Genomic DNA, 561859 nt, shown 5'->3' with positions numbered 1-561859 from the left:
TGTCTTCTCTCTCCTGGTAAACAAGATTTTTGTATTGTCTTTAAGCAGAGTGGACGCGAGGTCATCTGAATTGTCAGACTCCATCTTAAATTTTTAAAAATCGCACTTTATTAAAACCTAATTACAAAGTCCAGTGTTCATAACAGTACTTTTTACTCTTTGCAGTACCATGCACAGTTATGATTCCTCACAATGATGTCCTCTCTCTTCAGGTAACTATTGTCGCTGAAGATAACTGCAAGTTTTTGTGCTGGTCCAGAGAGAGGCTGACTTTCTTCCTGGAAACTGAATCCTTTCTTCATGAAGTGTTTAAGTATCTAATTGGCAAAGATATCACAAACAAGCTGTATTCTTTGAATGACCCAACACTAAGTGACAAAGTAGGTATCAGATTTGCATGCTTGAAGTTTAATATTATATAAATTTCCTAACAGAAGTGGGAATTTGATACGTTAAAGTTGCTCTGTTGTAAAATATTTGTATGAAATATGTGCTGTAAAAAAAAAATTAAGAGCAGCCATTTAAAAAATATCTTCTAATATATGCACTTATTAATTGATCTCCCATGGTGTTGTACATAATCCATTATTAAGTCGCTAAGTGCATAAAATTAACTGTACAGTATATAGAACATATAATGAACAAGCTGTGGTGTGATAAAAATAAAATTATATGGGCTTTGTTTGTTTTTATCCTTTTCATTAACCCAGGATTTTGTTTTTGGATTCCAATCTCTTTTCAAGTAGTAAATCTTGTTTGCATGTGGTCAAATGGGTGCCAGATCCTGTCTGATACCTCACCTATTCTTCACTTGTCAGTCTAAATATTAAGTGATAGCGTATTCTACCGCACTAGAGCCAGCTCCTGTTTCTCACCCAATGTCCACACATTCCACCATGGATCAACAGATAGAAATTGGGAAGAGGAATCCTGGCTGATTTCTTTTTTTTCCCCCTCCCTAACTTCTTATGACATTCCAGCTGTTTTCCTGGTTGAGACCTCAGCATAAACCAAGGACCAAATGTGGGACTGCATGGGTTGATGCTACAAAGGGTCTTTCATTAAACAACTGAGATGCTTTTTAAACCTAATCCAGGCTTATTAATGGCTCACTTGAAGTGTATTTTCACTTGATATCTCCTAACAAAAAACAATTTGTGTGAATGTACACAAAATGCATTAGAAAGATAATTCACCAAGTGGATGCTTTGAAGTCCAGCAGCATTAAATACAAGCGCAACGCCACAGCACTTGGAACACAGTGGGGATGATAAGTTTCTATGCAGCTCTGGTTGGTCAGGAAAGCATTTGCATTTAAAGTTTAATATTTGATTAACCCTTTGTACACTGCAACCTGAGAGGACAGAGTTAAGCAAATCAAACAGTCTAGAATACATTTCTGAGCGATAGTAAATTGATGGAACACGACTTTCAAAAATGTATTCAGGGCATTCATTAGTAAGGTCGATTGACTATTCTATCAGGCAATTAAACCTTCAAAGAAAATGATTTACTTTTTGAAATATTTCTGGTTAATTTGTTCTGCATAAATATTATATGATGTTTAATTAGCTGCAGTGTACAGTTGCTGTTGAATCGTTATTTTTGAAATTGCTAATCATGATCTTCAGTTGCTTTGCTCATGTAAACCTAATGAGCACTGTTAGGTATAAAGACAAGAAATGCTCAGCAGGTCTGGCAGCATCTGTGGAGAGAGAAGCAGAGTTAACGTTTCAGGTCAGTGACTCTTCAGAACTAGCAGATATTAGAAAAGTAAAAGGTTTTAAGCAAGTAAAGTGGGGGTGGGGCAAGAGATAACAAAGGTGAAGGTGTTGATAGGACAAGGTCAGAACCGACCAGAAGGTCATGGAGCAAAGGCAAACGGTATGTTAATGGTGTGTTGCAAGACAAAGCATTTGTACAGATAGGGTGTTAACGGACTGAAAACTGAACAGCCACAAGTACAGACATGAAAAAAAACAGTGGGTAGGCAAACTGAACAAACTAAGAATAAAATAAACAAAAACATTTCAAAAAAAGATAAAAGAAAAAATAACTGAAAATAAAAGTAAATGGGGGGGGGGGGGTGGGGGGCGGGCCTCCGTCATGTTGCCTTTGCTCCATGACCTTCTGGTCGGTTATTCTCAGTGACCTTGTCCTATCTACACCTCCTTTGTTATCTCTTGCCCCACCCCCGCTTTACTTGCTTATATCTTTTTACATTTCTAATATTTGCCAGTTCTGAAGAAGGATCATTGACCTGAAACGTTAACTCTGCTTCTCTCTCCACAGATGCTGCCAGACCTGCTACTTCTAGCATTTCTTGTTTTTATTTGATTTCCAGCATCCGCAGTATTTTTCTTTTATTGGAGCACTATTGTTGTGTATTTGATATAATGTCACCCATGCATTTCATTTGTGCAGAATATTTAGGAGTGGAATAGGCTGCAATTAATTTGAAGGATTGAGGTAACCTATAACACTTAAAAAAAAATTAAAGACGTTAAGTGAACATTGAGAGTAAGTTTTAAGCCTTGTATACCTGTGTGCTATTTCAGTTACAAGTAGCGCTGAATTAACACAGAAGGCATTGTATCATGAACACTGAATTCTGTCACAATTGGTGGGCAGGATGTTGTTGAATTATGCTAATGCAGAGATGCAATTTGTAAAGCAAGTAAAACTCAGCTACATGTTAGGATGACTGTGTCTATATCTCAGTAATGAAAGAAAATTAAGTTATGCTGATAAGGCTTTGTTTTTTGTTGAAATGGAATTGTCCAAATGTAATGAGAATCATCAGAGCATTTCAGGCTGATCTTCATTGTCCATTTCTACCCGAATGTTTTATCATTTATGAATTGAAGGGAAGGAAAAGTGTTTTTTAAAAATTCCCTTTGTTTACCCACCCTCACCGGAAATCACCATATTGCTGTTAGAGCAATGACACTGTTACTAAGTCATACAGACTGCATGGTCCCAGGTTTGATCCTGGTCAGTGTTAAATTATCTAGTCTCACCCAAGGGCAGTAGAGTGCTGTAACTGGTCTTAGCCCCTGGTCTTAAGTGTAGAAAAATTGGTCAAAATTACCACTTATTATCACTGTTTGATGGCTACTGCTGGAATGTCGTATTGCTCCCTCCCTCCCCGGTGGGGTACAGTTTCACCTGTGACATCGGCTTTCCAGTGACTATTCTCCATGCGTGAGCCTGCATACCATAAGGTAATCAAAACCAAGTCTGTTCCTGTTATTGCCTAATGTACACACATGCACAATATGACACTCCAGCAGTAGCTAGGTCCAAGTCAGTAGATTATTGAATGAAGTGACTGTTTAAAGACCATGAAAATGTAAAAGCTGAGAATGATAGCATGCGCTCTTACACATTCTAATGCTTCGATCTGATTTTTTTTTAAAAAAAAGAACTTAAGGGAATTTCCTTTGCCTATCATGTTACAAATCAATAGTGAGTTTATTTCAGAAATTGTGACCCAGAATTTCCTCAGACAAGCTCCTGCTCCGCCACGTAACTCTGTTGGAAGTGCAGTGGAAACCCCATTTAATGTTACCGTCACACTTTAGGCGAAGTTGCAGAGAGGGAGGAAATTCTGGGCTGATATTTCCAATAAAATTCTACAGCCTTGTTGTGTAACACACAGTAACTGGTTTAACATGTTTTATTCACTGGATATTATGTATTTTGAACCCCTCACCTTTCCCCACCCTCTTCTCCCCAAATGTTATTTTAAAGGAATGCTTCAATCCATACTTTGAGATTTAAATTGGACTTTCTAGTAACAGACGAGTCTACCAAGCCCCAGGAAGGTTAGTTCCTTTATTGTAAAGCACAACATACCTAGGATCACAGTATATGTTGCTACTGCTTTTAATATTTGAATTTTAAGCTTGCATTTTGTATCCCTGAAAATAATTGTAGGATATTCCAGCACCTGGTTCTTGTTTCTCTATTATGTTATCCAATAACAATTTAGTCGGCGATGGGTCCAAGTGAGACAGACTTGGTGCCAGTATCGAGTGCAGACTGAATGTATGTTGCAAGTAATTTTTTCCAAACAAAGGGAGCTAAACATAGGAAGGATTTTGTAGACCATCTGTCTATTACCAGTAAGTCCCAGACAAGACTCATCAACAGGCCTGGGCACATAATGTGTACAGAGTTCAACAAAGGAAAAAGGCAAATAATTTTCTCGAAGTGGCAAGTCCACCACTTAACAGTGAAATCCAACATCTACATTTGAACTGGAATTGATAATGGCGCTTTCCGTACTTGGAATTGTTTCTTTGAAAGGAGGGGAACTGAGTTAGCTGTGTCCCACCTATCACAGGTTCAGAATATGGGGATGAGCTGAGCAGCCCAAAAGGTTTCTGTTGAAGGGGAGTCTTTTGGTTAACTGTTGCATTGTAGCCCAGCACCTTTAGTAGAGCGCTATCTCAGATATTTGCCCTCAAAAGAAGGCTCACCTGAATCGCCCTCCTGTACCATATATCTGCAATTGGACCTGTGTATGATTTCTGGTTTCCAAGAATGGTTCTGAAAATAATGGGATCATAAAGGGAGAACTAACCTAACATTGTCCCAGGGACCTAGTATTAAGCTTGAATTACCCAAAGTTGTGGGGGTGGGATGGGGGTGGTCGCACGCGGCGTAGGCTGTCTTAACTGGAGGTTATTTTGGAAGAATTATTATTTCAGCATTGTCCCACAATCCAAAAATATAAAAACAGGGCACCTTTCCAGTTCAAAGTAGAAAATATTGTATTTAGTGGTCCTTATGTGGCAGTTGAAAATTTGCCTCCCTTCTATTTTAGAGCCATAGGCCAAATACAATAATAGCGACTGTCGCAGAAAACATTAATAGTAAAGTTCTACGAATAGGTTACTGTCTAGGCATTCAATAGTAAGTAATCCATTTTGAGAAACAATGGTCTGTTTATCGTATTTCTGAAAATCCAGTTTCCTTTCTGATGCAGACTGCCAAAAAGTTTGAGCGACAGCCAAGTCTATGTTCCCAACTTTCAATGATGAAAATGAGAAACAGCATGGCCAGTACAAGTGATACAGAAGATGGGATATCTCATTTTCTGCATGGAGGTTCTACTGCTTCATCAATCCGTGAGCATCAAATAAATGGCACTTTTCTTCACCTTTGTTGCACATAAAAAACTGTGATGATTTTCAGAATACAGTTGCGCACAGTCAAATTAACTTAGCTTAACTAGGAGGTTTGTTTCATTCAAACCCAACTAACCCATTATCATCAAACAAGGCTTTCAGAACCTTTCCTCGACTACCTCTGCTGCTAGTATGATCTAAAATCCTTAAAATAATACCTTAACATGATCTGTAAAAGGAACTTTAACATAAACTACAGTTCTTAAAGCTGATACCTAATATAAGCCACTAATGGTATGTGTTCCACACAGTCCCACTCATATTCCATTCTCCGTCTGGCATCAGTCATCAAACTGACTCCATGCTTCCCAAATAATTATATCCTATATCCAATTATGTTTCTTGAAGGCGATAGCCCCACACATTTCAAACTGACTATGATGCCTGACCAACAAACATTTTGACTGCATGCATTTTTAAGAATATAAGAAAGCATAGAGTATTAAAATGCCTCTCAGTCCATTAAACCCATCCCTTCACAGATCACATGGAATTATCTGTATCACAAACTCTACAACACTCACTAAATCTTCTGAGCAAAGGTTCTTTAAAGTTTCTCCTTGTCACTTAAATGGAGCAAAACTAAAGAATATTTTTCTATATTTCCTGCTTGATTTGGTCTTACAGCAAATAAACTTTCACTATTTGTATCCAAAAAAGGTAAAATCTGGTGTAAAATGTTCAAGGCAAATTAATCTTTTTTGATGTAACCAAACTGACTAATCCTCAGCTGGTTCTATCTTCTGACCTACTTCCATGCCCATCCGTATGAATTCAGTTGGTTGTGGTAGCTGTGTGCTCCCATGTTTGTGTTTGTGGATTTATTTGTGCCTGAAGTTAACAGTTTATGTTTTCATTTTGTGAAAAGGAACTAACCTGCAGGACTGCTCTAATTTGTCTGAAAGGAGTCAACTGCTGCATTTTGTTAATGCCCGGTTTGAATGCAACTAACTACATAGTCCCAGGTACTGGAAAAAAAAATGTCAGAATTTAAATTGTTCTAATTACAGAGAAACCCTGCTTAAATCACCTTGGTCTTAGAGGGAAAAATCATTTATCAAAGTTGTGATGAATCACAGTAGCTAAAATGTCCATGAGACATTGTACCAGAAGATTGAGAGTTTAAGCACTGCTCCAGGATTTGGGCACATAATCTAGACTAGCATTTTAATGCAGTATTAATGGAGTGCTGCATTGTCAGAAATTGGTGTACCTACACCACAAGGACTGCAGCAGTTCAAGAAGGCAGCTCACTAGCACCTTTTCAAGGGCAATAAACACTGGCCTAACCAGTGGTGCCACATCCCATGAACTAATTAAAAAAAAAAAAAATTTTTTTTTTTTTTTGAAGTAGATGATCACGATCCCATGTCAGTACTTGAAGAAGAATAGGGTAATATTGTTTATGCACTGTCTCATTACTGAAGACCACAATTTTGAGCCTGTAATGACATTGGAAGGACTTGCATGAGTTAGATTTGTAACAAATCTGATCTTAAAGGTAACGCTGCAAGGTTTAAAGTCTTTTGCCAAATTCATAACTCTCAATCGTAAAGTTATTTGAATCATTAGTTGCTTTTCTGTGCTTTCCCCACAACACAGGGCAATGTCTTGTAATCTTCTCAAGTGTTAAGGTAGCCTTCTGTTTCAACGGTGGAGTCCTAATGAGATTTCAGTGGTTGCCTGTCACTCACATCTGCCTATATTATAAGTCTACTTTTCCTTCAATTCTTGACTAAACTTTACCTTTTGAAGAAGTGGGAAAATTTGGTATTTATATTCTTATGACCGGGTGAGGGAGGGGTCTCAGGCTCCTCTCTGGCCCCTTTCCTGGGGGTTTGGCTATAACAGGGTTTAACTTTTAAAAACACGATGTTTTTAGCTTCACCTCAGTGAGCCCTTGCTCACTGCTCTCTAATTGCAATTGTAAATGAACCAACCAGACATGTTTTCTGAGGTTTAAACCAGAAGGATGTAAGATTATTAGCCTTAACACTCTAACTCGGTTAAAATGACTAAAATACGCAATGCAACCACGCTAGCATGCATACGAGATAAACGCACACCAAAATAGATACAGAGGAGGAGAAAGAATTAAAGGGGGAGGGATTGGAGTAGTAAATGAAATTCAGTTACTGTCTTTAGTTTTGCTGTAAAGTCCTTGATTGAAGTTAAAGTCTTGCAGTTCTCCCTGGGGCCCAGTGCATGCTTTCAAACTTGTTTCTCTGGTACCAGAAGCCTGAAGAGGTCCTTTGGCTTGAGGCTTAAGCTGCTTCTGTAGGTTCCTGGGACTTTGCTTGAGAGAGAGAGAGATGGACAGACAGAGAGAGAGAGAGAGCGGTACCTTCCTTCTCTTTGGTCTTTAAATTGCAGTCTGCCCCAAACCTTTCTGTGAGGCACAATTCAACAGTTCTCAGTCTGGCCAGCAGGTTAATCATGTGACCAACTCTCTGTTTGAAACAGCATCGTCTGCAAGTGTCGTTGATTCTTCAAAGCTTACTAGACACACTCTGGGGTTGTGGGGGTGTGGATGGTGGTGGAGTGCTGGCTCTTAGACAGACAATGGCTCTCAATGTCCTTTGATCATCACTATTGACAAAACCCAATCTCGCTAATTGAATCAGGTAACACTCCCATTGTCTCTCTATGGAGCTGTCTCTTGGGATGCAAATGTGCAGCCATGTTTTAGCTGTTCAGCTCTGTGGTCCTTTGAAACAAGTTATATTCGACGTCCAGTAAAAAGTTCAAGTAGTGTTCCATATGACAAAATTAATATGTTTCCATTTAGCAGGTGTAGTTTCTGTCACAATATCTGCATGATGGGGGAATGGCCTCTTGTTCTTTGATTTAATGGTCTTGTACCAATGTCTAAATTAAAAAATGTACTGTAGCAATACAGGCGGAATAGCCAAGACTGTAGCTCTAGTGGCTCAGTGGATAAATGTTCCATTTGACATTGCGCCATACAGGCCAGAAACATCCCACATTGATTCTTGGTCTGAGCGATTTCAGTGCAGATGTTGCATTTTCCCCCTTGGCCTTCGGGAGAGGAGGGGTAAAGGAAGAAAATCCCAGAGTGTTACAGTAGCAGTGACAGATATATGTAGGTTAACAGAAAAGCATTTTAGGCATGAGCTTGGAAAAACCTTGTGTGACCTTTTAAGAGTTGTCAGCATGCTGTAATTATTGATCAGGGATGTTTGTTGTGTGATTAGTGATGAGCATCCTATTGTTTTGGGAAAATTTGCATTTGATATCTAATTTGGATGATCTGAAACAGGTTTTTATTTCTAGAACTGAAAGAAGCATGCATCTTTCTGTTTTTTCCAACAACAAACACAGGATGCCCCTAATGAGCATAAACACTGACTGTTTATTATATGCATACAACTGCTATGGTAGTATTGCATATGGGCAGAATGGGAAAAAGCTGGAAAAATGGAACCCTCCATGTACGATGAGATGTTTCTTAAGGTGGTAATGAACTGCATTGAATTTGGTATCACTAAACCTTCCTTTCTAGTTGCCCTTTCAACTTAAGATTTGTTACAAAAGTCAAGAAATCTACATTTTTATCTTCATTTTGTATTTTCAAAAAAAAGTTTGCTCATCTCTAGAATTTGAGGGTTGTGCATGTAACTACATTTTGTGTATCCCTTCAATCTGCACAAATGCTGTTATGCCAATGTTAAAAATTTCACAATATTTGACTGGTGTTAACACATATATTTGAATAAAATGAGGCTTACTAATGCAAGACTTCTTTGTTCCCTAAGATTTCAGGTAGACCGTGTGTGATTCTTAGTAACTTTGAACAGTAATTAACTTTCAAGTTTTCAATCAGATAAATCCAGCTCCATTTATGCAACTCATTGTAAGTAGATTTTCAATGATTGACATTGATGGATGGATAGAAAATCTATAATCTACAAAGGTGTCATAAGGTTTTAAGTAGGCCTATTGAGCTGGCAAGTAATAGTTTCTAAGGCAGGAATAGACCAACTTTATCATCACTTTTCATAATTAGATTTTTAATACTGTTTAGTTTTATGTCAACTTTTTATTTCAATATAACATCTTCAGATTTATTTGTCTAAGGAAGTTTGAATATTCAGATTAATTTCTTAGGATGTGCTTGATAAAGTAACTTGCATGTTTGTGATTGTAATCAAGTATTCTGAGAGAGTATTTGAATGACTTTTATTTTACAAAAACAAGGAAAATATGCCATTGAGATTGAAAGCAGAATCTAAATAGCATGTAAGTCAGGCTGATGTGAACAACTAGGTAAATTAGCATTTTCTCATTATTGCTCGACTTTTGAAATTCAAATAAGAATACATCAGGCAATAATTTTCTGTGGCAGACATCTAATGGCATCTGCTATTAGTTAAATTTGCCTCTGCATGTTTAGGTTTTTCAGTTTTCTGTCTGGCAAGTTGCTGAAAATACAAGCTGATGAAGTTGCAATGAGGACAGCAGGGTATCTGAGACCTGAGTGAACATGGCAAACAACTGTGTATCTCCTTAACCAACAAAATTGAAGGATTGTGCAATCAACAGTGCAAGGACAGAGAAGGAAGTGAAAATTAGAGTGGGTTAATTCAATGCCTAATCAGGTCCAGAAAAAGAGGGGGGGGGAAATGGATTAAGAGAGAAAAAGAAAAATTTTGAATTTGACATTTTATAAACTCCAGGAACAATTGAAACCTGAAAGAGTCAGACTCCACGCTTGTAATAGTTCATTCTCAGTGCCAGAGAGGTTTCCTGGCAGTAATTAACACATCATACTGTTAAAAGACTACTTGAACTGAAATGAACAAGATTTTACTTTCTGTGGCATGTTTAGTTTGTATTTACTTTGCAAATACAGCAACTTCACGCCATTCAATGCCAGACAGTAAGATGTGGTTTTTGTGAAGCTAATGGCAAAGTGACACATTTCGGAGAATCTTACACCATAGAAGAAAATTGGCCCAACATAGCTGTGCAGCCTCTGAAAGAGCTATCTAACTTAGCCCAGACTGTAAATTTTGCATTTCTGTGTTTAATTGGACATGTGCCCTCCCGTGAAGTTGCTGTAGCATTTGCACATAAGTAACGTTCGTCTTGGCGTTACTTCGACAGCAAACTGAGACATTAGTTTCCATTTTGTTAGAGCCTCCATCTCAAAAAGAAGCTAATCAAGTTTGTAAAGAAAAATCCTGTATGCATTATTGCCAGTTAACTTGGATGCGAGCATTTGATTGCAGAGATTTTTATTTTTGTTTCTGTTTTCTTTTAAATACGACAGAGAGGTCCCCATTTACTAAAACGTCAGGAAAAATGAGGCCCATTGAGGAGACTATTGAGGATGATGTCTTTGATCCACCTTCACCAGTTGCCCAATAGGCTCCCAACTGGTCCTGAGCAAAACAAAATGGAATGTTCCTAGCAGAGAAGAGCTCTTGTCTGCTGAATAGTACAAGCATCATACAAATGAGTCCTGTTGCTTTTAGCCACTGAACCATCATTACACAGCCAGCTGCAGCAACCATATAAAGTACACAAAAGTCTATTCAGTTGTTTTATCACACTGTCACTTTTCAGTTCTTTTCCTAACTTTGTTATTGACTGTGAAGTGTCAAACAATGCACACTCAGACATATGACTTGAGCCTTTATGGGCAACTAAACACTTATTAACAGGTCAACCGTTTGATTGAAGCACTATTTGACATTTTTTCCACCATTCACACCTGCTCAAAATGTATGAAAGGTAAAAGCAGATTAGTTCTGTCCTCCTTACATTGCAGTAAAAATGGAATACATGCAGTTTATTGGTGCAATATAGTTTCATAAAAGGGAAGATGAAAGAGACCTTGAGTAGCTGATTTGTCACTGCCGTGAGGTGGAAATAAAGCAAATGGGATGTTAGTTGTGTTTAAATCCCCAGAGGCCATGCTGAGGCTCCTCTACAGTGAATTGGTCAGAATCAGAAGACCCTACATAATCTACTGCAACATGAGGGGGCCATCCTGGTCCTTGAGTCATGTCTTAGGCTTGCACCACCCAGTATCTATTTGAGTCTATAAACAATCATTTGTCTTTTTCACTGCTCTGAGTTTGTGTCTCCCTGACTATATGTCTTCCCCTTCTCAGCTTTACACTTTCTAATGCGCTCAGATTTGTAAGTACAGTATAACAGGGTCTGGTAGTTCATCATGATGTTAGATGTACCTTTTTGCAATTGAGTTCTCTACCAGGGAGCACAGATTTAAGGTGATTGGGGACATGAGGAAAAACCTTTTCACCCGGAGGGCCGTGGGTGTCTGGAATTCACTTCCCAGATTGGTGGTGGAGGCAGAAACCCTCAACTCATTTAAAAGGTACCTGGACCTGCACCTGCAGTGCTCTAACCTACAAGGCTATGACCAGGTGCTGGAAGGTGGGATTAGATTGGGCAGCTAGTTTTTTTTGTTAGCTGGCGCAGACACAATGGGCTGAATGGCCTCTTTCTGTGCTGTAACTGTTCTGTGACTTTATGGTGATGTGAAGGACATTTATCACATTACATATGCACCAAGTGTTTTAGATGCTGTCATCTGGTGGCTCGACTGTTTTTATTTCGACTCTTAACATATAACAATCCCACTTTTTGTAGGAGGTAGTTACCACAGCATTCAAGCAAAACTGTTGGCACTGTACCTTGTACTTTTATCATAAGCCTCTCTTCCCTACGAACCTCAAATCGTCCTCGCATTGTGCCTTCAGCTGCTTTCTTCTATCTCTGACAGTTATATTTCATTAAACCTTCCCAGACCTTTTGCAGACTCCAAATATTGTAGGGATGCATTTGCTCTCACCATGATAACATTCTGGGGATTACCATTGTCCAGAAACTGAACTGGACCAGCCGCACACATGCTATGGCTACAAGAGCAGGTCAGAGGCTGGGTGTTCTGGGGCGAGTAACTCACCACCTGTCTCCACAAAGCCTGTCCACAAGGCACAAGTCAGGAGTGTGATGGAATATTCTCCACTTGCCTGGATGGGTACAGCTTTAACAACAGTCAAAAAGCTTGACACTGTCCAGGACAAAGCGGGCCGCTTGATTGGCACCTCGTCCACCACCTTGAATATTCACTTCCTTCACTGATGCACAGTGGCAGCAGTGTGTACCATCTACAAGATGCACTGCAGCAACTCAAAGCTCCTTCGAGAGCACCTTCCAAACTTGCGACCTCTACCACCCAGAAGGACAAGGCAGCAAATACATGGGAACACCACCACCTGCAAGTTCGCCTCCAAGTCACACCATCCTGACTTGGAACTATATTGCTGTTCCTGGGTCAAAATCCTGGAACTCCCTAACCACACTGTGGGTCTACCTACACCCCAAGAACTTCATTTCACCACTTTCTCAAAGGCAATTAGGGACGGGCAATAAATGCTGTCCTAGCCAGTGATGCCCACATCCCATGAATGAATAATAAAAAATGAATTAGGCAAGCTTCATGACCCTTTCTGTCAATAACAAATAGCTGCTTTCCTTAGCTTGAAAATCACCAGTATCCACTTCATGAACCCTTCCACCGTTCCAACATTTCCCTCTGCTTCAGTAAGTGTCAAATCTTTTATAGCATTCTCAACATTGCCAGTTCCATTGATGCTGTTGCAATACCTGCATCTATATGTATTTGCCGTCTCATCACTGTTTGCTGCTACAGCTGACAGTGGTGATATGGTACCTCACTTTAAGCTTGTTCGGAGACAAGGGACATCTCAAAATGTTAAGATGACTAGTTCAGCGTGTCCTAGTACTGAGAAGGATCTCTCAGTAATCTCATTCCCATTGTGTAGGATTGTGCTGTGAATATTAGCTATATCCAACCGTATATCTACATCCTTCCTGTCTTTACTCATCTATTGGCTTCTTAGATGCCTTAATGTATTGATGTAGCCAATATTCAATGGAAAGTCTATTAGCATTCCAAAAGAAGACCTTTTCCCATCCATATTCAGCAACTTGAGTGGTCAAAAGCCAATTGTCCAAGAATAAAAAGGGAAAGGTATAAAAGCTGGGACTATTTAGCAGCTCAGTTACTATCTGTGCAGGTTATAATGTCACATATGTATATCTTTCATGATGTGTGATGAAGGGTATGCACCTGAAATGTCATAACCTCGTATCTGTGCAGATATGGACTGTTTCCATCAGTTTCTGAAAAATCATTCTCCTCTTTGATGTCAAATGACTCTTCGCCACCTCTCAGCAATTTCTGAATTGCCACAAAAGCTTTAGAGCCTTTGACTAGCCTCTTTAAGTCATTTTTATTTTGATATATTGATTTTGGAAGAATTTAGACAGGTAATGAAAGAACTCCATAACCTTGCTTTTGTATTTGATGCTGTTACCCAGAATTCTGTTTGGCTTTCTTTCACTTTTTACACCTGCAATCACTTGTTTTAAAAAAAACTCTGTGCAGCCCAGACCTGTTACTCGTATAATTTCATTCCCTGTTCATTTTCTCAAAATATACAACATTATAACAAGTTTATAGTGCCATGCTCATATTTCTGGACCAGTAATTCAGAATGTAAGCTGCCAGTTTGAGAATTTGAATTCAATTTAAAATTCTGGAAACAAAAGTGTCCATGAATCTGATGGTCATAAAAGCCCAACTGGCTTATTAATGTCCTTTTAGGGAAGGAAACCTGCTGTCCTTACCCGGTTTGGTCTATATGTGACTCTGGACCCACACCAACATAGTCGACTTGGATGCCCTCTAATATAGTCTAACAAGCCTCTTGGTTGTATCAAACCATTACATCACACACTGTAGCAGTTAAAAAAGAAGGCGGCCTACCATCACCTTTTCAGGGTAACTAGGAACAGGCAATAAATACCAGAGACAACCCATGCCAGAAGAATGAATAAAGAGAAAAAATATTTAAGAAAATGGAACTGCATTTCTCATGGAGTGTTCCCTTGCTAAGCTGCCTATATTCTCCTGCAGTATTCAGCATTCTTCCTCAGTTTGTCATGCATCCTAATTTAGCATTGTCCTCAAACTGGGTGCAGTTATATTCAAATCCTATATGTGGAGAGTAATGAGGGATTCCAAAGCGAATTCCTGGATTCACCACAAGCTACATTTTGTTCATCCAAGAAACATCCACTTACTCCTGCTCATTTCTCCTTCAGTTTTCTTGCTTTGATTTTATTTCTACAATTGAGGTCCTTAAACTTTGCAAGCCCTTATTTGTGGTACTTATATTTTTTCAATGTTTTCATTTATATTTGGAGGTGACTATTGAAGTAGATATTGACAAATTGATATTCCCTCAATTTTGGATATCATTTAAATTGGCACACAAGAAATTTAGGCAAAGATCACTTAAAGGGACACAGTGTTCAAATGGATTGTAACATAATCCTGAAGGTTATAACTGGAGATGTCTACTGTTATTACTATCTTTGTCTTTCTTTCTTCACGTATTTCAGAGTAAATATTATGATGATCCAAGAATTAAAATACTGTTCAGACAAAGTTTAGGAACAGACATTACTCACATCTCATTATCGCATGACTGACCAATTCCTGTCCTCATTTGTGATATCTCTCGAGAAGGAATTGAAACACTTCTTACTAAAAGAGTTAACAATCTGTGGACTTGCTGTTCCTCTAACTGGATTGACAAACATGTAGGGTTTAATAAGCACAAGGCAGAAATCAAAATGTATTTATAGAAAATCTAAAGGAATTCTTTTTTTAAAAAAAAAAAATAAGCGTCTAGGTATATACAAAACACACAAAAGAATTTGAAGTGGCCATTCAGGATGGCATGGTAGATCAGGCTATTTGTGCACAATGCTTTCAGAGGGTAAATTTTTCAACACAGTGGGGATTCACATACTCACTTGCACTTGGGAGAGGGACTGAGTGAATCCAGACATTTTCTTTAAGGGACAATTGCCCTGGGTTGGTATTGCGTGTCTCTCAGTAGATAGCTGAAGAGTGGCATGGACTGGGGAATATTCTGGGGAGAAACCTGAGAAAGAGGAGGAAAAGCCAACCAGGCCTTAAAACTGTTAGAACAACTGAACAGTGTATCCAACAAAAATACAGGAGGGTAAAGAAACCTGATATGTGTGTGAACTGAAATGGACATGGTTCATTTTTAACAAGGCTGTACAGATAAATTAGTAAAATTAATAAAGCAGTTACAGGTATATATTTTATTAACTGAATTTATTGTGAAGAGTCCACTGAGGTTGCGTTTGATCATATTGGTAGTTCAGTAAAGCCTTTAATTTTGTCCTATATCGGTGCCATTGGAATTAAGCTTTGTGCGTATAAGTATACAGATATTCATGGGGATTTACAATTCTTTTGCCATTTTAATTGTTATTAACCTGTTTATTTTAATAGATTTAAATGTCTGTAGGTTAATATTTGCATATATTTCTCATATAAAATCAGAAGGAAAAGGACTGATAAATTAATGGATTTGGAATTTTGCAAGTTTGTACTGTTCACATTTTTCACAATAAACACACTGTATTACATTGTTTTCTTTCAGATTTTCTTTTTTTATATGTGTTCCAAAATATGGAGTCTACATCTGAGGTAAATAATCGTGCCTTTGAAAATAAAAAACAAAAGTCAAATGCCAGTGTCTGTAATCCTCCAAACCTCTGTTAACCATAGTCCAAACCACAGATGTATGAAAATAAATGATGGCTTAACCTTAATTTTTCACAACTTTTACATAATACCATTTCAATATGGCATTAAATGATTTAACCATGAATGGTACAGCTTGAAAAGCATTGGAAAAAGAGAATTGCCTTCTGCAATGCCTTTTATTCACTGAATATATCCCCCATCCCTCCTGTTCAAACAAGACTTTGCATAATTTACTATTTTTATTTTCTGTGCCAGAACACGTGAGGATCTGTTCTTAGGTCTCCAATAATAGCATTGTGTAACTTGCTTCTCTGCGTGAGTGTTTTTCTTCATTCCATCTTGTTAAAATTGTACATTTATGATCGTTCTTTGGAGAATCGCAGCATAAATCCATATTTGAATGCGGTCACTGCACAGGAGAATCTATTAAAACTCATAGGAGGTTAAATTGTGTTGTGTAATGTTTGGCACTTGACTGGTCCCTAAGGTTTCAAATGGTTTCCAAGATGAATGAGTGCCCATTTCCAACGGGAAGTGTGCCAGATGCCATCTTGGTAAAGGGGTTTGCACATGCTTAATGACCACACAAAGCAGGCAGATCATGACATGAATCAGTGTGCAGTGCTGACTTGAAGCTACCACCTGCAGTTTGGAATTCCATTCTCCAGCCAATGCCCTGTCTTAAATTCACACAGCTGAACATGACATTAAACAGTATCAGGGCTATTTAAAAGGATCATGAAGCAGTTACAAGATAGTTGCTGGATTATTTCTTCTGGTGCAACTCTACATATTTTTGTATGTTTCCGGTGCTTCTTTAAATTTTCAGTGCGTCATAGGGAGTGGTTTGGCTTGTCTTGCAGTACTTTGTGTGTCATTTCAAGTCTTATGCTGAATGAAGTTGCTTCCAGCCGTACGTGGCCTGGTAGGGCTTCCTCTGGGAATGGAATATGATTGGGAGAATGAAGATGGAGTAATGATATCTCCTCATTTTTTATTTTATTTAGAGATACAGCACTGAAACAGGCCCTTTGGCCCACCAAGTCTGTGCCGACCATCAACCACCCATTTATACTAATCCCATATTCCTGCCACCTACCTATACTAGGGGCAATTTATAATGGTCAATTTACCTATCAGCCTGCAAGTCTTTGGCTGTGGGAGGAAACCGGAGCACCCGGAGGAAACCCATGCAGACACAGGGAGAACTTGCAAACTCCGCACAGGCAGTACCCAGAATTAAACTCGGGTCCTTGCAGCTGTGAGGCTGCGGTGCTAACCACTGCGCCACTGTGCCACTCATCATCACTGCCTCCTCCTTCCTCCACTGACTAGGAAGGTCCCAGTTCTTTGGTATCTGAAATGAAAAAGGGACAAAGGTAAGGTTATGATGAGGGGATAGTGCAGGGGTCTGCAATCTGCGGCTCCGGAGCCACAGGCAGCTTGTTAAGGACTCGTGCAGCTCCCAACCTTGATGGATGGAAACCACTTTTGATGGTAATTAAATGGCATGTTTCATTTTTAAAAACTTTTATTAACATTGCATTTTTGAGAACTAACAACCTTTTTGTAAAAACCTTTAAAATGCTGTTGGAATGTGACTCTTGTTTTTCATTATTGGCATTTGAGAAACAGCATTGTGGCTCTTAGGATATTGTGTTTTTGACTACATTTTTAAAAATGGCTCATGTTGTTAAGGTACCTGACCCCTGGGATAGGGGAAAGTAAGAAGTGCATGCTTACACCATCTGCAGCTTGTAAGTCAGAAGAGATTGTAGGATGAGGGAGAAGTGGGGAGGGAGAACTGAGAAGAGAGAATGAGGATTTGGACTGCAGGGAGCCTCATCATTGATCCCTCCAATGCCCTCAGTGGCCACCGCCTCAGTGATGTCCTTTCCCATGATGACCAGCACTGTCTCCTTCATGGAGGTTAAAACATGCAAGCGCGCTTGTCCTTCAGATTTTTACTGCTGATGCCTGTTCTGCGCCATCTTCTGCAAGAAAGAGGGAAGTATGTCAGTGATTGTTATTCAATATGTTTGGGTGATGTGGTTGTCATGGTTGAATAGCTGCCAGCATAGGTGAGCTGAGAGATATGGGTGCAAGGCTTGCAACAGCACTAAGAACATAAGAAATAGGAGCACGAATAGGCCATTCAGCCCTTCAAACCCGCTCCACCATTCATTGGAATTATGGCTGATCTTCTACTTCAACACTATTTTCCTGCATTATCCCCACAACCCTTTATGCTTTTAATAGGTAGAAATCTATCGATCTCAGTCTTGAACATAATGACTGAGCCTCCACAGCCTTTTGAGACAGAGAATGCCAAAGATTCACCACCCATCTGAGTGAAGAAATTCCTCCTCATCTCAGTCCTAAATGCTCTGCTCCCTATTCTGAGACTCTGTCCCCTGGTTCTAGACTCCCCAGCCAGGCGAAACTTCCTTCCTGCATCTACCCTGTCGAGCCCTGTAAGAATTTTGCATTTTTGAATGAGATCACACCTCATTCTTCTAAACTCCAGTCGCTGGTTTGGAAGGTGCTGTCTAAGGAGCCTTGGTACGTTGCTGCAGTCCATCTTGTAGATAGTACACACTGCTGCCACTATGCATCGGTGGTGGAGGGAGTGAATGTTTGTCGATGGGGTGCCAATCAAGCAGGCTGCTTTGTCCTGGGTGGTGTCGAGCTTCTTGAGTGTTGTTGGAGCTGCACCCATCCAGGCAAGTGGAGATTATTCCATCACTCCTGACTTGTGCCTTGTAGATAGTGGACAGGCTTTGAGGAGTCAGGAGGTGAGTTACTCGCCGCAGGATTCCTAGCCTCTGGCCTGCTCTTATAGCCATGGCATTTATATGGCTACTCTAGGATGTTGATAGTGGGAGATTCAGCGATCATAATGCCATTGAATGTAAAGGGGAGATGTTTAGATTCTCTCTTGTTGGTGATGGTCATTGCCTGGCATTAGTGTGACGTGAATGTTACTTACCACGTACCAGCCCTAGCTTTAATATTGTCCAGGTCTTGCTGCATTTCTACATGGACTGCTTCAGTGTCTGAGCAGTCCATACATTCAGTAGTTTCCTTTGCTTGGATTTAAACCCTAGTTTCTGACAGAACTACATCACTTTCAGACTTAATGCAAAATTCTATCATTAGGGTCACTCTTTCCTAAAGACTTCTTCACACCAAGATTATTAATTAGCCCTTTTTCATTGCACAATACTAGGTCTAAAATAGCCCATCCCCTAGTTGTTTCCTCAACATACTGCTATAGAAAACCATCTCACATACATTCCAGCAATTTGTCCTCCACAACATTAGTACTAATAAAGTTTACCCAGTCTATCTGTAGTTTGAAGTCCCCCATGATTACTCTAGTACCCTTGTTACATGCACCTCTAATTTCCTGATTTGTACTGTGATTTACATTACCACTGCTGTTTGGCCTATAAACTACTCTGACCAATGTTTTCTGCCCCTCGCTGTTCCTTAGTTCCACCCTTGATTCTACATCTTGATCTTTAGAACTAAGGTCATCTCTCACTACAGTACTAATGCACTCTTTAATGAACAGACCTACACCACCATCTTTCCCCAACTTCCTGTCCTTCCTGAATGTCACATACCCTTGGATATTAAGGTCCCAGTTTTAGTTTCCTTGTAGCCACGTCTCTGTAATGGCTATCAGGTCATACATATGAATTTCTATTTGAGCTGACAATTCATCTGTTTTATTGTGATGAATTGTGGGCATTCAGATAGAGACGCCTTAATTCAGTTTTATTTTTACTGTTTTTGTAAACTCTGGCCCTATCTGCTGGCACACTCTTAAGTTTGCAGTCACTGACCCTTCCTGCCATACTCTGATCATCATTACCTTTATTGCTACTTTAATCTGTTGCCTTTTCATTTCTCTTTAATTTACTCAATCTTCCCCTACATGATCCCTTCCCCCCTCTATTTAGTTTAAAGTCCTCTCTACTTCCCTAGTTATATGATTTGCTAGAATGCTGGTCCCAGCACAGTTCAGGTGGAGTCTGTCCCAATGATACAGCCTCCACTTTCCCCAGTACCGATGTCAGTGCCCCATGAACTGAATCCACTTCTCCCACACCAGTGGATCCTCCTCCTCCCACTGCAAGTTCATCTCCAGCCCTGAGAAGATATCCTGAACCCTGGCAGTGGGCAGGCAACACAGCTTTCTGGACTCTCACTTACGGCTGCAGAGAACAGTGTCTGTCCCCCTGACTATACTGTCCCCTCCTACAACTACATTCCTTTTAACTACCCCCACTTGAATGGCTTCCTGTAACATTGATCATCCACACTACAGCCCTGGCTCTTGTCCATACAAGCTGCAAGAACCTCGAACCTGTTGCTCAATTCCAAGGGCTGAAGCTGCTCACTCCCACCTTCATGATCCCCTTACCTGCCTAGGTAACTTTCTCCCTCCCTGATGGATCGCAATGTCTGCAGCTCAGCCTCCAGTTCATCGACTCTGAGCTGAATCTCCTCAAACCGCAGACACTATAGATGTGGCATCCAGGAGCCCCCATGTAGTGCGGCCACAACACATCACTTGTCCTGCCATCCTTATTGTGTTAATTTAAATTAAATTTATTTTTTAAATTTATAGTTCCCCTCGTCATCAAAACTCCCCTCTTCAGACTCTGTACAGACCAGCAGCACTCAGAGACCCCTGAATTTATACTCTGAAAACAATGAATCAGCTTTGTAGTGCTCAGAAACCAGTTTAAGCTAGCTCCAGCTACTCTGACCACTTGTATATCCCTGTTTAAAACTGGAAGACACTTAACTTGACTCAAACAGTAATTTTACTTAATTGCTTTATGTAATCAAAAGCTAGACTTTGATAGATTAACCCTTAAAATCCTGTCACTCACCAAAATCCCTTCTTCACACCCTGTGCACTCAAGCAGCACTCAGAGACCCCTGAATTTATACTCTGAAAAACAATGATCGTGTGTGAGGTAAACATATGAATTGAAGGGTCAAGTACTGATTAATAGAGATTTTTGGTAGGCGAGTGCTGGAGGTGTGGTGAATAGAGCTGTGCATTAGCCTAGTTGTGCAATTATTAGGATGTGACATTTGAAGACTGAATTCACTCACATGAACAATAGTTCCTGCACAGCATCAATGTTCTTGAAGCAATACTCTTGGCATTGTCCTCTGCAGCTACTTCCTTCGGCTGCCTCCTGAGCATCTGCCTGGAGGGCCTCCTGTCCCCTTGTGGTTACATGATGTCTCTTCACTCCACATCTTGCATCAAGGCCTCTAGTCCATTGTCAGAAAACCTTGGTGCATGCTCTCTCGCATGTTCAGTCATTCCTCAACCTATCAGATTCTATTTTCAAATGAATTCCACCACTTCTTCTAGCCACAATGCACCCCCCCCCCCCCCCCCCACTTTGAGAGGTGCAAGGCTGCTTTTAAGTTGTGCTTGCCACTCGTGATATCATGCCCCCTGCTGATGTGTGCTGCCAATAAATAGTGTGGGTAGTGCTGGCTGCATGCCAGATCATGTAAAACAGCAGGCAGTACTAATTTAACATGCTACCTGCATCGCAATGAATGACACTGGTTAATCGCGTACCATGATTCTCACACATGTTTTCAGCAGTTACCCAATTTTAACCCCCTTAGTGTGCTGCACCAGGAACCTTTTGGAACTGAGGATCCAAGTATGAGAATGAATGAGTGGGCCCTATTTTCTTACACAGAATTGTGAGCCTCCTATACACGGAAGGAGTTACCCATATAAATAATAGTTCAAGCCCCCAAGAGCAACAAATATGAGATGCCCTCACACCCAGAAGTCCAAGCCCCCCATACAGGAAATATGTGAGATTGCTGCAATGTCAAAACCCAAATTCCTATGAACAAAAATTCCACTGTTCTGTCCCAAAGCTTGCAAACTTTGAAATTTCAACTCCGACTCTTGTATTGTCTGGGTCTGGAATCTTGATTGCTCTCCAACCCAGTAAGTTTGAAGCTGAGCAGGAATTTAAGTTGGTTTATGGGCTCCATCTTGGGTCCATCCAGTGCTGCACCAGCAATGTCACCCTTCAGCTCAGTTTAATTGTGCTCAGCAGTTACTAACTGCCATTCGAGTCATTACTGTTTCTAATTTAAATCAATGACTTGGGCCCGGGCTTTTGCTGCTTGACCTTATGCCAACATGATCTCTGACCTCTGTGGAGTATGGCAATCCTTTGGAGCAGTGGATATTGGCTGATTATCCCGCGCCTGAAATTGTGATGTTGATGCCAGTATCAGTGAGGAGTGGCCGCTCAAAAATGTCAAAGTTCTCTCCGATTAATACGGTCCAGGTCTCTAGAAAATGGATGATGGGAAGCCAAGCCAAACAATTAACAAAGTAGCCAGTGTAGTTTTTGAGTTCCTTTTTTTTTTAATGTTTTGAATGCTCCAGTTTTGTTCTGGTTAAAGGAAAAACCCCAGTCCCAGATGTCTCTTTGGTGGCTGAAACAATTGATGTGATTTGACCTCGATTCGCAGTAGCATCAGACCAAACTTAGTCAAGATTGTGTCGGTCAGGTTTCCAGGCTGCTTTTTGTGCTTAGAGTTGATTGAATCTTCCTAAAGTTAATGTTTATCAATAGAGCAAGGCAGTGGAAAGAAATGAGAAAGCTTCAGGAGGCCCGCTCTTAGTGCCAGGTGCAAAGTTAAATTATTATTGTTGCTGGGACTGACTAACAACCGTGAATTGAAAAGAATGTAGTCCTTATGTTTAAGAATTTGTGGATAATGGAAAAAAAATGAGGGTCAAAAATAAAGATCTGGATGGGGAATAGTAGGGACAATTACAAATGTAGATGGCAGAAGTACCATCGACAAGATGCACTGTGGCAATTTGCCAAGGCTCCTTAGGCAGCACCTTCCAAACCAGCGACCTCTACCACCTAGAATAACAAGGACAACAGATGCATGGGAACACCATCACCTGCAAGTTCCACTGCAAGAATACAATCCATCCTGACTTGGAACTATGTCACCATTCCTTCACTGTAACTGGGTCAAAATCCCAGAAATCCCTTGCTACAGCACTGTGTGTACCTGCACCACATGGACTGCAGCAGTTCAAGAAGGTAGCTCACCACCACCTTCTCAAGAGCAATTAGCGATGGGTAATAAAGGCTGGCCTTGCCAGCAATGCATGCATCCCATGAAGGAATAAAAAAATTAAATTTTAAGATGCTGTGCTGGGGCATCAGGCAAGTGGGTTAAATTAACTTCCAGAAACTGCACGTACTACTGGCCCCCTCTGCTGGTTTAATGTAATAAGTGCAAGTCTTGAGTGCCTGGGAAACCCTCTGCAATAGTCTTTGCTTTGATCCGCAGTCAAATTTATTCTCCACCTAAATTCTACTTAAGTTCTCCTTATGGTTCAATTGATAAATACACTGCACAGTAGAAAACTGAGCTATACAGGTCAGGACAAGCCCAAGTCTGACCCTGTCCTGTGTTATCAGTTCTTCTGTACATTATAACTGACCTCAGCACCCCTGGACTTTGGAGGAGGAAAAATAAGCCGTTTCCTGCTCTTGACTGACATCTGGTGACTGCAGCTGAAAACACACATGTTGGACATCAATAAGGACAGATCAGCCAACCATGATCAAGTAGCCTACCAATGCAAATTTTTTAGACGAGATACCAGAGTGTGGCAGGAACCAGTGGAACTGTCCCCAGCATTAGTCAATGCCTTCAGGAGGGGAGGAACGTTGCAAATAAAGACTCTTCAATACTTGTGTGTGAATACGTGTATACAAAAATTGCAGGGGAAAAATAATACTGAAATATTTTGATTATAGTCCATTCAGTGAACTTATTCAAACACAAAAATGATGAAAAAGTTACTTTTCGCACTTCTTTACTGAATCATCTTTGTAAATCTGAATCTTTTTAATCCTTTGAGTTAATCAAAAAGCTTCCTAGAGAACCAGCTGTTGGGTACTTATATCTGAAGCCCATTTTTGTTTGCTGAATTATGTTTAATTTGTTTTCTTTTTAAAAGTCCAGTATTGCTTCAAAACTACACTGGTTTCTTATGTTCTTCATTCCTACCCACAAAAAACCCCCCAATGTTCTGTGGTCTGGGAGACATTGCCCATAATCCTTAATGAGTTGTGGCGTGGCTTCTCATCAATAGGAGATGATGGCTGTTGTCGCACGATCCTGAATCCTGTATCATCATAACCATCAACAAAGGGAATACACTAACTTGGTCTCCTTGGTTGCATGTTGTGTTGCTCGGCAACCATCAGTCTGACTTCAGAATATCTATTTTGACTACTTGCCCAAGCTGGTGGAGGAAAGAAGGTGATTAGGGTCTGTGCTTGGTGCTGGCACTTGATGGAAGAAGTATTCTGTTCCTTACCAGGTCTATTATTTCTAACCATGAACAATCCAAAATTTACCCCACCCCCGCTCCCCTGCAAAAAAAAAAAGATCTAAATTGTAATGAAATTTGGACACTTTATTGCCTTAGACGACTGAGAGTTTGACAAAAGTTGTTGCTGTTCTCAGTTTCATTGATGTGAAGCATAGCGTTCCCCTGCAAACTTTGTCAGATTATATCAGCCAAAACAAAAATTCAATCATCGATGTATTGGGAAACTCAGATAAAAAATCTGTCTATATTGGAGAAGTTTTAATAAACACAGTATGTGTTACTAAGAGAGAAATATAGGTAATCTTGAAATATTGAAGCTTTTTTTCTAGACATTTAATGATAGCATGTATGCACTCTGACAATCAGCAAGTCTCAGATGCTTAATGTTTAAGTGATCTCCAATTGATGTTAAGTTGCCTGGCCAGAGTAGCAGGGCACAATGTTTTATTTAATTATGACAGAGCGTGCGGTTACGGGTGTTACATTAGCTACGACCCTTTTGAACAAGAACAAAGAGACACATATTAGCATTTAGAATTTGACATCAGAATCTTGTCACAGCTACCAAAAGCCAGATTTACAGAAGGGCCTTTTTAATTTTCTGTTTCCTGGGAATTTTACTTTTAAAAGTAAAAATGTTCTTCTCCCTTGGCACTGCTGGGATAATGGAATGCAGTCAGTATGAAATATTGCTGCATCAAATATTTGAAAGCTTTTAAGAGGAACTGAAAGTTTTTGCTGAATTTTTTCACCCAATACCTTTATCCTGAGGGGACTAATAAGATACACAGTCCCAAGTGTGCCAGCTGGAGGGGTGGTGAGTGGGGATTCATGACAAAGCTCATCTATTGTCCAGACAAACACTTTCCAGCAGGGGAAATCCTTTACAAAGGCATTACAGGGCTATCTCTTTGCATACGTAAGTACCAACAAATAAAACATGTCCCTTTGGTTGCTTTACAGATGGAAGTAGAGGAGATGAAACAATGCTTTGCACAAATAAGTGCAGAAGCCTCTAGCAATAGATTGCAATTCAAAAGGAGTTGTGGCACGGGAGAGGTTGGAATTTGGGCTAGAGCCAAATTAGCTGGGTTCCCGCCCAATTTAATTAACCTGTATTTCTGGTCGGGGCATCTTTTGGCTGCTTTCCTGCACCCTGGCAGCAGCTGGAAGGTTGGGTGGATGCTAGTGAGGGTTGGCCCAGGCTGCCCTGGGAATTCTTGTTCATCTGTTCCTCTTACATCTAGTTGTTCTGTTCTGTGTGCTGACATGACAGGATGCAAATGCCGATGGATCCCAGAAGGCTCAATTGCCGTTGAAAGAGTGCTCTGTTAGAAATAAAATTATTTTCACACACTTTTACTTTGGCCTGATTACGTTCTGAACATCGAAATGGTTGCTTGATGATGCTAGTTTCTAGCAGCACAGTACCACCGATGCTTTTGTTGCATCCCTTCAAGTATGGTCACCTGCCTTCGTTATTCAAGTGACCCCCCGTCCCTATAATTTGGGGCAGGGTCATGACAAGGCCATTTTGCATGACATTTCCAGGCTCAGATACTTTGTTAGCCTTGTGATGAGCAATTCGGGTACTGTAGTTATAAAAACTCTGGCACGACGTTGTGAATCCTGAGCGCAATGTCATTGGCTGCAACAGAGATAGTGACAGTTACCCTGAACCTGTGTGGGGTCATGAATGACAGGATCTGATTAGACTGTCACAGAACGAGAATCAAATGGAGCTGAGAAAGACATAGTATGCTGAGAATAATGGAGGCCAAAGGCAGATACAACGTCGAGAAGACACCTACACGCATAAAAGAAAATACGGAGAGACTTCAGTGTATTTTTTTTTAATTGAGGTTAAAAAAAGTCTCGGAAACAGGTGCATTGGTATACAAGAGGTGTTCCAGGAACTTTGTAAGAATGCTTTTTTGATTCCAGCTCTACCATGGTGGAGTGGGGGTGGGGGGGGGGGAGGGGGGGTGTCACTGTGTTCCTTAAGGTACACAATTGTTCGTTTTCATCTTATGAAAAGTTGGAGCAGTAAGCCAATAGGGATGTATGCAGCTGTGTAAGAGTCTGTGGTATTAGCCACGGCTCCATGATAGCATTCTCACCTCTGAGTCGGCAGGTTGTGAGTTTAGCGTTCCACTCCAGAGATGTGAGCACAATATCTGGACTGATGCTGGAGATGCCACCCTTCGAAGAGCAGAGGAATGAATTTAATTAGGTAGCACTTTTAAACAGGCAGGACAGGCATGGGCTGAATAGCCTCCTTCCGTACTGTCATGTTCTATGGTTCAGGCTGGTTTTCCTGGCCCTCTATGCCTTGGTGCCTGACCGCTGCCATGTATCCAACGATTTCTATGCCAGTCCAAGCCGAACTGCAGCTGACCCTGGTGTCCCCGAACATTAGAGTGGTTCGGTTACACCACGGGGACAAGTCTGGCCCCAGCAGAAATTTATGCTGGGATTTTACGCAGGAATTTTTTCAGAGCAGGTGGATGTAAAAGATCTCATGGCACTATTTCGAGGGAGAACAGGGGACTCCTCTCCAGTATCCTGGCTAATATTGATCCCTCAACCAAGATTTAAACCAGACTGTCTGGTTATTATCACATTGCTGTTTGTGGGACTTTGCTGTGCACAAATTGGCTGCACATTGCTCTACATTACAATAGTGACTACACTTTGCAAGTACTTCATTGGCTGTAAAGCATTTGGGACATCCTGAAGTCATGAAAGGCGTTATGTAAATGAAAGTCTTTCTTCCATGCTCGTCCAGCTGTGACATGACAACCCTAGTGATGAAGCAGTATTTGCTTTGCTCCCATGACCTCTCTATTTTGGACATCTTTGGATGTTGTATTATTCTTGGTGATTAATTGCCAACAAGTACACCTTTATGAAGGACTAACAGAAACGAGCTCAGATTTGAGTGTTTCTTTGTTGTTATTTCAATCGTGAAAACCTTGCAATTAGTCCCTGTTCTCCATTTAATACCTGGAAATTCATTGTTTCCTGTGTTCACACTTTAATGTTTGGTCCTAGCAAATGGCTGTGTTTGTGATGAACTGGAACGCAATCCTTAATGCTGCATCTTCACGGAAATAGTCTCACTGGGTTGACTGGGTTCATACATGTGATGCTGAAATAAATTCAATATTGCAGTAATATTACAGTATAAAGCTAGTCAAACACTAGGTGTAACCTTATTAGTATAACAATGGACTGGATTTTACCAAAGGCTTCAGGACTCCAACATCGTGACCAAGTGGGGGTCCTCAGCCTGCATTTTTGGGCTGCGAGACTAGCGGCGTAATCTTCCCGGAGGCAGATTCCTAATTGGCCACGTTCACGCACGTGGTTTTTGGCAGGCTCCTGATGCTGGCCCAATCAGAGAGCTGGCAGCTCTGGAATCTTAGCTGGTGGGCACTGCTGAGGCAGGCCAGAGATTGTGAGGCATGGATCTAAAATATAAATTACAAGGGGTGAAGCCATTAGGCCCCTTGGAGCAGAGGGGAAACCCCTCTGGGTGAATCGTTTGGGCCGCAGGTGCAGCCTGTCCTGCGTGTGGCCCCATCATTGGAGCCTGGAGACTCCGGCTCTGATGGACCCCCTGGCCTGCCACAGAGAGGCCACCTCTATTGAGTTGGTAACTCTATATACGGCATGGGGGGAGGGGGGGGGAGGGGTAGGGGCAGCTCCACCGGTGGCAAAATGCCAGCGAAGCTGCAAAATCATTTCTAATTGGGACCTCAAATATCTTAACTGGCTGCCTGCCTCTGTGGAATGAGCAGCAGCTTTTACCCCCAGCCCAACTCTGGGAAAGCTCCCCAGTTGTGGGAATGCAGGGCAACAATAGAATGGTGGTAACGTTACTGGACTAGTAATGCAGAGGCCTGGACTAATGCTGCTGAGATACGAGTTCAAATCCCACCATGTCAGCTGGGGGAATTTAAATTAAACAAATTAATAAATCTGGAATAAAATGCTCGTCTCATTAATAATGATCATGAAATGACCGGATTGTCATAAAAACCCATCTGGTTTACTAATATTCGTTAGCAAAGGAAATCTGCTGTCCTTACCTGGTCTGGCCCAGATGTGACGCCAGACCCACTGCAATCTGGTTGACTCTTAATGGCCATTTGAAATGGGCAAGCCCTCTGAAATAGCATTCCACTCAGTTGTATCAAAACCGCTACAGAAAAGTCAAATAAGAATAAAACCTGACAAGGCATCAATCTAGGCTCCAGATGCAACAGTGGCACAATTTGCCTAGTTGACCCTGCAAAGTCCTTCTCACTAACATCTGGGGCCTTGTGCTAAAATTGGGAGAGCTGTCCCACAGACTAGTCAAGCAATAGCCTGACATAGTCATACTCACCTAATTATACCTTCCAGCCAATGTCCCAGACTCTTCCATCACCATTCCTATGTATGTCCTGTCCCACCGTCATACAGACCCACCAGAGTTGACGGCACAGTGGTAGACATCGACTTTGGAGCCATGAGGTCTCATGACCTCAGGTCAAACACAAGCAAGGAAACATCCGACTGATCACTACCTACCACCCTCAGCTGATGAATCAGTGTTGAACAAACATGTTTAACACCACTTGGAAGAAGCACAAAGGGTAGAAAGGTCACAGAATGTACTCAGCCCCAGGATATTGCTGTAAGAGTTCCTCAGGATAGTGTCCTAGACCCAACTATCTTCAGCACCTTCATCAATGACCTTCCCTCCAACATTAGGTCAGAGGTGGAAATGTTTGCTGACGATTGCACAGTGTTCTGTACCATTTGCAACTCCTTAGATACTGAAGCCATCCATTCCCGCATGCAGCAAGATCTGGACAACATTTAAGCTTGGGCTGATAAGTGGCACATTCGCACCACACAAGTGCCAGGCAATGACCATCTCCAACAAGAGAGAATCTCGCCATCTCGCCAATGACATTAGCATCGCTGAATCCCCCACTATCAACATCCTAGGAGTTACCATTGACTAACAGACTTAACTGGACCAGCCACATAAAAATTGTGGCTACAAGAGCATGTCAGAGGCTAGGAATTCTGCCAGCGAGTAACTCACCTCCTGACTCCCCAAAGCCTATCCACCATCTACAAGGCACAAGTCTGGACTGTGATGGAATACTCTCCACTTGCCTGGATGGGTGCAGCTCCAACAACACTCAAGAAGCTCGACATCATCCAAGACAAAGCAGCCTGCTTGATTGGCACCCCATCCATCACCTTCAACATTCAGTCCCTCCACCACCAGCAAACACTGGCAGTAGTGTGTACCATAAGATACAATGCAGCAACTTGCCAAGGCTCCTTAGACAGCACCTTCCAAACCGTGACCTCTACCACCTAGAAGGACAAGGCCAGCAAGCAGATGGTAACTCTACCACCTGCAAGTTCCCCTCTGAGTCACACACCATCCTGCAGCACTGTCGCTGCATCAAAATCCTGGAATTCCTTCCCTAACAGCACTGTGGGAGTACATGAACTGCAATGGTTCAAGAAGGCAACTCATCACCACCTTGTCAAGGGAAATTAGGGATGGACAATAAATGCTGGCCTAGCCAGTGCCGCTGACATCCCAAGAACGAATAAAACAATGCCCTCCACCACAGAACTGGGAAAATTCAGCCAATAACTCTAAATTAGAAAATTAAACATCTAACATATAATCTTATGAAATACATGGTTTATACTAGACTTCTGCCAACCGAGTCATCCTTTCTTTCTCATATCTCATCTTCTTCCCTTATCAATTCTTGTCCTAGTTTTAAGTTTAACTTCAATCTGACTGTTTTCTATTTCCTTATTAAATATTCCCACCTATTGCGATCTCTTTCATGCTGCTTTTTAACTTACCTTTTTCCTCTCTCCCTGTTTGTTCCATCCCTTTTAAAATATATATTACCATGAGATTAAGTTACAGACTGGCAGCCAAAGGGTAGATTTGGAAGATGGAGATAGTTACAGCAACAGGCCAACATTTGATTCAGAAATGGTCTGCGAACACCATTTCTGGACTAAAGTTCTGGACAGCTGCAGCATGACTTGCCACTTCATTGCCATCAGGAATACTTGTTGACTCCGATAGGATGACAACAACCAAAGAAGTGGCTTGTCTTCAGCTTATGGAGGGTTAATACACACCAGGCATGGACATTTAACGTAGTCTGCCCACCTTAGTAACTCTAGTAGGAGAATGCTGGATTCCTGACCTAAATCCTAACTTGGTTTCAATTAAACTCTCCTGAACTTGTTGGGCAAATACCATTAATTTTTATGTCATTTTGGGATTCAAATTCATCCTTCTGTGTATTCTCCTTTGTGGAGTGTGCCCTCTGTAATATGATTTCCTTGGCAATGGGGAAGGAGCAGTGGCCTCCTTCCAGTTCTCTGTCAATGCTCCCTTAGGTAGGAAGCTATAGAAGCTGGACAACGGTGACCCATGGTGACTGGTCTCCAGTGTCCTCTCCAGCTCTGTGGGGATGGGGTTGAACTGTATTCAGTTGCTGTTCTACCTCCCCACCCTGGTTGGAAAGAGTGCCCCTCTCTTTGTTCCAAAAACTCATAAGGCATGCATGAATTGAATTATAAAGCTGGGAACATAATGTCTACTCCATGCATGGCATGGATGATTATTCAATATTGTTTCAATTTCTGCAATATTGCAACTGAGGGACAATGGTTCTCAATGCTTACACATGAGGGATAAGTGCCAGAGATATAGAGGAAATAGGATCACAGGATTGTGCGACAATGATAGAGTTATAGAACAAAAGAACAAAGAACAAAGAACAGTACAGCACAGGAACAGGCCATTCGGCCCTCCAAGCCTGCGCTGATCTTGATGCCTGTCTAAATTAAAACCTTCTGCACTTCCGGGGACCGTATCCCTCTATTCCCATCCTATTCATGTATTTGTCAAGATGCCTCTTAAACGTCGCTTCCACCACCTCCCCCGGCAGCAAGTTCCAGGCACTCACCACCCTCTGTGTAAAGAACTTGCCTCGCACATCCCCTCTAAACTTTGCCCCTCACACCTTAAACCTATGTCCCCTAGTAACTGAATCTTCCACCCTGGGAAAAAGCTTCTGACTATCCACTCTGTCCATGCCGCTCATAACTTTGTAAACCTCTATCACGTCGCCCTTCCACCTCTGTCGTTCCTGTGAAAACAATCCAAGTTTATCCAACCTCTCCTCATAGCTAATACCCTCCAGACCAGACAACATCCTAGTAAACCTCTTCTGTACCCTCTCCAAAGCCTTCACGTCCTTCTGGTAGTGTAGCGACCAGAATTGCACGCAATATTCTAAGTGAGGCCTAACTAAAGTTCTGGACAGCTGCAGCATGACTTGCCAATTTTTATACTCTATGCTCCGACCGATGAATGCAAGCATGCCGTATGCCTTCTTGACTACCTTATCCACCTGCGTTGCCACTTTCAGTGACCTGTGGACCTGTACGCCCAGATCTCTCTGCCTGTTAATACTCCTAAGGGTTCTGCCATTTACTGTATACTTCCCACCTGCATTAGACCTTCCAAAATGCATTACCTCACATTTATCCGGATTAAACTCCATCTGCCATTTCTCCGTCCAAGTCTCCAACCGATCTATATCCTGCTGTATCCTCTGACAATCCTCATCACTATCCGCAACTCCACCAACCTTTGTGTCATCTGCAAACTTACTAATCAGACCAGCTACATTTTCCTCCAAATCATTTATATATACTACAAACAGCAAAGGTCCCAGCACTGATCCCTGCGGAACACCACTAGTCACAGCCCTCCATTCAGAAAAGCACCCTTCCACTGCTACCCTCTGTCTTCTATGACCGAGCCAGTTCTGTATCCATCTTATCAGCTCACCTCTGATCCCGTGTGACTTCACCTTTTGTACCAGTCTGCCATGAGGGAACTTGTCAAAGGCTTTACTGAAGTCCATATAGACAACATCCACTGCCCTTCCTTCATCAATCATCTTCGTCACTTCCTCAAAAAACTCAATCAAATTAGTGAGACACGACCTCCCCTTCACAAAACCATGCTGCCTCTCGCTACTAAGTTTGTTTGTTTCCAAATGGGAGTAAATCCTGTCCCAAAGAATCCTCTCTAATAATTTCCCTACCACTGATGTAAGGCTCACCAGACTATAATTTTCTGGATTATCCTTGCTACCCTTCTTAAACAAAGGAACAACATTGGCTATTCTCCAGTCCTCTGGGACCTCACCTGTAGCCAATGAGGATACAAAGATTTCTGTCAAGACCCCAGCAATTTCTTCCCTTGCCTCCCTCAGTATTCTGGGGTAGATCCCATCAGGCCCTGGGTTCTTATCTACCTTAATGCTTTGCAAGACGCCCAACACCTCCTCCTTTTTGATAACGACATGACCGAGACTATCTACATTCCCTTCCCTAGACTCATCATCCAACAAGTCCTTCTCTTTGGCGAATACTGATGCAAAGTATTTATTTAGTACCTCGCCCATTTCTTCTGGCTCCACACATAGATTCCCTCCTCTGTCCTTGAGTGGGCCAACCCTTTCCCTGGTTACCCTCTTGCTCTTTATATACGTATAAAAAGCCTTGGGATTTTCCTTAATCCAGTTTGCCAATGAATTTTCATGACCCCTTTTAGCCCTCCTGACTCCTTGCTTAAGTTCCTTCCTACTGTCTTTATATTCCTCAAGGGCTTCGTCTGTTCCCAGCCTTTGAGCCCTTACGAATGCTTCCTTTTTCTTTTTGACTAGGCTCACAATATCCCGCGTTATCCAAGGTTCCCGAAACTTGCCAAACTTATCCTTCTTCCTCACAGGAACATGCTGGTCCTGGATTCTAATCAACTGACATTTGAAAGACTCCAACATGTCAGATGTTGATTTACCCTCAAACAGCCGCCCCCAATCTAAATTCTTCAGTTCCTGCCTAATATTGTTATAATTAGCCTTCCCCCAATTTAGCACCTTCACCCGAGGACGACTCTTATCCTTATCCACAAGTACCTTAAAACTTATGGAATTATGGTCACTGCTCCCGAAATGCTCCCCCACTGAAACTTCGACCACCTGGCCGGGCTCATTCCCCAATATCAGGTCCAGTACGGCCCCATCCCTAGTTGGACTATCTACGTATTGTTTCAAGAAGCCCTCCTGGATGCTCCTTATAAATTCTGCCCCATCCAAGCTCCTAGAACTAAGTGAGTCCCAGTCAATATAGGGGAAGTTAAAATCACCCACCACTACAACCCTGTTACCTTTACATCTTTCCAAAATCTGTCTACATATCTGCTCCTCTACCTCCCGCTGGCTGTTGGGAGGCCTGTAGTAAACCCCCAACATCGTGACTGCCACCCTTCCTATTCCTGAGCTCCACCCATATAGCCTCGCTGCATGATCCCTCCGAGGTGTCCTCCCGCAGTGCAGCTGTGATATTCTCCTTAACCAGTAATGCAACTCCCCCACCCCTTTTACATCCCCCTCTATCCCGCCTGAAGCTTCTAAATCCCGGAACATTTAGCTGCCAATCCTGTCCTTCCCTCAACCAAGTCTCTGTAATAGCAACAACATCATAGTTCCAAGTACTAATCCATGCTCTAAGTTCATCTGCCTTACCTGTTATACTTCTCGCATTGAAACAAATGCATTTCAGACCACCAGTCCTGCTGTGCTCTGCAACATCTCCCTACCTGCTCTTCCTCTTAGTCTTACTGGCCTTATTTACTAGTTCCCCCTCATTTATTTCACTTGCTGTCCTACTGATCTGGTTCCCACCCCCCTGCCACACTAGTTTAAACCCTCCCGAGTGACGCTAGCAAACCTCGCAGCCAGGATATTTGTGCCCCTCCAGTTTAGATGCAACCCGTCCTTCTTGTACAGGTCCCATCTGTCCCTGAAGAGATCCCAATGATCCAGATATCTGAAACCCTCCCTACTACACCAGCTGTTCAGCCACGTGTTTAGCTGCACTATCTTCCTATTTCTAGCCTCACTGGCACGTGGCACAGGGAGTAATCCTGAGATTACGACCCTAGAGGTCCTGTCTTTTAACTTTCTACCTAACTCCCTAAACGCCCCTTGCAGGACCACATCACTCTTCCTGCCTATGTCGTTGGTACCAATGTGTACCACAACCTCTGGCTGTTCACCCTCCCCCTTCAGAATGCCCTCTGTCCGTTCAGAGACATCCTTGACCCTGGCACCAGGGAGGCAACATACCATCCTGGAGTCTCTTTCACGTCCACAGAAGCGCCTATCTGTGCCCCTGACTATAGAGTCCCCTATAACTATTGCCCTTCTGCGCTTTGTCCCTCCCTGCTGAACAACAGTGCCAGCTGTGGTGCCACTGCTCTGGCTGCTGCTGTTTTCCCCTGATAGGCCAACCCCCCCAACAGTATCCAAAACGGTATACTTGTTAGAGAGGGGGATAGCCACAGGGGATTCCTGCACTGACTGCCTGCCCCTTCTAGCGGTCACCCATCTACCTGCCTGCACCTTGGGTGTAACCACTTCTCTAAAACTCCTGTCTATGATGCTCTCTGCCACCTGCATGCTCCTAAGTGCATCCAGTTGCTGCTCCAACCGATCCATGCGGTCTGTGAGGAGCTGCAACTGGGTACACTTCCTGCAGATGTAGTCGTCCGGAACGCTGGAAGCGTCACGGACCTCCCACATCTCACAGGTGAAGCATTTCACCCCTCTAACCGACATTTCTAGCACTAATTAATTAATTAATATAAAATAAATAAATACTTATTAAATCCTTACTAAATTATGTTACAATTAACTATATGGTCCCTAGTGCTAGATTTCTACTATAAATATTAAATGCTAACTCAATACAGTAATCTCCTCCCTCTGGCTTAGTTACTCTACTTATTAATTAGTTAATTAGGGTTTTAATCAATTTTTATCAATGTTTTATTTTCAAATTCAGTACAAATTCCCTACCAGCCAATCAAGTCACAGCCTTCCGGTGACGTCACTTTTTCAGTTTTTTTTACCAGAGGTAAGTTTTTTATACTTACAGGTCTGGAACTCCGCCCTCTGAGTCTTCTCCCTGGATGAGCTTTGGAAAAGCCAAAGGAGTTTACCGAATACCACGAACCTGCTCTGCATTAGATATTTGAATTAAGGAAAGTTCCTTCAACAGCAAAATCTCATTAAGTTGATCACCTAAAGGACTGGATAAAAATGGTGGTATTGAGAGGGTATGTGATCAGGTTAGGAAGACATAAAGCTTGGTGATCAGCATTTGCTGTAGCAGTAACATACTCTTCTGGCCCTGCCAGTATGTTACAGCTGCAACTACAATCGATTTGGTTTGTAAGTGGATGTTAAGTAGCCCTGTTCGAATCTGCTTTTGTTCCTGTTAGTATAAAAGGTCAACAGTAAATTACCCAATCACTCCCAAGTTGCAGCAAGCAGTTTATTCATGGATTAAAAACTCCTTTGTTGGTTTGGGTCAACCTTCTGATTAGTGGTTCGTCGAGATCGTAAGATATAATTTGATCTTAACGTAATGGAATTCAGAACAAGACTTAGCAGAGTAGACAATGTGATGTTCAACAGCACTCTGCTTCAACAATGTGTCTCAGGCCCAAACGCAGAAAAGCAGCTTTAGCTGCAGCAGTTTGACTTTTCGATTTCCCACTCAACCATTTTTGCAGCCTGTCATTAGAAATGCTCAACTATGGGCCATTTTATACTGTGGTCTCATCCCAATGGCAACATATCAGAAACCAGTGCTTCGAGCTAACAGAGTTTTTAAAATTGAAGAATTTCATTCTATACCTGTTATGCTGGACCCCACCTGCCAAGAATGGGGCATATTAATTTTGCCATATGGACATTAAATTTCAAATTGTTGCTGGGAAGAAAAGAAGACCTGTTACAAGGGCTGCCAGACTTGGCTGGAGGACATTTGCATACCAATGGAGACATGAGAGGCTACTTCTCTTATCTAAATAACCTAAAATGGAAGCAAAATACTGCAGATGCTGGAAATCTGAAATAAAAACAAGAAATGCTGGAAATACTCAGCAGGTCTGGCAGCATCTGTGGAGAGAGAAGCAGAGTTAACGTCTCAGGTCAGTGACCATCAGAACTGGCAAATGTTAGAAATATAATAGGTTTTAAGCAAATAAAGTGGGGGTGGGGCAAGAGATAAGAAAAGTAAAGGTGTTGATAGGACAGGGTCACAGAGAATAACTGACCAGAAGGTCATGGAGCAAAGGCAAACGGTATGTTAATGGTGTGCTGAAAGACAAAGCGTTAGTGCAGAGAGGGTGTTAATTGACGGAAAATGAACAGCCGTGGCCCAAAGCACAAACATGAAAAAAAAACAGTGGGTAGGCACATGGTAAAAAAAATAAATGATGAAACAAACTAAAATAAAATAAACAAATAAAAAAGAACAAAGAAAAAATAACTAAAAATAAAAAGAGGGGCCCGTCATGCTCTGAAATTATTGAACTCAATGTTCAGTCCAGCAGGCTGCAGTGTGCCTAATCGGTAAATGAGATGCTGTTCTTCGAGCTTGTGTTGATGTTCACTGGAAAACTGCAGCAAGCCCAGCACAGAGATGTGGCATGAGAGCAGGGGGGATGTGCTGAAATGGCAAGCAACCGGAAGCTCGGAGTCATGCTTACGGACTGAGTGGAGGTGTTCCGCAAAGTGGTCACCAAATCTGCGTTTGTTCTCCCCAGTGTAGAGGAGACCCCACAGTGAGCAGCGAATACAGTATACTACATTGAAAGAAGTACAAGTAAATCGCTGCTTCACCTGAAAGGAGTGTTTGGGGCCTTGGACAGTGAGGAGAGAGGAGGTAAATGGGCAGGTATTACACCTCTTGCAATTGCATGGGAAGGTGCTGTGGGAAGGGGACAAGGTGTTGGGGGTAATGGAGGAGTGGACCAGGAGGGAACGATCCCTTCGGAATGCTGACAAGGGAGGGGAAGATGCGTTTGGTGGCATCACGCTGGACATGACAGAAATGGCGGAGGATGATCCTTTGGTAGTGGAGTCTGATGGGGTGGAAAGTGAGGACAAGGGGAACCCTGTCATGGTTCTGGGAGGGAGTGGAAGGGGTGAGAGTAGAAGTGCGGGAAATGGGCCAGACACGGTCGAGGGTTCTGTCAACCACAGTGGGGGGGAATCCTCCGTTGAGGAAAAAGGAAGACATATCAGAAGCGCTGTCATGGAAGGTAGCATCATCAGAGCAGATGCGTCAGAGACAGAGAAACTGGGAGAATGGAATGGAGTCCTTACAGGAAGCAGGGTGTGAACAAGTGTAGTCGAGGTAGCTGTGGGAGTCGGTGGGCTTATAATGAATATTAGTAGACAGCCTAACCCTAGAGATGGAGACAGAGAAGTCGAGGAAGGGAAGGGAAGTGTCAGAGATGGACCATGTAAAGGTGAGAGAAGGGTGGAAATTGGAAGCAAAGTTGATAAAGGTTGATAAAGTTTTCCAGTTTGGGGCGGGAGCAGGAAACGGCACCGATACAGTCATCAATGTACCGGATAAAGAGTTGGGGGAGGGGGCCTGAGTAGGACTGGAACAAGAAATGTTTGACATATCCCACAAAAAGACAGGCATAACTAGGACCCATGCGGGTACCCATAGCAACACCTTTTATTTGAAGGAAGTGAGTGGAATTGAAGGAGGAGTTGTTCAATGTGAGAACAAGTTCAGCCAGGCGGAGGAGGGTGGTGGTGGATGGGGACTGGTTGGGCCTCTGTCCAAGGAAGAAGCGGAGAGCCCTCAAACCGTCCTGATGGGGGATGGAGGTGTAGAGAGATTGGACGTCCATAGTGAAGAGGATGCGGTTGGGGCCAGGAAACTGGAAATTGTCAAAATGAAGTAGGGCGTCAGAAGAGTCACGGATGTAGGTGGGAAGAGACTGTACCGGGGAGAAAAGATAGAGTCAAGATAGGAAGAAATAGGTTCAGTGGGGCAGGAACAGGCTGAAACAATGGGTCTACCAGGACAGTCCTGTTTGTGGATTTTGGGAAGGAGGTAGAAGCGGGCTGTCCAGGGTTGCGGAATGATGAGGTTGGAAGTTGTAGAGGGAAGACCTCCAGAGGAGATGAGGTCAGTGACAGTCCTGTGGACAGTAGCTTGATGTTCGGTGGTGGGGTCATGGTCCAGAGGGAGGTAGGAAGAAGTGTCTGAGAGTTGGCGCTGAGCTTCTGCAAGGGAGATGTCGGTACGCCAGACAACAACAGCACCGCCCTTGTCTGCAGGTTTGTTGACAATGTGGGGGTTAGACCTGAGAGAACGGAGTGCAGCAAGTTCAGAGGGGGACAGGTTAGAGTGAATGAGGGGGGGCAGAGAAATTGATACGGCCGATGTCTCGCCGATAGTTTTCAATGAAAAGGTCAAGAGCAAGTAAGGGGGCAGAAGGAGGGGTCCAGGTAGAGGGAGAATGCTGGAGGCGGGTGAATGGGTCTGTTGGTTGGGGGGAAGACTCCTGGTCAAAGAAGTGAGCCCGGAGGCGAAGGCGATGGAAGAAGAGCTCAACGTCATGCCGAGCATGAAACTCATTGAGGAGGGGACGAAAGGGGATAAAACTGAGTCCTTTGCTGAATACAGAATTTTCAGCGTCAGAGAGGGGAAGGTCAGAGGGTATAGTGAATACACGGCAAGGGGTCAGATCAGAAGGGGTGGGGTCAGAGGGATGTGAAGGGGAAGAAGGATCTGGAGGGGCATTCGTCCCCATCAGCTGCTGGAGCTTGCATTCCTTAACACCTGAAAGGAAGAAAAAAGTTTTTTGTTAATGCGTTGGATAAGACGAAGGATGAAATGAAACTGTGGAGTAGAACAGCTTTGAGATAAGGTGAGGCAGTGCTTCTGAAGAGAGAGGTTCAGTGTGTGCTGTGGCGGCGCCTGGTACTGAGTGTGGATCTCAGGATGCGGCGAGAACAGCAGTCCGAGGAACATTGTATTTCTCGAAGATACCTATAATCCTGGGTGGATTCAAAACATGAAGGATGAGACCGCAGTTGGAATCCACGTGGAATAAGTCGGAGCCGGAAACAGTCACCGAGGAAGGCGATGTGGCTGTGAAAATTAGTTTTGGTAGACCAAAAATGGACTTTGATCACCAGGTATTGTGTGTAAGAAGAGACATCCAGAGTCTGCTAGGACAAGAGAATCCACAAACACAGAAGTGGTGACACCAGTTGGTTACATGACTAATCTGCTGGCCAATTTGGGAGCTCTTGAATTGTGCACAGACAATTTTTGAACTGAGAGAGACTGTTTGCTCCTGGACTGAGAAGACCTCTCCTGTCTCCTCCCAACTCTCTCACAAGCCTCTGGACCTACTGAAGAAACATGAACCTCGAGAGAGAACAATCTCCGACACGGAACATATTTTAAGAAGAATACTGGGCCCCAACGAAAAGCAAGACCTATCTACAATCAAGGACTCTACAGCAAGCTCAAAGAACAGTAACCAAAACCATCTTCAGATATTGCCTCAAACTTTTCCACTTTATTTCTTCTGCTCTTTTCTGTCTCTATCTGCATGTGTGTATCGCATATGCATGCTAGCGTGGGCGCGTCGTGTATCTGTAGGCATTAACTGAATTAGAGTTTAAGTTTAATAAAGTTCAACCTTTCTTCTTTAAACCTAAGAAAACCTGTTTGGCTGGTTTCTTTGCCTTACAATTGGAAAGCAGCGAACAAGGGTTCATCAAAGGGTAACTAAAAACACGGTGTGTTTAAAATTGAACCCTGTTATGGTAAGACCAGGTGAAGGTTGAGAGGGAACCCTAGACCCCTTTCTCACCTGGTTGTAACAATCTACAATATAGTAAATGTCCTGGATATGATCACACACTTCCTGTGTCAAAATTACTTCCTGTAACATTTCCCCATCATAATTTGTTGATAATGCTTTTACTTTTCTAAAACAACTTATCCTGTAATTTAACATGAGTGACACCATGGGGGCTACATATTTGTTGCATGTATAAAATATATTATGTGTGTAAAAAAAATTACACATTAGATCATATATAAATAAAATCAAAGAAAAGCTTTGAGCTGAAATCTTTTTCACAAGATGCAGCAAACCTGTAGTAGTTGAGACAGATAAAAATATATATGAATGAAATACTTTGTCTGGATGTGATCTGAATTGGAAATAATAGATTTATTAACACATTAAAACTGAATTAACAGCAATGGCAGACAGTGTCTGCCTTCCCCACTTACCAGTGCTGTGAGATTCTATTGGTTGCTTGGGTATCACTTTTATGATCCTACAAGTTTTTAATCCATTTCAGATTTAAAAAAAAATCATTGCAAATAAATAAAAAGTAATTTAAAAGACATTGGTAAAAGGGAAATGTGAGATGCAATACCACAGACACCCAGCGGATGGCACCGATGAGATATGTGACTCCTTGTAGTTGATCAGAACCAGTAACAGGAGCTCCATGGTACTGAGTAGATGAAAAGAAAAAATAACAGCAAATGTTAAGAAGTTGGCATGAAACCAATAATGTTGGAAATACACAGCAGGTCTGTCAGCATCTGAAAACAGATAGATTAACATTTCAGACAGTTCTGACAAAGAGTCTCCACCCAGTACATTGAACTATCCTTTCTCTATTCAGATGCTGATAGACCTGCTGTGTACTTCCAACTGTTTCTGTGTTTATGGTACTGAAGCTGGTTGCAGGATGTGCCCCTATTTAACGCTGTAGCACTTGATGCTCCCAAATGGGTTTCAATTCACGAGATATGAAAAGTAACGTCTGTAAAAATCAAGATGTTTTATATTTTCTCTCTTACAGCCACTCAGTGGAAAATTGAGAATACTTCTTCAATCTGTTGGCTTTCAGCTATTCTTTAATACATTGCTGACTTTACCAATAACGGACACATTCTCACTGAGTATGGGGAAGACACAAAATTCTTATTCTTATTTCTTGTAATACATTCTAAATAAGGGAAATATATGTGGATTGCAATTCAAGCTGTAAAAAATAATCAGAGCATTCAGATGTAACAATCCTTGCCTGTCAATGTCCCTACATTTTACTCAGGATATCCATCCAAAGATGCTTGTCTTATTAAGAAAAGAACCATGAACTCTTCCCTCACTATCAAAGGACATTAGTCTCTCCACATATGATAGTGGCAATGAAGAGCATGAACTAAAACAATTGGATTGATTTTTCCTGAAAGCACAAATGATACTATTCTCTTCACTTGAACACTATTGGTCCTGTCAGATGGGCCTAATATCAGCAGGCACTATCAGAAAGTGGGGTAGATTGCAAATTTTAAAATACATATATTCTCAGGAATGTGGGCATTACTTGCAAAGTCAGCATTTATTGTCCATCTCTAGTTGGCCTGAGAAAATAGTGGTGGACCTACTTGAACTGCTGCATTTGGAGTGGTTTGATATAACTGAGTAGTTTGCTAGGCCGCATCAGAGTAAACCACTTTGGTGTGGGACTGGGGTCACATATAGGCCTGACCACATAAGGATGACAGACTTCCTTCCCTGAAGGAAATTAGTGAACTGGTTGGCATTTTTATGGCAATCCCATAGCATCATGGTCACATTTACTGATAGTTTATTAATTTCCAGATTTTCTTTTAAACTGAATTCAAATTGTGGGTTTTGAACTCATGGGGACTGTTCCCCAACTTAGTGCCTGGCCAAACACCAGGAACCTGAATGGTGAAGGAGTGGGCTTTGCCGAGGCTCTTTAACTGAGCCACATTATTAGTATCCCGCTTCTAGGTCCCCGGCCAATCAGGGAGGGCGAGAGGGGTGACACACTAGCTCTGCCAATGGAAGGCTTTCTGTTGAAATGGACCCCAGCATGGATTAGAATGAGTCAAAAGGATACAGATTTTTGAGGCTGCAGCAACCACAAGAATGGGGAGGAGACCTGGGAAGGCTGCTCCCGGGTCTCTCCCTCTTACCTGGAAGTCCTGTTGTGGAATCTGAGGGACTGCAGTGAACTGGTCTTTCCCAAGGACAGGAGGAAGAGAACAACCTCTCCAACCAAGCAGGCATGGATGGAATTGACCAAGGAAGTCAGCAGCAGAAGTCTGGTCCCTCCAACCTGGAGGCAGCACATCAAGAGGATCCATGACCTCAGGAGGGCAGAAAAGGTGAGTGGTATCACACTTTCAGGTTCCAAGCCCCACATTCTGACTTTCCCAGCATTCTCCTGCACAGCAGGCCTCAGAACAACACACCTTGCAGCTCCACTCATTCCTCTCTCTCCAGGTGGTGGCGTAGTGGTATTGGCACTGGACTAATAACCCAGAGACCATAGAAACATAGAAAGATTATGGCACAGAAGGAGGCCATTCAGTCCTTCGTGTCTATGCCGGCCGAAAAAACTAGTCGCCCAATCTAATCCCACCTTCCAGCACCTGGTCCGTAGTCTTGCTAGTTACAGCACTTCAGGTGCATGTCCAGGTACCTTTTAAAAGAGTTGAGGGTTTCTGCCTCCACCACCATTCCTGGCAGTGAATTCCAGACACCCACCACCCTCTGGATGAAAAAGTTTTTCCTCATGTCCCCTCTCATCCTTCTATCAATCACCTTAAATCTGCGCCCCCTGGTAGTTGACCTCTCCGCTGGGGGAAACAGGTCCTTCCTGTCTACTCTATCTAGGCCCCTCATAATTTTGTACACCTCAATTAAGTCACCCCTGAGTCTCTGTTCTAAGGAAAACAACCAAAGCCGATCCAATTTTTCCTCATAGCTGCAACTTTCAAGCCCTGCCAACATTCTTGTAAATCTTCTCTGCACTCTCTCCAGAGCAATTATATCCTTCTAGTAATGTGGTGACCAGAACTGTACGCAATACTCCAGCTGTGGCCTAACCAGCATTTTATACAGTTCCAGCATTACATCCCTGCTTTTGAATTCTACACCACGGCCAATAAAGAAAAGCATTTCGTTGGCCTTCTTCACCATTCTATCTACCTGTCCTGCCACATTCAGGGACCTGTGGACATGCACTCCAAGGTCTCTCACTTCTTCCACCCCTCTCAATATCCTCCCATTTATTGTGTATTCCCTCACTTTGTTTGCCCTCCCCAAATGCATTACCTCACACTTCTCTAGATTGAATTCCATTTGGCACTTTTCCACCCACTCAACCAAACCATTGATATCATTCTGAAGTCTACAGCTATCCTCTTCACTATCAACTACACGCCCAATTTTTGTGTCATCTGTAAATTTCCCAATCATGCCTCCCACATTTAAGTCCAAATCATTAATATATACCACAAACAGCAAGGGACCCGACACTGAGCCCTGTGGAATGCCACTGGAAACCGCTTTCCATTCGCAAAAACATCCATCGGCTACTGCCCTCTGTTTCCTGTCACTGAGCCAATTTTGGATCCAACCTGCCACATTCCCCTGTATCCCATGGGCTTTAATTTTACTGACCAGTCTGTAATGCGGGACCTTGTCAATGTCTTACTAAAATCCATGTAGACAACATCCACTGCAATAGCCTCATCAATCCTTCCTCAAAAAACTCAATCAAGTTATGACCTTTTAACAAATCCAGGGTATTGCTCTGGGGACATGGGTTTGAATCCCACCACGGCAGAAGATGGAACTTGAATTCAATGAAAAAATCTGGAATTAAAAGCTAGTCTAATGATGGCCATAAAACCATTATTGATTGTCGTAAAAATCCATCTGGTTCACTAATGTCCTCTAGGAAGGAAATCTGCTGTCCTTACCTGGTCTGGCCTACATGTGACTCCAGACCCACAGCAATATGGTTGACTCTTAAATGGCCTGGCAAGCCAGTTGTATCAAGCCGCAACAATGTCAATAAGGTATGAAACCGGACGGACCACCCGGCATCGAACTAGGCACCGGAAATGACAACGGCAAACCCAGGCTGTCGACCCTGCAAGGTCCTCCTCAGTAACATCTGGGGGCTTGTGCCAAACTTGGGAGAGCTGTCCCACAGACTAGTCAAGCAGCAGCCTGACATAGTCATAATCATGGAATCATACCTTACAGACAATATCCCAGACACCACCATCACCATCCCTGGGTATGTTCTATCCCAACAGCAGGACAGACGCAGCAGTGGTGGTGGCGCAATGGTATACAGTCAGGAGGGAGTTGCCCTGGGAGTCCTCAACATAAACTCTGGACCCCATGAAGTCTCATGGCATCTGACCAAACATGGGCAAGAAAGCCTCCTGCTGATTATCACCTACCGCCCTCCCTCAGCTGATGAATCAGTACTCCACTGTGTTGAACAGCACTTGGAGGAAGCACTGAGGGTGACAAGGGCGCAGAATGTACTCTGGGTGGGGGACTTCAACGTTTATCACCAAAAGTGGCTTGGTAGCACCACAACTAAGTGAGCTGGCCGGCTCCTAAAGGACATAGCTGCTAGACTGTGTCTGCAGCAGGTGGTAAGGGAACCAACAAGAGAGAAAAATATACCTGTCCTCGTCCTTACTAATCTGCCTGCCGCATATGCATCTGTCCATGACAGTATTGGTAGGAGTGAGCACCGCACAGACCTTATGGAGATGAAGTCCCATCTTTACGTTGAGGATACCCTCCATCGTCTTGTGTGGTACTACCACCCTGCTAAATGGGATAGATTTCGAACAGATCTAGCAATGCAAAACTGGGCATCCATGAGATGCTGTGGGCCATCGGCAGCAACGGAATTGTACTCAACCACAATCTGTAACCTCATGGCCCGACATATCCCCCACTCTATTACCATCAAGCTGGGGGATCAACCCTGGTCAATAAAGAGTGCAGGAGGGCATTCCAGGAGCAGCGCCAGGCATACCTTAAAATGAGGTGTCAACCTGGTAAAGCTACAACACAGGACTACTTTCATGTCAAACAGCATAAGTAGCATGCAATAGACAGAGTTAAGCGATCCCTAGGCCCAACTAGCTTCAGCTGCTTCATCAATGACCTTCCTTCAATCATAAGGTCAGAAGTGGGGATGTTCACTGATGATTGCACAATGTTCACTCGGACACTACCCTGAGGAACTCCTGCAGTGATGTCCTGGAGTTTTGATGATTGACCTCCAACAACCATAACCAGCTTCCTTTACATTAGGTATGACTCCAACCAGCAAAGAGTTTTCCCCCTAATTCTCATTGATTCCAGTTTTGCTCCAGCTCCTTGATGCCATTCACAACTCCTCAGATACTGAAGCAGTCCATGTAGAAATGCAGCAAGACCTGGACAATATCCAGGCTTGGGCTGTTATGTGGCAAGTAACATTCATGCCACACAAGTGCCAGGCAATGACCATCTTCAAACAAGAGAGAATCTATCAATCTCCCCTTGATGTTCAATGGCATTACCATCGCTGAATCCCCCATCCTCAACATCCTGGGGGTCACCATTGACCAGAAACTGAACTGGACCAGCCACATAAATGCTGTGGCTACAAGAGCAGGTCAGAAATTGGGAATCCTGCAGCAAGTAACTCACCTCCTGACTCCCCAGAGTCTGTCCGCCATCTACAAGGCACAAGTCAGGAGTGTGATGGAATACTCTCCACTTGCCTGGATGGATGCAGCTCCAACAACAAACAAGAAGCTCAACACCATCCAGGACAAAGCAGCCCACTTGATTGGCACCCCATCTACAAACATTCACTCCCTCCACCACCAACGCACAGTGGCAGCAGTGTGTACCATCGACAAGATGCACTGCAGCAATGCACCAAGGCTCCTTAGGCAGCATTTTCCAAATCCGTGACCTTTACCACCTAGAAAGACACGGGCAGCAGGTGCATGGGAACACCACCACCTGCAAATTCCCCTCCAAGCTACACACCATCCTGACTTGGAACTATATCACGTTCCTTCACTGTCACTGGGTCAAAATCTCTCTTTCTAACAGCACTGTAGGTGCGCCTATCCCACGTGGACTGCAGCGGTTCAAGAAGGCAGCTCACCACTACCTTCGCAAGGGCAATTAGGGATGGGCAATAAATGCTGTCCTGGCCAGCGCTGCCCACATCCCATGAACGAATAAGTCTGAATAACTTCCCACTCTGAACAGTCAATACTCACACTCATCCTCAGCCCTTTGCCCTCTCACACCCAAACCTCATAGTCACCCTCCACAAACATTGCCTTTCTCTGCTATCCACACAAGCCATTACTAACACTCACACATTTCTGCTTTCTTTCCCTGCAGGAGAAGAGAGCACACAACCTGCCAAGAGGCAGAGACCCAGGGTCAGGGGTGGTGACCCTCTAGTGGCAGGCACCGTATTGGCAATTGGCAATGCATGCCCACCTGGTCTGCTGGGTCCATCTTATTCCCAGATGCAGCAGATGTCATAACTGGTGCAGAGAGCTGATCCTCAACCTGTAGACCCCATGCTGCGGGTCTTGCCTCCTTTTAGCTGAATCTCGGTGTCATCCCCTCTGCCCGGTGGATGGGCAAGTGGTGGAGGAGAAGGAAGCTGGTGCTCCTGCTGGTGTTGCTCCTGCTGCTGCTGGCACTGTTGGTGATGTTGCTTCTCCTCTTGTCCCTCAGCAGAGGTGGAAAGTGCAGCTGCACAACCTGTTCCCATGCCATGTTGAAGGCTGGCATCAGCAAAGTGCAGCAGAAGATGGGTGAAATGCAAGACTGGTGAAATGCCTTCCAAGAAGTTGGCAATCTCCTGTCCATCAGTGACAGCACTCTCTGAGAGAAGAAGTGCTTTGAGCAGCAGCCTTTCACCTGGCCATGGCTGCAGCACTTCAGTTTTACTGATCAAAGCCTTCCCAGCCTGTCAGTTTCACTGAAGAAGCACTCGCCTCTGTTACCCTGGCAGGGTGGGGAACAGGTGCCTTGGCTGTTAAAGAAATAGAGAGTCATGGAGAAAAGGCCCAAAATAATTATGATGCGGAAGACAACACAAGAAATGCAATGGTGATAAAGGAGATGAGGTTAATGGCATACATTCAATCAGGATCATTGACAACCAGAGTTTAACCAGATTGCCCCTTATAGTGAGTTACTTTGGCTGAAAGTCTGCAGAAATCTGATAAAAAGGAAATTACAGGGGGCAAGTGGGACAACTACCGTGGTAAATCACCCTTTACACCTCGTTGAAAAGAAAGAACAATGAGGGATTGTTCGCTCTTGCATACATTATAGATAATACCACCAGTTTTCAGTTTTTACTGAAAAATTGAATCATCGGCTGGGGTTTCCGCTGTACATATGAGAAAGTAATGGAGCTTAGCAACTGTGTGCAATTACCCAGCCAAAGAATGGGATCTCCAACACACTGGTAAATGTCTTCAAATCCCAGATAATGAAACAAAATCAATCGGCATGACATAGAAACATAGAAAATAGGAGGAGGAGTAGGCCATTTGGCCCTTCGGGCCTGCTCCGCCATTCAAAAAAGATCATGGCTGATCATCTCATTTCAGTACCCTGTTCCCGCTTTCTCCCCATATCCCTTGATCCCTTTGGCATTAAGAAATATATCTATCTCCTTCTTGAATATATTTAATGACTTGACCTCCACTGCCTTCTGTGGTAGAGAATTCCACAGGTTCACCACCCTCTGAGTGAAGAAATTTCTCCTCATCACGGTTCTAAATGGCATACCCCATATCCTGAGACTGTGACCCCTGGTTCTGGACTCCCCAGCCATCGGCAACATCCTCCCTGCATCTAGCCTGTCTAGTCCTGTTAGAATTTTATAGGTAATTTTATAGGTAATGACCCAATGGCCCTGATTATAGCATGAACCAGTATTGTGCTGGAAGAACATCAGGACAGCCATGTCAAGGGGAAACCTTACCACCCAGTAATACACACATTGAAGACTTTATAAAACTTTCCCTGATAAGTTGACATCCCTCTTACATTTTCTTGGTGTGGCAAAGTAATTCACTGCAACTCTCCATGTATAATGTACTCCAGATGTTAACATGATTAGCTTTTTTCAACGGTGACATGAAGGCACTTCCATTATTAATTTTTTTTGTGTTTAAAAGATCGTGGAAAATTCCTGAGAAGATGCCTGGACTTGCTTTCTTTTAAAGGGTCACTGGAAGGACACTTGGGACTTTGTCTAAAAAGAACACTTAGTGGAAGTCACATGTCTTAAGCTAAGTAAACAACCTGAGCTTTATGGACTATGGAACTTAGAGAAGTCACGTGTCTGGATTTATGGCTGTCAGGAGTTTTGGTTTCACTTTTGGACATTGTTTGCAGGTCAGTTGGGGTTGCAGCCTGCAGAGAGAGAGAAGGAACCAACCCATCCTGTTCCACCTTTTTGAGAAACCCTGAGAATCCAGTGAGAGCTGGAGAAACTGCTGCAGCATTTTTACTGAGAAGATTCTGGGCAACTTCCTCTCGACATCTCTTGAAGAAACTGCATCTGAAAAGATTCCAGTGACAACCGCATGTGTCCAGTGACACCTGTCTATGTGTACGCTGGGTCAAAATCATGGAACTCCCTTCCTAACAGCACTATAGGTGCACCTACACCTCAAGGACGACAGCGGTTCAAGAAGGCAGCTCACCAGCACCTGCTCAAGGGCAATTAGGGATGGGCAATAAATGCTGGCCCAGCCAGCGATGCCCACATCCCAGGAACAAATAAAAAAAAACAGGACGCCAGACTAAAAGTCATCTGGAACATTCCATATCCTTTCCTTTTTCTTCAAGAATTGACAATAACTTGGCCAAAGTATATATTTTTTTGAAGTTTATCGCTGCAGAGCCAGTTTTTCTATTTTTCTTTAACCGGTACACGTGTGTGTTAGGATATTTTAGAAGTGTAGATAAGAGCATAAGAAATAGAAGCTGGAGTAGGCCATTCAGCCCCTCAAGTCTACCTCACCATTCAATGAGATCATGGCTGATCTGTCCCAGTCCTCAACTTCTCTTTCGGGTCTGCTCCGCCTAACCCTCAACTCCCCAAGATTTCAAAAATCTATCTACCTCCTCCTTAAATATATTTAGTGACCTAGCCTCCACAACTCTCTGGGGTAGACAATTCCAGAGATTCACCACCCTCTGAGAGAAGAAATTCCTTCGCATCTCAGTTTTAAATGTGTGCCCCCTTATTCTGTAATTATGGCCCCTAGTTCAAGATTCCCCCACTCGTGGAAACATCTTCTCAACATCTACCCTGTCGAGCCCCCTTAAAATCTTACAGGTTTCTAGAAGATCACCTCTCATTCTTCTAAACTCCAATGAACAAAGGCCTAACCTGTTTAGCCGCTCTTGATAAGACAACCCCTTCATCCCAGGAATCAGCTTCGTGAACCTTTTCTGAACTGCCTCCAATGCTCGTATATCCTTCTTTAAATACGGGGACCAAAACTGTACGCAGTACTCCATGTGTGACCTCACCAACACCCTGTACAGTTGTAACAAGACTTCCCTAGTTTTAAACTCTAACCCTCTCGCAATAAAGGCCAAAATTCCATTTGCCTTACTAATTACTTGGTGCATCTGCATGCTAACCTTTTGTGTTTCATGTACAAAATCACCCAGATCCCTCTGTACTGCAGTATTTTGTAGTCTTCCTCCATCTAAATAATAATCTGCCTTTTTATTCTTCCTACCAAAGTGGATTACTTCACACTTTCCCACATTGAACACTATCTGCCAAAATTTTGCCCACTCACTTAATCTATCTATATCCCTTTGCAGATTCTTTGTGTCCTCATCACAACATGCCTTCCCACCTATTTTTGTATCATCAGCAAATTTGGATACACTACACTCTGTCCCTTCCTCTAAGTCATTAATGTAGATAGTAAATAGCTGAGGCCCTAGGACCAATCCTTGTGGCACCCCGCTAGTTACGGTTTCCAATCTGAAACAGACCCATTGATCCGGACTCTCTGCCTTCTGTGTGTTAGCCAATCCTCAATCCATGCCAACACATTACCCACAATACCCTGAGCTCCTATTTTGTGCAATAACCTTTTATGTGGCACCTTATCCAACGCCTTCTGAAAATCCAAATACACAACATCTACTGGTTCCCCTTTATCCACTCTGCTTGTTATATCCTCAAAGAACTCTAATAAATTTGTCAAACATGATTTCCCTTTCATAAGACCATGTTGACTCTGTTTGATTGCATTATGTTTTTCTAAATGTCCTGCTATTTCTTCCTTAATAATGGACACAAGCATTTTCCCAATGACTGATGTTAAGCTAACTGGTCTATAGTTTCCTGCTTTCTGTCTCCCTCCTTTCTTGAATAGAGGTGTCACATTAGCGGTTTTCCAATCCACTGGTACCCTACCGGAGTCCAGTGTGTTTTGGTATATTATGACCAATGCCTCCACTATCTCTGCAGCCACTTCTTTTAAAACCCTTGGAGGCAGGCCATGAGGTCCTGGCGACTTGTCTGCCTTTAGTCCCATCAGTTTGTCCAGCACCTTTTCCCTCATGATAGAGATTGTTACAAGTCCCTCCCTCCCATTTACACCTTGTTCATCTATTATTGTTGGGATGTTTATAGTGTCCTCCACTGTGAAGACTGATGCAAAATATTGGTTTAAATTATCTGCCATTTCCCTGTTCCCCGTTATTAATTCCCCAGTCTCATCCTCTAAGGGCCGTACACTTACTTTAGCTACTCTCTTCCTTTTTATATACCCGTTGAAGCTCTCACTGTTCGTTTTTATATTTCTTGCCATTCTACTCTCATAATCAATTTTCTCCCTCTTTATTAGTATTTTAGTCATCCGCTGTCGGTTTCTAAAAACTTCCCAATCCTCTGGCCTACCACTCGTTTTCGCCGCATTGTACACCTTTGTTTTTGATTTGATACTCTCCCTAACTTCCTTTGTTATCCACAGGTGGTTCATCGTTTTCTTCGAGTCCTTCCTTCTGACTGGAATAAATGTTTGTTGAGTGTTATGAAATATCTGCTTAAAAGTCTGCCAGTGCTCATCTACTGACTTCCCCTGTAGTCTATCTTCCCAGTCCACTTTTGACAACTCTTTCTCCATACCTCTGTAATTGCCGTTGTTTAAGTTGAAGACACTGGTTTGAGACCCGAGTTGCTCACCCTCAAACTGAATTTGAAATTCTACCATGTTATGATCGCTTCCCCCTAGAGGATCCTTAACTAGAGATCTCTTATTAATCCTACCTCATTACACATTACCAAATCTAAAATAGCCTGTTCCCTGGTAGGTTCTGCAACGTATTGTTCTAAGTAACAATCCCTGAGGCACTCTACAAATTCGTCTTCCATGCTACCCTTGCCAATTTGATTTGTCCAGTCTATATGCAGATTAAAATCACCCATGATAATTGCAGTGCCCTTTTTACACACCTCCATTATTTCCTGATTATATCTTGTCCTACAGAGAGGCAACTCTTTGGGGGCCTATAGACCACTCCCACCCGTGATTTCTTTCCCTTGCTATTCCTTATTTCCACCCAAACTGATTCTACATCACGATCTTTTTCACCTATATCATTACTCACAACTGCACTGATCCCTTCCTTTAATAACAAAGCTACCCCCCCTCCTTTTCCTTTCTGTCTATTCTTCCGGAATGTTGAATATCCTTGAATGTTTAGATTCCAGTCCTGGTCATCCTGCAACCATATCTCAGTGATAGCTATCAAATCATATTCATTTTTTTCTATCTGTGTCGTCAGCTCATCTATCTTGTTACAAATGCTACGTGCATTCAGATAAAGAGCCTTAAGCTTTGACTTTTTACCATTTTTACCTACTCTGGTCCTCATTTCTGCTGTACTCTTGTGCTTGTATTCTCTGTCCCTTCCTGTCACTCTCTGATTAATGTATGTTCCTTTACTACCCTGCACCTCTGCTCTCTCGTTACTTTTCGACTTTTTAAACTTCCTTTCAACTGAACCCACGCCCCCACTATTCAGTTTAAAGCCTTATCTACAACCCTAGTTATACGATTCACCAGGACACTGGTCCCAGCATAGTTCAAGTGAAGCCCATCCCAACAGAACAGCTCTCTCTTTCTCCAGTACTGATGCCAGTGTCCCATGAATTGGAACCCATTTCTCCCACACCAATCTTTGAGCCACACATTTACCTCTCTAATCTTATTTACCCTTTGCCAATTAGCACAGGGCTCAGGTAGTAATCCAGAGATTATTATCTTTGTGGTCCTGCTTTTAAATTTGGCCCCGAGCTGCTCATAGTCCCTCAGCAGAATCTCTTTCCTAGTCCTACCTATGTCGTTGGTACCTACATGGACCACGACAACTGGATCTTTTCCCTCCCACTCCAAGTTCCTCTCCAGCCCAGAAGAGATGTCCTTAACCTTGGAACGAGGTAGGCATCACAGCCTTCGGGACTCCCTATCTTTGTTGCAGAGAACAGTATCTATTCCCCTAACTATGCTATCCCCTACTAACACTACATTTCTCTTTTCTCCCCCCACTTGAATGGCACTCTGACCCACGGTGCTGTGGTTAGTTCGTTCATCCTCCCTGCAGTCTGTGCCCTCGTCCACACCGGGAGCAAGAACCTCGTACCTATTGGATAAGGGTACTGGCTGAGGCTCCTCCAAAGCTAAATTCTGGATCCCCATACCTGCCTCACTCGCAGTCACACCCTCCTTGTCCCTGACCACGATCCAGATTGGATGTAATTAATCTAAGGGGTGTGACTGCCTCATGAAACACAGTGTCCAGGTAACTCTCCTCCTCCCTGATGTGTCGCAGTGTCCGCAGTTCGGACTCAGTTCATCAACTCTGAGCCAAAGTTCCTCGAGCAGCCAACACTTGCTGCAGATGTGGTCACTGTGGATCTCACCAGCGTGCACCAGCTCCCACATACTACAGCTGCAACACATCGCCTGCCCAGCCATCTCTATTCTGTTTAATTAATTAATTTGGATCACAGTATTTAAGAAAAGTACTTGGATAGTAATACTTTCATTTTTCAAACTGTGTCTTAATGAGCTTTGCATCTTTATTTAATAAGTCTTGTTTTATAATAAATCAACAATTTTGTTGTTTACTAAAGAAACCTGGTTGGCGGATTTTTACTCTGAAAGCAATATAAAGTATATAATTGGCCATATTGTTAACTGGGTAAAACATTTAAACATAATTTGTGACCAGTGGAGTAATAACTAGAGAAAGTTACATTCCTCCAACCTCGTTCGTAACAATGGTCAAATAAGATATAGTAAACTGCCCTGCTCCCTCTTCTTCTTATCCCTTCCTATTCAGATTGTGTCATGTGACAACCAACAACAAGAAAACAGGCAGGCAACCAATTGGCCCATCTCAAATTTTATATCCTACACAGAATAGATAAAGGGGAACCAGTGGATGTGGTGTATTTGGATTTTCAGAAGGCTTTCACAATAAGGTCTCACACAAGAAGTTAGTAAGCAAAATTAGAGTAAATGGTATTGGCAATAATATACTGGCATGGATAGAGAATTTGGCTCACGGACAGAAAAGAGAGTAGGAATAAATGGGTCATTCTCAGGTTGGCAGGCTGTGACTAGTGGAGTACTTTTAGGGATCAGTGCTTGGGCCCCAGCTATTCACAATCTATATCAACGATTTGGATGTGGGGACCAAATGTAATATTTCCAAGTTTGCAATGACACAAAACTAGGTGGGAATGTGAGTTGTGAGAAGGATGCAAAGATGCTTCAAGGGGATTTAGACAGGCTACATGAGTGGGCAAGAACATGGCAGATGGAATATAATGTGGAAAAATGTGAAGTTATCCACTTTGGTAGGAAAAGCAGAAAGGCAGAGTATTTCTTAATTGGTGAGAGATTGGGAAGTGTTGATGTCCAAAGGGACCTGGGTGTCCTTGTTCATAAGTCACTGAAAGCTAACATGCAGGTGCAGTAAGTAATTAGGAAGGCAAATGGTATGTTGGTCTTTATTGCAAGAGGATTTGAGTACAGGAGTAAAGAAGTCTTGCTGCAATTGTATAGAGCCTTGGTGAGACAGCACCTGTAGTATTGTGTACAGTTTTGGTCTCCTTACCTAAGACTTGCCACAGAGGGAGTGCAACAAAGGTTCCCTGGGATGGCGGGATTGTCCTAAAAGGAGAGATTGAGGAGACTGGGCCTACAGTCTCTATTGTTTAAAAGAATGAGATGTGATCTCATTGAAGCATACAAAATTCTTACAGGGCTCGACAGGGTGGATGCAGGAACGATGTTTCCCCTAGCTGGGGGGTGGGGGACGAGGGGTGGGGGGGTTGATTTGGAGTGGTGGGACTAGAATCAGGGGTCACAGTCTCAGAAAAAGAGATATGCCATTTAGAGGAATTTAGAAAGGAGGAATTTCTTCACAGAGAGGGTGGTGAATCTTTGGAATTCTCTAACCCAGAGGGCTGTGGAGGCTCTGTCATTGAGTATATTCAAGACAAAGACCGATAGATTTCTAGATATTAAAGGGATGAAGGGACATGGAGATAATACAGCAAAATGGCGTTGAGGTAGAAGATCAGCCATGATCTAGTTGAATGGCAGAGCAGGCTCAAGGGGCCGAATAGCCTACTCCTGCTCCTATTTTCTATTTTACGACCCTAGGTTGGAGGCCATTAGGTCCTGTGGACTTGTCAGCCTTTAGCTCTAATATTTTTCCCAGTATCTTTTCCCTGGTGATTGTGATTGTTTTAAGCTCTTCCCTCCCTTTTACCTCTTATTTTTCAAGTATATTTGAGATGTTCTTTGTGTCTTTTACAGTGAAGATTGACACAAAATACCTGTTCAATACTTCAACCATTTCCTTGTTATCCATTATTAATTCCCCAGACTCACTCTCGAGACGACCAATGCTAACTTGAGTTACTCTTTTCCTTTTTAAATACTTGTAGAAACTCTTACTATCTGTTTTTATACTTCTAGCCTGCTTTCTCTCATACTCTAATTTCTCCCTTTTTGTCGCCATACTTTGCTTGTTCTTAAACTCTGTCCAATCTTCTGATCTAGCACTAATCTTCACAGAATTGTACACTTACTCTTTTAATTTGATACTGTTCCTTAGTTAGCCATGGATGGCTCATCCTTCTCCTAAAGTCTTTCTTTCTCACTGGAATATATCATTGCTGAGAGATATGAAATATCTCCTTAAGTATATGCCACTGCTTCTCTACTGTCCCATCATTTAACCTAATTTCCCAGTTCACTTTGGCCAACTTTGTCTTCGTATCTTTTTTTTTGCCTTTAATTGCCTTTATTTAAGTTTAAAACACTAGTCTTAGATCCACACTTCTCACTCTCAAAAAGAATGTGAAATTCTATCCTGTTATGATCACTGTTACCCAGAGGCTCCTTTACTATGAGGTCATTAATTAATCCTGTATCATTGGGCCCTGGTTGGCACTGGAACGTACTGCTGTAAGAAATGGTCCCGAATACACTCTACGAACTCATCTTCCAGGCTACCTTTGCCAATCTGATTCGTCCAATCTAAATGTAGATTAAAATCACGCATGATTATTGCAGCACCTTTCTTACGAGCCCCCAATAAAACAGATGAATTGTCAGCTCAAATAGAAATTCATATGTATGACCTGATAGCCATTACAGAGATGTGGCCACAAGGAAACAAATGCTGGGACCTGAATATCCAAGGGTACGTGACATTCAGGAAGGACAGGAAGCTGGGAAAAGGTGGTGGGTAGCTCTGTTAATTAAAGAAGGCATTAGTACTGTAGTGAGCGATGACCTTATTTCTAAAGATAAAGATGTAGAATCAATTTGGGTGAAACTAAGAAACAGCAAGGGGCAGAAAACATTGGCAGGCGTGGTTTATAGGCCAAACAGCAGTGGTAATGTAAATCATAGTAAAATCAGGAAATTAGAGGTAAAAACAAGAAATGCTGGAACCACTCAGCAGGTCTGGCAGCATCTGTGAAAAGAGCAGAGTTAACGTTTCGGGTCAGTGACCCTTCTTCGGAACTGACAAATATTAGAAAAGTCACAGGTTATAAGCAAGTGAGGAAATTAGAGGTGTGTGTAACAAGGGTAATACAGTAATCATGCGGGTTTCAATCTATACATAGACTGGTTAAACTTTATTAGTACTAATGTTGTGAAGGACGAATTCTTGGAATATATGAAAGGTGGTTTTCTAGAGTAGTATGTTGAGGAACCAACTAGGGAACGGGCTATTTTATATCTAGTATTGTGCAATAAAAAAAGGCCAATTCATAATCTTGTTGTACAGGAACCTTCAGGAAAAAGCAACCATAGTATGATAGAATTTTACGTTAAGTTTGAAAGTGATGTGGTTCAATCAGAAACTAGGGTCTTAAATCTAACCAAAGAAAACTATGAAGGTATGAGGGGCAAATTGGCTATGGTGGATTGGGAAGCTATGTTAAAAGGTATGATGTTAGACAGGCAATGGCTAACATTTAAAGAAATAATACAGTTTTCAACAAAAATATATTCCTTTAATGCACAAAAACCCAGCAAGGAAAGTGTTCCAACCATGGCTAATGAAAGAAATCAAGGATTGTATTACATCAAAGGAAGAGACGTATGAAGTTGCCAAAAAAAAGGTAAGCCTGAGGATTGGGAACATTTTAGAATTCAGCAAAGGAGGACCAAGAAAAAGATTAAGAAAGGGAAAATAGACTATGAGAGTAATCTAATGAGAAACATGAAAACGGACTGTAAAAGCATCAATAGGTATGTAAAAAGGAAAAGATTAGCAAAAACAAACGTGGGTCCATTACAAGCGGAATCAGGAGAATTTATAGTGGGAATAGCGAAATGGCAGAGAAACTAAACAAATACTTTGTGGGCTGAATTTTACCAGCCCCTTGACACTGAGGGGGGGGGGGGGATCGTGACGGGGGGGCCTGTAAAGCTCTGCTGGGAGAGGGCTGCCACAACTCCCGAAGTCGAGAAGGCCCTGTCACATTTCTCCGGTGGTGGCGAGGCCTCGGTGCGACCACCCTGTCGCTATGCGGCAGGGCCTTCATTAAAATATCAAAATTAGCCACATTAACATGCTAATGAACTTACCTGACACTGTCGGCTGTCCCAGGCCAATTTTATAGCCAACCAGCCGCCATGCGCATGCCTTCGGAACTCCATGGAGTTCCGAGGCGAGACACTGGTGGGAATGGGGGAGGAATAAAATTATCAGGGCAGTGTTAGGGGGAGTGGGGAAACTGGTTGCAGTGATGGTGGGTGTGGGTTGAGGGTCAGAAAGAATAAATTTTGGGGGGGGGGGGAGTTCGGGATATAAATAAAAAGGTTTTTCTGGGAGGAGAGGGCAATTCATATATAAATTATCGGGACCTTTAAAAATGTAAATGTCACTGAAGAGCTTGAAGCCCTTTAAAAATGGCGCTGGCACCTGCGTGGTGGCACTGGACATTGTTGCTGGGGCGGCGGCGAACACCCCTTCTACCTCATCGGGGGTGGACGCTCCGCCCCCTCCATTTAAATCAGCCCCCGCGTGTAATATCACAGGGGCTGTGCGGTGGCACATCCGTGTTGGAAGGCCGCCGACTTCACAGCGGAGTGCGGTGCGCTGATAAAGTTCAGCCATGTGTCTGTCTTCACAGAGGAAAATACTAAAATCCTCCCAGAAGCAACGGAGAATCAATGGACTCGTGTAAATGAGGAACTGCAAGATATTAATATTAGTAAAAACTAGTACTAGAGAAATTAATGGGGCTTAAAGTAGATAAATCCCCTGGACCCAGAGTATTGAAAGAGTTGGCTGCAGAAATAGTAGATGCATTGTTGGTCATGTTTCAAAATTCTATAGAGTTTGGAATGGTTCCTGCAGATTGGAAGGTAGCAAATGTAACCCCACTATTTAAGAAAGGAGGGAGAGAGAAAATGGGGAACTACAGACCTGTTAGCCTAACATCAGTCGGCAGGAAAATGCTGGAATATATAATAAAGGATGTGACAACAGGACACTTAAAAATAATGGTAGGATTGGGCAGAGTCAACATGGATTTATGAAAGGGAAATTATGTTTAACAAATTGTTGGAGTCTTTGAGGATGTAACTGGCAGAATAGATAAGGGGGAACTGGTGGATGTGGTATATTAAGATTTTCAGAAAGCTTTTGAAAAGGTCCCACACAAGAGGTTAGTAAACAAAAAATTACAGCACATGGGATTGGGGGAGGAATATACTGGCATGGATTGAGAACTGGACAGAAAACAGACAGTAGGAATAAATGAGCCATTTTCAGGTCGTCAGGCTGTGACTAGTGGGGTGCTACAAGGATCAGTGCTTGGGCCCCAGTTATTCATAATCTATATCAATGATTTGGATGTGGGGATTAAATGTAATATTTCCAAGTTTGCAGATGACACAAAATTGGGCAGAAATGTGAGTTGTGAGGAGGAGGAAAAGATGCTTCAAGAGGATTTGGAGAGGCTAAGCAAGTGGGCAAATATTTGGCAGATGGAATATAATGTGGAGAAATATGAGGTTATCCACTTTGGGAGGAAAAACAGAAATACAGAGTATTTCTTATATGGTGAGAGGCCGAGAAGTGTTGAACCTCAAAGGAACTTGGGTGCCCTTGTTTATGAGTCACTGAAAGCTAACAAGCAGGTACAATAAACAATTAAGAAGGCAAACAGTAGTGGGAAAGCTTTTAGAAACGCTAATCCGGGACAAAATTGATAGCATGGATTGGTTAAGGGCAAATCATGTTTAACTAACTCGAGTTTTTTGATGAAGTAACAGAGAGGATTGATGAGGGTAAGGCAGTTGATGAGGTGTTATCCTTTATTACAAGGGGATTTGAGTATAGGAGTAAAGATGTCTAACTGCAATTATATAGAGCCTTGTTGACACCACACCTGGAGTACTGTGTACAGTTTTGATCTCCTTACCTAGGGAAAGATATACTTGCCAAAGAGGGAGTGCAACCAAGGTTCACCAAACTAATTCCTGGGATGGAGGGATTGACCCATGAGGAAAGATTAAATAGACTGGGCTTTTATTCCCTGGAGTTTAAAAGAATGAGAGATGATCTCATTCAAACATACAAATTTCTTACAGGGCTCGACAGGGTTGATGCAGGAAGGATGTTTCCCCTGGTTGGGGAGTCTCGAACCCGGGTACACAGTTTCAGAATAAGGGGCAGACCATTTAGGACTAGATGAGGAGGAATTTCTTCACTCAGATGGTAGTGAATCTTTGGAATTCTCTGCCCCAGAGGGCTGTGGAGACTCAATCGTTGACTATGTTCAAGACTGAGCGATAGATTTCTATATATTAAAAACATCAAGGGATACAGAGATACTGCAGGAAAATAGTGTTGAAGTAGAAGATCTGCCAGGATCTCATTGATGGCGGAGCAGGCTCGAAGGGCTGAATGGCCAACTCCTGCTCCTATTTCTTATGTTATTATATTCATCCTGCATACTCTGTTCTACAGTGTAGCTACTATTAGGGGACGTATAAACTACTCCCACAAGTGATTTCTTTGCTATTTCTTGTCTGTACCCAACCTGATCCTATATCTTGATCTTTTGAACCAAGGCCATTTCTCACTAATGCACGGTCACCCTTAATTAACAGAGCTAACCCATCACCTTTTCCTAGCTACCTGTCTTCCGAAATGTCAAATAACCTTGAATATTGAGGCCCCAGCCATGGTCACCTTGCAATCATATCTCTGTAGTGGCTTTCTATTTGTGCTAAAAATTCATCCATTTTGTTATGAATGCTGCACATATTCAGATACACAGCCTTCAGTTCTGTCTCATCATTTTTGCAAACTCTGACTTTATCTCCTGGTGCGCATTTTAGGTTGTATGCTCTGTCCCTTTCTGCCACACTCTGGTTATTATTACCTATGTTGCTACCCTGAACTATTGCCTTGTCCTTTTCCTTTAATTTACCACATCACCCCTCATTTGATTCCCCCCACCCCCACTATTTAGTTTAGTTGGGATCTATCTAGGGCAGACAGGTTGCACCTGAACAGAGCTGGGATCAATGTCCTTGTGGGGTGGTTTGCTCATGCTATTGGAGAGAGTTTAAACTAACTTGGCAGGGGGGATGGGAACCAGGAAGGAACATGTGAGAGGAAAATCAAGGTGAACAAAGAATTGAGAGACAGATAGCACGAGAGTAAGAAATAGTAAGGTATTAAATGGGGTCAGAGTAAGAGGGAATGCAATAAAGGTTTAAATTAGGTTTACTGTGCATGTTTGTGAACACTTGGGGTGTGGAAAATGAGGTTGGTGAATTGCAGATACGGATAGCCATGTGGGAATATGATGTCATGGCAATAACGGAGACCTGACTGAAAAAAGAACAGGATAGTGCGCCCAAAATTCCTAGATATAAAGTGTTCAGGAAAGAAAGAAAGGTTTTGATTAAGGGGTACATTACAGTGCTGGAGAGAGAGGATGTCCTTGAGGGGCCAAGGACAGAATCTATTTGGTTAGAGCAAGAAACAATGGAGGTATCATTACATTGCTGGGTATATTCTACAGGCAAGAAACTAGTGAGGAAGATATAGAGGAGCAAATTTGCAAGACAGTTATACAGAGGTGAAGTTATAATGGGGGACTTTAATTATCCTAACATGGTGGTGGGGGGAGGGGGGATGGCGTAAAATGGAGTGGGAGGCTCCGGGAGGCTTTCCCAACCCGCTCCCGCCTCCGCCATCCTTTACGTAGGGTGGGGGAGGGGGGGTTGCTGCGAAAAATGGCCACTTAAGGGCCTTCACCCGCCTCCACGCGAATTTTACGCCTGACAAGCGGGCGGCCTGGAGCCGGAAAACGCCGCCTGGGAAAACCCCTGCTCGTTGCTACCCCAACCACCCAACACACCCTTGCCTTCCTGGGGCCCAACCAATTACCCCTGGCGAGGCAACCAAAATTTACCTTTCCTCCCAGCTCCATGTCTTATTCTATCTTTGGCTGGGCTGCAGTCCCAGCAGTGGCCACCACTCCCAGTGGTACTGCTGGGACTAAGAGCTGCTGTCTCAAGCATGTGGAAGTCCTGCTAAAGGCCTGCTCGGGCCTGCAAATAAAACCTGACCCGAGCCCGACAGAACCACATCCGACCCGAGCCCGATCTGGCCCGTGTCCTTTCATTTTTCCCGCAGCCAACCCGACCCGACCACCGGATTGTTCAGTTAACCTAGCTTCCGTTTTTCACTTTTTAAGCTTGTGCAGATAAGCAAAAAAACTGTAACTGGACTTGAAAGTTTGCTTAAAAAGTACATTAAGATTGGAGCCACGTACCGGAGGTGGTGATAGAGTGTGTCCGACCCAGCTGGAGCCTGAATACCGGACCCGGAAGAGCGACCCGACCCAACTCGAACCCGACACATGTCGTCTGGTCCCGTAGGGTTCGGGTTGGGTAGCCATGCACTAAGTCCCACTTCGGAACAATTAAAGCCTGGGCACCCATAAAATATGGAATGGATCCCCAGGCGAGGCGGAAGTGGGCTTGCCACCGACTTTTATGTCGGAGACAGGCTCTCGTCCAACCACCGTAAAATTCCGGACATAGACTAGGATTGTAATAGTGTAAAGGGCAGAGAGGAGGCAAAGTTTCTAAAGTATGTTTGGGATTATATTTTAGATCAATATTTCTCTGGACCAATGAGGAAGGAGGCATTGCTGAATCTGGTTCTGGGGAATGAGGTGGGTCAAGTGGATCAATTGTCTGCAGGGGAACAGCTAGGGGACAGTGAACATAGTATCATAAGGTTTAGGTTAGCTATGGAAAGGGACAAAGAGCACTGCAAAGTAAAAACAATTAATTGGGAAGGGCCAATTTCAATGGGGTAAGAGCAGATCTGTCCCCGGTAAACTGGAATCAAAGATTGGCTGGCGAAACTATAATGGAACAATGGGCTGCCTTTAAAGAGAAGATAGGTCAGGTACAATAGAAGTACATTCCCGCAAGGGGGAAAGGTAAGACAAGCAAAGCCAGAGCTCCCTGGATGACAAAAAGAGATAGAGAGTAAGATGAAGAAAAAGGGTGCATATGACAGATGTCAGGCTGATAATACAAATGAGAACCACAGGAGAAGAAATAAAGAAATAAGTAGCAAAGAGAAAGAATGAGAAGAGACTAGCAACTAACATAGAAGGGAATGCAAAAGTCTTCTCGAGGCATATGAATAGTAAAAGGGTGGCAAAAGGAGGAGTTGGGGTGATTCAGGACCAAAAAGGGGATTTATGCATAGAGGCAGAAGGCATGGCTGAGGTACTAAATGAATACTTTGCCTCTGTTTTTACAAAGGAGGAAGATGCTGCCAAAGATTTAGTGAAAGAGGAGGCAGTTTAGATCCCGGATGGACTAAAAATTGATAAAGAGGAGGTATTCAAAAGGCTGGCTATACTTACAGCTAATAAGTTACCAGGACCGGATCAGATGCACCCAAGGATACTGAGGGAAGTAAGGGTGGAAATTGCAGAGACACTGGCTAGAATCTTCCAATCCTTCTTAGATATAGGAATGGTGCCACAGGACTGGAGAATTGCAAATGTTATATCCTTGTTCAAAAAAGAGTGTGAGGGTAAGCCCAGCAACAGGCCAGTCAGTTTATCATTGGTGGTGGGAAAACTTTTAGAAACGATAATCCGGGACAAAATTAATAGCATGTATTTGTTAAGGGCAAATTGTGATTAACTATTTGAGTTTTTTGATGAGCTAATAGAGAGGGTTGATGAGGGTAAGGCAGTTGATGAGGTGTATCTGGACTTCCAAAAAGTTTTTGATAAACTGCCACATAACAGGCTTGTCAGCAAAGTTGAAGCGCATGGAATAAAAGGGACAGTAGTAGCATGGATACAAAATTAGCTGAGTGACAGGAAACAGAGAGTAGTGGTGAACAGTTGTTTTTTGGACTAGAGGAAGGTAGATTGCCCAGGGGTCAGTATTAGGACCCTTGCTCTTCTTGATGTATATTAATGACCTAGACTAGGGTACAATTTCAAAATTTGCAGATGATACAAAACTTGGAACTATTGTTAACAGTGAAGAAGTTAGTAATAGACTTCAAGAGGACATACACAGGATGGTGGAGTGGGCAGACACATGGCAGGTGAAATTTAATGCAGAGAAGTGTGAAGTGGTTCATTTTGGTAAGAACAACAAGGAGAGACAATACAAAATAGAGGATACAATTCTAAAGGAGGTGAAGGAGCAGAGGGACCTGGGTGTATATGTGCAAAAATCATTGAAGGTGGCAGGTTAGGTTGTAAAAGCAGTTAATAAGGCATATGGGAGCTTGGTCTTTGTAAATAGAGGCATATAGTCCATAAAGCAAAGGAGTTAGTTAATTTTTATAAAGTGCTGGTTCGGCCTCAACTGGAGTAGTGTGTCCAATTCTGGGCACCACACTTTAAGAAGGATGTAAAGGCGTTAGAGAGGGTGCAGTAAGGATTTTCAAGAATGGTTCCAGGGATAAGGGACTTCCATTATGTGGATAGATTGGAGAAGCTGGGGCTGTTCTCCTTGAAGAGGTTAAGAGGAGATTTGATAGAGGTGTTTAAAATCATGAGAAGACAGGGAGAAACTGTTCCCATTGGCAGAAATGGTCAAGAACCAGAGGACACTGTTTTAAGGTGAATGGCAAAAGAACTGAAGGCAACAAGAGGAAAACCTTTTTTATGCAGCGAGCGGTTAGGATCTGGAATGCACTGAGATTGTGGTGGAGGCAGATTCAATCATGGCTTTTAAAAGAGAATTGGATAATTACCTGAAGAGAAAAAAACTGCAGGTCTATGGGGAAAAGGCAGCGGAGTGGATTAGCTGAGTTGCTCTTGCAGGGAGCCGACATGGACACGATGGGCTGAATGGCCTTCTTCTGTGTTGTAACCATTCTATGATTCTATTATCCTATTGAATTTCTTTACTACCTCCTCCTTTACATTGACATTGGCAGCATCCTCTTCTTTAGTGATGACAAATGCATAGTACTCATTTAGTACCTCAGCTATGCCCTCTGCCTCCACAAGAAGATATCCTTTTTGGTCCCTAATCAGCCCTACTCTTCCTTTGGCTATTTATATGTTTATAAAAAACTTCTGGATTCCCTGTTATGTTAGTCACTAATCTATTCTCACACACTTTCTTTTCCCCTCTTATTTCTGTTCTCTTTGCATTCAGGTTGGTTCTGTACTGAATTCTGAACATGACATTTATCTAAGCCTGCTTTTTCTGTTTCATTTTAATTTTTATATCTTTAGTCATCCAGAGAGCTCTAGCATTAGATGCCCTTTCTTTCCCCGTTTTGGGAATGTGCCAGTCTGCACCTGAACTATCTCCTCTTTGAAAGCCTCCCATTGCTTACTTACTGTTTTACTTGCCAGTCTTTGATTCCAATGCACCTGGGCCAGATCACCTTTCAAATCACTAAATTAGCTCTCCTCCATTTGAGTGTTTTCACAGTTGATATTTCCTTGTCCTTTTCATATAACCATTCTAAACCTAACGAGGTTGAGGTAAGATAAAAAAAGATTGTACACAGCACATTTGGAGGCAATACCCCCCCAATGGCCTTTTTGCAGTTCCAAACTACATTCACTTCACACTGATCTTCTGCTCCCTAATGAGAGGCTGTAGAGCATCACAGGGGGGAACCTTGTGATGAAGCTTTCTGTCCACCCTTGGCCCTGGACGGTGCATTAAGAATAGAAAATACTTCACAACAACATTAATATTTCAAATCATTTTGCATTATGCAGTTTAAAGTGTAACAGAAAGGGAAGTAAACTGGCTACAAAAAAGAAATTTACAAAAATTATTTCAAAAAGACGGATAGCAAGATGTATTTAGAACTGCAAATTAAAGGATTGTATAAATTGCACAATAGAATTGGAGTGGGAGATTTGACATCCTCAGAATTTAAGTATTGGGATTGTAGGAAAACTTTGTTTTTTTGTAGTTCATGCAGTTTAACCAAAAATAAAAAAGTATTCTTCTAAAAATAGTGGGATATTGCAATGAAAATTTTTTGGCATTGCTTGTTCTCAATATTTGTACTTCATGATTTTGTGCAAAGTAATGTATTGCTCTTGGTTACCATCTTCTAGAGTCCCCGCATGGTGGGCTGCCCAGTCAGGCTGGGGCTATCAACAGGAGGTCAGAGATGTGCAGACCCAGTGAAGGATCAGCAGCTGTTACCCCACAAATTGCTTGTCTGCACTGTCAGCCTGGCAAATAAGAATGCGTGAATAAGGGACAGATTTTTAAAAAATTCAAGCGCCAGAACATTTGTCTCAGAACACGGACATCATGGTATCTCTCAGAAATGAAGTTGCGAATTAAAATTTTTAATTATCTTGAACACTATGGAGGTAGTTTTCCAACTTCTTGCTCCCAATGAGGAGCCTTACCCTCTGAAAGCACATATAAGCAGCTTTGGTGCTTGTGGCACACCGTTTTCCGACCATTAAATTTCATGGTCAGATGGCCACATGCATTGTCAGCGTCAACTTTCCACTACTTACGGAAGAGTACTTACGAGAGTATTGTAGCCAAATTTGCAGGCGATACAAAGATAGGTAGGAAAGCAAGTTGTGAGGCGGATACAAAGAGTCTGAGAAGGGTTTGTAGATAGGTTAAGTGAGTGGGCAAAAATTTGGCAGATGAAATGTAATGTAATGTGGGAAAATGTGAAGTTGTCCACTTTGGCAGGAGAATAGAAAAGCAGAGTATTATTTAAATGGAGAGAGATTGCAAAGTGCTGTGGTACAGAGGGACCTCCATGTCCTTGTACATTAATCACAATAAGTTAGCATGTGGGTGCAGCAAGTAATTAGGAAGGCAAATGGAATGTTGGCCTTTATTGCAAGTGGGATGGAGTTTAAAAGTAGGGAAGTCTTGTTGCAACTGTACAGGGTATTGGTGAGACCGCACCTAGAGTACTGTGTAGTTTTGGTCTCCTTATGATGAAAGGTCACAGACCTGAAAAGTTAACTCTGTTTCTTTCTCCTCAATCCTGCCAGACCTGCAGCATTTTGCTTTTATTATCCTGGGATGAGGGGTTTGTCTTATGAGGAAAGGTTGAGTAGGTTGGACCAATACGTATCGGAGTTTAGAAGAAACATATCAGATTCTGAGGGGGCTTGACAGGGTAGATGCTGAGAGGATGTTTCCCCTCATGCAGGAATATGGAACTAGGGGGCACTGTTTCAAAATAAGGGGTCTCCCTTTTAAGATGGAGGTAGGGAGGAATTTCTTCTCTCAGAGGGTTGTTAGTGTTTGGAATTCTCTTCCCCAGTGAACAGTGGAGGTTGGGTCATTGAATATATTAGAGGCTGAGTTGCACAGATTTTTGATTGACAAGGGAGTCAAGGATTATGGGGGCAGGCAGGAAAGTTAAGGCCACAATCAGATCAGCCATGATCTTATTGAATGGCGGAGAAGGCTGGAGGAGCCGAATGGCCTACCCCTGCTCCTATTTCTTACGTAGATATCAGCAGTGGTGGGAGGAGACCCTTTAGTGGCAATTAATTGGCCTGGGACAGGCTGGTTGTTTGCCACCTTCCCCGAAGCTGGTAAAATAGCAGCGGGGGCAGGTAGGAGATGGGAACGGCGCCCCACCTCCCACTCGATTTTACACCCTCCCTGTCTCCCATCTTGCTCCCAGGGGCTTGTAAAATTCCAGCCAAGAGCAACTTTTAAAAAGGAATTTGAAAAATACTTTAAGGGGAAAATATTGCAGTGCTTTGGGAAAGCGCAGGGGAGATCGACTAATTGGAAAGCTCTTTCAAATTCCAACACAGGCCTGATGGGCCAAATGGCCTCCTTCTATTGTTCTCAAGTGTAATTTGAATGTACAACCTTCCAAATCTGAAGTAGAGTTCTACTAACTAAGCCAAACTGATGGTGGCTTTTAAATTTTCAGTCAAACAGAAAAAATACTGAGTAACAAATGTCAACAACGTGGGTGGACTTTGAGCCCCCGCAAGGGCTGGGAATGGAATGGGGCAGGTGCTAAATATGGTACCACTGGCTGGCGTGCCAGTTCCCTCTCACCCCTGGGCCATTTTCCCAGAAGCGGAATGGGGGAGGGCGGCAGGTAACCCACCTGCATGTGGTGGGTAGCCAATTAAACTAATTAAGAGCAATTTAAGGCCAATTAAAGGAAGCCGACTGGGATTTTCCAATCAGCCTGCAGGTTGCCAGAGGTGGCAAGGGCCACCTGTCTGGAGGTGGCCTCCTGGCAGAAAACCTAGGGACCAGCGCTCCAAGTAGGCCTAGAGGCCCTCCCTGCTTGCCTGGGTGCAGCAGTAGACACAGGTCATCCTGTACAGAGGTTCCATCTCCATAGTGGTGGCCTGGTCACAAAAGCCATTTTTCATTTAAATTTTGAAAACCTTGGGGAGAGGGTGCCTCCACTTTGAAGTGCCCTCTCCCTCACTCACCTGCTATAGCATCCTCCTGCTGCTTTCAAGCTGGAAAGCCTATAATTGACCCTCTAGCACTGACTCATCCATATTTTAACAAGCCTGTTTCTTACAGCAAGGACCTGTCACCAACATAATCTTCCACAGTTTTGGGGCCTGAAATCCAGATAAGTTTATAGTGTTTTATTGAAATCTTATATATGCACCTTTATTCATCAACTTTGGCACTGCACTCGGCACAGCTCGAGGCCCCCTGAGCAGATTTTTTGAAATGAGCGATTCAGCGAAGGCTTGAACCCAGTTGACATTTAAAGGAATTAAAACATGAGTGTGCTGTAATTGATTATGTGAAATGTTAAGGTAGACAAGATACATACGAGCATTGGACAGTTTTGAAGTCAAACTGACTTCTTAACTATGAAATCCCTGAACTTTTCAAAGGATGTTGGGACTTCCTGCACTGACAACTTCCTGATTTATTTAGCACAAGGAAATTGATCTCACTGTGCCTTTGGATCCAATTACAAAATAACTAGCAATCCAATTTTATATATAAAAGAAGTGACGCTCACTAACTATCCCAAGACTCCAGTATATATTCAACCTGATGCTAATAGGAATTGCTCAGGTTTCCAAGGCTGTAAAAATTCCAGCAGATTGGTTGATATATGATTCTGGAGAATGGAAAACAAGTAGGAGAGGGGGAAGAAAAGCTGCTCATTCCTCAAGGTAACTGCGATGGTATTGTCAGGGATATCAGCCAGCATGTCACTGAACATTCTTCCTTCACACCTCATCCCAATAAACATTCTTCCATTGATGTTAAGGTTGTAATTATCCACAGGGTTACAATATACTTATTTTCACTTCTAAGAGGAGGACTGAAGCCTCCCATGGTAAACAGTAATAAAACAATGAAAGGTATAGATAAGGCTGAAGTAAATATGCAATCAACACAAGAAGAAAATTCAAGCAAGATTAAAAGATTAGGAGGAAAAAAAAACTCATCTATTTTCTCCTACCTCTACCAGAGGTAGATAGTAGCCGATTTAGAATTAAATGATACCCTAAAGAGGGTGGGATCAATACCTTTTCAGAGAGGAGATTGAGGATTATAGAGACATTAACTGTAAGGCTTCTATTTTTGCGGAATGCACAGGAAAGAAATTGAATGGTGGCATTCGAGGGATGGATGGGGATGGGAGGGAGGATAGAGTGGGAAGATTTCATGAAGTCAACTGGTAACCTGTCTTTTCTCTTTACAGATGCTGACTAACCTATAGTGTATATTTAGCATTTTTTTGTTTATGTTTCAGATTGCCAGCATTTGAATTTCACTGCAGTAGTTTTTCTTAGGAGTGCGGGAATCCACTGGCACAAACTCATACCCCTATACCGTACATGCGTCAGTGTTTCACCGTGTTCTTCTAGGAAAATATGTTTGATTAAGTTAGAACAGAAATTAGGAACTTATCTCAGTACAATAGCTTAAGCATTAAACTATCAGCATTGAAACAGATTTGCAGTGCGAAAATAATTCAAAAGCTAAAATAAAGTGTCAAAAGAATGTGAGACGTCCTAACTTTTAATGAAAAATGACACCGACACTTGAGAACTGAAGGAATGCAATTATTTATTAAATGTCACTTATACATTAAAAAAAAAGTCAAGTAAAATAATTTCCTGGCTGCATGACACCTGTGTTTCACAGAACTAAAAAAAGACATCAGGTATGAATTAAGTATTGAAAAAGAACTAGGTTATGCAAAACAAGGCAATCAGTGCTATAATCCAATATTTAGACAGCAACAGTTGACCTCAAATGGTATGAACCACACAAATAGTGGTATAAATACCCAATGCTCTTAAATACCAACAATCAAATAACACGTTAGAATATTGTAAACAATGCATAATGTGAATCAAAAATGGTAGCCAAGGTATGTTAAAAGTATGAAAAGATAATTTAAAGATATTATATAAAGACAGAATTTAAAAATACAAAAAAAAGTAACAGTGTTTACTTTGGTCTTCAGTACACAGTAAAAAAAAAAGTTATAATACACTAACAGCCATTATTAAAAATACGGACTAGTTTAGCAGCTGTGCAGTTCACCATAATGTTGGCAAATTAACACTGCTAGATGAAACAAAACAATGTGTTAAGAGGTAGACCTAGTTTACTACACAACTGGTAGTTTATAATTCTCGAGTGCCCTCAGAGGCAACATACATTTCAAAGAACCACAGGCTGTCATAACTCAAGGAGGAATCAGTAGTTGTTTTTTTTTGCTTTCTGGACTAGCAAAGAGACATGTGTATACATTCAGTTCATATTCTATATTCAAGAACAAGTTTACTTGAAAGTTTTTTTTATTTTTCAGGTGTCATAGACACATTTTCATAACAGACAGTACAGAGTGTGCAGTCCCAATGAAGAGCAGTTTGGCAGTGTCATTAAGTCAGAAGGAACTCAATGTCTGAACCACAAGAATGGAGATTCAAGGAACTCAGAATGAAGTGTCCTTCATACAAGAACTTCGGATAGATCTTGGGTGATAACCATCACTTTTTGGTAAAATGGTGGGCTGCATTTTCTTTTTTTATTAGTTTGCATTGAAATAAAAAACAAAAGTGAGCTTCTGAGCCTAGTCAGATCTTTCCACAGCAGCAGGTTTGGATCACCCCATTTTTAATACAAATTACTGCACACCCTTAAATCCATACTACCAACCAATAGCAAATCACATGACATAAGCAAGTACAAAGAAAGCTCCACTTTCAAGAAAGCACATCTGTGATATTCGCGGTTAACTACTCGTAAATAAATATTATTGTGGATGATGAAGCCAATCTTGTTGCAGTCTTGAAAGGGCTGTCAAATAAATGTGTATGCAAAAAAGTGTTGATGTCTTCACCTTTTCTAAATAAAGATAATAAATGGAAATATTTGTAGGCCCCACATCAGTCATAAATTCTTTAAGTCAGTGGATCACAAATTGCATACATTTCTATGTTATACACCAGATTGATACTGTTCATTCAACCTTCTGAATGAATACACCATCATACAGAAGTGAATAAAGTTAAAATATCTCTCAGTCATGGCATTTCCTTTCTCTCAAGGGCTCTTGCAAATATTAGTGGAAAAATCTTCTTAGTCCTTAAAAGATACTTTACTTTAAAAAAGTAAATTAATATCCCTATAAATATATGCCTGCAACTGGAATCTGATAGTACCTTTTTGTCTGCTACCCAGCCACAAGAAAATTATAATACTTTATAAATTGGAATATGTGATTGACAGCTGATTTCAAGACTAAAACAACAAAAAGGTAGAACTATACAGAAAAGGGATGAGGTAGCCTTTTGCTGTAAACAGAAAAATAAAAACTGGTCTGTTTTATCATATTAAACATACCAAACAACATTGCATGTGCCAACTTCACAACAAAAAAAATGGATTATGATGGGTACATAAGCCGTGGGTACAATAAAACGCTACCATTATTTTTTTATACAAAAATAACAAATACAAAAAAGACGTCATAAATCTGATTATTAGAAATGTAGGACTATGTAAAGTTCAGAGGTAGTTACTAATAACAGTATGTAAATATAGATATAGATACCAAGCTCTAAAACTATTTGATTTATTCAGAGTACTTTTGAGTATGTCTTCAGTACTTAATCTGCAAATAAAAATAAACCTATTTGGTATATTCCCTGAGTAAAGTTCCTTGTCCTGAGATGTGCTTTGGAGTAATAATGATCATAACATTACAATATACAAAAATACAAAACCAATCTTTTGTCTCTCTGATATGTTTGGTCTGTGCTCTTAGGAGTTCAGTGTGGTGTACTAACAGAATCCTGTACTGAAAAGCTTCACATACTTGCCAATGCTCTTTAAAATGCACCCACAAAATGTTTGGGTGTCAGGGTTCCGTTACTGAAAATCTGATCTCAGCTCTGAACTTTTCCATTGTAAACAGGGAATGTCCAACTAAGGAAATATTCATGCTTTCTTCATTCAATAAGGTCAAGAAACTTTGGTTTAGCATGTCAAAGTGATTTGCAGCTTGCATTTTCTTCGTTGTTTCTTGCCTAATCTCTTTTTTTAAAAAAGACCTATATATGTAGATTAAGCAATGCCACTCTGATTTGTCTATACACTTTTTAAATAAAGAAACAATCCTTACATTATGTAAGCACACATTTCTTGATAGGTACAACACATTCAATATCGTCACATTTCAGATTACGGGAAGGTTCGCTGTGTACGACATCAAGACAGCATCAATACAACCTGCATCGCTCCAGTTACAAACACTTTTCTTTGTGGGATTCAAGTGTTTCAAACAGACTATCTCATCACATTCAGGCAGTTTATGCTTGTCTGTAATATACACACTGAGCAGCAGTATTGTTCCTAACACTTGGGATACGGAAACCAACAATCCCTTCACCATGATAAAGAACAAAAATGTTAGCCACACCTAATTTATCATACTTGTATCGTCCAGTTAATGCCTACCAGATTCCAGCCTGACCAATATACATACACTTTGAAGTTTCCTGCAGTATCAGCTTTCACATGAACTGATGCCTCCAGGGGAATTTTTGAAGGGTTCAGCTCAATGGTCTCTCTTCCCTCAAAATTTGTACAAAAAGTCTGCCGATGGGAAACATACAGTCACATAACATACATGACCTAACTGCTGGGTAGCTGCCATTCAAAAATCCCTTTTGTTTTAAAAGTCTAGTTATGGGTTCTCCTTCTGTCCCTCTCTAACCTAATGCATATCACAAGCTCAGTGATGTAATGTCATCCTCCCTTCCCCGTTTAATGTTTAAAATGGAGATAGTAATTTAAGCTTTGTTTTAAGTGATATAGCTTTGCACTTGGTCATATTTATTGCTGTGCAATTTGCAAAGACATTTGAGTGTTCTTAGCAGCATTACTTGGGACAAATGGAAATGCCATCCAAACAGCAGTTCAAAGGAGCAACAACCATCCCATTCCCATTAACTATAACAAGATGCCAAGGGCATATTAGTTCCTGACCTCAGGTTGTTGCACATTCTTGCCCTTTTTCCAAAGAAGTACATCTAATGAGATTAGTAGCATGATTAATAGTGGGAAGTAAAACATGACTTTTTAAACTAACCCCTCAGTACATTCAGCATCAATAAGCAAAGACTGTTATGGACAATGCACACTCATTTGCCTTCAACTAAAAAGAGTAAACCTGACCAGGAATTGATGAGATCAATACATCGAACAATATATTAGCCTTTGAATTTCTACCCTCTTCAGCTACTGTGAATCAGGAACAGTGATTCAGAATGAGCATTCCTACTTTATTTTTCTATTTATGCAATTAGTGATACAATTTTTGTGTTAGTGAATATGTTAATCTGTAAAAAGCCAAAACATATAAGATCTGTCCTACGTCAAACTTGAATGGGCATTCCTTTTTCTGAGAAACCGTGGACCAGCAGATGCCTGCTGGAAGACATAACTTCAAGGAGTTGACAAAATGCAAGTCATACAGTTTTGCAAAGCAGAGGGACAAGAGAAACTAAACCACACATTAAGTCCTCTGTTGGTTGGAAGCAGCAGGAACAGAAAAAAAAATGACTGGATCAAATGACTGGAGACCCAGCATTACACAGAACAAGAGTTAGGGAAGGGAAATGCATACTGGAATAGGTTATCAATCAAGATCATTGTTCATGTTACTGAGAACTTAAATACCAGGGGTGAAACCTTTAGTCAAATAATACCCAATCAGTATAAAAATAGCCTCAGCCAATACGCTCTGGACCTCCTTCCCTAAATTTAGAATCATAGAAAGTTTACAGCACAGAAAGAGACCACTTGGCTCATCGTGTCTGTGCCAGCCGGAAAATGTTCCACCCTTTCTTTGATGACTCTTTCAAAGCCTTCAAAAGCCTCCTTAAATCTGCTTTTGCCTAACATTTCTAACTATGTTACAATCAATTGGGTACCTGCTATATTCAACATGAAGTTCCTTGGGATGTTTTATTTTGTTCGGGGCGCAATATAAATACAAACTGCTCATCTTTGGGAAGGATGAACATTCTATTTGCAGGGGAGTGGGACTAATTGGATAGCTCTTTCAAAGAGATGGCACAGTCTTGATGGGCTGAATGGCCTCCTTCTGTGCTGTAAGATTCTATAATTGGAGAATGTTCTTTAATGTTATTAGTTTGATTAATCATAAATGACACTTTTAACAAAACAGCATCAATTCACATTTTATCAGACACCTCGATTCTTCAAATCAAGTTGAACAACTTTATGTATAACAAGCTCGTTCAGTTTAAATGTGGTTAGAACAGAAAGAGTACAAACCAATTAAGATAATCCTATAAAGGAACTTACTATAAGGATAATATGCTCATTCTGAATTCACGTTAAATTCAATGTTGTGACTCTGCAAGATCATCTATGGCAAGCAATTATATCACATCATACCAGCTTCACAGAGTGCTTACAGGGAACATATTTTTGAACACAGACCATTTTTCAGGTCATGGGCTGCATGTCCTAGAATATTTCAAAAGGATCTAAACAAACTACTCCCTAAAACTCCACAAGGCCCATGGGATAGAATTTCTGCCAATTTGTAGTCAATGGGCTTTACACCTATATCATGTATTGTGAAATATCCCATACTAAAACCTCTGGGTTGTTAGCAGCAGAACCATTTCTGTGTTTCTTGTAAAATTAAACATGTAAGCTTGCCTATCTGCTCCCTTGATAATTTATCTGCAGATCACCATGTTGGCTAATTTATAAAATTGTAAATTGTTCACATCAGCAATTTTTCCCCTTTCAAAGAATGCTTTGGTAAAATGTATCTGCCACACTATTACTCATTTGTAAAATTTGTTTTAAATTCTCAAGGGTTGTGGCAATTCCAAAATCAGCATTGACAGGATTAAAATTAATGAACTGTAAGAAAAACGTACAATTTTCCTTCACTGCAGAGAGAGGTATGCTATGGCATAACAAACAAGAACATGTCTAAACCTCACCCCATTTTTTCAATATGAACTTCAGCACCTGGGTACATGGTATTACAAAATGAAATAGTACGTTACACTCAGATTAATTTTTTTTTTTAACTGAAATGCACACCTTTTCTTCAGTGGCCAAATTCCGGATCAAGAGTCAACTTTGTGGAGGCTGGCATCCAATAGACATTTGAAATTATTGAATTAACTGCAGAGTTACTGATGCTGGAATCATCTGACATTATGTGAATTAATACTGCAACTATTGTACCTGGGAGCGGAAACAATGCCAACTGCTGCTTAGGTGTTTACTGCAGAACATTAGCAGAAATGGCATTCAAATATTCTGCACTTTTTAATTTTTTGTATGTATATCTATATATATATATATATATATATATATAACATACTACAGTGTTCACAGATTTGAGTTTAAAACACAATTAACAAAATAAAACCAAAAAGCACTTGCAACATAAACACACAAACACATTCACATTATCTGTAGCTTCGACTCCCCTAACGTTAAGATTCATGGCAGTGGCTAGCATCTCAATGATGAATATTGCCTACAGAAGTAAGACACTGCCGTGTATTATTAATTATATATATATATATATATATATATATATATATATATATATATATATATATATAAAGTTGATATCCAACTAGATATCTGTTGATTTCCTTGGTACCTCAGCTCTGGCAGCATCCACATCTTGATTTCCTTTGGTTTTTAACATGTTTTAACGTTTCAGCTACCCACTGAATGGAATGGAGCCTCTGAAGAAAGTTCCAGGGTTGATCGTAGTGTTGTGTATTGCTTTGCAATTCCGGGAGGATACCAAAGGGACTGTGAACAGTACTTGTTATAAAAGATTAGAAAAGTCGAGGGAATTAAACATGGAAAATTGACACTGAAACACATATGCAGCTGGGTGCTTTATAGAAGTTTCTGCATATAAAGGTAAAAGGTAGGGCACAGTGGACGTGCATGAAAGTAGTCCAATAATAACTCTTTGCATGGAGTGAATTGACCAGTTTAAAAGTTTCAGTTGATTCACTAGGTCTTTTTTTTCCCCAAAAAAGGAGCTGCAGTATGTGAATTTACTTCCCCTGTACTTTTGCAAGTATGAGGTAGTTTAGGATCCTATTAAAAAAAATGTCAAAAGTGGTCATGTAGCTTGCTTTATGTTTTTTTCCGTTTCTGAATGGAAGGCCCCTTTCTGCTTGGTTCTTCAGGGGATGCAGACAACTTGCTTGAAGAAGCTTCATGGGATGTCTTACCAGAGTGTTCAGTCTCTGGTTTTCCCTCCTGAAGATGCGACAGAGCTGGGTAGCCTTGGGCCCCTCCTATTTCTCTAGGGAAAGCAGCATATGCAGAGGTGGAAGGTTGAGGATCTGCTTCATATCTTCCCTGAGGAATAAGGGACTGCGGTGGAACAGTTTTGAGGGGGCAGTTAGCTACCATGTGCATGATGCTCTGGCAGTAATGGCACTTCTTTGGCTGAGGAGGTAGGTTACATTCCTTAGCGTGATGATCAAGGCCGCCACAGTTATAACATCTGTATTGAAATAAAAGGAGATATATGATAATAGTTTGCAATCAAATTTATAAGTAGATGTATCCACAGTGGGGACATCATTCCTCTGTTTATGTACTGCAAAATGTTTTGCCTGCACTGTTGCAAAACACAATATTCATGATGAATCCACAAGAGATTATAATGGCAGATTTTACATAATGAAGACAAAATTGGAAAAAGAAATCAGAATATTATGGTGACTATAAATACTGTAATGATGTAGTTGGTAGTTTATATCATGATAAAACTCACATCGTCACAACCTACAATGATCATTTTAGAAAAGAATATTCATTTCACAATTATATGATATATGTCTGTGGAGACAAGATAAAAATCTTTGAGGTAATTTTTGACTAGATGCCTGAGTAATGAATCATTACTAATGATCCAGGGGGTATATTTAAGAAACAAGATTCAATTTTCAAAGCTTTTCCTAATGACCTTAAAAGAGACAAAAGGACTAAAATGTAAACTCTGTTTCTCTCCATAGATGTTGCCTGACCTGCTGAGTATTCCCAACATTTTCTGTTTTTATTTCTAACCTTAAAAAAAATGATAATTTGAAATTTTCTTAAGCTCTATGCTTCATACATTTCATTAGGGTTACTCCTGCTGATGTAAATGGGTAGTGGGGGAGGTTTCCTATACTTCCAGTGGCATTATGGTAGTTAGGTGGAAGCAGCTCCCAGGAAATTCTTGGCGGATTGTCGCTTTCAGAGCTTCCTATACATTCAACTTGAAAATCAAATCAGCACTAAAAGCCAACACTCCTTGCCAAGGTGAGAACTACAAAAAATGCTCATTCTCTTCAGCTTTTTTGGTTTCTGTCCTGTTGCTGCTGTCAACATATTTGCTTTCAACATTAATACCTCAATTCAACAGATCCAGAGTAACCTTTTGTCAGTGGAGCTCGTGAGCTTGAAATTTTTATTCCTGAAGCAATTGCAACATCTTCTAAAGACAAATGTGAAAGAGGTGACAATGACCTTACTTCACAGTCGAAAAATTTATATTTTTACAAAGTATTTTACAAATAAAGAGCTATTCAAGTCTAAGAGAGTAATTCTAGTGGGATGTAGATACAAGCACAGTTTTGCTAAAGATCACAACTTACTAAATTAACCACAAGCATTTATTTGCAAATAAAACAATGACCTTAACATTTGCACTAAAAAGTGAATCAATTAACGTTTTTCTGAGGTTAACAGTATGTGAGCATAAGTATGGATAGGCTGACTCAATAGCTTAGATTTATATTAAGTCTTTCACTTTATGAAATGTCTTAAGATATACTGTAAGGTTTACGATGGACACTGAATGAGATGCAAGAGTGGATCTTATTCAGAGAGGTTCAGTTGTGAAGAAGATTTTGAGGCAGGTGAGACATAGCAGGTTAAAGAGCTTTAGGTAAAAACCCTGAGTGAAGGGGATGGTATCTCTATGCTTTGCATAGGCGAGGGATAAGGAGGCACGAGTGGAGGGAGGGATGTACAACAGACTGGGTGTTGGATCATAGGACTGTAAAAAGAATTGCAGCATTGATGTTCCAGGAGAAAGAAGAGAAGCAAGCAGTGAAAGGGAGCAAAGACAGGGCTTAGTGAGGGATAAAATACATGTTGAAGTGTTGGGAGTACAGGCTTGATCAGAAAATTGGTCTGTTTCTGTTCTGTACCATTGCATGAATCTAGCTCAGCCAGAGCCATCCAAGTACCATGCATGTTCTTCAACAGTATAGTAAAACTGTAAATTCAATGTATCTCATTATATGACAATCTTTGAAACTGTAGTCAGAAAGTATATAGGTCTAACAAAATGCTGGAAAAGTCCTCCAATTATTTGCTACATGTAAACAGATTGCAAGGGGAGGGGGAGGGAGGAAGAGAAAAGAGAGCACAAGAGAAAATGAGAATGTGCGAGAGGAAAAAGAGAGCAAGTAAGTTTCAAATCCCCCCACCCCAACACATATATACCACTGCTGAGGAGTGAAAAATATCAGAATGTGAAACATAGCTTTCAAATGCATTGCTGCAATCAGGAAACAGAAGAAAGACAATACATTATTGGAAGACATTTTATGCCATTATTGTTTATTTCAAATGTACCAAAAATATTCAAGTTACCACTAGAGGGCAGTAAAGCCTGTGTGAAATATTACCATGGGCCCTTTTACTGATTATCATTAGGGTAATGTTTCATGACTGCGTATAAAACATAAGATCCAATCTGGATTGGAGCAAAATTTAAGCATTCAATGCTATAGATTAAGCACAGCTTGGCCCATATTATTTAAAGGCCTTAAATCGAGCTTAATTGAATGTTAGAGGATCAAAACGCATAAATCCCGATACTTTGTTCATAAATTCTTGCAGATCAAAATGCAGCATAAGTCAAAATTTTAGTTGTACTCCTTAAAATAACTGGCATATACTTGTGCCTTTCTCAATTTTACAAGCATAGTTCACAACGTATTTACATAAAGTGCTCAGCAAGCCAATATTCTTGAATTGCCTATCTGCCACCACTGTGGCAGCAACATTATGAAGCCATGAAGGGAATTAAACACGAGGATGCAACTTTTAAATTAGATAGTTTGCAAAGGCAGAAACTGTCTCAACCTTGAATCTTGAAAGTGAATTCTGCAGCTTCACAACTCTTTTGCGTCCGGAGTTTCCCTGAGTCAGCAGTTTTGATGTGAGTTGTTGAGGTTGTAAACATATGAACATACATATGAATTAGGAGCAGAAGTAAGCCACTCGGCCCCTCAAGTCTGCTCTACCATTCAACAAGATCATGGCTGATATGACTGTAACCTCAACTCCACATTCCCGCCTACTCCTGATAACCCTTTCACCCCCTTGCTTATGCACAGACTTGGCTTCTTGTTGGGTGTGTACAAGACTGGCACAAAGATGACACATAAAAAAAAGAGCTAATTGTCTTTGCATGCGGGTAATTTGGGATGTTCCTGATCCCTTCTTAGTTTTACAATAAGCGGTTTGCTTAATCTACAGTGTACATATTGCCTTTAGACAGCAATTACCCTCCAAAAGATCCTTTCTAAAGGCACTTTTTTTATTGCCTTTTTCCATTGTACCAGACAAACTGTCTTGCTTTTACTGTTACAGTGGTGCTGGGCTCTGCTGCAGAATGCCAATCCATAGAAACGTGAGGGCTCAATCCCCCTCATTCATTTTTGTGAAGCTAGTTCCCAACAGCACATTTGCAGACTCTTATGTTTACGGGTCTATGATACTCCTGCTTTCCTAAGTTCAGGTTGAGGGTGTGGGGGCACAGTTATATAATGGAGTGTGGGTGAAAAGTGATTCCAGTGAGTTATCCCTTGACTGTGCGTCACAATATGAAAACATTACAGAGCAATACTGTGCATACAGAGCCATTGTAACACTATAATTTTAACCAAACTTACTTATAGATCTTACTTATAGATACTTATAGAGGATTGAAAGCGTGCAAACTATATGGGGAGAATCTGAATTTGTTATACTCTCCTTCAAAAACCAGATTATACCAGAGATGGAAAACATTCTACACAACCATAGAGATGGAGATTGAGGTTTGTATGCAATTAATTATTGTGACTCAGTTTAGGGGCTGCAAAATTAATAAAAGCATTTGACAACCATCAATAAATTTCCATTATCCCCTCCCTGAGTTGCATTAAAATGAGGTGCTGTTTTTACAACTCAAAGACTATTCGGGTCAAAACCATTACAAACTAACACAGGAATCTAAAAAGAGACTGAAGTTTTGTCATATTTCCTCTCCCTTCTAGATTTATAGCCAAAAAATTTTAATAGTTATTTCTAGATTGTATTTCTCTAAATTAAAGTTGAAAAAAGTTCTCACCGTCAGTATCTTTGGAATAGAAGAGGAAGAAATTGCAGTGCATTTGAGGGAAGGGAATTACACCAACACAACCCCTTATTTTCTCTGTTACGACACTACGCATTGCACAATATTACAGACTGAGTTTCAACTTTTATTGCATGACAGAAGTGGACATAACTCACAAGTAAACTTATGCATATCGTCTTAATGAGTGCCATAAAAATCACTCAGTGAGACATGCAGTATGTTATTAACACAATTAAAATAGCAATGATATTGCTACTTTTCAAAAGGGTATGAATACTTTCCCTCACACACCTTATTAACAGTGTAACACATTAACCTAACATGTCAATAAGACATGTTAATAAAGGATGTAGGTTGTAATGGTTTTAACCCCAATAGTCTTTGAGTTGTAAAAATGGTTCCTCACTTTGACGGATTCAGGAAGGGCATGGTGGAAATCTATTGATGGTTGTCAAATGCCATTATTTATTTTGCAGTGCCTAAACAGAATCAAAATTATTAATAGATTATTCTCTGAGGGTGTGAAAGGTATTATATAAATGCAATGTTTTTTCATTTACTAATGAATCACAAGTGTATTGATGCACAGTGATGAGAAGGAAGAGGACAGTTGTCTTTGGACAGCTTTTTTTGCATCTCTTAGAGGTAGGTTCAGAACAGTAGTAACAGTCCTGGAAGATGTTTGCCTGCCTACCTTCATACAACTGTGTCATGAGAGCAATGTGGCACTCAAGAGAAGGGGAATTTTGTACACTTGTAATTCATTCATACTGCAGCATAGATTCTTCAGACAAACTGCAGCCAGTGGCAAGCGAAAATGGATACTACTAGCGATCATTATCAGATGGGCTACTACTGACAGGACAATGATCTAGTATGGCAAGTTACCAGAGGCAGCTTCTGTTATAAATGTGGGCATAAAGATTTTTAATGGAAATATAAAAATAAGGCCAGACTAAAATGGGCCTTGGTGCAATTATTCCCTGTCGCCTGACCCGACTTCACTTGAAGACCACATTTTCATAGTATTTACAGCACAGAAACAGGTCAATCAGCCCAACAGGTCCATACCAGTGTTTATACTCCACATAAGCCTCCTTCCACTCCTCTTTATCTAACTCAGAAATATATCCTTCTAGTCCTTTCTCCCTCATGTTTATCTAGTTTCCCCTTAAATACATCGATTCTATTCGTCTCGACTACTCCTCGTACTGGCAAGCTCCACATTCTAGCCACTCTCTGGGTAAAGAGGTTTTTCCTGAATTCCCCATTGGATTTATTATTGACAATCTTATATGAATGGCCCCTAGTTCTGGTCTCCCCCAAAAGCGGAAACATCTTTTCAATGTCTACGTTATCAATCACTTTGATAACCTTGACACCCCGTGCAATGCCACAGGAGATCAACTAGTTTATTGTTAAACGTCTGTGCAGGCACATACTTTCTGTCCAACCTTGAAGTCACGCTTTTATGTCAACATTTAACACCGAAAGGGCCAATGTAAAGATTTGTATGCAGTCGTATGATGTACAAAAAAAAAATCAAGGCAGATATGCCTTTGTGGTACTGAGGGAGTGCTGCACTGTCTGAGGTGCTGTCTTTCAGATGAGATGTTGAACTGAGGCCCCACTTGTCCTCTCAGGTGAATGTAAAAGATCCCATGACACTAGTTTGAAGATATTATCCCTCAATCAACATCACAAAAACTGATTAACTGGTCATTATCACATTGCTGTTTGTGGGAGCTTGCTGTGCACAAATTGGCTACCATGTTTCTTACATTACAACCATGACTAAACTTCAAACACAATTTATTGGCTGCAAAGTGCTTTGAAATGTCCGGTGGCCATGAAAGGCGCTATATAAATGAAAGCCTTTCTTTCTATGAGCATTGCCCAGCACTGAACGGTCACATTGGCTGGAATTTTACGCCGCTCCAGCGGGTCAGATAGTGGCGTGGGGGCGGCGTAAAATTGAGCGCAGGCTCCGGGAGGCCTACCTGCCCCACTTCCGCCTCCAGACAAATTTGCGGCGTCGGGCGGGGGAGGGAAACGGCCCGCCCGCGGTCAATCAAGACCCTTAAGTGGCCACTTAACGGCCACTCAAGGGCCCTCGCCCACCTCCAAGGGTATTTTACCCGTGGCAAGCAGGTGTGCTAGGGACGTGAAAGGCCGTCCAGCGGCAGCTTCCGGCCTTCCCGCGCCACGGGAGGGGTGGGGGAGTGCATGGCAGTCGGGCACAGGGTGCCAGATTGAGGGCCGCCCTCGCATCCCAACCCACCCCCAGGACCCAAGACAACCCCCCCCACCCCAAAACGACCACTCCAGCCTCACCAGGGAAGGGCCAATCCCACTGGTGAGGCATGCCCCTACTTACCTGTCCTCCTTGATCCATGGTGTCAGCTGGACTGCAGTCTCAGCAGTGGCCACCGCTCCCGGTGGCGCTGCTGGGACTAAGAGCTGCCGGCCCGCTGATTGTCCAGCAGCTCACTGAGGCGGGACCTCCTCCCTCAAGTGGGTGGAAGTCGCGCCTCGGGACAATTAAAACCCGGGGACCCGTAAAATTAGGGACGGATCCCCGGGTTAGGCAGAAGCGGGTTTACCACCGACCTTCACGTCGGAGTCCAGCTCCCATCCATCCACCGTAAAATTCCGGCCATTATCGCTTTAACTTCAGAAATAAAGAGTGACTGAGTCTACTTGGTCTATGTTATAACATTTGTCTCCCAATTATCAGTTGCTCGAATACAGAGATACAATGAGTAGTAGTCCCTTCTCGTGGACGTGTCCATTATTGGTCTGCTGTACAATTCTATACTGGACAGTTCATGTCACAGACGCACGAGGAAGTATCGTGATCATTAATCCTTCAGTGTGAATTTATCAGGCAATAGTGCCATGGAACAATGCCCAATGCCAAAAAGTAAATCATACAATGAAAAAAGCAAGTCTTAAGACATCGTAACTTCATGCACCTGTGACATGAACTGTCCAGTATACATGGAGTGACTGTAAACAATTACTTAAGCTTACAGTTCACAGAATTACAGAATTGTTACAGCACAAAAAAGGCCATTCGGCCCGTCGTGTCTACGCCAGCTCTCTGAAAGAGCAATTTGCCTAGTGAAACTCATCGGCCTTCTTTCCGTAGCCTTGTACATTCTTCCTTTTCAGATAATAGTCTAATTCCCACATGAATGCTTCGATTGAACCTGCACCCACCACACTCTCAGGCAGTGCATTCCAGATCCTAACAACTTGCTGCATGAAAAGGTTTTCCTCATGTCACAATTGCTTCTTTTGCCAATTACCTTAAATCTGTGCCCTCTTGTTCTTGATCCTTCCACCAATGGGAACAGTTTTTCCCCTGTCTACACCCCTCACGATTTTGAATACCTCTATCTAATCTCTTCTCAACCTTCTCTTCTCCAAAGAAAAGAGTCCTAATTTCTCCAATCTATTCACATAACTGAAGTTCCTCATCCCTGGAATCGTTCTCGTGAATCTTTTCTGCACTTTCTCCAATGTCTTCACATCTTTCCTAAAGTGTAGCACCCAGAACTGGACACAATACTCCAGTTAGGGCTGAACCACTGTTCTTTACAAGTTTAACATAACTTCCTTGCTTTTGTACTTTATGCCCCTATCAATGAAGCCTAGGATCATGTATGCTCTATTGACCGCTCTCTCAACGTGTCTTGCCACCTTCAATGATTTAGGTACACCCAGGTCTCTCTGCTCCTGCACCTCCTTTAGAATTGCACCTTATCTCTCCACGTTCTTCCTACTAAAATGAATCACTTCACATTTCTCTGCATTAAATTTCATCTGCCACTTGTCTGCCAATTTCACCAACTTGCCTATGTCCTTTTGAAGTTCTACACTATCCTCTTCACAGTTTATAGTGTTTCCAAGTTTTGTACCAACCACAAATTTTGAAATTATGCCCTATGCACCAAGGTCTAGGTCATTAATATATATCAAGAACAGCAAGGGTCCTAACACTGATCCTTGGGGAACTCCACTACAAACTTTCCTCCAGTCTGAAAAACATCCATTAACCAATACTCTCTGTTTCCTGTCACTCAGCCAATTTCCAATCCATGTTGTCCCTTTTGCTCCATCAGCTATAATTTTGCTCACAAGTCTGTTGTGTGAAACTTTCTCAAATACGTTTTGGAAGTCCATGTATACCACATCAACAGCAATGCCCTGTGTTGGCCAGGGGCTGCAAGAAGTACAGAATCTGTTACAAACTGCTGGATAGTTCATGAACTAAAGTAACCTGAGCTCAGACACTGGCCTGTGCTGGTAAAAACCAGTTTGAACTAATTAATTTATGTGACAAGACAAGGGAGAGATCACAAGAATAGAGCCTTATTTGGACACGGTGTGATACCGGGGTCTTTGGGCCTGGGCCAATAAGGGGAAGATATGAACGAGGTGAGCAGGCCTAAACCAACTGGAAATATAAGAAAGAGAATAAGTATGGAGAATCTCAGGCATCGAGCCAGCGAGAAACTACGGAGACCAACCATCGCGGAAGTGGAAGACCCTGCGTGAGCAACGCGGCGACGACGTAAAAGAGAGAGAGAACGGAATGCCTGGCCAACATCAGCTCTCCCCTTTTACGGGTATTATCCTTTGTTTTCTGTGACTAGGTCAGGGAAAAGTCAGAGAAACCTAGTGGGTGTGCTTATCGATTTCTAGCTAGCTTTGTTATTAACTGTATAACCCAGTTTGAGTTGCATGCTTTTGTCTAACCAAGTTTATAAGCCTTAGTCTTACATTGTACAACAACGTGAATAAAGTAAATTGATAGTTAAAGAAAGGACTGAGTTTCCTCCACTTTGTACTAAGCCATTAACTATAGCCGGTGGATTAGGTGGCTCTTCTGTAACCCCGTTATCCCAAACATCCAGCCTGAGCCTGAATTAAGAGGACTTAGTCCTACGTGACGGCCAGGATCAAGTGGGTGAAGGGAATAAAGGGGCCAAGGGGGAGTTGACTCCACGCCACGGTTTACACCTGATTAACCTTTTCTGTTACCTCCTCAAAAATGTCCAACAAGTTAGTTAAACATGGTTTGCCCTTCACAAATCCACGCTGGCTTTCCTTAATTACCCCAGGTGTATTGTAAGCAGAGCAAGTGAATTGGTGCAGTGCAGCTGATGGCACGTGGTGCAATGGTTAGCACCGCAGCCTCACAGCTCCAGCGACCCGCGTTCAATTCTGGGTACTGCCTGTGTGGAGTTTGCAAGTTCTCCCTGTGTCTGCGTGGGTTTTCTCCGGGTGCTCCGGTTTCCTCCCACAGCCAAAAGACTTGCAGGTTGGTAGGTAAATTGGCCATTATAAATTGCCCCTAGTATAGGTAGGTGGTAGGGAAATATAGGGACAGGTAATGTCGGGACAAGTGGGGATGTGGTAGGAATATGGGATTAGTGTAAGATTAGTATAAATGGGTGGTTGATGGTCGGCACAGATTCGGTGGGCTGAAGGGCCTGTTTCAGTGCTGTATCTCTAAATAAATAAATAAATAAATTCACTGCCCAGAGCCACAATTTTCACATAGAAAATATCCGCAGAAGCGATGAAATTGCTAGTTTCTGAGCGTGTCAGGGCAATGAACAAATCATTACCTCTTCTCATAGCCACAGCAAAAGTATATATAAATCACACATAAACTGCATTACCTGTAAGCTGGAAAGATTACATTGCAGAGGGTAATAATGGAAACGTCGATGGAAAGATTACTCAGCATCAAAAAGGGACGGAAACCCATGTAACTAAGCATTAGAAAAAAAACAAACATGTGAACATGGGAGAAAAATATTAAAACCTGGATCAATTAAGGCCGGTGAGTCATCTTTGTTATTTATTTTAATAACTGACTAACAGGTGTGTAAAGCTATATACAATAGACCTTCAAATTGGATTCTGACCCCAAATATAGGAAATTGGTCTCCAGACTTATTCTGATCTTTGCTTTCTATCACTGGAAGAAATTTCCTTTTACCCAACTTAGCACAGGCAGAAGGCAGATGCAAAAGGGACAAATATCACAATCTTAGAAAAATGTGACTTTTTTTTATATAGTGTTCAGTATTAAGCAAGATTAATAGGTATCCCATAACATTGTTCACAGTGAGTTGGGTAAGCTGTAATAAAAACTGGTGAAAGACAATGAAGTATGCAAGAAGCGTTAGTGTTTTTGAGTCAATAAGAAAAAGAATGATAGATTTTTGTGCTGCTAACACATTTGAAGTGCTATATATGTTAGACATTACCTTTTAATGATAATAATATAAAAATAGATTGGCTTGTTACGCTGAATGGCCTTTTCCTGTTACTAATATTTCTAATGTTCCCCTTGATAGCAGTGGAGAACTAGTGTTGTAAAATGTCGATCCAAAGTTTGCTGATATGATTTGTGTGTGTATTAAAGTGTTTGAAACCAAATGCTGAGTTCATTCTTACAAACTTCAAAGCTACTTTTGTAATCTAACAAATGCCAATCTACCACTCGTAACATCCAGATTAATTAGCATTTGTATATCATATTTGGACTTAAATTTATACCAATTTTTAATGTACTCTATAGAAAATAAAATGAATTAATTTTCAGCAGCATTTATTAACTTTAGAATTATTAATGTAAATTATAATAGAAATGTTTATTTAATTAAACATGTAAACAGGTCAATCCTTCATCTTTGTGGATGACATGCCAAAATATTACCGAGTTATATCGCTCCACAATGTGTATTTTGTTAGCAATTGATCAACAACTATCTGGAAGCTAAAATGCATGTAAAGGCATAAAGTGGGCACAGAATTTCTATACGAGAGTGAAATAAGATACCTGGAGCTAACCGAGATGCTGATAACATTGGGCTTCATTTCCATGGGGTTTTTAACTGTTCGTTTGGAGTAACTTTGGTGAAAGAGCCATGGAAAGCTCAGAAAAAACAGCTTTTATTCCAGAGTTTTTGTAGTTCTTCCATCACCGAAGTTCTGACTGATGACTGGGAGATTCCCAGGTGGAAAATCACCTCAAGCTGTTGAAAATGAAGTACTAAGGAGTAAAACATTTCTGTAGGGGTTCTCCCTTTGGCATAAGATTGGTGGCACACCTGGAGATGTATTATAAAGAGCTGTTGCACCAATTCTTCAGAGGTTCTGGCAAAGAGAGGGCAGGAGATCAGAAACCAGCTCTGGACACTCAGTGGTGACCTCTTCTAAACATGACTTGCGTTGCTGAAGATCAACTTGAACGAAAGACTTCACAGTGACAGGTGATATTGCGACTTTAGAGAAATAGACCTTGAGTTCTGCTGGGGCTATCTTTTTCATCACTCACCTACATTTATATAATGCTTTATTACCTCTAAGAAATGTCTTATAGTGCTTCACACACAATGGCTATTTCTAAAGTACGGTAACTGCTATGTAGGCAAAAGAATCATTCAAAGGAAGCTTCAAAAGGCACAGTTTCAAGTCTTCAAGGTTCCCAAGCTGCTAGCTGCAACTTCAAAATCTGTGTTTATCTGCTAATTACATATGTGACATTACAGCATATTGAAACATCAGCGAGTCATCTGGTAGAGCAATGCATCAAAGCACCAATAGCTCATCTGATATGGAAGTGCATCAAGGCACCAATGGGGTTTCTGGTAAAGAACATATTGTGAGATGCCAGTGAGCTAATGTGAAACCTAGAATAACAATCTTCAGCAAAATCTGGTTTTGTTTTGTAGTTCAAGGAGTACTCGTCTTGCCCTACAATTTTTTCCCTATCTTTTCCCTAAAGGCACCTACGCAAGCAGGGAAATGGTTTCAAGGGCGTGGACCACCCATCGAGTACATTGCCCAGGTAGCCATTCTTCATCTTTGTGCTTAAACAATAAATGGCAGCGGGGCATTCAAGCCAGATCCTGATCTAGTACTCTTGCAGCTGAGATTTCTGGGATGTAGGTGACACCATTATTTATTGTCTAATCCGAGTTACCTGAGGACATTAAGAGTCATGTGCAAACCAAACTGGGTAGATGAAAGCAGGTTTCCTTCCCTGAACGACATTAGTGAACCAGTTGGGTTTTTCAATCTGGTGTTTCTTTTGGTCATTGTTCTAGTGCTTGCCTACAAACGGACATTGGTAGATTTGAACGTAAACCCTCTGGGGCACAAGTTTAGTGTTGCGTTCTCTTGCTTAACTCAAACTCACCAATCACACAGACAAGATTGGTGAATCTAAAATGTGGGTTCTTTTATTGAAGATGCTAATTTATATACAGCACCATTAGGAAGGTAGGGTAACACATCTCATCTCTGGAGCTGCTTCCAAAAACGGCCTAGCAATCACATGGGTCCATAAATCACATCCTGTCTGGTGATGGACAGATGTTTTAGATATGCCCCTTAAAGTAGCTCCACAACATCTAGTACCATACCAATTAGGCTACTGTACCTATACAGCTAACTCAACACATAACCGCAACGGAGCCCAGTCACTGTAGAAGCACAAACTAGACTTTTTGGCAGCCTAGAGATTGATATGAGGGAATTCACTTGTTGAACAGCTGCTCATAATTTTCCCACTATGCTCCTTTTACTGGTATAGTCATTGCTAGAGAAACAAATAATCTCTAGGAATAATTATATCACTGGGAACAACAGCCAAGAAATTTGACTTGTGTCAAAGTTGCTAGAGTGATGACTTTGCATGCCGGTGGTGCCAGACTGAGGCCAGCGCCAAATTTGGCTTTAGGCCTCACACAAATGCCACCATTGAACTGAGCTTGCCAGCAGGTCAGGTCTGTGTGGTGATGCGGGGAAGTAAGGGGTGGGTGTAGCTGGTAGTGGGGAAGAGTCTTGAAGGTGCTGAATGGGGCCAGGGTTTTTTTTGTGGGTTCAGGAGGGGCACTTCTGCTTCGCTCAGGCCCACAAAAATAACTGAAAATTTCCTGGGCTTATTTTTAAGCTGCTTTCAGGGGGAGTCCTTTTAAGTGCCATTGGTTAGACAGTCGATACCTGGTATAACGAGGTAGAGACACACACGGCATCAGTTCCACCCATTTGTACCTGAATTTTACATTTGTGGGCCTACAACCAGCATAGAACTTTGAATTGCACTTGTAAGGAGCTTAACATCTGTTTCAGGCAAACGCCCTGAACGTCTAAATGTCGCCCGAGTCAATACATCATCCAGTGCACCACTGGGGTGGTAGATCATAGATCAAAATAACAGCCGGCCTATTGTAACATCACCAAGAGAATAAATCAAGACCACTCCCAAAAACTATGAATGCTTAGGTTAAAAATGAATTTTTTTGTCTCCCTTTTACTACCTATCAGACTAAACCTGGTGTAAAAGCTTTGCAGGGCTGTGGTGCACGGAGCTCTATAATAGCAGGCAACATTTGAAACCTAGGATTTCATTCATTGGGGAAAATTAAAACAGACAATTGTTTTAGCTCAGCTACATTTCCTAGCTGACTCCCAATTCTCCCATTGCACCTGCCGTTAATCTTTATCCCCCCCTTCCCTGCAAACTGCCTCTGCTTACCATACTGCCACACATCTCTTTCTTTTTGCCTCTATTGGCCAACACATTACATTCCTTTAATTTACTCCACCGCCTATCTCACCCAGCCTGCTCAATTTATCTGTTTGCCTTTGTTTGCTTGCCCTCCGGCTGTTTGTCAGATGCAGTCCTGCTGCTTCTCTTTCTAGCAGCAGGAGAATGCAAGGTCACTATGAGGAGATAGGTTATCCCAGCCTCCACAGCACTGATAAAAAGGTCTCTGTTATACATTACGCTATTTTGGACAGCTGGGTGGGCAGAGGCAAACAGATGCACAAAGTGGTCAGGACAGGATGGTGACAACTACCTGCCTCATCAGGCAAGTGTTTCAAGCAATTCATGTGGTGACAAAGACTAACCAAGCGGTTGGTTCGTGCAGGCATAATGTCGATTTAAATGGAAGAACAATAATGTTAAAAGTGATGTAGGATATAAAGTAAAAGTCAAGTAACTATAATAACCACAAGCTTTGGTCCCCTATTTGATTACAGGACTGTATCTCATACAAGCAGTCCAGTGCCTACTTGCAATTTCCCCCAAACATAGACTACCTAAATCCAGGGGAGAAGGCTAAGAGAGGAACTGAGTGGAGGCAACTTACTTTCACATTAGAAAAAGAAAATACAAGCATAATCATCTCCCAGTTTGTGGACAAATGGCATGAAGTAAAGGTTAAGCAGCACATGGACTACAGCGGTTCAAGAAAGCAGCTCACCATCACCTTCTCAAGGGCAATTAGGGATGGGCAATAAATGCTGGCCTGGCCAGTGACGCCCACATCCCATGAATTAATTAAAAAAAGAACCGAAAAGTGAGAAAAATGTAAATATAGATTTCTACAAAATCTTTTATTTCTTTATCAAATTTCATCTCTGCTGGTAAAATATAGTTTCTTTGCATTACAAACTGGTAGTACTTTTTTCTCCTGGGCCATTTAGAGGCACAGATCTACAGCGCTCACTTGACTTTCTGCAATTTCTGTTCGCCGGATGGTTTATTTTTGACCCTTTTTTTTGATAAGATATCTGTATGTAACAAAAATAAAATTACTGGTCCCACTTCTGAATGCCCCGAACTAACATGTATTAGCTCTGAGTTTCAAATCAAATTTTAAATTCGAGTTAATCTGATTTAGATAAATTAGGTAAAAATCCAAACTTTGGCACAATTAGAATGCTGCACTCATTTAAGGAAAATCCTGCTAGTATTGTAGTTGGACATTTCCCACGCACCCGACAACATAAAATTTAGTCTGCATTTGTGAAATCATATTGCACAACATGCACCAAGACATTTTAGAAAGTGTGCAGCAGCTGTGATTTGTTTATAATTTTTGGTTTGCGTGTAGCTAACGTGTCCAAGGTCAGTGATGGTTTTACTGACTGTGCTTCCAAGATGCCATAACGCCGACAAAGCAGGTATTTGGGACATTGCTTTGCTGAGTGGACACATATGAATGAAGGTAATTTTGGGAGAAGGGAAAGGCGGCAGTGGAAATTTATTTGCACATGACAAACTTGAAGTCCATTTCACCTCATAGAGTAGAATTTTCGATCAGCAAAACTCATTTACAAAAGACTAATCAACTTGAACTACTTATTTGTGCACACTAGTTTTCCACAGATATTGACTAACTTGTTTTAAATGGGTTGACGCCTGCATAAGATCAGCACACACAAAGGCAGTACACACGCGCTGTGCTCATAAGTGACAACTGGAATTTCTACCCTCACCCATCCATCTTTTAGTTTCAGATTTTGATTTGGATCATTTGAGGAGCAAAAACATCACTTAAAAAACAACATGGCTTTGAATAAACAATTTAAACAAGGTGCCTCTCAATTAGTTGATGTTGACGCACTAATGTGTAAGCAGCTGGCCAGAAAATTAAACTGGAAGCAATATCAAGAGGTTGCTCGGTCCTTTTGAGAACCAAACAATATGCAAAGATCTACCAAATGCAAAAAATGGATGTTCTGCTAATTTCTAAAGAAACTGTTGTAAAGAGAATCACAGAAACTGAAAACTCAACCTTTAACAATCTTGCAATCAACAACATTTTTTAAAATAACAGTCATATTTTTGATTTTGGTTCATAAAATAATTGCTCTAATTAGGAATATATTCAGATAAGTATAAAACCTACTACAAAAATAAAACAGTGGCATAACTTCAATTCCGTTCTTGCTGGTCTCAATTTTCAATTTTGAAATAAATTGTTCACTCTCATATCACTAACACAGAGGAGAATTTTTCAAAGTGAGGCAAAAATAATAAAATATAGCCATTTAAATTTTAGAGTTTGACAACATAAGAGCAACACTTTTGTGCTACCATTCGAAATGGGGAATTAAAAAAAATAGATTTGTGTGCACCTTTTAAGATACAACGAAATAGCAAAAGAAACCTCATTGGAATGCACGTTGACATTTGACCCATCATCCATCTGCTGCTCAATTCACTTTGGCTGACAAGGCCTGATGAAGTGTTGTAGGAGCAACAACAAAATTGTGGCAGGCTAAGCATAATTGGACCATCAGTAACACTTTAAGCCAAAGAACTATGCCTTGTAAACATCATGAACTTTAGGTTATCTCTTGACTGAATTTCCAAAATGACAAAAAACAAAAAAAATCCAACTGTAACCTTTCCCAATAAGTTATTTTCCTTCCAATGAGAAAATAATTTTTGAAAGGCAGCTTGTGGTGCACCTAGTTGGTGGGCCAGCAGATTTGACCATAGAGTTATGGCAAAATCTTGATCTCAACCTGTCTGTCCGATGGGAGGTGGAGGCAAACCACTTCCCCACAGGAAAGAGGAATATACAGAGGTTACGTTAACCAAAAATGCAGCGACTGGGGCTGAACTCGAAACCCTGTTGGATGGAGAATAGTCTGAAAAGTATAGGAGGAAAAAAAAAACTATTTTAAATGAACGAAACGTAAAAAAACTAGAACATTATTTTTCTGGGTTGTGTGAATGTCTATCATGGCATGGGTACCCTAAGCTATGGGAAAGATTCAACATTTCTGGTCAAATCACACAATTTCAATTGTTTAAAAAAAAGTTGTCGGGCTAACATTTTGGATCCAGCACCAGCTTAATTTAGGATTTCAGTGTGTCTAAACAAATTGGCTTAATATTGTTAATTTGCAAGCACGTCCTCAGTATTCCTTAAGTATTTTACCACATTATGACATTAAAGAAAAGTAGACTCAAGTAATACGGCTTACAGGAAAATAACATTTTTAAACCCTGCAGAGCAAGTTACCTATATTGCCGATGCAGGTTTAAAAGCTCCATCAAAAGTTTGGCTCACTTCTTTCTACTTGGTCCTCAATCCCCTAAAGAGCTAGTTTTTTTTTTTGGAAGAGTTCAGAAGCAGGTTAAAGGGCCTCAAAACCAGAGTAGGCAATGGCCATGGACAAATCAATTTAATCAGTCACTATGGTATGCACTGTGTTATTCGATTCACTGAAGCATTTCACCTCACCAAATTGACCAACAACCTGCTGTCAGGTCCCCCACATCCATTCAGAGTCTCAACACAATTCACATACCATTGTATACATTTAGTTTGATTTATAAATTAGTTTATCTTCCATTCTTAGTTTTGTTGACTAGTAATGTTAAAATATATTTTGAAAAGGTGAAGAAAATCTTACTTTTCAAGAAAAGCTTTGCTCTCTCAATCTGATCTCTCTGCAGTTTTCACTTGCAAATACTTGCGGAGCACCTACTTTAGAGGGGGAGGGGGAGTATCTTATTGTTTTACTTACCATTTACTCATTCTGCGTCAATCACTCATGCCAGATGTCCATACCACACCCATTTTCTAAAGCTTTAATTTCTCCAAGGATGTATGTCAAAATGTAAGTAATTGAATAATCCTGCACAATGAGTAACTTGCAATAATGTCTATGTGCCCATATTTTTTTTTTTAAAGAGATACAGCACTGAAACAGGCCCTTCGGCCCACTGAGTCTGTGCCGACCATCAACCACCCATTTATACTAATCCTACCCTAATTCCATATTCCTACCACATCCTACCTGCCCCTATATTTCCATACCACCTACCTATACTAGGGGCAATTTTTATAATGGCCAATTAACCTATCACCCTGCAAGTCTTTGGCATGTGGGAGGAAACCGGAGCACCCGGAGGAAACCCACGCAGACACAGGGAGAACTTGCAAACTCCACACAGGCAGTACCCAGAATTGAACCCGGGTCACTGCAGCTGTGAGGTATTGAGGGGAAATCCTGAATTCAATATAATCAAAACACTTGCTAAATAAAATTTCAAGAAAGGACTATCGCCTTATCATGCTCCTTGTTAATGTTTATTAATAAATGACAACTTTTGAAAGAAAACACCAATGCATCTGCCTTTGCAGGAGTATTTCTTTTAAGTTTATGGTTAATTTTCATTAACATGTGAAAATGACTTGTTGATAGGCTTATAACTTTATGGCTCAAATCTTTTGACCTGCACTCGTTACTAAGAATTAATAATGATGGTTTAATTGCTACAGGCATCATCATAATTTAAAGCACTGAAACCGTCCATTCGTCCCAACATGTCTATGCTGGAGTTTCATGCTGTGCACAAGCCTCCTCTCACCCTAATTCGTCATCATTAATAATTTGCATCTATATAATGCCTTTAACATTGTAACATGTCCCAAGGTGCCTCACAGGAGTAGTTATCAAATAAAATTTGACACTGAGCCACATCAGAAGACGTCAGGTGATCAAAACTGGGCCAAAAAGGTAAGTTTTAAGCAGCATCTTAAAAAGGAGGAGCGAGAGGTAGAAAAGTTTAGGGAGAGAATTCCAAAGCTTAGAGCTGAGGCAGCTGAAGGCATGGCCACCAATGAGGTGATGAAAATCAGGGATGAGGTCAGAATTGGAGGAGCACAGAGACCTCAAAGCATTGTGGGATTGGAGGAGGTTACAGAGATAGGGAGGGGCGAGGCCATGGAGTGATTTGAAAACAAGCATAACAATTTTAAGTGATATATATTTTGTTATATATGTATCAAACAATTCTAGCGCAAGTGGCAACCAAGATACCTAGCTCCTTTAAACTAGTAAAACCAAAGAAAGTCTGATTTGCTCCTAATAGTCCTTGAATTTATGTAGCACTTTATATCAAAATGGCTCAAGGCGCTTCAAAGGATGTTTTATTTTTCAAGCAGTGACCATTACATAAGCAGAGGAGGACATATATTTGTCCTGTGCCCTGAAATTGTACCATTAATGGCAGTCTTTTCCTTTTTACATTGAGTTCTTTCAAACTTTCAGAGCTATTCTCAGCTTTTCTTTTACAAAATCAAATTATACAGTCTTTTTGGGCTCAGAAGTTTAAGCCTCGGTAGCAACATGTTGTTATCAAACTTAAAAATTGCTAGAAAAGTTAACACATCTGATAAGAAAAAACTTAAATAAACGTTACAACTTATATATGGCATGACAATTTAGACATCGTGCTTTCCACCACACCTTATGTACTGCAAAATCCTTGTTTCTTTTTAAAATTGAAATGGTAGATGATAATCAGCATTTAACGTGCGTCAAGGGACTGAATGTCTCTCCCCAGTAGCAATCCTTCATTTTTTTTTTGACTTTCATCAAATCAGGGGCAGTTCATTCTAGTGAAGCAAAGAGAATTTTTTTTTTGAAAAAGAACAAGTCAGTTCGGAGAAACAAATATTGGAAGGATGTTACACCTAAAAGGCTTGTGATTATAGCTTCAGATTTTATTTGATGTGCACGCTCTGGATTCCATTCATTAGAGGTGACCCTAAGAAGAATTCCAAAAATGTTGTGTCCCCCCATCTGGGTTAGCTTTAACATCAGGGCATCAGTGAAGAATTAGGTTCTCTTCATTTTTAATGGTAATTTGTCGACGGAGTTTTAACTTCAGTAAGGAACGTCAAATTTCAAACTCTCGACAGCATGGTGTGAAGTGAAGGAAAAATTTTGCATATCAAGAATTATAAAGTGGGGCTTATGCTGAATAAAGTCGTTGATAATAGGTCATATGCTTTATTTAAAACTGCCCTTCTGCAACCAAGGTGGCTCCATTTTTCAAACTGAAAAGCCAATTACTCAAATCACAGGGTGAGTGCAAATCCAGGCTCCTCAAAAACTGAATGGATTAGTGCAACTGAGACATAATTGTCCTTTGGTGAATTGTGGATCAAGATTCTGTTTGGCACAGAGTTTAAAGAGTAAACAGCAAACTTGCTCAGATTTGATGTTAATTTTCTCATCTCTTGCCATGCAACCTCAATAAATAACAAACTGTGTGCCTTATGTCTTATATTGGCATAAATTTCCAAATCCATTTTACCAGTACAATCCACTCTTCCTCACCCCCTCTCCAATATAGACACATGCATACTTTTCATGTTACTCAATTTTGTGTTATGGGTCAAGAATTACATCATTCTGAAGCTAAAGATTTGAAGTCAAGAAAAATTTTCATATCACCAAAGTCTTGTTAAAATCCAGAACATAAAAAAAATATACTCATTAATTACATACCTAAATCTCCAAATGTAGAGAGCCAAGACTAGAATAATCAATTGATTCTTCACTGTACTTTATACGGCTTTACCAGTTATTTCATTGCTCAACATGATCACTCATTCCTGTGAAACTAAAAGCTACAAACTCCTATGAAGAGGGTCCATAATGTGTTTTAAAGACTCAACAACATATTAAATAAATATGAGTTATATTTCTCTCCAGAATTTTATTGAAAAAGTAAATACAAGTAAAAGGACATATAACGTTGGTAGAAAACAAACTATTTGTTTGTGTTTGGAGCTGTTCTAAGGATTCTTACTGCTTCAAAAAAGCATCAACGAGATCGGTGCAAAGTAGATTTTTGCCTAAGGCTGTTAATGAGGAATCTGTGCAGCGTTCCCCAGCTACAGAGTTAAACCTTAAAGTGAATAGTTTACTACAGGCTTACACTGAGCATTTGAAAGGTAATGACGAGGAATTTGCAGTATCAGCACAAACACAAATAATGAAAATATCAAATAGAATAGGTATAGTGACTACTGTGTATTGCAGTGGAGCAAGAAGGGGAAGGCAATGCAGGAGTGCAAAGGAACAATGGAGCACACAACTCCTAGCAATTACAAACTCAGGCAAGCTAGTCCACAACAGTGAGTCAGCTAATTGAACTTGGCAGGGCAACAGTGCATCAACTGGGGTGGCTGTATAACTCCAAAGTACCACATGCTCCGGGATAGTCTGTGTATAACCAATGCCAGGGAAAGTGACTACTGGCATCAAGTTTATGTTCTCATTTCTTTTTCTGACCATCTACTGAACGCATGCACTCTTTGTTGGGATAATGCACCAATTATTTCTGCCAAGTGGCTATTATTCATATGTCTGCTTTGACCACAAGTAAGGGTCTACTTTGCACCTGGACCAATCTGATCCCATCATCACACACTGTCCACATATGAGCTATTTCCTCGGTGGTGGAGGGTTTCTGGATAATAATCGGAAATGGGGACCATGGCTGATTTTCTACACATTGGGGCACCAATTGCCCTACCCTTAGCATCACCCTGACTGTACTCAACACAGACTAGCATCAAACCTGAGGTCTTCCAGTACTTTAAGATTCAGCTACTCACTGGATAAGTTCCCTGAGCCATCCTCCAGACAGCAGTCATAAATTTAACACTGCAGAGTCCTTTAATACAACCATAGAGGATTTCTCAGGAGGCAAGCACTCTGATGTGTTTACCTTTTGGGCAACTGACTCAAAAGAATCACAGTCACTTCTATGATATCATGCAGCCTATCTATGCCTCGCAGAGGCATGTAACACACAAAACTAGGAAACACCAACTGGTCCATCAAGTGCACCCCATACCCCATGATAGCCACACCATTATGACGAGACACCTAGTTATCCCCTACACCACCCCCTCCCCCCACAAACACACAGCTATGTAATCGCCTTGGAGAGGCAAAACTACAGGGAAAAGCAGAGAAAAAAAATCCAGGCAATAAAGAGAGAAAATAAGCTGGAAAATTCCTCTTTGACTCCCTCATGCAATTGAAAATGGTCCAGTGGATCACAAGATAAATACTTCCTTCTGTTACTTTTGCCTCTTATATGTCACGAGTTTCTCTGTGCTGACTGTATATGCGTTCTCCTGGTCCAAGGAACAACACTGAGTGTCTGCATGGCCAAATGATATATTACAGCGAAATAGATAACTACAACCCACATGAATGATTAATCTGATATATCTGCATCTGACAGGGGTCTCTTTTGTTAGAGTTGCTGTGGGCCATAGCTTTCAGATGCAGCGTCACTTGTCAAGTCTGCATGATGTCACAGAACTGCCACTGACTTGTGCACCAACAATTGTGCATGAGAGATGCTCCTACTATACTTATGGCCTATGTAGACAAGGTTCCTTCCGTAGATGCTCCTGGTGTTCCTACATGTTCATTGGCAGTTCTGTGCACAGACCGTCTGTGGCATTAGTGTCAAGATTGGTTCAGTTGGTAGTACTCATACCTTTGTCACAGGTTTGTGAGTTCAAGACTCACTGCAGGACTTGAATGCATGATCTCGGCTGACACTTCAGTGCAGTATTGTGATATGCTGGAGGTCTTGGCTTTCAAGTGAGATGTTAAAATGAGGCTCCAACTGCCTGCTCATGGCACTATTCAAAGAAGAGTGGGGAGTTCTTATGTCCTGGTCAAAATCCTCCTTCAGCCAACACTATTTAAAAGAAAAGATTAACTGATGATCCATCTCTTGTGCTGTTTGTGGAATTTTACTGTGCGCAAATTAGCTATCACGTTGCCCTATAACTCGTAACCATACATCAAATGTGTGAAGCTCTTCAGAATGTCCTGGACATGTGATAGGATGCTACCTAATGTAAGCTCTTTTTTGTAGTAATGTGGAAGACAGTAGCACATATCTAGGTTTTGTGTTTTCCTCTCTCGCATCAATCAAATATAGGGTGCAGATGCAATTGATTCATCAATACCTGCCTCCACTTGAAAGTAAGCCTAGTAAAGTCTGCACCCCCATAAAATAAGAAAGGGACTCGAGCGTGCTGAGCTTCTGCTTTGTACTAGGTAGACCAGGGGTCGGCAACCTGTGGCTCTGGAGCCGCATGCGGCTCTTCAACATCTTCCTTGTGGCTCACGTTTAATGGTTTTTAAACAAATATTCTTTCATGGGATGCGGGCGTGGTTGGCAATGTCAGCTTTTTTTAATTCATTCATGGGATGGGGGCATCACTGGCTACGCCAGCATTTATTGCCTATCCCTAATTGCCCTTGAGAAGGTGGTGGTGAGCTGCCTTCTTGAACCGCTGCAGTCCATCTGAGGTAGGTACACCCACATTGCTGTTAGGAAGGGAGTTCCAGGATTTTGACCCAGCGACAGTGAAGGAACGGCGATATAGTTTCAAGTCACGATGGTGTGTGACTTGGACGGGAACTTGCAGGTGGTGATGTTCCCATGCATCTGCTGCTCTTGTCCTTTGAGGTGGTAGAGGTCGCGGGTTTGGAAGGTGCTGTCGAAGGAGCCTAGGTGCGTTGCTGCAGTGCATCTTGTAGATGGTACACACTGCTGCCACTGTGCGTCGGTGGTGGAGGGAGTGAATGTTTGTGGATGGTGTGCCAATCAAGCGGGCTGCTTTGTTCTGGATGGTGTTGAGCTTCTTGAGTGTTGTTGGAGCTGCACCCATCCAGGCTAGTGGAGAGTATTCCATCACACTCCTGACTTGTGCCTTGTAGATGGTGCACAGGCTTTGGGGAGTCAGGAGGTGAGTTACTCACCACAGCATTCCTAGCCTCTGACCTGCTCTTGTAGCCACGGTATTTATATGACTACTCCAGTTCAGTTTCTGGTCAATGGTAGCCCCTAAGATGTTGATAGGGGATTCAGCGATGGTAATGCCATTGAATGTCAAGGGGAGATGGTTAGATTCTCGCTTGTTGGAGATGGTCATTGCCAGGCACTTGTGTGGCGCAAATGTTACTTGCCACTTCTCAGCCCAAGCCTGGATATTGTCCAGGTCTTGCTGCATTTCTACACGGGCTGCTTCAGTATCTGAGGAGTTGCGAATGGTGCTGAACATTGTGCAATCATCAGCGAACATCCCCACTTCTGACCTTATGATTGAAGGAAGGTCATTGATGAAGCAGCTGAAGATGGTTGGGCCTAGGACACTACCCTGAGGAACTCCTGTAGTGATGTCCTGGAGCTCAGATGATTGACCTCCAACAACCACAACCATCTTCCTTTGCGCTAGGTATGACTCCAACCAGCAGAGAGTTTTCCCCCGATTCCCATTGACTCCAGTTTTGCTAGGGCTCCTTGATGCCATACTCGGTCAAATGCTGCCTTGATGTCAAGGGCAGTCACTCTCACCTCACCTCTTGGGTTCAGCTCTTTTGTCCATGTTTGAACCAAGGCTGTAATGAGGTCAGGAGCTGAGTGGCCCTGGCTGAACTAAACTGAGCATCACTGAGCAGGTTATTGCGAAGCAAGTGCTGCTTGATGGCACTGTTGATGATTCCATCACTTTACTGATGATTGAGAATAGATTGATGGGGCGGTAATGGGCCGGGTTGGACTTGTCCTTTTTGTGTACAGGACATACTTGGGCAATTTTCCACATTGCCGGGTAGATGCTAGTGTTGTAGCTATACTGGAACAGCTTGGCTAGGGGTGCGGCAAGTTCTGGAGCACAGGTCTTCAGTACTATTGCTGGAATATTGTCAGGACCCATAGCCTTTGCAGTATCCAGTGCCTTCAGTCGTTTCTTGATATCACGCGGAGTGAATCGAATTGGCTGGAGTCTGGTATTTGTGATGCTGGGGACTTCAGGAGGGGGCCAAGATGGATCATCAACTCCACACGTCTGGCTGAAGATTGTTGCAAATGCTTCTGCCTTATCTTTCGCACTGATGTGCTGGGCTCCCCCATCATTGAGGATGGGGATATTTGTGGAGCCACCTCCTCCAGTTAGTTGTTTAACTGTCCACCACCATTCATGACTGGATGTTGCAGGACTGCAGAGTGTAGATCTGACCCGTTGGTTATGGGATCGCTTAGCTCTGTCTATTGCATGCTATTTATGCAGTTTGGCATGCAAGTAGTCCTGCGTTGTAGCTTCACCAGGTTGACACCTCATTTTGAGATATGCCTGGTCCTGCTCCTGGCATGCCCTCCTGCACTGTTCATTGAACCAGGGTTGGTCTCCTGGCTTGATGGTAATGGTTGAGTGGGGAATATGCCGGGCCATGAGGTTACAGATTGTGGTTGAGTACAATTCTGCTGCTGCTGATGGCCCACAGCACCTCATGGATGCCCAGTTTTGCATTGCTAGATCTGCTCGAAATCATCAGACCCCTTTCCTATCCTGAGTGGCGTGAAACAGGGCTGTGTTCTCGCACCCACACTTTTTGGGATTTTCTTCTCCCTGCTGCTTTCACATGCGTTCAAGTCCTCTGAAGAAGGAATTTTCCTCCACACAAGATCAGGTGGCAGGTTGTTCAACCTTGCCCGTCTAAGAGTGAAGTCCAAAGTACGGAAAGTCCTCATCAGGGAACTCCTCTTTGCTGACTATGCTGCTTTAACATCTCACACTGAAGAGTGCCTGCAGAATCTCATCGACAGGTTTGCAGCTGCCTGCAATGAATTTGGCCTAACCATCAGCCTCAAGAAAACAAACATCATGGGGCAGGACATCAGAAATGCTTCATCCATCAATATTGGCGACCACGCTCTGGAAGTGGTTCAAGAGTTCACCTACCTAGGCTCAACTATCACCAGTAACCTGTCTCTAGATGCAGAAATCAACAAGTGCATGGGAAAGGCTTCCACTGCTATGTCCAGACTGGCCAAGAGAGTGTGGGAAAATGGCGCAATGACAAGGAACTCAGAAGTCCATGTGTATCAAGCCTGTGTCCTCAGTACCTTGCTCGATGGCAGCGAGGCCTGGACAACGTATGTCAGCCAAGAGCGACGTCTCAATTCATTCCATCTTCGCTGCCTCCGGAGAATCCTTGGCATCAGGTGGCAGGACCGTATCTCCAACACAGAAGTCCTCGAGGCGGCCAACATCCCCAGCTTATACACACTACTGAGTCAGCGGCGCTTGAGATGGCTTGGCCATGTGAGCCGCATGGAAGATGGCAGGATCCCCAAAGATACATTGTACAGCGAGCTCGCCACTGGTATCAGACCCACCGGCCGTCCATGTCTCCGCTTTAAAGACGTCTGCAAACGCGACATGAAGTCCTGTGACATTGATCACAAGTCGTGGGAGTCAGTTGCCAGCGTTCGCCAGAGCTGGCGGGCAGCCATAAAGGCGGGGCTAAAGTTTGGCGAGTCGAAGAGATTTCGCAGTTGGCAGGAAAAAAGACAGAGGCGCAAGGGGAGAGCCAACTGTGTAACAGCCCCGACAAACAAATTTTTCTGCAGCACCTGCGGAAGAGCCTGTCACTCTGGAATTGGCCTTTATAGCCACTCCAGGCGCTGCTTCACACACCACTGACCACCTCCAGGCGCTTACCAATTGTCTCTCGAGATAAGGAGGCCAAAGAAAAAAAAAGTGCCACACAACACTATAATAAAAGCAAAATACTGCGGATGCTGGAAATCTGAAATAAAAACAAGAAATGCTGGAACCACTCAGCAGGTCTGGCAGCAAATGTGGTAAGAGAAGCAGGGTTAACGTTTCGGGTCAGTGACCCTTCTTCGGAACTGACAAATATTAGAAATGTCACAGGTGATAAGCAAGTGAGGTGGGGGTGGGGCAAGAGATAACAAAGGAGAAGGTGCAGATTGGACAAGGCCACATAGTTGACCAGTAGGTCATGGAGCAAAGGGAAACAATATGTTAATGGTGTGTTGAAAGACAAAGCATTGGTGCAGATAGGGTGTTAACGGACTGAAGATTGAACAGCAGCAAGTACAAACATGAAAAAAAACAGTGGGTAAGCAAACTGAACAAACTAAGATGAAATGAAAACAAACATTAAAAAAAAAATTGTAAATAATTTAATAAAAAATAACTAAAAATAAAAGAAAAATGGGGGGCCCGTCATGCTCTGAAATTATTGAATAAAAGAAAAATGGGGGGCCTGTCATGCTCTGAAATTATTGAACTCAATGTTCAGTCCGGCAGGCTGTAGTGTGCCTAATCGGTTAATGAGATGCTGTTCCTCGAGCTTGCGTTGATGTTCACTGGAACACTGCAGCAATCCCAGGACAGAGATGTGAGCATGAGAGCGGGGGGGAAGTGTTGAAATGGCAAGCAACCGGAAGCTCAGGGTCCTGCTTGCGGACTGAGCGGAGGTGTTCCGCAAAACGGTCACCCAGTCTGCGCATGGTCTCCCCAGTGTAGAGGAGACCACATTGTGAGCAGCAAATACAGTATACTACATTGAAAGAAGTACAAGTAAATCGCTACTTCACCTGAAAGGAGTGTTTGGGGCCTGGGATAGTGAGGAGAGAGGAGGTAAATGGGCAGGTATCCTGCGATTGCAGGGGAAGGTGCCATGGGACGGGGACGAGGTGGTGGGGGTAATGGAGGAGTGGACCAGGGTGTCGCGGAGGGAACGATCCCTTCGGAATGCTGACAGGGGAAGGAAGGGGAAGATGCGTTTGTTAGTGAACACAATGGACAGTATCCTCAATGCGAAGGCGGGACTTCGTCTCCACAATGACTGTGCGGTGGTCACTCCTACCAATACAGTCATGGACAGAAGCATCTGCGGCAGGCAGATTGGTGAGGACAAGGTCAAGTATGTTTTTCCCTCGTGTTGGTTCCCCCCCCCCCCCCCACCTGCCGCAGACCCAGTCTAGCAGCTATGTCCTTTACTACTCGGCCAGCTCGGTCAGTAGTGGTGCTACCGAGTCACTCTTTGTGATGGACATTGAAGTCCCCCACCCAGAGTACATTTTGTGCCCTTGCCACCCCCAGTGTTTCCTCCAAATGGTGTTCAACATGGAGGAGTACTGACTCATCAGCTGAGGGAGGACAGTAGGTGGTAATCAGTTTGTTGCCCATACCGATTGCTTTTGACAACTGAATGGCTTGCTAGGCCATTTCAGAGGGCAGTAAAGAGTCAACTACACTGCTGTGAATTTGGAGTCACATGTCGGCCAGATCAGGTAAGGATGTCAAATTTCCTTCCTGAAAGACATTAGTGAACCAGATGGGTTATTACGACAATCGATGATAGTTTCATGGTATCATTACTGAGACTAGCTTTCAATTCCAGAATTTTATTAATTAACTGAATTTATTAATTAATTGAATTTAACTTCCACTAGCTGCCATGATGGGATTTGAAACAGTGTCCCCATGGCATTAGCCAGGGCCTCTGGATTATTAGTTCAGTGATAATTATTACTACATCACTGCCTCCCCTATTACCAATTTGTAAGTGCAGTAATATTTAACAATCGATGTTTCTGCTCCTATCGGACTATTTCACATATGTGTTTTGAAACAGAAAAATTAACAGTATTTCAGAGGATTGTTCTTGTTCTGTTCTTTGGCCTCCTTGTCTCGAGTGACAATGGGTAAGCGCCTGGAGGTGGTCAGTGGTTTGTGAAGCATCGCCTGGAATGTCTATAAAGGCCAATTCTAGAGTGACAGACTCTTCCACAGGTGCTGCAGATAAAATTGGTTGTCGGGGCTGTTACACAGTTGGCTCTCTCCTTGCACTTCTGTCTTTTTTCCTGCCAACAGCTAAGTCTCTTCGACTCGCCACTCTTCAGCCCCGCCTTTATGGTTGTTCACCAGCTCTGGTGATCACTGGCAACTGACTCCCACGACTTCAGAGGATTAATTCTTTCTTAGCCGTGTGTGCAATTCAATCCACCCCAGCAGCTAAAGGAAGACTTTCTACTGGCTCATGCTGTCATTGCATTAATTAATCCAAGACCCAAGACTTGACTTGAATGTAATCCAGGTATATACAGTGCCTTTCATGGACCTTATGGGCTGAATTTTACACCGCCCCAGCAGGTCAGATGGTGGCATGGGGGTGACGTAAAAGGGAGTGGGAGGCTCTGGGAGGCCTACCCGCCCCGGTCCTGCCTCCGATCAATTTTATGGCGGTCGGGTGGGGGCGGGGGGTGACGGGAAATGGCCTGCCCGCCCGAGGCCAATCAAGACCCTTAAGTGGCTACTTAATGGCCACTTCAGGGCCCTCGCCTGCCTCCACGGGCATTTTACCCATGACAAGCGAGCGTGCTGGGGACGTGAAAGACCGCTCAGCGATAGCTGCCAGCCTTTCTGCCCCCGGGGGGGGGGCAGCCATGGCAGTCAGGCACAGGGTGCGTGATTGAGGGCTGCCCCCGCCTCCCAACCCACCCCTGGGACCCAAGACGCCCCCGGCCCCCCAAACAACCACTCCCGCCTCAACAGGGAAAGACTGATCCCCATTGTGAGGCAAGCCCAACTTACCTCATCTTCAGGCTTCATGGTGTCGGCTGGGCTGCAGTGTCAGCAGTGGCCACCTATCAGAAAATATCGTATGTGCAGTGATAAAAACAGAAAATGCTGGAAACGCTCAGCAGGTCAGGCAGCATCTGTGGAGGCAGAAAGGCTGATGGCCTTTTGTCAGAACTGGAATAAAAGAGTTAGAAATACAGCAAGTTCTAAGCAAGGACAGTGGCAGAGAAAGAGGGTGGGGGATGGGGAAGGGAAAGAACAAATGGAAAGGTCAGCGAAAGGGTGGAAGGCAGGAGAGATTAAATGACAAAAGGGATGATGATGATGGGACATGTAAAGAAACAAAAGATGGGTCTCGATGGGTCTCATGACCAACAGCTGTCATCTGAAAAAATGGGTCAGCGGTTAGGATCTGAACTCATTGTTGAGTCTGCAATGTTGTAAAAGGTGCCTAATTGAAAGATGAAGTGCTGTTCCTCAAGCTCATGTTGAGCCTCATTGGAACAGTTTAGGAGGCCAAGGACAGAGAGGTCAGAGTGGAAGTGCAGCAGAGAATTAAAACGACAGGCGACCGGAAGCTCAGGGTCACACTTGTGGACTGAACTGTTCTGCAAAGTGGTCACCCAACCTACATGTAGTCTCCCCAATGGGCAAATAGCTTCCTTCTGCACTGTAAATTTTCTATCTATAGGAGACCGCATTCTGAGTAGCAAATACAAGTAAATCACTGCTTCACCAGGAAGATGAATTTGGGGCCTTGGATGGTGGGAAGGAAGAAGGTAAAAGGACAAGAGTTGCATCTCCTGCACTTGCGTGTGAAGTTTCTGAGGAAAAGGGAAAAGGGTGATTGAGGAATGGGATTGAGGAGTGGAGGAGGGAACGGTCCCTTCGGAATGCTGAAAGCAGAGCAAAGGGGAACATGTGTTTTGTGGTGGCATCATGTTGGAGGTGACGGAAATGGTGGAAGATGATCCATTGAATATGAAGATTGATGGTTTGGAAGGTGAGGACGAGGAGAATTGCAGTTCTCGGAGGGAGAGGATGGGGTGAGACCAGAAGTATGGGACATAGTTGTGGGCTCTGTCAACTACCGTGGAGAAGAATCCTCAGTTGAGGAAAAAGGAAGACATAACAGAAGCACTGGTATGGAAGGTTGCATTGTCAGAACAGATGCCATGGAGACAGAAAAACTGGGAGAATGAAATCGAGTCCTTATAGGAAGGAGGGTGTGAGGTGTACTGTAAAGGTAGCTGTGGGAGTCAGGGGGCTTATATTGGATATAAAAACAAGAAATGCTGCCAGACCTGCTGAGTATTTCCAGCATTATTTGTTTTTATTTCAGATTTCCAGCATCTGCAGTATTTTCCTTTTATTTTCGGGCTTATATTGGATATTGGTTGATAGCCTATCACTAGATATAGACACAGAGAAATTGAGGAAGGAAAAGGAGAAGTAGAAGATGAATCATTTGAAGGTGAGGGAAGGATGGAAATCTGAAGCAAATTTGCTGAAATTTCCAGTTCGGGTCATGAGCAGGAAACAGCATTGATACAGTCATCAATGTGCTGGAAAATGTGAGGGAGGGAACCTGAGTAGGACTAGAACAAAGACTGTTCCCTATATCCCACGAAAAGCTAGGCAAAGCCAGGACCCATATGTTTCCCCATAGTAACACCTTTTGTTTGGAGTCAAAGGAGAAGTTGTTCAATGTGAGAACAAGTTCAGCCAGGTGGAGGAGGGTCGTGGTGGATGGGAAGTGGTTGGGCCTCCATTCTACGAAGAAGCGGAGAGCCTTCACACCATCCTGGTGGGGGATGGAGGTGTAGAAGGATTGGACAACTCTTCAAACTTAGCTATGAAAAAAGGCACACTGGTGGTTTGCGTTTCCCCACATGGAGTGTGCACTTTCTCCTTGTAGGGATACGCGTCACTTCTGAATAGAGAGGGCTTAAACACAAGTTGGCATTTGCCGAGGCTTATGGGATTTTCCAAGTGTTCATAGGGGTACTACTGGAGTTTAACCAGCTAAAGCCATATGCATTATCTGCATAAAGTACTGGCAAGTATCTTTTTTTAAAATTCATTCATGGGATGTGGGCATCACTGGCATTTATTGTCCATCTCACTGCTTGTTCAGGAAGAATCATAATGAACTAGACATGCACTGGGTTTAACATGCATGAACATGACTGCAGATTATATACAAGCTAATAATTCAACCTTAATTAAGTTTGACTGGTATAGCACGTAATTACATAGTATTTGTATTTTTTTTCATTTGTTTGTGTTATATGCTTACCACACATAGAAACCTTGTGTCGATCTCTGCACGCTGATGCATAATCCTATTTATAGTCCATAATCCATTATAATGGGCACAAGACAGATGCACATGTAGATAAGCTAGTGTTATCAGCAGACACAACTTGTGTGGATGGAGAATTCACACTGGCTCACCTAAAAACTGCATTGTGCAAATACTGCAAAAAATTTCTTCAGCCAGTCTGGTGGAAACACAATTAAAAGCATCCAAATTAACTGGGTGTACACAATACCCGTCAGCATTTTTGTCAATAATGTACTGTGGATTGCCTTGCCCTGCATTATTTAGTCTGATATATATATAACAACTAGCCGGGTGCCTGTAAGCCAATATTGTCTACACACTTACAAGCTGCAAATAGTGGCCATTATTGTTTACAGGGCATGATCCAACCTCTGCGGGAATTAGCAATTCCTTAAATTTCATAATATGGCAGTAAAGGTGGGGAGTGAATAGAGATAGAAAAGCAGATGTGCTCTGGCAATGGTTCATAGCAAATATTTTATGTATGGATTATAGTGCATGGTTTAAAGTGTAAATCATCACATCTGCAGCATATATTTTAGGAACCTCACGCTCACCACATCACAGCATTAGAAATCTCATTTAGCCAGGGTTCTGACACTTAATACCAACTTGCCTCATAACTCAGCTTCTGACACTGCAAATGCAAATTTTCACAAAAAGATACACAGCATTTATTTCAATTAAATGGGAAATAACCTTTTTCAGGATTCTGCAGGTTAAAAATCCAGTACAGTTTACACATACGCACACAAAATATGATTATGTGAATATATCAGTGTCAGCCATGGCTCAGTGGTAGCAGTCCCGCCTCTAAGTCAGAACGTTACATGTTGAAATTACACTCCAGAGATTTGACAACATAATCTAGGCTGACACTTCAGTGCAGTACTGAGGGGGTGCTGCAGTGTTGGAGGTGCTGTCTTTCAGATGAGATGTTAGTCTGACACCCCATCTGCCCTCGAAGGCGTAAAAGATACCTTATTATTCAAAGAAGAGCAGGGGAGTTCTCCGTGGTGTCCTGGCCATATTTATCTCTCAACATCATCACTTAAAAAAGAATGGGGGTGAAATTGGTCTAAGCTAGCAGCACAAGACAGGCTTGCTGCCAATTGGCAGCCTGTTATACACTGTGCCAGTTTTTATTTTCCACTGACTTTCAAACCAAGTAAAAGTGACAGTGCGACTAGGAAATGAGTCTCCAAGAAGAAGCTGAGCTATTGTTCTGTGAACTTCATTGAAAAGATTGGGTGCAGTGAAAAGTATCAGCTGGCATTTCGCTACAAGCCCATTTTGTGCTGCTGGTGTGGACCAATTTTACCCTCAATATCTGGTCATTTATCTCATTGCTATAGATAGGATCTTCTTGTGTGCAAATTGGCTGTTGCATTTCCCTACATTACACCAGTAGCTACACTTCAAAATCATTTCATTGACTATGAAGCACTTTGGGATGTCCTGAGGTCGTGAAAGGTGCAATATAGACACAATTCTTCCTTTCTTTCTATATATAATACACACAAATTAAAGTGCCTTTTTATTTCAGTAATTTATGATAAGTAAACCCTGAATTTAACTCAGTGCTTACTTTACCTAAATAAGTAATTGGGAGTGATGGAGAGGTGGAATGGGATGGCGCCTGGGTAAGAGGTGGGATGTTGGGGCAGGCAGCAATCCCCCAATGAAGTCTTCAGTGTGAGGCCCAGGCTATTTTAATATGATTGACAGGCTGCTCTCCTGATTGCATAGCAAATCAGTCAGCTTGCCCATACTGCATGTGCAGTTTCTGGTGAGACCTCCGAGGCGTACTTAAAGCCAGGTTGCATCCCAAGTTGGATTTTTTTTATTGTAAAACTTTGGAAGACCTTTCACCAAAAGTCACAAGTGCAATGGCTGTAGCTTGCTTTTCTGATGTCTCCCTGGAGGACCTAGAGGAAGAAGTGAGGCAAGGAAAGAGCAACTACTCCCCACGTGTCGTGTCTTGAACATCACAATGAAACACACTTGCAAAAATGAGGTGGTAAACAGGGTCAGTGTCACCAGCATCATCCCAGGGCCTGGATTCAAATAGAAAGAAGATCAATGACTCCACAAGAGCAGCAAGGATGAGTACAGATCTTCGCGTCTCTACCTCTCTCAACGACACCTTGCCTCAATCCTTGTGCCTCCTCCTCACCACTCGCAACAATTCCCTCCCCTCCATCACTTCTTTTAACATAGAATCACAAAGGCACAGTGCCACACCTCTTTCTCATTTCAACCACTTGTCTCTTCCTTTCCTCTTTTCGCACCATACACTAACATTCCCTTCTCACATTTTATCCCTTGCACAACCACCTACTCCTCTCAGTACAACTTCCTCACTTCACATTACACACACTTGGCTTCTCATTTACCATTTCCCCATCCTCATTTCCTACAGTACTAAAAGGATTTGAAAGAGTTAATGTCTAGGACAGTGTGAGTAGTGATGTAAGAGATTATGAGAGAGAGACTTGAAGCAGCAGCAGCATGGCATCAGTGGAGTTAGACATACTTCTGTAAAGCTGCATATTGTTCTTTGATATGTAATAAACTAGTTATTATTAAAACTTACCGAAGACTCGGTAATCCCGCTTGGCTAGACTAACCAACCATACAACATCTGCCGCATCTCAATACATCCACTATTTGCACAAGCTGCAAACATCTCCACTTACCTACTCTCCCACCAACCCTCCACCATCTATCTGGAGGACAAAACCAATGCACGACCTGAAGGAGAGGAATAAGACGACGAAAGAGTCTCTAATATTATTGTTATTACCAAAACCGAGTAGGATTTCTGGGACATCAGTGACCCAGGCAGAGCCATGAGCATTGAGGAAGGCAAAGCTAGCATCTAATCCCAGCAAGGAGTCTGCATATTACACGTAATCCTTTATTCAGCTTAATAAATATGCAGCATGCTTCACAATTTCAAGTTGTATCCTCAAGACAAATATCCATCTTCTGTCGGCCATCCTAACTCGTCTTCTTACTCTTTCTGTTATGTACTTATTAGCAGCAAGAAGCTCCTGCACAGTAATACACCTCAGAGGATAGCAATCCTCTCATGGAAGCACCAGAAGGTTGGCAACTCTGGTTGGAATATTTCTGGAGGTTACATCATATGACTTATGAACATGTGATCATGTGATGCATTCACATATGACTGTATTACCTTAGAATGATTTGGGCTCCTATCATTTAGTATCTTGCCTTATCATTTCGTGTCACCATCTGCTGTGCGAGAAGTTCGAAGTACTGAGGAGCCACTCGCAAGCAGGCAAAGGAAGTGCACAGGCGCGAACCACAGGCACAGACTGCGAATGCAAAGTGCAAACTCTACTTTCCTCCCAGATTGCTAGCAGCAGTGCTGGGGAAATTCTCGTTCCATTCCAGGAGACTCCCGGATTATATGGGAGGGTTGGCTATCCCAACTGAAAATCACATCAGGGAGGAATCCTACACAAAAACATGAAACTCTGTGGCTTTATTTGATGAGTAGTTTTGAGATATTAGTGTGACTGAGGCACTAATGATGTATGTGGGCATCACCTCTCCCACTCCCACTTAGACAACTGCTGCCCAGACTCAAGCTCCGTTTGTAGGTGATCAGCTTACCAAGTGATAATGTCACAGTGGAAATTAAATCATGTTCACTTCCCCTTGCTTCTTATTGCATATTTCTCATGTTTACAACCCACTTACATGCTTCACCAGTGTCAACCTTGCTCTGGTAGTCAATATAGGCACAGAATGAGTTAAATCTGCCTTGGCATGGTGTCTACATCGATACCTGTGTCGGGTTACCTGGGACAGGCGAGGAGCCCCGGCCAGAAGCCACCAGCGCCTGGCATTGCAGAGATAGAGGAACACCATCAAACTCTCCAGCCGGGGAGAATGGTTCTTCCACAGGCCAGCAGGCCTCAGCCACCACCCACCAGAGAGGACACAGTGATGAGTCTGTATCCAGTAATGGATTCAGCTTTCGTGGTGCTGCAAAGATCGAGTGCAGTGACCCCCACCCCCAACCCACCTCAACACCAGAGATCGGTGGCTGCAGAATTTTATGTAAATATCAGGCTCAAACAAGATCTGCTGTGGCTGTGGCAAAGTTCTGTTTGGCTCCCGGGTTTTGAGGAGCACGGCCCATTCCTGGAAACTTCCGGAAGATGCAGGAGGATTGGTAAACCTAATCCTGTTCCACAGCAAAGGCATGAAAAAAGCCTCTCAATATTCTATCAATATAGTTTCAGCACCATTTTTCCATTTTTAATACCGTAGTTTTAGTTTGATTGAGCCCATTACACAAAATAATGACTGTGGAAAAAGTGAAAGGACCATTAGAATTTAAGCATCTTAGTTCAGCTGACATCAATTCATGCATGATTTCAGTCACCTTAACACTTCCTTTCAATAAAAGCACATCATTGACTGAAACAGCATGGAAACAGACTATTTGACTCATTACAATATTTTTCTCCATATTACCAACTAGTCTACTTGTAATATTTCTCTTTTTTCAAGCATATTAAAAAGACTTTATAAGCTCTGCTTCAACAGAAGCTTATGGAAAACAAATTCCATATTCTAAGAAGAAAACTAAATATACTGTAACTTTTAACTCTCAACTTTTGTGTTTTGATGCGCTGGATTCAGTTACTCTGCAAGCCGGTTCCATAATCAGGATCCAGTTCGTATAAATATGAAGTATGCATTCTTGAAGTGATTCCAATTACACTGGCTTGACTTATAGCCTGAAGGAGAGCATCTCAAGCTGTATCTGCAAACCAGAATGCTGATTTGGAATGCTGGAATCTGTGGGGAGGTGTTGTACTCCACAGGTCAGATTGTGGTCAATTTTAAATGTGATCTGACCTCTGACCAGCAGTACAGAGTTAAAACAGCTTACAAGAGCAGATTCTACTCTCCCCATTGACATTTAAATTGATGTACATAATCATGAAACCACAGGACTATTATTTATCAATCACAAAAAAAACGATGTCTGTATTAAAACTATGTATATATTTACATTCTATCATACTAACAAATAGAACAGATCTATATTTTTTGAGAGATGGTGGGAACCCTCGGCTGAACTGGACACATATTCCCAGGTCTTAGCTAAATAGCTTAAAAGTTCAACTTCAATAAAATCCAAAATACTCTTTTGCAAACCTCACTAATTAATAAATTATTTATTAAGTTATGTAGTACATCAGCTTTGGCCATAAACTATAGTCACAAAAGAAGCTTTTTTTCCTCTTAGTTTTACAATTATTTTGGCAGAGATGTGTACGTTTTCTAAAATGTTTATGTGCTATTACGAACTTTTGCATTTACTCCCTTCCCAGAGATGACACTATACCTGAATAATAGTTAATCATGAGCCAGTCCAACAAGACTTCTGCCCAGAGAAAATTCTTACATACTCAAGGCATTTTCATCAATATCTGATGAATAATAGCACAAAACTATGAAACTTACAGCACAGTGATAATTACACCAGAGGTTTCCAACCAGAAAAAGAGCCAAACCAAGCAGAATGATGAGGCTTAATTTAACTGCAGAAAGCCAGGGAGATACTCCCAGTTTAGAACTGGCCACTAATAACCCCAAAGCAGCACAGTTAGTGCCATGGATATCAAGCCTTGCTACTTGGCTAGTATAGACATAAAAGACTTGGTATTGGAATTATTTTGGTCAAGAAGAAAGGAAGGGTCCCAGAGTGAACCATGCTGCTGGGCTATTCTTCAGTCTAGCTTAGACAAACTGATGGTAGATTACATGGTAAAAGATTGCCCTTATCAATAATTTACTTGCAACTGAACATACTCTATACGCAGCTGGTGACCCACTGAAGGAAGTGGGAACGTAAGATTCAGGAGCGCTTGGTAGTGATCAAGTTGATGAAGCTTAATAGTGTAGTGCAATTGAATTTTGCGCCTCAGTCACTGGTGCACAATGAAGCAACAACGCCTCTCTGATCCAAGATAGTCTTACAGTACCTACTGAGGTTCATGATGACGTCTGATTACAGTGCTTGAGGAACTACAACACATTGAGCGAAGAGATGACTTTGCCTGAGTTTGTGAGGGCATCTGGTGTAAAACAAATTAAATAAACTTCCTGTGCACATTGGCTTAAGCACACAGAGTACGCTCGATGCGTGGTGAGATATCCAGGCTGTGAATCTGTAACACTTGGCCAGAAAACAGGTGAGCAGCAAGAGTCAAATTCTGATTATCCTTCCATTACTGATACTTGACACAAAACAAGGCTGAAAACCCTGGATCTACCTATAATGAAATGATTTCTATAGATTTCAATATCATTTCATCATGCCAATCATTAAACGTAATTTTTTCACCAGGCGGGACTGTTTTTTGCCACTGTGGTTGCTTTTCCTTGAGCTGTTCAGTCTTCTAATCTGATTTTCTTGAACATTCTTCTGTTCTTAAGTTTTGCAAATATGCTTAAAAAAATTAAAGATCAGAATAAGAATGTTCCCATAAATTCTAAGACAGACAATACTAAAATAATGGATATGTGGAAATGATTTGAAGACATCCATCTCATCCTGCCATTGAAATGATGGTTAGAAAATGGTCAAGCTTCATTGTTGTGGTTTAAGATGTCACCTGAGCTCCTCAATGAGATCACCATTTTCCTAATCATTCCCAGATTTCCATTACACTTTGTGGTATTTACTAGAAACCGAATTCCATGACAGTCAGCTGCCAATTATTTTTCAATAAACATGAGAAATGATTTCCCAGTGGTCAATCCTTTGACGCAAATGTTTGCACACACCATGCTGTTGACTCATGAATGTAGCTGCCATCTACAAGGAGAGCTGCTGCCAAACAATTCAATTACTAAGAAACATGCTATAGTGGTTGACAGGCAGTAAACAAAACTAAGGGTTCAGGTAACAGTTATGAACCACAAGGACATCATATGAACTCTTTGATAAGACAACTTCATTTTCAATCGTAGCACCAAAGGAGGCCATTTGATCAATTGTACCCGTGCCAGATCTTTGAAGGAGCTATCTAATTAGTTCCACTCTCCTGCGCTTCCCCATAGCAAATTCCCCCCTTCAAGTATTCATTCAATTCCCTTTTGAAAGTTATTATTGAACCTGCTTCCGCACTCTTTCAGGCAGTGCATTCCATATCACAACAGTTCGCTGGGTAAAACAAAAATCTCATCACTTTTGTGGTTCTTTTGCCAAGTACTTTAATTTGCTATGAAATTAGCACACAATAGCTTGGATTTCCCAGGTTAGTCATGGTAACTAGAACAAGTGGAGCTCTCACCTGGTATGTTGTGTGCAGGTTGCTTGCAATTTTCTGTGGTCAGCCCATTCTCAGATTGATGCACATCTCCAGGTGCAGTGTCAACTGCTTTTAGGTAAATAAGCAAATATGGGGGAGGTGGCATTTAATAGATGCAGTCACTTAAGTGTAAGTGGTCATTTAAACCCATTGGCAATCCATGCCAAGGCTGGAGAGGAAAGATGTGACTGGTAAAAGTGAAATGAAAGGAACCTCAATGTGGAGGCAGGAAATGGAGCTTGCAGGCATAATGAACCAGTACAGGGCACCGTTCTCATGAGTCAGCATTGCAGCATCCGATGAGGAGGTAGAGTCGAGGTCATAGCTGACCGTTATGTTATCACTGCTCATGCCCTTGTAGCCTTTGCAACAGCTCTGCACTTAATTCTCTGCTAACCTGGAGGCTACGATAAGAGTTTTCCAAGATTGTTGCCAGGTGGGTGCATCAGGACCTGCTTGTCGCCATTTTGCCAAGTATGGCCATTCAGTCTTTGCTGGTTGTCGATCATTGTGGAAGGGAGGAAGGGAAGACCACACAGAGGATGTTTCATTAGCAACCACCATCAGTTAAAAAGAAATGCTCCTATAGGAGTCGTGGGGAGCTGCAGGATTCCCTTGGTTCCGTGGTATCCTGATTGTTACCTCCTACCTCTCAGGACTTACCTTTGGGTCACTGCTGGCAATGTAAGCAGCCCCAAATGTATCGACTTAAGATGGGCGAGCTCCCTATAGGCACGGCAGCTCACTCAAATCATATTAATGAGGTCCAAAGCCCAATTTCAGGCTGGCCCGGGCCTCCTGGTTGGGGAGCACACTCTGTCTGCAACTCCCAGCTCTGATTCGAAAATGAGCCCAAAGCAGTTTTCACCCCCTATTTTTCCATTTTGCTTTCCCCTTCTTCTTTGTAAACAAAAGTGCTAAATGACAGAAAATTAATATATTAAGGAGGGATTGTTATCACACTTTGGCTTTTACATTTCCTTTCATGCCCGAGTTCCACACATTAAAAAAGTAGTTGTACAAGTATCTTGCTTTGAATCTGGAAGCGAATATATGAAGGATGTTGACAATTGGCAACATGGAAGATTAAATCTTTCAGCGCAGGCATTTGAAACCTCAATATGTCACTAGTGATTTCCTGTAGTCATCAGAAGTCTTTCGATTTTCTTATCCTCATCTTCAGACCCCGGACATATAACAAAAGCATTTTTCAGGCCAAATGTAACATGTACAATCATCCTGATGACACATACCTCATCATTAAGGTGTAATTTTTAAATAGCCTATGTTTTCTAAAATTTGTGCTCTTCATTGACGTTTTCCTGTATCTTATGAGAAAAGTCAAAGGAATTAACTATCTGAAGCATAGACACGTTGCGTCACTCTCCCCCACCCCCAGCGACCCTCAAACTATGCACAAATTGCTAAACTAAATATGAAATTTAAACTTATTTGAAAAAGCAACAATTAAAGAATGAAGGAAGGATGCTGCTCTGGAATGTTTGTCAGGAGCAAAGAAAACAAAATAGAAACAAGTTCTACCCAAATAATTAAGAAGTCTGCATGGGGTCATGCATGGTGGCATCTTAAATTAGCGCAAGCAAAGGGGGAAGGGCAGAAGGAATTTGGGTTAGATCTCCAGTCTGTGGAGCCAGCAGCATAATCTCTCCAACCCCCCCAGTCTCTCTCAACATTACTCATCAAGTTCCTTTTGTCTGATATGAAACCACGGCAAATTTTAAAACTTTACTCTCCAACCTAGTTAACCTCCACAAACTACATTTTACGAAAGAAAGGTACAACATCCTCAGCATTCTCCTGCACATCAGCTGACCAAATTCACTGTGGTTTACCGAAGAAATTTGCAGTACACACTTCATTAAAAGAAACTTTTTTGGATAAGGAAAGATTCATTAATAATGTAGTCTGCATACAATTCATTGGAACCACAAAGGATGCCTCATGAACTCAGAGGTATGCCAACCTTTCAAGCATACAGCAGTAGTTTCACACAATGTGGTTAATATAAAATATGGTGCTGATTATCTGGACTGTGTGGCCAGAAAATGCGAGTAGTATTAAGTTCTCCCTTGATCTTAAATGGATATCATGTAGTCTTGTAACATTTTCCAAAGATAAACCGAGCAACAATGTATTGGAACTTGCTGAAAACATGTGGAATTTTAAAAGGAGTCCTAGCTTGATGAACATTCCCTTCTTCCTCCTTTTATTTACAAACAAGTATGTAGACATTATTACATTGCAAAGCATTACTGTGGCATGAGTACATTGTATCATTGCCATTAATGTGAAACTTCACAGTTTCCTCCTTCCAAAAACAAAATGTTTGCAAAATATTTTTGCATGACACCATTATTGAAAGACAGCGTAAGACAGCGATGGTTGTATTCTCAAATCATACACAGAAACGGTACTAGAAGTTTAAATCATGCACATTATTTGAGATTCAATGCATATAATTACCTAAAGTCTTTCCTCACAAAGGAATGAGGAATACATTGACCAAAGCAAACTGGGCTGATCTGTTAATAGGTAAACCTACAGATAAACAGTTGGAAATATTCAAATAAATATTTGGAACAATACAGAACCATTACATATCTCTACACGGCAAAAGCCATGGTCAACACATTAGATAACAGAGTATCAAACTAAGAGGAAAGGTTTACACAAATGCAAGGAAAGATGTAAATCAAGATTGGGAGACCTATAAAAAGCAACAAAGGAACAACAATAACTTGCATTTATATAGTCCCTTTAACATTGCAAAAGGTCTCAAGGCACTTTGCAGCAGAGTTATCAAACAAAATTTGACTGAGCCACATAAAGAGGTATTAGGGAAGATGATCAAATGCTTGGTTAAAAAGATAGGTTTTAAAGGAAGTGAGGCTTAGGGAGAGTGAGGCAGAGGGGTTTAGGGAGAGAATTCCAGAGCTTAGGGCACAATTTTTTTTAATATATTAAGAAAAAAAGAGTGTGAGAGAGAACGTAAGCTCATTAAAGACAGGCAGTTAAGATTACAATGGACAATGAAGAAATAAGACTTTGGGCAGGTGCCCAAAATGGCAAGGGATGGCATTGGGCAGCATGGTTGATGTTGTCCTGGTCCCATGCCATTTTGTCTGGGATGGGGAAGCAGAGGATGACTCTCTATCCCAAGGCCAATTATTGCCCTTATGTGGCCAATTTGGCTACGAAAGGGCAGCTTCTGAACTCCACTTCAACTTTACTGAAGTCGGAGGGCCCCATTGCCACGGAGACACCCCAGATGAGACCTGGCTGCCTTCTCATGAGCTCAGGGGAGGACCTTCTCTGGGGGCACTCCATGGCTCCTGGAGGGCCCCCGCAGCGGCGATGGCCAACCCCGTGGCAAGTCCCCTCCCACTATTCCCCCCCCCCATGCACCCCTTGCCAGGACCTGCCTGACTTGCCCAGCGCTCCTGATCCCACTTACTTACGTCCCAGGGTTCCAACATCTTCTCCACTGCAGGCCTCCTGCAGTACTGGCAGTGGTCACCACTTCTGGTGGCGCTACTGGTACTGCAGAGCTGCCAGCTCTCGATTGGCTGGCAGCTCTGGAGATGGGCCCTTAAAGGGATGGCACCCCAATGATGGACAATTAATTGGCTGCCCACCGTGAAACTCCATCGGGGGTCCAAGAGAGGGCAAAGGCGGTGTCTCCCCCCACTCCTGCCTGCCGCTGGGACCCCTGTTGCCAGGATAAAATCCTGGACACTGTATTTGTCTTCACACTAGTGAAAGAGGACAAAATACCAGTGAAACAAGGGAAATATGAATAAGTCAAAGTATTTGATTTAACACGGTGTCAGCCATGGCTCAGTTGGTAGCCCTTTTACTGCTGAGTCAGAATGGTGTGGGTTCAAGTCCCACTCCAGGCATTTGAGCACAGAAATCAAGGCTAACACTCCACCTCAGAATTGAGGGAGTGCTTCATTGTTGGAGATGCCATATTTCAGATGAGATGTTAGGCCAAGGCACCATCTGCTCTTTCAAGTGGTTGTAAAAGGTCCCATAGCACTATTACGAAGAAGAGCAGGGTAAGTAGTCCTGGCCAATATTTATCTCTCAATCAACATCACAAAAAACAGATTATCTGGTCGTTATCACATTGCTGTTTGTGGGAGCTTGCTGTGCCAGCTTCACTGGCTGTAAAGCACTTTTGGACATTCTGAAGTTGTGAAAATGGTAATGGAAAGAACAGGAGAGCTTAAACTAGGCAAATCTCCAGGAACAGGGCTTGACGGGGTAGATGCCGAGATGTTGTTTAGCCTGGCTGGAGAGTCTATAACTAGGAATTATAGTCTGAAGATAAGTGGTCAGCCATTCAGAGGGTTGTGAACTTTTGGAATTCTCTACCCCAAAGGGCTATGGATGCTCAGTCCATGAGCATATTCAAGACTGAAATCAACAGATCTTTGGACACTAAGGCAATCAAGGGTTCTGGGGATAGGGTGGCAAAGTCAAGTTGATATAGAAGTTCAGTGATGATCTTATTGAGTTGTGGAGCTGGCTCGATGGGCCGTATGGCCTATTCTTGCTCCTATGTCTTACGTTCTTATGAACTGATGGTTTCCACCCCCAGGTATGAAAACAAATCAGTGTGGAGGTTGCAGATATGTTGACATAGTTTTCCAAAGCTCTGTAGATTTGGGAATTTATGTCTTTGGATTGGAAAATTGGTAATAACACTCCATTATTTAAGAAGGAAGGGAGGAACCATGGGTAGAAACTGGATTTCCAACATGAACTAAGCAAAGGGAAAATTCCTTGCACTGAAACAGGTAGGCCTGAAAACTGATTGAAATTTGGCCTCAAGCCTCATTTAAATTAGGCTGGGGACACTGCTGAGTATCTCCAGGAAGCTTGCCAGCAAAGTGGGAATCAATTTGGGGCAAAAACAAAATAATGCAGATGCTGGAAATATAAAATAAAAATTTTGGCCTTGGCCTTCAAGTATATTGTTATGACAAGATGAGAAAGGGGTCTAGGGTTTCCTCTCAGCCTTCACCTGGTCTTACCGGAACAGGGTTTAATTTAAAAAACGTTTTTTTAGCTCCCTCTTGTTCACCAACTTCCAATTATAAGGCAAAGAAACTAGCCAGACAGGTTTTCTTAGGTTTAAAGAAAAAAGGTTGAACTTTATTAAACTTAAACTTTAATTCGGTTAACGCCTACGGATATGCGACGCGCCCATTCTAGAATGCATACGGGATACACACATGCAGATAGAGACAGAAAAGAGCCGAAGAAATAAAGTGGAAATGTTTAAGGCAATATCTGAAGATGGTTTTGGTTACTGTTTTAGTTTTAGTTTAGAGATACAGCACTGAAACAGGCCCTTCGGCCCACCGAGTCTGTGCCGACCATCAACCACCCATTTATACCAATCCTACACTAATTCCATATTCCTACCACATACCCACCTGTCCCTATATTTCCCTACCACCTACCTATACTAGGGACAATTTATAATGGCCAATTTACCTGTCAACCAGCAAGTCTTTGGCATGTTCTTTGAACTCGCTGTAAAGTCCTTGATTGTAGGTAGTTCTTGCTTTTCGTTGGGGCCCAGTATTCTTCTTAAACCTTGTTTGATGTAGGAGACTTTTCTCTCTTGAAGTTCATGTGTCCTCAGTGGCTCCAGCGGCTTGCGAGAAAGAGATGGGAGCAGGTAGGAGAGGTCTTCTCACTCCAGGAGCAAACAGTCTTTCTGAGTTCAAACTTTTTGTACAGTTCAGAAAGCCAAGGTTGCCAAGCAGGTTAGTCATGTAACTAGCTGGTTTGGCCATGTTAGTTTGTGTATTCGGTCATCTTAGCAGTCAACTTGGAATATCTCTTCTTACATACAATACCTGATCAAAGTCCATTGTGGGTTAAATGGATCAGGGAATAGCCCTTTGTATCCACAAGCACTGTCTGTTAGTATGCAAATGTTTTTCCATCTAAGTCTGGTGATTTTTTTAACAAGTCCTTTCTTCACTCCAGCAACAGTTTAAAATCAATGTTCATATGACAAAATTAATATGCCTCATTCTTGGCAGGTGGGGGTCTAGCATGACAATGTCTTGATTTGGATGAAGGAAAAGAAAGTTTTATGTCCAAGACTAGATGAGACTAAGGTAGGAGGGCCGGTAGGCTGTGTAGATGGGAGCTGGAATTCACAAAGGGACGTAGACAGATTAAGTTAGTGCGCAAAACTATTGCAGATGGAGTTCAATGTGTGGAAGTGTGAGCCATCCACTTTGGTTCCAGAAAAGACAAATATTTTCTTCATGAGAAACTAGGAACTGTCGAGGAGCCAAGGGATTTAGGTGTTCATCTTCACAAATCACCAAATGTTAGTGAATAGTGTAAAAGTATAAAAAGACTAAAGGAGACTGGCGTACAAAGTGGGAAGTTATGCTTCAGTTGTACCGAAACTCAGGCCAGACCCAATGTGGAGTGCTGCATTTACATCTGGGCACCATGTAAGAATATAGATATGTTTTTACATTATTCGAATACAGAGCAAAAACAGTACAGCTAATGTAGAAAGAATTGGTTTAAATTATGCACTGGCAAATTTTATCTTTTCCCCTCAATGACACTGATAACATTGGAGAAGCATGAATTTCAGGGCCAGAAACATTGCACTGTAAGGATAGGCACATATAGGTTATTAAATAAATAAGCTAGTTAGCATTACTGATATAACATGGAGATAAAAAATTGTTAGGATACAACACAATGGCTTTTAAAAGATGGGCTTTTTATCAAACGCAAAATACTGCGACTGCTGGAAATCTGAAACAAAAACTGAAAATACTGGAAAAACATCTGTGGAGCATCTGTGGAGAGAAAAACAGAGTTAATGTTTCAAACTGATGACCTTTCATCAAAGCTGGATAAAGCAGAAAACTGCTGCAGTATCGCCTAGGTTCCTTTTACAATAACGATCAGAAGAGGCAACAGGAGTTTCTGGCAGGCCTTTCAGGAGGAATGCAGCATCAATTTCTCTTCTCTATTTCTTACACTCGCTTCAGAAAGCTTCTCAAACAGATGGAAAAGCTGGCAGGCTTTTCAAAGAGATGGAAAAAGACTGAGCTGGGGTTTTGTCCTTGGCAGGTTGATTTTTTTTAAAACTCCTTTCACAACACTTCACACCCCAACTGAATGTCCAAAGCGAAACCAAAAACAATATCTCAAGAGTCAAGCCTCCTAACCCCTATAAATCTTGACCTGTCACTTCTCTGTAAACATCTCCTCCAAGTCAAAAAAGCCCCTGTGGAGTATTTATCTGAAGACAGGTGACTTCCAGTAAGGGTTGTTTACAAACCAAGTCCAAAAGACTTTTCGATGACCACTTGTAATGACCAAAGTGAAAGAAAATCCATAGAATCCTTTTCAGTTTTCCCAAATAAAACAATGTCGATAATTCTAAAACACACGAGACCTCAAAAACAATACTTAAAAAATATAGGAGCACTATCATAACACAGGACATAAAGAACCTCATCATTGTCCAGCAATCTGTTCAATAATCTAAGGATCATCCAGTAAAGTTGAGCACAGCCTGAACTATAAGCAGACTGCTACCAAACTCAGGGCTGTGAAAAATGCATCATGGACCATAAAATCTCAGGTCCTCCGTGAAATCAGCCATTTTGCAAACTTTGTGCATTATATTCATTGACATAGGGCTGACCTCGCTGATTGCTGGGCATGTTGCGAACATCATGCTTTTTAGTGATTGACACAAGGCTCACCTCACTGATTGGCAGATGAGGGAGGGCTTCTGGTGCAGTTTTGAGAGAAGCAGTCTCAAGTATTAGCAAACAAGTGAGAATGCTAGAATTAGCAAATCATAAACAGCCATAACCATTACTGCAGCACATGGAGTGAAAGAGCTTGGAAGCCAATTCTGTATTTTGATGGTGGAATACTGTTTTGTACAAGCTGCAATGCTTTGTTCGATCAAACATGGTGGGCAATGGTTCTGCGCCACTTAAGAGTACGAAAGCCATCGCAGCAGAAAGATAGAATCTGACAACGCACTGCTGGAAAACAAACACACAAAAACAAACGAGCAATGATTGCATCTCTTTTTAAGAAATTGACAGAGAGCTCAGAAGATTGTCAATTGGTTACAATGAAACTTGTGGATGTTTTTGCAAGCGCCAACATAACATTGGAAAAACTTGATCACCCAAAGCTGTGGATATTCAGTCAACGTAATGTGCAAAATGATGGCTGCTGGCCAAGTGCAAATAAACTATGATAGGACTATCTAACAAAGATTTTTGCTACACATTGTGAGGAGATGAAGTCTCAGATTAGCACACGTGAGTCTTTTGCAATTATTTGTGATGAGTCCACCGGTGAGCAAGACAACAATGCGCAGCATATTTTATTTGATTTTATGCCTGGTAAGGCTCAAGATGTACCGTCAGGAAAGCTAACAATCGAGCTTGCAGAATGCAAGCTTGTTCCAGGTCCCGTTTACCGGGTGGTGGCACCCCTCCACCACCTTTGTTCGGCGGAGAGTTTCATCTGTTGACTTTTTTTTATTAAAATAAAAGCACCCAGTTTGTATATTTGTTTGTTAATTACACCACAGTTTCCCAATAATCAAAACCGTTTCAAAATCCAATGCAGATTTCAACAAAGTGTCTGCTTTCATCAGTGGCAATGTAATTTACATTTGAATCTGTGCTCCAAGATGTAATGCCTAATGCTGTCCATATTACAAGTAACGCACATATAGGGCTGAATTTTGTGGCACTGGCAAGGCTCCTGGCGCCTGGCATTCAGAGTCCCCTCACCATCCCCCCGGCGTGATCCAAAAGCACTCACGCACTTAAGTGCCCGGTGCAGGGATCCTCATGCCTCTAAAGATGGGGAGCCCGCCAAGAGCTGCCAACGGGCAGCTCAGTAATATCAGTAGCGTCACCGGGAGTGATGACTGCTGCCAGTATAGCAAGAGGCCTTGGACCCAGGCTGAGCTCTGGAGCCAAGATCTCAGGTAAGTGAGGCGGGCCTGCCGGGGCCACAGATTTCTCACGGAGGAGGCCCCCTGCCCTCACCCGCCTCACCCCAGCCTGCAAGGTGGTTGCCTGGTTTTACTGGGCGACCTCCTCTTATGGCAGAGGCCCCACCACCACCCCGCCTCTGGTTAAATCCCAGTAATAGGCCACTTAAGGGCCTCAGTTGGTCTCTAGGCAGGAAGACCGTCATTGGCCTATCCCATCCCCGAATAAATTACAATGCGTCGGGAAGGCGATGTGTCCTCCACCCCCTGCCTCCCGTCACAATTCCATGGGCCCAATAATTTCTCAGTGAGCTGTGGAAAAGTGAATTTGATAAAGTCGACAAACTGGTCAGCTACATTAAAAATCATATGATCATAGGAAACAGGAGCAGGAGTAGGCCATTTGGCCCGTCAGAACTGCTCCACCACTCAAACAGATCATGGCTGATCATGCACCTCTGCCATTTTTCCCCACTATCCCCACATCCCATGATGTCGTTAGTATTCAGAAATCTATTTCTGATTTAAACATGCTCAATAATTGAGTTTCCACAGCCCTCTAGGGTAGAGAATTCCACAGATTCACCACCCCGAATAAAGAAATGCCTCCGCATCTCAGTCTTAAATGGCACCTTATTCTGAAACTGTGCCCCCTGGTTCTAGACTCACCAGCCAGAGGAAACATCCTATCCACATCTACCCTGTCACAACCTGTAAGAATTTTGTAAGTTTCAATGAGATCACCTCTCATTCTTTGAAACTCTAGAGAATACAGGCCCAGTTTCTGCAATCGCTCCTCATAAGACAATCTTGCCATCCCAGGGATTATACTGGTGAAACTCCGTTGCACTCCCTCTATGGCAAATATATCCTTCCTTAGATAAGGAGAGCAAAACTGTACACAATAGTACTGGTGTGGTCTCACCAAGACTTTATACAACTGAAGCAATACATCTTTACTCCTGCACTCAAAACCCCTTGCAATGAAGGCCAACATACCATTTGCCTTCATAATTGCTTGCTGCGCCTGCATACTAGGTTTTAGTAACTCACGAACAAGGACACCCAGGTCTCTTTGGACATCAACACTTCCCAACTTCTTACCATTTAAGAAATACTCTGCCTTTTTGTTTTTTCTACCAAAGTGGTTCACTTCACACTTATTCACATTATATTCCATCTGCCATGTTCTTGCCCACTCACTTAGCCTGTCCAAATCCGCTTGAAGCCTCCTTGCATCCTCCTCCCAACCTACATTCCCTCCTAGTTTTGGGTCAATTTGCAAATTTGAAAATATTACAATTGGTCCCCATATCCAAATCATTTATATAGATTGTAAACAGCTGTGGCCCAAGCACTGATCCTTGTGGTACCCCACTATTAACAGCTTGCCATCCTGAGAATGACCGTTTATTCTTACTCTCTGCTTTCTGTCTGTTAACCAATTCTGAATCCATTGCAGTATATTACCCCCAATTCCATGTGCTCTAATTGTTTACTAATCTCCTGTATGGGACATTATCAAAAGTCTTCTATAAATCCAAATACACCACATCCACTGATTCTCCTTTATCTATGCTGTAAGTAACATCCTCAAAAAACTCCCAACAGATTTGCCAAACATGATTTCCCTTTGACAAATCCATGTTGACGCTGCCCAATCATATCATTATTTTCTAAGTGTCCAGTTATCTCATCCTTTATAATAGATTCCAACATTTTCCCAATACTGACATCAACCTAATAGTTCTCTATTTTCTCTCTCGCTCCCTTTTTATATTTGCTACTTTCCAGATTGCAGGGACCCTTCCAGAATCTTTGGAATTTTGAAAGATAACCATCAATGCATCCACTATCTCTACAGCCACCTCCTTCAATCCTCTAGGATATAGCTCATCTGGTTCAGGGGATTTATCAACTTTCAATCCAATTAATTTTTCGCGTACTACCTCTTTATTGATACTAATTACTCTCAGTTCCTCATTTTAACAAATCCCTCAGTTCCCTAGTATTTCAGGGAGATTTTCTGTGTTTTCCTCCGTGAAGACAGGCACAAAGTAATCTGCAAACACTGCCCTAGCTACAAGCTCCAATACTGGCAACAGATTGTAAATGTGGCTGAAATTGAGGAACAAAACATCACCCTTAATCCACAGCCAGTAAATAAACAGTGGAATTCTTGATTTCGGGCATGACAGTATCATGCAGCTCACCTGAAATGATACTCAGACTTGGTCTCAGAAGAGCTCACACTGGTAACGAAAACACAGGTTTTAACAGGCATTGTAACCCTTCTAAACGATGCTCAGTTTAATGAGGAGGTTCCGTTTTTTGTCAAGAATGCTACACGACTGATAGATTTAATCGCTTGGTTTGAATCTCGACACGTCACAATCCATCAAGCTTACAATAAAGTAATGGATGTACTGCTCTGGGCTGAAGTACAGTCAAATGAACAACACTCTCTGATGACGCTGAATTAAATGCCTGTGCTCAACAAATGTTTTCTTGCATGGCAAAGAAGCTCAAACAATCTTACTGCTACAGGGAAGAGTCAAGCAGTTCAATGGTTTCAACAACCTACTGCGGCATTCCTGAAAGCTGTGGGTATCTTTGACCCTGCACAAATGCACCTGTTGATGGCGGATTTAAAATTGTTTGATGCGATTCCTGGCTTTGACAAGAACTATAGGCTACAGCTTCCTGCTTATAAATTCATTGCAAAAGAAGCAGATTGTACTTCTCCTGTTCTGCAGTTTGGAACTCTGTGGAATGCATAATTCCCACCTTGCAAGGCAAGTACGGCGCTGTCTGACAATTCCAATAAACTCTGTGGACACGGAGAGAGCCATGTCTAAACATGGACAGGTGGTTACAGTGCAGAGACAGGGAATGAAGAAACACACAGTTGCAGGATGCTCCATACTCACAATTAACCACTGAATTCAGTAAGTAAAGAATGCGACCTATTTATAGTCAGATTTTTTACAATAGTTTTTGAGTATACAATAAATGCCATTTGAAGCCAGAAACCTCCCTTGTCTTTTTTTTGTTTTATGTAGATCATTTTCATGGTTTGTTGTGACACCAAGAAATTTCTGATTTAAATACATAAAATCATAAAATTCACGATTCTTAAAGTGTTGTGAACATGAAGTTTGTAAAATGTGACCATGGATTTGGAAGGGCCCTAAATATAAGACAAATACAATGCAAAATTCTTTACGTTTGCCTACACTCAAGGCAACGTAGCATGAACAGGCTAATAGGATAAGCAAAGCTCATGATTTCCACTCAGTCTTTTACATGCAGGTTTTAGGCATGCACTGCTCTGTATGAAGTCTTAAGATGAATGTTTTGAAGCAAAAATAAATGAAGTGAATTGTCTGACATATTACTTCCCTACCTTTTTGATTCTGTTCCTAAAAAGGATAAGGAAGGGACAATCCAACAAACTGCACCTGAAAAGGATATTGTTATGATCAGGTGAGAAAGATATTTAGTGGTCTTTTACTGTCTTCACCTGGTCTTACTGTAACAGGGTTTAAAATTTTAAACACACTGTGTTTTGAGCTCCCCCTTGGTGGATCCTTGTTCACCGCTTTCCAATTCTAAGGCAAAGAAATCAGCACAAACAGGTTTCCTTAGGTTTAAAGAAGAAAAGTGAAATTTATTAAACTTACTTAAACTCTAATTCGGTCAACACCTACGGATATACGACGCGCCCACGCTAGCATGCACACACGATACACACATGTAAATAGGGACAGAAAAGAGAAGAAATAAAATAGAGAGGTTTGAGGGAGTCTCCGTAGGGGGTTTCTTGTTACTGTTTGTGTTTCCAGCTCGCTGCAGAGACTTTGATTGTAGACAGCTCTTACTTTTCATTGGGGCCCAGTATTCTTCTTAAACCTTGTTCACATAGGAGACTTTTCTCTCTTTGAGTTCACGTGTCTTCAATGGGTCTTCAATTCCGTAAGAAAGAGATGGGAGCAGAGAGGAGAGAGGTGTTCTCAGTCCAGGAGAAAAGAGTTTTTCTGAATTCTTTCTCTCAGGAATTACAAATTCAAAACAGCCAGTTAGTCATGTGACTAAACCAGTTCTTCTGTGCATTGGGGAAGGAGGACTGGGTCCCTTGTTCCAACATTATCTGCTAGCCTTTCTAGTCAGGGGCTTGGCAATTCCTTGGCCAGCATTTATTGCTCATCCCTAGTTGCCCGAGAAGGTCGTGGTGAGCTGCCTTCTTGAACCGCGGTGGTCCACGGGGTGTAGGTACATCCACAGTGCTGTTAGGAAGGGAGCTCCAGGATTTTGACCCAGTGACAGTGAAGGAACTGCAAGTCAGGATGGTGTGTGGCTTGGAGGGGAACTTGCAGGTGGTAGTATTCCCATGCACCTGCTGCCCTTGTCTTTCTAGATGGTAGAGGTCGCAGGTTTGGAAGGTCCTGTCGAAGGAGCCATGGTGCATTGCTGCAGTGCATCTTGTAGATGGTACACACTGCTGCCACTGTACATCGGTGGTGGAGGGAGTGAATGTTGAAGGAGCTGGATGAGGTGCCAATCTGCGGGCTGCTTTGTCCTGGATGGCGTCAAGCTTCTTGCGTGTTGTTGGAGCTGCACCCATCCAGGCAAGTGGAGAGTATTCCATCCCACTCTTGCCTTCTGACCTGTAGATGATTGAAAGGCTATGGAGAGTCAGCAGTAGAGTTACTTGCTTCAGTATTCCAAGCCTCTGACCTGTTCTTATATCCACAGTATTTATGTGGCTGCTCCAGTTCAGTTTCTGGTCAATGGTGACCCCCAGGATGATGTGGGTTGGGGATTCAGTGATGGTAATGCTGTTGATTATCAAGGGGAGTTGGTTCGATTGTCTCTTGTCAGAGATAGTCATTGCCTGGCACTTGTGCGGCATGAATGTTACTGGCCACTTGTCAGCACAAGCCTGCATGTTGCCCAGATCTTGCTGTATGTGGACACAGACAGATGGAGTATAATGTGGGAAAATATGAGGTTATTCACTTTGATAGGAAGATTAGAAAAGCAGATTATTATTTACCTGGAGACAGACCTCAGAATGCTGCGGTACAGAGGGATCTGGGTGTCCTCGTACGCGAATCACAAGAAGTTAGCATGCAGGTACAGCAAGTAATTTGAAAGGCAAATGGAATGTTGACCTTTATTGTAAGGTGGGTGCAGTATAAAAGTCTTGCTATACACGTACAGGATGTTGGTGAGACCACACCTAGAGGACTGCATTTAGTTTTGGTCTCCTTATTTAAAGGAAGGATATACTTGCATTGGAGGCAGTTCAGAGAAGGTTCACTAGGTTAACTCCTGGTATGAAGAGGTCGTCTTATGAGGAATGATTGAGCAGATTGAGCCTATACTCATTGGAGTTCAGAAGATTCAAAAGTGTTCTTACTGAAACATATCAAGATTCTGAGGGGGCTTGACAGGGTAGATGCAGAGAGGATGTTTCCCCTTGTGGAGGAATCTGGAACTGTGGGGAGGTATTGTCTCAGAATAAGGGGTCTCCCATTTAAGACAGAGATGAGGAGTAATTTCTTCCCTCAGAGGGTCATGATTCTTTGGAATTCTCTCTCCCTGTGGAAGCTGGGTCATTAAATATTCAAGGCTAAGTTGGACAGATTTCTGAACTTTAAAGGGAGTCAAGGGTCATGGGTAACAGACAGGAAAGTGGAGTTGAGGGTAAGATCAGATCAGCTATGATCTTATTGAATGGCGGAGCAGGCTCGAGGGGCCATATGGCCTACTCCTGCTCCTATTTCTTGTGTTCTTATGAAAGCTGTTCTATATTCCACATTCAACCAGATTTGACCCCCTGGCTTTATTGTAACGGTAGAGAGAGGGATATGCCAGGCTATGAGGTTAATGATTGTGGTTGAATACAATTCTGCGGCTGCTGATTGCCCACAGCACCTCATGGATGGCCAGATCTGTTCTTAATGTATTCTATTTAACACGGTGGTCATGCCACACAACACTATGGCTACACAACACTCTGGAAGGTGCACTCAATATGAAGATGGGGGCCAGTCTGACAGCTTTGTCCTTCAGGATTTGTCAGCTCTGTCAGTAAAGCTGCTTCCAAGCCACTCTTTGTGATGGACATTGAAGTGTTATTCAACATAGAGGAGTACCAATTCATCAGCTGAGGGACAGAGGTAAGTGGTAATCAGCAGGCAGTTTCCTTGCCCAAGTTTCACTTGGTACCATGTGACTTCAAGGGGTCTGGAGTAAATGTTAAGGACTCTCAGGGCCAGTCCCTCCCAACTGTATACCACTGTGCCATCGCCACCTCTGGTGGGTCTGTCCTGCCCGTGGGACAGGACATACCCAGGGATGTTAATGGAGGAGTCTGGGACATTGGCTGTAAGCTATGATTCTATGAGACTGGCTATGCCAGGCTATTGCTTGACTAATCTGTGTGACAACTCTCCCAATTTTGGCACACTCCCCAGATGTTAGTGAGGAGGACTTTGCAGGGTTGACTGGACAGGATGTGCCTTTGTCACATGCAAATTCAGTGCTGAGATCAATGGAAGGTTGTCCATCCAATTTTATTTTTATCGCAGTTTTTCATTGTGGATTGATACAACTGCATGACTTGCTAGACAGAGGGCAGTTGACCAGGTAAGAACGGCAGATTTCCTTCCCTAAAAGAACATTCATGAACCAGATGGATGGGTTTTTACAGTAGTAGTTTCAAGGTTACCATTACTGATACGAGCTTTTTATTCCAGATTTTTTAATTAATTGAATTTAAATTCCACAACTGTCATGCGGTACTTTTTTCTACAAACAGTTCTTAAAAAGGCGCTCTTACTGGTAAGCTCCCTTACTGATGAAAGGTCACTGACCTGAAACGTTAACTCTGCTTCTCTCTCCACAGATGCTGCCAGACCTGTTGAGTATTTCCAGAATTTCTTGTTTGTGTTTCAAGCTCTTTTACTGGTTTGATTGCAATACATGCTGTTTCCTAACGCTCAACATTTCATTGCAATCTTCACACTTCATTCTGGAGTTAAAGATGATCACAGAAACATAGGAGCAGGAGTAGGCCATTCAGCCCATCGAGCCTGCTCCGCCATTCAATATGATCATGGCTGATCTTTCACTTCAATGCCTTTTCCCCCACACTATCCTCATATCCCCTTATGTCATTTCTGGAGTCACATGTAGCCTAGACCAGGACAAAGGTGGCAAGTTCCATTCCTTGAAGGACAGCAGTGATCCAGATGGGTTTTTAATGGCAATCCAACAGTTTCTCGGTCATTTTGTGTGCTGATTACTGCATTTGTTTTTACAATTTGCCATAGTGCGATTTGAACTCTCAATCTTTCCACCTTAGTTTTTTTCAGGTGTCAGGATCATTTTCGGTTTGTGAACCTGATCACCGATGTAGCAGGCCTCCCATTTTCTCTTTACCACAGCAAACAAATCCTCAATCAATTAGGGAGGGCAGGCAGGTTGATGTGGCCATTTAGTCAGAGGAAGGATTTCTAATTAAAAGGGATCACATTATGAGTCAGAAAAGCACACTGGCATGAACAAGGGAACTCATTTCAGACATTTATCTCACAGGATGCCTTGCTTCACCAGTCACAATCACTTTTCATGTTTTAGATCTTGTAATTCTCAAAACAGCTTCCCCACAGGCTTCAGAGAAGTTTGTTCTTGTTGTGTTGAGATGAGACCTAAAGAGTAGTTGTACCCTCTTCCCTTTTTAAGAAGGGGCACAGTGGAGTTTCTTATCACAGGTATTTCCTTTGATGAAAGTAACTGCCCATCCAAAACCAACATTTGAAACTTGTTCAAGAATTTCTTTTTAAATTTTTTTTTTAAACAAATGAGCAGAGGAACAACCTACTTATTTAACTGGTACATTATCAAGTATTGTACCTTTGTGTTTGAGTGAATGAAAGTAAAGTGAGTGCATAGATTGCGGTGGGTCATGTACAAAAGATTGTTTTAGGTATTCGAACTTCTGCTATGCGAGAGAGGCATACATGCCTGATCCAGCCATTAGGCAGGGACATGCTGAAATAAGTTGCCCATGGCATTAAGTTATTCAATATCCAATCTTTTATGTATACTCTCTGTTGTCACGGGACAGTTCACCTGATGTTGCAACAAATATTATTCAATTGGCGGTACAATGAAGCATATTTATAGTTTTATTGATCAAAAGTTACAATTAAGGATTGCAATAGGGCTTCCTGCCAACCACGGGATATTATTATAATAAAGAACATTCTATCCTTAGTAATATCACTTATTTTCAACAGTGAATCTGGGCTACTAGCAGATTCCACAGTGACCATTATAAGTGACCCTGCAGATTGTTCTAAATTTAACTTGTCTAATATGCCAGAGTTATTAGAAAAAAAGACTTGCATTTTATATAGCGCCCACACAATCACAGGATGTTTAAAAGTGCCTTACAGCCAATTAAGTATTTTTGAAGTGTGGTCACTGTTCTAGGATGGGAAATGTGCACAGCAAGCTCCCACAAACAGCAATGTAAGAATGACCAGATAATCTACTTTTGAGATGTTGACTGAGGAATAAGTATAGGTCAGCAAACTAGGGATAACTCCCCTGCTCTTCCTCAAAATTGTACCATGGAATCTACAATATCTTCCTGACAGGGGAGCCGGGGCCTCAGTTTAACATCTCATCTGAAAAACGACACGTTCGATGGTGCAGCACACCCTCAGAACCGCACTGGAGTTTCAGCTTTGATTTTTGTGTTCAAGTCCTGAAGTAGGGCTTGAACCCACAACCTTCTGGCTCAGAGGTGAGTGCGCTGACACATCAGAAGCTGTGCTAGAGTTTCAACCATTTCATAAGAGTATTCCTGCCCACCTTCTCTTCCTCCCACACAGATAAAATACATATATAAAGTCTTCATTGTTTAAATTACCTCATGCATCATCTTTATCTGATTTTGCTCCCTGATGAAAAAATGCTTATCCTCTGTCATGAGCTCCATTAGGGCACAGGGACCCATTTCCTGATTTTCAATCAAGTATGGGAGAGCAACTTGTGACAAGTCATTCAGTGGTTTTCCCCAATATCCTTGAGAAAGTTCCTCACTTCAACTCTTTTTAAAGATCTTATCTGAGATCAGAAATTCACCATGTTGGAAACACATCATGCATCTTTCTACTCTGGCATTACACATCATTGCATCACAGTGTTCTTAATGACTATACATGGTTTTTTCTCAACTACATTATGCACCTTGAGATGGCACATAGCTGATTAATTTTCTTGCCGAATGATGCGTTGGACACATCTCCATTTCATAGTTGTCCTAGTGTTGGGGTTCTGAATGGAAACTGGGAAACCTTAGTGGCAACTCCATGATCTGCCAATCTGTGGTGTAACACTGCAGCAGACTGTAGTAGCTTCCATAGCTGGACTTTGGTTCTCTTTGGGCACTTTTATTTTGCTACTGTCGAGTTAAGCGAACGGGGGGAAAAAAAAAGTGCAAAGCTGATCTGACATGCAACAATCGTTTTGACACTGAGATCAATGGTGGAGATCAGTTCAACAATCTAGTAGTTCATTGTATGAAGCATTACAAGCTGAATAAACTACAGGGACATGGTAACTGACGTGCTAATGGAAAATGTTTTTGTTCAAAACAGTCATGCTTACATTCATCTTTTGGGTTTGAACTGTTGCCATACTTTGCAACCATGTAATATTTTAGAGAAACTTCTTAATAAAATGTAATCAACTGCTAAACCAGTTTTAGTTCAGTATAGCAGCTGCTGCTTAAGTCACTTTTTTTTTTAATTCTTTCATGGGATGTGGGCATCACTGGCTAGGCCAGTATTTGTTGCCCATCCCTAATTGCCCTTGCGAAGGTGGTGGTGAGCTGCCTTCTTGAATCGCTGCAGTCCATCTGGTACGGGTACTTCCACAGTACTGTTAGGAAGGAAATACCAGGATTGTGATCCAGCGACAATGAAGGACAGCAATATATTCCCAAGTCAGGGTGGAGTGCGACTTGGAGGGGAACTTGGTGGTGTTCCCATATGTCTGCTGTCCTTGTTCCTCTAGGTGGTAGAGGTCGTGGATTTGGAAGGTGTTGTCGAAGGAGCCTTGGTGAGTTGCTGCAGTGCATTTTGTAAATGATGTACACTGTGTGTCGGTGGTGGAGGGAGTGAACGTTTAAGTTGGTGACTGGGGTGTCTTTGTTCTGGATGGTTAAGCTTCTTGAGTGTTGTTTAAGCCCCATCCAGGCAAGTGGAGAGCATTCCATTTGTCATGCAGACCCCCACCTGCCAAGAATGAGGCATATTAATTTTGTCATATGAACATTGATTTTAAACTGTTGCTGGAGTGAAGAAAGGACTTATTAAAAAAAAAATCACCAGACACTTGGCTGGAAAAACATTTGCATACTAACAGACAATGCTTGGAGAGACAAAGGACTATTCCCTGGTCCACTTAACCCAAAATGGACTGTGCTAACCAGACATTGAAGATGAGGAAGCTCACATTCCAGGATGACTGCTAAGATGGCAGAATCCACAAACAGAAGTGGTCAAACCAGCTAGTCACATGACTAACTTGCTGGGCAACCTGGGGTTTTTTGAATTCTGCCACAGAGAAAGAGGCAGATGGTTGTTAGTACTGGAACCTGGAACAAGGAGGCCTCACTCTTTCTCCCAAACCACCGAACCCACGGAAGACACACAAACCTCAAGACAGAAAAGATTCCGACATCGGAACAAGTTGAAGAGTGAACTGGGCCCCATCGAATTGCAAGATTAACCGGCAATCAAAGACTCCTCATTGAATTTAAAGGACTGTAACTACAAGATATTGCCTCAAACTTTCCCCCTTTATTCCTTCTACTTTTTCTGTCTCTATCTGCGTTGTCTCTTTATTGCGTATGCGTGCTAGCGTGGTCGCGTCGCATATTTGTAGTCGTTAACCGGATTAGAGTACAAGATTAATAAACTTCTACCTTTCTTGTTTAAATCTAAGGAAACCGGTTTGATTTATTCGCCTTACAATTGGAGTAGTGAACAAGAATTCACTAAGGGGGAACTAAAAACAGTGTTTCTAAAATTAAGCCCCGTTAAGGTTAAACCAGGCAAGGGCGGAGACGGAACCCCTAGACCTTCTCACCTGGTCATAACACTATCATACTCCTGACTTGTGCCTTGTAGATGGTGGACAGGCTTTGGAGAGTTAGGAGGTGAATTACTTGCCTCAGAATCCCTAGTCTCAACCTGCTTTTGTAGTCACAGTATTTACATGGCTGGTTCAGTTCAGTTTCTGGTCAATGGTAACCCCCTGGATGTTGACGGTGGGGGATTCAGCGATCGTAATGCCATTGAATGTCAAGGGGAGATGGTTATATTCTCTCATTTGAGATGGTCATTGCCTGGAACAAATGTTACTGGCCACTTATCAGCCCAAGCCTGAATCCTGTCCAGGTCTTGCTGCAAGTGGACACAAACTGCTTCAGTATCTGAGGAGTGGCGAATGGTACTGAACACAATGTAATCATCAGCGAACATCCCCACTTCTGACCTTATGCTGGAGGGAAGGTCAATGATGAAGCATTTGAAGGTAGTTGGGCCTGGGACACTACCCTGAGGAACTCCTGCAGCGATATCCTGGTGCTGAGATGATTGGCCTCCAACCATAACTATCTTCCTTTGTGCTAAGTATGACTCTAACCAGTGGTGGGTTTTCCCTGATTCTCATTGACTTCAATTTTGCTGGAGTTCCATGATGCCACACCCAGTCTAATGCTGCCTTGATGACGAGGGCAGTCACTCTCACCTCTTGAATTCAGCTCTATTGTTTGGACCAAGGCTGTAATAAGGTCTGGAGCCGAGTGGCCCTGGCAGAACCCAAACTGAGCATCAGTAAGCAGGTTATTGCTGTGTTAGTGCCGCTTGATAGCAGTGTCGACGACATCTTCCATCATGTCGCTGATGATTTAGAGTAGGGCAGTAATTGGCTGGATTGGATTTGTTTAGTTTAGTTGAGTTTAGAGATACAGCACTGAAACAGGCCCTTCGGCCCACCGAGTCTGTGCCGACCATCAACCACCCATTCATACTAATCCTACACTAATACCATATTCCTACCACATCCCCACCTGTCCCTATATTTCCCTACCACCTACCTATACTAGTGGCAATTTATAATGGCCAATTAACCTATCAACCTGCACATCTTTGGCATGTGGGAGGAAACCAGAGCACCCGGAGGAAACCCACGCAGACACAGGGAGAACTTGCAAACTCCACACAGGCAGTACCCGGAATTGAACCTGGGTCGCTGGAGCTGTGAGGCTGTGGTGCTAACCACTGCGCCACTGTGCTGCCCTGTGTTCTGATTTTTGTGACAGGATATACCTAGGCAATTTTCCATATTGTCGTGTAGATGCCTGTGCTGCAGCTGTACTGGAACAGCTTGGCTAGGGGCGTGACTAGTTCTGGAGCATAAGTCTTCAGTACTATTGCCGGGATGTTATCAGGCCCTATAGCCTTTGCAGTATCCAGTGCCTTCAGCTGTTTCTTGATATTCTGTGGAGTTAATTGAATTGGCTGAAGACTGGCATCTGTGATGCTGGGGAGCTCAGGAGGAGGCCAAGATGGATGCGAATGCTTCAGCCTTGTCTTTTGCACTAATGTGCTGGGCTCCACCATCATTGAGGATGGGGATGTTTGTGGAGCGTCCTTCTCCAGTTAATTGTTTAATTGTCCACCACCATTCACGACTGGATGTGGTAGGATTACAGAGCTTTGATCTGATCTGTTGATTGTGGGATTGCTTAGCTCTGTCTACTGCATGCTGCTTCTGCTGTTTGGTATGCAAGTAGTCCTATGTTGTAGCAACATTCTAAGCTCTCAATGTACTGAGACAAATTTAGAGTTCAAAATGATCTGTAGAATGGGTGTGTTTCAATGCATTACTGGCACCACTCTCTTCATCCAACCAAATAACAAACAATTTCCCCATCTCTAACCTGGGAGAAATATATATGAATTATAGACACTATGGGCTCAATTTGCCTGGCCCTCTGGTGGCAGTCTTGGAGGCAGCAAGCAGGTATAAAAGGACCGGAGCCGCATCGGGACAGCTCCCTGACATAATCCTGCTGCCAGGAAGCTATACCAGGGCCAGCTGAGAATCAAATCTGTTCCCCACTCCACGGAGACAGGCAGACAATCATGTTTGCTAAGGCCCCAATTGGGGGCGATTTTGCAGCCTCATTGGCATTATACTGGCAGTGGAGCGGCTGCCCACCTTGTACAGAGGCTGCCAACTCAATGGAGTGGCTTCTCTGTAGCAGGCTTGGGTGGGCCATTGGAGCTGGAGTCTCCATGCCCTATTGAGGGGGCCACGCGCATGAAAGGTTGCAATCGCAGCCAAACCCGATCCAGCCGAGGGGTTTCCCATCCATCCTAGATATTGCTCATTTCTGCGTTGATCTGCAACCTAGCAAGGGCTGCTACATGTTGAGACGCCCTTGCAGTCCCCAACCAGCCTCAGCAGTGCCCATCTTCTACATTGGGCTGCCGAGGTTCTAGAGCTGCCGGCCCTCTGATAAATAGGATGGCAAGCTCGGAGGTGGCCAATTAGGAGGACAACCCCTGGAAGATTGCTGAGCCAGTCTGGCTGCAAACAAGAGTGGACTCAGGACCCTGATTTGGTCCTGAAGCCTGTGGCAAAATCCAGCTCTATGAGTCTGTATGAAATATAAAAGATCCTGAGGGGTCTTGACAGGGTGGATGTGGAAAGGATGTTTCCCTTGTGGGAGAATCTAGAACTAGGGGTCACTGTTTAAAGATAAGGGGTCGCTCATTTAAGACAGAGATGAGGAGAAATCTTTTCTCTGCGGGCCTTGGAATTCTCTTCCTCAAAAGGCAGTGGGAGCACAGTCTTTTAATATTTTTAAGGCAGAGGTAGATAGATTCTTGATAAGTAAGGGGGTGGAAGGTTATTGGGGGTCGCTGGAAATGTGGAGTAATCAGTTCAGCCATGAACTTACTGAATGGCGGAGCAGGCTCGAGGGGTCAAGTGGCCTACTCCTAATTCGTATGTTCGTACGTCACTGTCAGTGATGACTCAGCTGCGTATTTTTGCATTATGTAAGTTGCAGTTTAGAACATGTGGAAGTTGCATGGGAATCGTGACTCTTTCCCTTCTCTGTCTCCTGTCTTCTTTGAAAAAAACTTCCAAGCTCCTCAAGGAGTGTATCACTGATTAAAAGTAAGTATTCTGCATATCTTCAAGATGTACTTCAATTTGCTCATCTTCTTTGGTAGGATAAACATGGAGAGACAATATAAAATAAAGGGTACAATTCTAAAGGGGCTGCAAGAGCAGAGGGGCCTGGGTGTATATGTGCATAAGTCATTGAAGGTGGCAGGACAGGTTGAGAGAGTGGTTAATAAAGCATACAACATCCTGGGCTTTATTAATAGGAGCACAGAGTACAAGAGCAATGAAGTTATGTTGAACCTGTATAAGACACCAGTTCGGCATCAGTCGGAGTATTACATCCAGTTCTGGGTGCTGCAAAAAGGAAAGGTGTGAGGGCATTGAGAAAGTATAGAAAAGATTCAAGGGAATGGTTCCAGGGATGAGGAATATCATTTATGAAGATAGATTGGAGAAGTTAGGACTGTTCTCCTTGGAGAATAGAAGGCTCAGAGGTGATTTGGTAGAGGTATTCAAAATCATGAAGGGTCTGGACAGAGTAGATAGAGAGAAACTGTTCCCACTCGTGAAAGGATAAAGAACAAGAGGGCACAGATTTAAAGTATTTGGTAAGAGAAGCTTGGTAAGTTTCACGTGGCGAATGGTTAAGATCTGGAATGCGCTGCCTGAGAACGTGGTGGAGGCAGGTTCAATTAAAGCATTCAATAGAAAATTAGACTGTTATCTGAAAAGGAAGAATGCGCAGGGTTATGGGGAGAAGGCGGTGGAATGGAACTGAGTGAATTGCTCTTTCAGAGACCCAGTGTGGACATGATGGGCCGATTGGCCTCCTTCTGCACTGTAACGATTCTATGATTCTCCACTTGAATCAATTGTTAGCAAAAACAAGTGCAAAGCAATATATCTCTGAAAAAAAATTTAGCTAGATTTATATTAAGATACTTCCAAAAATCTCATACACCATTATTTTCGACCATGAAGAAGGTGAAAACAAGCTGCTTAAAAGGAAGAAAATATGCATTTAACATAGTGAATCTCTTCAGTCATGAATGAAGCACGAGTCAGCTTGAACCTGAATCCCAATTCCAAGGAAACCAGAAATGATTTACCACATGTAACCTGACTCTGGGAAAGCATTTGACCAAAATGGGGGGGGCGGGTGGGGGGTGGTGGAAACAAAAAGAAGTGAGCATTTCAACAAAGAGTGATCAAAGATGTGTGCGTTTATATGCATATACATGGCCCGATCTCAAACTCTCAGCGGGAGTCGTGCGTGCAAGGACCAAGGTGTTGACAACAGATCTAGATTCGCATATTAAAAAGGACCCTGCTGCCTTCCAGTGGGTGCTCTGCCCACCTGCTCGCTGGACCATCTTGTGGGCTAAGCTAAAATTGGCTCTTCAGTGTGTGTGTGTTTTGCTGATTCAAATTTCCTTTTGCCACATGTACTAGAGGCGCGACCATGAAAAATTACAGACTTAAACTGAAGAGGTATAAAAACTGACTTTGCCTTTTAAAAAATGGACCTTTCTTTTAAAAAGTGAACAATGGTGCTAAAAATGGCCGCATGTGTATTCAAACATGACCACACTGTCTGCTTAGAACAAAGGATGCCTAACTAGGTTGAGTGGTGTCAATTGTGCCCATCTTATACCCATTGTGAAATATTCCCGAATTGAATGGGTTCTTCTGAGCAGAGACAGTGTGAATTGGAAATATCATAAATGCATTATTCTCATCCTGAGCCCATCAAGAGATACTTCTGAATTGAATGGGTTCTTCTGAAACAAAGAAGGCATGAAACATTCACATCCTGGGCCACTGTCTGTCACCACAGGGAAGAAAATCCCTGTCTCCCAGCAGAGGCAAGATTTAACAAATTTTCTACCTTAAAAGGCAGCCAGAGAGAGAGAGAGAGAGAGAGAGAGACCTGGAAAGAAGCATCCAAGAAGCTTTTCTAGCTAAGGGGCTGGGACAATTCCAGCAAGCCAGAAGGAACATGCCCTTCTATGAAATTCTCCATCTACACTTATATAGCAGTGAATTAGAAGTGATCCACTGTCTTCAATTGAACTTTGAACCAAAATAGAAATCTACAAACACCTCAGGCCTATAGCCAATGAGAACTTGGCTTCCGAGAGAATTCGACAGGTTTTCCATGACCCTCCGAAACCTACCCTCCCACTTACAGTCACATCTCTTTTCCTCTGTCTATCTGTCTCTTCTCGTGTGTGTGCGTATGCGAGTGAATGAGAGGATGCGGTTGCGACAATTTCGGGTTAAAGTGTATTGATCACTAAATAATTGATTTTCTGTTTTAAACCTACAAGAAAACCTGTCGCCACCTGTTTATTTGACAAATAAAACACAAAGGGGTTAAACCCTAATAACAAAAAACACGCTTGCTGTGGTCAGGTGGGAGTTGAACAGTGGGAACCACTCAAACCTCTCACCATGAGGTTATAACACTTTTTTTTTTAAGAGAAACTCAATCTGTTTGCTCAGAACTCAGTGGGGACTGCTTCCTTATAGCATACCTGTGTAAAACATTCTTTCTCCCATGGTCAGTTGCTCATATCTCCTTCCAAAACAAACTATAAAAAAAAGGAAGCAAAGAACAAAGAAAATTACAGCACAGGAACAGGCCCTTCGGCCCTCCAAGCCTGTGCCGATCCAGATCCTCTATCTAAACATGTCGCCTATTTTCTAAGGGTCTGTATCTCTTTTCTTCCTGCCCATTCATGTATCTGTCGAGATACATCTTAAAAGACGCCATCGTGCCCGCATCTACCACCTCCGCTGGCAACGCGTTCCAGGCACCCACCACCCTCTGCGTAAAGAACTTTCCACGCATATCCCCCCGAAACTTTTCCCCTTTCACTTTGAACTCGTGTCCTCTAGTAATTGAATCCCCCACTCTGGGAAAAAGCCTCTTGCTATCCAACTTGTCTATACCTCTCATGATTTTGTCCACCTCAATCAGGTCCTCCCTCAACCTCCGTCTTTCTAATGAAAATAATCCTAATCTACTCAACGTCTCTTCATAGCTAGCGCCCTCCATACCAGGCAACATCCTGGTGAACCTCCTTTGCACCCTCTCCAAAGCATCCACATCCTTTTAGCAATGTGGCGACCAGAACTGCACGCAGTATTCCAAATGTGGCCGAACCAAAGTCCTATACAACTGTAACATGACCTGCCAACTCTTGTACTCAATACCCCGATGAAGGAAAGCATGCCGTATGCCTTCTTGACCACTCTATTTACCTGCGTTGCCACCTTCAGGGAACAATGGACCTGAACACCCAAATCTCTCTGTACATCAATTTTCCCCAGGACTTTTCCATTTACTGTATAGTTCACTCTTGAATTGGATCTTCCAAAATGCATCACCTCGCATTTGCCCTGATTGAACTCCATCTGCCATTTCTCTGCCCAACTCTCCAATCTATCTATATTCTGCTGTATTCTCTGACAGTCCCCTTCACTATCTGCTACTCCACCAATCTTAGTGTCGTCTGCAAACTTGCTAATCAGTCCACCTATACTTTCCTCCAAATCATTAATGTATATCACAAACAGTGGTCCCAGCACGGATCCCTGTGGAACACCACTGGTCACACGTCTCCATTTTGAGAAACTCCCCTCTACTGCTACTCTCTGTCTCCTGTTGCCCAGCCAGTTCTTTATCCATCTAGCTAGTACACCTTGGACCCCATGCGCCTTCACTTTCTCCATTAGCCTGCCATGGGGAACCTTATCAAACGCCTTACTGAAGTCCATGTATATGACATCGACAGCCCTTCCCTCATCAATCAACTTTGTCACTTCCTCAAAGAATTCGATTAAGTTGGTAAGACTAAACAGACTAAAACCACTAAAAATGAGAGATAATTTCCATGGAAAGGAGCAAAGGACAGTCTGGATGGTGAGGTAGCTGGGACCAGATGACCAGTGGGGCACCTAAAGCTCCACTTCAAGGATGCTTGCAAGGGTGACATGAAGGTCCTAAACATTGGCTATCGCACCTGGGAGTCGCTAGCTGGTGAAAGAGGGAAGTGGCGACACATCCTGTGGACTGGTGTACACTACCATGATGAACAGTGGCGACAGCAACTTGGCAACAGGCGCCAATGTCAAAAACAACAACTATCAGCTTCACGTGCAGCACTTGTGGCAGATCCTGCCTCTCAAGGATTGACCTCCACAGCCATGAACAAAGATGTACCAAGAGAAGACACCCCACCAAAATGGATTGTTTGTTGCATGTCCATCATCTTTCATAGATGGAAGGATGCCAACAACCAACACACCCTCCTAACTTTTCTTATCCCTTCTTAACCTCATTCTTTCCTTTCTCATACTCAGTTATTTTTATCATTTTAATTATACCCACAGGTTCCATATACTATAACATTTTAGCTTGTTTCTAATCATTTTTATTCATATTATACTAAAGCTTGAAGCAGTCTCTTTTTTAAAAAAGAAATGCATATATTTTTTCTGTACCTCAGCAGTCTCCTCTTTATGAATACAGCACAATGTTGAGCCATAGTCCTGAGGATCTACATACCTCTGTGCCTCACCTCAGCTAACTCAGTCGTCTTTCTGCCCTATTCCAATGTGATGCTCTTGCTTTTGTAATGATTTTTTCCCTTCATATTTGGGCATTAAACTTTATCATATCATTAGTCACTCCTCCTCATCCATACATCATCTTCCTGATCAATTTTGATACTCATAACTAAATCCAGCAATGCCTCTCCCATTGTCAATATACAAACCAATTGCTTGAGTCAAGAACCCTGCACACATTCCACGAATTTCATTCATTTTTCTCCATTTATTCTGCCCCTGTTCCTGTCCCAAGCAATGAATGGACAATTAACATCTCCTAAAATAATTTTGTTATTCCCATTCATCTCTCTGATCTGCCTACAGACTTCCTCTTCCATTCCCTTCACGTAATGGGAGTGGCTGTAGTACAATCCCAAGAATGTAACAATCCATTTTTTCATCTTTGATCTCTAACCATATTGGCTCTGTCTGAATCCCTTTTGTGTATATTAATCCTCTCTATCACATGTATTCCCCTCCTTCACTAATTCTGCCATTCCTCTTCCTCTCTTACCAGTTATTGTGTTCCTCCTAAAAAATATTACAACCCAATGGTTATTTTCCACAGCTAACAACTTTGCAACAAAGCATCTGTTCGTGCTAATGAATCCATATCTTTCTATGATAGAACTAATTCTAATTCCTTCACTTTATTTCTTACTCGAGCTTTATATTATTTTTGTTCATATTTAATGTTACCTCAATTCCTTCGTTTTTTGCCAAAGATCACCTCTTCCTTTAGTTCAGTCTTTTCTCTGCTTCTAACTGTTCAACTTGATTTTCTTCCTCTCCTCCCTTTACTGCTTCTACGTCCTATTATTTTTGCTGTCCTTTTTTATTTACTGATATAATCCATAATGTACCTTTTCTATTTGCTATTTATTTGCATTTACTTTCCCTGACTACTAACTTCCCTATTTGTCTGTTCTGTCAGTTCATTAGCTCCCTTCTTGTTCAGAAGTAACCCATCCTTGTGGAATAGCTTCCATTTTCGCCAGAACTGGTGCCAATGCCCGATAAAATAGAATCGATCATTAAGGAGGTTATAACTGGGCACTTAGGAAAACTCAAGGTAATCAGGAATTTCAGCATGGTTTTGTGAAAGGAAAATCATGTTTAACCAATTTATTGGAGTTCTTTGAAGGAGTAACATGTGCTGTGGAGAAAAGGGAGCCCGATGACATACTGTACTTGGATTTCCAGAAGGCATTTGACAAGGTGCCGCATAAAAGGTTATTGCGCAAAGTAGGAGCTCATGGTATAGGGGGTGACACATTAGCATGGATAGAAGATTGGCTGGCTGGCTGGCAAAAAGCAGAGAGTATGCATATATAGGTCCTTTTCTGATTGGCAGGATGTGACAAGTGGAATCCCGCAGGGGTCTGTGCTAGGGCCTCAACTTTTTATAATTTATAATAATGATTCAGATGAGGGGAGTGATGGCATGGTAGCTAAATTTGCAGATGAAAGAAAGATAGTAGGAAAGTATGTTGTGAAGAGGACATAAGGACGTTGCAGACCAATGTCGATAGGTTGAGTGAATGGGCAAAAATCTGGCAGATGGAGTATAGTGTGGGAAAATGTGAAGTTGTTCACTTTGGCAGGAAGAATAAAAAGCAGAGTATTTCTTACATGGGAAAGGACTGCAGAATTCCGAGGTGCAGAGGGATCTAGGTGTTCTAGTACATGAGTCACAAGTACAGCAATAAAGACGGCTAATGAAATGCTATACTTTATCATGAGAGGAATTGAAAATAAAAGTAAGGATGTTTTGCTTCAGTTATACAGGGCATTGTTGAGACCATGTCTTGAATACTGTATGCAGTTTTGGTCTCCATATTTGAGAACGGGTATGAATGCGCTGGAGGCAGTTCAGAGGTGGTTTACTGGATTGATACCTGGAATGAGGGGTTTGTCTTATGAGGAAGGTTTTCACTGGAGTTTAGAACAGTAAGGGGAGACTTGATTGAAGTATATAAGATCCTGAACGGTTTGACAAGGTGAATGTGGAAAGGATGTTTCCTCTTGTGGGTGAGTCCAGAACTAGGGGGTATTGTTTGAAAATTAGGGGTCGCCCTTTTAGGACAGAGACGAGGAGAAATTATTTCTCTCAGAGGGTTGCGAGACTTTGGAATTCTCTGCCTCAGAAGGTGGTGGAAGCAGGGTCATTGAATATTTTTAATGCAGAGGTAGATAGATTCTTGTTGGGCAAGGGAATCAGAGATTATCGGGGGGTAGATAGGAGTGTGGAATTCGAGACAGAAACAGATCAGCCATGATCTTATTGAATGGCAGAGCAGGCTCGAAGGGCTTAATGGTCTACTTCTGCTCCCAATTCGTATGGTATGGTAAAACAGAAACCCTCTTCCTGACACCACTCCTTTAGCTCCCGACATTTCCCTGTTCTAGTACGTGGCTTGGGATGTTAACAGGAGATTACCACCCTTGAAGACTTGCTCATAAACCTGCTTCCTAAACAACTTTTGTAGGACTTGCAATCTTTCTTTTTCTATAACATTGGCTCCCACGTGGGCCACAGTGACTAGCTGCTCAACCTTTCCTTTTACAAGCTTTCCAATCTTCATGAAATGCCCCTTAATCTGGCATCTCGGAGACAACAAAGCAGCATCAGCTCTGGCTCAGTGGGTAGTACTCTTGGGTTCAAGACCCCCTCCAGGACAAGCACAAAAATGAAGGCTGAAACTCCAGTGCAGTACTGAGGGAGTGCTGCACTGTCAGAGGTACCATCTTTTACATGAGGTGTCAAACCAAGGCCCCACCTGTACTGTCAGGTGGATGTAAAAGATCCCATGGCACTCTTTTGAAGGAGAGCAAGAGAGTTATCCCCGGTGTCCTGGGCCACATTTATCACTCAATCAAAATTACAAAAACAGATTATCTGGTTATCATATTGCTGTATGTGGGAGCATGCTATGTGCAAATTGGCTGCCACGTTTCCTACATTGCAACAGTGACTGCACTTCAAAAAGAACTTCATTGGCTATAAAGCACATTGAGACATTATGAAAAATGCTATATAAATGCAAGCCTTTCTTTCAGCCTGGACTGTAGAGAATGGTGTCCAGTTCTCTCACTATTAAGTCTCCTATTGCAGGAATCCTGCCATTCCTGCTTAGTTCCTCCCACAAACCCTCTCCCCACCATGGCCCAAGCCATCTCATTTCTTTTGGTGCCAGTGCAATCCATTTGATGGCCCTGATCAGAGTTCTCATCCTCTCCAGAGGAAGCCAATGCTTCAAATCGTAACTTACTCTGTGCATTCCTGCTCTAGTCAGTCACTTCACATTTTCCCCTGACTTGTGGGTAGTCACACCTGCCTTCCCTTACCACTGCCACTTCTCGATCTCTCAGTGAGGTGATTATACTCTGAAATTCTTGCCCTCCCTTCCCAACGTGTCAGATTGTCTTCAATTCCATCGCAAGTTCCGAGCTCTTGTGCCCAATAGGCTCAGTTGGAGTCACATCCTGCACGTGTTTGCCCGAGTTACCATCTGCTGCCGTATGTTCGCATGAATCGCGGAGAGCAGTTCACGAAGGTTGATGACATCTATTTAAGCATCGATCTTCAAGGTGAAATTGCTTATGATGATCCACATGAAACTAGCACAAGATTTCCTCTTTCATGAATTGTACAATGACTGTAAAGTAGGTTTCACTACAAATTGTTGCCCACAAGTGTGAAGAAGAAAGAAAAGAGATAGTAGGCAGAAGATGTTTTATGTTGAAAATACTTTCCTCAACAAAGGATCCATTAAATTATAAATTTACCGTGGAAAGAAAGCAACACAGCACTTTATATTTTTTTTTAACCTACATCACATACATGATGTTTTGATGTTTGTACAGTTCTCATACAGATAGTAAAAAAGAGCTTTGCCTAATAAGACTTCTGCATCCCAAACATGCACGTGAAACTGAAAGATTTGCACGGTGCTGTGGAATGAGGCAGAAAATACCCAAGTGGACTCCCAGGTCTCAGCATAAAGAACATGGGTGACAGTTAGGAAATCTGGTTAAATCTCTACTTTATTTACACCAGTTTCCACTTGCAGGCGAGATCGGAACTAGGGGCTAGATAGTATAGATAGATAGATAGTATAGATATAAGATAGCCAACAAAATCGGAACTCAGTGATGCCATTGATTCTCTAGCCAGTGGAAAAGCCCCTGGAAAGGACGGCATTACCCCTGAAATAATCAAGAGTGCCAAGCCTGCTATACTCTCAGCACTCCATGAACTACTTTGCCTGTGCTGGGATGAGGGAGCAATACCACAGGTCATGCGCGATGCGAATATCTTCACCCTCTAGAAGAACAAGGGTGACTGCAACAACTACTGTGGAATCTCCCTGCTGGGCATAGTGGGGAAAGTCTTCGCTCGAGTCATTTTAAACAGACTCCAGAAGCTGGCTGAGCGTGTCTACCCTGAGGCACAGTGCGGCTTTCGAGCAGAGAAATCCACCATTGACATGCTGTTCTCCCTTCGCCAGCTACAGGAGAAATACCGCGAACAACAGATGCCCCTCTATGTTGCTTTCATAGATCTCACCAAAGCTTTTGACCTCGTCATTAGATGTGGTCTCTTCAGACTACTAGAAAAGATCGGATGTACAAAGCTACTAAGTATCATCACCTCATTCCATGACAATATGAAAGGCACAATTCAGCATAGTGGTGCCTCATCAGACCCCTTTTCTATCCTGAGTGGCATGAAACAGGGCTGTGTTCTCGCACCCAAACTGTTTGGGATCTTCTTCTCCCTGTTGCTCTCACATGCGTTCAAGTCTACAGAAGAAAGAATTTTCCTCCACACAAGATCCGATGGCAAGTTGTTCAACCTTGCCCGTCTAAGAGCGAAGACCAAAGTTCGGAAAGTCCTCATCAGGAACTCCTCTTTGCTGACGATGCCGCATTAACATCCCACACAGAAGAGTGTCTGCAGAGATTCATCGACAGGTTTATGGCTGCCTGCAACGAATTTGACCTATCAGCCTCAAGAAAACGATCATGGGACAGGACGTCAGAAATGCTCCATCCATCAATATTGACGACCACGCTCTGGAAGTGGTTCAAGAGTTCACCTCCCTAGGCTTAACTATCACCAGTAACCTGTCTCTCAATGCAGAAATCAACAAGCGCATGGGAAAGGCGTCTGCTGCTATGTCCAGACTGACCAAGAGAGTGTGGGAAAATGGCGCATTGACACAGAACACAAAAGTCTGAGTGTTTCAAGCCTGTGTCCTCAGTACCTTGCTCTACAGCACCGAGGCCTGGACAATGTATGTCAGCCAAGAGCGACGTCTCAACTCATTCCATCTTCGCTGCCTCCGGAGAATCCTTGGCATCAGGTGGCAGGACCGTATCTCCAACACAGAAGTCCTCGAGGCGGCCAACATCCCTAGCATATACACCCTACTGAGCCAGCAGCACTTGAGATGGCTTGGCTATGTGAGCCGCATGGAAGATGGCAGGATCCCCAAGAACGCATTGTACAGCGAGCTTGTCACTGGTATCAGACCCACCGGCCGTCAATGCCTCTGCTTTAAAGACGTCTGCAAACGCGACATGAAGTCCTGTGACATTGACCACAAGTCGTGGGAGTCAATTGCCAGTGATCGCCAGAGCTGGCGAACAGCCATAAAGGTGGGGCTAAAGCGTGGCGAGTCAAAGAGACTTAGCAGTTGGCAGGAAAAAAGACTGAAGCGCAAGGGGAGAGCCAACTGTGTAACAGCCCCAACAACCAATTTTATCTGCAGCGCCTGATGAAAGAGTCTGTCACTCTAGAATTGACCTTTATAGCCACTCCAGGCGCTGCTTCACAAACCGCTGACCACCTCTAGGCACTTACCCATTGTCTCTCGAGACAAGGAGGCCAAAGAAAAAAAAAAATCAAAACTTCTTTTTGCAGTGTGTGGTTAGAATGTGAAAATCACTACTACAAGAAATAGTTGAGGCAACTAGCAAACATGCATTTAGGGGGAAGCTCAATAAACACATGAGGGATAAAGGAATAGAAGGGTCTGTTGATGGAATTAGATAGAGAAAGGTGGGAGGAGACTTAGGGAGAATAAACTTCAGCATGACCCTGCTGAGCCAAATGGCCTGTTTCTGTGCTGTAAATACTTTCTAATACTTTGTTCTGTAACTTTTGTCAATCACAGTCTGCACTTATTTCATTTGCTGTTTGTTCACTTCTTCTTTTCTGCCATTCAGTATGGGTTTTTTCATCTTTCCTCATCATCGTGTGCTCATTATATTTTAACAAATGATTACTGTTTCATTGTTTGCATTTGAGCATTCGCTAGTGTGGGCTATTCTTCCTGTTCTCGCTGGAATTTCTTCTCAAACTTTCTGTGCAGTAATGACGTGTAATAATTCTCCTGAAAGTTACAACCTGCTACCATTCAAAAATTTAACTGAATCAGCCACATAAATACTAGAGCAGGCCAGGAGCCTGATATTCTGTGGCAAGCAGCTCACCTCCAAACTCCCCAAAGCCTCACAAGTCAGGACTGTGACGGAATACTCTCAACTTGCCTGGATGAGTGCAGCTCCAACAACACTCAAGAAACTCACTCACTATCCAGGATAAAATAGTCTGCTTGATCAGCAGCCCAACCACCACCTTAAACATTCACTCCCTCCGCCACCAACGCACTGTGGCTGCTGTGTGTGCTATCTACAGGATGCACTGCAACCATTCACCAAGGTTTCTTCATCAGTACCTCCATCATCTGAAGGACAAGGGCAGCAGGTGCATGGGAACACCATCACTTCCAATTTCCCCTCCAACTCACACACCAACCTGACTTGGTCATATATCACCATTCCTTCATTATCACTGGATCAAAATCCTGGAACTCCCTACCTAACAGCACTGTGGTGCACCTTGACCATATGGACTACAGCAATTTAAGAAGGGCAATAAGGGGTGGGCAATACATGTCGGTATTACTAGCAACATCCATATCTCAAGAATTAATCTTTAAGAACCTTTCAGAAAGTTTTCAATTTGAAAGCAATACTAAAAATATTAAAACAGCCAATTAATCACAGTTAACTTCTGTGATTAATGCACTAATTTTTTTTTGGTGGTTAATTTTATTACACACCCTCACACTGGCAGCTTCATGAAGTAGCTCAGAGCCACCTTGCAGCCTTCAGTACACATTACAATTCCTCACCATTAGCTTCCGTGCATACGCAAAACTTATCTTTCTCGCACGTGTGGCCATTATGTCCTGTGGATATACAAACAAAACCCTGTCTCTGCATGTACAGACGCCATCCTCTGTGCATGTGTGGCTATTATGTCCTTCTGTGAATGTATGGCCATTATGTCCTTCTGTGCATGTATATCGTTGCCAGGGTGACAATACAGTGTGAATGCAACTCTGTCAGTGGCATTCATTATAGAGCCTGCAGAACAGCTGCAGGCTGCCCCATCATCAGCCGTGGGTCCCAGAAAGCCTGCCACTCCATGGTTGCCAATTCATAGCCTGCAGGTTAGTGTTGTCACAACTAAAACCATGATTAACTGAGATTAAAAATTTTAACTGAGAGATTTAATCGCGATTACTTTTCTTAATCCCTTGGCAGTCCTGAGAAATTTATGAATTAATGCTGCACAGCAAAATTAATTATATGTGCATTTTGCTGTGAGAAACAAATTCATATTTTTATCAGATTAAATTTCATTTTAGTAGGACTGAGATTTTTAAAATTAATTAACCAAACATAAACTGAGTTTATTAATTTGTTAATCTAATACACTGATATTTTAATCGGGTTAGAAGGTGTAATTGCTCGGTTTCTTAATGAGGGGAGGTTATGATGAGAAACCTAGTTTTGTCTGATTAACAGTCAATTAAATTGTAGACATTGTGGAAACAATATCTCTTAGGAGGAAGATGAAACACACAGTATTTTAAAATTTCTTTTCACCTGTAAGTGAAAACTGAATACAAGGGAAAGAAAAGTGCAAATTATCCTAAAATTGCAAGATTAATTATTTGTAAGTTTTCCAATTTCTGCATAAATTTCACACCTTAGCTAAGAGCTGTTCAATTGCTTTATCTTGTTTTCACTGGCTTGTACAGGATCAGCCGCCACTCTTGAGAAAATGGATGTGAAGGCTGAGAGGACATGCAAGTCCTTTCATATGTTAGATCTGTTTACATAGTTAGATTAGAATTTTAGCTCATCTGGTAAAATATGGATGATCAGTTGCGTATTTAACAAATGAACGAAAAAAGCTTTTTTAAAATTATATGTTCTGACAATACATAAGTATTGCTTTGAGTTTTTAGATACATTCGATATTGCTAATCAGTTCTCTTGTTATTAGGGTTATTTTTAACTGCATTACAGCAGTATCCACCCTAAACTCTATATTTTCAGTTTTCAATTGCACTCTTTACTATGTTTGGTTCAGTATAAAGCCTCATCAATATTGTTCTTTCACAAACAGGAGAGATGGCTCTGTATTGACTTGGGGAAGGAAAGCAGGAAAAATTCTTGTCTACTCCAAAGATAAATTATCCATGATCTTATTTCACTCATCCAGAGAGATTCTAACATCACTTCATTGTAGTATTCAACTGTTTATTTAACTGATTCCAATATTTCTGCTTCCTCTACTCTATCTGGAAGTTTATTGCACATACTGATCACTCTGTCAAGAAAAATGCATTGATAACTGCTCTAAAAATATTTTTTGCTCGTTTGAACCTGTATCCCCCAAATTCTACTCATACAGTTTAAATTAAGATTTTTGGTTTACGTTTTATATAACTATAACAATCCTATATACCTCCATAAGGTCACCTTTCAAACAGCTCCTATCAAGACTGACTAGCTCAAATTTCTCCAGTGTTTATTTGTAACTCGAACCTCTGATACTGGAGATATTTTCTGCACTCCCTCCAGTGCTTGAATGTTTTTTAGTGACCAGAACTGGATGCAATATCCAAGGAGCTGTCTGACAGCGCAGTATGACTTATATTTTACTATTTTAACTAAGTAGTTCAACATCCTATTTGCTTTGTTTGGGCATTTTTAGTGACTATTCTACTAAGGCTCACAGCTCTCTTTCAGCTTCATCCCTGGTTATTTTAACATGATTCATGGAGTATGCACATACTACATGCTCGATTTTACCTTCCTATGTGTAGCACTTCACACTTGTCTGCATTAAATTTCACCTGTTATTGTTCTACCCACTAACATACCTTGTCCAACTCATTCATTTTGCAATTTCTGAGCTCGTCTTCTGAATTCAGTCTCTACTAGTTTGGTATCAGTATGTGATGCTTAGGACTTCTGTTTCATGTACAATTCTGTGTTTTTTTTTTCATTTATCAGATTAAGATGAAAATTGCCTCGTGGCATCCTTGATGCACTGGATCAAGGAACAGTCATGCATTACATTTACCAACGCTGACTCTAAACCACTTGGGATTTCCCACTTTGTATTAGTTTGACTGAAGCCTCTCATTAAAATAACCTCTGTTCTCATATATCCTTTCTAACTCTTAGGTTGTTCACCTATTACTGACGCGATGGTCTATAGTCTACACCTAATATTAGCTAGGATTTTTTTCTGCATTAGAGATATCTAGCCAGAGTACTTCATTTTGTAGCTTTCTACTTCCTGCAGGATCACATTCTTTTACCTTCCAGGTATTCTGATGCATAGGGACACAACCTACTCTTTTTCTACTTTTTCTGCCTTAAACATTTTATACGCCTGATTATATTGATTGACAACTGCTAAAGTTAGCCATATTTATGATAGTCCTGTCACGTTGTCACAGCAACATTCAGCTCTAGCATCTTATTTCTAATGCTTCTAGCATTCATGTGTGTGTTTATCTATATATATTTATAATTAGAGATTTGTTCCCTCTTAGGTCCCCCAGTGTCTGTTTATTCCTGGCCTCTTGATGTTTTGCATTTCCTTGACTGTGCCAACACCTATTCATTGACTGCCTTCTACTCTATGATGCGTCTGAGCTGGCATCCGGTTTCCCCCATACCTTTCCTACATATCTAGTTTAAGTGCACTCCAAGATCTTATTGTTTTAAGATTAGTACAAATCTGAAACTCCCAGCCTCTCGAGCATTATTTGAAGAGATATTGGAAAAGTTTTAATTGATGTGCCTTTTTAAAAAAAAGTTGTTTTTGCCAAGCTGCTCAATGTTTGTGTCTCTAAATATATGCATTAATTGTTGCCCTACTAATAAATAATGCAAGAGATACCTCTCTTCTCAATGGTCACCCATTAAATGAAAAATTGCAAAATGCATTCAAAAATCTTTTCTCCAATTTCTATTTACCTACAGTAGGATTTAGAGTCAAAAACCTACGGCCATACTATTTTCAGCTACATTTAGTGTTCTCCTTTGTTCTCCACTAAACAGGTTGTCTCAGAAAGGCTACAAAAATGACCGATGTGCATTGTAAGAATCAACACTGTTGCAGTAGGGCATGCTCTTCTAAGCTTGGGATTAAAGTATATTGTTGGGAAATAGCAAAAAGGGCTTTTCTCCACATCTGGCTCTTGTCGTACCTGACTTGATAGTGACCTTGGGATGCCATAAGTAGGAAAATGTTGCTGCATTCCTCAATGCTGACATCTCTAACTTTGGTGAGCACAAGTAAATAAATAAAATTTCACTTGGGGCAGTTGAAGATTCTTTTTAATGATGTATTTAAAGGCAATTCATCTTCTTCAAGAGAAAAAAGAAATCTTCTGGAAAGGTCATGATCAGTGTGTTGTAGGTCTGAAATTCCATTCTGTTCATGGAGGCAATCACACAAAGTTCTACTTTATCACAGTTTTAAGGTCATCCTTCATGGCATGTGGTTTAATAAACCAAGCCTTACTGAAACTAATAACTTTGGCAATTTATTTGGCAGAATTCCAAGAGTAGTGGCGTGTTTGTAAATACACCAACATTCTCAATACCAATTGCTTCAATAGCTTTGCTGTAGTTTAAAACCCAAAACAAATTACCTGATCAATAGGTTGCAACAATGAATTTCTAATATAATTTGCTTTTTCTTTGATGTTTGCAGAGTAAGACTGGATAATGAAATTAGACATTGGGAATTAGCTGTCTAAAAGGAGGGCATTTTCACATTTTTGCTCAATTGGTCAGCACCTCAACACTAGGCAAGCTTATCTGAATTTTCATATTGTTCTTTTGACACACAGTCCCATTCGCATACGCTACCAAGTCTACCACAGTATTTTAAGGTTACCTGCCTTCAGAGGTATTACTGTCTCTGAATTTGGCTGTGATGCCTCATGCAGTTAAATAGCTTGATGACAATCTCTTTCAAGACTCACTGATAGGTACTTGGAGGGCAGTTATCAGATGGTGTGCCAATGTATTTCATCAGTAGTGGGGCGTGGAAAAAACTGGTGAGAGACAACAACTAAGGCCAGATTAAACGGTGAGGCAGTGGCCTTGCCCACCGGCAGGAAAGCTGGGGGTGAGGCCGCCTCCACTGGGCCTGCAAGCCATGCTGCTATTTTGCGCGGCTCAGGCCCTTAATTGGCTTCAGTCAGGGCTTCCGCTCCTCTGAGGCATGAAGCACTACCTCCAAGAGCTGCAGGCCAATCAGAAGGTCAACAGCTCTTCAGTCCCAGCAGCACCTCTGGGAGTGCTGGCCACTGCTGGGGCCGTACCCAGCCAGGACCAGCAACAACAGAGGCGGCCCTGGAAAAGGTATGCAAGGTTCAGCCTTGCAGGACAAACGGCTAGGCCCGGCAAGGGGTGGGGGTGGGGGGGCCTCCGTGGGGCACAGTGCCCAATCAGAAGGGTCACCATTTCCCCATCCCCTCCCCCCCGCCCGCAAGGTGGCCCCCATGTATTACTAGGCAGGCTCTTCAGCTGCTGAAGTCTCCATCTGCCGCTGGTAAAATACTAGCAGCGGTGGGAGGAGGTGCTTCAGTGGCAATTAATTGTTTTTTCCTGAGATAAGGGAGACTCTGATACAATCTTAGGCAAAAAGGAAAGATATTCTATTCTGATGAGGTAGATTTGAGAGTGTGCCAGGATCCAGGTTGATAAAATAACTATGGAGTGAGAAATTTAAACATTTAAATATCTACAGGGTAAAATATAAAGCTGCAGAAAGCCAGATTCAAGTCCCACATTGTTTTGAAGACATCTTCCATAAACTGGCCCACCAGTGAGGTGTTCCTGCACTAACTAATTGCGTGCAATTCTGGTCGCCACACTACCAGAAGGACGTGGAGGCTTTGGTGAGGGTACAGAAGAAGTTTACCAGGATGTTGCCTGGTCTGGAGGGCATTAGCTATGAGGAGAGGTTGGATAAACTCGGATTGGTTTCACTGGAATGACGGAGGTGGAGGGGCGACATGATAGAGGTTTACAAAGTTATGAGTGGCATGGACAGAGTGGATAGTCAGAAGCTTTTTCCCAGGGTGGAAGAGTCAGTTACTAGGGGGCATAGGTTTAAGGTGAGAGGGGCAAAGTTTAGAGGGGATGTGCGAGGCAAGTTCTTTACACACAGGGTGGTGAGTGCCTGGAACTTGCTGCCGGGGCAGGTGGTGGAAGCAGGTATGATAGCGACGTTTAAGAGGCATCTTGACAAACACATGAATAGGATGGGAATAGATGGATACGGTCCCTGGAAGTGCAGAAGGTTTTAGTTTAGGCAGGCTTGGAGGGCCGAATGGCCTGTTCCTGTGCTGTACTGTTCTTTGTTGTTGTTCTAACATCTATGCCAGAGGAGGATCATGAGCAAAAGTAGCAACTGCATGGACTCTTAGCAACCATAAAAAGTACCAGTGATCCACAACATCTTACGATAGTCATACTAGGTCCCCACCTGCCAAGAATGAGGCACATTAATTTTGTCATGAACATTGATTTTAAACTGTCACTGGAGTGAAGAAAGGATTTGTTAAACAAATCTGCCGTGGTTGGAAAAGACATTTGCATATTAACAGACTGTGATTGGAAGGACAAAGGATCATTCCCTGACACATTCAACCCACAATGGACATTTGATCACCAGGTATTGTGTGTAAGAGGTGCATGCCAGAGACTGCTAAGGTGATACAATCCAAGATGTGGTCAGACCAGTTAGTCACATGACTAACCTGCTTGGCAACCTGGATTTTTCTGAATTATACAAACAGTTTGGGGGGTTTGGTTAGCTCAGTTGGCTGGACGGCTAGCGTGAAATGCAGAAAGATGCCAAAGTGCAAGTTCAATCCCCGCACTGGCTGTGGTAGTTCATGGAGGCCTGCCTTCTCACCTTGCCCCACACTTGAGGAGTGGTGACCCTCAAGCTATAAATCACCAACCGTCTCTCGCTAATGGGGAGAGATGCCTACGGTCCTTTTGGACTATGGACAGTACAAACAGTTTGAACTCAAAGTGTTTGTTTGCTCCTGGACTGAGATCTCTTCTGTCTGCTCCCATCTCTTTCTCACAAACCTCTGAATCCACTGAAGACACATGAACCCCAAATTTTAAGAATACTGGGCCCCAATGAAAAGCAAGATCTACCTACAATCAAGGACTCCACAGTGAGCTCGAAGAACCGTTAACAAAAACTCTTCAGATATTGCCTCAAACTTTTCCACTTTATTTTTTTCCTTCTGCTCTTTCCTGTCTCTATTTGCATGCGTGCATCGCATATGCATGCTAGCGTGGGCATGTCATGTATCCATAGGCGTCAACCGAATTACAGTTTAAGATCAAGTTTAATAAATTTCAATCTTTCTCCTTTAAATCTAAGAAAGCCTATTTGTGCTGGTTTCTTTGCCTTATAATTGAAAGGAGTGGACAAGGATTCACCAAGGGGGAGCTAAAAACAGCGTGTTTAAAATAAAACCCTGTTACGGTAAGACCAGGTGAAGGCTGAGAGGGACCCCGAGACACCTCGCTCACCTGGTCGTAACAATATATAAAATTACTTGCATATTACACCTAGTGGGATGAAATGATGACAGTTGACATTCACAATGACTAGTGTTTTTTTCACTGTGCCTAGCTGTTGCCTGTGAGACACGTTTTTCTACTGCTCCCCTGATAAAAAGCACTTTGATTGCATCGGGTGAAAGTAAAAATCAAAAAGTCCTCATCTCTTCAAAGACAAACCCCCTACTGACAATGAGAGCCCCAAATTGAGGGAATTGTCCTTTGCTTCACAAGAACACATTCATGCTTCAGTAACGGATATCAGTCTTCAGATTCCAAGAAATAAACAAGGCTTCATATGAATGGAAAAGGTAAGAGAATCCTTTAACCTGACCAGGAAGCAAGAAAGTTCTGCCATACTGTCCTATCAGTGCAACTCCAAATCTACAATGTAATGTTTTTTACTTCCATCAATTAGTAACTGCATCTAAAAAGCAAATGAACTGGAATACTACATAGTTCAAAAATAAAGTGAAATCACCATCGTCACAAATGTTAGGTTCAGCAAGTGCTGTACTTTCCACATGTCCCACTTTGTTATAGGCAAAGAGAAATTCATTTCACAATGGGTTATTCTGACCTGAAGCCAGAAATTTATAGATGGTTAGAACTGCCCTCTGATTGATCATAAGAGCTAATAACCAACTACCAATTTTCCTAAAAGAAATATTTGAACAGTAGCCTTAAAAGGAACAGGCCAAGTCCCAACCTCTACCTCCGAGGAAGCCGATGGACTGGATATAGTTCCTTGGGCACTGGCTGTCCTCCTGTACCCTACCCAAGTGCCCATTCTACATGTAGTCTCCTCTAAGATGTGCGTGCCATTGCTAAGCCTGACCCTGGCTGCAGCCATTATCCACAGCTGTGTGTTTTCCTAGACTGAACAGCGATTGGAAGCAAGAACCCTGGCTGTTCCCTTTTCTCGAACCAAGAGATCTTTGATAGTGATCAGGGCCTGGAACTCTGGCTGATTTCTCTTCTCTCTAACCCAGAGGTCACCGGGCAGTGAGCAGGAGGAGGGCCTGGAACTCTGACTGATTTCCCTTCTCAATAACCCAGGGCATGGAGGCCAACTGTAGGAGTCCCTACTGGTGCTTGAGCTGGAACAGCACAGATTGGGGACGGAACTAGGACCGTCCTAGTCTGTAGATTCAGTCCCACACCTGCAACTCCCCTGATGGTTTAATGGGAAAGTCAGCTCCACCCAACAGCTCAGCATGGTACTGAGTCAAGCAGGCCTTATGCTCAAGGTTAAATCACTGATCTGTGCCGAGCTACCTGAGGCAGCAGGTGACATGCTTGGTTGGCCTCGGCAAGCCTGGGCTAGAGGGAGCACATCACTAATGGCCTAGTTTACAATAAATTGAGGCAACTCCTTAATTACAAGAAGGTATGACGAAGATTTCAACCATGAGCCCTGCCTGCGGAAAGGGCACAGAGCTCACTGGGCAGTAGTTTCAGGTGGGAGCTGAAGACTATGTGGATCTTTGTATATAGAGACTATATCTGTCATTATATCACTGCCTGCCCTCACCCCCCACCTCCATAACATAGCTCTGCTGTATATAAAGTCTAAGTCAGTGGCTGTCCTGTGGAATTGCTCACACTAAGTCACGACACACTAACATTACGTGGTTGGTCAAGCCATGTATTATTCTGCTGCAAAGGTGGGTTTGTGTATTATGTAGTATCTCCTTTTCAGGCCACAGGATCTCATTTGTCTGTCTTCTGGAGGTTACAGTTCAGTCGAAAGCATCAGGAAAAGACTGGCTTCATGGCCTTGTCTCTCACTATCTCTCTAACCTAACAGGCCAACATGACCTCCAAACTCTATTGTTCTTCCGACTCTGGCCTCTTCACATATCTCCCTTCCCTTTGCCCCACCATTGACAGCTGTGCCTTCTGCTGTCTGGATCAATCGCTCTGGAATTCCCTCCCTAAAGCCCTGTACCTTTGCATTTCACTCAAGCCCCTCCTTAAAAGTCACCTGATTGGCCAAGCTTCCCACCCCCATATGCGTAATGTTGTTGGTTGAGGAATAAGTGTTCACAAGGACATCGAGAACACACCTGCTGTTCCTCCAATAGCATCACCGACCTGAGGGGGGCCTCAGTTTAACGTCTCATCCACAAGACAACACCTCTCGACAGTACAGCACTATGCTCATTTCTGGAGTCGAATTTAAACTGACCCACAGCTTAAACACAAGTTTCATGTGTTGAATTGTGAGGAATGTGTTCAAAATATTTAATATCTGTAGCAAATCCCCTGTAGTCTAAAACTATTTTTTTTAAAAATCTCAGTGGACATCACGGTCAATTACTGCTCAACCCCAATTGCTCTCGAGTAGCAATTTAATACAACTCTGCAGAGTACTGGGCTAATGGGAAGATTCTTGGTAGTGTAAATGAGCAGAGAGATCTTGGTGCCCAGGTACATAAATCCCTGAAAGTTGCCACCCAGGTTAATAGGGCTGTTAAGAAGGCATATGGTGTGTTAGCTTTTATTAGTAGGGGGATCGAGTTTCGGAGCCACGAGGTCATGCTGCAGCTGTACAAAACTCTGGTGCGGCCGCACCTGGAGTATTGCGTGCAGTTCTGGTCACCGCATTATAGGAAGGATGTGGAAGCTTTGGAAAGGGTGCAGAGGAGATTTACTAGGATGTTGCCTGGTATGGAGGGAAGGTCTTACGAGGAAAGGCTGAGGGACTTGAAGTTGTTTTCGTTGGAGAGAAGGAGGAGGAGAGGTGACTTAATAGAGACATATAAGATAATCAGAGGGTTAGATAGGGTGGATAGTGAGAGTCTTTTTCCTCGGATGGTGATGGCAAACACGAGGGGACATAGCTTTATGTTGAGGGGGGATAGATAGAGGACAGATGTCAGAGGTAGTTTCTTTACTCAGAGAGTAGTAGGGGCGTGGAACGCCCTGCCTGCAACAGTAATAGACTCGCCAACTTTAAGGGCATTTAAGTGGTCATTGGATAGACATATGGATGAAAATGGAATAGTGTAGGTCAGATGGTTTCACAGGTCGGCGCAACATCGAGGGCCGAAGGGCCTGTACTGCGCTGTAATGTTCTATGTCTATGTAAACATTACAACTGCGCTCCAGATTTCAGATTATTCATGATCAGTGCTGCCAGAGTTCCTCAAGTAAGCGTCAAAAAAACTCATGGAAAACTATTAGTATTGAGAATCACAAGACAGGCACTGATGAGGAGGGTCACCTGGCCCATGATAGCACAATGTCACAACATCCAACATCCATTCCGCAAGTTGGTCAATCTTTGTGAGACAAATTTGCTTTTAATCAATTTGATTCTAAGCTCCCATGTTCAACTGTCACTGTTTAATTTGAAATACTGTCTTATATTTACCTTGTATATAATCGATAAAGCCACCTCTTTTCAGAGCTGAAATGTTCAGGTTTTGTTGGTCTTTTTTCCTTCGAGTTCTCTAATGATGAGATCTAGCCTATGGTATCATTTTCATCTTGCTGAGCAGAACTGGACACAGTATTTAAGGTGACCAGAATACTGATTGGCTTGTACGCTGACTGGTTTGGGCTATATAATTCAGCATTTTATTTGCTTTTGTGATTGTTGTTCTTCTGCAATGTTTGGACATGGTGAGCTTTAAGTCTACTTATATCCCAGATCACTTTCAAATTCACCATTACTAATGCAGCACCATTCATGCAGCACTTATGGCATTCATTTGTTTCTTCCTATGTGCTATACTTTACATTAATCTACATTACATTTAATCTGCCACTGTTCCGTCCCCTCACAAATTGAATTTATTTCATTTTGTAGTTGTCAGTTTGCCTCCTCAGATTCAACTGCCTCTCAAATACAGCCTGTAAAATTTTCCTTGTAAAGGAATATTCACCACTAACTAGCAGCAAGTAGTTACTTGTCAGGAAGAGATAGAACCTTCTAGAGGTACATAAGGTACTTAATGGGATAGACAAGTAAACCCCAAACAGCACTCAGACAACAGGATGTAGGTTCAGTGTTGCTTAAAATAGACATCAGGAAGTATTTTGTTACTGGGGTTTTAGCGAAGGAAATCTGCTGTCCTTACCTGATCTCTATGTGACTGCAGACCCACAGCAATGTAGCTGACTTTTCAATGCCCTCTGAAATAAATAGTCAACCTGCCCAGCATCAGGGTTTTGATCAATAGCTGGAATGGGTTGATAGGAATAGTTAGACATTGTAAGGGGGAGATGATCCAGTTGGCATGACAAAAGGATGAGATAAAATGGTCAAAGGGCCTTCAATAGTGTCTATCTCATGAATTGCATTGTGAATAACCTTTGACGCAGGTAAGGCATTTCCATCTGAACCAGCAGTGAAAAATTAATTATTAATGATTTCCAAAAAGGAGTAAGTTTTTGTTGATTACTGTTTTCTGCTCTGGCTATGTTCAAACTTCCTAAATAACGCATTATTTTTAATAACCTCTTTAAACAGAGTTTTGCTAACATTTTATAAAACATGAACTCTGCATCAGCTTATCCATATACCAATTAATAGCATTCCATAAAAGAGGAAGATTAAGGGAATATATAAATTATTTTTGCTCTGAATGAGTGCAAAATCTGAACTTTGCCACAGTAAATTAACATGAAAGTATTCAGATGCCCTTGTATTCTCAGGATTAGTGGGAGTTCTTATGCTTTAATTAACACATTTTGCAGCTAACAAATGACAGCTAGGCAATTAGTAATTTCTAGACTTTTAAAATAATATTAATGTATTTCAACTAGGAATTGATCATTTTCTTCTGTGTTTAGAGAATTTGTAAATTCCACGAGAAAAAACCTTTCCTAGCCTGAAAGTAGCGGTAACCCAGTCCGTTGAAGAACCCGCCCCATTTTTGTAACATCAAGAGGGGGACATTCCACAGTAGTTCGAGCTCAATGGAGGAACCTGGACACCAGACTGTTCCTTAATGGCTGAGGTTCAAGCAGCTGCATGAAAGTCTAACACTCTTGCTTTCAGAAAAATACAGGGATTATTCCAGAGTGAGGAGAGGTGCCAGCCATCAATTGAAATAAATCAATCACATTTTGCCTATATATAAGTCACTGCACTCCAGAAGTATTTCATTGTGTGAAACTTAAGATATTTCAATGACTTGATGTATCACTACGTAAATCCAAGTATATTATACATTGATGTTCATGTAGCTAGAGTTGGATTGGCCAGACCAAATAGGTTAAAAATTAAACTTTGCAGATTGCAACTGCTCTGTAGTGAAACATGATCCAATTATTTCAGTGGAAATATATCACTGTCCTTTAAGAAACATTTCATTGTTCTTGTAAAACAGCCTGTGAACAAAACCTGTTTTGCAATGAAAAGTGCAAGGTATTTGTGCCTGAACAGCTCTATTTACTGTTACTTGCCACAGACAACTGTCTGTAAAGAAACTTGAAATTATATTATTTTATTCATTCACAGGATGTGGACGTCGCAGGCAATGCCAGCACTTATTACCCATCTCCAATTGCCCTGGAGAAGGTGCTGGTGAGCTGTCTTCTCGAATACAACCGAGTGGCTTGCTATGCCATTTCTTCTTCTTACCTCTTAGGCAGTTCCTCAGGATCGAGGATGACTTGCTTCCACTCTGGTTCGATGGATCTGAGATGGCTGATAAGTCCAATGCGTGATCTGCAGACTCTGCCACGAGGGGCAGGTTGTGCTTGAATGTCAGGTAGATGAGTAGTTTGGAGGTTTGGGCCCTCCCTCCGATGCCTCGACTTCACCTCCACATGTTCCCGATGAAGTCCCATGAGGTGAATGATGCCTTCCTGAATGAGCTTTCACCATCTAGGACTCCCACAAGTTGAAGGGGATGTTTTATCTCTTCAGGGGTGCTTTGAGGAATCTCTAAAGCATTTCTGCTGTCCTCCTGGCGTGTGGGGGGTGTGGTGCGAGTAGTCTCCTGCCACGACCAAGTTCTGAGTAGAACAGCTGCTTCAGGAGTCTGGTGTTAGGTATGCGAATGACATGTCCCACCCAGCAGAGCTAGTTTTGGTGATTAGCGCCCCAATGCTAGGCAGGTTGACTACTTCAGTGGGCAGTTGAGAGTTAACCACATTGCAGTGGGTCTGTAGTCACATATAGATCAGGTAAGGACAGCAGATTTCCTTCCTAAAAGGACATTAGAGAACCAGATGGGTTTTTACAACAATCCAGTTATTTCATGGTCACAGTTACTTCCTTATTCTAGATGTTATTTGATTAGCTGAATTTAAATTTCTCTTAGCTGCCATCGTGGGATTTGAACACCCAAGTGTCTGGATTACTACCCCATATTTGGATGTTCCAAAGCACTTCAAATACAATTAACTATTTTTGAAATGCAGTTACCATTAGCAGCTATGTTGGATGCAGCAAACAACAAATGAATGACTAGATAATGCTTATGTGCTGTTGGTTGTGGTATAAACGTTTTCCAGGATAACAGGAGGACATTTAGCTGTTTTGTCATGTGGATTCTTTACATTCACCTGAATAGGTTACTGGCCCTTGGTTTAATACCCAATTAACAAACCCAAACAGTCAATCATACAGAACTCCCCAAGTACTGCACTAAACTATCAACTTAGACTATGTGCCTAAATCTGTCATAGTGTTTGAGTCCATAACTTTATGACTACTAGGCAAGAATCCCAACTGACCAAGCCAAGTAAATATTCAGCTACAAGAGTTCAAACAGTTGTGCCATATGCCATGCTTACAATTGCACTGATTTAGTTTGGATTCCGTAAAACTGAATCCATAAGCTTTCTCCCTATAGTTACAGCATTACATCAGGCATCAGAATCCTGGACCTACCTATTCATTATCTCCTGGAATCTGAACCATATTAGCGTCTAATGAAGGAACTAACAAGTGAGGTACTTGACCCTATTGTTCTGCGAAAATTAGTGTTTTCTGATGGATTGTGATAGTTTTTCATCAGTGGCTTTCAACACAGTGCTATTAAATCAAATTGAACCGACAAAGAGTCAGCATTGTTCAGATATGTTTCAAAGAGACAGGAATTAGGTAAAATCAACCATATAATGTGATATTAAGCTATATGGATCAGAATTCTGTTGGTACAATCAGGTAACTTGTGGATATTATTCATGAAGATGTGACAAGAGTTAAGCTGCTAGAAAAGGTGGACTTAAAAAGTATAAAAACATCATATGGTTTTCAGGATAAAAGCAAAATACTGCGGATGCTGGAAATCTGAAACAAAAACAAGAAATGCTGGATTCACTCAGCAGGTCTGGCAGCATCTGTGGAAAGAGAAGCAGAGTTAACGTTTCGGGTCAGTGACCCTTCTTCGGAACTTGGTTTTCAGGATATTGGGTGACTCCAACTATCCCATTCCAGATTAAATGATATATTCTCATTTAAATACTACAGCTCAGTTTACATGCTTTCTGGAATAGCAACCATTGCAGTTCATTTCATGTACATTGTTTTCTCCTTCCAACGTTACAACCTCCAAATTGCTCCTGCTTCACCCTCCACTGGTAATCCCCACAATATAAACAAAATCCTGAAGTTACTTTTCGAACACGGATATTTTCATACCTCAAAGAAACCCAAAGGGAGAACACATTCAAATTCTCACCACTCTTATATTCAGGAGGGCGAGTTAATTAGGTAAATATGGTATTCAGGAGCACCCAAAAATATAGATCTTATTTCCTCCCAATAAGCTTCCTTCAAATGGAGTTGCCAGGTAAAGAATAAGCTGGAAAGTAAAATGGTGAGCATCAGAAATCAATGACGAAACAATATTAATCAAAGATGATTACTACATCTTTCATTTTGCTTGAAAGAATGGTCAAAATTCCTTAGACCAGATGGTTTGCTTTTGTCATGGTTTCTAGTCAGAATGCATTATCTTCTGTGCTTCAGTGTCGAAAGGTCATTTGAAAAGGTTACTATTTTGCATATTTATGAGTTACATATATTCTGTTCAAATTACCAGTAATTATATTAACTATTCTTTCAGGAGGCCCCCTGCTGAAATGCTAACCACCAGAATTAAACACACCATCTTCAAAGTCGTGTACTCAGTTATCTTCAATACAAAAAGGAAAAAAAAAGCATTCAGATTAATTGTGAATTCGAAACCAAATTCATTATGTGACCCAAAATAACTAATTTTAAAGGACAACAATCTGATCGTATGGGCTGAATACAAAGAAAGTAAATTTAGAAATTATATTGTGCTCAACAACTTGATGCTGCTGATTGTTCTCACTCATTTTTCTACTGTAGTTAAGTTTAACTAAAATGGTCTATTTATTGTTATTTAGAGATACAGCACTGAAACAGGTCCTTCAGCCCACCAAGTCTGTGCCGACCAACAACCACCCATTTATACTAATCCTACATTAACCCCATTATCTACCACATCCCTACCATCTACCTACACTAGGGGCAATTTACAATGGCCAATTTACCGATCAACCTGCAAGTCTTTGGCTGTGGGAGGAAACAGGAGCACCCGGCGGAAACCCACGCAGACACCGGGAGAACTTGCAAACTCCGCACAGGCAGTACCCAGAACTGAACCCAGGTCGCTGGAACTGTGAGGCTGCAGTGCTACCCACTGCGCCACTGTGCCGCAGTCAGTATTTCTCACAGTTTCTCAAACTAGAGGGCACCAGAGTGTGCAATATGTGTATATGGGAGTAAACAAACTGTAACATTATTCGGTTACTGAAAGTTACTAACCAGAGTACGAAGTGTTTATAATAGCTGGATTTTAACAATTAACTTATCAAAGACTAATACTTAGCTTTATTAGAACCCTTCTTTGTAGTATGGTTAAAGTGGAAAAACTTAGGAAATAGGGCACAGTATAGACAAGAAATCAAGGTAGAGGGATTCTGGGATATTATGTCAAGTTTTAAAAATGCTTACTTGCAGCAAAAAAGGGTGAGACCTTGAGAGCAGACAGTGAAAACAGCTTCTACGTGGATTTGTCTCATAGTGAGGTAAGGAACCTTGAAATGTAAAAGCACTGAGACAAAGTAGTCAACACAAAGGGGTACTACTTGTGCAAATCCGAAAGGTTAGCAACCATCACAAAATGATCCTTGGTTGGTTAATTGGAAAGCTGCCAGGAACTCTCAAAAGTTGAATGGGAGAGGCTGTTTACAGGTAAAGGGACATCTGGCAAGGGGGAGGCTTTTAAAAGTGAGATAGGAAGGGTTCAGGGCCAGCATGTTCCTGTTAGATGGAAGGGCAAGGCTGGCAAGTTTAGGGAACCTTGATTGACGAGGGATATTGAGGGTCTGGTCAGGAGAAAGAAGGAGGCATGTGTCAGGTATAGGCAGCTGGGATCAAGCGAGTCCCTCGAGGAGTATAGGGGATGTAAGACTACACTTATGAAAGAAATTAGGAGGGGGAAAGGGGCCATGAGATTTCCCTGGCGGATAAGATAAAGGAGAATCCGAAAAGATTCTATAAGTATATTAAGAGTAAAAGGGTAGCTAGGGAGAGAGTAGAAATAAAATCTAGAAATGCTGGAAATACTCACCAGGTCTGGCAGCATCTGTGGAGAGAGAAGCAGAGTTAACGTTTCAGGTCAGTGACCCTTCGTCAGAACTGGCAAATATTAGAAATGTAAAAGGTTATAAGCAAGTAAAGTGGGGGTGGGGCAAGAGATAACAAAGGAGGTGTAGATAGGACAAAGGTCACAGAAAAGCTGACAGAATCACAGAATAATACAGTGCAGAAGAGGCCCTTCGGCCCATCGAGTCTGCACCGATGCATTAAAGATACCTGACCTGTCTACCTAATCCCATTTGCCAGCACTTGGCCCATAGCCTTGAATGTTATGACGTGCCAAGTGCTCATCCAGGTACTTTTTAAAGGATGTGAGGCAACCTGCCTCTCCCACCCTCCCAGGCAGGGCATTCCAGACCGTCACCACCCTCTGGGTAAAAAAGTTCTTCCTCAAATCCCCCTTAAACCTCCCGCCCCTCACCTTAAACTTGTGTCCCCTCGTAACTGACCCTTCAACTAAGGGGAACAGCTGCTCCCTATCCACCCTGTCCATGCCCCTCATAATCTTGTACACCTCGATCATGTCGCCCCTCAGTCTTCTCTGCTCCAGCGAAAACAATCCAAGCCTATCCAACCTCTCTTCATAGCTTAAATGTTCGATCCCAGGCAACATCCTGGTGAATCGCCTCTGCACCCCCTCCAATGCAATCACATCCTTCCTATAATGTGGCGACCAGAATTGCACAGAGTACTCCAGCTGTGGCCTTACCAAAGTTCTGAACAACTCCAACATGACCTCCCTACTTTTGTAATCTATGCCTCGATTGCGAAAGGCAAGTGTCCCATATGCCTTTTTCACCACCCTATTAACCTGCCCTTCTGCCTTCAGAGATCTATAGACAAACACGCCAAGGTCCCTTTGTTGCTCGGAACTTCCCAGTGTCAGGCCATTCATTGAATACTTCCGTGTCACATTACTCCTTCCAAAGTGTATCACCTCACGCTTTTCAGGGTTAAATTCCATCTGCCACTTTTCTGCCCATTTGACCATCCCGTCTATATCTTCCTGTAACCTAAGACACTCCACCTCACTGTTAACCACTCGGCCAATCTTTGTGTCATCCGCGAACTTACTGATCCTACCCCCCACATAGTCATCGATGTCATTTGTATAAATGACAAACAATAGGGGACCCAGCACAGATCCCTGTGGTACACCGTGGACACTGACTTCCAGTCACTAAAACAGCCGTCTGTCATCACTCTCTGTCTCCTACAGCTGAGCCAATTTTGAATCCACCTTATCAAGTTACCCTGTATCCCATGTGCATTTGCTTTCTTGATAAGTCTCCCATGTGGGACCTAGTCAAAGGCTTTTCTGAAATCCATGTAAACTACATCAACTGCACTACCCTCATCTACACACCTGGTCACATGCTCAAAAAATTCAATCAAATTTGTTAGGCATGACCTCCCTCTGACAAAGCCATACTGACTATTCCTAATCAAATTTTGCCTCTCCAAGTGGAGATAGATTCTCTCCTTCTGAATTTTCTCCAATAGTTTCCCTACCGCTGACGTGAGACTCACTGGTCTGCAGTTCCCTGGCTTATCTCTACAACCTTTCTTAAAGAGTGGGACCACATTAGCTGTTCTCCAGTCCTCTGGCACCTCCCCCGTGGCCAGAGAGGAATTAAAAATTAGGGTCAGAGCCCCTGCAATCTCCAACCTCGCCTCCCACAGCATCCTGGGACACAAATCGTCTGGACCTGGAGATTTGTCCACTTTTAAGCCTTCCAAAACCTCCAATACCTTGTCACTCCCTATGACAATTTGCTCAAGAACCTCACAGTCTCTCTCTCTCTCGAAGTTCCATATCTATATCCTCATTCTCTTGGGTGAAGACAGATGTGAAGTATTCATTCAACACCCTACCAATGTCCTCTGGTTCCACCCACAAATTTCCCCCTTGGTCCCTAATGGGTCCTACTCTTTCCCTGGTTATCCTCTTCCCATTGATATACTTAGAGAATATCTTGGGATTTTCCCTACTTTTACCAGCCAGAGCTTTCTCATATCCCCTCTTTGCTCTCCTAATTGCTTTCTTAAGCTCCATCCTACACTTTCTGTACTCCACTAATGCTTCCATTGATTTGCTCTCCTTGTATTTGCTAAAAGCCTCTCTTACGTCAGTGGTAGGGAAATTATTAGAGAGGATTCTTCAGGACAGGATTTACTCCCATTTGGAAACAAACAAACTTATTAGCGAGAGGCAGCATGGTTTTGTGAAGGGGAGGTCGTGTCTCACTAATTTGATTGAGTTTTTTGAGGAAGTGACGCAGATGATTGATGAAGGAAGGGCAGTGGATGTTATCTATATGGACTTCAGTAAAGCCTTTGACAAGGTCCCTCATGGCAGACTGGTACAAAAGATGAAGTCACAGAGGATCAGAGGTGAGCTGGCAAGATGGATACAGAACTGGCTCGGTCTTAGAAAACAGAGGGTAGCAGTGGAAGGGTGCTTTTCTGAATCGAGGGCTGTGACTAGTGGTGTTCCGCAGGGATCAGTGCTGGGACCTTTGCTGTTTGTAGTATATATAAATGATTTGGAGGAAAATGTAGCTGGTCTGATTGGTAAGTTTGCGGACGACACAAAGGTTGGTGGAGTTGCGGATAGCGATGAGGATTGTCAGAGGATACAGCAGGATATAGATTGGTTGGAGACTTGGGCGGAGAAATGGCAGATGGAGTTTAATCCGGACAAATGTGAGGTAATGCATTTTGGAAGGTCTAATGCAGGTGGGAAGTATACAGTAAATGGCAGAACCCTTAGGAGTATTGACAGGCAGAGAGATCTGGGCGTACAGGTCCACAGGTCACTGAAAGTGGCAACGCAGGTGGATAAGGTAGGCAAGAAGGCATACAGCATGCTTGCCTTCATTGGTCGGGGCATAGAGTATAAAAATTGGCAAGTCATGCTGCAGCTGTACAGAAGGTTAGTTAGGTCACACAATATTGTGTGCAATTCTGGTCGCCACACTACCAGAAGGACGTGGAGGCTTTGGAGAGGGTACAGAAGAGGTTTACCAGGATGTTGCTAGGAGGAGAGGTTGGATAAACTCGGATTGTTTTCACTGGAACGACGGAGGTGGAGGGGCGACATGATAGAGGTTTACAAAGTTATGAGCGGCATGGACAGAGCGGATAGTCAGAAGCTCTTTCCTAGGGTGGAAAAGTCAGTTACTAGGGGACATAGGTTTAAGGTGAGAGGGGAAAAGTTTAGAGGGGATGTGCGAGGCAAGTTCTTTACACAGAGGGTGGTGAGTGCCTGGAACTTGCTGCCGGGGGAGGTGGTGGAAGCAGGTACGATAGCGACGTTTTAGAGGCATTTTGACAAATACATGAATAGGATGGGAATAGAGGGATTGGGTCTCCGGAAGTGCAGAAGGTTTTAGTTTAGGCAGGCATCAAGATCGGCGCAGGCTTGGAGGGCCGAATGGCCTGTTCCTGTGCTGTACTGTTTTTAGAATTAGAATTAGAACATTACAGCGCAGTACAGGCCCTTCAGCCCTCGATGTTGCGCCGACCTGTGAAACCATCTGACCTACACTATTCCATTTTCATCCATATGTCTATCCAATGACCACTTAAATGCCCTTAAAGTTGGCGAGTCTACTACTGTTGCAGGCAGGGCGTTCCACGCCCCTACTACTCTCTGAGTAAAGAAACTACCTCTGACATCTGTCCTATATCTATCACCCCTCAACTTAAAGCTATGTCCCCTCGTGTTTGCCATCACCATCCGAGGAAAAAGACTCTCACTATCCACCCTATCTAACCCTCTAGTTATCTTATACGTCTCTATTAAGTCACCTCTCCTCCTCCTTCTCTCCAACGAAAACAACCTCAAGTCCCTCAGCCTTTCCTCGTAAGACCTTCCCTCCATGCCAGGCAACATCCTAGTAAATCTCCTCTGCACCCTTTCCATGACTTCCACATCCTTCCTATAATGCGGTGACCAGAACTGCACGCAATAGTCCAGGTGCAGTCTCACCAGAGTTTTGTACAGCTGCAGCATGACCTCGTGGCTCCGAAACTCGATCCCCCTACTAATAAAAGCTAACACACCATATGCCTTCTTAACAGCCCTATTAACCTGGGTAGCAACCTTCAGGGATTTATGCACCTGGACACCAAGATCTCTCTGTTCATCTACACTACCAAGAATCTTCCCATTAGCCCAGTACTCTGCATTCCTGTTACTCCTTCCAAAGTGAATCACCTCGCACTTTTCCGCATTAAACTCCATTTGCCATCTCTCAGCCCAGCTCTGCAGCCTATGTCCCTCTGTACCCTACAACATCCTTCGGCACTATCCACAACTCCACCGACCTTAGTGTCATCCGCAAATTTACTAACCCACCCTTCTACACCCTCTTCCAGGTCATTTATAAAAATGACAAACAGCAGTGGCCCCAAAACAGATCCTTGCGGTACACCACTAGTAACTAAACTCCAGGATGAACATTTGCCATCAACCACCACCCTCTGTCTTTCAGCTAGCCAATTTCTGATCCAAAGCTCTAAATCACCTTCAACCCCATACTTCCGTATTTTCTGCAATAGCCTACCATGGGGAACCTTATCAAACGCCTTACTGAAATCCATATACACCACATCCACTGCTTTACCCTCATCCACCTGTTGGGTACCTTCTCGAAAAACTCAAAAAGGTTTGTGAGGCACGACCTACCCGTCACAAAACCGTGCTGACTATCGCTAATGAACTTATTCTTTTCAAGATGATTATAAATCCTGTCTCTTATAACCTTTTCCAACATTTTACCCACAACCGAAGTAAGGCTCACAGGTCTATAATTACCAGGGCTGTCTCTCCTCCCCTTCTTGAACAAGGGGACAACATTTGCTATCCTCCAGTCTTCCGGCACTATTCCTGTCGACAATGACGACATAAAGATCAAGGACAAAGGCTCTGCAATCTCCTCCCTAGCTTCCCAGAGAATCCTAGGATAAATCCCATCTGGCCCAGGAGACTTATCTATTTTCACACTTTCCAAAATTGATAACACCTCCTCCTTGTGAACCTCAATCCCATCTAGCCTAGTAGCCTGAATCTCAGTATTCTCCTCGACAACATTTTCTTTCTCTACTGTAAATACTGACGCAAAATATTCATTTAACACTTCCCCTACCTCCTCTGATTCCACACACAACTTCCCACTATTATCCTTGATTGGCCCTAATCTAACTCTAGTCATTCTTTTATTCCTGATATACCTATAGAAAGCCTTAGGGTTTTCCCTGATCCTATCCGCCAATGACTTCTCGTGTCCTCTCCTTGCTCTTCTTAGCTCTCCCTTTAGATCCTTCCTGGCTAGCTTGTAACTCTCAAGCGCCCTAACTGAGCCTTCACGTCTCATCCTAACATAAGCCTTCTTCTTCCTCTTGACAAGCGCTTCAACTTCTTTAGTAAACCACGGCTCCCTCGCTCGACAACTTCCTCCCTGCCTCACAGGTACATACTTATCAAGGACACGCAGTAGCTGCTCCTTGAATAAGCTCCACATTTCGATTGTTCCCATCCCCTGCAGTTTCCTTCCCCATCCTACGCATCCTAAATCTTGCCTAATCGCATCATAATTTCCTTTCCCCCAGCTATAATTTTTGCCCTGCGGTATATACCTGTCTCTGCCCATCGCTAAGGTAAACCTAACCGAATTGTGATCACGATCACCAAAGTGCTCACCTACATCTAAATCTAACACCTGGCCGGGTTCATTACCCAGTACCAAATCCAATGTGGCATCGCCCCTGGTTGGCCTGTCTACATACTGTGTCAGAAAACCCTCCTGCACACACTGGACAAAAACTGACTCATCTAAAGTACTCAAACTATAGTATTTCCAGTCGATATTTGGAAAGTTAAAGTCCCCCATAACAACTACCCTGTTACTCTCGCCCCTGTCGAGAATCATCTTCGCTATCCTTTCCTCTACATCTCTGGAACTATTTGGAGGTCTATAAAAGACTCCCAACAGGGTGACCTCACCTCTCCTGTTTCTAACCTCGGCCCATACTACCTCAGTAGACGAGTCCTCAAACGTCCTGTCACTGTAATACTCTCTTTGATTAACAATGCCACACCCCCCCCCTCTTTTACCATCTTCTCTGTTCTTACTGAAACATCTAAATCCCGGAACCTGCAACATCCATTCCTGCCCCTGCTCTACCCATGTCTCCGAAATGGCCACTACATCGAGATCCCAGGTACCAACCCATGCTGCAAGCTCACCCACCTTCTTCCGGATGCTCCTGGCGTTGAAGTAGACACACTTTAAACCAGGTTCTTGCTTGCCAGTGCCCTCTTGCGTCCTTGTAACCTTATCCCTGACCTCACTACTCTCAACATCCTGTACACTGGCACTACATTTTTGGTTCCCATTCCCCTGCTGAATTAGTTTAAACACCCCCGAAGAGCACTAGCAACTGTTATTTTTTCTTTACCTTCTCATCATACCCTGAATGTTTCTGGTTATCCATGGTTCTCTGGGCTTGTTGCTCCTACCTATTACCCTAGAGGGAACATGTTGGGCCTTTACCCTCCCCATTTCCTTTTTGAATGCCCCCCACTGGTCATCTGTAGATTTCCTGACAAATAAATCTTTCCAGTCTACCTTGGCCAGATCCTGCCTTATTTTACTAAAATTCGCTCTCCCCCAATCCAAAACCTTTTTTTGCAACTTGTCTATTTCTTTCTCCATAACAAGCTTAAATTGTACCATGTTATGGTCACCTTCACCAAAATTCTCCCCCACCATCACATCAACCACCTGTCCGGCTTCATTCCCCAGAATTAGGTCCAGCACTGCACCCTCCCTTGTTGACCCCAGGTGGTCATGGAGCAAAGATATGTTAATGGTGTGTTGAAAGACAAAGCATTGGTACAGAAAGGGTGTTAACAGACTGAAAATTGAACAACCGCAAGTACAAACATGAAAAAAAACAGTGGGTAAGCAAACCGAACAAACTAAGATGAAATAAAATAAAATAAACACAAAATATATATATATATATATATAAAAAATAAAGGAAAAATAAAAATAAAACTAAAAATAAAACTAGTTCCAAAGAAGGGTCACTGACCCGAAATGTTAACTCTGCTTCTCTTTCCACAGATGCAGCCAGACCTGCTGAGTGGTTCCAGCATTTCTTGTTTTTATTTTAAAAATAAAAGTAAAATGGGGGCCCGTCATGCTCTGAAATTATTGAACTCAATGTTCAGTCCGGCAGGCTGTAGTATGCCTAATCGGTAAATGAGATGCTGTTCCTCGAGCTTGCGTTGATGTTCACTGGGAAAGTGGGCAAGGGATTGGCAAATGGAATTTAATGCAGACAAGTGCGAAGTGATGCATTTGGGGAAGTTAAACCAGGGCAGGACATATATAGTGAATGGCAGGGCCCTGGGGAGTGTTGTTGAGCAGAGAGACCTTGGGGTGCAAGTACACAGTTCTCTGAAAGTGGCAGCACAGGTAGACAGGGCGGTGAAGAAGGCGTATGGCATGCCTGCCTTCATCGGCCGAGGCATTGAGTACAAGAGTTGGGACGTCATGTTCCAGTTGTACATAACGTTGTTTCGACCGCATTTGGAGTACTGTGTGCAGTTCTGGTCGCCGCACTACAGGAAAGATGTGATTAAGCTAGAGAGGGTGCAGAAAAGATTCACAAGGATGTTGCCTGGTTTGGAGGGCTTGCGTTATAAAAAGAGATTGGATCGGCTAGGTCTGTTCTGCCTGGAGCAAAGGAGGCTGAGAGGGGGCATGTTTAGAGGTATATAAAATTATGAGAGGCATAGATAAGGTAGATAGCCAGAGTCTGTTTCTCATGGTACGGGTGACTAAAACTAGAGGGCATGGATTTAAGGTGAGAGGGAGGAGGTTTAAAGGGGATCAAAGGGGTAAATTCTTCACACAAAGAATAGTGGGTATCTGGAATGAGTTGCCTGAGGTGGTGGAGGAGGCAGGAACAGTAGCAACATTTAAGAGGCATCTGGACAGGTACTTGAATGAGCAAGGCATAGAGGGATATGGAATTAATGCAGGCAGGTGGGATTTGTTTTTTTTTATTCATTCATGGTAAGTGGGCATCACTGGCTATGCCAGCACTTATTGCCCATCCCTAACTGCCCTTCAGAAGGTGGTGGTGAGCTGCCTTCTTGAACCGCTGCAGTCCATGTGGGGTAGGTACACCCACAGTGCTGTTAGGAAGGGAGTTCCAGTATTTTGACCCAGCGACAGTGAAGGAACGGCGATATAGTTCCAAGTCAGGATGGTGTGTGACTTGGACGGGAACTTGCAGGTGGTGGGCCGAAGGGCCTGTTTCTATGCTGTACGACTCTATGACTCTAAATCTTATCTTTGACACTGTACGGCAGAGAATTTTTGAATTTAACAGACAAGAGAGACCATAAGCTGCAAGAGAAAAGAGTCGTGCGCTCTGCCGTCCAGTCTCTAATACGTGTAATATCTGTGTTAGGCTGTTAATTACTGCCTGAGTTTGTGACAATGGTTTATCTGAAAACTTAAACTTGTCTTGACCTTTATCACAATAAAGTCGATTCGCAACAAGCTTTGTGCTGCCAAGTCTGTTCCCACCTTAGAAGGGGGTATAAACCATCCCTGTCTTATCTAAAGTTACAAAACAAAATATTGCAGATCCTGGGAAGTCTGAAAAAAATTCTGGAAACAGTCAACAGGTCAGATAGCACCTATGGAAGATGGGGAAACGTTAATGTTTTGGGTATACAACCCATGGGCAAAACTGGAAACTATTACAGATGAATAGATTATAAGAAAAAGTAAAGTCAGGAAAGAGGGTGGTGGGGGGGTGGGAGTCTATGACTCTACCACATAAATAGAATGAGTTGTAAAAGATTGGATGGAGAACAGGAGATGGTTAAAACACAAAAGTATAAGACTAAGGGAGACATGATGAGAGTATTATCAAATGATTGTATTATACAGCATTTGTTGATTACTGGAACATTATTTCTGTTACTGGATGCGAATAAAAATGTGTTCTCCAATGATAACATTGTTTTCCTTTGAGTAGGTGACATTGACTTTTAGTAGCTAGGGGTGGAATGGGTTGGGCAGGTTGGGTGGGTGGGCCTTGGAGTGTGTGAATATTTGCAAGTAACCCCCACACCCCAAAGAGTTTGAAAATCATTGACTCAGAACAACCATTTTCAGCCCAAAGTACTCGATTGGGCTTTTCAAAATAAAAACAAACAACTATTTGCATATCCTCTTATCCTGTTAGTAGAAGAGTTTTATTTAAGTTGCTCATTTTCCCTTACATAATGGTTCTTCACCTTTCCTATTCTCAGTTTGTATCTAGCACCATTCCTACAATTCACTGTGCAATGGCAGCCTGTGTGATCCCTTCAGTAACTTCAGTTGAGAAATGCATCAGAGGCATCCAGAGCACTCCAGTGATTGAGTACATACTAGGAGAGATAGTTGGGGTGGTGGTCACATTATAATCAGTTGATTTTTCCCAGTTTTCTAGATACAGAACTTGTCCATCTATCCTAATTTCCCCTTCTTCAGGACCAGGGCTGTCCAATCCTCCTGGAGTCTCCAAAAATTAAAGCTACATTTCTGGGAGATTGCTTCAAGAAATCCAGGAGAAAAAGTCATAGACATTTAAAAAATTGCATGCAATTTTTTTTTCATTTTCTTTGGAAAATTACTGGTTGTAAAAATATTGGGAGATGGGATAAAAAGGCTGATTGCATGGTGCTTGACGGTCAGTCAATCAGGTAATTAAGAGCCTGGTTGCTTTCCAACTGATGTGAGAAGGCAGTGAACTGCGAGGTTGGATGTGTCAGGTAACCAATGGCAGGAGCATGGGAGACGGGTAGTTGGAGGCAGGTGATCCAGTGATGAAATCTCCAGGAATATGTCCAATCAGAGTTGGCAGCCCAAAGTGCTGTCCATTTTAACTTTTGGGCACTGGTCAATTGCACATTCTGGTGGCGAAGGGGTCTGGCTTCATTTGAATTTGGCAGGTGAGCTGTAGGGGATCAAACAGGGACAATCCTGGCCTATATGGCTCAGTTCCACATCTTCGTGATGGATGGAATCCCAACAGCATACTTGCACCATAAGTAGAGTTTTCACCCTATGAGAGATTCTTCCATCAGTTTCTCTGCTCATTAACGCTTCTAATTTTGAAAAGCAGTACCTTTTAAAATGTTAGCATCTTGACTCCAAGTCCACCTGAACGAGCTGTTTTGCTGTGACAGGCACTCAAAAATTAGCACAAACTCTGCTTACCGACAATTTAATTCCTACTCTGCAATGCTACTGAGCTGTATTATGTTCACACCAGCATTTCAAAACATATTCATTCATTTTAAAGTGCGACGAAGGGCAGAAACGGACTGGGACTAGAAGAATAACTCGACACTGCACAAAATTTTAGTAATTTCCTCCATAACGGTCCTGCAATTTTTGCCCTGCTAATCGGTTGCCCTAAAGAATTTACCGAGCCATAGGCATATATTTCATCTATTAATTCATCTGTATTTCTTAAGAAGCAATTGACACTCTTGTTGAGTATCACAAGCTTCCAGTTGTCTTTAAACTCAGCTTATTTTCTATAAGCAAGTAGATTTTTACTTAATGGTCTACTAGGAAAAGCAGGTTTTTAAAATATCTATATCGATTTTTGTTTATGATAAGCAGAAAAAAGACGTACAGAACTACATGATTGTTGAAATGCAAACTGCTTTACAAATGGCTTGAAATTATAGTGTGAACCTCAGAATACAAATGCTTTGTATGCAATTATTTTGTCTGCTATTTAAATGTAGTGTTAACATGTTTACTGGTTTAATGTTAACACTCAGTGAACATATTAATTTTAATGGCTAAAAACCCCATTAATTAAGAGTCCAAAGAAATATTTGAATATTTAATATTCATATTCAAATATCCACACTGCACAATTTTGAAGCCAATGTTTCTTTCTTTAATTGTTTATGTTGTATGCTCTGTGTTTGAATGACGAGTGCAAAGATGAGGAAACAACTTTTCGTATAGCTCCAGCAGAGAAAACCAATGAACACATTAAATACTGTACACATTAAATACTGTACACATGCATTTCTCTAACATTAGAGTAGAGCAAAGGTTTAAGAAATACATGCGTACTGAGGAGTATCAAATAGTTTTCCCTCTTAGAAAGACTTACATTTCTACAGCATCGTTCATGCTTTCAGAGCTACAAATTAGATATTTCTGAAGCGTGGATATTGTTGTAATGTAGTCAATGCAGTCACTAATTTGTGCAAAGCAAACTGCTACAAACAGCAATGTGATAATGACCAAATAATCTGATTTTTTTTTAAACACTGTTGGTGGAGAGATAACCATTGACCAGGACACCAGGAATAACTTTAGTACACTTCTTCGAATTGTGTCATATGATCTTCTGAAAGACGGTACCTCTAATAGTGAGGGAGTGCTGCACTAATGTACTGAAGTACCGTTCTGATGAAGGGTCATTGACCCGAAATGTTAACTCTGTTTTGCTCTCCACTAATGCTGTCTGGCCTTAAGAGTTTGCCAGCATTTTCTGTTTTTATTTCAGATTTCCAACATTTTTCTTTATTTAGTTGCAAAACTGAACTCAATAAACCTGTTAATTTGTGACCCAAAAAAGGTGACCATGAAATCTACCGGCTTGTTGTAAAAGCCCAACTGGTTCATTAATATCCAGTGGGGAAAAGAACCTACCACTCTGATCTCCTCTGCCCTACATGACAATAAATGCTCTCTGAAGTGACCTGACCAAACCAAACCACTCAGTTATACAAACAAACTGACATCAATGCAGCTAGGATGGGCAAAAATATGCATCAATATCAGTGTTGCCGCACCCCAAGAATACATTTTCTAAAAAAAACAAAGCAATAATTACTGTACTGTAATGAAGAATAATCACCCTGCCCAATATTCCTCCTTGCGATTGAGACCGATTGCAATTTTGGCTAAAGTTGGCTAAGTTAATTCAGACAAGGAATCTGTACTATCATCTGCAATTCTTCCCAATAATTAATCTGTATTACTGCTCAGACTGAGCCAAAGAAATTGAAGAAAATTAAGAGGCAATTGAATCAATCTCAGTTCTGAACTGGAGGAATACAGAGGGTGGAATTTAGGAGTTGGCATCTCTCTGGGATAAGAGATCATGTTTTGGTTAAATTGGGTGAATCCCATGCACAACTTTATTATACTATACTATTATATATTAAATAATATAACCGTATTTAATAGTACTTCCCAGAAACTCGTTAAACTGTGTTCACCATCCAATTTTTAGGCCATCTATCCCACTGTTCTCAACTAGAGTGAGAATTTATTGCATCAAGAGGCACATCATCAGGAGATGCAGATGTTTACACCCATTTTTGCTGATCTAAAAAGGAGAATGGCAGCTATGTTTTGTTGAAAAATCTAATTACATTTTTAGGACATAAAAGTGTGTTTCAAGGAGTCTGGTGGTGCAGTAATGTGATCCTCCATTACTATGGTATTGGAAGTAGAGATTAAATATAGATATAAATGTCCAAGCAAAGAAAAAACATTATAACTGTAAAGCTACACTCCTGCATGTATGCATAAAGCTGTATAAATATACTTTGCGATTGTGGCAATCACATTCTAAATTCTAACATTTTGAAGCTTTGAATCACTTCAGCTCAATGTCAAAACATAAATCACTTATTGAAATCAATTGGTGCCAACGTTTAGAATTTCTATAGCGTTTGATTCTTTCTATCAGGATTTGAGACATAAGGGTAATTTTACACTCAATGAAGGTACATCTCACGTAGGCTGTTAATACATAATGAAACAGAATAAAAGGACAAATGTTGGTTATTGACGTATACTGATAAGACTGTATGGTGAATAAAATTCAAAGTTTAAAATTTAAGCTGTACATTTAGTGAAAAGAAACAACATAAGCAATACAAAATTATAAACTCCTGATTTTGGGTGTTATACTTCTAAACAGGTACAATGAAGTAAAGCAAGAATGTTTTGCTTCTACCATCTCTTGTCGATCACAGAAATCCATTGACCAAGTTATTTTCAAACATACTTTTCAACTGATAAGACCACATTAAGGTAACAGTACATAGTTAGCTTTTGCTTATGATGTGGCTGCATGACTTTCTAAAACTTTGTGGATTTGTTTTCACATCAAGATCACAGGATAGCCGATGCTGGAATTAGGAAATTGATCTTTATGGATTGCATCACTGGGGGGAAAAGAACGATTTTTAAACTTTAAAAAAAAAAAACCTCTGGCTTCATTTCAGTCTTTTGGCTGACGGAGGGACTAGAGGTTTAAGTTGATGAAGTGGGTGACTAATCTCCAATCTCACTTTTCAACGGATCAGGTAGTCTGGCATGCCTATGACTAGTTTTTTTTTTAACTATTTAAAAGTAACTACTGTTATTGTGTGCTAAGGATTCCTATTGTAGATAAATATTGTTGCTTTGGAAACAATATCAAATCATAAAATGTCAACCCTTAGCTCAGTGGTAGAATTCTCTCCTCGCCTCTAAGTCAGGTACTTGTGGGTTCAAGCACCTACTCCAGAGCAGATAATCTAGATTGACTTTCGAGTACAGTAGTGTTGAGAGATGAGAAGAGATGCTAAACTGGGACCCTGTCTGCCTCCCTTGGGTAGACATAGAAGATCCCATGGAACTATTTGAAAAAGACCAGTGGAGTTTTCCCCAGTGTCTTGGCCAACATTTATCCCAAAACTTACATTACCAAGACAACGTGCTGTTGGTGAAAGCTTGCAAATGGACTGCCACGTTTTCCTACCTTACAACAGTGACTTTGGCAGTAGCTGAACATGATGGCTTTGGTATTTTGAGTATTTAGCTGGAAGGGATTGCAGCTAAATCAAAATTAGATTTTAGATAAGAAATCCAACAGGTCAGAGACAGTATAGCGGGCTAAAGAGGTAATGGGGATGTAGAGCTGGGAGCTGTGGAATCTTCTCTGTGTGTGCTTTTCGTGTAGAGTTTTTGCTGAGCCATTTTTTTGTCATATTTCTGAAAATACTAATTTTGTGAAAAATATTCTAGTCATCAGATAAATTTGCTATTAAATTATCTTGGTTTTAGAGTAAAGAAGACAAATGACAAAGAACAACATTTATTTATTTATTTAGAGATACAGCACTGAAACAGGGCCTTCGGCCCACCGAGTCTGTGCTGACCATCAACCTCCCATTTATACTAATCCTACACTAATCCCATATTCCTACCACATCCCCACCTTCCCTATATTCTCCTACCACCTACCTATACTAGGGGCAATTTACAATGGCCAATTTACCTATCAACCTGCAAGTCTTTGGCTGTGGGAGGGAACCAGAGCACCCGGCGAAAACCCACGCAGACACAGGGAGAACTTGCAAACTCCGCACAGGCAGTACCCAGAATTGAACCCGGGTTACTGGAGCTGTGAGGCTGCGGTGCTAACCACTGCGCCGTCCAGACAATTTTGCAGTCCTTGCACATCTACTAGCCAGTTACAGCCAAATGGCACCATCTTGCTGCAGATCACAAGGATCAATTTTTTTGCCTGCAGCTGACCCTCTTTAGCATTGCAATATCAGGTATTGTGCTCAATGTATATGCATCAGGAAGGTCATTGATGTGTTGAGCTGGATGGCAACCCTACTGCTTATTTTCACAATATCACCATGATATGCATGTGTCTTGACACATTGGTGCTTTTTTAAAAGTTCAACAGATCAGTGATAGCTACCTTGTATCCAATTTGAAAGATGTGAATCTGGTATGATTCATATTGTATTTTTCACCTTGATTCTGTGCAAGGAAGTACTTTTTACGCAGCGGGTGATAATGACCTGGAACACCCTGCCAACAAGGGAGGTGGAAGCGGGGACAATCAATCAATGATTTCAAAAGGAAATTGGATGGCCACTTGACGGAAATAAACCTGCAGTCCTATGGGGAATGGGAATCGAGCAGGGGAGTGGGGCTGACTGGATTGCTCTGTAGATAGCCGGCACAGACTCGATGGGCTGAATGGCCTCCTTTTGTGCCGTAAATGACTATGACTAAAATTCTGAACTACCTGATTGGCTGTAAAGTGCTTTGAGACATCCTGAGCTTGTGAAAGGTGCTATATAAATGCAAGTTCTGTCTTTCTTAAATGAACTGGTAAGGTGCTTTTGGCAGTGTCTTTATGTCATGCATAAAGACTTAAGAAATTGCTCCTCAGAACAAGAGTGTCTTTTCCTCTCTGTCTTCATCTTCTACATATCTGGATGACAGGCTTGAGAGAGATCAAAAGTCATTCCTGGCAGCCTAACCCACTAGAAGAATAGGGCTGTTCATTCAATTCACACACAACCCCTCGAGATCTGTTTTCAATGAATCACTGGACTCTGAAGTAGTATCAGAATTTCGCACTCTTCCTGACAAAAGGTGCTTTGGGCCTGAACGAGCCCAATATTTGTCTCTTATTTGTCTCTACTACTGCCATCTCTTAAATAATTTCATTTTCCAAGAAGAAATAAAGCTCCAGCAGTCATCTCCCACACTACAATCCAAAAGGAAGAACTTCTTTTGCAAATGTACAACTGCATTCTTCACTTCTTAGAGTAGACATAGCTCGAAGGGTCCATTCCTGCCGCAACTTTAGTTTGACTGCAAACTAGTTTCCACTTCTAAAATTACAGCTTAAATGCAGAGTAGCGGTCAGACCTGACTCTGGAGAGAAGCAGTCCAGGACTCTCTGAAGGAGGCAGACTTATTTTGCTGAGTTTGACACATGGAATGTAGCTACTATATCATGTGAACACAAGTTTCAAACGTTATGGGGTGGGGTGGGGGGTGCTGGCCACTTGGATCTCATTTTCTCTTAATAAACTCTGTCTTGAGTTGATTTTAAATGCGCACATAATGGGATGTTAAATATTTTGCATCAGAGTTTCAATAGGTTAGTCCACCAGTTCCTGCCGTGACTTTGCAGAATAAATGGACATACATGTATGCCGCTTCGCAGGGCGACATCTGTGGAAATTCCACCTTTAAAGTTTAGTTGTTGAGAGGGGAGCTCTGTGCAGGCCCATAATCACATGGGCAAAGTCTTTTCCTGGACAGGTGAACTCAGTTGCAGCAAAGCAAAGTAGTATAACAAGTTACTACCAGAAACCTAGGGACCGAATCTCAGATTTAATTAAAAAATCCATCATAGAATCCATAAATTGGGTCAACTCTCCTGATTTTGTAGGGATACTTAACCATAAGAATCAGCAGTTGTACCAAAATATTGGAGATGATGGAACGTAATGACTATCTTTACTTTTCAAAAAAGGCAAAAGGACTATAATGGAAACTACAAACGAATCAGCCAGACACCATATGGAAGACAATGTTAGAGCTTATCCAGAGGGCAAAGGAACAGCTTTTGCCATTCACTTCACGTATAGTTGCCCAAGGACTTTCTGCAGGCACATCACTGGAGATTTCTACTAATTCTAAATCTGATCCAGCATGGCTCCCTCTACAGGGAATCTCTGGTGTCTGTGAGCAGGTAAAGCAGAAGGGAAGCTTTTTAACCAGATTAACGAATCCTCACCAAGACATGCAGACTGCAAACAAAAAAGTTTTAAAAAAGGAAGGATAAATTCCATTTAAATCAAATACAGGAAGCAAATTGGGACATGCAGATGGGATTAAGGGAAACAGATGAGAGAAAAACAGAAAAACTAAATAATGTTTTTAAAAATCTGCAGTATTCATTTTTTTTCAGAGGGACTGAGACTCCATACTTGGAACATGATTTTTTTCAGGACCAGGATGGTTTTTCAGCAGTAATTATAACGTATAACATTAACAACTCACTTACCTCTGAATGCGCCAGCCATAACATTACCAGCCGCTTTTAGTGTGAGACCAGTGAGGTCTGTGTTCTCAGCATCTTGCTGTATGGATGTGAAACATGGGCAACTTACAGCTACCAGGAAAAGAAGCTCAATAATTTCCATCTTCACTGTCTGCGGCAAATTATGAGTATTTCCTGGCAGGACAAAAATCACAAATGTGGAGTCCACACGAAGGCAGAACTCCCAAGTGTGTTGGCACTAATCAAACAAAAGGCGGCTTTGGGGGGCTGGACACATTCGCAGGATAAAAGACGGTCGCGTGCCCAATGATCTTCTGTACGGTGAGATAGCTGGGGCCAGACGACCAGTGGGGCGCCCAAGCTCTGCTTTAAGGATGTTTGCAAGCGTGACATGAAGGCCCTAAATGTTGACTATCACACCTCGGAGACACAAGCTGGCAAAAGAGGGAAGTGGCGACACGTCCTGTGGACTGGTGTGCACTACCATGACGGCCATTTGCTACAGCGGCTTGGCAACAGGCACTGATGTCAAAAAACCCACACGTCACTTGGCAGCTTCAAGTGCGGCACTTGTGGCAGAACCTGCCTCTCAAGAATTAGCCTTCACAGTCAATAGCAAAGGTGCAGCAAGAGAAGACAATGGGTTGTTTGCTGCCTGTCCATCATCTTTCATAGATGGAAAAATGCCAACCAATAGGCAATTACCCTAAGTTCCTACCATTACAATGATCTCCATTCCGAGTCTATCAGCAAGGTCTGTAACAGCTGATCCTGCGGAAGAGTAGGGCATTCCTGACAGCAACTTTTAGATTTCCAGGTTTAATTGCTCATGTCAAAGAGTCATAGAGTCGTACAGCATAGAAACAGGCCCTTCGGCCCACCGCGTCCATGCCGACCATAATGCCCATCTATACTAATCCCACCTGCCTGCATTAATTCCATATCCCTCTATGCCTTGCGCATTCAAGTACCTGTCCAGATGCCTCTTAAATGTTGCTAATGTTCCTGCCTCCACCACCTCCTCAGGCAGCTCATTCCAGATACCCACTATTCTTGGTGTAAAAATTTACCCCTTTAAACCTCCTCCCCCTCACCTTAAATCTATGCCCTCTAGTTTTAGTCACCCCTACCATGGGAAACAGACTCTGGCTATCTATGCCTCTCATAATTTTATATACCTCTATCATGTCCCCTCTCAGCCTCCTTCACTCCAGGGAAAACAGACCCAGTCTATCCAATCTCTCTTTATAACTCAAGCCCTCCAAACCAGGCAACATCCTTGTGAATCTTTTCTGCACCCTCTCCAGCTTAATCACATCTTCTCTGTAGTGTGGCGACCAGAACTGCACACAGTACACCAAATGCGGCCGAAGCAACATCATGTACAACTGTAACATGACGTCCCAACTCTTGTACTTAATGCTTTGGCCGATGAAGGCAGGCATACCATACGCCTTCTTCACCACCCTGTCTACCTGTGTTACCACTTTCAGGGAACTATGTACTTGCACCCAAAGGTCTCTCTGCACAACAACACTCCCCAGGGCCCTGCCATTCACTGTATATGTCCTGCCCTGGTTTAACTTCCCAAAATGCATCACTTCAAACTTGTCTGCGTTAAATTCCATTTGCCAATCCCTTGCCCACTTTCCCAGTTTATCTATACCTGTTGTAATCTTAGACAACCTTCTTCACTGTCCACTATACCACCAATTTTGGGGTCATCTGCAAACTTACTAATCATGACCTCTACATTCACATCCAAGTCATTAATATATATGACAAACAACAGAGGGCCCAGCACCGATCCCTGTGGCACACCACTGGTCACCGGCCTCCAATCTGAAAAACAACCCTCCACTGCCTCCTATCACCAAGCCACCTATCACCACGCCAATTTTGTATCCAATTTGCTAGCTCACCCTGGATCCCATGTGTTCGAACCTTCTGGACCAGTCCACCATGCGGGACCTTGTCAAAGGCCTCGCTAAAGTCCATGTAGACAACGTCCATCGCCCTGCCCTCGTCAATCCTCTTGGTCACCTCCTCGAAAAACTCAATCAAATACGTGAGACATGATTTCCCATGCACAAAGGCATGCTGACTATCCCTAATCTGGCCATGCCTTTCCAGATGCATATCAATACTATCTCTCAGAATCCCTTCCAATAACTTTCCCACCACTGATGTAAGGCTCACCGGCCTGTAGTTCCCTGGCTTATCCCTGCTGCCCTTCTTAAATAAATGCACAACATTAGCTATCATCCAGTCTTCCGGTACCTCACCCGTGGCTAACAATGATACAAAAATCTCTGCCAGGGCCCCAGCAATCTCCTCCCTTGCTTCCCATAGCATCCTAGGTTACATCTGGTCAGGCCCCAGGGATTTATCCACCTTAACGCGCTACAAAACCTTCAACATCTCCTCCTTTGTAATGTTGATATGCTCCAGGATATCGCTGTTTCCTCCCTTGAACTCACTAGCTCCCATGACCTTTGCCACAGTAAATACGGACGAGAAATATTCATTTAAGAACTCGCCCATTTCCCGTGGCTCCACACAGATTGCCACACTGATCCTTAAGGGGACCTACTCTCTCCCTAGCTACCCTTTTACTCTTAATATACTTATAGAATCTTTTAGGATTCTCCTTTATCTTATCTGCCAGGGAAATCTCATGGCCCCTCTTCGCCCTCCTAATTTCCTTCTTAAGTGTAGTCCTACATCGCCTATACTCCTCGAAGCACTCGCTTGATCCCAGCTGCCTATACCTAACATATGCCTCCTTCTTTGTCCTGACCAGACCCTCAATATCCCTTATCAACCAAGGTTCCCTAAACTTGCCAGCCTTGCCCTTCCATCTAACAGGAACATGCCAGCCCTGAACTCTTCCTATCTCACTTTTAAAAGCCTCCCACTTGCCAGACGTCCCTTTACCTGTAAACAGCCTCTCCCATTCAACTTTTGAGAGCTCCTGTCTGATGTCATCGAAATTAGCCTTCCCCCAATTTAGGACTTCAACCTGAGGACCAGTCCCATCCTTTTCCATAACTATCTTGAAGCTAATAGAGTTATGGCCACTGGTTCCAAAGTGCTCCCCCACTGACACATCAACCACCTGTCCATCCTCATTTCCTAAGAGGAGGTCGAGTGTAGCCCCTTCTCTAATACTGCTTCAGAAAACTATCCTGGACACACTTAACAAATTCTTTCCCATCTGATCCCTTAGCACTAAGGCAATCCCAATAAATATTAGGGAAGTTAAAACCACCGACTATTACAACCCTATAATTCCTACACCTATCTGTGATTTCCCTACATATATGCTCCTCCACTTCCCTCTGACTATTGGGGGGCCTATAGTAAAATTCCAAAGTGACCACCCCTTTCTTATTTCTAAGTTCTACCCATATGGCCTCGCTGGACGTCCTCCCCGGGATATCCTCTCCAAGTACTGCTGTGATGTCCTCCCTAATCAATAGTGCAACTCTCCCTCCTCTCTTACCTCCACCTCTGTCACACCGGAAGGATCGGTACCCCGGAACATTGAGCTACTAGTCCTGCCCATCCCTCAACCATGTTTCCGTAATTGCTGTAATATCACAATCCCATGTACCGATCCATGCTCTGAGTTCATCTGCCTTACCTGTAAGACTTCTTGCATTAAAGTAAATGCCGTTTAGCTTGCCAGACCTTCCACGCTCCCTGTCCTGCCCCTGCCCGGCCTGCCTACTGGACCTGCTTGCTTTAACCTTTACATTTGCCTCAACTATCTCATTGGAGAGACTACTACTTTGGGTCCCACCCCCCTGCAAGACTAGTTTAAACCCTCCTGAGTAGTAGCATGTGTGGATGCCAAAAGTTGCTATCAGAATTACCTCAATTTTTTTTTATTATTCGTTTGGGTGATGTAGTCATTGCTGGCTAGGCCAGCATTTATTGCCCATCCTTAATTGCCCTTGAGAAGGTGGTCGTGGGCTACCTTCTTGAACCGCTCAATCCTTGCGATTAGGTATACCCACTGTGGGAAGGGCGTTCCAGGATTTTGACCCAGCAACAGTGAAAGAACGGCAATATAGTTCCAAGTCAAGATGGTGTGTGGCTTGGAGGGGAACCTACAGGTGGTGGTGTTCCCATGCATCCGCTGCCCTTGTCCTTCTAGGTGGTAGAGGTCACAGGTTTGGAAGGTGCTGTCGAAGGAGCCTTGGTGAGTTGCTGCAATGCATCTTGTCGATGGTACACACTGTTGCCACTGTGCATCGGTGGTGAAGGGAATGAATGTTGAAGGTGGTGGATGGGTTGCCAATCAAGCGGGCTGCTTTGTCCTGGATGGGTGTCGAGCTTCTTGAGTGTTGTTGGAGCTGCACCCATCCAGGCAAGTGGAGAGTATTCCATCACACTCCTGATGTGCGCCTTGTAGATGCTGGACAGGCATTGGGGAGTCAGGAGGTAAGTTACTCACCACAGAATTCCCAGCCTCTGACCTGCTCTTGTGGCCACAGTATCTATGTGGCTACTCCCGTTCAGTTTCTGGCCAGGATGTTGATAGTGGGGGATTCAGCAATGATAATACCATTGAACATCAAAGGGAGATTGTTAGATTCTCTCTTGTTGGAGATGGTTATTGTGTGGCACGAACGTTACTTGCCACTTATCACCCCAAGTGACGATAGCCTGCCGTTATTATTCCAGCAAAATTTGGGCCAATGTGAAATATCTAAAGGAATATATAATCATCATTGCAAGACAACATGGGTTTATGCAGGAAGATTGTGCTTGAGAAAGCAGTTAGAATTAAGAACATGAGAATGTCAGAAATAGGAACAGGAGTAGACCATTTTGCCCTCGAGCCTGCTCCACCATTCAAAACAATCCTTGCTGATCTTCTGCCTCCACTCCACTTTCCTGCCCACTCCCCATACCCTTTGATTCCCTGAGAGGTCAAAATATCTATCCTTCCCAGTCTTAAATAAACCCAATGATGGAGCATCCACAACCCTCTGAGGTAGACAATTATAAAGATTCACAACCCTCATCAAGAAACTTCTCCTCATCTCAGTCCTAAATGATCGACCCCTTATCTTGAGCCTGTGCGCCCGTGTTCTAGATTCTCCAGCCAGAGGAAACAACCTCTCAATATCTACCCTGACAAGCCCCTTCAGAATTTTCTATGATTCAGTGAGATCACTTCTCATTCTCCTAACCTCGAGAGTATAGGCCCAATTTACTCAGCCTCTTATCATAGAAGAACCCTGTCACTGTACCGCCTCCAAGGCCAGTACATCCTTCTTTACATATTGAGACCAAAACTGCTCTCAGTACTCCAAGTGTGGCCTTGCCAAAGCCCTGGACAGAATCAAGACTGCATTATTCTTGTACTCCAATCCCTTTCCAATAAAGGCCAACATCCCATTTGTGTTCCTAAGTACTTGCTGTACCAGCATACTAACTTTGTGTTCCTTGTACGAGTACACCCAAGCCTCTCTGAACATCAACATTTAGAAGTGCTGCACTTGAAAAAAAAAATTCTGCTTTTCTCCTCTTCCTACCAAAGTGAATAACTTCACACTTCCCCACTTTATACTCCATCTGCCACCTTGTTGACCACTCACTTAACCTGTCTATATCTCTTTGCAGCCACTTTGTGTCCTCCTCACAGCTTACATTCCCACCTAAATCTTTATCGTCAGCAAATTCAGATAGATTACTCTCGGTCTCTTCGTCTAAGTTAACATAGATCGAAAATAGCTGAGGTCCCAGCACCGGTCCTTGCGGCACTCTACCAGTTAAAGCCTATCAACTTGAAAATGCCCTGTTTATCCCTACTCTCTACTTTGTCTGTTAAACAATCCTCAACCCATGCTAATAGATTACCCCCAACTTCATAGAGTTATACAGCAGAGAAACAGGTCCTTCGGCCCATCGTGTATGTGCCGGCCATGCACCTATCTATTCTAATCCCATTTTCCAGCACTTGGCCCGTAGCCTTGGCATTTCAAGTGCTCATCTAAATACTTCTTAAATGTTGTGAGGGTTCCTGCCTCTGCCACCCCTTCAGGCAATGTGTTCCAGATTCCAGCCACTCTCTGGGTGAAAAAATGTTTCCTCAAATGCCCTCTAAACCTCCTGCCCCTTACCTGAAATCTATGCCCCCTGGTTATTAACCCCTCCACTAAGGGAAAAAGTTTCTTCCTATCTATCCTATCAATGCCCCTCATAATTTTGTATACCTCAATAAGGCCCCTCCCCTCAGCCATCTCTGCTCTAATGAAAACAACCCTAGCCTATCCAGTCTCTCTACATAGCTGAAATACTCCAGTCCAGGCAGCATCCTGGTGAATCTCCTCTGCACCCTCTCCAGTGCAATCACATCCTTCCTATAGTGTGGTGCCCAGAACTGTACACAGTACTCCAGCTGCGGCCTAACCAGCGTTTTATACAGCTCCATCATAACCTCCCTGCCCTTATGTTCTATGCCTTGGCTAATAAAGGCAAGTATCCCATATGCTTTCGAGAATTTGAAAATTTGTGTCAGAGCCCCTGCTATCTCCTCCCTTGCCTCACATAACAGCCTGGGATACATCTCATCTGGTCCTGGGGATTTATCCACTTTTAAGCCTGCTAATACTGTTAATACTTCCTCCCTTTCAATGCTAATTTGTTCAAGTATATCACAATCCCCCTCCCTGATCTCTACACCGACATCATCCTTCTCCATAGTGAATACAGATGAAAAGTAATCATTTAAAACCTCATCTATGTCCTCCGGCTCTACACACAGATTGCCACTTTGGTCCCCAATGTGCTCTAATATTTCCCTGGTTATCCTCTTGCCCTTAATATACTTATAAAATGCCTTGGGAATTTCCTTTATCTTGCCCGTCAGTGTTTTTTCATGTCCCCTCTTTGCTCTCCTAATTACTTTTTTTTTAAAGTACCCCCGTACACTTTCTATACTCATCTAGGGCCTCCGCTGTTTTCAGCAGTCTGAATCTGCCATAAGCCTCCTTTTTTTTCCCTTATCCATTCCTCTATATCCCTTGACATCCAGGGTTCCCTGGACTTGTTGGACCTACCCTTCACCTTTACGGGAACATGTTGGCCCTGAACTCTCACCATTTCCTTTTTGAATGACTCCCAATGGTCTGATGTAGACTTTCCTACAAGTCGCTGTTCCCAGTCCACTTTGGCCAGATCCTGTTTTATCATATTGATATCGGCCTTCCCCCAATTCAGTACCTTTATTTCCGGTCCATCTTTGTCCTTTTCCATAACTACCTTAAATCTTAGAGTTATGGCCACTATCCCCGAAATGCTCCACCACTGACACTTCTACCACTTGTCTGGCTTCATTCCCTAGGATTAGGCCCACTACCGCCCCTTCTCTTGTCAGATTTTCTACATGCTGGCTCAAAAAGTTCTCCTGTATGCACTTTAAGAATTCCGCCCAATTTAAGCCTTTTGCACTAAGACTATCCCAGTTGATATTGGGGAAGTTGAAATCCCCTACTATTATTACCCTATTATTTTTACACCTCTCTGAGATTTGCCTCCATATCTGCTCCTCTATCTCTCCCTGACTGTTTGGAGGCCTGTAGTACACTCCCAGCCAAGTGATTGCCCCTTTTTTGTTTTTAAGTTCTACCCATAAGGCCTCATTTGAGGACCCTTCTAAGATATCATCCCTCCTTACTGCAGTAGTTGACTCCTTGATCAACAGTGCAATCCACCTCCTCTTTTACACCCTCCCGTCACGCCTGAAGATTCTATACCCTGGAATATTGAGCTGCCAGTCCTGCCCTTCCCTCAACCATGTCTCTGAGATAGCAATAATATCATATTCCCATGTGTTAGTCAACGCCCTCAATTCATCTGCCTTACTAGTAAGATTCCTTGCGTTAGAATAGATGCAATCCAGCCTTGCATTATTTGCTTGTGCCTTAACAGGTCTATATTTGCTCTGCCTTCCAAACTGACTTAGTTTCTCTTCTATATTTGACTTTGCATCACCCCCTACTGTACCTCCACTCTGTATCCCATCCCCCTTCCAAATTAGCTTCAACACCGCCCCCCCACCCCCCCGCTCCTTCCAACAGCACTAGCATGAGCTTTTATCTTCTGTATTAACCTTTTGTGTGGCATCTTATCGAATGTCTTTTGGAAATCTAAGTATCCTACATCTACTGGTTTCCCTTTATCTACCCACTAGTTACATCCTCAAAAAACTAAAATTTGTCAAACACCATTTCCCTTTCGTAAAACCATGTTGACTTTGTCTGAACATACGATGATTTTCTAAGTACTTTAAGATTTCCTTTATAATAGATTCCAGCATTTTCTCAGCAACTGATGACAGCTAACTGGCCTGTAGTTTCCTGTTTCCTCCCTCCCTCCTTTTTTGAATTTTGCTAACTTCCAATCAGCCACGACCATTTAGAATCTAGAAAATATTGGAAAAATCATAAACAGTGCATCCACTACCTCGGCAGGTACCTCCTTTAGAACCCTAAGATGTAGACCATCAGGTCCTGGGGATTTGTCAGCTTTTGGTCCCTTAAGTTTTTCCAGTATTTTTCCTCTGCTGATATTAATCACCCTAAGTTCCTCACTCTTATTAGCCCCTTTGTTACTCTCTAGTTTGGGTGTGTAATCTGTGTCTTGCACTGTGAAGACAGACATAAAATATTTGTTCAACGTCTCTGCCATTTCCTCATTTCCCATGATAATTTCTCTTGTCTCTGCCTCAAAGGGACAGATATTTACTTTAGCTACTCTCCTCTTTTTTTATATATTTGTAAAAGTTCTTACAATCTGTTTTTATATTCCTGGCTAACTTATTCTCATTATATTTTTTCCTTTTTAATTATCTTTTTGGTCACCTTCTGCTGGTTTCTAAAACACTTGCAACCCTTAGGCTAACTACTATTCCTTGCAACATTATAAGCCTCTTCTTCGAATCTAATACTACCAACTTCCCTAGTAAATCACAGATGGATCTTTCTTGCTCAGTTTATGTTTTTTTAATGGAATGTATTTTGTCGACAATTTATAAGTTTTTCATTAAATGTTTCACACTGTTTATTTACTGCCATACCTTTTAGGTTATTTACCCAATCAACCATAGCCAGCGCTCTCCTCATAATCTTAAACAAAACCAACTGTCTGTGTAAGATTCTTATTTGAGACTGCAATATGTTGCTTTCAAACATCTTTGAAAAGGGATCAGAACTTGTAGATAAGTGGGAACTGGAGTTATTCTTTAGTCTAGATTTCAGCAAGGATTTTGGTACAGTATGTTGCAGAGAGTTTTGGTCCATTTAGTAGAAAAGGATGGACAGTTATTGAAGTACATTGGCAACTGAAACAAGTCAATGTGAATTGATGCTAGCCCAGTGTATCTATTTGGTGATGCCCCCTGCTTATATTCAATTCCCTGTGATTTGGAAGTGTACTGGAACCAGAGGTGTCTCCAGACTTGAAATTGAACACATAGCCAACTTTCTATCTGGGGCAACTCTTCAGCAAATGTGACAGGCATGCTGAGCTCTTTTTTTAAAAAAAAAATCAGTATTTACACTTCCAAAAGTCATGCCCTATTGGAACCAATTATAAGCAACTCACTAAACTGGAACTACAAATTTTCCATGCAAATTTTAAAACCAGAAATTGACATTAACTGGAATGGAACAAACAGATCTCAGTGGGGCGAGGAAACACAGCAAACATTAGCTCAATAAAAATGGCATTAATCACAGTGCAGAACAAACAAAGGATTACCTGACCTAGCAGCACTATGGCGTGAATTTCTTGATATCTCATGAGAATTCTTATTCCCCTTGAGGGAAGTTGGCAATATCCTATTTCTATGCAGAGTGTGGACAAAAGGAGTTTTGCTGAAATGAACACTTCTAATTTAATTATAGAACAGTTTAGAAAACACCACATACAACCTGTTTGGAAATAACACAAATAGTAATTTTACCGGTCTCCCTTTGGCTTCCGTTTTTGTACCGTCTTCCCTTTTGGCCGCCTCTCACTGCCTGAACAAGGGGTACCTCCTGGACCTGTTACCCGTATTGACTCCAGGCCTTTGGAAGATTTTTTGAAGGTGAATTCCACAGGCTCTCCTTCTTTTAAACTCCTGAACCCATCCATGTAAAGTTTGCTCTGTAGATTCAAATACAAAAAAGCAATAAATTGCTATGTTTATCTTTGCTAAGTCAAAACTGTTTCTAAGAAATAAATGCAGTAGAATGCACAGCTAAGCTTTTGATAATAACGGTTAAATGAAGCAATGTATCTTCACTGGGTCTTTATAACACAAATTAAGTATTACCCCAGCAGAATGCCATAGTAATTAAACAAAATAATATCATAACAGTGACGACGCTTCCAAAGTGCTTCACTGGTGATAAAGTGTATCGAGATCCTGAAAGGTGCTATATAAATGCAAGTTCTTCCTTTTTTGTTTATGATGGTCTGGTGAGGCATAGAGATTAGGTAGCTCCCAGGTTTGATCCTCAATCATGCTGAAATACCTGATTTCAGTGAAGGGTAAAAGGAGTAGATCAGCCAGGAAGATGTTCCCGTGCTGGAAAATCCAGGATTGCCAGACCATAGAGGATATAAAAAACATTCCAGTAATAGCTGTAAATCAGGACGTGGAAGCAAGAGAGGAACTTCGTGAAATTACAATCACCAGGGAAGCGGTACTGACCAAACTGATGAATTGCGGACTGACAAGTTCCCAGGTCCTGAGGGGCTTCATCCTAGGGTCTTAAAAGAGGTGGCTAATGAGGTGTTAATTTTTCAAAATTTGCTAAGATTCTAGAAAGGTTCCACCAGACTGGAAAATAGCAAATATAACTGCTCTACTCAAGAAGAGGGGGGGAGGCAGAAAACAGGTAACTATAGGCCAGTTAGCTTGACGTCGGTCGTAGAATTGATCATTAAGGAGGCTGGGCACTTAGAAAAACTCAAGGTAATCAGGAATTGCCAGCATGGCTTTGTGAAAGAAGTTCTGAAGGGTCACTGACCTGAAACATTAACTCGACTTCTCTCTCCACAGATGCTGCCAGACCTGCTGAGTATTTCCAGCATTTCTTGTTTTTATTTCAGATTTCCAGCATCTGCAGTATTTTGCTTTTACTATAATATTAATACATCGATCTAGCTCTCCCTTTCTTCACTTTGTCTCATTCATGCCTTTGTTATCTCCAAACTCAACTATTCTAACACACATATACTGAAGCAGTCTGTGCCCACATGCAGCAAGACCTGGACAACATTCAGCTTGGACTGATAAGTGGTAAGTAACATTCACACCACAAAAGCGGTAGGCAATGACCATCTCCAACAGGTGAGAATCTAACCACCTCCCCTTTACATTCAATGGCATTACCATCACTGAATCCCCCAGCATCAGCATCCTGGGAGTTACCATTGACCAGAAAATTAACTGGAACCAGCCATATAAATACTGTGGCTACAAGAGCAGGTCAGAAGCTGGGAATTCTGCTGTGAGTAGTTCACCTCCTGACTGCCAAAGCCTGTCACCATCTACAAGGCACAAGTCAGCAGCTTTTAACAACACTCAAAAAGCTCAACACCATCCAGGACAAAACAGCCCACATGATCGGCACCCCATCCGTCACCTTAAACAGTAGTCTCCACCATCGGCGCACAGTAGCAGCAGTGTGTACCATCTACAAGATGGAGCAACTTGCCAAGCCTCTTTCAGCAACACCTTCCAAACCCATGACCTCCAGCACCTAGAAGGACATGGGCAGCAGACACATGTGGGCAACACTACCTGCAAGTTCCCCTCCAAATCACACATCATCCTGACTTGAAACTATATCAACATTCCTTCACTGTTGCTGGGTCAAAAACCTGGAACCTGGAAAGTTGGCTGTCTGGATACAAAATTGGCTAGCCCATAGAAGTCAGAGGGTGGTAGTAGATGGAAAGTATTCAGCATGGAGCTCGGTGACCAGTGGTGTTCCGCAGGGATCTGTTCTGGGACCTCTGCTCTTTGTGATTTTTATAAATGACTTGGATGAGGAAGTGGAAGGCTGGGTTAGCAAGTTTGCCGATGACACGAAGGTTGCTGGAGTTGTGGATAGTGTGGAAGGCTGTTGTAGGTTGCAACGGGACATTGACAGGATACAGAGCTGGGCTGAGAAGTGGCAGATGGAGTTCAACCTGGAAAAGTGTGAAGTGATTCATTTTGGAAGGTCGAATATGAATGCGGAATACAGGCTTAAAGACAGGATTCTTGGTAGTGTGGAGGAACAGAGGGATCTTGGGGTCCATGTCCATAGATCGCTCAAAGTTGCCACCCAAGTTGATAGGGTTGTTAAGAAGGCATATGGTGTGTTGGCGGTCATTAACAGGGGGATTGAGTTTAAGAGCCGCGAGGTTATGCTGCAGCTCTATAAAGCCCTGGTTAGACCACACTTGGAATAGTGTGTTCAGTTCTGGTCGCCTTATTATAGGAAGGATGTGGAAGCTTTAGAGAGGGTGCAGAGGAGATTTACCAAGATGCTGCCTGGCATGGAGGGCATGTCCTACGAAGAAAGATTGAGGGAGCTAGGGCTTTTCTCATTGGAGCGAAGAAGGATGAGAGGTGACTTGATAGAGGGGTACAAGATGATGAGAGGCATAGATAGAGTGGATAGCCAGAGACTTTTTCCCAGGGTGGAAAGGGCCATCACCAGGGGGCATAATTTTAAGGTGATTGGAGGAAGGTTTCGGGGAGATGTCAGAGGTAGGTTCTTTACACAGAGAGTGGTGGGTGCGTGGAATGCGCTGCCAGCGGTGGTAGTAGAAGCAGATACATTAGGGGCATTTAAGCGACTCTTGGATAGGTACATGGATGATAGTAGAATGAAGGGTAGGTAGTTAGTTTGATCTTCGAGTAGGTTAAAGGTTCGGCACAACATCGTGGGCCGAAGGGCCTGTACTGTGCTGTACTGTTCTATGTAACAGCACTGTGGGGTATTGACACCAAATGGACTGCAGCAGTTCAAGAAGGCGGCTCATCACCATCAGCAATACAGCAATTAGGGATGGGCAACAAATGCTGGCCTTGCCAGCGATGCTCACATCCCATGAAAGAATAATACACAAATGTTCTATTCTCCATATACTTAAGGTCATCCAAAACTCTGTTGCCTAAGTCCTTAAACCAAGTCTGGTTCACCCATCACCTCCTGACCTACATTGGATCCTGGTTAAGCAACATTTTGATTTTAAACTTTTCATCCTCATTTTCAAATCCCTCCATGGCCTTCCCATGCTCTATCTCTAATCTCCTTCAGCCCTAGAATCCACCCAACCCCACCCTGCCAATGGCCCCGCCCCCACCCACCCCCCACCTCAAAAAGATATCTAAGCTCTATTTCTGCCCTCTTGCACATCCCCGATTTTAATAACTCCACCATTGGCAACTGTGCCTTCAGCTGCCAAGGCCCTAAGCTCTGGAATTCCCTCCCTAATCCTCTCTGCCTTTCTACCCCTCTTTCCTCCTTTAGGACACTCCTTAAAATCTGTTGAAATCTGCTTCTTTGACCAAGCTTTTAGTCATCTGCCCTAATATTTCCTTACGCGGCTCAGTGCCAAATTCTTTGCTGTGCAATGCACCTGTGATTGCACTGGAGAGAGTGCAGAGGAGATTCACCAGGATGTTTCCTGGGCTGGAGCATTTCAGCTATGAAGAGAGACTGGATAGGCTAGGGTTGTTTTCCTTTGTTGGCCAGGGGCTGCAAGAAGTACAGAATCTGTTACAAACTGCTGGATAGCTCATGAACTAAAGTAACCTGAGCTCAGACACTGGCCTGTGCTGGTAAAAACCAGTTTGAACTAATTATGTGAAAGACAAGGGAGAGATCACAGGAATAGAGCCTTATTTGGACATGGAGTGATACCGGGGCCTTTGGGCCTGGGCCAATAAGGAGAAGATACGAACGAGGTGAGCAGGCCTAAACCAACAGGAAGGAAACAGCACAGCTCGAAGAGATAAGAAAGAGAATAAGTATGGAGAATATCAGGCATGGAGCCAGCGAGAAAGTCCGGAGACCAACCACCGCGGAAGTGGAAGACCCTGCGGGAGCAACGCGGCGACGACGTAAAAGAGAGAGGGAACGGAATGCCCGGCCAGCGTCAGCTCTCCCCTTTTTCGGGTATAGATTAGATTAGATTAGATTAGAGATACAGCACTGAAACAGGCCCTTCGGCCCACTGAGTCTGTGCCGAACATCAACCACCCATTTATACTAATCCCATCTTCCTACCAAACATCCCCACCTGTCCCTATATTTCCCTACCACCTACCTATACTAGTGACAATTTATAATGGCCAATTTACCTATCAACCTGCAAGTCTTTTGGCTTGTGGGAGGAAACCGGAGCACCCGGAGAAAACCCACGCAGACACAGGGAGAACTTGCAAACTCCACACAGGCAGTACCCGGAATCGAACCCGGGTCCCTGGAGCTGTGAGGCTGCGGTGCTAACCACTGCGCCACTGTGCCGCCCATTTCCAATTTCCAAATAAGGCTCTATTCCTGTATTATCCTTTGTTTTCTGTGACTAGGTCAGGGAAAGGTCAGAGGAACCTAGTGGGTGTGCTTATCGTTTCTAGCTAGCTTTGTTATTAACTGTATAACCCAGTTTGAGTTGCATGCTTTTGTCTAACCAAGTGTATAAGCCTTATTCTTACATTGTACAACAACGTGAATAAAGTAAATTGATAGTTGAAGAAAGGACTGAGTTTCCTCCTCTTTGTACGAAGCCATTAACCGTAGCCGGTGGATTAGGTGGAGGGTGGCTCTCCTGTAACCCCGATATCCCAAACACCCAGCCTGAGCCTGAATTAAGAGGACTTAGACCTACGTGACGGCCAGGATCAAGCGGGTGAAGGGAATAAAGGGGCCAAGGGGGAGCTGACTCCGCGCCACGGTTTACACCTTAGAGCAGAGAAGGCTGAAGGGAGACCTGATAGGGGTAAACAAAATTATGAGGGGCATAGATAGGGGTAGATAGGAACAAACTTTTTCCCTTAGCGGAGGGGTCAATAACCAGGGGGCATAGATTTAAGGTAAGGGGCAGGAGGTTTAGAGGGGATTTGAGGAAACGTTTTTTCACTCAGAGGGTGGTTGGAATCTGGAACACACTGCCTGAAGGGATGGTTGAGGCAGGAACGCTCATAACATTTAAGAAGTATTTAGAGGAGCACTTGAAACGCCATAGCATACGAGTCTACAGGCCATGTGCTGGAAAATGGGATTAGAATAGATAGGTGCTTGATGGCCGACATGGACACGATGGGCCAAAGGGTCTGTTTCCATGCTGTATACCTCTACGACTCTAAAGTGACTTGGGATATTTTATTAGTTTAAAGGCGCTATATAAAATACAAGTTGTTGTTTCCTCCACAATTTCCTCTCCTCCTGCAAACATCGACTCCTTTGAAGGTGCAATTAGATGGGTGTTGGGAGCCTTCATGAATTCTTGGCTGAATGGCCTGAACAATGAATGTCAAAAAGCTATTTAATGTGGAGGCCTTCACAGATGAGATCCAAACTAATCCTCATGGATACCTACATACATAGACTGAGAACAAAAATTGGGTCTTTTTCTATCACGACCGCCACCAACCCCCCCATCACCTGCTGAGCCAGATGCAGTGACAGTGACGTATAGCAGCAATATTTTCACTGAGTTCTTTATTACTTGGGAAAGTAAGTTCTCAATTCCAGACTTTACAAGGTTCTGAGATGCTCAAGACATGGGTGGTAAGTCAGGGACATCTGCAAAGTACATGAATTTGTTCCGGTTGGTGGTCGAAGCTATTCTGGTTGGACAACTTGAATATATAATGTCAAGGTTAACCACCCCTGAGCAAAAGATCCACAGCGCAAGAGTCAACCGCATATACTCCACAACATTAGGGAGATAGCAAATCATTTTAGAAAAATGTTAAGCGAAAGAGAATAATAAAGGAGAAAGTAAGTCCATAATTAGGACAATGTAAGCAAGCCCTATAATGGATAGGAAATGACAGACTTGTTAAATTTTGTATTTTGTATTTCACAGTGGAGGAAGAAGAGAAAGTACCAACAGTTCAAGGAAACCTAAAGATATTCCAAGGGGATGAACTTATTGGATTTTGAGGTTTTAAAAAAAAAGGTAATGGATAAAATAAAGGGACTTAACATAGCAACATGAAATATGCTATTCAGCCCCTCTAACCAGTTATGCCATTCAATTTGATCATGGCTGATTTGTATTTGTTATTTACTCACTTTGGCTATGTAACCCTTAAAACTCTTGGCTAAATTTAAATTTACAATTGACTTGGCCTCAACAGCTTTTTGAGGGAGAGTTCCAGGTTTCCACTACTCCTCGAGATACAAAGTGCTTCTTGACATTACCCCTCTCTAATTTTAAGGCTATACCCACTTGTTCTGGATTTCCCACAAAATAGTCTCTATCTACCCTATCATATCCTTGAATCATCGTAAACACATAAAATAGACAAATCTCCAAGACCAAATAGTTTCCCCTCCAGGGTATTATAAGAATTAGGTGAGGAAACTGCAGTTGCATTAGTCTAACTTTCTAAAGTTCTGTAGATTCACAAGTTACTTTCTCCTTGGATTAGAAAATTGCAAATATTACTCCATTATTTAAAAAGGGAAACAGGGATAAACCAGGAAACTATAGAGCTGTCAGTTTAACATTAATTGCAGGAAAGTTACTAAAATTGATCATCAGGGACACAGTGACTGAGCACTGAGAAAACTATCAGACGATCAGAGAATCAGCATAGATCTGTGATGGGAAGTTTATGTTTCATTAATCTGTTTACTATTTTTGAGGTAGTCACTAGCATGGTGGATAGAGGTGCATCTGTGGATGTTGTCAGTATGGATTCCAGAAGGTATTTGGTAAGGTGCCACATAACTGGAAGTAACCTTGGAATTGGCTGGGAGATGAAACAGAGAATAGGGATTGTTCAGATTAGTGGGCGGCACAGCGGTAAGCACTGCAGCCTCACACCTCCAGAAACCTAGGTTCGGTTCTGGGTCCTGCCTGTGCGGAGTTTGCAAATTCTCCCCGTGACCACGTGGGTTTCCGCCAAGTGCTCCGGTTTCCTTCCACAGCCAAAGACTTGTAGGTTGATAGGTAAATTGGCCATTATAAATTGCCCCTAATGTACGTAGGTGGTGGGAGAATGGTGGGGATGTGGTACGGAATATGGGATTAATGTAGGATTAGTATAAATGGGTGGTTGTTGGTCACACAGACTCGGTGGGCAGAAGGGCCTGTTTCAGTGCTGTATGACTCTATTGGTTGGATGTGGTAAGTGGTGCTTCCCAGATATCTTTTCTGAGAGCTTAGCATTTCACATAATATATTAATGACTTAGAGAGTTGTATATCTGAGTTTGCAGGCGGTGCTGTTAAAAGGCACACTAAGTTACTAAGGGACCTAGACCAAAATAGTGGTCTAGGCAGTTGGAATTCAATATTGGGAAGTGTGAGGCCATATTCTTTGGGTCTGAGAAACTGAATAGGAATATTTTCTTAAAAGGCGAAAGACTAAGAATTGTGGAGGAACAATACGATTTGGGTGTTCAGGTACACATATCAGTAAAAGCTGGGGCATACATATAAAAAAGCAAAAAATAAAATGGAAAGTTGGTTTTTATCTCAATGGAGATTGGAACTTGAAAATGAAGTGATGGTCACATATGTAGAGCCTTAGACCCCATCTGGAGAAGTGTATTCAGTTTGGGGCACCAAACCTCAGTAGAGATATACCGGCCTTGGAAGGGGTAAAGTGCAGAGGCATGAGAATGATAACCAGTCTTCAATGATTAAATAACAAGGACAGGTTGTATAAACTTAGCTTGTATTCCCGTCAGTTTAGAAAGTTGAGGGGGACATTAATCAAGGTGCTTAAAATGATAACCAATTTGATATGTTTCTCTGAAGCTACCCTATTTCCTCTAGTGGTGGAATCCAGAATAAGAGGGCATAATCTTAAACTTAGAACTGGGCCATTTAGGAATTAAATCAGAAAATATCTTTTCACACAAAGGACAGTGGAAATTTGGAAGTTGCTCCCACAAAAGGCTGTGCATTTTGGGTCAATTGAAGCTTTCAAGGCGGAGGCCTTACCCACTGGCTGGAAAGTCAGGGGCCAGCCCAAATCCGCCAGCCCCGGAAGCCACGACCGTAGTTTACATGGCTCAGGCAATTATTTGCCTGCAGTTGTGGCTTCCTCCCCTCAGACAGGATGTCCCACCTCCAAGAACTGCCAGGCAGCTCTGCCACCAGAAGTGGTGGCCATGGCTGCAAATGTAGCAGGCCCCGGACTCAGCCAGCAATTGAACCAGAGAAAAAGGTAAGTGGAGCTGGGGATTGCTGGAGCCAATCAGCCAGGGCCTGGCAGGGTGACTGGGTGGGGTGTTGATTGACGGACCCGGGAGGGCGGGTGGTGTGTGACAGTTCCAACTGGGGGCAGCCTCTGTGGGGCACAGAGTATCTGATCAGGAGGACCCCCGCACGCCCACCCCCCCCGTGAGGAGGCTGCCTGGTATTACTAGGCAGCCTCACCGGGTGGCAAAGTGCCCACTTAAGAGCATCAATTGGCCTAAGTGTGTGAGCTACCTGCCATCTCTGTGCCGCTGGCAAGATACCAATGGTGGCAAATAGTCAACAGGCATGGCACCCTCCATCATCCCAACCAACCTTACTCCACCCCCGCCTCCCAACCTGCTCCCGGAGTGGGGTCGTTAAATCCGTCCCAAGACCGAAATCGATAGAATTTTGTTGGGCAATGGTATCAAGGGATATGTAACAATGGTGGGTAAATAGAGTTGAGGTACAGATCAGCCAGAATCTAACAGAGTGGTGGAACAGGCATGAGGGAATGAACAGCCTACTCCTGTTATTATGTTCTTAATGATAGGCATCAGCACAAGGAGAAAAAGAGAGCTCACCCCAAAGGGACTGGATGAGTATGAGAGAATAGCAAATAAAAATGAATGGGTGACTTCAGTCTAATATGAATGGGAAAATCCTCAAATGGTCTAGAGTCAAAGCAATAAATTTGAAGCATGACTGCTTCGTGACCAAGTACATCAGAAAAACCAAAGAGAGGAAGCATTCACCTCAACTTGGCATTTGTAAATGATCCAAAAAATGTGGGGAGTTGTAGTATCCTTGTCGAACAGCAAAAATAGAATGATAAAGTTCAACGTGATCTGGATTCAGAAACACTAAAGTCACCAGGATCCAGGTATAATTTTTAAAGGGGTGAAAAGAGCAAATTGATTGGGCTAGGCTATTCAGCACTTCAGTACAGGACCAGCGGAATTCTTTTAAAGACATAATGTTGAGCATGCAAGTTAAAAACACAATTGAAACTAGCAAAGACAGATTGAACAGGCATGACGCCTAAATGGATTAACAAATCAAAAGCAAAATAAAAAGGTAAAAAAATGACTTTTGCAAACGTTGGTGGAAGGGAACAGGGTTCACTGGAAGGAACATGAAAATAGGAACATGTTAAAAGTGCAATCATAAGGGAAAAGAGAGCCTTCGGAAAAAAACATAGCTTCTGATGTAAAACAAAGAAATTTGTGTAGTCTATATATATTCATATGGTTGCGGAAGCAGTTATAGTTCGATGTTGATACCAACAAACCATTCAAAGACGTCACCAGATGCAGTGTGAATGGTTGTGATGCCACCAGGAATGGATCTCTCAGGGCAAAGGTTCATTATGTGGGCAATAGTCTGACTTTATGGCCACAGTCACAATTTGAGTTCATCCTCATGTTCTACTTCTGGAGCAAGTGGCCACATCTTTCCTGGCCCGTCCTCAAAACAGTTGAGGGTTGTCCAGATATTCCGTGGGAGGTTGAAACCTGGGACTTGATCGCTCAGGTCAGCTACCAGGTTGCGGTTGGTGATGTTAACAGTCAACCAGTTGGTGCGCTATTGAGAGGTGGGGCCGGCGTCGGTTTGTAGGGTGTGGAGTGTGTTCCAGTAGTGGCTATGAGCTTTCAGGTGTCACAGACCTGTAATTATTTTTCTCCTCTGATTAAAAATTGTGTGTGCCTTTAAGACTTTGTTAAAAGCAGTGCACCTTTAAGGGAGCAAACGTTCTGGAGACACAGTGTGCCACAGTTGCATTTTTTTATTACCCTGGGCAACATCAGGAGAGAGGGGGTCACATGGTAATGTTTCCATTTGACTGTATGTGGAACTGGCAGAAGCTAGCTGTAACCAGTTAGTTCTGAGAGACTTTCCAGCGAGGTGAACTGAAGAGAAAGAAAGCTGTCTATTTCCTCTCAGCAGAAAATTCTACAAGAAACTACAAGCCAGTTAATTCCCTAAGTGAAGAAAAAATGGCTTTCTTTTCAGGAAACTGTTTAGATTGCTGTGCTCATCATTCAAAGAACTGTTTAATGCTTGCTGCAGTCGAACAGTTGAATGCCTATCTTCTGAAGGACTATTTCCATCAAATCCACTTCAGAAGTCCTCATCCATCAGGAACGTAACCTAAAAAAAACTTACTTATTTTATTTATTCTTGAGACAGCTAATTTTTAAAAACTCAACTTTTAAAAATCGGTTAGTTTTTTTTGGGTTTGTATGCGCGAATGTGGGAGTTAGGTTAAAATAAGAAGTTACAAGGTCTTTAGACGTAGGTTTATCTTAATAGAGTTGAAGATTTAGTTTTTAGTTAATTTGTTGTTGGCTAAAGATACCTGGTTTGGTCTGTTTTATCCCGGGGATTACTAGAGTGTTTAATTTGGCTGTTTTCCGATTGAGTGTGAAAGGCTAATAATATGCTGCGACCTATGGAATGATGGTTCTGAATTGACAGTGCATTGCTCGCAGCATGGTCGTAGCATATTTAATTGGGTGGCTCATTCCGGGATCAGAATCAGACTAATGGGGGGGGGTGCTCGTGTTTGGAATCATATTAATTACTTGTCTCTGGGATAACAAATAAATTGGGGTCTTGCATCTTGCATCATATTAATTGCTCTCGCGTCTGGAATCATTAATTGGAAACTTGATTGTTCAGATCCAAATCTAACGCCAATTACGAAAATAAAAGGAACCAGGTTTCTTGTATAATAAGGGACAGTCTATACCATTGTAATGGCATTAGTAGTTGCAGCAGAGTTTCTGGATAAGGAGAATGTTTCCCTCAGTGACTTGATAACTTTAACTAAGAATAAACGAAAAGAATTGGCAGCAAAATTGGGGTTAGAGTTGAAATCAGATGCGAGAAAAGCAGAGATATTTGATGTAATAGTCCAACATTTAGAATTAGAAGACAACGACAAGGAATGAGAAGGTAGTAACTCAGAGTTATGCAATGGAATTAGACAAAATTCAGTTAGAAATGTAAAAATTTGAGCAAGAAAAAGAAATAAGAAAACTCGAGGCTGAAAAATAATTAAGAAACCTTGAACTTGAAAAAGAGGAAAGGGAGAAAGAGAAGGAATTTAGGTTGAGAGAGACAAAGGGGTGGTCTTGACTCCAGGGAAAATTCGGGTCAGGAAGAATCTGAATTCAGCCAAGGATCCAGCGAAAAGTTCTTTAAATTTATACAAGCTCTTCCTAAGTTTGAGGAATGGGACGGAGAGGTATTTTTCATATCTTTTGAAAAAATAGCCAAAGAGATGAAATGGCTGAAGGAAAGTTGGACACTGCTTATGCAAAGCAGGTCGGTAGGCAGAGCTCATGAAGTTTATGCCATGCTTTCTGAAGAGCCTTCTGTAGATTATGAGATGGCAAAAAAGGCTATTCTCGTTGCATACGAGTTAGTTCCTGAAGCTTACTGTCAGAAGTTTAAGAACTTATGGAGATAGGCTGGGCAGACGTATGTAGAATTTGAGGGGACGAAGCAAATTAATTTTGACCATTGCATTAAAGATGGAAACCACATATGAGAAACTTCAAGAGCTGATTGTCTTGGAGGACTTGAAAAACTCCACGCCTTCAGTGGTGAGAACTCATGTAGATTACCTGAAAGTTTTGAAAGCTCGGCAAAAAGCGGAAATTGATGACTTTGAGCTTGTGAATAAGCCAAAACCTTTTGTCTGTTACCCCCATAAACCCAAGGAGGGGCAACAGGAGACAGAGAGTGGGCAACAGGAGACAGAGAGTAGCCGTGGAAGGGAGTTTCTCAAAATGGAGACGTGTGACCAGTGGTGTTCCACAGGGATCCGTGCTGGGACCACTGTTGTTTGTGATATACATAAATGATTTGGAGGAAAGTATAGGTGGTCTGATTAGCAAGTTTGCAGACAACACTAAGATTGGTGGAGTAGCAGATAGTGAAGGGGACTGTCAGAGAATACAGCAGAATATAGATAGATTAGAGAGTTGGGCAGAGAAATGGCAGATGGAGTTCAATCAGGGCAAATGCGAGGTGATGCATTTTGGAAGATCCAATTCAAGAGTGAACTATACAGTAAATGGAAAAGTCCTGGGGAAAATTGATGTCCAGAGAGATTTGGGTGTTCAGGTCCATTGTTCCCTGAAGGTGGTAACGCAGGTCAATAGAGTGGTCAAGAAGGCATACGGCATGCTTTCCTTCATCGGACGGGGTATTGAGTACAAGGGTTGGCAGGTCATGTTACAGTTGTATAAGACTTTGGTTCGGCCACATTTGGAATACTGCGTGCAGTTCTGGTCGCCACATTACCAAAAGGCTGTAGATGCTTTGGAGAGGGTGCAGAGGAGGTTCACCAGGATGTTGCCTGGTATGGAGGGCGCTAGCTATGAAGAGAGGTTGAGTAGATTAGGATTATTTTCATTAGAAAGACGGAGGTTGAGGGGGGACCTGATTGAGGTGTACAAAATCATGAGAGGTATAGACAGGTTGGATAGCAAGAAGCTTTTCCCCCAGAGTGGGGGATTCAATTACTAGGGGTCACGTGTTCAAAGTGAGAGGGGAAAAGTTTAGGGGGGATATGCGTGGAAAGTTCTTTACGCAGAGGGTGGTGGGTGCCTGGAATGCGTTGCCAGCGGAGGTGGTAGACGCGGGCATGATAGCGTCTTTTAAGATGTACCTAGACAGATACATGAATGGGCAGGAAGCAAAGAGATACAGAACCTTAGAAAATAGGCGACATGTTTAGATAGAGGATCTGGATCGGCGCAGGCTTGGAGGGCCGAAGGGCCTGTTCCTGTGCTGTAATTTTCTTTGTTCTTTGAGGATACAAAGTGGGAGAGTGAAAGGAAAGCATGTAGCTGGGGACAAGAAGGAACAACTGGGAATGCCCCAGGATCACTTCCTCAGGTCAGAAAGGAAGGTGCTAAGGGTAGAAGTGAGAGTCGCAAGCCGAAGTGTTATCATGGTCACAAAATGGGTCACCTTTGTTCAGAATGCTGGAAATTGAAGGGTAAACCCACAGGACTTGTTGGGGTAGGCAAAGCTAATGCAGAGGAAAAGACTGAGAGTATAGCAGACCAGGCTATAGCTTTAACGACAGCTATAAAACCAGCTACAAAAGCTAGAGTGTGTGTGGAGGTTAAGAATAAGATACCCAAAGTTATAATGAATTTTTGTCAAAGGGGATAGTAACTCCATATCCTGTAAGTGAGGCAGGAAAACCTATTGTACACAGCGATACAGAAGCAACCCAAAGATATAACGTTTCCACCAGAGAGTGCCTTGAACGCTAAAGTTTTAGTTAATGGAATTGGCAGGGAGTATATACCCATACCTTTATATAAAGTACACCTAGAGAATGACTTAATATCTGGGACAGTAACTGTACGAGTTATCCACAGTTTGCCAGTAAAGGGTAAAATAAAAGCAAAATACTGCAGATGCTGGAAATCTGAAATAAAAACAAGAAATGCTGGAAATACTCAGCAGGTCTGGCAGCATCTGTGGAGAGAGAAGTCGAGTTAACATTTCAGGTCAGTGACCCTTCTTCAGAACTGGTATGCCAGTGAAGGGAATTGACCTACTCCTAGGAAATGATTTGGCCAGATCAAAAGTATCAGTTTCTCCTATAATTACAGAAGGACCAAGTGAAGTTAGGGAAACGAAGCAATTACAGGAACAAGTTCCAGGAATATTTCCTGCATATGTAGTCACCCAAGCAATGGCGAAACAGGATCCATTGTCAGAGGTAAAAGTGACACCACAAACAGATAGCGAAGCATCTGAAACTTTATTTGGGGATTTATATAATCCAAATGAGATGTTTAACAGATCTTCTATCATTGCACCACAGCAAGCTGATCCAGAGATATACCGAATAGTACAGATGGCTCTGACAGAAGCTGAGGCGAAAGGATATTATATGGCAAATAGGTTTTTGAGGAGGAAATGGAAACCACCTCATAGACCTGCAGAGGAAGACTGGACAGTTGTTGAACAGATAGTGGTACCACCTAAATATTGCGAGGGATTATTAAGGTTAGCACATGACATTCCTTTTGCAGGACATAGGGGAATTCAGAAGACCAAATCACATATAAGCCAACATTATTACTGGCCAGGTCTTACAAATGATGAGACACAATTTTGTAGGACATGCCATACATGTCAAATGGTGGGAAAACGCAACCTACCATAAAACCAGCTCCACTAGTTCCCATACCAGTGATGGAGGAACCATTTAGCAGGGTATTGGTAGACTGTGTAGGATCCTTGCAAAAACAAATGCAGGACATCAATACATACTTACCATCATGGATACAGCTATTCGATTTCCAGACGCTATTCCTTTGAGGACTATTACTGCTAAAATAGTAGTAGAAAAGTTAACCCAATTCTTTACAAGATATGGGTTACCACTTGAAGTACAATTGGATCAAGGCTCCAATTTCATGTCAAAGATATTTCAAGATGTCATGGGTAATTTAGAGCTTAGACAGTTGAAATCTTCAGTATATCACCCACAGTGACAGCGAGCTTTAGAGAGATACCAAACTCTCAAAACAATGATTGGAACATACTGTCATGAATATCCATATGACTGGGACAAAGGACTAGATTTTCTTTTATTTGACATCAGAGACTTACCGAATGAGTCTACAGACTTAAGTCCTTTCAAACTTGTTTACGGACATGAAGCAAGAGGTCCTCTAAAACTCATGAACAGATTCTTAAAACAAAACAAATCGATATTGGACTATGTATCAGGTGTTCCGGGAAAGGCTCACAAAGGCTTGTGGTGTGGCTCAGGAACACCTTAAAGCATCCCAAGCCAAAATGAAAAAATGGGCAGACAAGAATGCAAAAGCCCGTGATTTTCAACCAGGGGATGAAGTATTGGTGGTGTTACTGTTGCAGGGAGAACCATTAAAAACACGGGTCAGTGGCCTATATAGAATGATCAAAAGAGTGGGTAAGATAGATTACTTGATTGACACCCCTGATGACTGGAAGAACAACTGGTTGTGTCACATGTTAAAGCAATATTATCATAGGGAGGAGGAAAAGCCAGCACAGGTGTGTCAGGTAATCGGGACTGTTGAGACGGAAAAGGATAGTGAGGACGAGGCAGAAGGAGGCCTAGAAAATTCTCAGATTGAACCTCCAACTATCAGATTAGCAAATACAGAATGGCTCGGAAAATTGGACAACATGCTTTTGCATTTAGAGGCAAAACAAAGTGAAGACCTAACCAGGCCTTTCACAACATTTAAAAGAGTTTGTTGGGATAAACCTTAGCCACACATGATGTGGATATGGAGGAACCGTTCCTTTAAAACAACATCCTTACCGCTCGAGTCCAGATAAATAGGCCCAAGTGAAAGCAGAAATTCAGTACATGCTGGAAAACAACTTGATCGAACCTAGTGAAAGCAGCTGGAATACCTAAACCAGACGGGTCAAACCGGTTTTGTATAGACTACAGAAAAGTCAATGAAGTAACGAAGGCAGACTCCACGTTTAGAAGACTGTATCGACAGAGTGGGCAGTGCTAGGTTTCTTACCAAGGTCGAATTGTAAAAAGGATACTGCCAAGTTCCTTTGACACCTTGAGCCAAAGAGATATCAGCTTTTGTAACACCTGACAGTCTTTATCAATGCCGGGTGATGCCATTCGGGCTAAAAAATGCCCCAGCCACTTTTCAAAGATTAATGAATTAGGTGGTAGCCAGTATTCCCAACTATGCAGTGTATCTCGATGATGTACTAAGATACAGTAACACTTGGCAAGAACACTTAAACCAGCTAAAAATTCTGTTCAAAAAGTTACAAGCCGTGGACTTAGTGATAAATCTGGCAAAAAGCGAATTTGGTAAAGTAAGAGTAACTTACCTCGGACACATAGTGGGACAAGGACAGGTATTGCCAAAAACGGCAAAGGTACAAGCCTTTATAGAGTTCCTTATCCCTAAATCTAAATGGAAAATCATGAGGTTTTATAGGGATGTGCGGTTTTTACAGGAAATCTGTACGGAATTTTAGTATTGTGGCTGCTCCATTAACCGATTTGCTACAAAAAAAGAAGAAAAACAAAAGTAGTATGGTCAGATGAATGCCAGGCAGCTTTTGAAAAGCTAAAGGCAATCTTAACTAATGAACCAGTGTTGGCTGCTCCAAACTTTGCTAAACCCTTTAAAATAGCAATTGATGCTAGTGACCTGGGGGTTGGTGCAGTCCGATTGCAGGATGACAAATCAGGCAGAGAGAAGCCAGTAGGGTATTTTTCAAGAAAACAAAATTGCCATCATAAAAAGTATTCCACTGTAGAAGAAGAAACATTAGGACTTTTGCTGGCTTTCAAACATTTTGAAGTATATGTCCACCAGGACAATAAAGAAATATTAATATGCACTGACCATAACCCTTTAACGTTTGTGGAAAAGTTTAAAAACTGAAATGCTCGAATCTTTAGATGGAATTTGTTGTTACAGCCTTATCATCTAAAAATTATACATATTTCGGGGAAAAATGTATCGCTGATGCTTTGTCACAAACTTGATCATGTTAACTTATATGGATGGCGATAGTATAAAGAAAATGCTGTAAATTATTAGTCAGGCGAATGGTGTGAACGTGGAAAATGTTGAGTGGTTTTTTTCCCCAGTTTGTATTTTTTTTTTGCATTGTAATGAAACGCATTTCAGGAATGGTGTATCATTTTGCCAAGGGCGGAGGTGTCATGGACTTGCAATTAATTTTCTCCTCAAATTTATGGGAGAGAACGTTCTGGAGACACAGTGTGCCACAGCTGCATTTTTTGTTACCCTGGGCAACAGCAGGAGAGAGAGAGAGGTCACATGGTAATGTTTCCACTTGGCTGTGTGGGGAACTGGCAGAAACCAGTTAGTTCTGAGAGACTTTCCAACGAGGCAAACTGAAGAGAAAGATAGCTGTCTATTTCCTCTCAGCAGAAAACTCTACAAGAAGCTACAAGTCAAGTTACTTCCCTAAGTAAAGAAGAAATGGCTTTCTTTTCAAGAAACCATTTAGATTGCTGTGCTAATATAAAAGCAAAATACTGCAGATGCTGGAAATACTTAGCAGGTCTGGCAGCATCTGTGGAGGGAGAAGCAAACATTTCAGGTCAGTGACCTTTCATCAGAACTATCGTGCTCATTGTTAAAAGAACTGTTTAGTAACACAGAAAAACAGGAGCAGGAGTAGGCCATTTGGCCCTTCGAGCCTGCACCGTCATTCAATACGATCACAGCTGATCATCCAAACTCGGTATCCTGTTCCCGCTTTCTCCACGTATCCCTTGATCCCTCTAGCCCCAAGAACTATATCTAACGCTTTCTTGAATATATTTAACGATTTGGCCTCAACTGCTTTCTGTGGTAGAGAATTCCACAGGTTCACCACTCTCTGGGTGAAGAAATCTCTCCTCATCTCAGTCCTAAATGGCTTACCCCTTATCCTTAGACTGTGACCCCTGGTCCTGGGCTTTCCCGCTATCGGGAACATCCTTCCTGCATCTAGTCTGTCCAGTCCTGTAGAATTTTGTAGATTTCTATGAGATCCCCTCTCATCCTTCTAAACTCCAGTGAATATAAGCCTAATCGACCCAATCTCTCTTCATACGTCAATCCTGCCATCCCAGGATTCAGTCTGGTGAGCCTTCGCTGCACTCCCTCCATAGCAAGAACATCCTTCCTCAGATAAGGAGACCAAAACTGCACACAATACTCCAGATGTGGTCTCACCAATTGCAGCAAGACATCCTTGCTCCTGTACTTGAATCTTCTCGCCATGAAGGCCAACATACCATTTGCCTTCTTAACTGCCTGCTGCACCTGCATGCTTACTTTCAGCAACTGATGCACAGGGACACCCAGGTCTCTCTGCACCTCCCCCTTTCCCAATCTATCGCCATTCAGATAATAATCTGCCTTTCTGTTTTTGCCACCAAAGTGGATAACCTCACATTTATCCACATTATACTGCATCTGCCATGTATTTGCCCACTCACCCAACCTGTCCAAATCACACTGGAGCTTGTCTGCATCCTCCTCACAGCTCACACTCCCACCCAGCTTTGTGTCGTCTGCAAACTTGGATATATTACATTTAATTCCCTCATCTATATCATTAATGTATATTGTGAATAGCTGGGGTCCTAGCATTGATCACTGCCCGTCACTCAGAAAAAGACCCATTTATCCCTACTCTTTGTATCCTGTTTGCCAACCAGTTCTCTATCCATGTCAGTGCCTTACCCCCAATCCCATGTGCTTTAATTTTGCATGCTAATCTCTTATGTGGGACCTTATCGAAAGCCTTCTGAAAGTCCAAATACACCACATCCATTGGTTCTCCCTTATCTATTCTACTAGTTACATCCTCAAAAATTCCAGTAGATTTGTCAAGTATGATTTCCCTATCATAAATCCATGTTGACTTTGTCCGATCCTGTCATTGTTTTACAAGTGCTCTGCTGTTACATCTTTTATAATGGACTCTAGCATTTTCCCCACTACTGATGTCAGGTGAACCGGTCAATAATTTCCTGTTTTCTCTTTCCCTCCTTTTTTAAATAGTGGGGTTACATTAGCTACCCTCCAATCCATTGGAACTGTTCCAGAGTCTATAGAATTTTGAAAATGACCAGCAATGCATCTACTATTTCTAGGGCCACTTCTTTAAGTACTCTGGGATATAGATTATCAGGCCCTGGGGATTTATCGGCCTTCAATCCCGTCAATTTCCCTAACACCATTTCCCTACTAATACTGATTTCATACATTTCCTCCTTCTCACTAGGCCCGATGTTCCCCAACATTTCTGGGAGGTAATTTGTGTCCCCCCTTGTGAAGACAGAAGCAAAGTAGGTATTTAATTGGTCTGCTATTTCTTTGTTCCCCATTATAAATTCCCCTGTTTCTGACTGTAAGGGACCCACATTTGTCTTCACTAATCTTTTTCTCTTCACATATCTATAGAAGCTTTTACAGTCAGTTTTTATGTTCTCTGCAAGCTTACTCTCATACTCTATTTTCCCCTTCTTAATCAATCCTTTGTCCTCCTTTGCTGAATTCTGATTGGTAGAGGCATTGCCATGGGGAATGCACCATTTTAGTGACTAACAGAGTTCACTTGCCAACCAATCAGCACTTTCTTTCTGTGGTAGAGAATTTTACAAGTTCACCACTCTCTGGGCGAAGAAATCTCTCCTCATCTCAGTCCTAAATGGCTTACCCTTTATCCTTAGAAAATTAAATAAAGTTCAAAAATTTTTGATTGACTTAAATTGCAGTTAAAATTAAAAAAGGTATTAAAACTGTTTTTTAAAAATATAAAACATAAATTTAGATGAATGGGGAGTATAAACTGTTGTTTTCCCTTAAATTGGTTATTCTTGCATATTGTCTGATGAGTGCAAGACGAAAAGCTTCTTCAACATGTCTCTATTTTCACCAGTTTTGTTTTTTAATAAATAGTTTATTTGTTGTTGTCTAAAGATAACTGGTTTTGTCTGTTTTATTCCAGGGGTTACTAAAGTGTTTAATTTGCCGTTTTCCGATTGGGTGCGAAAGCTTAATTATATGCTACGACCTGCATCAACAGTGCATTGCTCCCACCAGGGTCGTAACACAGGCTTTGTGGGGTTTTTTTTGAGGGTCTGTATCAATGGGATTGCTTCGTTAGCTGTCAGCTGGTGGTGTTCTTTGAAGAAAATGTTTTTCCTGCGAACATCAGGAGGTTCAACATGTGCTAACACAGGAAGCCACTCGAGTTGTGTTGGTGTCAACGTTCCAGATATAATCTTCATGATTTCCTGGAAGTGGATATTTACCATGTTTGTGTGACAGCTCCTGAGCCAGGTTGAGTCTGTCTGCTGTTGGACAGACCAGAGCGAGTGAAACAGTGCGGAGTGTGTTGGCTCTGCTGCCCGAGATGGTGTTGTATGTTTAGTTAGTTGAGCTTGGAGATGACGGAGTCTTCAGTAAGTTTTAATAACTAGTATATTTAGTAATACTAAAGAACTATATGCAGCTTTACAGAAGTATGTCCATCTCCAATGATGCCATGCTGCTGCTTCTTCTTCAGCTCTCTCTCTTACATCATCATAGTGGGAGGCGTTATACTGTTCCTTTTATTAACTCTTTCAGACAGTTATACTATATCTCCCACAAGTCTTTGTCCTTTTTTTTTTATACATTCATTTTTACTTTTACATGCTACCCCATTCCACCCCCCGCCCCACCCCCCACCATCTCTGACGTCACAGATTCAATCTGTCAGGAGGCTTCACAATCTCCTTGATCATGTTGTCAGACTCGGAAGATCAGTAGTCTTTCTCTGAACTCTTGTTTTCCGACTTGGACGGCCTTCATTGAGATTTGAACTATCTGGCGCTTTCTGAATTTCAGTTTCAACATCTAGTTTGTCCAAATGTATAACTGATTGACATCTTTGATGAATAGAAATAAGATTTCTCCTGTTTCTTCTTATAGTGCCTTCTCAAGTATGTACTAAGTTCTCTGTTGATCATCTCTATAGACAACTACTCCTCCTTTTCCTTGGTCTCGTACCCATACCTTTTCTTCTTTCATCAACTTGGGTAGGCTCCTGGTCCAATATCTCCTATTATAATTACAAGTTTGTTGTTTTCGATAAGACTTTTCTCTGCCTTGAACTCTGATATTCTTGGACTGCTAGCCCTGAAAGTAATTTTCTGGGTAGGATGGGAAGTTGTGTTTTGAGCTTCCTTCCGATCAACATTTCTGATGGTGCTAATCCACAAAGCAATAGCGTGGATCTGTAGTTTAGGAGTGCTGTTTGAAAATCTTCATTCTTCTTTAACAGTGCTTTGATCGTCCTGACTCCTCTTTCTCCTTCACCATTAGATTGAGGATATCTTGGGGAACTTGTAATATGTACAAATCAACAGTTTTCTACAAAATGCATGAAGTAGTCATTTGCAAATTGTGAACCATTATTGGAAACAACCTGACCAGGTATGCCATGTGTTGCAATGATGTCTGATAAAGTTCAAATGACTGTCTCAGCAGTCATTGTGTGCAAACACTTGATTTCAATTCACCCGGAAAAATAATGACTGACTATCAGGTAGGATTTCCTATCAAATATGAATAGATCCATCCCCAGATATTCTCGCGGTCTGGCTGGAAATTTTTTTTTTTTTTTAAATTCATTCATGGGATGTGGGCGTTGCTGGCCAGGCCAGCATTTATTGCCCATCCATAATTGCCCTTGAGAAGGTGGTGGTGAGCTGCCTTCTTGAACTGCTGCAGTCCATTTGGGGTAGGTACACCAACAGTGCTGTTAGGAAGGGAGTTCCAGGATTTTGACCCAGCGACATTGAAGGAACGGTGATACAGTTCCAAGTCAGGATGGTGTGTGACTTGGAGGGGAACTTGCAGGTGGTGGTGTTCCCATGCATTTGCTGCCCTTGTCCTTCTAGTTGGTACAGGTTGCGGGTTTGGAAGGTGCTGTCTAAGGAGCCTTGGTGCATTGCTTCTTGTAGATGGTACACACTGCTGCCACTGTGCGTCGGTGGTGGAGGGAGTGAATGTTTGTAGATGGGGTGCCAATCAAGTGGGCTGTTTTGTCCTGGATGGTGTCGAGCTTCTTGAGTGTTGTTGGAGCTGTACCCATCCAGGCAAGTGGAGAGTATTCCATCACAGTCCTGACTTGTGCCTTGTAGATGGTGCACAGGCTTTGGGGAGTCAGGAGGTGAGTTACTCGCCTCAGGATTCCTAGCCTCTGACCTGCTCTTGTAGCCGCGGTATTTATATGGCTACTCCAGTTCAGTTTCTGGTCAATGGTAGCCCCTAGGATGTTGATAGTGGGGGATTCAGCGATGGTAATGCCGTTGAATGTCAAGGGGAGATGATTAGATTCTCTCTTGTTGGAGATGGGCATTGCCTGGCACTTGTGTGGCACAAATGTTACTTGCTACTTATCAGCCCAAGCCTGGATATTGTCCAGGTCTTGCTGCATTTCTACACGGACTGCTTCAGTATCTGAGGAATCACGAATGGTGCTAAACATTGTGCAATCATCAACGAACATCCCCACTTCTGACGTTATGATTGAAGGAAGGTCATTGATGAAGCAGCTGAAGATGGTTAGCCTAGGACACTACCCTGAGGAATTGCTGCAGTGATGTCCTGGAGCTCAGATGATTGACCTCCAACAACCACAACCATCTTCCTTTGCGCTAGGTATGACTCTCGCCAGTGGAGGGTTTTCCCCGATTCCCATTGACCTCAGTTTTGCTAGGGCTCCTTGATGCCATACTTGGTCAAATGTTGTCTTGATGTCAGGGGCAGTCACTCTCACCTCACCTCTTGAGTTCAGCTCTTTTGTCTATGTTTGAACCAAGGCTGTAATGAGGTCAGGAGCTGAGTGGCCCTGGCGGAACCCAAACTGAGCGTCACTGAGCAGGTTATTGCTAAGCAAGTGCCGCTTGATGGCACTGTTAATGACACCTTCCATCACTTTACTGATGTTTGAGAGTATGCTGATGGGGTGGTAATTGGCCGGGTTAGACTTGTCCTGCTTTTTGTGTACAGGACATATCTGGGCAATTTTCCACATTGCCGGGTAGATGTCAGTGTTGTAGCTGTACTGGAAGAGCTTGGCTAGGGGCATGGCAAGTTCTGGAGCACAGGTCTTCAGTACTATTGCCGGAATATTGTCAGGGCCCATAGCCTTTGCAGTATCCAGTGCCTTCAGTCGTTTCTTGATATCACGCGAGTGAATCGAATTGGCTGAAGTCTGGCATCTGTGATGCTGGGGACTTCAGGAGGGGGCCAAGATGGATCATCAACTCGGCACTTCTGGCTGAAGATTGTTGCAAATGTTTCAGCCTTATCTTTTGCACTGATGTGCTGGGCTCCCCCATCATTGAGGATGGGGATATTTGTGGAGCCACCTCCTCCTGTTACTTGTTTAATTGTCCACCACCATTCACGGCTGGATGTGGCAGGACTGCAGGGTGTAGATCTGATCCTTTGGTTATGGGATCGCTTAGCTCTGTCTGTCGCATGCTGCTTACGCAGTTTGGCATGCAGATAGTCCTGTGTTGTAGTTTCACCAGGTTGACACCTCATTTTGAGGTATGCCTGGTGCTGCTTTTGGCATGCCCTCCTGCACTGTTCATTGAACCAGGGTTGGTCTCCTGGCTTGATGGTAATGGTGGAGTGGGGGATCTGCCGGGCCATGAAGTTACAGGTTGTGGTTGAGTACAATTCTGCTGCTGCTGATGGCCCACAGTGCCTCATGGATGCCCAGTTTTGCATTGCTAGATCTGTTGGAAATCTATCCCATTTAGCACGGTGGTAGTGTCACACAACACGATGGAGGGTATCCTCAATGTGAAGGCGGAACTTCGTCTCCACAAGCACTGTGCGGTGGTCACTCCTACCAATACTGTCATGGACAGATGCATCTGCAGCAGGCAGATTGGTGAGGACGAGGTCAAGTATGTTTTCCCCTCTTGTTGGTTCCCTCACCACCTGCCGCATACCTAGTCTAGCAGACTGTCTTTTGGGACTTGGTCAGCTCGGTCAGTACTGGTGCTACCGAGCCACTCTTGGTGATGGACATTGAAGTCCCCCATCCAGAGTACATTTTGTGCCCTCGCCACCCTCAGTGCTTCCTCCAAGTGGTGTTCAACATGGAGGAGTACTGAGTCATCAGCTGAGGGAGGGCGGTAGGTGGTAATCAGCAGGAGGTTTCCTTGTCCATGTTTGATCTGATGCTATGAGACTTCATGGGGTCCAGAGTCGATATTGAGGACTCCCAGGGCAACTCCCTCCCTACTGTATACCACTCTGCCACCACCTCCAGTGGGTCTGTCCTGCCAGTGGGACAGGACATATCCGGGGATGGTGATGGCAGTGTCTGGGACATTGTCTGTAAGGTATGATTCTGTGAGTATGACTATGTCAGGCTGTTGCTTGACTAGTCTGTGGGACAGCTCTCCCAAATTTGGCACATGCCCCCAGATGTTATTAAGGACGACATTACAGGGTCGACAGGGCTGGTTTTGCCATTGTCGTTTCTGTTGCCTCGGTCGATGCCGGGCGGTCCGTCTGGTTTCATTTCTTTTTATTGACTTCGTAGCAGTTAGGTACAACTGAGTGGCTTGCTAGGCCATTTCAGAGGGCATGTAAGTCAACCACATTGCTGTGGGTCTGGAGTCACATGTAGGCCAGACCAGGTAAGGACAGCAGATTTCCTTCCCTAAAGGACATTAGTAAACCAGATGGGTTTTTACAACAATCGACAATGGTTTCATGGCCATCAGTAGACTAGCTTTTTATTTCCAGATTTATTAATTGAATTCAAATTCCACCTTCTGCTGTGGTGGGATTTGAACCCATGTCCCCAGAGCAATACCCTGGGTCTCTGGCTTACTAGTCCAGTGACAATACCACTACACCACCGCCTCTTGATTCGAGATAATTGGTTCCCTCTGGTCTGTCCAGTGCACATACCTGACAATTAGATATCTTTTCTTCTATATCTCGATATCCCTAGCCACCAGACAGATGATTGAGCCCATGCTCTGCATTTCGTGATACCCATGTGGCCCTGGTGAATTTTCTCCAAGCTGTTTACCCGAGTGAGACCGTAATCACCAGTCTCTCATCATATACCTGCAAATCATCCACCATAGTAAAGTGCTTTCTCTGCTCAACGATTTTCATCACTGAACCACTGGGCGCTGCTGTGGCCAACCTCACGTGCAATCTTGGCGGATACGAATGTATTCCTCATCTTGCATCTGAGCACGACAAATTTCTTGGAGCTTTTTTGAGCTTGCCAGCCATTGTGATGCTGTGAACTGAGAATATGACTCAGTCTCATTAATTAACCTAACATCCTGTTGTGTAGGATGGTCAACAGGAGCTCTGGATAATGCATCTGATGTCGTTTGCAGCTTGCCCTGTATTGTCTCATGCATGAAATTCATTACCCTCAACTGGAATCTCTGGTTTCTTGGAGGTATCCGAGCAAGTTCCTTTGCATCAAGTACGGAAACTAGGGGTTGGTGGTCTGTCTCTATGACAACCTTTAAGCCGATGATATAAAACTTTTTGCAGACCCATGTGACGTGAGAGCATCTTTCTCTATGATGGCTTACCTCGTCTCAGTCAATGCTCGAGAGGCTTAATAAACCCATCTACGACAGACATCTGGCAGTTCTTGAAAAAGGACTGTCCCTAACACTGTAGATGAGGTGTCGGCTGCAACTGTGGTCAGTACTGAGGGGTTATAATGCACAAGGATATTGTTTCGAGGGTTTCCATTTTTTGTTAAAACTTGAGAATCTATATTTTAAAATTGAAAAGCGATTTCATGGATGCTGGAATCTTGAAACTGAACTTTGGGTGTTTTTCTTAAAAGAAGGTACCAGAAGGTTTGGACTGAATGTAAACAAGTTTTACTGGAAGGCACCTGTTTGCGAAGAACCCAGTAGGGGGTTATGTTTTGACCTGAAGGGAAAATTGCAAATTGACAAGCCAGGATTTATAGATGTCACATGGCTTGCCTCTGGAAAAGTTTTAGTTTCATTTAAACTGAAAAAAGCTAGTTGGTGTTTGGCCAGAATCAGAAGTAGTTGGCTTCCTGTCCTCCCAGAAGAAAAACAGCTCACCTTTCTCTTGAAAAGGAATCCTGTGTCAAGTGTGTTTACTGTTGCCTCCTGTATTTGAAAAAATCCTGCATGTTTGCAGAAACCTTGCATTGAATGTGTGAGAATTGAAACCTTTGTTGCTGCACACCTGATGTAAGACCTATGTGAAGACTTCTATAGCTGCATCTGTTTGAACGACTACACAATCTGATCTTCAACAATGCCTGGAAGGGACTGCCCTCGGAAGATTCCTAATGACAGCCACTTATTCGCCTTTGGGACACCTCACCAAAACAAGGGATATCTTCCATACCTACTTTTCAGTCTAAGTGTTCTTTTCTTCCTTCTATTTCTTTGCAACAGCAGTAAACAAAAATCCTTCCCGCCACCCCCCACTGGCTTGGTTAACCAGGTGCGTGTGTGAGCGAGAGCGAGAGAGCTAGGACTAATAACGGGCTTTTATATTTCAATTTGGGCGTATGTTTACTTCATTATTGGTTAAAACTTGGTTTTATAATAAAATGGATAGTTTTGTTATTTATTAAAGAAGCCTGGTTGGTGTGTTTTATTCTGGGGAAAGTAGAGTATATGATTGATTTGGTAAGCAGGAAAATTAAAATAGATGTTGTGACCTGTGGAGAAGTGGGACTGAATTAACAGTGCACTCCACCCGCCTTGGTTGTAACTTATTAATTGGGGGCTCCTGTCGGGATTTAAACCCAAGGCTGACAACGTTCAATTCTAAGTGGGGTAATAACTGGGAAAGGAAAATAAAAGAACCAGATTTCTTAGATTTCCTACCACCTACCTACACTAGGGGCAATTTACAATTGCCAATTTACCTATCAACCTGCAAGTCTTTGGCTGTGGGAGGAAGCCGGAGCACCCGGTGGAAACCCACGTGGTCACAGGGAGAACTTGCAAATTCCACACAGGCAGTACCCAGAACCGAACACAGGTCGCTGGAGCTGTGAGGTTGCAGTGCTAACCACTGCGCCGCCTTGTGTAATAGAGTAAAGTCTACACCACCGGAATGCCTGCAGCACCTTTCTGGGGAAGGAGGATGTATCCCTCAGTGATGCAAAACTTAACCAAAGTTAAACTGAAGGATTTGGCAGCACAATTGGGGTTAGAATTGAAATCAGGTGCTAAAAAAGCAGAGATAATTGAAACAAAAGCCCAACATTTGAAGTTGGAAGAAGGAGGTGGCAAATCAAAGGGCAGTGCAGTTGGATTAGCCGAAATTCAGTTACAAATTAAAAGCCTTGAGCAGGAACAGGAAATGAAAATCCTTACACTTCAACAGGAAAAAGCAATAGTAATAAGAAAACTTGAGCAGGAACAGGAAAAAGAAAAAAACTTAAACTTGAGTTTGAAAAAGTGTCAATGAAAAAACTTGAGTTTGAGGAAAAGGAGAGAGAACAGAGCAAGAGCAAGAGAAAGAGAGGAAAAGGAATTCAAATTTTAAAAAAATGGAACTAAGACAAAAGAGCAGTCTTGACACCAGTGAAGATTCTGGTGAGGAAGAGTCTGACTCCAGCCCAGGAGCTATTGGGAAAGCTGTTTAAATTTATACAAGCTCTCCCTAAGTTGGAGGAAAGGGACACACAGGCATTTTTCATTTCTTTTGAAAAGATAGCCAAACAAATGAAATGGCCAAAGGAAAGCTGGACACTGCTTATGCAAAGCAGGTTGATGGGCAGAGCTCATGAATTTTATGCCATGCTTTCTGAGGAGGGCTTGATCGGGTAGAAGCTGACAGATTATTCCCATTTGTCAGGGAATCGATCTCAGGATAAGGGGTCAGTCATTCAGGACTGAGATGAAGAGAAATTACTACACTCAAAGGTTGTGAATCTTTGGAATTCTCTACCCCAGAAGGTTGTGGATGCTGCAGCATTGAATATATTTAAGGCTGGGATAGATTGATTTTTGGTCTCGCAGGGAATCAACGGATATGGGGAGTGGGCAGGAAAGTGGAATTGAAGCCCAAGATCAGCCATGATCCTATTGAATGGTGGAGCAGGCTCAACGGGCCATATGGTCTACTTCTGCTCCTATTGCTTGTGTTCTTGAGGCTTCTGCAGATTATGAGATGGCAAAAAAGGCTATTCTCGCTGCATATGAGTAAGCCCCTGAAGCTTACTGACAGAAATTTCAGAACCTCTGGAGATTGGCTGGGCAGACTTGTATAGAATATAAGAGGGTAAAGCAAATTAATTTTGGTCGTTGGATATGGGTACTAAAGATGGAAGCCACGTATGAGAATCTTAGAAAACTAATTGTCCTGGAAGAATTAAAAAATTCATTCCCTCCATTGGCACAAACTCATTTAGGGAAACAGAAGGTTTCAAGGGCATGACAGGCAGTGGAAATGGATGATTTTGAGCTGGCGAGCAAACCCTTTGTCCGTCACCCCCACAAACCCGAGAAGGACAGAAGGTGGAAGGTGGAAGGGTCAAAGGAAGCCAAGTAGCCGGGATCAACAAGGGACAGCTGGGAATGCTCCAGGGTCCCCACCTAAGGTCAGAAAAAAAGATGCTGAGGGTGGAAGTGAGGTACGTAAGCCTAAGTGTTACCATTGTCATAAGGTGGGACATTTTCGTGCAGAAAGCTGGAAGTTGGAAGGTAATCCCATGGGACTTATTGGGGTACACAAAGGCAATGCAGAGAAAGGGGCCGTGATGGAGTACGGCAGATCAGGCTGCAGCTTTGATAGCATCTGTAAAGCCAAATACAAAAACCAACGTGAATGCAGGGGTTGAGATGTTGAGTGTTATAAGGAATTCTTGACGAAAGGTAAAGTAACTCCTTATCCCTCAAGTGAGACAGGCAAACCTATAGTTATACTTCAGGATACAGGAACAACCCCAACTCTTTTGCTGGGGAAAGGTATAACATTTCCACCAGAGAGCACAATGACTGCTAAAGTTTTATTGAATGGTATTGGCGATGAGTATATACCCGTACCTTTGTATTGAGTGTACCTAGAGTGTGACCTAATGTCTGGAAAGGTAACTGTAGGAGTTATCCATAGTTTGTTGGTAGACGGAGTTGATCTACTCCTGGGGAATGATTTGGTCGGCGCAAAAGTATTTGTTTCTCTGTGACTACGGGAGAAACTAAGTGAAGTCAAAGAGACAGAAAAGTTACAGGAAAAGGTTCCAGGAATTTTTCCTTCATGCGTAGAAACCCGAGCAATGGCTAAACAAGTTTCATTGTCGGAGGTAAAATTGGCACCATAGACAAGACAGTCGAATATCTGAAACTTTCTTCTGGAATTTAGATAATCCAAAGAAAATGTTTAAGAAATCTTCTCTGATCACAGCTCAGCAAGCTGATCCAGAGTTAAATAAAGTGGCACAATCAGCTCTAACAGAAACTGAGGCAAAAGGAGTTCCAGAAGGCTATTATATTTAAGATGGGTTCTGATGAGGAAGTGGAGACCTCCTCTCAGATAAGCCGATGAAGTATGGGCAGTTGTGCAACAGATAGTGGTACTGCCTAAGTATCATTGGGAATTAATAAGGTTACCACATTAAATTCCTATTGTGGGACATATGGGGATCCGGAAGACCAAATCATATACAAGTCAACATTATCACTGGCCAGGTCTTTCCAAGGACGTGGTGCAGTTTTGTAAAACATGCCATACATGCCAGATTGTGGGAAAACTGCAACCTGCCATAAAACCAGCACATCTAATTCCCATACCACTTATTGGAGAACCATTTAGTAGGGTAGACTGTGTAGGACCCTTAGCGAAAACAAAAGCGGAGCACCAATATATACTCACCATCATGGATATGGCTACTCAATTCCCAGAGGCCAACCCTTGAGAACAATTACTACTAAGGTAGCGGTAGAGATGTTAACCCAGTTCTTCACTAGATATGGATTACCAATTGAGATTCAGTCGGATCAAGGTTCTAATTTTATGTCTAAGATATTTTCAAGTAGTTATCGGTAATTTGGGTATAGCACAAAGTCTTCAGCATACCACCCACAGACACAGGGAGCTTTAGGACCATCAGACCCTCAAAACAATGATCAGGGCATACTGTCATGAATGTCCCTATGATTGGGATAAAGGGCTAGACTTCCTTTTATTTGCCACTAGAGATACAACTAATGAGTCCAAAGGTTGTAGTCCTTTGGAATTAGTTCACAAACTTAAGAGGTCCTCTAAACTAATTAAAAGAAAGGTTTTTAGAACAGGGGGATGAATCTTCTGTACTAGATTATGTATCAGTATTCCGGGAACAGCTCACGAGAGCTTGCAATGTGGCTCAGGAGCACCGTAAAGCATCCCAAACCACGATGAAAAAAAGACCCGAACATTTCAACCAGGGAATGAAGCGTTAGTATTATTACCTTTCCAGAGTGAACCGTTAAAAGCACGGTTCAGTGACCCATATAAAGTGGTCAAAAGAATTAGTAAGGTAAATTATTTGATTGACACCCCAGATCACCAGAAGAAGAATTGGCTTTGTCATATCAATATGTTAAAACAATATTATTGCCGGGAGGACGATAAGCAAGCACAGGTATGTTAGGTAGTAGGGCAGTGAAGAATGAAAGGGATAGTGAGGAAGAGGCAGAACGAGGCCGAGACAATTCTCAAATTGAACTTCCTACTATCTGGTTAGCTAATACTGAATTGCTAGGTAGACTGGACATTATGTTTTCATATTTAGATGCAGAACAATGAAATGACCTAACAAGGCTACTCACAGCATTTAAAAGCACGTTGGGATAATCCAGGACATACAACCTCAGCCACACATGATGTGGATGTAGGGGAATCCATTCCTATAAAACAACATCCTTACTGCTTAGGTCCAGACAAACATGCCTAAGTAAAAGCAGAAATCCAATACATGCTGGAAGACCACCTAAATTGAACCCAGTCAAAGCAGCTGGAGTTCACTATAGTATTAGTGCCTAAACCTGATGGTTCAACTAGACTTTACATAGACTACAGAAAGGTTAATGCAGTAACAAAGGCAGACTCCTACCCAATCCCTTGCTAGGAAGACTGTATTGACAGAGTGGGCAGTGCCATGTTTCTTACAAGGTAGATATGTTAAAGGGATACTGGCAAATTCCTTTAACACCTCAAGCTAAAGAAATATCAGCTTTGTCACACTGGATGGGTTTTTCCAATGCCAAGTGATACCAGACTAGTTAGGGGTTACTCCAGAAACTTCTCCGTGACTAGTGAACCCAGTAGTAGCCAGTGCTCCTAACTGTGTCGTTTACCTCGATTATGTGCCGGTCTATAGTGACACTTGGAAGGAACACTTGGAGCAACTGGGAGGCTCTGTGTGGAAGGTTGCAATTGGCTGATTTGCCCAATGCTTTGTGGAAAAATTTAAAACCCAGATTGCCAGAATATTCCGATGGAGTTTACTGTTGCAGCCCTATCACTTAAAGATTGTCCACATTTCAGGCAAACATAATTTTATTACAGATGCATTATCGCAAATCTAACTTTGTTTGAGTTATACAAGAAAAGATGGTACAAAGCAATATTGTATTAACTATAGGTAAAGAGTGAATGGGGGATGAGAATGAGAGTGTGTTTTAAAAGTTTTCAGATTTTTTTTATACATTGTAATGAAACGCATTCAAAAATGGCATTGCGTTTCTCCAAGGGCAGAGGTGTTACGAGGGTTTCTTTTTGTTAAAACTTGAGAATCTATATTTTAAAACTGAAAAGAAATTTCATGGATGCCGGAATCTTGAAGAAGCTAAACTTTGGGTGTTTTTCTTAAAAGAAGTTACCATCAGGTTTGGACTGAATGTAAACAAGTTTTAGTGGAAGGCACCTGTTTGCAAAGAACCCAGCAGGGGGCTGTGTCTTGAGCTGAAGGGATATTTACAAAGAGACAAGCCAGGATTTATAGATGTCACATGACTTGCCTCTGGGAAAGATTTAGTTTCATTTTGAACTGAAAAAAAGCTAGTTGGTGTTTGGTCAGAATCAGAAGAAGTTTGCTTTCTGCCCGACCAGAAGAAAAACAGCTCATCTTTCTCTTGAGAAGGTATCCTGTGTCAAGTGTATTTCCTGTTGCCGCCTTTATTCGAAGAAATTCTGCATGTTTGCAGAAACCTTGTATCTTTGAAGGAACTTTGCATTGAATGTGAAAGAATTGAAAGCTTTGTTGCTGCACACCTGATGTAAGACCTATGTGAAGCTTTCTGTGGCTGCATCTGTTTGAAAGCCTACACAATCTGTTCTTCAACATCGCCTGGAATGGATTGTTCTTGGAAGATTCCTAGTGACAGCCACCAATTCGCCTTTGGGAAACCTCAGCAAAACAAAGGATATCTTCCATACCTACTTTTCAGCCCAAGTGTTCTTTTATTCCTTCTATTTCTTTGTAACAGCTGTAAACAAAATTCTTTTTTCCTCCCAGTTAACTGGGTGTGTATGTGTGTGTATATGTGCGTGGGGGCTAGGATAAATAAGGGGCTTTAATATTTCAATTCGTGCATATGCTTACTTCATTACTGGTTCAAACTTGGCTAATAATAAAGATAGTTTTGTTATTTATTAAAGAAAGCTGGTTTATGTGCTTTATTCTGGGCAAAAGTAGAGTATATGATTGATTGTTTCAGTAAGTGGGAAAATTTAAATATATGTTTTGACCTGTGGAGAGGTGGGACTGAATTAACAGTGCACTCCTACCACCTTGGTGCTAACAATATCTGGCAAAATTAGCATTTCCTTGATCCTTTGAAATGCCTGCTCTTGATGTGCATTCTAACATCATACTTAAGCTTTCCTTAAAAGTTGTCTTAAGGGTTGAGTAACTTGCTAGATTGGGCAGAAATTTTGCCAACTGATTAACCGTTCCAAGGAATTGTTGAAGATCTTGGACTGAAGTAAGAATTGGGAATTTATTAATGGCTTTCGTCTTTGGCAGGTCTACCATTATGCTACTAACAATGCGCCCTCTGAAACGAATAGACATTTGAGAATTCACAATTTTCATCAAGTGTCGGGCCTTCATCAAGTAGATGATTCAAAAGCACTCTAACTCTCAGATCATGTTCTTCGATGGATTTACCCTGGGTAAAGATATCATCCATATGGCATAATCCTCTTTTAAGGTCCTGTAGAATGTTCAACATAGGTCTTTGAAATATTTCCGGTGTTGATGTTATATTGAATGGCAAATGATTAAACCAAAATGTTCCCAACGGAGTGATGAAGGTAATCAGGAACCTTGACATCTTGTCCAAAGTGACTCGCCAAAAGCCACAGCGACCAGTTTTGCGAACATGGCACTTCTGGATAACTTTGCCACGCTTTTGCCTACTGGGAATATTGGATGAATTTCTCTTGCTGCAGCCTTATCAAGTTGAGTTGTCGACACAATTGTGAAGAGTACAGTTTGGTTTAGGAACTGGAACCATTCCAGAGCACAACTCTGTAGGCTTAGTGACAGGAGAAATGATTCCCATTCTGGTCATGTCTTCTAGCTGAAGTTGGACTTGTTTCAATAGCGGGTGCGACATTTTCTTAGGCGGAAAAAGACACACGGGTTTTGCATCTTTTTGCAAAGTAATATTATATTTGGTCTTAAGTCTTCCTAGACCAGTAAAATGATTTTGAAAAGTCTTTTTGAAAGTGACTCCTGGTTTCTTGCTGCGTAACTTCTTCCACTTTCCTGATGAGAAAATTCTCGATTCTGTAGAATTTCCATAATTCTGTAGTGTTTCCATAATCATCTTTCCTGTACTGGAGCGTTGCCTGTAACTTTCCCTTGACTTTCAGTTCACTCCCTCCTGGACCATGTAACTGAGTTTCTGTTGGCTGCAGGCAATGCATTGATAACCACTGTTCGTTGTCTGATAAAACCATTACCCTTGCTCCAGTGTCTAGTTTAAAGTTGGTGATACGTCCGTTGACATTTATATCTGTAGTCCAGAATATATGATTAGGGTCATTGATCTCACCAAGGAAGTTTTCTAATTTCTCTCCTGATGGAGATTGCTCAACCTCATTAATAGTTCCATGCATGAAGACTTTTCCTTTGGAACCTGTGAAAGAAGAGGTTTTATTTACTTTGGCACATCTTCCCAAAATGGCCAACTTTCTTGTAGTGAAAGCATTCTGCTTTGTTTGCAGGACACTGTTCGTACCTGTGGGTCTTTTTGGTGCCACAGCACTGGCAGGGTTTCATGGCATCTTGCACTTTCCCTCCCTAGTGTGCCTTCTTTTATAGTCCTGTGCTGAAAAAACTGTATGGTCGTTGGAGGTTTTCTGAACCAAGGTTTCTCTTCACCTGTCAGGATTGCTCTTACTGACCTCTGTTTGTCTCACCAGCAGTATTGCTTTTTCTAGGATGAAGTCCTCCTTAGACTGCAATAAATCTGATAGGGATTCATCAGCAATACCTTCTACAATGCAGTCTCTTATTCATTCTGATTTTAGGTCTCCATATTCACATTCTTCATCGAGCCTGTAAAGGTCATTAATAAAAACGTCTACTGATTCACCTGGTTTCTCGACCCTTCTGTTGAATTTGGCTTTTGTTAGAATCCTGTTGCACCTCAGGTAAAAATAATTATCAAAGGCTTTTAAGACCATCAAATTCATCTGATGTCTCATTAATGCCTTATCTTGCAATATGATCATCTTCTATTGCTCCTACGGAATAAAGTAATGTGTTGAGTTGTTCTGTTTAAAAACTACTGTCTAATTTTGAAGCAATTCTGTACCTCAAAAATCTTTTTCTCCAAAGTGACCAGTTTTGACTTTGATTTGGTCTTTCCAGCGGTCCAAACCTCTGTCGTAGTGTTAATTTAAGAACCATGGCTTTTCTAAGCTTTCTAGGTGGTTTACTTGCTGTTTTAAGTTTTCCTTCCAGTATTGGAAGTTTCCCTGTGCTGCTCAGCCTCATACTGACTCCCGCTGCATTACCATTTTTCCCTGGGAAATCTCTCTGCTAGAGTAGGTATCTATTTCTTGAATGCAGTTTTGCAGTATTATTTCAATAATCTCTTCATTTTTTTTGTGCTGCCTTGCAGTCGGCACGTGTAACAATGCTGACCTTGGATCCACCCTTGCAAGGGATTTGGTTTTTCCAGTGCTGCCTGCCCAGTACACCATTAAAAACAATTTTCTATCCTACTTAAAGGTTGCTCATAAGATTCCCAACTGTTGCTTGGTTCTCCGAGTTGAAGCCTGCGATTGCTGAACCAGGATTTTTTTCACAGACCACCACCCCTCTGTGGTGCAGCCTGAATGCAAACCAACTCCCTGACTCGCATGCCTCCAATTCGTCAACGGAGCAGCTCTGGAGTTCCTCACAGCCCCTTCAAGTTCTACAGTTTTGCTGCGACTTTTTTCAGGTCTCACTTGCCAAGAACCACCGCTGTTCATCATGTTGTATGTTTGGTTAGTCTAGTTGGGAGGGATTACTGAGTCTTCGGTAAGATTTTACAATAACTAGTTTATTATATATTAAAGAACTATATACAGCTTTACAGAAGTATGTCTAACCCGACCGATGCCATGAGGCTGCTGCTTCAAGTCTCTCGCTTATGTGATCTCTTACATCATCATAGTGGGAGGTGTTACTCACACCGTCCCAGACATTAACCATCTCAAATCCTTATACTACAGGTGGTACCTGCGAGTTCCCTTGAGATTCACTCACATCTTGATCATGGCTCTGGTGTTCTGGAGGTGCTGCTGGTAGGTCAATGTATGGTCAAGAATAATGCCAAGGTATTCTGGCATTGGGTTGTGGGTGAGTGGTTGGCCACAGAACTGGACATGAAGTTCTTCCCCGGCCTTCAAGTTGTTCAGGTGGAAGGCTGAAATGACAGTCTTGGCAGCATTTGGTTGGAGTTTCCATTTTCTGAAGTAGGCTTCCAGAGAATATAGATCTTCAGTGAGTGTTTCACAATGTCCTGAAGCTCTTTAGCCTGGAAAGCCCAGGCCAAGTCATCAGCATATACGAAGAGCCATGACTTTGTGGGAGGGAGGTCACCAGTATAAATATTGAAGAGGACCAGAATGAGAACTGATCCCTGTGGGAGCCCGTAGTTGGTTATGCATGGAATGAGTTGATCTCCAAGGTGTACATGGAACTGTTGGTTGCTGATCATGGGAGTTGATTAGTTGTCGGCTTTTCACACAGCAGATGATTTTGGAGAGTTTCAGCAGCATGCCTATACACCACACTATCACAGGCACAGGATAAGCCAACAAAGGCGTTTCAGGTCTTTCTGAAAACCAGCCCCAATAGGTGAGGTCAGTGTCAGGACCTGCTTGGAGCAGTCGCGGCCCGTGCAAAAAACTGTCTGTGTGGGGTGGGATGCGGGGGGAGAGCATCGCTGCTTCCAGGATGGGACTCAAGTCTATTTAGCAGGAGGAATTCTGGGATTTTATATGTCATTGAGAGCAGGGCGATGGGGCAGTAGCTGCATGGGTCATCAAGTGGTTTTCCTGGTTTGGCAATGGCCACAATAGATCGGGGCCAGATGTTTGGAATGGTACCTGTGCAGTATTTATCGGTAAGAGGACAGTCAAAGATAAATCACAAAAGATGGAGAAAGTCTTCAAATAGAGGGGGAGCAAAATATAATGAATGAGTACTTCTTCCAAGTAGCCACCAGGGAAAACATGGGCAACAAGCCTTTCTCCAAAGGGAGTTATGCCAGCCAAAATTAATGACTTTGATAAAGATTAGCTAGAATTGTCTGAGGCTAAAAAGGCTCAAAAATAATACAGCCCCAATGAATAGAACGATATTATTGATCCCAGAGTACAAAAGGAAATCACTGGGCACTGATGAGATACCAATGGATTGGACACAGGTAAACATGGCACCCATGTTTAAAAAGGCAACAACAGACTTATAAGTTTTACTTATCTGTCCAATAAATAACAACTATTCACAGAAGTGAACATAAGATTCAGACAGGAAACATAGGAACAGATCTATTCAGGCCATTCAGCCCCTCAAGTCTGATCCTGCTTGACTAACCTCCTTGAATTCTTTGACAAAATGACAACATGAATGGACCGCGGAACAATGTGCTGCAACTAAAAATCCAACAGCCATTACAATCAAAGCTATAGTGATTCAGGGTAAATTACGCGTACAAATTATTATGAGGCAGCTCACCACCACCTTCTCAAGGGCAATTAGAGATGGGCAATAAATGCTGGTGCAGCCAATGACACCCACACCGCCAAACGAATAATAAAAAAAAAATGAGGATAGAAAACTACAACTACCTGTCAGAGGAATTACATCAGGTCAGAGAGAGAGAGAAAAAAATGAACAGAGAATAAGAACGAGAGAGAGGGGCAGTGGGAGTGAGGGTGGACAAGGTGTGAGGATGGAAGAGGGGTGAAGGTGAAAGAGGGCTGATGGAAGAGCTGTGAGGGTGGAAGTATGGAGGGAGAAGAGGGTAAAGAAAGAGGAGGGGATGAAAGGTGAAGGGAAAAGGGAGAATTGTAGAGGGGGAAAGGGAGGAGGAAGAGAGAGAGGAAAAGAGAGGGAAGAACAATAGTGGAGGGACAAGGAGGAGGGAAGGAAAAGGGGAGGGAAGTAGAGGGGGATTTGGAGGAAGAGGAAGATGAAGATGAGGATGGAGAAAGAACAGGGTGTTTACATCTAATCAGTTAAGTGATGGGAAGTGGGACTTTGCCATCCACAAACTTGCATGACCCAAGGCTTAACATTATTTATTCATCACAATCTGATTACTGGATGAAACAATGCCCGATCTCTCACATTTCAGATTGGTCTGAAATTCACATGCTCAGTAAAATATTTCTCTCTGCCATTAACAGGGGTGTTTACTCATTTAATTTCTAGATTGACATAATAGACAAAGCACAAAACATTCAATAACTATGAAAGAGTACAACAAAAATACAATTAAAAAATCCATAACTGGCTAATAACTCTTCACAAGAGAGAGGTTGTGGATGGAATAAATTGTTTCTGATTGGCAAATTTGTTTTCTTGTGGCATTATTATGCCTATTCAGAAAGAATCAGATGAGGAGTGACACAGGGCAGATTTGGTCTGATCAGATACAGTCTCTTCCTTTTAATTATGTTAATTTTATTTGTTCTTCCCAGCCAAAGAGGCTTCTTGTACTGTTTCACACCTCTTTTTGAAACAACAAAAGCCACCAACAACAAATACCCATATCCATCCAGTTGTGGATCACTTTCAAAATCCATTGTATGTTTTCACATGCCTGGTTAAAAAGCACTTATGCACATACAAGATAGTGCCTGTCAACATTCCCTTTAATTTTCCTGCACTGTACACAGCATGTTTTTTGCTCTGTGTGCTCTAAGATTGCTGCACAAGCCCGTGTCTTAAAGGGACCGTGCTTATGCACGGCCTCATTGTTCACTATGCAGTGTATTGCTGATTTCTCTGCAGCTGCGCACCTGTGCGGCGTAGACAGAACGTGGGTGCCTACGTCTGTGAAGAAACAAGTTCCATATTCTACACCAAAGCAGATAGGATAGAGCAGTGTTGTTCAATACATTAGCTACATGTGGCTAATTGGAAATCCAGATGTGGCAAATTGCATTTCTGATTAATAAATAAAAATGAATAAAAAGCACCATTGTTGGGTACATAACTTCAATACTCATGCACACAGCATATGGGTGTATACTTTATCCTTTTTGTGCATTTGCTGGCAAAATGGTGATAGAAAAATAGAGTGTTTTTTTAAAAATTGTTGCGTGAGTTACTTCCTTGGTTACTGAACGATAGTAGATACATGAAGTATATTTACAACAAAAAAGGTGCTTTGCATATACAAGTTAACACAATAAAATGTCCCAAGTTGCTTCACAGAAGCATTAACAAACAAAATTTGACACTGAGCCACATAAGGAGATATTAGGACAGATGACCAAAAACTTGATTAGAGAGATAGTTTTTAAGGAATGTCTTAAAGGAGGAGAGAGGGAGGTGGAGGAGCTGAGAGATTTAGGCAGGTGATTCCAGAGCTTAAGGCCTAGGTAGCTGAAGACACGGCACCAACATTGCAGCAGAGTTAGGGTTGCGCAAGAGGCCAGAATTGGAGAAGCACACAGATCTCGGAGGGTGATACAGTTGGGGAGGTTAGAGATAGGGAGCAGTGAGGCGATGGAGGATTTGAAATCAAGGATGATAACATGCATTCACCTAATGAAAATTATGATTTTTCTACTACAATCACTATGTGGCGAAAATGGTGTCACCATAAATGTAGGTTTGGAAGTATGCCAAGCAGCCTCTTGAGCCTGTTCCGCCATACAATTAGATCATGGCTGATCTGTAACTCAAATTCTTTTATCCACCTTTGTTCCATATCCCTTGATACCCTTACCTAATAAATAGTTTGTCAATCTCTGTCTGAAAATTTCAACTGACCCAGCATTTGCGGAAGCAATGTCAGATTTGCATTACCCTTTGTGTGAAAAGGTTCTTCCTGATTTCAGTCCTAAATAGCCTAGTTCTAATTTTAAGATTATACCCCCTTTTTCTGGATTATACCATCAGAGTTTTTTTAAAAATTCGTTCATGGAATGTGGACGCCGCTGGCTATGCCAGGATTTACTGCTCATCCGTCTAGGACGCCCACTTGCCACTTAAGGGCCTTGACTGGCCTGGGGCGGGCGGGCCGTTTTTCACCGCCGCCACCCTTTGTAAAGTGGCGGCAGAGGTGGAAGCGGGTCAAGAAGGCTCCCTGGAGCCTCCCACTCCATTTTAGGTGTTCCCCCCACCATCCTGCTCTTTGGAGGGGTATAAAATTCAGCCCAAGGTCATTAGAGAGAAAAGGGGAAATAAACTGATAAACTAATCAAACTTAAAGAGAATAAAACCCTGGTCTTAATAGATACCACACATTTATTTATACAGATACAGCACTGAAACAGGCCCACCAGGTCTGTGCCAACCATCAACCACCCATTTATACTAATCCTATATTCCTACCACATCCCCACCTGTCCCTACATTCCCCTACCACCGACCTATACTAGGGGCAATTTATAATGGCCAATTTACCTATCAATCTGCAAGTCTTTGGCTGTGGGAGGAAACCGGAGCACCCGGCGAAAACCCACGCAGACACAGGGAGAACTTGCAAACTCCACACAGGCAGTACCCAGAATTGAACCCGGGTTGCTGGAGCTGTGAGGCTGCAGTGCTAACCACTGTGCCGCCCTTACATACTAAAGGAAGTTGGGGAAGAGATAGCCGAGGCATTATTACACACATATAAAAACTGATTGCTGCCAGAGAACTGGCAAACAGCTAATGTTCTCATAGCCCAGGGAACTATATGGCCAATTAGCTTAATGTCTGTGGTGGGAAAGATAATAGAATCTTGAATTATGAGTATAATTGAAAAACATCTAGAAACTGAAAATAATCTAAAAATATAACAAAGAGTAGTCATGTATAGGTACCGGAAGTGAAGATTGTGCTTGATCACCCTTATTGAATTCTTTGAAAAAGTAACAGAAAAGATCGATAAGGGTAGTGTAGCAGACGCAATATACAAACAAGTCTTTTTAACGTCTTGAATAAGGTACTACCGAGTAGCCTCATGACTAAGGCCAGAACATGTGCAGTTGGGGACAACTAGCCGAATGGATAGCAAGCTGGCTATAAAACAGAAAACAATAAACAGAAACTAGGGAATAAAGGCAGTTCTTTGGATTGGCAAATGGTAGGAAGTGGCAATCCACAAGGATCGGTGCTAGGGCCACTTTGGTTACTATTTATATAAACAATTTGCACTCAGGAATCAGAAGTATAATTTCAAAATTTGCTGATAATACCATATTGGGTGAGGGTAGTTAATACAGAGGAGAATTGTGATAAAATAGAGGAAGACATCATTAAACTTATAGAATGGGCATGCAATTGGCAAATTAACTTCAATATAGATGAGATAATACATTTTGGTAGGAAGAATAAAGAGGCCATATAATCTTTCAACCCACTAAGACAGAGTTAGATTTGGGCCCTATGTCTCAAACTGGGGTGGAGGAACAGAAGGATCTAGGGGTACAGATACACAGATCACTAAAAGTAGCAATGCTAGCTAATAAGGTGATTAAAAAGCAAACAAACCACAGATGTTCATTTCCAGAGAGGTAGAATTGAAAACTAGAGAAGTTATGTTAAACTTGTATAGAACCTTGGTTAGACTCCACAGAGTACTGCACACAGTTCTGGTCTTCAATTATAAAAAGGATATACAAGCCCGAGAGACGAAAAAAAACTTGCATTTAAATAGCACCTTTCACAGTCACAGGACATCCCGAAGCACTTTACAGCCCATGAAGTACTTTTGAAGCGTAGTCACTGTTGCAATGTAGGAAATGCCACAATATGTGCACAGCAAACTCCAACAGCAATGTGATAATGACCAGCTAATCTGTTTTAAGGAATGTTGATTGAGGGATAAATATTGGCCAGGATATCTCCCCTACTCTTCAAAATCATGGCATGAAAACAGTTCAATGTCTCATCTGAAAGGCAGCACATCCAATAGTGCAGCACTCCCTCAGTACTGCACTGGAGTATCAGCCTTGATTTTTGTGCTCAAATCCTGGAGTGGGCAATGGGAGGGCTCACTGATTCTATTAGCGAAATGGGTTTTGTCAATAGTGATGATCAAAAGACACCAACAGCTATTGACTTAGAGTCATAGAGTCGTACAGCATAGAAACAGGCCCTTCAGCCCACTGCATCCATGCCGACCATAATGCCTATCCATACTAATCCCACCTGCCTGCATTAATTCCATATCCCTCTATGCCTTGCTCATTCAAGTACCTGTCCAGATGCATCTTAAATGTCACTACTGTTCCTGCCTCCACCACCTCCTCAGGCAGCTCATTCCAGATACCCACTATTCTTTGTGTGAAAAATTGTCACGTTTGATCCCCTTTAAACCTCCTCGCTCTCACCTTAAATCTATGCCCTCTAGTTTTAATCACCCCTACCATGGGAAACAGACTCTGGCTATCTATCTATGCCTCTCATCATTTTATATACCTCCATCATGTCCCCTCTCAGCCCCCTTTGCTCCACGGAAAACAGACCCAGCCTATCCAATCTCTCTTTATAACTCAAGCCCTCCAAACCAGCCAACATGCTTGTGAATCTTTTCTACACCCTCTCAAGCTTAATCACATCTTTCCTGTAGTGCGGTGACCAGAACTGCACACAGTACTCCAAATGCGGCCCAACCAACGTTATGTACAACTGTAACATGATGTCCCAACTCTTGTACTCAATGCCTCGGCCGATGAAGGCAAGCATGCCATATGCCTTCTTCACCACCCTGTCTACCTGTGCTGCCACTTTCAGGGAACGATGTACTTGCACCCCAAGGTCTCTCTGCACAACAACACTCCCCAGGGCCCTGCCATTCACTATATATGTCCTGCCCTGGTTTAACTTCCTAAAATGCATCACTTCACACTTGTCTGCATTAAATTCCATTTGCCACTCCCTTGCCCACTTTCCCAGTTGATCTATATCCTGTTGTAACCTTAGACAACCTTCTTCACTGTCCACTATACCACCAATTTTGGTGTCATCTGCAAACTTACTAATCATGCCCCTTACATTCACACCCAAGTCATTAATATATATGACTAACAACAGAAGGCCCAGCACCGATCCCTGCGGCATACCACTGGCCTCCAAACTGAAAAACAACCCTCCACTACCACCCTCTGCCTCCCATCACCAAGCCACCTATCACCAAGGCAATTTTGTATCCAATTTGCTAGCTCACCCTGGATCCCATGTGTTCGAACCTTCTGGACCAGCCTACCATGCGGGACCTTGTCAAAGGCCTTGCTAAAGTCCATGTGGACAACGTCCATCGCCCTGCCCTCGTCAATCCTCGGTCACCTCCTCGAAAAACTCAATCAAATTCGTGAGACATGATTTCCCATGCACAAAGCCATGCTGACTATCCCTAATCAGACCTTGCCTTTCCAAATACATATAAATCCTGTCTCTCAGAATCCCTTCCAATAACTTTCCCACCACTGATGTAAGGCTCACCAGCCTGTAGTTCCCTGGCTTATCCCTGCTGCCCTTCTTAAATAAAGGCACAACATTAGCTATCATCCAGTCTTCTGGTACCTCACCCGTGGCTAATGATGATACAAAAATCTCTGCCAGGGCCCCAGCAATCTCCTCCCTTGCTTCTCATAGCATCCTAGGATACACCTGGTCAGGCCCTGGGGATTTATCCACATCACATGAACCACCTGCCCATCCTCATTTCCTAAGAGGAGGTCGAGCTTAGCCCCTTCTCTAGTAGGGCCATCCACATACCGCTTCAGAAAACTACCCTGGACACACTTAACAAATTCTTCCCCATCTGATCCCTTAGCACTAAGGTTGTCCCAGTCAATATTAGGGAAGTTAAAATCACCTACTATTACAACCCTATAATTCCGACACCTATCTATGATTTCCCTACATAAATGCTCCTCCACTTCCCTCTGACTATTGGGAGGCCTATAGTATAATACTATCAAAGTGATCACCCCTTTCTTATTTCTGAGTTCTACCCATATGGCCTTGCTGGACGTTCCCCCTGGGATGTCCTCTCTAAGTACTGCCGTGATGTCCTCCCTAATCAATAGTGCAACTCCCCCTCCTCTCTTACCTCCATCTCTGTCACGCCGGAAAGATCGGTACCCCGGAACATTGAGCTGCCAGTTGTGCCGATCCCTCAACCACGTTTCCATAATAGCTATAATATCACAATCCCATGTACCAATCCATGCTCCGAGTTCATCTGCCTTACCTGTAAGGCTTCTTGCATTAAAGTAAATGCAGTTTAGCCTACCAGACCTTCCACGCTCCCTGTCCTGCCCCTGCCCGGCCTGTCTACTGGACTTGCTTGCTTTAACCTCTACATTTGCCTCAACTATCTCATCTGAGAGACTACTACTTTGGGTCCCACCCCCCTGCAAGACTAGTTTAAACCCTCCTGAGTAGTGAGTAGGCTTTGAACCACAGTCTTCTGAATCAGAGGTGACAGTGCTACCAACTGAGCCTGACACTGTGTAAAAAAAAAAGTATCTACAATAACGATACCGTAACTGAAAAGTAATATCGACCCGGGAAAGATTGCATGTGCTTGGCTCTTTCCTTTTGAAAAAAATCAGAGGGGCCTGATAAAGACGTTAAAGATTATGAAGGTAGATGTAGGGAAGATGTTTCCACTTTCAGTCAAGACCAGAACTAGGTGCCATAAGTATAATAAAAGCAAAATACTGTGGATGCTGGAAATCTGAAATAAAAACAATAAATGCTGGAACCACTCAGCAGGTCTGGCAGCATCTGTGGAAAGAGAAGCAGAGTTAACGTTTCGGGTCAGTGACCCTTCATCGGAACTGACAAATATTAGAAAAGTCACAGGTTATAAGCAAGTGAGGTGGGGGTGGGGCAAGAGATAACAAAGGAGGTCTAGATTGGACCAGGCCACATAGCTGACCAAAAGGTCACGGAGCAAAGGCAAACAATATGTTAATGGTGTGTTGAAAGACAAAGCATTAGTACAGATTAGGTGTAAATACACTGAATATTGAACAGCAGCAAGTGCAAACCTGAAAAAAAAACAGTGGGTAAGCAAACTGAACAAACTAAGATGAAATGAACTAAATGCAATAAAAAGATTGTAAAAAATGTAAAAAAGAATGTAAAAAAAAAGGAAGAAAAAAAATAACTAAAAATGAAAGTAAAATGGGGGGCTGTCATGCTCTGAAATTATTGAACTCAATGTTCAGTCCGGCAGGCTGTAGTGTGCCTAATTGGTAGATGAGATGCTGTTCCTCGAGCTTGCGTTGATGTTCACTGGAACACTGCAGCAATCCCAGGATAGAGATGTGAGCATGAGAGCAGGGGGGAGTGTTGAAATGGCAAGCAACCGGAAGCTCAGGGTCCTGCTTGCGGACTGAGCGGAGATGTTCCGCAAAGCGGTCACCCAGTCTGCGCTTGGTCTCCCCAATGTAGAGGAGACCACACTGTGAGCAGCGAATACAGTATACTACATTGAAAGAAGTACAAGTAAATTGCTGCTTCACCTGAAAGGAGTGTTTGGGGCCTGGGATAGTGAGGAGTGAGGAGGTAAATGGGCAGGTATTACACCTCCTGCGATTGCAGGGGAAGGTGCCATGGGATGGGGACCAGGTGGTGGGGGTAATGGAGGAGTGGACCAGGGTGTCGCAGAGGGAACGATCCCTTCGGAATGCTGACAGGGGAAGGGAGGGGAAGATGGGACTGGTAGTGGCATCATGCTGGAGGTGGCGGAAATGGCGGAGGATGATCCTTTGGATATGGAGGCTGGTGGGGTGAAAAGTGAGGACAAGGGGAACCCTGTCACGGTTCTGGGAGGGAGGGGAAGGGGTGAGGGTAGAGGTGCGGGGAATGGGCCGGACACGGTTGAGGGCCCTGTCAACCACAGTGGGGGTAAATCCTCGGTTGAGGAAAAAAGGAGGTCATATCAGAAGCACCGACATGAAAGGTAGCATCATCAGAGCAGATGCGTCGGAGACGGAGAAACTGGGAGAATGGAATGGAGTCCTTCCAGGAGGTAGGGTGTGAAGAAGTGTAGTCGAGGTAGCTGTGGGAGTCGGTGGGCTTATAATGGATATTAGTAGACAACCTATCCCCAGAGATGGAGACAGAGAAGTCAAGGAAGGGAAGGGAAGTGTCAGAGATGGACCATGTAAAGGTGAGAGAAGGGTGGAAATTGGAAGCAAAGTTGATAAAGTTTTCCAGTTCGGGGTGGGAGCAGGAAACGGCGCCGATACAGTCATCGATGTACCGGAAAAAGAGTTGGGGGAGGGGGCCTGAGTAGGACTAGAACAAAGAATGCTCAACATATCCCACAAAAAGACAGGCATAACTGGGACCCATGCGGGTACCCATAGCAACACCTTTTACTTGAAGGAAGTGAGTGGAGTTGAAGGAGAAGTTGTTCAATGTGAAAACAAGTTCAGCCAGGCGGAGGAGGGTGGTGGTGGATGGGGACTGGTTGGGCCTCTGTTCCAGGAAGAAACGGAGAGCCATCAAACCATCCTGGTGGGGGATGGAGGCGTAGAGCGATTGGATGTCCATAGTGAAGAGGAGGCGGTTGGGCCCAGGAAACTGGAAATTGTCAAAATGACGTAGAGCGTCAGAAGAGTCACGGATGTAGGTGGGAAGAGACTGGACCAGCGGAGAAAAGATAGAGTCTAGATAGGAAGAAATATGTTCAGTGGGGCAGGAGCAGGCTGACACAATGGGTCTGCCGGGACAGTCCCGTTTGTGGATTTTGGGAAGGAGGTAGAAGCGGGCTGTCCGGGGTTGTGGGACTATGAGGTTGGAAGCTGTAAAGGGAAGATCTCCAGAGGAGATGAGGTCAGTGACAGTCCTTTGGACAGTGGCTTGATGTTTGGTGGTGGGGTCATGGTCCAGAGGGAGGTAGGAAGAAGTGTCCGTGAGTTGGCGTTGAGCTTCTGCAAGGTAGAGGTCGGTACGCCATACGACAACAGCACCACCCTTGTCTGCAGGTTTGATGACCATGTCGGGGTTAGACTTGAGAGAACGGAGTGCCTCAAGTTCAGAGGGGGGCAAGTTAGAGTGAGTGAGGGGGGCAGAGAAATTGAGACGACCAATGTCTCGCCGACAGTTTTCAATGAAGAGATCAAGAGCGGGTAAGGGGCCAGGGGGAGGGGCCCATGTAAAGGGAGAATGCTGGAGGCGGGTGAATGGGTCTGCTGGTCGGGGGGAGGACTCCTGGTCAAAGAAGTGAACCCGGAGGCGGAGGCAACGGAAGAAGAGCTCAACGTCATGCCGAGCGCGAAATGCATTGAGGTGGGGGCGTAAGGGGATAAAACTGAGACCTTTGCTGAGTGCAGAACGCTCAGCATCAGAGAGGGGGAGGTCAGAGGGTATAGTGAATACACGGCAAGGGGTCAGATCAGAAGGGGTGGAGTCAGAGGGAAGTGAAGCGGAGGGAGGATCTGGAGGGGCATTGGTCCCCATCAGCTGCTGGAGCTTGCGTTCCTTAATATGCCATAAGTATAAGATAGCTACTAATAAATTCATTAAAGAATTCAGGAGATACTTCTTTATTTAGAGGGTAGTTTGGTTATGGAACTCGCTACCGAAGTGGGTAGTTGAGGTGAATAGCATAGATGCATTCAAGGAGAAGCTACATGAGGGAGAAAGATATAAAGTGATATATTAATGGGGCTCGATGAAGAGAGGTGGGAGGAGGCTCGTGTGGAGCATAAACATCGGCATAGCCCTATTGGGCCAAATTATCTGTTTTTGTGCTGTAAATACTATGTAATACTTTGTAAGAATACAATAGCTTTGACCATGCGAGAGAAAATACAGAGTATGAATGCTCACATAAAAAGGGTTTGAGTAGTGTGCTAAGCTTTATATATTCATATATGAATAAAAAGAAGCAATGCTACTATCACAGCTCAAGGAAATAACTTAAACAATTTATTTTTTACATTGTAAAAGTAGTTTCTCCAAGAAATGAGTTGAGGAGAAAGCAGGAGAGTAAAATTAAGTCATAAGAGCTTTAAAGGGGAAAGAAAGGGCATATAAAATTCCAATCAGTGCAGAGAAGGAACAGGATAGGAAATACTACAGAATCATGCAGAGGAACACCAAGAAACTAACGAGGCATGAAAAGGAAACATGAGTGAAATATACTTGAAATATAAAAGGACAATAACAAAGCATTCATGAAGTACTTCAGAAGCAAGAAATGGGCGTAGAAGGACATTGCACCATTTATCACTGATGTTGGAAGAAAAGGCGCCTGAGGGGAAAAAAGTGGTAAAATTGCTCAATTACTATTGTGTGCCTGTTTTTAATATGGAATAAGGCTGAAAGAGAAAGAGAATTGAAGTTGCAGCAGGGAGAACATAGACTGCAAACCCTCATCATCACAATGGAAAGGTTAAGAAACTTCAAGATAGATAAAGTTCTGATCTCTGACGATTTCTATACAAAAGTGCTGTTAGAGTTGATAGAGGAATTTGCAAACTTCCTCACTGATTAACTTTCAAATGGGAATCTGCTAACATCTAATTGTATGGAGGGTAGCAAATGTGACCTCCAGCTTTAAAACTAAGGGCAAGGGATGAAGTCTCAAATTATAGCACTGTGACCCTTAACTTAATTGTGCAGAAAATGCTCAAGACTTTGATAAGTGGTCGCATAAAGGGATAATTTTAAAGAACAAAAGCTGATTAGATAAAGCCACAATGTATGTATTAGGGGCAGATTATGTTTGAGCTATTTACAGTTTATTTTTAAGGAGGTTACATATCTGGTATATAGACATGAGGCAGTGGAGGTTAGCCCCCTGGATTTTTAGAATGGCATTTGACATGGACTCACATAACATAAGGTCCAAGGCCATGGGATAGATGGCAAAATTTTGGATGAATTTGGAATTCCCATCCCAAAGGGCTGTGGATGCTCAGTTATTTAGATTCAAGACCGAGATATCCAGTTTTGGCCTCTTGAACTTATGCGAGGATGCAGAGGGCAGGGTCCTTCATGAGTTTTTGGTCTCTGTCTTCACAAAGCAGAAGAATGATGCAGACATTGTAGTAAAAGAAGAGAAGTGTAAAATATTAGATACGATAAGCATGAGAGGGGAAGTACTAGAGGGTCTAACATCCATGAAAGCAGATAAATCACCAGGGCCAGATGGATTGTATCCCAGGCTGTTATAGGAAGCCAGGGAGGAAATAGCAGATGTGCTGAGGATCATCTTCAAATCCTCACTAGATATGGGCAAGGTACCAGAGGATTGGAGGTCTGCGAATGTTGCACCATTGTTTAAATAGGGTGCGAGGGATAGGCCAAATAATTATAGGCCGGTCAGTCTGACCCCGGTGGTGGGCAAATTATTAGAATCAATTCTGAGAGATAGAATAAACTGTCACTTGGAAAAGCCGGATTAATTAGCGATAGTCAGCATGGATTTGTTAAGGGAAGGCTTACTAACTTAATTCAGTTTTTTGAGCAAATAACAAGGAAGTTTGATGAGGGTAGTTTTAGTAAGGCATTTGATAAGGTCCTGCATGGCAGAATGGTCAGAAAAATAAAAGCCCATGGAATACAGGGGAATGTGGCAAGTTGGATCCAAAATTGGCTCAGTGACAGGAAACAAAAAGTAATGGTCAACGGATGTTTTTGTGAATGGAAGGCGGTTTCCAGTGGAGTTCCTCAGGGCTCGGTGTTGGGTCCCTTGCTGTTTGTGGTATATATTAATGATTTGGACTTAAATGTGGGAGGCATGATTGGGAAATTTACAGATGACACAAAAATTGGCCATGTAGTTGATAGTGGAAGAAGATAACTGTAGACTCCAGAATGGTTTGGTTGAGTGGGCGGAAAAGTGGCAAATGGAATTCAATCCAGAGAAGCGTGAGGTAATGTATTTGGGGGAGGCAAACAAAGCGAGGGAATACACAATAAACTGGAGGATATTGAGAGGAGAGGAAGTGAGAGAACTTGGAGTGCATGTCCACAGGTCCTTGAAGGTGGAAGGGCAGGTAGATAAAGTGGTGAAGAAGGCATATGAAAGGTGGTACAGTGGCGCAGTGGTTAGCACCGCAGCCTCACAGCTCCAGCGACCCAGGTTCAATTCTGGGTACTGCCTGTGTGGAGTTTGTTCTCCCTGTGTCTGCGTGGGTTTTCTCCGGGTGCTCCGGTTTCCTCCCACAAGCCAAAAGACTTGCAGGTTGGTAGGTAAATTGGCCATTATAAATTGTCCCTGGTATAGGTAGGTGGCAGGGATATATAGGGACAGGAGGGGATGTGGTAGGAATATGGGATTAGTGTAGGATTAGTATAAATGGGTGGTTGATGGTCGGCACAGACTCGGCGGGCCGAAGGGCCTGTTTCAGTGCTGTATCTCTAAACTAAACTAAATGGTTTCCTTTATTGGCCGAGGTATAGAATACAAAAGCAGGGATGTAAGGCTGGAACTGTATAAAACGCTGGTTAGACCTCAGCTGGAATATTGCATGCAGTTCTGGTCACACTACAGGAAGGAAATAATTGCTCTGGAGGGAGTACAGAGGAGATTTACAAGAATGTTGCCAGAGCTTGAAAGTTGCAGCTATGAGGAAAGATTGGATAGGCTTGGGTTGTTTTCCATAGAACAGAGGAGACTCAGGGGTGACTTAATTGAGGTGTACAAAATTATGAGGGGCCTAGAGAGTGTAGACAGGAAGGACTCGTTTCCTCCAGCACAGAGGTCAATTACCAGGGGGCACAGATTTAGGGTGATTGGTAGAAGGATTAGAGGGGACATGAGGAAAATATTTTTCACCAAGAGGGTGGTGGGTGTCTGAAATTCACTGCCTAGATCGGTGTTGGAGGCAGAAACCCTCAACTCATTTAAAAGGTAACTGGGCCTGCACCTGAAGTGCTGCAACTTGCAAGGCTACAGACCAGGTGCTGGAAGGTGGGATTAGATTGGGCAGCTAGTTTATTTCGCTGGCACAGACATGATGGGATGATTCTGTGCCATAACATTTCTATGGTTTTATCGCATTGATGGTCGGGCCTTCAGCTGCCAAAGCCCTAAGCTCCTGAATTCCCTCCTTAAATCTCTCTGTCTCTCTTTACTTCTTTTAGACGCTCTTTAAATGTACCTCTTTGAGCACTTTTAGTCAGCTGCCCTAACATATTCTTAAGTGAATCAGTGTCAAATATTTGTTTTATATGATTCCTGTAAAGCGTCTTGGAGTGTGTTACTACGATAAAGGCACTATATAAATACACATTGTTGCTGTAATTGCAGTTGTTAAAAGTAAGATAAGGTGTCAGCTGTGGTTCACTTGGTAGCAATCTTGCATCTGAGCAAGAAGGTTGTAGCTCCAGAAACTTAACTACAAAGATCTAGACTGACACACCAGTACAGTACTGAGGAAGTGCTGCAGTGTCAGAGGTGCTATCTTTCGGATGAAACAAGGCCCAGTATGCCCTCTCAGGTGGGCATATAAGCTCCCCCATTTTGAAGAGCAAGGGAGATATCCCCAGTATCCTGGCCAATATTTATCCCTCAATCAACATTACAAAAATGGATTATCTGGTCATTATAACATTGCTGTTCATGGGATCTTGCTGTGCCCAAATTGGTTTATGCGTTTCCTACATTATAACAGTGATTAAACTATAAAAAGTACTTCGTTGGCTGTAAAGCACTTTAGAATGTCCTGAAGTTACGAAAGGTGTTATGTAAAGGCAAGAAGAGTAATAGATGTTTGGACACTAAGGCAATCAAGGGGTATGGGGAATAAGGCAGTAAAGTGGAGCTGGGATAGGTTTTCATCCATAATCTTCATAAATGGTGCAGTAGACTCAAGGGTCCATACAGCCTATTGCCTTCTTATGTTCTTATATGTATGCGTGGCTGGAAGATAGATAGCTGAAAGAATTGGTGTAGGGCAGTATTAAGAGTAGAAACTGGTTCATTACTGGCCTGTTTGGGGGATGGTGTTGATAATTTTTATCAATAATTCGAAGAGATTTAGACAGACTGGATCAATGGATGGAGACATGGCTGACTGACTTCAGCACAGCTAAGTACAAAATCATAAGATTAGGTAGAAACAGCTTGAAAGTGGATTACTCATTAAATGTGTTGAGATAACACAGCACAAAAGGGAGGTTTGATGGGTAGATCATTAAAAATTAAACCTGCTCCCTTTCCCCCAGCAGCTTCCTATGCAAGCGAAAGAAAGGCAACACCTGCCCTTTTGCCTCCTCCATTCCCACCGTCCAGGGCCCCAAATACTCCTTCCAGGTGAAACAGCAATTTACTTGTACATCTTATTTTTTAAAAATTGCTCCTCTCTAACATCTTATAGTTCTGATGAACAGTCATCGGCCTGAAATGTTACCTGTTTCTCTCTCCAGAGATGCTGCCTAACCTGCAGATTAAAAAATGTTGCAATACTTTTAGATGAAGAAAACAAGTAAAATAGTGGGAAATATAATTAATAGGTTGACTTACAAAATCAACAATGATGTTGAAGTTTAATCTCACCTTGTTGAGAATAACGATCTGGAATATGGTTTGGTTTCAGTCTGTGTATTGCGGAAAGGGGTGTAGAGTCATGGGAAGGAATTCAGAGGTGAATTACATGACTGGTTCTTAATCTGTAAAAGAATGAATTCTGACGAAAGGTTGTCTACCATGCGATATTATGCGTGAAAAAAGGAATGATAGAAGTCTTCAAATTTTCAGCAGGATGAAGTAATTTTGGTGGGCAAAGGATTCAAGGGCTAGGAAAATGGTGTCAAAAAAATAAGATCAGGAGAAGGGTATTTATGGAATAGATTACAGAGGAAAAGGAGGCAATGGGAATTTTCTTTTTTAAGAAGGTTTCAATGAATTTCTGTTAGTGAATAGGATTCCATGGTAAAAAAAAACACATCTTTATTAAACAACATCCCACTCCAGCTCCCCCACCCCAACCACAAACTGTATATACTTCATAGTTGCCGCATGCATGGACTCAAGAGTCCCTTGGGCGAAATACTGAGGGGAGCTGCTACTTGTGGAACCATACTGCAGCATGAGTCACCGGCAAATAATATATTTTAATGTCTGCATTAACCTACTTATTTAAATAGGTTAGCGGTGGCATCAAAATAACACCCATTGTGAAATCAAGGCAGCGGACAAAAACCAGAGCATGATAAAACTACAAAGTCCTGTCTGTCTTCCACTGAATCCATATTATCAACATAGCTATTAAATTGATAACATGGATAATGAACATTAAGCCAACTAACAGGAAACACCCAGAATGCCAGTGTGTACTTCCAGAGCCATTGTTTGATAAAAGCTTCTGAATTGGAGTCAACTGCTGGGACTTATTATCATAATTGTTGGGATGGGTGAAGCTTACCCTTGCTTACAAATTGCATGAAATTCTTGACCATATGGTTCTGCAGGGCAAGGAGACTCATTCTTCCAAGCTAACTTCAAAGTACTTACGACAGTCAGTTTAATTCTATTTACAGTGTTCCTGTCTTCAGATAAGCTCACAAGTCTTCGTGCATTGTTACAAGCATGAATTGTGTTCCCTAGTTTCACATTAATCAAATCACAATAAAAGGAGTAAAAAGCGTCATTTGTAGAGCCAAGTCATGTAACATAAATAAGTACTACAGTGACACAAACATAAATACTCGTATAGACATCACCTTTATCCAGAGTAAGCTATTGCCAGGTTAAACAATGAACTAATGAGATGTATCCTTTAAAAATTAATTAACTGTAAACTACCAGTTTGTGTAACTAGGTTTAGCAGTTACAGGCAATAACTACCAGCACTGTAGCAAAATGAAAATACATGTCTCAACATTTGTTACAAAGTGCATGCTTATTTGCATCTGAAATCTCCACTTCACCGTTGTTGAATTTTCATCACAATATTACACTGGATGAAGAACGAACTTAATAGCAAAAAACCCTAGCAAATGCTAAAACTAGCCATAACAGAGGAAATTGCACTGTTTCTCACTGTCAGTTAGGGCAGTTCTGTTAAAGTATTTATTCCCTTGAACACTTTTGCCATTGTAAAATCAATCTTATTATTTTCCTTGATGTAAAAATCTTTCACCTTCATTTTAATCTCTCCCCATTTGCCTCTTTACATGTGTGGAATGACTACCAATATCAGCAACTTCAGTTGTCTACAAATCTCAGTCACAGCCGTGCCCCAGTTAACTCAACAGTTTCTGTTCTGTCAGAACCTTAGCTTCCAGTCCTCTTTCAATCTTCACTTGCACACCCCATATCCTAATTGTTGGGTGGTGGGAGGAACAAAGAGGAAGGAGATTAAGATGAAGTTGACATTTGTTAAAATATGGTAAAACAATTCATTTAATGCATCCTGTAAATAATGTAAATGTAAAGAAATACAAAAAAAAAATCAGCATATAACCAGAGACTTGGGAATCCAGAATAGCTGACTGTTCAGGCCCCAAATTAAGAATCAGTTGAACCATGGTATTAGGTACCAGACCCACCAGTATTTATTGAATTATTAGACACATGTATCTTGCAGAATTATTGCACTTTATGAAAGGTACAAGCTGTATCCCAGTTGACATGTTCTAAACTATCCCATTAATTCAAAAACTGTAGAACTATCAACATCTTTCCCCTCCACACTACCCCCACCCCCCAACAACCTGGCCCATTTACTTCCCTTGTTCACAGATGAAGAGGAGTGACATTCATTTCTGATGATACACAATTCCAAAGGCCAGCGGTTATCCAATATCTTGCCTAGGTGGCCATTTCTTCTAAATTAAGAACAGAAAATACTAGAAATGTTAAACAAATTTTCAGCAACGAATCCATGCCTGTCAAAAGTCCTTTATTGGTTGTGAGTCCCAGGTTTGTACACCATCTAAGGCATGATAATCTGCCCTGATAATCAGTTGATAATTTGGGCACTGTTGTGCCAGCCTGTCACATCACACAAGGATCAGTGGTAGAAGTTTACACTAGCCTGATGCTAATCTGCCTGCTCACTTGAACTGGAGAATTTGTGGTGAGAGGATGACACCAATAGTAATCATGTGTAAATACAGCTTTTAATCTGTAGTATAAAGGGGGTTATTGTAAACCTTTCTGAGTCATTAACGGCATCAGCATTATTCAGTAAAATTATAAATCACTTTATTTGTGAGCAGAATCCAAGATACTTTCATATGCTTGGTATAAGGGTGAAGGAGGAGACAAGTTGACGTACCTTTTGAAGGCTGAACAAAACTAGGAATGCCCATTGTGAATTGTATGTCAGAGTCAATAATCTGAATTAGCTGATACTCGAGGGCTGGTAAAGCCAAAGATAGTGAAATTTATCAAAACCTAGCAATATCAGCCTGCTTCAAGATCAATCTTATTTCTTTTTAATAGTTGTGGTTATACACCCGGGTTATCACAAAAAAATTAAACTGCAGTCCGATTCTCTCCCCCCCCTCACCTCGTGTGTAACACGATATGCACAATATTATTGAGTGGAATTTTAATTACAGGCTTTCTGAATGAAGGTAAAATTTTGAAGTTGTACTGCAGTTTTGAAAATAATATTTGAAGTAGTACAAAGCGCAGGCTTCCTTTTTAAAAAGACCTAATTGTCTTCAAGCCCTAGGCATTGCAAGGTTTGTTAGAAAACGATGACCAATTCCTTAGAGGTGTCCGTCAAGATGTGTACCCTTCCCCCACCCTTAAATTCCACAGGCCATGTGGCACTGGCCTGCTAATGAAAATTTTCACCCCAAGACCTTTGTTAAACAGATGGCTTGACAGGAAGTAATCTACATAACGATAACTGAATTGAGGTCTGCATGCATAAATAAACAAATAGGTAATTGACAGCATGCTGCAAACTTAAGTAATTTTAGAATTAGATTTCAGAATCTATTCATTTTTAAAGAAATTCAGTTTTTGCAATGTGTTTTAGCTTCATTAAATTACTTGTGCACTAATCTGTCCACAGAACCTCAGCATAGAAAAGCTTTAGGAGCTCAATATTGATCCATGTGAGATGTCATCTTTCATTATTCCCTCATCATATGCTTTTTTATACTTAATATTTTCTGAGTTTTGCAAGCCATTGATGTTATTGCTATGATCACTGTGGTTATAAAGTTCTTTTAAAACCCCAGTAGGATTCCTTTTCAAAGCCTGTTTCCTGCTTATAACTGCAGGAATTCAGTGAATATCCCAGGTGACGTGCAAAAAATGATTGCAGTGTCACTTCTGGTCACAGGAGATGATCTTAACCTTTTGTTTTGTGCCACAACCTTCCTTTCCCTTTACTTATCGACAATATTCTGTTTTTCCTTCCCCGGCCATCAAAATGGCGTGATGATGACAGAAAACTAGAAATGAAACTGCAAAATTTGATGGATACAAAAGACAATAAAAAACACAGAACTCAGAAAATCCAACAAAATGTAGATGCAAATGAGAAGATTTAAAGACCTTCTGAACATTATTAATTTCCCGAGTGGCTCGGCAACAGCTTTTCTTTATTAGCGTTCCCCCTAACCTAGTTACACCGTCTGGTGTAGCATCAAGCTATTGGTTCAGAAGGAACCAGGTTTGAATCTTCATCTGTCCCAAATAAACTAATATTAGCAGGGGCAGTGATTAGGGAGCTACATCTGGCCTTAGCATTGGAGAGCAGCATGGAGAGGGAGAAATAAGCCATGGATCCTCTTCTTCATTACGATCCACTGAACTCTATAGGAAAGTGTGGGTGTCACTTGAGGACAAGTTCACACCACTATAAATTCATAAATGAAGACTAGCTTACTTAGGGGCAAGGTCCTGGAGGTATGGATCACGAGTCAGTGCCAGCCAGAGAGGAGGGGACATTTTTGTTTATTTAAAATATCTCATCCGACAGCCCCTGACCCCACCAACTCATAAGTGGCAACTGTACTCTTTCATACAGTCACCCGATCACAAAGTTTTCAACACAAGTGCTTTAGTTGAGCTCGGTGACAATAGGTTGGGGAGGGGTCAATTACTGTCAATAGTCTTTCCATAATGCAAATGCCTGATTTCAGATAAATGGAAACATCCACTTGAAGGATAGAGTTCTACTTTAAAGTAGGGCTAACAGAACTGCAAACAAAAGGCATTATTAAAATTTCTCATGTATCTCAATGCATTTCAGTCACAATTTCTGAGGGAAGTTTTCAAAAGTTCAAACTGTAGCAAATGACACAGTACATTTGTGACCAACACTATGTAAAAGCCCGTAGTTTAAGGAGATATTACCAAAATTCAATTTCATAGGGCTGCTAAAAGTCTTCTCTCTGGGTAGCAAGTTATCGGCATCATTCATTTCGTTCAGAAGCAGTACTGAGCAATTGTCACTTGAATACAATTACCAAGAAACAATAAAGAAGTCACTTGGTGCCATTACAAATTTCAGTGATTCGTACATGGCATACCAACTTAGTTTATTTTGAGTTTTCTTTCATAGAAAAATCGAACTCCAGACAATGTGTCACTTCATGCTTAACGGGCCTGTATGTCAATTGGTTCTATTGCAAATTCAAATGTACCGATTCCACAAGTGGAATCACTGAACATGCCAAATCGTGAAATAGTACTTATATTTATATAGCACCTTATTGCATCAAAACATATCACAGCACTTCAATGAGTTACTTTTGAATTGCAGTGACCATTGTTAGGTAGGTAAACATGACAATATGTTTATGCACAGAAAGGCTCCACAAGCAACAATTAACTTAATGACCATTTTTGATCTACCACTACTGATTAAAGGAGGAATGTTGGTCAGGACACTGAAGAACTCCATTAACCTCTTCAAATATTGAACTGCCAAGGCATGTTGAACTTTCACCTGACCCACTGAAACAAGCTCCAATTTTGTAGCGTTTCATTGTTGTGTCAGCCTGGGTGATGAGGTTAAGTCCTGGATTGTGCCTCAAACTGACCCCAGACCAAGCTGATACAAAATTACACATCCAGGTTTTGTGTAAAGTAATAAGTGCTTTGTACCTACCTCAATATTATAATGTCAGTACTTATTTTGCAGCTCAAATAATCAATTTCAGAATTGGGGAATAAATAGTAAACTATTTCAATTTGCAGCATCACTAATTGGTAAATCCTGGACAACCAGAAAATAAACTTTGATAATGCTGCTTATTCATTGTGGGGTTTCCCCTTTCTCCAATGTATTTCCCAACCTATCCTCCCCCGAAAAGAATAACTTACAATGGGCTGTGGTTCTATTCACAGCACTTGAACCTCATCAAATGGTCATTTTCAATGGGTGAACTAATTGTGTGAACCTGAAAAATATTTGCAAACAGATTTAACTTTTAGTCCCCTGTTCGACCCTAAGCTGAGCTTTAAACCCCGCATCCTTCCCATCACCAAGCCTGCTTACCTTTACCTCCAAATCACTGGCTGCCTCCATCCTTAGCCTCAACTCCTTTGCTACTGAAAGCATTATCAATATCTTCACCACCTGCAGACTTGAGAACTCCTAACACACTCATTGCTGGTCTCATAACCTCCAGAAACTCGAGTTTGTCCAAAACTCTTCCACATCCATCCTGTTCGACTTTAAGTCTCGCTCCTGGTCTCACCTTTGCTACTGGCGCTGTCGTCCAATGCATACAACTGAAAATCCTTGTCATTTGTCTATAAATACCTGCATAGCCTTGTTGCACTCTATCTCTACAATCATTTTCAGTCCTATATCCTCTGCAGAATGCTATAATCCTATGACTTCAGTCTTCTGTGCATCACTAGTTCCCTTTATCCTCCCGGTGCTGGCAGAGCTTTCAGTTGCTTTGGTCCTACTCTTTAACACTCCCTCCCATAGGCATCACCATTCATCCTTGAAAGTTAAAAAAAAATTCTCCTCGGGACCCATTCCTTTGACCAAGCTTTAAGTCACCTCTGCTACTCTCTCCTTTCCTGGCTTGGTGGCTGCTTTCCTTATGCAAAATGCTGTTGAGTCAAGGACAGGATTAATTCACTCAACTTCCATACTTCCAGCAATCAACAGTGGGAATCCTGGACAATTATCCTCCTCTTGACTTGACTATAGTGCTATTAGTGTATTTGCTCATCGAGCCAATTAACTTTCACTTTATCTTTTTCTTGCCAATTTTTCCCCTCTTTATCTGAAGACCCCTTTCCCTTGTTACACTGGTGGCTCTCCAGTTAGTCACCCATCTGGCTGTCATTCACCGGCATTTCCAACAGCCAAATAGGTATCAGAGCCGACAACTCTGACCTATTTTTCCCTCTATAATTCCGAGGTGATCACACCAGTTGCCATGTCATTACCACCACTCCAGCTGACAACAGCTGAAGCAACACAGAGTGCAAACAGTTAAGCCATCTAGGGAGCCTAGGACGTAATTTTACACCCCCTCTCCCCCACAACCCGGGAGAGGGCTGGGAGGCGGGTTTGGGGGGGCATAAAATCGAGTGAGAGGCGGGGAACAAGGGTGCTACTTCCGTCGCCTGCCTATCCCTGCTGCTATTTTACCAGTGGTAGGGGAGGTAGCAGATGGCCCGCCCGCCCCAGGCCAATTGAGGCCCTAAGTGGCCAATTAGTTGCTACTTAAATGCCTACTCCCGCTGCTGCTGGTATATTACCAGCGGCAGACGGGCACTTCAGCATCTGAGGAGGCCACCCAGTTATACCTGGTGGCCTGCTTGCGGGCTGAGGCGGGGGTAGGGGGGGGCCTCCTGATCAGGCACCCTGTGCCCCATGGAGGGCGCCCCCCAGCAGTACAAGCCGTCCCTGCTGGAACACCTCCCCCCGCTCTCTTAATCGACCCCCACCCACCCTCGCATCTCATCAGGAAGACAGCACCTCTAAAAGTGCAGCACTTCATCAGTACTGTTCCGAAATGTCAGGCTAAAACTTATGCTATTTCGCTTGAAATACAAGACCTTCCAATGCTTTTCTGCACAGAGAGGTCAGGGTATTGGGTTAACAGAAACCAGTTTAAATTTGTTATCAATATGCAGTGCCTTCAATTAAAGTATCTATTAGCCTTGTGTACAGGTGCTCAAGATAAAAAGGAGAAAAAAATACTTTGACAGCAGCAGTCATGGCTTGCATTTAAAAACCCCAAAGCTCTGGCCTTGCTATAATTTAAATAAAAAGACAGAGTGTAGAAATGTTACAACTTGAAACAGGACAAATATCACCAACGGGAACAGCAATGGCAACTTGGCAGATTTATGAAAATAGCACAACTGCAGACCAGAGTGAGACCAACGTCTAACTCTATACCCAGATCTTACCTTTATATCACATAACACAAATGGACTCTTCTACAACACTGTGCAGTCAGAATGCAACATCTTACTAAGATCACAGTTAGAGCACTATCTATAGTTTTGACTTCTACACTGTGGGAAGGATGTTAGCACAGATTCACTACGATGCAACCTCCTATGAGGAAATATAAATACAAAGATTTGAAAAATTGGGGATGTTATTGTTACAACAGAGGAGCTTATGGGATGATTTGATAGTTTAAAATTATAATAGCGTGGAACACAGGAGGCCAGCACAGACTGGTTGGGTTGAACGGTTTGCTTTCTGTGTTGCAATTTTATGTAATTCTATGCCATTTATGGCAAAGGAAGCTCATCCACGTATTCAAGATCAACCACAGACGGACTTATTTTGGCACCGGAACCAGTCTGTTTACATAATGATGCAGCTTCTTAAAAAAATTGGAAAATAGTAATAGTAACGTGCTTCATCTCAAGTATGCCCTCTCAATATAAAGTTATCAGGCACTGACAAATCTTTGGTGCTAAGAATTTCACAGGGTTTATATCAAGAGAGCTAGTCTCAAATGTTTTTGGGCAGAGATAAAAATACAGACTTTTTCCAGGTACCATTCACTTATATGTGACCAACGATTTGCCCTTTTTACAGGCAACAGTCAGACTGTCCTAGATGCGGATTACAACTTGATTTAAACTGGGGAGGTCCCCGAGATAATGCATGAGAAAATTATTGAGGTCCCTTGAACTCTGATTCTGAAATCGCCCTAAAGTAGAATACAACTTTTCAGAACAGACACAGTGATGGCAACTTCTTGACTGAGAGTATTAGAATAGCATAGCATCATTAATTTAAATAGAATTTTTACTGGGATTAAGGTCCAACAAGCCTTAAGAGATAAGAAAAAGGCTAGTTTTAAAAAGCTTGAGTTAGTCCCAGCTCTCCAAGGCTTTTATTGAAAACAGCAATGCTGGACAAGACAATTGGTCAGCTGACTGTTGAACCAGTGAAAAAAAAATGGAGGATTTCAGTTACAAGCTTAAATTGTTATAGAATTTAGCACTGCGGCAACTCACCAAGGCTCTTTCGACAGCACCTTCTAAACCTGCGACCTCTACCATCTAGAAGGATGAGGGCAGCAGATGCAAGGGAACACCACCACCTGCAAGTTCCCCTCAAGCCTCACACCATCCTGACTTGGAACTATATCGCTGTTCCTTCACTATCACTGGGTCAAAATCCTGGAACTCCCTTCCTAACAGCACTGTTGGTGTGCATAAGCCCCAAGGATGGCAGCAATTCAATAAGGCAGCTCATCGCCACCTTCTAAAAGGGAAATTGGAGATGGGAAATCAATGCTGGCATAGCCAGCGACACCCATATCCCCTGAAATAAAAATAAGGTGGAGAAAAAAAGAATGTTGGGCAAGGGTACCATGGGTCATGGACCAAAGGCCGGTAGATGGGGTTAAGATACAGATCAGCCATGATCTAACTGAATGCTGGAACAGACTTGAGAGGCTGAATGGCTTGCTCCTGTTCCTATGTTCTTTCTTTATGTTCTTGTAAAATGTTTTAGGGAAGATCAATACAAAGAAAACAATATTCCTGTAGGGGAAGAGAAGACAACACCTTGTGAAGATAAGGATTTTTTTTGAATTCTTTAAAATGTCTGAAATATATATATTCAGGAAGATGCGATCCAGCCCGACGTGCTAAAAGCATTAGATCTTCATGACTTTCAAGTATGCTATTGATGAGAAAGGTGGTGCTCCAAAATTATGAAATGGCCATTCCTTAGTACTTCAATTAAAGTTTACACCAAATTCATGTGAAGTAACTATCAAGGACAAAATCTAAGAAAAGAAAATCATGTTATAAAGACAGGTCATAGCAGTCAGGTTTGCAAAAAGGGTTTGGAATATGATCAAAACAACTTGTTTAAAAATTCTACAACCATATGCTTCATCAATCAATTCGAAAAATTATGACTATGTAGTTTATGAAGAGAATTGAATGAATATTATGTAACAAACGTACAAGATTGATGGCAACATTCTACAAAGTAGCTACTCCCTTTACCAAGTCTGTTGGAGCTATGCCTGCATATATGCATGCAGACAAGTGACCAGCCTTCAGATCATGTTCTAGCATGCTAGGGACTTAATTATGAGTAAAGGATATAATACCATCCAGAATTTTCATGAACTCGATTACCAGGCACAGCCAAATCTTTGAAATCAGCCACTCTCTTCCATTATCCATCATTTAAAAAAAATACACACAACTCACATAAAACACAAAGCCCTTGAACTAATTTTTTTTTTAAATTTTCAGCTCACATCCATTGATGCTGAAACAAACCAACTTCTATATCAGGAGATCAATTGGAGTAAAACACAAGTTGTTCTGCAGACAAATAAACTCAATTGAGTTAAGCAGTGCTCAGACAAGTAAACTCCTCTGTGGTGGTGGACTGGACCAGTCCTTCATCATAAATACATTTTAAAGAAAGAATGACTGTGACTATGTTAACTGCACAATTGATCTGCAAAACGAAATTAGCTGGTGTCTAATTAACTCAGTTATTAGACAGCTATTGTGAAGCCACTTACTATAACTTAAGTCAACTGTTGATACCAACAATTAAAGAGAACACCTGACAGTTTAAACTTTGGTGTAGAGAATACTTGGCAATGTGACAGTTTTGTGTAATTTGCCCAGCTTTTTGTTAAAATGCTTCACTTGATTAAGGGCGAAATAACAGCAACACACCACAGAGGACAAATGAACTTTAAACGAAAAAAGGAAACAGGATTATAAATAATTCTACTGGTTTAAAGTGCTGCAAATTCCCACAAAAACTAAAATACAGGAAAGTACAGTAAAATGGTGAGGCTTGTGAGTATAAAACAAAAAAAGAGAAAGTGCTCTCTTCTTAAAGGTAAAATGGTTTGCTCAGAACTTGCTTTTCAATAATAAACAGGTTAAGTAGAGATTCTTTGTGCCTCTATTGGCTACATTTAATGTATGATTAAAATGCTACAATATTATACATTTTGCCTCAGCAGCCACAGGTTCATTTTATTTTTCATAACGTACACAATTTCAAAGTGGAGAAAACCACAAGTTATGCTCAGATCCATCTCTTCACAAATCTGCCACCTAAGCAACAGTAACTTTATCTTTCCTGATTAAAATGTTTAACAGGAATTTCCTAACATTGTGAACTAACCATTTCCCCATTTCCCATAAGTTCTAAAAACTGCTAGGTCATGAAGTTCAGAGGTCAGAGGTCACACTGTCAGCTGACTGATCAATTTGGACAGGGACGGAAGCTGGGCAACTGGGACCTTTTTAACTTCTCTGGTCATTTTCTGTCTTAAATTGGTTGCCTACTGTTTTCATCTCTCATCTATAGTATTCCTATTCTTACTTTAATTCTCATCAAACCTCTTGGTTCCTCAGTAATCTTCCACCCAATTCCTGAAGTTTTGTTGATTGTAAGTGGAACTAATACAGAACAATACAAGAAACTGATTGACATTCCCTGGTATTGCAGTCAACAGATTTGCAAAATTAGAATGCCCCCTCAAAAAAAAAGGAAAGAAAGGTACTTTTTAAATTTACCTACAACTAAAATTTGCAACTTAACACTTTGTAAAACAAACTGCAGTGAAAAACATTTCAAAAATCCTTCAGACAAAAATATAAAGGCATCTTTTAAAAATGCCAACTGACTAAATAGTAGCCAAAAATTGGTGTTTTTCCTTGAATTTAAGTTGAGGCAACTGAATACTCCAATTTTGTTCAAAATTCGCATGTTTATACCTACCTATAATTTTTACTTGTCTTACAACATGCTACACTACCACCAGAGAAGGGTTGTATGCTTGGCCTCCAGATTTTGTTATTATGAGTTATATTTACCTTTAATCTGTCCCCGCTCCAATTTCAGAAGTTCCCCTAATATTGCCACAACTCTATACATTGGTTGTGCCTCTGCCAAGTAACATAATACTTCTGAGGCATTAAACAGCCAATTTAAATGGAGTTCTAATGATTGCTGTGTATATTGCATGTTCAACCATCTCACAGGCTTGCTGATAGATGTATGTCAATTCAAATTGTTATTCTCACAGATGAAACACCTTTAAAATGTAATATTCAATACAAGAAACCAAACCATTCCTGCCCAACAAACAATTTATGATGGGACAAACAATGATTCACATTTCACTGAATTTTCACCGCTCACAAAAGTGCATCTACAAAAAGAAACTTAAGAGTTATTTTTCTTCCACACTCTATACTGCTGATTGAATGAAACAATATTGCATTCTCCCCAAAAGACGCAAAAGACCAACAGATGCTTTGTTTCATTTTACAACTGTAGGCAAAAATATCAAGGATATCAGATTTGCATTAAACATTATATTTGTCTGTCAGTTGCTTTCGTCTTTATTCTAATAAATTCTTCAAACTGTATACAAGTTATTTACTTTTGTTGATTAATTCCCTGCTTGTATATATGAACATGTAATAGAGAATAGATGGGAAACAGGGAGGACAAAATCACTTCCTTGTGAGGAAAACATGGGGCTTGTTATTACATTATGCAATATTAGTAAGCGAATGCTTCATGTGGTCATGTGCAGTTTGCATGAAAAGCGAAGTTTACACATTTATTTCAAGGTTACTGTATTTCTTTCAAAATTGAGAGAAAAATGTGCTGTTTTTTAATTAATCATTGTACAATCTAAATGATATCAAAATAAAGCATAAAAAGTTAAATGAAAATACTACACCAGATAAAAAGCAGTGCAACTAAAAATTCTTCTGGGAAATATTCAGATTTTTATGGCTTTTTCAATAAGAGAATATGCTGAAGTTGTTTGGGTTGTAGAAAATAATTCCATGTGAATTTTTTTTTGAAGAAATTCTTTACTCGCCTTCTCATCCAAAAAAAAAACCTAAGCACATGGTTTCCTCACCAGAGGGTGACATTTGTGAAATTTGAGATTGTTCTACATTAAGCCATCTGATTTTAAAATTGGTCAATTGCTTCATCTTATCTTACTGTGCTACCTTGATCAATTGAAACAGTTCAACGCTGTTTAAACTGAAGCTCATAATTAAAGGTAAAGTGCTTGGCACAAACTCAACACTAGGCTATTCTTCTAAAAGCATCCAGAACTTAATTCTGCTACTCCCTCCGGCCTCATACCCTTTTTTTTCCAGCCTTCTGAATTGAAGTTTAATCTCAAACTGGCATCATCTGACCCTGGTGATATCCTGCACAGTTTAGGTTCACACACAGATGTCAAGAGAGGGCATGACCGGAGGACTTGTGAAAAAGAAAACAAAATGGAGGAGGACCATGGGGGTGGGGTGGGGAGGCACCCGGAGAAGATAATGGAGGCCAGCAGAAATGCCTACAGCCCATTAGATCAGCTTTAGAGATGTAACATTTCCTCATCACATCCAGAGAACAAAAGTAAGTTGATAAATGAAGTCAAAATAGCCACATTTTGGAGTATTGCTGTAAAAATGTCCTGAAACAGTTTTATTTGCAAACTGATCAGAAGTCACCTGCTTGTAAAGTACATCTTTGCAAGAACAAACCCTTGTGCATTTAATGGAAAAAAAAACTGAACTGGAAAGCAGCTCCAAGTTAAAACGATGCTAATCACTGGGAATAAACAATTTAAATTAGTACCTCTAATTCATAAAATCTATTTTCAAACACAAGTGTCCTTGTTGACCAATTATTGTTTTGATTAATTCTTGAAACAAGGTTACATCGTTGGGGGAAAAAATGCTTCAGCCAAAGAAAAAAAAAGAGTATGTACATGGAAAGAGAAAAAAGTAGAAAGGCAAAGGAAAGTACTGTATGTACCACATTCTTTGTATGTCATATCGTAAATAATCTCTCAATACAAGCAAGCGACATATTTATCTGCATATGTCGAAGTAAATCTTTCTAAAACAAGTATTTGCTTTGTTTTCACAATCAACTATTTTAATAGCCATCTTAGTCTGAAATACATTTTTTACTGAAGTGGTATCTTAAGTTTAAAAACAGAGTTCTAAAAGGGTGTGTTAAAACTTCATGTAACGGGTCGAGTAAAAAGAAATTGCCTCAAATTCAGGAATGTGGACAACTAGCTTACATTAAAAGATAATAAGGAAAGTTTATTTTTATATAGCATGGTATCGCATTTCTCAAACTCAAAGCACTTCGAAATAAATTACCTTGAAGTGCATTGACTGGTGTCATGCAGGCAAATACAACGCCTTGCATATATCAAAGTCTCTTAAACAGCAATGAGATTCTTGATCAATGAAACAATACCTGATTTGTGAAAGGGGGGAATGTTAGCAAGTACACAGGGTATTGCCTCTTGTCCAAAACAGGGAACCATCTTACTGCAACTCTCCTGGTGGTTAAACTCAAAACAACTCAGTGTAGGATTAAGACAGGTGTCTGGTCAAAGGGCCCTTAGGCACTCATTAAACCACACTGGAGGTTATATGCCATGTAGCATCAAACTAAGGGGTTGCTCGCCACTGACTGAAGTCAGGCTGTAACCCAACTCAGGATAGATGCTACTAATATTAAACACTGCTGACAAGCAGACGTCTTTTTGTAGTGCCGCTAAAGTTTGACTAACGTCCTTAGAATGTCACCAATTTAGCCAAGCCAATGATACACATTCACAGAAATTATAAAAATCAAAATCACAGAAGTATTATGCACACTAAGTTACGGAACAAACCACTTTTCAAATGAATCTGTTCACTTTAATATGGTACCATTTCTAAATTTTAGAAATAACACTCCTCAGTTTCAATGTTACTTAATAGGAAAGATAAATGTTTAATCCTTTGATATTGATGACTCTTTCTTGCAACATTAGATGTCTAGTCCAATGGCGCAATGTTAAAAGTGCACTGATGCACTTGTGCCATGGAGTGGCAGCACATGAACTCTTCTCTATACAGCCAGGTCAAGCCAAGATCAGCTTGGCCATTCTGCTGGTACCAAATACAGCAGAGAGACCAAGACTGAGCAAATTGAGCGGAAGGGATGACATTTCAGCATTACTTAGTTACACATTACACCATTACACATTACATGTGTTTCCTTTGGGGATGTTATAAGGGTCACGGCAGGGGTAGGTGGACATCTGGGCAAATGGGAAGGAAAATAGTGAGGGAAGGACAGGGAAAAGGAAAAACGGAGGAAGTGGGAATAAATGAGCTGCTCTGTTTTTTGGACACGTTATAGAGAGAGAAATCTGATAAAATGCGACTTGTACAAATGCAGTCCTTCCTTAAAAATACTAGGCTGTGAAGGTGAAGAGAGTTATTTTTGATTACATTTGGTATAATACATCAGCGAGAAAACAAATGTGACAATTTATTATAAAGTAAATATAAAATGGCCAAATTCAAGTTACATTTGGCAGTATGCAGGTGTATTTCTGTGGGGGTTCTCCCGTTCATCCACTGTAACTTTAAAGCAGGATTGGTAGAAACCCCAGTGGGACAATCAACAGAATCCCAATGTTTTGACAATAGCAATAACCTATTAGACAGCGTTAGCAGAGCAATACCTTTATCTTCATTGAAAAAAATGTTAAATAGATATACAAGGCTTATTCATTGTATAAGAAATAAAAAGAGGCTAAATCCTCGAAGGGGATATTTTATTCCAGCCCAGAAAACAGGTTTGGCTGTTAACATTGTTAACTAGCAATGACCAAAACTCAGTGAAATTAGCTGGTGAGTCATTTCATTAATTTGCAAATATCTAAATTCAATAGGTTTTCTGTGGAAGGATGGAAGGAAATCTGATTGGATGGAAGGAATGGAGGAACAGACGAGCTGTTATCACTTCTACCATATTATTTGCTAAATTCTCTGTTAGTGCAATGTCTTTTGCCCATCTTTAACAACTACGTTTACAAACAACTACTTGTATTTATATAGCACCTTTAACATAGTAAAATATCCCAACGCACTTCACAGGAACATTATCAAACAAAATCAGACACGGAGCCACCTGAGGAGATATTAGGGCAGATGACCAAAAGCTTCGTCAAAGATAGGTTTTAATGAATGTCTTAAATGAAGAAAGAGGTAGAGAGATAGAGATTTAGAGATGAAATTCCAGAGCTTAGGGCATGTGCAGCTGAAGGCATGACTGCCAATGATGGAGCAATTAAAATCAGGGATTATCAAGAGGCTGGAATTAAGAGGAGTGCAGATATCTTGGAGGGTTGTATGACTGGAGGAGATTAGAGATAGGGATGGGCAAGGCCATAGAGGGATTTGAAAATGAGGATGATAATTTTAAAATCAAGGTGTTGCTTAACCAGGAGACAGTGTAGATCAGCGAGCACATGGGCAATGGGTGAATGGGAGATGGTGCAAGTTAGGACACAGACGGCAGAGTTTTGGATGAATAAAAACAAGAGATGCTGGAAATACTCAGCAGGTCTGGCAGCATCTGTGGAGGAAGAAGCAGAGTTAACGTTTCAGGTCAGTGACCCTTCTTCAGAACTGTTCTGAAGAAGGGTCACTGACCTGAAATGTTAACTCTGCTTCTCTCTCCATAGATGCTGCCAGACCTGCTGAGTACTTCCAGCATCTCTTGTTTTTATTCAGATTTCCAGCATCTGCAGTATTTTGCTTTTATTTTAGAGTTTTGGATGACCAAGTTAACAGAGGGTAGACCATGGGAGGCTGGCCATGAGTGTGTTACATGGTCAAATCAACAAGGCAAAGATATTGATAATTCTGTTGTGCTGATACTCAACATTAATTTTGATTTCTTACATTTATCTTCTATGTTTAGTTGTGCAACACTTTCCTGAGCTCCTGCAAGGTATTCCAATACTGGCACACTTGAAACCTCATTAACTTTGGGGACCATTCTTCCATACAAAAAAACCCAGTTTCTTCATTACTCAAGATTAGAAGTACAAACAAAACCAGGTTGCTAAATTGGGTTATTCTGTTATTGAACCATTTTCCTTTGTATACTCTTACACTGCTTATGTGGCTTGTTAACTGTAATGCATTCCTGTGTTATGGGCATGTCATGTGGATAATATTAAACATGTGATCTGCCCATCTTGGTGTCTGTCTTTCTTTACAAGCTCCCCCCAAGTATATCACAGATTTTGGTGACAAAATGGGATTAAAGGGCAAAACCTTTTGCAGCAAACGGCAGTGATGAACAAAGTAGGCTAGCTCCCTATGACCTACCTCTGCTAGGCTGGAGAAAGTTTTTGATTCTATTGTGTTGAGCCTCATTGCTTCTGCAAACGTGTGGCTGCTCTCAGTTGAATGGACTCTGTCGGGTCCTAGTGTCCATCTGATTCAACTACCTACTACACTAACTTTGGTGAGTTTGTTCTGATCGGGCAGACTTAGCTTCTGTATCCCTATTACAGACAACCATAGTAAAGTGTTAAAATAAAAGCAAAATACGGCAGATGCTGGAAATCTAAAATTAAAACACTAAGTGCTAGAAATAATTAGCAGGTCGTGCAGCAGTTGTGGAGAGAAACAGAGTTAACATTTCAGGTCTGTGACCTTTCATCAGAACTCCAGAACTTCCATGAGCATTTCAAGCACTTTCTATTTTTATTACAGTAAAGTGTTTACTGGGTCAGTTACATTTGAAAATGGGACAAAATGGCTGCACTTCTGGGATACGTCGAAAGGCCAAGAATGTATGATTGGTTCTCGAGAACCATTCAGTTCATTGAAAGAATGGACATGTTATTCAGAGCTAATATATCAGAACTTGAAGCTGAAAGTGAAAAGGCCCAGACTCAAAATAAGGCAATTCATGAATGCAAGAAAGCAATTTTGCTAATGGAGATTGGCCTGGAAGTGTATGGTATGATTAGGTTAGATTAGAGATACAGCACTGAAATAGGCCCTTCGGCCCACCGACTCTGTGCCGACCATCAACCACCCATTTATACTAATCCTACACTAATTCCATATTCCTACCACATCCCCACCTGTCCCTATATTTCCCTACCACCTACCTATACTAGAGGCAATTGCTAATGGCCAATTTACCTATCAACCTGCAAGTCTTTGGCTTGTGGGACGAAACCGGAGCACCCGGAGGAAACCCACGCAGACACAGGGAGAACTTGCAAACGCCACACAGGCAGTACCCAGAATTGAACCCGGGTCACTGGAGCTGTGAGGCTGCGGTGCTAACCACTGCCTGTATGCTAACAAACCTTCTCGTTCCCAACAAGGCAAAAGATGTGCCATTCAAATATTATCACCAAGTTGGAGAAACATTTTAATATTAAGCCAAAAGATACAGCAGAAAGCTACAAATTTGGAACCAGAAACCAGAGAAGTAGTGAAACAGTTGGCAAGTACACTGTGGCACTCAAGAATTTATCATTGCATTGCAACATCGGTACATTCCGTGCAATACGAGACAGATTCGTGTGTGGCTTGGTGGATGAAAGAATCCAGTTGAAGTTACTAAACTCACAAAATCTTACATTTGAGCTAACGTGCAAGATTGCTTCTACTATGGAGATGGCATCAAAGAATGCTCGGTAATTTCATTCTATGCAAGTGACTAGTACAGCTTCTGTCCACTGTCAGAAGGCTTCTGCCAAGTCTAAGGCGGGGAGACCAGAGAGTGCTGATGATAAAAGTTGAGTAACTTGTTATCGCTGTAACGGCAACTACACGGCACATGCATTGCAGTACAGAAATACCAGATGCTTTAATTACCAAAGATAGACCATATTGCAATTGCTTGCCGAGTGAAGGCCAAATCAGGGAAGAGAACTCATTCTAGTAGTACTGGAAAGCAGTGGCGTAACAAAGGTGGAGTGCACAATCTTGAAGTGAATCCAGACTGCTCAAGTTGAGAACAGCTAGGGTTGTACAGCAGTTATGCCACTAGCAATCACTTAAATGACAATGGCTTTTGTATAAATGTGTTGGTAAAACAACAGTACATCAACATGCACATGGATACAGCTGCCGATTTCGCCGTTATGAGTAGAGAGAAGTATGAGTGCAAATTCAGTGATGTATCTCTGAGAGCACAGTTCAGTTGAAAACCTACTCTGGTGAGCTGTTAGAAATGTGTGAACAAACGGAGTGCAATGTCCAACATAAGGGCAAGTCCCTCATGTATGCATTGTTGTAGCGAGATATGTCAACAACCCAACGTTAATAGGTAAAGATTGGCTTCGTAATCTGAAGTTAAACTGGAAGCATGTTTTTCAAGTTGAGGCAACCAAGAAGTTTGATCAGCTATTGAATAGTTACAGGAACATTTTCAAGGATAGCTGCAGAGGTATAATCAGTGTGGAAGCATACATCCGAATGAGGCCTGATGCAAAACCGATACATTGCAAAGCTTGGCTGGTTCCATATTTTCTCAAAACCGAGGAAGTAGGAAGAGGAACTAAAGAAACTAGAGAGAAATGGTGTGCTCGTGAAAAGTGACCACAGGTGATTGGGCAAACCCAATTGTAATAATGCCCAAGTCAGATAAAACTGCAAGGCTATGCAGGGACCAGAGAGTCACAATCAACCTGGCTGTGGATGATGAGCAGCAACCATTTACTGACTTCAAGATTTGTCCGTGGAGTTAGTGGGATTCAAGCTATTCACAAAGTTGGATTTGTCCCATGCTTACACACAGCACAATGTGGACCGAAAGAGTCAGCAGTATCACATGATAAACAGACACGTGGGGTTATACTCCTACACAAAGCTGCCCTATGGTGTGACATCTTCTCCAAAAATCTTCCAATCTACAATGGATAAGATTTCACATTGCTTGTGTAATTAGGATGATGTATTGATCATGACTGCAACAGAAGAGGAGAAACTTCAAGTCTTGGATGAAGTGTTAAAAAGGCTCAGTGATCACAATGTGAAGTTGAAAAGAAGCTTTCGTGCGATCTGAGGAAGTGTACCTTGGCCTGAAAATAAATGAGAAAGAACTACAGCCAGTGAATCACAGAATAATACAGTGCAGAAGAGGCCCTTCGGCCCATCGAGTCTGCACCGATGCATTAAAGATACCTGACCTGTCTACCTAATCCCATTTGCCAGCACTTGGCCCGTAGCCTTGAATGTTATGACGTGCCAAGTGCTCATCCAGGTACTTTTTAAAGGATGTGAGGCAACCTGCCTCTCCCACCCTCCCAGGCAGGGCATTCCAGACCGTCACCACCCTCTGGGTAAAAAAGTTCTTCCTCAAATCCCCCTTAAACCTCCCGCCCCTCACCTTAAACTTGTGACCCCTAGTAACCTTCAACTAAGGGGAACAGCTGCTCCCTATCCACCCTGTCCATGTCCCTCATAATCTTGTACACCTCGATCAGGTCACCCCTCAGTCTTCTCTGCTCCAGCGAAAACAACCCAAGCCGATCCAACCTCTCTTCATAGCTTAAATGTTCCATCCCAGGCAACATCCTGGTGAATCGCCTCTGCACCCCTTCCAATGCAATCACATCCTTCCTATAATGTGGCGACCAGAATTGCACCCAGTACTCCAGCTGTGGCCTTACCAAAGTTCTGTACAACTCCAACATGACCTCCCTGCTTTTGTAATCTATGCCTCGATTGATAAAGGCAACTGTCCCATATGCCTTTTTCACCACCCTATTAACCTGCCCTTCTGCCTTCAGAGATCTATGGACAAACACGCCAAGGTCCCTTTGTTCCTCGGAACTTCCCAGTGTCAGGCCATTCATTGAATACTTCCGTGTCACATTACTCCTTCCAAAGTGCATCACCTCACACTTTTCAGGGTTAAATTCCATCTGCCACTTTTCTGCCAATTTGACCATCCCGTCTATATCTTCCTGTAACCTAAGACACTCCACCTCACTGTTAACCACTCGGTCAATCTTTGTGTCATCCGCAAACTTACTGATCCTACCCCCCACATAGTCAGCCATGTCATTTGTATAAATGACAAACAATAGGGGACCCAGCACAGATCCCTGTGGTACGCCACTGGACACTGGCTTCCAGTCACTAAAACAGCCATCTGTCATCACTCTCTGTCTCCTACAGCTAAGCCAATTTTGAATCCATCTTATCAAGTTACCTTGTATCCCATGTGCATTTGCTTTCTTGATAAGTCTCCCATGTGGGACCTTGTCAAAGGCTTTGCTGAAATCCATGTAATCAACATCAACTGCACTACCCTCATCTACACACTTGGTCACATGCTCAAAAAATTCAATCAAATTTGTTAGGCATGACCTCTCTCTGACAAAGCCATGCTGACTATTCCTAATCATATTTTGCCTCTCCAAGTGGAGATAGATTCTCTCCTTCTGAATTTTCTCCAATAGTTTCCCTACCACTGAAGTGAGACTGGCTTATCTCTACAACCTTTCTTAAATAGTGGGACCACATTAGCTTTTCTCCAGTCCTCTGGCACCTCCCCTGTGGCCAGAGCGGAATTAAAAATTAGGGTCAGAGCCCCTGCAATCTCCACCCTTGCCTCCCACAGCATCCTGAGACACAAATCGTCTGGACCTGGACATTTGTCCATTTTTAAGCCTTCCAAAACCTCCAATACCTTGTCACTCCCTCTGACAATTTGCTCAAGAACCTCACAGTCTCTCTCTCTCTCTCTCTCTAAGTTCCATATCTACATCCTCATTCTCTTGGGTGAGGACAGATGTGAAGTATTCGTTCAACACCCTACCAATGTCCTCTGGCTCCACCCACAAATTTCCCCCTTGGTCCCTAATGGGTCCTACTCTTTCCCTGGTTATCCTCTTCCCATTGATATACTTATAGAATATCTTGGGATTTTCCCTACTTTTACCAGCCAGCACTTTCTCATATCCCCTCTTTGCTCTCCTAATTGCTTTCTTAAGCTCCATCCTACACTTTACGTACACTTTTTGAACAAGAAGATAGAGGCAATAGTCAACGCCCCAAAGCCAAAAGATGTGTCTGAGCTTAGATCTTTGAGGCATGGGTCAAGACTACGCACAATTTCTGCCTGAGCTTGTAATGTTACTCGCGGCAAGTAACTCACCTCCTGACTCCCCAAAGCCTGTCCACCATCTACAAGGCACAAGTCAGTGGTGTTATGGAAAACTCTCCACCTGCCTGGATGGGTGCAGCTCCAACAACATTCAAGAAGCTCGACACCATCCAGGACAAAGCAGCCCACTTGATTGGCACCCCATCCACAAACATTTACTCACTCCATCACCAACGCACAGTGGCAGCAATGTGTACCATCTACAAGATGCACTGCAGCAACGCACCAAGGCTCCTTGGACAGCACCTTCCAAACCCAACGACTTCTACCACCTAGAAGGACAAGGGCAGCAGTTGCATGGGAACACCACCACCTGCAAGGTCCCCTCCAAGTCACACACCACCCTGACTTGGATCTATATTGCCGTTCCTTCACTTTCGCTGGGTCAAAATCCTGGAACTCCCTTCCTAACAGCACTGTTGGACTGCAGTGGTTCAAAAGGCAGCTCACCACCACCTTCTCAAGGGCAAGTAGGGATGGGCAGTAAATGCTGTCCTAGCCAGCGATGCCCACATCCCATGAATGAATTTTTAAAAAATGGTGACAGCAACATAGTTGTTGAAGAACAATGTGAAATAGGAATGGTCTAAAGCTCAACAAGATGCTTATGATACATGTCAGAGAAGCTTGACCAGTGATGCATTTCTGACACAAATTGTGACTTGAAGCTAGCATGTGATGCTTCAAACTATGGAGTTGGAACAGTGATCAGACACGTCAAGGACGATGGTCAATGGAAGTCCATAGCATTTGCGTCACATACCCTGATGAAGCGTGAATGTAACTACGCAGAGATATAAAAAGGAAGCTCTTGGAATCATCTTTGGAATCAAAATGTTTCACCAGTTTTTGATGGCTAGAACACTACGCTACTTACAGATCATAAACCCCCAATAGTTATTCTGGGTCCAAAGTCTGCAATACCAACAATGGCAGCATCAAGGATGCAGCAGTGGTCTGTACTGCTCTCACAGTACGATTACAAGACTGAATATTGTAGTTCAAAGGATAATACTATAGCTGACGCACTATCATGTTTGCCGCATGAAGGCTCAAAAGTAGACTGTGAAGGTACAATCTTCAGAATAGGAGTTGTTGATGAGGACTTTCTAATCACTGCAACCAAAATTGAAGCTGAAATTCAAATACCTAATTTTAAAGAGAGTCTACGGGCAGAGTTTGAATGGTTGGACAGAGTTTGACTGGTGTACAGATGAGGAACTGAAACCATTTCACCATCGACATCACAAGTCGTCATGTGAACCGGAATGCATTAAGTCGGGTCACAGAGTGGTAGCACCCAGTTCTATAAGAGACAACATTCTGGCAGAACTTCATACTGGCCACATGGCTATGGTTAGTGTGAAATCCATAGCCAGAAGTTTTATTTATTGGCCTGGTCTAGATGGTGATGGGGAATTATTGGTTAGCAAATGTACCATTTGTCAAAACTGCAGGACTAAGCCACCAAAAACTCCTTTCCAACCATGGTCATGATCAACCCAACCATTTCAAAGAATCTATTTAGTTCATATGATGTTAGTGATCCAAAACCTGAGCATGACCTACTTGATAGCGAGCTTTTGCCAGAGTGTGAATCAGTTCATGCTTCTGTGTCTGAAGTACCAGTTTCCGAAAAAAAAACATCTTCTGCAAGTCCAGAATTAGACGAGCGCAGATATCTTGGAGTGTTGTTGGGCTGGAGGAGATTACAGAGATAGGGAGAGAGGCAAGGCTGTGGATGGATTTGAAAACAAGGATAAGAATTTAAAAATCAGATGACATTTGACCGGGAACCAATGTATGTCAGCGGGCACAGTGGTGATAGGTGAATAGGACTTGATGCGAGTTAAGACACAGGCAGCAGAGTTTTGAATGTTGATAGTGTTACAGAGGGTGAAATATGGGAGACCAGCCGGGAGTGCATTGGAATACTCAAGTCTACAGGTAACAAAGGTGATGTTAAAATGATGGGAATAGGCAGTCTTAGTGCCGCAGCAAATATGAGATCGGAAGCTCAAGTGTCAAATGTGCCACCCAGGTTGCAAACAGACTAGCTTGATCTCAGACTGTTGCTAGGGAGGGGGACGAAATCTGTAGCTAGGGAATGGAGTTTGGAGTGGGGACCGAAAATAATGGCTTCAGTCTTCCCAATATTTAATGAGGGGAAATTTCTGCTCATCAAGGACTGGATGCCAGATAAGCAGTCTGATGATTTAGTAACAGCAGAGAAGTCAATAGCGGTGATGGTGAAGCAGAGTTGGGTGTCGTCAGCGTAAATTTCAAAACTAATGCTATGCTTTTGGATGATGTCACTAAGGGGCAGCAAGTAGATGAAAAACAGGAGGGGACCAAGGATAGAACCTCGGGACACTAGAGGTAACAGTGCAGGAGCAGGAAGAGAAGCCATTACAAGTAATACTCTGGCTACAATTCGATAGAAAAGAATGGAACCAGGTGACAGCAGTCCCACCCAGCTGAATGATATTGGAGAGGCATCGGAGGAGGATCGTGTGGTCTATAGCATAATGTAATATGGTAGCATTGGGTTGTTACTGGGCAGATTGTATAAATAGACTCTGTGCATCATCACAGGAAGTGTAATCTGTACAGAACCTCATGGAGAGTTGTAGAGGAAACCTTCGATGCAAGACATGTTCAATAAACTCCCATTATTTCAACCGCCAGACTCTTAACTATTATGGCTTAGTACAGAATATATATCAGAATATTACATGGTTGCAGCAGTAAGTTAAAAAGATGGAGAAATCTTTGCCTTTAACCGAGAACTTTGAAAAAGTAACTGGACTGAACCAAGCCAAGGCATGGCAGAAATGGGTCCAGAGGTTTGCAAGGTATCGTACCACATCGGGTCTTGCACAGTAGCCAGACAAGGAGTAGGTCAGTATGCTATTGTATGCAATGGGGGAGTGTGCAGACGACATTGTCAAGGCATAGATGAAGCAAAGTTATATGAAATTATTAAGGCACTCGAGACTTACTTTAATGTAAGGAAAAATGTCATCGTGGAGCCAAATTTACTAAGTGTACCCAGCAGAAAGGAGAGAGCATTGAGTCATTTATCAACGATTCACATAAACCCGCTGAGGATAGCAAATACGGCAGCCTACAGGAAGAGCTGATTAGAGAGAGGATTGTGGTTGGTGGACGACGCCCTTTCGGATCATCTACAGTCGAGGGATGATCTCACGTTAATGAAAGCGATTCAGTTGAGCAGACAAGCAGAGGTTAGCAGGTCTAACCGATTAGTTGCTCTAGGGGACGGGGAGTGTCCAATTGAGAGTAGCAGACCCCATTGAATTCGTTAAGAAAACAAAAGGGCAAAATGGCAGTAAAAGACAAGAAAGGTGGGAAGCGCATCTTGGACGCAGCAGCAACCAATTGCAGTAGGTGTGGCTGAGTGAGGCACAAGCAGGAAAACTGCCCAGCCAGAGAAGCAGTGTTTTTCATGCAAAAAAGGACACTTTTCAGCCAGTGTGTCACAGTAAAAAAAAAGCACTGCATGTAACTAAAGGAAAATCCCGAGAGGACAAAAAAAGTAATGAAGTACATGATGTACAAAGTGTGGGAAAACCTTTTTATTTTAAGGGGAAATCCAGGGAGCCAGTGAGAGTTGCTGGGTGGCAGAAATTCTTGTGGAAGGCAACAAGACTAATTTTAAACTAGACACAGGAGCAGCAGCTTCAGTACTATCAGAAAAAGAACCATGGCTGAAAAAAGAAAACTCTCAAACCAACTGTTAAAAATTATATGGGCCTTGAAGCATCAAGTTGAAAGTGATGGGATAGTTAAAGACAACACTGAGTTATCGGGGAAAGGAAATTTGAGACTTTATATGTAATTGAAAATCAAAGCTGTTCAACTCCTAAGTAGGAAGGCTTGCACAGACTTCCAACTTATATATACACAGTGGAAGAGCTCGAATGTAAGTAAGACCAGCCCAGAAATTTTAGAGCCAAATTTCCAAAATTGTTTTAGAGGATTGGGGGAAGTTAAGAAGAGCATACCATATTACTCTTAATTTCACCTGTAACCTACAGATTGGTGCTTGGGTATGGTTCCAGTGAAGAAACCCAAGGTTCAATTAGAATTTGTCCTGACCTAACACAACTGAATAAGGCAGTGGAAAGGGAAATACATCCACTGTCATCAGTAGATGAGAGTTTGGCAAAACTAGGGAAGAGCTCAATCTTTACCAAACTGGACGCGAAAACAGTGGGTTTTGGCAATTACCCTTACATTTATAACACCATTTGGAAGATTCATTTTTATCAGAGTACCATTTGGAATAACATCAGCCCCCCAGATCTTTCAAAGCATGATAATCGAGGATTCTGGAACGATTGGATGGAATTATTTGCCATATGGATGATGTCCTAATCCGTGGAGCCAATCAAAATGAACACAATTCTAGAGTGAAAGCAGTACTAGGAAGATGGGAAGAAACAGGTCTCACACTAAACGAAAAATGCGTTTTTTCACAGCCAATGGTAAAGTTCCTTGGACATATAATAGATGGGTCCACTATTAGAGCAGATCCACAAAAGGTGATCAGGGAATTCCCAGCAAATGTGACAGAGCTTCAGAGATTTATGGGAACGGTGAATCAAGTAGGAAAATTTCTACCCAACTTAGCCATGATCAATGAGCCGTTACTTCAGTTGTTGAAACACGACGATGTTTGGTGGTGGAAAAAAGCCCAACAGGAATCATTCGAGAAAATCAAGGAAATGTTAATATCATCACTGGTTGTGACAGCTCATTATGCTATTCACCATTATCGCTGCAGAGGCTTCATCTACAGGATTGGGAGCAGTCCTATTTCAAGTGCAGACTGAAGATGTAGACCAGTATATTACGCTTCTAACTGAGACAGAACAGCGATACATATTATTAGAAAAAGAAACTTTAGCACCTATGTGGGCTCGTGAAAAATTCTCAGATTACATCCCAAGACTTCAATTCAAAATCGAAACAGATCATAAACTGTTGGTTACTCTAATAAACTCAAAGGAGCATGCGAAATTACTTCCAAGAATACAGAGGTTTAGGTTGATTGAAGAGATTTGATGTGAAAACTGAATACGTTCCAGGAAAACAGCAGATCACAGCAGACACTTCATCACGTATTTCAAAAGCAGGACCAGTAAAAGGAAATATTTTGCTTCTTGAAGAAATACAAGCTTTTGCTTTGACGACGACAACAACTTTACCTTCTCAGAAACTGAGAGCAGGAAGGAGTAGAAAACAAATGAAATATGTATGAAAATCAGGGAATATTGCTTGAATGGATGGCCTGCTTCTATATCACGTAACCCTGTTCTAAGACAGTATTACAAACAGAGGGGGTCATCTCAGCTTAGTTGATGATTTACTGATCTACGATGAGAGATTAGTTATCGCTAAAGTCTTGAGATTAAACATCTCGGAGTGGTTGCACCAAGGGTGTTACAAAGTGCAGAGTCAGGGCAAGACATTCAATATGGTGGCCTGGCATATTGAAAGAAATTGAAGTGATAATATTGAGATGTATCATGTGTGCTATCATCAGGAGACAAAAGAATCACATATGTCATCTTCTTTTCCATCTAGGCCATGGGAACGCCGAGGAATGGATCTTTCCGAGCATGAAAGTAAAATGTTCCTCATAGAAGTTGATTATTATTCAAGGTGGATTGAAGTTAAACAGTGACAAGGTCAAAGTTCAGAAGCTGAAATTGTTGCTATGCATGGAATTCCAGATATTGTAGTATCTGACAATGGGCCGCAATTTGCAAATGAATGCTTCAGACAGTTAACAGAGGTATTGTCCATATCACCAGTTCGCTGAAGTACCCTCAAGATAATGGTGAAGCAGAGAGAGGTGTAAGGACTGTGAAGGCATTATTGAAAAAAGAATGAAGGTCTTTAACTAGCATTTCTAAGTTATCGATCAACACCATGTCAAAATGGTTTAACCCCATGCGAATTGTTAATGGCAAGATGTTCGAAGACCAACATCCTACAGTCAAGTACACTCAAGCCTCAATTACGTGTGGAAGGCTTGGAAAAAGAGAGAGAGAGAGAGAGAGACAGACAGACAGACAGAGAGAGACAGAGAGAGAGAGACAGAGAGACAGATTGGTCGAATCAATCAGAAAATTATGACAGATGTCATAGAACAAGAAACTTATCAGACATTCAAATAGGGGAATCAGTTTCGGTTTGCATCCAAAATTGGTATGAAGAAGTGGTCGAATAATCATCATATCCATGAGCATATGTTGTCCAAACTGGCCAAGGGATGATAAGAAGAAACATAACGTCATTGGTGGTGATACAAAGCAACAGCAAATACAGGAGAACCTATCATATCACAAAAGCTTTGATGAACCAGTGATACTGCAATCAGCCATCAACCCGGAGGACAACCTGAATGAAGAATTTGAATCATTCAACATTTCTACTCAAGCTCTGAAGAGTCAGGAGGAGGAACTACAAGACTCAAAACCTCAAACCCCTTCAAAAGAAATAAGAACTCGTTATGGCAGACTTGTGAAAACGCCACAGCGATTATCAATCTGAAAAGAGAAGTCAGAGACTTGGGAGATGTAGCATCATGCAATATAGTAGACATTGGGTTGTTACTGGGCAGATTATGTAAACAGACTGTGTGCATCATCACAGGAAGTGATGTAATGTAATCTGCACAGAACCTCATGGAGAGTTGTAAAGGAAACCTTAGATGCAAGATGTGTGCAATAAACTCCTGTTATTTCAACTGTCAGACAGACTCATATATATTCTATACTAAGCCTTAATTGTTATCAGAATACTACATGTCAAAGACTGCAGTCCAGTCGAGAAGTATGAGAAGAGAAGGTTTACCTTTGTCACAGTCACATAGGACGTTATTTGAGACTTTATTAAGAGCTATCTTGGTACTGTGGCAGGGTGGAACCCTGATTAAAGAGACTCAAAGTTGCAATCCCAGGAAACTCACATCTAAAAAATGAAATTTACCACAATTTTATTTGTGGGTTGTAAATTTAAAATGAAAAAATAGGCATTTAACCTATCATTCAAGAAAAGGGCAAAATATGGTTCAAATTGTTTTGTGAAAAGACACCACTTTTTTCTGCCATCAACTGTCTGTGATTGGAGCCACAGGTCTAAATAATAGTCCCAACCCCAATGAATTAACCCAAACAGAACAGAGACAGCATGAACAATTATTAAAAATAACTGCCCTTAAGTCTCTAGAGTGCTGTTGGAAATTCTTCAAAAGCATCCCTACAAAAAAAATGGAAGGAGGATACACAGAAATGCAATCATTCTAACTGAACTTATGGAATTGCCCATGGAAAATCAAGACCAAATTGCACCTCTGACAGTTGACTTGCAGTTTGGAAAGAAGAGAATTACAGTTGGTTAGAACACACGATTCCCCACCGTTAATAGCGGGTGCGTTAGTGTTCATGAAATTTGCCCACGATAAGCAATGAACAGTAGAATTGGTAATATATTCAACCAAATTATAACAAGTATAGTCCCCTCTTCTTATAGCCTTCTCACTATTGTGTATATATACATCACTGCTTGAAGATTTCGCCACTTGGTCTTCATCACAGTTTCTTGAGTTGGAGCAAGTTACTGAGTTTCAGCTGTTAAGCAACAATTAATGCCAATAAGGAAAGCATTTCGTGGCTGCAGGGCCCAATCAGCTATAACCAAATTACCAAGAGAAAGGGCCAATCTTGCCAGCAGACCCTTTCCCCAAGCTGACCTCCTGCCCAAAATATTTCAAAACGATGGTGCGTAAATCGTTAAGTACGTACGAAGAACTTTTTGAATAGCCTGAAGTCACCAGTGCTCTTGATATGTTATAAGTGGTGTTGTTTTAATTGATGCCTATGATACCAACAAATAGTTAGTGCCATTTTCCAGATATAGCTGGCAGCCAATGATAAGCCTGGACAGTATAAGAGATTGGAAAAGTTGGGACTGTTTTCCTTGAAGAGAAGGCTCACAGGAGATTTGATAGAGGTATTCAAAATTATGAGAGGTTTGGACAGAGTAGACAGGGAGAAACTGTTCCCACTCGTGACAGGATCAAGAATGAGAGGGCACAGATTTAAGGGAATTGACAAAAGAAGCAATGGCGACATGATGAAAAACTTTTTCACGCAGTGAGTGGTTAGGATCAGAATGCACTGCCTGAGAGTGTGGTTCAATTGAGGCAATCAAAAGGGAAGTTAGATAGTCACCTGAAAAGGAAGAAGGCAGGGAATGGCATTAAGTGAATTGCTCATTCGGAGAGCTGGGGCTCGGTGAGATGGGAACTCAATCTTTATGCAAGTTGAACCACATAATACATATAAATCTGATTCAACTAGTGCAATAAATTTGCTTTAATTGTTGATGTAATGCATGGTAGGTTCATTAACTCACACCAAGGCCAAGATACCAGAACCATTCTTGACTGATGACGATCTGATCAGATGATGACTTGGATGAGTTGTCCGGACTTGCCTTCTGAACATGATCTCTGCTGGGGATGATAATCCTGTATCTATGGATGTTGCTCGAAGGTGCAACATTGCTATTTGGATGTCTTGATTGGTCTCCTTATACTTCAAAATTAATGACTTCACCATCCACACCATCCTGTTAGCCCATTCAACCTTGGATAGTGTGGAGCTGTCATAATATGCTTTATAGCCCACTTTGTGCACATCTTGAAATAGCTTACTGGTGTACTGTGGACTGTTATGTAACACTATCTCCTATAGGGAACCGAAAAGACTGAAAATTGCACTCATCGTGTTTGCTACCGATGCACTTGATGTTTCCCTCAGTTAGAGAATGATGGGAAATTTGGACAAGTAGTTTGTATTAAGTAAGAAGTCATCACCTCTGACAGTAAATAAGTCAGTATCTATTCTTGACCATGAATGTGATAGAACATCATGAGGATGAAGTGGCTCTCTGTGACTCGGTTGATGCTCGCTATGTATCGGACATCCTCACTGCTCGTTCTATGTCATTATTGATCTCTGGCCAATAAACTGTCTCATGTGCAAGTTGTCTTGACCGTTCAATGTCCACGTGACCTTAATGTACTTAATGTAATTGTGTAAGGACATCTACTTCTTCAACTTGAACATCTAGTGGCACATCTCATGTCTTCTTGGGGTTGGGCAGTCTGCTCAATGCGTCAGACGTAATCATGAGGTTTCCAGGTTTATATCAAACTTCGCAATTGTACCCCTGTACTTTAATTAGTCATTTTTGAAGTCGAGGTGGCACGTTGGCCAGTGGTTTTTTGCCAATTCATTGCCAATGGTTTGGGCAACAAAGCATTTGCCAAATAGGTATGTACAGAATCTGGTTATAATGAATATTAATCTCAATGTTTCTCGTTCTACGTTCGAAACGTTTGCCTGAGTGGGTGACACACTTTTGGAACCCAATACAATTGGTCTACCTTTCTGTAACAGACATGCTCCGAGACCCCTTTGTGAAGCATCTACTTCAAGTTTAATTTCTTTCTTTGGGTCATAATATTATAAACATAATGAAGCAGAAAGTGACTGTTTTAATGAATCAAATGTATGCTGATGATGTTCATGCCACAATAATGGTGCATCTTTCTTGAAAAGCTCAAACAGTGATGATGTTTTCTCAAAAATTAGAGATATATGGTGCGAGAAAGTTAAACAGGCCCAAACAACTCTGTAAATCCTCCTTGTCTTGAGGAGTAGGCGTTGATTGGATCCCAGTAAAGTTGAGGATGCACAGTCGTATTCCAGTGTTAGAATATATTGAACCGATAAAATTAATATGACTCAATAGCACATTTTTTGCAATTAAGTACAAGACATTCTCTTCTAGCCTACTCCATTATAATATTGACAAAAAAAAATAGTAAGAATGAGGATCGGGAGCATTTTAGAATTCAGCAGAGGGGAACCAAGAAACTGAAAGAAAGAAAACGGAAAATGAAAGTAAACTAGCGAGAAACATAAAAGAGGACAGTAAAAGCTTCTACAGGTATGTAAAAAAGGACAAGATTAGCAAAGACAAATGTGGATGCACTACAGGCAGAGAGACAGGGAATTGATAATGGGGAATAAGGAAATGGCAGAGCAACTAAACAAATACCTTTTGTGTCTGTCTTCACGGAGGAGGATTCAAAAAACCTCCCAGAAATACCAAAGGACTAGTGAGAATGAGGAACTGAAAGAAATCAGTATTAGTAAAAAAGTAGTAGGGAAATTAATGGGACTGAAAGTTGATAAATCCCCTGGACCTAATGATCTACATCCCAAGTGTTGGAAAAGATGGCTGTAGAGATAGTGGATGCGTTGATTGCCATCTTCCAAAATTCTATGGAATCTGGAATGGTTCCTGCAGATTAGAAAGTAGCAAACGTAAGCCCACTATTTAAGAAAGGAGGGAGAGAGAAAATGGGGAACGACAGACCTGTTACCCTGACATCAGTAGTAGGGAAATTGCTAGAATCTAGTATAAAGGATGTGATAAATGGACACAAGAAATAATGGTACAATTGGGCAGGGAGTCAACAAGGATTTATAAAAGGGAAATCATGTTTGACAAATGTTAGTTTTTTGAGGATATTAACTAGCAGAATAGATTAGGGAGAACCAGTGGATGTGGCATATTTGGATTTTCAGAAGGCTTTCAATAAGGTCCCACACAGGAGGTTAGTAAGCAAAATTAGAGCATATGAAATTGGGAATATACTGGCATAGATTGAGAATTGGTTTTATAGACAAAACAGAGAGTAGGAATTAATGGGTCATTCTCAGGTTGGCAGGATGTTACTAGTGGGATACCGCAACGATCAGTGCTTGGGTCCCAGTTATTCACAATTTATATTAATGATTTGGATGAGGGAACAAATTGTAATATTTCCAAGTTTGCTGATGACCCAAAACCAGTTGGGATTATGAGTTGTGAGAAGGATGCAAAGAGGCTTCAAGGGGATTTAGACAGGCTAAGTGAGTGGGCAAGAACATGGCAGATGGAATATAATGTGGAAAAATATGAACTTATCCACTTTGGTATAGAAAAAAGGCAGGATATTTCTTAAATGGTGAGAGATTGGGAAGTGTTGATGTCTAAAGGGATCTGGGTGTCCTTGTTCATAAGCCACTGAAAACTAACATGCAGGTGCAGCAAACAATTAGGAAGGCAAATGGTATGTTTGCCTTTGTTACGACCAGGTGAGGAAGGGGTCTCAGGCTCCACTCTCGCCCCTTTCCTGGTTTGGCCGTAATAGGGTTTAACTTTTAAAACACAGTGTTTTTAGCTTCACCTCAGTGAGTCGTTACTCACTGCTTTCTAATTGTAATTGTGAAGGAATCAGACAGGCTTTCACAGATTTAAACCAGAAAGGTGTACGTTTATTAACCTTAACATTCTACCTTAGTTAAAACTACTAAAAATACATGACACAACCACACAAGCATGCATACAAGATAAACACACATACAAATAGATAGAGGAGGAGAAAAATTAAAGGGGGAAGGTAAGTACTGGATGGAATTCAGTTACTTTTTTTTAGTTTTGCTGTGAAGTCTTTGATTGAAGTTAAGTCTTGCAGTTCTCGTTAGGGCCCAGTGCACACATTCAAACTTGTTTTGCTGGTACCAGAAGGCTGCAGGGGTCTTCTGTCTTGAGGCTTAAGTTTTTTCCTTGGGTCCCTGGAAGTTTGCCTGAGAGAGAGAGAGAGAAAAAGAGACCTTGCTTCTCTTTGGTCTTCAAAATTGTAGTCTGTCAAAAACTTTATGGAGATGCATAATTCAATCAATTCCCATGTTGGCCAGCAGGTTAGTCATGCGACTTGCTCTTTGTTTGAAACAGCATCACCTGAGAGGATTGTTGATTATTCAAAGCGTACTAGACGCACTCAATGGGGGGGTGGGGGGGGGGGGGGGGGGTGAAGTGCTGGCTCGAACACAGACAATGACACTCAATGACTTTTGATCATCACTAGTGACAAAACCCATCAGGCTAACTGAATCAGGGAGAACTCCCATTGTCTCTATAGGCAACTGACTCTCAGAATGCAAATGTGCAGCCATGTTTTCAGCCACAGCTCTGTGGTCTTTTTAAACAAGTTGTTCAATGTCCAAAGTTCAAATAGTGTTCCATATGCTGAAATTAATGTTTCCATTTGCCAGGCGTGGTTTCCATCACACCTTTATTGCAAGGGGATTTGAGTACAGGAGTAAAGAAGTCTTGCTGCAATTGTATAGAACTTTGGTGAGACTGCATCTCAAGTATTGTGTCCAGTTTTGGTCTCCTTACCCAAGGAAGAATATACTTGCCAAACAGGGAGTGCACCGAAGGCTCACCAGACTGATCCTGGGGTGGCGGGATTATCCTATGAGGAGAGGTTGAGGAGACTGGGCCTATATTCTCTGCTGTTTATTAGAATGAGTGGTGACCTCAGTGAAGCATACAAAATTCTTCAGGACTCGACCGGGTAGATACAGGAAGGATGCTTCCCCTGGCTGGGTGGGTCTAGAACCAGGGACACAGACTCAGAATAAGAGGTTAGCCATTTAGGACTGTGATGAGGAGGAATTCCTTCACTCAGAGTGGTGAATCTTTGGAATTATCTACCCAAGAGGGCAGTAGAGGCTCAGTCATTGAGCATATTCAAGACAGCAATCGATAGATTTCCAGATATTAAAGATATCAAGGGATATGGGGATAGTGTGGGAAAATGGCATTGAGGTAGATCAGCCATGATCTATTTGAATGGCAGAGCAGGCTTGAGGGGCTGAATGGTTGACTCCTGCTCCTATTTCCTATGATCCATGTTCCTTATGTGAAGATTTTCATCATGCTCTTCTTTGGTACTTCCCATGACACTATGTCATCTACAATGCAAACACAGCCAGGAATGCTTTCAGTAATGCCATGATGCTGGAACAGGTCTTGATGCACTGACAGACCAAATGGTAACCATTGAAAGCAAAGCTCCCAAATGGTGTTCTGAATGTCGAGTTCCTAGGAATCGTCGGAAAGGTGAACCGACCAGTATCCATGTTTCGTGTCCAACTTCAAGACGACCTTGGCTCTAGCAAACCTTGGATTGAGCTCCTCTAGAGTAGTCATCTTGTGAGGGCACCTTTTGACTGCTGAATTCAATCCTCTGGGATCCAGACATACTCTAATGGTATCATCTTTCTTAATTACAGTGGTTATATAGTGTGTTAAACACGGCAAATAATCCCTTGTCGTTCCATCATGTCAAGATCAGCCTTTCGCTTGTCCTTTATGTGGACAGTGCAATTCCGTGGTGGATCTGTGGAGGGGACTGCGTCATCTTTCAAGTGAAGAACAGCATCTCCTATAAAACTGCCCACTGTATCAAATCTAGCTGGGTATTTCTGTTGCAGATCTTGAACAGACTCAACGGGGCCGCACTTGCCTTGGTTATCTAGCATCAGCGCTTTACTGATCTCGTGAATCATGACGATCCGGAGTTCACTGCATGCTGCTAGTCCTGTTACTTCTGGACCATTGGTGTCAACAACATTCTGCTCCCACGCAGCAGATTGGTGAACCATTATATGCGATGAGTCTAGCTCTTGTTGGCTTTAACATAGACTCCCACATCTCTAGGTGCATGTCTTTGAGTATGTGCAGTGGTAAAATGTTGGCGCTTGCCCCAGTGTCTAACTTTCAGTCGTAGCTTGTGCTTGCCACTTTTCTCAGGACATATGATTCAGACTGTGGTGCAAGCTTCCAGTGTGCAATTGTATCTATGTGCTCTGTGACTGTCACCGTATGGAAAGCTTGTTAACTTTCAGTGCTTTCTTTGCTGTCCAGTCTTTGCCTACCTCATGGACATGCCTGTGCTTGAACTGGTAATTAGTGATTTTTTTTTTAATTCTTGCTACTAGGCAGCAGCGTCTTTTTATTGAGCTGTTACTTCTTACTGCTTCTCCACTGCCAGATTTCCTACAGTCTCTTTAGACCACACACTTTGCAGGTATCTCTGAATGTAAGACAGTTAGGTGGCTGACGTACTGTTGCGCACTCACCTCATCTTTAGCCCTGTTGAGGTGTTTTGGCTACCCCACCTATGGTTGTTGCTGCTCCAAGCGCTTGTATATATTGCCTGCTTGCAGCTATAGCTTTATATTTCCTGCCATCTTTGAGGAGATTGTTTTGAACGTCTGTATTGGAATCGATGTGATTACCGGTTTCATTATCCTGTTGGAGAGTTCCGTGTCTGAGAAATCGCAATCTTTGCCTTTTTCTCAACATCAACTGAAAAACTGGTCCATAGTTTCTTTGGCTGTTGTCTATAGGCCATCATTTCAAGTCAATGGATTCTGAAATTGACCTTGACTCTCAGTTGGTCTTCTCGCGTTATCCAGAGTATAGATGGGCCTTTCTGGTCTGCTTCTGACAGTTCAGAAATGTTGATATGATGGAGACCTTCCTTGCCAATCACTATCCTTATTTTTATTGCTTGCTTGTCGAGTTCTGTACTGCAAGATCTAAAAAGCATAACTCCATATGCTATCTAAAAAGTTGGAATTCTTGAAGGATATCTGGAACCTTCCAATTCATGGATGGATATTTTGTGGTCATGGTGTCACAACTTCTTGCTCACAAGAACTCTTTTGCCTGGGCTTTCTCCTTAAATTATCTTCTTTTTAATAGCTGTCCTTCAAGGAAACAATACAGGTCTGCTGCACTTGCAGCACTGGACCTCTGCCATGCCTTAAGCTCTGTGGCTGTAGTGCAGTATTTCAGCCTCTGCACGGGGAGACTCCGCCCACAAAGCTCTTTTTAGCAGGAAAACCGCTTAAGTGGCGGTGCAGTCTCGCAGCCCGATTCGAAACAACTCTCTTTTTCCTCTTTTGAGCCCAATCCTATCAGCATACTGCCTTTCTGACCGACTACTGTGCCAACAAACTACCCCTTTTGTTTACTCACTCCCACTGGAGTACTGATTCTTGAGGGTGGTTCTCGAATCTGACCCTGTGTCACATTGCTGTTGCTTCTTCCAGCTATACTCAGCACTGTCCCAGGCTTTTATGGCTTTGTTCAGGAGGAGCCATTATACCCAATGTCGCACTTGTGATTGCTGTCACTGTGTCGAACGCTGCTTTTGACATGTTGAACACCTTTGCATCACTGCCACCCTGTTGTGTTCCACTGCCACCATATTGTGTTATTGCTTCTCAATTAAAATGTACCAAACACTATGAGGATAAATGGTAAGTTGAATGAAGGATTCTTTATTACAAAATTACAGAAATACAGGAGAGCTCTTCAATACACAGGCTATCTGCTGACTAACACTGCTCCAATTACTATCACGTTAGCCTACATCACTTCCTGTGATGTACACTATACTAGTTACATATTCATCCTAAGTTAATTCGTATTAAAGCAGTTAAAGCAATATCAATTGTCACATTGTTGTTTGTGGGAGCTTGCTGTGTAGAAATTGGCTGCTGCGTTTCCTACATTACAACAGTGACTACACTTCAAAAATACTTCATTGGATGTAATGTGCTTTGGGAGGTTGTGAAAGGTGCTATATAAATGCAAGTCTTTTTAGTGGCTCTGATGGCAGCACTTGCAGGTCTTGGTGAATAGGTATGGCAAAGACTAAGAAGGATAGCTACAGCAGAGGAAAAATATATTATTCAATCTGCTCTCTTCTGAAACTTCAGCAAAGCCTTAGTGCCCAATAGGAAGGAATGCCATTAATAAAAAAACAAATTCAATACAACTGCATACACATAAGCTTGTACAGGTGCATATATCTGGTTTTTAAGCTGCTATGGAAACTGTTCTGCAAGAGAAACAGGTGGTTTTCATGGCACTAATTCCCTGAAGCAATATCTGAAGAAGTTATGCAATATCAAGTCAGTATTACGAAGTTTGGAGCAGATTCCGAGGTCAACAGAGGTGTTAAATTTACAGAAAAGACTGGTTGAAATTGCAGCCAAATTGAACTGACGGCGATTTTTGATTTGTCGCTTTCTCACTGCAGCCTTCCCTACAATTCAGTTTTTGACATTTTTCACTGGGTCTATGCTGCATGTCCAACTATTTGGAGGTTTCAGGATAGAATTAGATATTGCCTGAGACCCCTGGGATCAAATCATCATCATCTTTTCTCATCAAAAGTCATTGCCACGAAGCTCACAACTGTAATGATCCATTCCCTGATACACAGGACTCAGTGAACTGAGCTTAAAATCACAGAAACATGCAAGTGAGCACAGTCTTCAGAGTTGGCCTTTACAAGTGCTACAAAGTTTTTGTTTTTGTATTAAAAACTTAGAATGCTGTACATTTTAAAACTGAAAAAGGATTTTTCAGTGGACATTGACACCTTCAAAGAGCTGAAACTTTTGGATGCTTTGAAAGGAAGTTGACTTTGTATACAAGGACAAGAAACCTCCTCAGAGCAACACTTTGAATGACAAGTGAGACTATGTCTGGACATGTGATCTGGTCAAGAAGGTTTGCTTTCACTTTGGACCCTTTAAAAAGCCAGTGATTTGGACAAACAGCAGGCATTTTGAAATTTGGTTTTAACCTACCTGGAAATCCGTGCGGAAGACCGAAAGTGTTACCTCTCTCTGTAAAGGAATCCTGCATCTCTTGAGAAGAAACTCTATTTCAAAGACGGCAGAGTCCTACTACTTCCCGTCTCTTAAGAATCTCTGCATCAAGTGTGGTTCCTTTTGCCTCCTGTGTTTTAAAAAAATCCTGATATCTGAAGAAATCTTCGACTGCTATACTGCTGCTGTAAAACCCAATGTACACCCCTAATGAAAGCCTGCTGCAGTGGAATTGCCTTGAATGCCTTCCCATCACAGACTGTTCATCAACCTTGCCTGGAGAGATTGAGAGTGGCATCCAACTGTTCAATTCTGGGACACCTCACTCAACTGAAGAACTTCCTACCAGAACGTCACAGAATCACAGAACCATTACAGTGCAGAAGGAGGCCATTTGGCCCATCATGTCTACACCGGCTCTCTGAAAGAGCAATTCCCTCAGTTCCATTCCCCTGCCTTCTCCCCATAACCCTGCACGTTATTCCTCCACATATAACTGTCTAATTCCCTTTTGAATGCTTCAATTGAACCTGCCTCCACCACACTCTCAGGCAGCACATTCCAGATCTTAACCACTCACTGTGTGGAAAGTTTTTCCTCATGTCACTTTTGATTCTCTTACCAAATATTTCAAATCTGTGCCCTCTCATTCTCGATCCTTTCATGAGTGGGAACAGTTTCTCTCTATCTACTCTGTTTGGACCCCTCATGATTTTGAATACCTCTATCAAATCACCTCTCGGACTTTTCTTCTCCAAGGAAAACAGTCCTAACTTCTACAATCTATTTTCATAACCGAAGTTCCACATCCCTGGAACCATTCTCGTGAATCTTTTCTCTACTCGCTGCAATGCCCTCACGTCTTTCCTAAAGTGCGGCGCCCAGAACTGGATGTAATACTCCAGCTGAGGCGGAACTAGTGTCTTATACAAGTTCAACATAACTTCCTTGCTCTTGTACTCTAAGCCCCTATTAATAAAGCCCAGGATACTGTATGCTTTATTAACCGCGCTCTCGGCCTGTCCTGCCACCTTCAATGACATGCACATATACACCTAGGTCCCTCTGCCAATTGTACCCTTTATTTTAGATTAGATTTAGATTAGATTAGAGATACAGCACTGAAACAGGCCCTTCGGCCCACCGAGTCTGTGCCGACCATCAACCACCCATTTATACTAATCCTACACTAATCCCATATTCCTCCCACATCCCCACCTGTCCCTATATTTCCCGACCACCTACCTATACGAGTGACAATTTATAATGGCCAATTTACCTATCAACCTGCAAGTCTTTTGGCTTGTGGGAGGAAACCGGAGCACCCGGAGAAAACCCACGCAGACACAGGGAGAACTTGCAAACTCCTTTTTATATTTTATATTGTCTCTCCATGTTCTTCCTACCAAAATGAACCCCTTCACATTTCTCTGCATTGAACGTGACAACCTAAGATTTTTATTATTCCTTTCATTCCTATGAAACAGCTGTATCCCTGGTTAACAGTTTTTTTTTGAATGTATGTGCATGTGTGCGCATGAGGACTAGGGAAATAAGGAGTTTTTTTGTATATAAGTAGTCTCATTATTGGGTTAAGACTTGTTTTTTGGTTGATGTGCTTTATTCTGGAGGACAAATAGAGTATGTAATTGGCTGTTTTTCGGTAGGTGGGAAAATTAATTGATATGCTGTGACCCGTGGAGAAGTGGGACTGAATTAACAGTGCGCTCCTCCCACCTCGGTTGTAACACACGCAATTTTTCTTTACAGTCAGTTGGCAAGTTTGATTGCAATTAAAAATGACCGAGAAAAATATACAGTAATAAATTAAAACTGAACTTGGAAAATTTGGAGTCAGTGAGAGTTGTAAACTTAAATCTAAAGTTACAAGAAAAGGAATGAAAACAAGATACATTGTGCTAAAAATTCATTTGGGTAAGCACTGCTTCAAAGTGGTGCTACATGGACTATGTACATTCCCCAGTGGCAGACAGCACCACTGGCCGCTACCTGCGCCACTTGCACAGGTTTCCTCATAGATATGTACCTGTTTCAGCCTTTGGTTAGACAAGTCACCAAATCCTCTGCCCTCACTGAAGATGCAGCAACACTCCCTGCCAAATCCAGGAACTCACCACAACACTTCCAACAACATTGAACAATACTTACAAGACACTTTGCAACAACAAGGTTCTTAAAAATCACCTTACCTGAAAGTTAGGTGCCTGGCCCTTTAAGTTAACACTATTGTTGGGCCCCCCTTGTAGCTGACAGCCTGATCCTGTTGAATGACATGTGAATTCATACAATGTACCAGCCAATAGGGTTGTGTGACACCAGGATAACACCAGTTCAGCTGCTTCCAGCGCACACAGGGGACACTTGTACAGGTATTCTTCACACACTCCATGTGAATTGTGGCAGAAGCTGCTGCTTGTGCAGTGCGCACCCCGTGGAGAGGGATCGGTTTCTGTAGCGTCACCTTCAGTGGTATTACGGAGATGAAATTCATGCCGAGGGAGTTCTGAAGACAGGGAACATCATACAAAAGATGATGATAGAGTAGAACCCATGAAATATTTTGAAGAGTGAAGCAGATAATAATTTGAAAGAAGAAAATGTTAGAAGGGTTTTGGGACAGTGACTTAAATAGATAGCTCCGTCAGTGAGGCTGAATGGAATTTTAAAATAAAGATTTGCCTTTTACAACCTCAGTATGTCTCAAAGTACTTTTATGGCCAATGAAGAACTTCTGAAGTGCAGTCACTGCAGTAATATAAGAAATATGACAGCCAACTTGCGAGCAAGACCCCACAGACAATAAAGGAATAATGACCAGATCATCTGCTTGAGTAAAGCAGATCTTTCTGTGCTGTAAATTTCTGTAACTCTAAACTAGATTTAATAAAAAATCAACGTCCTCAATCAGATAAATACACTACTTTCACATAATCAGCTTTGATGACTCCAGTACTTTGTTTTTTTATTACATTCTTGAGGGGGTCAATTGCTATTAAATGTACACAATCAGCTTCAACAACCAACAATCAAATGCATGGAAAATTACTTAGTAATTGGTGAAATTCCTAAAAGGCTTCTTTTTTTAAAGAAACAAAACAAACAATATCAAATAACTGTGCAAGTGACACTGTTACTGGCTGGCTTTAAATTTACCAGTTTAGATTGCACAGCTCTGAGATGCAAAGGGATCTGGGTGTCCTACTGCATGAATCGCAAAAGTTTAGTATGCAGGTAGAGCAAGTAATTAGGAAAGCTAATGGAATGTTATCGCTAATTGCGAGGTAATACAAAAGAAGGGAGATTATGCTTCGGTTATATAGGGCATTGGTGAGACCACATCTGGAGTACTGTATACAGTATTCATCTCCTTATTTATGCAAGAATGCAAATACATTGGAAGCAATTCAGAGGTGTACTAGACTAAGACCTGTAATGGGCAGGTTGTCTTATGAGGAAAAGTTGGACAGGCTACGCTTGTATCCGCTGGAGTTTAGACGAGTAAGAGGTGACTTGATTGAAACAGACAAGATCCTGATGGGTCTTGACATTGTCGATGTGGAAAGGATATTTCTTCTTGTGGGAGAATCAAGAACTAAAGGGTCACTGTTTAAAAATAAGGGGCCATCCATTTAAGACAGAGATGAGTAGAAATTTTTTGAGGGTTGTGAGTCTTTGGAATTCTCTTCCTCAAAAGACAGTAGAAGCAGCGTCTTTTAATATTTTTAAGGCAAGAGGTAGATAGATTCTTGATAAATAAGGGGGTGAAAAATTATTGAGGATAGGTGGAAATGTGGAGTTGAGGTTACAATCTGATTAGCCATGACCTTGTTGAGTGGCAGAGCAGGCTCGAGAGACCGAGTGGCCTACTCCTGCTCCTAATTCGTATGTTTGTATGCATGTTCATATGTTTGTATGCATGTTCATATGTTTAGTTTAGTTTAGAGATACAGCACTGAAACAGGCCCTTTGGCCCACCGAGTCTGTGCCGACCATCAACCACCCATTTATTCCTAATTCCATATTCCTACCACATCCCCACCTGTCTCTATATTTCCCTACCACCTGCCTATACTAGGGTCAATTGCTAATGGCCAATTTACCTATCAACCTGCAAGTCGTTAGCATGTGGGAGGAAACCGGAGCACCCGGAGGAAACCCACGCAGACACAGGGAGAACTTACAAACTCCACACAGGCAGTACCCAGAATTGAACCTGAGTCGCTGGAGCTGTGAGGCAGCGGTGCTAACCACTGCACCACTGTGCCGCCCTGTTTTCAAAAAAGGACTTGCTGCACCAAAGTGTGATGAGAAAGAAAAATCACTTAAAAAATAGTCTATGACTATGTCTTGCCAAGATGGTGAAAATCTGATGCAAGTTTAAAAATTAAGAAGGGGACACTTCAGCAGTTAATGGACTAATTTTAGAAATCCCATTTTCCAGAATGACCCTATCGGGCAGTAAAAAGAAAACATTAGTTCAAGTCAGGTATTATCAGAGTTATGGTGACAAAAGACTGGATGGTCAATTAGATAAGAACGCAACTTTTCCCAGAATTTGACATCTGGTTTCAAATTAATATCAAACTAATATAACGGACACTCTTGTAGTGAACATGGGCTGTTAATAGTCCTGAGTGAAAGGAAATTAGGCAACTTCAGCTACTATCCTCGAAGTGGATGCCTGAGTGCCAGCTATTGTTCATTAAGAAAGGGAGGGAAAGAAATGCTACATTAGTCTAACAAGGAGCCCTCTTTTGAGGCTGCCGTTAAGAAACATCATCTGCAGATGTGATGGGACAACTCCATATTGCCCCTTAATGAACACTCTACCCAACGACGAGCTGTACTCCAATTTCTGCATCAACACAGCACAGGTTTTGTTGCATTATTATGAGATGGTTTTTCTATCACATTGGTGTAGAAGCTGCAGTATAACTGTAGTCTTCAGATACTAATTTAAGAACACAAGAAATAGGAGCAAGAATCGGCCATTCGGCCCATCGACCCTGCTCCGTCATTCAATAAGATCACGGATGAACTTCTGCCTCAACTCCAATTTCCTGCCCAATCCCCATATCCTTTGATTCCCTTAGTGTTTAAAAAATGTGAATCAACTTTTCCCGAGACAGCCTCATACCACTTGGGTTCCATACTTGCTGCAGTATAAAAAAAACTTTAAGAGCACACTTTTAATATTCAGGACCTGACAGGGCAGTTGCTTTTTCTCTATAAACAGGCCACTGAGAATGTTGAATGCAAATCTGTACTTAAAATAAGAGTGATTCAGCCATTCCCAAACTTGCTATTTCTTACTTTAATGGGCAGATGATACACATAAAATTATCCACAGTGAGCCATAACATCTCTGCAGTTCCAGAGAAATGAAAGAAAATTAGAGTGAAATTGCAAAATTAATATATTTACACTAGGAATCGAAGTACTGAGGTTTACAGTATTTACAGTAGTAAATATATTAACCTCAGTCCTTTGATTCCTAGTTTATGTTATTATGTTTTCTACTCTGTATCTCAGTGTAAAATGCATTTTCCACCATTCTCCAGAAATGCCACTGATCAAAAAATACAACGATTTTGAATTTTAAGCTCTCCCCAACAGCTTTTTCACAAAATGCATCACAGCGGTGCAGAGTTATTCAGACTAAAATGAACCCTGGTTCAAATCATTGATCTTGACCAATTAAATGATTGCCGCAGGAGGGCATTTTTTTTAATTCATTCATGGGATGTGGGTGTCACTGGCTAGGCCAGCATTTACTGCCTAGCCCTAATTGCCCTTGAGAAGGTGGTGGTGAGCTGCCTTCTTGAACCGCTGCAATCCATGTGGGGTTGGTACACCCACAGTGCTGTTTGGAAGGGAATTACAGGATTTTGACCCAGCGACGGTGAAGGAATGGCGACATAGTTCCAAGTCAGAATCGTGTGTGGCTTGGAGGGGAACTTGCAGGTGGTGGAGTTCCCATGCAACTGCTGGCCTTGTCCTTCTAGGTGGTAGAGGTGGCGACTTTGAAAGGTGCTGTCTAAGGAGCCTTGATGCATCTTGTAGATGGTGCACATTGCTGTCACTGTGCGTCGGTGGTGGAGGGAGTGAATGTTTGTAGATCGGGTGCCAATCAAGCGGACTGCTTTGTCCGGGAGCTTGAGTGCTGTTGCAGCTGCACCCACCCAGGCAAGTGGAAAGTATTCTATCACACTCCTCCCTTGTGCCTTGTAGATGGTGGACAGGCTTTGGCGAGTCAGGAGGGGAGTTGCACGCCACAGGATTCCCAGCCACTGACCTGCTCTTGTAGCCACAGTATTTATATGGCTACTCCAGTTCAATTTCTGGTCAATGGTAACCCCTAGGATGTTGATAGGGGATTCAGCAGTTGTAATGCCATTGAATGTCAAGGGGAGATAGTTAGATTATCTCTTGTTGGAGATAGTCATTGCCTGGCGCCTGTGTGTCACAAGTCACTTGCCACTTATCAGCCCAAGCCTGGAAATTGTCCAGGTCTTGCTGCATTTCTACACGGACTACTTCAGTATTTGAGGAGTCGCAAATGGTACTGAACATTGTGCAATCATGAGCGAACATCCCCACTTTGGACCTTATGATTGAAGGAAGGTCATTGATGAAGCAGCTGAAGATGGTTGGGCCTAGAACACTACCCTGAGGATCTCCTGCAGTAATGTCCTGGGGCTGAGATGATTGACCTCCAACAACCACAACCATCTTCCTTTGCTCTCGGTATGACTCCAGCCAGCGGAGAGTTTTCCCCCTCAATTCCCATTGACTCCAGTTTTGCTCAGGCTCCTTGATGTCATACTCAGTCAAATGCTGCCTTGATGTCAAGGGCAGTCACTCTCACCTCACCTCTTGAGTTCAGCTCTTTTGTCCATGTGTGCAATTGACCTCATGTCCTTCAGTTGTGGATTAAATGATCCCGAATACTACTCAGCGATCCTCACTGGAGAATGCACCTGTGTCCAAGAGACCATTCTTCTTGTGTAAGATTAAACAGCAAGTGTAGGCAAGCTAATCTGTCATGCAGAGGACCAGGCTCAACTATCATACTCTACATGACGGATTAGCTTGCCTACACTTGCTGTTTAATCTTACACAAGAAGAATGGTCTCTTGGACACAGTCCCACAAAGCTGTCAGCGCTCTTGGGAAATACGCCCCACTAAGTGTCTTCAGTCTCGAGGGGAAATAGGGCAAAACTGAAAAAAATTTGTTTCAGCTTACAGACAATAATCTTACCCACAATTCACTAATACTGTGTTCATCTAAAACCTCAACTATTTCTCATCATAATACAAAAAAGTCATGTTTTACTGATACACACTGCATCAAAATTGCTATAAAACAGAAACAGTTACAAAGGAATATATATTTGCATAAAAGTACAGAGTATGAAGCTGATGGTAACAGCAGTTGAGAGTTACTCAAAGAAAAAAAAATCACATTTTACAATAACATGGACTGGCGTCAGCTATGGGTCAGTTGGTAGCCCTTACACCTCTGAGTCAAAAGGTTGTGGGTTCAAGTCCCACTCCAGGACTTGGGCAGAAAATACTAGGCTGACACTCCAGTGCAGTACTGAGGGAGTGCTGTGCTGTTGAGGTGCTGTCTTTCAGATGATGCTTTAAACTGAAGCCCCAGCAACCCTCTCAGGTGGATGTTAAAAGATCCCATGGCACTATTTCGAAGTACAGCAGGAGAATTATCCCGAGTGTCCTGGCCAATATTTTCTCCTTCAATCAGCATTAAAAAAGAGATTATCTGCTCATTATCACATTGTCGTTTGCGTGAGCATTTTGTACACAGATTGGCTGTCGTATTTCCTACAACAGTGACTGCACTTCATTTGCTGTGAGGCACTTTGGGATGTTATGAAAGGCACTATATAAATGCAAGTCCTTTTCTTTCAGGGGAAATGGAAATGTAATTGGGAAAGTGATTTGGAAGTATAAAAAAAAGTTAAATAAAACCAAATCATTCATGAAAAATTTATGATTTTCAAAAATGTATTGCGTTTTCAGTAAACAAAATAAGTAAACAAAATATTCCATCCTATTTGGGAATACTCCTTTAAGATTAGATAAGTCTTAACACTTCCAACGCCAAACATTTCAAAACAAATTATAAAAAAGGATTCCAATCTATCATATAATTAGCTGTTTTCATCTGCATGTGCATAGATTAGACAAAGGGGGATAAGTATGGATAAGTATATCCTAATGCTTTCTGTTGTACATTCACTTCACACAACATAATTCACACATTCCCCTCCCCAGAGCACTTCCTGTAACCACACCCAACCAAGTCTCCCCATGGCTATTTTAAAGGCACAATGGCTGTATTGTATTTGAAAATAATTGGGAGGTTTAACTAAAAAGAATTCATTTTTGAATGCACTAATAAGGATTAGGTTAAAATATAAGATTAAACATATGAGATTTAGGGCAGAGAGCAGAAAAATATATTTTAAAACAAAGATTTATGAGGCTATGGAATGTTCTACCAGTCAGTTAGTGAGTGACGCAGAGACCAAGTAAAAATTTACAAACTGGTTAGGTAGGTGATTGAAACAAAAGGGAATGCAGGAAGATCTGAACAGAACAGGCACATGAGATTAGAACTATTGTTTGTGTAGAGGATAACGAAACATCCCCTTCCTCAGCACAACTCTGCCCAAAGATATGTGGCTCCAGGAATGGCCTGTTGAGTCACCCGAGGACACACAAATCATGAATGCCTGGCAGACGTCATCCTGATTTCAAGGGGCTGAGGACAACAATCAACAAAATATGGACTGGTTGGATTGAACGAGCAGTTTGTATGTTATACTTTTTAAATGTAATTTAGTGTGGAATGCAAGGGAAAAATATCTTCCCAATTACGACCTGTTCAAAAATACGCAGGCACGCAGAGGAAGGACACAGGAAGGAACCTACCATTTGTAGTACTAGATTGATTGCATTAAATGGTCAATTCTGGTTACCAAAAAAGAGAAAAAAAAAGTGGATTTTATTTACAGGCTGTTTTACAGTGAAATTCATTGAAATAAAACTCTTCCATCTTTACCTGTACCTTCTGTCAAAAATCAGAGAAAAGTGAAGGAATAAATTTTCCTTTACACCAGTTGGTGGAGTGACAACCAAAGCAGAAATGGAAGAGCAAGAGCTCAGCAAAAACATTTTTTTTGAAATAATCCAACTGTTGTCGAAATATAATTATATTATTGCCAGAAGATACGAAAATCTGCTGGATTGCAATTTGCCCTGGAGTAGGTCTTATATTTGTAGGATTCTGAATTTGCACAGAGATTATCAGGGTCTAGCTAATCCTGGAGTGATTCTGGATTACAAAAAAGGTGAAAACTTCTTGGCATAGTTATCTGAAAGTAGTTTAAAATAGAGGATATAAACAGGGGAAGCATGATCATGAGCTGGGAATCATTATGTGATAGCTATCTTAATGACTGAACATTAAATCAACACATTTCAACTGGAGACAATTGGTGACAAGTGACAAACTTAATTTTTTTTTGCTATAACTATGCTTGAAAATTGAAAAAAGTCTGATACTGTTGTATACAAGTGAAACAAGGCGAGTTTCCTGAAACAGAGCTTTTCCCAATGGAATCATGGATTAGCAAATTAGGAATGCTGACATCCCCATCCCATTCTCTGTTCTGTACCATCAAGCAATGTAATGTGCCTTGCCTTGTAAAATGTACCCTACAGTGAATTGTGGCCAACATCACCCATTACGTGTAAATGTGGAATATGATAACCTGAATTATCAAAAGGAAATCTATTTAATTGTGCTATGGTGTCATCTACTGAGAAATGGCATCAATGCTGGAGTGTAGTACAGTTTCAATAAGGAGAAAATGTTTAACATTGGAACTATTTATGAAGGCTAATGGGTAGAGCAGGGGCAGGAATGGATGTTGCAGGTTCCGGGATTTAGATGTTTCAGTAAGAACAGAGAAGATGGTAAAAGAGGGGGCGGGGTGTGGCATTGTTAATCAAGGAGAGTATTACAGCGACAGAAAGGACGTTTGAGGACTCGGCTACTGAGGTAGTATGGGCCGAGGTTAGAAACAGGAGAGGTGAGGTTACCCTGTTGGGAGTCTTTTATAGACCTCCAAATAGTTCCAGAGATGTAGAGGAAAGGATAGCGAAGATGATTCTCGACAGGGGCGAGAGTAACAGGGTAGTTGTTATGGGGGACTTTAACTTTCCAAATATCGACTGGAAATACTATAGTTCGAGTACTTTAGATGGGTCAGTTTTTGTCCAGTGTGTGCAGGAGGGTTTTCTGACACAGTATGTAGACAGGCCAACCAGGGGCGATGCCATATTGGATTTGGTACTGGGAAATGAACCCGGCCAGGTGTTAGATTTAGATGTAGGTGAGCACTTTGGTGATAGTGATCACAATTCGGTTAGGTTTACCTTAGCGATGGGTAGGGACAGGTATATACCGCAGGGCAAAAATTATAGCTGGGGGAAAGGAAATTATGATGCGATTAGGCAAGATTTAGGATGCGTAGGATGGGGAAGGAAACTGCAGGGGATGGGAACAATCGAAATGTGGAGCTTATTCAAGGAGCAGCTACTGGTGTGTCCTTGATAAGTATGTACCTGTGAGGCAGGGAGGAAGTTGTCGAGCGAGGGAGCCGTGGTTTACTAAAGAAGTTGAAGCGCTTGTCAAGAGGAAGAAGAAGGCTTATGTTAGGATGAGACGTGAAGGCTCAGTTAGGGCGCTTGAGAGCTACAAGCTAGCCAGGAAGGATCTAAAGGGAGAGCTAAGAAGAGCAAGGAGAGGACACAAGAAGTCATTGGCGGATAGGATCAGGGAAAACCCTAAGGCTTTCTATAGGTATATCAGGAATAAAAGAATGACTAGAGTTAGATTAGGGCCAATCAAGGATAGTAGTGGGAAGTTGTGTGTGGAATCAGAGGAGATACGGGAAGTGTTAAATGAATATTTTGCGTCAGTATTTACAGTAGAGAAAGAAAATGTTGTCGAGGAGAATACTGAGATTCAGGCTACTAGGCTAGATGGGATTGAGGTTCACAAGGAGGAGGTGTTATCAATTTTGGAAAGTGTGAAAATAGATAAGTCCCCTGGGCCAGATGGGATTTATCCTAGGATTCTCTGGGAAGCTAGGGAGGAGATTGCAGAGCCTTTGTCCTTGATCTTTATGTCGTCATTGTCGACAGGAATAGTGCCGGAAGACTGGAGGATAGCAAATGTTGTCCCCTTGTTCAAGAAGGGGGGTAGAGACAGCCCTGGTAATTATAGACCTGTGAGCCTTACTTCGGTTGTGGGTAAAATGTTGGAAAAGGTTATAAGAGACAGGATTTATAATCATCTTGAAAAGATTAAGTTCATTAGCGATAGTCAGCACGGTTTTGTGACGGGTAGGTCGTGCCTCACAAACCTTATTGAGTTTTTCGAGAAGGTGACCAAACAGGTGGATGAGGGTAAAGCAGTGGATGTGGTGTATATGGATTTCAGTAAGGCGTTTGATAAGGTTCTCCACGGTAGGCTATTGCAGAAAATACGGGAAGTATGGGGTTGAAGGTGATTTAGAGTTTTGGACCAGAAATTGGCTAGCTGAAAGAAGACAGAGGGTGGTGGTTGATGGCAAATGTTCATCCTGGAGTTTAGTTACTAGTGGTGTACCGCAAGGATCTGTTTTGGGGCCACTGCTGTTTGTCATTTTTATAAATGACCTGGAAGAGGGTGTAGAAGGGTGGGTTAGTAAATTTGCAGATGACACTAAGGTCGGTGGAGTTGTGGATAGTGCCGAAGGATGTTGTAGGGTACAGAGGGACATAGATAGGCTGCAGAGCTGGGCTGAGAGATGGCAAATGGAGTTTAATGCGGAAAAGTGCGAGGTGATTCACTTTGGAAGGAGTAACAGGAATGCAGAGTACTGGGCTAATGAGAAGATTCTTGGTAGTGTAGATGAACAGAGAGATCTTGGTGTGCAGGTGCATAAAACCTGGGTAGCAACCTTCAGGGATAATAGGGCTGTTAAGAAGGTATATGGTGTGTTAGCTTTTATTAGTAGGGGGATCGAGTTTCGGAGCCACGAGGTCATGCTGCAGCTGTACAAAACTCTGGTGAGACCGCACCTGGAGTATTGCGTGCAGTTCTGGTCACCGCATTATAGGAAGGATGTGGAAGCTATGGAAAGGGTGCAGAGGAGATTTACTAGGATGTTGCCTGGTATGGAGGGAAGGTCTTACGAGGAAAGGCTGAGGGACTTGAGGTTGTTTTCGTTGGAGAGAAGGAGGAGGAGAGGTGACTTAATAGAGACATATAAGATAATCAGAGGGTTAGATAGGGTGGATAGTGAGAGTCTTTTTCCTCGGATGGTGATGGCAAACACGAGGGGACATAGCTTTAAGTTGAGGGGTGATAGATATAGGACAGATGTGAGAGGTAGTTTCTTTACTCAGAGAGTAGTAGGGCGTGGAACGCCCTGCCTGCAGCAGTAGTAGACTCGCCAACTTTAAGGGCATTTAAGTGGTCATTGGATAGACATTTGGATGAAAATGGAATAGTGTAGGTCAGATGGTTTCACAGGTCGGCGCAACATCGAGGGCCGAAGGGCCTGTACTGCGCTGTAATGTTCTAATTCTAAACAAAAAACTTAAAAAGAACACTGTTAATGATTAACAAATACAGGTTTCCTGTTTGTTCAAATTTTTATTGCCTGCAAACCATTGGAAAAGATTAAATTTTCGAACTTCTTTAATCTAAATGTCAGGCATATTAGGAGAGATATACTTTATGTTGCAATTATAGTCAATTATTATTTTTCATATTAAACTGCAGATCCGAAATGATTCTGAATCCAGCAAACCTCCCCTCATTAGAAAATAAAAATTAGATGTCACTTCAATTCTAAGAAAACAAGTAAGGTTTAAATTGTAATGCACAGCTCTTTATCTTAAGTTTATTTCTGACAAAGCTTTTTGCAGATTATTCTCAACAGTTCAATCATTCCTACTTGAGTTAACTTCAGTCATGAATTCAATCTGAGTCATGAACCCATTACAGTTCTGAACCTCGCTTCCAGTTTTAAAAAAATTGGAAGCCAAATTGGGAGGGTAAAAATTGATAGCTCAGCTCCAATATGACGCTAACTCTGAATTTAAACACCTCAGAATGAAATGAAATTTGAGATTTTCTTTAGATCTGATCATTAAATCAGACTTGGTAGCTTATGAGAAAGACAAAATCCTGGAAAGTAATTCAGGGGTAAGGGATAAACCATGATTCATTATCTAAAGTTTCACATTAGGAATCCATTCTCCAGCACTAAATGAGCATCAAAGCTCATCAAGAATAAATCCAGCAATGTTTTCTCACATTAGCTCTCATTCTCAACATTTGCAGGATTTGTTTCAACTTTGACTTAAATTTGCACCTCAAAACATTGGTTTCACTCAGCAAAAATTCACCCAGAAGACATTAATACAAGATTACATAGTCAGATTCCACTATAAAGGCATTTAAAATGGAAATGTAAAAATAACAGAGTCTGTGACTTTAAAATAGGGACAATTTGGTAACTTAACTATACCAATTTGCTAAAATATAGATTTAAAAAAACAAACAGTCATGTGGTTTATAGTGCACTGCACTAGCCAGGTTGATTATACAACTTAAACTAGAAAAGGAAACCAGATTTTCAACAGTGAAAGAGTTCTATAAATCCAGGTTATGAACAATGTATTTCTTGCGTGAAGGTTACATTATACCAATTTTAGTCTATATCCAAATAATTATGATGGACTGTTTCTAATTTAATTAATAGCTTAATTCAAATATTCAATGCAAAGCGATGCAATTTACACATATCAAACTCAGAAGGGCAGTTGATTCAGTGAATATAAAATAATTTGAACAAAATATACAAGTTGACAGAACAATGGCAGATGAAATATGATTTGGAAAAACTGTAGGGAACAAGTGTAAATTGCACATAGGAGGGAAAACATACGTACTCCATGAATGGTGCTGAAATTGAAAAAGAATTCTAGGAGTTTTAGTAGATTCAACGTTCAACTTGTCTAATCACTGCGGCACAGCAATCCAACAGGCAAATAAAATGCTGAACTATACAGCCAAGAGTACTGGGACTAGTCACCGAAACATACTCTAGGAGTTGTCCAACAGCCATGAGATTGACCTCTAGAATCAGAGGACTAAGCTATGAGGATAGACTAGAGAACATTGAAAGGCTGCTAATTAGGATGTGTCTTTCAAAAGATATGCAATAAAGGGTATGGAAAAGGTAAATTCATAAAATTACTTCAAACTAGAGCTTAAAAATAGGACAAAGGGTCAGAGGTTCAAATAAAAAGACAAATTTAGTATTTGTGTCAGGAAGTTCCTCTTCTCACAAAGTGATAAAAGGTAGAAGTAGACAAAGCAAAACCACATTAAAAAAAAAAATTAGATGACATAAATGAGGTGGCGGGGGGAAGTGGGTGATGATCTGTTGGGTCTCTTGAAAGATGAGTTAAGATGGACGACACCCTCCAAATTTTTATTTATACACGGAGTTGGGGCATAGTTTCAGAATGTTCTGTTACGTTCATTCTTTAAATGGGAACTATATATTGCACAAACATACACTAAGTTTTGCCCACTTTTGTCATTTGCTGCTGTTTGGAAATTCTTTCAAGACTTGGCCCCCTGCTTCCCCAGTTATTTCTACACCTGCCCCAAAGTTAGAAACTCATGCTGTAGAAGTTCCTGAGTCATGTAAGATCATACGAAATAGGAGCAGGAGGAGATAATTCAGTCCCTCAAGCCTGCTCTGTCATTCAATAAGATCATGGCTCATGGAACTGTGGCGTTATCCCCACTTTCCTGCTGGCCCCCTATAACCCGTGACTCCCATGTAGATCAAAAATCCATCTAAATTGGCCCTGAATATATTCAGTCACCCAGCTTCCACTGCTCGCTGGGAAGAGAATTCTAAAGATTAACCACCCTCAGAGAAAAAATTCCTCCTCATCTTTATCTTAAAAGGGAGACCCCTTATTTTGAAACTGTGCCCTCTAAATTCTAGATTCCCACACAAGGGGAAACATCCTCGCAGCAACAACCTGTCAAGTCCCCACAGAATCTTACATGTTTCAATAAGATAACCTCTCAATCTTCCAAACACCAGTGAGTATATACCCAACCTGCTCAACTTTCCTCATTAGACAACACCTTCATCCCAGGCATCAGCTTAGTGAACCTTCAATGAACTGCTTCCAATGCAAGTATGTTCTTCCCTAACCAAGACGACCAAAACTGTACGCAGTACTCTGGGGCGGTCTCACCAATGCCTTGCACTGTTGTAGCAAGACTTCCTTACTTTTATACTCCATCTACACCACCCCCCCCCCCCCCTCCGCCCCCTTGTAATAAATGCCAACATTCCATTTGCCTTCCTAATTACTTGCTGTACCTGCATGCTAACTTTTTGTGATTCACATACAAGGACACCCAGATCACTCTGTACCGCAGCATTCTGCAGTCTCTCTCCATTTATATAATATTCCGCTTTTCTACTGTTCCTGCCAAAGTGGATAACCTCACATTTTCCCACATTATACTCCATCTGCCAAATTGTTGCCCAATCACTTAACCTATCTATACCTCTCTGCAAGCATGGTGTCCTTGTAACTTGCTTTCCTACCTATATTTATATGTCTGCAAATTTGGTTACAATAATCTGCGGAAAGTGCTCCTTCCAGAGGCCTGAGAGCACTTGAGAGGAGGCCATCAAACTCTGGAACCACAGAAGAGTGTGGAACTCCCTCCTAAACCAGTTTGTTTTGCTACTTCTCACACTGTCTTTCAAAGTGTCCTCAAAACTCACCTTCTCAACTGTGCCTTTGGCGGTCTCCCTCAACTCTTCTGCTATTGCTCAGGTTCTTATGGTCTCCTATGTGAAAGTGCCTTCAGATCTGTTTTTATAGTGCTTTCAAATGTAATAAAGCAACTTATGATAAGAGTGCTCTAAGAAAAGAGGCTGGATTGAGCCAAGATGTATGTTTCCCACTGGCACCAGAATAAATATCTTAACAGTTCAGGCCAGAGTCAAACCTTGAGTTATTTAAAATTATCATACAAGTCTTTGCAATTACATAAAATAAATTGTTTTTTTTCCTTCCTCTGCAATTTACATTTTTATTAACTTGTTTGATAATGTACTTCCATAGTAATTTTATGAAATGTGCTAAATAGCCACTCATTGTATTTGTAGCAAAAGCTTGCTTTATTTTATAATTTACCTTTTATTCACTTATATGCTGCTTTCAACAACAACTTTGCAAGTCTCAAATAATGACTTGGTTTTTTGTCTCATTTTCCAGAACACAGATCCAGATAGACCATGTTGGCATTAATGCCTGATACCACATGGCTAAACAAATGACAAAGCTGACCAATGCCTACATTGAAAAGGATTATTAGCAGGTACCAAAACCAATTGGGGTCACTTTTTATGTCTAATTAAGCTTTCTTCACTACTATAGCTTAAAATGGTTGAACCAGACATGCCCACAATATACAAAGGAGGTTGGTACTTTCTCTGTCATCTCCAGACGCAGAGATTCCACTCGTATAACAACTAGAATGCAGCATTTTCAGTTGACCTTTCTTTTCAATGTTGCAAATAGAAAGCATATGCACAATAGAAAAATACACTTTTACTCTGTCTCTAACAGGTTCTTCCATATAAGGACCCTTGGCCTTCTCTAAAGTGGCCATTATTTCCCTGTCTGAATAATGAGAATGGAGTAGAAAAGGGGGATCTTGTGCTCTAATACTAATGTAATTATGGCTTTTTATCGGAACATTGAGAGAAAAAGAAATGCTATAGCAGGAGGTATCTATAAAAGCCTTTCCTTTCAAATGACATTTTATGTTCTAAGTGCTCTTATGACACGATATATCCATTCTTCAAAAGACAAACATCAAAAGGCATTTATTCCACCAATACCTGCTCTCTATACGTGGGGAGTTGAGGAAATAGCAGGGTTGTTTCTGGTGTTAAGACCATGTTGAATATGGGAAAAGGAACAATGAGCAGGCATGCCGAAGCTCTGCAACCAATGCACTAGAAAGTGAAACCTCTACAGCTGTATAAACATTTCATGCGGAGAAGAATTTGGGGCAGTGAGGAGAGGCCAGGCCATTGGGATTAATTTTGGACTGCACTAGCGAAGTGCTTGGCACTATACAATGGGCGGAATGGCCTCTTTCTGTTCTGTCGACTTTTACTGAATTGGATGTGAAAATTATTTAACAAAGTTGCTGCTTCATTCTTATCCAATGATGCTCCCTTGAACTTTGAATTGAACCCAATATAAATCTAGCCTGGACAGACCAATTGGAATAATCAATTAATGAGTGACTCTGAGACCTGAGAGATGGGGAGTCATAAGTGCTGAAATCGGACACAGAGTTACTTGTTTGAAGTGGGGCATCAGTTCAGTCTTCTGAAAGTAGCTCCTAAGAAATACACACACCAGCTTTTTTAATAATAGGAAAGGGCAAGAGGAGTTTATATTGAGCACTCGTTCTGTCCCAGACAAGAAAGCATGGGAGAAAGACTGTCTTACTATGTCCTTCACAAATAGTACATAAAAGTTTGGTGATTGGGGGGGTGGGGGGGGGGGGGGTTGCAGGAAGAAGGGAAATTATCTATTTACTGGTATTTAGTCAAGTGTTTAAAGACTGATTTGATCTATCTAAACAGGGAAAAAGTTCTAATCTGTAGGAGAAACCATGGAATACCTAAGGGCATAGTTTGCTGTGATCTTATACCCTAACAGAAAAGCAGATTGCTCGATATTGGCCATGGCACCAGGAAGGGAGACCAGGGGGTCAGAGGTACATTGCAGTACATCATCTCTGTTTAATAGAACTTTATACTCCAGCAACCTGCATCCCCATGTGCCTTGGCCAGCCTATATGCTGACAACTAAGGGTTCTATTGTAACAGAAATTAGCAATGGTGATGATGGGTGGTGGAAGGTTGTCTTGACTAAATCCGAATCCCTTTTGTCAAAGTTTGGCATCTCAATTAAAAGTATGCTTGGGTGAATCATGGAATTTCTTTTGTGGCCAAGAGAAATTCTTAAGTCAATAACTTGCTTGTTGCTAAACTGAATTTGCTTAAGAGCACTGAAATGTTAAAAAGGTTATCACATAATGACTTATTTATTTTAAAAATTTAAAACAAGCTTTTAGAAATCCAAGTCCTTTTATTTGGCTAAACCACTTAACACCTTGCAGTTCAATATATTGCAGAAAATAATACAAGTCCAATAACCTGTCATCTTTACATAAAGTGACTGAAAACTCCAGTGGCTGTGCAGTTAAAATTTAGCATTTGGGTGACAATTAATGGAAGGCAGTTTTTAATATGCAGCATATTTGTTGAGCAGTGTCCTGGATACTGCAAAATGTATCAAACAGATTTTTGTTTTGGAAGTTCCAAAAAAAAAAAAAATTTTTCTTTCTTCTGTTTTTAAACCCATTTCTGCTGAAACTGTTGACTCTCTTACTGGGAAATGGCTTCATCAACAGTTACCATGTTGAAGTCGACAAAATGTACAAGCTTCAACAGTTAGAAGGAAAAAATTACTCCATGCGTTACCTGGTGGATGTGCTTAATATATAGCAATTTGATGAGTTAGCATTGACAGAGCAGTTGCTAACTTTTCACTATGCTTCTAAAATTATTTCAGCGAAAAATAGGTGCAAAGCATATTGACAAATTCACCTAATGCTAATAATGTAGATTTAATTGAATGACAGAACGTCAGCCGAAGACAGTAGGTTCAGGACTCTTAACAGCATCATGAATCAGTATATATTGTTCAAGGATAAAATTAGAAAAATACCTTTAATTATATAAATGACATTCCCACTGACACATTTATTAGCTACTCTTTTGTCCCGAAATGGTGATCATGGGTTTTTTCTCTGAACCCTTACAAACCTCGAGTGATTGGTACTCCCATAATGCTATTAGGATGGAAATGCCAGGATTCTGACCCAGCGACGATGAAGGAATGGTGTTCAAGTAACTGCATGACTTGGGACAGGAACTTGGTGAGGGTGTTCCTATGATTTTGCTGCTCTTGTCCTTCCCAATGGTAGAGGTCTCAGGAGAGTGAGTGCCGCAAGATGATTGCCTTCCTTCAAGCAGTTGACGTTTGCTCCACACTGGCAGTGTGATGGATGTTGTTTCCCTTCTCAAAGTTGTTGCCATTTATTCAGTACTATGTTCACATATGTTGATTCAAACTCTAAATGGACCCTTGCACTGCTTTGAGTCCTCTTCTTACCCTTATGAATGGTCACCTTTATCACCAGTCTTCAATTCTGCCTCCAGGGTGATCAGCTTCTGAAATGCACACTTGCATGGGGAAAACACATTCTTATGGGTCCAAATATAGGACATTTCGTACTTCAGATCCCAATATCTTGATAGCAGTTCCCATAAATTATCTGAATATACCACCACCCCTCAAAAAAACAATTTGAGGCAATTTTCCTTTGTATGACTCTCTCTATGAACCACAAATCTGAATCTGAAGTAACTTCTTCCAACCCATCGAGAAATGCATGGGATAAGGTATACAAACTCTCTGCACCCTTCAAAAGAGCTTGGTATAATCTAGAGGCACAACTGAACTATATTTTCTCTGTATTACAGAATTTAAAAAAACTTCACTTGCTAGCACATTTTGAGGCAGATGATGTGATTTGATCAAAGTTTTAAAAAGTTACCAACCTGTTCCAGGATTCAGCAGATGTGTATGCAGGAGCTGATAATCAAAGTAACAGTAACGTGCACTCCTCCAAAAATATATATTAACACAGGAAAAAAATAATTGTGTTTTAAGAGGCCAAGCAAATACATAGAGTTTCACCTATAGAAAGCAGTAACTTGTATTAATGTAGCGATTTCATTCTGTAAGGATGTCCCAAAGTGCTGTACAGCCAATAAAGTAGTTTTGAACAATAGTTACTGTTGTAATGTAGGAAATGCAGCAGCCAATTTGTGCTCAGCAAGATCTCACAAACAGCAATGTGATAATAACTAGGTAATCTGTTTTTTACTAAATTTGATTGAGGAATAAAATATTGGCAAGCACACCAGGGAGAATTCCCCTGCTCTGCACACTTTCAGCTAAGCTAATCAAAACAAAAAGCATTAGAGGCATGGGCACTACACAGCACCATTAGCAGAGTTTTCAGGTCATTGAGTGCATGGTGAATAGCTTTACAGCTTAACAGGAGACTGAACAGGTGGATTCCAATTGGTCCTTCATTGAGTAGTAGTGGCAATGCATCCATCTTGCAGGAAGCTTGCAGTGAAATACTGCTGTCCTGCAAATGTAGTTAAAAGAAAAAAAATGTTAAATCTTCATTTAATGCGCTTTCAGAGGATGAGAGCAATTTGCTTCCTTGAGCTTATCCAACTATGAAAGACATTACACCTGAGGCTGATAGTGCCCTCACACAGCATCCATGCTGCCACACTTTCAGTACAAGCCCTGTATGTTAATCAACAGAGTCAATTCTACTCAGGCCTCCTCCTGAGGTCCTTGCATCACAGATGCCAGTCTTGAGCCAATCCGATTCACTCCATGTGATATCAAGAAACAGCTGAAGGCACTGGACACAGCTAAGGCTGTGGGCCCTGACAACATTCCGGCAATAGTACTGAAGACTTGTGCCACGCTCCTAGCCAAGCTGTTCCCATATAGCAACAACACTGACATCTACACGGAAATGTGGAAAATTGCCCAAGTATGTCCTGTATACAGAAAGCAGGACAAATCCAACCCAGCCAATTACTGCCCTATCAGCCTACCCCCGATTATCAGCAAAGTAATGGAACGGGTCGTCGACAGTGCCATCAAACAGCACTTGCTCATCAATAACATGCTCGCTGACACTCAGTTTGGGTTCCGACAGGGCCACTCAGCTCCTGACCTCATTACAGCCTTGTTCCAAATATGGGCAAAAGAGCTGAACTCCAGAGGTGAGGTGAGAGTGACTGCCCTTAACATCAAGGCAGCATTTGACCGAGTATGGCATTAAGGAACTCTGGCAAAACTGGAGTCAATGGGAATTAGAGGGAACACTCTCCGTTGGTTGGAATAATACCTCGCACAAAAGGAAGATGGCGGCTGTGTTTGTTGGAGGTCAATCATTTCAGTCCCAGGACATCACTGCAGGGGTTCCCCAGGATAGTGTCCTAGGCCCAACCATCTTCAGCTGCTTCATCAATGACCTTCCCTCCATCATAAGGACATAAGTGGGGATGTTCGCTGATGATTGCACAATGTTCAGCACCATTCACAACTCCTTAGATACTTAAGCAGCCCATCTCCATACGTAGCGAGACCTGGACAACATCCAGCCTTGGGTTGATAAATGGCAAGTAACATTCGCGCTGCACAAGTGCTAGGCAATGACCATCTCAAACAAGAGAGAATCTGACCATCTGCCCCCAATATTCAATCGCATTACCATTGCTGAATCTCCCACCATCAACATCCTGGGGGATACCATTGACCGGAAATTGAACTGGACCAGGTACATAAGTACCGAGGCTAGGAATTCTGCGGTGAGTAGCTAACCGCCTGACTCCCCAAAGCCTGTTCACCATCTACAAGGCACAAGTCAGGAGTGTGATGGAATACTCTCCACCTGCCTGGATGGGTGCAGCTCCAACAACACTCAAGAAGCTCGACACCATTCAGGACAAAGCAGCCCACTTGACTGGTACCCCATCCACCACCTTCAACATTTACTCCCACCACCACCGATGCACAGTGGCAGCAGTGCATACGATCTACACGATGCACTGCAGCAACTCACCGAGGCTCCTTCGACAGCACCTTCCAAACCTGCGACCTCTACCACCTAGAAGGACAAGGGCAACAGATGTATGGGAACACCCACCACCTGCAAGTTCCCCTCCATGTCACACATCATCCTGACTTGGAAGTTTATCACTGTTCCTTCACTGTCGCTAGGTCAAGATCCTAGAACTCCCTTCCGAACAACACTGTGGGGGTACCTATACTCCATGGACTGCAGCGGTTCAAGAAGGCAGCTCACCACCACCTTCTCAAGGGCAATTAGGGATGGGCAATAAATGCTAGCCTAGCCAGTGATGCCCACATCCCATGAACGAATATAAAAAAAAAATTCCCTCCCTCCGAACATGGTGATGCTGTGGCCAATTGCAGCAGCTGTACTACCACCTCACTTGAGATTAAATAACTCGGCATTCATCAAGGATTGAGTTTGGGCTTTCCTGTGCGGCTCAGAACTTTACCTGTATCATCTGAAGGGCACTTATTACATATATTTTCATGCAGAGATCCAAGAACTACAAATTTGAGAATACAACTTATATAACCAATCTTCTGATGACTGAATAGCCAACACAAAGAGAACAGGATTATACACCACAACAACGAATACTTAGTTCTGACTTTTTTTTTAAAATTTATCATGCCTATAAAATGTAAGCAAGTGGTGGAGAAGGGGAAAGACAGAGATTCCAGTTTGAGAATATTAGAGGACTTTATATGATAAATGCTTCTGATCACCTCCTGGGCAGGAATGCCGCAATACCCAACAGTACTGAAACCACTTTCCCCTTTTCTATTGCAGGTAATACATGGCAGCCATAAAAAAAACACAGATCAGCAACTTGACAAGGAAGAAAAAAAAAGAGGACCTGAGCCCTAGAGGAAACCATGTCGGCATTATCTAGATACTGCACGCCCCACCCACTCCCTTTCCCAGGCTCTGCATTTGCTGTTCGAAAGATCATCGACGCAAAATGGTAATTCTCGTTCTCTTTCCACAGATGCTGCTTGACCTGCAGAATGTTTCCAGAATTGTCTTTTTTTTCCATTACCAAGTGCAGTCATAGAGTCATAGAGAGATACAGCACTGAAACAGGCCCTTCGGCCCACCGAATCTGTGCCAACCAACAACCACCCATTTATACTAATCCTACATTAATCCCATATTCCCTACCACATCCCCACCATTCTCCTACCACCTACCTACACTAGGGGCAATTTACAATGGCCAATTTACCTATCAACCTGCAAGTCTTTGGCTGTGGGAGAAACCGGAGCACCCGGCGGAAACCCACGCGGTCACAGGGAGAACTTGCAAACTCCACACAGGCAGTACCCAGAACCGAACGCGGGTCGCTGGAGCTGTGAGGATGCAATGCTAACCACTGCACCATGTTGCCAATAGATTAGCCACCAAATTGGGAGATTCAGAAAAGATTCACCAATGTAAAAAAAAACAAGAATCAGTATTTAACTGCCTGGGCAGGAAACTACTGGGCGAGATCTGCAATAGATCAAATTTTTTTGAAGCTGAAGAATACGTCCTCCCAATATTCATTTTGGAAATTGCAGAGGGGTTAAATTCTGCACCATTGACTTCAGTAAATGCCTTCCCAATATACTTCCAAAAACAATTTGAAATATCACTTCAAATGTGTATGTACAATAATTGAGCATAAAAAACCTATTGATAATATTCCAACATTATACACCTAAATACTGTTACTGAAATAATGCTCATGATATCCTACTAATACATGCCCATCCTCTCTCCACACAAATGAATTAGGATTAGCTGGGAGTTCAGACTGCACTACAGTCCACACATACAACCACAAACTAATGTATCTTGCACCTACAGAAACTTAGAAAAGCACCAGCACATGAGCACTGGGGGTACAGCACTTTTGCTGCAAAACACAGTGGCAACACTGCAGAGATTCTACATTCAAGATACAAAGAGCCATTTAGGTACCCACGATGGCCAATAGGCCAGCCAGAAGAGTCTGGGTGCATTTATAGTGCAAATTCAGAGTTGTCTGGAACAGTTTTCCCTTTACAGTGATAAATCTGAACCTGTCTGAATTGAGACAGAAGTGATGTGAAACCCTCAGACAAAGATTTGATACTGCACTGGAGTTGCAATGTCAATCTGGGTTTAAAAAATGTTCCAATGGTCTATTGGCTCTCCTGCAAACTTAGCACGATCCAGCTGTCTTTTTTGTACTGCCTTAAGCATAGGAGATAAACTGGAAAGAAATGCACTCGTACATCAGTGGATTCGATGAACTGCAGTGGATTGTCTATTTGGAGTGCAAGTTATTACCATGATTTTCTCATTGAGTTTCTTCACAGATGATATGACAGACCATCCCCAAACTATTTGAACCTGCCCACCTCCTTGCGCATTGTCAGCTATCAGATTGAAAATGAAGTGGACTTGAATCTCGAGATAAAATTTGTTCTCGTCAGTCATTCAGACACAAGAACTTAATCATTTGATGCTTCTTGATTGACTGTCCCATGCATTACAGGATGAGCAGGCCACTTCTATTTGATCTATCCAAAATAAAGAGCTACATTCCCTCTCTGACCACCACATCCATCCTGCCCCCTTCCCCCTGCAACACTGTCATCGAATAGACAACTGACTGACTTGATGCTTTGAGTTTTGCTTCCATACTGGAAGTAGTTCTTCCCAACATCTGTTCAAACTTTTCTATTTCAGCATTTTGTAGCCAACCATCCTTACTCAGGTGGGAGAAGTCGCCTCTCGGGCACCTCCTTTCAAACTTACAGGGCTCATCACCTGTACTGTCGCCATGACTTGAAAATTTCTTAAGTGACCAAAACTGAACACAATACTCAAGGTACCGTATGACCAGGGAACTGTACAGTTTTAGTGTGATGCCTTCTGACTTACAATGTTTGGTTAACTGAGCATAATTAGGCACTGTATTCACTGGTAATTACTGCTCAGTGATTTATTAAATACCCAAATGTCTATAATCCCCTTCAGCTATTTTTACTTCATCCATAAAATATTTGTGACACCTAATTTCTTGTCAATGTGTAATACCTTGCATTTATCTAAATTCAATTTCATCTGCTGCTGGTTTGCCCAAATATATATTTTATCTACCTTATTTCGTACATCCTTTGCCCATTGGGACACTACCTGCGCACCGCCCACCACACTACACCACCGACACACCCCTACAGATTTATTTATTTTTTTTAAAAAAGAGATACAGCACTGAAACAGGCCCTTCGGCCCACCGAGTCTGTGCTGACCATCAACCACCCATTTATACTAATCCTACACTAATTCCATATTCCTACCACATCTCCACCTGTCCCTATATTTCCCTACCACCTACCTATACCACAACATCTGTGAAGTGATATGAGTGAGGATTGGAAGATATATGATCTGAATTGTCTTGCATTAGGGAGAATAAGTAAAGGAGCAATTCTGACTGGTTTGAAATGTCATGCCATTTTTTCCCCCCCTTGGACAATCACAAGAAGTACAATGCAATCTGATGAAGGTACTGTGCATAACTAATTAAAGAAAAGGTATTTCTTTTTGTAGTTAGTTCAGGTTTGGAAATGGCCTACATTGCAGATATTAGGAGGTCAACATTCGTCATCTAGAAATATTCAACAATTCTTGAGTTTGTGGGTCACAAAGAACAGAACAGTATTATGGAGAAAATCTACCTTTTCACACTGGTAGGAATAGGGTTTTTATTTACTTGTTACAGAGCAGACAAGGAAACTAAAAATAGAAAAATAGTCACATGGTTCATTCGAATACATGGGAAGAGGGTATCACATGATTTCCAAATGGAAGGTTTCACAGTTACAAATATTACATTACTCATAGTATACAGAGATAATTGTGTATGAATGATAACAAATTAATTAATTTCCATTGTAACTAACCTTAGACTTATTCCAAGCTTGCAATGATTTTTGTTTCTACATTGAATATACCTTAAACAATATTCCAACAGCCAAGACAGTTTACTTTTGTGATGAATGAAGCTAGATTCCTACAGACAGCTCACTACAACAGTTACTGAGAGAACATGGATATAGTGCCTTTAGTTACATCTCACTACCATCTTCCCCCACATCCCCATCCCCGACAAGTCTACACATTCAAATAAACTGATGATACAAAGATATGTAACAGACCTCTCCCAATGTGTACAAAACTTTTTGATGCATCAATATCTGTTATGACTTTAGCACTGAAGATCCCAAAAACAACATTCTGTATTACTTTGAGGGACACACAGTGTTCAATTCTCAATTTATGTATGTTCAAAAAAAAAAACCCCAATTTTCTGAGAAGAATTTTTTTGCTAGATTTAAGGATATAACTTCCTTGCTTTTGTATGCTATGCCTCTATTTATAAAGGCTTTAACACCTGTATCAATGTATCCTGCTACCGTCAAAGATTTGTGTACAGAAACCTCCAAGTCTCCTTGTTCCTGCATCCCCCTTTAAAATAGTACAATTTACTGATTTTACCTCTTATTCTTCTTCCCAAAAGTCACAGGTATGATGGGTAAATGGCCTCCTTCAGTGCTGTATCATTCTATGAAATGCATTGCTTCAATTGAATGTCCAATCCACTAAACTGCATTGTATAGAATTACATGGAAATGATAACATGAAAATGGGTTATTCAGCCCAACTAGTCCATGTTGTTGTTTATCTTGCGCATGAGCAGTAATTCCATCCTATATGTTCCTGTAATATTCCTAAATCCCATTATTCCCTTTTTCGTTCAATCACCTACCTAACCTATTGAAATTAAATTTCATCTGCCTACGTCTGTTCACTTCACCAGTCTATGTCTTCCAGAAGTCTGCTATCTCAAAGCAACAGGAATGTTTTTAGTTCCAAGTTGTGAGGTATTGGAATATACATCTGGTTATGGAAACAGAGACCATGTCAACTTTTAACAATAGATTAGGTAGGTGGTTGAACATTGGTGGTTATATCATTTCCATGTAATTCTATGCAATGCAGTTCAGTGGAGTTGACTCCTAATTACTCAGGATTTATAGAATTATAAACCTTTTTATAATTTAAGCTTTTTGTCATATTATATCCTTTGCCCTGGAATTAGGGGTTTGGACTTATAATTCAAAATTACAGATGGTAGCTTGGTAGCACTCCTTCCTCTGCGTCAGGAGGCTGTTGATTCAACTGCTCATTAGGATTGGAGCACAAAGTACTGCAATGGTTGTCTGCCTAGTTTAAGAGTCTGCTGTGTTGTTGGCAGTACTGTCTATATGAAGTCAAAAACTCCATGTCACTACGCAAAGAAGAGCAGTGAGTTCTCTCAGTGCCCAGATCAACTCAATCAATATCATAAAACCAATTAACTGCTCATTCACCTCACTGACATGTGGGGGTGGGGGGGGTGCATTACGAACATGGAATAGTTTCCAGCCTTGAGCAACAGCCAGTGCTCTCCATTCGTTCCAATATGTCATTCAATTTTTCCATGTGTGAGCCTAAAGAGTGACTGTCAGCAGTGCACCCATGATGGCATCATAGCTGAGCCCAATCTGGTTCTCATCTAATCATCAAACAAGTGCAGGAGTCACGACACAGTTATGGGGAGCACAAAGTCTGGTTGCACTCTCTACTTTCAGCATTCGGAAACTGTAGTGCTTCCACAACAGACCTTTTAAGTCCATACTCAATACCACATCAAGCCATGTCTTTAGTCATAAGCTGCTAAGGGATCTAACCTAGCTGGTTTCTAAACCCTCTTATACTGTGGCAAAATTAAAGAACCAAAATAAGTCTTGGACAAAAATGTTTCAATTTTGGCACACCATTGAACACATTGCTGAGGCTCAGATATAAGAATGGCCACCTATGGAAGTTGCAGAGAGCAACCAGAAAGAAGTCTGAACAGCCTTCATAAAAGGATAGGATACCATAAAAATATAATAAATTTGTATAGTTTTGTAGTGAAGAGAGTTTTTTTGTGCTTGTTTATGTTTTTTAAACTGTGGGCTTCAAACAAGTGCAAAGTGTAATTATATTAGAGTACCACAATTTTAAATGCATGAATGGCTGACCTATTTTGAATTTATCAAAAAGAACCAGAAATATGACAAGTGAAAGTGGTTTAGGAGTTTATTTGAATACTGGCTCTTATCAATTTTACATTACCACATTACATCAGTGTTTCCTAATAGGGTTAGGCAAAACAGATCAAGTAGCCTCCAAACCCATTTCTAATATTGCCCACCACCAATAGTGGGCAGGCTTGTGTTAGCACCATTTTCCCCCTGCATGCAGTGGATATTGCAAATAAGAAAGCCCAAGGAAATTGATCAGGTGAATAGCAAACAGCTCTCAATATCCCAGAACAAGAGTATATAATCTGAGATTTCAAACTAAACCAGTTAAGTGAATTCAACACTGGGGCTAGGGCCATGGTCCAGAAAGAGGGGAGCAAAAATCAAACTATGCTGTGATGCAGATAGATTGAATATGTAGCAGTGTTATATTTTCAATGCATCAGCTATGCTTAGTCAATAGTGTGTTCTCATACTCAAGGATGACACTGCCAACAAAAGAAGGGAACACAAATTCATTGGTGCGTTGATGACTACAGCCAATATAGAACATTGTCCACCACAAGTTTTCTGGAGACTTCTGTTGATCCCTTCCATCTTGTTGATCCTCCCTCCACATTAGCTTAACACTATTTCAAAACCCTTCACTTCGTCTCTCACTTCAGCACACTATTGCCACCTGCTAGTGGCCAGGAGTCTCCGAGAGCCCACTACCATGTTGCACTGCTTCAAGTAAACATTTAGTGTAACTTTGTAGTACCTTTGTTGTCTGCCCTGCTTCCTTCTGCCATCCATTGGTTTTTGGTAAAGCATCTGCTTTGGTTGTTATACGTCATCCTTCCTAACACCAAGTCCAACATTAATTATCATAGCTTCAATCCTTGTGCCTTGTTATTAATTGTAACATGCCTCCTAATATGAAGTACGGTGTGAAAGTATCTTTGGTATCTGTTTCACATACTGATGCACCAAAATGGTTATGTGCAGTAGAAATGAGCATAACTTAAAACCAAGTAGCATATCAGGCAGCAGCTTTCAGTGAATGTGACCAAAAACTGAAAAGTCCAAACAATCTTCTACTCACCTCCGGTCTGATTATATAAAAAGCAAAAAACTGCGTGCTGCAAATCTGCTGAGTTCAAGAATCAGAATATGTTGGAAACGCACAACAGGTTCAAGAAGGGTCCACACTTGAAGCACTAAGTTTTCGGTTTGCTCCACAGAGATTAGAACATAGAACATAGAACATAGAAAAATACAGCACAGAACAGGCCCTTCGGCCCACGACGTTGTGCCGATCCTTTGTCCTCTGTCAAGGACAATTTAATCTATACCCCATCATTCTCCTTTATCCATATACCTATCTAAAAGCCGTTTGAAAGTCCCTAAAGTTTCTGACTCAACAACTTCCCCAGGCAAGGCATTCCATGCCCCGACCACTCTCTGGGTAAAGAACCTTCCCCTGACATCCCCCTTATATCTCCCACCCTTCACCTTAAATTTATGACCCCTTGTAACGCTTTGCTCCACCCGGGGAAAAAGTTTCTGACTGTCTACCCTATCTATTCCCCTGATCATCTTATAAACCTCTATCATGTCACCCCTCATCCTTCTCCTTTCTAATGAGAAGAGGCCTAGAATGTTCAGCCTTTCCTCGTAAGACTTATTCTCCATTCCAGGCAACATCCTGGTAAATCTCCTCTGCACCCTCTCCAAGGCTTCCACATCCTTCCTAAAATTAGGCGACCAGAACTGCACACAGTACTCCAAATGAGGCCTTACCAAGGTCCTGTACAGCTGCATCATCACCTCACGGCTCTTAAATTCAATCCCTCTGCTAATGAACGCTAACACCCCATATGCCTTCTTCACAGCCCTATCCACTTGAGTTGCAACTTTCAACGATCTATGCACATAGACCCCAAGGTCTCTCTGCTCCTCCACATGCCCAAGAACCCTACCGTTAACCCAGTATTTTGCATTCGTGTTTGTCCTTCCAAAATGGACGACCTCACACTTTTCAGGGTTAAACTCCATCTGCCACTTTTCAGCCCAGCACTGCAACCTATCCAAGTCCCTTTGCAGACGACAATAGCCCTCCTCGGTATCCACAACTCCACCAACCTTTGTATCATCTGCAAATTTACTGACCCACCCTTCGACTTCCTCATCCAAGTCGTTAATAAAAATCACAAACAGGAGAGGACCCAGAACTGATCCCTGCGGCACGCCACTGGTAACTGGGCTCCAGGCTGAGTATTTACCATCTAAGACCACTCTCTGCCTTCTATCAGTTAGCCAATTCTTAATCCAACTGGCCACATTCCCCACTATCCCATGCCTCCTGACTTTCTCCATAAGTCTACCATGGGGGACCTTATCAAATGCCTTACTAAAATCCATGTACACCACATCCACTGGTTTACCCTCATCCACTTGCTTGGTCACCTGCTCAAAGAATTCAATCAGGCTTGTGAGGCAAGACCTACCCCTCACAAAACCGTGCTGACTGTCCCGAATCAAGCAGTGTCTTTCCAGATGCTCAGAAATCCTATCCCTCAGCACCTTTTCCATCAACTTGCCTACCACCGAAGTAAGACTAACTGGCCTGTAATTCCCAGGGTTGTTCCTATTCCCTTTCTTGAACAGGGGCACAACATTTGCCACCCTCCAATCACCTGGTACCACCCCCGTCAGCAGAGAAGATGAAAAGATCATTGCCAGCGGCTCTGCAATTTCATCCCTTGCTTCCCATAACATCCTTGGATATACCCCGTCAGGCCCGGGAGACTTGTCTATCTTCAAGTTATTCAAAAACCCCAACACATCTTCCCTCCTAACGAGCACTTCCTCGAGCTTACCAGTCTGTTTCACACCGTCCTCTTCAGTAATACACCCCTTCTCATTCGTAAATACCGAAGAGAAGTACTCATTCAAAACCTCACTTATCTCTTCCGGCTCAACACACAGTCTCCCGCTATTGTCCTTGACCGGACCTACGGTCCCCCTAGTCATCCTCATATTTCTGACATACGCGTAAAAGGCCTTGGGGTTTTCTTTTATCCTACCCGCCAAGCATTTTTCATGCCCTCTCTTAGCTCTCCTAATCCCTTTCTTCAGATCCTTCCTGGCCATCTTGTATCCCTCCAGAGCTATGCCTGTGCCCTTTTTCCTCAACTTTATATACGCATCCTTCTTCTTCCTAACAAGACTCTCAACCTCTCTTGTCAACCACGGTTCCCTCACATGACCATCCCTTCCCTGTCTGACAGGGACATGCTTATCAATGGCCCCTACTATCTGCTCCTTGAAAAAGTTCCACATTTCGACCGTGCCCTTCCCTGCCAGCATATGCTCCCAACTTATGCTCCTCAGTTCCTGCCTGACAGCATCATATCTACCCTTCCCCCAATTGTAAACCTTGCCCTGTTGCACATACCTATCCCTCTCCATTACCACAGTGAATGCTACAGAATTGTGATCACTATCTCCAAAGTGCTCGCCCACCAACAGCTCTATCACTTGCCCTGGTTCATTACCTAGTACCAAATCCAATATTGCCTCCCCTCTGGTCGGGCAGTCTACATACTGAGTCAGAAAAGCTTCCTGGACATACTGCACAAACACTACCCCATCCAAACTATTCGATCTAAAGAGTTGCCAATCAATATTTGGGAAGTTGAAATCCCCCATAATTACTACCCTGTGACTTCTGCTCCTTTCCAAAATCTGTTTCCCAATCTGCTCTTCCACCTCCCTGCTGCTATTGGGGGGCCTATAGAAAACTCCCATCAAGGTGACTGCTCCTTTCCTGTTCCTGACCTCAACCCACAGTGCCTCAGTCGGCAGATCCTCCTCGAAAATTCTTTCAGCAGTTGTTACACTATTTCTAACTAACAATGCCACCCCCCCACCTCTTTTACCACCATTCCTAATCTTATGAAAACATCTATAACCAGGTACCTCCAAAAACCATTCCTCCCCCTCACCTATCCACGTTTCAGTGATGGCCACAACATCGTAGTCCCAAGTGCCCATCCACGCCTTCAATTCACTCACCTTATTCCTGATGCTTCTTGCGTTGAAGTATACGCACTTTAACCCTTCTCCGTGCCCATCTGTCCTCTGTGACAGTGCTACCTTCCCCAATACCTCACTACACTCTTTGTCTTTCTGAGTGGACCCACTGGTCCCTGGATTACAAGTCCGGTTCCCATCCCCCTCCCAAACTAGTTTAAACCCTCCCGAACAGTACTAGCAAACCTCCCTCCCAGGATATTGGTGCCCCTCTGGTTCAGATGCAGCCCGTCCTGTTTGAACAGGTCCCATCTTCCCCAGAATGCAGTCCAATTATCCAAGAACTGGAAGCCCTCCCTCCTACACCATTCCTGCAGCCACGTGTTCAGCTGTGCTCTCTCCCTATTCCTAGCCTCACTATCACGTGGCGCCGGCAACAAACCAGAGATAACAACTCTGTCCGTCCGAGCTTTCAGCTTCCAGCCTAACTCCCTAAACTCACTTCTAACATCTGTGCCACCCTTCCTTCCTACGTCGTTGGTGCCAATGTGCACCACGACCTCTGGCTGCTCCCCCTCCCCTTTAAGGATCCTGAAGACGCGATCACAAACATCACGGACCCTGGCACCAGGGAGGCAACAAACCATCCGTGCGTCTCGCCTGCGCCCACAGAACCGCCTGTCCGTACTCCTCACCATCGAGTCCCCGATGACTAGTGCTCTCCCATTCTCCCTCCTTCCCTTCTGAGCCACAGTGCAGGACCCCGTGCCAGAGGCCCGGTCACTGCAGCCTGCCCCCGATAGGCCGTCCCCCCCAACAGTATCTAAAACTGTATACTTGTTGTTGAGGGGAACGACCACAGGAGATCCCTGCACTGACCTCTTCCCACCTCTAACTGTTACCCAGCTGCCTTTGATTTGTGGAGTAACGACCTCCGTGTAGCTTCTATCTATCAACCCCTCAGCTTCCCGAATGATCCTCAGTTCATCCAGCTCCAGCTCCAATTCCCTAACACGGTCTGATAGGAGCTGGAGACGGATGCACTTCCAGCAGGTGAAGTCGGCAGGGCCACCGGAGGTTTCCCTCACCTCGAACATTCTGCAGGAGGAGCAATACACTACACTGGCTGCCATTTCTTTTATTCAATTACCCCTTAGTTAAGTACAACTATAGATATTAACAAAAACAGTAAATAGCTTACCTGCTCAGTCCTTTTTGGTTAGAGGAGGAGGGTAAAAAGGGTCTTATTATTAAGTTAGAGGAGGAGGATGGGTGGGAGACACTACATGTGTAGTGCCTCGGGTTTACTCAGCTCCGCACCTTTAAGGAAAATACCTACCCAGGAGTCCTCGCTGCCGACCAGCTTCCGGTTCCTCCGGCGCCAAAAGAAACTCAAAGACAAGGAAAACAGTAAGTAAAACAGTAAGTACTTACTTTTAAAACACAGCTCCTGATGCCTTCACTCACCCACCGAAGAGTCGCTACCTTCTCCTGCTGCTCCGCCGGGATTGACTGATGTGCTTGTGTTCCAGCATTTTTGATATTTGGTGCACTACTGTATTTGAGAGTGCTGCATTGTTGGAGGTGCCATCTTTCAGCTGAGACATCATCCAAGCTCCCATCTGCTTTCTCAAGTGAATGTAACAGATTGTTATGAACAGGTGAGAAAGATGTCTAGGGGTCCCGCTTAGCCTTGATCTTACCATAACAGGGTTTAATTTTAAACAGTGTTTTTAGCTCCCCCTTGGTGAATCCTTGTTCACCGCTTTCCAATTATAAGGCAAAGAAAGCAGCACAAACAGGCTTTCTAGGTTTAAAGAAGAAAAGTTGAAATTTATTAAACTTAAACTCGAATTCGGTTGATGCCTACGGATACACGATACAGAAAAGAGAAAAAAAATAAAGTGGAAAAGTTTGAGGCAATATCTGAAGCGTTGTTGTTATGGTTCTTCAAGCTCACTGTAGAATCCTTGATTGTAGGTAGATCTTGCTTTTCGTTGGGGCCCAGTATTCTTCTTAAACCTTGTTCACTGTAGGAGACTTTTCCCTCTTGGGGTTCATGAGTCTTCAGTGGATTCAGAGGCTTGTGAGAAAGGGATGGGAGCAGACAGGAGAGAGATCTTCAGTCCAGGAGCAAACAGACACTCTGCCTTCAAACTCTCTGTACAAATTCAAAAAACACTCAGGCTGCCCAGCGTTAGTCATGTGACTAGTTAGTTTGACCATGTCCGTTTGTGTACTCGGCCATCTTAGCAGTCAACCTGAAATGTGAGCTCCCCCACCTTCAACGTCTGGTGATCAAAAGTCCATTGTTGGTTGAATGTGTCAGGGAATGGCTGCTTTGCCCTTCTAAACACTGTCTGTTAACATGCAAGTGTATTTTCCAGCCACGGCTGATCTGTTTAACAAGTCCTTTCTTCATTCCAGTAACAGGTTAAAATCAATGTTCATGACAAAATTAATGCACCTCATTCTTGGCAGGTGGGGCCCTAGCATGACACAGATCTTATGGCACAATTGGAATAGATGGGAAATTATCCTTGTGCCCGAGTCAACATTTACCCCTCCATCAATATCACTAAAAACAGGTCATCTATTCATATACCTCAGTGCTGTTTGAGGGACCATGATGTGTGCAAATTGGCTACGATGCATCCCATTATTGATTGGCATTCTTCCAGCTGCAAGAGAAGATAGGAGTGCAGCCTCAGAACTTGGGCACAGTCTTAAAGGGTGGTGAAGTGTCCTCTTCATTTGTTTTTTGGCTCCATAGCCTGGACAAAATTTGGAGACAACTACTTGCCCAGCATCTGCATCTCCCTCTCAACCTTACAGACTGAATCCAGAGGAAGGGTGGGAGCCCACTCAGTTGCAGGAGTTGACAGAAGGTGCTTGCTTAAAAGGGATCACCAGCTGCCTACAGGACTCCAATCCAGGGGCTTTAGCTTTCCCCACCCGAACCCACAAGCAGTACTATTTCACCCATAGCTGGAACCTGGTTGATGGATTCCAGGGCATATCCACTCGCCGCTGGGCCTTTATATCACATCTCCAGGAACCAAGGTTCCTCCGAGGTCCATAGGGTGCCCAGTTGCAGCTTGTCACTGAGGAGGCACTACAGAACGTTCTGGTGATGCAGAGGCTGTGTACTGGCAGGAGAGATTTACTCACTCAGCTTGCTCTTCGCAGTAAGCTAGCCAGCAACAATGGATCAAGCAACTGCACTTGACGCATAATATTATCCTGTGGCAGAATTCCTTTATTACAACACTCTCATAGGAGCATAGAAACAGGAGTTAATTCATCCCCTTGAGCATGCTCCACCATTCTATTACATCATTTACTCACATCCCTCAATGCCCTTACCCAACAAAAATCTACAAATCCGTCTCGAAATTTTCAGTTGATTTATCACACACAAACTTTTGAGAGAGTGTGCCAAATTCTTGCTACCTTTTGTGTGAAAAAAATGATTCTTCATTTCATTCCTAACTGGCCTAACTCTAAAGTACATCAATGCCTGTAAAACACTTTGGATGTCTTGAAACTGAGAAAGGTGCACTATAAATGCAAGTTTGCTCTTTTTTCCCCCAATGTCTAAACTGTATCATTTTTCTCCTTCCATGTGATTTTTCTTTTACACAGATGACACATTTTACAATGTTTACAGCCCTTTCCTTTTGCTTAATGTGTTGCAAAGGTTCAATATTAATAAAATATACTTTAAAAAAGCAACCGTATGATTTGGAAATATTTCATCACACTTATTTATGTAAAGTATCCTAAATATTTTACGAATCCCTGATAAGCAAAAAGAATTTGTAGAAAACAGATTTTTCATTATGAGACTTCAACTGTATGAAGTACTAAACAACATAACCAACATAATGAAGACTGAAGGTTACAAAATCAATACAAAAACCATTACTGTACCATGAAAGCAGTTCCATTACTAAATCAGTTCTATTTAAAGATATACAAATTGCTGTGCACTCTCTAAAGATCAAGTCAATGCTCTTCAGATTGTATTTAGTGCTGATTACTTGAAGAGTATTAACCTGTGGTGCTACACAGTAGTGAGCCATGATTTTGTGCCCATCATCCTCCATACCTGGATTGCTTTTCAAAAGAGCCAGCACAGACTCAGTGGGCCAAAAGGCGGCCTTCTGTGCTGCACTAGTCTATAATCGATGATTCCACTGAAAGTCTGACTCAGCTCTGCAACTAGCTGGAAAGCATCAAGTTTAAAACACATACATCCCACTGGGAGAAAGAACTTTTATAGGAGGATTGCTCAATACTCCAGTCTTGGAACATTTTTCAATATAAATGCAAGTTGTCATTGTAGTCTTGGCCATTGCAAAATTGGCAACAGCCTGGAAGCAAATCTTGCCCATATGCTCTACTGCAGTTGTGAACCAGGGAAATCAGAGTTACAATAGTGAGAATAATTTAGTCAAGAGTAAAGTCATATTTCACACGATGGAACAGTCAAGCACTATAGTGTTTCTTGGACAGTAATACTTTAATTTAGACAGTTAATCTACAGTTGTGGCTTTTGTCAACCACAAATCATAATCAGAATGATAAAAATAACCAATATAATGACGTTTGCATTAGATAGTGAAGAAATGTCTGAAGAGGCACAGAAAGAGGCAGATTTTCATAGGGGCTGCTATGGCTTACCCAACATCAGCATTTTCAGCAAGAATTGGTGAAAGAGGAAAGAAAGGATGGCTTGATTTATATAGCGCCTGTCATAAACTCAGGACAGCCAATTAAATACTTTTTGAAGTGTCGTCACTGTTGAAATGCAGATAGCCCATTCGCACACAGCAAACTCCCACAAACAGCAATGTGATAATGACCTGATAAACTGTTTTCCTGATGTCGATTGAGGGATAAATTATTGGCCAGTGGTGAACTCGATGCTCTTCTAGGAAATAGTGGGATGAGATCTTTTACGTCCATCTGAGCAAGCAGACGGGTCCTTGGTTTAAGGGTGGGAAGTGACAAAAAGTTTTAGGAGCTCTCTGAATTTAAATATTTGCATCAAGCTAAATTTCACGATCACTAATCTTTTAGCATTGAACTGAATCCATTTACTTTGAATAGGTTAATGCCCTCATTAAATAACAGCCATCGGAAAGTCTAGGCTATAGACTAACACACAACTGAACATTACAAGATTGAAAAAATACAATTCAACTTCCAGTAATGGATATATCAAACAAAGAATGCAATCACAGATAAGACAGAACATCTACTCATGCGTTAAATATTCTCCTGTCAGTGCATTATACACTAGTACAATGTTAAACCCATATAAACAAAAACAGAATTGTTCAATCAATTAGCTTGGCACAGTTGGTAGCCCTTGCATCTTCAAGAAAGACATTTGTGGGCTCAAGTCCCATTCCAGAACTTGGACAGACAGAGCCGGATTTTCAAAGTGCTTTAGGGGTAGTTGGTGGGGGGAGGGGCACGGATTGAAGATCGCTCTCCCGGAAGGAGTCTCTGGACCCTGACGCCTCCACGGCATGCTTCATCAATTTTCAAAGTGATGGCGGGTTGGGGGGAGGGAGTTGGGAACCCGCTCGCCTCTAATTAATGGCCTATTAAGCTCCTTGAGGAGCTTGTTGACAGGCTGTGGGAAGGTGAGACTACAATTTTCAATAGGGAAATAAGCAAACCTGAACAGTCTGGTGCATGTTAGTACACAGATTTGGATTTAATGCGGGGAGAAGTTAAAGGCTTTTTTTAATGTTAAAAATCTTGGGACCTGGGCAATCTTATGCCGGATAAGGCACATTACCTTTCATTTGGCCGTATGGCCACTTTTTTTTTTTGCAGGGTGCGGCTGCTGGCCCTCTGAGCTGCTGCCTGCTTTCTTCTGGTAGGCAGCAGCAGGCCCCATCATGATTACTGTCTGCCTTTGCCGCTACGCTCTGCAGGCAGCTTCCGCCTCCTAGTAATGCTCGGTGTCACTAAATCGGGTGCCGAGCTTGGCTCTGGCCCAATTAGGAGATCTACATTTAAAGGTAGATTTGCAGGAGTGACACAGGTGCGGCACGGGTCGGGTTCCCCATTCCAAATTGAAAATCCAGCCGCAAATCTAGACTGACACTTCAGTGCAGTGCTGAGGGAGTGCTGCATCATTGCTGCCTTTTCAAGGCAATATTAAAAGGCACCCGTTCAGGTAAATACAAAAGATGCCACGACACTATTTGGAGAATAACAAGGAGTCTTCCTGTTGCCCTGGCCAATAGTTAACCTTCAGCTAACTTCACCAAAATAGATAAATTTGTGCTATTTGTTTTCTGCATGATTTTGCAAACTGGCTGCTGTGTTTGCCTATATAAACGGTATCTATACTTTAAAAGTAATTAATGGGCACTGAAGTACTTTGGGAAGACTGAAGAACATGGAATAAAAGAAAAATACTACAGATGCTGGAAATCTGAAACAAAAACAAAAAAGGTACTGGAAAAACTCAGCAGGACTGGAACATCTGTGGAGAGAGAAGCAATTTTAACCTTTCAGGTCAGTGACCTTTCATCAGAAGGACATGGAAGGTGCTCTATAAATGCTTTGTGCTTTTAGAAAATTAGTGAAACGAGGTCAAAAATGATACAATTCATTTAGTTCCCCAAAATAGGTTAAAATTTTAAATATTTTGACAGCCAGTGCAATTAAGCTTTCAGCAAAGGAAATCTTTCCTCAAGCATTCACGAACAGAAATTTAAATTTTTTAAAAATATACAGCTTCAGTTCCATAAAATCAAACCCTCATGTTAATCATTACCTATCAGATACACAATCCATAATATACACTGGCCAACCCTATTTACAAACTGCCCCCTCCCTTTTCTGTAGTGACTCAGATTTAATTGTTAAAATTAAAAATAGCATGCACAGATGTTTGTATATTTTAAACGAGAAAGTTGATCCTCGTCTTTCTCGTTAACTTTTTTTTATTCGTTCGTGGAACGTCGCTGGCAAGGACAGCATTTATTACCCACCTCCAATTGCCCTTGAGAAGGTAGTGGTGAACTAGATTTCCATTAGGTAAAACATCATGCTAATGAATCTATAATCAATTTTCATCGGCAAGAATCTTCGGCCATTTAGAGTCAAGTACTCAGTCTACCACTGGACTAGTCTAAGCTGTTTCAGTCGCACGTCAACAATCGGAATCTCGAACTCACTAAATCCGAGCAATGCGACACCCTTCAAAAAAATGTTTTCAGACCTCCAGGGCATTTAAAAAAAAACTTACTGGCTTTTTTAAATGTTACAGGAAAGTTGACACTTTTCTAATGCTTTGAAAGTATAGCTGAAGTTTACCGACTGGTGAAACATCTTCGCACGCATGGGTTGAGTCATTTGCCGGGCAGGCAGAATGCAATCGGCAGCAGTTTACAGTTGTTGCAGTCTATGTCTTTTAAGTTGGGATCAGTTCGTGCAATCTAACTGCAAAGTCGAGCCATTTGAAACTCTTCGGGAGCAATTAGCCAGAATTTTCATTTTGCAATTTCCAGATAGTCAGTCATCACGCAACCACCGCCGAGTCGTGCATGACCAGCTGAACTCTTTTTAAATTGACTAATTTTTCAGCAGCCGGACTTTCATGGTAAATGCAAAGTACTTTACAATTACGCAGCAAAAGGATAAGTGGTATTTGACAAATGTTTTTGGTTTAAAACAAGCTTTTGTGTGTCAAAATTGGTTTCATCTTGTTAAGAATAAGTCCCCATCCCCCACACACAAGCAGAGTGGAAAGGGAGCTGGGGGACGTTTCCACCCATCTATCCCCATCACTCGAGAGCTCTTCTAGCAAGATTATTTTGCAACATGTAACAAACTTCAAAGAGCTAGTAGCATGTTAAAAGAAAATGTGTATGTCAATGTCCCAATTATTTTTAGTCAATAGATAACCGGCAGCTCATGTACCAGTTTTTTTAAACAAAAAAAACAGCTAGTTCCATTCATATTGTACAAGTAATCTTTGGAGAATAACTGCGGTTACATTTCATTTTGCTGAACATATTGACAAATTCAGAAGGAAATTGCAGAATGGCAACTCACTCCCTGATTCACCCTCAACCTATGTGAGACTCACTGAAAGGGAAGTCATGTGATCAGACCAGTGAATGTGATTGAGAACAGTGTTGCTTGCTTTTTAAAAAAAATCTTTGAGGAAGAAACAAAAGCCTGGTATTAGCTGTCCACAACCATTCAAGAGTGAGTCTGAATGCCAAATAAAAAAGCAGTAATGGGCTGAGGTTAATCTTAATGGGGGCCCACTTTAACCTTCTGAATGCATCAAAAATGCGAGAATTGCATCTTGCCCCAGGACCATTGCACTGCACATTTACTGCAGGGATTTTATTTTGAAGCAAGATTCCAACAAGAATGTTATTCGAGTGTGATATTTTTTCCAGAATGTGAAACAGCGGCACCTTCACAATGTAAAACACTTCGTTTTAATAGTTAACTCTCGCTTGACTGTAACCTCTGCTTAAAGAAACAGCCCCTCCCCTCCCCCACCCTGAACTATATTCTACTGCAAGCTTCTTAAATAAATAGGAGTATCGGGTGACCAGGGTGATGGGTGGTCTCAAGGGCTCCAGCCAAAGCTGCACTATGTTTGGACCACGGAGATAAGAACAAAGTGTTGGCTGGAGTGTGCATTGTGATCAGAGATAAACCAGGCAAGTGGGGGGAGGGGAAAAATCATTGGATTTTTAAAAAATCTATAAATCCATAATCAATCTAATCAGTTAACTATATCCAATGAAATATAAATATTACATGTTGGAAGTAGAAAACATTCGATCAGAGGCACATTAACATATTCGATGAAGTTGAGACGAAGGGACCAGACCTGGAAGAATCATTTGTTACTTTTCTCTTCACAAAGATGTATATTTTAATTATTTTCGATTTTACTTCACTGGAAGTTTTTGTCTTTCTATTCAGTTTCAACTAATGACACCGCAAAAGCCATTCGTAAATAGTTTAGAAATAACATATATAAAACCCACTTTGTAGACTTCGTGAAGTCAAAATGTAGCTGAAGTACTTAATAATCTTGTTCTCATCTTCTTACCCCATCACTTGAGAATTATGGATCAGTGCTCTGTATATTAAGTTTTTCATGGGCAGGCAGTTAATTAAAGCGTCAAGGTCAAGTAACATTCAAGTTTTTAATGTGGCATACTGAGACTATTAATAGGCAAATAAAAGAAAAGCAGCCCATTGATGGTCATAGAAGGTATTAGGCAATGAGCAAAGCCACTTATTCACAAATTTTACAGGAAAATCGATGGAGCTGCCAAATGCAGTCCCATTACAACAGTGAAAATCTTGGAAAATCCTGAATTCCTATTAATAGAAGCAAATGACTTATTCAGTCACCTTAAAACAGTGACTCTGGCAATGATTTTCCCCGGCCTCCAGTTCCATCGTTTGATGAAGGGGGCTTGCAACCTGATCTGGAGGGTGCAAAATGCTTCTTCGTTCAGAATTCCTTGAGTAGAAGAGCGAAGAGGAAATAATTAAAGGGGTGGGCATGAGACCAAAGCAACAATAGTTTATACTTTACACTTGAGCTTGTTGTTTAAATAAAACAGGCGTTGCAGCTAAAACCTTTTTTTTCTGTTTTTCTGTTATGCACATCTGGACATTTCAATTCAATTTTAATTACCGACTCAGAGCTTATGTAATAGTAAGGGAAGGAGGGGTTCTGCAATGAGGAAATTGCCTTTTGATTTGGAAGTAGGTAGGATAGGCAGACAGATTTTTTCCATGCCACTTGTAATTCGGGGAAGCAGCTCCTTACCTTCACACAAAGTACTTGAAATACTTATTAAAGAAGAAAAAATGAAAATTAACATTTTACATATACATATCTATTTCTTGGTGTTCACTATAGAAATTCACATTTTAAATATACATATAGAAATCAAGAGTTTTATTCAGAATCTTCTTCCAAATTTGAATAGTAGAATAATTCCACAACCAGGAACATAATAGGAGTAGGCCATTCAGCCCCTTGAGTCTGTTCCACCATTCAATTAGATCATGCACGATTCATTTAAGTCCCGCCTTTGTTTCATCCCTTGATACTCTTACCCAACAAAAATCTACTGGTCAATTTCAACTCACCCAGCATTTGGGAGAAAGTTCCAGTTTTTAATTGCCCTTTGTGTGAATAAAGTGTTGCCTGCTTTCAGTTCTGAACAAGTCTGGCTCGAATGTTAGAACAGGAGGGCATAATTCTGGATTCCCCCACCAGAGGACATAGATTCTCTTTATCTACCCTATTGCATACCTTTATTATTATATCACTTTGCTGAGATCACCTGCTGAAATAATAACTGTTTATTCTCAGAACTCAAACAAAATTAAGAAATGCAGCTAGCACAACCTTTTGGAATACACTGTAAAATATATGACGTGCTCAGTCATTCCATCAAGTCCATCCTTATTCATTGGTTTTCTCCTCAGCTGTGTGTTCAGCTCTTTTACTATCGCTGCTGAATGTGGATGAGAAGAGATCAGCTGTTATATATCAACCATTTTTTACATTCAAAGTTACCTCAAAAAAAGCTGAGATCATGCTTTACCTTACTTTTGATGTTATTATAAATATTAATTGATTTAACTTCTAATAATGGCTTTACAATTATGTTTAATCCACAATAATTTTCCATTGAAATATAAAGGAGGGCTTACAAACATCGAGTCCTGGCAGACTCTAATTGTCAATCTTGCTTCTAATGTCTGAGAGACAAAACACACAGAATATGGACCATTTTTACCTGCCCAATCTCTCAATTTCTAGAGGCTGGTTTCTAAGTAACAATAGTGGAAGGCTGGACAGCAGGTTTCCTGCCTGCCTCGCTTGACTAGGCAAGTTACATGCTTTGAAAAAGAACAAAAGGGATAGAAGAAAAAAAATCTCAAAAAGGAAGCTTCCCTCACAAACAGCATTTGAAAAGCCAAGAAATAAACAGAATGCATATAATCAGTAACTAATCAATAGCAGTTTCCAAGCTTTAAAATACAATGACTATGAAAACCATTAAAAAAAAAATCAACTTTCATTTATAACTACATTGCAGGCTTAAAGTAATTTTGATAACCATATTTAATAAATGTAATTCACTCTTTAACATGTCTTTTTAAAACACAAAACTACAAATGCCAGAGACTTTATTATTAATGCAGAACATCTTTCACCTCCCTGCCAAATCTTGCACTAAGAAAGGCACATTAACAAAGCTGTAGTTTTTTGCTGCTTCAAGCAATTATAACCAGATTTGTAACTTTCTGACTCACGCTGTATTTATTATGAAGTAGGCTAGAAAACAACCCCAAAAAACCACATTTAGCTATTTTCTATAAACTGATTACCCAGAATGTAAGAAAAACAATGCATCTTTTTGTTCATATCCTAAGACAAGAATATCAAATCTATGAAATGACCCTTCAAAACCATGTGGCTTTAAAATTATTTTCCCTTCAAACACCAGAACCAATAATGCATGCAATAATGATGGAACATTTTCATTGATAATTCAGGAGAAAATTACACATTGCTAAAAAAAAACCTTTTCCCCCTAAATGACTTGGGCTTACTGTATCTATCTTGGATTTGAAGAATTTTCGAAGTATTATCTGAGAGACACTTTAGAAATAGTTCTTAGGGCTGTTATTCAGATGACAACAATAGTTTATATTTATATAGTGCCTTTAACGCAATAAAACATGCCAAGGCGCTTCACAGGGGCTTCATTATGAAACAAATTATGACACGGTGCCAAATAAGGAGATACTTGGTCAGATGACCACAAGCTTGATCAAAGAGTTAGCTTAGCTTTTAAAGAGTGTCTTAAAGGAGGAAAGTGAGGTAGCGGGGCAGAGAGGTGTAGGGATGGTATTCCAGAGTTTAGGGCCTAGATTACTGAAGGCACGACCACCATCAGAGCAGATATTAAGATTGGGTATGCTCAAGAGGCCAGAATTAGAGGAGCACAGATATCTGAGGGTTGTAGGGCTGGAGGAGATTACAGAGATAGGGAGGGGCCAGGCCACGGACGGATCTGAAAACAAGGATGAGAATTTTAAAAATTGAGGCATTGCTTAACATAAAAAACTGAAAACTGCAATTCACTGCACACAGACATAATAATGAACAAATAAATTTTTAAAATATGGAATTGAAAGCTAGTCTCAGTAATGGTGCCATAAAACTATCATTGTTGTAAAAAACCATTTGGTTCACTAATGTCCTTAAGGGAAGGAAATCTACCGTCCTTACCCTGGTCTGTCCTACATGTGACTCCAGACCCACAGCCCTCTGGCATACGCAAGCCACTCAGTTGTCAAGGGCAATTAGGGATGGGCAACAAATGTTGGCCTTTAATAATATGTTGGCCTTTGCCAGCGACACCCACATCCCATGAAAGAATTTTTAAAAATACATGGGAAACAAGGTTAAGCACTTTTGTAGCCTACATTACAGAAGGTGCACTTTGACTGAAAATGCAAATATTTTCTTTCTTGATTATAGTAAATAAAGAAAGCAGGTAGCTGTTGTTATTTCCCACATATCTTTGAACAGAAAATTAGGAGTTGGAAATTATCCTAAAAAGCATAAATTAGAAATGAAAAAGGTCATCACCTGGACCTGCTTTTATTTATCTCATCAGCATATTATTTCTACTATAATAGAGTTGATATATTATGGATTATGGAGTCCAGTTTAGGTTAACAAAGTTAGATAATGAAGTACAACCCTTTGGAAGACTATGGTAATAAAATGTCCTCAAGGTTAGGTTTCCATTTGAAGAAATGTTGCATGATTTTAATACTTTCTTAAACTGGACCTTTAAACCTGCTCAATTTTGTATTTTCTAAGTGAGAGAAACAATTGTCTACTGTCTTGAACAATAAGGAATAGGATAAGAAATGATTTCAACATCTGTTTCTTCACTTCTCCACCAACACATTTTTAAAAATAATTTTCTCAGTGTGAGATATTAGTGCTGCAGAATGCAATGTTTTTGTTTGGAAATGTACTGCCAGCATCACATTTTCCCAAGTTGACTGAGATTTCTTTCACATTCAGTCATGGAGCAAATTTTCTCTGTTCGATAGGTCGAGCATACAGAGGTGATCATGGGGTGCTTATAACGGACAGGATCAGGCTCAGCTGTGATGCCCCTTGTAATCAAGCAGACTACCTGCACTCACATGAGTAGTGACTGTTTACATGAGATACCAGAGGGTTACTGTGGAATAAAAGAGCAACACTTTCAAAAAAGAGAGGGGGAGGAAAAATTTGTATTTGCAAAAAAGGGGAAAGTTTTCAAAGCAAAAATCGTAAAAGTTAATATTTATAGATTAAAATATTCGACTGCAGCTGGCATGCATTCATTTATCTAAGATCACCTCTTCCATATAGGCTGTTATGATACCAAATAGAAAGAAAAAAAATGCAATATACAGCACCTTTCCCAATCTCAATCATGTCCCAAAGCACTTTAAACGCAATGAAGTACTCCTGAAATGTAGTCACTGTTGTAATGTAGGATACACAGGAGCTAACTTGCACAAAGCAAAATCTTCGGCATCCATCTGAGAGAGCAGATAGGGCTTTGACAACACTTCATCTGAAAAACAGACTGCACTACTTCCTTTGTACTGTACTGAAGTGTCAGCCTAGATTTTTGCACTCAAGCCTCGAGTATTCTACTGTTCAACTGTCAATGCTGCAGGATTATCTTTTGACACCAGTACATTATGGCTTGAGGATTTCCCTAAATTTGTAGCGAATCAGTTAGAAATGTTTCTAAAAGTGATTTATTCAACCTGCATTCATAAATGGAATATGTATAGGACTTTTAACTTAAGTAATTTAACAGAATTCTGTAATATGAAAATTGCTATAATAAAATTTATCACACATTCCTTATTTTGGCTTTTTCATTGTAATAATCATGCTTTCTGCCACATACTGCTATTTGGAGTCTGATAAGCTCTAGATCCCCATACCTATACCTGCTGCATCACTAATACAAGCACTTTAAGGGAAATTAGTTCTATCCTGAATTTCCACCGGATATTGACTTGTGATAAAGACTTTCAGCATTATGTCGACATGCTACCAAATCTACCCAGTTGCTTGGCCTCAAATTTTTTCTGTTACAAGTAATTGATTTTTTTGTGGACACTTTGCTAATTCACGATTTGATCCATTTCCTTAGTATCTAGTATCACAATTGAATGGATAAAACACAAGACTTCAAAGCAGGTGTGCTTTACAAGATATTGTACAGTGTACCAGTTGCATTAAATATATTTTTTTAAAGGATGGTAATGGCTTAATGTGAATTAAGAAAATCACAAGAGTATGCATATTAAATATTGATGAATGTATAATCTTGGGTAAATTCTCAAAGTAAAAGGAACAAAGACCATGCAATGAAACCACATTGTACAAAAAGCACAACAGCACTGTTGATGGCTCAGCAAGTTAAAGTCATGAATAGCTGGGCCTTAAGTACGAGGTTTGGCCTCTGGTCTATGCCTATGCTTTGTTAGAATTGTGGGGTGGGGGGGGGGGGGGGGGGGTGGGGTGGAAGTGGTGGGTGGTGGTGTTCACGAGAAGGAAATAAATAAACCTGTGTTCCTGCCCTCAGTTGCAATTCAGAAACCCTTACTGGCAGTGCATTTGTGTGGACATGTGTCAAGAGGATAAAGCCAGGCAGTATCCTCCAATGGAGGAATATCCCACTGTCTAGGCTCACACTTGAAGAATGGCTAACTCAGAAAGATACAGGAAGACACATCATTTTTGGAGGACATCACACCAAGCTTGATTCTCCCCCTCAATATCCATAGGAGTATTTTCCACTAGGAGTCCTTGGATAATGATCAACAACATTGGCTGATTTTTCCCCTCTAACATTAAAGGATGTCGTTCTGGCTGGGATGGGTTAATTCAGTACAGACTAGAGATCTATCCTGGGCCCTTCTTATTCTACATAGGTCAGTTACTCACCACCTATTGGAAAGCATTCAATAGTATTTTGTAAAAACCTTACAGCAGCCACAATCTCAAGCCGGAATATTCTGCAATTAATTTCATATTTTGTTTAGGTTTGATTGACGATTCTTGTTTTTAATAAGGAACTGGGTGGTATGAGGCATTGGAAAGCTAAATTTTATTCCACACTGACCTATTGGGGAGAACATCAATTTAAATATAACAAAGTCATGAGTCTTCAATTTTCAAAGTGTGTTAAGGGCTAAGGATGCTCTAATTACCAGCCTGAGAAAGAAAATGAATGCTGCATTCCAACTTACATTCAAGTACACTGACCCATTATCTATTGCCTATTCAGGTTTATTGATTAATTTACCAGAGTAAAATGACACTTTATGTGCCAAGGTGGCTTCATAGTGACATTCTCTAAGAAGCTTGGTTTCCTCTTTTGTCCCAAATACTTTTCCCCCTCAGCATCTCTTAATGCTCCATAAATCCATTCAAACTTTAAGTACTGTTTCATTTTAATAAATATCACTATGGTCTGTGCTCCTTTAAATAATCCATCCATGTTCCTTTTAACTTCTTATCTTAAGATACTGTCTTATATATTTCTCCTTCTTCCTTGAACCCCCACCTGTGTTGAAATCAAGATTTGTATCTCATTCTTAACCCATAATCTCAGAACTTTGGAACTCCTTTCATCTCCCAGTCCTTCTTTCCTCCCTCCACAACCTTCAGGCTTTTAAAACTCAAGCTGGACATTACCTAATCACTTTTTTCCATTTCATTTAATTTCCCTTTACTCTTCTCAGCCTTAGTGTGCTGTTCTGCGTTATGGCCCTGGGCCATGGCCCTTCACTTCGGTTTCTCAATGAAGAAAATGGTTTGCCACTTACTCCATTTACTGCTCTGGAAAGATTAATAGCATTTCGTTACCAGTCAAGTTATGCTACTTGCTACTGGTGGCTGCAAAGAATACTAATGCAGACTTTTCCTTAACCAATTGTTACCAATGCAATTACCTTTCAAGTACCATACAAGAATATACAATATTTCATTTTATTTTATTTATATATATATTTCTAAATATATTTACTATTTAGAAAAGTTTAAAAATTTTCATTAAAATATCAAAAATATCCCTTTGCACTGACTGTTGTACAATAAAATGAGTGTCAAAGTTCAATCATAATGTATTAAATTGATCAGTCTAGTGATGGTGATAGTTCTTGTAAACATCTCCTTACTCCCAAAGACAAATTTAGATTGAATTTTCCCCACAAAAATTGACTATTTTCACCAACACCATGTAAAAAATCTTATGAAATACTTTTCGCTCCCCAAGATGTTATCATATCTTGAATTTAAAAAATATTCTTGCTCCTGACTTCCCCACACTTTCTTTTATGGAGGCATTGACTTGCTGCTGGAGTACAGCTCAATTGCCAATACTTCACCTAGTCACCATTATTCACGGGGGAATAATGAGCATAAATAGAATATTTGATCACTTGGGTGCTCACAGTCAAGACCAATCATGCCCTTACCTGTCCTCCATACACTGAAATTATAACATAAAAACAGGTCATGCAACGCAGTCCATGTTGGTGTTTACTGTGCAGTTGAACAGCACTCCTAATCCATGTACCTGCACTGTGGACTTCCAGCAGTGGTCACTAGTTATATTAACAGTTGTTTGGTAATACAAAACTCGAGTATTACCAAAAATAGAGACATGTTGTCGAAGCTTTTCATCTTGCACTCATCAGGACAATCACAAGAATACCAATGTAAGGGAAGCAACAAATTTATACTGTATGAGGAGAGTGCTGATTGGTTGGCAAGTGGACTGATTGGTAGAGGCATTGCCATGGAGAATGCACCAATTTATGGTGACTGACAGTTAACTGCCAAGCTGAAATTTAAACCAGGCAGTTTGACTCTGATTGGTCAAGGCATTGCCCTGAGGAATGAACTAGCGAATGGCTGTCACTTATTTTGTTAGCTGAAACAGGCAGGTTATATTAACCTTTGTTGGCTTTCCTCTCACTCATTGAAAAAGCAGTCACAGCACAGCCCCATTAGCTACCTCAGCATAGACTTGGGATCAAGTCTGTGATTGTCCTCTCTAGGTGGTTCAGCTGGATAAGCTCACTGGTCAGTGGTGAAGCGCCATTAATAACCTTTCTATGTTTTGAATTTAATCTTCTTCCTATTCCTCCTGCATTTCTTATTTAAATAAACACTCCAGTAATATCAAGCTTCAAAATGGAGCCAGAATTGTGCGGTAGCTAGTGGTAAAATCAAATTGCCATTGATGCTGAATGTTTCCATCCTCAGAATTCAACTTCCTCCTGTTACAATCTTTCATACAAAGGCAACTATAATCATATTCAAAATACACCCTTCCCTCATTATAAAATGCTGTCTAGGAGCTGTCCATTTTGTTCTTAATATAGTGAGGTACATGTTGTAGTGAATGCCTCAGTCTAATATCTAATGCAGCACAGAATGTCAGCAACCAAGTTTTCAGTACCTTAATAATAGGAAGAAAGGAATCTTAAAATTATGTTGAGACTTATAGAAAAGGGTTTATTTATCTGTATATCCGTAAACAAGACTTTTCTTTTTTTTTTGGGGGGGGGGGGGGGTTGGGGGGTGGTTTATGAATGAATATACTTATCAGCTGCAACTTTTAAATCAAAGTATCATTTTTATGTTGATGATCAGTTATTTTTTGAGGGACAATTTTAATTGTACAACGAAATTCCCAAATAGTCTAGTCTGATAGTAGTAACATTTCATTCTTAAATATTTTTCTTTAATTGTGACATATTAAAATGCATTTTAAAAGGCAGGCAATTTCTATGCACTGCAGTTGTGATTGATGTTGTTAAATACTGCCAGGCTGGCACTTAAGATGTTAAAAGGTTTATCAAACATTTTCAGGATTTTTTTACATTGTCTGAACTTAAATGATGCCTATTTTCAGATTATGACTACCTGTTAAGAAAGTTATTCATTGCTTTAAATCTCTTTAAGGTGAAGAAGCAGAATCAAAGAGAGGGTTGAAGAAGTGTTAAATTGTTACGGAGCCTGTGTTACCAGACCACAATTAACATATGCAAATACTCAATGAAACTAGACCTTTGACGAAGTGTAGAGAAAATATTTAAATCATTTTATGACAGGAACAGCTCCAAATGTCTTATCAGCATGGGAGCTTTATCCATTTTATCTCATCAAAGGGGTCTGACAGTTAAGTTGGATGCTCCGTGGGAAGCCAAATGCCCAGATCTTCAAAGAATGATAGTGTCAACCAGATCTGATCCAGGATCAGTTAAACATACTTTCTAAAACAATTGGCATTCCCCAAATGCTTGCAACTTTAAATTAAACTGAGTTAATCTTTCAAGAGTTTGATATATGTTATATGTACAATACTCCATATAAAAAGATAGAGAAAACAGTACATCTTTTCTGATACTTTTCAGGGTTGAAGAATGCCTTATATTTAAGTCTGCATCTACTTTCAAAGCTTCACAACATCTTCCCCAACCTGCGTTTACATGCAACAAATTGAAGCTTCATGCACTTTTCTAAATAGAAATCCCCAAGGAGAATGCTTTAATTAAAGAGGATTAATTATCACACGGCACTTTGTTTCGAAATAGTCAAAAAAAAGTTCAAAAATAGAAGAGGCATATATGCAAATGTCTTTAACCAAAAAGGAGAAAATAATAATTTTAAGCAATACGATAATGAGTAATGTGAACTTGATGCACATGTGGAAGATATGCAGGAACTATATTTTCTGTCTGTAGGAATATATTCTCCTGCATTTTTAGACAGTGACTCAAAACCTCGCTTTTAAAGCCATCAGATTGTCTGTACACTTTATTTGAAACAAGTGCTGGTCTTAAATCTCTACATTTAATTTAATTCACAGCCATTTACATTTTTGTTTCAGATACACTCTACTCCCCCTGCCATTTGTGCATTTTCCACCATATTTAAAAACACTATTTATAGGCTTAAAACAACACATGCAAGACCTTATCATTGTACTTTTTTAGGCTGATAGTAATTTTTCCAGTACTTAAATGCTTGACAATATTACTATGAAAGGAACAAAATAAATTCCAAGGTATGCCAAGAAAGCAGCTTGATGCATCTTTCCCCCAAAAGCAATGTTAAATTTCCACAAAATACTACATCCAGTTTAAAGAAAATGAACTGTGCCAGGCTTTGAGATTGCTAAACAGATTTATAAAATTAAATATTTTTAGAAGCTCAGCAATTCACACATATTTGATCAGCATGATAAGCAGTTTAAATAACAGTTATCAAAATGTTATTCCAAAATATGACACTTTATGAGCTGGCTATGCCAGATTTACAAATTAAACTGTGATTTACAGTTTCCTGTAGTTTATCTTACAAAAGCCAGTAGCATTAAAGCAACACAGAAGGGCCAACATTCTCAACAAAAATCAATAGATTGAATATACTGATTATTGCTGCTGACCACAAGTATATTTTTACAATACATTCAACCATTTTGATGATTTGTTTAACCCCAATTGAAATCAACCTGTCAGGATTACAATCTATGATCCTTGTTTGTGTTTTCCCCATATCTAAACCAACAGTAACGCACACTCAGCAACACAATTAAATTTATTAACTGTCTGTTCTTAGTAAATTGTATAGAAAATAAATTGGTAAATTAGAAATGTAATCTTTCAGATTACTTTAAAACCATAAATCGACCTCATATTTTTAAGCAATAAGATGTAAAGTCAAGCCTTTACAATCAATAGAACTCAAAAAATTTAAGAGGTAAATAATGAAACATTTTCCCCATTTTGAAAATAAAAGCACTTTTGCTATATTTTAGAATCCGGAATAGCCACTTTTGAGGTTTCAAATAATTTAATCAAATTTATCAGTCAGGAGCTGCGCATTGTGATACCATTGTACTTTTATAGATCTCTACATTTTTTTAATGATAGGGTTTAAATTGAACTCAAGTAGGGTTCATGACTTACTTATCTATATTACTGAGGCGAGAACACCACAAATCTCAACATTAGTGCATCTACTTCAAATATTTTTACATTTATACATCTCTCTCTGTGGTCATATCACATCACAAATGATTCAATAGATTGAGGAATTTAAAAAAAAATAAGCCCATTAAACTTTATTTTCCAATTTAACTACTGTTATGTTAGCCAGATCATATTTTAAACATCTGCAATCATGAAGAAACTCTAAGTAACCCATAACTACGTCACTCATAAAATTATCTGGTCAGCCTTTCGTTTGTCGATAATTATCTTATTTCATGCCTTGACAGTATACATCCCATTTCTGTACAATAAAAATGATATGTAAACATAAACACACAAATACAGGAGACAGATTATGTAAGTATACTTAAGACTGGTGAATAAAATGTAGTCATTTACAGTATCAAGATCCTTTGTGCATCATATATTTGATACACATTCTCATTCATGCTTTTTCAACAAAAAAAAAGGCTGCTACGATATCAGTATTTATTCATACTTTCAGTCTTGCTTTGTAATACATTGTAGAATTGTTGGAACACATCAAATTCTACTTTTAGAAACCTCATTTTTTGCCTGTGCTGGATAGGTTGATCTCAGCTAGGTTAGTGCTCGAAATGGCCTAAGCGACCTCTTGGTTGAAAGGTGGTGGTGCAGAGCGGGGAGAAAATTCTCTCATTCCTGATCACTATCCAGCAACCCCTGCTGGAGTTCCACTTTTACAAACATGGGAGGACAAGAATGGAGTTGGCTATGATGTCTTTTATAGTTGGAGAGCCTGTTTGCACTCAAATGTCTGAACAAATGTAATAGTTATTTTGGTGGGACATCAGAGAGTGCCTTGCACCAGTGGATCCATACCACAGCAAGGGGTCAATGCCTTCAGGAGTTGAGGAGAAGGGAGGGGCAGGAAGTAAAATTGCAAAGTAAATTCACAAGAGAAAATTAAATATCTGATATGGAGGCTTCCACTGTTTTATTTTTAAACTAACTTTTTTGTTTTCATTCTTAATATTAATATATTTAGAAAGAATGGATATATGAAATGTCATTTGGATCATGCTGCTTGCCTTTATTTTAACAAATCTCTCGCTTTGTGTTTAGTGTTATTTTCATATACCGTCAGGGCATTATATTAGCATCCTTCAAGAAGGATATATTACTTTTAAATGTGGAATTGGAGTGTTGAAAAGAAAACTTTCAAGTATTTCAAAAAATTTAAAAAAATATTTTGCAAGTTATAATCAAACCAGTGTTCCTTGAGGCTTATTTCTGTGGGTTTTGTTTACAATTATATTTGGAGTAGACATATTCAATGCACAACTAAATTTCAATCAATCAATCATTCTTTATGCCATATGACTAATACATTTAAAGATTTTTTAAAACAAAGGCCAAAAGTCAGTACATTGTTTCAAAGACAGTTACCACTAAAATTAAAAACTTATTTAGAAAATAGCTGGCCCAAACCCCTCTTTAGCCAATTTCATAGAAATAACGCAAGTTTGCACATCAAACCTTGAGCAAGAACAGGACAAGTGTATAAAGCTAATACTTCAAAATCCGGTTCATCTACATATCTTAAGTAACAATGAATATAAGCAAAGAAAGTTTACATGAATTACTTGAAACTAATTTGTGTTTGAGACCACAATTAGAGATGTGCCAAAGAAATGCAAATGATATTCCACAGCAGGTGCAATGTTACACCATAATAAATGCAGCTGAGATGATTTTCTAACTGTTTACATCTTACAATAGTTTTTTTTTAAATTACACCCAACTTATGAAACAATTTCTATATCAAAATATAGGTTTATGTAATAGGTGACAATTCAACATCCCATTCTTCATCTCATTGTCTGCTTATACTGCAACTTATGGAAAATTGACATAAATAATGCATTTTGTACTCCCATCAATTTTAAGATATTGAGCATGAAGTTTAACTACAGGCGGTTTGTTGGTTACAGATTCAGTTAAGTCTTGGACAAGATGGTTGCACAAGAGTGTTGAGAACTAGGAATTATTTAATTCTCATGAAAAAAACATTGAAAAAAACACCTTTTCTAAAATAAGGTAACTATTTTAAAAATCTTTCATGTGGTTTTTCCTTTGAAACTATTAAGGTGCATTAAACAGTTCACAATTCGAAATGCAACTGTGCTTTAAAAAACTGCTTTTCAAACACTATAATGTGGAATAAATGCCCAAGAACATAGAATGACAGCTCAACAGAAGCATTATGTTAGTGACATTTATCATAAAACTACCAAAAAATGCAATTCTGTGCTGGTGTAAAAAAAAGTGCAAATGGATGTTCTTTATACAGTTGTAAAACTAAAACATTTTATTAACTAAAAAAATTATGATCTCATAGCACAAGCGGATAAATATATAATTCGCAGGACGCTTGATAAAATGCAACTTATATAATTTGCTAAAAACAAATTCCAACTAAAGTCCATTGGAACACATGGCGAGGCAAACAAAAAGCTTAAAATACATGAGAAGCATAACCAGAAAGGGGTAACAACGGAGTGAAAACCTCAGTTACTTTAATATTTATAATAAAGATTCAAATCATTGCCAATAAACAATTACATTTCTGCAAAAGCGATTTGCTGTCTTATAAACCACGAGCTTTCCACCCAAATGTGGGCTAAGCCATTCCAGGAAACAAAAAACACACGCTGTGCTTAAGTCACAACCAGGCAAAGTTTTTTTTAAATGCTCTTACGCGCTGTGATTAGATTAGAGAAGAAACGTTAACCGAAGTAAAGCTTTCATCGAGATTTTTAGCTCGCTTCTGTCAGTGACAACATTTCTGAAAGCTCCATGTCACAGTATTGTATGAGGGTGCTACCAACTCACCCGAAAATGTTTTCCTCTCCTGTCGTGTTGCTGTATCCGTCTATAAAGCAATCTTACGAGGTCGTAAACCCCTACTTAACGACCCAAGAAAGGTTTAGAGAGAGACAGATAGAAAAGAGGGGAGGGAAAAAAAACATCAGAACTTGCGAGGACAGACCACAAGTGTGGAAAGGGACCGCGAGAAGACCAGGGCCAACACAAGGCCATATTGCCTGGCTGTGGTCACAAGCCGGTTAAAGTCTGATTCCCCTCGCCTCCCCCAAAAATGATACTCCACATATTCAGATCTGTTTTCTGCCAATTGTGGGAGGCGGGTGGCTGCAAAGTGTATCTAATTCCACGCGTATATCTTTCTGGGTATCTAAAGCTATGTACCGAAAGAAACCAATCTTTGATACAACAATGGACAGACACTCGCACAGTGCACATGAAGGTGTTGCAATTATCAAAAATCCAAGTTAACTTTAATAACCAGAAATCTTCCGAGGCAATACAATAAAGCGAGACAAAAAGGGAAATTTCTCTTTCACTCGCCAAGACATACACGAAAACGCCGTTAAACATACGGATGGCGATTTAAATCTTCAGAAGAGACTGCATATTACAATATACGCCCCTTCTCAATATTTCCTTGTACAAAACTTGAAACAGCCAGAGTCTAGCATTTCCGGGTTTCACCTCTGACCTGGACAAGTAGATCGTTATTTTGATATTTGCACTGGCAGAGAACGCCAATTGGCACGCGTGTGCCTTTTCCTTTCAACTTCATTAATTCCTCAGACTTTCTCCATCACTTTTTAATAGATAATACATGTACTCGCTGCACAACACAACATTTTATGCAAAAAGATCCTGCCAAAATTCATGAAATGTTTAACTCTCGATATCTTGTTTCCGGAGTTAGACCACTCAAGATTGACGAAAGCAAAATTAAACAAAAACCAGCACCTATTTTAAAGTGAACCCGATGGGAGCTGGTTGCAGTTGATAACGGTACAATCCAGATCGTTCACAGAAATCGCGTGTGCAGTGGCAGCTTTTTGCAACTGAACTTTAACTGTTTTTCTACAAACAACCCCCTCCCCTCCCCCTCCAAAGGTAAAGCATTTTTAATGAATGAAACAGGGGGAATTATGCATACTTACTTGGTGTACGAAAACATCTACTGGTGTTTCCAACGGGGTGCCTTCCCGAGAGGTCATAGAGATAAATCCGAATCCCATTCTAACGTTGAACCATTTACAGTGGCCTGCTCCCTGCTGGATTTGAGACTCTTCTTTCTCTTTCAGTTTTCCTTTTTCGTCTCCACCACCTTTACCCGGCCCTCCTGGACAATTGCAAACATACACACAACACACACAGAGGGGAAAGAGGGAAAAAAGGTTTCAATTTAACTGACGCAAAAAGGGGAAAATAATTCACCAAGTACATTTAAAAATAAGCTTCTGAAAAAAAAGTACTTCGCATCGCTAAGGGCATTGGCTGCAGCCTATGTGGCAAAACCCTTGTAATATCGATTTGGATCCATGTGCAATGCTGGCAGCTTGCTCCTTTACTCCATGTTTGAGGCAGCAAATTAAGATTAGCAAACCGTACGTAACTGGAATACGGCTGGTTTAAAACGGATCCCATCTCCCGCAGAAACCAGTATCACACAAGGCCGACTTTTTTCCTCCTCTCCGCAAATCGTGATCAACATTCAACAGCGTCGATCGCGAGAGCTTATTTTTGAAAATTACTCCACTAAAATAAGCTTCTTATATTGAAGAGAACTACGGGTTGCATCCAGCGTGCGTCAACTGTACTCCAATCAAACTTAAGGGGCAGGTGTAGTGTTGCCTTCCACACACAAACTGAGAAAAAAAACTGTGCTTAATCAGACACAAACAGTCCACACAATAGCCCTCAGAAAGCCTTTGAAGTTCTGAATAAATGGGGGGCGGGTACATACATTTTGGGAGATCTACAACAATAGGTTTGGAAAAGCCCCCTCTGCGATCTCTTAAAAGTATGCAAAAAAGGATTTTTTTAACAAGAGAGGGAGAGAAAAAAAGTAACCTTCGGCCATGTTGTCACACAGGCCCCTGTATCCAAACCCGCCCGATGAGAACTTTTTCCTCGGAATGGGTAATCTTCTGCATCAATCTAGCGTCATAGGATTCAGGGATCAAAAATTTAGCAATCGCCAATGCTCGCATGGTCTAACGTGCTTTCCCTCGTTAGTTGCCCCCCGCCCCCCCTTTCCTGGCCCTGGCACACACGTGACTCGTCAATTACATGCTGTCTTGCCGCTAATTACACATCGCAGTCTTTCAAAAGACTGAACAGAGCCAATCGGCCTCTCCTCTAACCTGTCACCGCAATAATCGATGATTCCCCCCCCCCCCCCCCCAAAAAAAAACCCCTCCAGATTTTTTATCCAGCTAATTTGTCCGACATTTTTGATGAACCGGTCAGCTCGATAGACTTAAAGCTACAGGGTCTCTTCCCCCCGTTGTTTGGCTTTCTGTAGGAAACGTCAACCTATATATAAAACTAACCACGGATCAACTGTTATGATTAAACATGATTGTACATAGACTGACAATGCTGTACGTCAATTTCTCCGAGAATTATCGACAGTTAACACTCCTTATCAATAAATCTGTATATTTGGTAAACACATATGTAAATATTAATAGTGTTGAGTTTCGCGAATATAGTATTCTGACAAATTTAATAGGTTAAATATTGGAAGGATAGATTTTTAAATTGTGCGAAAGGGGCCTTGGACGGTGGTCTACGTATTTTTATTTAGTAGCATTCCGGTAAGCTCTTCGCGTAAAAGAAATTCAAGATTTCGCCAAGATATTTAATAGTTTCATTCTTATTCGGGGAGCGGCTGTTATGTGCCTTGCCTAAGCAAGGTGATATCATTTGAATTTAAGATGTCATTTTTAACTGATCTCCGTTTAAACTATAAAACGGTTCATCAATCACGCAAGCCGTACATGATGCCTTTATTTTAGAATGAGGTTGCCAGTGACGGATGCAATAACAGATAAAGCGGTGCCTTTTTCAAGCATTGTGTCATTGTTGGCTTTTTAAGGGCACGTGTACCTGGGGACGGCCAGGTTTTAAAAGCATATATAATAGCACTAAAATTATTACTCTTTTCCCACATGTGACTTTCCCTCATTTTTGTTAAAAGGAAATTCCCCTCCAAAAGGGTTCAAAGGTCAAGCATTTGCTTCATTGCCTCTGTTGTTATTTTGAAATACCTTTACATGTGGAGCTTGCTGGAGAAATGTGGAAGCCTCTCTGAAAAAAGGGAAAAGGCGGGATGGTAAAACTTGGAGTTTGAGGAAGGAGGAAGAGTGACAGATTTTACATTGCTTGCCGTGCATTGTCGATTACCATACGTTTTGCTCCAAAAACTGGCCTGACGCGTCGGCGCCAACTCGTCTGACCAATTGTAAAGGGCAGTTTGTACTTAAATGGCTTTTTTTGCTGCTCTAACATCAGCATCTGAAAAGTCGCAAAATCTGGTTTTGCACAACATACACTATTGCCCCCAAAGTGTGCCGGTCAAGCATTGCAGGCGGTGTGGGACTTTATTTTTAACGGATTGGTGGAGGGAGGGAAGAGAGAGAGAGAGAACAACCTACTAACTGAAGTTGAAGCTCTCAGTCCTGAAATTCCTTTGAAGTCTTCAACCGTAAATTTCCTATAGGTTATTTCAACAGAGCGTGAGTTGAGGTCCAATCCCTAAACCGACCTAAAATGGTTGAGTTTGTTGGCTTTGTGAACACGTTTTTTCTGCAGTGCTGCTTTGTACCAGCCCATCGATTGAATTTAAAAACCATCAAATCTTAAAAACCAGCTACGGTACTCAACTCATTTTACAAATAACCTTTCATTTTGCTGACATTTTCGAACGACAACACATGCAACCAACAAAAGCCCAAAGTCCCATTATTATCTATGTATATATATATCCAAAAGCTGTAAGTGCATTCATTTCAAATAAAGAAATGAAAAGCAATGGAAAGGTATCAGTTTATTTGCGGACGCCCAATAAGTACCGGGGGCCTGATGTGTTGTCTCATTTGGCATTTTACTGTGAACTCTCTTAAATGTGATGCGCGCCTCGGACAAGTTAAGGATACTTCTAAATTCTTGAGATTCTTAAAGTCCCAGTTAACAGTCTCTTTAAGGGGCAAAAAGGTTGAATGCTTTCAGTTGCTCCCCAAACTCATAAATGAAACCCCAATAACCCAAATACAAATCGATAAAGTCAACTCTAACAAATCCCACTGATTTATTCCAATTTCTCCTTATGCTTGATCCTCTGATTCCGGCCGACAGAAGTAGCTGTTTCAGGCTATTCCTCGTATTAGGAGAATTAAGATCGGGTCAGCAGAGTGGTCACTGGTGTCAGATGTTATCGAGTCATTCATTTCCTGTGAGAGGACACCAGCCTTTCAAGTCATGCAAAGGTACAGCTCTGGTCAGCTGGGAAGCCCACATTCCAGCTTTCGCCCATTCAAAAAGAATCAACTAAGTTGTTCTTTAGAAAGAAAGCTTTTCCCCCCTCATCCTTTAACAAAATACAAAAAAAGACAGCTCGGGGAATTTAATCACGCTCCGCAGTAAGCATTTTTGTGCTTGCTCGAACATAGTTTTTAAAAAAAGTCTTTATTACCTATTTCTCACGCACTCGTGTTTTTCCCTGTGAGATCCGACTCGAGGAGGTTTCAATTCGCGCTTAAAGCTCGCCAGCCCCCCCATAGCAAAACCTTTACATTTTAGAACCTCGACCTTACATTTGCTTTGATTGGAAATGCAATGTTTTCTTGCTGATCAATGATAACAATCTGAAAACTGATAACAATCTCGGTTTCTTGAGCAAACGTTGATATAAATATTTATAGTGCAGTACTGAGGGAGTACTACACTGTTGGAGGTGCTATTTTTCGGATGAGACGTTAAACCCAGACTCTACCTGCTCAGGTGGATGTAAAAGATCCCATGACACTATTTCAAAGAGCAGGGGTGTTATCTCCAGTGTCCTACCCAATATTTATCTTCCAATCAACATCATAAAGACAGATTATTTGGTCATTATCACATTGCAGTTTGTGGGAGCTTTCTGTGTGCAAATTGGCTGCTGCATTTCCTGCATGAAAACAGTGACTACACTTCAAAACGTACTTCATTGGTTGTAAAACGCTTTGAGACGTCTGGTGGTCATGAAAGACATTATATTAATGAAAATATTTATTTTTTAATCGAATTCAATATTGTGGGTATAATTGGATTCCAAAGGAATTTGGCAGATTAGATTTAGGTTTTCTCATGTTAAAGAAAGTGTTTCATCATTTTCATACATCTGCTTTCTATCCAACATTGTGTTGTGTACCAGTCAAGATATATAAAGCAATAACTAGCATTTCTAAAGCATCGTTCTTGACCTCAGGGCGCCCTGAGTGTTTTACAGCCAATAGAATGCTTTTGAAATGGTCACTGTTGTGATGTAGGAAAGACACGTGTCAAGAGCACGTAAATAACAATGAGATAATGACCAGATAACTTGTTTAGTGATATTGGTTGAGGAATGAATATTGACCAGGAAACCCGGGAGAACTCCCCTGCTCTTCTTCAAAACAGTACCACCTGAGAGGGTGGGTAGGACCTTGATTTAGTGTCTCATCCAGAGGAAAGCACTTGGGATAGTGCAGCACTCCCTCAGTACTGCATTGGAGTATCACCTTAGATGATGTGCTCAAGTCTCTGAAGTAAGGCTTGAACAGATGATCTAATGGCCCAGCTGTCACTGAGCCAAGAAGGACACCCAAATATAATGTGTACAATTAAAAAAAAACTCAACATCGGATATGGTTAATAACGCTTAAGTACAATAGAAATTAATCTTTTAATGAAGGATATTTTCCAAAATTGGAAATAATCAACATTTATGTAGATGATGAAGGGTCACTGACCTGCAACGTTAACTCTGCTTCTCTCTCCACAGATGCTGCCAGACCTGCTGAGTATTTCCAGCATTTCTTGTTTTTATTTCAAATTTCCAGCATCTGCAGTATTTTGCTTTTATTTTATTATTTATGTAGATTTACTCCTCAGCGCTACCCATTGTGGATTCTTTCTTGTGCACATTTCGTTGGGATTGCTACAATTTCGGTTTAAACGAAGTATTTAAAAAATTTATATTTAGAAGTACAGATTGAAATGTTGACCTGTTATTTACATTTTTAAAATATAGCTTCGTATTTGCATAAAAAAATTAAAGTACACGTCTGTGGGAGATTGGTTTCAGTACATCAATAGTCATAATTTATAAAACGTTCTTTTAGAAGGTGACTGATCCACTAAAATCGAATTATTAAACATTGACTCGCCAGGGGATGTTAACAAGTGGTTCGGATACTTCATTAGTGTTGCTAATTAAGCCGGAAAGTCCATTCAAAACGGGTTTCCCCTGAACACCAGCTGACTACGTGACAGGAGAAGCAAGACTATTGTGTCAATGTTTGGATTCATTCCTCCCCCGACCCCGAAAAGTCATCAGTAAACTGACAGACGATTAATTTTCCTCACCCCAACGCACCCCCACCGCTGTTCACGCTTGCTCCACATGAGATCAGGGTATCAGGCTTTCCAGCAGCTTCCCGTGCGATCTCCTGTGCGAATGATGCTTTGGAGTGCTTACCTCACACCCCCAGTGTATAGGGCTGCCTTTGCCTGGGAGGGTACTGGTGGGAGGACAGGACAAGGGGATGAGGTGCCCTTTAAACAGCAAAGGCCAGCGATGAGCGCCGGTCACTCTTACCCGGAAAATTCTTTCAAGCTGAGGTTGGGGCGGGGGTCACTTACACGTAGCACTCAGACCTACGCAGCACACATTTCATTACTCGCTAGCGACCTGGAGCTTTCCGCATCGATACCAGTCAGGGAACTAGATTGATAGGGAACATTACCTTGAGCAAACAATATTAACCGCAACATGGAGATGTTCGTGAATCTTGAAAGAACTAAATATATCAGTGACACTTCTTTCATAAGTGTAAACACGCCACGACCTGGCGTTGATGCGTGAAGCTCATTCATAAATTTATTTGGTGGGGCCACCAAAACTCGGCGTCATTGACTCAACTGTGGAAATTGAGAGACACCGCAGTGTATCCAGTGACACTAGTCATTTGAATGATCATTAATTACAATCCGACACAAACCTGGCAGCACGATATTCGTGCACAGCCCTCGACTGTCGTGCGGAGGCAGATGATGTTCATTTTCGCCGCAATGCCCAGTAAATATACCCTTTGCCCATTTTAAATCTTATTCCAAGAACTAACACCATGGTCGACCAGTTACAGGCTTGTCGCCATCTTTATTTGCAGACTCGAAAGAAAATACCAGATTCTCTCTATATACACACATATATAGTGATGATTGCAAGTTTCCCTATTTAAGAAGGTATTGACCATAGACTTAGGATTTTACCAGGAAACCAGTGACAAGGCTTTAGTTGTCCATTTTTTCTTTTAAAAAAAGAACCTAAGTAAATTTTTCATCTGCCAGATCAGCAGCACCTCGGTTCTAAATGATATATCTTTAATATAAGCTACCAATGGACTTCCCACAGATGCTTAGTGATGGATTAAACATAAGCTTTTGCTTCATACAGACGAGGAAGTGTTCCAGATCTCGCCTCCACCAATAACCACCAACACCACCCCCCGCCCCAAATATTGAGTTTGTAACCTGATAACCTAAGCGTTTCTCAGCAAAGCAACTTTGGAATCGTCATTTGAACAGATTTAGCAAAGATGTGCTCTTTGCTCATGTGAAAGCTGATGGCAAAATGGACCTGATCAACCTTTCCTTCTATCTAGGTGCCTGCAGGAGTTCGGCACACGATTTCCATCAGACTTTCTAGGTTTTGTTTGCAGTGGTGCGAGCAAAGCGAGGACACATTTACAAGGTTTCAAACACACTTCCAGTCTGCGAGCGATGTGACTATCCCACTCCGGAATTCCATGTTTTTCCCCGAAGTGGCAAATCACGAGGACCCGACTAGACATGAAATTTGTGCGTTAAGACAACATATTTCGTTTAATCGAAATAGAGGTTATTTGCTCGTCTTTAAATAAAATGTGGCACTGATTGAGTTCCACTCAGGTCGTGCGTTTACTAGAGGCTGCTCAACTACCCGATGGTTGTTGGATGACTCTATGTTTAGGGGCAGTAATCACTTCATAAAGTGTATTTTTTTTATTGAAAACGACCAGAGAAAATAAATAAATCAAACTTTATTTGACATACAGTGTGGATCCCTCGAAAAATCAGGAATCAGCCATCCGTCTCGGGCATTGACATATTATATATTTGATATTTATATATTTGATATAAATTAACGTCTGTTTTACTCACTGCCATGCGGTTTTAATACGGCTGGCGCTTCAGTCTCTTTAAATCACGCCGTTTCTAATTTTGATCTGTAATATAACGATCTTTAAGATCAGCGACGTAAAATGGTCAGTTATATCACCACCAAGTTGTGCACAATTTAGAACAAAGTTAGTGAACACCTTGCGATTTTTTTTAACCGAATCACACAAAAGTTGCACAATACACCCTACTTGATTACAATCCAGTCTCCAACTTCTGTTGGTGAGATGAGCGCCTTTCAGAGATGTTGCCATAATGTATAAATGACCCAGTGAACGGCCTGTAACGAGAAACTGGGAGGAGCTCCACCGCATGGAGCACAGGACTGAGAAAAGAGGGCAAGTCTTAGACGAGCGGGAAGTGGTCCTTCGTTTCAGCGCGATGGCAAGTGGTGAGGCACTCTGTACATTGGTCATTGGTAGCTGTTCACCCGTGCCAATTTACAGCGCCTCAGACACTAGTGACACACCTTATAGAAGTACAGGGTACTGTACTAAAATATACTCAAATACCCAATATAAATACACGGTTTCCAATCACATGAACTCAAGAAGCTCAATTATGGTACTTATAGTTTTCGTATATTCCGTTATATTGTCTTTTATTCCAAAAATTCCAGTGTATTTTCCTAATTTCTTCGTCAATTAACATAATCTGTAACACTGACATTTTGATATAGCGACTTGGGAGAAACTTGGAAAAACGTGCATGGAATCTTTATAACTGGTTCTGGTAGCGCCTCTGAGCAATGAATGTCCCTGGAAGAGGATATCTGGCCCCTGAGGAAGCATTCTGACTCCTTTGTGCCTGACCTTAGAGCCATCTGGGCAGATTACTAATCAGCAGTATAACCCCGGTCTTCCGGCCGCACATCGGAAATGGGCCGGAGAGGGTAGCTGCAGCCCAAAGGCACAGGCCAGCCACAGTTCAAACATCCAAACTGGGGCAAGGGAGGAAGCACAGAGTCCAAAATGAAAATGGGCGGCGGGGGAGTTTGAATTTGTTGAAACTAATGGGATATGGATTGAAAAGAGAAAATTTAATTTTGGATCCCAGCATTTGTCCCTCAAACAACTAATTTTCCAGATAAAAGATTAATTATGTTTCGAAAACGACCTCCGGAGCAATAACTTGGAGATTTCCTCGGGGCTTCGCCAAGTTCGGTGTTCTAACCTCGGTAACCCTCCTATTTGGGGTATCCACCGAAGTTACCGCGGCGTAGCAGGAGACGCCGCGAGGAAATTCCCGTCGCTCCATTTTTATTACTCCATCAGCAATCTAGCAATGGATAACATTTGTGCATTTCTTGCCCTCGGCGTCCTCCTTCTACACATTTACTGAGAGCTTACATGCAGTCGATATTGTATTTTCCCTAACCTACATTATCCCGCAATTAACTTCAACTTGACCAACTGATGTGCTTTTTATATTTTGTTGTTTACACGATGATATTTGCTTCAGACGAATTGCATTTGAAATGTTACTTAAACACCTACCCCAATGTGTGTTACAGTGGCGCTGAACAATTGCTATTTGATTGCAACCTGCACCGGAGAAGACGTTCAGAAAAGTGCGACCTGTCACAAACCATTCTGTGAACTGACTTTAACTGAACTCGTGGAGAAAGCACGGAGATTTAAACCTTAAATTATCAAAGATCATAAAACCGATAAGGTGGTTGGGTGGCTTTGAGTTTACGGGAGTTCTAAACCGTTCGATTCGCAATGCCGGGGGCTTGTCATTTACCTGCAGGCTAAGGCGGGGCGCTTGACTTAATCATGTTAACTGAACAACGCGCCATTCTGGTTTTTAAAGAAAAGCCACTCAAAGGTACACAAACCGAACAGCGCCTAAATGGAAAACTTGAAGAGAGAGACCGACGTATATAATACGTAATGGACTTGAGGATCTGGTGTCACATGGTTATATATTAATTTGCTCGTTTCCTTTCCTTATTAGACTTCCGATGACAATACCACAGAATATATATTCACAGAGAGGGAGGAGCCCGGCCTTTCGGTCTGTGCTCAGGTTCCCTCGGGAAATAATTGAACATAAGCCCATGTGTCAGCAACTTCCCTTGCACCGAGAACAGATAAGCATCGTTCCCTCCAAAAACTGACGTTCTTGTGAGTTTTACACATTGCGCCCAGTGCAACATCTGTACAAAGCTGATCAACTCGGTTATCTGGGAGAGACTGGCTGGATGAAATTTCGAACTTGGAGGTTAACAAAAAAAAACCTGGAAAACGAGCAGCGCAGAATACACGTCAACACGGGGTTTTGCTGGTTTCACGGTAATGGCCCGTCCTTTACATTCATTAAGTCAAGATCCGGCTTAATTCACCCGCTCACCTCCTCGGTCTGTATGAAAATAAGAAGCTGCCTTTGAAAGGTTACAATGTAATTATTGTCCGTCGGGTTTTAATATAGATGTTATGTCGCTAATACTTGAGAAAATACTTCTCCACACCCTAAGAATGGCAATGGGATAACAATTCTAATTACTATTTGCAGTTTTATTAGGAACGGATTTCACATTTCGTTATAACGAACTACAACATGTAATAGGTTCCAAGTGGATTTTAATATCTTCGGCTGGAGCAGGTAAATTCCGCTCATTTTAATTACGATAACTTAATATCCAACAGCTACACTGAAGGTAAAGCACAATGATTTGAGTTGGCGGCTAACTGTATAAAGAGCAGTTGGTGATAGCAGCGCGGATACAGCAAATTAACCAATAGTGAAAAGTATTCATTGTGGGCAGGCATGACGAAACTCCAGCAGTTCCATTCATACTGGAACTGCAAGTAACTAAGAGATGGATTGGCGATTAATTCGGTCTGGAAAGTGATCCGAGTTTATCATGACTCTAAACTGTACAATCAACTTTGTAATCATGAACCTGTAATCCTTCCGTAATTTTGTGAGCTGGTAACTGGAGCTGTTCTATTGCTCTCTTTCCTAATGCCTGTAATTAACACTGCCGCCTCTTGCTTGTATGATAAACCTTGATCTCGGTGTGAACATCAATTTTCCCACAATGATCACTTTCGGTTTATGACTTACACAAAATCTGTTTTCAAATCAAAACATTTGAAATAACACTTCCACGCGAAGATGGGAAATTGCTTTACATTTTGATTAAAATAATTATTTACTGCCGACTTTTACTGTCTCACGCTGTAGCGATTTTCTCTCTTCAGCTAAACACTTGATCCAAACTCCATCACATGCATGCAGATCTGTGTCTGATATACATTTGTACTTGGTGAAATGTTGAACATCTCTATCACATAGGTAAGTAGAAAAAAGTTGCCTATCAGTAATGCATTACAACTTCCATTTATATAACGCATATAAGACAGTAAAGCATCCAGCATAAGAGTTAAACAACAAATTATATTTATATAGCGCCTTTAACGTAATAAAACGTCCTAAGGTGATTCCAAAGAGCATTTTAACTCAAAAGATGACACTGAGCCACATAAAGAGATATTAAGGCAGACGACCAAAAACTTGGTCAAAGAGGTAGGTTTTCAGGAATGTCTTAGAGGAGGAAAGTGAAGCAGAGAGAAGAGGAGTTGGGGCCGGATTTCCACAGCTTGGGGCCTAGGCAACTAAAGGCACGATCAGCAATAATGGAGCGATTAAAATTGGGATGCTCAAGAAGCCAGAATTAGAGGAGTGCCGATATCTTGGAGGGTTGTGGGGCTGGAGGAGATTACACAGATAGGGAGGGGCGAGGCCATGGAGGGATTTGAAAATAAGCATGAAAATTTTTAAAGCAGGACTCAATGTAGGTCAGTGAGCACAGGGGTGATTGTTGAATGGGACAAAATGTGAGAAAGAACACGGGCAGCAGAATTTTGGATCACATCAAGTTTAAGGAGAGTAGAATGTGGGAGGTCAGCCATGCATACATTAGAATAGTCAAGTCTAAAGGTAACAAAGGCATGGATGAGGGTTTCAGCAGCAAATAAGCTGAAGCAGGGTCAGAGTTGTGCTATGTTACAAAGATGGAAATAAGCGATCTTAGTTATGGCATGGCTATGTGGTTGGTAGCTCATCACAGGGTCAAATGTGACACCAAGAAAGTGAACAGCCTCAGAAATTTGCCAGGTGGAGGTGGTGGCTCAGCAGCAGAGTTTGTGGCGGGGACCAAAGGCAACAGCTTTGGTCTTCCCAATATTTAAAAGGAGGAAATTTCTGCTCCAGTTCTGGATGTCAGACAATGTCAAAGTCTGATAGTTTAGAGATGGTGGAAGATTTGAGAGAGGTGGTCGTGAGGTAGAGCTGAGTGTCGTCGTTGTTCATGTGGAAACCGATGTTGTGTTTTCTGATGATGTCACTGAGGGGCAAGATGAAGATGAGAAATAGGAGGGAACAAGAATAGATCCCTGAGGGACACCAGAGATATGGTCCAGGAGCAGGAGGAGAAGCCAACTGGTTTTGAGGAGGCTTTAGAAAGTGGGGAAAGGGGTATCCAGGTGTAGAAACTTGAGAGAATTCCAAAGAGTAGGGTCAAAAAGATAGAAAACTTTATCATTGAAAGTGAGAGGGGAGGGGAGAATGTCCAGAAGATCAGAGATGCAAGAGTGCAGAACAAAATTCTGGAAGAGGTTTAGATGTAGGAATGAATGTGAATCACTGGGAGATGGGAGGCAGTAAGGAGAAGATTGACATCAGGTGAACAGGTTTTAGAATGCAATAAGGGGAAGCCCAAACATCTTCACCAACCTTTCAATGGTATCACCATCATTGAGTCACCTACCATCAAATTTATTGGGCATCATCACTGACCTGAAGCTTAACTAGGGCAGCCAGAGTAAAACTTTGGCTACAAGTACAGAGCTGAGGCTGAGAACTCTAATTTCTGGATCACATCTGAAACCCCTCAGAACCTGTTCATAATCCACAAGGCTTAAGGAGTGTGATGCAGCACTCGGCAATCACCTTGATTTCTGCAAATGCAACAATATTTAAGATGCTTTGCACCATCCAGCACAGAGTACTCCTACTGATCTGTGCCCAAACCATTGAACTCAATATAGCCACCCCCTCCACTATTGTGACTGCAGTGTAGATCATAGAAACTCACCAAAGTTACTTAAACAGCACCTCCTCATTGTTACAACTTCTGAGAAGGGCAAGATTCCGGGAAGATTCGTTGGATTGGAAAATAGCAAATGTAACTCCTTTATTGAAATAGGGAAGGAGACAGAAAGCAGGAAACTACAGACCAGTTAGCTTAACATCTGTCTTAGGGAAAATGTTAAAAGCTATTAAAGACGTTATAGCAGGGCATTTAGAAAAATTCAAGATAATCAGGCAGAGTCGACATGATTTTGTGAAAGGGAAATCATGTTTAACCAATTTATTTGAGTTCTTTGAGGGAGTTACATGTGCTGAGGATAAAGGGGAACCAGTGGATGTATTGTACTTAGATTTCTAGAAGGCATTTGATAAGTTGCCACATCAAAGGTTATTGCAGAAAATAAAAGCTCATGGTGTAGGGGGTAACATATTGGCATGGATAGAAGATTGGCTAGATAACAGGAAACAGAGTAGGCATAAATGGATCATTTTCTGGTTGGCAAGATGTAACGAGTGGTGTGCCACAGTGATCTGTGCTGGGGCCTCAACTTTTTACAATTTATATAAATGACTTAGATGAAGGGACCGAAGGTATGGTTGCTAAATTTGCTGACGACACAAAGATAGGTAGGAAAGTAACTTGTGAAGAGGACATAAGGGGGCTACAAAGGGATATAGATAGGTTAAGTGAGTGGGCAAAGACCTGGCATATGGTGTATTATGTGGGAAAATATGAAATTGTTCATTTTGGCAGGAAGAATAAAAATAAAAGCATATTATCTCAATGGTGAGAGATTGCAGAGCTCTGAGATACAGAGGGATCTGGGTGTTCTAGTGTATGAATCGCAAAGGGTTAGATTACAGGTACAGCACGTAATTAGGAAAGCTAATAGAATGTTATCGTTTATCGCGAGGGGAATTGAATACAAAAGTAGGGAGTTTATGCTTCAGCTATACAGGGCATTGGTGAGACCACATTTGAAGTATGGTGTACAGTGCTGGTCTCCTTATTTAAAGGAAGGATTTAAATGCATTGGATGCAGTACAGAGAAGGTTTACTAGACTGAAACCTGGAATGGGCGGGCTGTCTTATGAGGAAAGATTGGACAGGCTAGGCTTGTATCCACTGGAAGTTAAAAGAGTAAGAGGCAACTTGATTGAAACATATAAGATCCTGATGGGTCTAGACAGGGTGGATGTGGAAAGGATGTTTCCCCTTGTGGGAGAATCTAGAACTAGGGGGTCACTGTTTAAGACAGAGGTGAGGAGAAATTTTTTCTCAGAGTCGTGAGTCTTCGGAATTCTCTTCCTTAAAAGGCAGTGGAAGCAGAGTTTTTGATCATTTTTAAGGCAGAGGTAGATAGATTCTTGATAAGCAAGGGGGTGGAAATATAGAGTAATCAGTTCAGCCATAAACTTATTGAATGGCAGAGCAGGCTCGAGGGGCCGAGTGGCCTACCCCTGCTCCTAATTTGTATGTTCAAGACCCGAAATGTTATAGTCCACTATTGCCTCCAGCTTTACATAGGATTACATCAGATATATGGTACAGAAGCAGGCCATTTGGCCCAACCAGTCTATGCCAGCATTTATGCTCCACTTGAGCCTGCTCCCATCTTTTCTCATCTAAATCTATTGTTACCCTCTATTTCCTCCACCCTCATATTCTTGACTAGATTCCCCTTAAATACATCTACACTATTCCCTTCAACCACTCCCTGTAGTAGCGATTTCCAAATTCCTACCACTCGTTGGGTAAAGAAGTTGCTTCTGAATTCTGTGTTGGACATGTTATATTGATGGCCTCTCTCTAAATTACTCACCATCCTGCAACGTGCATATAATCATTGCTCCTTCATCCTAGGTTAATTCCCATTAATTCCCTACCTAACACCATCATGGGAGCACCATATTCCAAATGATTCAAGAAAGTCCATCATCACCTTCTCAGGGAAGCTAGGAATGAGCAATAAATGCAGTCTTGCTAGCATTGTCCCCATTCTGTGAATCATAAGATAAAGTGTGTCTGGTATCATTTTAGGAGAGTAGAAATTTGTGTATGATGGAGCTTGAGAGAATGTTAAGAATGTTGGAGGTGAAGATATGAATGAGGGCTTAAGCGGTGGTGGGGATGAGATCAAGAGAGGTAGGAAGTGGAAATAAGCAACTATTTTGAAAGAATTAGTTTGAAGCTCAACTTAGGATCAAATAGGACACCAACATCTCAGATAGTCAGATTCTACCCAAGCAAGTAGCTGGAGAGGGTGAATACTTTGGAAGCCCCAGTATAGAGCTTTTGACAGTTGAGCTGGATGCCTTTGGTCTTGGCAATATTAAACTGTAGAAAGTTTTGCCTCTTCAACGTGATCAGCATAGTGGTGGTCGTGCAGAGGGTATAGATGGGTATCCTATATGTTTTGGCCCTTTTGTACATCTCAAACTGACACAAATACTGATGTACCCATAATTTAAAAAACAGCGATTGGCATGAATTATTAAGGAAGATTTAGGAGAGGATTGGAAAGCTAGTTTCAAATCAAACGAATTCGTTGTGAAGTAATAAGATGCATGTCAAAAAAGTGGTTTTGAGAATGAGCAACTAGGAACCATAATTATCCATGAAACCAGATGATCGTTAAGAAATCCACCGAGGAGAAACAACTTGTGCTGCAATATCTTAACATGTTTATGTTTAACTGTAGCGATTAAAGGAGAAAAGGGGCGGATAACTCCGCCCTAGTTATAACTGCGGATAACAAGAAGTGTTTTTTACTGTGAGAGTTTTTGTTTGTGTTTAACGAAGCATAATTGTATGTGTCAGACGTTACAATTAACTTATTGGGGACAATAAAGTAAGTCACTTTGCCTTTCTTCGGAATCGCACGTTTATTTGACGTTCATTTTCATGTTTCCAGAAACGAATAGGTTTGTATATACTATTTTAAATGATTACATGAAATATAAGAATTTTTGTTTAGAAAAAAGTTTACTTATTCGGAAATCAGGAAATGACGCAAAGGATATTCACGGACCGAGACCTAAATAAAAAATCATTGGCAAAGCAATCCTACAAAGTAGAGATTATTTTCAAATTTGTTACTTGCTCATCCTCTCCCCAAAGTGATAACTCACTCACATCAGCACTCCCCTCATATGCACCTTTGCGTCTTAGCCTGTTCAATTTGGTATTTGACTGTAGCAGGCACCACACACATTGAGATTGGGGAGGGGGATTCCACTTGGACAGCAATTAGATGCAGGAACTGATTTCCTCCTCCCCTAATCTAGCGCCACTAAAGACCATTTCAGGTCTTCATTACTGCCTTAACTATCCGCTAACTCAGCACACATTAAAGACAAGCCTAAGTGTTCCTCGGGCTGTCGGGTTTTGCAGCACAATATGCAACGCATTTAATCACAGGCCATCAAAAGAACGAAGCTGAAAGCATTTTTCAAAGTCTTCATAGTTTACAGTTCATTGTATTACACCATCAGTTACATGGGTGCTGGACTGAACCTACCGACACACTGAACCCTGAAGTGGAAGTAAGCGGTAGCTCGCCAGCGATTCCTTCATATTTGCCATTTTATGTCAAAAGAAAGGATTTACGCAAAGGCAGAGAAAATCAATGCAAAGAATCCACCATACCCCCCACCCCGACGAAACTGGTTACGGTTGTTCACTTCTCCTCAGTCAAGACACGATGCCAGACAGCCGAAGGTTGCAAAATAGTGAGCAGCCGCTGGAAAATTCAATTGCGATAGTTACATAGTTTTAGCCAAACCGGAATTGTTCCAGAATCATGGAATGTTATAGCATAAAAACAGAATCATGACTGGTGTTTTTCTCCACATGAGCCGCCGAACCTAAAATAAAAGCAAAATAGTACAGATGCTGGAAATCTGAAATAAAAACAAATGCTGGAAATACTCAGCAGGTCTGGCAGCATCTGTGGAGAGAGAAGCAGAGTTAACGTTTCAGGTCAGTGACCCTTCAAAGGTTAGAAATGTAATAGGTTTTAAGCAAATAAAGCAGGGGTGGGATAAGAGATAACAGAAGTAAAGGTGTTGATAGGACAAGGGCACAAGTGAGGGGGTGGGGGCGCTTGGTGGGGAAGAGAACAAAAAGGGTGTGTGATAGGGCAGAGGGCAGGAGAGATTCCAAAGCTGTCCTGGGACAAAGGCAAAGCGTGTGTTAATGCTAGTGGTGAAAGACAAAGCATTAGTCCAGAGAGACTGTTAATAGCGGAATAATGAGCAGCTCTGTCTACATGAAAAAAAAAACAGGCACAGGGTTAAAAAACAAAATTAAAAAAATAGAAAAGTATAAAGAAAAGTCAGCCGTGCTCTGAAATTGTTGATCTCAAGGTCGAGTCCACAAGGCTGTAGAGTGCCTAATCGAAAGATCAGGTGTTGCTCCTTGAGCTTGCGTTGATGTTCACTAGAACACTACAGCAGGCCAAGGACAGAAATGTGGGCATGAGAGTAGGTTGTGTGTGTTGAAATGGCAAGCAGCCAGAAGCTTGGGATTATGCTTTCGGACTGAGCGGAAGTGTTCCGCAAAGTGGACACCCAATCTGCATTTGGTCTCCCCAGTGTAGAGGCAACTGCATTTTGAGCAGTGAATACAGTATTCTAAATTGAAGAAAGTACAAGTAAATTTCTGCTTCACCTGGAAGAGTGTTTGGGGCCTTGGATGGTGTGGAAAGAGGTGGTAAAAGGGCAGGTATTACACCTCCTGCGATTGCATGGGAAGGGGTGATGGAGGAGTGGACCAGGGTGTCAAGGAGGGAATGAACCCTTTGGAATGCTGACAGGTACGGGGAAGGGAAGAGGTGTTTGGTGATGGCATCATGATGGATGTGGTGGAAATGGTGGAGGATGATCCTTTGGATATGGAGGCTGGTGGGGTGGAAAGCAAGGGCAAGGGGAACCCTGTCACAGTTCTGGGAGGGAGGGGAAATAGCTCGGACAAGGTTGACAGCCGTCAACCACAATGGGGGAGTTGGGGGGAGTCCTCAGTTGAGGAAAAAAGGAAGACATGTCAGAAGCGCTGTTGTGGAAGATTGCACCATCAAAAAAGATGCGTCAGAGACAGAGGAACTGGGAGAATTGGATGGAGTCCGACAGGAAACAGGAGGCTGGATTTTACGTTGGGCAGACAGGAGCTGGCCACCGACATAAAATTCAGTGGCAAACCCGCTTCCGCCTAGCCTGGGGATCTGTCCCTTATTTTATGGGCCCCCAGGCTTTAATTGTTCTGAGGCGGGACTTCCACTCACTTGAGGGAGGAAGTCGCGCCTCATTGAGCTGCTGGCCAATCATCGGGCCGACAGCTCAGTCCCAGCAGTGCCACTGGAAGCTGTGGCCACTACTGGGACTGCAGCCCAGCTGAGGACATGGAGCCAGGACTGCAGGTAAGTTTGGGTTGCCTCGGTGAGGTAAGGGTGGTCGTTTGGGGGGGAAGGGAGTGTCTTGGATCCTGGGGGTGGTTGGGGAAGTGGGGCCGGCCGTCAATTGGGCACCCTGTGCCCGATTGTCAGTGCCTCCCCCAGGGCACTGAGAGGCCACCAACTTTCATCAGGCGACCTTTCCCGGCTCCAGGACGCCCGCTTGCCACGGGTAAAATGCTCGTGGAGGCGGGAGAAGGCCCTTAAGTGGCTGTTAATTGGCAACTTAAAGGCCTTGATTTGGCCTGGGGTGGGTGGCCCAATTTCCGCACCCCCCCCCCCCCCCCGCCCTACATAAAGTCAGACAGAGGCGGGAGCAGTCGGGAAGGCGTCACGGCGTCTCCCCCTCCATTTTACTTACCCACCACCCCCCCTCACCCCCAACTAATCTGGCTTTCTGGGGTGGCGTAAAATTTCGGCCAGGGTGTGAGCAAGTGTAGTCAAGGTAGCCATGGGAGTGGTGGGCTTATAAAGAATATTAGTAGATAACCTATCCTCAGAGGTAGTCAGGGAAGTCAAGGAAGGGAAGGGACAAGTCCCCAGGTCCGGATGGGATCTATCCCAGGTTACTGTGGGAAGCGAGAGAGGAAATAGTTGGGGCCTTAATAGATATCTTTGCAACATCCTTAAACACGGGTGAGGTCCCGGAGGACTGGAGAATTGCTAATGTTGTCCCCTTGTTTAAGAAGGGTAGCAGGGATAATCCAGGTAATTATAGACCGGTGAGCCTGACGTCAGTGGTAGGGAAGCTGCTGGAGAAGTTACTGAGGGATAGGATCTATTCCCATTTGGAAGAAAATGGGCTTATCAGTGATAGGCAACATGGTTTTGTGCAGGGAAGGTCATGTCTTACCAACTTAATAGAATTCTTTGAGGAAGTGACAAAGTTGATTGATGAGGGAAGGGCTGTAGATGTCATATACATGGACTTCAGTAAGGTGTTTGACAAGGTTCCCCATGGTAGGCTGATGAAGAAAGTGAAGGCGCATGGGGTCCAAGGTGTACTAGCTAGATGGATAAAGAACTGGCTGGGCAACAGGAGACAGAGGGTAGCAGTGGAAGGGAGTTTCTCAAAATGGAGATGTGTGACCAGTGGTGTTCCACAGGGATCCGTGCTGGGATGTTGTTTGTGATATACATAAATGATTTGGAGGAAAGTATAGGTGGTCTGATTAGCAAGTTTGCAGACGACACTAAGATTGGTGGAGTAGCAGATAGTGAAGGGGACTGTCAGAGAATACAGCAGAATATAGATAGACTGGAGAGTTGGGCAGAGAAATGGCAGATGGAGTAAAATCAGGGCAAATGCGAGGTGATGCATTTTGGAAGATCCAATTCAAGAGTGAACTATACAGTAAATGGAAAAGTCCTGGGGAAAATTGATGTACAGAGAGATTTGGGTGTTCAGGTCCATTGTTCCCTGAAGGTGGCAACGCAGGTCAATAGAGTGGTCAAGAAGGCATACGGCATGCTTTCCTTCATTGGATGGGGTATTGAGTACAAGAGTTGGCAGGTCATGTTACAGTTGTATAGGACTTTGGTTCGGCCACATTTGGAATACTGCGTGCAGTTCTGGTCGCCACATTACCAAAAGGATGTGGATGCTTTGGAGAGGGTGCAGAGGAGGTTCACCAGGATGTTGCCTGGTATGGAGGGCGCTAGCTATGAAGAGAGGTTCAGTAGATTAGGATTATTTTAATTAGAAAGACGGAGGTTGAGGGGGGACCTGATTGAGGTGTACAAAATCATGAGAGGTATAGACAGGTTGGATAGCAAGAAGCTTTTTCCCCAGAGTGGGGGATTCAATTACAAGGGGACACGAGTTCAAAGTGAAAGGGGAAAAGTTTAGGGGGGATATGCGTGGAAAGTTCTTTACGCAGAGGGTGGTGGGTGCATGGAATGCATTGCCAGCGGAGGTGGTAGACGCGGGCACGATAGCGTCTTTTAAGATGTATCTAGACAGATACATGAATGGGCAGGAAGTAAAGAGATATAGACCCTTCGAAAATAGGCGACAGGTTTAGATAGAGGATTTGGAGCAGCATAAGCTTGGAGGGCCGAAGGGCCTGTTCCTGTGCTGTAATTTTCTTTGTTCTTTGTCAGAGATAGACCATGTAAAGGTAAGAAAAGGGTGGGAATTGGTAGCAAAGTTGATGAAGTTCTCCAGTTCGGGGCAGGAGCAGGAAGTGGCACTGATACGGTCATCAATATACCGGAAAAAGAGGTGAGGGAGGGGGCCTGAGTAGGACTGGAACAAGGAATGTTTGACATATCTCACAAAAAGGCAGGCATAATTAGGACTCATGCGGGTACCCATAGCAACACCTTTTATTAGAAAGAACCTTGTTATTAGCCACCTAACCTAATCTCACTGTACTGCTTACTCTTCATAAACTTTAATTTTGTCAAGTAACTATCTAATTCCCTTTTAAAATAACTTATGGGCTTCGTTACAAATCATGGGGATTACATATTCTCCCTACCTCTCTGTGAAAATAAATGTTTTCTAACTTCTCTTTTAATTCCCATCATAAATTTGTGGCCTTTAGTTATGTTTTTATATATTTATACATATAGATTTAAAAAACAGTCTGAAAAAAATGTATTCCTTTCCCCTTTTGCATTTTGTTCTACTCCTTTGCCTTTTTCCACTTATGAGGGAAGAGAGACAATTCGTTTCCAAGGCTCTGTCAATTCTATTTTCCACTAGGTTTCTAGGAGGTACATGACAGCAGCTCAGGGAAGAACTGATAGTCTTCGGAGGAGGTTAGAATTTGTTCTATGTTTCTTACAATGTCACTACGAAGACTGACAAATCCTCTTGTAGGAATCATGAAGAAAATCCTACATCTGATGTGAAAAAACCGACTTGCATTTATATAGCATCTTTCATGACCTCAGGACGTCTCGAAGCACAGAATTTTGAAGTTCAATCACTGTTGTGGGAAATGTTCCTGTTTCTATCAGACTGGCTGTCTTCTAACTCTTATTTCTGTTCTCTTAGGGAAAGATATGTTCAACACACTTCACTGGCAGCTACAGCATCTTTTAAAAATGTTTGCTGTTGTACAAAGTTTACAGCGGCATTACCGCAACACTTTCATTTCAGTTGGAGCTACGAGGAGATGGTGGCGAGGAGATGGTAATGTCACTGGACAAGTAATGCAAATGCCTAGGCTAATGCTCTGGGGACATGGGTTTGAATTCAAATCCCACTACAGCAGATGGTGAAATTTGAATTCAATTAATAAATCTGGAATTAAAAGCTAGTCTAATGGTGACCATGAAACCATTGTTGATTGTTGTAAAAACCCATCTGGTTTACTAACCTCCTTTAGGGAAGGAAATCTGCTGTCCTTACCTGGTCTGGCCTATCTGTGACTCCAGACCCACAGCATGTGGTTGACTCTTAAATGCCCTCTGAAATGGCCCAGCAAGGCACTCAGTTGGATTAAACCACTACAAAGTGTAAAAAAAAGAATGAAACTGGACAGACCACCCGGCATAGACGTAGGCTCTGGAAATGACAACGACAAACCCAGCCCTGTCGACCCCGCAAAGTCCTCCTTACTAATATTTGGGGGCTTGTGCCAAAATTGGGAGAGCTTTCCCACAGACTGGTCAAGCAACAGCCTGACATACTCATACTCACAGAATCATACCTTACAATGTCCGACACCACCATCCTTGGATATGTCCTTTCACACCGGCAGGACAGACCCACCTGAGGTTGTGGATCAGTGGTATAGTCGGGAGGGAGTTGCACTGGGAGTCCTCAACATTGACTCTGGACCCAATAGCATCAGATCAAACATGGGCAAGGAAACCTCCTGCTGATTACCACCTACTGCCCCTCTTTCGGCTGATGAATCGGTGCTTCTCCATTTTTAACACCAACTGGAAGGATGACTAAGGGTAGCAAGGGTGCAGAATGTACTCTGGGTGGGGGAGTTCAAAGTCAAATCACCAAGAGTGGCTCGGTAGCACTACTGACCGAGCTGGCCAAGTCATAAAGGATATAGCTGCTAGACTGGGTCTGCAGCAGGTGGTGAGGGAACCAACAAGAGGGAAAAACTACTTGACCTCGTTCTCACCAATCTACCTGTCGCAGATGCCATCTGTCCATGACTGTATTGGTAGGAGTGACCACTGCACAGTCCTTGTGGAGACAAAGTCACGTTTTCACATTGAGGATACCCACCGTCGTGTTGTGTTAGCACTGCCACTGTGCTAAATGGACTAGATTTCGAACAGACCTAGCAACCCAAAACTGGTCATCCATGAGTCGCTGAGGGCCATCAGCAGCAGAAGCAGAATTGTACTCAACCACAATCTGTAACCTCATGGCCTGGCATATCCCCCACTCTACCATTACCATCAAGCCGGGGGACCAACCCTGGTTCAAAGAAGAAAACAGGAGGCATGCCAGGAGCAGCACCAGAAATACCCAAACTTGAGGTGTCAACCCGGTGAAGCTCCAACCCAGGACTACTTGCATGCCAACAGCGGAAGCAACATGTTATAGACAGGGCTAAGTGATCCCACAACCAACAGATCAGATTTAAGCTCTGCAGTCCTGCCACATCCAGTCGTGAATGGTGGTGGACAATTCAACCACTAACAGGAGGAGGAGGCTCCACAAATATCCCCATCCTCAACGATGGGGGAGCCCAGCACATCAGTGCAAAAGACAAGGCTGAAACATTTGCATCCATCTTTAGCCAGAAGTGCTGAGCAGATGATTAATTTCAGCCTCCTCCTGAAGTCCCCAGCAGGACAGATGCCAGTCTTCAGCCAATCGGATTCACTGTACATAATATCAAAAAATGGCTGAAAACACTGGATACTGCAAAGATTATGGGCCCTGACAACATTCCAGCATTCGTACTGAAGACTTGTGCTCCAGAACTAGCTGCGCCCCTAGCCAAGCTGTTCCAGTACAGAGACAATACTGGCATCTAACCGGCAATGTGGAAAATTGCCCAAGTATGTCCTGTACACAAAAAGCAGGTCAAAGCCAACCCAGCCAATTATCGCCCTATCAGTCTACTGTCCATCATCAGCAAAGTAATGGAAGGGGACATCGACAGTGCTATCAAGCGGCACTTGCTCAGCAATAACCTGCTCACTGATGCTCAGTTTGGGTTCCACCAGGGCCACTCATTACAGCCTTTGTCCAAACATGGACAAAAGAGCTGAACTCCAGAGTTGAGGCGAGAACGACTGCCCTTGACATCAAGGCAGCATTTGACCAAGTATGGCATCAAGGAGCCCGAGCAAAATTGGAGTCAATGGGAATCAGGGGGAAAACTCTCCGCTGGTTGGAGTCATACCTAACACAAATTCAGCAGGGGAATGGGAACCTAAATTGTAGTGCCAGTGTACAGGATGTTGAGAGTAGTGAGGTCAGGGATAAGGTTACAAGGACGCAAGAGGGCACTGGCAAGCAAGAACCTGGTTTAAAGTGTGTCTACTTCAACGCCAGGAGCATCCGGAATAAGGTGGGTGAGCTTGCAGCATGGGTTGGTACCTGGGATCTCGATGTAGTGGCCATTTCGGAGACATGGGTAGAGCAGGGGCAGGAATGGATGTTGCAGGTTCCGGGATTTAGATGTTTCAGTAAGAACAGAGAAGATGGTAAAAGTGGGGGGGAGGTGTGGCATTGTTAATCAAGGAGAGTATTACAGCGACAGAAAGGACATTTGAGGACTCGTCTACTGAGGTAGTATGGGCCGAGGTTAGAAACAGGAGAGGTGAGGTCACCCTGTTGGGAGTCTTTTATAGACCTCCAAATAGTTCCAGAGATGTAGAGGAAAGGATAGCGAAGATGATTCTCGACAGGGGCGAGAGTAACAGGGTAGTTGTTATGGGGGACTTTAACTTTCCAAATATCGACTGGAAATACTATAGTTCGAGTACTTTAGATGGGTCAGTTTTTGTCCAGTGTGTGCAGGAGGGTTTTCTGACACAGTATGTAGACAGGCCAACCAGGGGCGATGCCACATTGGATTTGGTACTGGGTAATGAACCCGGCCAGGTGTTAGATTTAGATGTAGGTGAGCACTTTGGTGATAGTGACCACAATTCGGTTAGGTTTACCTTAGCGATGGGCAGGGACAGGTATATACCGCAGGGCAAAAATTATAGCTGGGGGAAAGGAAATTATGATGCGATTAGGCAAGATTTAGGATGCGTAGGATGGGGAAGGAAACTGCAGGGGATGGGAACAATCGAAATGTGGAGCTTATTCAAGGAGCAGCTACTGCGTGTCCTTGATAAGTATGTACCTGTGAGGCAGGGAGGAAGTTATCGAGCGAGGGAGCCGTGGTTTACTAAAGAAGTTGAAGCGCTTGTCAGGAGGAAGAAGAAGGCTTATGTTAGGATGAGACGTGAAGGCTCAGTTAGGGCGCTTGAGAGCTACAAGCTAGCCAGGAAGGATCTAAAGGGAGAGCTAAGAAGAGCAAGGAGAGGACACGAGAAGTCATTGGCGGATAGGATCAGGGAAAACCCTAAGGCTTTCTATAGGTATATCAGGAATAAAAGAATGACTAGAGTTAGATTAGGGCCAATCAAGGATAGTAGTGGGAAGTTGTGTGTGGAATCAGAGGAGGTAGGGGAAGTGTTAAATGAATATTTTGCGTCAGTATTTACAGTAGAGAAAGAAAATGTTGTCGAGAATACTGAGGTTCACAAGGAGGAGGTGTTATCAATTTTGGAAAGTGTGAAAATAGATAAGTCCCCTGGGCCAGATGGGATTTATCCTAGGATTCTCTGGGAAGCTAGGGAGGAGATTGCAGAGCCTTTGTCCTTGATCTTTATGTCGTCATTGTCGACAGGAATAGTGCCGGAAGACTGGAGGATAGCAAATGTTGTCCCCTTGTTCAAGAAGGGGAGTAGAGACAGCCCTGGTAATTATAGACCTGTGAGCCTTACTTCGGTTGTGGGTAAAATGTTGGAAAAGGTTATAAGAGACAGGATTTATAATCATCTTGAAAAGAATAAGTTCTTTAGCGATAGTCAGCACGGTTTTGTGATGGGTAGGTCGTGCCTCACAAACCTTATTGAGTTTTTCGAGAAGGTGACCAAACAGGTGGATGAGGGTAAAGCAGTGGATGTGGTGTATATGGATTTCAGTAAGGCGTTTGATAAGGTTCCCCATGGTAGGCTATTGCAGAAAATACGGAAGTATGGGGTTGAAGGTGATTTAGAGCTTTGGATCAGAAATTGGCTAGCTGAAAGACAGAGGGTGGTGGTTGATGGCAAATGTTCATCCTGGAGTTTAGTTACTAGTGGTGTACCGCAAGGATCTGTTTTGGGGCCACTGCTGTTTGTCATTTTTATAAATGACCCGGAAGAGGGTGTAGAAGGGTGGGTTAGTAAATTTGCGGATGACACTAAGGTCGGTGGAGTTGTGGATAGTGCCGAAGGATGTTGTAGGGTACAGAGGGGCATAGATAGGCTGCAGAGCTGGGCTGAGAGATGGCAAATGGAGTGTAATGCGGAAAAGTGCGAGGTGGTTCACTTTGGAAGGAGTAACAGGAATGCAGAGTACTGGGCTAATGGGAAGATTCTTGGTAGTGTAGATGAACAGAGAGATCTTGGTGTCCAGGTGCATAAATCCCTGAAGGTTGCTACCCAGGTTAATAGGGCTGTTAAGAAGGCATATGGTGTGTTAGCTTTTATTAGTAGGGGGATCGAGTTTCGGAGCCACGAGGTCATGCTGCAGCTGTACAAAACTCTGGTGAGACCGCACCTGGAGTATTGCGTGCAGTTCTGGTCACCGCATTATAGGAAGGATGTGGAAGCTATGGAAAGGGTGCAGAGGAGATTTACTAGGATGTTGCCTGGTATGGAGGGAAGGTCTTACGAGGAAAGGCTGAGGGACTTGAGGGTGTTTTCGTTGGAGAGAAGGAGGAGGAGAGGTGACTTAATCGAGACATATAAGATAATCAGAGGGTTGGATAGGGTGGATAGTGAGAGTCTTTTTCCACGGATGGTGATGGCAAACACGAGGGGACATAGCTTCAAGTTGAGGGGTGATAGATATAGGACAGATGTCAGAGGTAGCTTCTTTACTCAGAGTAGTAGGGGCGTGGAACGCCCTGCCTGCAACAGTAGTAGACTCGCCAACTTTAAGGGCATTTAAGTGGTCATTGGATAGACATATGGATGAAAATGGAATAGTGTAGGTCAGATGGTTTCACAGGTCGGCGCAACATCAAGGGCCGAAGGGCCTGTACTGCGCTGTCATGTTCTAATTCTAATGGAAGATGGTTGTGGTTGTTGGAAGTCAACCATCTCTGACCTAGGATATCACTGCAAGAGTTCAATATTTTCAGAGCATGACTGGCCTTTTTATTATTATTTTATTACTTTTTAAACCATGTGCCTGCCTTAAACTTGTTTTTTTATGTTTGTGCTTTTGGACAGAGAAGTTCAATATTCTGTTATCAACATTCTCTCTGGACTAATGTTTTGTTTTTCACCACACCATTAGCACTTCCTTTGCCTTTGTCCCATGACATCTTTGTCATTTAATCACTCCTGCCCTCTGCCCTATCACACACCTTCCCTTTTCTTCCTCCCACCCCCCCTCCAACTCCCACTTCACTTGCTTAAAACATGTTACATTTCTAACCTTTGCTATTTCTGATGAAAGGTCACTGACCTGAAACATTAACTCTGCTTCTCTCTCCACAGATACTGCCAGACTTGCTGAATATTTCCAGCACTTTGGTGTTTTTATTTCAGATTTCCAGCATCCGCAATATTTTGCTTTTATTGTGGCAATTTTGTTTGGTCTTTTGGACTATTCTGCTATTTCAGGATCCTTTTCACACCCCATTATACTTAGAGGATAACTAATGATTTCTTCTTTTGATTTGATATAAATGAATGTAATGTATCTGTCCATAATGGTAAAACTTTACTGTCTAATGTAAACTGAATTCTGATAACATTTAGTGTTGATGGCATTGTTATTTATAGGAATCATATAAGCAATCAATGCTTAGACACATGAATTAAGGTTATCTGTGTGGCGTATAAACATTAGCCTTATTTGTCAGTCATAGTTCAGTGGTAACACTTTTATCTCCAACTTAGAATTTTTTAGGTTCAAGCCCCACTTGAGAGGCTTGGAGCACATGATCTAGGTTGACTGTTCAGCGTACTACCGAGAGTAGTACTGTTGCACTGTTGGAGGTGCTGTCTTTCTAAATTGAGTTCCCATCTGCCCTCTCTGGTGGATGTAAAAGATCCCATGACACTATTTGTAGAAGAGCTTGGGAGCTCTCCCTGATGTCCTTACCAATGGCTATCCCTTAATCAACATTATTGAAAAAATATGATTATCTCGTCATTTATCTCATTGCTGTTTGTGGGATTTAGCTGTGTGCTAATTACCACTGTGTTTCCCTACATTACAGCAGTGACTACACTTCAGAAGTACTTCATTGACTGTGAATGGTGCTATATTGATGCAAGTACATGTTTTCTTTCATTGTTCCTTATAGCTAACTTCATAGTTTACTATTGTAATATATTGGGGAACTTTAAAACAAAATGTGTGTGCAGGTTTATTGTAGCAAGGGGTTTATGCAGTGAGTATTGAGGTTCAGCTGTTAGCTGATCTCAGCCACATGATGGTAGTGATGGTTTAAATTGGCCTCAGCATCCCGTGAAAGGGAGGCGAACAAAAAATAAAAAGGGTTGGGTTCCCCTACTCCCTGATTTCCATACCAATGGAAGTGTGTGAAGAAAAGGATATGGCTTGGCTATAATGTTCCCATACTAACTGGCAAGACTCTTAAAAAATATATATTGTTACATGGTGAGAAACTGGAGACTAATAAGTGCACTTGGAACCATACCCCAGGAATGATTCAACCGTTTCAGGAGAGAAGAGGAGGGGAGAAGGACAGAAATTGTAGCAATATAAAAACAAGAAATGCTGGAACCACTCAGCAGGTCTGGCAGCATCTGTGGAAAGAGAAGCAGAGTTAACGTTTCGGGTCAGTGACCCTTCTTCGCTAGCAGTTACTTTTAAACTTTTTTTGACAATGGCTATTATTCACGTGCAAGAGAATTTGTATTAGTGCTTGATCAGAGACATCTCAAACATTTAAGTCACTGAGTCACTTGGAAGTACAATTACGATTCTTATGAAGGCAAACACTGCAGTCATTTCATGCATAACAAGGTCCCACAATGGGATGAAATACCAGTTAATCTGGTTCTTGGCAGAATTGTTGAGGGTAAACTGTTAGCCTGGAAATTGGGAGAACATAGGAACAATAGTAGGCTATTTAGCCCCTCAAGCTTGTTTTGCTATTTTCTTAAATTATGGATAATCTGTACTTCAACTGCATTTATCTGCCTGCTCTTGTTCAAATAGTGCCTTTAGCACCCATTTAAACAATGGTAGTTTGCACCTCAATTTAATGTCTCAGCCAAAAGGTGGCACCTCCAACATGGAGCATTCCATCACTGGATTGTACTACACTGGAAATACCAGCTTAGATTACGTGCTCAAATCTAAGAGCAGTATTTGGATCCAAAACCTTCTGAGTCAGCTAAGATTAGCTCTTTTGCAATTGCACAATTTAAAAAAAAAACTTCAATGGGGACTTTTCTCAGGGATATATTGGATAAATGCATCACATGATGTAGTACTGAGTCACACAGAACAGAAATGTCCCATATTCGATCTCTGACCTGTACTAAGTTTGATGATCTCACATAGAAAGACTGAGGTTGTTCTATAACTGGCTAAAGAAGGAAAAATAAATCAGAGCTACCACTTCTATTCACACTCAGTGATCCGTCCTAGGAAATGTGCACGTGTGGAGATGCGGCAAGGGCGTCCTCAAGATCAACTATGACAGAGCATATAGTTCAATAGCTTTCCAACACATTGGTCATCTAGGCTCACAATGAAGAATAACCATTTGCTTGAAGCATAGAGAACTGCCAGCACATGTGAAACTGTATCTCGGCAGGAAAGAATGGAAGAATATGGGGGTGGGGCGGGGATTTGAAAATTAATACAATACAACCCTTAGCATATGAATTTATTATTTAATACACATAGAAAAATAGTAGAGGATGGTACAGACTATGTAACATACTAGCACAGTGAATGTAAATGAACAAAAGAGTCTAAAGAAAATGTACTTTTATTATTTAGGGCATGAAACAAGCATGAGATAGAAGTTGGAGAAAAGTGGGGGGTTGGGCTTAAATGGCCAGAATCAGATCTCCGATGTTGAACTATGGCCATGGGGAAAACAGAGGTTGAGGACACATATGGTCCTAATTAGCTCAAAATCAACCCTAGCATTACGAGGTATGTCCTGGAAAGAGAGAGAAACAAATCAGGTGGAGATATAAAAAAAACAAGAGCCTTCTGTCTAAAGAACAAAATGATACAACAGTATCATGAACAGTTAGAAAACCAAAATATTTCTTAGTTTATGCCCAGCTCAGACTTCTTTCTGTAAACTATCCTCTCATCCCTGTGATCACTTAAGTACAAATGGTGCCAGTGACTTCATATCTGTAGTTAAAAAGGAGGTCTGATTAAATACTTACAACAGCTGAGTTAGATATAAATGAGAGATGTTGCTGGTCTCAGATCCCAAATTAGGACAATCATTTGTTGGATACAGTTATTAAGATCCTTAATAATGAAAAATATCCCATCTGTGGCTGTTGCTATCTGTTGATGCTGCACAAAATGTTCCAATTGTGCCAACTCTGCTACTATTGCACTATTCCTGCAAGCTGCATTACCAATATAAACTGTCTAATCTGTGCATATGAAAATACCCAAATGCGCCAACCATAACTATATCAGTTGTTCTTCACTGTGCGAATCCTACTAATGGTGCAGATAAATAGGTTGTAATATCTGTAATCATGCCACCAGTGCCAATTATACCAGTCTTTGAAAACCATTTGGTTTGGTTTGAAAAGAAACTATCAGACATTGTCTTTATATGAAGTCTGAAATCTGTCAGGCATACTACATTAAAAAAGTTATAATAGATGATATTAAAGATAAATCAGACACACATGACTTCAGTGACTAGGGATAACCTAAAGGCTGTCCATCATGTAGCATCAGTTAGAATTCATTTCTGCAACATACTGAAAAACTAGATAAATCTTAAAACAAAACCATGCAAAACTCAAATCTGAAAGGCTCAGTTGATCATTAGTTACTAGCAATGTGCCAAAGTGGTAAAACACAGAATCTTCCAAAACATTCTCTTCCCAAGCCATCAACGGGAGGTGATGAGGAAATGCTAGTTGTGTTGTTTTTTCCCCATTAGGAAGGAGTGATAGTCTATATTTAAATAACAAGAGAATCACTCCAAATTGCTCGTGGGACTTCCAATTTGGCCAGATTAAGGGCAGAGCTGGAAGAAAATTAACAGGATACATTCCCTGTTAATCAGGAGATGGCGTGCAGCATAGTTATAACTTCCTATTTAAATAACAAATAAAGTGAAGCCCTGTATAAAGCTATAAAAAGCAATGGCAACACTTCAAAAATCAATTCATTGAATGTCCTGAGAGTATGTAGGGGCACTATATAAAAGCAAGTATTTTCTTTCCATGTTAAAACTCTCCAATTTAATACTGTGGCCTTCCAAGTCTTTGCATTTTCTTTACTACGCCATTCACCACAATCAATACACGCATATTGTATCAGGGAATCAAAACCTTTGAGAAGTTGCCATCACTTAAATATACAAGATGTTCGCAAGTTCATGATGTTCACCTCATAAATTACTTTTAGTTCAATTATCATGCTTCACTTAGGACATAAAACTTCATTTGCTCCAGCTACCCAGCCATCACATGATCTTCCAGATTCCATTGCTGTCCCAGTTCATAATGGAGTTCACAAACAAGACTTCCAAAACACTGATTACTCACACAATAGAAATCTACTGTCATGCCTCTGTATTTCTAGGTTATATGTAGTTTGTGCATGAATATATTTACATTTATATATACACATATCATACACACAAGCGACATAAATATATTGGTGAAATTAACACTGTGACACAGAGCAATGTCAGCAGGTCTCCTGTAGTGTTATTTACGGGTAGTCTGGGCCCTGGAGCATGGCAGTGATTTAACTGCTAACCTAGCCTGTCCCATCAAGGCAATGGCATAAGGGCTCCTAATGGGAATCCAGGTAATTATAGGTGCTTGTAAATTCCTCTGGTCAATTAGAGGTCAATAAAGCTTGTAAATGTAAGGGTCCAGGATGAAATGCCTAGTTTTCTTTCTCTTTGTCTTGCACCGGGTAACACATTTTGATGTGTGAAGTGGGGACAGTACGTGCTAAATGGCTGACTAATATTAAATATATTTTCTTGTTTAAAAAAGTTCACACAAGCAGATCTCTTGTGGCGTTGCTCACAGTGAGTCAGAGGACATGCTATTTTATATGCATTAGGGTGTATATACCAAATAAGGTTTGATATCAGGGCCACTGATTAAATCTAATTTCATTTTACATGGTATTCTGGAATTTTTACTGGTGCTTTGGAGATTGATTTCCACAGCTCTGTTCCTTATTCTAAGAAAACTATGTCAATGGCTTTTATATACCTATTTGTTCATTTTTAATCCCATACCCTTTTTAAAGCCAAGAATATACAAAATGGTGTGCAAGATGTATTCATTGGAAGTAGATATCTGGTATCTAGCAGTACAGGAGATGGAAATGAGGTTTAGCTCCACTATGGGGCAGTCCTGGGCTTTGCTAGCAATGGGAATATTAGGCTTTTTTTTTTAAAAAAGCGAGGGGTTGGTCTTGTGGTTTGGCAGATTGAGTTTGGCCTAGAGTTTGGCAGTACTGTTGTCGGGGGTGGAGTTTGGTTGAATACTTTTTGCTGATATCAGAGATAGATACTTGGTGATGGCGGAACTGGGAGATAAAATCTGGTGTCTGGCTCACTAGTGGATTCCAAGTGTCTGTCAGAAGCAAGTGAAGGAGATGGAGGACATGGACCTGACAATACTAGGGCCAGGACTCCTGGGTCTGGAAGTGGTCATTTGTAGGGTACTAAGAGATCTCTGCAATTAGTGAATTGAGTGTTTTCTTTCTAGTCTCTGCACAAGTGTCTGTTCATTCTCTCTCTAGTTATTCCTATTTATCTCTCTCAAACACATATTACTAATCAGGATGTTTAAGTTTTCTAATCAAGAAAATGCAAATGATTATAAACAGAACCTGTGTGCTTGAGGAGCTTTTAAAATCAATTTTGTTTTAGAAATTATGAAAAAAAGATTGCCAGCTTGAAACTTTTGAAAGTTTATAGAATGTTTATCATGAATTTAGAGCTAAAGAAAGAGACATTTGGAGAAGTCACCAAAACCTTGGTCAAAGGAGGTTTTAAAAAAGAGATGGGAGTAATGGAGAGGCAGAGGGAAACAGAAAGGGAACTTCTAAGTGTGGTAGCTAGGCGGCTGATAACACAGCCAACAATAGGAGGGTGAAAGGGCATGAACTTGGTGCAGGATAGAATACAAATGAGCTGATGTTTACAAAGGGTGGAGGATGGGAGTCTGCCTGGGAGATCATTGGAATAGTTTAATCTAGAAGTGAAAAAAACATGGATGAGAGTTTCAGCAGCAAATGGATTGAGGCTGGGGTGAAAATAGATGATGTTTGCGATGGACAGCATTATAGGATTGGAAACTCAGCTCAGGGTTGAACAGGGTGGTGAAATTTTGAACAGTCTGGTTCAGCCAGAGAGGGTGGGGAATGGACTCAGTGGCAAGAGGTACTCTAGAAGTGCAGTCAATGTTGTATTGTAGGCAAATACAGTAGCTATTTGTCTACAGTGATGTGACAGTGACTGCCCTTGACACCAAGGCAGCATTTGAATGAGTGTGGTTTCAAGGAGCCCTAGCAAAACTGGTGTCAATGGGAATCTGGGGGAGAACTCTCCACTGGTTGGAGTCACACCTAGCACAAAGGAAGATGGTTGAGATTGTCAGAGGTCAATCATCTCAGTCCCAGGACATAACTGCAGGAGTTCCTCAGAGTAATGTCTTAGGCCCAACCATTTTCAGCTGCTTCATCAATGACCTTCCCTCCATCATAATGTCAGAGGAGGGGATGTTTGCTGATGATTCCACAATATTCAGCACCATTCACAACTCCTCAGATACCGAGCCAGTCCTTGTCCATAGACAGCAAGATCTGGACAAGATTCAGGCTTGGGCTGATAAGTGGCAAGTTACATTCGTGCCGCACAAGTGCCAGGCAATGACCATCTCTAACAAGAGAGAATCCAACTATCTCCCCATGAAATTCAATGGCATTACAATTGCTGAATCCCCCACTATCAACATCCTGGGAGTTACCATTGACCAGAAACTGAACTGGAGTTGCCATATAAAGTGCTGTAGCTCCAAAAGCAGGTCAGAGGTCAGGAATTCTACAGCAAGTAACTCATCTCCTGACTTCCCAAAGCCTGTCCACCATCTACAAGGCACAAGTCAGGAGTGTGATGGAATACTCTCCACTTGCCTGGATTAGTGCCACACCACCTCTCAAGAAGCTTGACACCATCCAGGACAAAGCAGCCCTCCTGATTGGCACTCCATCCACCACCTTCAACATTCACTCCCTCCACCACTGACGCACAGTGGCAGCAGTGTGTACCATCTACAAGATACACTGCAGCAACCACCAAAGCTCCTTCAACAGCACCTTCCAAACCTGCGATCTCTACCACCTAGATGGACAAGGGCAGCAGATGCGTGAGAATACCACCACCTGCAAGATCCCCTTCAAGCCCCCCACACACCATCCTGACTTGGCACTATATCACCGTTCCTTCACTGTCACTGGGTCAAAATCCTGGAATTCCCTTCCCAACAGCACTGTGGGTGTACCTACACCACATGGACTGCAGCGGTTCAAGAAGGTGGCTCACCTTTTCAAGGGCAATTAGGGATGGGCAATAAATGCCGGGCTAGCCAGCGACACCCACATCCCATGAATGAATAAAAAAGGTCCCACAAAGAAAGATGAGATAGATAACTAGATAATCTGTTGAAGAAAAAACATTGGCCAGGATATCTTCTGAACAATACCATCTTTTTCATATTCCTGGGAGGGCAGATGGGACCTTGGTTTAATGTCTCATCTGAAAGACGGTACCCCCAACATTACCTCAGTAGTGTGAGCTTAGATTATGCATTCAAGTCTCAAGTGCAGCATGAACCCATGACTTTCTGACTCAGACGTAAGAGTGCTACCACTGAGCCAAGGCTGGCACTTGAACCAGTAGCCTGCTATAGTTACTGCAAGGTGTAAAATTTCGAGTGCCCAATTATAGAAGGACATTAAAGCTGCAGGAAGTGAACAGAGTCAACTACTAGGAGTTTGCCAAGGATGGAAAACAGTTATGAGGACAGATTTGGGACTACTTCCAGTGGAGCACAGACAACTTAAGAGGAGATGTATTCGAGGTCTGTAAAGTTATGAAGGCTTTTGATGCAGTGAATAGGGAAAGAAATTTCCTCTTAATTAGGAGCGAGAGAGACACAATCATGAAATTAAAATTGCTGCAAAAAAGAGTCGAAAGGGTAGAACATCTTTGTATTGAATTGTTGGAACAAAAAACGGCAGATGCTGGAAATATGAAACAAAAACGGAAAATTCTTGAAACTCAGCATCTGTGGAGAGAACAGACAAGTTAACTTTTCAGATGTAGACGCTTTGTCAGAACTCTGTTCCAGTTTCAATTTGAGTCAGCTGATGAGAGGTGTGCAAGAGCAGCTGAATGACTCTCCTTCCAATCTTTCCTCTTTGTGCAAAAGCATCTGGCATCTGCTTGCTGCCTCACTACAGTGATACAGCCAAAATCAGGATCTCAGTAATTTGGTTTAAATTAAACCCATCACTCTTGGGCACCATGTATTTGAACTCTCATGTGATGCATTATTATGCTACGTACCCATTAAAAAAATAATTTTTTTGAGAACCAGAGGATATTTTAAGGTCATGCAAAATGAATAACAATGTCAAGCAGAAATAAAAGTTAGTTTCTTTGACTAATTAAGGAATCAGATGAAGTTCAATGCAGAGAAATGTGAACTGGCTCATTTTGGTCGGAAGAACATGGAGAGACAATATAAAATAGAGTGTACAATTCTCAAGGGGGTGCAGGATCCTATCAACATCCTAGGGGCTACCATTGACCAGAAACTGAACTGGAGTAGCCATATAAATACCGTGGCTACAAGAGCAGGTCAGAGGCTAGGAATCCTGAGGCGAGTAACTCGCCTCCTGACTCCCCAATGCCTGTCCACCATCTACAAGGCACAAGTCAGGAGTGTGATGGAATACTCTCCACTTGCCTGGATGGGTGCAGCTCCAACAACATTCAAGAAGCTTGACACCATCCAGGACAAAGCAGCCCACTTGATTGGCACCCTATCCACAAACATTCACTCCCTCCACCACCGACGCACAGTGGCAGCAGTGTGTACCATCTACAAGATGCACTGCAGCAATGCACCAAGGCTCCTTAGACAGCACCTTCCAAACCCGTGACCTCTACCACCTCAAAGGACAAGAGCAGCAGATGCATGGGAACACCATCACCTGCAAGTTTCCGTCCAAGTCACACACCATCCTGACTTGGAACAATATCGTAGTTCCTTCACTGTCGCTGGGTCAAAATCCTGGAACTCCCTTCCTAACAGCACTGTGGGTATACCTACCTCACATGGACTGCAGCAGTTCAAGAAGGCAGCTCACCACCACCTTCTCAAGGGCAATTAGGGGTGGGCAATAATGCTGGCATAGTCAGTGACGCCCACATCCCATGAATGAATAAAAAAAAAGGAGCAGAGGGACCTGAGTGTATATGTGCATAAGTCATTGAAGGTGGCAGGGCAGGTTGAGGGTGGTTAATAAAGCATACAGTATCCTGGGCTTTATTAATAGGGGCATAGAGTACAACAGCAAGGAAGTTATGTTGAACTTGTACAAGACACTAGGTCGGCCGCAGCTGGAGTATTGCGTCCAGTTCTGGGCATCGCACTTTAAGCAAGAAGTGAGGGCATTGGAGAGTTAGGAAGATAGATTCGAGAAGTTGGGACTCCTCCATGGAGAAGAGAAGGCTGAGAGTTGATTTGATAGAGGTATTCAAAATCATGAAGGGTGTGGACAGATTAGATCGGGAGAAACTGTCCCCACTCATTAAAGGATCAAGAACGAGAGGGCATGGATGTGAAGTAATGGGTAAGAGAAGCAAAAGCGATATGAGGAAAATCTTTTTCACGCAGTGAGTGGTTAAGGCCTGGAATGCGCTGCCTGAGTGTGGTAGAGGCAGGTTCAATTGAAGCATTCAAAAGGAAATTAGACTGTTATATGAAAAGGAAGAATGTGCAGGGTTACAGAGAGAAGGTGGGGGGAATGGCACTAACTGAATTGCTCTTTCAGAGAGCCGGTGCAGACATGATGGACTGAATGGTCTCCTTCTGCGCTGTAACAATTCTGTGGTTTCTGTAATCACATTCATTCATAACAATCTGTATATCATATTGTTATTAAACTCATGATCATTATTAATTTCCATGATGAAATGTTACGAGAGGCATCCTTGATACTGATAAACAGCAGAGTTTAATAATCCTCATTCAAAAGAGTTTGATTAAAACAAGATTGGTTTCAAAGTTATAAATAGGGCTGTTAATTACAATCCTCTATTACATGAATATAAGAAGTCTTGTATAGAGCCCATATTGCATTAAAAACCTGTAGTGTTTTTCTAATGGGTACCTTTGACATTTGAACCAATCAAAAACATTCCTGTTTCATACATTTGATCCAACTGTTCTGTGCCGGTGTTTATATTCCACACAACCCTACTTCATCTCATCCTATCTGCACGCCCCTCTATTCCTTTCTCCCTCATGTAGCTATCTAGCTTAGTCTTAAATGCATCTATGGTATTCGCCTCAACCACTCCACGTGGTGGCAAGTTGCACATTCTAACCATTCTCTGGGTAAAGAATTTTCTCGATTCTTTATTTGATTTATTAGTGACTATCTTATATTTATGACCCCTAGTTTTAGACTCCCCCACAATTGGAAACCTCTTCTTTACAGCTACCCTATCAAACCCGGTCATAATTTTAATTACCTCTATTAGGTCACTCCTCCACCTTCTTTTCTAGAGAAAAGAAACCCAGTCCATTCCGTCTCTCCTGATAGATATAACCCCTTAGTCCTGGTATTATCTTTGTAAAAAATTTTGCGTCTTCTCCAGTGCTTATATAACCTTTGTGTAATGTGGAGACAAGAACTGTACACAATATTTTGTGTGGTCTAGCCCAGGTTCCATACAAGTTTAAAATTACTTTCCTTCTTTTCAATTCTATTCCTCTAGAAATGAGCCCCAGGGCTGAGTTGAAATTTTTTATGTCCTTGTTAATTTGTGTTGCTATGTTTAAGGATGTGAATATATACCCTTTGATCCTGCTGTTCCTCTACTGCATTTAGACTCTTATTTTCAAAGGAGTATGTGCCCTCCTTATTCCTTCTACTAAAATGCATCACCTCACACTTCTCTATATTAAAATTTATTTGCCATTTGCACAACCATTCTGCACATTTATTAACAGCTTCTTGTAATGTGATGCAGTCTTCATCAGTATTAACAATATCTCTCAACTGCAAATTTCGAAATGGTACTTCCGATTCCTGAGTCCAAATTGTTTATAGAAATGGTGGTGAGTAGCAGTGGTCCCAGCACTGATCCTTGTGGAATAATACTTCCCACTTACTGTCAGTCTGAGTAACTATCTTTAAGCCCAACTCTCTGTTTTCTGTTTTGTACCCAGCTAGCTATCCATTCTGCTACTTGTCCCCTGACTTAACATGGTCTGACCGCAGTCAGGAATCTACGATATGGTACCTTTCTGAAAGTCTTTTAATCCAAGTACATTACTTCTAATACGTTATCAACGTCTACTCTTTCTGTTACTTCTTCAAAGATTGCAGTAAGGTTGGTCAAGCGCTACTTTTATTTCTGAAATCCATGCTGACTATTCTTTGTTATATTTTCAGTTTCCAAGTGTCTTTCTAATACAACTTTGAATGAGGATTGAATTATCTTTGTTATCCCCAATGTCAAGCTAACTGATTTATAGTTCTTTGGACTGGTACTCTCTTTTTAAATCAAGGAAAAACATTAGTTGGTCCTCCAACCCACTGACACTGTACTATTTTCTAATGTATTTTTATAACGATATAATAGTGCCTCTACTGTCCCTTTCCTAGCTTCTTTTTAGTATGCACAGATATGACATGTCCAGACCAGTGATTTTATCCTTGGCAAGTTTGATTAGTTTGTCAGTTGTCTTTCCCTTTCCATCTTGAATGTCTTTTAAAAAAAAACTCATCTTCTAATGTCATGCCTACTCCATTAGTCTCCCTGGTAAAGGCAAAGTAATTATTCAATATTTCTGTCATTTCACTGTCATTACCTTTGAGTTTTTCTTGTACATCTCTTAATGAGCCTATTCCTAACCTGATTTTCCTTTGTCATTTGTGTCTGGAAATATTATTTATTTTTATATTTCTTGATAATGTCACAGTTACATAACATAAAAAATAGGAGCAGGAGTAGGTCACAAGAACACAAGAAATAGGAGCAGGAGCAGACCATATGGCCTATCGAGCCTGCTCCGTCATTCAAAACAATCATGGCTGATTTTAGGATTCAACTCCACTTTCCCGCCCACTCGCCATACCCCTTGATTCCGAGACCCCAAAAATCTGTCCATCCCAGCCTTAAATGATTTCAACAATGGAGCATCACAACCTTCTGGGGTAGACAATTCCAAAGATTCACAACCCTTTGACTGAAGTAATTTCTCCTTATCTCAGTCATAAATTATTGCCCCCCTTATCCTGAGACTGTGAGCCCGTGTTTTAGATTCCCTGACAAGAGGAAATAATCTCAGTTGTCTACCCTATCCAGCCCCTTCAGAATCTTGTATGTTTCAATGAGATCACCCCTCATTCTTCTAAACTCCAGAGAATACAGACCCAATTTACTTAGGCTCTCCTCATAGGACAACTCCCCCATCCCAGGGACCAATCCAGTGAACCTTCGCTGCATTGCCTCCAATGCAAGTAAATGTGGAGACCAAAACTGCACACTGTATTCTAGATGTAGTCTCACCATAACCCTGTACAATTGTAGCAATACTTCCTTATTCCTGTACTCCAATCCCCTTGCAATAAAGGCCAACATGCCATTCGCCTTCCTAATTGCTTGTTGTACCTGCTGCTTCCACTGCACTGAAGTTAGCTATGATTTTCCAAAATTCCTTAGATTCGGGAACAGTCCCTTCAGATTAGAAGTTGGTAAATGTTGCACTGCTTTTCAAGAAAGGAGGGAGAGAGAAAATGGGGAACTACATGCCAGTTAGCCTAACATCAGTCATTGGGAAAATGCTGGAATCTATTATTATGAGAAAAGCACATTATGATTAGAACAAGTCAACATGGTTTTACTAAAGGGAAATCCTATTTGACAAATTAATTAGAGTTTTTTGCGAATGTAACTAGTAGGGTAAATAAAGCTATTCTACTTATAATAAATAGGACTTATAATAAATAGGGCTGTAAAGTTACATTATGGCAGAGCAGCTCGGTTGAGTGGAATGTACAGCCTGTGGCATGTAGGAAGTCATGGACGCACTATGTGTCCTAGACAAACACATCGGCAGGAAGCGTCACTGACTGCAGAAGCTTCAACTCCTGGTTTCGGAACTCAAGCAGCAGCTGGAGTCACTACAGTGCATCCGGGAGGCAGAGAACTACGTGGATAGCATGTTTAGGGAGGTGGTCACACTGAAGTTTAGGAACATGCAGGCAGACAGGGAATGGGTGACCACCAGGCAGTCTAAGAGTACCAGGAAGGTAGTGCAGGAGTCCCGTGAGACGATCTCGTTTGCTAATCAGTTTTCCATTTTGTATACTGGTGAGGGTGATGGTTCCTCAGAGGAGTGCAGTCACAGCCACGTTTGTGGTACCACAGGTGGCTCAGCTGCACAGGAGGGGAGGAAAAAGAGTGGAAGAGCAGGAGTGATAAGGGATTCGTTAGTTAGGGGAACAGACAGACATTTCTGCGGCTGAGGACGGGACTTCAGGATGGTGTGTTGACTCCCTGGTGCCAGGGTCAAGGATGTCACAGAACGACTACAGAACATTCTTCTGAGGGAGGGTGAACAGCCAGAGGTTGTGGTCCATGTTGGCACCAATGACATAGATAAGGAGGGGGATGAGGTCCTGAAAGCAGATTTTAGAGAGCTAGGAAGGATATTAAAAAGCATGACCTCAAAAGCAGTAATCTCAGGATTACTCCCAGTCCCATGTGCGAGTGAGCATAGGAATAGGAGAATTGAGCGATTGAACACGTGGCCGGAGAACTGGTGTAGGAGGGAGGGCATCAAATTTCTGAGGCATTGGGACAGGTTCTGGGGTAGGTAGGACCTGTGCAAGATGGACAGATTGCATCTTAGCATGCCTGGGACTAATATCCTTGCAGGGAGATTAGCTAGTGCTGTTGGGGAGGATTTAAACTAGATTGGCAGGGGCATGGAAACCTGACAGGGAGCTCAGATTGGAGGGAATCAAAACTGGTAACTTATCAGGGGTGTGGGAACCAGGAGCAAATATCAGAGAGGAATACCAAGGTGCACAGAATACTGAGGGGATACTGAGAGAAATAGATCATACTAGAGTAAGGAAGAAAGGTGCAGGTACATTGCTCTGTGCTGTCTATAGGCCACCAGCTAGTGGGAAGGACGTGGAGGAACAAATGTTCAAGGAAACTCCAGGGAGGTGCAAAAATTATAGGGTAGTTATAATGGGGGACTTTAATTATCCAAAGATAGACTGGGATAGTAGTAGTGTAAAGGGCAGTGAGGGGCAAGAGTTCCTAGACTGTGTTCAGGAAAATTTTTCTACAGCAGTATGTTGCTAGTCCAACAAGAAAGGAGGCATTGTTAGACCTGGTACTTCGGAATGAGGTGGGCCAAGTGGATCATGTAGGAGAGCATTTAGGGGATAGTGATCATTGTATCATAAGGCTTAGGCTGACTATGGAAAAGGACAAAGAACAATCAAGAGGAAGAATAATTAACTGGAGGAAAGCCAACTTCAATGGAGTAAGATTGGAGCTGGGGTGAACAAATTGGAATCAAATATTGGCAGGAAAACCATAGCTGAGGTATTAAATGAATACTTTGCATCTGTCTTTACCAAGAAAGATGCAACCCAGGCAATGGTGAAATAGGAGGTAATTCAGACACGAGAGGTGTTAAAAATTGATAAAGAGGATGTATTAGATTGGCTGTCTGTACTTAAAGTGGATAAAGCACCAGGACCGGATAAGATTCATCCAAGGATACTGAGGGAAAGGAGGGTGGAAATCGCAGAGGCACTGGCCATAATTTTGCAGTCTTCCTTAGACTCAGGGTTGGTGCTAGAGGATTGGAAAATTGCAAACTGTCATGCAGACCCCCAACTGCCAAGAATGAGGCATAGCAATTTTGGCATAAGAACACTGATTTTAAACTATTGCTGGAGTGAGGAAATGACTTGATAAACAGATCATCCGTGGCTGGAAAAAACATTTACATACTAACAGACAGTGTTTGTGGAGTCAAAGGACCATTCCCCGACACATTCAAGCCACAATGGACTTTGATCACCAGACATTGAAGGTGAGCAAGCTCACATTCCAGGAGGACTGCTAAGATGACTGAATCCACAAACAGACATGGTCAAACCAGCTAGTCACATGTCTAACCTGCTGGGCAACCTGAGTTTTTTTTTTAATTGTATAGACAGTTTGTGTCAGAGAGACTGTTTGCTCCTGGACTGTAAAGACCTCTCCTGTCTGCTCCCATCTCTTTTTCATGGAACTCCAAATCCACCCAAGATGTGAACCTCAAGAGAGAAAAGTCTCCTACATCAAACAAGGTTTAAGAAGAATATTGGGCCCAACGAAACACAAGATCTACCTACAATCAAGGACTCTACAGCGAGCTCGAAGAATAGTAACCAAAACCATCTTCAAATATTGCCTCAAACTTTTCCACTTTATTTCTTCTGCTCTTTCTGTCTCTATTTGTATGTATGTTTATTGTGGGCGCGTCGTGTATTCATAGGCGTTAACCGAATTAGAGTTTAAGTTTAATAAATTCAACTTTTCATCTTTAAACCAAAGAAAACCAATTGCCTTACAATTGGAAAGCAGTGAACAAAGATTCACTAAGGGGGAGCTTAAAAAAAAAAGGTGTGTTTAAAATAAAATCCTGTTACAGTAAGACCAGGTATAGGCTGAGAGGGAACCCTAGACCCCTTTCTCACCAGGTCATAACAGAAATTTGGGGGCTACTGTCCTGGATCTGACCCACAGACAAACGAGAGAAATTGGAAGTGGGAAGCCAAACTGTTCCCAATCAAAAAAGAGTGAGATTTCAATACAGGTTTTCTTGTGGTTGTGTGTGCTTGAATACTAACATGTCAACAACTGCAAGCCAGTCAAGTTAACTTTGGCGGTGGGGAAACTTCAAGAAAAAATAATTCGGGCCAAAATTAATAGTCACATGGACAAATGAGGGTTAATTAAGGAAAGCCAGCATGGATTTCTTAAGGGAAAACATGTTTAACTAACATGCTGGAGTTTTTTGAAGAGGTAACAGAGAGGGCTGATGAGGGCAATGCTGTTGATGTGGTGTACATGGACATTCAAAAGGCATTTGATACTGTGCCACACAGCAGACCTGTGAGCAAAGTTATAGCTCATGGAATAAAAGGGATGGTAGCAACATGGATATGGAATTGGCTGAGTGACAGGAAACAAAGAGTATTGATTAATGGATGTTTTTCAGGCTGGAGGAAGCTTTGTAGTGGAGTTCCCCATGGGTCAGTGTCGGGACCCTTGCTTTTCCTGATATATATTAATGACCTTGGCGTACAAGGCACAATTTAAAAGTTTGCGGATGATAGAAAGCCTGGAAGCATTGTGAATTGTGAGGAGGATGGTGTAGAACTCCAAAAGGACATAGACAAGTTGATGGAATGACCAGACAGGTGGCAGATGAAGTTCAATGCAGAGAAATGTGAAATGATTCATTTTGGTAAGAAGAACATGGAGAGACAATATAAAATAAAGGGTACAATTCTAAAAGGGGTGCAGGAGCAGAGGGACCTGGGTGTATATGTGCATAAGTCATTGAAGGTGGCATAACTGGTTGGGAGAGCGGTTAATAAAGCAAAAAGTATCCTGGGCTTTATTAATAGGGGCATAGAGTACAAGAGCAAAGAGGTTACGTTGAAATTATATAAGACATTAGTTCGGCCTCAGCTGGAGTATTGCATCCAGTTTTGGGCACTGCACTTCAGGAAAGACATGAGGGCATTGGAGAGAGTACGGAAAAGATTCACAAGAATGGTTCCAAGGATGAGGAACTTCAGTTATGAAGATAGGTTAGAGAAGTTAGGATTGTTTTCCTTGGAGAAGAGAAGGCTCAGAGGCGATTTGATAGAGGTATTCAAAATCATGAGGGGTCTGGACAGAATAGATATAGAGAAACTGTTCCCACTCATGAAAGGATTAAGAAAGAGAGGGCACAGATTTAAAGTATTTGGTAAGAGAAGCAAAAGTGACACGAGGAAAAACTTTTTCACACAGCGAATGGTTAAGGTCTGGTTAATGCCCAAGAATGTGGTGGAGGCAGGTTCAACTGAAGCATTCAAAAGGGAATTAGATAGTTATATGAAATGGAAGAATGTGCAGGGTTATGGGGAGAAGGGGAGGGGGTGGTGGAAAATGGAACTGAGTGAATTGCTCTTTCGGAGAGCCGGTGCGTTTATAACCCTAGGATGTAGACCATCAGGTCCTGGAGATTTGTCAGATTTTAGTTCCTTAAGTTTCTCCAATACTTTTTCTCTGCTGATATGAATTTCCTCACTCTTTTTAGCTCCTAGGTTACTTCCTATTTCTGGTATGGAGCTTATGTCTTCTACTGTGAAGACCGGCACAAATACCTCTGACATTTCCTCATTCCCCATGATAATTTCTCCTGTCTCTGCTTCCAAGGGACCAACGTTTACTTTAGCTACTCTCTTCCTTCTGTTATAGCTATAAAAGCTGTTATCTGTTTTCATGTTACTGGCTAGTTTACTCTCATTCTATTTTTTCCTTTTTTTAAAAAAAAAATCTACTTTTTGGTAGCTCTTTGCCATTTGGTCCCTCAAATCTGCTCCTCTATTCAGTAAGATCACGAAGTGAAAGTTCCTCTTGGCTTTTATTTTCCTTTTTCCCCAATCTCTTCATATTTGCTTCTGTTATTCTCTTTATAGTCTATGTATTTAGTCTATGCCTTTTTCTTCAGTTTCAAGTTTGTCTTTTAACTCTTCCTTTACCTATGGTATTTAGTCAGTGGACAGTTTGTTCTTATTCTTTTAGTGGAGTATATTTCTCCTGGACGCTGTTGACCACTTTTAAAAATATTTCCCACTGTTCTAGCTTTTCGTCTGTCAGTATTTGTTTCCAGTTTATCTTCCCTAATTTCATTTGCATCCCCTCAAAATAACCTTTTTCCAATCTATTGCTTTGGTCCTTGTTTTACTTATTTTTTGTCAATCATTTTTTAAACCTTATTCTGTTGTGTCGCTATTGCCTAGATGTTCCCTTACACTTACTTCTCTTATTTGCTCTGGTTCATTTCCCATGACTAGATAAAGCAATGATTCCTCTCTCGTTGGGCTTTTTATGTATTTTCTGGAAAAAAAACAGTCCTGTACACACTGTAAAAACTCCATTCCCCTTTCCTTGTCTTGTAAGTTCATTTGGGGGTAGCTGAAATCATCCATGAATATTATTCTCAGTCTTTTAAAATTTCAAAAATTTGCTTACATATTTCTTCCTACATTACCCTTCCACGAATAGGTGGTCTGCAGGATACCCCTATTAGCATGATCGAACACATCCTTTATCCCAATCCATATGGATTCTATTTCTATCTTATTGCTATTTATGTCCCTTTTTTCTACTGCCATTACATTATCCCTAATTAGTACAGCTACCCCACCTCCCCTTCTTTCTTTGTTATCCTTTCTAAATATATTCTACCCTACAATATTTAACCAATCCCCCTCAAAATACCTACTGTTGAAAAATAACTTTCCATATCCTTTCATTCAGTATATGTAATGCCATGGGAGATGTTCCGGTATAGCAAATAAATGTTTGACTTGACAGGGGCAAACATCAATCGAGAAAAAAATCTCCCAACACAGATTTGTAAAAACTGCAAATTTTATCGACATTTAACAATTAGACTAATGTGTGCTTGTGAGAACATGGCTCTGCTTTTAAATTCCACTGTATATGCAGCAACACCATCTCATAGTTTTTTCTCTCCTGTCCTGAGGGCACCAATACTTGCTGGAGTATATTTCCACAGATGTCAGCAGCCTTTCATTACCTGCCAAAGTAGCTATTCTTTAGTGTAAGCCTTAACAGTGAATATCAGCAGGTTTTTTAAGGCAAATTTTCTAATTTAATTCTCTTCTAAAGGTATTGACTTATGTTGGAACACGATACTATATCCATCCGGTACCCTGCCTAAATAGCTACTCTTCACATGTGAGCCTAGCCTGTAAGTCTCAACAGGAATCACAGTCAAGCCTTTTGCTTTTCTAATCTAACCGGTCATCCACACTTTGCACCAGAGATCATGGAATAGCATTCAGGAGTGAGAAAACTTGCTGATTTTCTTGCCTTATCCTGGGCCACTTAAACTAACACAGCAGAGTGGAAACTGAACCTGGACCTTCTCATCTGTCGAGTCGAGTAAACACTGCCTTTAGGACTGGAACAAGGAATGTTCGACATATCCCACAAAACGACAGGCATAACTAGGACCCCACCAGGACGATTTGTGGGCTCTCCACTTCTTCCTCAAACAGAGGCCCAACCAGTCCCCATCCACCACCACCCTCCTCTGCCTGGCTGAACTTGTTTTCACACTGAACTACTTCTCCTTCAACTCCACTCACTTCCTTCAAGTAAAAAGCATTGCTATGGGTACGCGCATAGGTCCTAGTTATGCCTGTCTTTTTGTGGGATATGTCGAACATCCCTTGTTCTAGTCCGACTCAGGCCCCCTCCCCAACTTTTTTCCCGAACTGGAAAACTCTATCAACTTTGCTTCTAATTTCCACCCTTCTCTCACTTTTGCATGGTCTATCTCCGACACTTCCCTTCCCTTCATTGACCTCTCTGTCTTCATCTCTGGGGATAGGCTGTCTACTAATATCCATTATAAGCCCACCCACTCCCACAGCTACCTCGACTACACTTCTTCACACCCTGCCTCTTGTCAGGACTCCATTCCATTCTCCCAATTTCTCCATCTCCGACGCATCTGCTCTGATGATGCAACCTTTCACAACAGCGCCTCTGATACGTCTTCCTTTTTCCTTAACCGAGAATTCCCCCCAACTGTGGTTGACAGGGCCTTCAAGCGTGTCCCTCCCATTTCCTGAACTTTTTCCCTCATGTCTTCCCCTCCCTCCCAGAACTGTGACAGGGTTCCCTTTGTCCTCACTTTCCACCCCACCAGCCTCCACATCCAGAGGATCATCCTCTGCCATTTCTGCCACCTCCAGTGTGATGCCACCACCAAATGCATCTTCCCCTCCCCTCCCCTGTCAGCATTCCGAAGGGATCGTTCCCTCCATTGACACCCTGGTCCACTCCATTACCCCCGACACCTTGTCCCCTCCCCACGACACCTTCCTATGCAATCGCAGGAGGTGTAATACCTGCCCATTTACCTCCTCTCTCCTCACTATCCAAGGCCCCAAACACCCTTTCAGGTAAAGCAGCAATTTACTTGTACATTTTTCAATTTAGTATACTGTATTTGCTGCTCACTGTGCATTACCCCCTCCCCTCTACATTGGTGAGACCAAATGCAGATTGGGTGACCGCTTTGCTGAACACCTCCGCTCAGTCTGAAAGCATCACCCCGAGCTTCCAGTTGCTTGCCATTTCAACACTACCACCCCCTCCCCCAACTCTCATGCCAACATTTCTGTCTTTGGCCTGCTGAAGTGTTCCAGTGAACATCAACGCAAGCTCGAGGAGCAGCACTTGATCTTTCGATTAGGCACGCTACAGCCTTGCACACTGAACATTGAGTTCAATAACTCCACAGCATGACTGGCCTTATTTTTAATATTTTATTTTTTAACCATGTGCCTACTTTTCATGCAGTCAGAGCTGCTCGTTATTCCACTATTAACAGTCTCTCTGGACTAATGCTTTGTCTTTCATCACAAGCATTAACACACACTTTACCTTTGTCCCAGGACAGCCTTGTTACTTAATCTCCCTCTGCCCTATCAAACACCTTCCCCTTTGTTCTCTCCCCCACCCCCTCCCCTTCGCTTGCTTAAAACCTAATTCTTTCCTAATCTTTGCCAGTTCTGATTAAAGGTCACAGACCTAAAACGTTAACTTTGCTTCTCTCTCCACAGATACTGTCAGACCTGCTGAGTATTTCCAGCATTTTTTGTTCGAGTCAAGACTACGTGGTTAACATAAACATTAGTAAAACAGGTTTACTAAAAAATCTTCCTAATTTATCTGGAAAATAATTTTAAAATCCAGTGAAATAATTGGATTTGAAATGTAAAAATCATAGGAATTTCAATGCCACAGTGTCCCCCTCGCCCTCAAAAGAATCAAAAATGATCAACAAACATTAACACAAGCCAAACCATACATAATTGAGACTTGAATCCAAATTAGAAAACTGCCCAAACTCAGCCACAAAGCTAATCCTTTCACTACAACTATTAAAGTGAGTCTACCAATGGACAAAAGAGGATGGTTCCAATCAGCAGAAAAATTTTACAAAGCAGAGGTACACAGGTTCTAATCAGCCTCAATTCCTCCTCCTTTATGCACTAAAGCCTGTGCAGGATACTTTGACATTAGTATAGTAACAGACAGCATAGGAACATTAAACATTTTTAAAAATACAATCACACACACAAAAAGGACTTGATACGCTTTTGAAATATCAAGCTGAGTTTCACTGTACATAAAACTATCAAATACGTGCATCCTCAGTCACCATTAACACAGTATAAATTATACACCCAGTTGTCCAGATTAAAAATAGGGCTTAACTTCACCTTGAATGTATAGCTTTGAAACCCAGTTAATATATACACTTCAAATTGCCACACAAACTTATTGCACCAAAAAAAACCCAAGAAATTTCTTTGCAGATGTTCTGTGGAGTTGCTGTCTCCACCCTCACATTTAAATTATACACTGTAATTATTACAGTTGATAGGTAAGCAGTAATTTTATTTTAATTAAGGCCTGTTAATTATCTCCGCTTATACATTGAGTCTACACTTTGAGACTATGGAAAGTAAAACAAAATACTGCAAAAACATGCAGTATTTTATTGCACTTGTGAAGCTGTACTTCAGACTAACAGTCTGAAGTTTAGCAACTTTCATCACAAATACAAGACTTTTTTTTATTAGTTACTCATTATCTTGGGAGGTCTTCATCCAGGGTTTGCACAACATATGTCTGATAGCTCCAAACAGTAATGTGGTCAAAACCATCAATAATCAGATTACCATATTGGAATATTTAATTCAGACATTTTGTGCATAATTTGAACTAATGCAATTTCTTCTGTTGGATTATAAAACTACCAAAAGTTTAGAACCCAAACTTTGACTACATCTATAACTGCAGCATGGGGAATTAAGCAAATGTTAGGAATACCTGAAAAGCTTTGTAGAATTATATATTTGTTTCCCTTTATAAACACCTCACCAAATAATGCCTCCTATTGTCACAGTTTCTTATTCAGGTGGGATGAGAAGAATTGCAACACACCAATCACCTTCAATGCTGCTCCACCATCAACTGAAGACTGCCCTCTTCAAATGAACTTTTTAAGTTGCATTCTTCAGGAAGTTGCACATTGATCAGGCTGATAGTGAAAATGAATGTTTTTCTTTAGATAGCCTGCACATCCTAGGGCTCTGAAGTGCTATTAAAAGGTTGAATGCCAAGCAATTCCCTCCCCTTGATCATGAAGGCATCTCTGAATTGTTTGGTGTAATGTTTAATAGGAAAAGCATGATCAATAACCCTCCATCTGGGGTAAACCAGAGTGTGAACATTAATCATGGCTTTGCCAGTCTGGCAATCGATGGTTTTGTGTACATTCATGCCCATCTGGGATATTCATTTCTGGGGGGTCCCCAAATCCTGTGGTCTGGTTGGCAATTTATCTTAAGCCCATGGGATCCAGTGCAATTTGGCAAATTGGATCCAAAATTAGCTTAGTGGCAGGAGGCAGAGGGTGATGGTTGAGGGTTGTTTTTGTGAGTGGAAGCCTGTGACCAGTGGTGTACCACACGGATCGGTGCTGGGACCCTTGCTGTTTGTGGTGTTCATTAATGAATTAGACATGAATATAGGAGGTATGATCAGTAAGTTTGCAGATAACATGAAAATTGGTGGTGCTGTAAATAGTGAGGAGGAAAGCCTTAGATTACAGGACGATATAGATGGACTGGTAAGATGGGCGGAGCAGTGGCAAATGGAATTTAATCCTGAGAAGTGTGAGGTGATGCATTTTGGGAGGACTAACAAGGCTACACCTACATCGTCCTTCTCCACAGTGAAAACAGATGAAAAGTAATCATTTACAACCTCACCTATGTCCTCCGGCTCCACACACAGATTGCCACTTTGGTCCCTAATGGGCCCTACTCTTTCCCTGGTTATCCTCTTGCCCTTAATATACTTATAAAACGCCTCAAGATTTTCCTTTATCTTGCCCTCCAGTGTTTTTTCATGTCCCCTCTTGGCTCTCCTAATTACCTCTTTTTAAGTACCCCCCCTACACTTTCTATACTCCTCTAGTGCCTCTGCTGTTTTCAGCACTCTGAATCTGCCATAAGCCTCCTTTTTTTCCTGATCCAATCCTCTAGATCCCTTGACATCTAGGGTTCCCTGGACTTGTTGGTCCTACCCTTCACCTTAACGGGTACATGTTGGCTCTGATCTCTCACTATTTCCTCTTTGAATGACTCCCACTGGTCTGATGTAGACTTGCCGATAAGTAGCTGCTCCCAGTCCACTTTGGCCAGATCCTGTTTTATCATATTAAAATCAGCCTACCCCAATTCAATACCTTTATTTCCAGTCCATCTTTGTCCTTTTCCATAACTAACTTAAATCTTACAGAGTTATGTTTAGTTTAGTTTAGAGATACAGCACTGAAACAGGCCCTACGGCCCACCGAGTCTGTGCCGACCATCAACCACCCATTTTATACTTAATCCTACACCAATCCCATATTCCTACCACATCCCCACCTGTCCCTATATTTCCCTACCACCTACCTATACTAGGGGCAATTTATAATGGCCAATTAACCTATCAACCTGCAAGTCTTTGGCATGTGGGAGGAAACCAGAGCACCCGGAGGAAACCCACGCAGACACAGGGAGAACTTGCAAACTCCACACAGGCAGTGCCCAGAATTGAACCCGGGTTGCTGGAGCTGTGAGGCTGCAGTGCTAACCACTGCGCCACTGGTCACTATCCCCGAAATGCTCCCCCATTGACACTTCTACCACTTGTCCAGCTTCATTCCCTACGATTAGGCCCCGTACTGCCCCTTCTCTTGTAGGACTTTCTACGTACCGGCTCAGAAAGCTCTCCTGTATGCATTTTAAGAATTCCGCCACCTTTAAGCCTTTTGCGCTAAGACTATCCCAGTAGGAAGGATGTGATTGCACTGGAGGGGGTGCAGAGGAGATTCACCAAGATGTTGCCTGGGCTGGAACATTTCAGCTATGACGAGAGACTGAAAAGGCTAGGGTTGTTTTCCTTAGAGCAGAGAAGGCTGAGGGGGGACATGATTGAGGTATACAAAATTATGAGGTACATTGATAGGTTAGATGGGAAGAAACTTTTTCTTTTAGCGGAGGGATCAATAACCAGGGGGCATAGATTTAAGCTAAGGGGCAGGAGGTTTAGAGGGAATTTGAGGAAAAATGTTTTCATTCAGGGTAGTTGGAATCTGGAACGCGCTGTCTGAAGAACTGGTAGAGGAAGGAACCCTCACAACATTTAATAAGTATTTAGATGAGCACTTGAAAGGTCATAGCATACAAGGCTACAGGCCAAGTGCTGGAAAATGGGATGAGACTAGTTAGGGGCCGAAGGGCCTGTTTCTGTGCTGTATAACTATGACTATAATGTCACTCAGAGATGGAACCTCAACTGGTGACTTTCTTAGTCAAGAACTATATTTCCTTTGGCTTCATTTAGGGGTAACCATTTTTAAAAAGTTAGAAAAATGAAACAAATGTACTATCGCCACAGAACTTTGAGAAGATTAAATTATGCGAAATATTTTCGAAAGGCAACTGACTCTCCTCGCCTGCCCAAGTTCCACCATCATGAAACAAAAACACCTTCAAATGGGACGTCTTTTCCATCTTTCTTGAAGTCATCTTAAAATACTTTACAGGAGTTTTAATGAGACACAGGGAACCACTTCGAATTTGATTTCTTGAGATCTGGTTCAGCCCAAAAGAATACGCACGAACAACAAGGTGGGACTATCTGAGAACTCAGCTTGCCGTCACACTCCGAATCAAAACGGGTCTTCGTCACGGTTTAAAGTGGGAAGGAACGGGTCCTGCTTCTTTAAGAGGACTCTGTTGGTCGGATGACGCGCCTCGAGGAAATCCCTTTCTGGCAGGTGGTGATGTCAGTGTTTTGCGATGCCTGGGGTTGGTGTTGGAAGCTGGAGCAGGGAGTGACTGAGTCAAAGAGAGAGAGAGAACAAGCAAGTGAAAATGCTGCTGGAATCGAGTCAACACAATGGACTCCGAGCGTCCGCTGAAGACCACCGCCCACCGTCAGACAAGTAAGGGCCACCTTCAGATACACTGTGGATATATATATATATATATATATACACACACACACACATGTTGTCTGCATGTTCCGCATCACTTAGTAAGCCGCAATGCTGGAGTGCTGAGAATACTACCCGTGCAGTTGTTAAGTACAAAACAGATGAAGAGACGACGGAGGGTAGGGATATGGGGAAAGCCCATTCGTCTTCAATACTGTAAGTCGGGGAGAGGGTGTGGACTGCACTAATAAAAGTGTAACTCCAGATATAAAATGCCCCCCGCCCCCAAGTTGGTGTTGGTCTCATTGACTTGGACCGCTTTGTGTCTGTTGATGTCTGAACCGAGTGGCGGATCTGGCTGCTCCACACAAAACATATCCAGCAACTCAACTCCTCGCAGCACTTTTAACCTTTCCTGATGGGTAACACGCGCGTCAGAAACCAAAGCGAGCTCTATATAGGAAGTCACTTTGACCACACCGTTTCAGTTTTCACATTTCTGCTTGTTTGCCAGTTTACGCTCCATATCTTCCGCGCACAGAAACAGAGCTGGATAAAGAGACCGACCGTCTTACCCGAATCTTAAAATAATCACCATTAACCTCATCAAAACATTAAAAAAGACGACAACTTCCCTCCAGTTGCAGTTTACATCGGAAACACCAGCAGTATTTCTACTGTACAGCGATAGTATAACTCTGCAATAAACTCATTATAATGTGAGTTTGATAAGATTCCTTCCTCCGACTCTGACTAGCACATTAGCCCAATAGATTGTTCCCCGCGGGGCAGAAGCGGTCTCTGTAATTGCCGTATTCCTGTGAACGTCCGCTATCAATTTGACGAACTGTACAATGTGTTTTCCCATGCTGATTTGTTTTTAGTTAACAGATACAAGGCTATAAGCAGTAACAGCAGCGTAAACGTAAAGTTTGTTTGCGGCACAGCGCAATCTGATAATTTATGGCAAAACATCTGTCTCCTAAATGGGCTTCACATTTTCTTCAAATCTTACTTTCTGAAAAATTATAATAATCATTAAGCATGTTATACCTACAGCGGGCGGGTTTACAACAGCTGGCCAACATCACTTGAATCGAACCCCCTTCCCAACGACAGAACGCCTTAAAGCTACACAGCATTCCTTTTGATTGAGTACAGTACCAAATATTTGTTTAAAATAAATCACAAACACCCCATACCACCAAGAATTTTATCTTTGCTAGGTAAAAGTTTTCTCCACGCCTTAGCACCATTTATTCAATTACTTAGTAACTAACTATATTTTAGGAGTACAGGTACTGTTAACCATGAATAAATGGACGGTCAGAAAAGCAACCGTCATTTTAGATCAACTGCTTTATAAAACTATAGAGTTCTAGAGAGATGTGGAATTAAATGCAGATTATACCATGCTTCAGTGTCACGCAAGCACACACATAATGCAATCTTTTTTTTTAAAGAACGACCAACCTGAATCTGGACAGGAAACCATCTTGAATGAGCTCATCCTCTTCTCTGAGACCTGGAAATTAACACGTCTGCTCAGTTTGACATCAAAGGACAATAAATATTTGCACACAGTTCACAACTTTTTTTTTAAATGAAAAATTTGGTCACTGTTTCCAGAGATGGAATCTTATCGTTTCATTTCCATTACCTTTCTCACTAGACAGACAACAGAATTAACCTGTGCCAAATACAAATGTATGTTGAATGAAAATCCAGTTTCTCGCAAGAGCATTCACAAACACTGTTCCAATCTCTAGGACAGCCAGACGTTTTCCAATTTACTGTCTGTGATAAATTCTAATGCTCTAAATTGTGTCGATCGGCCGCTTTCCAGCGTTACACCATCGTGTAGCAAACATTCCAGCCACATTTTTGACAGAAATACATAAGGATTTGTTTCCCTACAGCAAAAGCGAGGTGTATATTCTTTCAGCCTATTAATAATGGATTATATTTTACCAGCAGCGTGTAACACAAGAACTGCCTGCGTTCCAGTACTTACTCCTCGATTTAAGCCGATTCTACTGTGCAATAACAGAGAGCCTGGAGCTCGTTTTTGCATAAAAAGTAATGATTATGCTTAGTCCCACTGAGCTACTCCAGTATGTCTCAGATACAAAACATAATGCAATCTTTTTTTAAAATAAACTTTAATAATAACTTTAATAAACACAAATCGTGCGCATGCAAGGAGGCTTTTGCAGCTTAGAAATAGGCCATTTGGCCCAACAGGTCAATGCAGGTGTTCATGCTCCACACAAGCCTCCTACCACCTGACTTCATCACACCCTATAAAAATATCCTTCGATTTCTTTCTCCCTCGTTTACTTACCCAGATTCCCCTTAAATGCGTAAATACATTTGGCTTAAAATGGTCGGTTTACTGCTTTTTAGAATTACGTATTATGGTAACATTTTGTAGGGTTTTTAGATGTAGTTCTCCCTACCAAAAGTCGAATGTGAACAAAAAATATAGATTTGCCTATAACGATCAAATGTAAAGATCTCAACGTTAAAAAGTCTATTGTCAGTCTATGATTAATAAAAAGAGCAGAGATGCGTAGTAAGATAGCTGCGGTATGAATCCACGGTTCAATTCTGTTGCCCATTTTGAAAGTATCTGTAATCCCCACATGCAGTTGGGGAGACAGACAGCGCTGTGTGATCAGTCTGACGGATCGGGTTTCCACAAGGCTATTTAAAGAATGTTGTATACAGGAACTCACCTGCTAACAAGCACCGTCTGCTTTTCCACAGCCATTGTACTATCTTTTCTACACCACCCCGTCCCCCTGCCCCCGCTTTTCCGTGCACAATTCGAGTTCTGCAGCTGCCGAGACCAAATATAGGGAGGGGTGCTCCCCTCACACGCGCTCAGCACTGCTGATGGTTTCAAGTAATTTAAGGCAAGGGTGGAGGCGATTCGGCAGCCCAGGACAGGTGGTTAAATAGTAAAAAGAAAAACTAACCTACTTGCTCCAAGACGGCTAGGGAGACTGTGGTTCGGTGGGCGTTGCACCGTTAGCAGCTTTCTCTTGCATGTTTACACGCAACCTCGTTTAATATCAGCTACAATAGCTTTTTAACATTTAAATAAATCCTCAAACCTATCTGGCAGGAAATATACATCGAATTCGTAGTCAGATTAGGAATACTCGAAACGGAATTCGAAACGTGTTGTAACAGCCTTTTGTGCGGCGTGATCATTTTGCTGGGGAGGGGGTGGGGAAAGAAATTGCTGAAAATATTAGGTTATATTTATTAAAACAATGCACTGCCGATTTCCTCAGTAGCTCACGGAATACATGGCGCAAGTCTGACTTGCACAAGTTCTCCCTAAGTACGCAAGTCCCGGTTGTTTTTATTCCTCTAATCCCCACCCGTCCCCTCCAAATTAAATCTACAATGGCAAACATCATCTTTAACAGTTACAGCAATAGTAACTGTAGTTTTGTTTTCCAAAGTTCTTGAACTCAGTTACCGAATTGGTCCTATAATGGAGAATGGTTTAGTAAAAGGGCGAAAATTATTTGATCACTTTTAATTTAACATTAAAAAAATCAGGGTAGGGGAAATAAATAGCGTTTTAATTGCAGAATGTGCGAGTTTTAAACTGTACTAGTACTGTCATCTCAGAATAACGTGGCTCTCCATTGTACAGATCCAATCTTACTTTTGTGGTTGCCAAGGTTACAAAGCAATATCTTATGATTCTTTCTGCGTCTCCCAGACTAAACCCGAACCTTTCATTATCTTCTTGGCAAAACATAATATTACTGTGCATATATAAACTATCCTTTCGGTTTTAAAGCTTCATAGTAATTCACTATGATTCTACTGCAGAAGAACGCCGCAAAGAGCCGATTTCTTTTTTTGTTAATCAATTATTGTGTAAAAGATTATTGTCCCTTTAAATTTTCTACATCCTGGTGCTCTCGTTTCTATGGCGACGTTTACCTTATTCTATAAAAGGAGATAAATACCCAAGTATTGTACTGTGGGCGGGTGGGCGTGTGTCAGGGTGGTTTTACTGCGCTTGCCCGATTCCTATATAAACGTTACTGACCTGGTATTAAATGCCCGAACATATATAATTATGTCGGAATGGTAACCGTCGAGCCAAGAAAAACTTATTAAATAAATCGGGGGCATTAAATTAACTACTGCTGACATTGAATTGGTCATTTCAAAAAAATCCCTTGTAATGAAACAGCATGCTTTATACAAGTTTTTTTTTGCCTAGTCGGCATGCTCTATGTAGCATGATTGTAGATGTTTACATCAGTGTTGCGAAGCAGCTTGACATCTGCCATTCAAGTTCCCAATAGCTTGTATTGCAAATAAAGCCCCCATTGAGTTATACTCGAGGAGAGATTCATTTCAAAGGTTTTTAAATCTGACTCTTAAATTTTTGTTCTCTTTACAACATACGCTGATTCCATATTAATAAAGTCAAGTCCAAAGGTCAGAGTACATCAGATGTTACCCAGCAATTCACACACGGTCAAAAGGTAACAAAGCAGAGCTTACAACCTTAGCCCTGCTGCATAGCTTCTCCCTCGCCGCCCACCCCCCCCCCCCCCCCCACCCCCCCCCACTTCCGAAAAAAGGCCATGTGGTGGGAAATAAATTACTATTCACTTTAAAGGCAGTTGAATTAATGGTGAACTCTCTAGACTAAAAAAGTAGACGGCTAATAAAATTTGTTTCTATAATGGATAATTTATTACTACACAAGGTGCATGCGACCTGATTTAGGGATTTGAGAACTCCAAGGAGTTGACGTTTTGTATTACAATTGTTCATCTATTACATTCAATCAAATTAGGGCAGAATTCCAAATTCAACATTTTAGGAAGAAAGCATTATAGACACAAAACATAATATTTCCACATAAATGAGTGTGTTGTAATTTTTCCCCAGTAAACATACATACTGAGATGAATCCGTAGTAATAAAATATACTTTGATTCACATTTATTTCAACAAAGCTTAAACACCCTAAATATTCCTCCTTACCCAACTCCCACTAATTTCCTCCCTTTGAAGGCTTGACTTATAGGTAGGATATAGTTCCACTGGTGCTAGTTATGCTTCTGCACTTCACCTAAATGGTCATTAGTAACATGTGAGTATTGACAGCGAGTGTAGGTAGACATTCGACTATGGGGGTATGACAACCAAGCCCAACTGTACTCTCATGTGATATCTCTACATTTTCACTTCCATCAGTGGCCACTGGATAGTAGTCTAGAGTAGGAACCCTGACTGATTTACTACACGCTAACCTAGGGGCACTAAGGCCAACTTTAACTCTCTTACTGAGATCTATTAACAGCATAGATGGGGTGAAACCAGGGATCCTCTGAGCACCTTAGACATAATATTCATGACTTTAAGCAACCAACATATTGATTGGATGATGTTGCAGTATTTTATTCATCTTTCACAGATAAGTTATAGCAAAAATAATGCACACATTTGGAAAATAATTGAACTATAATATCACTGTGTATATAAATCTAGAAGAAAGCAAGAGTTTTAATTTAGAAAATGTATACTGTAGCCATAGTGTATGATTTTCCATTTCTGATTTTAATTACAAATGTTCAGCATCTGCAAGTCCAACAGTTGACTGTTAAACTAATTGGACATATTTGTTGGTTTACAACTAAAAGTATTTAAAAAAAAACCACATTCCCCAATTTGTCAGCTACAGTATTTCAGAAACTAGAGAAATGTTTTCTTGGATTAAACAGGAAAGGTGCACTGTTTTCTAATGCAGGAGGATTGCTGGTATGTGAGACAAATTGAAACAGTGCAATGTACCCTACGGCGCAGGCTTGGAGGGCCAAATGGCCTGTTCCCGTGATGTTCTTTGGAAGTTAAATCCTGTCCATGAGGTTACGCAAGTGAAATAGAGTTTGCAAACCAAATCAAGCATCTTGATCTCACTTCACTGCTCTTTCCCCTCAATCTTTGAAGATGGTAATATTTTTTCTGCATTAAAATAAGAGAGCATAGTATGCCCGAGTGAATTTAATTGCAGGGATTCATATAAATTATTACATTCTGAGAATGCTTACTTTATAGTTAGCTGACTGCAAATATTAGACTAGTATTTACAAATCACTTTTTATGCAATTTTACTTGTTTGTGTACTTTTCAACTTTGAGATGCATTATTGGTGAAGGCTTAAATGATGTCAGAGCACAATGCTTGAAAATAAATGGTCTTATGAAATGGAATAAAACGCTTAAATGTGGTTTAATTTTGCTGTTGACTAGTGTGGATGACCAAAAATAACATTGGAAATGACATGTGAATATGCACAGTTGATTGTACAGAGGAGGTTTCGGGATTATATATATATGATTGATTACATAATGCAATAATTATCATGAGTTATTTTCTACCAGTAGTTTATGGGGAAATAACTAAATGTGGATATCTTGAAGCAAGACACAAGCTGGGAAGTCGATAATATTCACATTTGAAATTATTTTTAACCTTAGTTGCAATTTACAGACAAACAATCCAAAATGTAAATTGCACAAAATGTAGGCTCGCTTAGAGGAATGAAAGAAAAATTAGAAGGACAAGCAGTAAAATATAATTACAGGAATGTATCTGTACAAAATATACCCTCTGTAAAGTGGAAGTATACTTTAAAAGGAGGGAAACCAGAAAAAAGACAGGAAGTTTCTTTAAAGTTGCAGGAAATATAAGTTGAATGTTGGGACCATGGAATTTGAAGCAATTTTCTACTTTGTCAAAAGTTTAGCTTCATACTCCGGTGTAGTCAGTCACTGTGCAAAATGACTAAAGTAAATTACAGAATAAAGTTGACTGTTTTAATTCAGAGAGCACAATATTTTTGTAATTTTACTTTAACAAAATCAACATTAAATGTTTCCAGGTATAAAAGCAACAATAGGATGATTAGTGCTTAGAGGGAACTTAGTAAAGTATCACTTCAATGTAATATGCGTAAGCAATTTTTGCATTCTTTCATGGGATGCGGGCGTCACTAGCAAGGACAGCATTCGTTGCCCATCTCTAATTGCCCTTGACAACTGAGCGGCTTGCTCGGAGGGCAGTTAAGAGTCAACTACATTGCTGTGGGTCCTGAGTCACATGTAGGCCAGACCAGGTAAGGATGGCAGATTTCCTTAGGGAACCAGATGGGTTTTTGTGACAATTGATGATAGTTTCATGGCACCATTAATGAGACTGGCTTTCAATTCCAGAATGTTATTAATTAATTGAATTTAAATTCCACTAGTTGCCATTGGTGGGATTTGAACCCATGTCCCCAGGGCATTAGCCTGGCACTCTGGATTATCAGTTCAGTGACATTACCACTACGCCACCACCTCCCCTTTATATTACAAATACAATATAATTAGGTTTCCGATAACATTGTTATAATTCAGATGATCATAAAAATTAAGCTTTAAAACTTAATACTTCTACAGTTTTTACTCTTCAGCAGAGCTTGATGCAGAATCACTTTCTAACGTAAACTGGGATTAGTGCTCATCATTTATGCAGGCAGTATTTTGGAATAATATTTAACTGGTTCCATGCTACTGCTTAAAGTTGATTTTGTACAGTTGCATGAAGGGCAATACATTGTATGGGATTATCTGATGCATTGCTTCAATGCTGTTAATTAACTTTGATTAAGGTTGAAAACTTAACTCTGCAAAAACTGGTATTTTCAAATGCTTATGCATTTGATATTACATTATGCAACTTTCCATGATATTTTTCTGTTACATAAGTGTTCTATACATTTCCACTGATGGTTATATTCTCCAAATGAGATTTAAAAAATGTAACTTCCTTGCATTGTTTGTGATGAACTTTTTCCCACCACTTTCTCTATTGGCTAATGAGGTGCCCTGTTCTGGTGTTCTTTATTAGTTACGGAAGAATTCCTTATTTGGAACAAAAAGCCCTAAAAACTTTAGCCTAAAACTTTAGCCTTGCTGTACTTTGTTAGTAAAACAAATAATTCAAACAATGCGAGCATTATTTAAAAAGGTTAGTTATTTTCTCCATAATGTTACTTATTTTATCTGTTGCACATACATTTGTGTATACATTATAACATTATATAAAACATCTATGCACTAAGACAGAGAAATAACCTTTTAAAAACACTAATTCTTAAATTTGTAGATACAGTTATAACAATCTTTCATAATGATACAATAGTTGAACTGTCATACATCAGTGTGTGTCTTATTGGCAAGCAGATTCAATTAATTAAACATATTTGGTTAGTTCATGGTCTTGTGGTTATCAGTGGTCAGTTAATTAAATTCTACTTTTGGAAATTTTTCAACATTCTGTACATATGGTATTTTTGATTTGTTTTAAAATTAGTTTCAATTCACTATTATGCCGATACCATTGTTCTCATTCAACCTCTCAAACTCTGGTCCTTCATGTGCTTGAATGATTCAAATTAATTGATTTATTTCTGCAAACAATATTTGAAGAATAATTAACAAATTAATGTTCATAAGATATTTTACAATTATGGTATTTAATATGTAGTGAACTATTAAGAAATTGTTGGAAATAACCTTAATGTCTATTTTTTTTCTTTCATGGGATGTGGGCATCGCTGGCAAGGCCAGCATTTGTCTCCCATCCCTAATTGCTCTTGACAACTGAGTGGCTTGCTAGGCTTTGAGATCAAATTTGCTTTTACCGGTCATAAAATTGAGATGTTTCCAAAAGTACTGTTGTACCTCAATACCAAGAAATGAAAAACTGGAGTATAATTTACAATATTTATTTACCAATGTAAATGATTTGGCAATTTATATTCAACTATTTAATATTTACATGCATTGTTATTGTATATGAATTCTGTTAACTTTCCATACTTGAACGTTTGTGGTAGAAAATGCAGGCAGAGATTAAGACATCAATTAGTTCCCAGCAAAAACAAAAAACAATTGGCAGAGAAATATTTTCTACAAAAACATTCATTTTATTTATTTATTGATCTACATTGACCAAAAATTATATAAATCATACTGTTTACTGGTACATACGTATGGCCCAGTGTGGTTCATATTGCTAATACAGGCATCTAATTTATCCTAAAGAGACAATGGTTTGAAAATATGCATTGAATGCCAAGAAAATAGAGAAAAAAATACTAGTGAGACCAACAGCTTGTATACATTCGTGTATTATAATTCCATAGCCAGGTCTTACAAAGAAAATAATAAAACATTTATTTCCCCTTTTCTGTGACTTTTGTTTTTTTTTAAGAACTCTTAAAAAATGTCAGTGGAATTTGTAACATAACCAGAATGGAAAATTAATATAAATTTAGTATTTAAAATATTAGCTAAGTTTTGTAATTACACAGGAGTATATCTGTATGAAAACGTACTATGGCATTTAAATTTTTTTGGTTCTGGTTTTATGTATTTTTGGAGAATATCACATTATAATTCTGTTCGCATTTGTAGGATTATTGAATAAACCTTAACTCTGGGATAACAGAATTAATTGTTTTGCTTAATCTTTGTCTTCCAAAAAGATCAGGTTTGAATAACCCAAGAGTTGCCCAAGTTGTCTTACAACAGCGAATTGTTTTATAACTAAGATATTTGAAATATTTAATACGCTGATTCACAATTACCACTAAAGATGAAATGTTTGGCATATGCACTGTAAACTTGTATGCTTTGCAAATGCCAGTGAGAAAAGTTTAAGTACTGATGCTACATTTGCCTTACACAGGAACAGAATTTTAACAGATGCTAAAACTTTTTTTAGGGAATTAAAATTCATTGTTGTTGTATTCCTTGCAATAATTATTCACTTTCTGCAATGTATGGTTACAACTGGCAAATTTAGTAGCTCTCTGCACATTTAATTTGCACTTTTTCTTTCAAGCTTTATCTACCTACCACTAGAATATGGAACAAAAAATGCTATATATGCATTAGTTGTTAAATAATAAACTAACACCGGAAAAGCTTTTCAAGCTACATTTTTTCACATTTGTTTTTCTTGATATGAAATGTTTTAAAGGAGGACATGTTTTAATGTCTTTTTTTGTGGTTGAAAATGCAGGCAGAGATTAAGACATCAATTAGTTAGTTCCCAGCAGAAATGTATCCTGCCAGTTCAATCTGCACTGACCACAGTGGCTGGTCATCACAGGCTTCGAAGCTGAACAAAGGCTTAATTATTCAGCTAAGGGGAAACTGGTACTGGCCTGTTCAAAATGAGATCAGTGACCTTCCACCTGGTTTGTCACCTATGCCCTTTAATTTGATGATCCCATATATCCTCAGACTCTATTTTTAGAGGCAGAATGTCAATAAGCATCTCTATTTGATTTTCAATGACAATTGACATCAGCATGCATATAACTATGCTAACCCATTACGTGCTATTACTAAAGCAGACAAATGCAGTTTCAATTTTTTTTTAAATGACAGATTCCCTCAGCTGTACAAGTTCTAATTCGTTCTAATTATGCTAAAATAATACACTTCTCATAACTGTGTGATACAACACAATTTTATGTATTTTAATTGAAGGAAGTTATTTCAGTATTTAGTTCAACAAACATAAATTAACAAAATTTATTAATCAAGGAACACATCACAATGACCAACTTGAACAACCAAGAATTTTTTCATTTTTTTTCTAAATCATTCTGGGAGCATTCAAATATATTTAAACAAAACACAAAATTAAAACAATTTCCAGGTTAATAATTAAAATTGGTGTTACAATACAAATGTACAATTTGGCATAAATTTCATAATTGTAGTGCTTCCATGACAAAATATGATCACATCTGATATTGATGGATTCTCACATTTACCACACATTGAAAAGGCATGTTATAATTTCTTGGACAACATGGCTGAGACTGACAAAAGTACTATAAGCACTAAATCTTGTCCATGAAATGGATGATGGATTTCTGCAGCTATCTGAACATATTGTTCTATAATGTAAAGTGAATTTTGGTAAATTTTCAAATGCTTTGTTAACAATCATTAAACTTTCATTTTGAACTAATTTCTACAATTTCATTGGACATCTTGCTATAACTATTATCTGGTAGCACTCTTCCTTTTAATCCAAATGAATATGCTCACCATTTAAAAAAATACTTTCATGTTATAAAAACTCCTATATTATTTTCTGTCCTCTTGCCTTGCTCCCCACCCCCCCGCATTCCCCCCACCACCCCCTCCCCAGAAAAAATCACAACCCACTATATTGTAGTATTGGTCTTTGGCTGTGGATATTTTTCTCACATTTTAAACACACTAAATATAAGCATTTTTTGAAAATAAGCAACTTACTGGAAACCTTACATTGCTTAGAAGCTATGTGGAACTTCCAAATATGGATTAATAAGTGGGATTCAGTAATGATCAATATAGCTGTCTTGATTCAGCACTCCGGTCAGCGACATCATACAAAATCATTATGTCATAGCAAATGCACCTCCATGATATTGCCTTGCTTTTGCAAAGCCATTTGTTTATAAATATGACTAAGCTTAAATTAAATTTCTTGAAGGTCTAATTCTGCACTGTGGATTTATTTAATCAAATGTGTGTAAGGAGATCAAATATAAATAAGGACACTGATGCCAACTCTCTGGACTGGCTGCCAGCTGGGCTTTTAATCACTCCAGGATAGGTTAGTGCTTTGCTTTGCCGTGCCTGACAGAATAAATAAGCTGCTGTGGTTTAAACAAGGTTTGCAAATAGTTATTCATTAACATAAAGCATTTAACTACATTAATTGTTCAAAACCCTATAAATACTGCTTCCTAGAGGTGAAGTGTTTCAGAAGATAAATAAACTGCTCAAAATGAAAATGGGTATAGTGTCAGTCTATACAAGGTATCACACTTGTAAGCTGTACCATTTCCTTTCCATCTCAGGAAAATGTAGCCCACAGGCACCAAAGGCTATTTATCTACAAATCAACCGCCACTTCATGCAGTGAAATAACAGCAGAATTGGATTGGCAGTACAGCATTTTATATTGCAAGGAACTCTAGCTGGGGATCAGACTCTTCAGTTCATAAAATTAAGAAAATATATCCTTTTCAGTAATCAGCTAAAAATTTTATTTTGATGAACAGAATAATGAAATTATAGTTTTAATACACAACTGTAAATAAGGTTCAATATCTGCAACATTTTAATTAGATAAAATATTTTGGATCTTTAAAGAAATGCATCTACAAACTTTTTTCCTATTCATATTATATAGTTTTCCTTCTTTAATGTCTCGTAGGTAAAATTTTCAGATTTATGATACCTAGAAAAACATTGCATCCATATCACTATTCTACGTTACCATTACAAATAGCAACAGACTATGCTAGGGAACCCATGGTGTTTTTATGAACTCATTTTTATATAAACAACTTTTTCAGTTTTGGACAAAAAATGTTTTAAAAAGTTAGAAAAAAATATTAAATAGTGGCATCACATTTTGGTGCTAAACTTAAATGACCTATTAAATGAGCCATAGAGTAAATTTACATAATTGCACTTGAATTATGATTTTTAAGAAGTTTGCCAAAGAACACATTATTTAGTCAGGATTTCTATAAATTCATATACATTTGCAAAAAAAGTTGATATGAAACATTAAATCCTATATACTAATCAACAACTGTTTTGGTAAAATTAGAGGAATTTCATCTTCTAGTTTCCAAATCTTTATACCACAGCTCATTTAACTTTTAGCAATTTAATCTCTCCATATAAACCAAGCACTATACAAGCATTTTAGCATTCAAAATTATACTGCTGTCCCTGGAGTGAGACATCATTGGAATCTATCTACTGCACCAGTGTTTCCAAAGGTCAACAAATATTGCACAACACTTAAGATTAAAGATATCTCTCCAGTGAAAACTGATTACTAAGTTCAATTGTATGCTTCTATTAGGTATGCATTTATTTGCTTTAATAAAGTATGTCTCCAATATTCACCAATGGATTATAATATGGCCGGTTTAGTAAAAGTAATGGATGGTCAATTTAATCAGTGGCAATTTTACTTAATTATGTTTAACCACTTGGCTACTGCAGTTTGTTTAATGAACTATTAAGTGCAAAACAGTCATACATTAGGCATTTAGTGAAATTACTAAAATATTTTTCGATCTAGAATACCTGATGTTGGATACCAGTACACAAAAAAAGCATAAACATGCACTTAATTGAATAAGGAAAATAAACACATTCTTACTAGCTAAGGTGAAACATCATTGCCATACCAAGTACACCTAAAGGCAACAAGGACTTGATTAGATTGCCTTTTCTCTACATACAACTGAATAAATTTTTAATGTTATTAATTCTCATACTATATATTTTATATTATATATGGAGATTTATACACTTTTTATATTTCTGAATTGGTACACTAACAAACTATATAGATATCCTTTTTAAAAACTTTAGGAAATTACAAATTATAGACCTAAATTTTTAACTAATACCAACTTAGAAAAATAAGGTGTCTAACAGATTGAACATTAAATGCAATTTGACCATCTCTTTGGAAGTCAAGTTCCAAACTCACAATTTTTTTTGCTAACAAAACCATCCACTAATTTCCCCTACTCCATCCCATAAATCTTAAAAATAATTGGCATTTCAAAAACTTGAAACCCATATTACATTGATCACATTCTTTCCTTTAAAAATGGATTTAATTGCATAATTAATTGTCAACTGAACAGTACTTTAAAATTCAGTCATTTCTAGTATCTGATAATTGTGCACCATATGTTTCAGTCTGGTATTTACATCATAATAATAGATTAGAAAGGCAATGTTTAATCCAGCGTACCACTTTTTCCATCTTCAAATACAGAACTAGATGTGAAATGTATCTTTCAGTTTATAGCCATTTTGCTGAAAATTACTTTTATATGAAATAGGTTAATAATCTGCTTTTTGATGTGTTTCTCTCAAACATTTCTGCCAATTAATACATTTCTATAGATGCACCCTAAAAGGCTTTAAACCGTTCTCTCAATTTTGCTTTTTCAAAACCAGTTCAAATTGTCTTGGATGCCAAAATACCATTTAATCCAAAACTATATATCCAGCAAATACCTTACGAGTGAAGAGCATGGTTGTCATGTTAAAATCTCGTGTTCAGGAGTATTGTAATTTCCAAATTTTAAGCAATTCAATTAGTAATGAACAAAGCAGAAAATGAATACAACTGTATACAATGCCAAGAAAGCAAGATTGGGATAAGCATGATGGCCACAAATGTATTAATGTTCAATTTATGCTACAATAAAGACAGCATTAGTTACATTTTGGTTCAGATTTTAAACAGTATGTATGATCTCCAGTCAATGAAAACTTTTGGTGGAAGAGATCACAATTTACACTAACAGAATTAAAAATCAGAACAATGAAATATAATCAATTTTAACCATATACACAGAACATAATTAGCATATATTATTATTTCACAAAAATATAAAGACCACAATTTTAAAGAGACGTTTGTAACTAAACAGAAGCATTGGGGAGATTACTAATTGAAAGGTCAAAAGTCAAAGCTGCAACATGAGGGGGTGGAAGGTTATCGGGGGTAGGTGGAAATGTGGAGGAATCAGTTCAGCCATGAACTTATTGAATGGCAGAGCAGGCTCGAAGGGCCGAGTGGCCTACTCCTGCTCCTAATTCGTATATTCGTATGACATTTTCATGAACTCAAATATATAGAGGTGTTTATTGAAGGGATGTATTTATTGAATTTCGAATCTTTTGGATCCCATATATTTGAAGAAATTTAAATTGTCCCAGAATGTTTTTCTGTAGACCTGATGCATTTCATACTGGCTTCATGTTGGGGATGATGATAATGATGCTTCATTCTATATGACTCGAAGTGCTGTACACAATAGAATTATTCCTGAAGTGCAGCCATTATGGCCATGTAGGCAAAGAGCCATGGTGGTCCATGTCTTGAAATTGCAAACCACACTTTCCTAATATTGACCGCTGGAACTAAATACTATTGTCTTGAATATGGAGGGGACTGGAATAAATGTATTTTTTCAACATTGATCAGTTTTCTTAGCTGCCCAACTGTTTTTAAAAATTGAAAATATATTGAGACAATTTTGGAAAACTCCAGCTTTAGATGGTGGCCAGTATCTACAGTTGCAGTGAAGCATATCGATATATTCTTTTCAAAGTGCTTTTTTGTGTCTTTTAAATAGGAAACAAAACTCTCTTGTCCTACAGTTAAAAAAATGCATTTTATAACATCTCACTTCGAACAATTAATTCTTTCCGACAGAGTAAACTCTTAAAACTGGGGGTAAAGCGAAATCTACTCAATGTAAAGACGTTCAGATTTACTGCTGAAAATAAAAACCAAAATATTCGGCAAATTCCAATGAGTTTTTCAACGAAGGCAGAGACACACATGACTTCTGGCTGTACAACTTCTGTCTAAAAGGCTCATGCATCAGTTTAGATCGGTGCACAGATAACAACCGACATAGAGAACCATGAAAAAAACATGAACCATCCAGGAAACAGATGCCCTCGAAATGCTTGTTTTATTTTTAAATGCCTCGGACGTGTAAAACTGCCAATGACAACGAATCAAAATGGCGACTTTCTATTCCCTGATCCACTTAAAAGTCGAGCGGAAGGAAATCATTTACTCTTTCAGATCACATCACAACAGCCAAGTTCACCGTCGATTAAAACAAAAACGAATCATGCTAAGTCCGTTCCTATTACAACGCATCACTACACTAAATTTAATTGATAAAAAATGGACTTGCTCGTCATAAGCATCACACCACGTATGCATCAAAGCACCTTACCGTAAGTAAAATGTCAATCGGAAGCATACGTTTAAAATAGTGTATAATATACACATATGCACCTTCCTGTGCATGCTTTGTATAACCAACTAGTCCTGCATTACTGAGATGAAAGGAATGCTGTTAAGGATGCATTGAGCTGATTTACTGAATGGCAGCTAACGGGTTTGCCATTTACACCAATGCTGCTGCGGTTGCTGTCCCGGGTTAAGTGCAGAGCCCCCAGTCCCAGGCATTGCAAAAGACCCTTGGACCCGCCGCGCGCTGGGTCCCCGTCCCGGTCCGCGCGACGCCCCCTCGCGCCAGCAGCACGAGCTCACAGCCCGCCAGGTGACAGCAATCAGTGAGTGTGGGCACCTTCAGCAATGAAGGGAAGGGGGGAGAGGGACAGCAGCAGCAAGATGATGCTGCTCCAGCCCGCATTAAAAACAAAAAGATCTGCAAACTTACCCCCCCCCCCCTTTTGATATCAACCAACTTTCACGTGCTAACTTGCATTATTCCACAAAGTACTTTCATGGGATTTCATTTTTTTTTGGCACGTTCAGTTTACCTGAAAACGTGAAATTCCAGGACGCGTTCAATTTTTCTTCATTTAAAAAAAATTGCAGTATCTTTATGTATAGAGATAGAGAAAAAATATACACACAGTGAAAAGAGTGAACCCGGAAGAACATTCATCTCCAATTCTGGATAGTCCGACGTTGCAACAGTGAACGCTTTGTCCGGGGAAAAGTCAGGCTTTCTTTGGCTTAACAATTTACCACTTCTCGCGTCGTTGTTAAAGGGTTACACAAGACCGATTTTAGAGCTTCCAGTAAAACTGGAGCGTCATGTATTTCTTTCCCTCTTACCTTACGTACGTCATTTTGAGACTTATTTCACTTCCTGCCTGAATGTTCTTTGCTGTTGAAGCGGCAGCTCGAGGTTCAGGGCGGAAAGAGGCTGTGTTTAAGATGAAACTTTGCCGAGCCACCCCACAACCTTCAAACCGTGTAGCCCAAGAGGGAATCCCTAACTCTGGTCACACACCACCCTGCCTTACACGTCATGCAGCTCGATATGGGCTTCCCCACAAACAGCCGTGCAAGGGCGAGCCCTGCTGCTTGTGTGTTTGTGCAACTGAACACTGTCCAGATTATCTTGTGTCTTAGCAAATGCCAATTTCCTTCCAACTGCATCTCTATTTACCTTCCAAAGTTTGGCTCACTGCTCCTTAACGTACTGCGCTGTTCTGTTCTGTTCAATATTGATAATTCACTATCGTTGTGTAGTTTCCAATTCTACGTATGAATTACAATAAAAAAAACTGTTTCCCGTTACCTCTCTCTGGAATTATGCCATAACTGCCAAAAGTTTTGTTTTGCATCATGTGATTCAAATAGGCTCTGCAACTGGTAGTGTTTAATAAAAATGATTATTCAATAAAATCTAATCTATGATAAACTTAATTTAATGTATATATGGTCTCTATTGGTTACCAGTTCGAGTGTATGCATATAGGAATAGACATCTGCTATGCAGAGTTCACAATGGAAGGTAAAGCTGTTGTGCAAACACAAAGGTTAGCAGAGTTAATGCTGCATGGTACCCAATAGCTGTGGTAGCAGTTGGCACTGGTGAGGAGTGTTGGATGAGTTTAATAGCCAAAGTGAACCTTTTTGTTTATATAGTTTGTAAGTATTAAATTTGTTGCGAAGGAATGCAAGGTACAATAATGGGCTGTAAATATTAATGCTTTCTTTGGGGTGCAGGGGAAGTAAGTCTGAGGGAGTATGAGTGTTAGTCGAAGGTAAAGCACAAGAATATTACTGCAAGATACTAAGAAGTGCAAAGCTTTGGAGTTCTTAACTGATGGGTGTTGGAGCTATTTTTGGCATCCCTTTTCTCACTTGAGATCATCTAACTCATTGCAGACTGGGAATTGAATCTGATCTCAGTCATGGATTAACTTTACCAACTGTGGGGTAACAATTTTATGCTTTAATTGTGTAGGATGCTTGATTCACATACTGAACATCACAATTCGAATATTAGTATTGGCTGACATTTAGTTTTGGTTATCATCTGAAGGTGAAATTTGGAAATCCTTAGCTGGGCTATTAGATCAAAAGTCTCAAGATGATGGAGTGATCCATTAAGAGAAAAATCAGCAGGAAAAATGATCTGAATTTTCAAAACATACCTATGGTCAAGTGAAACAGAGCTCCATTTATAACTTTAAAGTCAGAAAAGCAGAAAAAAATAGATGGAAATTTATATTGTGGCAATTCATGTATACTAATCCTAGATACAAATTTGTTGTGATTTAAAAAAAAACAGGGGAAGGGATTGAATTAAAATTTCATTGGTGATAGTTGTTTGCATTGCAAACTGCCAGACATCACTGCAACAAATTTTGTATTGCAAATTTCAGGAAACTAAATTGTATTTTAAATAATATTTTCCAAAATAACATTTTGTTTTTATTTCAAATTGTGGAGAGAATTCAGTATTAAATCAGTATGAAACTATTTTTTAAAATAGATTTTCTAAATCTCTTATGCAGTGATGAAACCCTTTTGCATGTATCTGCAAGCACATTAGGCTTATTAAACTACAGAGAAATTATTCAAAATCAAAACAAGTGCTGGAAACACTCAGTAGTTCTGGCAGCATCTGTGGAGAGAGAAGCAGAGTTTCAGGTCTGTGACCTTTCATCAGAACTGGCAAAGGTTAGAAATGTAATTATTCAAAATGTTTTCAAATGAATATACGATGAAAAAATAAGATTAAATGCAGAACATGATAACCTGAGATTAGTAGTCTGCCTTTTTATAATGACATTATAAATGTGCTCAATGCCATCTTCATTTCACATCTGAACAAGCACATTTCCAGGTGGGGTCATTGGATAGCAATCAGGAATGGGAACCTTGGCTAATTTGTCTTTAACCCATTGGGTATTGAAGCCCTAACATCTCCCCAACTGAGATCAGCTAACTCAGAACAGATTGGTGATCAAACTTGGTACCTTCCTGTCCTATGTGGATAAACAACTCACTGGCTTAAGTTGCTGAGGCATCAAGGCATCATTCCAAATAATATTTGAAGAAAAAACATAACAGACCATTTCTGACATTAAGAAAAATAAAATGACGGAGTGAAAGATGTGAATAAGGTCTTTTTAATTCTAATCTTAACAACATTCTCCAACTTTCCACTTCTGCAAAATGCACTTGACAAAATGGATCCTTTGTTTTGATTAAAGTACTTCAGAGTTCGGACAGTGACTCACTTATTTCATGATACACACAGGAACAATAAAACTTTTCTCATAAATATCATGAAGCAGTAATCTTATAGCAATTGCTAAAAATAAATAAATAAATACTAATCACAAATATTTAGCTAAATTGAGGTAGGTTTTGCTGAATGATTGATTTTGCTCTTAATTATGCACTGTTTAATATTGTATCTTTTGATGCTGATTGGTTACATTTTCTGCCATTTGCCTATTAACCAGTTAAATCAGCTCTCAATACTCAGCATGTCATTAAAGTAGAAGTAATTGCAAAAAAAAAAAATCCTGCTGTCAAGAAGGAAAGCAGGAAAGGATGCAGAAGACTACTTTGAGTTTTGCTTTGTTTGCTCTGGGAGGGCATATAGCTGCTGTGACCTTTGCCCTGTGGGGGAAGGGCTGTATTTTCAAGGGAGCCACAGTTTGTCCTTTTTCATGATGTGACTGCTCACTAGCTTGTGAAGAAACAGAAAAACCTTGAAACTGGAAATACGGTTTTTGTTCTTGTATATGCTTCAGGAGCCAGTACAAAATCAATGCCTAATCAATGGATTTAAGCTAAGAAATATAAAGTATGAAGAAAAGGGAATCCTGTTATTTGTCTGTAGTAAATTATTAAAAGGCATATGTTTCATAAAAGAACACTTTGATAAATTTATTTGCTGAGGGATTTCATGTGCAAGCACAACTGTGTTGTAATTTTATGTAGTTTACATCACTGTACAATCTGTTTGCAAACATATAGTTTGTTAAACAACAAAAACTTAAATATCTATAACTTCTTTCAGTGTACAAAAGCACCCCAATTGCTTTACATTTGGAATTCATATTGGAGATAGCCAAAAGCACTGTTGAAGAGGTAGATTTTAAGGGGAATTTTAAAGATGGAGAGAGATCTAGCAGGCAGAGAGTTCAGGGATGGTGCTGTAATTTGACTTGTGGGAGCCAAAATGACTGTCAAAGATAGTGGGGGAAGGGGCAAGAGTCACGTAATAGACCAGAATTTGAAGAGCAGAAGGTGTGGCAAGGACAATGGGATGGAGAAGATTGCAATCATAGTGAGGAGGGTGGATGTGGAGGGGTTTGAAGATGAAGATTCTTAAATTGAAGTTCTGAGTAACAGAGATCCAATGGAGTGCTGCAGAAATATACGTAATAGATACTTAGAGCAGGATAGAATGCATGTGGCAAAAGTACTGGATGAGTTCTAGTATATGTTGAGTGGAGCTCATGAGGAGGACATTGGAAAAGGCTAGTCTGGAAGTGATGCATGCATGGATTAGGGTTTTAGCAGCATTGCAGGTGAGTGAGAAGGATAGAATTCTCAATGTTTCTGGGATAAAAATAAGTAGTCTTGCTGATGGACTGGATAAGGAAATAATGCTGAGTTCGATCAGGACACCAGGGTTGAGTGCTATTGATATAAAAGCAAAATACTGCGGATGCTGGAAATCTGAAATAAAAACAAGAAATGCTGGAACCACTCAGCAGGTCTGGCAGCATCTGTGAAAAGAGAAGCAGAGTTAACGTTTCGGGTCAGTGACCCTTCCTCGGTCACTGACCCGAAACGTTAACTCTGCTTCTCTTTTCACAGATGCTGCCAGACCTGCTGAGTGGTTCCAGCATTTCTTGTTGAGTACTATTGAGTTGTGTTTGAGCAGGTATATAGGAAGGGGAATAGAATTAGGGGCTAGGACACTGATTTTCTTGTGGGGGCTAAGTAGGAGGCTTTTCAGTCTTGCTATTGCTGAGCTGCAAGAAGTTCTGGCTCATACACAATGTGTCGTACAATTAGCAGGGCAGCATTTATTGAAACAAGATGGGTGATAGTAGAGAGATTTTAGTTGGGTATTGTCTGCATGCCTATGAAAGCTGACCTATGCTTTGGGGAATACAGCAGGTGGTATTGTAGATGCAGAAGGAGAAATATTTATAAAATAAATGCTGGCTATGTTGGGAAAGATAGGACTGGAGCCATGAGGGGAGAACTTGGAGGCAGTGGAAAAGGATGGCAAGGTCAACCATGCCTAACGCTGCAGAGGTCTGGAGAGATAATGTGCTGTAGTAACATTCACAGGAGTTGAAAAGACATCAATGCTGAGGAGAATGCTTTTCTCCCTATGCTGTGTGGTTTATAAATACTGAAGGAATGGTAACATTTCTGAAGTAACTTCATACTTATTACTTAGGAAATGGGAATTGGACCAGTGGCTCTCACTTTGATAATGTAGCAAATTCAAAAAACAATGCCAAACACTGTAATAATTTGTAATATATTGTAAAGGTCTAGATAATATGGAGCTCTAGATAATATGGAGCTCTAGATAATATTTCTATTTCGGTATTACTAGCTGAAGATGCATTTACACTACAAGTTTAGTATCAGCATGAAGTGATTTCAGCTTTGCATCAATCATAAAGTAGCTATCTAAATCTGGAGTCAGGGCTGACCTGACTGGGGACAAAGTGAAGTGAGATGCGCTGGAGTGGGTAGGCTTATCCTGCTTTAGTTTGACTCCGCATTGAGTGTAAATCCTGTGCAATGTCAAATCTAGTTTGAAAAGTCCTCATGTTGGACCCCCTAGACACTTTATAAGCATACCTGACCTCAATTTAAATATGAAAGTAGTATTTCTTCCCTCCAACTCTCGAAGTAATTAGATTCTAAATTTTGGGAGATGGGTCTGTATATGCATGGACCTAAACTGCAGCTATTGTCTCAGATTTGTGTCGGCAGTGAAAGTGCACACAAAATGTCTATCTATACGAAATATATTTTGCAAATAACTCTACAAAAAATATAGTTTTAAGTCAATTTCACATTTGTGTTTTGGAATTAGCCAGCCCCTAATTTTAAATTTTAACATAACTGTCTTTATTTTTATTGATTTAAAAAAAAGTTGTCTTGTATCGTTTATCCAAATGAATGAATGACTGTACATATGAGATCTCACAGTATTTGCAGACAGATACGCAGATGTGCATATAAGACAAATATTATCTAGGTACAGAGATGGCACTGATCCTTGGCAGGCAACTGTCGGCTGTGCAAGTGGAAGCCAGTGCATGGGATATGTTTATTCAGTATGAGTAGCATTGATGTTTCTTGGGGCATTTAATGGCACTTGGGCAGCTGGTGCGGATGTTGGTGCTTCCTTGTTCCCTTTTCAGTCTTTGTTTCCTTAATTATATTTTAATTTTGACAGTAAGTGCGAATAACATTAACAAGAGAACTAGCCTGGAGGGATGTGAAGCAGCAAAATTAACATTAGTAGGGACAATATAATTAACTTCTTTCTTTGACAGCTTCAACTGTGCATACTAATCTAACTCATTTTTATTTTCAAGCTCAATAATTCCAAGTCCATGATCTTGATTATGTTATCAATAATTAATGTTTAAATTTAAATAGTCTAGCTATAACGTGTTACATTTCATAATTTCGTGTAACTGTCGATTTATTTGTTTAAAGGTGAACAGAAAATTTCACCGAGTCTCTGATAATTGCAGTTTGTTTGACATAGAACTATTATGATGAGGCCCCTAACAGCGGGTGTACCTACACCTCATGGACTGTGGTGGTTCAAGAAGGCAGCTCACCACCACCTGTTCAAGGGCAATTAGGGATGGGAAATAAATGCTGGTCTTGCCAGTGATGCTCACATCCTAAGAACGAATCAAAAAATTGAGACAATGTCCATCCTAAAGAATGATATAAGGCTTATTTGTAAAGCATTTCTTGTTCTGTACTGGGAGATTACAGTTCAATAGCTCAGATAGTCTCATGATCCTTTCTTTGGGCAATTTCTTCCTTCTCATGCTTGCTGAAGTAATGAGCAGCATGAATTGAAAGTTGGTTGACCGAGAGCAAACAAAGAGTTTGGGTTAATGGGTATTGTTTGAATTGGAAAAGTATTGCAAATGATGTACTCCAGGGGCCCACTTTTGATCTCTATGCATATATTGATGATTTGGACTCAGAACACAATATTGAAATTTACTGATGACACAAAAGTAGGACGTTTGGACTATAGTGAGGAAGACTGTTGAAGACCTCAGGAAGATGTAGACAGAAAGGTAAATGGGAGGAATATTTAATTTAATATGGGCAAGTGGGAGTTCTAAGGAACGGTCACTCTGCTGAAATGTTATCTCTGTTTCTCTCCCACAGAGGTTGCTTGAGCTGCTGTGTTTCCAGTGTTTTTTGTTTATATTTCAGATTTCCAACATTTTGCCTTTGTGTTGGGATGAATACATTTTGGAAGGAAAAACAAAGAATAAGACCAAATAGTAAATGGAAATAAACTGAATGATATGGATGAACAGAGATAACCTAGGGATTCAAATAATTAATGTCGTGAAAGTGTGAGGGCAGTCAGATAAAGACGTAAAAGAGGCTAACAGAACTTCGGCTTTTATAAATAAAGGTACTGAGTACAAGAGTAATGACGGAATTATGTATTTGTGTAAAACATCATTTAAGCTAGAGAACTGTGTACACATTGACACCTGTTATAGAAAGGGCATGAACATCATAGAAGCCATACAGTATTGGTTTGTTAAGATGATGCCAAGAATGAAAAAATACAGTTATATGGAAAGACTGAAGATACTAGGAGCGGTGAAATTGGTTCCTGTTAGTCAGGCAAAATGGCTCAATTGACATCAATGAAAAAGAAATGAGCCTTTTGGCACAAGTGCCACAGACCACTTTCACCCCCACCCCCAACCCCCTAGGATTTTTTCACTGGAGCAGAGAAGGCTGAGAAGATTTAATGGGGGTTTTTACAATTTTGAAAGGTTTTGATAGTGAATAGGGCAGGTTATTTTCTTAGTTGGGGAGTCAGTAATTTGGGTATCATTAACTTTTAAGTTGTCAGTGAGAATGAGGGGAATTTTTTTATTCTTTCGTGGGATGTGGGTGTCTCTGGCTAGGCCAGTATTTATTACCCATCCCTAATTGCCCTTGAGAAGGTGTCGGTGAGCTGTCTTCTTGAACCGCTACAGTCTTTGTGGTGTAGGTACACCAACAATGCTGTTAGGATGGGAGTTCTAGGATTTTGATCCAGCAACAGTGAGATGTTGGTAGAAATTTCTTTACAAGGTGTTGTTGGAGCATCAAATACTTTGCCACAATGATTTGTTAAGGCAGAGACCATTACATATTTTAAGAAAAAAAATTGGATAAATATATAAAGCTATGGGGAGAGTGTAGGGCAGTCAAATTGATTTTGGATTGTTTCAGCAAAGTGCCAGTACAGACATGATTGGGCAGCTGGCTATCTGTGCTGTAAATTTTTATGGCTCCTGAAGGCATAAGTTCTCTGTTGGAATATGATTCCCAACTCCCCATATCTTTGAGTGTGTCTATCCATGTCTTGGGATAAACTATTAAGGTGTGCAGGAAATTAAGAGCTTGGCTGATAATTGCTTTTACCTGATGCACACATTTATGTCTTCATAAGAGATCACTTTGATTTTGAATGGTAGAACAGTACTAATATATACAACAAAATAGCTTCATATTTTCAATGGACAACCTTTCAAGTTAACGCCTTGGGTAGACAAAATAATAAAACAAATCTAAGAACTAAATTTATTTGTTGTAAATTACTTTTTAAATACATACAGCATTTCTCCTTTCAGATATTTGAAACTGAATGGTGCACTAAGTTGGAAGGCATGTAAATTATGTAGGTAGGAGCAGGAAATTACAAAGGGATATAGACAAACTGAGTGAGTGGGCAAAACTTTGGCAGATGGTGTTCAATGTAGAGATGTTTGAGGTCATCCACTTTAGATTCAAGAAAGACAAATCAGAATACTTTTGAAAAGGAAAGAGACTAGTAGCTGTGGGGGAGCAAAGGGGTTTGGGTGTACATGTGCACAGATCATTAAAGACTAGTGGACATGTACAAGAAGTAGTCAAGAGGGCTTTATGGAATGTTGGGCTATTTTTCAAGGGGACTGAAATACAAAAGTGAGCAAATGATTCTTGAATTGTAGAGAGCTTTGGTCAGACCCTATCTGGAATACCACATTCAGTTTTGGATACCAAACCACAGGAAAGATATATTCGCCTTGGAAAAGTTAGAGCGCGGATTCACCAGAATTATATCAGGGCTTAATGGGTTAAATTATGAGTGCAGGTTTATATTCCCTTAACTGTATTTCCTCTGTTGGGGAAATCCACAATAAGGGGGAAATTAGAGCTTGGACATTTAGGATTAAAATCAAGAATCACTTGTTCACATAAATGGTAATAGAAGTCTGGGAAACTCTCTTCCAAAAAAAGGAAGACTTACATTTATGTAGCACCTTTCACAACCTTGGATGTCCCAAAGCCAATGAAGTACTTTTGAAGAGTAGTTACTGTTGTAATGTAGGATACATGGCAGCCCATTCGAACGCAGCAAGATCCCACGAACAGCAGTGTGATAATGACCAGATAATCTGTTTTTTTAGTAATGTTGGTTGAGGGATAAATATTGGCCAGGACACTCGGAAGAACTCCCCTTCTCTTCTTCGAAATAGTGCCATAGGATCTTTTAATTCAAAATATTACAAATGATTTACAGCACAGAAACAGGACATTCAGTCCATCGGGTCCATTCTGATGTTTATGCTCTACATCAGGGATTCTCAACCAGGGTATCTGTGGCCCCATAAGGGTCCACAAGAAGGTTCAAAGGGGTCTGCCTGCCAAACGTAAGATTCTAGCTGATGCTGCCCTCCGCACTGATTTGCAGTGATACCCTTTACACCCTTATTTACAGCAGGAGGGCAGAACTGTAGGAAAACAGCTCAATGAGTTGAGGGTGAAGAGCGAAGGGCCTATCAGAAGCCAAGGGGTTCTCAACCTGCTACAATGTAGTTCACACACCAGCTTGCACAGCCTGAGCCTGGGTTGTCCACAATGCAGCGCAACATGTCCTTAGCCTTGCACAAATGGTTTGAATCTTTTACCCTAACCGAGGTGGGCGAGAAGGCAGCACAGCCTTTCTGCATCAAATATGACAATGAGGACATAGATATGCTAGATGAAGCGTGACCCCCAACCCAGGTACTGACTGCACCTGAGAGCCGAAAACACAGGAACTATTATAAAGCCTGCAACAAGAGGCAAAAAAAAGGATGAATTAATCTGCATATAAAGTACCTAATGGCACATGTGGGAATCAATCCAGTTGCTGGAAATTAATAGTACTGATATGGAGGGAGGGACCACTGTCAGGCTGACCTTAACATCGACTAAATGTTGTGTGCCATTGTATAATTTCGGTTCTGTGGTTATTAAAACTGAATTTCAATGTAATAACTATTGGAAAGCAAACTGAATAAATACTGAATGTTTTTAAGTGACTGCAGTAGAAGCCATATTTATTTTTGCAATGCTGGTTGCCATCTTCTTATACCACGTCTGGGCCTCCTGCATGATCCCATTTGACAGTTGGTTGGAAACTTTCCAATGATTAAAAATTAACAAACACCTTTGTGAATTTTGATATTTTTCCTAACTTTTAAAAAATGTTGGGTTTTTATTATTCTTGGAGACATATCATCTTATGTTGGGTTCTGTGTAAGTTTAGAAACATGCAACTTTTTATAGGCTACGTAATTTATAATTTTATGATGAAAACTGGGACAAATTCCTTGGGACATTTTCCTGTCTCGCCATCGACTCTGCAATTTCCCAGTCATGGTGTATCAGAATTGCTTTGCAGCCTGTCCATTGAATACCATGAGACCACCACTATCAAATCTGACTAAACTGATTTAGTGCGAACAAAATGCGGTCCTAGGATCTTTCCACAAGATCAGGATAATTACAGGTAAGGTAAGCTATTCAAACATCTAAATTTCACATTAAGTAAAACAAAAATAATAATAAATATACATCTAATTGGATAACTACATTTTATACAGAAAAAAGTACGTGCATTGTGTTACAGGGGGTCCACGGAATTGATATAAAATGGCAGAGGAGGCCTGAGAAGCAAAATTGTTGAGAATCCCTGCTCTACACAAGCCTCCTGCCATTCTTCGTCATCTACCTCCATCAACATATCCTTCTATTTCTTTCTCCCCCATGTGCTTATCTAGCTTCCCCATAAATGCATCTTATGCTATTCACCTCAACTACTCCTTGTGGTAGCGAGTTCCACATTCTAACCAGTCTCTGGGTAAAGAAGATTCTCCTGATTGGATTTATTCGTGACTATCTTATATTTATGACCCCTCGTTCTGGCCTCACCTGCAAGTGGAAACCCCTTCTCTGCGTTCACCCTATCAAACCCTTCAGAATCTTAAAAATCTCTATCAGGTCATCCCTCAGTCTTCCTTTTTGAAGAGAAAAGAGCCCCAGCCTGTTAAATCTTTCCCACTAAGAATAACCTCTCAGTTCTGGTATCATTCTAGTAAATCTCTTTTGCACCTTCTACAGTGAAAGGTAATGTCTCATCCTTGGATAGAAAGATTTTAGTTAGGTAAGAGTGTCAAGTGATATGGAACAAAACTGATGAGCATTTGCAACATTGTATCATAATTTAATGCATCGGTGCAGACTCGATGGTCCTCTTCTGCACTGTATTATTCTGTGATAATCTGTGGAAGACATTTCTGACTTTGGCTGGCTGTTAAACTCCAAATTCATTATAATTGGGTTTATTATATTTTTTCATGGGATGTGGGTGTCGCTGGCAAGGCTGGCATTTATTGCCCATCCCTAATCACCCTTGACAACTGAGTGGCTTGCTAGGCCATTTCAGAGGGCAGTTAAGAGTCAACCATATTACTGTGGGCCTGGAGTCACATGTAGGCCAGACCAAGTAAGAATGGCAGATTTCCTTCCCTAAAGAACATTAGTGAACCAGATGAGTTTTTACGACAATCGATGATAGTTTCAAGACACCATTACTGACACTAGCTTTCAATTCCAGATTTTTATTAATTAATTGAATTTAAATTCCACCAGCTGCTGTGGTGGGATTTGAACCCATGTCCCCAATGCACTGGACTGGACCTTTGGATTACTAGTTCACTGACATTACCACTATGCCACTATCTCCCACTGACAGCTAAAGGGACAGCTACAAATCAATGCTAGACAAAATAAAAATATAAATGTTGTCACAGTTATTCACAATGTACTCAAGAATCATTTCTTACTCTTGTTCTAAGATAAATGTAGGTCTTCATATACATGTGCCCCAGATCTTCATTGAGGATCTTCGCTGAACTTCAAATCTTTGTCCCCAAACCAATACCAAATAGTAAATGTGTGTGGATTACTCCTTAAAAATTAGACATCTACTAGTCATGGTGGAGATGCTTTGATTTTCCCCAGAAGCAATTCCGTAAAAGTGGTGAATGTTCCTGGCCAAACAACCTTGGCTGTGTAATTGGCTTTCTCACAATAAGAATGCCTTGAGACAAATAACAATGCCCTTGTGTCTTTAGGATGAGGCAGACAAGTCAAATCCTATCTCTTTTGCTTCTAAAGTTGCTTTCTGCCCTTTTTCTTGCATCAAGAAAATTGACAGTTGACCTTTTCCTAGGCCTTCACCAAAACTGTCTGAGAGTGATTGCTAGGAGTAGATAAAAGTGGCCTGGGCATGATTCTCCTTTTAATATTTTGTTCCTATGGGAAATACTAACTCTTGCTCAGCATTTAACCACAGCAATGAGCCAAGATTGGTGACTCAAGACATGGGTGCAAACTGATGTTACTTCCTCACTGCACTGCCACCCCCCCCACCCCACCAACACACACACACACACACAATGGCACAGTGTGTTGCTGCTTCAATCTGCTGGCATTACTTTTAGGATTTTTGTAATGCAACCCATATTCTACTTCATAAACAAGGAATAAATGTAATGTCTTGTGATATATGGCACTCTTGAGACAATATTTGGAAAATGGTTTGAGGACAAAGTTGTTGCTTTACCGCCTATGGTATCTATCTAACTTTTTCATAATAAAACTAAAGCCATCAAGTTAGCAATTTTTTTTATGGGAGACATGACTTTAGTGGTTTAAAAAAGCAGTATGTAAGCTCATGTGACACATAGCTTGGAATATGTGGGAAATGTAAATATTCTACATATCTTTCATAAAAATAAATTCTGCCACTGAGTCACCAACAATATTAACTTAAACCAGAAATTTGTTCTAATGCCTCAGAACTGCGCAATTAAAATGATGGGTATTTTTATGATAGAACAAATGACCTTATTTTGGGCTGTTTGGCTTTAAGCTTTCTTTGGTTATGCCTTTTCAGTTAACAAGGTAAGCTTTTGACTTTACAGACTTTTACTTGAATATTTGCATTAAATTAAACCACACTGTTAACAGATATTTAAAAAAACTTGATGTGAATATCGGCTCCTGTCTGAGCATAGCGTTGTTCCTCTGTGATGTCCAGGTGGATGCCCCTCATAACAGTGAGGCTGTGTGACATGTAACAAATCAGAAAGAATTGTACAAATGGCTCATATTGGAGGGGCATCTTTAGAGTGATTCAGACACCTAAGCCTCTGCTTAAGTGAATGTAGGGTTTGTTCCACTTTGGAATGAGTAGATTTATGTTCCATTTACGCAGATGCTCAACTTGTGTTTGAGAATTGGTGCCAACTGTTTACCCATGACAATTCATTGACATGGAAGGTAGTTACAGCACTAAATAAAAGCTGTGTATTTGTAATCATAACAAAATCAAAGAACCTGCTATCCTTTTTATGTATCACACACCTTTTAAATGCAGATGTATATTGTACTTGCCTAATATCTGCAGAATTATTCTATTTTGCTTGAAACAAATCTGTGGCTAAGGAATGGATGATTGTTGCTAATTTCACATCCACAGAAAGAGCAATTGAAGACACTAAGGATCTATCCAATTCAGGTGTCACCATTTGACACAGCTTTTATCTTGCTACTCAGCTTGAATCTCTGGAGGCATTGGTCCTCTGATGCATCTAAGTAATTGAGGAATGGTCAGTATATCTTGTCACAGGGATAAGATACAGACCTGAGTCTTTTCCTCCATCATTGCCACAGTGTCCATTCAAGCTGCTCCTCTGGCAAGAAAATGCAAACATAATTTCCTATAAGGTCTTACATTATCACAATCAAAATGAAGGGCTTTAGCCCTGCAGTGGTATTAAAAAGGTAAATTCAGGTGTGATTTTGTAATGCCAGTACTGTAAAAGTTTTGTAATGTTGAAACATTGCATTTTATTCAATTTAATTAGATCTGCTTCATTAATAGGCTCAACTGGCATCTTTAGGTCACTGGTAAATATTCATCATTAAGCTGAAACCATGTTATAAAATGCAACGTGACATTAACATCACGATCACACCCTCATCCTAAGCTTGGCATTTTCTGCATAGCTCTTAGCATTAAGTTACAGACACTTGGAAAATAAGCCCTTAAAGTTATTTTTTTCCCCATTTGTTTGCAGGGTTATTAGCTGTTGCCATGAAAATGTTGGACTACGATTATGTTAGGACAAGGTTTTAGTAATGTAAACGCGGGGAGCTAAAGGACAGATGTCTTTCTCAAAATCTGGACAACATCTCAGATGCTAAAGCGCTTTATCACTGGTATAGCCTACTGTCTTTCCCTTCTAGGACTTCGTGCTGGTGGTTGTTTAGGTGAACCAGAGGACACAGCCTCACTGAAAGTTCTCCCCGCAACTGCATTTCAGCAGATTGCAAACACTAACTGTGATAGTTGGAAATGTTTTAGGGCGGAAACGGAGTCGAGGGGAAACAACAAATTCGTCACCGATCAGAGTGGTGTTTGGGAACAGAGTTTGCATTCTAATGAGGGCAAAAATGCGCCATCAGTGTGTCTGAACTGGAGATGGCAATTTTTTTTTTGTGTAGTTACACCAGGTGTAGTATCAATTGAATCACTTACCAGGTATGGCAAATTTACACTGCGCCACTTTTAATTAGATACACCTACTTAAGGATGCTGAACACCAATTAGAATAGGGACCCAGATTACATTCCCCTTTAGATGGATATAACGGTATTAATTATTTACACTGTTGAAAGTTGGCCAATTGCCACTGCTTGATTATACTGCATTATTTTCAAAAAAAATCCTTTTGCGTAGGATTATTTTAAAATTCAGAAGTAACAAATATTGCACTGTTACAATGACAGGCTGGCAGGTCACTAAAATACAAAGGTTTTGAATTAGGCGCTAAATCTTAAATTAATTCCTGTCTTTGCAGAAATTAACAAATGTGATCATTAGAGTAACTGCGTTAATTAATGTTTATTAGCCACAATAAGTGATGAGAAAATTACATGAGTTATAAAATACTTTCATTCGTAAATGTTTGGAAGAATTAGTTAACAGATATACAAAATAATGAAGAAACACGTTCTTCACGCTCGCATTTTTCCCCTCATGTAACTTATGGACACATTTCCTGCCTCAGATAAGAGTTCCATGCTAAGGATTATAGCTGACTGAACCTTTATACCACAAATATTTTATTCCCGGTTTTTTATATTAATGAATCTCTTGAATGCGGTCATTTGCTCTGAGTTACACTTCCTTGGGTACTGATATCCTCTCAGTCCCTTGTCTTTCTGAACATTCGTCATGCTTAATTCTGGATAGTGGGTGCTGGGAAGTTATTTCACCCTGGAGGAGGGGGGCATCACAACTGAGCCGAATCCTGTTGTCACTCAACGTCCATTCAACGCAGCACTTTCCACTAAGGGTGACGAGATGTCAACTGGAAGTAGAAATTTGAGCTGATTTATTTCCCCTCTCCCCCGGGGCACTGAGGCCCATTGTTTTTCAAAAGTTTATTGTGAGCCTGGGAGTAAATTACTAATAATCTCAAAATTCAACGGGTAACATCTGAACAGACGTCAAACATGTTGCACTACTGAGTTTAAAGATCGGGGTTTGAGTAAACTATATTCATGCACCTCCTACTGGCTGTCTTAAGAACAGCACTTTCAAAGGGCTGGAAACAAAACACCTGACGAATGAATACTGTTTGACGTGAAGGAGAAGAACATGTCACAATAATAACATCAATGATAACATAAAACTCATTGAAAGGCTGTATAAATGGCTCCTGGGAAGGGAATATCTAAATTATCTCAGTCGGTGACCTCTCCATTTAATGGTAATAGATGGGTTTTTCTCAGGGGTTCAGGTATGCAGTCTCCAAATTATAGTGAGTGCAGTAGGGATGTGTGCAGTTTTCAAGCAGTCTCTGCAGGTTTAAAATAAATACAGAAGATTTTGGAACTGTACAAAAAGTCAATTAATATCTGTAAATAGAAAAAAGAGGTGAACATTTTGGTTTTATAAGAAAGACTTGCATTTTATAGCATCTTTCACAACTTTATAGCCATTTAATTACTTTTGAAGTGTAGTCACTGTTGTAATCTAGGAAATGCAGCAGCTAATTTGCGTTCAGCAAGCTCCCACAAACAGTGATGTGATAATAACCGGATAATCAGTTCTTAGCTGTTGCTTGAGGGAAAAACATTGGTCAGACGGACAATATTGTAGTCTTTATCAAACAACTGAAGCATATATGCATAGCCGAAACATTAACCTTCCCTTTCTCTTTACAGATCCTGACTGACTTCAAGTATGTATTTCTAGCTCTACTGTTTCAGATTTGCAACCTTTCTTTACATTTCATTCATATGCTTACCAATGTTACAGCTGTTCAATTTCTTCTAACAATTTACATTAATTTAACTTCATGTTATACAGATTTCCAGCCTAGTTCCCACACCCACTCTTATGAGAAGTTATATGGAGTTTAGAGATGTATGCTTATAAGATAAGCACAGAAATGAAAGAAATGTATAGCAAGTCAGTTAGAATCTGTAAATAGAGATAAAAAGGTTAACATTTCAAGTATGTATGTTTTATCAGAACTAAATTCATGTTAGGAAGGGTAAGTAACATTATTAAAAAGGAAATTTATACATTCAACATTTTAAAATTGAGTTATTATAGAAAATGCATAACAAGATAGTGTGTAAGTACTGTACATCAAAATTCTATTGGGCTAAAATAAATAGATCACTGTATCAGTTCACATTGGGTTAACTTCATGTTTTTGTGAATTTGGAATTAAATAAAAGCAGTTATTTTCAATATTATTGTGCTATTATTATACTGGCATAACACAAATGAGCAATTCTAAGTGTGAGTTGAATGGTGACCTAGTTTCAATTGGTTGATTTATACTAGACAAGTATAGATAAGATATGACTAGTTTGTGAAAGAGCAAGATAATGTTTATCCCAAAGGTTTGATTTTTTTTTTGTAAGGTGGAGCGGATTTCAGAAAGAACGAGGTTAGCATGTGCTGAGGGGGGGATGGGACAATTGTTACTCTCCCCCACTAATTCGACCATTGACTAGTTTATTTAAGCCACCCCAAGTCATTGTAACGACCTGATTTGTAAAGGTCAAAGGTTAATGTGAATGTTGTCTTTTCAAAAGCCAATCACACTGTAAATAAAAATAAAATCCTAGGCAAAGAGGGATAAAGACATCTTACTGGGTTTGTCAACACAATGACCACTTTTCACATTGAGTGGGATCAAAAGTGGGATTTTTCCCTAATTCACAGTTGTGAACGATTGCATTCCTGACCAAGGAGAGATTGTGCGGCACAGGACCAAACTAGGCAAAAATATAAAATCAGTTTTGAAAAAAAAAAATTAGCTGTTATTGACTTCACAAGCTATTCCATAAGAGCAAGACTTGCTTAAGATTAAATTAAGATCCTTCTGTGAGGCAGAACGTTTTGTATTAGATAAACACTTTTTAGAACCAATTGCTTTCTTCAGAGGAAATGCACAGCCTAATAACAAGGAAATGGTTTCAGCAAGATGTCTGAGTGTTAACTATCTACCAGATTTTTACATCACCTTTGGAAAGCCACTGTATTATATGCAATAGGCTTCTTTACTTGAAAGTACATGATTTACAAGATATTTATCTCCCTATATCAGAGCTGGAAGCCTTAACGGTGAAAAGATGATTTTCAAATAGAGTACTTCATGACATTAACATTTTTTTTGTGGTAAGTAAAAAGCAAGGCACACAATTTCCTTTCATCAATTTTGAAATTTTGCGGTTGCTTTAGTAAGAAATTGTCAAGCAATATCTTATTGGCCATTTTATTAATGCATTAACAGAAAATTATGTGAAACATTATCTCCTCTTGATGTGTTTATTTGTTATAGTTTCAATGTCTCAATTGTTCTATCTGAAATGAATATAAAACTAGAAAGGCTGTAGTTCAGAGTAGTATTACATCGTGCTTTCTGACCTTTTCATTCATTTGTTTGTACTCTGAGCTAAGCCTTTTATTTATCAATAAGCCTATGACTATGTAATAATTTGAATAAAACAATTGATTTATTAATCTAAGTCAATTCTTAGCAAAGGTAATTAACAATTCATAAAGGGAGGAACACATGAGTAAGATAAACTGTGATGTTGCAGAGTGGTAGGACTCGGGTTTCAGTCCATTATTCTCTCACAACTAATTCTTAATCTCTACCATGCTGCCTGGGTATCAGGTGCTTTGTCACAAAGAGGAAAGATAGAGAATCAGTGATGAAGTCATACGGGCCGATCGTCTAATGACCTATAGGTGACTGGTGTGAGTGGTGTATGTATCTAAAAGGCTGGGGGAGGGTTGAAATAATTAATGCATTAACAATAGACAAAAGTGTCTACATAATTGCTTAACATTTAGGCTCAATACATTTCCATATGCTTCAAAAACAGGTACAAATTCTGCCTTTTATATATGGACAGATCAAAGAATTAAAGGCTGATTTGTGTTTTTCTTTGTCCATTGTGGAGAAAAATAAGACATAAAGTCCTTTCAAAATGTTCATGTTGTCATGATGGCGTTGTGTGCACTAACAAGTTAATTGTATCAGAAATCATCTTGTCCTTGAAACATCAATGTTTGCAAACTTACAGACTCCTACCAGACCATATAGAATGATTTTTGTTACAGCAAATTGCTTGGAGAAAATGACAACCGTAGACAACCGAGCCATAAAAACAACCAAAAGACTGCTCATCACACCTTGCGTTCTTGGGCGGCGTACTCTGATGGTAAAATAACAAGGAAGCTGGAAATCTGATATAAAAACAGAACATTCTGTTAATACACAACTGACCAATCATCTTCTCTGGTGAGAATGTGGAAATCGTTATTGCTTGAATTGGTTGAGGTAACTAGCATTGATGCACTTAAGGGGAAGCTGGAACAAGGGCAAAAGGAACAGAGGATGGGCTGAATTTTATTCAGGTGCTGCGCCCTGCGGTGGCACCCTTTGAACACGGCAGCGTGCCCGCATTCAACGTCCACCATTGAGCCCCCATGATATTACGCTCGGGGGCTCAAAAGCATCACTGCGCTGCGCCGCCATCCCCCACATATTACATGGGTAGAGGCGGGACATCCAGCGCAGTGAGGGACCTTTCTGACAGCTGTGCAGCAGGTACTGGGGCCCTATTTTAAGTGCCCCAGCACCTGCTTCCTGACAGCTGTCAAAGAAATACTTAGCCCCACTCTTGAACAGTGAGTTGCTGTCAATCTGGCAGCAAAGTAGAAAGTGCTGGAAATACTCAGCAGGTCAGGCAGCATCTGTGGAGAGAGCAGCAGAGTTAACTTGTCCAAGTTCACAGACCTGAAAGTTAACTCTGCTTCTGTCTCCACAGATGTTGCCTGACCTGCTGAGTTTCCCCAGCACTTTCCGCTTTGCTGCCACATACCTACCCTGTAGTGACCCAGTGTCCTGTGAAGTTGCGATCCTCTTCTTCCACTCAAGTGTTACATTCCTTCTTGAAGGCGTGCTACACCTGGGTGAATAATCTTAATTTTGCACATTCGAGGACGTGAAACTTAAATGTACCATAAGAGGCAAATACACAACAGAAATAAAACCATAATTGAAGAATATTTACATACTATGGGCTTCTAATCATCTGACTGTGAAAAGCCGCAGACTAATATGCATTTGGAATCTGTATTTATTTCTCTGCTAACTGTTATGTGAAAATACATGTAACTGTAATTAAACGATTTTTGTTTAACAAAAACAGGGAAATATGCTCATATTCTAGCTGCAATGCCAACTAGAAAAATTACACCAATAAATATGATCAGCTGCTGCAGAAGCAAAGTGTTTGTGAACATGTGTCGATGAGTAATAGTTGAAAAACCACGACAGCAGCACAGATTTCCTCACTAGTCCTGCATTGGTTTTCAAACATGTGCAAGACAAACCTTGCAGCCAGAAGTTAGAGCAGTTACACGGTGGAGTCACCTTTGCATTTAAGGACCACAACCAAAAGCCGAGGAAGGCAGAGGGGTCCTGTAGGGTATCAGCACAGTGCAGCGAAGCTTGCCTGCTCACTCACTCTCCAGGCTGTGCGGGAAAGGCGGGGAGGTCCTTTTCACCAGTGACGGTAAGAAGAGGCTCTCCCACCTGAACAAGGTAGCCTGGCTGGAGATGGCAGAGGAGGTGAATAGCCGTGGGGCCATCTGGCGTCAAAGGGTCCAATTCCAGAAGGGGATGAACGAGCACTCCTCCAGCCAGCTGGGCCCGCTAGGCCTCGTGTGCACAGGGTATGAGCGCCAAAGTCATCCACAGCCAAAGGGCAATCAGATCAGCAGCCTTCCTCCAGTCAGGCTGCTAGCGCAGAGGTTGCATCAAGAAGGAGCACTCGCAAGCATTTGCAGGGAACACACTGACATAAATGGGAATGCACAGGTGTCACAGCAATGTAAAAATGTCTTTCACTAAATGTTCGTCACCAACATGTGTGTTCTTTTCTCTGTGTGAATGATGTGTGCCAGCATGTAGCACCAATGTCACATCCCTTTGCACCATTAGCCCGTCAGGAGAGCCAACGTATGCAATAACATAATAAAAACATGAAATGCTGGAAATACTCAGCAGGTCTGGCAGCATCTGTGGAGAGAGAAGCAGAGTTAATGTTTCAGGTCAGTGACCCTTCTTCAGAACTAGCAGATATTAGAAATGTGAAAGGTTTTAAGCAAGTGAAGTGGGGGTGGGGCAAGAAATAACAAAGGAGAAGGTGTAGACAGGACAAGGTCACAGAGAATAACCAACCAGAAGGTCATGGAGCAAAGGCAAACAATATGTTAATGGTGTGTTGAAAGACAAAGCATTAGTACAGATAGGGTGTTAACGGACGGAAAACTGAACAGCCACAAGCACAAACATGAAAAAAACAATGGGTAGGAAAACTGAACAAACTAAATTAAAACAAAATAAACACAAAAAATATAAAAAAAGAAAAAATAACTAAAAATAAAAGTAAAATGGGGGGCCCGTCATGTTCTGAAATTATTGAACTCACTGTTCAGTCTGGCAGGCTGCAGTGTGCCTAATCGGTAAATGAGATGCTGTTCCTCGAGCTTGTGTTGATGTTCACTGGAACGCTGCAGCAATCCTGGGACAGATATATGGGCATGAGAGCAGGGGGGAGTGTTGAAATGGCCAGCAACTGGAAGCTCGGGGTGATGCTTTCGGACTGAGTGGAGGTGTTCCGCAAAGCAGTCACCCAGTCTGCGTTTGGTCTCCCCAATGTAGAGGAGACCACATTTTGAGCAGCGAATAGAGTATGCTAAATTGAAAGAAGTGCAAGTAAATCGCTGCTTCACCTGAAAGGAGTGTTTGGGGCCTGAGATAGTGAGGAGAGAGGAGGTAAATGGGCAGGTATTACACCTCCTGCGATTACAGGGGAAGGTGCCGTGGGAAGGGGACAGAGGTGGTGGGGGCAATGGAGCAGTGGACCAGGGTGTCACGGAGGGAACGATCCCTTCGGAATGCTGACAGGGGAAGGGAGTGGAAGTTACGTTTGGTAGTGGCATCATGCTGGAGGTGGCGAAATGGCGGAGGATGATCCTTTGGATATGGAGGCTAGTGGGGTGAAAAGTGAGGACAAGGGGAACCCTGTCATGGTTCTGGGAGCGAGGGGAAGGGGTGAGGGTAGAGGTGCGGGAAATGGGCCGGACACAGTTGAGGGCCCTGTCAACCACAGTGGGGGGGAAATCCTCGACTGAGGAAACAGGAAGACATATCAGAAGCGCTGTCATGGGAGGTAGCATCATCAGAGCAGATGCATCGGAGACGGAGAAACTGGGAGAATGGAATGGAGTCCTTACAGGAGGCAGGGTGTGAAGAAGTGTAGTCAAGATAGCTGTGGACATATAATGGATATTAGTAGACAGCCTATCTCCAGAGATGGAGACAGAGAAGTCGAGGAAGGGAAGGGAAGTCAGAGATGGACCATGTAAAGGTGAGAGAAGGGTGGAAATTAGAAATGAAGTTGATAAAGTTTTCCAGTTCAGGGCGGGAGCAGGAAACGGCACCGATACAGTCATCAATGTACCGGAAAAAGAGTTGGGGGAGGGGACCTGAGCAGGACTGGAACAAAGAATGTTCAACATATCCCACAAAAAGACAGGCATAACTGGGACCCATGCGGGTACCCATAGCATCACCTTTTACTTGAAGGAAGTAAGTGGAGTTGAAGGAGAAATTGTTCAATGTGAGAGCAAGTTCAGCCATGCGGAGGAGGGTGGTGGTGGATGGGGACTGGTTGGGCCTCTGTTCCAGGAAGAAGCGGAGAGCCCTTAAACCTTCCTGGTGGGGGATGGAGGTGTAGAGAGATTGGACGCCCATAGTGAAGAGGAGGCGACTGGGGCCAGGAAACTGGAAATTGTCAAAATGATGTAGGGCATCAGAAGAGTCACGGATGTAGGTGGGAAGAGACTGGACCAGATAAGATGTGCAATAACCTCATTGCCATGCCACCATTACCCATGAGCGTCTCCACGGATGCAGTGACATAGACATTGGCTCATCCAGCTGCTGCCTCTAATAGTTTACACAGGGGATGCTGCAGATGTGGACTGCCGCACAGCAAGTGAGCGAGGGTGATGTGTGGCTTGCAGAGCTCATGTCGGTTCCTATGGAGCAGAGAGCCTTTGTCTGATAAGCTACTGCCATACATCCCTAGCTCATACTAGCCCTGCATGCAGAGTCTGGGTATCATCTGCCCTTCCATGTGTCTTTCATATTGTAGGTCCTCAGCATCCTCATAGTCCGAGGAGGAATTCTTTTGAAGTCTCTCCTCACCATGTCAGACCTGGCCCCCATTGGATGCGTAGGTGTGCAGAGCAGCAAAGAAAGGAGCTGGCCTTTTCGGCACATAGTACAGGCCACCACCTGATCTATCCAGGTATTGGAAGCGCTCTTTCAGCATGCCAATCTCCTGCTCAGTGGTGGCTCTTGTAGCTCAGTGGCTGGCGTTGTATCTCTCCTCTGCAGCAGTGGTCGGGACTCTCACTGGTGTCATGAGCCATGTCTGCAAGGGATAGCCCTTGTATCCAAGAAGCCACCTCTCCATCTGAACCAGTTCAGTGAACAGCTGTGGGAGCTGGGACTGGAGCAGGACCCAGGTGTTATGGCAGCTGCCTGAGAAGCGGGCACAGATTTGCATGAAGCATCTCTGGTGATCACATACCAGCTTCACCTAGATTGCGAGGTTTCCTTTAATGGTAACATCTGCAGGTGGTAGCCTGTCGGGAGGCCTGATGGCCACGTGGGTGCAGTCTATGAACATTAAAACCTATGGTTCTCTGGCAATGGTGCCAGAACCAATGGCCCTCTGGGCCTGGCTGTGAGAGTCTGTCCTGAAGCGGACATACACACTGGCCCTCTGGTGCAGGGCATCGGTGATCTCCCTGATGCAGCGGTGCACTGCTGACTGTGTGACCCCACAAAGGTCTCTGGTGGGCCCCTGAAAAGCTGCATAGGCGTCAAGCTTGAGAACTGCTGCCACTATGAAGACTGCAGGCATAGGATGTCCACCGAAGCCCATGGGCTGCAGGTCATCTTTGAGCAGGGCACAGAGATATGTCACCACCCTGACTACATGCACAATCGCCTCTGACACTGGTGCTCTGACATCCAATGGCATGTCATGTGGGGCCTGTAGATGCATGGCGACCGTAATGGCGAGCTCCCCTTGTGGGCTGCTGCTCACAACCGGGGGCCCCTACGTGGATCGCACCTGCTTGTTGATTTTGGCTCCGGCGCATATGAATCGTCAGGAGCAGAGGATCACACAATGTAAGATAAGCCATACCCATTTCCATGTGATAAATAAAGTTGAACCCTTCATTTGTTCAGAGGTTCCCAACAGGGCAGGGATTGGTGTTGATGGGTTCATCAGGTGCTTTCATGGATCAACTATGTGGCGTGGCATGGCATGGCCATTGCCCAGAGTGGCACAGCATGACCATCTCAAGATCTTACCAGATGCATCGATTGCCCCCACCATCCATATAACATTAACGCTCCTACCCTTTCTGGCACCGTCCCCACATACAGGATGACTAGAGTGCCATTGATCCTTCACACACACAAACAAACACAAAGCATACACTGTTTACAGAGAGAGGGTACACAGTACCTCCCTTCTTGCCTGCAGAGCTTTCCCTCCAGTAATCCCAGACCCCCCTCCCTCCTTCCTTACTGAATGCAGAGTGAGACCCCTGAAATCCCCCCTCCTCCCTTCCAGTATGCAGAATATAACCCCTGTAATCCCCTCCCTCCTCCCTTCCAGTATGCAGAGTGAGACCCCTGTAATCCCCCTCCCATCTCCCTTACAGAATGCAGAGTGAGACCCCTGTAATCCCCCCTCCTCCCTTCCAGTATGCAGAGTGAGACCCCTGTAATCCCCCTCCCATCTCCCTTACAGAATGCAGAGTGAGACCCCTGTAATCCCCCCTCCTCCCTTCCAGTATGCAGAGTGAAACCCCTGTAATCCCTCCTCCCTACTCCCTTCCAGTATGCAGAGTGAAACCCCTGTAATCCCTCCTCCCTACTCCCTTCCAGTATGCAGAGTGAGACTCCTGAATATCAGAACTAACCTTCTGTAGCGAAACCTTCTGCCTCCGATGACCAGCCAGCTTTTCTAATCGTGAACTGGCCGCCCGTTCTATTGTAAAATGAGGAAGTGTCCATGGAGAGGCGGCAGGATGCATAATCTGCAGAGGTAAGTACCGTTTTACATATTCTAATTGGGGTGCCGCCGCCGAGTGGCCGGGTGGGGGGGGGCGCACCGAGGTCCCCCGCCGTCGGTAATTTGTGGTGGGCCCTTCTTGAGGTTGCAAGTCGAGGTGGGCCTCGCCCCGTATAATTTTACCGGCCCCGCAATGCGACCCGTGGCGTCGAGGGCCGGTAAAATTCAGCCTGATATGTTTATAAGTTTAAAAAAAATACTTAATTGATATAGTGCCTTTCATGACTATTGGACTTCTCAAAGCACTGTAGAACCAGTGAATTACTTTTGAAGTGTAGTCACTGTTGTAATATAGGAAACTCAGCAGCCAATTTGCGCACAGCAAGCTCCCTCAAACAGCAATGTGATAATCCTGTTTTTGTGGTGTTGCTTGAGGGATAAATATTGTCCACGACACCAGTTATATCTCCACTGCTCTTCTTCAAAATAGTGCCATGGGTTCTTTTACATCTAACCAAGCAGACAGGTGGGGCCTCAGTTTAATGTCTCTTCTGAAAGATGGGACCTTTGACAGTGCAGTAGTCCCCTGGAGTGTTAATCTAGATTTTTGTGCTTAAGTCCTGAAGTGGGACTTGATCCCAGAGATGAGAGTGCCACCCACTGAGGCACAGCTGATATACAAATCAAGTAAGGTCCAAGGATGCATGTGCAGAGCATAAACACTGGCATAGACCCATTAGGCCAAATGGCTTGTTTCTTTACTGTACTTTCTATGTAATTTGATGTTATAATGTTTCGGGTTTGTAACCCACATTGCAAATCAGTAAAGCAGGTAATCCATGAAGTTCTTTGCCATGTATGCTAGGAATTTGCTCGAGGGTTTTCTCAATCGGCCGTGTAACATCCACCGGATTTGTGGAATACCATTTACGTGGTGTTTCTGGAATTTCCACCGATCCTCTGAAGGTACGGCAGCTGATTCAGGAGAATCCTCAAGGAATTTTGCAGTAATAAAGTTTGATCAGAAATTCAGTAAAAAGATAATGAAAAGAGCTACAAAGCTTATAAGTTGTTCAGGTGAATGTATGCTACTGTTTAATGTGCTTTCAGTAGTTCAAGAAATGTGTAAGAAAGAAATTGCATTTATATATTGCTTTACAGCCACTAAAGTGCTTTTTTAATGTGAGAACATACAGCGCCCAATTTGTGCACAGCAAGTTTCCACAAACAGCAATGAGATAACCCGTTTTAATGATGTTGATGGAAGGATAAATATTGACTAGGATACCAAGAGAAGTTCCTTGCTGTTCTTCAAATAGTGCCATGGAATCTTTTACTTCCACCCAAGAAGGGCAGACTGGGTTTTGGCTCAATGTCTCGTCTGAAAGATGGCATCTTTGACAATGCAACACTCTTTCAATACAGTGCTGTTGTGTCAGACTAAGATTACATGCTGAAATCTCTGGAGTGGGACTTGATCCTGCCAACTTTCTCAGTCAGAGACAAGTGTGTTTCCACTGAGTTGAGACAGAAGCCCAAGTCAAATCAACTGCTAGTTCTTTGCTGTGTATTTTCTGCATCTGTGCAATTATCTTACTTGCAAATAAATTTGACAGTTTTCGCCTGAATGATACCGTATGATAGCATGATATTCAACACCTGAATGGACAGAAGATCATGGTTGGCTGTCTATCTGGTCTTCAGTTCATAAGATCATGGAAAAGTGTAACTGTTAAACCTGTGTCATGCTCTGTCATTCATACCACACATAAAATTACAAGTTCTAGTTCCTAGGTCTGCTGATGGAAATTAGCTTTTTTCCGTAGTATATGACTAAAGAGTGTTGTTAGGAAGCCCAAATTGTAGTAGGGTCGATTACTAGTTTTGGTGATTAATTTACTTTGAAATAAATGGTAGCTGCATTGTCAATCTCTGCATGATTTACATGTCAGAATTAACGGACAGTCTTGGTGAATTTGTTTTGCTGCTATGTTTCTTCATGCGCTCTCCAAGCTTATCTTGTCCATCTTTTGCAATCCTGACCCAATTCCCAATAAACTGCTAACCACTCAAAATTCCTTCCTGGCCTTCACAGAATCAAATTTTATATCATTACCAAATTTTGAGAGTGCTTCACATGCTCAAATCCATATCATTTACATGGGCCTGGGCTTGATTCTTGGGGTACACTACTTTTAATCTTTCTCCAACCCAAGCAACACCCATTAACTCTAACCCATGGGCTGAACTTTGTGTTGAGAGTAACGATGAGGATAACAGCACTCACAGTTTTTGTGGAATAAATTGGACAGCCACTTCCAGAGTCCACACATGTGCAGTTAAACATGGAAATCTGAAGGTTGCAGTCCAAGTAACCCTGTTCCTCCAGAGGCTGTGCTATTACAGTACCTTGCCGAGAGATTTAAATCTATATAAGGGTGTGAAGTTGCTGTCCGTACCCACTCGTTACCCACTAAGCATGGCAGAGACAGTTAAGGCTGGTGCATTCAGGTGTAAGTGAAGTTTTAATGGCGTGATTAGTCACTATTACTGCCAAGCAACCTATCTGGCACTGAAATTTTTATTTTACAAGTGTGGAATCTCAATCCTTTAGATTTTAATTATTGTTGGAGATTTTCAAAAGACATAATTTTCTTATTTTTTCCTTTTGTCCCATTTATCCCTTCCTCTTAATTCTGTCTTTCTTTCCCTCTCATTATTTTGCTTTCTATAAATTATTTTACAATGGTTTGAATCCAATTTATATTTCCTGGTTTAGACTCTGCGAGCTTGATTTTTTTTTAGTCCCTGCCAGGGCCGGGATCGGAGGTGGGCCAGCACTAAAAATAGCGCCACTAGCGTGAATGCTGTTTCTGCGGTTCCACTCTGCCTCTGAGCCACTTTTGCAGAGGTGGATTGGGGGGCGGCAGAGCAACCCACCTGCACGCGACAGGTAGCTCATTCAACTTGTTAACGGCCACTTACGTTCAATTGAAGGAGGCTGATTGGGATTTTCCAGTTGATCCCCAGGTTCCCACAGGCAGCCATGGCTAATTTAATTGCTTGGAAATGGCTTTTTGGTGATAAATTGGGGGCCAGCACGACAGGTAGACCTAGAAGCCCTCTCTGCCTGTCTGGGTGCAGCAACGGCACAAGCTTCCCTGTAGAGGCTCCCCCCCACCCCCACCTCTACACAGGGGTGGCCTGGCTGCAGAACCCATTTTTTAGTTTAAAGTTTAAAAATGTTGGAGAGAGGGTGCCTCCATTTCGAAGTGCCCTCTCCCTTACCTACCTTCTACGACAGTCTTCTGCTCCTTTCAAGCTGGAAGACTCCTGATTGGCCCTTCAGCTTTGAGATCTCGTCCGCCAATCCTTGTTTGGATAGCGAGCCCGCTTTCTGGCTATTAATTGGCTACCCCGGGGAAAATCACAATGAGTGATGCCATGTTCACGCAATGTGAACTTATGAACCTGTAAAACAAAATAGAGTTGAGAGGTCAGATGACCTTTTCTGTCCTGCCAATACACATGGAAATGCAAGAACCCTGAGCTAATTTTCATGTCTGGACAAGCCTTGGCGAAGTCATTAAAATGCAAACAACCCTTCCTGTGATAATGGTTGCATTTCTCCAATAATTAAAAAAACTGGATTCACAACACTGTTGCAGACTTTTTGACTCCAAATGTGAAATCCAGAAAATGGGCGTGAAAAGAACTATTTTATCATGGTATGTTGATAAGCGACACCTGGACTCCATTGTCTGACAATTGCCTAACGATCAGAAACTATTTGAGACAACGGAAAGAGATGCTTGGGTCACATGGCAGAAACTAGATTTCTAAGAAGGGGTTTTAATAAGGCATATGCTGGGAAGACAGGAAAAAATAATCTATGCCAACAAGAGAAAAGACCCTACCGAAGACCATGTCTTTAAGCCACATGTAGGCAGAGACTCGAGTTGGCTCTGGATTCTCCACCTGAGGAATTGTACCAGAACTTCATCATTGAACCTTGATTGGAGCATAACAAGAGAAATCTGCTCCTGCAAACATAAAACAATAGCAAATCCATTGTCTGAAACCTCCAGAGCTTTTCTTCGGTAGACAAGAAAGGATTACAGGCTGGCATCATTTCAAGTCTTCACCCCGGGGAAAAGCAAGTGTAACAGAAAACTCTTGAAATCATAAGACCGAAACACCTGCTACTTTTATAATCACAATCTTGCGTGTGTGTATGTATCTGTAGGGAGTATGAGAGTGTGTGTAGTTGTGTATATTTGGCTGTTGAACAATAAACATTTATCTTTCTTTTAAAACTTATGAGAAAACCTGTCATTTGTCTGTCCCTGACAATTAAAGCACTCAGGAGTTAAAACACTTAAAAAAAAAATGCTGTCTTCCATCAGTCGCGAGGTGGAAAATGGGGAGCCATCCCTATCATCTCGCCTCTGTCCATAAAAGTGGTTATTCCCCGCACAGTGCAGGCTTCTGACCCAAATTTCAGCCTGACAGCGGGGTTCAGAAGCCTGAAGGGAAAATCCTGCCCTGCGTGGCTAAGTGAGGATTCTTCAATCTGATTGGTTGAAGAGACATGTTGTCCGTTTCCCTGCTCACACAAGTGATAGATTGCCTGTAGAGGATGCTGTGGTGGCAATGATCTTTAAATATCGCAAAGGCCAGCGAAAAGTTTGTGGGTAGCTTTAAAAATAGTGAGCGGCAAGTGCTGTTCCTTCACTGTTGACTGCAAAATCTGGGACTTTGTATTTTGTCCATCAAATGACTTACTACATATGCTGCCACATTTCCAGCTGCCTAAATTTGTAATAATCTTTCTGTGAATAATCTTACCAAATGTCTTCTGGGTTTCCAAATAAGGGGATTGGACATTTAGAACCGAGATAAGAAGAAATTTCTTCACTTAAAGGACTATCAGTCTTTGGAAATTTCTATCCCAACGGGCTGTGGATGCTGAGTCGTTGAGTATATTCAAGACAGAGGTCGATAGATTTTTGGATAGTAAGGGAATTGAGGAATATGGGATACAAATAGTCATTTGGTAGTACAGAACTTGAGTATTGTTGAAAACAGAGACATTTTGTCGAAGCTTTTCATCTTGCACTCATCAGGACAAATCACAAGAATACCAATGTAAGGGAAGGCAACAAATTTATACTGTATGAGAAGAGAGCCCTGATTGGTTGGCAAGTGAACTCTGATTGGTAGAGGCATTGCCATGGAGAATGCACCAGTTTATGGTGACTGACAGTTAATTGCTAAGCTTTGTTTGAAATTTAAACCAGGCAGCTTGATTCTGATTGGTCAAGGCATTGTCCTGAGGAATGAACCAGTGAATGCCTGCCACTTATTTTGTTTAGCTGAAAGAGGCGCAATGTGTGTACATGTTCTTTCTGTCTACAAAGAACAGGGCCCTGTGTATTAATATATGTAGCTTCCAGTACACGCAAATGAGCCACACTGCGAGTCCGACTGACAATCTTAAGTTGGCTGTCAGCTTAATTCTTCGCACGCTGAGGATTGTTTAGCAAATGTTGTCCAATCGTGGAATCACATCTAATGTTGGACACTGTGTTTTGAGTTTGGCAAGCATGGGCTGGTTGGGTACAGTCTGTACCTTGCCCATTGCGAACAGTGACAGGTACATGTTGTTTGATACGATCTGCCAGTCTTTGGGACATACAGTCTATATACCTAGCATCACACTGGCATTGAAATTCATATATCACATTACTCATTTGTGTGATAGGTAGAACATCTTTTTGGCTTGACGGCAGCATCCTGTTAGTGGCAAACTCCACTCGTGTTGCTACTGCATAGTAGCAGCGTGAAACAGCTAGCTTCACCTGTTGCTCAAATGTTTGGGATACATTACCCGTCCAGGGTAATTTCAGGTAGACTGGGCACTTTTCAGGGCCAAAAATGACAGCCTTAGGTCTGTTCATAAGCTTGCGCAATATACAGCGAGAAATGATCTGGTCAGGGTGGCCATTGTCACGTAGCCAACCAATCAGCACTCTCTTCTCATACAGTATAAATTTGTTGCTTTCCCTTACATTGGTATTCTTGCGAATTGTCCTGATAAGTGCAAGACGAAAAGCTTTGACAAGATGTCTGTTTTCAGCAATACTCGAATATGGGATAATGCAGGAAGGTGGAGTTGAGGTAGAAAATCAGCCACGATCTTATTGAATGATAGAGCAGGCTCGAAGGAGTGACTAGCCTAGTCCAGCTCCTATTTCTTATGTTCCCATGTAAAAAAAAATGTAATATTGACTCTGCCTGTGCCATTAGCTACATCTTCTTAGAAGTATGTTAAATTAGTCAAACATAACTTGTCATTAACAAATCCTCGCTGGCTGTTCTTGATTATCCCAAGCATCTCTAAATGTTTATTGTATGATCTCAAGTTGTGGATCCTAAGAGTTTGCTCACACTGACATTAGACTAACTCATCTATAGGTACCTGGTTTAACCTTCTTTCCTGACTTGAACACAGGCACCATATACTGGCTATCTTTCAGTCCCAGGCACAATTATCATATCTAAGGAGAATTGAAAAATTGTGGTCAGAGTCTCTTTTATCTCCTCTCAACGGCTTGGGTGCATGTCATTACAGTCTGGTGACTTACCACAAAGGCCTGCTAATTATTTTCAGAAACAATTCTTTATCTAAAATGTTTTATTAACAATTGTTTCACGTCCTCCTGTAGTATACTGACATTCTCACTTTTAGCGACATTTGTAAGCACCGATGCCAATAGTTATTTAATATCTCAATCATACATTCATGCTCCACAACTAAATTTCCCTCCTTATCCCAGAGTGATCCTACCCTATCCTTAAGTAATCTCTTCCTCTTTTCTAAATCACAGAATAGTACAGCAAGAGGCCATGCAGCCTATCGACTCTGCCCTGGCTCTTTTAAAGAGCAGTCTAGTTAGTCCCACTGTCAGGCAAGCCCCCCACCTGCCAAGAATGAGGAAAATTAATTTCGCCACATGAACATTGATTTTAAACTGCTGATGGTGATTACCAGACATTGAAGCAATTCAGGTGAACTACTAAGATGGCCGAATAGACAAACAGATATAGTCGGGCCAGTTTGGTCACATGACTGACTGACGATTGGTGTTTTTTAAATTTGAATTTTGAACTCAGAATGCTGTTAGCTCCTGGACTGAGAACACCTCTCTCCTGTCTGCTCTTATTTCGCTCTCACCAGCTTTGGAAACCATTGAAGACATATGAACCCCAAGAGAGAAAAGTCTCCTACAGTGAACAAGGTTTAAGAATACTGCACCCCCACGAAAAGTAAGAGTTGTCTACAATCAAGGACACTACAGCGAGCTGGAAACACAGTAACAGTAACAAGAAACCCCTTTTAGAGACTGCCTCAAACCTCTCCATTTTATTTTTCTTCTCTTTTCTGTCTCTATTTGCATGTGCGTATCGCGTGTGCATGCTAGCATGGGCACGGCATGTATCCGTAGGCGTTAAGCGAATTAGAGTTTAAGTTTAAGGTTTAATAAATTTCACTTTTCTTCTTTAAACCTATAGAAAACCTGGTGTGCTCATTTCTTTGCCTTATAATTGGAAAGCTGTGAACAAGGACTCACCAAAGGGGGAGCTCAAAACACAGTGTGTTTAAAATTAAACCCTGTTACAATAAGACCAGGTGAAGACAGTAAAAGACCCCTAGACACATTTCTCAACTGGCCGTAATACCCACACTCTGCTGTTTCCCCCATCCCTGCAATTTTTTTCTCTTTCAAGTATTTATTCAATTCCCTTTTGAAGGCTACAATTGCATCTGTATCTACCACCCTACCGGGCAGTGCATTCCAATCCTAATCACTCTTTGTGTAAAAATGTTTCCCTTCATGTCGCCTTTGGTTCCTTTTCCAATCATCTTAAATCTGTGCCCTCTGATTATCGACTCTTCAACCATTGAAAACAGTTTTTCTTTATTTAGTCCATATAAACCCTTCATGATTTTAACCACGTGATCAAATGTCCTTTTAAGAACAACCCCAGTTTCTCCAATCTATCCTTGTAACTGTAGTCTCTCATCCCTGTAACTATTCTAGTGTATCTCTTCTGTACCTTCTCCAAAGTGTTCATGTCCTTCCTAAATTGTGGTGCCCAGAATTGGACACAATACTCCAGCTGGGGCTGAACTGGTGTTTTATAAGGGTTTAACTTTTGGCTTTTGTACTCTTGCTTCTATTTATAAAGCCCGGGTTGCATATGCTTTAATAGCTGCTTTGTTAATCTTCAAAAATCTGTGCACAAGCACTTCTTGTACCCTCTTTAAAATTGCACAATTTAGCATGTATTGTGTCTCCTCATACTTCCTACCAAAATGTCTCACCTTACTCTTCTCTGCATTGAATTTCATCTGCCATGTGGCTGCCCATTTTACAACCTGTCTTGTCCTCTTGAAGTCTATTCATTTATTCCTCACTGTTTACTCCCAAGTTTTGTGTCATCTGCAAATTTCACAATTGTGTCTTGTATTCCAAAGTCCAATTATTAATGTATCTCAAAAACAGCAGTGGTGGTAGTACTGAATCCTGGGGAACTCCACTATATATACCTTCCTCCAGTCCAAAATGCAGCCAGTCACCACAATGCTCTGTTGTCTATTCCTTAGTCAATTTTGTATCCATGCTGCTTCTACTACTTTTATCCCATGGACTTCAATTTTGCTAACAAGCCTAATATGTGATACTTTATCAAACACCTTTTGGAAGTCCATATACACATCAACTACACTGTCCTCGTCCTGTTACCTCAGGTAGTCAAACACGAATTGCCCTTTACAAATCTGCCCTGGCTTTCCTTAACTAGACTACGCTTGTCCAAGTGGCTGTTAATTTTCTCCCAGATTATTGATTCTAAAAACTTCACAACCACCGACATTAAACTGACTAACTGGCCTTTAATTGCCTGATTTATTCTTCTTACCTTTTTTGAACAAGGGTGTAATATTTGCAATTCTCCAGTCCTTTGGCACCACTCCGTATCTAAGGTGAATTGGAAGATTGTGGTCAGCACCTCCTCAATTTCTACCTTTACTTCCCTCAGCATCCTCAGATGCACGTCATCAGGACCAGGTGACTTACCTCTTTAAGTACTGCCAGCCTTTCTGATACCTCTTGTTTATTTTTTTTTATCTCATCCAGTATCCTGGCAACCTCCTTATTTAACATTGGATTGGCAAAGTCCACTTCCTTGGGAAACACAGATGCAAAGTACAGTTTCTTTCCTTGTTTTTGTATTGCATTTTAGTCCTTCTCATCTCCCTTTTCACCTCCCCACAATACTTACTATGCTCTTCTTGATTTTCCTTAATATTCTTAGCCTTCAATTTAGTTTTGTTTGTATCAGGTGCAGATTTTTGTCTTTTGATGCACCTTTTTCATTTTAGGCATATTACTCTGTGGCATCAGCCTTGAGCCATGGTAGGTCTTGCCTCTGAGCTAAAAGGCCTGAGTTCAAGCCCCATTTCAGAGACATGACCACATCATCTCTGCTGATATTTCCATGCGCTTCTGCAGGAGTGCTGCACTGTTAGGGGTGCTTTCTTTGGATAAGATCTTCCTCTCAGGTGGAGCAAAAGATCCCATCGCATTATTTGAAGAAGAGTGGGAGAGTTCATTCAGTATTTTGATCAACAATAATTATTCAACCAACATCATTGATTAAAAAACAGATTTATCTGGTTATTTATCTACGTGCAATGGTTTCTCTTCCCACTCTTGCACCATTACCTTTAGTGTCCTCGAAAGATTTATCCTTGGCTTTCTCCTATTCTCAACTACATGCTGTCCCTTGATGACATCATCTGAAAACACAGCATCAATTTTCACATGTACGCTGACATCACCCAGCTCTACCTTACCGCCACCTCCCTCGACTCTTCCATTGCCTCTAAATTATCAGACAGCTGAAATCCAGTACTGGATGAGAAGAAATTTCCTCCAATTAAGTATTGGGAATACCAAAGCCGTAGTCTTTGGTCCCTGCTATAAACTATGTCTCCAGCCACTGACTCCATTCCTCTCCCTGGCAACTGTCTGAGCCTGAACCAGACTGTTAGAAACCTTGGTGTCACATTTGGCCCAGAGATGAGCTTCCGATCTCATATTGGCACCATCGCTAAGACTGCCCATTTTCACCTCCATAACGTCGCCTGACTGCCCCTGCTTCAGCTCATCTGCTGTTGAAACCCTCATCCATGCTGTTATGATCCCTGTGGAGACCACCAACATAACAAACCAAAAAAGAAAAATCGACTGACCTCAATTTAGGAAACAAAAACTGAACGAACAAGATTTTACTTTTATAAATTTTACTTTAACACTCAAACTAAAACCAACAGCTCAGTCAGTGTCGATATATATCTTAAAAATTGCACATTAACTATCAGTTACAACAAGGATATATCTCACAAGTCCTTTGACAATTCTTTCAGCAAAATGGTGCTGAACAGTCTGTCCTTCAAGTCTTTGAACGTTTCAAGTAGATTCCCAGATCCCGTCTCCCCAAGATGCAAACACTGTCTTCCACTCTGGCAATTTCTCTGCAATTCGAACCCCACTGATACTGTCTCCGTCAAAACTGTGCACGCTTCTGGAACCTTGTGATTCTGCTCTCAACAGCACTTGTAGTGTAGCTTCACTAGTTCCAGCTTAGGTAACTCTTTAAGGCACCAGAAACAAAGGTAGCAACTTGTATTTTCCAAAGGGTAGCTCCCAGAAAACAGGTTAGTTCAGCAGCTCTGGGAAACTTTTGAAAACAACACCCAGCTTTGCAGCTTTTGCAGTCTCTTTAAACAACTGGTCTCCAAAGGCTTCTTGTGAGACTGAAACCCTAAGCTTCAAATCACATGTTTCTGGTAAAAAAGTGCTTGTTTGTTCTCAGTCACAGGACTTTCAACCTAGGTTTGACTCCCCAGAACCTGGAAGCCTTTAGTTTCAATTTCAAATCAGGGACTGTTTCCAAAAAACACCCTTGGAATCCAAAGTTAATGCACCCAACAAGTCAGCTGCAGAGAAAGCAGTTTGTACATGAGGACTCCATCATAATGCCTTTGTTACAGAATCACAGAATTGTTACAGTGCAGAAGGAGGTCATTCAGCCCATTGTGCCTGCACTGACTCTCTGAATGAACAATTCACTTCACGCCATTCCCCCGCCTTCTCCCCGTAACACTAGACTTGGCTATTCCAATGCACTCTTGCCCCCCATCCCCCACATTCTGCCCTCCGTAAACTTAAGGTCATCCAAACCTCTAGTCGCATTCACCCATCACCTCTGTGCTTGCTGACCTACACTGGCTTCTGGTCAAGCAATGCCTCAATTTCAAAATGATCATCCTTGTTTTCAAAGTCCTCCATAGCCTTGCCCTTCCCTATCTCTGTAATCTCCTGCAGCCCCAAAACCTTCCGAGATATCTGCACTCTTATAATTCTGGCCTTTTGAGCATCCCCATTGATGGCTGTGCCTTCAGCTGCCCTGGCCCTCAGCTCTGGAATTCCCTCCCTCACCTCTTCCCCTCTCTACTTCACTTTCCTCCTTGAAGAAGCTCCTTAAAACCTACATCTTTGACCAAGCTTCTGGTTATCTCTTAATATTTCCTTATGTGGTTCGGTGTCAAATTTTGCTTTATAGTGTTCCTGTGAAGAGCCTTGGGCTGTTCTATTAAGTTAAAGGAGCTATAAAATACAAGTTGTTGTTGGTTTAAATGCATTTATAATGTCGCTGTGCTTTGCAACCAGAGCAATTCTGCCTCCATAGGAACATTAGTATTAAGTTCCAGAACACTTATTGTGGAAGGATAATGCTGGAGCCTATCTTTAATCAGTTTCACATTTATTGTACAGAGTGAAGAACATTGCAAACAATTAGCTCCTCACTCAAAACCTCCACCAGTCTCAGTAAGATGTCTCCGTATCAGACCACAATTAACACCCTCCATCTGCATATAATTAAACAAATGATACGCAATTAACAGATTCCATTCTTTCTTTTATAATAAAACTTAGATTAACATACTCAAACAACATTTCAAAATAAATTCCTTATCGGGTACAAAGTATTACATTGCGAGACACCCCTCCCCTAGCACCCCTAACAAGTTCTTTGTCCGAGCATTTCTTTTTGTGAAACAATCGGATAGCTGATGACTTGCATCGACCTATTTAAGTTTAGAGATTTCCTTTCTCTCCAGCATTTGTTTCAGTACAGCAAGGTCAATAGAAGCATAGAACCATTGAAAAATTACAGCACAGAAGGAGGCCATTCAGCCCATCGTGTCTGCACCGGATGAAAAAACTAGCTGCCCAATCTAATCCCACCTTCCAGCACCCGGTCCATAGCCTTGCAGGTTACAGCACTTCAGGTGCATGTCCAGGTATCTTTTAAAACAGTTGAGGTTTCTGCCTCCGCCACCATTCCTGGCAGTGAATTCCAGACACCCACCACCCTCTGGGTGAAAAAGTTTTTCCTCACGTCCCCGCTAATCCTTCTACCAATCACCTTAAATCTGCGCCCCCTGGTAATTGACCTCTCCGCTAGGGGAACCAGGTCCTTCCTGTCTACTCTATCAAGGCTCCTCATAATTTTGTACACTCAATTAAGTCACCCCTCAGCCTCCTCTGTTCTAAGGAAAACAACCCTAGCCAATCCAATCTTTCCTCATAGCTGCAACTTTCAAGCCCTGGCAACATTCTTGTAAATCTCCTCTGTACTCTTTCCAGGGCAATTATGTCCTTCCTGTAATGTGGTGACCAGAACTGTACGCAATATTCCAGTTGTGGCCGAACCAGCATTCTATACAGTACCAGCATTACATCCCTGCTTTTTATTCTATACCTTGGCCAAAAAAGGAAAGCATTCTATATGCCCTCTTCACCACTCTATCTACCTGTCATGCCACCTTCAGGGACCTGTGGACATGCACTCCAAGGTCTCTCACTTCTTCTACTCCTTTTAACATCCTCCCATTTATTGTTTATACACATTTTGTAGAGCATACATTATCCCACAAAAATGATTATCCACATTACATTCAATGGGTATCCTATCTTCAGAAGATCCCCGGTCCAGAATCTCACCAAAAATCTTTGACAAATGGCGGCACAGTGGCGCAGTGGTTAGCACCGCAGCCTCACAGCTCCAGCGACCCAGGTTCAATTCTGGGTACTGCCTGTGTGGAGTTTGCAAGTTCTCCCTGTGTCTGCGTGGGTTTCCTCCGGGTGCTCCTGTTTCCTTCCACATGCCAAAGACTTGCAGGTTGATAGGTAAATTGGCCATTATAAATTGCCCATAGTATAGGTAGGTGGTAGGGAAATATAGGAACAGGTGGGGATGTGGTAGGAATATGGAATTAGTGTAGGATTAGTAAAAATGGGTGGTTGATGGTCGGCACAGACTCGGTGGGCCGAAGGGCCTGTTTCAGTGCTGTATCTCTAAACTAAACTAAACTAAATAGAACCCCATATTCACTGCCTCCACAAGACTTAATGTTTCCGCAGCTAAAGTGCTTTTAACAACCCTTTTTATTTTCTTAGCTTCCCAAGCTAAAACGACATTTCCCATTTTCACCCATCAGATATATTAAGAAACCAGCTGTACTTGAATACCCTTCAGGAAGATTAGTATGTGAAGTATCATTAAACATTAGTAGCTTCATGTTCTTTGGGTCACCTAAGGATGGGAACTTCAGTACACGCTTCACCAGATTAAATTTTTTAAATGTTTTATTTGCCCTTAAAACATTCCCAACTTTTGGGTGTTTTATCAACATACTTAACTCCAGCACATCAAAACTGGCATCAGGTCTAGTCTGAGTGCACAACCAATTTAAATGCCCAATCAAGCTTTGCAATTGCTCAGTCTCTTCTTCAGATATATCATTATTTTTCTGCGATGACCAAACATGGGAGTAACACTCTCTAAATAGGATTGTTGATTTAAAGTTATTCTAGACTTACTTTGCTTAATATCTAAATCTATATATTTAAAAGGCCCCACAAGCCTCACTCCCAATCTTAAATTCTGCCCTAATCTTAATAACAAATTTCTCAAAATCTGCAGTACCACCCCAGAAGAAATCATCAATGTGCATCATGAAAGCTTCCCTTTATGATACCAATAAAACATTGTAAAATCTGCTTTTAGTTGAACATGAGCAATTTTCAACAAAACAGATCTCAATGAGAAATACTATACACTGGAAGCATCATGAAGGCCATAGACGCATTTGTTCAGATTCCATAGTTTTCCTTCTGCACAAAATGTACTCTGGGAAGGGGACTTCAATGTCCATCACCAAGAGTGGCTCGGTAGCACTACTACTGATTGAGCTGGCCGGGTCCGAAAGGTCATAGCTGCTAGACTGAGTCTGTGGCAGGTGGTGAGGGAAACAACAAGAGGGAAAAACCTACTTGACCTCGTCCTCACCAATCTACCTGTCACAGATACCATCTGTCCCTGACAGTTTTGGTAGGAGTGACCACCGCACAGTCCTTGTGGAAACTAAGTCTCGTCTTCACACTGAGGGTACCCACCATCGTGCTGTGTGGCACTACCATCGTGCTAAATGGGGCAGATTTCAAACAGATCTAGCAACTCAAAACTGGACATCCATGAGATGCTGTGGGCTATCAGCAGCAGCAGAATTGTATTCAACCACAATCTGTAACCTCATGGCTCGGCATATCCCCATTCTACCATTACCATCAAGTTGTGGGACCAACTCTGGTTCAATGAAGAGTGAAGGAGGGCATGCCAGGAGCAGCACCAGGCATACTTAAAAATGAGGTGTCAGCATGGTGAAGCGTCAACGCAGGACTACTTGCGTGCCAAACAGCGGAAGCAGCACGCAATCGACAGGGCTAAGCGATCCCATAACCAACGAATCAGATCTAAGCTCTGCAGTACTGCCACATCCAGTCTTGAATGGTGGACAATTAAACAACCGACAGGAGGAGGAGGCTCCACAAACATCCCCATCCTCAAGGATGGGGAGCCCAGCACATCAATGCAAAAGACAAAGCTGAAGCATTTGCATCCATCTTCAGCCAGAAGTGCCGAGAGGATGATCCATCTCGGCCTCCTCCTGAGGTCCCCAGCATCACAGATGCCAGTTTTCAGCCAATCCGATTCAGTCCACGTAATATCAAGAAACGGCTGAAGGCACTGGATACTGCAAAGGCTATGGGCCCTGACAACATTCTGGTAATAGTACTGAAGATCTGTTCTCCAGCACTAGTCACGCCCCTAGCCAAGCTATTCCAGACAGCTTGTTACTATCGTTATCCCAGGCAATGAGAATGTATTCTTTGAATAAATTTCTGGGGCTTTCTGCCTTAAAGCAGTACGGTTCCCTTTCCAGCCTTAAAGGCACACCGCATTCTTCCCCAAAAGGAAACTACAGGATCATAACAAGGTACAACACTGGCATCTGCCCAGCTATGTGGAAAGTTGCCCATTTATATCCTGTACACAAAAAACAGGACAAATCTAACAGGGCCAATTACCGCCCTATCAGTCTACTTCTGATCATCAGCAAAGTGATGGAAGGTGTCATCGACAGTGCTATCAAGTGGCACTTGCTCAGCAATAATCTGCTCACTGACGCACAGTTTGATTCCACCAGGGCCACTCAGCTCCTGACCTCATTACAGCTTTGGTCCGAACATGGACAAAAGAGCTGACCTCAAGAGGTGAGGTGAGAGTGACTGCCCTTGACATCAAGGCAGCATTTGACTGAGCATGGCATCAAGGAGCCCGAGCAAAACTGGAGTCAATGGGAATCAGGGGAAAACTCTCTGCTGGTTGGAGTCATATCTAGCGCAGAGGAATATGGTTGTGGTTGCTGGAGGTCAATCATCTCAGTCCCAGGACATCACTGCAGGAGTTCCTCAGGGTAGTGTCCTATGCCCAGCCATCTTCAGCTGCTTCATCAATGACCTTCCTTCAATCATAAGGTCAGAAATGAGGATGTTTGCTGATGATTGCACAATGTTCAGCACCATTCAAGACTCCTCAGATACTGAAGTAGCCCATGGACAGATGCAGCAAGACCTGGACAACATCCAGGCTTGGGTTGATATGTGGCAAGTAACATTCGCGCCACACAATTGCCAGTCAATGACCATCTCCAACAACAGAGAATCTAACCATCTCCCCTTGATGTTCAATGGCATTACGATTGCTGAATCCTCCACTATCAACATCCTGGAGGTCACCATTGACCAGAAACTGAACTGGAGTAGCCATATAAATGCCGGGCTACAAGAACAGGTCAGAGGCTGGGAATTTTGCAGCTCTGTCTCCCCAATGTCTGTTCACCATTTACAAGGCACAAGTCAGGAGTGTGATGGAATACTCTCCACTTGCCTGGATTGGTGCGGCACCAACAACATTCAAGAAGCTTTACACCATCCAGGACAGAGCACCCCACTTAAGTGGCACCCCATTTACCACCTTCAACATTGACTCCCTCCACCACCGATGCACAGTGGCTGCAGTGTGTACCATCTACAAAACGCACTGCAGCAACTCACCAAGGCTCTTCGACAGCACCTTCCAAACCCGCAACGTCTACCACCTAGAAGGACCAGGGCAGCAGATGCATGGGAACACCACCACCTGCAAGTTCCCCTCCAAGCCGCACACCATCCTGACTTGGAACTATATTGCCATTCCTTCACTGTCACCGGGTCAAAATACTGGAACTCCCTTTCTAACAGCACTGTGGGTGTACCTCCCCACATGGACTTCAGCGGTTCAAGAAGGCAGCTCACCACCACCTTGCCAAGGGCAATTAGGGACGGGTGATAAATGCTGGCCGAGCCAGTGATGCCCACATCCCTGGAACAAATTTTAAAAAAAAATCTGATACTTCTTTAGGTGGTTTCATAAACACTTCTCTCTGAAAAATATCACCCTGAAGAAATGCAGCTTTTATGTCAACGGATCTACATCCCATGAATAAGTGGCCAAAAGAGCTAAAACTATTTTCAACGTTACTTTTCCAGCTGTGGGAGAGTCCACTGGAACATCGGTATCATCCAGTTGCTCTTCAAAACCCCTCGCAACCAGCCTCGCTTTAGCCTTAAGTTCCATTGGGAAGGACTTTTTCAGTACAAATCCATCGACGTGTGACAAGACTGGCTGTCCCCCACTTGGTACCTCAGAATAAACTCCAAACTCTCTCTAATTCTTTATGTTTTGCTTCTCTTATTAGTTTTATCCCCAAGTTTATTAGCAACCACTAAAACTTCATATTCATGAGGATTTCTGCTTCTAGTATTATTCCGAGGCTGTTCTCTAGCCTTCATTTCATTGTGGACTTTGTTCAAGCTATGGCTTCAATGAGCACTTTGATGTCTTTCTGAACTACTGCTACAAGATCTCTCTTGCAGACTATCGGAGGCTCTTTCTCCAGTATGTAATCATTTCCTGATGCAAGAGTCACTTCCAGACCCACTATTAGAACTTGCACTGCGCTTTCTTACCCTCCACTCTTTCATGCCATCCTGCCATTCCATGGACCTTGCTTCTTGGCCATCATCTTGAACTTTCAACCAATATTTAAACTTGCCAGTAGATTTTCCTGCGTGCCCCACAATTGTTGCATCCTTCCATTTATCAGACCCCTCTGGAATATATGTCACCCGAGTACCTACTCAGGGCAATTGGCCTTTGGATGTGATAGCTCTTTCCTGAGCATCAAGATTGATCACATTACCATCCATCCCTTGCTACTGCATTCTGTTCCTCAGGACCTTCATCAGAAAACACATGAGCATTTGAGGTACCAGGTGCCTGTTACCCTCTATCAGCTGCTCAGATTCTGATATTTTGTAATCAACCCCAATCAATCATGATGAATAAACCTTAACAGTTTGATTTCCATGCTTGATAACTACTGTCTTACCATCACAACCTATTACCTTACCAGGGCCCTTCCATTCCCTATGACCTTCTCTTTTATAATACACCAAATCTTCTGAATTAAAAACTACCTCAGTTGGCTTTATACAATGTCTCAGAGCTCTCTGAATTTTCTCAGCCTTAATGAAAACTCATCTCCCTGCATGTAAAGCATTCAAATGTGCAGAAACAAATTGAACTAATTGTAGTACCTTCTGGAGCATGAGAACTGTTGCACGGTGCAGAAGGCAATTTGGGATTTAGCCCATAGACCAATTGATCGGGACTATATCCTCAAACCATCTGAAATGAATTCTTTGCATGAACCGCCCATGCCAGGGCAGTTGTCAACTTGCAGTTTGGTTAGTCAGCTAAGATTTTATGCAGCATTTCATCGACCACTGCGTGATTCCTTATGCAGAGCTCATTGCTGAAAGGACTTTCATCTGCGGTATTCATAACCATAATGTTCATGTATTCACACATGTCTCTGAACTCGTCATTGGCAAACCCCCATCCATTATCAAGTCAGAAACTTAGCTGGTGCCTCAAGTCCAGTCCCTATCCATTTCTCTATGATTTTATCTATAATCACCCTTTTGTCATTTCTATGTATTATTGTAGAAAGACTAAATCTAGTTGCTAGGTCTATAAAATATAGTCTAAAAATATTCCTGTCTTTGTCTCATAGCTTTAAATCTATGGCATCTACCTCATTAAAGTCATGTGCCAATGGAAGGCTTACAATAGGTTGTGATGACATCTTCCGATACTTTTTACAGCTTTCACTCTTTTCACTAATCTCTTCCATTATCCATCAATCACACCTACATCCTTTAGCAGGGTTTTTAATCTTTGACACGAAGGGTAAGACAATTGTCTGTGTAACTTTAAGACAATCTGCTTTTTTTCTCTCTGATTCTTATCACCTGATGCCATTAATACTTCTCTAACACACTGACTAGAAACATCAAGTTTTGTTAAGGGGATAGAATAATACCCTGACTGGGTAAACTGCGAATTCATTGAAATTCCAAAAACAATTGCCTTATCGTGCTCCATATCAAGTTTCATTTGTGCCTTTTTCATTGAAGGTTTGCTCAACAGTAAGGGTATCTCACTAGACTACATCAGTACTGATAAAGTGGCTTACTCCAGTTATTTTACATGGAATTACTACTCTCTTCAGTGAATTCAGTGTGTTGTCATCACCAAACCTAAAGCTGGTGGTACTTTTATATTCATTAATCTTGCATTGATCCTCACTACTGAGTGAATCCAAATGATATTGTAACCAATCTGTTCCACATACTGTCAATGTGCAAGCACTATCTAATACAGCACAGTTGAATGAATCCACAACTAACACTTTCATCACAGGACTAAAACTTCGTTCAGATTCATCAGTATCTTCCTCTTCCGCCTCAGAATTCTCTGTGTCATCTGTTATTTCGAGGACTCTGCCCCTCTGCTTTGGGCAGGCCATTGCATAATGATACTTTGAATCACACCTGAAGCACCTATTAACTGTTCCTTGGGCATTCCTGGGATTTATTCATCTATGATTGCTGTTCCAATTTTGTCTTCTGCTTTAATAGCCAGACCTGCTAAAAGTGCTTTCATCCTCAATCCTTCTGTCTTTAACTCTTCCATGTACTTATGCCTGCATCCTGTATTTGGACCATTTTGAAATCCGGTAATCATTGAGTCCTCTATTCTTTGTGTCACTGCAGAATGTTTGCTTGTTCTAGCAGGATTGCAGGAAATGACTGTTTCTCCAGGAAGTTCTTTAAGGTGGCAGACATTTGATCTAACAGGAGTCTTTTTCCAAATGCTGAACTGCAGTTAGAAGCAGGAACCTGTCCATACGCGACACTCTCGCACAATTTAGAAATTTAAATGCTAGCACTGAACCAGGGATCTCCATTTTGAATTCCCTCAATCTTCTTTACAGTTTGTTAAAGTCTATGATATATTCCTTCATTGAACAACCATCTGTTTTCCAAAATCTATCAAAGTCTGACCATGCTTCATATGCATTCAATAGGTCATGTTTCTTGTAAATTTCATCCAAGCATTCTAGCAGAAGATCCAACCCTTCATCAGTATCCAACTGACAAGCATGCAGTTCAAAAAACACTTTACTTCTGATTTTACTTTTGGTAGGAAGTGACATAGCCAAGGCCATACCTTGTTTCCTCTTTGGTAGAGATGTAATCCTTGTCCTCATATCCACTTCATTCTTCCACTGGTCATATGGTTTAAACTCTGAGAACATCAGAGGGTAATCATACCCTGACAAATTAAACTTTCCTTCTGCCATATTTTCCACAATAGCCCTTGAGATTTTAGTTTTCTATATACAAAAAAAAATTCTTAATTTCCAACCTTCAGCTTTAAGCAACCGTCCTCTGCTACCATGTTAAATTCCAGAAAGCATGTTGTAGAAGGATGATGCTGGAGCCTATCTTTTCTCAGTTTCACATTTATTTTACAGAGTAAAGAGGATTACAAACAAATAGCTCTTCACTCAAAACCTCTACCAGTCTCAGTATGTTGTCTCCTTATAAGTGCTCAAGTAAGCCCTCAATTAACACCCTTCACTGCATATAATTAAACAATTGATACACAATTAACATAAGTAGGCCCAAGACTGGATTAAGATACTGTAGTTCATTTGGTCATTACCAAATTTAAGAAATGATTCTATAAATTTAATGTTTTCTTCTAAGTGGTAAGACTGACAATAAATGTTGCTCATTCATGTTCACCATAAGCCTGCAATTGAATGTAAAACTTCTGTATGTTTAAATATTTTCTCTTTAGATGTTTCCAACAAGCCAAGAAAATAAATGTACCATTTGCTGTGCACATGTACATTCTTATAATAGTCAGTGAGGTATTGTTCTTGCATGGAACACTTTTATTTATTGAAAAAATGTAATGTTGGTAAATGTTTGTGACAATAGAGATGCACAATTGGATACTGGGGCCCTCGGCTAAGGGACATCATTAAAAATAGCTAGGGTTCCAATTCTGATTGCTATCCAGTTTGTGGACATGAATGAAGAGAGGAGTGGATTTAACTGTGATGACCTTCAAAATTGAGTTGATTTAGTTGAGTTTAGAGATACAGCACTGAAACAGGCCCTTCGGCCCACCGAGTCTGTGCCGACCATCAACCACCCATTTATACTAATCCTACACTAATTCCATATTCCTACCACATCCCCACCTGTCCCCTATATTTCCCTACCACCTACCTATACGAGGGGCAATTTATAATGGCCAATTTACCTATCAACCTGCAAGTCTTTGGCATGTGGGAGGAAACCGGAGCACCCGGAGAAAACCCACGCAGACACAGGGAGAACTTGCAAACTCCACACAGGCAGTACCCAGAATTGAACCCGGGTTGCTGGAGCTGCGAGGCTGCGGTGCTAACCACTGCGCCACTGTGCCGCCCATTGATTGAAGACACTAATAGGGCCTGATTTTAACTTTGCAATTGGGTGGGTTTTGAATGAGTTAAAATGTCACCCTAAATGTCTAGGCTGACAAATAAAGAATTGTTATTTGTGTGTGGTACTGGAGGACTGAGGGTACCCATGGGACAGTACCACCAGCATGAATCACCACCTTCAGAAAAAGGGAAGAAAAATCAATAACCAAGTCATGTTTATTTTTCCTGAATCTTCAGTGACTGACTTTAGTCAATCCAGCAAATTTACTTTTGGGTAGCTGCTGGCTATGTGTAAGCCAGTAGTTCTAGCGACCAAATAAACCCAATATAAGTGTGGTTCAGGCCACATTCCAGGACATGTGCAAATAATCTAGGCTGACACTTCAGTGCAGTACTGAAGGAGTGTTACATTATTACAGATGCTGCCTTTTGGATAGGACGTTAAACTGAGATCCAGTGTGCTCTGCTCCAGTGGTTTCTTATTGGTGAGTTTGTGGGGGAAATTTTCTCAGGCAATTGGAGGGGGGTTTGGCTGTGTGCAGGGAGTTAAATCCCCTAAAAGAGACGTCAGGTTGGGAGCCCAACATCATTCTGCCCTCTTCTGGGCTTCACTCGGGCGGGTTTGAAGGTGATTGAAGAACCCTTGTGCAGCTGTTGGTAAAGCATTCAAATATTATAATAAGTAATTAAATACTGTTTTACCCGAGGATTCTGCATTTAGCAGGTAGTTGATCTATTTCCCAAATTGTGTGGAACTCACCGAGGCGAGTGAACACCGGGGAGAACTACTTCAGTGAAACTAACAGGCTGGGAAGGGTCGATAACTAGAGGACACAGATTTAAGTTAATTGGCAAATTACCAAGGGGTGAGAGGAAGAGAATTTTTTTTAATGCAGTGAACTTATTTTTATTTATTCACTGGATGTGGGTGTCACTGGTTAGGCTAGCATTTATTGTCTATCCCTAATTGCCCTTGAGAAAGTGGCAGTGAACCACCTTAGAATCACAGAATTATAGAATGGTTACAGCAGAGAAGGAGGCTTGTGTGTCTGTGCCAGCTCTCTGCAAGAGCAATTCAGCTAGTCCAACTCCTCTACTCTTTCTTGTAGCCCAGCAAATACTTTCTCTTCGGGTACTTATCCCTTTTGAAAGCCCCGATTGTGTCTGCCTCCACCATGTTGTCAGGTAGTGCTGAGTGGCATGCTATGCTGTTTTAGAGAGCAGCTAAGACTGAACCGCATTGCTGTTGGTCTGGAGTCACATTTGACCAGACCAGGTAAAAATGGCAGATTTTCTTCCCTAAAGGGCATTAGTGAATCAGATGGGTTTTCACAACAATCTGGTATTTTCACCGTCACATTACTGATAACCAGATTTATTTATTCGCTGAATTTAAATTCCTGGCTGCCCTGGTGGGATTTGAACTCATGTCTCTGGATCATTAGTCCAAGCCTCTAGATTACTAGCCCAATAACATAACCAGTAACATATGCTACCGTACCCCCATGCTATGATTTGGAATGCACTGCTTGAAAGGGTAGTGAAAGCAGATTTGATAGGAATTTCCACAAGGAAATTGGATAAATACTTGAAGGGGAGAAATTGTTGGGATATGGGGAAAGAGCAGGGAAATGGAACTAATTGGTTAGCTCTTTCAAAGAACTGACACAGACGCAATAGGCCAAATGGTCTCCTTCTGAACTGTAAGATTATATGATGCTACGATTTCTAAACTATAAGTGAGTTATAAGTATGTAATCATGTCAATAAACCCACTGAATAGCATTTCTGGTGAATCTTACATAATTCAGATTGGTGCAACAGACCATGGAAGGCTCACTTAACAATTAAAACTGGGTGAAAATGGTTTGTTACTGATTTATTTCCAAGCCCTGTTTTTTGATTGACAAATGGAAATATAAATTCTTTTGAAATTAACTAACTATATTTGTGAAACAGAATGAACTTCAATCTGAACTTTCTTATGAGTAATCATGAGCAAGTTTTAAAATGTTTTCAACCACATACTAAAGCGCATCTGTCTCTCTGCTTTGTATAACTGCATCTGTAGTTGATCTAGTGTCTACAGGCAGGTTAATGAATCGTACACACTATAAATTTTATTTTGGAAGTATTTGTTGAAACAACTGGACCATGAAAAGTAAATTATTAAATATTATTTTGGCTTCATTTTAAAATGTAGGGGTTTCAAACAGGAAACCAGAATCATGTTTTATTTATGAATGAATTGAGTTTGTCTGCCCTGGCCACATGCTAGTGTTAGGTTAATCCTGTTAGAGTAGCATAACATACCAGCGTTAGAATAAAACACAGCAGCAGCCTTAGACTAAAGTACATCTAGCACTATGACTCTAAACCCTATTATCTGAAGCAAATGGTTCCTTAGGGTCCTGAATTATTATTAATTTTGCATTAGGGGGTTTCTCTCTTCTATTCTTTATTTCTTTCAAGCAAAGTCAATCCTGTTTTTCTGCTTTTGCTACCCAGATTAGAGCACAGTGACATGTACACAATCTGAGAAGGACACATAATAGTTTTCCAGCTGCTGGCTTCTCCTGCTCCATACATAAATCTTTCCTGACTACAGGACAAAGCTTTTTATTCTTTCTTCTGTCAGAGATACCAAAGATGGGGAAAAATATTTTAAAATAAATGTAGTCAAGATTTCTGATACATGTTTACATCTATATGTTTGTAGACCATACATGACTTCTGCTAAGAGGTTGAATTACAAACTAATTTGTTACTATACCTATGATAAACAAATATTGAGGCAATTATTTTATGTTTTCTCTTGTGTTACAACCATGAGTTACAGGAAACGGCCAAGACAGATATAAAGTAAGAGTCAGAGGCTGGTGTCGGGCCTGTGGCGAGTCATGCATTCTTCTATGGTTAATGGTTCAAGATCATTCATTCTATCATAGAACTACTACGTATGCTTCAACTACCCCATTACAGGAAATGATTTGTTTTTAGTTTGCTTCCTCTCTTCTGAAGGTGCTGATTCATCCTGGCTTCAGTTGCAGAGCTGCCAGTCACCCTTAAGTAGCTGCAGCATCTCATCTGAATAGCTTCTTGATTTATGAGCCTTATACATGGGCCTTGATGGTGAGTTTCAGCAAGCTGTGTGAGTCATCAAAGCTGAACCCAACAAACCCCTTATCCAATGACTATACAAATGCACCTTCCAACAGGGATGACTGGATATTAATCAGGGGCAAGGGCCCTAAATGTTTTTTTCCCCTTCCCTAGCTCAAGGGAACTGAGCCCAACTGTAGCACTCTTACCACCATCTCTGGTAAACATAAGTTATTTCACAGTGCTTCTGTGTTAGGGACTCTATGTTGACAATGGATCCCAAGCATCTTTCTCAAGCAACGTATATGAAATGAATTCAATCTGAGTCTCTGCTTCTGATATGTAGTCCAAGTTTCACTGCCATACAGCAGCCTACTTAATACGCAGGCATTGTAGATTCTTAGTCGTGTGGCAATTGTGAGTTTGGGGTTTTTCCAGACTCTTGCCTGAAGCTTTCCAAATGCTGCAGCAGCATTACCAATATGAGCTGATATCTCCTCATCAAACTTCATTTCACTTGAAACCATTAACCCCAAGGAGCAAAATTTGTCAACATTGTTCAATTCAGTATTGTTTAGTTATAATGCTGCTTCGGATTGACTACCTTGAGCCATTGTCACTATCTTTTATAGGCTGGTTGTTACCCAAAATTCCTCTGCAGCAGTTGAGAAGGCAGTTAGAATTGACTGCAGACCTTTAGCTAAATGTGCCACAAAAGCTGCATCATCAGCAAACAGGAGTTCATGTATCAGAACATGTCTCATTTTGGTCTTTGCTCTCAATCTGGACAGGTTGAACAGTATTCCATCTGTTCTTGTGCGTAATAATATTCCTTCTCTAAACTCTGTATCCCAAAAGGCATACAATAGGAGACAGGAGAAGAAGATGCCAAACAGCATTGGTGCAAGAACACAACCTTGCTTTACTCCACTGAGTATTAGGAATGAATTGGATGTCATTCCTTTGTAGATGATTCTCCCTTTCATTTCACAGTGGAAAGATTCCATGATCTGGAGTAGTTTTGGTGGACAGCCGATATTTGAAGAAGGGAGAATAGACCATCTCTGCTAACCAGATCAAAGGTTTTTGTCAGGTCTACAAGCCATGTAGTGGCTTCTGCTGTTCTCTACATTTTTCTTGAAGTTGTCTCAAGGTAAAGATCATGTCTGTGGTTGAACGACCATCTTTGAACTCACATTGACTTTCTGGATAGACATCATTGGCAAGATTTTGTAGGCAACCAAGCACTATTTGAGCAAAGATCTTGTCAACTACACACAATAGTGAAATGTTTCGGTAGTTGTTGCAATGTGACTTGTCACCTTTATTTTTATGCATGGTTATGATTTGGGCATCTCTCAGGAAAAAGGAACTTCTCCTTTTTCCCCACATGCTTATGATAAGCAAGAACAGTTCATGATACAGACTAGCGCCTCCCAGTTTATAGAGGTCATCTGGCAATCTGGCAGCACCAATTGCTTTACCAGATGACTTTTTTTTAGTGCTGCTGTAACATCTTCCATGGTGGGGGGCACATCTAGTTCATCTTTAACTGGTTGGTCAAAAAAGCACAGTGCTTCTTCACTTAATGCATTTTGTCTATTGTACAGATCTAGAAAGTGCTCTACCCAACAGTCCATAATTCTTTCTTTGGAGGTGATTATTTCTCCTGTAGTGGTGTGTTGTAGAGCCAATGTGGTTAACAACAGGACCCATTACCTCTTTATGTCTGGCAAACATTCCATGTGCATCATCTTTTTCAGCACAGGTCTGGATACCTTGACAGAGATCAAATCAATATTCTCTCATACGTCTGGGACACTTTTGCTGAACGTTTTGGGATTCTTCCCTCATTTGCAGTTTATTTGCTTTGCTAGGGGTGTCCAAGTACTGCATTCTTGCCTTCCTCTTTTCTTCAACCATTGGAACTAAATCAGCTTCTTGAGCTTTGAACCAGTCGGCATTATTTCTTTTCCTTACACCAAGAACATCTCTTGCTGTTGCATATATAGCATCCCAAAAGGATGACCACTCATCTTCTGGACTCTGAGGTTCACTTGGAATGGGTTTTTCAACAAAGGCATCAGCTAATGCTTGTTGAAATTCATCTCTCTTTTGGCTATCCTTAAGCAGTTGCACCCTCTCTAATGCCTTCACATCCTTCCTAAAGTGTGGTGCCTAGAACTGGACAGAATACTCCAGTTGCGGCCGAACCAGTGTTTTACATGGGTTTATCATAACTTCGTTACTTTTGTACTGTATGTCCCTACTTATAAAGCCCAGGATACTGTATGGCTTTATTAACCACTTTGTCAACGTGCCCTGCCACCTTCAATGATTTCTGCACGTATACCACCAGGTCCCTCTGCTCCTGCATCTGCTTTAGGATTGTGCCCTTTAATTTAGATTGCCTCTCCTCATTTTTGCTATCAAAATGAATCACTTTGCACATCTCTGCATTAAATTTCATCTACCACTTGTCCGCCCATTCCAGCAGCCTGCATGTGTCCTCTTGAAGCTAATCACTATCCTCCTCACAGTTCATGATACTTACAGGTTTTGTGATATGCTTCTAATGTTATGATCAGTTGATTTCTTGGTGTTTTCCTGGATCTCTTTTAACATCAAGGACAAATTTCAAAGAATTTTATCTTGGAAGTTTACCTGAATTTTATTTTCCTGGTATTTCTATGTGTGGGTGTTCACCTACATCAGGAGATCAAGTTGATGGCCTTTCTCATGATGTTTAGAAGTTGTTTGCAATGAGGAGTTCTGTAAGCTTGCTGCTACACCACAGAGGAGGAGGAGGACTGATGAGCCAAATGCCACCTTCAGTGCAATGCACAACTCTAGCCCAACTGTCAGCAGCAGCAGCATCAATTTGTTTCTGCACTGTCTGTGTTTCTGTAAAGGAAAGAATGGAAAAATCTGAGGGAAGAAATTCGAATGCTCCCATTTTCGGGCACAGGGGTCGCGATTTCCCTGGTCTCCCTGGGCACACAAACTAAGTGCTGCCTCCTCATTTGAATGCTTTCAGTGTGCAGCCCAGCACCAAACATGCTGCTGGCTGGCTGCATGCTCAACAGGGGGCCAAGCAGCATGCGTGGCTAGCATGTGTTTCAGCTAGCTTGCACATCTTAAAGGCAGCCTTAAAGGGGAAGTGCGCTCATTGTAAAGAAATTGCTGCTGATTGCCAGTGAAGGAAAAGGCCACACAGAGAAGCACATCAAATGGAGCAGGAGAGCAGAGAGAGGGCTCCCTGGTTTGTCGATGCAGTGCTGGATGCATTAGTACAGGAAATGGAAAGGAAGAGAGAAATGATGTTTCTGCAGTGGGGCCAGGAGGCCCACAAGGCACATGCTAAGAAGGGAATGAGAGCAGGTGGCCAGGGAGGTTAATGCCTGGAGTCACGTCTCGAGGACCTGGCAGCAGTGCTGCAGGAGATTCACACTGGTGGTCAAGATCAGTGAATGCATCTTCGCATGACATCTGCTGTCCATTGTTCCACCAAGCTCCTCAAGCTGCTCAATCTACCACACCCCTTTCACTTTCACATCAGCAATCAGGACTCATGTCTAGCATTGAGAGACTCCATCTCACCCTCACATACATACCAATGCTGCCAGCCTCATATGAACCTCTTGTTGTTTCCACATACCTCCAGCTATTCAGCTATGACAAACACATCATCCAAAAACATTGCAACACACTCACAGAGATTCTTTCCTCTCTCTTGGAAGACAAGGTGGCCCATAACCGCAGGGAGAAGAACAGAACCAGAGGAGCAATGGCACACCTGCATCACATGAGCCCTCTGGAGGGGATGGTGCTAGCATCATGGGGATGGCTGTGACAGAACCCGTTGCATTTGACGTCGCCGAGAACACTTAGGTTCCTGCCTTATTCCCCTTCTCAAATCTCACCTCACCCTAATCCTGCTATCTGGAATGAAATGAAAGCTGCAAATGGTGTGACCAGGGACTTCTTGCTTTTCACCCCAACCCCCTTCTCTCATCCCAACTCTCCCCTTCTGCATTTATGCTTTCAGACACCCAGAGGCTGCTGGGTGGCCAGCCACTGCAACCTCATGAGGAAGGGTGAGTGCTGCTACAGACCTTTGAGGAAGAAGCACCATCACTTGATCTGACATTTGCAGCTAGTAGCTCTGATACTGACACTGTGCATATCTAATAGTGTAGTATAGAGTTGGGATCTGAATATGACGAGTCATTGGGCATGAGTGGGTGGCAACCAGGCCAGGGGAGCTCCCTGTTGAGCGAGGCTGCAGACAGGTTCTGCTGCATGGGACTCAGATGACTACTTTGATGGGGTGGCATGCAGGAGAACACTGAAAAGTATGCACAGTACATTGGCAGGCCTGCCAATGTTGTCACTGTCAAGGACGATGGAGGAGTCCAGCTCTAACTTAGCTCAGAGCTTTGGGTAAAGCTTGAAACTCATCCTTTCCAGTATGGAAATGATGGCCAATTCCACAAGAACTCATGCAGACCCACCCATGATGCAGCATCTGGTGACTGAAGTCTGAGCTTCCATTGCAGCACAGATGGAAGCCACAAAATGTCTCAATGCTGCAGTGGAATCTCAGACTGAGGTCATGAGACTCATGCTTGCTGCCAGATTGCTGCCTTCATGGCTGTGGATGCCAGTGCTTAAATGGGCATGCAGGCTCTCTTAGCAGTCCAGCAATCTGTCCTCTAACAGATTATTAGACTCAAAAACAGAAAATGTTGGAAATATTTAGCAGGTCAGGCAGCATCTGTGGAGAGAAAACAGAGTTAGCATTTCAAGTCTGTGACTTTTCATCCGAACTGGCAAAAGTTGGAAATGTTACAGGTTTTGAGCAAGTAAAAGTGGGAGGGGAGAAGAAGAACAAAAGCGAAGGTCTGTGATAGGATGGAGGGAAGGACAGATTAAATGACATAAGGTTTCATGGTACAAAGCCAAAGGGAGTGATAATGGGACAAGTAAAGAAAAAAGAGATGTGTGTAGAGGAGGTGTGAATGGCAGGATAGCAGCCATCCGAACACAACATAAAGGGATAAAGAAAGAATTAAAGGGGGGGGGGGGGGGGAATGAGCCAGCAATAAAAAACAATAAAAATATATGAGGAAAGATCTAAAATTATTGGACTCAATATTGAGTTCAGAAGGCCATAAAGTGCCCAATCAAAAGGTGAGGTGCTGTTCCTTGAGCTTGTGGTGAACTTCATTGGAACACTGTCGCAGGACAAGGACAGAAAGAGCAGAGTGGGAGCAAGGTGGAGAATTAAAATGAGAAAAGGCAGGAAGCTCAGGATTTTCAGAATGAGGGGAGTTATTCCACAAAGTGGTCACCAAGACGCGTTTGGTCTCCCCAGTGTAGAGGAGGCCATATTGTGAGCAGCGAATACACTAAATTGAAAGAAGTACAAGTAAATCATTGCATCACTTGGAAGGAGTTTTTGGGGCCTTGGATGGTGAGAAAGGAGATCAAAGAGCAGATGCTGCATCTCCTGTGCTTGGCATGGAAAGGTGCTGGAGGAAAATGGGGAGGTATTGGGGATGATTGAGGAGTGGACCAGAGTGTCGCAGCGGAGATGGTCCCTCCGGAATGCTGAAAGAGGAGGGGAGGGTAAGATGTGTTTGGTGATGGCATTATACTGGAGGTGGCGAAAATAGTGGAGGATGATCTTTGAATACAGAGGCTGGGGGGGCGGGGGAGGTGGGGGGTTGTGGAAGGTGAAGACAACCTATCATGGTTCTGGGAGGGAGGGGAAGGGGTGAGAGCAGAAATGCATGAAATAGATTGGTCGTGGTTGAGGGCCCTGTCAAACACAGTGGCGGGAATCCTTGGTAGAGGAAAATGGAAGACATATCGGAAGCGCTAGAATGGAAGGTTGCATCATCTGAACTGATGCAATGGAGACAGAGAAACTGGGAGAATGGAGGCACGTCTTTGCAGGAAGTGGGATGTGAGGAAATGTAGTCCAGGTATCTATGAGAGTCCGTGGGCTTATTGTGAATATTGGTTGATAGCCTATCCCCAGAAATAGAGACAGGGAAGTCAAGGAAGGGAAGAGAAGGGAAGAGTCAGCGATGGACCTTGTGAAGGTAAGAGAAGTGTGGAAATTGGAAACAAAGTCAATGAAATTTTCCAGTTCAGGGTGAGAGCCTGAAGCGGCACTGATACAGTTACCAATCTACTCCAAGAAGAGGTGAGGGAGGGGGCCTGAATAGGACTGGAACAAGAAATGTTCCACATATCCCACAAAAAGTCAGGTATAGCTATGACCCATATGTGTACCCATAGCAATATACCTTTTATTTGGAGGAAGTGAGTGGAGTTGAAGGAAAAGTTCTTCAACGTGAGAACAGGCTCAGCCAGGCAGAAGATTGTGTTGGTGGATAGAGACTGGTTAGGCCTCCATTCTAGGAAGAAGCGGAGAATCCTCAGACCATCCTGGTGGGGATTGGGTGTTCATGGTGGATAGGAGACAATGAGGGCCAACAAACCGGAAACTGTTGAAGTGATGGAGGGCATCGGAAGAGTCACAGATATAAGTTGGAAGAAACTGGACAAGGGGAGAAAAAATAGAGTTGAGATAGGAAGGAATCAGTTCAGTGGGGCAGGAACAGGCTGAAATAATGAGTCTAGCAGGGCAGTTCTATTTCTGGATTTTGGGAAGGAGGTAGAAGTGAGTTGTATGTGATTGGGGAACTAGGAGATTGGAGGCTATGGAGGGAAAGTCTCTACAGTAGATGAGGCCAGTGACAGTCCTGGATACAATGGCTTGAGATTACTAGGATTTTGTGGGAGTGCCAGTGGCATCATGGAGTACAAACCTGATGTCCTCTCTCAGGATGGCAGCATTTGTGCTCCCATCAGTGCCACTTCACCAATGCCCTTTCCTCAGTCATCCAGCCCAAACTGCTGCTGCCCATGCAAAGGTGGGGCAATCTGAAGCCAGGTCCTTAAGGCCGAGAGATGCTCAAGGTCATCCTGCAAGGCCATCTGCAGTCTCCCCCAGTGAGAATCAGCAGCCTTCCACCAGCCATGCCTGTGATCAAGTCAGTTACTAAGAAGGAATCTGCTGTGAAAACTACCAAGGCTGCAAGTAAAATATTAAAGAAGTGAATATCACTGCTGAGCCCTAGCATTCAGCAAACCCCGTTGAGACTGACATCACAAAAATACAAAAACACGAAAAGCACTAGGCCAGGCAAAGGCACATGGAAGACGGGCAGTAAGGGTGAATAGTTCAGTTTTGTATGTATTGTTGGATAACTTTGTTGTGGAATGGTTTTTGTTGGTACCTTTTATTTCAGGATTTTGGTCAAGAGGACACTGCAATGGCACATAGCAGATGAATTGAAAGGGGGGATGGTTGGAACGATGGTGATGATAGGATGAAATCTTTGGAGAACTGGAGTCTCAGTAGCCACACACAGACAGCCTATCTGGAGAGAGAGGGTTCTCCCTGCCTCCTCCTCCTTCCAAATTCCTGGTGGCAAGGGGTGCGCCCTCATGATAGCGAGGTTATGGAGGAGACAGTGGACCACCGCAAGTTTGGACACCCACTCTGGTGAGTACTGGCTCTTCCCGAGGGCTCCAGGCAGAAGAACTGTGCTTCAGGATGCCAGTGATTTTGACCATGATGTTCTTTGTGGCTACATGGCTCTCAAAATAGGCGCGTTGTCCTGATGTGGTCAGGTAGCAGAGGAGAGTCATGGGACAGGTGTAGAGCGGAATTTCCTGTCAATATGCAGCCAGCCTGTGGTTCATCATTGTGGCCCAAAGACGGCAGGAATGGATGATTGCTTCAGGATGAAGATCGTGGTTGTTTCCATGATAGCAGGCATACACTGAGATGATGTTGGTGCATGGATGGACAAGAACTACACGTTTCTAGAGTGCTAGCCCTTGCAGTTCTGAAACATCCTTTTAACTTGTGGGGGTTGCAGAGCCATGTGCGTGCAGTCAACGGCTCCCTGCACCACATTCCCACTCTTCCTATTTCTCTCTATGACGTCCCTTCCCCTGGCATACAGGGCCTCTTTCATCTCTCGGATGCAGTGATGGATGGTAAACTGGAAATGTTGGCTATGTTGCTGGCACCTGCCTGGAAGGATCTGCTTGTATAGAAGTTGAGGGAGAAGATGACCTTAACAGTTGCTGGCAGCTGCGTCCTCACCCTGCTGTGCAGCTTTAGGTCCTGTTGAAGGAGGTGGCAGTTTAGTGACCACCTCCTTGGTGAACTGCAGGCTCCTCACACATTACTCCTGGCTGAGGTGGAGGTAGGAGAAGTGCTCCCTGTATGGCCTTCGGTAGAGAGCGCTCCTCCTTCTCCATCTGCACACAGCTTTTCCTTTCTGCAGCTTGTTTCACCCTCGTGTTGCAACCCTAGGGGTACTGCAACTATAGCCCCATAACTTCAGTTATGCGGATAGATTGGAGAAGCTGGAGTTGTTCTCTTTAGAGAAGAGAAGGTTGAGAAGAGATTTGGTAGTATGTTCAAAATCATGAGGGGTCTAGACCGAGTAGATAGAGAGAAACTGTTCCCATTTGCAGAAGGGTCGGGAACCAGAAGACACTAATTTAAAGTGATTGGCAAAGAATGAAAGGCACATTAGGAAAAACTTGTTATGCAGTGAGTGGTTATGATTTGAAATGCACTGCCTGAAAAGAAGGTGAAGGCAGATTCCATTTGTGGCTTTCAAAAGGAAATTGCATAAGCACCTGAGGGGAAAAAATTTGCAGGGCTACGGGGAAAGGGGAAGGGGGTGGACTAGCTAAATTGCTCTTGCAGAGAGCTGGCACAGGCTCAACAAGCTGAATGGCCACCTCCTGCACTGTAACCATTCTATGATTCTCCACAATTCCTCCAGGAGCACACCACAGTACTTCTATAAACTTTGCAAGAGCAAAAGGAAGTCAAAAGCACCTTACCTGCAAGTTAAATGGCTGGCCCTTTAAATAATGCTAGTGTGGAGTCCCTTGTGCAGCTGAATGCATGTTCAGCTGTGAGTGAATAAAGAGGGCGTTAACTGGACCTGCATGGTCCAAATTGGCAGAAGAGACTGATTGACATCAGAATGTGCCCGCTCTGTGTGCATTTGGTGCACCCACGACTCGCCTGCACTAGGATCTTGTCAGTAAGGGTTCACTGCACGGACGTGCCGGAGGTGGCTGGAAGCATTCCGGCTGCCATTTCCAGCTTCTCTGGAGTCTGTGGCGGCCTGGTGTTTAAGCCATTTCTTCCCATTTTATGCCTTCTATTTATAAAACTGTTGGGCTAATGTCAAATTTAGATTTTATTATTTTTGGATTAAACACAATTTAGTTTCCCATATTCAGTATCCATTCTATTGATCTGTTGATATATCACTGATACCTTCAGCTAATGTAATCATTTACTGTTCTTTGACAAGCTGCACTGTGACTTTGTGGAATTTGTCATTTGGTACAGTAAAAGGTACATAAAATCATCAATTAAGTTGAATGAAAATAGTTGCAAACGTATTAAAATGTATTGACCAAATTTACTTTGTCATCACTTGAAGGCATTTCGTAAGTTGTCAGGCATATGAAGGGGCATATGGAAGGACGGAAGGAAATTGGACTGATGTTATCTGGCTCACAGACATTAAACCACACTTCCTGTCAGTCAATTTTAGAACAACAATGGCTGCAGTACTAGAGAAGTCTATAGCCTAGACTGTTTTGTCCTAGCTGGAGGACATTGCTGGTTAGTGAAAACTGCAGACAATCTGGAGGAAAATCCATTTTTATTGGAAAGAAGCTTTTGTCTGAGGTAGAGCAGCTGAGTATAATACTGAAGAAAAGTAAGCCAGGGCTGGCACAGAATGGCCAAGCAGCCAGGTAATGGAATGTAATGGCAACTAAAAGCTTTTCAATGACAAACTATGCTGTAGATTTGGGAGGATTTATTAGGTTTTATGTTTAAAAGTATTTATAGAACCTTTTGAACTGACATGGACTTGAAAGGACTAATGATGAAAAAGTAGGACTTGTTTGTGCTTTTCACAGTCTGAATGGTGAGTGTCAATTTATTCTGTGGACGGTAGACAGATCCCAATGTGTTGTGAGTGTACATGAAAGGAAGGATAAATAATGGTTCTACTCTATACAACACGGTCAAATTTTGTTTACAAACATGATAACTGTCATGTGATAGAAAAAGGTATTTCCATCCTGGGATGAGTATGCCAGAATTGTTATCGTCGCTGCATGAAGGGAAACAATAATAATGCTATAGAATGGTATTTATGTACTTCCTACAGATGCAGATTCACATACATTGACTTTTTGTTTTATCCCTTAAGATGTCTATTGTTGATCCCCAACACTGTATCTGGAAAGCAGGGTGAGCTGTCCTTTGGAGTTTTCCATGTCTCCGTTAATTCTGTTCTCATTTTCCCAGCCAAATTTAGATTTCTGCACTGAAGTCCGAACAAAATGTTTTCTCTTCTCCTACCCTATATGGAGCGTTGTTCTGGCCTGCAGAGCTCTAGCTAGTGGCCTGGCTGAGAACTGTTAAAGCATAGCACAAATGAGTTGAAATGGCAGTTGAGATTGGGATGAAATATGACTATGGGTAATTAAGAATTGATCAGCTGAAGGTATTTAGTGATGGCGAAAAGAGCTGCCCTGGAAAACGAGACAAAGAAGCATAAAGCCAGACCTACTTTCAGGGAATTGTGTCTTTCAACCTTTCAGTCTCAGTTCAAATTTAGTGTGATAAAGTTCCTGAGAAGCACCTTGGAATGTTTTACCATGTTAAAGTTGCTGTATAAATGCAAGTATTTGTTCACCCATACCTTTTCAGGATCTGAAGGAACACTGGGGACAATTTAAACCTGACATGCCTGTCAGCAAACTGATGGAATTGGATGCAACGCTGGTTTTATACCTCACTATTTTTATTCTCAATTGAAACCAGCAAAGAGTAATGTTGGGCAGGGTGTAAACCTGGCATTCTACCTGATCCCTTTCTCTGTTAACAAGTGTGATTGCCATTTGATTAGTAAGCAATTACCCTTCCTTCATGGTGAGTATTGATATCTTTAACTATGGTGGTTTCACAGATGAGCTCAACATCTATAGAGTTGCCAGGAGTCACCAGATGGTGATCAGCAAAGAAAACCAGAAGGGATGCTGTGGTCAATTACAATACTTCCACCGATGCACAGTTAGGATCAACTGAACTTCGAACAGACCAGGAATTGAACTCAAAACTTGCTGATCTGTTTGGCTCAGTGCCACATTGCATGATGCATTTACTCACACTTGCTACCTTCATCTAGTCAAAATATATAAGATAGGTCATGGATTTGTACAGCCTTTAAGTGGACTAACTTTATAGAATCCTTCACTGGTAGTCATTGTGTATCCTATCTTTGTCTTTATCTCACAGGAGTTTAGAGTTACTTGATGTATGTTGATAGCTAACAACATGACTCACTGGACACTGGGGAGGTACAGTAGCCTGAAAATAGGTGAATGCTGTGCCCATATTCAAAAAATGTGACAAAAGAGATGCAAACAACCTCAGCCCTATTTGTTGTATCTTTGGTTGTTATGCTGCCACCTTAATATACTTAGTTAGTCTAGCTTAGAGAGATTCCTTATTCTTGAGTCCTTCAAACATTAATCTTTATTACATTGTTACTATGTACAGCTTCACACAAGTCTATGTGTCTCCTCTGAAGGCACGCTGCGTCTATTTTCTAGTCTCTCTCACATGTGATCTTTTACATCATCATGGTAGGAAGTATTCTTTACACTTTCTCAACTTTAACCCTTTCAGACTATCTCCGTCCAAGTTTTTATCCAAATATATATGTATTTACATCAATTTATATTTATTTTACATACTACCCCATCTCCCCCCAAGTCTCATACATCATAGATTCAATCTATCAGGAGGCTTCACAAATCTCCCTGATCGTGTTGTTGTCAGACTCGGAAGATCAGCAGTCTTTCTTTGAACTCTTGTTTCTTGACTTGGACAACCTTCCATGAGGTTTGTAGTATCCAGTGCTTTCTGAATTTCAGGTTCAACATCTGGTTCGGCCAACTGTATGACTGATTTACAGCTTTGATGAATAGAAATAAGATTTCACCTGTTTCTTCTTAAAGTACCTTCGGAACTATGTATTAAATAAGATTGCTGTTGATTCTAATCTTTCTGGATGATTACTCCTTCTCTGCTTTGGTCTTGTACCCATACCTTCTGTCCTTCTGTCAACTTCGGTATTTTCCTGGTACAGTATTTCCTATTATAATTGTACGTTTGTTGCTTTCTGTAAGACTCTGATAATCCTGAACTTGTAGTCCTGGAAGTAACTTTTTGGGTGGGATTGGAAGTTGCGTTTTAAGCTTTTTTCCCATCAACAGTTCCAATGCTGCTAATCCACATAGCAATAGACTACTTCTGTAGTTCAGGAGTATCGTTTGAAACTCTTGATTTTTCTTTAACAGTGCTTTGATAGTTCTGACTCCTCGCTCAGCTTCTCCGTTAGATTGTGGATATCTGGGGGAACTTGTAAGATGTGCTAATCCACAGTTTTCGGCAAAGTGCGTGAAGTAGTCGTTTGCAAATTATGGTCCATTATCCGACACTATCAGGTTGGGTATACCTTGTGTTGCAAAGATTTCTTGTAACGCTCGAATGACTGCTTCAGTTGTCATTGTGTACAAATGTTTGATTTCGATCCACCTTGAAAAGTAGTCGATAACAATCAGGTAGGATTTTCCATTAAATATGAATATATTTATATATATATATGTGCGGCACAGTGGCGCAGTGGTTAGCACCGCAGCCTCACAGCTCCAGCGACCTGGGTTCAATTCTGGGTACTGCCTGTGTGGAGTTTGCAAGTTCTCCCTGTGGCTGCGTGGGTTTTCTTCGGGTGCTCCGGTTTCCTCCCACAAGCCAAAAGACTTGCAGGTTGGTAGGTAAATTGGCCATTATAAATTGCCCCTAGTATAGGTAGGTGGTAGGGAAATATAGGGACAGGTGGGGGTGTGGTAGGAATATGGGATTAGTGTAGGATTAGTATATATGGGTGGTTGATGGTCGGCACAGACTCGGTGGGCCGAAGGGCCTGTTTCAGTGCTGTATCTCTAAGCTAAACTAAACTAAACTAAATAGGTCCATCGTCAGACATTCTCATGGTCTGTTTGGGAATTGGGTCGAGATAAGTGGTTCCCTCTGATCCTGACTGTGTACTGCACATACCTGGCAATTTGAAATAATTTCTTCTACATATTTCAATATTCCCGGCCACCACATGGACGTCTGAGCCCTTGCTCTACATTTAGTTATGCCCATATGACCCTGGTGTATTTTCTCTAAGATGTCTAACTGGAGTGATTCTGGAATCACCAGTCTCTCATCATATACCAGAAAAATCATCCACTATAGTAAAGTGTCTTCTGTGTTCCAAGAAGATTTTCAACCTCTTACCACTGGGACGCTGCTGCAGCCAGCCCTGCTTGCAATATTGGTGGCTATAGATGCATTCTTCATCTTGCATCTGAGCATGTCGAATTTCTAGGACTGAAGTAGGAAGTGGGAATTCACTAACGGCGCTTTTCTTTTGCGGGTCTGCCATGATGCTGTTGCTGCTGACAATGTGTCCTAAAAAAATCAATAGATGTTTTTGAAAACTCACACTTCTCATTAAGTGTCAGACCTTCATCTTGTAGGCGATTCAAAACTGCTCTAACTCTCAGATCATATTCTTCAATGGACTCAGTGTCTTCCATATGGGATATTACACCTCTAAGGCCCTGTAGAATGTTCAACATAGTTCTGTGGAATATTTCCGGTGTTGACGGGATCCCAAATGGGAACCGATTAAAACAAAATTTTCCAGACGGAGTAATGAAGGTTGCCAACACCTGGACTTCTTATTCAATGAAACTTGCCAAAAGCCATTATTCGCAGCAAGCTTCATGAAGTCGGTACTTTTGGATAACTTTGCCAAGCTTTCGTCCACTGATTACATCGGATGAAATTCTCTTGCCACTGCCTTATTAGGTTGAGTTAAGTCTTCACAAATTCAACTGTTTCACCTGGTTTCTGGACCCTTCTGTTAAATCTTGCCCTTTCTCGAATATTATTGTTCTGCAAATTTAAATAACTATCAAAGGCTTTTAAAACCTGGTCAAATTTGGCTGATGTCTCATTAATGCCTTGTCTTGCAATAACGTTGTCTGCTATTGCCTTAAAGGAAAACAGCAATGTGTTAACTTGCTCTGCTTCAGACTGGCTGAGTAATTTGGAAGCAATTCTGTATTTCAAAAAAAAATTTCGTCGGAGTTATCAATTTTGGGTTTTATTTGGTTCTTCCATGTGTCCAAACTTCTTTAGTATTGTGAATTTAAGATCCATAGCTTCTATTTGGTTTATTTTCACTTTTGAATTTTTCCTCCCATATCAGAAGTTTTACCTGTTTTTCAGCCCCGCGCTGACTCCCACTATGGCCACTGTTTGTCCCTGTGCAATCTTGCCGCTAGATTTTGGATTTATTTCCTCCTTGTTTTATATGCAGTTTTGTAGCGTTGCTGCAATGCTCCTTTAACTCCCTTCTCTTGGAGTATTGAATATTTGCAGCCTCATTTTTTTCGCTCGCTTTGGTCGCCATGTGTAAAGGCGCCAAACTGGGATCTGTCTTCGCTAAGGACTTTTGATTTTCCCGGTGCTACCTGCCTAGTGCCAATAGGAACAAATTTTTACCCTCTTCAGGGTTGCTCACCAGATCCCTGATCGTTGCATGGTTCTCCGACTTGAAGCCTGCAATCACTGGACTGGATTTCTACGTGCCGATTCCCCGACTCCTGAGCAAATTCCTGAATTATAAGTGCAACAACAATCTAATAAACAGCAGTCTGCAAGTCTTCAAAATGGGAAATTCTGTTTGACCAGCTTTCTTCATTTCTTTGGGGCTGTCACAACACAAGTGGACAGTGAGTGTGGTTACCTAAGTTGCCACATGAAAGTCTAGTACTCAATTTCAAAGCTATGAGGATTCAGGGTACATTTTTGGAGTGGATAAGAAATTGGTTGAAAAGTAGACATCAACAGCTACTTATTGGAGGTGTTATGCTAGTGAAGGGGAAGTACTGAGTAAGGGTGCTAAGGAATTGATATTTGGACCACTACTGTTTCCAAAAGACATTTGACAAAGTTCCACATGAAAATGTTTTAGTCAGGCTATGACAAATATCAGAACTGGCTGGAATCTGAGTGGGTTAATAACCTGCTTGTCTTTAACTGCCTACCTACTCGGTTTCTGCCAGGTGAGTCGGGTTAAAATCAAACCCTTGAAATAGATGACCTGATAGAGTGGTACAAGAGAGAACCCTGGGCCAACTGGAAAAAAGGATGTAAATCAATGCATTTTAAAAATTAAATTGTACTTTCTGTTGCTATTCTGCTTTGTGTCTCTAAGTGCTCCCATAGTTCAGTGTAGCACACTGACAGCATAGGCAAAATGTTAACATATTATAATGTTCTAAATATAACTTAAGAGCCTCTGCACAATTCCAAATACATGGATCAGATTTATATATAATTAAAACATTATAAAGATTTGTAGATGTGGATAGTACTTTGCCAGCAGATCAACTATCACTGACCCTCCTCGTATCTCCCTTCAAAACATCCGTTCACTTGTGAATAAGACCCTTGCCATCCATGACATTATTGTGGATGATGACATCAACATCATGACCTTGACGGAAACTTAGCTCATGGATGATGATGCCTTCCCCCGTACTGAATAGTCCCTGCCTGGCTATATTTTCCACCACCTGACCTGCCCAAACAGCCACAGTGATAATGTAGCCCTCATCACCCAAATCTCACCTCTGTATATCTCCCTACTGCTCCTGCACTATCTCCTCCTTTGAGTGTCTCACCTTGTTCCACCCTCTTGACTCTCCTTTAAAATTCTCATTCTCTACCGCCCATCCATGTACCATGCCAACCTTCTCAATGAGATATCTTAACTGCTTTTCTCCCTCAGCCTTTGCACGGAGTGACTTCTCATTCTTGGCAATTTCAACATCCACCTGATCTCATCCTGCACTCTCTCCTCATTGTTCACTGTCCTCCTATTCTCCTTAATCTCTCATACTATGTAAACTGCCGACACATATTCATGGCTATCCCCGGCCTTGCCATCTTACGTGACCTCTCTATTCCCATCGTATCATTCACAGATAAGGCCATCTCCGTTCACTTCCTACTTTCCCCTTCCAACCCCACTTCCTTGGAAAAATCTCTCTCCCAAGTCACTTACAATGGCACTTCCAAATTCCCAACTGTCTAGTGTTTGACCCTCTATTCCCTATAACATTTCTACTCAATCAAACCCTCATCTCCCTGTTTGATGCCCTTCATCCCAGTAAAACCCTTACTCTTTCCCATCCTGATCATTCCCCTGGTATGGCCCCCATCTCTGCTCCCTTAAGCAGATTTGAATATTTATGGTGGACAACTGGTTTACCTATTCATTGACATACATTAAGTACTATCGGATGCTCCATTACCAACCATCTTCTTAAACACCCCTCCTCCGCCTTCGCACCCCTACCTCAACAACAAAAGCAACAACAAAAACTTGGATTTATATAATGTCTTTAATGTGGTAGAATGTCCCAAGGCACTTTACAGGTTATCAAACGATACTTAACAAATAGGAGGTCACATAAGGAGATATTAAGACAAGTGACCAAAAGGTTGGTTAAAGAGGTAGGTTTTAAGGAGCGTGTTAAAGGACGAGAGAGCGGTAGAGAGGTAGGGAGATTTTGGAAGAGAATTCCAGAGCTTTGGGCCTAGGCAGCTGAAAGTACGGTTGCCAGTTGTGGACAAGAGGCCAGAGTTGGAGGAGCACAGAGATCTCTGAGGGTTTTAGGGCTGGAAGAGGTACAGAGACAGTGGGGTGAGGCCTTGGTGGGATTTGAAAACAAGGATAAGAATTTTAAAATTGAAGCATTGCTGGACTGGAAACCAATGTAGGTCAGCAAGCATGGGGTGTGTGTGGAGCTTATGGATGGCTTTGTCAATAAGGTTGAGATCATTTGTTCAGCTGCCTCTGCTGCTTCCTTCCCTTTCCCTAGCTCACTAAGCCAAACCTCCCCCCAAACTTCGACCCTACCCCAGCCTTGAACTCACATATTTCTCGACTTTCTCTCCTGTCTTCCCTCAAGCCTGCTCCAAGCTCATTTTGTCGATGAGACGTATCTCCTATTCACCCCTATTCCCACTAAACTTCTGATCACCTAACTTCCGTTCCTGGCTCCCATGTTGGCTGATATTGTTAACATTTCCTTCTCTCAGATATTGCTCCCTCACTTTCAAAATCTACTGTTATCACTCCCCACCTCAAATAACCTTTGACCCCTCTCCTTGCAAAGTACCATCCCATCTCCAACCTCCCGTTCCATTCCAAAGTCCTTGAACGTGTTATTGTCTCTCAAATCTGTGGCCATATTTCCTGCAACCCCGTGTTTGAATCCCTTGAATCACGTTTCTGCCCATTCCATAGCACTGGAACAGCCCTGATCAAAATCACAAATTACATCGTCTATGACTGTGACTAGAAGGACAAGGGCAGCAAATACATGGGAACACAACCACCTGCAAGTTCCCCTCCAAGTCACACACCATCCTGACTTGGAACTATATCGCCGTTCCTTCACTGTCGCTGGGTCAAAATCCTGGAACTCCCTTCCTAACATCACTGTGGGTATACCTACCCCAAATGAACTGCAGCGGTTCAAGAAGGCAGCTCACCACCACCTTCTCAAGGGCAATTAGGGATGGGCAATAAATGCTGGCCTGGCCAGTGACGCCCACATCCCATGAATAAATTTTTAAAAAATTAGGTATGGGCAATAAATGCTGGCCTAGCCAGCAACATCCACATCATATGCACTGATAGAAAAAAGGATCAATGCCATGGTTTTTAATCCTGACCACAAACTTCATTCCCTAGCCACCAAATCCATCTCCCTCCCTGGCCACTGTCTGAAGTTGAACTGATGTCACAACCTTGGCATCCTTTTTGACCCTAAGCAGAGCTTCCTACCCCATATCCTTGCAACCACTTGGACCATCTACTTCCACCTCTGTAATATCACCTATCTCTGGGAGAGAAACTGTGTAATCTGACTTACCATGAGCAATGCCATCTGAGATTCTCTAATAATATATTAACGAGGAAGGGGCATTGCTGGATCTGATTCTGGGGAATGAGGTGGGTCAAGTCGATCAAGTGTTAGTCGGGGAATTTTTAAGGAACAGTGATCATAGGATCCTAAGGTTTAAGTTAGCAATGGAAAAGGACAAGTAACAATCCAGAGTAAAAATGGTTAAATTGGAGGAGGGCCAATTTCAGTGGAGTGAGAATGAATTTGGCAATCATAGATTGGCGGGCAAAATTGTAACGGAACAATGGGCTACTTTTAAAGAGGAGATGGTTTGGGTACATTCTCATGATTGGAAAAGGTAGAGCAACCAAAGCCAGAGTTCCCTAGATGGCAAGAAAGATAGTGAGTAAGATAAAGCGGTAAAAAGCAAGGGGGCGGTGGGGGGGGGGGGGGGTGTGGGGGTGCGGTGGTGGTGTATGACAGACGTCTGATTGATAATACAAGTGAGAACCAAGCTGAATATAGAAAGTTCCAAGGGGAAGTGAAAAAGGAAATCAGAGTGGCAAGGAGAGAGTATGAGGCAAGACTGGAAGTGAACATGAAAGAAACCCAAACGTCTTCTTCAGGATATAAATAGTAAAAGAGTAGTAAGAAGAGGGGAGGGGCTGATCAGGGACCAAAAAGGTGATTGACACATGGACACAGAGGAAATGGCTGAGGTACTAAATGAATATTTTGCACCTGTCTTTACCAAGAAAGAGGATGCTGTCAAAGTAAAAGTCATAGTAAAAGAAGAGATAGTTGAGATACTGAAATAAAAACAAGAAATGTTGGAACCACTCAGCAGGTCTGGCAGCATCTGTGGAAAGAGAAGCAGTGACCCTTCTTCGGAATTGAGATACTGGATGGGCTAAAAATTGATCGAGAGGAGGTGTTGGAAAGGTTGGCTGTACTTAACGTTGATAAGTCACCAGGACTGGATGGGATTCATCTGAGGATGCTGAGGGAAGTGAGGGTAGAAAGGTAGAGGTACTGGCCCTAATCTTCCAATCCTTCTTAGATATGGGGATGGCGCCGAAGGACTGAAGAATTGCAAATGCTACATCCTTGTTCAAAAGATAGTGTAAGGATAAGCCCACCAGCTACAGGCCAGTCAGTCTGTCTTGGTAGTGGGAAAGCTTTTAGAGATGATAATCCAAGACAAAATTTCCAGTCATTTGAACAAGTGCAGATTAATTAGGGAAAGCCAGCATAATTTGTTAAAGACACATTGTGTTTAACTAACTTGATTGAGATTTTTGATGAGGTAACACAGAAGGTTGATGAGGGAAAAGTGATTGATGTGGTGTATATGGACTTCCAAAAGGCATTTGATAAAGTACCACATCATAGACTTACCAGCAAAGTTGAAACCCATGGATTAAAAGGGAAAGTGGCAGCATGGATACAAAGTTGGCTGAGTGACCTGAAAAAGAGTGGTGGTGAAAGGTTGTTTTTCAGACAGGAGGAAGGTATACAGTGGGTCGTCGGACCACTGCTTTTCTTGATAGATGTTAATGACCTCGATATGGGTCTGCAGGACACAATTTCAAAATTTGCAGATGACACAAAATTTGGAAGCATTGTGAACTGTGAGGATGATGTTGATAGACTTCAAGAGGATGTAGACAGGCTGGTGGAATGGGTAGACAAGTGGCAGATGAAATTTGATGCAGAGAATTATGAAGTGATTCAGTTTGGTAGGAAGAACGAGGAGAGGCAATATAAACTAAAGGGTACAATTGTAAAGAAGGTGTCGGAACAGAGAGACATGGGTGTATATGTGCACAAGTTGTTGAAGGTGGCAGGGCAGGTTGATAACATTTTTAAAAAGGCATACGAGATCCTGGGCTTTATCAATAGAGGCATAGGGTACAAAAGCAAGAAAGTTATGCTGAACCTTTATAAAATTCTGGTTCTACCTCAACTGGAGTAATCTGTCCAATTCTGGGCATCACACTTGAGGAAGGATGTAAAGGCATGGTAGAGAGTACAGAAAAGATTTATGAGTTTGGTTCCAGTGATAAGGACCTTCAGTTCTGTGAATAGATTGGAGAAACTTGGGGTTGTTCTCCTTAGAGAAGATTAAGAGGAGATTTCATGGACATGTTAAAAATCATGAGGGGTCTAGACAGAGTAGATGGAGAGAAACTGTTCCCATTGGCAAAAGAGAACCAGAGAACATGGATTTAAGCTGGTTGGCAAAAGGATCAACTGCAACATGAGGAGAAACGTTTTTTTACACAGCGAGTGGTTAGAATCTGGAATGCACTGTCTGAGTGTGGTGGAGGCAGATACAATTAGGGCTTTCGAAAGGGAATTGGATGAGCACCTGAAGAGAAAATATTTGAAGAGCTACAGGGAAAGGACAGTGTTACAACCAGGTGCGACAGGCGTCTAGGGGTCTGTTACTATCTTCACCTGGTCTTATTGTAACAGGGTTTAATTTTAAACACACTGTGTTTTGAGCTCCCCCTTTGTGAATCCTTGTTCACAACTTTCCAATTATAAGGCAAAGAAATGAGCACGAACAGGCTTTCTGTGTTTTAAAGAAGATGAAATTTATTAAACCTTAAACTTAAACTCTAATACGGTTCATGCCTATGGATATACGACGCGCCCACACTAGCATGCAAACGCGATACATGCATGCAAATAGGGACAGAAAAGAGCAGAGGAAAAGTAGAACAGTTTGAAGCAATATCTTGTTACTGTTTTTCGAGATCGCTGTAGTCCTTGATTGAAGATATGGTCTTGCTTTTCGTTGGGGCCCAGCAGTCCTATTAAACTTTGTTTACACAGGAAACTTTTCTCTCTTTGAGTTTCACGTGTTTTCACAAGATTCAGTTCTGTGGGAAGGAGATGGAAGCAGGCAGGAGAGAAATCTTTACTCTATGAGCACACGGCTTTGTCTCTGTTCCAATTCCTTTGTTGGGAGTTCAAATCCAAAAAAAACTCCAGGTTGCCCAGCAGGTTCGTCATGTGACTTGCTCCATATATGGAACAGTCTCTCCTGCGAGGTTTGTGGTTTGTACCTTAGCAGTCTCTGGAATGCTAGATCTCCCCACCTTCAACGTCTGGTAATCAAAAGTTCATTGGTTGAATGAGTCAGGGCATGGCCCATTGTCCCTGTTCCAACACTGTCAGTTACCATGGAAATGTGTTTCAGGTCAGGGGCTTGCAATTTTAAGTTTTAATGTTCATGTGGCGAAATCATGTGTGCCTCAATCTTGGCAGGTGGGGCGTTTACGTGACACCTCCACTCCCAAGAGAATGAAATGCAATTTGTAGAAAACAGCGCATTTCATTACAGAGTTTGGAAGAAATATAATATACAGAAAGAAACCATGCATTTCTCTCATTCATTTCCATTCATTCACCAATGTTGAAGCTCATTAAAAATGGTCTGTTCTGGGTGCCAGGGCTGCTTTAATTTCCCCTTTTTTTCCCTCAGGAGAGTTAGTAGGGGGCGGCTCTATCCTGAACTCTGAATCATGCAAAGACTTCTGGCTTAAGGGGATGGGTGGTTCCCTTTTCCTCTGACTGTGGGGGAGGAGTTTTTGTTAATCTTCCCTTTGTTCTCTGAGACAGTCCTACCTGCAGGTATTTGTGCTGACTTAACTGCCTTCTCCTGTGACAATTTGACTAGGTGAGGCATCACCCTCATGACTTCTCTGCTCCCTAGAGGTCTCTCTCTGTCTCTGCAGGTCATGTAAAAGCTGTGAGCAACTCTGGTGGAGCGGAGCGCTTCTAGAGTCTACATTTACATAGGATGATGTGGGGTCTAACTTTTCACATTTTTCAGGGTTGGTTGATCGGGTAGTAGGGGTTTTCATCCGGGATTCTTCCCGGACTTCCTTTAACCTGCCCTCTTGGTCACTTTTTCCTCTTCTCTTTCTAAACTTTTGCCAGCCGTGTGCTTGCCTGTCCTCTTTTGTTCTCGGCAGTGGTCCAGCCCTCTGCTGGAGGGTCCTCCTAACACAGGACTTAGGGGTGCAGGTTTCACTGTAGGTTGGTGTTTCCCCTCAACCTGGCACATGTGGCAACTCCTGCAGTACTGCACCACGTCTTTGTGGAGTTTTGGCCAGTCAAACTGCTGTGGGTTTTGGTCTTTCATATACCAACATGTACAGCCACTGTAGTCTCGTGGGCCCTTCTTAATATTTCTCCCTGGTACCTCTGTGACACCACTAACTGGTGAACTACTGTCCACTCCTTGCCCTCAGGTCTGTGAGGAGAACTCCATTTCCTCATCAGTAGCTTATTCTTTAAATAGTAGCAATCAGGATCTCCCTCTGCTTCACTTTCAGGCTGGGCAGCCTGTGCTAACTCTTGTGATACTGGGTCGGCTCGCTGAGCCTCACCTAGGGACAATCCATTTAATTAATTCCCTGGGTCTCCTAACTTTCCAAAGAAAGTCTCAGACAGGCAGACCTCATGGTCATTTTCCTGCAGTGTCAATGCAGTCTCCTCTGGGGGAGCTGGTTTGATCATGGCCTGACCCATGACACATTCAGGGACACTGTAGGGGACCGTCCCCTGCCATCACCCTGTCTCTCTGACCTCCTGCAGTCTTTCTTTCACTACTGGGGTGGGGGGGCTGCTGCCACCTTCACCCCTGTCATATCATTACCTAGGAGCAGGTCAACCCTGTCCACAGGCAACCCAGGGACAATCCCTACAGTCACCGGTCCCGAAACTAGATCACACTCCAGGTGCACGCAGTGTACTGGTACAGGCGTACACTGCTCTCCAATACCATTCAACACCATTTTGGTGTTCACTGCACTCTCTGTGGGAAAGGTCAGGCCTTTTCCCAGTAAAAGGGATCTAGTGGCCCCTGTGTCCCCGAGAATCACTATGGGCTTGCTTGTCCCACACAAGGGATAGGGAGTTACTTTCCCTTCAAGTACAAAACCCAGATAACCTTCAGGAATCCTATTAACCTTTCCTGCACTGGCCGTAGTAAGCTTCCTGGGTTGCACTCTTACTGCAGTTCAAGCCACAGCTTGTTCTGTGTTTTCCATTAGGTTCCCGTCTGCATGGAGCGGGTGTGCCCTGATTAATCCTACCGGTTTCCCCTTTAGTTTCCAGCAGTCAGCTTTTAAATGCCCTGCCTTATTACAATGGAAGCACACAGGTCTCCAGGTCTCACTCTTGCTCACAGCACCTTCCTTTTTGGCTGGAGGAGGGCCCCCTGTGTCTCCTGCTTTCCTTTCTCTTCCAGGAATGCCTGGGTGGAGATCACCTTCCCACCCTTTGTCTTTTTCGGATTTGTGGGCGTGATCAGGAAAGCTTCACCCCTGACAAACCGAATTATAAATTAAAGCAACTTATCGGCCAGAACAGCCGCTTGCTGAGCTCCCTGAACCTGCTACTCCTCCACATGGGTTTTTATTGAGAATGGGAGAGAGTTTTTAAATTCCTCTAACAGGATTACTTCTCTGAGAGTCTCATAGCTGAGCTGTATTTATAGAACCCTCAGCCACTGGTCACAAGCGAGGTGCTTGCTCCTTTCAACCTCTGGATAGGTTTGATTGGCTTGCTTTTTGAGGGCTCTAAACTTCTGGCAATAGGCTTCGGGTACTAATTCATATGCCCTGAGGATAGCATTTTTGGTCAGTTCATAGTTTGATGAACTCTCATCTGACAGCAAGGAATAAACCTCATGGGCTTTTCCGGTTAGTTTGCTTTGCAATAAGAGAGACCAGGTCTCAGCTGGCTATTTTAGTTGCCTTGCCAGTTTCTCGAAAGACACGAAAAATGCTGCCACATCTTCCTCATTGAATTTTGGAATTAGTTGGGCGAGTTTTAGCAATCTTGTACCCAGTCCTGAATTCTGATCATCCATATTGGCTATGCTTTCACTAGGGTTACTCTGTCGCGCCCTAGCTAACTCAAGCTGCCGTAACTCTCTTTCTTCGCATTCCTTCCGGAATATTCTTTCTCTCACCCTCTCTTCTCTCTCTCGTTCCTTCTCCTGTCTTTCATTTTCTTCACGTTCCCTTTGGAAGGCTCTTTCTTTCTCCTCTCTTCTAATTCGAGTTTCCTTTGTTCCAATTGTCTCTTTGCTAGCAGTACCCTCTCTGAGTCTGCTTCTAACACTGCCTCTGTTTCATCTGATTCAAGGGAAAAATGGTGGGCCACTAGGCTTAGGAACTGAGACTTACTAACCTTTGTACAGTGATCCCACACTGCTCAGCCATTTTTCTCAACTCCTCCATTGACAGTGATTTTAACTTATCCCAAGTTACTTCACCCTGGCTTGGAGAGCTACTTGCTTCAGTTGCAGACATGTTAGTATTCAATTACACACAACCACAAGAAAACCTGTATTGATTAACTGTTTTTTGATTGGTAACCATTTGGCTCCCCACTTCCAATTTCAGTCATTTGTCTGTGGTTAACAATCCCAGATGAACCCCCAATTTCTGTTATGACCAAGTAGGACAGGCGTCTAGGGGTCTGTTACTATCATCACCTGGTCTTATTGTAACAGGGTTTAATTTTAAACACACTGTGTTTTGAGCTCCCCTTTTGTGAATCCTTGCTCACAACTTTCCAATTATAAGGCCGAGAAATGAGCACAAACAGGCTTTCTGTGGTTTAAAGAACAAAGATGACATTTTTATTAGACCTTAAACTTAAACTCTAATACAGTTCATGCCTATGGATATACGACGTGCCCAAGCTAGCATGCACACATGATACACGCATGCAAATAGGGACAGAAAAGTGCAGAGGAAAAGATAAGTAGAACAGTTTGAGGCAATATCTTGTTACTGTTTTTCGAGCTCGCTGTAGTCCTTGATTGAAGATATGGTCTTGCTTTACGTTGGAGCCTAGCAGTCCTTTTAAACTTTGTTCACGTAGGAAACTTTTCTCTCTTTGAGTTTCACATATTTTCACAAGAAATTCAGTTCTGTGGGAAGGAGATGGAAGCAGGCGGAGCGAAGTCTTCTTGCTCCAATTCCTTTGTTGGGAGTTCAAATTCAAAAAAACTCCCAGGTTGCCCAGTAGGTTAGTCATGTGATTAGCTCCTTATATGAAACAGTCTCTCCTGCGAGGTTTGTGGATTGTACCTTAGCAGTCGCTGGAATGCTAGATCTCCCCACCTTCAACGTCTGGTAATCAAAAGTTCATTGTCGGTTGAATGAGTCAGGCCCTTTGTCCCTTGTTCCAACACTGTCGGTTACCATGGAAATGTCTTTCAGGTCAGGGGCTTGCAATTTTAAGTTTTAATGTTCATGTGGTGAAATTATGTGCACCTCAATCTTGGCAGGTGGGGGAATTAACCTGACAACAGGGTAGTGGGACTCGCTGCAGAGAGCCGGCACAGACATGATGGGCAAAGTGGTCTCCTTCTGTGCTGTAACTGTTCTATGATAAAAATTCTTGAAGAGATTGTAACAGGCTGAAGGGTTGTAATGACAATTTCGGAACAAACCTTCAGAACAAATGAGAATGGGCGGATAAGTGGCAGATGAAATTTAATGTTGAAATTTGATAGGAAGAATGAGGAGAGCTCAGTCCGAGCGGTGAGAAACAGTGAGAGCAGCGGGGCCACAAACAGCGCAGAGAGGGAAGGTGGGAGCTCAGTCCCAGCAGCGAGAGCAGCAGGGCTACAAGCAGCACAGAGAGGGAAGGTGGGAGCTCAGTGTGAGTGGTGAGAAACAGTGAGAGCAGTGGGGCCACAAATAACGCAGAGCGAGAAGACTGGAGCTCAGTCCGAGCGGTGAGAAACTGCGAGAGCAGCGGGGCCTCAAACAGCACAGAGAGGGAAGGTGAGAACTCAGTCTGAGCAATGAGAAACAGCGAGAGCAGCGGGAATACCTGTAACCAGGACCCAGTCAGACCCTGGAATCAGAAAGAAAAATTGAGGTGTGACACTACAGCAAAGCAGTTAAGTGATTGATGGGTGAGTCCCTTGCTCATTGGTCTTTAAAAACTCAGATAATTTATTAGTAATTTTAAGGTTTTAATTAAATATTAGTATGGATTAGTATGACCACCTCCAGGCGCGTATCCATTGTCTCTCGAGATAAGGAGGCCCAAAAGAAAAGAAAGAAAGAAGTATGGATTATCAGCATTAGTAAGGCATATTAATAGTAGTAAGGTTCATTATTTTTGGAAAAGATTTAAAGGAATTGGTAAGGTTTATTTCCAGTAATAAGGTTTATTAGCGGTAACAAGGTTATTATTTAATAAATAAAGTAATGGCAGGCTGCTCCAACCTCGAGAGTGCACGTTCTGTGCAATGTGGGAACTCTAGGCCTCTTCCCATGTCCTGGATAACCACTTGTGCTGGAAGTGTCGCCAGTTGCAGCAGTTTGAGCTCTGTGTTTCAGAACTTGAGCAGCAGTTTGCAACACTGTGGTGCTGCCGTGAGGGTGAGAGCTTCATGGATACCATGTTTATAGATGTGGTCATCCCACAGCTTTAGGGTACACAGGGAGACTGAGAATGGGTGACCACCAGACAGTCAAAAAGAAATAGGCAGATAGTGCAGGAGTCCTCTGAGTGCATCCCACTCTCCAACCAGTATTCAGTTCTGAATACTGATGAGGGTGATGGCTCATCTGGGGGATGCAGCCAGAGCCAAATCCATGGCAACACGGGTGGCTCAGCTGTACTGGGAGGTGCAAGGAAAACAAGTAGAGCAATAGTGATGGGATTCTATAGTTTGGGGAGCAGATAGGTGTTTTTGCAGACGCAGACAGGAATTCAGGATGGTATGTTGCCTGCCTGGTGCCAGGGTCATGATTTCACTGAGCGGCTGCAGAACATTCTAGAGGGGGAGGGTGAATAGCCAAAGGTCGTGGTCCATATTGGCACCAACGACATATGTAGAAAAAGGGATGAGGTCCTGTGGGCAAAGTTTAAGGACTTAGGAAAGAGATTAAAAAGTAGGACCTTAAAAGTAGTAATCTCTGGATTACTCCCAGTGCCACACGCTCGTGAGCATAGAAATAGGAGTTAGAGCAGATGAATGTGCTGCTGGAGAGATGGTGCAGGAGGGAGGGTTTTAGATTCCTGTGGCATTGGCACTGATTCTGGGGGAGGTGGGGCCTGTACAAGGCGGGCAGTTTACACCTCAACAGGGCTGGGACAAATATCCTTGCGCAGAGGTCTGCGAGCATTGTTAGGCAGGGTTTAAACTAGTTTAGCAGGGGGATGGGAGAAAATTAGAGATGGAAATGGAAGGCAGAAAATTAGTTAATGAGTCTAGAAGACAGAGGAAACAAAGGTTAGAAAATTTAAAAAAATAGTTTGGCAGTGCTCAAGGGTATATACTTCTAGCAAATAAAGCAGATGAGCTGAAGGCACAGACAGAAATATGGCAGTATGAAGATCTAGCTATTACAGAAACATGGCTTAAATAGGGACAGGAATGGCAGCTCAACATTCCTGGTTACAGGGTATTCAAACGAGATAGAGAGGGGGATAAAAAAAGGAGGGGGTGGTGGCAATCTGATCGAAGAAACAATTACAGCTGTGAGGAGGAATTTTTTTTCTTTTTATTCATTCATGGGATGAGGGTGTCGCTGGCTAGGCCAGCATTTATTGCCCATCCTGAATTGCCCTGTGCGTCGGTGGTGAAGAGAGTGAATGTTGAAGAAGGTAGATGGGGTGCCAATCAAGAGGGCTGCTTTGTTCCGGATGGTGTCGAGCTTCTTGAGTGTTGTTGGAGCTGCACCCATTCAGGCAAGTGGAGAGTATTGGATCACACTCCTGATTTGTGCCTTGTAAATGGTGGACAGGCTTTGTGGAATCAGGAGGCGAGTTACTCGCCGCAAAATTCCCAGCCTCTGACCTGCTCTTGTAGCCACAGTATTTATGTGACTGCTCCAATTCAGTTTCTCGGCAAAACCCAAACTGAACCTCAGTGAGCAGGTTATTGCTGAGCAAGCACTGCTTGATAGGACGGTCAACCACCCCTTCCATAATTTTGCTGATGATCGAGAATAGACTAATCGGGCAGTAATTGGCCGGGTTGGATTTGTCCTTTTTTTGTGTACAGGATATACTTGGGCAATTTTCCACATTGCCAGGTAGATGTCAGTGTTGTAGCTGTACTGGATCAGCTTGGCTAAGGGGGCGGCTGTTTCTGGAGCACATGTCTTCAGTACTATTGCCGGAATGTCGTCCGGGCCCATAGCCTTTGCAGTATTGAGTGTTGTCAGCTGTTTGTTGCTATCACGTGGAGTGTATCGGATTGGCTGAAGTCTGGCATCTGTGATGCTGGGGCCCTCAGGAGGAGCCCGAGATGGAGCATCCACTTGGCACTTCCGGCTGAAGATTTAAATGCTTTAGCCTTATCTTTTGCACTGATGTGCTGGGCTCCCCCATTGTTGAGGATGGGGATATTTGTGGAGCCTCCTCCTCCTGTTTAATTGTCCACAACCATTCACGACTGGATGTGGCAGTACGGCAGAGCTAGATCTGATTCGTTGGTTGTGGGATCGCTTAGCCCTGTCTATCACGTGCTGCTTATGCAGTTTGGTATGCAAGTAGACCTGTGTTGTAGCCTCACCAGGCTGACATCTCATTTTGAGGTATGCCTGGTGCTGCTCCTGGCATGCCTTCCTGCACTCTTCATTGAACCAGGGTTGGTCCCCCAGCTTGATAGTAATGGTAGAGTGGGGGATATGCCAGGCTATGAGGTTACAGATTGTGGTTGAATACAATTCTGCTGCTGCTGATGGCCCACAGCGCCTCATGGATGCTCAGTTTTGAGTTGCCAGATCTGTTCGAAATCTATCCCATTTAGCATGGTAGTGCCACACAACATGATGGTGGGCATCCGCAATGTGAAGACGGGACTTCGTATCCACAAGGACTGTGCAGTGGTCACTCCTCCCAATACTGTCATGAACAGATACATCTGGAAAAGGTAGACTGATGAGGACGACGCCAAGTAGGTTGTTCCCTCTTGTTCGTTCCCTCACCACCTGCCGCATACCCAGACTAGCAGTTATGTCCTTCAGGACTCGGCCAACTTGGTCAGTAGTGGTGCTACCGAGCCACTCTTGGTGATGAAGGTTGAAGTCCCCCATCCAGAGTACATTCTGTGCCCTTGTTACCCTTAGTACTTCTTTCAATTGGTGTTCAGCATGGACGAGTACTGATCTATCAGCTGAGGCGGGGAGGTGGGGGGGGTGTGGGGAAGAGGGGGCAGGCGAGGTAGGCGGTAATCAGCAGGAGATTTCCTTGCCTATGTTTGACCTGATGCCATGAAACGTCGTGTCCAGAGTCAATGTTGACGACTCCCAGGGCAACTCCCGCCCGAAAGTATGCCACTGAGCCGCCACCTCTGGCGGGTCCGTCCTGCCGGTGGTACAGGACATACCCAGGGATTGTGATGGTGGTGTCAGGGACATTGTCTGAAAGGTATGATTCTGTGAGTATGACTATGACTGTTGGGACAGCTTTCCTAATTTGGGAACAAGCCCCCGGATGTCAGTAAGAATGACAGTGCTGGGTCGACAGGGCTGGGTTTGCCATTGTCATATCCAGTGCCTAGGTTGATGCCGTGTGGTCCGTCTGGTCTCATTCCTTTTTGTACACTTTGTAGAGGTTTAATACAACTGAGTGGCTTGCGAGGCCATTTCAGAGGGTATGTAAAAGTCAACCACATTGCTGTGGGTCTGGAGTCACATGTAGGCCAGACCAGGTTAGGACGACAGATTACCTTCCCTAAAGGACATGTGTGAACTATTTGGGTTTTTACAACAATGGGCAATGGTTTCATGGTCACCATTAGGTTAGATTTTTAATTCCAGATTAATTAATTGAATACAAATTTCACCATCTGCCGTGGTGGGATTCCAACTCATTTCCCCAGAGCATTAGTCTAGGTGTCTGGATTACTAGTCCAGTGACATTACCACTACGCCACCGCCTCCCCCTTTGAAAGCTTCAATTTTCAAAACATCTGCAAGTCTTCGTAGCCTTTTATTGTAACAAGCTTCCGAGAGCAGATGTCTCCTCTCACTCTTGAGCTGCCATTGCTGGCTTCTTCTCTGTGAGGCTGCACCTGCTGAGTTCCCTTCTTCCAGCCTGCCTTGAGGCTACAACTGTTGATTTCTTCTCTTGCAACCTGTTTGCCTTCAGAAAGTCTGTTAAATTTATCTGGATTCAGAAGTCAATAGCTTATTGTTCTGCTCAAAAATGCAGAGTCCAGAAATCTGGTTTCACAAAGTCCCTTGGGCCTGCCCATTGTTCCCAGGTGCTAACAACTGCCTAGTACATGTACATTTTCTGAATTCCCAACTCCTTGTTTTACGACCCGAAAGTCTGGGAGGGCGAAATCCATTGTTCTTCAGGTATTGGTGGCTGTAGTCTCTGTTTTCAGAAGAAAGTGTTCTTTGTTGTCCTGATAATCTTTTGCAGAATGGAGGTAAAGTCATCTGACCTTCTAGACCCCATCTTGAACTTTTAAAAAACACAATTTTTAGGACATAATCATGGTACAAGGTCAAGTGTTCATAACACCTCTGCCCTAAGAATAGAAAAGTCATTACCATCGTAATGACTTTTCTTACAACATAATCACATATGCATTTTTAACATTTTACACTTTACACGGCTAACAATATTTTAAATTTCTGAGTTGTTTGCTTCCATTATACCCCTTATTTAAATTCTGCATAGAGCATCGCCAATTACATTGCTACTTCCTGCAACATGTTCAATCTTTAGGGTAAATGGTTGTAACATTAGGCTCCACCAAAATAATCTAGTGTTCTTGATTTTGAATTTTTCTAGAAACCTCAATGCATTACTATCAGTGTAAACTGTTATTTCCCCTTGGTCATTCTCGACATATACTTCAAAATGTTGAAGAGCCAATGCGAGACCTAAAGCCTCCTTCTCAATAATGGAGTATTTATTCTGGTACTCACTGAAAAATAACTGGTCTTTAGATTGCAGTATCATCATCCTAGAGTAATACTGCTCCTATTCCTACAGCACTGGCATCAACAATCACTTTAATAGGTTTGCCAAAATTTGCTGCTGCTAGAATTGGTTCATTTATTAAAATCACCTTTAACTTTTCAAATGCCATTTGACAGGATTCTGTCCACTGGATCTTCACGTCCTTTTTTAATAAATTTGTCTGTGGAGTCACTACTGTACTGAAGTTAGGAACAAACTTCCAGTAGAATCCATACATCCCTAGGAATCTTAGCATCTCCCTTTTTGTCTTGGGGACTGGAAAGTCTGTTATCATCTGAACTTTAGCTTCCCTAGGCAAAACTTGACCTTGACCCACTACATGCCCTAAATGGGTGACCTTAACCTTAGCAAACTCACTCTTCCCTAAGTTTACTACCAAATTGGCTCTCTCTAACCTATTGAACAGCACCTTTAAGTGTTTAACATGGTCTTCGCAGATGCCACCGTATACCAACAGATCATCAAGGTACACAATGCAATTGCTCAGTCCTGCAATTACCTGGTTGGTCAACCCTTCAAATGAGGCCAGTGCATTTTTCATACCAAATGGCATGAACTTACACTGAAATAGGTCATCTGGGGTCACAAAAGCAGAAATTTCTTTAGCTTGGTCAGACAAAGGAACTTGCTAATAACCGTTCAGCAGGACAATTTTGCGAATAAAGAATGAATTCCCCAATCTGTCAATATAATAATCAAGTTGTGGGATTGGGTAAGAGTCTGTTTTAGTGACTGCATTTGTAAGTTTTCCGAGATGTTACCTGAATAGAAGTGAGACAGAGGATACCCAACTTGCCTCACCTTGGGATTCTTGACCAAGATAGACCTACAAGGTACAGACTCAGATTCTGTGTCCATGTCGAGTTTATTAGGCTTAACTAAGATATACAAAGTTAATCCTTAACAACGGCAATAGGTACATCAGCTGCTTCTGAACTCACTGGGGCGTGGATTTCTCTCTTTCTTCTTCTCTTGCTGTGTTCTGTTGACCGCAGTCTATCTTCTTCTTCTATGTGTGCCAACGATGTTGTTAACTCCTCTCTAAGCGTGCCACAGAGGTCCCAAACTCTCCTCTTTTTATCCCTCTTAGGGGTCACTGTCTTGTCATATTAGGCCAATTCAGCCAACATGATTGGGTTAAGACGACATCATTGTTTGCTCCTGGTCTCATGATGGCTTTGCGCAAAGATCCTCACAGATGGCTCCTGTTTTAACCCTTGCCATATACCTAAAGGTCCCCTTTTTCCTCAGATAGATCTATTTCTGCAACTTTTTGGTTTTATCGACTAGACTGACTTTTTTTTATCCTTGTTCTTACATAAGTGCAGAGAAACACGTTTTCCACTCTACAAATGTCAATTCAGCATTAAGCAATTATACATTGACCGATTTCAGTCAAGCCTGTCCATCATGCCTTGCAGTCAAGCCTTGACACTAGTTTCCTGCAGAAAGAGTATTTCAAAGTTATTCATAACAGGAAGCAATGAAAATGTTATAAACTTACAGTCCCCACCTCAAGGATAAAGTGCTCATGCGCTGACTTCTCACACAATCTATGAATGCTTTATTAATCTGTCATAACCCCCAATTTTCTGTCCCGTCATATTAGTATAAAGGAGTCTTGATGTCTCTGTGACCAATAAGCGGTGTCCCAAATTTTTCATGAATGTTCCTGTGCGCAAGACACGTTGCTTGCTAAGGGAATCAATAACCTCTCGGAGACAGGGGAGGCTGTCTTTAGGAATGGGATACTGTTTACAGATCTGATGGACTGGGCCATTAATAGTTTCCTATCATTCGTCCAGAATCATATTTGGATGTGGCAAAAGCCGAGGAATGCTCTTTTACCAGGGATGTAACTTGTGAGTCTGGGTGAGCTAGGATATTTTAATGCATTACTTGCCAGAAAACCCCATCTATCCCTTGTTATCATATATAAAGGCTCATTAACTATAATTTCCCATCCCGAAAGAGTGGGGAGAACAATAGATTTACCAGGGTGTAACAAAGCCTGGGCCCCAGTGATGCCGCTAATCGCAAAGCAACCCTTGCCTGCCGTGAGGTGGCGTTCAGGGTATGGGGTATAAATAATCTTCATAGACGATGCAGTGTCCACCAGCATAATGTTGGCCCCCTGGCAGCATAACAGTGATCACTGGATGCCCATTCTCATCACGTTTGGATCCCACTTCAGGCCATGAGTGGGGGCCTGACCCCTCTGTAAGGGACTGTTCCAAAACCTGAACCATCTGACCATTGGTGTTCTGGGGGGTGGTCATGAATGTTTGCATAGCTGTGGACAATTTATCTAAATTTTGTGTGGTATTTTCCAATCCGGTGGCTAGAGTCTGTATCTGGTTTCCGAGCGCAATTGGGTGGTGGGACGAATAAGCAGGTGGCTCTTGACGTGACTGGGATCTATCCATTATTCTTCCTGGGCCTTGGTTACCTGAGCGAAGTTGTGCCCTGGGGCTTCTACAGACCCTATACATGTGCCTGGGCTTCCCACAATTATAGTATGGTCTGGAATTTTGAGGAACCATTTTTCGTCCTTCAACTACATGGACAAGTGCCTTCTTGGGCACCTGTGTCCGAGTAAAAGACCAAGCTCTTTATAGTTGTTGGAGGAGCTGAGCCAATGGGTGGTATGATCGACTGCATAACCCAGGGAGGATCATACAGCCGGCTGAATATTCATGGGGTGTTGATCTTACAACCATAAAACACCTTAGCAACATGTAAGCCCATTGAGTGGGGTGATCTGCACATGGCTTTTCCTTGTACTTGGTGACTGGCACTCCCCAGCTACAGATCATTTCACTCAATAACATTCCCCATTCTTTATTCCTTTGCCGAAGCCCTGTTAATTTCGAGTTATTGGCATGTTGTAAGTACGTTGTTTCAAGTAACAGATCATACAGGGACTTAAAAGATTCTCCAGCTCTTTCTTTACCTGTATCCATCTTGTGGATAGTTCTTACTAAATACTGGACCTAGCCCTCGATTGTCTTAATCCAGATTCCATATTCCTCTTAATGTTATGTGCCCAACAATTTTACTCCCTCTGGCAGATATCATTCTCTCTGGATTTTAAAGTCAGTTTCTGTATGGAGTATGTGTCAATGCTTGACAATTTAAAATGTGCTTTCATTCCACTGGTCAAATTAACCATTTCCTGTTGTGCTGTGTTAAGTAGCTGAGCATGAGACCCATTCTTCAGTGCATTTTGCCAGGCATTTTGCATGTTAGTTACTTCACATGTAACATCACATTTGGACACTTACACTGGTTCCCAATATCATGTCACACATTCTTAACTCTCCATTGATCTTATCACAAGATCAAGGTGGGGGTGTGGTGGAGGGGCGGGGGGGAGTGTCTATCTGAGATCTTTGCTTATCTCCCCCTGCATGGTCCTGATGTCTTGGGTAGTGGCCAGACTATCAACAAATGTGGTTTTCTTTTTTAAAAGAAACTCATAGACAAGGATACAAATATCTCCAGGAGACAGCAATCAAACACAATTCTTAACCATACTTCCTGAACTCTTCCAATTCCTATTTAGTAGTGTGATTTTTCCTGTCTCCATCTCTTATCCTCAAGCACTTACTCTCATCCAGTTTTACACATCCATTAGTTACCAGTGTATCTCATTCATGAGCCCTGGAGAAACTTTACAGTCTAATACAATATTCTCATAATATTTTTTAAACAAAAATCAAACTTTCCTATTTGATTCCAGGCCTTACCATGTTTTGTTTGTTCGTTCTTTATCTTAGATGACATTTTAGTTTCTTAAAAGTAACTTACTGAAAAGTAATTACTCTGGACTTTTTGCATCTCAAAATATCCCAAATTCAAATAACAGTGTTGCTGGAGTGACAGGTTTCATTAATGTTCAATTAATTTCTCCCCAAAATAAACTTTCTGTTTTTTTATACTCAGGAACCACCTAGACTGCTTTACATCAGTGTTTTTTGTTAAATGAAAATTTGATTATCCCCTTAAATTTCAGGTAAATTTTGCCTTTGAGTGCTTGAAATAGCCACTCGTATCAATTTATCGAAATTGATTCAAATCTCAGAAACAATTATGCCCAGGATTGATGGTTTAACATTTTGAGTTGGCTTCAATATCTCCCCTTGTCAAGCACTTTGCCTTGGAAGATAACCAATGGCCTGAATGGGGGTAAGGCCAAGTCTTTGAAAGGCAAAGCCTTTTGTCCAAATCATCAGCGTGTTTTTAAAAATTCTTTCATGGGATGTGGGCATCGCTGGCAAGGCCAGCATTTGTTACCCATCCCTGATCGCCCTTGACAACTGAGTGGCTTGCTAGGCCATTTCAGACGGCAGTTAAGAGTCAACCACATTGCTGTGGGTCTGGAGTCACATGTAGACCAGACCAGGTAGGGATTTCCTTCCCTAAAGGACATTCGTGAACCAGATGGGTTTTTACGACAATCGATGATAGTTCCATGGCACTATTACTGAGATCAGCTTTCAATTCCAGATTTAAAAAAAATTAATTCATGGAATTTAAATTCCACCAGCTGCTGTTGTGGGATTTGAACCTGTATGCCCAGGGCATTGATCTGGGCCTCTGGAAAACTAATTCAGTGACATTACCACTATGCCACTGTCTCCCCAACATTTGTTGTGACATTTGATGTCTGCAGATAAGTTCTGAAATTCTTCAAAAAAAACTGCTAGATCTCTTGCTGGGGCATCAGTACTTATGCGGTCCTGGAAACCATCGTCACCTGTTTTTAAAAAAAAACATAAAGTATTCATTTGGCCCTGCCCAAGAGCCCAATGGGTTAATTTGTTCAAACACATCTGCCAATTTAGGAACTTAAAAATTAATAATGTCCAATATATAAATTTACACTCAACAATACAAATTTGTCATAGAGTCATAGTGCTATAGCATTATACAGCACAGAAACAGGCCCTTCGGCCCCTCGTATTTGTGCCGGCTATCAAGCAGCTAACTATTCTAAACCCATTTTCCAGCACTTGACCCGTAGCCTTGTATGCTATGGTGTTTTAAGTGCTCATCTAAATACTCCTTAAATGTTGTGAGGGTTCCTGCCTTTACCATCTCTTCAGGCAGTGTGTTCCAGATTTCAACCACAAGGGCGGCGCGGTGGTTAGCACCACAGCCTCACAGCTCCAGCGACCCGGGTTCGATTCTGGGTACTGCCTGTGTGGAGTTTGCAAGTTCTCCCTGTGACCACGTGGGTTTTCGCCGGGTGCTCCCGTTTCCTCCCACAGCCAAAGACTTGCAGGCTGATAGGTAAATTGGCCATTATAAATTGCCCCTAGTATTGGTAGGGGAATTGTGGGGATGTGAGAGGGTAATGGGATTAATGTAGGATTAGTATAAATGGGTGGTTGATGGTTGGCACAGACTCGGTGGGCTGAAGGGCCTGTTTCACTGCTGTATCTCTAAATAAAATAAATAAACCACTCTCTGGGTGAAATTTTTTTTTATCAAATCCCCTCTAAACCTCCTGCCTCTTACCTTAAATCTATGCCCCCTGGTTATTGACCCCTCTGCTAAGGGAAAAAGTTTCTTCCTATCTAACCTATCAATGCCCCTCATAATTTTGTATACATAATTTTGTGGCAAATGAAATGAAAAAAAATACAGCTGTCAGCCCAAAGGGTTAACTTCTCTGTTTGTTTAAGGAGCGGATCTATTTCAGTCAAATCTGTCCATCATGCCTTGCATTCGACCCTGGGCATTAGTTCCTTCCAGAAAGAGTATTACAAAGTTATTCATAAAAGGAAGCGATGAAAATGCTTCCTTACACACTGACTTTCCGATAATCAATATAAAATCTTTTGGAACATTCCGGTTTTAGTACTAGCACCACTGGTGAACTCCAACTACTTTGACTAGATTAAATTATATTGTTCTTTAGCATATTTTCAACCTCCTCTCTGACCTGAGCCAATTTATCAGGATTGAGTCCATAAGGGTTCTGTGCAATGGGTGTAGCTGGTCTCACATCAACCCCATGAATATCCGGAGGAGCTTGACCTGGCTTATCTGCACGTATGGCTTTAAACTCTTTTCACTGTTATGGAGAGATGGTAAGTGGTGTGGATGGCTTCCACTTTTCACCTCCCAACTGACCGCAATCGTGTTTTTTTATTGAAAATGGTGCATTAGTTCCTGAGTGTTTGTGAGGATCAAATAAACAGACAAATGACAGATTTACTTGCAGGTTTAAAAAAAGGAAGATAACTGTTTTTAAACAATTCCAAAAATGGTCGCAACCTTCACCCACTCATACATTCACACAAGCATGCATACACAGGAATAGATAGATAGAGAGTAAAGGACAGGATGCAATTAAAGTCCAGGGTGATATAAGAGCTTGTGGTTTCTCGAATACAGTTGAGTCTTCTTGGGAGGGAAGTCTTTTTTAAAGGTGCAGGCCTGAATGTATGCAGTCTTGAACTTCCTGAGGTGTTGTAGAGTTCTGGTGGTTAAACCTAGCCCAAAGTTGGTGCTCTGAATTTGGTTTACCTTCACAGATGGAGAGTCCCAAAGTCACTTTGTAATTTCTCTGCTGTGGTGGTTGTTCAGTTCTTGTTCAGCAGGGTTCTTCTATTTAGCTGCTTCTCTCTCACAGCCTCTGGCTAGAAAACTGCCCTTCTGTGGTCTTAGCTTGATCTCTCCCTCTATCTCCAGAGGGTTATCTTATAAGGTCAACATTTGAGTTTCTGTTAGGTGACACATGGCCTTCTCCCCTGGTGTGAGCACACAATGGACCAGGATATTGAAACCATGGCTATCTAAGGTGCCTGAAAGGGGACCATTCTGTTATAATGGTGTTACTTCATTCCTATTCCTTTTGGTTTGTGCTGTGAGTCAGTCTGTCTCCAGAACATTTTGTTAGTTCATTTATGTCGATAGGAGTCATCAATATGCAATGGTACTCCTTTCAGTTTTAATGGGTTCTCCCCAGAGCTATTTCAGATGAGGTTAAGGAGTTTCATTCTCAACAGATGAGGTATGTATTGTCAATACAGGAGGGGTCATGTGACCGTTACTCCATTTTGTCTCTGGTACAGGTATCCATGTTCTTCAGATTCAATTTAACAGCTGACTTTTTATTTTCATAATTCCTCCAATTCATTGTTTATTTCATCATAGCTCCTTCCGAGCAGGAGACCTCCCCACAAAGGGAAAAAATTAGAATACTAGGTATTTCATTTTTTTCTTTTTTTCAGAAAGAAGGAAAGTCTTCTTTGGCCTCCTTATCTCGAGAGACAATGGGTAAGCGCCTGGACGTGGTCAGTGGTGTGTGGAGCAGCGCCTGGAGTGGCTATAAAGGCCAATTCTAGAGTGACAGTCTCGTCCACAGGTGCTGCAGAAAAATTTGTTTGTCGGGGCTGTTACACAGTTGGCTCTCCCCTTGCGCTTCTGTCTTTTTTCCTGCCAACTGCTAAGTCTCTTCGATGCGCCACACTTTAGCCCCGCCTTTATGGCTGCCCGCCAGCTCTGGCGAACGCTGGCAACTGACTCCCACGACTTGTGATCAATGTCACAGGACTTCATGTCGCGTTTGCAGATGTCTTTAAAGCGGAGACATGGACGGCCGGTGGGTCTGATACCAGTGGCGTGCTCGCTGTACAATGTGTCTTTGGGGATCCTGCCATCTTCCATGTGGCTCACATGGCCAAGCCATCTCAAGCGCCGCTGACTCAGTAGTGTGTATAAGCTGGGGATGTTGGCTGCCTCGAGGACTTCTGTGTTGGAGATATGGTCTTGCCACCTGATGCCAAGTATTCTCCGGAGGCAGCGAAGATGGAATGAATTGAGACGTCGCTCTTGGCTGACATACGTTGTCCAGGCCTCGCTGCCATAGAGCAGTGTACTGAGGACATAGGCTTGATACACTCGGACTTTTGTGTTCCGTGTCAGTGCGCCATTTTCCCACACTCTCTTGGCCAGTCTGGACATAGCAGTGGAAGCCTTTCCCATGCGCTTGTTGATTTCTGCATCTAGAGACAGGTTACTGGTGATAGTTGAGCCTAGCTAGGTGAACTCTTGAACCACTTCCAGAGCGTGGTCGCCAATATTGATGGATGGAGCATTTCTGACGTCCTGTCCCATGATGTTCGTTATCTTGAGGCTGATGGTTAGGCCAAATTTGTTGCAGGCAGCCGCAAACCTGTCGATGAGACTCTGCAGACACTCTTCAGTGTGAGATGTTAAAGCAGCATCATTAGCAAAAAGGAGTTCCCTGATGAGGACTTTCCGTACTTTGGACTTCGCTCTTAGACGGGCAAGGTTGAACAACCTGCCCCCTGATCTTGTGTGGAGGAAAATTCCTTCTTCTGAAGACTTGAACGCATGTGAGAGCAGCAGGGAGAAGAAAATCCCAAAAAGTGTGGGTGCGAGAACACAGCCCTGTTTCACGCCACTCAGGATAGGAAAGGGATCTGATGAGGTGCCGCTATGTTGAATTGTGCCTTTCATATTGTCATGGAATGAGGTGATGATACTTAGTAGCTTTGGTGGACATCCAATCTTTTCTAGTAGTCTGAAGAGACCACGTCTGCTGACGAGGTCAAAGGCTTTGGTGAGATCAATGAAAGCAATGTAGAGGGGCATCTGTTGTTCGCGGCATTTCTCCTGTATCTGACGAAGGGAGAACAGCATGTCAATGGTCGATCTCTCTGCACGAAAGCCACACTGTGCCTCAGGGTAGACGCGCTCGGCCAGCTTCTGGAGCCTGTTTAAAGCGACTCGAGCAAAGACTTTCCCCACTATGCTGAGCAGGGAGATTCCACGGTCGTTGCTGCAGTCACCGCGGTCACCTTTGTTTTTATAGAGGGTGATGATGTTGGCATCGCGCATGTCCTGAGGTACTGCTCCCTCATCCCAGCACAGGCAAAGCAGTTCATGTAGTGCTGAGGGTATAGTAGGCTTGGACCTCTTGATTATTTCAGGGGTAATGCTGTCCTTCCCAGGGGCTTTTCCGCTGGCTAGAGAATCAATGGCATCACTGAGTTCCGATTTCGTTGGCTGTACGTCCAGCTCTTCCATGACTGGTAGAGGCTGGGCTGCATTGAGGGCAGTCTCAGTGACAACATTCTCCCTGGAGTACAGTTCTAGTAAGATATAGGATAGCACAAATTGAACATATCCATCCCATGTACTCCTCATGATTTCTTTTCAGGGTTTTTGGTTGTCCAGTGTTACATTCTGGACAAGGCATCTGCTATAATGTTGTTCTTCCCAGCTATAGGTACACTTTTCAGGTTGAATGGCTAGAGAAGTAAGCTCCATCAAAACAGTCTGGCATTTTTAACTTTAAATTTTTCCAGGGATGTTAGGGGGTTGTGGTCAGTGTAAATTTGAATTTCTCGGTGTCGTTATTGGCACAGGCGTCGAAATGTTGAAGGGATAGTAGGAGCCCTAATGTCTCCATTTCTATTGTGGAATATTTTCTTTTATGTTTGTTTAATTTTTTTTGAGAAATAGCCAATTGGCCTTTCCAGGTTTGAATTATCATCTTGGAGTAACACTGTTCCCACACTGACATCACTGGCATCAATAGCCATCTTCAAGGGCTTGTTGAAATTTGGGGCTGCAAATACTGGGTCATTTGTTAGGATTGCCTTCAACTTTTTCATAATCCTTCCAATTCATTGTTTATTTCATCAAGGTTCCTTCCAAGCACAACATAACAGTTCAGCTATATCCCTTTATGCTGTTCAGAAAGGTAGTATAGAACTGTCAATAGATTTTGTAACGCTTCTGTCTTGGCCAGTTCACCACAGTGGGTTCAATCTGAGAGTAAAGGCCTGCTACCTGATCCGAACCCAACGGGACCCGATGACATGTGATGGGTTCGGTTTGGTCAGGTCGCACTTCTGGGTCCGGCATTAGGGCTCAAGTCGGGTCGGGCCTGATCGGACATGCTCTATCACCACCTCAGGTAAGTGACTTTAATGTTAATTTACTTTTTGGACTTTAAAGGTGGTTTTGCTACAGTTATTTTAAGCTTGTGCAGGTAAGGAACAAAGTGAAAAACGAAGCTAAGTTAACTGATGGTCAGGTCGGGCGCAGGAAAAAATGGAAGGACTCGGGCTGAGTTGGGCTCGGGGTCGGATGGGGTTCCGTCGGGCTCGGGTCGGGTCTCATTTGCAGACCTGAGCAGGCCTTTATCTGAGAGATTTCAGTCTCTACCCCTTCAGTTTCTCACATGTACCACTATCTTTAATCTCCCATTGGCTGAAATTTCAAGGCCATAGTATCTTTTCAACATACTCATGTGACACACTCTTTGATTTTTCCATCTGTCTGGGGTGATAACTAAATAGTACAAATCACTGTTTCCTCTTCATGAAGTATGGTCCACTGAACCTAGCATTCAATAGTTCCCCAGGCAAAGGCAACAAAACTAACACCTTGTCTACAGGCTGCAACCTGCATGATGTTCTATCTGCTTGGGTTTTCACCACTTGCTCAGAAATCCTGAGATGTTTTCTGGCCATCTCACAAGCTTTAGTGAATCTCTCCCGAAATTCTGACACATAATCAAAGAGGGCAGTTTCTTCCTCCTGTGTTAAGAATCTCTACTCAATGATTTTAAGGGACCTTTAACTTCATGCCCATAGACCAATTCAACTGGACTGAAACCAGTGGACTCATTTGGTGTGTCCCTGGTGGCAAATAATAAAAACGATATCCCCTGATCCCAATCATAAGGATACTCAGAACAATAAGCCTTTTGGATGATATAAGCTCACACTTCCAAATTACTCACGACCTCTTGAAATACCCCTGACATGAAATTTGGTCCATGGTCTGATTAAATTTCTTTTGGCAATCCATATTTAGTGAAAAACTGAATTACCCCCTCAATCACAACTGTTTCTCTGATTTTTTTAAAGGTACTGCCTCTGGAAACCTAGTGGACAAATCCATGATGGTTAAGAGAAAATTGTGGTCTGACTTAACTGTGGATAAGTGTCCGACACAATCCACAAGAACCCTACTAAACAGTTCGTCATAAGCCTCGTGCTCTACGTGGGAAGCCGGGAACAATTCCAGTGCCCGGGACCGGCATTTGTGCAGGAAATGTCTCCAGCTGCAGCTCCTGGAAGCCCGGGTTTCAGGGCTGGAGTGGCGGCTGAGGACACTGTGGAGCATCTGCAAGGCGGAGAGTATCGTGGATAGCACGTATAGAGAGGTGGTCACACCGCAGGCTCAGACTCCACAGGCAGTAAGGGAATGGGTGACCACCAGGCAGAGCAACAGGACTAGGCTAGCAGTGCAGGAATATCCTGTGACTATTCCCCTGCCAAACAGATATACTGCTTTGGATATTGTTGGGGGGGAATGGCCTCTCAGGGGAAAACAGCAACAGCCCAATTCGTTGCACCACGGTTGGCTCTGCTGCACAGGGGAGGAGTAAAAAGTGTGGGAATGCAATAGTTATAGGGGATTCAATTGTAAGGGGAATTAATAGGCGTTTCTGTGGCCGCAAATGAGACTCCAGGATGGTATGTTGCCTCCCTGGTGCAAGGGTCAAGGATGTCTCAGAGCTGTGATAGGACATTCTGAAGGGGGAGGGTGAACAGCCAGTGGTCGTGGTGCACATTGGTACAAACGACATAGGTAAAAAAATGATGAGGTCCTAAAAGCAGACTATAGGGAGTTAGGAAGTAAGTTGAAAAGTAGGACCTCAAAGGTAGTGATCTCAGGATTACTACCAGTGCCACGTGCTAGTCAGAGTAGAAATAGCAGGATATATCGGATAAATACGTGGCTGAAGAGATGGTGTGAGGGGGAGGGTTTTAGATTCCTGGGACATTGGGACCGGTTCTGGGGGAGGCGGGACCAGTACAAACTGGACGGGTTACACCTGGGCAGAACCAGGACTGATGTCCTAGGTGGAGTATTTGCTAGAGTGGTTGGGGAGGGTTTAAACTAAAATGGCAGGGGGATGGGATCCTTTGCAAGGAGTCAGAGGAGGGGGGATCAAAGACAAGAACAAAAGACAGTAAGGGGAATAAGAAAAGCGATAAGCCGAGAAATCAAGGGCCAGAATCAAACAGGGCTACAGTGAAAAATAGTGGGAAGGGGACAAGTAATTTTTTTTAGTTCAGAGATACAGCACTGAAACAGGCCCTTCGGCCCACCGAGTCTGTGCCGACCATCAACCACCCATTTATAATAATCCTACACTAATCCCATATTCCTACCACATCCCCACCTGTCCCTATATTTCCCTACCACCTACCTATACTAGGGGCAATTTATAATGGCCAATTTACCTACCAACCTGCAAGTCTTTTGGCTGTGGGAGGAAACCGGAGCACCCGGAGAAAACCCACGCAGACACAGGGAGAACTTGCAAACTCCACACAGGCAGTACCCAGAATTGAACCCAGGTCGCTGGAGCTGTGAGGCTGCGGTGCTAACCACTGCGCCACTGTGCCGCCCCCGTTAAAAAGACAAGCCTTAAGGCTTTGTGCCTTAACGCGCGGAGCATTCGCAACAAAGTGGATGAATTAATCGCGCAAATAGATGTAAACGGGAATGATATAGTTGGGATTATGGAGACATGGCTGCAAGGTGACCAGGAATGGGAAATGAACATCCAGGGGTATTCAGTATTTAGGAAGGACAGACAAAAAGTAAAAGGCAGTGGAGTTGCATCGCTGGTTAAAGAGGAAATTAACGCAATAGTGAGGAAGGATATTAGCTCTGACGATGTGGAATCTGTATGGGTAGAGCTGAGAAACACTAAGGGGCAAGAAATGTTAGTGGGGGTTGTATATAGACCCCCAAACTGTAGTGGTGATGTTGGGAATGGCAGTAAACAGGAAATTAGAGACGCATGCGATAAAGGAACATCTGTGATTATGGGTGACTTTCATCTGCATACAGATTGGACAAATCAAATTAGTCACAATACCGTAGAGGAGGAATTCATAGAGTGTATACAAATTTGCCAGAAAAAACATCAGACCTGAAGAATGGGAGCAGTTTAGAAATCAACAAAGGAGGACCAAGGGATTGATTAAGAAGGGGAAAATAGAGTATGAGAGTAAGCTTGTGGGAACATAAAAACTGACTGTAAAAGTTTCTATAGGTATATGAAGCGAAAAAGATTGGTGAAGACAAATGTAGGTCCCTTACAGTCAGAAACAGGGGAGTTTATTATGTGGAACAAAGAAATGGCTGACCAACTAAATGCATACTTTGGTTCTGTCTTCATAAAGGAGGACACAAATATCATCCCAGAAATGTTGCGGAACACAGGGTTTATCAGAGGGAGGAACTGAAGGAAATCGGTATTAGTAGAGAAATGGTGTTGGGGAAATTGATGGGATTGACGACCGATAAATCCCCAGGGCCTGATGGTTTACATCCCAGAGTACTTAAGGAAGTGGCCCTAGAAATAGTGGATGCATTGGTGGTCATCTTCCAAGATTCTATAGACTCTGGAACAGTTCCTATAGATTGGAGGGTAGCTAATGTAACCCCACTATTTAAAAAGGGAAGTAGAGCAAAAACAGGGAATTATAGACCAGTCAGCCTGACGTCGGTAGTGGGGAACATTCCAGAGTCCGTTATCAAAGATTTTATAGCAGAGTACTTGGAGAACAGTGGTCGAATCGGACAGTGTCAGCATGGATTTACGAAAGGGAAATCATGCTTGACATATCTACTTGAATTCTTTGAGAATGTAACTAGTAGAGTTGATGAGGGACAGCCAGTGGATGTGGTTTATTTGGACTTTCAGAAGGGTTTTGACAAAGTCCCAAATAAGAGATTAGTGTGTAAAATTAAAACGCATGGGATTGGGGATAGTGCATTGAGATGGATAGAAAATTAGTTGGCAGATAGGAAACAAAGAGTAGGAATAAACAGGTCTTTTTCCGAATGGCAGGCAGTGACTAATGGGTACTGCAGGGATCGGTGCTAGGACCCCAGCTATTCACAATATATATTAATGATTTAGATGAGGGAACTAAATGTAATATCTCCAAATTTGCAGATGACACAAAACCGGGTGGGAGGGTGAGTTGTGAGGAGGATGCAGAGAAGCTTCAGGGTGATTTGGACAAGTTGAGTAAGTGGGCAAATGCATGGCAAATGCAGTATAATGTGGATAAATGTGAGGTTATCCACTTTGTAGCAAAGACAGGAAGGCAGATGATTATCTGAACGGCTATAAAGGGAGAGAGGGGAATATGCAACGAGACCTGGGTGTTCTCGTACACAAGTTGCTGAGGGTAAGCACGCAGGTAAAACAGGTGGGGAAAAAAGGCAAATGGTATGTTGGCCTTCATAGCAAGGAGATTCGAGTACAGGAGCAGGGATGTCTTGCTGCAATTATACAGGGCCTTGGTGAGGCCACACCTGGAATATTGTGTGCAGTTTTGTTCTCCTTATCTGAGGAAGGATGTTCTTGCTATAGAGGGAGTGCAGCGAAGGTTTACCAGACTGATTCCTGGGACGGCAGGAAGAGTGAGGGGGATCTCATAGAAACCTATAAAATTCTAACAGGACTTGACAGGGTAGATGTAGGAAGGATGTCAATAAAAAGGAATGAAACCGGACGGACCACCCGGCATCGACCTAGGCACCAGAAATGACAACGGCAAACCCAGCCCTATCGACCCTGCAAAGTCCTCCTTACTAACATCTGGGGGCTTGTGCCAAAGTTGGGAGAGCTGTCCCACAGACTAGTCAAGCAACAGCCTGACATATTCATACTCACGGAATCATACCTTACAGACAATGTCCCAGACACTGCAATCACCATCCCCGGGTATGTCCTGTCCCACCGGCAGGACAGACCCACCAGTGGCACAGTGGTATACAGTAGGGAGGGAGTTGACCTGGGAGTCCTCAACATCGACTCCGGACCCCACGAAGTCTCATGGCATCAGGTCAAACATAGGCAAAGTAATCTCCTACTGATTACCACCTACCACCCTCCCTCAGCTGATGACTCAGTACTCCACCATGTTGAACACCACTTGGAGGAAGCACTGAGGGTGGCAAGGGCACAAAATGTACTCTGGGAGGGGAACTTCAATGTCCATCACCAAGAGTGGCTCGGTAGCACCACAGCTGGCCGAGTCCTAAAGGACATAGCTGCTAGACTGGACCTGCGGCAGGTGGTGGGGGAACCAACACAAGGGAAAAACATACTTGACCTCGTCCTCACCAATCTGCCTGCTGCAGATGCTTCTGTCAATGACTGTATTGGTAGGAGTGACCACCGCACAGTCCTTGTGGAGACGAAGTCCCGCCTTCACATTGAGGATTCCGTCCATCGTGTTGTGTGGCACCATCACCGTGCTAAATGGGATAGATTTCAAACAGATCCAGCAATGCAAAACTGGGCATCCATGAGGCGCTGTGGGCCATCAGCAGCAGCAGAATTGTACTCAACCACAATCTGTAATCTCATGGCCCGGCATATCCCCCACTCTACTATTACCATCAAGCCAGGAGACGGACCCTAGTTCAATGAAGAGTGCAGGAGGGCATGCCAGGAGCAGCACCAGGCATACCTCAAAATGAGGTGTCAACCTGGTGAAGCTACAACACAGGACTATCTGTGTGCCAAACTGCATACACAGCATGCGATAGACAGAGCTAAGCGATCCCATAACCAACGGATCAGATCTAAGCTCTGCAGTCCTGTCACATCCAGCCGTGAATGGTGGTGGACAATTAAACAACTAACTGGAGGAGGTGGCTCCACAAATATCCCCATCCTCAATGATGGGGGATCCCAGCAAATCAGTGCGAAAGATAAGGCTGAAGCATTTGCAACAATCTTCAGCCAGAAGTGCTGAGCTGATGATCCATCTCGGCCTCCTCCTGAAGTCCCCAGCATCACAGATGCCAGACTTCAGCCAATTTGATTCACTCCGCGTGATATCAAGAAACGACCAAAGGCAATAGATACTGCAAAGACTATGGGCCCTGACAATATTCCGGCAATAGTACTGAAGACCTGTGCTCCAGAACTTGCCGTGCCCCTAGCCAAGCTGTTCCAGTACAGCTACAACACCGGCATCTACCCTGCAATGTGGAAAATTGCCCAGGTATATCCTGTACACAGAACGCAGGACAAATCCAACCCGACCAATTACCGCCCCATCAGCCTATTTTCAATCATTAGTAAAGTGATGAAAAGCGTCATCAACAGTGCCATCAAGCGGCACTTGCTTAGCAATAACCTGCTCAGTGACGCTCAGTTTGGGTTCCGCCAGGGCCACTCAGCTCCTGACCTCATTACAGCCTTGGTTCAAACATGGACAAAAGGGCTGAACTTAAGAGGTGAAGTGAGAGTGACTGCCCTTGACATCAAGGCAGCATTTGACTGAGTATGGCATCAAGGAGCCCGAACAAAACTGAGGTCAATGGGAATCAGGGGGAAAACCCTCCGCTGGCTGGAGTCATACCTAGCGCAAAGGAAGATGGTTGTGGTTGTTGGAGGTCAATCATCTGAGCTACAGGACATCACTGCAGGAGTTCCTCAGGGTAGTGTCCTAGGCCCAACCATCTTCAGCTGCTTCATCAATGACCTTCCTTCAATCATAAGGTCAGAAGTGGAGATGTTCGCTGATGATTGCACAATGTTCAGCACCATTCGTGACTCCTCAGATACTGAAGCAGTCCGTGTAGAAATGCAGCAAAACCTTGACAATATCCAGGCTTGGGCTGATAAGTGGCAAGTAACATTCGCGCCACACAAGTGCCAGGCAATGACCATCTCCAACAAGAGAGAATCTTTTCATCTCCCCTTGACATTCAACGGCATTACCATCGCTGAATCCCCCACTATCAACATCCTAGGGATTACCATTGACCAGAAACTGAACTGGAGTAGCCATATAAATACCGTGGCTACAAGAGCAGGTCAGAGGCTAGGAATCCTAAGGCGAGTAACTCACCTCCTGACTCCCCAATGCCTGTCGCTGGTCAAAATCCTGGAACTCCCTTCCTAACAGCACTGTGGGTATACCTACCCCAAATGGACTGCAGTGGTTCAAGAAGGCAGCTCACCACCACCTTCTCAAGGGCAATTAGGGATGGGCAATAAATGCTGGCCTAGCCAGCGTCGCCCACATCCCATGAATGAATTTAAAGAAATGCTCCCTATGGTGGGGGAGTCCAGAACCAGGTGTCATGGTCTAAGGATACGGGGTAATCCTTTCAGGACTGAGATGAGGAGAAATTACTTCACCCAGAGAGTAGTGAGCCTGTGGAATTCACTACCACAGAAAGCAGTTGAGGCCAAAACATTGTATCTTTTCAAGGAGTTAGATATAGCTCTTGGGGCGAAAGGGATCAAAGGATATGGGGGAAAAACAGGAACAGGTTACTCAGTTGGATGAGCAGCCATGATCGTCATGAATGGCGGAGCAGGCTCGAAGGGCCGAATGGCCTACTCCTGCTCCTATTTTCTATGTTTCTATTAGTATCAATAGGGCTGGGTTAATCGAAGGCTGTGGCTTCCCAACTGCCTGAAAATTCAACCACATCGTTATGCAAACCTGGCCAATAAAAATGCTGTCTTATTCTGGCCTAAGTCTTTCGAATACCCATGTGACCTGCCACTGGGATTTCATGGGCCATTCTCAAGATCTCATTACAGTACTCTGGGAGAATAACAACCTGATGAATTATAGCCCAGTCTTGATCAGCGAGCCTCTTGGGAGGTCTTCACTTTCTCATTCGAGTGTCATTCTTAATGTTATAGCACTCGAGGACTTTTTCAGCTTCTGCCTCAGAATATGCCTTTTGATATAACCCTCTTAATTCAGGGTCTGCCTGTTGGGCCTCAATCAAAGATGATCTGCTAAGAAATTCATGATTGCTCGCCTTGGAGCCTTTTCTACCAACATTCCCATCCAAATCCTTGAAAAAAGTCTCAACCAGTGAAACACCCAATTGTCCTCCACAACAACTGAATCCTTCTCATCTTGTTTGATCTAATGAACCTGGAATCTTGTCAATACACAATCTGGGAATATCCAAGAAATTCCTGCTGCAAAATTTCATTTTCAGCAACCTCAACTGGCTTTTCTGAAACTACTGGAGTTGCCAATACATTATTCCCAGATAAGTCATTCCCAAGCAACAAATCTACCCCTTTGATATGCAAGTCTGGGACGATTCCCACTGTTTCCCAACTGGTGACTAAACCACATTACAAATAACCTTATGCAATGGAACGGATTAATGATTCCCCCCTCAATGCCCTGTACCATGACCATTGCATTCATAGCACTGCATCCTTTGCTGTCATCAATGACTGAATGGTCCCTGCATCTCTTAGCAGCACAACTGGCTTGTCTGCTTCATCTGACAAATATGGCGACACTGTACCACTGAACACAAAACTTCTATTTCCTTCAGGGACCTGACTTAATTCATTATTACACAAGAGTGCACACTGGTGTTCCCTGTCTGACATTGTCAAAGCAACTGGCTTGTCAACAGCGCCATCTATTGGGGCATCCTTTTCAGGACAGGCTTTTTTTAAACCTACTGGAGCCACAGGCTTGCACCTCAATTTTCTAGCATTCTGGTTTTACAGTCCCTCCTTATTATAAAAATAACATGTTGGTCCTTTTGACTCAACCCTAGTTTCCTGTCTATATTTTTTACCACCCTGAGGGTTGCATGTATCCCTTCTCTCATTAAAACGGAATCTCTTCTCATTATCCACTCTACTGTCCTTCCAATTCCACTGAACGTTCCCAAATTGGGGCCTGTGACGCCTGCTTTTGTGGGTCAATTCATAACTGTCTACCATTTCTGCAGCATTCCTTATTTTACAAATTTTATGTTCTTATGTTCCTGTTGGGATACTATTTTTAAATTCCTCCATTAAGATTACTTCCCTAATGCTTTCAAAATTTTGTTCAATCTTCAGGGACTAATACCAATGATCAAATTTCACTTTATTCTCTTGAGAAAATTCCATAACTGTTTGACCCTGTTTCTTTAAATTGCTGGATTTTTGCCTGTAAACCTCTGGTACCAACTCATAAGGATTGAGAACAGCAGTTTTAACCACTTCATAATCACTTGACTGTTCCTCAGAATGTGTTGAATATACCTCTAACGCTTTTCCCACTAACACACTTTGCAATAAAATTGTCCAACTTTCCTTCAGCCATTGCAATTTTTTTCAAAGGACACAAAATACATTGTCAGCTCCTTCCCCACTGATTTTAGGCACTAGACAAATCTTTCTTGCCAAATCAAAAACAGGAGTTAAATTGGACTCATCTTCAAACTTTCCTGTCACTCCTTGTCCATGTAATCTAAGTTTTTCTCTGTCCAGGTCACGTTCCTGGCTTTTCTTTCTTTTTGTAACTCTCTTCTTCTTTCTGCTCAAATTCAATCTTTCTCAGTGCAAGTTGAAATTGTCTTTCTCTTTCCTTTTCTTCCCTTTCCACTTCCCTCATTTGTAACTGAATTCTAGTTAACTCAATCTGAGAGCTACCGGGACCACCCTTTTCTCAAGGTTAAAATGCTGAACCAACACTTTGACAATTTCTGCCTTTTTTGGCTTTTGATTTTACACTAACCCCCACTTGCTTTGCTACAGCCATTAGCACATCCACTGTTAACTGTGTTAATCATTGAGAGTCAAATCTTTCATTTCCATAAAGGCATGAGCATTAAAAGTAAACATGCTGACTTTTCCTTATGAATTTAGCAAAGGTAATTGTGAAATGCTGTTTGTTTAAAACTCTGGAAAATTCAGTGAACCCATTTTCAGCCTCTGCATTTGTATCCTCGACCCAAGCTCCCAATTTGTTATGACTTCAGTGAGACCATTAATGTGAAAATACGAGATATTGAACCCCCAGACCAATTTAAAGACTTGCATGACAACATTTCATATTTTAACTTTTATTATAACAACTGAACTGAAAGAAACCCCAATTAACTAAATAGTACTTTGTAAATAGCTGATACTCCAAATTACTTATATGTTACACACTCCTTTTGGTTGATGAAATCCATACGACCATATGACTTAGGAGCAGAAGGAAGCCATTTGACTCCTCAAGCCTGCTCCGCCATTCAATAAGATCATGGCTGATCTGTTTCTGACTCTAACTCCACATTCCCATCTACTCCTGATAATCTTTGATTTCCTTGCCTAACAAGAATCTATCTACCTCCGCCTTCAAAATATTTAGTGACCCCACCTCTACCATCTTCTGAGGCAGAGAGTTCCAAAGTCACACAACTCTCTGAGAGAAAAAAATTCTCCTCATCTCTGTCCTAAAAGGATGACCCCTAATCCTTTGCATTTAAAAGTCCCAAACTCCTCCCAGTCACAATGGGTTGGATCTTCCAGACTATTTCAAAAAACAACGTTTTCCCCACTCACTTCTCCAAGCACTTCTGACCTGGATGTCTCTGAATAAGGCGTTTCCTGGTGATCATGTTGGTCTTCCTACTTCTCCGTAAGCTTTGACTTCAAAACATTTTCAAGTCTTCATAGCCTTTTACCGTAACAGGCTTCCGAGAGCAGATGTCTCCTCTCTCTCCCTTGAGCCTCTGTGAAGCTGCAACCACTGTTTTCCCTTCTTGCAGCCTGCCTTGAGGCCACAACCGTTGATTTATTCTCTTACAGCCCATTTGCCTTCAGAAAGTCTGTTAAATTTAACTGGATTCAGAAGCTATAGCTTATTGTTCTGCTCCAAAATGCAGAGTCCAGAAATCTAGTTTCACAAAGCCCCTTAGGCCTGTCGATTGTTCCCAGGTGCTAACAACTGCCTTGTACATTTACATTTTCTGAATTACCAATCCCTTGTTTAATGACCCGAAAATCTGGGAGGGCGAAATCCATTGTTCTTCAGGTGTTAGTGGCTGTAACCTCTTTTTTCAGAAGGAAGTTTTCAGAGAATGTAGGTGAGGTCACCTGACCTTCTGGACTCCATTTTGAACTTTTAATAATCACAATTGTTAAGTCATAATCATGTTACAAGGTCCAAGGTCAAGCACTGAGCAATTAGCTTTGTTTAGGTTTAAGATTTGTGTTTGGAACTGGAGTAAGTCATTTTCAAACTTAACATGGAATTGAATTGTATTATGGTCACCTTTTTCCAGCAGATCTTTTACTATGAAAATACTAATTAACCCTGTACAGTATTAGAGCTGAAGTAGCTTTATCCTAAACCCATCTTCCACACCCATTTTGCCAATTTGATTGGTTCACTCTATGTGAAGATTAAAGTCCCCCAATATTATTACATTACCTTTGTTAGAAGGTTTAATAATTTCTTGCTCAGTGCTCTGTCCAACAGTATAATTAATGTTAGGGGGCCTATAAACTAGTCCCACCAGCATTTTCTGACCCTTGTTCTTCTTAATCTCTACCCATGCTGATTCTACTTCCTGATCTTCTGATCCAAGATCCTTTCTCATTACTGTCCTTATGTTATCATAGAGTCATAGAGTTATACAGCACAAAAACAGGCCCTTCGGCCCCTCATGTCTGTGCCAGCCACCAAGCACCTAACTATTCTAATCCTATTTTCCAGCACTTGGCCCATAGCCTTGTATTCTATGGCATTTCAAGTGCACATCTAAATACTTCTTAAATGTTGTGAGGGTTCCTGCCTCTACCATCCCTTCAGGTAGTGTGTTCCAGATTCCAACCACCCTCTGGGTGAAAATCTTTTTCTCAAATCCCCTCTAAACCTCATGCCTCTTACCTTAAATCTATGCCCCATGGTTATTGATTCCTCCACTAAGGGAAAAAGTTTCTTCCTATCTATCCTATCAATGCCCCTCATAATTTTGTATACCTCAACCAGGTTCCCCCTCAACCTTCTCTGCTCTAAGGAAAACAACCCTACCCTATCCAGTCTCTCTTCATAGCTGAAATGCTCTAGCCCAGGCAACATCCTGGTGAATCTCCTCTGCACCCTCTCCAGTGCAATCACATCCTTCCTATAGTATTGGTGCCCACAACTGTACAGTACTCCAGCTGTGGCCGAACTAGCATTTTATACAGCTCCATCATAACCTCCCTGCTCTTATGCCTCAGCTAATAAAGGCAAGTATCCCATATGCCTTCCTAACCACCTTATCTACCTGTGCTGCTGCCTTTAGTGATCTATGGACAAGTACGCCAAGATCCCTCTGACCCTCTGTACTTCCTAGGGCCCTACTATCCATTGAATATTCCCTTGCCTTGTTAGTCCTCCCAAAATGCATTTACTATTAGGGCTACTCCTCCTCCTTTTCCAATCTGTCTGTCTTTTTGAAAGGTTGTATACCCTGGAATATTCATTTCCCAACCTTGGTCACCTTGTAACCATGTCTCTGTAATAGTGATTAAATCTCAACCATTTATCTCTATTTGTGCCACTAGTTAATCTATCTTATTGCAAATGCTTTGTGCACTCAGATAAAAGAACCTTTATTTTTTTTTTACTACTATTCTTTGCATGATCTTATTTGCTGATGCACTACTACTGGTAAGCTCTCTATCCCTTCCTGTCCCACTCTGCTTGTCTTTAAACACATCGCTACACTGTTCTATTGTTCCGACTTTTCTCTTTGAATTTCTAACTCTACCTCCACCTGACACCACCCCCATTAGTTTAAAGCCCTATCTGTGGCCCCAGTTATATGATTTGCCAGGACACTGATCCCAGCCCCATTTTAAGTGGAATCCATCCCAACAGAACAGCTCCCTCTTTCCCGAGTACTGGTGCCAGTTCTCTATGGATCAAAACCCATTCTTCTCACACCACTCTTTTTGAGTATGTATATCATTCTGAAATCTGCTTGACCCTATGCCAATTGGCATATGGCTCAGGTAACAATCCAGTGAAGATTACCTTTGAGGTTCTGCATTTTAATTTGGACCCAACTCCTCAAACTCTTTAAGCAGAATGTAGATTACTAGAGCTACCTATATCGTGGTTCCAAAGTGAATCACGACAACTGGATTCTCACGCTCCCACTCCAAGTTCATCTCCAATCGCAAGGAGATGTCCTTAACCGTGCCACTGGGCAGGCAACACAACCTTCAGAGCTCCCGGTCATGGCTGCAGGGAACAGTAACTATTCCCCTGGCTATACTGTCCCCTATCACCACATATTCCTTTTTCCTCGCCCCATTTGAATGGCATTATGCACCAAGGTGCCATGGTCTGTTTGGTCATCCACCCTGCAGTCCTTGTTCTCATCCATACAGGTAGCAAGCACCTCATACCTGCAGATCAAAGTCAAGGGCTGAGGCTCCTCCATCACTACATACGGGATCCCCATACCTGCCTGGCTCACAGGCACACCCTTCTGTCCCTGACCAGTGACCAACTCTAAAGTTCTACTTAACCTAATGGGTGTGACTGTCTCCTGGAACAACGTGTCCAGGTAACTCTCCTCCGCCCTGATGCCCCACTATGTCTGCAACTCAGACTCCAGCTCAAAAACTCAAGCTAAAGAAGCTTACTGCAGATATGATTGTCTGGGACTGCAATGCATTCCACAGATTCCCACATGTTGCAGTCACAAGACAACACCAGCCCTAACATGTCTGTCTAACTTTTATTTATTTATTTGAATAGTTCATTAGTTGCTGATTTAGTTCGCTAAAGTGTTACAAGATTTCCATTTTTTGTTAAAACTTGAGAATATATATTTTAAAAACTGAAAAGTATTTCATGGACATTGAATCATCTGGAGATTGCTGAACTTTGTGGGTATTTTTTTTAAAAGGAAGGTCAACAGAAGGTTGACCAGTAAACAAATTTTTACTGGAAGGCACATGATTTCAAGTAAACATAGCAGGGGGTTGTGTTGTGACAAGACAGGATTTATGATCATCATAGGACTTGCCTGGAAAAATGTTGGTTTCATTTTGAACTGTTAAAAGCCAGCTGGTTTTTTGGCTAAAAGAGGCAGTTGGAATATGCTTATGGACCTGCCAGGAGATCAGAAGAAAATCCAGACAACTGCTACCTCTCTTTGAAGAGTTCCTGCTCTGAAAAGCAAAAGCCTGTATGAAGTTGTACTGTTGCCTCCTGTATTTTGAAGACATACTGAATGTTTGCAGAAACCTTACATCTTTAAAAGGACTTTGCATTGAAAGTGTGAGAACTGAAACCTTTGTTGCTGTACACCTGCTGTAAGACCTAGGGGAAGCCTTCTGTAATGGAATTCCTTTGAATGCCTACCCAAACAGACTGTTCATCAACATCAACTGGAAAGATTCCTAGAGCCAGCCACCTATTTGACTTTGGGACACCTTGCCAAAACAAAAGACTTCCATCTCCGCTACTCAGTATAAATTATTTTTCTTTTATTTTTTCTATTTCTTCGTAACAGCTGTAAACAAAAATCCTTTTTTTCCCGGTTAGCCAGTTGTTTATGTGAGTGTGTGTGAGGGCTAGGATACAAAAATAAGGGGCTTTAATATTTCAATTTACATATATATTTACTTCATTATTGCTTAAGACTTGGTCTATAATTAACGGATAATTTTGTTGGTGTGCTTTATTCTGAGGACAAATAGAGTATCTAATTGACTGTTTCGCTAAGTGGGAAAATTTAAATATATGTTGTAACCTATGGAGAAGTGGGACTGAATTAACAGTGCACTCCTCCTGCCTCAGTCATAACATATTAATTGGGGGCTCTTGTTGGGATTAAAACCAACGCCGATAACGTTAACTTGTAAGTGGGATAATATTATTTGAAGAAGGAAAATAAAAGAATCAGGTTTCTTGTGTAATACGGTAACGTTTACATCACTGGAATGTCTGCAGCAATTGCTGAAGCTTTTCTCAGGAAGGAGGAGGTATCCCTCAATGACATGCAAAATTTAACCAATGTTAAACTAAAGGATTTGGCAGCACAATTGGGGATAGAATTGAAATCAGGAGCTAAAAAACAGAGATAATTGAAGTAATAGCCCAACATTTGAAATTGGAAGAAGACAGTAAATCAGAGTGTAGTGCAGTTGAATAAGCTAAAATTCAGTTACAAATGAAAAAACTTGAGCTTTACCAGGAATATGAAGAAGAAATAGAATTGGAAACACTTAAACTTGAATTCGAGAGACAGTGAAAAAGAAGGAAGGGAATTTGAATTTAAAAAGATGGAACTAAGACAAAGGCGTGGTCTTGACTCCTGTGAAAGATCTGGTGGGGAAAGATCCGTCTCCAGTCCTGGATCCAGTGGAGAGCTGTTTAAATTTGTGCAAGTTCTTCCTAAGTTTGAGGAAAGGGACGTACAGGCACTTTTCATTTCTTTTCAAAAGATAGCCAAACAAATGAAATGGCCAAAGGAAAGCTGGAGACTGCTTATGCAAAGCAGGTTGATTGGCAGAGCTCATGAAGCTTATGCCATGCTTTCTGAGGAGGCTTCTGCAGATTATGAAATAGCAAAAAAGGCTATTCTTGTTGCGCATGAGTTAGTCCCTGAAACTTCATGACAGAAGTTTTGGAACCTCCGGAGATTGGCTGGGAAGACTTATCTAGAATTTGAAAGGGTAAAGCATAAGGGTAAAGCATAAAGGGTAAAATTGTTGGAAATGGGCACTAATGATGGAAGCCACATATGAGAACCTTAGAGAACTAATTCTCAGAATCACAGAATAATACTGTGCTGAAGAGGCCCTTCGGCCCATCGAGTCTGCACCGATGCATTAAAGACTCCTGACCTGTCTGCCTAATCCCATTTGCCAGCACTTGGCCCATAGCCTTGAATGTTATGACGTGCCAAGTGCTCATCCAGGTACTTGTTAATGGATGTGAGGCAACCTGACTTTACCACCCTCCCAGGCAGGACATTCCAGACCGTCACCACCCTCTGGGTAAAAAAGTTCTTCCTCAAATCCCCCTTAAACCTCCTGCCCCTCACCTTAAACTTGTGTCCCCTCGTAACTGACCCTTCAACTAAGGGGAACAGCTGCTCCCTATCCACCCTGCCCATGTCCCTCATAATCTTGTACACCTCGATCAGGTCACCCCTCAGTCTTCTCTGCTTCAGCAAAAACAACCCAAACCTATCCAAACTCTCTTCATAGCTTAAATGTTCCATCCCAGGCAACATCCTGGTGAATCGCCTCTGCACCCCCTCCAGTGCAATCACTTCCTTCCTATAATGTGGCGACCAGAATTGCACAGTACTCCAGCTGTGACCTTACCAAAGTTCTATACAACTCCAACATGACCTCCCTGCTTTTGTAATCTATGCCTCGATTGATAAAGGCACGTGTCCCATAAGCCCTTTTCACCACCCTATTAACCTGCCCTTCTGCCTTCAGAGATCTATGGACAAACACGCCAAGGTCCCTTTGTTCCTCAGAACTTCCCAGTGTCAGGCCATTCATTGAATACTTCTGTGTCACATTACTCATTCCAAAGTGTATCACCCCACACTTTTCAGGGTTAAATTCCATCTGCCACTTTTCTGCCCATTTGACCATCCCGTCTATATCGTCCTGTAACCCAAGACACTCCACCTCACTGTTAACCACTCGGCCAATCTTTGTGTCATCCGCAAACTTACTGATCCTACCCCTCACATAGTCATCTATGTCGTTTACATAAATGACAAACAATAGGGGACCCAGCACAGATCCCTGTGGTACGCCACTGGACACTGGCTTCCAGTCACTAAAACAGCCGTCTGTCATCACTCTCTGTCTCCTAGAGCTAAGCCAATTTTGAATCCACCTTATCAAGTTACCCTGTATCCCATGTGCATTTGCTTTCTTGATAAGTCTCCCATGTGGGACCTTGTCAAAGGCTTTACTGAAATCTATGTAAACTACATCAACTGCACTACCTTCATCTACACACCTGGTCACATGCTCAAAAAATTCAATCAAATTTGTTAGGCATGACCTCCCTCTGACAAAGCCATGCTGACTATTCCTAATCAAGTTTTGCCTCTCCAAGTGGAGATAGATTCTCTCCTTCAGAATTTTCTCCAATAGTTTCCCTACCGCTGACATGAGACTCACTGGTCTGTGGTTCCCTGGATTATCTCTACTACCTTTCTTAAATAGTGGGACCACATTAGCTGTTCTCCAGTCCTCTGGCACCTCCCCTGTGGCCAGAGAGGAATTAAAAATTTGGGTCAGAACCCCTGCAATCTCCACCCTCGCCTCCCACAGCATCCTGGGACACAAATCGTCCAGACTTGGAGATTTGTCCACTTTAAAGCCTGCCAAAACTTCCAATACCTTGTCACTCCCTATGACAATTTGCTCAAGAACCTCACAGTCTCTCTCTCTGAGTTCCATATCTACATCCTCATTCTCTTGGGTGAAGACAGATGTGAAGTATTCGTTCAACATCCTATCAATGTCCTCTGGCTCCACCCACAGATTTCCCCCTTAGTCCCTAATGGGTCCTACTCTTTCCCTGGTTATCCTCTTCCCATTGATATACTTATAGAATATCTTGGGATTTTCCCTACTTTTACCAGCCAGAGCTTTCTCATATCCCCTCTTTGCTCTCCTAATTGCTTTCTTAAGCTCCATCCTACACTTTCTGTACTTTACTAATGCTTCCATTGATTTGCTCTCCTTGTATTTGCTAAAAGCCTCTCTTTTCCTTCTCATCGTACCCTGAATGTTTCCTGTCATCCATGGTTCTCTGAGCTTGTTGCTCCTACCTATTACCCTTGAGGGAACATGTTGGGCCTGTACCCTCCCCATTTCCTTTTTGAATGCCCCCCACTGCTCTTCTGTAGATTTCCCGACAAGTAACTCTTTCCAGTCTACCTTGGCCAGATCCTGCCTTATTTTACTAAAATTCACTCTCCCCCAATCCAAAACCCTTTTTTGCAACTTGTCTATTTCTTTCTCCATAACAAGCTTAAATTGTACCATGTTGTGGTCGCTATCACCAAAATGCTCCCAGCACATCAACCACCTGTCCGGCTTCATTCCCCGGAATTAGGTCCAGCACTGCACCCTCCCTTGTTGGATCCTCTACATATTGAGCTAAAAAGTTCTCCTGTATACATTTTAAGAACTCCACTCCATCTAAGCCCTTAACACGATGACTATCCCAATTAATGTTGGGAAAGTTGAAATCACCTAATATAATTACCCTATTATTATTTTTACACATCTCTGCGAATTGCGCACATATTTGCTCCTCAATTTCTCGCTGACTATCTGGGGGTCTATAATAACCACCTAGCAATGTGGCTGTCCCTTTTTTATTTCTGAACTCTACCCATAAAGCTTCATTTGATGCCCCCTCTAAGATATCATCTCTCCTTACTGCAGTAACTGACTCCTTAACTAATATTGCAATGCCCCCTTCTCTTTTACCCCCTCCTCTGTCTCGCCTGAATATTCTATATCCTGGGATATTGAGCTGCCAATTCTGCCCCTCCCTCAACCATGTCTCCGTGATGGCTACTATATCACAATTCCACGTGTCAATCCTTGCCCTTAACTCATCCGTTTTACCTGTAATACTCCTGGCATTAAAGTAGAGGCCATCCATCCTGGTCTTACTCCCTTGAAACTTACTTCCGCTGTGTTTCCTCTGACTTGTTTGCTTTCCTGTGTTTAGCTGTGTCCCTGTTCTGCTAGGAGTCTGCGACCCCTCCCCCTGCCAAATTAGTTTAAACTCCTCCCAACAGCACTAGTAAACCCGCCAGCAAACCCGCCAGCTCCTGGAAGAATTGAAAAATTCACTCCCTCCAGTTGGGATAACTCATGTAGAGAACCAGAAGGTTTCAAGGGCTAGGCAGACAGCGGAAACCGCTGATGCTTTTGAGCTTGTGAATAAGCCCAAACCCTTTGTCTGTCACCCCCACAAACCCAGAAAGATAGGTGAAAGGAGAGTGAAAAGAAGGCAAGTAGCCAGGGACAAGAAGGGACAGCTGTGAATGCCCCAGGATCCCCTCCTCAGGCCGGAAAGGAAGTTGCTGAGGGTGGAAGTGAGGTCCACAAGCTTAAGTGTTACCATTGGTGGGGCATCGTCATTTAGAATGCCGGAAGTTGCGATGTAACCCCATGGGACTTGTTGGGGTTCACAAAACAAAGAAAGGGGCTCTGAATGAGAGTCACTTGGTTTCACTTGGTTTGGGAGAAACTAATACTTTTGCTCCAGACAAATCATTCCCCAGGAGCAGGTCAATTCCATCTACCGGCAAACTATGGACAACTCCTACAGTTACCATCCCAGACATTAGGTCGCACTCTAGGTGCATTCTATACAAAGTTCCGGGTATATACTCCCCGACTATACCATTCAAGTACAGCAGATCAGACTGTAGTTCTAACTGCAGCTGTAAAGCCAAATACAAAAACCAATGTGAGTGTAGAGGTTGAGAATAAGATACCTGAAAGTTATAGGGAATTCTTATCGAAAGGAAAAGTAACTCCTTATCCCTCAAGTGAGACAGGCAAACCTGAGAGGAGGTTTTCTCCATACAGGAGCAACCCAAACTCTTTTGATGAGGAAAGGTATAACATTTCCACCAGAGAGCACACTGAATGCTAAAGTTTTATTGAATGGTATTGGTGAGGAGTATATACCGTACCTTTGTATAGAGTGCACCTAGAGTGTGACCTAATGTTTGGGACGGTAACTGTTGGAGTTGTCCATAGTTTGCCGGTAGATGGAATTGATCTACTCCAGGGCAATGATTTGGCTGGAGCAAAAGTATGAGTTTCTCCCGTAGTCACTGAGAAATCGAGTGAAGTTAAAGAGACAGAACAGTTGCAGGAAAAGGTTCCAGGAATTTTCCCTTTGTGTGTAGTAACCCGAGCAATGGCTAAACAGGTTCCAGACGGAAGTACAATTGGCACCACAGACAGATAACCGAATATCTGAAACTTTCTTTGGCGGTTCAGATAATGCAAATGAAATTTTAAGAAATCTTCTCTGATCACAGCTGATCCAGAGTTAAATAAAGTGGCACAATCAGCTCTAACAGCAGCTGAGGCAAAAGGAGTTCTAGAAGGCTATTATATTAAAGATGCGGTTCTGATGAAGAAATGGAGACTGCCTCACAGACCTGCGGACAAAGAATGGACGGTTGTTCGACAGGTAGTGGTACAACCTAAGTATTGCCAGGAATTATTAATTTTAGCCCATGAAATTCCTATAGCAGGACACATGGGGATCTGGAAGACCAAATCACATATAGGGCAACATTATTAGTGGCCAGGTCTTTCCAAAGACGTGGTGCAGTTTTGTAAAACATGCCATATGTGCCTGATTGGGGGAAAACTGCAACCTGCCATAAAACCAGCACCTGTAATTCCCATACCAGTGTTATGGCCAGTTGAGGAGTGGGTTTCAGGTTCCCCTTTTGTCCCTTCTCTGGTTTGACCACAACAGGGTTTATCCTTTTTAACACAGTGTTTGAACTTACCACCTCAGAGAAGATTTATTAAACATTTCATTTGCATTATCTGAATCCCCAAAGAAAGTTTCAGATATTTGGCTATCTGTCTATGGCGCCAATTGTACTTCCAACAATGGAACTTGCTCCTGTTCCTCTAATGTTAATTGCCAAAGAACCAGACAGGTTTCCTTGAGTTTAAACAAGAAAGATGTAAGTTTATTATTCCTAACACTCTAAACTGGTTAAAATTACTAAAATACGTTATGCATGCACACACACATTCACATGAGCGTCACACACACAAAACACAAATAGTTTACAGAAAGAAAGCAGTTAGAGTAGAATCAGGAATAAATGGAATTTAAATACAGTTTATCAGTCCCAGAATCCTTAGTTGAAATTGTAGTCCTGAAGTCCCCGCTGGACTATCTTCACGGTTGCAGGCTGGCTTCTCAGGGCTCTGGAAGGCGGAATAGGGAATTTGATCCTTGTCCCCTAGTTGTTGGCTGTGGTGGTCTGTAGGCTTGATGCTTTATCAGTTGCAGCTGAGTCTTCTCTGGATATTTACTGGAGAGAGAGAGAGAACTGCTCACTGGATGGCTTTTCAGTTACCACAGTCTGCTTTCTATCTGACAAAGTTTACAGCCTCCCCTGAGCTGCACAAGCAGTCACATGACATTATCAAAACCTCTGTGTTTTGATGAGCTCCTTCTGGAATGTTCTCTGTGATTCAAGGCTCTCCTCTCAAGCTGTCCAGTCACAATTGGTGGGGGTCAGACAGCACCCTATTGTTCTGGCTAGGTTGAATCAGTCGTGTTGTCTCCAGTTTAATCCTTTGGTGTTTCAAATGTAAATTGCAATGGGCATCTTGGCTGTGAGTTTACTCTTTAAAACAAAGTTATTTGTAAGAATTTCCAGTAAAAGCCTCAGGCAAGGTTCCAACTGATGAAATTAATATTTCCCATTTGGCATATAGGATTTTCATGACACCAATTATTGGGGAATCATTTAGTAGGGTATTGGTAGACTGCGTAGGACCCTTACCGAAAACAAAAGCAGGACACCAATATATACTCACTATCAAGGATAAGGCTACTCAATTCCCTGAGGCCATTCCCTTGAGGACAATTACTGCTAAGGTAGTGGTAGAGAAGTTAACCCCATTCTTTACTAGACATGGATTACCAATTGAAATTCAGTCGGATCAAGGTTCCAATTTTATTTAATTTTATTTATTTAGAGATACAGCACTGAAACAGGCCCTTCGGCCCACCGAGTCTGTGCCGACCAACAACCACCCATTTATACTCCTCCTACATTAACCCCATATTACCCACCATTCTCCTACCACCTACCTGCACTAGGGAAAATTTACAATGGCCAATTTACCTATCAACCTGTAAGTCTTTGGCTGTGGGAGGAAACCGGAGCACCCAGTGGAAACCCACGCAGACACAGGGAGAACTTGCAAACTCCGCACAGGCAGTACCCAGAACTGAACCCGGGTTGCTGGAGCTGTGAGGCTGCAGTGCTAACCACTGCGCCACCCTGTGTCTAAAATATTTCAAGAAGTTATGGGTAATTTGTGTATAACACAGTTATACCACCCACAGACACAAGGAGCTTTAGAGAAGTACCATAAAACCCTCAAAACAATGATCAGGGCATACTGCCCTGGATATCCCCATGATTGGGATAAATGGCGAGACTTTCTTTTAGTTGCCACTAAAGATTCACCTAATGAGTCTACAGGTTTTAGTCCTTTTGAATTAGTTTACGGACATGAGATAAGAGGTCCTCTAAAACTAATTAAAGAAAGGTTTTTAGAACAGACAGATAAATCTTGTGTACGAGACTACGTATCCGTGTTCCGGAAACGACTCACGAGAGCGTGCAGTGTGGTTCAGGAGCGCCTTAAAGCATCCCAAACCACTATGAAAAAATGGGCAGACAAGCATGCAGAGACCTGAACATTTCAACCAGGGGATGAAGTGTAAGTATTATTGCCTTTACAGGGTGAACCATTAAATGCACGGTTCAGTGGTCTGTTTAAAGTGGGTCAAAAGAATTTGTAAGGTAAATTATTTGATTGGCACCCCAGATCGCTGGGAAAAGAATTAACTGTGTCATATTTATATGTTTAAGCAATATTATCACCGGGAGGAGGATATGCAAGCACAGGTATGTGAGGTAGTTGGGGTAGTGAAGATGATAGGGATAGTGAGGATGAGGCAGAAGGAGGCCTAGACAATTCTCAAATTGAACTTCCTACTATCCGGTTAGCTAATACTGAATTGTTCAGAAGATTGGACAGTATGCCTTCATATTTAGATGTGGAACAGTGAGAAGACCTAACAAGGCTACTCACAGCATTTAAAAGAGTCCGTAGGGATAAGCCAGGATGTACAATCTTAGCCACACATGATGTGGATGTCGGGAATATGTTCTTATAAAACAGCATCCTTACTGCTTAAGTCCAGACAAACAAGCCCAAGTAGAAGCAGAAATCCAATACATGCTGGAAAGCCATCTAATTGAACCCGGTCAAAGCAGCTGGAGCTCATCAAATAGTATTAGCGCCTAAATCTAATGGTTCAACCAGACTTTGCAAAAATGACCAAAAAGATAATGCAGTAATAAAGGCAGACTCCTACCAAATTGACAGAGTGGGCAGTGCCACTATCAAATGATAGCCGGCGCTCCTAACTGTGTAGTTTATCTTGATGATGTGCTGGTATACCTGGCCAAAAGCGAATTTGCAAAAGCGAGAGTGACCTACCTCGGACATATAGTAGGGCAAGGACAAGTGTTGCCAAGAACGGTGAAAGTACAAGCCTTGGTGGAGTTCGCTACCCTTAAGATTAAGCGAGAAATCATGAGGTTTTTGGGGAGGTGTAGTTTCTACGGGAAGCTTGTACCAAATTTCAGCACTGTAGTTGCTCCACTAATAGATTTGCTACAGCAAAAGTAAACCAAGGTAGTGTGGTCAGGGGAGTGTCAGGTATCTTTTGAAAACCTGAAGGCCATTTTGACTAATGAACCAAGGTTGGCTGCTCCAAATTTCACTAAGCCCTTCAAGGTATCGATTGATGCTAGTGACCTGGGGGTCGGTGCAGTCCTGTTACAAGATGATGAATCAAGCGTAGAAAGACCAATGGGATACTTTTTTAAAAACAAAACTAAATCGACACCAAAAAAGATATTCCACTATGGAAAAAGAAACGTTAGGCCTATTATTGGCTGTTAATCATGTCAAAGTCTATGTCCACCACGACTACAGAGAAACTCTGGTATATACTGATCATAACCCACTAACCTTTGTGGAAAAATTTAAAACTCAGAATGCCAGAATATTCCAATGGAGTTTACTGTTGCAGCCCTATCACTTAAAGATTGTCCACATTTTAGGAAAAAATGTTATTGCAGATGCTTTCTCGTGAATCTAACTTTGTTGAGTGATATGAGTAAAGATGGTACAAAACAAAATTGTGTTAACTACAAGTAAAGAGTGAATGGGGGCATGAGTGTGAGAATGTGTTTAAAAAATTTTCAACTTCTGTTTTTTTTATACATTGTAATGAAACGCATTCAAAAATGGCGTTTCATTTCTCCAAGGGCAGAGGTGTTACGAGGTTTCCATTTTTTGTTAAAACTTGAGAATTTATATTTTAAAAACTGAAAAGGATTTCATGGACATTGAATCATCTGGAGATTGCTGAACTTTGTGGGGTTTTTTTTAAAGGAAGGTCAACAAAAGGTTGACCAGTAAACAAGTCTTTACTGGAAGGCACATGATTTCAAGTAAATATAGCCAGTGATTGTGTTGTGACAAGACAGGATTTATGATCATCATAGGACTTGCCTGGAAAAAAAAGTTGGGTTTCATTTTGAACTGTTAAAAGTCAGCAGGATTTTCGCTTAGAAGAGGCAGTTAGAATATGCTTATGGATCTGCCAGGAGGTTAGAAGAAAATTCAGACAAATGTTACCTCTCTTTGAAGAATCCCTGCTCTTGAAAAGCAAAATCCTGTATGAAGTTGTACTGTTGCCTCCTGTATTTTGAAGAAATCCTGAATGTTTGCAGAAACCTTGCATCTTTAAAAGAACTTTGCATCGAATGTGTGAGAACTGAAACCATTGTTGCTGCACACCTGCTGAAAGACCTATGTGAAGCCTTCTGTAGTTGAATTTCTTTGACTGCCTACCCAAACAGACTGTTCATCAACATCACCTGGAAAAATTCCTAGTGGCTGCCACCTATTTGACTTTGGGACACCTCGCCAAAATAAAGGACTTCCATATCCGCTATTCAGTATAAATTATTTTTCATTTATTTCTTCTATTTCTTCGTAACAGCTGTAAACAAAAATCTTTTTTTTCCAGGTTGGCCGGTTGTGTATGTGAGTATGTGTGAGGGGTAGGATAAAAATAAGGGGCTTTAATATTTCTATTTGTGTATATATTTACTTCATTATTGGATCAGACTTTGTTTATAATAAACGGATAATTTTGTTGTTTATTAAAGAAACCTGGTTGGTGTGCTTTATTCTGGAGACAAATAGAGTATCTAACTGGCTGTTTCGGTAAGTGGAAAATTTAAATATATGTTATGACCTGTGGAGAAGTGGGACTGAATTAACAGTGCACTCCTCCCGCCTCGGTCGTAACAAAAGTAATAGCAAGTTACAGTCTCCTAGCTTGGAGACAAAAGAACGCTCAGCTGCTGCAGGTAAAACAAAAGAATAAAATACAGCACCTCCTTCCACTCTGCATTGAATTCCCACTTGCACCAAATTTCTGACTTAGCACTTGGTCCACAAAGCACTCTGTTCCCAGATCATGCTTAATAGTGGTACTGTTCATCCTTTGCGTTAGAAGGTTGTGGGTTCAAACCCGGTTGCATGACTTGAGCACATATTCTAGACTGAGCAGACATACCCGTCCCCAGTCATTTCTGTGCTGCTCCTTTCGATTATCGACCACCTTGTTCCCCAAAAGAGAGGGAAAAATGTCAGTGAGCGTGTTGCAATATGTTTGGCTACCTGCCATAGCTGAATCGCTAGAGATATGTGGAAGCAGCGAGAGGTGGGTGTGAGGCTGGCAGTATTGGTAGGTGTGTGAGGGTGAATTGGAGTAACTGAGTGTTAAGCATGTATCCTGATTGCTAGAGATTGAAAATGGGTGATTGATAGGGGTGTGGTGCATTGAGCAGGGTGAGAGTTTGGTGGTACAGTGGGTAGGAGATGTCATGTGAAGATATCCTATGTAAAGTTCTTGCACTTCTTGCGGCACTGCAGCCAGGCCCTCGGGGCCAGACTCTGGGAATTGACCTCCCTAGTCACTTGCTCACATTCCCTTCTCAAAGTGTGCCTTGAGGGCTTCCTGGTCCCCTGTGGAAATATGGCATCTCTCCTCCTTTCCACCTCCTGGACTAATGCCTCTAGTGCTTTCCAGAAAACCTTGGAGTCCTCTCTCTTCCCTGTTTCTCCATATACTGTGCTTTTTCTTCTATCCGAGTCTTCCCCAGACAGTCTGCAGCAGCTATAATAAAAATAGAATACTGCAGATGCTGGAAATCTGAAATAAAGAGCAGCTTCTGCACAATGAGTACTGTTCCCCTTAAGAAAGGCAGGCTGCCTTTAAGAGGTGGAGGCTAGTCATGCATCATGCTAGCTGCTGGGTCCCCTGTTGAGTGTGTAGCCAGTCAGCAGCATGGCAGCACAAAGTTTGCATGCTGCCTGCCTCAATATTACTGGGTGCGACGTCACCATGCATTGTGATCCCTGCTTCCAAAATTGACCTTAAATTTTTTCCCCTTTGCACCCAGCACTCAACACACTTCTACCGTAAATTCTGAAACAGCTGGGTCCTGTCCTCCATCAATTCCTCCTCCATTTTTCAACTCCCACTCCTGTCCCTGTTCTTCTTCTTTCAAGTAACGCATGTTTGATGGGATTACAAATGGGACATCCATTGTGCTAAGGGGATCGTAGTAGCCTAAAACTGGGTGTAAGTTTCCAGTGTTTCTTAAAATGCTACTGTATTAATAGGTGATTTGACATCAAATGTCATTCATTTTAGCAGAAAGAATGAAGAGAGTCAATATAAACTAAATAGTATAATTTTAAATAGTGAGAGTTTTGGAGATGTACGAACACAAATCTTTGAAGGTGGCAACTTTGAAGTTGAGAAGGCTGTTAAAAGTTCACATGGCTTTATAAATGGAGGCATAGAGTACAAAAGCAAGGAAGTTATGCTGAACCTTTATAAAACACTGGTTAGGCTCCAGCTGGAATATATTGGCCAATTCTGTCCATCATGCTTTAGGAAGGATGTCATAGCATCAGAGAGGGTGCAGAGGAGATTTACTAGCATGGTACTAGGTATCTGGGACTTCAGTGGAGAGACTAGAGAAGCTGAGATTGTTCCCATTAGAGCAGAGAAATTTAAGGGAGGATTTGATAGAAGTGATCAAAGCTATGAAGGATTTTGACATAGCAAATATAGAGAAACTGTTCTATGGTAACCATAGAACACATATTTAAGATAATAGGTAAAATAATCAGAGACCACATGAGGAGTTTTTTTTAACGCTGAGTTGTAATGTTCTGGAATGCACGGCCTGAAAGGGTGAAAGTAGATTCAGTAGTAATTTTCAAAAGGGAATTGGATAAATACTTGAAGGGAAAAAAAATTGCATGGCTATAGAGAAAGGGCAGGAGGATGATACTAATTGGATAGCTCTTTCAAAGAGCCAGCACAGGCCTGACGGGAATATGGCCACCTTCTGTTCTATATCACTCTATGATCAAGCGAAATTGATAGAATTAAAGAAACTGCCATGATAATGAAGGGTTATTCAAATTAAGTTGTGCCTGCTGACACAATAAAAGTTAAAATGGCTTGTCTTCAGGTTCTGCCAAGCTTTACTTTTCCAATTATATTTAATTCTAAATGACAAAGATTTATATTGGTGTAATTATTAAATAAAACCATCTGACCATTTACATCAGATTGCACAAGAAGAATAGTGAAATAGATTCAATTCCAGAAAATCCAGTCAGAACTCAGCTGGAAAGCCAATTTCCTACCTTCTACAATACAATGGGTAGCAGGGAGTGTATTTTGCACTTTGCTCCATACAAAGAACATAGAACAAAACAGGACAGCAGAGGAACGGGCAATTCAGCCCTCCAAACCTGCGCCGATCTTGATGCCTGACTAAACTAAAACCTTCTGCACTTCCGGGGTCCGTATCCCTCTATTCCCATCCTGTTCATGCATTTGTCAAGATGTCGTCGTTATCGTACCTGCTTCCACCACCTCCCCCGGCAGCAAGTTCCAGGCACTCACCACCCTCTGTGTAAAAAACTTACGGTAGAAGAATAGCCACTGAGGAATTTCACATCTCACTTAATAGTCCATTTAAATTGTAATAAATAGTGGCATATCATTTTGGGATTGTTGGTAGTAGTTTCACCATTGAATCAGAAGTTTGTGAGTTTAAGTCCCTCTCCACAATTTCAGTATATATTCTAGGTTGACACTTCAGGGCAACAGTGAATGAAAGGTGAGCTTTGAGAAAATACTTTTCAGTTTGAAGAGGCAAAGAGATGATATTATAGAGTTATGTAAGATTGTCAATGATATAGTAAAAGGAAACCCAGAATATTACTTTAATATAAATTGTAGGAACAGAACTAGGGGACAGAGCTTTTAAATATGATTTTTGGGCTGATAGCGTGAAATTATTGTCACAGAAAGTGTGATCAATATTGTCATGGTCCTGTGTTTTTTTTTCTCTCTTTGGGAAATATTGTGGTGCGCTTTTAAGGCTTTAAAAGATCAGTACTTCTTTAAGGCAGCAAGCTCCGGAGACTGTAAGCCAAAGTGCATTCTGGTTGCCAGGCAACAACCATACAGAGAGTGAGAACAGAGCTTCAATGTATCTGTTTTGACTTTGAAACTAGCTGGCAAAAAATTGGTTTTGTCAACTGACAGACTGTTGCAGCATGTGAAAGAAATATGAGAGCTCTCTAAATTGACTTACACAAATTATTGATCTACTGTGTTCATCGCTGGAAAAAAGAGTTTAATACTACAACTGTTGAATTCCTATTTTATTTAGAGATACAGCACTGAAACAGGCCCTTCGGCCCTCCGAGTCTGTGCCGACCAACAACCACCCATTTATACTAACCCTACAGTAATTCCATATTCCCTACCACCTATCTACACTAGGGGCAATTTACAGTGGCCAATTTACCTATCACCTGAAAGTCTTTGGCTGTGGGAGGAAACCAGAACACCCGGCGAAAACCCACACGGTCACAAGGAGAACTTGCAAACTCCGCACAGGCAGTACCCAGAATCAAACCCGGGTCCCTGGAGCTGTGAGGCTGCAGTACTAACCACTGCGCCACTGCCTTTGGAAGGATATTTGGATTCATCAGGCCTTGGGAGACTGCAAGTGAACTTTGACTGTTGCATTAGAAGACCGTTCATCAGAAGCATAATCTGCAAAGACTTCATTGTTTTTTCTATTTTTTCGGGCAGCTAATTAAAAACCAAACTACTGTTCGTTTGAGTAGATGTTTGTGAAAGCAGGAGTTAGTTTTTTTAAAATAAGAAGTTATAAGGATATTGGTTTATCTTAATGTTTAAGACTTTTTTTCAGTTTTTTAAATAAACAGTTAATTTGTTGATATCTAAAGATATGGTTCTGAAGGTACAAAATTTGGCTTTATTTTGGAGTGCCAGTCAGGACCAGTAGCTAGGGTGCCAAAGCATACACAGACAATTACAGCCTTACATGAGAGCTAAAAAAATTGTACAAACGGTTGAGCAAAAAAATTGCAATTAGGAAATGGGTGACACACAAACAATGCACGGGATAACCGAATTAAGAAATGGGGAAGGCCATTGTCACATTGTCTGATGGTCCCAGACCACATCAATTCACCCCCGTAAACCTGTTATGCAGAATACACACACATTCTTAACTGTCTCCGGAGGACAATACCAAGACTCTGCATTACAATTACAGTACAGGAACACAATTATCAGCCCAACAGAGGCCATTGTGCTGTGGCCTTTGCCTACTTAATACAATTAAGTTGTAACTGATAATGAAAACATCTCTAAATTGTGCTCATTTGGACCTCGGTGGAGAAGCGCCTGGAGTGCCCAGCGTTGGCTCCCCGCATGCGTAATAAAGACAGCACTTGACTATTGCAACGGGACTCAGAGTGTTGAAATTTTATAACAGAGTATTTCTTGACCTTTCAATTGGTGTAGTCGGCAGGATACAAAGGACACAGGACACCGACGGGGAACTGGGATGAGTCACAGTTTGAGTACATTTCTATTCATACTAAATCCGACTCCGTCCTGGCCCAGGAAGTGTCAGGCGCCCCGCGTATTTGAAACCTAAACTCCAGGCAACAATTCAAGGGGTGGTAAGGGTGGGGTAGAAATGCTTGTATTATAGATTGTTTTAATTACATTTGGTATTAGTCTCAAGTAAGGGGACCCAGGTAAAACCGTACCGCTGACGACAACTATACCCCGACAGTCTTACCCAGAGATGGCCAGTAGTGAGGAACTCAAGTGGGGACCGGAGGGATCCCTGACACGGCATTTGGCCGGCAAAAATAAGAAATTGATAAACAAAATGATAAAGAACAATTGGAAACCATTTGACTCACCCGCCGATCAAAGAAAATGGTGGGATAATCAGCTAAAAGACAAAGATGATAAAGCATAGATCCTAATGTTAAGACAACACATAGAATTAAGCAAGAGGGTAAATAAAATGTTGGCTGACAAACCTCAAAATGAAGAGTTAGAACGGGTGAAAAATGTCATGTCAGTTTCACCAGCACTAATACAGCCACCAGTGGCTCTGCAATACACAGGGAATGTAGATTGGGACGGGCAAGCAGAACAGACAACTGAATATGAGGAGCAATGGGAATTGCCGCCCCCATATCCCATGGCCCCAATTAAAATGGAGTATGTGGCCCCTCTGCCCGGACAACCGGCAGTCCACTCAGGCGGCCATACCCGTGCAAAATGGACAACCCGCTTAAGCAGCATTACAAGGACAAAGGGGGTTCCCGGCGCAGTTAAGAACCACAAATGTGTCCCTGTCACCTAGTGACACTATGAAATTATTGGAAAAATTACCTCAACTAAACCTAGACACGGTAATAGATGTTTTGGCAAAAATTGCGGGAAATGCGGCAATGCCATGGTCTCCATAACAGGGATGTTCATGGGTTAGTCCGGATGAAATTACCCGAGACATATTAGGGATGGCTGCAGCAAAGGTATCAGGACGGAACTTGCTGCAATGATAACACTGCAAACCAGGCACAGCAGCAGGCTGATTTCTGCATCCTCAGAGCAGAAATAGCACAAGTTCTCGGACAAGCCCCAGTTAATTGGAATATAATGACTGGAATAGAGCAAGAAAAGGGCGCGGGTGCCCATGAATAAGGCATTCAGAAGTTTGAGGCATATTGTAACTACAGGGTGTGGGCGCAGCGCCAAACAGAGACAATGCACAGTTTATGCAATTGTATAAGGACGGCCTTAGCCTGGCCCATCAGGCAATCTTAGACACTGGGTGAGTAGACAAGAACACATACGATGAACTAGAAAGATGGGCCACCGGGGTAGACAACCACATGGGGAAAACAAAGACAAGGGTGTCTGCGGTGGAGGTTACAAACCCCACTGAGACGGTGGCCACTGCGACAGCCAACCTGAAATCAGAGATGTGCTTTAATTGTAAAAACCCAGGACATAGACAAAATGAGTGCAAAACCCAGAGACGAGACAACCGCAGGCACTGCCGCAATTGCCATCGGCCAGGCCACATAGAAAGGAACTGTTGGGCAAAAGGTGGAGGGGCCGAGGGGAGGGGACCCCGTCACAACAAGGCAACACAAAATCCCAACAGTGTCTCAGCGAATCTGACGGACATGTCAAACTCCCAACTGATCTGTATCATTGAGAACCTGACCAAGACAAAACCCTAATAGATAGCATCGGCCCCCGAGGAAGGAACCGATCCTCACACGTATATAACAGCATTGTTTGGGTGCCGGCAACATGATATGTTAGTAGACGCGGGGGTATTGGTATCCATAACTGATTTAGATTGGCCATTGACCAGGCATTCTATAACTATTCAGGGTGTAGGGGGACAACGGGTGATAGCATACAAAAACCAAACCCAGGTTTTAGAAATAAAAGGGATGTTAATCCCAGCCCAATTCTGGGTCTGCAAGAACCCCGAAGGTACAATACTGGGGGTAGATATATTAAACGAATTAGATGTACTAGTAGACCCTAAGAATAAGCAGATAATTTGGACAGATAACCAGGGAAAGATACAGAAAATGAAGGGGAGACAGGCTCTAGCCAAAAATATAACCATCCTGGGGAGCGCCTCAGCCATAACAAGAAATTGGTCAGGGGACAGGACATACCGACTCCTGTGTCAGGCATTACCTGAGGTATGGGCGAGCACTAAACAAGACTGCGGGCTAATCGATACCTGACCAGTCGTGGTCCCAGGACCGTTCCACCAGGCCCACAAACAATACCCCATAAAGCCAGAGGCCATGAAGGTTGTGGAGGGAATTGTGCAAGAACTCATAGATCAGGGAATCCTGAGGCCAACCACCGCAACCACCAATTCCTCAATATGGCCGGTCAAAAGGCCCGATGGGTCATATCGATTAACAATAGACTATACAGCGCTCAACAAGGTAACGCCATGGGAACACCCAATAGTGGCAAGTCCCGCGACTGTCTCTAACGGGTTGAAACCCGAACATAAAATATTTACAGTTTTAGTTATAGCCAACGGATTCTGGTCAATAGCACTGGACCAAGAATCCCAAGATAAATTCGCTTTTAACTTAGGAGGAAGGCAGTATACCTGGGCGAGGGTCTCACAGGGATTCCACAATAGCCGAACATCTTCCATCGGGTCATGAGTGAGAGGCTGGGTCAGTGCGACATAGAGCCATACAACAGTACAATCTTACAATATGTAGATGATATCCTAATAGCGTCAGAGTCAGACAGGGACCACATCGGAGCTCTCTTGGTAGTATTACGAACAGTGAAAAACACTGGATTCAAGATAAACCCCAAAAAGGCACAAGTAGGGCAGACACGGGTTAGGTACTTGGGACATGAGACCAGTCAGGGAAACAAGATCTTACCACAGGTCAGGAAAATGGCCATCGCGGACATGCCTCACCCCACCACAGTAAGGGGGTCTGAAAAGTTATGGGGCTGTTTAACTACTGCCGCAACGTCCTACCCCAGTTTGCAACAACTGCAGAGCCGATACAAAGGTTAGTGAAGGGGGGAAAGATTGGGACAGAAAAGGTCAAGTGGGGACCAGAGCAAGAGACAGCTTATACAAAATTGAAGGCTGGTCTCATGTCCGCACCAGCCCTCAAGTTACCACCAGAGACTGCAGCGACACCACGGTCACAAAGATACTCGCTTTTGAAGTAGTACCAAGGTGGGGAATCCCTTTACAGATAGATTCGGATCAAGGAACACCTTTAACGGGCAGTATTATGAAAAGGACGTGCAAGCTGCTCGGGGTGAAACAGAAATTCCACAAACCTTACCATCTGCAAAGTTCAGGAATGGTAGAGCGTATGAACCGCACATTAAAAAATGCTATTGGGAAAGCAATTACAGTAACTGGTAGAGGTTGGGTGGATGTGCTCCCCTGCATATTAATGGGACTAAGGGCTACCCCTAACAGGCCAACAGGGTTAACCCCTTATGAGTTTGATGACCAGAAAGGCTATGTGCCTGCCTGAAGGCATAGCCACTAGAAGCAAGGATATGGGACCCATCAGAGATAAAATTAAAAACTATATTAAACAATTAGTTGGACAGCTAAAGGAATTACGACAGGAAGTGAAGGACCAACAGGCTATTAAGGATTTAGAAGAGAAGACAAAAGGGGAACCCATGTCACCACCAGCTAAGGTCAGGGACATGGTGTTTGTTCAAATCGCCCCTAGCCAACCAGGTTTTGCCCCAAAATGGACCGGACCGTACGAAAATATTTTGACCAGCGATTCATGTGCCTGCGTCGACATGGAGAAAAGATAGGTGGAAACATTGGTCGCAATTGAAAAGATATGATGTAAGTAAGAAAGACTGAACTACAGGGCAGAAGGGGAAAAAGTACAACAAGCAATCCATGCTGTGCTAGCCAAGTGGTTTCGGATTCATCCTCGATCTGGAGGACTGGCCATCCGAAGGACCAGAGGGGGAATTCTCAAATACGGGGAAGGTCATTTTGGGCTGTGCAAAAAGAGGGGTGAAAGGGATAGAGCTGTCCCAAATAAACAACCTATCCCATGGTGATTACCAGAGGTATGCTTCATTACAGAAATAACGATAACTGGATAACCTCCATGCCAAGATGGGAAGAGACTTGGTGTCGATAACCATTATCGGGGTCCTGGCTATGGCGGCCTCTGGCATACAGAACATAAACCATGAAGCTGCGTCCGGCATGGGCTTGCATTACAAGAATGTCAGCGATGGATATTGTGTGAAAGGAGCTTTGAACATTACCACAGAAAGGTTGATGCTCTTCAAGTGCAGCACAGGACTTATGCAATTGTCCATTGGAACGAGCGATGAAGAGGGGCTAGGGCAGAGCTCGGATGTGGGAATGGAACTCCGATGGAAAAATGAGGGCCCAATATGCTTCCAGATCAGCAATGGTTCTGATGGACCCTGCGCATGTGCAAGAGGGGCACAGGGTCAGGTACAATGTGTGAGGGATTTTTCACAACTTACCTTTATACCTCGGGACCACAGCAACTGGGGTCACTGTACCGGAGAAGAGGACGTGGGAATGACAGATACACGGCATTGGACCCTAAGGCCTAAACGCTCAGAGTTGACTACAATGGCAGACCCCCGGACTGACCCCACCACGCTATCACAGGACACAACAACATCCCAAAGACTATCTTGCCCGGTCATGACCCCTGGGCCACGAAATGGACTGGTACAGTAGACCGTCGGTGAAGCGCTATATGATAATGTTAACTTGAAACTGTACAGGTAATTGTGAACTTAACAGGGATACAAATACCTGAGTATTGCAGTAATCAAACGTCCCTACGAAGATTATACAAATTATTAAGTAAGACTGTGATTAATCAGGCGGCCGGTGCCACGGGTGCCACAAGATTTAGGGGACTTGCTGCTTTCCACTGCCAGAAGAGAGGGTTAGTTAACAATGTACTGACAGGGGTGAACACAGGGTAAACTCCCTTGAGATTCAACAAATTGACTCTCAGGCTGCGAATCTTAAGGGATCATACGACAGCTGCTCTTAAGAACGGAGAGGGGCAGTGTAACGGCAGCGGCCCTAGGGAGCAACTGTGGCATCCCTATTGGAAAGCATACATGTTATAGAGACCCATGCTAAGACCACCAATCGCTTAATAGAAAGGGAGGAATGACAAGAGGACAGTACCCAAAAAGGCCAGCTGTGCCATGCTTATGGCCAGTGGATGAAAGGGCAACGAAAACACAATGTGGCCCAGATCCAAAGGGGGGGGTGGGGGAGGTACCAGACTGGATCAACAGTACCCAGTTGCAGGGGAGGCCAAGAACCCAGGCGTCACTGACGCCTGCACATTGAAAGGAATGACCATGGTGTACCCGGTAATTCAGAAGTGCACCACAAACCAAACGAATGTGATCGGTATGGTATTGGCAATTCCCTCAGTCACAGCAGACACTGGCCCGTACCCTCAGTACCAAGTGGAGAACATTGGGTTAATCCGAGACAATGACTCCCTCCGGTATTACTCCATAGACATGTATGCCATACGCAAGAACGAGAGCATACATGGAGTATCACTGAGTGGGTGTAGGAGAAAAGGAAGCCTCACAATTTGCCCCCACCCAGTCGGAATGGCGGGGGGGGGGGGGGGGTTGGACCTAACAGAGGGTACAACCGAACAGAGGGTTGCATGTTAGAAATTATCCACAGAGAAAACCATCACGCCCACATAGGATACAAGGGGAAGGGGGAATACTGTGTGACAACTACTGAGGAGTCATACCTGTACGGAAGCCTACATTGCACCATTACCACTCCCAACTTCTGCTTTAGACCACGGCTCCCAGTTACTATCGGACATATGCGAATGGTGTACATACAACAAAGAGGTCAGGTCTCAGTCAATGCCTCCGACACACTCCATGATACCCTAGAGCAGTATGAGGAATCGAAGCAGGCCCCAATCCCCCACCTTCCCGAAAGTCTGACCAAGATTAAATATGACTTGCGAAAGGTGATTAAACAGTATTACGTGTTACAAGCAGAATTTAAAGAACTAATCAACGATACAGAAGAACAGTAAAGCGCCCGACATGGTGAGACCAGGTGTGGGACTGGGGGCTGAATGTAGATATACATCCCGAATAAGAATAATCTCTCATGTATTCGTTGCAGTGCAGCTAGTGTTAGCATCGGCATGGGGAATTGTCGCATGTCGCGTGTGTAAGATGAAAGCCCTTAAACGTCAAACTAAAATAATATTAAAGGAACAACAACGGCTGCTGGGACAGGACATGATATTAATGTAATAAGGCCCCAGCCTCCCGTCTTGGTGGCGGCGCACCACTGGAAAGCCGGGAGTCTCGGACATTAGGAAGCTTCAAACCTGGGGAGAGGTCTGGGTGATACCATGGCCCATAGGGCTTCTTCGGGTCGGTACCCCAGAGCCATCACAGAACCATCAGCCACAGATTAATTGACTAGCTTAACCTAATGGTTAAGGGGGGACTGAAGGTGCAAAATTTGGCTTTATTTTGGAGTGCCAGTCAGGACCAGTAGCTAGGGTACCAAAGCATACACAGACAATCACAGCCTTACATGAGAGCTAAAAAAATTGTACAAAGGGCTCAGCAAAAAATTTGCAATTAGGAAATGGGCGACACACAAACAATGCACAGGATAACCGAATTAAGAAATGGGGAAGGCCATTGTCACATCATCTGATGGTCCCAGACCACATCAATTCACCCCCGTAAACCTGTTATGCAGAATACACACACATTCTTTACTGTCTCCGGAGGACAATACCAAGACTCTGCATTACCAATTACTGTACAGGAACACAATTATCAGCCTACTGGAGGCCATTGTGCTGTGGCCTTTGCCTACTTAATACCATTAAGTTGTAACTGATAATGAAAACATATATAAACTGTGCTCATTTGGACCTCGGTGAAGGGCCTGGACTGTCAAGTGTTGGCTCCCCGTATGCGTAATAAAGGCACCACTTGACTATTGCAACTGGACTCCGAGTGTTGAAATTTTTACTTCATTTGGGAGTTACTAGATTGTTTCAATTCGGCTGCTGCTTTCTTTAATTTGGAAAGCTTAAAGAAATATGATGCAACCTGTGGAGTGACAGGGCTGAATTGACAGTGCATTGTTCCCACCGCAATCAGAATCATATATTTTGACTGGGGGCTTTGTCCTGAGTGGTCGTAACACTATGCAGAATAAACTTCCAGATAGAGTACTGGAGGCAAAAAGCCTAAAATCATTTAAGGAACAATTGGATGCATCATTGGGAAGAATGTTTCTGTATGGATGAATTACAATGGACCAAATACCTTCCTCATCAATAATTATTTTGTGATTTGCGATTGCTCAATTTCTTTTGCTTATTCATTCCTCATTGGTACTTACTGCCTGAATCAAACTGCTTTTGGATTGGTCATGTTCAGTCAATCAGATATTTGATTGGTGATAACAGATAAATACTTACTTCGTTTGTTACGGCCAGGCGAGGAGGGGTCTCAGGCTCCCCTTTCGCCCCTTCTCTGGTTTGATTGTTACAGAGTTTATTCTTTTTTTTAACACAGGGATTGAATTTACCACCTCAGTGAGTGCTTGCTCCTGTCTCTCTTATGTAATTGCAAAAGAACCAAGCAGACAGGTTTTCTTGAGTTTAAGCAAGAAAGGTGTAAGTTTATTACTCTTAACACTCTAAACCGGTTAAGATTACTAAATTTACGCTACGCAGTCACACACATATTCACATGAGACTCACACATACACACAAAGAGATTACAGAGGGAAAACAGCTTTTGTGGTTGGAGTAGCATCCGGAATAAATGGAATTTAAATACAGTTTTAAATCTCAAGTCTTCAGCTGGGCCATGTGCACGGTGGTGGCCTTGCTTTTCTCAGGGCTCCTGAAGGCAGAAGAGAGGTTCGATCCTTGTCCCCCAGTTACTGGCTGTGGTGGTCAGTAGGCTTGAGAGGCTTTACCAACCAGTTGCAGCCGGGTCCTCTCTTGATCTTTACTGGATAGAGAGAGGTATCTGCCACATTGATGGCTTTTCAGTCACTCCTGTCTGCTTTCTGTGTGACAAAGCTTACAGCCTCTCCAGAGCTGCACAGGCAGTCACATGACATTCAAGCCCCTTTGTGGGTTTTATGAGGTCTTTCTGGTATCTTCTCTGAGATTCGGAGTGCTACACCTCAAGCTGTCCAGTCACACTTGGAGGGGTGTTGGCTCTTTCAAAGTCAATGGGTGTAGATGACCCTTGACAACGGTGCTGATAAGGCCATTCCAGGTAAATTAGTCAGAGAGCACCCATTGTTCCGGCTAGGTTAAGTCAGTTGTATCGTCTTCAGTCTGATCTTTTGGTGTTTCAAATGTAAATTGCAGTGGCCATCGTGGCTGCCAGTTTACTTTTAAAAAAATGTTATTTGTAAAAATTTCCAGTAAAAGTCTGAGGCAAGGTTCCAACCAATGAAATTAATATTTCCCATTTGGCATATAGGGTTTCCATGACACAATCAAATTACTAACTTTTGTCTCCCTGGCATTTGATACTTCAATGTGTGGATTGGGATTTTCCACTGCAATGCTGCTCAAAATCAGAAGGAAAACGTGGCCAGAGAGAGCTGCTGTCACCTCAATGGATGACCAACATTTCTTCCTGCCACCAATTACGTCTCTTTCTCCATATAAATGGTGACAGGTAGGGGCGGGGTGGGGGAGGCAGATTTCCCCTCCACTTGCTTGTATTGCTTAAGCTTTCTAGGGCCGCTATACAAACAGTGGCAGTAGGCCCCATGTAGTGGCAGTAATGACCTTCGGATTCCCCCCGTAACAAGAAGGCCTCCTCTCCCTCCAGAGCTACCCCACGTCCCTTGTGTGGGCCTCAGTCTCCACCATGAGCTGAGCGGGATGTCAATTATCTGATTCTTCTGCATTTCTGGTGCTGCAGTAGTGGTCTTGCTGTAGCACCACACAGATTTTGTGGCCGGGCAATGCGGGGTCCCACTTGCTGGTTGACCTCTCCCACTGCGATACAGTTATGTACAGGTGATGAACCCTGGTTCTGTTTCATAGTGGAGGTGGGATTTTGGGCAGCGTCAGAAGTATAACAGGAGAATACCTGCCTTGACTGGAACACCAATGATGTGAGGAAAATCCTGGCTATGACTTCCTGAGGTATAACAGTTTCAGATGTGATGCCTTTGAAAGGTGCACTGTGGCAGATTGTGAGCTAGGTGAAAGACTTTTAATTATATCAGCATGTAGCTTGAAAGTAAAAATCCATATGAGATGCTACATTCACATAAGACTGATGGGGTAAAAGAGGATGACATTCAACAGATAATCCAAAAACCTTTCTGCAACCACATTTCAGCTCCCCTGCACACTACTTATTAATTTTTTTGCCGAGATAAATGACCTGTTATATTTGGGACAGTGGATAAATATATATGCCGTCATTTTTCATATGTGGCATCATTTGGGTGGGCAGTGAGTGAACCAACAGAAATACCAGCCTGATGTCGCTAATGAGTGGCCCAGACCATTTTCATAGTTGAGCTTCATTTGCATTAAAGGGGCAAGCTGCCAGCACTAAGCGAGTAATGATAGCTCACCTACTGGGGAGGGGACATGGAAAATCTGTTGGTCAATCCATGGAGCCGACCAAGGGCAGTAGAGGTATGGGAACACCACCACCTGCAAGTTCCCCTCCAAGTCACATGCCACCCTGACTTGGAACTGTATGGCTGGTGCTTCACTGTTGCAGGGTCAAATTCCTGGAACTCCCTCCCTAACAGCACTGAGGGTGTACCTACACCACATGGACTGCAGCAGTTTAAGAAGGCAACTCACCACCACCTTCTCTAGAACACTTAGGGATGGGCAATAAATACTGTCCATGCCAGCGATGCTCACATCTCACAAATAGTAAAAAAAGAAAAAGTAGAAGACGCTGAAGATGGAGAGAACGAGGTTCACGGAAAGGACGAGGGGACAACAGCCAACAAAGAATGTGTTTGGGATGAATTTTTCAACTGGTGTAGGAAGACCAATTATGCTCACCCTGCTTCCAAAATATCCTCCACAAAAACTTTTTCAAATTTCTGAGCGGCCTCCAGTGATCCTTTTTCAGGACTCTGCTTTGGCCGCTTTCAGATTGAGCTCAATAGGCGAGTCTTGTACAGTGCAGGCACTTCGTGTCTGCAGTCCAACATGACATGAGGGTCCTCTCTATATCTTAGGACCCCAATTTGCATAGATAATCGTATCCCATTTGTTTCTGTGGGAGTGCTAGCCAAATGTTTCAAGGCCTCCTCTAAAATGGGAGAGGACAGGTTTATTCCAGGAAAACAGCAATAAGTAATTTCATCGGGATTCTTGACTCGCTACTGCCCTGCTCTGGCTGGAAAGTGGGACAGCAGAGAGAGAGCAAAATCTCACTTCATATATTTTCACAGCGGTGATCAGCAACTTTTTTCTGATTCCCACCATTGACATCCTTTTTGTAATAATATATCAACTTTAATTTAACATTCTGAAACTGGTATTAAGATGACACTGCAGCACTTTTTTGTGCAGCTTTGCTCATTAAGGGAGCTGAATTTTTAGTCTTAAAAACTGCTATTAATAACATAGGCATATTTTTCAACAGTAACTTTGTTGGAGTTGGTGGCACTGGCCCTATGCAATGAACTCTTCATCCCTGAAATTACTGTTGGCAATATGAATGGATGAAGGTTAATGCATTTAACATTCATTTTAATGCTGTTGTAACCTATTAAAATGTCTGTCACAGAAGCAGATAGGTACTTGCTGTAAGATCCATTTAATATAGCATCATACTTAAATGAAGCTATGATTCCTTTTCAGTGAGAACATTTTAGCTCAGTGACAAAGTGGCACCAATGTGGTGCAGATCTTGGCTATATTGATCTCAGCAAGTTTTTCTAGTCCTCAAATGGCTATTTTTCTCTGGCACTACTGGACATAGAGGCTGGAAAATCTACCCTTAATATTTTTTTTTGATGCATTATTTTCTTTCATTCCTTTCTCTGATACTCCCAGCGCATGCCATCTTTCTATCTTCTTTTCTTTTGGGCCTCCTTATCTCGAGAGACAATGGATACGCGCCTGGAGGTGGTCAGTGGTTTGTGAAGCAGCGCCTGGAGTGGCTATAAAGGCCAATTCTGGAGTGACAGGCTCTTCCACAGGTGCTGCAGAGAAATTTGTTTGTTGGGGCTGTTGCACAGTTGGCTCTCCCCTTGCGCCTCTGTCTTTTTTCCTGCCAACTACTAAGTCTCTTCGACTCGCCACAATTTAGCCCTGTCTTTATGGCTGCCCGCCAGCTCTGGCAAATGCTGGCAACTGACTCCCACGACTTGTGATCAATGTCACACGATTTCATGTCGCGTTTGCAGACGTCTTTATAACGGAGACATGGACGGCCGGTGGGTCTGATACCAGTGGCGAGCTCGCTGTACAATGTGTCTTTGGGGATCCTGCCATCTTCCATGCGGCTCACATGGCCAAGCCATCTCAAGCGCTGCTGACTCAGTAGTGTGTATAAGCTGGGGGTGTTGGCCGCTTCAAGGACTTCTGTGTTGGAGATATAGTCCTGCCACCTGATGCCAAGTATTCTCCGAAGGCAGCGAAGATGGAATGAATTGAGACGTCGCTCTTGGCTGGCATACGTTGTCCAGGCCTCGCTGCCGTAGAGCAAGGTACTGAGGACACAGGCCTGATACACTCAGACTTTTGTGTTCCGTGTCAGTGCGCCATTTTCCCACACTCTCTTGGCCAGTCTGGACATAGCAGTGGAAGCCTTACCCATGCGCTTGTTGATTTCTGCATCTAGAGACAGGTTACTGGTGATAGTTGAGCCTAGGTAGGTGAACTCTTGAACCACTTCCAGAGCGTGGTCGCCAATATTGATGGATGGAGCATTTCTGACATCCTGCCCCATGATGTTCGTTTTCTTGAGGCTGATGGTTAGGCCAAATTCATTGCAGGCAGACGCAAACCTGTCGATGAGACTCTGCAGGCATTCTTCAGTGTGAGATGTTAAAGCAGCATCGTCAGCAAAGAGGAGTTCTCTGATGAGGACTTTCCGTACTTTGGACTTCGCTCTTAGACGGGCAAGGTTGAACAACCTGCCCCCTGATCTTGTGTGGAGGAAAATTCCTTCTTCAGAGGATTTGAACGCATGTGAAAGCAGCAGGGAGAAGAAAATCCCAAAAAGTGTGGGTGCGAGAACACAGCCCTGTTTCACACCACTCAGGATAGGAAAGGGCTCTGATGAGGAGCCACCATGTTGAATTGTGCCTTTCATATTGTCATGGAATGAGGTGATGATACTTAGTAGCTTTGGTGGACATCCGATCTTTTCTAGTAGTCTGAAGAGACCACGTCTGCTGACGAGGTCAAAGGCTTTGGTGAGATCAATGAAAGCAATGTAGAGGGGCATCTGTTGTTCATGGCATTTCTCCTGTATCTGACGAAGGGAGAACAGCATGTCAATAGTCGATCTCTCTGCACGAAAGCCACACTGTGCCTCAGGGTAGACGCGCTCGGCCAGCTTCTGGAGCCTGTTCAGAGCGACTCGAGCAAAGACTTTCCCCACTATGCTGAGCAGGGAGATTCCACGGTAGTTGTTGCAGTCACCGCGGTCACCTTTGTTTTTATAGAGGGTGATGATGTTGGCATCGCGCATGTCCTGGGGTACTGCTCCCTCGTCCCAGCACAGGCATAGCAGTTCATGTAGTGCTGAGAGTATAGCAGGCTTGGCACTCTTGATTATTTCAGGGGTAATGCTGTCCTTCCCAGGGGCTTTTCCGCTGGCTAGGGAATCAATGGCATCACTGAGTTCCGATTTGGTTGGCTGTATGTCCAGCTCATCCATGACTCCTCATCACACCCTGAATAAGTAACTGCAGATGCAATCAGCTTCCACGCTCACTAACCCGTTGCAGTGGTAAAATGCAGGACTTCGCTCAATGGCTCCACAGAATGACAAGACTGAGATCATAATTTCAAGGGACAAAATGTTGAGGTACAGTAAATGATACGCAAGAAGTAAATCCAGAACACTACTTCCAATTAAACCATAACCACAGGACAGATGTTCAAACTAACACAAAAGCAAAATACTGCAAATGCTGGAAATCTGAAACACAAACAAGAAATGCTGGAAATACTCAGCAGGTCTGGCAGCATCTGTGGAGAGAGAAGCAGAGTTAATGTTTCAGGTCAGTCACCCATCATCAGAACTGGCAGATATTAGAAATGTAAAAGTTTTAAGCAAGTAAAACAGGAGTGGGGCAAGAGATAACAAAAGAGAAGCTGTTGATAGGACAAGGCCATAGAGAATAACTGACCAAAAGGTCATGGAGCAAAGGCAAACGGTATCTTAATGGTATGCTGAAAGACAAAGTGTTAGTACAGAGAGGGAGTGAATGGACAGAAAACTGAGCAGCCCTGGCCCCAAGTACAAACATGAAAAAAAAAGTGGGTAGGCACAGTAGAAACAAACTAAAATAAAATAAACACATAAAAAATAAAAAAATAACTAAAAATAAAAAGGGGGGCCCGCCATGCCCTGAATGTTCAGTCCGGCAGGCTGTAGCTGAAACAATGGGTCTGCTGGGACAGTCCTGTTTGTGGATTTTGGGAAGGAGGTAGAAGCGGGCAGTCCGGGGTTGTGGGACTATGAGGTTGGAAGCTGTAGAGGGAAGATCTCCAGAGAAGATGAGGTCAGTAACAGTCCTGTGGACAGTTGCTTGATGTTCAGTGGTGGGGTCATGGCCCAGGGGGAGGTAGGAGGAAGTGTCTGAGAGTTGGCAATGAGCCTCTGCAAGGTAGAGGTCGGTACGCCAGACAACAACAGCACCACCCTTATCAGCAGGTTTGATGACAATGTCAGGGTTAGACCTGAGAGAATGGAATGCGGCAATATCAGAGGGGGAGAGGTTAGAGTGAGTGAGGGGGGGCAGAGAAATTGAGATGGCCGATGTCTCGTCGACAATTTTCAATGAAAAGATCCGGACAGCCCGCTTCTACCTCCTTCCCAAAATCCACAAACAGGACTGTCCCGGCAGACCCATTGTTTCAGCCTGTTCCTGCCCCACTGAACTTATTTCTTCCTATCTTTACTCTATCCTTTCTCCCCTGGTCCAGGCTCTTCCCACCTACATCCTTGACTCTTCTGATGTCCTACGTCATTTTGACAATTTCCAGTTTCCTGGCCCCAACCACCTCCTCTTCACTATGGACGTCCAATCTCTCTACACCTCCATCCCACACCAGGATGGTTTGAGGGCTCTCCGCTTCTTCCTTGAACAGAGGCCCAACCAGTCCCCATCCACCACCATCCTCCTCCGCCTGGCTGAACTTGTTCTCACATTGAACAACTTCCCCTTCAACTCCACTCACTTCATTCAAGTAAAAGGTGTTGCTATGGGTACCTGCATGGGTCCTAGTTATGCCTGTCTTTTTGTGGGATATATCGAACATTCCTTGTTCCATTCCTACTCAGGCCCCCTCCCACAACTCTTTTTCTGGTACATTGATGACTGTATCGGTGTCGTTTCCTGCTCCCGCCCGAACTGGAAAACTTTTTCAACTTTGCTTCTAATTTCCACCCTTCTCTCACCTTTACATGGTCCTTCTCCAACAATTCCCTTCCCTTCCTCGACTTCTCTGTCTCCATCTCTGAGGATCGGTTGTCTACTAATATTCATTATAAGCCCACCGACTCTCACAGCTACCTCAACTACACTTCTTCACACCCTGTCTCCTGTAAGGACTCCATTCCATTCTCCCAGTTGATCCGTCTCCGACGCATCTGCTCTGATGATGCTACCTTCCATGACAATGCTTCTGATATGTCTTCCTTTTTCCTCAGTCTCGGATTTCCCCCCACTGTGGTTGACAGGGCCCTCAACCGTGTCCGGCCCATTTCCTGTGCCTCTACCCTCACCCCTTCCCCACCCTCTCAGAACCACGACAGCCTTCCCCTTGTCCTCACTTTCCACCCCACCAGTCTCCACATCCAAAGGATCATCCTCCGCCATTTCTGCCAGCTCCAGTGTGATTCCACTACCAAACGCATTTTCCCCACCCTTCCCCTGTCAGTATTCCGAAGGGATCGTTCTCTCCGCGACACCCTGGTCCACTCCTCCATTACACCTACCATGTTGTCCCCTGCAACCCCATGGCACCTTCCCCTGAAATCGCAGGAGGTGTAATACCTGCCCTTTTACCTCTTCTCTCCTCACTATCCCAGGCCCCAAACACTTCTTTCAGGTGAAGCAGCAATTTACTTGTACTTCTTTCAATTTAGTACACTGTATTCACTGTTCACAATGTGGTCTCCTCTACATTGGTGAGACCAAACACAGACTGGGAGACCGCTTTGCGGAACACCTCCGCTCAGTCTGAAAGCATGACCCTGAGCTTCCGGTTGCTGGCCATTTCAACACTCCCCTCTGCTCTCATGCTTACATCTCTGTCCTGGGCTTGCTGCAGTGTTCCAGTGAACAGCAACACAAGCTCGAGGAACAGTACCTCATTTACCAATTAGGCACACTACAGCCTGCCAGACTGAACATTGAGTTCAATAACTTCAGAACATGACGGGCCCCACTTTTTATTTTTATTTTTAGTTGTTTTTTCTTTTTTATGTGTTTATTTTATTTTAGTTTGTTTCTACTGTGACTACCCACTGTTTTTTTTCATGTTTGTGCTTGGGGCCAGGCTGCTCAGTTTTCTGTCCATTCACACCCTCTCTGTACTAATGCCTTGTCTTTCAGCACACCATTAACATACCATTTGCCTTTGCTCCATGACCTTCTGGTCAGTTATTCTCTGTGACCTTGTCTTATCAACAGCTTCTCTTTTGTTATCTCTTGCCCCGCCCCCGCTTTACTTGCTTAAAACCTTTTACATTTTTAATATCTGCCAGTTCTGATGAAGGGTCACTGACCTGAAACGTTAACTCTGTTTCTCTCTCCACAGATGCTGCCAGACCTGCTGAGTATTTCCAGCATTTCTTGTTTGTGTTTCAAACGTTCAAACTAATTACTTTTAAATTTAGGACAAATATCAGCACTTTCCTCTTCACACGAGTGATCTAAACTTAGGACAGTGAGCTCTGGAATTATTTTTTTAAAAATCAGGATGGTTGATTTTATGTTTTGTCAGCATAGCTTCCTCATCTATGATCTGGCAAAAGCTGAAATCCACTGTAATTATCTCTTTCTAAGTAAATATGTTGCCTGGGAGCAAACGTACATAAAATTAAAGTGCAGATTTGACAGAGATTGACACAGGGTTGGTTTGGTTCTGGCCGTACAACATCTGCTACATCTTGTAGCTGCCTAAGTTAAAAAGGACTGCACATCCATTGAAATCACAAAGAAGATGAAAGCCCTATTTTCTTGAAAACTACACTACACAATGGAATTTTAATGGTTCCTGGTCAAAATAAATTAGGGCTGTGACAATGGCATATTACTTTTCATCAAGTGGTGGCAGGATAATTACAGCACTTAGCAGAACACTTTTATGAACGATGCAACTGTACTGCAGCTGAAACACATCAAACTTAAAATTCTGAATAGTGATTGGGATATACTTGTGTAATATTTCAGAAACCAGATGTCCAATTTTTGACAATCAAATCTCAGTACCAGATGTTTTTTGATTTCTTATGATCCTTTACAACAACGTGAGTGGAGTGGAGTAATCAGAACCCTCTCTGTAGGAAGCGACTGACCAGATAAAGGACTTCACAGCATGCAGTTCCCCATGATTATTGTCTGTTGTTGCAGTACAAATTAATCGGCTGCAATCTGTTCTGTTAGAGCTACGCTCATTTTGTGTGCTGACACATATTCCATTTGGTGGGTCTAACAGTGGTGGAAACGCCAGCTTCAAACAGGCAGATGTTTCACTTGAATATTAATTAGGGGCTGTGTGCCCTGTACATCCCTTCCTGCTGTTCAGGTGCACAGAATGTCCAAAATAAATCATGCCCATTGGAATGGGCATCCAGGGTTGCAAAGCAACAGTAATTATGGTGGTGGTCATGGAAACAGCACAGATGTGATGCAAGGGTAAGTCTATTTTAACAATTTATTGGCCATTAATAAGAAGATTCCTGCTCCTCCTGGCTCTTAAACAGTGCTATAAAAAGGACGTGGCGGTGGATCCAGTTGCTCCCATCTCCATTTGGCTGCTGGATTTCCTGAGCCCGTGGAAACCCACCAGGTCAACACTAAATTTAAGTTAGGCTCCAAACTGCACTGTGAGAGACTGATTTAAATATTATATTGAAGCGTCGCACCGCTCAAGATCGGAACAGAGAGTTGCCATGCATCCTGCCAGTGTAAAAATGGTGGCCACTATGCATGCAGCGGTTTGGGGTTGCATTTTGCAATTGAATAATTTTAATCCCCCCACCACCCCTGACCCTCACCCACCTGTAGTGAGGCAGGCGAGGGGTGGGGGTTAATACTGACTCCTATGGCCTGAATTTTATCAGCACGTTGCACTCCGTGATATTTCGCAGGGGTCTCATTTAAATGGAGGGGTTGGAGCGACCGCTCCCGATGACGTAGAGGTGGCGGCTGCCGCATCCCCAGCAACGGCATCCGGAGCCACCACGCGGGTGCAGGTGTCGGTGCCATTTTTAAAGGGCTTGAAAGCTGTCAGTGACATTTAAATTTTTAAAGTGACACGATTTCAATTCAATTAAAATAAAATTTTATTAAAACTTCAAATCCCCTCTCCCAGCGCCCCTCCCCCCATGCATAAATAACTAGTTTTATGCCCTATCCTCCCCCAAAAAGTGATTTCTTACTCACGACCTTTCCCCCGGAACTTTATTCCCTTTGACCCTAAACCCCTTCCCCACATCCCCACAGCCAATAAGGGTTGTTTTTCCCGCTCCCCCCCCCACCATAATTTTGTTCCTCCCCCCTTCCCACCAGTGTCTCACCTTGGAACTCTATACAGTTGCAGCCGTTGGCTGTAAAATTGGCGTGTGATGGCTGCTGGCAGTAGGTAAGTTCATTTGCATTTTAAGTAACCTCATTTCCATATTTTAATGAAGGCCCCGCCGCTTGGCGGTGGGGAAGTGGGGGGCCGCACCAAGGTCTCACCGCTGCTGCTAATATCTGGCGGGGTCTTGTCGGCATCATGGGTAGTGGTGGGTCACTCCTGCAAGCATTTTATGGGCCTCCCCACCACGGTCCACGACATTGAGGGGCTGGTAAAATCCAGCCTGAATTCTGAACATTTTAGAGGTCCAGTAAAAAATTAAGTGATAAGTGTGTCAAGTCTTGTCTTCAAGATGTTGAGGACTCAAGAAGGAGAAAAAATAAATGTTGAGAGATTATTTGAAACTTAGAGGGAGCATGAGAAAAAATCCAGAGGAGCAACAGCGGTAGTGTTATGAACAAAATGGAGAAAAACAAGGAGAGAAAAAGAGATTAGAGGCTAAAAGGGTCTTGTATCTTGTATCCTCTCCAGGAGCATGAAAGAGGAGTTAAGCAAACTTCCCAAGATATTCCAGTATTCCAGTGTAGTACAGACTTGATTTTATAGGAAGTTAAAAATTGTTGAGAGGAAAAGAAGCAATTGTTATGAAAGGAAAACCCAAAGCTTCTTAGAAACAACTTCTGACTTTGGAAGATGCGGGAGTTCCACTTGTTGTCAGATGAGGTAGGATGTCAATAGATGAACTGGACTAAAGGTGTAGTCGGTTGGATGGAGTAAAGATATGAAGAAATTGTAGGGGTGATTTTGCAATCCAGTGCTCATGGCAGGAAGATTGGGTGGCACACCTGCGGTTTCTTGAGATATGCTCTCTGTGGGCACTGCCCCATCACCAGAGTGATAGATTACTGAGTCACGTCTTGTGTCTTCAACGAAATGAAGGCAACAAGATTTTCATTGCACCATTGAAGGGTATGGCAGAAATCAAGATCGTCTTCCCCCAACCCCCACCCCCCATTAACAATGAATGGATGGCACGTCTTGATGTTAGTAATTCAACCATTGCACAGCGAGAGGAATAAAAATGATCTAAACCAAGAGTGTGTGATTTAAGTAAGTTGATGAATGGAGCTGGGTGGAATAAAACATGAAGCGTCGCACGGCACTCTTCTTGCCTTTGGAACTCTTCTGCACAGTGGCACTGCCTGCAATTCTGTCCTTTGTATACAAGAGTTCAAATGCCAATCTAATTGTTCCTTGCTGAACCAGAGCTGTTGGACCAGTGCAATAGAAAAAAAGAAAGACTTGTATTCATATAGCACCTTTCATGTCATTGGGGATTTTAAAGCACTTTACAGCCAATGAAGTGCAATAGGTAGTGATTTGCCTGTATACATTCCTTTGGCCTTTTGATACTGTTAGTAACTGCCAAGTCAGATTCATGAGACCTCTATTCCTGTTCGGATTGCCACCAGCTGCAACATGTTATTATGTTATTTAATGATGAAAAACATACACTTTAAATAAGCTTTCTTTCCCTAACATTGAAGGAAGAGCACATATGCTGAATTTTAAATAATCTGTCAAATATTAGATCAACAAGGTCTTGTTCTTTTTAAAGCAATTTCAATCACTATTTAGAGATCAGAGAAAATGGGCATTGATAAACCTGAATATTTATGTCATTATTATAATGAACGTTAACTGGGAACAAAGATTTGGTCAAACAAAATCAAACATCCCCAGTAAAACAAAAATACCAACCAAACAGAATGGTTGCCTGACAGAATATAATTAGTTGCAAAACTTTAATTCAGCCTTACACTTAACAGGATAAGCCCAACTGTCTTGCAAAATATTTACTTTTATTAATTTCCAAGTGTCAATAATGAAAGTAACTCACTGTTGAGAATGATTTCTTTCCCAACACATTGTGTTCTTTTTGGCTGTCAAAGTTTGATGTTGAAAATAAATGGTAGAACAGCTGTGGAGACAGAAAGTGATTGCATTACAAAACATTATATATTCTCCAGCAAAAAGGGTGGTTTGTTTTCTCATTACTTCTCAACTGTTTTATGATAATAGAAATTAGTTAGCTCCGAGCCTTGAACTGATGTTTGAAATAAACAATGGGGAAACCAAAGCTGTTGGCATTGATCTCTATTCAAATTAAAGAGATGTATTTTCATAACATTTAAAGGACTTTCAAGTGGGAGGAAGAAATGCTTTGCACAGTTGGTATGGGGTTTGGGTTTCCAAGCCTTAAATAATATGGTCTTGTGCTTCTGACACTTCTTCACTGGGTATAGCCTCCAAGACATCAACTGGACTAGATGACAATTGGATGACAAATATCAGGAGAGGTGAAGGCAGACTTGTGTTGTTTTTCATATGAGTCCAAGCTAAAATTTTAACATCAAGTAGTTATTACTTCTTATAAAATCAAAGGTGGAGATCATAACTTTTAGAAGCAGCCCAATCCACCATATACCTGAATCCCTGTTCTCTCTTCTTGCTGCCTGTTTAAAATTCTCTATCTAATTCAAACTGTGAACAAATCTACATCTATCATAGAATCATGGGGCTTAATTTTATATGGAGGCCGCAGGTCATGGCGATGCACTGGAGGTGGGTGCTGCTTCTGCTCGAGTGTCAAGCAGCTGGCCAAAAGCAATCACGTGGTGGCTGCCCACTTAACTGAAAGGAAGGTGGCAACAAGATGCCCATGGTGGTGCCAGCTAACTCAATGGCAGGTGCTGGCACCATATTTAAAGGGCTACCAGCCCTGAATTCACTGCTGTCTTCTTTTAAAGATTGCCTGCCCTGCAGTCTAGATGACCCTTCCTGCTGCCTGACTGACCAGAAGTCTCCTCCTGCTGTCTAACTGGCCTCAAGCCCCTGAAGGAGCTGAACGGGAGCTTTCTGTGACCATGGCAGAGGGATAACACCGGGTGGCCCCACGGTTTTGTGATGCCTCCCTGCAGGTTCTCCTCCAGGCTGCAAGGGAAAGGCGGATGGTCCTCTTCCCTTGGGACAAGAGACTGGCCTGCCTGACCAAGCAATCCTGGACAGAGATTGCAGAGGAGCTATGGGGTCACCTCCTGAACCTGGGTGCAGTGCCATAAATGCATCAATTACCTCCTTCACTCTGGCAAGGTGAGTACTCCATACCACTTTCCTCTTTGTGGCTTTCATGTAGCAACACAAGAGGGTGTGCTTGGTGGGGACGGAGTGACCAACCAGACGGCGGCAAGGGGGTCAGGCACCAACATATTTTATTAGAGGCATGGCTGCACCTCGGCGAGAGGCACCCATCTGTCATTGCTGACTCCCACAAGGCCCCTTGAGAGTAGTCATCTGACGGAGGCATTCTCGAGGCCCAGTCTGGACCTAAAGGCTGCCACCAGCATAGGTGTTGTGCTGTTCTTCATGGGGAAACTAACAGTGTTCCTCCTTCTGATTGCAGGAGAAATGAGTACACTAAAGAGAGGGCCAAGACTGGTGGAGGATTTCCAGATCCTGACCCTGACAGAGGAGGAAGCCCTAGAACTGGTTGGGTCTCTGGATGGCCTATTGATGGCAAAGCAGGAATATCATCACAGGAGAGTGAGTGAACAAGTCCAGGGTCACAAGTGTGCTTCTGACCCACACATGAGGCACAGTGCTCATGTACCCACCACTGGACACATGAAGATCCACATCAGGCATAGTAGGATGAGAAAACAGGAAGCCCTTAACCCCCCAATGTTTGTGTTCTCTCATGCAGGTCACGGTCAACCCGATGGACACGGTGGGCCAGACACTGTGGGATAGCTGGCCAGATTTGAGGAGGAGGAGGGATCCTCAGAGGGTGCACCGTCACATCATTCCCCCGCAACCTCCACCAGCACAGAGACTCTCACGTCGGTGGGTATGAGCTTGCGATTAGATTGAGGGTCACAAGCTGGTAAGCGTAGCATAGACACGCCTGAGCAGCTGATGGAGGCTGTGACAGCTGAGGCCACTCACACTCAAAGGACTGTCGGAGACCAGGCCCGTCCTGAACCCCAGTCTTGGCCCTCTCTTTAGTGTACCTATTTCTCCTGCAAACAGAAGGAGGAACACTGTTAGTTTCCCCATGAAGAACACACAACACCTATGCTGGTGGCAGCCTTTTGTTTGACTTACTGATGTTGGTTCTCCTGTCAATTCTTGATGCTTTGTTAGAACTCATTTAAAGCCTTGCTCCCTCAATGGGCTGCTAGTGTTGGAGTAGGCCACATCTGGTCAGCTCCTCAGCTTTGCCAGTGCATGCTGTGAACCTGGGAGGATAGAGTGCGCGATGAAGGAGGCGACAGCAGGTCGGCATAACGGTGAGGCTTTATTGCACTGATTGTGAAAGGGCATCAGGGTCACAAGAAATGAGCATGCATGAGATTGCCCTGAGCCTCCCTTGCATGTCTGTCATTTCCCCTTGCCTCTGGTCCAAGGGATTCCTCATCCTGTGCCGTCTGCTCAGCAGGCTCCTCCACATCCTCCTCATCGGATGAGGAGTGGTGTACGATGATTTCCTGATTATTCAAGGCCTCCCCCCTCTGCAGCACAAGTTTGTGCAGAGCACAGCAGGCCGCCACAATACCTGAGACCCTTGCTGGGGCATAATGTTGGGCTCCACTGAAGCGACCTAGACACCTAAATCTCATCATAAGCACCCAATGGCCTGCTTGATAGTCACTTGTGTGGACCTGTGGCAGGTGCTGTATCTCTCCTCTGCTGCAGTGCGAGGGTTCCTCAGAGGTGTGAGTAACCATGTCTTCAATGAGTATCCCTTGTCCCTGAGAATCCATTCCTGAAGCCAGGCGGGGGGCCGGAACAGGCCTGGCACCTGGGACTGCGTCAGTATGTAGGTGTCATGGCCGCTTCCCGGGAAACGGGCACACATTTGAAGGATCTGTTTTCAATGGTCGCAGACTAGTTGGACATTGATGGAATGGAAGCCCTTCCTGTTGATGAAGGCCACTGGCTGGTCCATGGGAGCCTTGATGGCCACACGCACGCAGTCGATGACACCCTGCACCTGTGGGAACATAGCGATGGTCCCAAAGCCAATAGACCTCTCCGCTTGATTGTCCTGATCAGTGCAGTATCGCATACAGTCACCAGCCCTGTTGAACATTGCATTGGCTACTTCTTTGATGCACCAATGGGCCTCCGCCTGTGAGGTCCTACATATGTTCCCAGTTGATCCCTAGAAAGATCCAGAGGCATATAAATTGACAGCCACTGTAATTTTCAGGGCCACTGGCATTGAATGTCCACCAAACCCAATGGGTCTCAGCTTGTTCTGAAGCATGGTGCATAAATTGGCAACAACCTCCCTGCAGAGGCTCAGTATGCGCTGGCTCTGCTGCTCGGCATCTGGAGATAGTTCAACAATGTGTGGGGCCTTTCTTTGCACAGGAGTCTGTTGGCACATCCCTCTGTGCCGTTCTCCGGCATTCCACCTGATGGCTGGCTCTCTTGCTGCTCCTGACATTCCTGCTATGCCCCGGCTGGTGCCTGGACCTCCCTCCCTCTGTGCTGCTCCTCCTCCTTGCAGGGGAGGGGGGGGGGGGCCATGAAGACTGGGTGGATTAGGCCCAAGGCAAGTGGACTCTCTCCTAGTCCTGCACTTTTGTTCCAGCCCACCTTCCCCTTTCCCTAGCCACTCCCCTGGGAGCAAGTGCCACTGCCCCACTATGACCCTTGCAGCACACTACCTGCGTCAGTGCTGGCACTTTTACACACCCCCTGAGTCAGTGCTCGCAGCTTTCCACCCCTTCTGCCATTGTTCGGCATTGCCCTCCGTTCACCACCCTCCCTTCCACCGCATGTTGGCTCTCCGGATGGCTGGCTGGCTGGCTGGCAGAGGCAGCACTAAACCCTTGCCTCCTTGCTGCCCTGTGGTTTTCCTGCACCGCTGATAAAATTATAAAAGCACTGTAAAATTCTGGTTAATTGCAATTTTTAGGAGGGAAATTATTAGAGAGGATTCTTCGGGACAGGATGTACTCCCATTTGGAAACAAACGAACTTATTAGCGAGAGGCAGCATGGTTTTGTGAAGGGGAGGTCATGTCTCACTAACTTGATTGAGTTTTTTGAGGAAGTGATGAAGATGATTGATGAGGGAAGGGCAGTGGATGTTATCTATATGGACTTCAGTAAAGCCTTTGACAAGGTCCCTCATGGCAGACTGGTACAAAAGGTGAAGTCACACGGGATCAGAGGTGAGCTGGCAAGATGGATACAGAACTAGCTCAGTCATAGAAGACAGAGGGTAGCAGTGGAAGGGTGCCTTTACGAATGGAGGGATGTGACTAGTGGTGTTCCGCAGGGATCAGTGCTGGGACCTTTGCTGCTTGTAGTATCTATAAATGATTTGGAGGAAAATATAGCTGGTCTGATTAGTAAGTTTGCGGACGACACAAAGGTTGGTGGAGTTGCGGACAGTGATGAGGATTGTCAGAGGATACAGCAGGATATAGATCGGTTGGAGACTTGGGCGGAGAAATAGCAGATGGAGTTTAATCCGGACAAATGTGAGGTAATGCATTTTGGAAGATCTAATGCAGGTGGGAAGTATACAGTAAATGGCAGAACCCTTAGGAGTATTGACAGGCAGAGATCTGGGCATACAGGTCCACAGGTCACTGAAAGTGGCAACGCAGGTGGATAAGGTAGTCAAGAAGGCATACGGCATGCTTGCCTTCATCGGTCGGGGCATAGAGTATAAAAATTGGCAAGTCATGCTGCAGCTGTACAGAACCTTAGTTAGGCCACACTTAGAATATTCGTCACACTACCAGAAGGACGCGGAGGCTTTGGAGAGGGTACAAAAGAGGTTTATCAGGATATTGCCTGGTCTGGAGGGCATTAGCTATGAGGAGAGGTTGGTTAAACTCGGATTGTTTTCACTGGAATGACAGAGGTGGAGGGGCGACATGATAGAGGTTTACAAAGTTATGAGCGGCATGGACAGAGTGGATAGTCAGAAGCTTTTTCCCAGGGTAGAAGAGTCAGTTACTAGGGGACATAGGTTTAAGGTGCGAGGGGCAAAGTTTAGAGGGGATGTACGAGGCAAGTTCTTTACTCAGAGGGTGGTGAGTGCTTGGAACTTGCTGCCGGGGGAGGTGGTGGAAGCAGGTACCATAGAGACGTTTAAGAGGCATCTTGACAAATACATGAATAGGATGGGAATAGAGGGATATGGGTCCTGGAAGTGCAGAAGGTTTTAGTTTAGGCAGGCATCAAGATTGGCGCAGGCTTGGAGGGCCGAATGGCCTGTTCCTGTGCTGTACTGTTCTTTGCTCTTTGTACTACCTTAATTGAGGTCCTGCCATGCCGTTGTGAGGAGTCCGCCCTCCATTTCCCACCTCTAGTAAAATTCAGAACTCCTGTCACGATGTTGGATTTCTGGCTGAATGCTTGAATGCTTTCCGACCTCATTTTATGGCAGCCCCCACCCCACCCCCGCCCCCCCACCCCTAACCTCCAACACCACTCTCAGTGGCCCAGAAAAATTCTGTCCAAAGGTTGTAGGATTTACGTTTATTCAATGTGGAGTGCATACACTTTACCCAGACAACTCTTGCCACTTACCCAAGTCCACAAAGCATAGATGCAGATTGGCAGAACCAGAGCACAGGGATACTACTGGAATGGAACCAGTTCAAACTATGCACCTTCTCAGAATAGATCATTGGTAACCTTCCCTTTGCTTGTTTAAATGGGATCATTCTTACTCTTTTTAAGGTTTTGATCTGCAGGGCTATCTGGAGCCACGTGGGAAGAATCCCAGCTCCACTATTCCTCCTGGTTGAATTAGAAAAATTCATTTTGGGCACATCCTTCAGGTGAAGAAGACTGATATTGGACACTTCTTCAAGATAAGAAGCTTGTTTTCTCATGTGAATACATTAACCAGATTTATTTAAGCCATCTTGTTAGATTTGCCAGAGTTTAGAAATAAAGTAGGGAATAGGGTTGAAGTGGTGATGAGTTGCAATTAACTTAAAAAAGAAATACTTAGAAATTCCATATTTTGGATTTTCCTGAAGTGTAATAATGTGATAGTGCAAACCATTGGCTTGCTCCTAAATAGCACTTTTTTTCCTGAGTGCTTATTTATTTCAGCTATTTTGCTTTTGATTACTACCTTCACATGTTTGGTTCCATCTTTCACTGCGTTGTGTATCTTGTAAAAATATCTCTCGGGTCCCGTGTCAAATATTTAGGAGGGAAACGGGAAAAACGAGTACAGGTGTGAAGCCAAATTAAATTTTGGAAAGTTCTTGAAATAGACTGTATAAACTACGGGAAATGATGGGCTGAATTTTGTTACGGCGGGGAAGGCTGAGGATGGCCTACCCGCCCAGAGGCCAATTGAGGCCCTTAAGAGGCTGATTAATGCCACTTAAGGGCCTCTTCCCACCGCCACTGGTATTTTACCAGCACCTAGAGGGAGTCCTGCCATGTGGGGAGGCCACCCAGTAAACCAGGCTGTCTCCCTCCTGCTTGGGCAATCTGTGACCCACAGAGTGCCCCTGGCGGCAAAAGCTGCCCCTGCACCAACACCCAGCCCCCTGCCCTCAACAATCATCCCCTCCCCACCCCTTGCTAGGGCCTGCTACCATTTACCAGCAGTCCGAGGCTCCATGGCTGCTCCTAGTCCTGGACCCACTGCAATCAGCGGGCCGGCAGCTCTTAGTCCCAGCAGCGCCACCAGGAGTGATGGCCACTGCTGGGACTGCAGCCCAGCCGACTCTTTGGATTCAAGAGTGAAGGTAAGTCGGGGTAGCCTCACGAGGGGGATCAGTCCTTGCTTGGTGAGGCTGGAGTGGTCCTTTGGGGGGAGGGTGGGGGTGTCTTGGGTCTTGGGGGTGGGTTGGGAGGCGGGGGCGGCCCTCAATCGGACACCCTGTGCCTGTTGGCCATGCCCCTCCCCCACCCCACGCCCCGGGGCGCAGAAAGGCCGGCAGCTATTGCTGGGCAGCCTTTCACATCCCCAGCACGCCCGCTTGCCATGGGTAAAATACTTAAGGGCCTTGATTGGCCTCGGGCAGGCGGGCCGTTTCCCACTCCCCGCCCGACGCGTAAACTTGGCCGGAGGCAGAAGCGAGGCGGTTAGTCCTCCTGGAACCTGCCGCTCAATTTTACGCCGCCCCCACGCCACCATCCGACCCGCTGGGGCGATGTAAAATTCAGCCCCACATCTCTGTCCTTAAAGTTAACTGCCTGAGCACTATAAAATGTGGCCAGGGGTCCCCCAGAATGGCTGAGATGGGGTTTCCCTTGCCTTCTGGACCGACATCGGGACACCCCCCCCACCCCCCACCCCCCACCCCCGCACCTACATAAAATCCAGCCGACATGTCAAGAGCTCTTCTAGAACCCCATAGTTACATGATGTAGCTAAGGTCTGTGGAGACTCAGCACCTAGGATGATATTGTCTCATTAGGGTATTGGTCCCAGTTGTTGAAAATGTATCATTCATAGGCTTCATTAGTATTTCCTACACAGAATTGTTCCACCTCACCAAGTATAACCTCTTGATCAGCCTTCGGATATTTTCTTATGTTAAAGGCACTATATAAACGCGAGTTGTTGTTGTTGTTTGTCATCATTTGTCTCAAACTGAAGGCCGTCAAATATTTTTGGTACTTCTATGGTCATATTGGTAATTACTTGCAATCTCTAGCGCCACTGGGAATGACACATTTTCAATAATACATTCGTAGAATTGTAAAGTAGCTGCATTCTATTTTCTGTTTTAAATTATTTATCAGCTGTTCCCGTCACACAGAAGGGGATATGATTAAACGAAAACAGTATAGAATGTGCATTTGATCAGATTAGAGTAGATTCAGAGTACTTAGTTGAAAAGCACATGGAGTTTTCTACGTTTTCTGGCTTCAAGTGTTCTTTATTTCTGTACCTCCCATTAAAACATTCTGTTCGATTCAGTGTGAGTTACCTCCAATCCTGTCAACATTCAGGTGCATCATTATTTCACACAAATTGGGGTTCCATGACATACACCGAGCCCTGATACACTTTTAAAATACTAAAATATTTCAGAAGTACAGAACGTGCCTCCTGGACAGTGCGTACAATGTTCAAATCAGCAATCCTCAATGACTGCTGGAGGCCATTCCAAAAATGGAAAAGGTAAGCTCTTCAGATGATTTTTATGGGGCCTGGGGGAGCATAACTGCCATAAAAACCTTCCTATGGAGAGGACTCAGTCGGCGAGCAGCGGGAAAGAGCGAGACCAGCAGCGGGGATAAAAGCAGCACAGAGGCAGTGTGAGGAAGAGAAGCAGCAGGAGTGGAGAGGATTTAAAAAGCGAGCCAAAAACTCGGAGATTCGGAGACAAGCAGCGGGAGAGGTGAGGATTTAAAACGTACGCCAAAACCCGGTGACTCAGAGAGAATCAGCAGGAAAGGAGAGGATTTACAGTGCAACTTGAATAGAGTGCTGGGAGTTCGGGGAAGAAACTAGTTGTTTGGTGGGTATCTGCTCAGTGGTTAAGGTCTATTCTATTCCTAAGGTTTAAAATACTACAGGAACTGGTGGTAAAGTTAATAAACTATCTAAAAAATGAAAATAAGTAATTGAATAAAATAATTAAGTAGTTAATTAAAACACATTAAGAATGGCAGGACAGGTGATCTGTCAAGGCTGCAGCATGCGGCAGCTCCTAGATGCCAGTGTGATCCAGTTAGTTTTCGCTGCTCGAGGAGCTTCGGCTCAGAGTCATTGAGCTGGAGGCTGAACTACAGACACTGCGACACATCAGGGAGGGGGAAAGTTACCTGGACACTTTGTCCCAGAAGATGGTCACACCCTTTACGATAGGGTCTTTTGATTTGGTCAGTTGGTCAAGGATAGGAGAGTGTGGCTGCAGCTGAGGCAGGTAAGGGGACCCAGAGGGCAGGAGTGCAGGAGCCTCAGCCTTTGCCAGTGTCCAACAGGTTTGAGGTTCTTTCAGCTTGTTTGGATGAGAGTGGGGGCTGCAGGGTGGATGAGCTAACTGACCATGGCATCGTGGTACAGGAAGCCATTCAAGTGGGGGGAGCAAAAAGGAATGTAGTGGTAGTAGGGGACAGTATAGTTAGGGGGATTGACACTGTTCTCTGCAGCAAAGAGCAAGAGTCCAGAAGGCTGTGTTGCCTGCCCAATGCCAGGGTTTGGGACATAAGATCAGAGCTGGAGAGGAACTTCCAGTAGGAGGGGGAGGATCCCGTCGTCGTGGTCCATGTAGGTACCAACGACATAGGCAGGACAAGGAAGGAAGTTCTGCATAGTCAGTATGAGGAGCTCGGCACCAAATTAAGAAGTAGAACCTCAAAGGTAATAATCTCTGGATTATTACTTGAGCCATGTGCAAATTGGCATAGGGTAAATAAGATTAGAGAAATTAATGCGTGGCTCAAAGACTGGTGTGCTAGAAGTGGGTTCTGGTTCATGAAACACTGGCACAAGTACTGGGGAAAATGGGGGCTGTGCTGTTGGGATAGTCTACATCTGAACCGTGTTGGGGCTCGTGTTCTAGTGAGTGGCATAACTAGGGAAGTAGAGAGGGTTTTAAACTAAATAGTGGGGGCAAGGGATCAAATTTGGGAAGATGTGGTAAATCAAAGAGTAGAGACAAGGCAAGAGAGAAAGGTATTAATATGGGAAATGATAAACAGACTGTGACAGGAAGGGATAGAGAGTACAAATCTAAGAGTAAATCAGCAGTCAAGGCTGGACATTACAAAAATAATAAAAGGACAAAACTAAAGGCTCTGTATCTGAATGCACGTAGCATTTGAAACAAAACAGATGAACTCATAGCACAAATAGAAATAAATAAGTACGATCTGATAGCCATTACAGGGACATGACTGCAGGATGACATGGATTGCGACCTGAATATTGAAGGGTACATGGCATTTAGGAAGGACAGGAAGCTAGGAAAAGGTGGAGGGGTGGCTCTGTTAATTAATGATAGTATTAGCGCATTAGAGAGTGATGACCTAAGTTCAGGAACCCAGGATGTAAAAACGATTTGGGTAGAGGTGAGGAATGAGAAAGGCAAGAAGTCACTCGTGGGAGTGGTGTACAGGCCCCTTAACAGTAACCACACAGTAGGAAGGGGTATAAAGGAAGAAATAATGGGAGCTTGTCAGAAAGGTATGGCGATAATCATGGGTAGTTTATCTACATATAGACTGTAAAAATCAGATGGGCAAAGGTAGCCTAGATGAGGAGTTCATAGAATGTTTTCGGGATAGTTTCTTAGAGAGCAGGCGATACTAGACCTTGTATTGTGCAACGAGATAGGATTAATTGATGACCACATAGTGAAGGTGCCGCCTGGCCAGCAGCGATCATTATATGATTGAATTTTACATTCAGTGTGAGGGAGAGAAGAATGGGTCTAAGACTGGTATTTTAAACTTAAATAAGGGCAATTATGAGGGCATGAAGGCAGAATGAACTGGCAAATTAGGTTAAGGGATAGGTCAATAGAAATGCAGTGGCTGACGTTTAAGGGGATATTTCATAATACACAGAATAAATACATTTCACAAGAAAGAAAAATTCCAAGGGAAGGACCCACCATCCATGGTTAACTAAAAAAAATTAAAGATAGTATCAAACTTAAAGAAAAAGCATATAATTGCGCAAAGATGGGTGGCAGATCAGACGATTGGACAGAATATAAAGAATAGCAAAGAACGACTAAAAGATTGATAAGGAGGGAAATATTAGAGTACAAGAGAAAGCTAGCTAGAAATATAAAGGCAGATAGTAAGAGTTTCTGTAGATATTTAAAAAAGAAATGTTAACAAAGTGAGTATTGGTCCTATAGAAAGTGAGTCTGGGGAATTAATATTGGAAAATAAGAAGATGGCAGATGAATTCAACAGGTATTTTGCATCAGCCTTCACTATAGACGATAGAAGTAACATCCCAGGAATAGCTGTAAATTAGGAAATGGAAGAGAGGGAGGAACTTAAGAAAATTACAATCACCAGGTAAGTGGTACTGAGGAAATTGTTGGAGCTGCAGGCTGCCAAGTCCGCAGATCCTGATGGACTTCATCCTAGAGTCCTAAAAGAAGTGGCTAGTGAAACAGTCGATGAGTTGGTTTGAATTTTCTAAAATTCCTTAGATTCGGGGAAGGTTCTTTTAGATTGGAAAATAGCGAATGTAACTCCTTCATTCAAAAAGGGAGGAAGACAGAAAGCAGGAAACTACAGGCCAGTTAGCTTAACATCTGTCTTAGGGAAAATGTGAGAAGTTATTATTAAAGATGTTATAGCAGGGCACTTAGAAAAATTCAAGGTAATTAGGCAGAGTCAACATGGTTTTGTGAAAGGGAAATCATGTTTCACCAATTTATTGGAATTCTTCGAAGAAGTAACATGTGCTGTGGATAAAGGGGAACCGGTGGATGTACTGTACTTAGAATTCCAGAAGGCATTTGATAAGGTGCCACATCAAAGGTTATTGCAGAAAATAAAATCTCAATGTGTGGGGGTAACATATTGGTAAGGATAGAAAATTGGCTAGCTAACAGGAAACAGAGGGTTATTTTCTGGTTGCCAAGATGTAATGAGTGGTGTGCCACAGGTATCAGTGCTGGGGCCTCAACTTTTTAGAATTTATATAAATGACTTGGATGAAGGGATCGAAGGTATGGTTGCTAAATTTTCTGTTGACACAAAGATAGGTAGGAAAGTAAGTTGTGAAGAGGACATATAGAGGCTACAAAAGGATATAGATAGGTTAAGTAAGTGGGCAAAGACCTGGCAAATGGAGTATAATGTGGGAAATTGTGAAATTGTCCATTTTGGCAGGAAGAATAAAAAAGAAGCATATAACCTAAACGGTGAGAGATTGCAGAGCTCGGAGATGCAGAGGGATCTGAGTGTCTTAGTGCATGAATTGCAAAAGGTTAGTCTGCAGGTTCAGCATGTAATTAAGAAAGCTAAAAGAATGTTATCCTTTATCGCGAGGGGAATTGAATACAAAAGTATGGAGGTTATGCTTCAGTTATACAAGGCATTGGTGAGACCACATCTGGAGTACTGTGTACAGTATTTGTCTCCTTATTTAAGGAAGGATGCAAATGCGTTGGAAGCAGTTCAGAGAAGGTTTACAAGACTAATACCTGGAATGTGCGGGTTGTCTTATGAGGAAAGGTTGGACAAGCTAGGTTGTATCTGCTGAAGTTTAGGAGAGTAAGAAGCAATTTGATTGAAACATATGAGATCCTGAGGGATCTTGACAGGGTGGATGTGGAAAGGATGTTTCCCTTTGTGGGAGAATCTAGGACTAGGGGTCACTATTTAAGAATAAGGTGTCGCCCATTTAAGACAGAGATGAGGAGAATTTTCTCCCTCACTGGGTCATGAGTCTTTGGAATTCTCTTCCTCAAATAGCTGTGGAAGCAGAGTCTTTTCATATTTTTAAGGCAGAGGTAAATAGATTCTTGATAAGCAAGCGGGTGAAAAGTAGGTGGTAATGTGGAATCGAGGTTACAATCAGATCAATCATGATCTTATTGAATGGCGGAGCATGTTTGATGGACCGAGTGGTCTCCTCTTGCTCCTAATTTGTATGTTCGTTTGTAGGTTTAAGGAGGAAATTCCAGAGTTTAGGATCTAGGCCGCTGAAGGCATGGCTGTCAATGGTAGCATGATTAAAATCGGGGATTTTGAAGTTCTGCTCAAAAGTTCTGAATTGGAGGGGTGCAGATATCTCCGAGGACTTTAGTGCTTTTAAGGTTACAAAGG

At 42.1% G+C, this 561859-nt stretch overlaps 2 protein-coding genes across 8 annotated transcripts in view; one reads left to right on the top strand and one right to left on the bottom strand.

Moving 5' to 3' along the window:
- bves (blood vessel epicardial substance) overlaps positions 1 to 10574 on the top strand; it is a 49957-nt gene extending 39383 nt beyond the window's left edge. For 2 of the 3 annotated variants that reach the window (XM_068026959.1, XM_068026961.1), the window contains exons 6-9: positions 213 to 380; positions 4994 to 5135; positions 6064 to 6160; positions 10489 to 10574. In XM_068026959.1, coding sequence (XP_067883060.1) covers positions 213 to 380; positions 4994 to 5135; positions 6064 to 6146 — 393 coding nt within the window. In that variant the 3' untranslated portion in view covers positions 6147 to 6160; positions 10489 to 10574. Of the gene's footprint in view, positions 1 to 212; positions 381 to 3753; positions 3828 to 4993; positions 5136 to 6063; positions 6161 to 10488 lie in introns of those variants that run through there. The other variant, XM_068026963.1, reaches the window with a different exon arrangement.
- A 65284-nt stretch (positions 10575 to 75858) lies between these two features.
- On the bottom strand, positions 75859 to 409454 carry LOC137353119 (protein lin-28 homolog B-like). 5 transcript variants are annotated; one of them, XM_068019147.1, is made up of 5 exons: positions 409394 to 409454; positions 393766 to 393817; positions 340375 to 340556; positions 193373 to 193557; positions 75859 to 76295 (listed from the first exon to the last, which is right to left on the bottom strand). In XM_068019147.1, the coding sequence occupies exons 2-5, from the start codon at positions 393800 to 393802 to the stop codon at positions 75920 to 75922; spliced, it is 780 nt and encodes a 259-aa protein (XP_067875248.1). In that variant the 5' UTR covers positions 393803 to 393817; positions 409394 to 409454; the 3' UTR covers positions 75859 to 75919. The 5 variants fall into 5 exon arrangements, with proteins under 5 accessions (XP_067875248.1, XP_067875238.1, XP_067875257.1 ...); XM_068019137.1 differs by lacking the exon at positions 409394 to 409454 and adding an exon at positions 409057 to 409295; XM_068019156.1 differs by lacking the exon at positions 409394 to 409454 and adding an exon at positions 409066 to 409295.
- Positions 409455 to 561859: the final 152405 nt, after the last annotated feature.

This window comes from Heterodontus francisci, chromosome 3 (assembly GCF_036365525.1).
Source record: "Heterodontus francisci isolate sHetFra1 chromosome 3, sHetFra1.hap1, whole genome shotgun sequence".
NCBI lineage: Eukaryota > Metazoa > Chordata > Chondrichthyes > Heterodontiformes > Heterodontidae > Heterodontus > Heterodontus francisci.
This window is presented reverse-complemented; position numbering and strand designations above follow the sequence as displayed.

Coding starts and splice junctions, on each gene's coding strand:
- LOC137353119 (XM_068019147.1), bottom strand. CDS start 393,802: ATGAGCTCATTCAAGATGGTTTCCTGTCCAGATTCAG. Junction 193,558..340,374: donor TAGATGTTTTCGTACACCAA/GTAAGTATGCAT, acceptor TTGAATCTACAG/AGCAAACTTTACATGGATGG. Junction 76,296..193,372: donor CGGAAGCCAAAGGGAGACCG/GTAAAATTACTA, acceptor ATTTCAATACAG/ATGTTATAACTGTGGCGGCC.